We start from the raw sequence: 576,716 nt of genomic DNA on the forward strand, positions 1-576,716 counted from the left end.
AGGATAGATTTTGAGGGTAGATGAGGGTGTAGAGAAATCCCTGAGAATAACTATTTGTAAAGAACATAAACCATATACAGAAAAATGAAACTGGACCCCTACCTACCACCATGTACAAAAATTAACTCAAGATGGATTAAAGAATTTATTGTAAGATCTCAAACTATAGAAATCCTAGAAGAAAACCTAGGAAATACCTTTCTCAATATTGGTCTTGGCAAAGAACTTATGTTCAGTCCTCAAAAGCAATTGCAACAAAAACAAAAATTGATAAATGAGACCTAATTAAACTAAAGAACTTTACTGCAAAGCAAAAGAAACAGACAACCTACAGAATGGGAGAGAATATTCAAACTATGCATCTGACAAAGATCTAATTCCAGAACCTATAAGGAACTTAAACAATTCACAAGGAAAAAACAGATAACTCTATTAAAAGTGGGCAAATGACATGAACAGACACTTCTCAAAAGAAGACATGTAAGTGACCAATAAACATGAAAAAATGCTCATCTTCACTAATCATCAGAGAAATGCAGATCAAAACCACAATGAGATACCATCTCACACCAGCCAGAATGGCTTTTGTTAAAAGGTAAAAACGTAACAGATGTTGGCAAGGCTACAGAGTAAAGGAGACAGATACATTGTTGGTGGGAATGTAAATTAGTCCAGCCATTGTATAGAGCAATTTGTATATTTCTCAAAGAACTAAGAGTTTAACTACCATTTGATCCAGAAATCCCATTACTAGGTATATATATATATATAAAGGAAAATAAATCATTCTACCAAAAGGACACATGCACCTATATGTTCATCACAGTGCTATTCACAATGGCAAAAACATGGAATCAACTCAGGTACCCATCAACAGTTGACTGGATAAAGAAAATGTGGTATATTTACACCATGGAATACTATGCAGCCCTAAGAAAGAATGAAATAATGTCCTTTGCAGCTACACAGTTGCCACTGGAGACCATTATCCTAAGAGAACCAATATAGAAACAGAAAACCAAATGCTGCATGTTCTCAGTAATATGTGGGAGCTAAATATCAGGTACTCATGGGCATAAAGATGGCAGCAATAGACACTGGGAACTACTAGAGGAAGGAGAAAGGAAGGGGGGATAGGGCTGGAAAACTACCTATGCTCACTACCTGGGTGACGGGTTCAATCATACCCCCAGCCTCAGCATCATGCAATATACCTTTGTGACAAATCTGCACATGTAACTCCTGATTCTAAAATAAAAGTTGAAAAATAAAGAATACAGGCTAAAAACCAACATGAAGATGATAATGCAGAGACAAGTAATAACAAACCTTAAGAACTCTTCTATGAATGACAAAAATACACTCTTCTTCCTCTCCACCCAAGACAGAACAGAAAGAAAAAGGAATAGATTACATTACAAAATTAGCTTGAAAATAAAGAAAAATATCCTAGCAATTTAATTTTTTTTTTTTTTTGAGACACAGTCTCGCACTGTTGCCTGGGCTGGAGTGCAATGGCGCAATCTCAGCTCACTGCAACCTCCGCTTCCCAGGTTCAAGCAATTCTCCTGCCTCAGCCTCCTGAGTAGCTGGGATTACAGGCGCCCACCACCACGCCCAGCTAATTTTTGGTATTTCTAGTAGAGACAGGGTTTCGGTATGTTGGCCAGGCTGGTCTCGAACTCCTGACTTCATGAGGAATGTCTTATTTATGAAATTAGTTGACTCATACTCTTTTTTATTTAAAACGGGTAATATCAGGAAACCTAAATAGAAATAAATAGCCAAATGACTTTTTAAAATTTTAATAGGCTGGCTTCCAAGTACAACTCATAAGTTGGGACTGCAGAATGGGAAAATGTAGAGAGCCTGGGAACCTGGTGGCATTGCTGAGGTGCCATTCTACCTAACTTGCCTGTCCCATGACTGCCCTTAATAAAGAACTTACAGTTGAGCAGTGCAACTCTGGGGCAAAGGTAGAAGAAAAGAATTGGGTAAGTTAAATCTATGCTGTGGGAGAAAACAGAACTCAAAAAGAGGAACATCAAGGTTAGAAAATGTGAAGGATGAATATCTGATAAGATTGAATAAAAGTATAATATCTTGGTAATGTCTAAATTCAGTGAAGTGCTGGGCCAGTCTTCAGTAAGAGAGAAAGCAGAACATTTGACCCAGGCACTATGCTGTGAAGGGCACGGGGTTCTCTCTCAAAGCTACTACTAATACACTGAAGGCCACTGTCATGACGTCATGATGAACTGCACACAAACACATTTCCATCTAATCAGATACACTTTCATTCATTCACTGAGCTTCATTCACTGAGCTTTCTCTTCTAATTCTTTTTATTTTTTTTGAAAACCATATAGATAAATTCAAAATTTTTTTTTTTTTTTTTTTTTGAGATGGAGTCTTGCTCTGTCGCCCAGGCTGGAGTGCAGTGGCATGATCTCGGCTCACTGCAACCTCCACCTCCCAGGTTCAAGGGATTCTCCTGCCTCAGCCTCCCAACTAGCTGGGATTATAGGCTCCCACCACCATGCCTGGCTAATTTTTGTATTTTTAGTAGAGATGCGGTTTCACCATGTTGGCCAGGCTGGTCTCGAACTCCTGACCTCAAATGATCCACCTGCCTCGGCCTCCCAAAGTGCTGGGGTTACAGGCGTGAGCCACCGTGCCCGGCCAAATTCAAGATATTTTTAAATGAAAAATCATCTATAAACATTCTGATCTAAACTAAAATAACTATTTTCATATTTTAAATTTCCTTTCCATACTTAATTTGTGTCATTATGACCATTGTGAACATAAAGCTTGCTTTCTACTTTTTTCTACTTATTATACCACAAACATATTTCTATGTTTATAATTGTCACTTTAAATGCTGTCATCTGCAAGGCTTTAAGCTAGAAACTCAGGTTTATTCTGAATACTCAGCTGAACAATTGAAAGCATTTTTTTCTTTTTTTAAAGTTCTGAATCCCAGTAAAGAGATCTGTTGTAGGCATCTGTTGTTTTTACCTGCTCAGCATTCATTTGCCCTTCTGCAGGGACCGTAGTACAAGAACCATCTCTTTTTGGAACACCAACCTGCTCCTACCTAAGCCCATTTGGTTGAGGTAGGGTTGACCCCAGCCCAGGAGTTGGGTAGTGACTGGATTGGATGAACTGACTGCACGGGAAGAAAAAGCATGTGACCCTAGTCAGTCCAGTGAGAAACAATCTTTTGGAAGAAAAGTTCTGTATCTGCTGGATTTGAAGCTAGTGGAGGGTGGGCCTGAATTTACTAAGGATTGCCACAGGCAAGTTTTTGTCTGGAATTCCAGTTAACATAGAAGAGTAGGTTTAGACAAGGGATATGGAAAAGGAGAAGAAAAAAAGGCCAAGCTCTATTTGACCTTTTTTGAGTCACTGAATGCAGCTGTGCCTGATTTTTCAAATATTTGAGCTAAAAAATTCCCTTTAAGGTTTAAGCTAATTTGAGTTAGACTTTTATAACTTGGAACCAAAATAGTCTTGAATGATACTATATCTAAGAAACTAGACACGAAAACAATAATGAAGAGGCTATCTAAGCTTAGAGCATTTGATGTAGAGAACATATAACAACTTCCTCTGTTCATGTATTTGTTTCACCTTTCACCAAGGACTATAGTTTGGATATTCGTCCCCTCCAAAACTCATGTTGAAATTTGATCCCCAATGTTGGAGACAGGGCCTAACTGGAGGTGTTTGGGTGATGGGGGCAGATTAGATGAATAGATGTGAATAGATGAATGCCCTCCCTGAAGTAGGAGAGAGTGAGTGAGTTCTCTATTAGCTACCTTGAGAACTGGTGGTTGAAAAGAGACTGGCACCACCTCCTTCTCTCTCTTTCTTCCCTTGTGATCCCTGCACGTGCTGGCTCCCCTTCACCTTCCACCATGAGTGGAGGCAGCCTGAGGCCCTCACCAAAGGCAAATGCTGGTGCCATACTTCTTCTACAGTCTGCAGAACTGTGAGCCAAATAAACTTTTCTTTATAAATTGCCCAGCCTCAGGTATTCCTTTATAGCAACACTAAATGGAATAAGACACCCAGATATAAATTAAATATGATAAATGGGGTCTAAAACTTGAAATTTATCAAATGCAGGGTTGTGTTATGATGAGGTTCATCACGTGACTGAGTGAGCCTGCAGAGCTAGCTGGGTTGTTCCAGGGTTTGGCTGCAGAATCCAAATCCAACCTTTTTCTAGCTGCTGCTTGCTGCTCCCTGATAACCAGAGTTGTCCACTCTGCCTTACATAATGGGGGGACAGGATAAGTGGCAGTGATTTGAGGGTTCTGCTTAATTGGAAACTTTTGTTGATCTGATCCAAGATGAATAGGTTAGAAGAATACTGAGGACTCAGGGACCTGCCTAAGGACTCACTTCCCTGACCCAGACCTCTCCTCCCCTCCCTCACTTTCTCCTTTACTAGAAAAGAATTTTAGTTATGAACAGAACTGGACAGAGAAATATACCCAATTAGCTCTATCTCAGGGTTTTTCTGCTGTTGATTTCGTTATCTCTTATCCTGTTGCAGACATATTAAAAATATATATATGTATGTGGGTACATATATATGTATGTATGCATGTATATGTGTGTCTATGTATATGATTTAATTTAGTCCTAAGTTGATATAAGGCAAGTCCTATTCGTGTGGCCATTTTGTAGATGAGAAAATTATTGAATATCAATAGAAAAGACCCCTGATGCTCCACTTTGAGCCCCTCATTTTGCACATGAGGACTGGGAGCCATGAGTGGTCACAGCTGGTCCAAAAAGATCCAGCAAGTTGGTAACAAGCTCAGGGATTGAGCTCAGTCCCGGGACTCAGTTCTTCTTTCCTTCCCTTATGCTCACTGTGGTCTTTGTTTTTCTGGCTCATAGCACTTAAGAACAGATATAGAAATTGGGGGAAATTAATATTTGACAACGAAAGATAGAGATAGAATGCCAAACTTCAAAAACAGTGAGGAGGGAATAAGAAATTGGGGGAAAAGGCCATTTTGGAGTTCGGTAAAAACAGGAGAGAGAAGATCCAGACAGAGCCTCCCTTGGAAAGGAGAAGAAACAGAGCTCATGTTCTTACTTTTAACTGCCATATTTATGATCTCCCCTTCCAGGTTCAAAAATAACCTTGATGGAGAAAATAAACATGAAAAAAAAACTCAAAAATGGTTAAGAAATGAAATTTTTACCATTGAAAGAAATGAGAATAAATGTCAAAAGAGGTAGTATTTTCCTGATTATTAAATAACTTCTAGCAAAACAGTTGGGAATAGGTAAGTGCAAGCAGTGGACTTATGATTGGGTAGAAACCAGGGATTGTGAGATGAAGGTGATTTCGAAAATCAAAATAACAGAGATAGTGGGTAATTTACTCACCTAATTAAGGCTCAAGTTAAGCTCAAGTCAGTGAAGCTAGTACTTGAATGATGCCTATGGTGAGTGACTGGGGTCAATCTGTGTGCTCTCCTACTCCATCCCATCATATGGAAACACATTAAAAGAAAGAAATGGCCAGTTTCTCATCTTTCTTAATGCATCACACGGATCAGATCCAAGCACAAATCTCTCTTAAAGAGCTTGGATAATCACCACAAGGTGCCGAGTAAAACAGACACAAAGAACCCCAAGGTAGCTTATTTAACTCACTAATTGTTAACCGGTGGGAGGTGGGTGATGGCAGAGAGCAGGAATGGGCCCGCCTTCTGCATGAATGAATTCAGCACATGGAATTCATGTTCATATTTACATTTATAGCTTACAGAATTTCTGTGTCATTGACCCCAAGCTGATAAACATAATTACAAAGTTCATTTTAATTTCACAGACTTGGCCAATCTCATCAGTCTCTCCATTAGGTTTTCATATTAAAAGAAAGAGGAGAAAAATGAGAAAGCATATGTTTATAGCCAAGAATAAATATAACAATAATAAAGGAAATAAAAAAGGAAAACGAATCTTGGCACAGTTGCTTAAATTTTTCCACCTTTCTCATATGGATGGTTTCCAAGTTCTACCATTTCAAAGAAAACACCTCATCGAAGAACTTGTAATTGCATGTTGTTTCCATTCTTTAAATGGGGGAAATGAAGGCTTTTCACATACACATCATCAGCTGTGCCCCAGGAAACCTTCCATTCTTTCCAAATTAGTTTTTGTGTCATTAAACCAATCAGCATTAGGTGCTTAGGATTATTTTCTGGAATAAACCCTGAATCATTACCTATATCATGTATGTAATAAAATCAAATAATGACATCATTATTAGCACATGAGCACTGACCCTAAGTGACCAGGACCAAAAGAAATCAGGGCAGTCCTAATAAGAATCAGGCAGGATGCCTAATGAAAATCAAACAGCAAGCCTAATAAGAAACAATGTATTTTGCCTCTCTTTCAAATTCACTTTTGATTTGCTTTTCATGAGAATCCCTGTTTGAAGTGGAGCTCCTGCAGGCTAGAATTCTCAGGGCTAACTTTGAGATGAGTAACTCCCAGGTGGTTCTCTGGGCCATTTGATCTAGGACAAGAACCACTCACTCATGCAGCAAGTATTTGTTGGCCATTTACCATAACCATAGGTTTCATCGTGGCTGTTCTTCATCCAACAAACTTTTATTGAGCGCCTAGTACAAGCAGGGGAGTGTGCTAGGCTTAGAAGCAGAAAGAATAAGAGATGTCATAGACGTTACTTACAGCGTATTCATTGTATGCCAGGCACAAATACATATTCATTACTGATTAATAATTTAATATTCCCAGCAGCTCCATGAGGAAGTGTATGCTTTACCCCATTTTACAAGTATAGAAAATAAGGTTCATACAGATTAACAGACTTACCTGAGGTCATACTGCTAGGGAGGGGAGAGGGTGGTGGGAAAAATTCAATCTGTCACCATCTCAAGCAGTACCTTAGATTCAGCTTGAATCATTTGTGATTGCTGATATTCCACCTTTTTTTGACCTACCGATGACAATTATATTCCCTCTCACCCAGAACAACTCAGGATATGGTAAGGAAGATAGAAACATAAACAAAGCACCACAATAAAGGATGGCTTGCAGTCTGATGATCATCCATATCACCATATGCATGCACCCACCCCCTCCACTATCCTGTGGCCTTATCTGCAAGCCCAAATCTCTTCACTTTCTGTCCCCACCTAAAATCCAGCCATGATAAGAGAGCACATAATGTGCTCATCTGTGCCTGTCTTTATCTTATTCTAAGACTTCAACCACCCTTGTCATAAGTCTCATAGGCTAGGTACGGAAAAGGTGCAGGTTTGCCCTGCCCAGGAAGGAGATGTAGATATCCCAGACAGAAAGGACATGGTGTGTGTCAAAGGAGACCAAGGCTAAGCACATGGAGGATACCAAATATAATTTTTGCAATATTATTTTGTACAGAATGTTAAAAGCTTGATCATATGATCAACCTCGAGGATCATGCCATTAAAAGTAATGGCAAAAACCACAATTATTTTTGCACCAACCTAACTAAAAACGCATGAACCCTGAGGGAAAATCAGAAACTTATTTCTCTCTGAGGATGATTCCCTATATATGTTACATAGGTAAAAATCGATAGGATTGGTTGATTAACGTAATTATTGCAGGGACTTCATCTTTTGCTTCCAAGACTATCAGCCCCTTGAAAGCAAGGGCCACACCTTTTAATTCTGAATTTTTCACACATTAATTGCACATACTGAAAGTTGCTTGGTTGGTTTATTTGAGTCTCTAATAGTATTTGTAACTACTGGAGAGACAAACCAGGTAAGAAATTGTGTCTGTAGCCTTGATGTTTACAATCACAAAAGGGCTGAGTTGCAGGAAACAATGTTTTATCAGTCAACCATTAAAAATATTCCACACGGTATTAGACCTATGCAGAGGCACAACTGACCAACATGAAATACTTCATCTCTTTGGGCAACATATCCCATAAATTATGAAAAGAAAATGGTATTTTATGAGAGCCAGGCAACCTCATTTTCTAGGCAGCACATTTCATTCGTATTACAGTTATTAATAGGTCACTTACAGGATTCATAACTGGTGCCACTGAGTGAAGGTACCCGCACATGAACAATCACCGTGACGAAGAATAGTATATCTCAGTTCTTTCCAGAGCAGTAACTTTATCAAAACTATCACAGATGTCCTTTGAACTCCACTCTGACATTTGCTAATTGGATTTTAGGTTGTGTTCACCAGAGTTCCTATAAGACTTTTTTTAACTTTAAAACTTTCAAAATCTCCTTTTCAACTAATGAATTTTGCCTACCGATATTAGCATTTCCTCCATTGGCTACTGCATGTAAAAGTGCCTGGTGGTGCTTTTGTAACTCTCACATCAGCTAGTCTCTTGCATGAGCAAACATATTCAATATTTTTCAAATTAGATGTTGAAGAATACACAGGATGAGATGTCACTATAAAGTGAGCTAGGACAGATAATTAAGGATTAAAATCTAAACCATTACCTCTCATGCAAGGTAGAGCAAGAAGCATGGATGTCTCATCTCCTTAGAGAAATACAGATACAGTGTATCAGATAAGGTATTCTGTAGTTTTCATTACAAAGTTAATATTTATTTTACAGCATTGAGTTTATCTTACCAACATATCTCATTCAGAAATAGAAGAATTTCTTGATTTACCACATTAAAGTAAATATTGCTGTGAGATACGTGTTAAATTTTTAATAAAAACCACCCTATCTTTGTTGGATCAAAGAAAGCTGCTCCAGCTGAGATACAAACAAAACCAAATAAAAATACATAATTTCAAATACTGAGCATCACCACACATGTTGACCAGCCTGCCCATGACAATTGCAGTTTTATGTGGCTGAGCATTTTAGAGCTTCAACTAAGTTTATTATAAGTCATAATCTCAGAGCTAAAATTTCCAATTACCTGTACCTGTAATGCTGACCCACGGGACAGCATTTCAGAACTGCATGTTCCTCGTGCCTGAACCATGCTCCCAAAAAGCTACAAAAGTGAAATTCAATTAAATTAGATTTACAAACATCATCCTTTGCCTGTGTGGGTATATTTGTAATATAGAAGATTTATTAGCATGGTGTGTTTTCTCTCTACAGGGTAGAGTTAGATGTAACAACTTAGTTTGTTTTCACTGATCCCATATTCCTTAAGTTAGCAATAAAAATTCTATTACCGAAAAGCAAAAATAACTGATATAGTGATCCTGATTCTTCTCCTTGTATCAAGAAGAATGAGAAGTCAGCACACCCAGGAAAGGCAGTTCTCCCCCTCTCCACCTCTTCATGAAGTGGTTCTCCAGCAGCCTGTAGTTAAGTCTCGTGGAATCTCTTTCTCATCCTGAAATATGGATAGGGGGTAGAGCACATGACAAAATGATCACAGAAAAGAAGATTGCTTCAAATCTTCAGGTTTAGAAGAATAAAGTCAAATCTTAAAAATTATAGCATATAAATCAAATAAGTACATTTGGGACAATATAACACCTTGGCGTGGCCTCTTCTGTACTGCTCCCTGCACTAGAAAAGCACCATGACCTAAAACTACACACTTTTCCTCCAGACTCCCACGCATTTGCACCTCAGCTCTGTCATTTATTAGCTGTGTGACCTTGAGGAAGTTTTATAACCTCTCTGTGCCAGGGTTTTCTCATCTATAAAATGGAGATAATAATCATATCTATCTCCAAGGGTCGATATAATAATTAAATAAGTTAATATTTGGTAAGCTCCTAGAAAGAGTCTGGCACATAATAAATGACACTGTATAAGTTTTATTAAATAAAGTAAAATATTGGTTCTGCCGGCTCTCTTTATTTATATGATCAGAGAAATTCAAATATTGTCTCTTCCTCTAACTCCATGATTTTTTCTCCCCCACTTTGTCCAATTCATTAGCCTTTTAATCACAAGCAGAGATATTTTTTCTCTTAATTAAAAGAAAAGCTAACATTTTGTAAACAATCCATATGTGCTAGGCAATTATCTGTTAATTATCTCATTCAGTCCTCATAAAATCCAGTGAAGTGAATGCTGTTATTATCCCCATTTGACAGATGAAGAAATGAAGGCATTGAAAAATTAGGTAAATTGTGTGTGATAACATACTTATTATGGAGCAGAACCAGGATTTGAACCAGGCAGTGTTGAAATTTGTTTCATTGAAAGAATATATGCCACAGTACAAAAATATTCCCTAATGAATTTATGTTTTAAAGAATTATAAAAAATGTTTTAAAAATACCCCTTCTACACCAGTCAAGCTCACTGTATATCAGCTAACACCCAGACAACCTGCAAATCCATGAGAATGAATGATTGTTGTGTTAAAACCACTGAATTTGAGGATGGCTTCTTTTACAGTATGCTTATAGCAACAGTTCACAAATACAGGATTTTTTTTTTTTTTTTTTTTTTTTTTTTTTTTGAGACGGAGTCTCGCACTGTCTCGCACTGTCAGGCTGGAGTGCAGTGGCGTGATCTCGGATCACTGCAACCTCCGCCTCCCAGGTTCAAGCAATTCTCCTTCCTCAGCCTCCTGAGTAGCTGGGATTACAGGCGCACGCCACCACGCCTGGCTAATTTTTTGTATTTTAGTAGAGACGGGGTTTCACCGTGTTGCCCAAGCTGGTCTCAAACTCCTGAGCTCAGGTAATCCACCCTCTTCGACCTCCCAAAGTGCTAGGATTACAGGCATGAAATCCTTTTGTATACTTTTGATAAATGAAACCAAAACCAAATTTGAAAATGTCTTTAAACAATGAAACGAAGAAATATTGAATGCCTACATAATTTCGTCAGCGACAGAGAGAGATTTTAGGTTGACTGAATGCAACATAAAGCTTTTCCTTTAAAAAAAAATCCTTTCCTCTTTAATGTCTAGTTCCACATTTCAGTTAACACGCTTTTGTAATCAACAACAAAGTAAAACTGCATATCTTACATAAGATCCAGAATTCCATGAAGTCAAAGAAAGTGCTTTGATAAAACTTCATAGGCCGGGCGCGGTGGCTCACGCCTGTAATCCCAGCACTTTGGGAGGCCGAGGCGGGCGGATCACGAGGTCAGGAGATCGAGACCATCCTAGCTAACACGGGGAAACCCCGCCTCTACTAAAAATACAAAAAATTAGCTGGGCGCGGTGGCGGGCACCTGTAGTCCCAGCTACTCGGGAGGCTGAGGCAGGAGAACGGCGTGAACCCAGGAGGCGGAGCTTGCAGTGAGCCGAGATCACGCCACTGCACTCCAGCCTGGGCGACAGAGCGAGACTCCGTCTCAAAAAAAAAAAAAACTGTTCATACTGTATGCAAAGACAGTAACCAAAACAAAGTTAAGGCAACAATTGGAGAGGAGAAACATCAATAAGTATGATGACACAAGTGTTTCCAAAGAGATGCATTCAAATGTCAAAGGCTTAAGGGATACTCTTGCAAAAACTGATAAAACTCTTGAGTAATTTTACAAAGATGACATTTATGATTGCACTATGCAAATAAACCAAGATAGCAACTCCTCCTCCAGGGGGCAGAGCTGAGCTAGCAAAGCACAAGCTGAACTCTGTCCAAAACAGGGAAAAAATTTGATTCATCTTTTGATATTCAGTTGAAAATAAAATTTAAATTTGGCTAAATGTAAGAACAATTGTGTATATTTTTATAATTCTTAATTTTCTTTTTTAAGATAAAGCCTCACTCAAGCCATTTTTTCCTAATCTGACTTTTGCCAGGATTTTTTTTTTTCAGGCTAGAGTGTGATGGTGTGATCTCAGCTCACTGTAGCCTCAAACTCCTGGCCTCAAGTGATCCTCCCACCTCAGCCTCTCTAGTAGCTAGGATATTAGGTGCACGCCATGACACTTGGCTAATTTTTTTTTTTTTTTTTGGTAGAGATGGGGGTCTTGCTATGTTGCCCAGGCTGGTCTCGAACTCCTGGGCTCAAGCAATCTGCCAACCTCGGCCTTCCAAAGTATTGCCCTTAGAGACGTGAACCACTTGTGCTTGGCTAACCAGCATTTTTAAGTGGATTAACTTTCAGAAGACTTTTTCTCTCCGGTATCAATCATCCTCAGATAATGAGGTAAGGAGAACTTCCTCTCCTGTATTTCTTTGAGAGCTTTCAATAAGTAAGCCCATCTAAGTCATAAAAAGATTATAACAAGAGTAATTCTGCTATCTGGTGGCAAAACAGATAAACAACAAGAGCAACAAGGGATTGGGTACCAAAGAAGACGTCTAAATCTTTATTACATTTCTTTTAAATGACACAGTTTCTAATCTCAGCTAAAAAGAACTTAAATTTTGTCAAAGAATTATTAACACAAGGGATAAAGGAAAGAAACTGAAAGGGTAGAATATTATTAAATACTGTGTGCTATGCACTCTGGAAACCTTGCATTCCATTTAAGAATAAATGTGAATCATTAAGACCTTCCTTCACCAATCAAGAACTCTCCAAACCAATTCAATTGCCACAAAGATAAACTGGTCAATTTTCCATTGTTATATAAATATTTCCTCTGACTTAGAATCATAAAAAATGAATTTAAGAGCAGGAAGAGATCCCAAACATCATCTAGCCTGACATTCTCATTTTACAGATGACAAGACAGAATCCAGAGTTAAGTGACTTGTCTGTAGACCATACAACTTGTCAGAGTCAATGTAGGGTCTAGAATCTACATCTCTCAAGCAAAGGCCAACAGTATTCTTCCCTTTCTCTATGATGAAAAATAGTACTATCGTTACCAAACAGAATTTCAACCAAAGCCAATTTCACCTCACCTGTTCTCCTCAATGAGCCTATTTCTTCCATTTGAAAAGGGGTGGAACAGATACGTCAATGGTAAGTTTCATATTGTTTTCTATACTTAAACAGAAGAGTGCCTTAAACCCACAAAGCAGGGCTGCAGGGAAAGCAGCCTGTGGATTTCATCCCCCTCTCGCTGCCATAGCCAGCACTCTGGTGCTGAACACAGCCTACACAATGGTTCTCAAAGTGTGATCCCTGGACCAGCATCATTAACATCACTGAGAATGTGTTAGAAATGCACATTCTTGGGTCCTATCTCTAAACTACTGGATGAGAAACTCTGAGAGTGGGACCCCTAACAATGTGTGTTTTAACAAGCCCTTTGGGTAATTCTGATGCATTAAAACTTGAGAACTACTAGTGTATACAACCAACATAGTGGCTACCTAAATAGAGTTTAATGGTGTTCCACCTGAGAGGTGGTGGCTGTGATATAGAAGTGCCAGCTTTCTTGGCAAGTGTGTTTTGTTATCTACATTTTGAAGCACTCGCACAAAACTTTCCTGAAGCAGTTGTTTCGATTTGCTAGTGGGAGCCCATTCCTGCCTTTATTCAAGATTTGGGGGATTTTTTTGTTTTGTTTTGCTTTATTCTCCACAGATAATATGTCTTCCTATCAATGCAGAAATAGATGATCAGAAGAGAGGAGAAATGTCCTAGGAGCACAGAGACCAGTACAAAAGACATCTCTATCGCCTTCTCTTTCTCTCCTTTTTCCACCTCCTCCACCTGTAGTTCCATCTCTGCCCGCTGAGCCACGACCATCTCTTCAACCACAATTGACTCTTTTGTCTCCACTAAATGCTGCTTATGTGGCCCTGTCCCTTCAGCTCCCATGACTGCCACCTCTGCCCCTTTTTACTTCACTTTTTCACTGCCGTAACATACATATTTTGGCTGCCAATTTGACTACACAGTCACTTAGCTTCAGAAGATGAACTAATCTCATTACCTACAAGAGACTTAAGCCTAGTCAGGTGCATCTATTACAGATTAGAAGACACCCAGGTTTGGGAAAGTTAAACAAATTATTTAGTATTATTCAGCTCTTCCAATTAGATATATAAGATTTTTTTTTTCTCTTATGTAGATGTTTTACTTGAATCCAGCACTTTAGCCCCTCAGTAGCATGTCAAAGCTTGGTTTTGTCCTTATATAGGTATTCTTCCTACCTAAGATTCATCGATAAATTTTTCTAAGCCTGCCTTTTATATTTTCAACCAGGATTTGTTAAGAGTAATCAGAAGCCTAAAGTACTTAATCCACCTGAGACCTTTTTTGAGGCCGAGGCGGGCGGATCACCTGAGGCCAGGAGTTTGAGAACAGCCTGACCAACATGGTGAAATCCCGTCTCTACTAAAAACACAAAAATTAGCTGGGCGTGGTGGCAAGCAGCTGTAATCCCAGCTACTCGGGGGACTGAAGCAGGAGAATCGCTTGAACCCAGGACATGGAGGTTGCAGTGAGCTGAGATCGCTCCTCTGTCTGCACTCCAGCCTGGGCAACAGAGTGAGACTCGGTCTCAAAAAAAAAAAAAGAAGGAAGAAAGGAAAAAAGTAAAATAACATGTCAGATACCAGTAAGCACTAGGAGAAAATGAAGGAGGGAAGGAGAATACAGAGTGCTAGGGAAGATTACAGTTTTAAATAGGCTGGTCAAGAAAGGTCATTAAGAGGGGTCATTAAGATATTTTAATATCTTTGGAGGCTCTCATGTGTTTTGCTAAAACGTCAAGCATTTGTTTGACAGCACTAACCTCTTAGGTAGTTTTTGTTGAGGATTACTAAAAACCATTTGTTTAACCATACATTCTGGAATTTTCTAGAATTTAATATCAACCTTACCGGCTTGTACTTTCCTGAATTTGCCCTTTATTTTCTCAGCATCATTGGTAATATCAGAGATTCCGGTAAGAAAACACAACTACTAGCATATAAAAATAGACAGAAAATGTAGTGTCACTTCAGAACTATTCGTTTCCCAACGCAGAAAAATACCATGGAAGTTACCATTTAGAAAACATGTTTTGCCCTTCTATGCCCTTATCTACTGAAATAAAAAATATCAGTGTTTATTATTATTATTATAGCCAGCTTCACAATCTACTAAAAACTCAGCAATAAACTGTGAAATGGCCACATGGATAGAAGAGAAAAATTGTGGGAGGAAAACAGGCTGAACCTTTATAACATCCTTTACAGAGAGCTGTATTCACGTTTTTGTCCCAGCCTCAACTAGTAAAGGCATAATTTATTTATCTGGAGCACCTCAAGTCAGATATAGTGTCTGCATTGTCCGGGAGATATCTTTTTATGCCGTTTTATGGCTTGGTTCACACAGGAACAATGAGTTCAAGTAATCTGGCCAAGGTCATATGCTGAGAGTTTCTGGTTTTGTCTATTTTAAAACAGGAGAACTTAATGGTTTCTTCTTTTTATTGTACTCACCAGAATCCATCGTCTTTCTCTTTACTTCTCTGCCCAATTTTACAGGAAAAAAAAAAAAGTCTTGAAATCTTTAACTGCTTTAACTGTTTTGGTCGTTTTAGTTCTTTCAAATTTGTCAGTAACACAAATTGCTTGACATCTGATATCATTTAGTCACTATAAAATGTTTACAAAAATGAGGCATCATTGTTTCCAAAAAAAAAAAAGAGGGGGGTGGGGAATGGTGTGGGGATACTTGGTAAAACCAAATAAAATAAAATGAAATAAAAACTTCCTGCAGAATAAACAGTATCTTTGAGTCAGATTTCCCAGGGATTTATGCAAAATTTGATGACATAGCTTTGTTTGGAGAAGATTTCTAGTGATGAGCCAAAAAACTTCAAACTGTACTGGCTTCTGTGCAATAGAAAATCTTATTTTTTGCTTTCTTTCTATTTAACAGTTTTTCAAAATGATTGCTTCTGACTCCTAATTGTCTAATTGTCTTACTACACCAAATTAGAACCTTACTTCTAGAGTTCTTTCTCCAGTCCAAAATTCTCTCCTTTATTTTTTCCTGTTTTTTTTAGAACTAGTCCTGGGTTCAAACCCTGTCTTCTTTAGTTATGTGCTGGGTGCTGTGTGTTGTTTGAGCCAGTTATTTACCTCTCTGAAATTTACTCTCTGCTAAAACAGCCACAAACAGTACAAAAACTCTTTGGATGGTTATTTTGAGAATCAGATAATAAATATGATATTACTGACAGTAATTGTTAAATCAATGTTAGTTTCTTTCTCACCAAAAATTTGCCTTGTTTGCTTAAAACAATGTTTCTTGTTACAAAAGTATTATGAGATAATTGTCAGAAATCTAGAAAATAAAAATAAGTAAAATGAATAAAATTTAAATTATTCATATTCCTAATAACCAAAGATAATCAGGTTAACAGATTGGGTATATCTTTCCAATCTTTTCTTCTACAGGTACATATAGTACTTACTTTTTTATTATCACTACCTTAAGTCATTATTAAAGTATAACATACATACAAAAAGTGAATAAAGCAATGACTTTTCACAGTGAACACACCCAATATCACTAGTTTTTGATGTGCTTTTGGACTTAATGCATGGGGACCATGACAGTGTAGTAGAGGGTTGGAGCCAGGCTCTGAAGCCATACTGCCTGAGGTTGAATACTGCCCAGCAACTTCCTAGTGATGTGACCTAGGATACATTATTTAACTGTTCTAGGTCTCCGTTACCTCATCTGTTGAATAATCATCGTTTCGCCCATTATGAAGATTAAATGAGTTTATGTAAATAATTTCCTTAAAATAATGTGAGACATATAGCACACATCCAATAAGGAGAGTAATTATTAATATTGTGCAATATCTGGAGAACTTTTTCTCTCACAATAATTAAACTTTCCCTCATGTGCATGAGAGTCATTTTTTTCTTTAGGAATTTGGTTAGCTCCCTAAATATCTTCTCTGCTTTCCTCATCTGCAATCAGCTAAATGAAAAGCAATCGTGATCTCAGGATAAGCCTCATGTTTACATTTGAGATCAGACGCCCTCACCCGGTACCAAGACTGCAAAGCAGCCCCAAATACACCCTAACCCATCTTTCCAAGCATAAATCCTTTTGCTCCCTTCTGTAAGCACTCCTAAATCAAGCTGCTCACTTACCTTTAAATACGTCTTGTTCTTTTCCATCTCTGGCTTTTGGGACTTCCATCTCACTGCTTCCTGGATATGCCTTTTTCTATCATGCTTTCCAAACTCCCCACATCCCTTTAGGTAGAGCTTCCTCTCGCCTCTGAATTTAGTATTGCCTCCAGCTGGCAATCACCATGCGCTGCTGTATTAATGTCATAGCAGTTCACATGTGTATTTGGCACTTACAAAACACCTTCACATATAGTGTCTCTTTTGATCTGCCCAACAATCTGATGGGATAAATAAAGCTGTGATTATTATCCTCATTTAGCATCAAGGAAATTGACTCTTTGTCATGAAAACACATCCAGTCCCTGCCTAGAATGAAAGTTCCTCCAGACTGAAGACACTATGTTTCTCTTCGTTTTCTTGACCACAAGACGTATTTACTCAGGAATTGATGATCTACTACTCAGGTAATTGTTATCAATACAAATAGAAAATTTTTCGTGCCTCCTACGTATCTCTGGGCTAAACAGAGATGGTTACCATTTATTTATTTAACAGGATGTTAAATGTCTACTATGTGCCAAGCACTGCATTCCATCTGCGTGTGCTAGGGGCTTGTTTGTGTGCCTATCTTCAGGTTATGTGAAAGAGTACTGGCTTACATGCTAAAAGAACCAAATTCAACTACTGCCTCTCCGACATACATGCAGACTTCCCTTGTTCATTTCTGGACCTCAATTTCCTCATCTACAATATGAAGACAATAATCTCTGATCTGACTACACTGCAAGATTATTATGAAGATTAAATAAGGTATGCAAGTGCTTTATACACTTTATAAAATATAATAGTATCAATGTTATGCATTAGTTGTGACATGGTTCTTCCTCTGTGGCCCAAAAATCCAGTTGAGATGACAAGACATGTACATAAGAAGACAGGTTACAACATAAAATGGCCTGTGCACATGTTTAGTAACTTAAAGTGGTGGAAGGTGTAAATATATAACAACTTAGAAAATGATAAGGTAACACTGTGCCTTTAAATTTGGAAGATTAAAACATTTTTCCAAATCTTAGTTTGTCCTCCATTTTATTAATGTTTAAATCATGAACATATTAATTCTTCTTGTGGGAATTAACTGTCAACCAGAAATAAGATTATCTATTTGGATTTCTTAAATGTTTCTAATACCCTGTATTACGGTAGCAGTACTTCACCCAGGCTCATTTCATTCTTCTACACCTATTCCAATGGAATTGCAAGAGTTATTGCCCCCCTGGACTTCCGAGGTGGAAAGAATAGGAGAAAATGTAAGGAAGCTGCTCTTTGATCTCCGTGTACATCAATTACAGGTAATAAATCCCCCAGCAGTTGAAGCTAAGACAGAATCTCAAAAGCACATGGACTTTTCCTATTAGAAAATATAAACCAAACAGTGACTATTTGTTGTTCAGATTTATTTTGTGAGTAATGTAACTGAAAAAACAACCCAGCATTGAAGGATGTATCATTTTTAATCTCAGCACTTTTAGCTACTGCCAACACCAGATAGAGTATCTTATTGCAATAATTCAAGGATTTCTCTATTAGTTTCTCTAAGCCCTTAAAGCAAATGAAGCTCTTATGATATAAAACACCTTCTTTCTCTATTTTTTTTTCTCAGCTCTCAAGCCTAAATGCATTTCAGGGTAGAATTTTAAATGAACTAGATAAATGAAATTCTATCTAACTGTATTAATTTTTGACACTTTTTTTATGATTCTTTTAAAAAGAACATAGAAACGAATTGCAGCTCGGGCTGCTGTACAGTCATGATGAATAGCATGCTACAAATAATATTTTTTTCAAACTTTTGAAAGAACAATTCAGATTTTTAATCTCTTAGGTGGGTTTACAAACACCCTATGTCGATAACCAACCAAGGAGCTATGAATGAGATTTCTTAAACAAAGAAAAGCATTCATTTATTAAAGGAAGCATTTTCATACTTTTTCCCCCTATTGTTTAACCTTTTGTTCCCATCACAAATATCTACACGTAGTTTTATCTCTGACCTTGAGGGACTGTGTAGTTTTATCGAGGCTTTCTTTTAGATCATAGATGACCTTCAGCTAGTATCATTGAGCTCTGACCTGCCTCAGTGATCTGCTCACACAAAATACATATGCTGAGCAGTGCTGGTGTGTGCAGTAGGGGTAAGTGAATTATTTACAAAAATTTGAGTTGACACCTTTTATCAAATGTGGAAAGATGAAGACAAAACAGCTGCTATTGCTGTCGTAAGCAATCTGCTGGTGATTGAATAAAAGTGTCAAGAAAATGGCTGCTTGATGGCCTTTTGTTCTCCCTCATCCAGCTTGATGTTAGTTTGAGCTGTCAGTTAGGAATCACGGCAGTGTGATTTATCAATAGACTGAGTGACCTTCTATTTTAGCTTGTGATAGAACTAGAAGACAGCACCCTCTACTGTGAATACACAGCACTTCCTCTTAGTGTGCCATTAGTCCGAGTGATTGGTTTGCATTTGCTAGAAGCAACTTATCCTTACGATAATTATGGCTTTTAAATTTTTGTCCTGTTTCAATTGCCTCCACACATTTATTAAAAATTAGGAAAATCCAGAAAAACTTCAAGCATATTTCTATACCTTCCAGCAAACTAATTTAGAAAATCAGTATTTGAGATAAAATGCTTCCTCCTCGCTAATTAAACTGCAGAATAAGGAAACATTATCTTTGATAGCAAACTGAATCTTTAAACAGTGTTTGGATTATATTGATATTAATAACCCATTTGCATTAACTCAAATTGTTTTATAGTCTCTGTATAAAGAAGGATTTAGACTTATTTTTCTGCCATAATATTGTGGACTCCTCAGGGAAAGATATTATTACCAATCAGAGCTTTGTGGATCCTTGAGTGATATGAAATCATAGTGGACCAAAACCTTACAAATGGACATTTCTTCTGCCATCATGCAGAATATCATTATGCATTTTTAAAGTAGGCTTTTTTGTTTAATAGATATTTATTTGATCCCAACCTCAAATAAGGTGAAAGTAAATTATGAGAAAAAGAATATTATAGCAGCTATTGAAAAGGAAGTATTGAACATATTTAAATAAATTAAAACAGCCTTGTCTGATTTCCAATAGCACATAATCTTTTAAAGTTCAGATCTAATTTGCTACAGTGTGTAGCAAATTTTAGTTCTTTTAAAAACTGTTTATATATTTGTATATATGCTATTTCAAATGCAGTTTTTTTAGCATTTCATAGTAACTTTTTATTTTAACTTCTCATCTTATATTTTTAAATTAAATGTGAAAATCACTGTTAGTATTATTTTGTTGGCTGTATAACACACTTAACTACTTAAAGATACAATATGGGACCATATCTTTCTCCAGTCTGTCTGAGATGTAGTTACATTGCACTACAGATTAAAGCACACCAGGTTAGGAGTATATAAAAGTACATACTTAACTAGTTCACAAAATTTTCACTTTGTATTCAATGCCTTTCCATTAGGTATTTACCTCATTCTCACTTAAATCCACAGAAGCACCACAAACAGATCCAAACTTAGGGTTCAGACCTCAATTCCTTGCCTGAGCTTTGACTTTTTCTTTTCCGCCCTGATACACATACACACTGTGACTTGTTCATAAAAGCTCTGCAGCAAAGTTGAATAATATGTAAATTTTATATTGTAATGAATTAGGTCCTAAGATCTTTAAAGGTCAGACACCTGGTATAATACATCACATTCTTTAATATCAACTACAAAATAACTGTAATAAATTTTTCCAACACCACATCCTCACACACTGTTACCCACAAGGAAGCACCAAAGGAAATGTGTCATTTGTCAAAACATGCAGAAAAACTGGCATGTGTACAAGTCACTTTAAAAGTAATGCTCAGGTTAGAAATAGCTTTCCAAATGACTGTTTTGTGGTTAAACAAAGAAAAACACATTAATACTTAACTAAAATTATCTCCTGATATGCAAAAAGAAAAATAAATAAATAACAATCTGAGATATATGATAAAATGGTTTTAATTACTTACAAAATAACATATAATTCACAGGCAAAGAGCCTTATTTGATTATCCTTAAGGAAAAATTTAACAGGCATGGAAATGTAAGCATGGATGGGTGAGTGGGCTATTATAAAAATGATATAGCTATCTGAGTTATAGAAATTTGATAGTTGCTATTAAAATAAAAATATTTATTTCTTTTATAACGCTATTGCAAGCTTTAATTACAAGTCTCTATTATAAGAACATGTCTATTATCAAGAGAAGGGAAAAAGATTTACCTGCAAATAAAGCAGACTTTGGGGATTACAAACAATACAAACTCATGTCACTTCATGTACTCATTCCCATCCACACCGTGTCTGTATTCTCCAGTAGTGTATTTTGTTAACAAGATACAAGTGAAATGGGTGTGTATGCAGAAATGTCCCACTAGGCTTTCTAGAATGGATCCAGAGAGGTCTCTGATATGTTATTTTTAATGTTATTGAAGGTATGTCCTTAAAATATACATTGTAAGTGGTTATTTTACGTATACCCTCTGGTTTGGCAATAAGTTTTTACATAGGGATTAAAACTGTATTTCAGAAACCACTGAATATATTTATCAATTTAGATAATATGTGTGCTTTAAACTTAAATACGCTTAGGGAAAGACCGTGACCACTTTAACAACCAGTTTCATTTTTTCCATTATATTCGATAATGGTTTTGTTAGCATGTACACATGGTATCAGTCAATAGTCACAAAATGAAGTGGAAATGTTGTCAAGATCATTAACAGGCACCCCATAAGTATAAAAAAAAAATTGAAACCAGCATAGTTTTAGTATTTGAAAGTTCTGGAAAATTGCCAAAATCCCACCCTTTTTAGTGCATATACATAAAGTTGGCCAAAATATTCATAACCTTTATTGCCAAATCTAAAATGGACTTTCTGAGCTGAGGCAAATGTGTTGGCATGAACGCCCCCACAAAAAAACAGCTGAACACCTGTTTTCTTGCTCCAAACAAACCCAGCGTAAAGCTCATTAGACAAACTGAAGGAAGTAAGGAGATCAAGAGTGAACCTTTCAGTTTTAATTAATTTGTTCAAAATGGGCAAAGAACAGAGGAGCAATTTAAGGAAAAGAAACGTATAGTAATCACAGGAAGACAATTTAAAGTACGTTGACCCCCCAAAAATGTTTTAGACCATAACACATAATGCTCATGAAGCTGTAGTAAGAGGGACATGCTCATACTCCACTGGTAGAAGTGTACATTTCTTTGCCTTTCTGGAAAATGATTTAGTAGTAGGTATCTGCTAGGCAATTTGTCAGTAAGACCCATTCATTCTTTCATTCAACAAAGGATTATTGAGTGCTTGATTTGTGCCTGACAGTGAAGAAAACAGGCAAAAACTCCTGCCCTTGTGGAGCTGATATTCTGATGAAGAGACGCAGACAATTAACAAGCAAATAATTGAATAGCCAGCAAGCCAGATGTTGGTAAGAGGTATGGAGAAATTATTTGTATTTGCAGGGGAGGTGGCATAGGTGTCTGGCTACTTCAAGTAGAATGATTAAGGGTAGAGTCAACCGAAAAGGTGTAATCTGAGCAAAGACTAGAAAGAAGTGAAAGTTATTAAGGGGAGGAGCCCCAGCTATGGTTGATCTCAGAACCCTACCTAGACCATACTCCACGCGATCAGCTGGACTTATTGCTAGTTCGTATTGTCAGGGGGACCCCCTAGCAGCATGCTTTCTGCTCTGATGACCATATGGCAGATCTGCTACCTTAAATGTCCCTGCGCTAGGGAACCCAATTCCACCTCAGTGGGGCAGGCATCCTGCCCCCGGGATGTCCAACCCTTGATGAGCAATTCTCCCTGCTGACAGGTAGCCAGGCCACAGTGCTGGGGCAGACAGCAGGACATGGCTAGCCATTTGTAAGCCTTTGGGCAGAGGGAACCCTGCCCACAATGACATCCCCATGAGACTGCAACCTGTCCTCGCTCTTCCTATCATGGTTCCAAGTGCTCTCGGAGAAAACTCACATTAGTACTCTTCATCTATCCTAGGGAATTAAGCAGGAATCAAAACCAAATATGTTAGAAGTTATTAATCAGTTATTTATATTGTAATGGAAATATTCGGTGAAAAGGCAGGATTGTAATTTGTATTTACAATTTTTACATATATGGATGTGCATGGAAAAAAGATACAAGAGAATGACACTAATGTATGAGCAATAGTTATGAAGCAGGGGTCAGCAAAATATGGCCCAAGGCACCAAATCTGACCCAATGTCTGTTTTTGTGCATAAAGTTTTATTGAAAGGCAGCCCATTCATGTAACTGCTTTCACACAACCACAGAGTTGAATCGTTGCAGCCGAGACCATATGGCCTACCAAGCCTAAAATACTATCTGGCTTCAAAAAAAGCTTGCAGGTCCCTGGTCTGTAGATTTGGATTACAGACATTTTAATTTCATCTCTATGTCTCTGTCTTTTCTGTCTTCTCTGCAGATAAAATATATGAGGGTTATAGTCAGAAACAAAAGGTATATAAATAATTTTGTTCATTTCCATTGTTCTGGGAATATGCTATTAAAGAATGAATGGTTACTATCAAATCCAGTCTGGTCATCAGCCATAGTTAAATAGCTCATAATGGGGGCTATAAAATTACCATTTATGTCACAAACATTTGTTGTTAGCGTTACTACCTTTCAGGCACTACTCTAAGTGCCTTACAACTGTAAACTCATCCAATCCTCATAAAAATTCTATGAGATAGAAATTATTATTATCCTCGCTCACAGATGAGGAAACTGAAAAACATGGGAGTTCAATAATTCATCCCTGGACACAGAACACACACTCATTCATTAGAGCCAGTGTTCAACTCCAAGCCATCTGGAGCCAAGTCTACACTACTCCTCATGACTGTTTAATTCTTGCATCACTTTCTTACAAGGAAGATGTTTTTTGTTTAGGGTAAAAATTAGTTTTCTCAAGTTAATAGCTAAAGTACAAAAACTTTTGCAGAGGCTGAAAGGGGGAAGAGGTGAGTGGGACAGAGAACAGAAGGAAGAATGTAGGGGATTAAATTTTCATAGTTCAGAATATTTTTTTTTTTTGAAATGGATTTTTGCTCTTGTTGCCCAGGCTGGAGTGCAATGGCGTGATCTCGGCTCACGGCAACCTCTGCCTCCCGGATTCAAGAGATTCTCCTGCCTCAGTCTCCCAAATAGCTGGGATTATAGGCATGCGCCATCATGCCTGGCTAATTTTGTATTTTAGTAGAGACGGGGTTTCCCCATGTTGGTCAGGCTGGTCTCGAACTCCCAACCTCAGCTGATCCACCTGCCTCGGCCTCCCAAAGTGCTGGGATTACAGGTGTGAGCCACTACACCCGGCCAGTTCAGACTATTTTTAAAAGATAGGTCACGAAAAGGAGTCTGCTATATTAGTAAGGGTTCTCTAAAGATAAAGAACCAATAGGATATGTGTGGAGAGACAGAAAAAGAGAGAGATACAGAGAGACAGAAAAAAATGAAGGAATTGACTCATACAATTATGGAGACTGTCAGGTCTGAATTCTACAGGGTAGGCCAGCAGACCGGAAAACCAGGGAAAAGCTGATGCAGCTTGAATCCAAAGACAATCTGGAGGCAGAATTGCTTCTTTCTCCAGTGACCTCAGGCTTTTTTTCTTAGGGCCTTCAACTGATTGGACAAGGCCCACCACATGATGCAGGGTAGTCTGCTTTAGTAAAGTCTATTGATTTATGTGTTAATTTCATGTAAAAAAAATACGTTCACAGTAACACCTAGACTGATGTTCGACCAAATATCTGCCTGCCATGACCTAGCTAAGCTTATACAAAAGTAACCATCACATCTGGGTAAACAAACCAGAAGAAGGGAAAGAAAAGAAAGAGGACAAAGGCAGACAGCTGTAGTGCAATGTGGGATTCAGAAAAGAAATACATACTCCTCTTCCCTCAAGGAGTCTACAGTCTATTAGGAGGAACAGACAAGCTGGCAGAAAAGGTACAGCTGTAGGTGGGGTCATGCGGTGACTCTAAACTGGGATGTGGACACATCTGAGTACAGGTAGTCAGTGGGTGGACAGGCAGCCTGGGGAATTGGTTTGAGGGTTTAGCTTAGAGGTGAGGGGAGATGGTGGGTGGGGGAGAAGTTGGGAAGAACAACAAGGAGGCCATAATCTAATCCCTGATCTTGTGCTGCAGGCAAAAGCAGAAAGCCCCGTCTCCAGAAGGCATTCCATGACCCTCCACAGCACCAGCCATGCCGCTTTGGTGAACAGAGGTCCATGTCATGCAGAAGGGGAACCTGGGGGGGCCTTGCTTCAGCTCCCATGGTGAAGGTTCCAAGGACCTAAACCACTTTTAGGTCTTAAGGGCTTACAGCTTAGGGAGGTTCAGAAAACAATACTCACTGCATTCTCACAGTAGTACCAGTGGGGCCTCAAATGAGTGTCAAATAGGGGTTTGAGCAACAGACGTGGCTGAGATCAGATGGGAGGTTACTGAACATGAGCACATGTCAGACTTACCTGGAAAATCTCCACAACTGTTGACCCTGTATGGAGGTTATTAGGGATTTGGGGTTGGTTTAATGCTCCTATCACCCCATTAGTACACATAGGCTTAGAAAACTTTGGTGATAGAGCACTCTATGATACCTGTTTTTGTTTTGTCTTATTTTGTTTTGTCGTGGGCGTTTCATTTGTTTGGTTGGTTTCAGTTTTCTTGAGTCAAGGTCTTGCTCTGTCACCCAGGCTACAGTGCAGTGGCATAATCATGGCTCACTGCAGCCTCGACCTCTTGGGCTCAAGTAATCTTCCCACTTCAGCCTCCTGAGTAGCCAGGACTACAGATGTGTGCCACCACTCTCGGCTAATTATTTTATTTTTTGTAGAGACAGGGTCTTGCTGTGTTGCCCAGGCTTGTCTCAAACTCTTGGCCACAAGTAGTCCTCCAATCTCAGCTTCCCAAAGCCTTGCAATTACAGGCATGAGCTACTACACTTGACCTGTGATGCCTGTTTTGATGGACTCATGCACAGTGTGGAGCAAAGGCAAGGTGCCCTGAGAGGCCTTTGGAGTTTGGACAACTGCATGTAATTCTGGGGAACTTGAGCATGGAACATGCAGGGGAGTGAAGGTTGAGTGACAAGCATTGCTTTTCTGGGTTTGTAGACCTTTTCAGATTGAGTTTTTGTATTAGTCCATTTTCATGCTGCTGATAAAAACATACCTGAGACTGGACAATTCACAAAAGAAAGAGGTTTATTGGACTTATATTTCCATGTGGCTGGGGAAGCCTCACAATCATGGCAGAAGTCAAGGAGAAGCAAGTCATGTCTTACGTGGATGACAGCAGGCAAAGAGAGAGAGAGCTTGTGCAGGGGAACTCCTCTTTTTAAAGCCAACAGATCTCGTGAGACTTATTCACTATCATGAGTACGGCATGGGAAAGACTTGCTGCCATAATTCAATTACCTCCCACCAGGCCCCTCCCATAACACATAGGAATTCAAGATGAGATCTAGGTGGGGACACAGCCAAACCATATCCGTCTTTTTTTTCAGATTGAATCAATGAACTATAATGATTCTTCCTTCCCTCTCCTTCCACCCACTACTCTCCCTATCCCTTCACTGCAAATTTGTGTTCCTTAATTTCATCCTCCTCCCAGAGAAAATTTCTGTATTCATTTGCAGACCAGTAATTACCAAATGTGTTTGATTGGAAACAAAAGTAGAATGTAAGCACCATGTTGGTCAGGCTGGTCTCGAACTCCTGACCTCAGGTGATCTGCCCACCTTGGCCTCCCAAAGTGCTGGGATTAAAGGTGTGGGCATCAGGGCAGGGATTTTGTTTTCTGCTGCTCACTATTTTACCGCTGGTTCTTGACAGAGAGTAGGCAGACAAGATATATTGCGAAGACAAAAGAAAATAAAAGTGAGCTCAGTCTCCTTTTATGTTGGATATCAATAACTACTTATCACACATAGGGAAGCCCAGAAGATGTAAAATTGCTTAACAGAGTGCCTGGCACATGGTAAGGTATCAGCAAATGCCAGCTGTTTTTACTTATATAAAGAAAAATAAAATACGGAAAACAAAATATTAAGTTGCTAGAAATATAGTAGGGGCCAGATTATGAGGGGTCTCTGTATTAAGATGTTTAAATTTTATCCAGAGGCAAGGTGTAACTTTCAGAGAACTTTAAGCAAAGGAATACATGGTATGAGTTACATTTTAAGGCGACTTTTCTTGTAGCAATATGAAGACCAAACCGAAGTGGAATTTTGAAAAGTCAGAACAATAGAAGACAGCAGATTGGAGAGGTACTGGGGAGGTAAAATCAGCAGGCGTTGTTAAGCAATTCAAGGAAAAGAAGAAAAAAAGGCTCAGTGAGAGAAAATGCAGCATTGAGTACTTCAGGCTTAAAAGAGAATTTCCAGGAGGCTGAGGCAGGAGAATCACTTGAATCCAGGAGGTGGAGGTTGCAGTGAATTGAGACTGCACCACTGCACTCCAGCCTGGACGACAGAGTGAGACTCCATCTCCAGAACAAAAAGAGAAAGAGAATTTCCTACAAATATATAAACGGTTTACCAAGAAAGCTCATGCAATCTTCTTTCCTGAAGTTCTTTAAAAATGAGATGAAGCCATCTTTCTTTGGTACCTGAAGGCTTGAGCTTGATCCAAAGTTGATCCACTCTTTCAATGCTATGATTTCAATAAAAAAATCAAAAAGCACATATTAACAGTGTATAGAAATAAAGTATAGTATTTGTAAGATTTTAATGATATACACATTTTGTCTTTACATCTCCATATATTGTTTTTATTTACCTACAGAACTTTTCCCATTCACCTTTAAATATGCTATCATTCTCTGCCTGTGATTTCTTTCCAATCATGTTCTCATTATATCTCATCACTTTACGACAATGACATTGCTACACAGTGACTTCATTACTGTAAAGAAACAATATGAGTTTACAGCTGAAAAAATATATAATTAAAAGCATAAATTATGGCTGCTGTCAAGACAACAGACATTAACACTGAAACTTAGTACATAATGCAGAAATAGGTTAGGTTCATGCTACCTGAAATCATTGTGAACCTTGAATGTTTTGTCTACAAATAACTCACCCAAAAGTTATTTCATCTTTTTAAACAATGAAACTGGGTGAATCACCCTATATTGCCTCTTTTTCAGGTCTTTTCTCCTCCTAATACATGCCACACTGATATTAAAAGATGTTATGAGAATTATTGAAGGCCACTGAAAGGGATTTTAGTATAAACTAGATTGCATAAAAAACCAAAGCAATTATAAATATATACACTAATAGAAATCTTTAACCTTGTAAAAAGGCCAAGAAAACTTATCCAACATCTAAGAAATATGATGTTTTAACTGCCATCTGCTAGGTAAAATTACAACCATATCAACTTTTTAACTGGGTACAATTTTAGTCCTGGGAATCTCTAACAGACATGTTTTTGCCTGGAATGATGGGCCTCAGAGACGGAGATCCAGGAGAGAGTTGTGTACAAATAGAGGGTGGTTGGCCATTTTATTGGGGAAATTGGAGTGGAAATCTATAATTAATTCAAGGGGCTAGAATAGAGAAGCTCAAAGATTACCTACCACTAGAGGTTTCCAAATCTATAGAAAACACACACACATACACACCCTGAAAACATCGACACTCCAAAATAACCTTCCTTCCCAAAACTTCAGTGTTTTTGTTGTGTGTGTATGTGTGTGTTTGTATCTATATCTACATACCTATATTTAGGTAGATACATGTATGGACATATATATCTATATGACTTCTAGATTCTTGAGTACTTTAATTATACATCTATATGTATAAATAGATATATAGATATATAAAATAAAATTATGCACACTGACTAATCAATGTTTCCAAGCTTTTATCTACATACAATCCTATAGAAAAATAAAATTATACAGAGAAAATGTATCTAAGAGCATGCATTCCTAAATATATTAGCAAGACCAAGTCCCCTCTGCTCTCTGAGAACTGCAATAGGACAATCACTCAGGTGTGGTTCCAATATAAGAAAACACTAGGTTATATATTATATATTTTCAGAAACATTTTCCATTGTTTTCTTTTTATTTGTATATAGTAATCTACTACATATTTCCTAATTATTGATGATTTTTGCAGACAGAAAACTAAGAGGATCATACCTATCAGATACAAAGAAATATTTTCCTAATGTTGAATAGCAGACTATTGTTCCTATATTTCATTATTTCACCACTAAAGGATTGCATATGTGATAAACAAGCAGACTCTTTGAAGAGTGATTTGTCATGTTTACCAAAAGGTGAGGTCTAATTTCTGTTAAAATATTTTTCAATATTTTTAATGAATTTTAATAAAGGTTTATCAGGCGCTTGTTATGGTGCAGAACTTTTATTAAATTCTGTGATACATAAAACGTTTTTTTTGAATGACACATAGTTTAGTTTTTCATTTAGAGGCTATAAAAGTGTTCACAAAAGTTATGTTGAAAAAAAGTGATTGAAAGTGCTAAAACACTGTACAGAATATAAAATCCTTTCATAGACTTTTTATGACACATGAAACATGAGTCTTAAAGGTTTAATGTTACTGACTTTTATACAAGGCTTTTTAATTCTTGATTCCAGTTATGGTTCTGCAAATGAACTGTGACATTAAAAGGAATCAGGCCGGAACTGCCTGGGCTCACTTTCTAGATGAGCTCTGACTGGCCATGAGGGGTTTGCTCTAAGACCCACCACCCACAACTGATTAACACCCACTTGCCTTTGTGGAACAGAGGAGTGAGCCTGCTTAACAGATTCCCTCCTACCTAAATTCAGTATTAATGCTGGGGAGGGCACGCAGATTACTATTAGCAAATACAAAGTGTGAAGGATGACCATGCCTTGATCCTTGTTTCTTTAATTCTGTACACTATTTACTGCTATCATTGTAATGTTGTCTTGGTGAAATACAGAACCAATATTGCTGTCTGTCCCATTAGAATAATGAATAGAAATTCAGTTTGGCTCTACCTTTAGGAGTTTCAAGTCAAGGTACTGACTGGTCCAGTACAGAAGACAAATTTACCATGTTCTGTTCATTTAAAGCGTTGTATTTAACCAAATGAAGTTGTCATTTTCTAGTTAAAACAATTAAAACCTTCAATTTCTTATGACTCACCTTAATTTTCCAAGAGAAGAATAGAACAATATGTGATGAATCAAATCACTATAAGAAGTTGATTTTGATCATTTAGATTAGACTTCAGAATAACATGCTTGGCTTAAATTATCTGGAGTAGGACTCAATATAACCCATCATCTTGTACATATAGACACCATCCTTGTTGGTTAATTTCCTAAAGGAATCACAGAAACCCTCAGGTTCTATCTGTTGATATTGTACTGTAAAGGTCACTTAGGCAAGAGCTTGAATATATAGAAAAGAATGAAAAAAGTATAGTGTTGAATAAGTCCATACCATAGAAACTCTAGACAGCAAGAGTAGTTCCACACTTCATCGAAACAAGATTGCAATGATAGAAGTAAACAGTGTCAAACACGAAAGAAACAAGGATCAAGTCATGGTAATCCTTCACACTTTGTATTTGCTAATAGTAATCTATGTGCCCTCCCCAGCATCAATCATCAAAGGTCTACACTAAAAGACTGAAATAAAATATCTGTGCCATATCTGTTATTCATAATTCATCTGTTTGTTTTGATTTTAAAATCCCTTTCTTATTTCAGAATTATTTTAATATGAAAAGGACTAGACATTGGATTTCTCAAAATGAGTCATAACTTAATATCGTGACTGTAACCAAAAGAATGATCAAATATAATAAAAATGTCTACTTCTTTGTAATCTGTGATGTTTCTAATATGAAGCATGTGATTCTAATTTAGCAAAATTTATAAAATAATTTCTTTCTCTATACATCTTAGCAATAGATATTTAAAACCAAAGGCTCACAAATTTTACAATACTTTTAGTGTACTTCAAAAATTATTGAAAGACATATTTTTGATACATTACTATATAGTGCATTAAAGACCTATTTTTTCATTAACTTACATGATTTTATGTATTATCGATTTGTAGCCTAGTTTATTATATGTACTATATCTGTAAGATATTAAAACAGCATTTCAGCTAGAATATTCTGCATTAAGACTATACATTAAGACAGATTTGCTGTTCTCTCATGTATTCTAAATTAATAAACATTTACTAAATTGCCAAATGATTTCTATACTGCATGATCTTTGAATATTCCTTTCTGTCTATTGCCCTAGAGATGTGCAACACAAAATTCAAAATACTTAGTCCACTAAAGCCAAGAGCTAACAAGCAAAAATCCTTCCTGGCACTCAAGAAACCATAAGAAAGCTGTCCAGAGGGAGAGAAGCTTCTGAGGTACGTGGATAGAACAAGGGCAGCAAGCCAAAGTGGGCAGGGAGGAGACATTACAAGTTTCAGACATATTAAAGACATTTTTAGAGCCATCAAACATTGCTAATTTAGAAATGAAAAAGAATAAGCTAAATAAATTAAAAAGCTAACTTTTTGAAAAACAATTTCCAAACAGATGATATTTTCTCAAAATCATATCTTAATCATTCAGTAGCTATTATATATATTTCTTCTTTTAGGATATTTTTATATGGCTACTGCTTGCTGCCACTGGATTTTAAAATTATGAGTAGGGTGGCTCCAAGAGACCTGTGTTGCTTTCAATTGGAGGCAGCAGGAGCAGTTATGTGATCCTATGTGGCCACTCCCCATCAGCAGTTGTTTAGAAGCCACAGTTGATATGGCAGAGCCAACCAATGGAAGAACTCTTGTTCCTTGGGGAAGAGCTGCTCAGAAGAGTAACCTGACCTGCTTTGCAATTTGCATGACGAAGAAATAAACCCTGTTATATTAAATCACTACTAGTTCAGGATTTGTTTCTGCTACAAAGCCTAGTTTATCTTGACAATACTTTCTTACAAGCCAGATAACACCATCTTCAATTTCTCCCTCTTATTCACTCACTACATCACATCAGTCCACACATGTATTTAGCTTCTCTAACTACTGAGGTAAGTTCAACTATTGCTATTATAAACCTGGATAACATAGCAAGACCCCATTGCTATGAATAATTAAAAATTAGCTGGACATGGAGGTGCACGCCTGTAGTCCTAGCTACTTGGGAGGCTGAGGTGGGAGGATCACCTGAGCTAAGGAGTTTAAGGCTGCAGTGAGCTATGATCTTGCCACTGACCTCCAAGAGAAAGACCCTGTCTCAAAAAATATGCTTTATTTTTAATTTTTGAGAAATTTTCTTTATTTCTAAGTTGCTATTATAATACTAAGGGCTGTTATAATAGCCTCCTAATTGGTTTCTCTGCTTGCAGACATCTCTTGCCCTCCATTACCCTCCATATCAATCCCTGTAAGTGTCACCTAGGTTATCCCTCTAAAGTTCAAAACTAATTGAGCCATTCACCTGCTTAAAAACATTCCAGAGTTTACCTTTCTACCTCATTTCCTACAATATTGCCTTTTGTGCTCACCATGGAAAACTCCTCATCTTCCATGAAAACCCCAAACTTTTCACACTTCTTTGCTTAGTGTCTACTCCCTGTAACCTGATGGCCCACCTCGCTCTCCCTTTCTCAGCTTGGCAGCCTCCCATGATAAAGCCCTTGCTGGCACAAATCGGTGGAATGAATCACACCTTCTGAGTGTGCTCTGCAAATCGCTCTGCTATAACAATAGTAATAACTAATATTTATTGAAGACTTACTTTTTATCAGGCACTTAAACACTTTCTACATAGATTGTTCCATTTAATTCTCACAAAAAGTCTACGAGGTGGCTATTACTATTATGCCCATTTTACAAATGAGGAAACTAAGGATTCGGTTGAGTAGCCAACCCATGTTTTTACACAGCTAGTAGGTGATAGAACCAGCATAAGAACTTATCTCAGTTGGACACATGAATATCAGATTTATGCACATAACCACTATGTTTCTTGGTCCCCATTCAATATCTAAATGTCTTGGCCCAGTACACTGCCTCTAATCTCTTTTCCTACCTTTCCTCCCGTATACTCAGCAACTTAGCTGTATTAGGCAGACACGTGCTTAGCATGTTATTTCCTCATCCCCTTTTCTCAATTCCCCATGTTGAATGAATGCATCCCTCACTGCTTCCTACACACATCTGTTGTAGCATGGACTACCCTGAGCGCTAACCATTGGTGCAATTTTCTCTTTTGCTCTCAAACCAAAGAGCTACTTGAGGGCTGACATTATGCTTAGTCTCTATTCCCAGCACCTGCATGTCTGGCTTGCAGCAAGCTCTCAATAAGTGTGTTTGAGTGAGTGTATGAGTGAATGAATGAATTATGTAGATTTTAATATTCACATTTTATCGTTATTAAAAACTTGGTCTTCCAAGTTGTTAACTTTTTATTTTTGAACAAAGGACATTTTCTTGTCCCTTTTAAACAACTTCCTGATGAAAGATTCCATTTGTGAGTTATATTACAATTCCATTCAATATTGTATTTCTTGATTCATTATTTATTTCACTCATATATGAATGAGCAGATATATATTACAAATAATTAAAGCCCTATAGTGAGAATTAAACTGAAATTTTCTCCTAAACCTTTTATTAAAAACTTAAATTTCAAAACTTAATCTTAAAATGTAACATTTTCAATTTTATCATTTCTCTTGTAGTTTCCCGAAGGATCTAATAGTCACCTGAGAAAACAATAATAATCGTGGTCTAAAAGTATTGAGCTTATTATATGTGACAATCTCCGTTTTCATGTTTTACATTAAGTAGTTCATATATTCCACATAGCAACTCTACAAGATTGATATTATTATTACCTCCATTTTACAGATGAAGAAACTGAGAAACTTTGAGATTAAGTAACTAATTTAATGTCACACAGCTAGTGAAAACAGAATGTGAAGGCTATTTTCAAACTCAAAGTCATCTTATATGAGTATTTCAAAGGAAGATGAAGTTTTTCGTGTTAATACCTATACTTCCAAACTAGCAAGAATGATAAAATGTAAGTAGCCCATATTTAAGCTATGAGAAAATTATAGGGAAGTTAGATAAAAGATTCTCACATATTGCATTTGATCCTGATTGCATATCCTATGATGTCTTGGTGTAGTATACTCCATGAACTCCCTCTCCTACAGTGCACATATGAGAAGATAGATATGTAAAGAGATTTCTTTCTTGTTCTGGCCTCAATATTCACATTACTGAAGCTTTTGACTAGTTAGCTGTGTTGATAGAGCTCGTATATAGAGGTTCAGGAGGACTAAAACCTTGTGATTAATTTTATTATTTTGTGGATCACTTAAAATTATGGTGACTTGTTGATCGTGCATTGTATACAAATACTGCCACTGATCCTGTCTTTGAAGATCTTATGATCTAGCATGAAAAATAAACAACTGGAATGCAAGACACTAAAAGGTATATGGTACAAGTAGAATTTGAGTTAGCACTTCAAGTAGAAGAAAAATTTCAACAAGTGATCATAAAGAATACAAATCTGGCCAAGGGCAGTAAAGTGGAAGCTAGACACTTGAGGCAGAGCCAGAGAACAGATGGGCTGATAAATGGAGTATGTGAAGGGAAAGATTGGAAAGCAAGAATGGAAGATCTTTGAAACCCATTATACAGGGCCTTGAATAAGAAGCTAAGAAGTTAATGGAACTCTTTAGGAATTGGAAAGTTGACGGAGGTTTCAGAAAGATATTTTCCGGCAAAACTATCTAATAGAAGAGAAAAGAGAGAAGCCAGAGACTAGAAATTATGAGGCTATTGCAATACATCTAATTGTTCAATAATAAAGACTTAAAGGAGATGGGGAGAATAATCAAATTTACAAAATGGTGTAAAAATAGAAGTTATAGGCCTTGTAACAAATCGTGTGTGAGAGAGAACACTCAAAGTTTCAAGTCTTGTTGATCTTGGGACTATTGATGGCTTTATTCAGAATAGAAAACACAACAGCAGAAAAAAGCTCCAAGTGAAGGATGACTTTCATATCTGGACATGTTATATTCTGTGGGGCAGGGACTGTCCAGTGGAGATGCCTAAGTGGCAGGACCAGACTTCAGAAAAGAGTCTGTGCTGAAAATATATGTTTCTAGAAAGTGACCTGAACCCACAAGATTCTAACAGATGCCCAATAAGGAAAAGGCGGCTGATAGAATGCAAACGTTAAGGAAGTGACAAAGCAGCCTCCAGGAAAAGAGCAGGCAGCAGGGAGAAGACTGAAATGAAAGGAACAGAGTCACAGAAAACAAGGAAGTAGAAAGTTTACATAAGAGCAACCAGGGCACTGTAGCTAACACCTGCAATCCTAGCACTTTGGGAGGCTGAGGTGGGCAGAGCACTTGAGTCCAGGAGTTTGAGAAAGTTTACATAAGAGAGTTAAATTTTGCAGAAACACCTGGGGAGAATTATAAGGAAGATGATGGTGAAATGAAGTGCTGATCAGATGGAACATGAGGACAAGACATAATCTGGGACTGCCCTGGGCAAACCAAGACATAGGGTCAGCCTTATTATAATTGAACAAGTAATTGGTGAATTTCAAGAGATTTTCAACTCGACGAAATCAACCTAAGCACAATGTTTCATGGCAGTGCTGGCTGTCCAGACTCTCTTGCAGAGCTCTTTCCCATTTCATGTCCCTCAAAGATGATGAAGATCTGGAAACCGAAAAATAAGGTAAAGACTAAGAAATTGATATGAACTACTCTTTAAACGAAAAAGAAAATAAGAAATGTATCCCTTCAACAGGAATTTATTGAGTGGTTGTCCTACATAAGACGGTAGGCGATACAAATTAGAATAAAAAGTGGTCTCTGCCCTTGGAGAACTCATTACCTATTTAGGGAAAGAATGCGCTTATAGTTAGAAATATAAGAGTCCTTTAAATAAGATTCAGAAAACTAAAATCAATACAGAAAATGAATTAAAGAAAAAAGAGAGTTTTTAATTTTTTTTTTTTTTTTTTTTTTTGAGACGGAGTTTCACTCTTGTTGCCCAGACTAGAGTGCAATGGCACGATCTCAGCTCACCACAACCTCTGCCTCCCAGGTTCAAGCAATTCTCCTGCCTCAGCCTCCGGAGTAGCTGGGATTACAGGCATGCGCCACCATGCCTGGCTAATTTTGTATTTTTAGTAGAGACAGGGTTTCTCTATGTTGGTCAGGCTGATCTCGAACTCCCAACCTCAGGTGATCTGCCCACCTGGGCCTCCCAAAGTGCTGGGATTACAGGCGTGAGCCACCGCACCCTGCTTAAAAATTTTTTAAGAATTTCAAAATCATCCAAGCAGAATTAAAGAACACATTTGAGAGAAAAATGAGCAGGCCCCCCAGGGCACGGTGGCTCACGCCTGTAATTCCAGCACTTTGGGAGGCCGAGGCAGGTGGATCAGGAAGACGGGAGATCAAGACCATCCTGGCTAACACGGTGAAACCCCGTCTCTATTAAAAATACAAAAAATTAGCCAGGCATGGAGGCACGCACCTGTAGTCCCAGCTACTCGGGAGGGTGAGGCAGGAGAATGGCTTGAACCTGGGAGGCAGAAGTTGCAACGAGCTGAGATCACAGCAGATAGATAACATGCATAAAGGAATTTTAAAACATAGATATGCCACATTATCTTGAGTTACCATGTTATCATATTGTCCTCATTAACAGCAAAAACAATAGCATGAGAACCTACCACGTACTGTCACAAGGGCACTTGGTATGTGACATAATTAACTAACTGAACATTAAATGGCATAAAACCTAAAATATGATTTTGGAATGTTCGGATCTTTATATTTAAAGTACAATCCTCTGCAAATGATTTAGTCTATAAGCTAGTTATGACTGTTCATATTACACAATTGACTAGGTTTTAGAATGTGTCAATGAAGCTCGCATATCCACTGGAGGTAAAAAGTAATAATCCCTCAATTACTAGGGATCCCTAACGAAAAAAATTGGTGGTATTAAAATAAATCAAGTCAGAAAAATGCTTCCAACTTTCTAGACTTATTTTGGCAAAGGGCAAACAAATAAATTAAGTGGTTAGTAAATACATCTGGGATGCAAAGCAGCAATGCAAATAACAATCCATTTTTTATAATTAAAGCTTAGCTAAACTATCATTTGGTCACAATGATAATTTTTTATAGAACTGTAAATACCAACAGGGAATTTGTAGAGAAAAATTGCCTTGCAGCATTTTTGAAAAAAATTAATGCATATTCAATATTGATCTTGAATTGTGCATGTTAAACGGTGCCTCTCAAGTAAAATATTCTTGAAGAAGTCAATAATATGCCATAATTTCATATGACACTAATAAAATAACGAAAATGACAATTCATTTTTGTTTACTTGTCTATGACTTAATGGATGGATAAATTTTGTTAAAAGAGGAAGCACAAACTTGGTGCATAGTAGGCATATTTATAAAACAATTGTGATTGATTTTTTGGGTCACTTTCCTAAGAGAGAACGTGAAACAATCAATCTCTTGGAATTCCTTCCTGAAAAGTGTTTTTATAGCCGTTGATACATGCGATGAATTTCAGAGGACCAAAGCCACATATATTAAGTAGTTTGTTTGTTATCTAAGATATAATAGAGTAATGGTGTTGCAAATAAAGTCCAAGGAAGCTAAAAATATGCAAAACAGTGCCATTATAATGACTTTATATGTAACACTACTAATTCTATTAACTCAAAATTGCTGAAATTAGTAACACTAAAGCTGTTTTCTTGTACGCAAGGGACGCTTGTAAGGGAAAAAATAACTGAGCAGTGAGATAGCCGAGTGAAGTCTTAGATTAAAAAAAAATACAGAGCAAATAAGAACTATTTTCCATCTAATCCAATTTTGCTATTCATCCATTATGGGAATGCAATGAATCAAGGACTTAGGTTTACTCAATACACCAACGAGATTTGCAGTAACTAGTTTGCACAAGAAAATACAAACAACATATCTTAAGACAATAATTCTGAACCTGATTCTCCCTGGTGCCTGTTATTTTCTAGTCATCATTCAAATTCTTAGAAAGGCATGTTAACCCTTTCAAGACACAGATAATCCACTTAGGCTATAGTAGAAACATTAAAGTAACAGTTAAGTTGCCTCTTAAACCCACAAACTTGCAGCCCAGGAGTTCCTTAGATGATGAGAATTCCTCTGAGCCACACATTTTCTGGAGAAAATATTGTTTGTCCACAGTGTGAGATTAACTATGATGTATAGAGAGCTGGAATGTTAAGCAGAATAGTAACTTAGGTAAAAAAACTAATTTTAAAAAATTAGAGTTGGCTCATCTATGGAACAACAGGACTTAAAAGAAAAAGGAAGATCTAGCCCCTTCTTGATTTATTGGAGTCTTCCAAAAAAAAAGGGAAAATCCAAGTTAGTAAATCTTTTCCATCACCATGTTAAAAAAAATTTTTAACTCAAAATGGAGAATAGAACTAAAATGTAAAAACTAAAACTATAAAATATCCAAAAGAAAATTTAGGGGGAAAAATCTCTGTGACCCTAGCTTAAGGAAAGATTTTTTAGATATGACACAAAAAGCAGGATCTGTAAAAGAAAAATAAAAATGATAAATCAGACTTCATTAATATTAAAATCTGCTCTTTGAAAGATGCTGTAAGGAGAAGGAAAAGACAGATCAACATTGATCTGGAGAAAATATTTGCAAAACATAATTTGATAAAGAAGAACTCATTTCTAGATATATAAAAACTCTTAAAAATGGAAAACAATGTAATTTTTAAATGGGCAAAAGATTTGAACAGACATCCACCAGAGAAGATACACTTACTACAAATAAGCACATAAAAAGATGATAATTATTATTAGTCACTAGAGAACTCCAAACTAAAACCACAATGAGATACCACTAGATACCTATTAGAACGTCTAAAATTTTAAAGACTGACCATACCAAGTGTCAACAAAAATGTGGAGTAACTGGAACGTTCATACACTGCCAACAGGAGTGGAAAATGGTACAATCACTTCAGATACAGTTTGGCAGTCTGTTAAAATGTTAAATAGACACCTGCCATATGATCCAGCCATTGTATCCTTCTATTTACCAAAGAGAAATTAAAACTTATGTCTATACAAAAACTTGTACATGAGTGTTCATAGTTTCATTTGTAACTGCAAATATGTCATTATTTTCATTTCTATTTTACCATAGAGGAAACTTGAATTCATATGGATTAAGTAAAGTGCTCAGAATTCAAAACAACCCAAATGTCCCCCAACAGGGTAATATATTCATACAATACAAATGAGCCACAAAGGGATATACTGCTGATGCACAGAATGACATGGATAAATCTCAAAATGATTATGTTATGTCAAAGAACCCAGATATAAAAAGAGTATGTGCTGTGTGATTCCATTTATATAAAACTCTAGAAAATGCAAGCTAATCTAGAGTGACAGAAGGTAGATCAGCGGTTTCTGGGACAGGGCTAAAGACAGTAGGAGAGTTTGGGAGAAAAGGTATGAGGAGGAAGTACAAAAGGGGATAAGGAAATATTTGGGTGTGATTGACATGATCATCATCTTGATTGTGATGACGACTCCACAGGTCAAAACTTTTCCAGTAGTAAACTTTAAATATATGTAGTGTATTGTATACTAATTATATCTCAATAAAGCCTTTTTTTTTTTGATGGAGTCTTGCTCTGTCACCCAGGTTGGATGTAGTGGCGCGGTCTCGGCTCACTGCAAGCTCCGCCTCCCGGGTTCACGCCATTCTCCTGCCTCAGCCTCCCGAGTAGCTGGGACTACAGGCGCCCGCCACCACGCCTGGCTTATTTTATTTATTTTTTATTTTTTACTTTTTTGTATTTTTAGTAGAGATGGGATTTCACCATGTTAGCCAGGATGGTCTTGATCTCCTGACCTCGTGATCCACCTGCCTCAGCCTCCCAAAGTGCTGGGATTACAGGCGTGAGCCACCGCACCCGGCCAATAAAGCCATTTTTTAATAAAGCTCTAATTCCTTTTTTGCTTTACTGGAATCTTTCAGACCAAGAAAATACAAATAAGTAGAAAATATTTTCATCATAAACTACTGAGTTTAGTCTGTTTAATGGAATCCAAATTCACAGCATCTTACTTTCAAACTTCTTGGTGCATATGGCACTCCCATTACTGATCTCACATTCTCAAGTGAATTTTACAGTTCTTGTTTGTGCACCTAGGAATCTTAATTGGCTTTTAAAAGCTAATCTTTAAAGCTAATTTAAATGTTTGATATGCACTATTTCATTTAAGTCTCATGATAATGCCATGAGATAGACACCATCACTATTATTTCTATTTTACAATACAGGAAATTGGGGCTCATAAGTTAATTGCTCAAGGTCACAAAGCCAGTAATTCCTAGAGTCAGGATTTGAATTCAAGCCATCAGAAACTAGAGTGCATGTGCCTAAACACAATGCTGTGTTGCTCCAATGTAGTACAAGACTGTGTGGTCATGTGATCATTGATTTGCCACTAGGAAGAAATAGAGAAAAGGAATATTAATTTCCTAGCTCTGCCGTAATAAAATAAGAAAAACTAGGTACCTTAAAACAATAGAAATTTATTGTCTCACAGTTCTGGAGGCTAGAAGTCTGAAACGAAGGTGTTAGCCCAGCACGCTCTGTTTCTGATGGGTCTAGGGAGGATCTTTCCTTGCCTCCTCTACTTTCTGGAGTTTGCTGGCAATCCTTAACATTCTTTGGCATGTAAACTCATTATTCCAGTCACATAGGCATCTTCTCCTTGTGCCTCTTCACATCATCTTCTCTCTATGCAATCTCCTTCTGAGTGCAAATTTCCCCCTTTTTAAGGACCTTAGCCATAGAGGATTAGGACCCACCCTAATAACTTCATTTTGATTACCTCTGCAAAGACCCTATTTCCAAATAAGGTCATATTCTGAGCTACAGAGTATTAGGACTTCAACATTTCTATCTGGGAGAACATACTTCAACCTATAATAAGAGGTAATAGGAAATAGAGCTAAAGGATGTGAAAAAACTGTAAGATTTGCTTTATAATGATGAACCAATTCCTGATCTTAAACATTGGTAGAACCTATTGTGGATCCATAAAACTGTAAGAATGAGTTTGCGACCAATCAGCTACCTGGAAATTTGTAGGAAAAGAATGCATCATAGGCGGCTTTCTTACTTAAAGCCCTAGTTTTCTGTACAATGTTCTGATTTTTACAAATTATAATATCACTAGTTGGGCATATAATGGCTTCACTCTTATTAATTCTGTAAATAGTAATTGAGCCCTCTATTATATGCCAGGAATAGTGCTGGTTACTGGGGATAGAGTTGAAACATCAGAGTCTAGCAGAAAGGCAGATAAGTTTATCAAGTGCAATAGTGTGAAAAAGGCCTTCATAGAGGTTTACATAGTATGCTATTGGGTCCAAAAGAAAACAAATTACTGTACTTGAAAAGGAGGTAATTAATGATCAAGGAAAACCTGCGACAATTTTTAAACGACTCGGAGCAGCCTGGCAGGCAGCAAAAGTTGGAAGGGGCATTTCAGAATGCGTAAAGTTAACATGGCCCAAACAACCCTGTTCGTTCCCCCAAACCCTCCCCACATCAGTCAACAGCAACTCCATCTTTCCAATTGCTCAAAACAGAAGACTTGGACTCATTTTTGCCTCCCTCCTTTTCTCATACATTTATCCAACCCATCCAGAAAGACGGTTGTTGCCTTCAAAATTTATCCACAATCTGACGACTTTTCACCACCACTGCTGTTCAAAGCTACCATCATCTTGCATGTGGAATTTAAGCCTTCCTAGCCTTGCTGCTTCTAGTTTTGCCACCCTCTATAGTCCTTTCTCAACATAGCATCCAGCATTGTCACTTCAAAATGTAAGTCGGATCATGGTGGTCCTCTGCAATGACTCCCCATTTCACTGAAACTAAAAGCCAAAGCCCTTACAATGGTCTAGAAGACTTTCAAGATTAAGCCCTTCAACCTCCCTCTCTCCCTTCCCTGCCACCATTATCCCTTAGACTCCTTCATCCTACTCATTGCTATCCAGTCACACTGGTCTCCCTGCTATTCCTAAGACAGGACAAGCATATTCCCATACCAGGGTGTGTGCACTGGCTGTTCCTCTGCTGGAATATTTTTCTTCCAGATACCCACGTGGCTAATTCCCTCTCCTTCAAGTCTTACTCAAATGTCACCTACCCCAAATACCCTATATGAAATTGCATCTCACCTTTACCACCAAACTACCACCTCACATTCTCAATTCCTGCTTTAACCTCATCATAGTACTTATTATCTTTTTTTTTTTTCTTAAGACTGAGTCTCACTCTGTCGCCCAGGCTGGAGTGTAGTGGCATGATCTCAGCTCATTGTAACCTCCAATCCCCAGGTTCAAGCGATTCTCCCACCTCAGCCTCCTAAGTAGCTGGGATTACAGGCGCATGCCACCACTCCCAGCTAATTTTTGTATTTTTAGTAGAGACAGGGTTTCACCATGTTGGCCAGGCTGGTCTGAAACTCCTGACCTCAGATGACCTGCCCACCTCAGCCTCCCAAAGTGCTGGGATTACAGGCTCATGCCACCACTCCCAGCTAATTTTTGTATTTTTAGTAGAGACGGGGTTTCACCATGTTGGCCAGGCTGGTCTCAAACTCCTGACCTCAGATGACCTGCCCACCTCGGCCTCCCAAAGTGCTGGGATTACAGGCATGAGCCACCACACCCAGCCTCCTTCTAACATGCTGTAATTTACTTAACAGTGATGCTCATTGCTAGTCAATCTTCCTTCAGCAGAATATAAGCCCCATGAGGGCAGAGGTCTTTGTTCTCTTCATAGATCTCTTCTAGATACAGAGGTTGTTACATAATATTCACCTTTTTCAAAGTAAATGAAAAGCTCATTGAAGTGAGAAAAAAAGGAATTCCATTGACTGCAAATAATTGTTGTCACCAGAGCATCAGGAGCATGCAGGATAAGTGCAGAAGGGAAAATTGGATTTGCAGAGGATCCTTCCGTGCTCTGTTAACAAGAACCATTGATTAGATTTATACAGAGAATGAACATGCTCATATTTGCATATTATATCACTCTGACAATCATGTAAATTAACCATCCCCCACTTTCAATGTTCACCAAAATCAAATTTCTAAAATGGTTTTTATGGTATCATAAACCTGACCCTTTCTGAGTGCAATAGAAGGGTAATTCTTCAGAGTACACACCCTGGAACAGACCGCCTGAGTTTAAATCCATTTCCACCAATAGCTATAGGACCTGCAGCAAATTACTCAGCTTCTTTTTGCCTCATCTGTAAATAAAATGGGCTGTTTTAAGGCTTAAGGAGTCTAAATAAGTAAAACACTTAGAACAGTAACCTGGACAGAGTAAGAACTGTATAATTTTTTTTAACATAGTGTTACTGTTCAATGGCTATAAGCAAGATTTTTATTCTCTCAATAGTCTCTACAAGAAGTAATATTTAAGTTAATCAGGCCAGCAATCCTCTCATAGATAATATTTTTAAATACTAAAAGAAGAAAAAAATGTTGGCAGAGTTAAAGTTTAAAAAAAGAAAAAAAATTCATAGATCTTTTATAAAGGATTTTTTTATAAAAATATAATTGCATCTTTCCTCCAATAGTTTTGAATTTTCTAAATTGAGTCAGCATTTTATGCTTAAGTATTTGTGGTATTTTCATATCTTTTAAATTAGCAAAACTTAAAGACACATTATTGAAACTAACACTTCAAAGAGTAAGTATTGTGTTGTGTTTTGACTTTACTTTTGTCTCAGATTTCCACAAATTCCAATCTCGATTAGCAATATTCATTAAAGTACCCACTGCTTGTTTTATTATTTATAATTTAGTGTCTTTCCATTCAAACAAAGAGGCAGATTGTCTTCTAGCTGAGACACCTGGAAGGTGGGTGAAGTACAAAGGCCATGATTCAAAAGTCTGCAGTGCAGTCAACAAGCAATTACTTTTGCATGTGATAGGAGACTGTCAGCTTCAAACACAGGACATTCTTTGGGAAGATTAGTCCAAATTACATTTTATTACCTTGGCCCACTTGAATGGCCTAAACTTCATCTATTTCTTATTCTAATGGAATTCCAACTGGGGCATTAATATATTGTTTATGACATGTTTGGAGTTCTTGTGTTATCAGCATGCATTCATGAGAGAAGCTTCAAACAGTATCAGATAACAGTGAGCTGGATGTTGGATGTTGTACAGCACAGAGGATTTTATCATCTTGTTGAACCAGTGGCAGTGATTAAATTAAACTGTCTGAACAAAGCTTTTGCATGTCAGACTGTTGAATGGCAAAATGAAAGAGTGACACACTTCAAAGATCAGAAGAAGGAAGAGAGGGCTAGAAAAACACAGTTATGTAACCCCTTATTGAGGAACATTCAGAAACAACATCAACAATTAAGAGCAGTTTCCATTTTACTTCATCTTTAAATTTTTCAGTGTCATTTCATTCACCTTCCAAGTACATTTCCCCACCTTCTTTCTCACATTACATATTTTATTTAATTTGGAACGTTGGCTGAATAATGAGATAGTTTCAGGGTTTTCACTTGTTCTGTTTCTTTGTGAAAGGAAGGTTTTTAATTTGTTTTAATTTCTAATTTTTCTCTAAATATTTCCAAATGAGATATTATCAGAAGAAAATATCAAGGAGATTATGATGTTTCCATAATTTACAAGCACAATTTTTATTCGGAGCTAAAAGTACACGGGTGATTTTTTCCTCCACTTCAAAAACAAAATTAATATTTTGAAATGAATTAATGGATGGAACTAAGATTATTTTTATAAACTGAAATATTGTGATGTATAAACTCTCTGAAGAAGTTCATGAACAGAAAACTTTTCATGTATCTGGGGTACAAAGTAACCTTATAAAAATTCACGTTTCCCATCCACGAGATTTTTAAATCAACAAACAGTTCTGACATTTATTTATTATTGTCTTTGTTAGTTAAAAAAAATGGTTTGTTAGTATTAAGAAGAATGTCATTTCCTCTCAAACAAAATAAAACTGGGAAAAAATCCAGGAAAAGCAAATTAAGTTTCAGTGCTGTTTCCATTACAAAGTCTACATAGCTTCATTTCTGAATTATTGGCTAGATTAGTGGTTTCCTCTTTATTTAAGTCTCTAAGTCAACCACTCAGAAATATTTAACTAACTTCAGTGTGCCGTAGTACTTACAAAAGATACGTTTTCAGATGCTATTACTCCTTGTAAATGTATCCACTTCTACTTTTACTTCAATTGTGATTTATACAATTCTCAGAACTGTAAAAGAATGTCCATTTTGAAATAAATGCTGGTTCTTAGTAATGTATCTTCACAATTTAGTTTATTTATTTATTTATTTATTTATTTATTTATTTATTTATGACAGAGTCTCCCTCTGTCGCCCAGGCTGGAGTGCAGTGGCACGATCTCAGCTCACTGCAACCTCCGCCTCCCAGGTTTAAGCGATTCTCCTACCTCAGCCTCGAGTAGCTCGGACTTCAGTAGTTGCGCCACCATGCCCAGCTAATTTATTTGTATTTTTAGTAGAGACGGGTTTCACCATGTTAGCCAGGCTGGTCTCGAACTCCTGACATCAAATGATCCATCTGCCTCGGCCTCCCAAACTTCTGGGATTACAGGTGTGAGCCACTGCACCCGGCCAAAAATGCATAAGTACAATATTATTCAGCATAAAAAGGAATGAAGTTCTGACACATGCTACAATACAGGTGAACCTGGAAAAGCTTATGCTAAGTAAAATAAGCTAGACACAAAAAGATACAAATTGTATGATTCCACTTATATGAAATATCTATAATAAGCAAATTCATAGAGACAAAAAATAGATTAGAAGTTATCAAGGACTATACAGGAGGGGAGAATACTTATCAGAGACTATTGATTGGAACAGGCAATAACGGGGAGTTATTGTTTCATGGCTACAGAATTTCTGTTTGGAAAGATGGAAACATCTGGAAATAATTAGTGATAATGACTACACAAAGTTGTGAATGTAATTAATGCCAGGGAATTGCACATTTAAAAGTGATTCAAGTGGAATATTTTGTTGTATATATTTTACCACAATAAAAATTCAAAGTCCAGGTGCAGTGGCTCACGCCTGTAATCCCAGCACTTTAGGAGGCCAAGGCAGGCAGATCACCTGAAGTCAGGAGTTCGAGACCAACCTGACCAACATGGAGAAACCTCATCTCTACTAAAAATACAAAATTAGCCAGATGTGGTGGCACGCAGCTGTAATCCCGGCTACTTGGGAGGCTGAGGCAAGAGAATCGCTTGAACCTGGGAGGCAGAGGTTGTGGTGAGCCAAGGTCACGCCATTACACTCCAGCCTGGGAAAAAAAAAAAAAAACAAGTGCAGTCCACAATTACTTATCCACAATTCTAAAATCTAAAAAGTTCTGAAATCACAGACTTGTTTTTTGGAACTCATTTGATGGCAGAATTGGACTTGGTCTGAATTCATCTGGCTGAAAAACATGACCTACATTGAAGTGAGTCTATTCAGTGTCATTTTATTGTACTTGGTGCTAATATCCATTTGTTTTGCTCCATAAATATTAACACATTTGATCATAGGATGCTATCCTGGATCCCACTAGGATGCTTTATAATATATGGCATATATTCCTTTTTACCTTTCTACAATTTAAAATGTTCAGAATTCCAAAGCACAAAAGATTTTGAACCTGTAGAAGTTTTGTGCTCTCCACTGGTTAAAATCACCATTTATGATGGCAAAAATATTTTTCCCCCAAACTGTAATACCATCCTGGAGGGATCATTTTCCCTAAAGGTTATAAAAATTCAACTTGGCAAGGAGTGACAGTTACTAAATATTTCACTCACTGTCTCAGGAAAGTTATTAGAGATGATGGAGGAGAAGGTGCATATGTTTCTATAGGGGCAGCAAGAGGAAGGTCCTTGTGGTGATGCAAGAGTTCTTTACCTTCATTTTGATGGTGGTTACAAGAACCTACACATGTGATTAAATGGCTATAGAACTATCTATAGATAAAATAGAGCTATACACACACATTGTACCAAAGTCAATTTCCTGGTTTTGATATTGAACTATAGATATATAAGATGTAAACACTGGGAGAAACTGGGTGAAGAATGCATAGGAACACTCTTGTCTTAGTCCATTTGGGCTTCTATAACAAAATATCATAAACTGGGAGGCTTATAAACAAAAGTTATTTATTTCTCACCATTCTGGAGGCTGGCAAATCCAAAATCAAGGAACAGTAGATGTGGCATCTAGTGAGGGTCTGCTTTCTGGTCTGTAGATGGTAACTTTTACTGTGTTCTCATGTGGCAGAAGGGGTGAACAAGCTTTCTGGGGACGCTTTTTTTTGTTTGTTTTTGAGATGGAGTCTCGCTCTGTCGCCTAGGCTGGAGTGCAATGGCGCAATTTCGGCTCACGGCAACGTCCGCCTCCGGGGTTCAAGCAATTCTCCTGCCTCAGCCTCCTGAGTAGCTGGGATTACAGGCACCCACCACGACGCCCAGCTAATTTTTATATTTTTAATAGAGACGGGGATTCACCATGTTGGTCAGGCTGGTCTCGAACCCCTGACCTCATGATCCACCTGCCTCGGCCTCCCAAAGTGCTGGGATTACAGGCGTGAGCCACTGCGCCCACCCTCTGGGGACTCTTTTAAAAGGGCATTAATCCTATTCATGAAGGCTCTGCCCCCATGACCTAATCACCTCCCAAAGGCCCCACCCCCTAATACCATCATCTTGGGGGTTAAGATTTCAACATATGAATTCGGAGAACACAAACTTTCAGACTATAGCAACTCTGTACTATCTTTGCAACTTCTTGTGAATCTGTAATTTTTTCACAATAAAAGGTAAGAAAAAAAAATCCACAAGGCAAGGAAATGACAGCTCACTTTTTAATGAGTCTAAATGCTTTGCTTACTGTCTCAAAATGCTTTGCTTACTGTCTTCATTTTCTCAGCTCCTCCAGGCATCCTGAGGGGAAGATGTAAAGAATCAGAGCCAGAGGATAAATGGTGACTCTGCGGGGTCCCAGAAACCCTTCAAGATCTTTGAAAAACAAGGCCTGCTATATCATTCACCATGTGTATCCCCATTCCTATGCTACAGGTAACCTATAGGCTAGCCCTTTGGACAGTTTCAGTATTAAGGTCTTAAAGGTCTCAACTCTGCAGTACAGGGACTTCCTGTAACAAAATTAATTATGCTGAGACAACTTGTTGTCTGTGATTTACCCTTGGCTCTACCCTCCATATTTCACTTAAGTCTAAACCATGTGAAGACTTCCATCCAAGAAATTAGGTATTTTTAATATTTGCATAGCTACCAAACTCATCTTTTTTCCTCTGAAATACCACTTTCCTATGAAAAGGTATGCTTTATTTTTTTAATCACATTAGTTATACCAAAACTTTGTGTACCATCTACTTAGTAATATTTACTTTCTTTATTAAATTTCTCTAATTACTCTTCTTTCAAAAAGCTAATAATCCCTTAAAAATTCTAAATTATATAATTTTATAAGAACTTTTAAAATAATTTAATATTAAAAATAAGAAGGAAAATCTAACACAGCATAAAGAATGAGGAAGGAGTGGCACAGTGAAAAAGAATGAAACTCTCAAAGAACTCTAGGAGGATTTTGCAATATAAAAGATTAGAAATTCATCTAAAGACTTCCCAGTCTTCACATGAGAGTGCCTATAAGATTCTACAGCCAAAAGAATCACCCCAAACACAATTAGAAATCAAATTCACAGACAGTAGTATCATTGGCAGTGAATTAAATAAGTAATACAGTGCAGTTCATTTTTTAATTCTTTAAACTCTAATTTTTTTTGTTTATATTTTCTTTGGGAAAAAAAAATCAGTGAAGGACTAATTATCAGTTTCCATAAGAAAAAGAACAAAGTCCAATGATGTGCAAACTAGAACCAAAAATTGCAAACCATATTATTACCACAATATTTAATGCACCATTATTTGCAATGTAGAAAAATTATAGTCAACCTAAATGTCCATCAAAGTGGATAGAATATTGTTTAGCAGTTTAGAAATAAAAAGTTCCACATACACTTATTAACATGTAGAGATGTCCATGGCTTGTTACAGGACTAAACACAATTTGTTCAATAATATGTATCATATAATCCTATTCTTGCAAGAAAAAATAGGATTTTATGATATGTGTGTATTTGTACACATATACATATAATTATGGCATATGAGTAGAAAAAAGGTCAGAATGACAAGCACCTGTTGTTAACATTGATTACCTCTGTGCATTGAAATTGGAGAGTACATTAGTTATTGATTGCTGTAAAAAAATTATCCCAAAACACTGTAGCTAAAAACAACAAACATTTATTATCTCACAGTTTCTGTGGATCAGAAACCAGGGAGCAGCTTAGCTGGGTGGTTCTAGATGGAGTTGCTCACAGAATGCATACAAGGTGTTGGCTGGGTCACTTCAAGGCTCCCCCTCCCAGGGGAGACCCCACTGTTGGTCAGCTTCAGAAGATCTGCTTCCAAGCTCATTCCCCAGGGCTACCTCAGTTCTCCACGTGGCCCCTCATCTCCCAGGATCTCTCTTCTCCATGTGGACTCTTCAGAGCATAGTGAGAGCCAGGTGTGGTGGCTCACGTCTGTAATCCCAACATTTTGGGATGCCAAGGCGGGCAGGTAACTTGAGGCCAGGAGTTGGAGACCAGCCTGGGAAACATGACAAAACCCCGTCTCTACTGAAAACACAAAAATTAGCCCCACATGTATAGTCCCAGCTACTCAGGAGGCTGAGGCAGGAGAACCCGCTTTAACATCCCCAACTAAAGTGATACATTTGCTATAACTGATGAACCTATATTGACACAACATCATCACCCCAAATCCATAGTTTATATTATACTTCACCCTTGCGGCTGTACATTTTATGGGTTTGGACGAATGTACCACATGTATCCAGCAGTACAGTATCATACAGAATAGTTTCAGTGTCCTAAAAATCCCCTTCCCTTCTTCCTAATTTCTTTGTTTTTTTGTTTTGTTTTGAGGCAGAGTCTCACTCTGTCGCCCAGGATGGAGTGCAGTGGCGTGATCTCAGCTCACTGCAACCTATGACTCCCAGGTTCAAGTGATTTCTCCTGCCTCAGCCTCCCTAATAGCTGGAACCACAGGTGCACACCACCACGCCCGGCTAATTTTTGTATTTTTAGTAGACATGGGTTTTCACCATGTTGGGCAGGCTGGTCTCAAACTCGTGACCTCAGGTGATCTGCCCACCTCAGCTTCCCAAAGTGCTGGGATTACAGGCGTGAGCCACTGCATCCAGCCCCTTCTTCCTAATTTCCGACAGTTACCGATCTTTTTTACTGGCTCCATAGTTTTGCCTTTTCCAGAATGCCATATAGTTGGAATCCTAAGTATGTAGACTTTTCAGATCAGAGCCAGACTTTTACTTTTACTTAGTAATAAGCATTTAAGTTTTCTCCATCTTTCATGGCTTGATAGCTCATTCCTTTTCAGCACTGAACAACATTCCACTATTTGTCCATTCACCTCCTGAAGGTCATCTCAGTTGTTTCCAAGTTTTGGGAATTATGAATAAAGCTGCTATAAACATCTGTGTGTAGTTTTTTTGTGTATACATACATTTTCAATGTTGTGGGATAAATAAAAAGGAGGAAGACTGCTGGATTGTATACATGGTATACATATGTTTAGTTTTGTAAGAAACTTCTTTCCAAAGTGTCTGTAACACTTTGCATTTATATGGCCAACTAGCCTTATATACTTATACAGGATTTTAAAAAAATTCAACACCAGTTGAAAGGAATCTGATGCAAATATTTTGTGTAATTCCCAAATAGTTCAATTGATAATATTTTTAGTTAGCAGTTTTCGTTACTCCAGGGCAAATTGAGATGAATGAACATCTAGTAAGTAATGAGTAATGTATATGCATAAATCAATTCATGACAGACTTTTTAATCATTTTAACTATTGCAAGAAATTTATGTCATTATTAGCAATCATTATTAGGGATATAACAACATACAAACAGAAGTTTTCATCTTTCTGGGAACTTAGAAACATTTAATATCTAATCCTCCCTGTGTCTACTAGAGTTTACTCTTTATACTTGGTGTTTTCATCAATATAATATTTTGTCACAGTACTATTCTTTAGTCAGCACTGGCTTTCCTGGAGGGGCAGTTCAAAGTGGTGCTTAAGAGCATAGACTCTGGAGCCAGATTGCCTGAGTTTAAATCCCAGTCTGGTCCTTTCCCTTAGGCAAGTTACTTAACCTGCCTGTGTCCGTTTTCTCATTCATAAACATGGGGGAATTCTAGTAATAATATATACTCTCATAAGATTTTTTTAAGGACCAAATGATTTAATATACCCCAAACTCTTAGAATAATACCTTGCATATAGTTGTAACTCAATAGTTGTCAGACATTATAATTATTATTACTTATACCTAACTTATGAGAAGGGTTAACATAAGCAGATTTAACATGAAAACACTTTGTTACAAATTAGAAGCGTGTCCCCTGATATGGTTTACTCTGTGTCCTCACCCAAATCTCATCTCGAGTTGTAATCTCCACATGTCAAGGAAGGGTCCTGGTGGGAGGTGATTGGATCATGGGGGCGGTTGCATGATAGGGAGTTCTCACGAGATCTGGTGGTTTAAAAGTGGCAGTTTCCCCTACGCTCTCTCTCTCTCCTGCTGCTATGTAAGAAGTGCCTTGCTTCCTCTTCGCTTTTGCCATGATTGTAAGTTTCTTGAGGCCTTTCCAGTCATGCAAAACTGTGAGTCAATTAAACGTCTTTTGACAACAGAAGTCTTGAAACAGTGTTATGAATCAAAGTAAAAGGAGGGAGAGTCCAACCAGCTTTTAGGTTTGGCACTCCACCTCTTTTGATTACAAGTTGATGTGCCCTGGACATTGTACCTATTGTCTTCTCCATTTTTCTCCAACATTTTGAGGAAGGAGGTTTCACAGACCAAAAGGAAATACAATGCAGTTTAGAGATGAAAAGGCATATGGGCCTTTACACATGTTGTTTCCTCTGTTTGGACTCTTTTCTTTTTTTAACCAAACCTCTATGTATATGGCAAACTTGATTTTCAGGTTTTATTTAAAATTCACTGGCTCCAGAAAACAACTTTCCAGATCCCTCCAAAATAGATATGTGTTCCCTTCCCTTAGGCAGTTACACACTGTCTTAGTCCATTTTGTGTTGCTATAAAGAATGCCTGAGGTGGGGTAATTTATCTAAAAAAAAAAAAAGAGGCTTATTTGACTCATGGTTATGCAGACTATACAAGAAGCATGGTGCTGGCATCTGCTTCTGATGAGGGCTTCAGCTGCTTTCACTCACAGAAGATGGTGAAGGGGAGCCAGCATGTACAGAGATCACATTACGAGAAAGGAAGTGAGAGAGATGAGGAGATGCCAAGCTCTTTTTAACAACCAGTTCTAACAGGAACTAGTAGAGTGAGAACTTAACTCATTGCTATGAGGATGGCACAAAGACATTCATAAAAGATCTGCCTCCATGTCTCCATCACCTCCCAACAGGCCCCACCTCCAATATTGGAGACCAAATTTCAACATGAGGTTTCAGGGGACAGACATCCAAACTATAGCACACACTGAATTGGAATAGCTTATTTTTAGTCTTTACTAGTTTGTGAGCTCCTCCAGAATAAAAGTTTCTACTCCTCTTTGTATCTGCACTGACATCTTTCATGCCTTGCACACTGGAGGTACTCAATAAACACTGGTCAAATGAATGAATGAACAAAAGCAAGGACTTCAAGGAGGCAAAAAGATGATTCTTCAGTCCTTTCTTGTTCTCTTTGTTTTGCTTTGACTTGGAACTGAGCACACCCTGATCCTTTGTCCCTTAGAAATAGAGCTAATGTGAAGTCCAGAGAAAAAGATGGTACAAAGCTGGCTGCAAAGAGCCCTTCTGGTCCAGGCAACCTGGAAGAGAGTTCTCAGCAGAACCCAACCATGTTGGCACCCTGATCTCAGACTTTCAGCCTCTAGAGCTGTGAGAAATACATTTCTGTTGTGTATAAGTCACCAAGTCTATGGTACTCTGTTGTAGCATCCCAAACAGACTAAGACAGCAGGCAAACAGGTATAGATCAAATAGAGGAATGAAAACCCCAAACATGCACACTCAATTAAAGCTCACTTTTACAGAGAGAAGATCTGTCCTCTACAGCCACAGTGGATAAGGGCAAATTAGGAATAAGAAAGGAGCAATCTTAAGAGCAGAAAGAAAGCTGGGCTGTCCACTGGGTAAGTTCTCTTCCTGCCTGCCAAGCAGGCCATCTGTGAGACCAGTCTGAAAATACACAGGCGAAATGGTAGAGAAGCTGTCCATCCCTTGTTATCATTGTTATTGCTGTTAAAAATAGCCTTCAGTCATTCAGCATATTTATGGAAGGAGTTGGTTTCTGAATTAGAGATAAGCAAATACCACTATATTCCATTTATGGAAATCAGAGCTGAGCAGTTAAACGCACTGAAAGAGACCATTTTCTAGCTCAATAGATCTAAGGAATTCTTAGCTTTTAAACTCGGTTTTATCAGATGGAAGGAAGTAATATTGGAGAATACAGGAGATTAAATGTCAGGACTAAGGCCATATCTACATACAGCAATCAAGTTAGCCAAAGTGGAGTGAACTCAATATGCTTTGTTGTTTCCATGACGAAGCTGTGCAGTGATCAACTATGTCAACTGTTCATTGATCCAGCTTAGTCTCTTAGAAACAATCCAGTCAGCTCTCTAGTAATCCAGTGACTTTGGTTATAATCCTAAATTTGTTGTCTTTGGTCTTCCTTTAAAACTTCATAAGGAAACACAATTCAGTTAAAATGACCAAATCTCTTGAAGACTGAAAACTAACTTCAAATACAGGATTTCTGCAAACAGCAGATGCTTTCCAGAAATGACTGCTTACTTAAACATACTCATTAAGGTTCACATTTTTGTTTTAATTACTGAACTTTTCTTATGTTATGTATTTTTCTTTGAGTATATAGTTTTATCATGTTTGTCAAATTGCCTAATAAGCAAAATGGGTTTTGGCAACTTTTGCCTACCTTTTTATATAGTATGATGAACATACAGTTCTCACACATAGCATAACAGTAGAAACAAATGTCCAACAACTAATAACATGTATGACCATAGTTACGAATTGACCACATAAATAAACAGACTGTCCATTTTCCTGTTCCTGTTTTATGAATGTATAATTCAATTTTACTACCTTTGATGTCAACCCTTAATTTCTCCTCTAGTCTTCTGTAGTCCACATCATCTTGCTTTCCCCATTTTCTTACTTGCCTAAATGCATGCAAAAGAAATTCATAATAAGAGCCAGCATTTATGTACTTTATGCTACAGAAACTGTTGCTTTCTTTATAGACCATATCTTTTTTCCCAGTAGCCCTAAAGAGAGCTACTATTATTATCATATCTATATAAGACATGAGAACACTAGGGCTGACTAAGATTTAACTATTTATTCAAGTTCACACAGGCAGGGTGTTTAGATTATTGTTCAGCAAATACTCTCTTCCCTTCCCACTGTTGCAGAGTAGACATCTCTGCATTACTGATGTTGTACTTGACCATAGGATTTGCTTGGGTCCATCCAATATTAGCAGACATGATGTGAGCAGAGGCCTTAAATATGCGTCATGAATTTGGCTTGTCTCCTTCATTCTGGTGATCTGTCATGAGAGGAGCATGTTTCATGTGAATGCTGCTTCTTCATTGTAAGCCACATAATGAAATATAGACAGCAGAACTCCTTCCCTAGGAAGTCAATGATCCCAGGAGTATCAAGACTCATGGTACAAACCTGAGTTAAACCTGTAGCCTAGAAACCAGAGCCTAGCTGAGCCAAGTTGCCACTGACTTGCAGTCCCATGAGCAAAGGAATCAGTGTCAGTTGTTTGATGTCACTAAAATTAGGGTCATTTTGTTGCTAGGAACTGAATGTTTGTCTACCCACAAAATTCATATGTTCATATGTGAAAGTCTTAATCTCCAATGTGATGGTATTTGGAGGTGGGGGCTTTTGGAGATGACTCGGTGATGAGGGGGTAGCCCTCATGAATGGGATTTGTGCATTTATAACAACACAAGTAAAGCGATCTCTCCCTCTCTCCACCATGTGAGGATATAGCAAGAAGGCTGCTATCTGCAAACCAGGAAGAGAGCCCTCACCAGGAACCACATTGGTCCACACCTTGATCTTGGACTTCCCAGCCTTCAGGACCATGAGAAATAAATCTCTGTTGCTTAAGCTGCAGTCTATGGTATTTTGTTATAACAGCCCAAACTGACTAAAACACTAGTGGTGCAGCATTATTGAGGAGATATTAGACAGTAAGTTGTAGAGCAGGGATGCAAACCTATATCTATCAGATGCCAAAATGGAAGCACTCACATCTTACTTGATACTGCCTATGTGTGAATTGATAGAATAAGGGATTGAACACAAGATATATAGCTTCAAAGCCTGAGGATTATAGGCTAAGTGATTTTTAATAGTAAAAAGGAACATAACCCAAGACAATGAATAGGGAAGATCAGGGCCTTAAAAGCATCTGGGGAATGGAGATAATATCTATAACAAAGGGCCTCCCATGTTCAGACTTCACACCCACACCTCTTCTTCCACCCTCCTGACCCAACCTCCACCTGTGGATACCACAGAGAGGAAACAACCAATATATATTGGTTCTGGCCCAAGGAAAGCTCACTGCTCTAGAAAAATCCTGGAGTTACTATTTTGCATATTTTTTTAATCTTTCACTTTAAAGGATTAAAGAATACTTCTGCACATATTTCCACTGGTTGCAAGGATCCAGAAAACTACTTATGAGTCAGTATTTTACAAATGTTCAAATGTAAGTGAATTCTTTTTGATAGCAACATCACATTCTGATGGGATGGGGACCCAGAAATTCACAATAGTGGTTTTCATTAAAGAGCATTCTTGGCATTTTTTATGGCAAAAATTATTAGCACTTGTCTTTTGGCAAAATTCCAAGCCAAGAAATGATATCATACCTGTTTATGCTCCTCCCATGATTTCAATGTCATTCTTCTTGCTTTCTTCCTTGAAACAATGTGACATTACTATGAATGCCTAATTCACTTCCAAAGTCAGTGAGCCATGGTTTCTCTTTTCTTAATACCAAGGCTTTTAGAGTTTTAATTAACTAATCATTATAAAGCAATCGTATGAAAGAAAATATAGTATTTATAACATTGATATCAACTGATTTTATAATACCGAAAGTCAGTAAGATCAGTAAAAGAGACAAATTAAGAAACCTCCTAGTTCTACTGCAATTCCATCACTTATGATATTTTAAATAGTTTTTGCCAGCATTGAGGCTTCTCTAAGCAAGACTTACTGCTTAATCTAGATTTCAGGTTCACTTGATTAAAGATAGAAGCACTTTAGAGCAAGAATGAGTGAGCCTAGATTTTATTCTACTTTGGGCTGCTAAATTTATTAATATCACGCATGAACCTGGGATTTATTATAATGCCTGAAATCATGCATTCCCAGAGGCTGAAAGTGCTCCCTAACTCATATTAGTCATCGTGTGTGTGTGTGTGTGTGCTCGCCTGCATGTGTAGACAGTGAGACAGAGACAGAGACAGAGAAGCAGAAAGAGAAAAAGACAGAGATTTTAAGAAATTAGCTCAAGAAATTGTGGAGGCTGGGAAGCCAGAAGTCCTCAAATCAGGCTGGCCGGCTGCAGATTCTAGTAGGAGTTGAAGTCTTCAGTCTGAAAGCAGTCTAGAGGTAGAAATCTTTTCTCTTTAAGGTACTTCAGTTTTTCTCTTAAGGCCTTCACCTAATTGGATGAGGTTTACCCATGTTATAGAGGGTAATCTGGTTTACTCAAAGTCTACTGATTTAGATGTGAATAACATCCAAGAGAATCTTCACAGCAATATCTAGACTTGTGTTTGACAAAATAATTGGGGGCCATAGCCTAGCCAAGTTGACACATAAAATTAACCATTATTCTCATTGATCACCAAAGTGGGATAAATGTATTGCAGGAGGTGCTCTGGACAATCACATGATGTGGAGAAAAAAATAAAACTCCTTTTTACATATATTTTTATCCAAAAAATTTATTTTCACCAATATTTAATGCATAGATTGACACTAATACTTTGCTCAATCCACATATGAGATGTTACATGTAATTGTTAGCATTTAGGGTGTCCTATAAGAACAATGTGGGGATTCAAGGCAGAGTCTACTTTTCAAGTTTATCTAGGACCCTGTGGCAGACTGTATAATGGCCCCTCAAAGACATTGATGTCCTAATCCCTAGAACCTGTGAATATATTACTTTATATGGTATATTATTCAGAATTCTCCAGATAAACAAAACCAATTGGTTAGATATAGATATAGATATAGATATAGATATAGATATAGATAGATACAGATACAGATACATTTACTATGAGGAACTGGCTCACATGATTATGGAGGCTGAGAAGTTCTATGATCTGCCATCTACAAGCTGGAGACCCAGGAAATCCAGTGGTATAATTCAGTCTGAGTCCCAAGGCTTGAGAACCAGGGTAGTTGATGGTAGAAATCCTAGTCTGAGAGCAGGATAAGTTGAAATGAGTCCTATCTCAAGTGTTTAGGCAGAAAAAAGGGAGCAGATTCGTTGATCTTCCATCTTTTGTTTTTTTCAGGCCCTCAATAGAGTGGATGATGACACCCGCATTGAGGAGGACAATCTACTTTACCCAGTCCACCAATTCAAATGTCAACCTTATTTGGAAACACTTTCATAGAAACACCCAGAAATAATATTCAATCTGGGTACCCCATGGCCCAGTTAAGTTGGTACATAAAATTAACTATCACACATGGCAAAATGAATTTTGGAGATATGATTGAGTTAAATTTTTTGAAATGGGGAGATTTTCCTGTGTTATTTGGATAAGCCCAATGTAATCACAATTCATCATAAAAAGGGTGCAGGAGGATACAGAATCAGGAAAGAACGGTGACAGTGGAAGTGGAAATTGCAGTGATATCCTTTAAAGACAGAAGAAGAAGCCACAAGCCAAGAAATACAGGTGGCCTCTAGAAGCTGTAAAAGGCAGGGAAACACAGTCTCTCCTAGACCTTCTAGAAAAGCTGCAGCTCTGTTAGCACCTTGATTTTAGCCCAGTTTGATCCATGTTTGCAAAAGCAGTGTATTAACAATAGAAAAGGTAGATATTTCTAGCAAAATTTTAGTACAACCTCTACATCATTTTTTATTGGGATTTAAAAACATATACCATTATTTTAAATAAGCACTACACATCTGCAATTACCAGCTAGTATCTTTGTGAGTTATTTCAGTTATGGCAGCCATTAATCATGTATCAAAAAAACTTCAGGCTCTTGCCCTCTCATCATGTGATGCCCTCTGACAAGTTATGATGCAACATGAAGGTCCTCACCAGATGCTGGTGCCACGGTATTGGACTTCCAGAATTGTGAGCTAAATTATGAGCTCTTTTCTTTAAAAAACAAAAATCAAAAAACTACAGAATCCTTTCTTCAAATTATTTAATTACAAATGGGTAGGTCAAATTTCAAAAATAATATTACATGTCCATTTGCATTGAGAGCCTATCTTAGTCTATTTGTGCTGCTATAAAGAAATACCTGATGCTGCATAATTTATAAAGAAAAGAGGTTTATTTGGCTCACTGTTCTGCAGGCTATACAAGAAGCACAGCAATGGCATCTGCTCAGCCTCTGGTGAGGGCTTCAGGCTGCATCCACTCACAGCAGAAGGGAGCCAGTGTTTGCAGAGATCATGTAGAGAGAGAGAGGCAGGAGGTAACAGGCTCTTATTAACAACCAGTTCTTGAGTGAACTAATAGAGTAAGAATTCACTTTTTACCATGAGGACTGCACCAACCATTTATGAGAAATCTGCCCCCATGATTGAAACACCTCCCAATAGGTCCCCACCTCCAACATTGGGATCAAATTTCAACATGAGGTTTGGCAGGGTCAAACAAACCAAACTGTAGCAGAGCCTAACTCTATTAGTCCATTCTCACTCTGCTATGAAGAAATAACTGAGACTGGGTAATTTTAAAGGAAAGAGGTTTAATTGACTTACAGTTCCTCATGGCTGGGGAGTCCTCAGGAAACTTATAATTATGGCAGAGGCACCTCTTCACAGGGCAGCAGTAGAGAGAATGGGTGCTGAGTGAAGGGGGAAGCCCTTTATAAAAACATCAGATCTTGTGAGAACTCACTGACTATAATGAGAACAGTATGGGGAAAACCAGCCCTATGATTCAATTATCTCCACCTGGTCCTGCCCTTGACATGTGGGAATTATTACAATTCAAGGTAAAATTTGGGTGGTGACACAGAGCCAAACCATATAACTAGCACACCACAAAACCATTGCTAACAATACTGGTTGATATAGTTTGTATATTTGTCCCTGCCCAAATCTCATGTTGAATTGTAATCCCCAGTATTGTAGGTGGGGTCTTCTGGGAGTGATTGAACCATGGCTGTGGATTTCTCATGAATGGTTTAGTACCATCTCCTTGGTGCTGTCCTCATGAGTGAGTTCTTGAGAGATCTTGTTGTTTAAAAGTGTGTGGCACTTCCTTCCACCTCTCTTGCTCCTGCTCTGGCCATGTGATGTGCCTGCATCCCTTTTACCTTTTTCTATAATTGTAAGCTTCCTGAGGCCTCTGCAGAAGCTGAGGAACTTGTTGGGAACTAGAGCAAAGGTCACCCTTGTTATGCCTTAGCAAAGAACCTGGCTGTGTTGTGTTCATGCCCTAGGGATCTGTGGAAGTTTGAACTAAAGAGTGATGATTTATAGCATCTGGCAGAAGAAATTTCCAAGCAGCAAAATATTTAACATGAGGCCCGGCTCCTTCTAATAACCTACACTCAGATGTGGGAGCAAAGAAATGACTTAAAATTGGAATTTATAGTTAAACAGAAAGCAGAGCATAAAAGCTTAGAAAATTTGCAGCCTAGTCACATGGCAGAGAAAGAAAAAGCTTTTTGGGGAGAGGAATTCAAGCTGGCTGTGAAGCAAGCACTTGCTAGAGAAATCTGCATAACTAAAAGAGAGCCAAGTGCTAATAGCCAAGACAATGGGAAAAATGTCTAGAAGGCATTTTGGAGATTTACATGGCAGCCCCTCCCATCACAGGCCCTGAGGTCTAGGAGGAAAGAATGGTTTTGTGGGCCAGACCCAGGGCCTCACTGCCCTGCGCAGCCTTGGGAAATTGCTCCCTGCATCCTGACCCCTTGGCTCGATTTGTGGCTCAAAGTTTCCCAGATACAGCTCAGGCTGCTGCTTCAGAGGGTGTGAGCTCTTCACCTTGATGGCTTCCATGTGATGTTAAGTCTGTAGGCATACAGTGCAAGACTGAATGAGGCTTGGCAGCCTCCACGTACATTTCAGAAGATGTATGAAAAAGGCTAGATGCCCAGGCAGAAGCCTGCTGCAGGGGCACAGCCCTCATGGAGAAACTCCACTAGGGCACTGTGGAGGGGAAATGGAGGCCCCACACAGAGTCCCCACTGGGGCACTGCTTAGTGGAGGTGTGAGAAGGGGACCACTGTCCTCCAGACCCCAGAATGGTAGATCCACTGGCAGCTTGCCCCCTGCACCCAGAAAAGCTGCAGGCACTCAACAACCTGTGAGAGCAGCTGAACCCTGCAAAGCCACAGGAGCAAAGCTGCCCAAGGCTTGAGAGCCCACTTTTTGCACCAGCATGCCCTAGATGTAGAACATGCAGTGAAAGGAGATTATTTTGGAGCTTTAAGATTTAATGACAGACCTGCTAAGTTTCAAACTTGCATGGGGCCTATATCTCTTTTATTTTGGCTGATTTCTCCCCTTTGGAATGAAAATGGTTACTCAATGCCTATACCCCCATTATATCTTGGAAGTATATAACTTGTTTTTGATTCTACAGGCTCATAGGTGGAAGGGACTTGCCTTGTCTCAGAAGGGACTTTGGACTTCTGAGTTAGTGCTGAAATGAATTAAGACCTTGGGAGACTATTTGGAAGATGTGATTGTATTTTGCCATTTGAGAAAATCATGAGATTTGAGGTTGGTTCAGGGCAGAATGGTATAGTTTGGGTATTTGTCCCTGCCAAAATCTCATGTTAAAATGTAATCCCCAGTATTGGATATGGGGCCTGGTGGGAGCTGTTTGGTTCATGGAGGCAGACCCCTCATGGATGGCTTGGGCCATCCCCTTGGTAATCAGTGAACTCTCACTCTGAGTTCACATGAGATCTGGTCATTTAAAGGTGTGTGGCAGCTCCCCCTGACCGCCCGCACTCTCTCTCTTGCTTCTCCTTTCATCATATGACATGAAAGCTCCTGCTTTACCTTCTTCCATGAGTAAAAGCTCCCCGAGGCCTCCCCAGAAGCTGAGCCTCCCCAGAAGCTTGTAAAGCCTGCAGAACAACAAGGCAATTAAATTTCTTTTTAAAAATAAATTATCCAGTCTCAGGTATTTCTTTATAGCAATGCAAGAATGGCCTAACACACTGGTTTATTGTCACCCACCAAGCAGTTCCTCTGGTCAGGGCAGAATTGGGAGCAAATATTCTCCACAGTTAGAGACCCAGAAGCCTTGGGAATGTGCCAGGGGAGGAATGAGGAGTGAATGACCAAAGGCTGGTGAGTACATACCTGATTTTATCTTGACCTGCAGATTATCGCCCCTGGGTATGAGTGGTCCTGTCTGTGGCTGCTGATTTCCATGGAAAATGGGCAAGTTATGATTATACCAAGGCAATATAAAAAGGAGAAAAGAAAAGAAAGTAAACCAACACCCTCAGTCTCCCCTAACATACATACACCTGTTAAGATCATCTTCCCCCTCCTTAGGAATTTCTCAGTTAGTTGGTGCTGTGATCTGAATGTTTGTGTTCTCCAAAACTCAAATGTTAAATCCTAACCTCCAAGATGATGGTATTAAGAGGTTGGGCCTTTGGGAGGTGATTAGGTCATGAGGGATGTGCCTTCATTATTGAAATTGGTACTCACATAAAAGATGCCTGAGGGAGCTCATTCACCCCTCCATCCTGTGAGGACACAGGGAGAAGAGGGCCCTTATCAGACTCCAGAATCTGTTGGCACCTTGATCCTGGACTTCCCAGCCTCCAGAAGCATGAGAAATAAATTTCTGTTGTTTATGAGCCACCCAGTCTATGATATTCTCTTATAGAAGCCTGAATAGACTAAAACAGGAAGGAAGGCATCTAATCGCTTCCTAATATCCAAATCAAAAGCCTCTATTCCTTTCTTCCATGAGCCAATTAAAGATTTGATACCTATACCGTATAACTCCTTTTTTGGCTACACCACCCAGATTTACTTGCTACCTTTTAACCACCTTTATTTTTCCTCAGCATCTTTCAAGTCTTGAGGCAGAGTCTCAAGCTTTAATGATTATGAGAAAAATATTGGCAGCTTATTAAAAATATAGAGTCCTTATTCCAAAATTCTGATTCAGTAGATGTGATGGTTAATACTGTCAACTTAATTGGATTGAAGGATGCAAAGTATTGCTCCTGGGTGTGTGTGAGGGTGTTGCCAAAGGAGGTTAACATTTGAGTCAGTGGGCTGGGAAAGGCAGAAGCACCCTTAATCTGGGTGGGTACCATCTAATCAGCTACCAGTGTAGCTAGAATATAAAGCAGGCAGAAAAACATGAAAAGACTAGACTGGCCTAGCCTTCCAGCCTACATCATTCTCCCGTGCTGGATGCTTCCTGGCCTCAAATATCAGACTCCAAGTTCTTCAGTTTTGGGACTTGGACTGGCTCTCCTTGCTCCTCAGCTTGCAGACAGCCTATTGTGGGAACTTGTGATCATGTAAATTAATACTTAATAAAATCCCCTTTATATCTATCTATCTATCCTATTACTTCTGTCCCTCTAGAAGAACCCTGACTAATACAACCCATATGAATAGGGTTCAGGAATCTGTATTTTCAGCATTTCCTTTCCTGCCATGGTCTTTAAGCCTAGATTTTCACTCAGTAAAAATACTTCTGTAATTTTATCTATGTTTTTGACCTCAACTTCTGTTAAGATGGATCCTAATTCTGTATTTCTTGGTTTACATTTACATTAGAGCTCTAAATCTGCATTTCCAACCGTTAACCTCTCTTTCTCTAATTTTAAAGCTAACAGCTCACACTCATGCGGTTTCAGAAAGAAAACCATTGGCCTCCCCCAAAACCTGTTTTTATTCCTATCTGCCTTAACTCTGCTAATGACTATCTTTCCAATTACTTGGGCTCTAAAACCTCAGAAAATCTCAGGCATTACTGTTTTTCAACCCAAGTGAATGTCTCTAACCATTCTCTCCTTTCCATTTCCAGAAGAAGCTGAAACTATCTTTCACCTGATTTTGCCAGCATCCTAGTCTTTACTAGTCTTTATTCTCCAGCCAACCCACTATGCAGCTACCAGATTAATCTTCCTTAGAAACAGTACTGATTGGGGGGGAGAAGCCAAGATGGCCGAATAGGAACAGCTCCGGTCTACAGCTCCCAGCATGAGCAACGCAGAAGACGGGTGATTTCTGCATTTCCATCTGAGGTACCGGGTTCATCTCACTAGGGAGTGCCAGACAGTGGGTGCAGGTCAGTGGGTGAGCGCACCGTGCGCCAGCCGAAGCAGGGGCGAGGCATTGCCTCACTCGGGAAGTGCAAGGGGTCAGGGAGTTCCCTTTCCAGGAGTGACAGATGGCACCTGGAAAATCGGGCCACTCCCACCCGAATACTGTGCTTTTCCGACGGGCTTAGGAAACGGTGCGATTGTAGCCCACACCTGGCTCAGAGGGTCCTACGCCCACGGAGTCTCACTGATTGCTAGCACAGCAGTCTGAGATCAAACAGCAAGTCGGCAGCGAGGCTGGGGGAGGGGCGCCCGCCATTGCCCAGGCTCGCTTAGGTAAACAAAGCAGCCGGGAAGCTTGAACTGGGTGGAGCCCACCACAGCTCAAGGAGGCCTGCCTGCCTCTGTAGGCTCCACCTCTGGGGGCAGGGCACAGACAAACAAAAAGACAGCAGTAACCTCTGCAGACTTAAATGTCCCTGTCTGACAGCTTTGAGGAGAGCAGTGGTTCTCCCAGCACGCAGCTGGAGATCTGAGAACGGGCAGACTGACTCCTCAAGTGTGTCCCTAACCCCTGACCCCCGAGCAGCCTAACTGGGAGGCACCCCCCAGCAGGGGCAGACTGACACCTCACACGGCCAGCCGGATACTCCAACAGACCTGCAGCTGAGGGTCCTGTCTGTTAGAAGGAAAACTAACAAACAGAAAGGACATCCACACCAAAAACCCATCTGTTCATCACCATCAAAGACCAAAAGTAGATAAAACCAAAAAGATGGGGAAAAAACAGAGCAGAAAAACTGGAAACTCTAAAAAGCAGAGTGCCTCTCCTCCTCCAAAGGAACGCAGTTCCTCACCAGCAACAGAACAAAGCTGGATGGAGAATGACTTTGACGAGCTGAGAGAAGAAGGCTTCAGACGATCAAATTACTCCGAGCTACGGGAGGATATTCAAACCAAAGGCAAAGAAGTTGAAAACTTTGAAAAAAATTTAGAAGAATGTATAACTAGAATAACCAATACAGAGAAGTGCTTAAAGGAGCTGATGGAGCTGAAAACCAAGGCTCGAGAAGTATGTGAAGAATGCAGAAGCCTCAGGAGCCGATGTGATCAAATGGAAGAAAGGGTATCAGCCATGGAAAATGAAATGAATGAAATGAAGCGAGAAGGGAAGTTTAGAGAAAAAAGAATAAAAAGAAATGAGCAAAGCCTTCAAGAAATGTGGGACTATGTAAAAAGACCAAATCTACGTCTGATTGGTGTACCTGAAAGTGACGGGGAGAATGGAACCAAGTTGGAAAACACTGCAGGATATTATCCAGGAGAACTTCCCCAATCTAGCAAGGCAGGCCAACATTCAGATTCAGGAAATACAGAGAACGCCACAAAGATACTCCTCGAGAAGAGCAACTCCAAGACACATAATTGTCAGATTCACCAAAGTTGAAATGAAGGAAAAAATGTTAAGGGCAGCCAGAGAGACAGGTCGGGTTACCCTCAAAGGGAAGCCCATCAGACTAACAGCAGGTCTCTCGGCAGAAACCCTACAAGCCAGAAGAGAGTGGGGGCCAATATTCAACATTCTTAAAGAAAAGAATTTTCAACCCAGAATTTCATATCCAGCCAAACTAAGCTTCATAAGTGAAGGAGAAGTAAAATACTTTACAGACAAGCAAATGCTGAGAGATTTTGTCACCACCAGGCCTGCCCTAAAAGAGCTCCTGAAGGAAGCGCTAAACATGGAAAGGCACAACCGGTACCAGCCACTGCAAAATCGTGCCAAAATGTAAAGACCATCGAGACTAGGAAGAGACTGCATCAACTAACGAGCAAAATAACCAGCTAACATCATAATGACAGGATCAAATTCACACATAACAATATTAACTTTAAATGTAAATGGACTAAATGCTCCAATTAGAAGACAGAGACTGGCAAATTGGATAAAGACTCAAGACCAATCAGTGTGCTGTATTCAGGAAACCCATCTCACGTGCAGAGACACACATAGGCTCAAAATAAAAGGATGGAGGAAGATCTACCAAGCAAATGGAAAACAAAAAAAGGCAGGGGTTGCAATCCTAGTCTCTGATAAAACAGACTTTAAACCAACAAAGATCAAAAGAGACAAAGAAGGCCATTACATAATGGTAAAGGGATTAATTCAACAAGAAGAGCTAACTATCCTAAATATATATGCACCCAATACAGGAGCACCCAGATTCATAAAGCAAGTCCTGAGTGACCTACAAAGAGACTTAGACTCCCACACATTAATATTGGGAGACTTTAACACCCCACTGTCAACATTAGACAGATCAACGAGACAGAAAGTCAACAAGGATACCCAGAAATTGAACTCAGCTCTGCACCAAGTGGACCTAATAGACATCTACAGAACTCTCCACCCCAAATCAACAGAATATACATTTTTTTCAGCACCACACCACACCTATTCCAAAATTGACCACATACTTGGAAGTAAAGCTCTCCTCAGTAAATGTAAAAGAACAGAAATTATAACAAACTATCTCTTAGATCACAGTGCAATCAAGCTAGAACTCAAGATTAAGAATCTCACTCAAAACTGCTCAACTACATGGAAACTGAACAACCTGCTCCTGAATGACTACTGGGTACATAACGAAATGAAGGCAGAAATAAAGATGTTCTTTGAAACCAACGAGAACCAAGACACAACATACCAGAATCTCTGGGATGCATTCAAAGCAGTGTGTAGAGGGAAATTTATAGCACTAAATGCCCATAAGAGAAAGCAGGAAAGATCCAAAATTGACACCCTAACATCACAATTAAAAGAACTAGAAAAGCAAGAGCAAACACATTCAAAAGCTAGCAGAAGGCAAGAAATAACTAAAATCAGAGCAGAACTGAAGGAAATAGAGACACAAAAAACACTTCAAAAAATTAATGAATCCAGGAGCTGGTTTTTTGAAAGGATCAACAAAATTGATAGACCGCTAGCAAGATTAATAAAGAAAAAAAGAGAGAAGAATCAAATAGATGCAATAAAAAATGATAAAGGGGATATCACCACCGATCCCACAGAAATACAAACTACCATCAGAGAATACTACAAACACCTCTACGCAAATAAACTAGAAAATCTAGAAGAAATGGATAAATTCCTCGACACATACACTCTCCCAAGACTAAACCAGGAAGAAGTTGGATCTCTGAATAGACCAATAACAGGAGCTGAAATTGTGGCAATAATCAATAGCTTACCAACCAAAAAAAGTCCAGGAGCAGATGGATTCACAGCCGAATTCTACCAGAGTTACAAGGAGGAACTGGTACCATTCCTTCTGAAACTATTCCAATCAATAGAAAAAGAGGGAATCCTCCCTAACTCATTTTATGAGGCCAGCATCATCTTGATACCAAAGCTGGGCAGAGACACAACCAAAAAAGAGAATTTTAGACCAATATCCTTGATGAATATTGATGCAAAAATCCTCAATAAAATACTGGCAAACAGAATCCAGCAGCACATCAAAAAGCTTATCCACCATGATGAAGTGGGCTTCATCCCTGGGATGCAAGGCTGGTTCAATATACGCAAATCAATAAATGTAATCCAGCATATAAACAGAACCAAAGACAAAAACCATATGATTATCTCAATCGATGCAGAAAAGGCCTTTGACAAAATTCAACAACGCTTCATGCTAAAAACTCTCAAGAAATTAGGTATTGATGGGCCGTATCTCAAAATAATAAGAGCTATCTATGACAAACCCACAGCCAATATCATACTGAATGGGCAAAAACTGGAAGCATTCCCTGTGAAAACTGGCACAAGACAGGGATGCCCTCTCTCACCACTCCTATTCAACATAGTGTTGGAAGTTCTGCCCAGGGCAATAAGGCAGGAGAAGGAAATAAAGGCTATTCAATTAGGAAAAGAGGAAGTGAAATTGTCCCTGTTTGCAGACGACATGATTGTATATCTAGAAAACCCCATTGTCTCAGCCCAAAATTTCCTTAAGCTGATAAGCAACTTCAGCAAAGTCTCAGGATACAAAATCAATGTACAAAAATCACAAGCATTCTTATACACGAATAACAGACAAACAGAGAGCCAAATCATGAGTGAACTCCCATTCACAATTGCTTCAAAGAGAATAAAATACCTAGGAATCCAACTTACAAGGGATGTGAAGGACCTCTTCAAGGAGAACTACAAACCACTGCTCAACGAAATAAAAGAGGATACAAACAAATGGAAGCACATTCCATGCTCATGGGTAGGAAGAATCAATATCATGAAAATGGCCATACTGCCCAAGGTAATTTACAGATTCAATGCCATCCCCATCAAGCTACCAATGACTTTCTTCACAGAATTGGAAAAAACTACTTTAAAGTTCATATGGAACCAAAAAAGAGCCCACATCGCCAAGTCAATCCTAAGCCAAAAGAACAAAGCTGGAGGCATCACGCTACCTGACTTCAAACTATACTACAAGGCTACAGTAACCAAAACAGCATGGTACTGGTACCAAAACAGAGATATAGATCAATGGAACAGAACAGAGCCGTCAGAAATAACACCACATATCTACAACTATCTGATCTTTGACAAACCTGAGAAAAACAAGAAATGGGGAAAGGATTCCCTATTTAATAAATGGTGCTGGGAAAACTGGCTAGCCTTATGGAGAAAGCTGAAACTGGATCCCTTCCTTACACCTTATACAAAAATCAATTCAAGATGGATTAAAGACTTAAATGTTAGACCTAAAACCATAAAAATCCTAGAAGAAAACCTAGGCATTACCATTCAGGACATAGGCATGGGCAAGGACTTCATGTCTAAAACACCAAAAGCAATGGCAACAAAAGCCAAAATTGAGAAATGGGATCTAATTAAACTCAAGAGCTTCTGCACAGCAAAAGAAACTACCATCAGAGTGAACAGGCAACCTACAAAATGGGAGAAAATTTTTGCAACCTACTCATCTGACAAAGGGCTAATATCCAGAATCTACAATGAACTCAAACAAATTTACAAGAAAAAAACAAACAACCCCATCAAAAAGTGGGCGAAGGACATGAACAGACACTTCTCAAAAGAAGACATTTATGCAGCCAAAAAACACAGGAAAAAATGCTCACCATCACTGGCCATCAGAGAAATGCAAATCAAAACCACAATGACATACCATCTCACACCAGTTAGAATGGCAATCATTAAAAAGTCAGGAAACAACAGGTGCTAGAGAGGATGTGGAGAAATAGGAACACTTTTACACTGTTGGTGGGACTGTAAACTAGTTCAACCCTTGTGGAAGTCAGTGTGGCGATTCCTCAGGGATCTAGAACTAGAAATTCCATTTGACCCAGCCATCCCATTACTGGGTATATACCCAAAGGACTATAAATCATGCTGCTATAAAGACACATGCACACGTATGTTTATTGCGGCATTATTCACAATAGCAAAGACTTGGAACCAACCCAAATGTCCAACAATGATAGACTGGATTAAGAAAATGTGGCACATATACACCATGGAATACTATGCAGCCATAAAAAAGGATGGGTTCATGTCCTTTGTAGGGACATGGATGAAATTGGAAATCATCATTCTCAGTAAACTATCGCAAGGACAAAAAACCAAACACCGCATATTCTCACTCATAGGTGGGAATTGAACAATGAGAACACATGGTCACAGGAAGGGGAACATCACACTTCGGGGACTGTTGTGGGGTGGGGGGAGGGGGGAGGGAGAGCATTGGGAGATATACCTAATGCTAGATGACGAGTTGGTGGGTGCAGCGCACCAGCATGGCACATGTATACATATGTAACTTACCTGCATGTTGCGCACATGTACCATAGAGCCTAAAGTATAATAATAATAATAATAATAATAATAATAAAAAGAAAAAAAAAATAATAATAATAAATAAAATTAAATTAAATTAAAAAAATAAAAAAAATTTTAAAAAAAGCAATTTGGATGAATTTCCCGGAAATTATGCTGAATAAAAAAAGCCAACTTGAAAAAGTTAAAAAAAAAAAAAAAAAGAAAAGAAACAGTACTGATTCTAGAAAACTTTGATGACTCTTTTTCATCAAATTAAATTCAAACACCTAAGCTTGTAAACAACCTCCTCCCTCTGGGACTCTAAAGTTTCCCTCCAACTTCTCCCAAGTATATATCCTCTTCCTAATTGTCGTACAAGCAGGACATTAACCATTTGTCAGCCATAGGTATGACAAGTTTTTTTAAATTCTGTTTTGCTTTCTGTAGATTTTTATGACACTTTTGTGTCTGTCCAGAAGTTTGAAACTGTTATATTGTCAAATCTGTCAACCTTTACTTTTTCTTTTTTTGCTTCAAGCTTTTTGTTTGTTGGTTCAAGGTTTTTGTAGGCCACCCTGGGGAATGTTATCTTGTTTTATATTATTCTTGTACGTGTCCTGTCTTAGACCTTAGATGATACCTTTCTTTTTTTTCCTTTTCTTTTTCTTTTCTTTTTTTTTTTTTTTTTGGAAACAGTGTCTTCCTCTGTCGCCCAGGCTGGAGTGCAGTGGGGTTATCTCAGCTCACTGCAACCTCCACCTCCTGGGTTCAAGCAATTCTCATGCCTCAGCCTCCCAAGTAGCTAGGGTTACAGGCATGTGCCACCACAGTTGGCTAATTTTTGTATTTTTAGTAAAAACAGGGTTTCACCATGTTGGCCAGGCTGGTGTCGAATTCCTGGCCTCAAGTGATCCGCTTGCCTCAGCCTCCCAAAATGCTAAGATTACAGGCGTAAGCCACTGCGTCTGGCCTAAATTTCTTTATGATAATAATGTTCTTATTTACAGATGTAGTGAATGTATTAATGAACACCTACTGTGAGCCATTATTATTTTGATTCATATTAACATCACACAACAAAATCACACAACTAGTCATCCTGGTGGAGCTAGGGCTATTATCTAGGCAGTTTGACTCCAGAAACCTGGCTCCAAACCACTACCTTATGCTGCCCTCTCATGTGTGCAAAAATAATGGGCACTCAACAAGTACTTGTTGAAATAAGTGAAATTTAACCTAGGCAAGCTGGGTTAGTATTTCTGAGCTAAACACAGTTTCTCAGAAGACCACACAAGTGTTTAAGAGGTCACGAGAAATGACTGGCTAACCATTAAAAAAAAAAAAAAAAAAAAAAAAAACAGAACCCCAAACTGAGACTCCAAGTTAGAAGGCTTGTCGAGCGCACCAGTTTTCATGCACCTGGTTGGCTAAGAGGGAAATCTCAGATGATGAATGGAGGGGAACACACAAAAAAAGTGGGTTCCAAAGCAATGGGCAGTTTTCCACATCATTATAGCCATATTTTGTAACAATTTCTTTGGCAACTGACAGCAGGCATTTAAATCAGCTATTTCCTCCTCAGAATTCCTCTCCAAAGAATAATAATGGCCTCTGCAGCTCTGAAGGAAATGTAGCCCCTACTCGGATACAATCTTATCTGGGAAATTGCCATGGTATTCGTCACAGCTGTCACTGCTCTGAGCCCATTAAAGATGTGCTGAGTGTAGATCCACAGGGTCCTGTGCTCGGAGGAGCCCTGCTACACATTCTTTCCAGGTTTCAGCAGAAAGACAAAAACCACTCGGTGTGCTGGGGGCAGAGTCTCCTCAGAGCTGGGTCAGCACTAGAGAGCCATTCGTACAGTGCTAAAGAAGTTACTCTATGGCTCAGATTATAGATATAGAAAGACACTTGCAGTGACACCATTGAGATGGGCAGAACACAGGAAAGAATTTATGCAAAAAGCCCAGATTTTTATTTCTTTATTTGGAGAGCAAAAGGAAGCTGAAGACCTAAAACACTGGGGTGAGGGCATCGGCCTTGAGACTTTGCACCAGAGTTCTTTTCAGTTTGTTTTAGTTGAATAGTGAGCTGCTGCAACCTCTATTCTTTACAGTGAAAAGCTGAAAGTCTAATCCTTGATGATATGTCGTTTAAGAAACTGGAGCACAGACTGACCGGGATCCCATATTTAGCATCCAGTAGGACCTGAGGTGCCGGAAGTAAGACCAGTAGGACTTTCTAAAATTTGGTTCTACAAGGAAATAATGCTTCTGCAAATCCAATGTAAAGTTTCTTCATACAAAATACCCCAGATCAGATTCTCTTTCATTCTAACATTTATATTTGTTTTTAACCCACAGTTGCCTTTACAAAGAAACAGGCATGAAAAATAGCCTTCCACTCAATATGCCAAGGAAGATAATTTACTCAGAAATTATGTTGTCCTGGAAACGAATTTACTGCACAGCTTAAATGTGAGCAGCTTATTCCCAGAAAGTTATTGACTCACCTTGACTTAAAATAAGATCAAGCATCTTTGCCATCCACAGCACAGAGTTTTCTAAGCCAGAGACCCCAGGACTGTGTATAACTTACTCTCGAAGATAGCAACACTTGGAAGTCACTACGGATGTGCTTTACATCCACCCTTCTCAGAACACAAGACCCTCCCTAGATCCCTGAGGATTGTGGGCATTCCCAGCACACTCCAGAGTTTTACTTTTTTGTTTTGTTGGTGAGGAGGCAGTTAGGCAAAGGTGGGAGAGAAGTGAGCTCAGGTAACACCACCACCATGATAACTGTCATGAAATTTCATCAATTCTTTCACTGCTTTCTGTTTGCTCACCCCTCCCCGACTCTGTTGTACTTTCATTGTAAGAGAAGAAGCCATGTCTCTGTTCCCACCACCATTCCTGACCTGGAGCGAACATTCAACAAATGTTTGTGGACTGAATGAATGATGGGACTTTACTCCATTTCATCACTTCCATTTTCCATTCTCTACTTTTCCTCCTTTTTTGCTGATGGTTCACTCTATTTTTTTGAAAGTCAGTTCTAAGATAAACAGTAGCAAAAGCAATAGCTGAAATAAAGACAAAAGACTTAGTTTCTTTGAACTGGTTTTTATTTTACAATTTGATATTACATTATTAAATTATGTTACTGTTTCCTAACACATTTTCCTTTGTGTAACTCACTTATCACCATTTTGCTCCTTGTAGGTGCATAAAATAATTTTCTCTTTGATTGTAATGAACTAGAGTAAGAGTAAGACTGTCTTATGCAGCTCTACTCAAGAGCCTAGTAAAGTAGTGTAATCACAAATGTCTCTGAAGAATGACTGTTAATAAATGAAAATGGCACACAAATACAATGGAAAAAAAACACATTAGAATTACTGGCATGCTAAGAAAAGCTATATACTGTATTTAACTTTTGTGCTATATTTACATAGTCCTCACAGTTTTTATCTTTTTTTTTTAAGAGAACATTTTGAGTTTACAGCCGTGATTTTATCACTTTTTAAACTTATATTATTATCCCTGCCTGCACTATGTCATGATTAAGTATACTTCATTTGTACCTCCAATTAAATCCATGTGTAACATAAAAAATTATTCTGTATTAATTTTAAGTATATTGAATACTACCTTTTATGTAAAGGTCTGCATTAAAAGAGAGTATAGTAGTATTCTAAAGCCAATGAAACTCCAACATTTATATCTTAATTGAGATGTTTGGACATAGATGTACTTATATAAACACAAACTAATTTAAAGTTTTCTTTTTAATTTTAAGCTTAATATGATTAAATTAGTTATGGAATAATCGGTTGTACTATAATCATATTCTACTGTTCAAACTGAAATGAAATATACCTCCCTTTATTAAAAAAAGTCTGCAGAATTGATTAATAGATGACAATGTAATTTCCATTACAAGTGCTTTTTCTGCCATCTAGTGGAAAAATGAAATCTATGAGGATTCATAATTTACACTTTTTAATTCTATTGTCTCTTAAACTATTTAGGAAAGGCTTATTGGAAATCTCAAGAAAAGAAAACCAAATGTTGCATTCTCTCCCTATTTCTGATTTGGTCTGCAGGTAGACCAGCTGTGGATCACCTTGAGCACTCCTCATGTTGCCAAAGAATCTAAATACAGAAAAAGGTAGAGGGAACTCTCTTTTAATTAATTAGCTGGGGGGAGGTGAGTTGTTTATTTTTAAAGACTATCCATTTGCCCAAGCTTTTTCAAGGGCTGCCTTACTCTCTGTTTTTTGCCTGTGGAAGTATTTTTTTAACCATTTAAATACCAGCTCAAAGGCAATTCCCTTGCAAAAAACTCCCTTGGTTCCTGGTGGAATTAACTCCCATGGCTTGCTAACTATAACTCCAGTTCCTGTTCAATGATTACACCATCCTGCCAAGTTCTATGTTGTAATTCGGTGAGTCTGTCTCACTTGATTGTGAACATCTTGAGGACAGGGAACATGTGCTGTTCATCTGTCTAGTCTGTGGTACTATTCCAGGCCATGAATATGTGAACACACTTGCTGCATATATCATTTTAAATACGTAGAACTGGAGCCTACTAAAAGCCATTTCTAATATAGGCCAGCCAGGTCTTACATAGGCTATTCTGGGGTGTATACATAGATTTCAGAGCTGGGATTTGACTAACTTCCTAGCCCGGATTATTGATTCATTTTATCAATGCTTTTTCCTCCAGTATATACTAGGTAATATATGCTGTTGACAATTCCAAGAAGTGGAAAAGCTAGCTGCCATCCTCATATATGAAGGCTCTGTTGGGTGCCTTTCTCTCTGTGTTCCTGGAATGATCTGTACTTTCTTCTATCATGGTGCTTATTCCTGTACTGCATGTATTGTCTCCATGAACTCCTTGAGGATAAGAAGACTATCTTATCCATTTGTATTTTCAGCAACTAATATACCGTCTGCATATAGCAGAGGCTCAGTAAATATTTGTTGAATAAAGAATCATGAAAGATACAAAGAATTGCAAAGGATAAAAAAGAAGTATTAGATAGTGTATTGTCTTAAAGGAGCTTAGGCATCATTTAGGGAAATAATTACTTAAATATTCTGACCAGAATGTTCTATAGTTAATAGACATTAAATATATTTTTATTAAATTAATGAAATGAGAGTCAACTTCTATTTCCAGGAAAAATGCGAAACACTTATGCTCTATCCTCTGGAAGAGCATAATCAAGTATGAAGCAATAAAAATGTTCACCAACACTTACATTATTCAGCACTTTGTGTTTCCTGCCAATGTATTAGACATACCACCATAAACTGGTGTAGTTAGAAATGGCTTCCCAAAGGAGGAAGATCTTTGTCAAGAACAAAGATCTGAAAAGTGTGGAAAAGTCTGAGATTTTACCCAAGTTGTAAGCTGAAAGGTTAGATTGCCACATTTTCATAGATGCTGGCAAAGAAGGAGAGATTCCTGGGTCAGAAACAAAAGACTTTATTACTCACAGCACAGCAAGCACCGTGAGCTTCATGTTTGCATTTTTTCTCCTTGTCCTCCAAGTCCCATAGGGGTGATAAAAAGCAGCCTCCAAGATGTTGCACATGCTGTAAGTTTGTATCACAGCAGAGGAACCCCAAGCCAAGGAAACCCCAATTTTCTAAAGGGAGCTTTTAGCAAACCTGTCCAATCTTTTTCCTGGAGGGACCCATTATACTCATTATCCTGGTCAGAAAACAAATCTGCCCTATGCCCTGGTGAAAGACACTATCTCTGTGTTTCAAGGTTGTTTGCTACACAAACATCCTTGAAAAGACAGCCCAGGACAAAAGCTATCAACATCTTCTCAGAAGATGGCTAGAAATACAAGCGCTCCATGGAGAACTTTCTCTTGACAGTTTTAATTTGGTTCTTGAAGGCTGAGTTTGATTTGGTCAAGTAATAGGAAAAGAACAGATGTTCCAAGAGGAAGAAGATTTTTTTTTTTTTTTTTTTTTGAGAAGGAGTCTCACTCTGTTGCCCAGTTTGGAGTCTAGTGGCGTGCTCTCGGCTCACTGCAACCTCTGTCTCCCGGGTTCAAGCGATTCTTCTACCTCAGCCTACAGGCATGCACCACCACACCCCGCTAATTTTTTTGTATTTTTAGTATAGACGGAGTTTCACCACGTTGGCCAGGCTGATCTCGAACTTTTGACCTCAAATGATCCATCTGCCTCAGCCTCCCAAAGTGCTAGGATTACAGGTGTGAGCTACTGCACCCACCTGGAAGAATTTTATGTGCGCATATTTATTTCACGACAGATCTCTTTGGACCTCAATTTCTTCATCTGTAAAACTAGAATATTAATACCTACTTTATAAGGTTGCTATGAAAACTATATGAGGTAATGTGTGTAACGTCTGTATGGCATTCAGCCCCGTGTCTGGCATGTAGCAGGTGTCAAATTGTTAGTTCTTTTCCATTTTTCCCTGAACATATGGAATGTGACTCTGCAGACTTCCCTGATATTAATAAAAAGGGGGAAATGAGAAGCATTTAACTAGACCTTTCACAAATTTTTTAACTGAGCATCTACTATGTGCCAGGCACCAGGCTAGACACCATGACTGTCCTCTTGAAGCTTATAGTATGCTTCACGGGAGAAATAGAGGAGAGTAGATTTGTCTTGCTTCTATCACATAAACTTGTAGAGGGCACACCTCCAAAGTTTTATGGCAATCCATGTGATAGACAGCTAGGGAATTATAAAGACATAGGCACAGCATTAACCTAAAATAATAACAGTCAACAATATGCTTTCCCAGATCACACTGAGAAAAAGGATACTAGTAATTGCAGCAGGAAATGTTCATGTGAGCATTATTGCTACCAATATATGATTTTTTAGCCATCCATTTGATAAATATTTATTATTACGACATGTTGTACTTTGTTGTAGTGAATACTCAATATATCTTTTTTAAGGATGTTGTGCATAGTGATAGGTGCTGTAATTCCCTTGAGGGTGAGCTGGCTCCAGGGATAAGGACTTGATTTTGCAAAAGTTGGTGTCAATGTTCATCTTTATATGGATGAAGAGAGGTGTGAGAATCTGGGAGATATGGTGAATAAGAAGTGTGATTTCAAGATGATTAGAATATTGATTTATGGGATGATCTTAAATTAGACCGTGAATAAGGAAAGTCGTTACAATTTTTTATTTGTGAAGAAGGTACACAATTATTTGTTTTATTATAGACTATGTTTATGCTTCAAATATTTTATGGAAATAAAATAGCAATTTGTTATGTTTTGGAGACAGGTTCTTGCTCTGTTGCCCAGGCTGGAGTGCAGTGGCATGATCATAGCTCACTGCACCCTCCAATTCCTAGGCTCAAGCAATCCTTATGCTTCAGTCTGTCAAGTAGCTGGGACTACAGACACACACCACTGTGCCCAGCTAATTTTTTGTACTTTTTGTAGAGATGGATTCTTACTTTGTTGTGCAGGCTCGTTTGAACTGGCTTCAAGCAATCGTCCCATCTTGGCCTCCCAAGTGTTGGGATTACAGGCGTGAGCCACCACATTCAGCCTGTAATTTTTCTGAGAGAAAATAGTTATAAAGTTTATACCTGCTTTGAGGGTGAGACTTGATCACATGACTGCTGTGTTGAATTAGATGCATTAGAATAGTATATGAAAAGCTAATTCTAGTTGGGTTTTCTGGAAGAACTATGGTAATAGCACCCTTTTCCTACCTTGTTTCCAGCATAGTGCAGACTGAATTCATTATTTGTCTAGAATCTACCTACTGGGCTAGATTGTGAAAAATGCACAGGCTGCCTGACAGCTGAGTGATGGAGGCTAACCAGGAGGGGAAGTGAATAACCTTTGAAATGGGAAGCTGAAGACAAGCTGCAAGCAAAACCAAAGAGAGGAGTGCTTCCTCTATAGTTCCTATTATTCAGGGATCATGAGATGGGCTTTAGTCAATGCTAAGATCTGGTGTCTTGTTAGGTGACTTAGAGGAGTGATGGGACCAGCAAACAATTCAAAGGACCTCATCCCCCACCCTGCACTCCCACCCCCCTACCACTGCTCTCACTCCCTCCCCTACCACCCTGTGCTGTCTAGTGGGCTGCGTTCCTTCAAGTTAAATGGTACCTCTGGGACTTGCATCTCTCTAGAGTGATGGGGGCTAACCAGGAGGGGAAGTAACGTCTTAGTATGTCTGATCTGCATTTATGAGAAACAAAGCTTGGCACATAGTGCTGAAAGTGGGAGAAGACCTGAGAAATCCCAAGTGAGAAAGCATCTTCCGGTTGTGCACGGTGGCTCACGCCTGTAATCCCAGCACTTGGGATGCCAAGGCAGGCAGATCACCTGAGGTCAGGAGTTCAAGACCAGACTGGCCAACATGCTAAAACTCTGTCTCTGCTAAAAATACAAAAATTAGCCAGGTGTGGTGGCTCACACCTGTAATCGCAGCTACTTGGGAGGCTGAGGCAGGAGAATAACTTGAACCCAGGAGGCGGAGGTTGCAGTGAGCCAAGATTGTGCCATTGCACTCCAGCCTGGGCGACAGAGCAAGACTCCTTTCAAAAAAAAAAAAAAAAAAAAGCTTCTTCTCTCTCCCACGTTAGTTCCCCTAGGGGCTCCCTAGTTAACCACATTTACTGCTAAATCTTAACATAGATTCTGAAACCTTTCCAAAACTGATGAAAGTGACAATGCAGGGATCATCATAATTCATCACAATTATTTGTATCTAAGTCATGCTAATGTCTGCTACCTTGAAAGGTCAGGTTAATACCAGTTTTTCCTAAAACCCTAGGGCTCCCAGGGTCTTGCATTTTAACGCGGGTGGTATTTTTGTGAAATTAAAACACTTTTGTCTTTGTTCCATGCAAAACGCCTCCCTCCCTCCCTCTCTCTCATTGTCTCTGAACTTGGCCTTGATTGATAAAATCCATTTCTATTAGGTAAAGCTGATGAAAGCAGGAATGGTGTTTATCCAGGGCTTAAATGAAATCTTACAGAGCTTTTTCTCTGACTGCCCCTAGCTCCCTGCAGTTTTCCATCAGTAGACTTCCAAGGAAGCTTTCATTTAGCCAGCTGTTTGCTCCTATTTTACATGATGGTTCTCGGTGTTCAGCAGGAACAAAGATCATGGATATTCCCATTTGGGTTTATCAGAAACAACTGAGAACAACGAGCTCTTTTTATGTTGAAAATAGAGATTTAAAATTTATTCATAATCTTTACTTCTTCTCCCAACACATTCTCATCCCCATGGGCTCCTTTCTCTAATTAGCTATGCAAGTCTTGACACTAAAATTTAGCTACATGCTAATCTTTCATTTTTATTAGTATGGTGTCTTTATCTTCCTTCCTATATAAGCACAGTATATGCTTATATTTAAATATATTATATGTTTCCAAAAATGAGTACATTAAAATGACAACTTATAAAAACATTCAGTCTAATTCTATTGATGAGAAAAAAGAGTACATCTTAAATAGGTCACTTCACAACCACTGAGCCACTCCTGAAATGAAGTTACTAGGTAGGTCTAACTTATACAAAAGAAAGTGGAGTTGAACATTTATGAAGCTCCTACTATGTGCCAAGTGGGATGCTATGGATTTTATATCCATCATCTCCATTTAATCTTCACAATGCTGTGAGCTGTTGTGTTGTTATTGTCAGATTGGAGAGGGCACAACAAGTCCAAGCCTCCTGTCTGACACCAAAGCCTGAGCTGCCTACTAAATTATACGAGAGCCAACAGGAATCTTGGGGATTATCTAAGATAATGGTTTTCCAAAGTATGGGATGGGTACGAAATGAGGTGGTACACAGGGACATTGCATTTAAAATGCATTAAATATCACAGTGAAGAAGTTGATTTCAATACTCTTCTAATCCTTCTGGCGATATCTAGAGGAAATGCAGTTCTGTTGTGTTCTGACACTTGCTCATCTGCTTTACTTTTTTTTTTTTTTTTTTTTTTTTTTTTTTTAGACAGAGTCTCACTCTGTCACCCAGGCTGGAGTGGAGTGCAGTGGCATGATCTCAGATCACTGCAACCTCCGCTTCCCAGGTTCAAGTGATTCTCCTGCCTCAGCCTCCCGAGTAGCTAGGATTACAGCTGCGCAACATGATGCCTGGCTAATTTTTGTATTTTTAGTAGATGGGGTTTCACCATGTTGGTCAGGCTGGTCTCGCACTCCTGACCTCAGGTGATCCACCAGCCTCGGCCTCCCAAATTGATGAGATTACAGGCATGAACCACCGTGCCGGTGCTCATCTGCTTTTCTATAGAAGGAAAGGTAGGTGTTAGAATCATAGTTTTAAAAGACAATACCTAGCAAAGATATAATTCCGTATTTAATTTTAATTATTTTTATAGCTATGGGGAAATAATGCTGGTTTTCCACTTAAGTAGTCATGGATATTTTAATTCTCAAAGTACATGCAAAATAAAGGTATTACTGTTACAATAAAAAGGCGATTTGCTGGTAGGAGAGTAGGTCGATTCACCTCTAAAAAAACAGGTGAAATAGTTTTCCCACATATGTGAAAGTAAAATTATCTGAACGATCTCTTTAAAGGCTTTTCATATAACTCTCCAAGTGTACATCTGGCGACTTACTGCTTTAGGTAATCGGAGGTCATAGTGTGGACTGCTTCTGATGTAACATGCATGCATGTTCACTCTACTTCTGGGGAGCCATAAGATACCTCAATATTCTGGCCTTTTGGCCAGAACCGCCATCTTCCAATAATTCGCCAAAATGACAAACACAAAGGGAAAGAAGAGAGGCACCTGATATATGTTCTCCAGGCCTTTTTGAAAACATGGAGTTGTGCCTTTGGCCACGTATATGCGAAATCTACAAGAAAGGTGATATTGTAGACATCAAGGGAATGGTTACTCTTCAGGTGTTACCATGGCAAAACCGGAAGAGTCTGTAATGTTATCCAGCAGGCTGCTGGCAGTGTTGTCAACAAACAAGTTAAGGGCAAGATCCTTGCCAAGAGAACTAGGAGCACATTAAGTACTCTAAGAGCTGAGACAGCTTCTTGAAACATGTGAAGGAAAATTATCAGAAAAAGAAGCCAAAGAGAAAGGTACCTGGGTGCAACTGAAGCGCCAGCGTGCTCCACCCGCAGCAGCACACTTTGTGAGAACCAATGGGAAGGAGTCTGAGCTGCTGGAGCCTATTCCCTATGAATTCATGGCACACTAGGTGTTAAAATAAAAGACCTCTGGACTGTTAAAAAAAAAAAAAAAATTCTGCCCTATTCTAATGGACAATGTCACTTGTTAACAGATTTCCTGAGACTGCTATTTAGGGCTGTCACATGCACCATCTTTTTTTTTTTAATTATACTTAAAGTTCTAGGGTACATGTGCACAACGTGCAGGTTTGTTACATATGTATACATGTGCCATGTTGGTGTGCTGCACCCATTAACTCGTCATTTACATTAGGTATATCTCCTAATGCTTTCCCTACGCCCTCCCCCCACCCCACGACAGGCCTTGGTGTGTGATGTTCCCCTTCCTGTGTCCAAGTGTTCTCATTGTTCAGTTCCCACCTATGAGTGAGAACATGCGGCATTTGGTTTTCTGTCCTTGTAATAGTTTGCTGAGAATGATGGTTTCCAGCTTCATCCATGTCCCCACAATGGACATGAACTCATCTTTTTTAATGGCTGCACAATATTCCATGGTGTGTATGTGCCACATTTTCTTAATCCAGTCTATCATTGATGGACATTTGGGTTGGTTCCAAGTCTTTGCTGTTGTGAATAGTGCCACAATAAACATATGTGTGCATGCATCTTTATAGTAGCATGATTTAAAATCCTTTGGGTATATACCCAGTAACGATGGCTGGGTCAAATGGTATTTCTAGTTCTAGATCCTTGAGGAATCGCCACACTGTCTTCCACAATGGTTGAACTAATTTACAGTCCCACCAACAGTGTAAAAGTGTTCCTATTTCTCCACATCTTCTCCAGCACCTGTTGTTTCCTGACTTTTTAATGATTGCCATTCTAACTGGTGTGAGATGGTATCTCATTGTGGTTTTGATTTGCATTTCTCTGATGGCCAGTGATGATGAGCATTTTTTCATGTGTCTGTTGGCTGCATAAATGTCTTCTTTTGAGAAGTGTCTGCTCATATCCTTTGCCCACTTTTTGATGGGGTTGTTTTTTCTTGTAAATTTGTTTGAGTTTTTTGTAGATTCTAGATATTAGCCCTTTGTCAGATGAGTAGATTGCAAAAATTTTCTCCCATTCTGTAGGTTGGCTGTTCACTGTATGGTAGTTTTTTTTGCTGTGCAGAAGCTCTTTAGTTTAATTAGATCCCATTTCTCAATTTTGGCTTTTGTTGCCATTGCTTTTGGTGTTTTAGACATGAAGTCCTTGCTCATGCCTATGTTCTGAATGGTATTGCCTAGGTTTTCTTCTAGGGCTTTTATGATTTTAGGTCTAACGTTTAAGTCTTTAATCCATCTTGAATTAATTTTTGTATAAGGTGTAAGGAAGGGATCCAGTTTCAGCTTTCTCCATATGGCTAGCCAGTTTTCCCAGCACCATTTATTAAATAGGGAATCCTTTCCTCATTTCTTGTTTTTCTCAGGTTTGTCAAAGATCAGATGGTTGTAGACACATGGTATTATTTCTGAGGGCTCTGTTCTGTTCCATTGATCTATATCTCTGTTTTGGTACCAGTACCATGCTGTTTTGGTTACTGTAGCCTTGTAGTATAGTTTGAAGTCAGGTAGCGTGATGCCTCCAGCTTTGTTCTTTTGGCTTAGGATTGTCTTGGCAATGTGGGCTCTTTTTTGGTTCCGTATGAACTTTAAAGTAGTTTTTTCCAATTCTGTGAAGAAAGTCATTGGTAGCTTGATGGGGATGGCATTGAATCTATAAATTACCTTGGGCAGTATGGCCATTTTCATGATATTGATTCTTCCTATCCATGAGCATGGAATGTTCTTCCATTTGTTTGTGTCCTCTTTTATTTAGTTGAGCAGTGGTTTGTAGTTCTCCTTGAAGAGGTCCTTCACATCCCTTTAAGTTGAATTCCTAGGTATTTTATTCTCTTAGAAGCAATTAAAAATATGGAACGCTTCACGAATTTGCATGTCATCCTTGTGCAGGGGCCATGCTAATCTTCTCTGTATCGTTCCAATTTTAGTATATGTGCTGCCAAAGCGAGCACCACATGCACCATCTTTTTTACAACATTTACAATACTCCAGTCTGGTATATACGAGCCCAACAATGAACTTCATAAAAGTGAGATCTTTTTGTTGTTAGAACTGGGTTTCTCAAGTATAGCATCTCTGGAAAGGGAATGACTTTAACCTGTTATTTATTTACATTGTTGTAATTAAAAAGCAGTAATATAGATCTCCTGAGATGCTACAAAACTTCACCAGCCTACCATCACCAATGGTATATTCCCTAAGAATGGGACAATCCTGGGAAAGAGAAGCATCTGTCACTAGTCTTCTATTAAATTCTCAGCATCTACATCCAGAGCTTCAACTACCACTTCAGACACCTGATTTTCAATCTCCTTCATCTCCTTCTCCAGTTGTGCCTCTTCATCCCATGAGATGATGTATAGTAACAGGCACTAAGGTGTGTGGGCTCCAGACTCAATTTACCAAGGTTCAAATCCTGGCTCTACCACTTCTGAGATTTAAGTTGTATAGCACTTTGTGCCTCAGCTTCCTGACCTATAATAGGATGATGCTATCTATCTCTTGTGGTTGCTGTTAAGACTAAAGTTTAAACAATTTGATCTATTAAAAGCACCAAAACCAGTGCCTTGCATGCAGCAAGTTCTCAATGTTAGTTATTTTCAACCACGTGGTACATGTTGTTTCCTGGATGCCCAGTCTATCCATTCATTCAGCCAACATGTATTTATTGAGCATTTATTATGTGCTAGGCACTGTTCAAGATACTTAAGATACACCGATGGAAACACAGAAATATCCCCGCCCCGTGGGACTCTCAGGTAGAGGTATATTTGTTTATATTAATAGATATAACTAAGTAAATTGTATACTATGTTAGAGAGTGGTAATGCTGTAGGACAAAAACATGGAGATGGGCAATGGTCTTTGGAAGATTGGCAAGGTTTAAGATTTAATATACATGTTAAACGCAATATTCTTTAAATTAAAATCATTTTTTTTCCGGGAAAATTATATTCCCTTCTTGATTTCCATTTGCTGATAATATCTTCGTTACCCAGGCTTAGAAACTCAGTCACCTTATTTTCTTTTCTATTTTCCCCATAACCTGCCATTAAGTCCCAAGTTTTTTATTTTTTGTAATGTCTCTTGAACCTACCCAGATGTAAGCATTGAGGCCTGGGTTACTGTCATAGTGTTCTAACTAGTCTCTGCTTCTAACCTCTCCCTGCTCAAATCAAGCCTACATGTCGCTAGCAAAGCAACTCCCAAAAAAAGCTTGACCATGTCCGCTTCTTTCTCTAATGCCTATGGAATTAAAGTAAAACTTAAAAAAAAAAGTTTAAAAGCTGGCAATTCCACTTCTGGGTATACACTCCAAAGAACTGACAAGGACCTGAACAGCATTTGTATACCAACGCCCATAACATTGTGGCTACTGTGAATAGCCTTTTCAGAATAGACAAAAGGTAGAAACAACCCAATGTCCACCATATATATAAAAGAATACCTGTCTCCCATGTATATATATGAGAGACATAGTCATCCTTAAAGAGGAAATCTGGATACATGTTATAACATGGATAGATCTTGGAGACATGCTGCATAAAATAAGACAAACATAAAAGGACAAATATGATTCCACTTCCATGAGGTATCCAGAATAGTCAAATTCATTGACATAAAAGCAGCAAACTGTTTACCAGGGGCTGGGAGGAGGAAGCAATGGGGAGTTATTGCTAAACAGGTACAGAGTTTCAGTTTGGGATAATAAGAAAGTTCAAGAGATGGACAATAGTGATAGTTACAATACAGTAAGAATATTCTGAATGTCACTGAACTATGAAACTTAAAAATGGTTAAAAAGGGCAGGGCATTGTAGCTCATGCCTATAATCCCAGCACTTTGGGAGGTTGAGGCAGGCAGATCACTTGAGGTCAGGAGTTTGAGACCAGCCTGGCCAACATGGTGAAACCCCACCTCTACTAAAAATACAAAAAATTAGCCAGGTATGGTGGCAGGTGCCTGTAATCCCAGCTACTCAGGAGGCTGAGGCAGGAGAATCATTTGAACCCAGGAGGCGAAGGCTGCAGTGAGCCAAGATCATACCAGTGCACTCCAGCCTGGGTGACAGAGTGAGACTCCATCTCAAAAAAAAAAAAAAAAAGGTTAAAATGGTAAATTTTATGTTCTGTATTTTTGCCCTATAGAAACACAAGTTGAATTAACAAAAGCATATATTAAAACAAAAGTACAGGCCAGTACCACCAAAGTGGTTTTATTTTTGTCATTGACAACAAGCACAACACTGCAATTGTATCATTATTTTGTTTAGTTTCTTAAATATTACTTAAGTATGCATTAAAAATATATGTTTACATTTTAAAAATGTGACACATTAAAGAAGTCCTCTGTAAACACGATCCCATCTCAATATATTTTCCTGCTTTGTTTCATACATAAATAACTTAATCTACAAAGTCATGAATAATACTATCAACTCTTATGGCCTGGAAGTATATACAAATTTTGGAGCTTGACAAAAGTGTTTTTTATGATTTTATAAATGACACATAGTATTTGTAGTGTTTATTATCAATCAAATGACTTTTTACAAATTCCTACTGTCTCCTCAACCTGTTCTACCAGTAACAGATCTTCCAGTTTACTTGGTAAAGATGCCAGGCATTTAAAAAGTCAAAATGGTCAAAATTCTATATTTTTTAAAAAAAAAAAAAAGCAGAGAAGGTTGCCATTTAAATATTACTAAATCTTAATAAAACCACTTCAGCTTGTCTGAAAAACAAAAAATCCTACTAAAGAGTGAATGCTTGTACAATCCTATAAATGGTACCCAATAAAATCTAAAATTTAAGAAATAATAAAATCAGATGAAATCCATATTAGTTTTGCAAAAAAACTCCACTGAGATTCTATTACAGGAACATAATCAATACTATTCTACATTTTCTAAAATTTATTTTTGAATCTTCACTTTGATGAGTTCAAATTTTAAAGGCAAAAATAATGACAAACAAAACAATTCTGAAAAGCCATCTTATAATCCTTGATATCAAGATGTTAAGACGGTTTTTTAAAAAAAGCCATACTTAAGATTCCTAATATAGAACATTCGATTGTTTAGTTTTGTTTAATGACTGGAAATCCTTATTTCTTCAAAAAATAGCAAGTATCTTTTGAAACACATCACCCATCTAATAATTTATTAAATAACTATTCAAGATTTATTAGGTAAGCACTAAAATTACTTTTATGTAATAAAAGTAAACAGGAATTTTGCATGTTCGCTGTTTCATTTTACAAATTTTTTTTTAGTCCTCTATAGGATATAAAACTTTAAGAAAACATTCTCAACTAACATTCTCATTAGATGTAAATGATTCAAATTACAAATAATACTAACCTAAGCATTGTCATTACTTTTAAAATCCAAGTTTCTCAAAGTTTGATTTTTCACTCAATACAAAAATGACCTGGTTCACACTATTAGCTGCCCAACAAACTGTTTAAAAAACTAAATATTCTTTGTTCAAGAGCAGATTACAAGAAATGTTTTCCATGCTCTTATTTCAAAAAACAAGATTCTGATATACATAATGAATCTAAATCAAAATTCACAAATGGTGGCTGAAATCCTGTCAACTTTCAGCCCAATACAACATAAATCCACAGTTATAATGCATAAACAATTCAAAATTAAAGTTTATAATGGAAATGTCAACAAGTCATAACTACTACACATTACTACTGATGGGTTCCACTATACTTCAACCTGGCACAGCAGATGTGCACATCTGATAGACAGACTGCTTAGAAAATTAAAGCTATCAGAGCTATAAATAAGGAATACATAAATATGAACATAGCAATGCCAAAGCATTAGAGCTGTTAAAAAAAAGTGAATAAGATGTGATGTAAACACATCTGATAGTTCTCTCTGTAAGCCACTTTCCACTGATTTATAAAGCTATGGTTTTATAATTCTTTTAAAAAGGAAAATTTTTCTACACTGCTGCATGCAGTAATTTCATTGTACATTCTCAATGACAATGCAATCTTCAAATCCTCTTGCAGAGCTTGACATATCTCATCAGAATTTCTCCAGAAAGTCAGCTTGTCATATTTTCAGCAGCCTAGAACAAGAAAGTAAGATTCATTACAATAAAACCATGGAAAAAGAGGCATCATGAAGATAAATTTGTCAATACTGCACTGTCATTAACAAACAAGTATTTCCCATAAAACAGAACCACTTTTATCACAGTAATGCAGTGCTTTTCATGTTTTGCTATACATCAGGACTACCTTTTGAATGTACAGTTAACAGTCCACAGGCTAACAGTGGAAAATAGTTATATCACCTAAAATAATAGTTCAGAGCACAAAAAACATACTGCTACTTGAAACATTAACCTATGGCAGACCTGTTCCCACAGACTTCATTAGTTTGTCTGTTTCTGTGTGTTTTATTCTAGTAATAGGGATTAAGAATGAAAAAGACCTTTCATGCTACAAGGCAGAGAGAACAAGACCAAAAGATGAATAATGAACATCTTATCTAATCCTGTCTCATCTACATCCTTAACTACTATTCTTTCCCAGGTGATTCTGAAGAAATTCCAAGATACCATATCATCAATAAATGCTTTGATACATTATTTCTAGAGACTTAAACAAATCACCATACTATTATCCTACCTAAAAAACTTCTTAATGTCAATATAAAAAGATATAATTTTAAATAAGTTTAATTTTAGAAATATGTATTCGTATTTTAATTCATTTACCTTTCTAACTCCTTTCTATAAGACCTACCTACACAGGGACACATCACAGATTTACACTAAAGTATTAGTAACAGTACAGGACATCTGTAAGAGAAAGAGCAAGGCTTAGTCCACAGGACTTCACCATAATGGTATAACTTAAGACACTGGGGTACTAAAATAGAAGATACAGGAAAATAGGTTTTGCTCAGAACTTCTCAAATTACAATATGTAGATGACTGCTTACACATAAATCCTAGAACTAAGGAGGTAATATAAAAATTCAATGTCAATAAAGAATCACTAATAAAATGCACTTAATTAACAGTCCAATTTATGCTGTGGGAGATGCGTACAAGGTGGCCTATTTATGGCTGTTGAGTCACTTATGTAATTAGGGAGATACATAGCTAGCTACTCTTACTATAAATGACTTAGACCACATCAATATACAAATCTGTGGAAGTAAAAAGCAAAAAAATTCACAAAAAATAGTTACTGTTTTCTAAATAGTCAACCAAAGAGCAAAAGAAAAAAGTAATGTCTCAGACCAACAGTTTTTTGCAACATTTCAAGATACCCTTGATTTGTTATTCTACATATTCCAAAAAAGAGACAATAAATACCATACAGATAAATTCTAAATACCAGGAATTCTAGATAAAGATAGAACACAGTAGGAACAATTTATCTTAATTTTAAAACCGAAAGAAATTAACAAAAAAAAAAAAAAGAGAGACAAAAAAATTCATGAGCAGCAACCACACAAGGCAAGGAGAAGAACCTTATGCTTGTAAAGCCAATAAAAGGGTGGTCAAGGAAAGGCAGATGTGGCTCAGTATATCTCTAAACCCACCAGCTCCCCAACTCTGTCCCAAATGGCAATAAGAGAGAACAAGACTTTAATCCAGGGAGAAGCAAACTGATGAGTTATTCTTTTTCAATTCACTGAAATCAAGTATAACACTTTATTTTTAAAACAGCATGATACTATCTGGAATGATGTTCACCAAACATTATTGCAGGTTATCTCTTTGGTAATCCTGAGTGATTTTTTTTTTTATTTTTTGTATTTTCTGAATTAAATATCTTAAAAGAATAAGGATGCATTACTTTCATAAAAATTACACAGATTATGTAAATTACTTCAAAAAAACAAGTTCTAATAAACACTTGTTTGCTAGAAACTCCCTAGTTGTTGCTGTTGTTGTTTTCACTCTGTTGCCCAGGCTGGAGTGCAGTGGCACAATCACAGCTTACTGCAGCCTCAAATGCCTGAGCTCAGGCCATCCTCCTGAATAACCAGAACTACAGGTGTGTACCACCATACCCAGCTAATTAAAATAAATGTTTTGTAGAGATGGGGTCTCACTATGTTGCCCAAGACAGTCTTAAATTCCTGGCCTGAAGTGATCCTTCTGCTTTGGCCTCCCAAAGTGCTGGTATTACAGGCGTGAGCCAGCACACCTAGCTGAAACACCCTAGTTTTAATGAGATGCTAGTATACTGTTTCTAGATCATAGGAGAAATGCATTTTAAGAGGCTTCATGTATGTGAGAGACAGATTTTCCATTCAAATAGTCAACACTTTCTGATTCTGTGTATCTTAATTACTGATTTTACCTCCCACATCTCACTATGGCCCACTGGATGCAGAATAACTAGCATGCTAAAAGCTGAAAAAGCTATGTTAAATTGGCATTTCTGAACTGCCTATCCTAATATCATAGCTTATATTTTGCCTAAGAAAATGCTATGCCAAAGCACTTGTCAGTCACCCGCCTCAGCTAGGTTTCTTTGACTCTGGTTCTCTTATATGCACTCAAATTGCAGTACAAAACAAAAATATCTTCCTATTATGTTAATTCCCTTTCAAATTCAAGCACAGTAAAACAAAAACTCTTGCAGTTGTGGCAGATCTGTACTAAATAAATCTTTCCCTCAAAAATTTTGGAAATACACTGATAAAATACTATAATACTCTTTCTTATTTTTATTAAAAGAGTTATTAGATAATATTAAGTCAGGGAATGTGCCCATGCTAAAGCCCAAGGACTCTTGTTTCTAATAACGACTTCATCTTTTCCTAAACTGCTGGCTCAGGTATTCTTGAGATTTTACTGGAGGAGAAAACTTAGTAGTTAAGTAAACAACTCTGAAGTCAGAGAGCCCAAGTTCAAATCTCAGGTCAATCACTAACTGTAAAGTTCTTGAGGTAAGTAAATTAGTCACCATAAGCTTCAGTTTCCTTAGCAGTGAACTACTAATAGTAGCATAGGATAAGTATCCCTTGTCAGAAATGCCTGGGACCAGAACTGTTTCTGATTTCAGATGTCCTAAAATTTTGGAAAATTTGCATTAAAGTTGTCCCTTGGTATCCATGGTGAATTGTTAGTTCCAGGACTCCCCATCTCCCCCACCTCACAGATACTAAAGTCCACAGATGCTCAAATGCCTTATATAAAAGGGTATAGTATTTGCATATAACCTACACGTATCCTCCCATATACTTTACATCATCTCTGGATTCGTTGTGATACCTAACACGATGTAAACACTATGTAAATAGTTGTTATCCTGTATTGTTTAGGGAATCATGAGAAGAAAAAAGTCTGTACATTTTTAGTAGAGACACAACCATCCTTCACCCTGTTCCCCAAATATTTTTGATCCACAGCTGGTTGAATCCATGGATGCAGAACCCACAAATACAGAGGACTGACTGTACTTGCTGACTGAGCACACCTAATTAGAAAATCTGAAATGTTCCAGTGAGGATTTCCTTTGAGTGTCATGTTGGTACTCAAAGTATTTCAGATTTTGGGGCATGCTGGATTTTCAGATTTGGAATGTTCAAACTGTAGTAATCACTGTTATAATGATAGAGGAAATAATGCCAGTAAAGCCTGTAGAACATACGGTCTGGCATGAGAAAAGTATTCATATAAATATTAGCTATTCTTGTTATTCAGTTATTTTTCTTTCTGCCATATGAAAGCCATAGGTTTGAGTTAAAAAAGAAACCTCCATATCTAAATAGGAGACAAGTGCTGATAGCCAAGATAATGGGTAAAAGGCCTAGACAGCATTTCAGAGATCTAAGACGCAGCCCTTCCCATGACAGGCTCTGAGGCCTAGGATCAGGACCTGGAGCAAAGGTCATGCATGTTATGCTTTAGCAAAGAACTTGGCTGCATTGTGTCCATGTCCTAGGGATCTGTGGAAGTTTGGACTTGAGAGTGATTTAGGGTATCTGGTGGAAGAAATTTCTAAGCAGTAAAGTGTTCAACATGTTGCATGGCTCCTTCTAACAGCATATGCTCAGATGCATGAGCAAAGAAATAACCTAAGGCTGGAACTTATACTTAAAGGGGAGGCAGAGCATAAAAGTTTAGAAAATGTGCAACCTGTCCATGTGGTAGAAAAGAAAAGCCCATTTTCAGGAGAATTCAAGGGGGCTGCAAAGCAACCACTTGCTAGAGAAATTTCTGAATCTAAATAGGAGGCAAGTGCTGATAGACAAGATAATGGGTAAAAGGCCTAGACAACATTTCAGAGATCTAAGAGGCAGCCCTTCCTATTACAGGCCCTGAGGCCTAGGATAGAATGGTTTTACGGGCCAGGCTCAGGGCCCCACAGCCCTCCACAGCCTTGGGACATTGCTCCTTGCATCCCAGCCACTCTGGCTCCAGCCATGACTCAAAGTGGCCCAGGTATAGCTTGGGACACTGCTTCAGAGGATCCAAGCTATAAGCCTTGGTGACTTTCATGTGGTATCAAGCCTGTGGGTGCACAGAGTACAAGGGCTGAGGCTTGGCAGCCTCCACCTAGATTTCAGAGGATATATGGAAAAGCCTGGGTATCTAGGCAGAAGCCTGCTTCAGGGGTGGAGCCCTCATGGAGAACCTCTACTAGGGTAGTGCAGAGGGGAAATATGGGGTTGGAGCCCCCACACAAAGTCCTCACTGGGGCACTGCCTAATGGAGCTGTGAGAAGAGGGCCACCGTTCTCCAACCCCAGAATAGTAGATCCACTGACAGCTTGTACCCTGAGCCTTGAAAAGCTGCAGACACTCAACAATGCCAGCCCATGAGAGCAGCCGTGGGGGCTTAACCCTGTAAAGCCACAGGGGCAGAGCTGCTCAAGGCCTTGGGAGCATACCCCTCCCACCAGTGTGCCCTGCATGTAGGACAGAGTCAAAGGAGATTGTTTTGGAGCTTTAAGATTTAATGACTACCCTGCTGGATTTGGAACTTGTATGGGGCCTGTAGCCTCTTTCATTTGGCTGATTTACCCCTTTTGGGATGGGAATGTTTACCCAATGTCTATAATCCCATTGTGTCTTGGAAGTAAACAACTTGTTTTAGATTTTACAGGCTCATAGGTGGAAGGGACTTGCCTTGTCTCAGAACTTTGGACTTTTGAGTTATTGCTGGAATGAGTTAAGACTTTGGGGGACTGTTGGGAAGGCATGATTGTATGTTGCAATGTGAGAAGAACACATGAGATCTGGGAAGGGCTGGTGAGGGAATGATAGTTTGGATGTGCATCCCCACCCAAATTTCACCTTGAAATGTAATCTCCAAAGTTGGAGGTGGGGCCTGGTGGGAGTTGACTGAATCATGGGGGCAGATCCCTCATGAATGGTTTAGCACCATCCTCTTGGTGCTGTTCTCACTAAAGTGAGTGAATTCTTAAGAGTTATGGTTACATAAAACTGTGTGGCACTTCACTCTCTCCCTCTCTTCCTCCTGCTTTTGCCATGTGACGTGCCTTCTCCCCCTTTGCTTTCCATAATGATTGTAACCTTCCTGAGGCCTCCCCAAAAGCAGATGCCACTATGCTTTCTATACAGCCTGCAGAACTATGAGCCAATTAAATCTCTTTTCTTTACAAATTAACTGGTCTCAGGTTTTTTTGTTTTTGTTTTTTTTTAAGAGGAAGTCTTCCTCTGTCGCCCAGGCTGGAGTACAGTGGCGTGAATCTTAGCTCACTGCCACCTCCACCTCTTGGCTTCAAGTGATTCTCTTGCCTCAGCCTCCCAAGCAGCTGGGATTACAGGTGCCTGCCATAATGCCTGGCAATTTTTGTATTTTTAGTAGAGATGGGTTTCACTATGTTGGCCAGGCTGGTCTTGAACTCCTGACTTCAAGTGCTCTGCCCACCTCAGCCTCCCAAAGTACTGGGATTACTGGCTTGAGCTACCATACCCGGCAGGTATTTCTTTATATCAATTCAAGAATGGACTAATACAGAGTCTACTATAAAAGTGAGGATAGTAGTTACTGGAGGGGAGAGCAAGAGGGAGGGGTTAGTGACTAGGGACGGGGCAGAAGGGGGATTATCTGGTGCTGGCAGTGATGGTTGCATGGATATTCTCTTTATGACACATTTTAGCTCTACATATGTGGTTTACCCTTTTTAGTTAGATTTAATAATCAAGAGATTTTAAAAAGCACAAAAACAAACCTAAAGAATAAGAACTCATTGGAAAATAATCTGAAAGATATGTAAATTGCACGTTTTAAATAGTTGTTTTCTTAAAGGTAAGAAAAAAGAGAAGTCACTTTGTATCAGGTATCAGAAGGTTTTATTTGTTTGTTTGTTTTTCCCCCCATTGACCGTCTCTATGAGCCCATGTTTTGGACAAGTTTTAAGATGAACTAACTTAAAGTTTCAGTATTCAAAGTGAGTTAGTGCTATATAAAAAGGGAAATAAAATCACAAGCTTTTAAATCAGAAAGTCTGTGGAAGAGAGAATAGGACATGTTTTTAGTTGCCAATCCGAGCAATCAAAAGGTGGTTAATTTGAATTTGAAAAAAGGTGGCCCTCTGGGAACCTGGTGGCAGCAGCAGTCCCCTGGTCTCTGAGGCACTCTTGGAGTCACTTTTTCCTTTTCTTGAAGATAACACATGGGCCCTCAGCTGAGCAGCTCTATCAGCCAGTTTCCTCTCTAAAGAATTCCAGTAATCTGACAGCCTTCTTTCACTTCATCCTGTCCAAGCTGGCAGTGTTTGTGCTGAGATGGTTGACTGGCTCTATCACATACCTAATGTCTTCACAAAAGTCTAGCCACACTCTTAGCCCTGTCTCTAGAACATGTTATTCAGAGAGGCTAAGAATTTTCTAAATTCTCAAATGCTAGTTCCTTTTCTCTTAGCAGGTCCTTACTCAATTGCTCATTTGTGTCACATTATTAAGCAGCAAAAAGAAATCAGGCTACACCTTCCACAATTTGCTTGGAAATTTCCTCAATGAAATATCCAAGTTCATTGCTTACATATTCTATTTTCCTTCCAACAGTAGAACATAATTCAGCCACAATCTGTCACTTTCTTTTTTTTTTTTTTGAGATGGAGTTTCGCTCTTGTTGCCCAGGCTGGAGTGCAATATCGCAATCTTGGCTCACTGCAACCTCTGCCTCCTGGGTTCAAGCGATTCTCCTGCCTCAGCCACCCAAGTAGCTAGGATTACAGGCATGTGCCACCACACCTGGCTAATTTTGTATTTTTAGTAGAGATGGAGCTTCATTATGTTGGTCAGGCTGGTTTTGAACTCCTGACATCAGGTGATCCACCCACCCTGGCGTCCCATAGTGTTGGGATTACAGGCATAAGCCACTGTGCCTGGCCCATTCTGTCACTTTCTAACAAAGATCACCTTTCTTTTAGTGTCCAATAAATGTTCCCCATTTCCATCTGGGTCTTGACTAAAAGTGCTTTTAACATTTATATTTCTAGCAACATTCTGATCCTAATGTTAGTCTCAAAAAAACCCTGAAGCTTTCTCTACAGTTCTCTTCTCTTCTTTCTGAGCTCTCACCAGAATTGCCTCAACATTCACAGTTCTACAAACAGTTCCTCTTCAAGGAAATCTAGTCTTTTTCTTTCAAGCACCTTAAAACTTTCCAGTCTCTATCCAATACCCAATTCCAAAGCCACATCCTCACTTTTAAGTATTTGTTACAGCAACACCCCACTTCCCAGTACCAAAATCTGTATCAGATTTCTGGGACTGCCATAATAAAGTAACCACATATCAGGTGGGTTAAAACAACAAAAATCTATTTACAGTTTGAAGGCCAGAAATCCATACCTATTATACATATTTAACCAAGGCATTAGCTGGGTCACGCTCTCTGACAGCTGTAGGGGAATATCCTTCCTTGCCTCTTTCTAGCTTCTTGTGGCCACAGAAAATCCTTAATTTTCCTTGGCTATTTGCGTCCAAATTTCTCTTGTCTTACAAGGCCACCAATTATTGGGTTAGGATCTACCCTAATCCAGGATGATCTCATCTTAATTTGATTATATATGCAAAGAAGGTCATATTCATTGGGACCAGGGGTTAGGACCTGAACATGCCTCTTCTGGAGCAGGCACAATTTTACTCACCAAATAGCACAATTGTAAAAACAGAGACTTCTGGGAAAACATAACATGGTCCATGGTAGTAGTAATTTTTCTTTTTTTTTTTTTGAGACGGAGTCTCGCTTTGTCACCCAGTCTGGAGTGCAGTGTCGCCATCTTGGCTCACTGCAAGCTCCGCCTCCTGGGTTCATGCCATTCTCCTGCCTCAGCCTCCCAAGTAGCTGGGACTACAGGTGCCCACCACCACGCCCGGCTAATTTTTTTGTATTTTTAGTAGAGAATGGGGCTTTACTGTGTTAGCCAGTATGGTTTCAATCTCCTGACCTCGTGATCCGCCCACCTCAGCCTCCCAAAGTGCTGGGATTACAGGTGTGAGCCACTGCACCCAGCCCGGTAGTAGTAATTTTTATGATATGAACATGCACTATTAAGCTCCTGGTCTTCTGGTGGTGTTGGATGTTAGTTTAACCTTGTTTAGCCAGGATGTTTCCCGTAACTTCATCATTAATCATTTTTCTAAATAAAAGCATCTTTATTTAGAATGAACTAATAGGAATCTCCAACCTTCAGTGCTTCAGTAGCCTTGCGAAGCTCCTTAATAACCGATGATAAAGCTTCTGGGTTAATTCCTTGTTCACAAAGCCGTACACAAATAGACAGAGTTTCCATATCTAAGCCAGTATTCAAAATTCTTGAAATCTCAAGCAGAACTGAAAAAAGATACCAAAAAAAAAAACTTAAGGCTTACAGCATTTAAAAATATGCATAGAGTACTTTCATTAATTTATATATCACTGCACAATACCAAGGAATTAGCATAGCATCCCAGGTTTTGGAAATCTGCATGTAATACTTTCTTGCCTTTAGTTTTAGAAACTTAAATATAAATATAAACTTACACCTTCCCTTCACATAACTGCCTTTTACATCTTGCTATATATTCTAGCACTCGTTTAATATCTAACATGTATCCACCATACTTAGGATAATTCTGAACACTTGCTTATTTTTTAGTATTCTTTTAAAATGCAGTTTAACTAGTCGCATATTATTCCATTTTATGGAAACACTATACTTAGCTACTCTGTTACTTTAAAAGTTAGGCTGCTCTCATGTTTCTCTCATTAAAATAATATTGATAAGAATCTGTACATACTAAATTTTATTTCATTAGGATAAATTTCTAGAAGTAGAACTGCTCAGTCAGTAATATACATACTTAATTTGCTGAACTGACATACAATAGTCAAAAAAAGGTAATGTACATATTTAAGGCTTTAAAAGTGTTTAGAAACTTTTATAACAATTTGATAGCATAATCATGTCTGTTAAATCTAATAATAAAAATGAAACCTTATAGTTTTTAAACTTCATTTGTATAGTACTGCATTTTATTGTAGTTGATAGAACTCTTTGTCTTTAACATGAGAAGCTCAAACAGAGAAACTTGGTTTCCAAAGTGATTTTCAGAATCCCTTCCATTACAGGTTGTAAGTACACCGGTTCCACTGAATTTTGTTTTATGATTGCTTCCCAGAGAGTATTTAGAATATTTTAAGACAACTGTCAACATATTATCTATTGTTTCCTATATCATTTCCCCTTGGCATTATGCTTAGAAAGTTATTCCCCATGATAAGATTATATCCACCAGTATTCTCTTCCAGCACTTTAAAGTTTATTTCCCAATACCCCCCATAAGTATTTATCTCCCTAGAGTTTGGGTGGAAAATAGGATCTAACTTTTCCTCCCAGAAATGAGCCAGTTGCCCCAGTAAAATTTATTGACTGACCTAAGTTTTCCCCACCCAGTTGAGATGCCACCTTTATTCATAGTAAATTCCCATATACTTACAAATTTGTTACATGTCTATCTTTTGTAAGGGCAACCATTTAATTTCTAACTTTATATTGCATGTAGTAGGGTAAACATTCCGTTGTCATCTTTCATTTATATAAGCCCTTTTATTCTTTGGATGAACTGAACATTTTTTATCAGTTCTAAAAACAAATTCCAACTGGATTCTGATTAACTGTATAAAAACTACATATTATTTTGGGAAGAATGGACAAGTTATCAATATTTAGTCACCGATTAATTTAAGTCTAAGTCTTTCTGAAAATTCTTATAGTATTTATCATGTTCATGAGATAGGTCCCTCCCATTTTTTCCATATCAGATATTCACTTTCATCCCTAGAAGTTCAATTTGAGCCAGGCGCAGTGGCTCATGCCTGTAATCCCAACACTTTGGGAGAGCAAGGTGGGCAGATCACCTGAGGTCAGGAGTTCAAGACCAGCCTGACCAACATGGAGAAACACCATCTCTACTAAAAATACAAAATTAGCCGGGCAAGGTGGCACATGCCTGTAATCCCAGCTACTTGGGAGACTGAGGCAGGAGAATCACTTGAACCCGGGAAGTAAAGGTTGCGGTGAGCCGAGATTGCGCCATTGCACTCCAGCCTGGGCAACAAGAGCAAAACTCTGTCTCAAAAGAAAAAACAAACAAAAAAAGCAGTTCAATTTGAGTCTTAAAAAAAAGTCTTCCATGCCTCTACTAAACTTTTTGGAGATATGGAGTACAGTTCTGATGCCCTTGTCTGCTAATTCTAACATCTGTGTGATCGGGGGGGTGTTCGTTACAATTGACTGAATTTTTCACATCATGGGTCATACTGTTCTGCCCTGCATACCTGGTAATCTTTGATTGGATGCCATGTACTTAGAATTTTACTTAGGTACCAGATATTTTTGTATTTCTATATTCTTGAGCTTTATAATGAGATACCGTTATCTGGAAATGGTTTGATCCTTTCGGGTATTACTTCTTAGATCTGTTAGGCAGGACCAGAGCCCTGTTTAGCGTAGGGCTAATTATTCCCCTTACGATTGAGGTAAGAATTCTGAGTACTGTATCCAATGTCTCATGAATTACAAAGATTTCCATTCTGGCTGGTAGTTATAGGCACTATCCTCAGCCTTGTGTAAGCATGGTGCACGGTTCACTCTAATCCTTCTAGCTGGTTCCCTCCCAGCTTTCTGAGTACTTTCCTCACACATCTGCTAATCAATGCTCTGAATACTTAAGGGGGACACTTCTACAGATCTCCAGCATTCTTTCTGTGCAGTTCTCCCCTCTCAGGTACTGTTATTCAAACTCTACCTGCCTTGGTCTCCCAGGTCTTCTAAACTCCTCCTACTCACTTCAGTGTGTCCACTGGGTTCCGCCTGGGTTCTCCCTGCTATACTGAGGCCTGGAACTCTCTGAAGGCAGTGAGCTGGGGCAACCCAAGAAATCCCTTTGCTTGTTTCCTGTCTCTAAGGGATCACTGTACTCTGATGCCTGATGTCCAGTGTCTTGAAAACCATTGTTCTGTATGCTTTACCTGAGTTTTCTTGGTTGTTTCAAGTAGAAGCATAAATCTAATCTCTGTTACTCCATCTTGGCTGGAAGATGACAGCTCTTCCCATTTTCATTTCTTCAGTTTTGATATTCCAATTTACTGATACTTTGCTCTTCAGCTGTATGCAGCCTGTTATTCATATTATCTGCTGAATTTATTTCAAATTTATTTCAATAGCTTTCAAGATTTCTAATTTCTCCCCATAATCACTTGTTATATAACTAAATGCTTACTTATAGTGACTAATTTCACAGCTGTTGTTCCTGCCTTCATCTATTTAAGGCTATATTCTTAAACTGTATTTGAGATTGCTCTATTATCTCTATTTCTTGAAGTATAAGCAAGCAGCAAAAGACAGTGGTTAGGAGTGTGATCTCTAGAGCTAGACTACCTGTGTTCAAATTCTAGCTGTAGTATTTAGTAGGCAAGTTACTCTCTCCGTGCCTTATTTCACCATTCTCGAAAGTGAGGATAATAAGAGTACCTATTTTAAAGGATTAGTGTGAGAATTAAAGGATACACTTAGAATGGTATCCATTTGTTTTGCTGACACTGCCTTGCAGTCCTTTGGAATGGTGCTTGGCATACGGTAGGGCTCAATAAAAAAGAGTTCCCTGTTACTACCACTTTCCCTCTTTTTCATTTTCCATGTTAGTTGCTCATGTTTTTCATCTACCTTAGGTGCTTTGTCATTCTTGGCTGAAAACTCATCTTCCATAGATTTATTTTAGGTGTCCTGGACTGGTGGCCCATTCTAAGATAGGAAGCCGTACCCTAGCCTTAGGCCTCTAGATCAGGCCTTGTAGTATTTTGGGTCCAGATCCAAAAAACACATGGATGGTGCTTCTCAATCTCTGGCTGGGACAAATGGCACATTTCTGACTCCCAACTTCAGTGAGGCAGGGTAGCATGCTTTGTCAGGTTCTATTCCCGACAATTGCCTGCTGTGGTTCCTATCTGCTCCTTTCTTTTGGGGGGGAACCTCTCTCTTCCTAATCAATGAAGACTTCCCTTCTTGCTTTTGAACAGGTCTATCCTGATAATTATATTTTCTTACTATTTCCTATTTTTTTATATGCTTAAGAGTTTCAGCAAGTGCTCAATCTACCATATTGAATCTTCACTTTATTTTTGACTGTCTTCCTAAATGGATTCTACTTAGCCCTTGTACATTCGAAGTGGTTACCATCAGTATACTGGAACACTACGTATTAAACTTTTTAATCACCAGTCACCTTGATGAATTCTATGATGCTTCTAACAGTTTTTCAGTTGATTCTCTCCCTTCTCTCTCCAGTTTCCAGTTTGTTCTCTTCATGGTAGACCCCCACGTATAAAGGCTATGCTTATTCCTGACTTCATGCCTTTGTTCTTGCTTTTCTTCTCTGCCTTTTATCCTCCCTTCATATAACTCAATGCTGTTTTCTTAGTCCATCTCATTTCTGGTTTCTTCTTTAAGCCTTCTTTCCAAACGGACACCTATTTTTACTTCCTATTTTCACAAATCGCCTGTAATCAAAAACTATTTCTTTAGTGCCTACCATATAATCAGTACAGGTTGAACACTCCTAGTCCCAAAATCTGAAATGTGAAATGCTCCAAAATCCAAAACTTATTAAGTACTGACATAACACCATAGTGGAAAATTCCACACCTCATATAATGGATCAAAGTCAAAATGCAGGTGCACAATACACAGTTCATTCAGCATCCCTGAGGGAAAAAAACAAAATTACCTTCAGGCTATGTGTATAAGGTATATATAAAACACACATGAATTCTGTGTTTGGACTTGGGTCCCATCCCCAAGATATCTCATTATGTATGTGAAAATATTAAAAAAAAAAAAATCTGAAATCCAAAACATGGTCCCAAGGTTTTTGGACGAGAGATAATCAACTTGTAACTATATGTATTTTGTGCCTGTTATGCTACTGCTGCAAACACAGTTATGAACAAGGTATATATGGTCCCAGTCCTCACAGATATTAGTCCAGGAGGAGAGAGAGATATTAAAGTAATAACTGATTCCAGATATAAGTAAAATAAAGAAAGAGTGGAATACTTCTGAAACAAATTACAAGGGCATCTTACCAAGTTTGGAGGGACACAGTGTTTAGCAAAGACTTGTCTGAAGAAGGGACAATTACACTTAGACATCAAAAGTGAGTAGAAATCAACCAGACTAATACAGAGGCGGGAGGAAGGGTGATGGGTGAGAGCAAAGAAAACAGCTTGTGTGATGGTTCCTACACTAGAGGGAACTTGGTAAATTCACAGACCTGAACTGCTATTGTGAAGGCAATGTAATTAACAGGGTGAATGGGTATAAAATATGAGGTAAGTCCTAGTGAAGATCTTAGAACTGTGGAAAGCTACTGGATGCTATAAAATAGGAACATAAAAAAATCAAATTTGTATTTTAATGACTTTTTGGCTGAGTATCAAATGAATCTTTAAAAAGTCCAGTTATATCACAATTTTGATAAAAGACTGGCGGGTAGTATGAACAGGAGATATTTAGCCGACCTGAAATGAGTCAAGAATTGAAAGGGCTTAGTGAAGAACAGGAGGCAGAGGAAGTGAGAAAGCAAGATTGACTTCTAGATTGCTTTCTCAAATGTGCAACTGGATTGATGGTGGTAGCATGGACTGTTTTGCTGGCACTGCCTTGCAGTGCTAGTCAAATGGAATCTATATACCATAGATTCTCTCACGCCTATAATCCCAGCACTTTGGGAGGCTGAGGCGGGTGGATCACCTGAGGTCAGGAGTTCGAGACCAGCCTGGCCAACATGGTGAAACCCTGTCTCTACTAAAAATACAAAAATTAGCTGGGTGTGGTGGTGGGCGCCTATAATCCCACTTACTCCAGAGGCCGAGGCAGGAGAATTGGCTCCCATCCCCAGCTTGAACCTGGGAGGCGGAGGTTGTAGTGAGCCAAGATCACGCCACTGCACTCCAGCCAGACTCGGTCTCAAAAAAAAAAAAAAAAAAAGTAGTGCTATGATAAAGCCTCTCATAAGGAATAATCATCAAAATTAAAATTCAGATGCACAGGACGATTTTAGAGGAAAATAAAAATTAAAGTATAAAAAGCAATCAATATAGAGTACCTAACATATCAAAAAGCTGAAAAGCAAAGGAGGCAGCCATACACAGTGGGTTGGTGGGGGGTGTTGTTGAAAAGGCACGACTATTTTAAGTGTGTAGAATTTTAGGGATATAAGGATGAAAGCAGAGATCTTATGCAGGCCTTATTTTAAATAAGCAGAGACAGCTCTTTTCAGAGTGAGGTGCACAGATAATTTATTAATAGAAAGTCAGCCTGCTTCCTCCCATGTCTTTAACAAAATCCTTTCATTTCATGATCAAAATGCAAATGTAGCCAAGAGTTCTGCAATTCATGACTTAAAGGGGGGTTCACAAATGCTGCCATTGAGGGGAGAAATGGTATTCAAAAAGTTTTGAAAATTTCACTTTTGATCTCACGGGTTGATTTAAATACTGTGTAACACCACATCCCCTCTCCTTCATTTTTTGTTTTACTTCACTTTTTCGTGTTCTTACTCTCTCTATAATCTTCATTAATTCACACCAAGTTTTCTCAGACGAGATCTTGATGATGCAGCCAACACAAACCATCAGTTCTCAATTGTACATCAGTGGTTCCACCAGAGAAAATGTGAGTTTTCTATTCAAATGGGATCCTGCAGCCATACACATAAGGAACCTAAGTACAGCTAACATAAGAAAATAGGCTAGAAGTGAGGTCTTATACTCTTTTTCCAAGGAAATACACAAGATAGTAAATTTATATATATATATATATACACACACACACACACATATATATTCATACATAAATCCACTTACAAAATAAAACTATTAAGTGTTGATACACTGAAAAGGATAGAAAAATAGGCTGAATATTAAGAGTAACATTCTCAGAAAAACAGCAAGGTAGATACTGAACAAGTGAAAAATTAGATGCAAAGGCTCTGAAAGTGTAATTCTTTGAAAAGAAAACCAGAACCAGTGCGGAAAAAGCCAGCAGCCCCTCTGCAGGTGCTATATAAGAAAATGAGGCCGGGCATGGTGGCTCACGCCTGTAATCCTGGCATTTTGGGAGGCCGAGGCGGGTGGATCACCTAAGTCAGGAGTTCGAGACCAACCTGGCCAACATGGGGAAACCCCGTCTCTACTAAAAATACAAAAAATTAGCCGGGTGTGGTGGGGGGCACCTGTAATCCCAGCTACTCCGGAGGCTGAGGCAGGAGAACCGCCTGAACCCGGGAGGCGGAGGTTGCAGTGAGCCGAGGTTGCGCCATTGCACTCCAGCCTGGGCAACCACAGCAAGACTCTGTCTCAAAAAAGAAAAAAAGAGCTTACGGTGAAGGAGAGAGAGATACAGCAGTCAGAATTTCATAGGGTTATTTTTTAACAGAGAGGGAAGCTGACGTGAGTAGACCCTGGAAAACGTCTAGGCCCACTGCAAATGACAACATGGATCAAACACTCAATACAGGTGGATGTGAGTAAAAAGGAGACAAAGAAAGAAGACTACAAGAGAGGCCATTTGAAATAATATAAAAATAATTGATCATCTTTGATATGTTTTTACACGGTTGTCTTATTTAAATATTCACAACTCTTGGAGGTAGGGTTTTATTTTACAGCAAAAAAAAAAAAACAAAAAAAACTAAACAGGCTCAATGATGTTTAAATATCTAGTCCAAGCTCACCACAGGGGCATAAAGTGGCAGAACCGACATTAGAGGTGGACAGAGGGTAACCGCAAGACACTAATTTCGTGTTCTGCAACGCTTGCGTAGGCTTCACACACACGTGCCTCCGGGGCCGAAAACAGGCGACACCATAGCACTTGGGCACTGGCGTCACCCGCTTCAAGAGGAAACTAGGATAATTAGGACGAAAGGGGAACTTGTTCATTCGCAGGATATTAAAGGCGCCTACTTAAGTGCGAAGAACAGGAGGCATAGCGGTGACCAAACACCTGGCCCCTGTCCCCGCCGGGATCCCAACCTTGGGGACCCCCGAAGCGCCCTGCGCGGGAATCGGGTGGGACGCGGTACGCAGGAGGGAACGGGTGTACTGGGTGGGGTGGGCGTGGCGCCGTCACCGCAGGAGATCCGGCCGGTAGGGCGGACCTGGGACGCGGGATAGAGGGGGCGCGGCATTCGCGCGAGAGGGACGCGGTGCGCAACCGGCTGACTAGGGGGCCGCAACGCCTAGCGCGGGCGACAAACTACGCAGCGGCGGAGACAACTCTCAAGGGATAGGGCCATCAGCCCTGCGGCCCTGGCAGGTCCCTACCAAAGATCTTGGAAGATGCCGTTTGGGGCACTAAGGGGACCTGAAGTCCTCCCCAGGCTCCGCCCAGGCTCGGGGCCTTGGCTCTGGGAAGACAGGCAAGGTAGAGGGAGCGCAACGGACACTCACCGTCCATGGTCTCCCGCACCGCATTCAGATTCGCCGCCGCGGCCGCCGCCGCCGCCCCAGCACCGCTGCTACTCGCCATGGCTAAGGCCGAGGGAGGCGGGAGAAAGGCCTGACCCGGAACTGGAGCGCCTTCCTCTCTCCGGGGCAATCACACAACACGTCTCGGCTCACGCCGGGCAGGCTCCGCCCCTCGCGCTCGCCGCCGGCGTGAGGCTGCGTTGATTTGAATTTGGAGCCTCGTTCCTCTGCGCGGAACGTGGAGCGAGGAGTTGCTATTCGAATTTCCTACGCGGCCTCCGTGCGATTGGCTGGTTCGCGGATGGCGGGACGACACGATTGGCTAGTCGCTCACAAGCCCCGTGCCCTGGTTGGCCCAAGACAGCGCGGAAGCGGGGAGTTAAAGAGTCTGTGCCTGTCGTGGAAGCTGGCCTGGCCCCCGGAGCTCCCTGGAGTCGGTACTGGGGGCTTCGTTTTGTACGCACCGGTAGGTACGCTCTTTGTGGTCCCTGGCCTTTCCTCCTGTCTGAATGGAGAGGTTTCTTTTCCCAGCTCCTGACTTGCCTGCCCGCTTGCCGCTGGTGAATGGGAGCAGTCAGGGAGTAGGTGTGGAAGAGAGGGGCACCAGAAAGAGTGGCCACGTAGGGTTGGGGGCGACGCCTCCTTCGCGCTCCATCCAGCGAAGCCGGCTGCATCTCAACCTTCCAGAAGTAGACTCTTCTCCACCCCACCCCGCCAAGTTGTAGCCTCCTTTGATTGCAAGTAATGCAGTCTCGCTTTCTATCCCGGGAGGGGTGGAGGGGAGGTCTTGGCGAAAGGAGGATTTTTGGAGGAAAGGGGACCCCAGGCAGTTAATTTCCTAGCCCTTGTCAATCATACTTCTCTGGCTAGGACTCATGTGCAAGAAAGGCACAAGCTTCCTCAACTCTTACCTGCTTGCTACAAAGAATTGTTTAATAGCAACTGTAGTTGGATAGGGTATCCGAAGAATGTTCATAATGTTGAGACATGAGATGATGAATTTTAAAAAAATTGTAGCTATAAGTCCTTTAGTTGAGAAGAAATCTGGGCCTGTTGTAACCTTTAGTTTCCTCAGAGGCAGATCTGAATTCATATTTGATTGCTGCGTATAAGCCACTTCACTTCTCTGAGCTTAATACTTTCGCAAAATAATATCACTAATAACTTACTGCTATAGCTTTCAAGGTTATTTCGAGAATCAGTTGAGAACATTTATATGTGATACTTTTTTGTAAGCTGTATCATAGCCCCAAGAGTGTTAGGTTTTGAGTTGTTTTTGTGACACATTTGTCGAGTACATTTTAATAGTTAAAATTAATATCTATGGGACTTTGTAATTTTAACATGCATACTCTTCATTTCTTTTTAGTTTTCTCTCTGTGCTATGGGAGATGTCAAGGAATCAAAGATGCAAATAACACCAGAAACTCCAGGAAGGATCCCTGTTTTAAATCCTTTTGAAAGTCCTAGTGATTATTCTAATCTCCATGAACAAACTCTCGCCAGTCCTTCTGTTTTTAAATCAACAAAATTACCAGTAAGTTATTCCTGACTAGTGTTTACAACTAATTTTAAATGTGAGTAATTACAAATAATTTTAAATGTAAACATCTGTCTTTACAAGGTAAGGAGGAAATACATTATGGAGCATATATAGCTGCAATGTACTTTTTAAAATTGTAGTGTTCATTATAATCTAGTGGTTAGGTTAATAAGTTAGCTAGAATTTTTTTTTTTTCTTTTTAAGTTCAAGAACAACATATGTTAGCTTCCTGCAGTTGTGGGTGTAGCTACATTCTGTGGTTGATGGTATAGCTACTAGTACATTACAGAAGAAGCTGCATCATCTAATATGCTGTTCTCACTTATTTGGCAAACATTATTTGAGTGTTGCTATGTGTCAGATAGAGTGCTAAGCAGGGATTACACTGTGAACAAGTTAGGATCATTAGGCACAAATCCTTAAGGAGGTTGTACTCCAGTGTAGGGGTCACAAACTTTCTGTTGGGGCCAGACAGTAAATATTTAAGCTTTACAGGTCATTTGGTCTCTGTTACAACTACTCACTTCTGTCTTGTATCACAAAAGCAGCCATAGGCAATGTGTAAAGAGATAAATGTTACTCTGTTCCAATACAGCTTTATTTATGGACACATTTGAATTTCATATAATTTTCACATGTCACAAGATTTTTGTTTGTTTTCCCAACCATTTAAAACTGTCAAAATAATTCTTAGCTTGCAAGCTATTATAAAAAGAAACTAACGCCTATTTTAATGTGTTAAACAGAACTAGATGAGTAATATCAAGACAGTGTGATAGGTGATATGATTAGTGCTTAGCACAATAATAATATGAAGGAAAAGTGTTCTTCAGGATATTAGCAAAGGTTTCATCACTTTATCTTTTTTTTTGGTGGAGATGAGAGTTCACTATGTTGGCCAGGCTGATCTCGAACTCCTGACCTCATGTGATGCACCCACCTCAGCCTCCCAAAGTGCTGGGATTACAGGCATGAGCCACTGTGCCCAGGCCACTTTGTCTTATTTTGCTGTTATTTGCTACACTGGATAAGTTCTTTTGACCTTGGATATTTCAACCTATCAAGTTACTTAGAAAAACTGCAAATAGGGTGGCTGTTTCTGCTACACTTTCATACAGGTTTTACAATGAGCAGTTATGTACAAGTGGAAGGTCAAGCAGTTTATATTGAGTCATTTCATCAATCTGACCTTATGATTTTTAATTGAATCATTAAAATTTATCTCTTGGTCTTACTAAAAATAAATAATAGATTGACGGCAGCTTAATCCTCAAAGTTGGAATGTATGGCATCTTGTGTTTTTAGGACTGAATTTGCCTAGAATATATTTCTAATTACAGATTAGGATTTGGATAAACCTTTAATTCAGTTGCATGGTTGAGTACAGAAAGGCAGCACTGGTTGCCATTCATAATTATTTTAAGGATCAACTATGTTATGAGCTTCTGCAGCCATCTCCAAAGTGACTAAGGACTTTCAGTTCCTTCTTAGTGAAAGTAAAGACGTTTGATAACTGTGAGAGATTTTTACTTTTACATGGGTTTAGTTTATCACACTGATGAGTGTTAATTGTGAAAGTTTTATATCTTTATTACTCTGTTGTGATTTTTCTCGTATTACGTAATTCCAACCCAGGTGAAAGATTCTGATATTTTAAAAGAGATACAGGCTGGGCGCTGTGGCTCATGCCTATAATCCCAGCACTGCCAAGGTGGCTGATGACTTGAAGTCAGGAGTTTGAGACCAGCCTGGCCAACATGGTGAAACCCTGTCTCTACTAAAAAAAAAAAAAAAATACAAAAATTAGCTGGGTGTGGTGGCGGGTGCCTGTAATCCCAGCTACTCAGGAGGCTGAGGCAGGAGAATCGCTTGAACCCGGGAGGTGGAGGTTGCAGTGAGCTGAGATTACACCATTGCACTCCAGCCTCGGTGACAGAACGAGACTCTGTCTTAAAAAAAGAGAGAGATACAATTAAGTCAGTTGATCGAATGTAATATGATTACCCTTTGCCATTGAATTTCATGGTAAAGTCAAATTTTAAAATATAAGCTTTAAAATATTTTCATATTATAACCATTCATATTATTTCTCACATAGGTTAGCATTTTGATGAACTATTTTAGTTTGCCTTTACTCATAAGCTCACTTTCTTTTGTTAAGACTCCAGGGAAATTTAGATGGTCTATTGATCAACTAGCTGTAATAAATCCTGTAGAAATAGACCCAGAAGATATTCATCGTCAAGCTTTATACTTAAGTCATTCTCGGTAAGTTTTCCTTTCTTGCACCTAAGTCTAATAACACTCTTAAGTGAAGAGAGGTAGGAAATTCTAAATGTTGAGTATTTTTCTATGTAAAGGTATCAGGGAGAAAAAATTTTGATGCAGATTTTTCCTATCTAAATGAATTAGTTCAAAGAACTACATTCAGAAAGATTTTCTTGCCAACAGTTCCAGACCTGGGTAGATACCTTTTTCTTTTACAAGTAACCTTTTCCCTCTGCTACTGAGGTGACAGCTCTGTACCCCTAGCACTCAGTTAAGAGAAGAACATTTTGAAATTTGCACTTTTCTACATGGTTGTGGCTTCTGCCATTAACTTGTTTCAGTTTGTCTTTTTGATGGTTTGGGGTAAAGCAAAATGCTGTTTCATTGTTATCTATGTTTGGGGAAACCTAAAACCCCCTTAAAGAGTTACGTATGCATTGAATGGAAGAGTATCCATTAGCAACAGAGTGGTTTTTTAGACATTATCCAACTGTAACAATTCACTTGGAATCTGAATTACATTTTCTAGAATTCTACATATCACCCAGTGCAGTCTTATTTGTTGATGTGTTGTTTAGGTTTCAAGGCACTAATGTACTGCAGATTTAGCTTTTTATTACAAAGTGTAAAGTCATATTATTCTTTTGTAGTTTTAGGGACTCTTGTTTATATGTTTTATAGTCTGATTTTTTAATATTTGAAAAAAATCAAATACATGGTATGACCAGATTTTAATTTGCTGTCCTAAGGTAGACATGTTGTTAGTCCAAAACGAAGGATAATCCTTTTCCCTTTGACTTAAGAATTCAGTCACACAACGTTGCACACATATTGAGATATTCTGGTAAATACTTCCTGGCTTTTCTCCTCCGTCTTCTCTTTGCTTGGTAACATGTTGATCATTCACTCATAAAATTAATGTCCATCCAGACAGAGTGTTAATAGGAAGGGAATAGAATATGGATAAAGCATGAAAGAATTTTAACTTAAATTTAAATAATACCTTTGAGGCCGGGTGTGGTGGCTCATACCTGTAATCCCAGCACTTTGGGAGGCCGAGGCAGGCAGATCACTTGAGGTCATGAGTTCAAGACCAGCTTGGCCAACATAGTGAAACCCCATCTCTACTAAACATACAAAAACATTAGCTGGGCATGGTGGTGCACACCTGTAATCCCAGCTACTCAGGAGGCCGAGGCAGGAGAATCGCTTGAACCCGGGAGGCAAAGGTTGCAGTGAGCTGAGATCGTGCCATTGCACTCTAGCCTGGAGGACAGAGCAAGACTCCATCTCAAAAAAATAAAATAAATAAATAAATAAGTAAATAAATAATACCTTTGAAAGAGAAGGTGAGATGAATATCTAAAGCAAATGAGTCACAGTTAGTGACTAATTTTTCGTTTCACACGAACTTAATATGCTTAATTATTTTGTCTCATTTCTTCAATATATTGAATGATGGACAATTATTATATTGATCAGTCAAGAGATACTTATTGAGTACTGTGAGGGATGGTAAGAAACACCGAAGAAGTACAAGATACTAAGAGTCAAGAGTCAAAAACATAATTAGACCAAAGTTGTAACACAGTGCTTCTGTACTTACTACTAAATGATATACTGTCTGCAAAGGTTTATAAAGATAATCTTGGTGTCTCTTAGTACATAGATTTATCATATAGAAGAATGGAAAAGGTGGGAAAATATTATAATTTAATTTAATAATATAATTCAATGAATGTTTATGGCTTCTACCAAGGATAGTCAATATATTCTTCACACAGCATCTCGTTTCATCCTTAGAAACAAGCAGTGTGTTTCAGTATCTCTTCTTACATATTAGCCCTCTACTTCAATTCTTCCCATCCTTTTCATGCCACCATCCACACAGAAAATTATAACTGTAAAGCATACCAGTGTAAGCAGGTGAGTCTTGGCCATGTAGGTGACCAGTCCTGAGGTCCCCTCTCCTTTGCCACCCTGCAAAGGCTCAACATTCAGGCCACACCTATACCCATATGCATCATACTGGTGTTCAGTGGTATGCTGGTCAGGATGCTCTCCCCTGTATGACTTCTTAGAATCTTCTTTGATCTGACTCTAGAGTATTTGGCCACAGTGATTTTTACCGTTTCCAGCAATCACCTGAGTATTTCATGTTCTTGAAGTCCCTCTGATGAAGTAGCAAAAGGTTTCTGAATGCAGTCATCCTAGTTCAGAGCTTACTTGCTATTTGCTAAGCTTGTTATGTGCTGCCATTTTGACCATGATAAGATGAAGAGAACCATTGATAAGATGAAGGCCATTTTGTTATCCTCAAAATGGCTACTGTTCAAGCTGAGATATGTGGGTTGACACTGTAGTTTATTTTCTCATACTTCTCCCACTTGAAAAATCTACTTAATTTCTGAAATGTATACATTCTCATATAAGCTTTATTAAGCCATGAGCAAGTCTATATGTGAAAAAAAATTCACACCATGGAATACTATGCAGCCACAAAAAGCGTGAGATTGTGTCCTTTGCATGGACATGGATGCAGCTGGAGGCCATTATTCTTAGCAAACTAATACAGGAACAAAAAACCAAACCCCTCATGTTCTCACTTATAAGTGGGAGCTAAATGATGGGAGCACTTGGACATATAGAGGGGAACAGCACACACTGGGGCCTGGTGGAGGGTGGGAGGAGGGACATCAGGAAAAATAACTGATGGATTCTAGGCTTAATACCTGGATGATGAAATAATCTGTACAACAAACCCCCATGACACAAGTTTACCTGTGTAACAAACTTGCATTTGTACCCCTGAACTTAAAATAAAAGTTAAAGAAAAAATTCTGAGACAAAATAATTTTAAATTGTAAAAAAAATATGTCTTACCAATTTACTGATGGAAGGCAAGCATTCTTTCCTGTAATGGAATAAAGAAGTGGTCCTAGAAAGCTAACTGCTGAGTCCTTGGCAAGTATATGCTTTGTGCTTGCGACCCAAAATTTTATATTAAATCTTGTAGCTGAGAAGTTTATGTTGCAGTAATTGCAGATTGTATCAAAGTGAAAAAAAAAATTCATTTGGAAAAAATGTTATATTGTCAATGTTTTATTTCGGATTTAATATTTTTGACTGTTTAGAACTGTGATAACTATCGTCATCTATTTTACAGTAGAAGTTGATTCTAAAATTATTGCCATGATAAACTTGTTATAATTGAAGAGAAAAACTTTGGACAATTTTTAGATGTATGTTGAATTAAATACTTCTTAATTTGTATTCAGGGACAAAGTTTATCAAATTTATATTGTTAAAAGCAATTTAATATCAATGTAAGTCTTTTGAAATAAAGTATCATTCCATTCAAACTTTGAATGGAAAAGAGGAAGGTAAGCCTAATAGCTAACTGCTGAATTTCAGAATACTGCCATTTACTAAAAGTGACAAGATACCACTAGTATTTATTATAAAGTGAGCTTAACATTTGCCAGTTTTCAATGAAGGGAGATTATTTATTTGAAAGGTTATTTTTTTAAATGTTCAACAAGCTTAAGTAATAGCATGGTTATTTTTCTTCTTTATCTTTGTATAGAATAGATAAAGATGTGGAAGACAAAAGACAAAAAGCCATTGAAGAGGTAACTTAAACTGTTACTGATCATTAAACCAGTTAAGGATCAATTCTGCATGTACATCACTTCTTTTAGGAAGACTTTCTTCAATTCCTTCACTGTCCTATCTCCCCTCCAAGCCCTTCGCAGTCCCATCTATATAAAGCACCCTTCAGTACTGTCCTAAGACCAATAATTTCCAGCTATCCCAGTACCTTGCATAGTACTTGTATACTGTTGTAATGATCAGTTTAGTGTTTCTGTCCCCTAGGCGCAATCTTTTTTGGCCAATACTGTACTTCATCCTTTCATTCTCAGGACCTAGCACAATTTGTCTTCCTTGTGCCTTCAAAATATTGATTAGCACAAACTTTGTTTCAAGTTGGAGTTTACGTAGAGAAAGTCGAATATTCTCAGGCCTTCAGAGTCTAGATTGGCGTTGGGAATGGCTTTGTCTTTTTTTGTTAATACTTTGGGTTTTTAAGATATTCATGAAATAAAATCTCTTACTGTTAGACAGGAAAGGTATATCATAATGTAGGCTTTTTAAAAAATAAAAATAATTAAGTTTTTTGCTTTTTTCTGTCTGTTGAACTGCCTTTCTTAGCATCTAAATAAGGGTTATTATTATTTTTTTGTTTTGTTTTTTGAGACGGAGTTTCACTCTTGTTGCCCAGGCTGGAGTGCAATGGTGTGATCTCGGCCCACTGCAGTCTCCGCCTCCCGGATTCAAGTGATTCTCCTGCCTCAGTCTCCCGAGTAGCTGGGATTACAGGCATGCGCCATCACACCCAGCTAATTTTGTATTTTTAGTAGAGATGGGATTTCTCCATCTTGGTCAGGCTGGTCTCGAACTCCCGACCTCAGATGATCTGCCTGCCTTGGCCTCCCAAAGTCCTGGGATTACAGGCGTGAGCCACTGCGCCTGGCCCGGCATCTAAGTAAGGGGTTATTTACCTCGTTCTTTCCTCAGAAAGTCTTTATGTGATAGCAGCATTTCTGATTTTTACTTTTCTGCTCCCTCTAGCCCCCTCAACCCTCCTCTGTTCCTTAGCCGTACTTGGCTCTTCCATACCACAAAAGACTATGTTTACTCCTGCCAAACATTACCTACTTCTTCTTCTATCTAGTAACTGCACAGTTTTCATTCTGACTCGATCACTTGGTTCTTCTTCCCCACCTGAATATTCTCAGACTCTCAAAATTTCCAACATTTTGAAAAAATGCTTTCTTTAAGAATCTTTAATTTTAAAGAGAAACCCAGCAGGTAAACTTAAGAAAATTTGTTTCTTTTCAATATATATTTTTGAAAATTGAAGAAACATATACATATAGTAAAAACAGAAAGAAAAAATATAAAATAAAAAGCCTCCTGTTTCCCCATCCCACTTCACGAAGGTAATGACTATAACATTTCTTATGTGTACTTTCAGATTAATTTTACTTATTTAGTGGCATATGTCCTTAAAATATTTTCGACAATTAGGATTATCATTCTCATTACTATTATCATTCTCATACTGCATCCTCCTTTTTTGCTTCATGATTTTTCTTAGAAATTTTTGATAACCAGCATATACAGATTTTTACATTCTCTTAGCAACAGCATCGTAACCTAGCCCCTGTTGACAGATGTTTAAATGGTGTTTATTATTTTTCTGTCACAAATAATGCTGCAGTGATTTGTATATATATCTTTATATTCTTGAAATGGACTTAGTAAGTCAGAGGCTTTGTGAATTTTCACTTTTGGTAGATTTTACCATATTGCCCTCCTAAAAGGTTATACCAATTTATACTCCTGATTATAGTATGACACTGCTTGATTTTCCATATCTCCAATATTGATTATTATCAGAATTCTTAATTTGTTCTACTCCTATTACTTTAAAAATGACATTTTTTGTGTGTTTGTATTTCTTTACTTTTGAGTGAACTTATACATCACTTTGTAAGTTTATAGGTCCTTTAATTTTTTTTCTGGTAATTGTCTATATCTGCCCCAGTCCACCTTTTTAGAAAAAAAGAAAAAAAAGAATCTTTTCCTCATAGATTAATGGGTAATTTAGTTAAGAAAATTAGCTCTTTGTCATATGTATAGCAAAATATGAAGAAAATGTGTTTGGTTACTTGCAAAACCTAGGGAAGGGAAAATACTGTGTTAGAAATGAAAGAGGAAAGAAAAGTATCCAAATGCTCTTTCTCCATTTGAATATACCGGCCAGTAGTGTGCTGGTAAATGTTTAACAACTTGCTCTCTGGTCGTGGAAGGAGTATGATTTATAGCGACTGCTGCTATCCATAGTGTAAGTACTCCAACCATGGCCAATTTCAAGCTACTGATGTGACATCACTGAACGGGAGAGGAAGAATAGTGGCACACCATTATATGTAGGAATTCCACCATACAGATACAAAATACATTATTAATCTCAAGAGCATAGACATTGATAAGTGTATAAAATAATTAGCAAGTGGTGAGTTTTGAATGTTTGTTACCTTTATTTTTAATATATTGTAAGTTTACATAATTTTATTTTTAATATTGGTTTTAACAACTGGTGCTCAGAATTCTTGATTAATTTAATAATCAGATCTTGAGAGCCAGAACAAACAAGCCAGCTTCAGTGCCACCATTCATACTGGCCTACTTGCATATCCCTGTCTTAATATATTCCTTCCCTTTTCATCCTTTTTTTTGTAACCGCTTCAGAAAATCCCGGGAAAGAAATTTAAAATACTTTGTCTATGATTAATCCTCTTAGTTTAGTTTGCAAGTTTCAAATTTAACTGGTTGATTTGAAGTATTAAGATTCCTCTTTATATATACTTTGAATTTCTTCCATTTTTCCTTTGGTCATTTGTATTAAAATTTTTGCATACAATTATAAAGTTAGTATATGACATGTTTAATAATTATTTGGAAAAACACAGGTACCGTCTCACATTTTGGGTGGAATTTATGCCTAATTGTATGACTTTAATTTTCGTAGTTTTTCACTAAAGATGTCATCGTACCCTCTCCTTGGACTGATCATGAAGGGAAACAGCTTCCACAGTATCATTCCAGTAAATGTGAGTGTACTAAAAATAATATGAATAAAAATCAAAAAAATCGGTGAATAATCGTGAAGTGCCAGTATATCTGCTTTGTAAGGAGCTTGCTTTAAAATTCTGGATAACATAGAATGTAACTCCTTTTAGGGTTAGAATTAAAAATTTGACTAAAATTTATTGAATTTTTTTTTTAGCTGTTATATTCTGAATTTAACTTTTTCTTCATGACTATTGTGAATGTCAGTTATAATGATGGTTATAGAGGATCCATAGATGAAGAACTAGTTGGTACTGAATATAAAGATGAGTTGTTAATGACTTTAGCAGTATTTTGAAGGTTAATATTTTAGATAAAACCCTAAATTGTGTTGCCTTTTGCTAATTTGCTGATTTCTTATAAAGGTAAAGAAAGGATGGAGACTTAATATGACCTCCGGGACAGTGTATTATTGCTGAGTATCTGCAAAATTAATAAGGAAATTAAAGGGCAAGCCAGTAAGCTATTGATTATCTTTCTACCTCCAGGCAATGGTTGTCATATATTTGTTCTCACTGCTCTTTGGGTTGTGAGGCAGTATTCAGGCATCACTTGTATATATGCATCCCTTATCACAGTGGAATTACACTGTTTATTGTAGTGCACCTTAATTATGCTCTCAGTATAAGAGAGAATGTTTGTTCCATTCTTTATCAAAAAACACAACATAATAATACAACAATAATAGGTAAGCTGGGTTAGTACTTTCTCTATGCCAGGACAGTGCTAAGTGCTTTCAGTAATTTCTTATAACTCATATGAAGTAGGCGTAATTATTGGCCCCATTTTATAGGTAAGAAAACCCCTAGTTTTAGAAAGGTGAGAGCATTTGTCCAGGGTTACAGAGATGATAAAAGTGGGAAAACCTGGATTCAAAATTCTCAAATCAGATGCTGTATTCTTAGCCATTATGAATTAATGGTAGCACACAATAGTAGATGGAAATCTGGATTGTAAAACCTCCTACTTTTATAAACCAGAGAGGTGACCTTGATCAAATTATTCAATCTCTCTGTACCTCAGTCTTTTATTTGTGAAATAAAAGGATTGAACTAGAGTTGTCCATTTACGTCCCTCCTAGCTCTAAAATTGTGTGTCCAGGGTGACATTCTCATAGATACTAGTTTTCACCCCAGATTCTTTATTGTTGGATTTTTTCAACAGATGAATCAACCTTCTTAAGTGATTTTTTAAATAACATTTTTGTATTCCAAGTATCCTGTTTTAGTTCAAGTGATGCAGGATCAAGAAGATGCTTAAAAACACTTTAGACTCTTTGAAACCTAATCAAGCCCACGATAACAGTGCAGTGGTTAATAGGATAGTCTCCAGAGCTGTGCTGTTTACTGTGTTGTTGGGAGACAACTCTCCATAGGCCTCACATTTCTGCACACCTTTCATGAAGTGGCATGGACAGGTTCTGTTCCAAACTATCTTTTCTAGGGTGTTTGTCTTGTGAACATCCTTAGAAGGTAGAGATAGTGTGTCCCACCAGAGCAGAGGGTAAGTTTGTTTTGCTGTCCAGTATAGTAAAGATGATGTCTCCCTCTGTAGCAGATTTGTTTGCAGTCTCTTATAAAAGAATGGGATTTCCTAAGCTTGGGGTTCCTTAGCTATGGTGAAAACCCATTGTGTGTCCACCAGCCACCTGGGTATTTTAATTTAGAATCTTTTAAGATAGAAAGCACTCCTCCCGTGATTAGGAGAGACACAAGATGGAAATAAAAATTTTATTACTTACAAGTCCTAGGGGTACACAGCATGCCTGAACACCACACACGGAGGTCAGGGAGAGAGAAAGGGACCCTTGGGCCAACGCCTTTATTGGTTCCAGGGCATTATCCAAACAGATTTTCAGTTGGTGGGTTTAAAGCAAGCAGGCATGCATTGAGGAGATCACACAGTGGCTGAGAGGTAGTCACTGTGGCATGTCTGTGTAGTCCATGTGAGATATGAGGGTTGGGGGGTCAGTCAGGTAGGCCATATGTAGCTGTCCCCTAGGGAGGTGGTTACCAGGAGGAATTTATATAAGGCAGATATCTGGATCAACCACATTGAGGTATAGAACTGGAAACTGTGTCAGGGGTGAATGAGCCCTGCTTTTTGTATGAGAAAGTCCAACTTGTATGCAGAATTATAAGAATTCACTGCACTGGGCTGTTTCATGTCACCTTCTTGGCACTTGGGGGCAAAGGGAATTAATAGGAACGTTAAGTTCATGCTGCCTGCTGTGCTGAAAATAATGAAGTCCTTTGTCTTTGCCCCCAGAAGCCTCATGTCTTTAGCCAGCACCAATGGAACTTTGACATGTTCACCTGTTAGTTGCCAAGTTGGGTAGAATGTTAGACCCTTTATAGTTCTTGACAGTTGTGGCCACGTGTGACTATTTAAATTTAAAGTTAAATTTAAAAATGGAGTTCCCCATTCACAATATTCACATTTCAGGTACTCAACAGCCATGTGGATATCGAGTAGTATAGATAGAGAACATTTCCATCATCACAGAAAATGTTCTATTGGATGCTACTTTAGGGTCAAGGTTGGCAGCCCTTAAGTGTAAAGGATTCAATAATAAATACTTAAGCTTTTACTGACCACACAATCTCTGTCGGAACCACTCCACTCTACTGCTGTACCACAAAAGCAGCCGCTGACAATATGTAAATCAATGTGAGTGTGTACCAGTAAAACTGTATTTAAAAAAATAGGTGAAAGGCCAGATTTGCGCCATGAACAATAGTTTGCTGACCCTTACTCTAGTGTAATATTATCTAGGTTTGAATTGTACCCAGTAAAGCTCACTAGCTGTGCGACTTTAGATGAGTTACTTAGCTTTTCTGTGCCTCAGTTTCCTTATCTGTAAAATGATGGTTATTGTGGTACCTCTAAGATAATGTACCTAGCACATGGTGTTTGGTTATCTACCTAAAGATTAACAAATAAAATGATGAATGAGGGGAAAAGTGGTTTGTTTATACATGTTAGCTTGTGCTGGTAGCATTTACTATTATTAATATTTATGCAGCAAGGTGCTTCAGTGCATATCCTCATGTGTTTTTATTTATGGACTTGAGTGAGAATTTCCCTGGGATATATACGCAGGTAGAGGATTTCTGAGTTATAGGATATATCTTTACTTAATCTGACTATACAGTATTAGAGTGCTCTCTAGAATATCTGCACAGTCTGCATAGCCCCAACAGTCCCTAGGGTTCCTGTGTCCCAGCATCCCTGCCTGCCCTTGGCATTATCCAGCTTTTACATCTTTGCCTTTCCTATAGGTTATTTGACATTCTAAATGATTGTTTCAGTTTTCTTTTTGTCTTCATAGACTAATGACCTTTTAAATTTCATAGAAAATGTCTATTTGTAATTCATTGATATGTTTCAATTGGAGTTGCTAACCTTTTTTTTTTTCCTGTTAATTTCTAAGATACCTTATATATTGTGGTTATATTGGTCTTAAACATTTCAAATGTTATCTCCCATTCTGTCATATGTACGTTACTCTTTGTTCTTGATATCCTGGGTTGCATAGAAATTCTTATTTTGGTGCAGTCAAATCCATCGATTTTTTTTTTTTTCCTCATTTGATTGTGGTCTTAAACTTGTCTAAGTCCTTCTAGGGGAAACAACCAAAACACTTGGAATAGAGTTGAAAAGTGATGTGATAATGTTGCTGTAGGTGTCTTTCTGGTCTGAGGAAGGCAAGGAAGGCATGCTGGTAGAAGATAAAATTTAAGCTGAGATTTGAGTTAGACTCTTGGAATGCAGGGGAGAAAAGGCAGGGAGGAGAGAGCATAAGATAATACCTAGAAATGAGAGAGATACCTGTTTCTTGTTTGTTTGTTTTAGGTACTCAAATAATATTTAATTAGATGGCAACCATGCTAGAGAAATAGACATGGTTTTGAAAGGCTTTGTAAGCCATTGAAGTGTTTGGATTTTATCCTAAAGACTATTGCAGGGTTTTAGGCAGAGAGAGTATTGATTACATCTGCCTTATAGAAGATCACTCTGCATGCAGTGACAAAGTCATCTGCATCCAAAATTTTCTTTATTTATTTACCCGTTTTGATAGTATTTCACAGGGAACTTTAATTTATTCAGCAACCCACTTACCCATTTTAAAATTTAGGATTGTTATCTTACTACACTCTATTTTGTCGTTTTATTTTAGAATTCCTGAGTTGTTTCTGGTTTTGGAGCGGGGGGGAGGTTTGTTTGGTCCCCTTGCTTTTTCTTCCTTTTATCTTGCTTATATTAGTCTTTTTTGAAATGGTTTTAGTTTTTGAGTTTTTTTAATCTGGTGATTTTTCAACTTATAAAACTTTAGAGTTAAAATAATTTGCACCCATATTTTTAACTCTTCTTGTGAAAGAAAATGTATGGTTTTATTGATCAAGTTTCAGGTTTTGTCAAAATAATCTGGCATTTTAATCTGTTGAGGACATTGAAGGTAGCTAAAAGGTATCCCTAACCTTTTAAGGTTGACATCATGAAGAGTAACCATCATTTTCTTAAAAAAAATATTACTTTGGGATTCGTCAGTCCTACTACTGGGTATATATCCAAAGGAACCAAAATTACTATTTCAGAGCGATACCTGCACTCTCATATTTATTGCTGCATCGTTAATCACAACAGCCAAGATATGGAGTCAACCTAAGTGTCCATCAACAGATGAATGGATTTTTAAAAATGTGGTGTATATATATATATACACACACACAACGGAATACTATTCAGCCTTAAAAAAGAGGAAATTTTGTCATTTGTGACAACATATATGAATCTAAAGGACATTATGCTAAGTGAAAAAAGCCAGCCACAGAAAGACAAATACTGAATGATTTCACTTATATGTAGAATCTAAAAAAGTCAGACTCTTAGAAGTAGAGAATAGAGTGGTAGTTACCAGATGGTAGGGAGGAGGGGTCGTGAGGGAGATGTTGGTCAAAGGGTACAAAGTTTCAGTTAGGAGGAATACGTTCTGGTGATCTGTTGCACAGCCAGGTAACTATAGCTGATAATGAGGTGTCATATATTTCAAAATTGCTGAAAGTGGATTTTAAATGTTCCCACCACAAAGAAAAGTATTCGAGGCAATGGATATGTTAATTAGCCTGATTTGCTCTTGTCACAGCGTATACATGTATTGAAACATCACATTGTACCCCATAAATGTATACAATTATTTAAAGAAAAATGTAAAAAAAATATTGCTTGGTGCCTCCTTATTTGCTGTGGTAATCCTTTAGTTTTATCCTTATATTCCCTCAAAGGTAAAAAAATAATAGAAACATACCAAAATATATACTTATATATGCAGATTTTTTTTAATGTTGCAAAATAAGTTTCCACTTTCTTAATTTTTTGCTTTGGAAAAAGTAATGCTAAAGCAAATGAAGAGTATAAAACATAGGATTTTTCACTTAAAATGTCTTACAGGCACTAACATAAATAATGACTCTCCAATTGGAAAAAAGCTGACCATTCATTCTGAGAAAAGCAATGGTGAGTATGAACACAATTTGAAAAGAATTATGTTCCATATTAAGCTACGTTGGATTCTAAACCCAGTTCAGGTAGTAACACTTTACTCTGGAATTGAAATTGTTTCCTTTTTTTTTTTTAATTTATTTTTATTTTTTTGAGACAGGGTCGCACTCTGTCACCCAGGCTGGAGTGCAGTGGCACAATCAAGAGCTCATTGCAACCCTGACCGCCCGAGCTCCAGTGATCCTCCCACCTCAGCCTCCTCAGTAGCTAGGACTACAGGCACCCGCCACCACACCTGGCTAATTTTTGTATTTTTTTGTAGAGACAGCATTTCGCCATGTTGCCCAGGCTGGTCTCGAACTCCTGGGCTCAAGCGATCTGCCCACTTTGGCCCCCCAAAGTGCTAGGATTACAGGCGTGAGCCACCAAGCCTGGCTTGTTTAGATTTTTTCAATGAGCTACATAATAACCATATGAGAGCTGACCTTTAAAAACAAGTATAGTAGAACAGATGCATCCAGCCATGTTTTAGAAATAGCAGTAGTGTTTTGTTTTCTTGTTCAAAGCATGTGAACTGATTTCTGGTCTTGGAAAGCATTCTTTTGAAAATTGGTTAATGTGAGAAATCTCCCCCCAGATACAGGCTGGCTTCCTTTTCAAGTGCCAGTACCAGAGCCAGGAGTTAACTTTTACTATTAACATGTTTACACCAGTGGCGGAGAGTGTGGGAAACCACTTCTAGAAAGGTGGCAGGGTATGTAATAGAATGCAGAAATGGAATAATTCCATTTGGCTGAAACATCACGGGGAGACGGTTGACTGGGCAGCACATGCTGAATTGCATATTGTATACTTTCATTGATTTATCCCATGTTTGAATTTGTTTATTTATTTGCTTGTTTCCAGCTGCTTGTCAGACATTGCTGTCTCTTCCTGTGGATTTTAATTTAGAAAATATATTAGGTAAATACTGTATTTGTTTACACCTTTAATAACTTGAACCAAAGGTTTTGTTTGGCTGGCTTTTTGTAAATGGTAACATGGGAAATATGTGGCAGTGCCTCTTTCTAAAGAAGTGGGGAAACTGCCCTGAAATTTCTCTTTTTCTTGAACATGGTTTGAATTAGCCTTATTATCATAGTGAACTTTATTACTATAGACAGAAACTATAAACATTTTATTGATATTATACTAACAATGTAGCACTTAAAAACTAAGGAATAATTTAAGATGTGAAACATCACATATGCAATTAAACTTTGCCCACTTTTTGGGAAAAAATTCAAACATAGTGCATGCTGGCTTCTTAAAAGTCGAGTAACAGAAGTATAATTGCTCTTTAAAATGACTAGCTTTGCCTTTTCTCCTATTATTAAATATAGGTGACTATTTTAGAGCTGATGAATTTGCAGATCAATCTCCTGGAAACCTCAGTTCTTCATCCCTCAGAAGAAAGCTGTTTTTAGATGGGAACGGAAGCATCTCCGACTCCTTACCTTCGGCTTCTCCCAGAAGTCCTCATAGTGGTGTTCAAACATCACTAGAGATGTTTTATTCAATAGATTTGTCTCCTGTAAAGTGTAGAAGCCCCTTGCAGACACCAAGTTCGGTGAGAAGTATACTAAAAAGCAGTTGGCTAATATGCTGTCAAGCTTGAACCCACATTTTGTTGTTGTTCTATCTTAGGCTTTCAGCAGCCTGAAGCCATGGTTTTTGGTTTCTGTCTCTAGTAATAAGTGGAAAAGAAGGATGAGGAAGGGCCTTTACTGGCCTAACCAGAAACAGAAACTAAGAACTCATGACTGTATTCTCTCCCTTGGACACCCCTGTGAGATGTAGTTGGACCGAGCTGCCCAGATTGCTTTCAGAAGGAGGGATGGTTGTCTTTTGAGTATTATGCTTCACAGAAACTAACTCTAGTTCATATGTTATCATTAGTCATAGGGATGTTTTAGGTCAGACGCTTCAATTTTGTATTTAGATATGTACAGGATGACCAGATTTATCATGACTCTCAAGGAAATTCAGCATAGGTTATTTACTAAAGTATGTGAGATTTACAGTATAATACAACTGGCTTGGCATTAATAGAGTAAATTATTTAAAACTTTTTCACAGATGGTTGCTTAGTGTGAAACTTAATGGTTTGTTCAAATACAATGTGTTTATATTTTGACTAACATATTTGATATTCTTTCAGAATTTTTGTAGCAATCTTCTTAGTTGTCTTCGTTGCAAGGTGTCTTTTGGTGGTTCTTATGAACTATTCCTAGTTTATAAGTGTGTTTTGAAGACCACGATAAATAGCATGCAGCATAAGAGTTAAGGAAGAGAATCATATACATTTATTTACTATTTAATTTTATTACAGGGGCAGTTTTCTTCTAGCCCTATTCAGGCTAGTGCAAAAAAATACAGCTTGGGAAGCATAACTAGTCCTTCGCCTATTTCTTCACCCACTTTCTCACCAATTGAATTTCAGATAGGAGAGACTCCACTCTCAGGTATGTCTCATAATAAAATACCTAGTTAAAAGTTTTATACTATCAATATTTGTTATTAGAGAGGTTCTTTTAATTTGTCTTAATGATAGAGCTCAAAATGATCACTAACCTTCTAACATTTAGAAACTTTGATTTTTAAATAAAAGAACAGTTTACCTTCAAAGGCTGGAATTCTCACCAGTTTCTACTGTAGTGTTAAATACAGTTACTTTAATTAGCAATATTTACATCAAACACTATCAAAGGAAATTTAGCAATTTTAGAGACAAGTTGGTTTTCGTATGCCTTCTGACCTGTAGGTTTAGACTTTGGTAATATTCACGTTTTGTGTAGGTATATTTGATTAAAGTTTTTAATGTAAATATGATGTGTGGAAATTTACAAATTTCTCTTTGCAATACATGCATTTCTCTTTGTAAAAATTATAGCAATTTTGAAAACTATTCACAATTTTTAAAAACTTCTTAGTACACAGAATTGGAAAACTGAAAACTCTATTTTGCTAGTCTTTGTGTATATATGGATATACACATACGGTTACATCCATGTATATACATATATGTAGATGGTTCTAGATCCTGCTTTTTTCACAAAGCATTCTATGAGTATTTTCATAGGTTGTTCAAGTCATTTATAATTGTCTCAAAGCACAACTTTGAATTGCTATATATTTCATATGAATGCATCATTCGTTTTCAACCACTGATAAACATTTAAATTTTTCTAAGTTTTCTTTATCACAAAACAAATATCCTTATGGGTACATGATATTATACATATTTATATTCTTAGATTAAATTCTCAGAAGTGAACTTATTTGGTCAAAGGGGGTGAATGTTTTTAAGGCTTTTGATGAATCTTGACAAATTTTCCTCATAAAAGGTTGTACCAATTGAAATTTTCATGAGTAATTTGTAAGAAAATCATTTCTTCCCAACGAGAAACACTAGTATTATTTTTGATGTTTACAAATTTGGCATATTACAAAAAGATCTCTTACTGCTTTAAATTTTGTATCTTTGGTCACTAATGACATTAAGTTCTTTCCAAATATTTATTGTCATTTATGTTTTTTGGGGGGAATTGTTAGTTCAAACTAGTGTTATTATTAAATGAATGGCCTTCCCTTGCTTTAACTTCCATTTTTTTTTTATTTATGTGGCTGAACACTTTTCATATGCATGTTTACCATTGGAAAGGTTATGTCCATTTTTAAAACTTTTGTTTTTATTAAGCTAAGTTACAAAAAGTATTTTTTAAAGTTTTAAAGCATTTTTATCATTCTGATTATCATTGTTAGGCTCTTTATTGTTGCAGATTATTTTCCAATTTTTTGTTTGTTTTTTCATATTGCTTATGGCATTTTACATTAACACATGTATTTTTACATTTTTCATTTGCCAGGTACAGCTGTTAAGTTGTAGGTTTCAGCTGATTTGCTAGGGATTTTCCTTGTATTTGAACAATGTTATTAGTACAATAGCAGTATGCTCATAAGCAAATAATTCTCAGTGAGTAAAATAATTTAATTAAAAAAGAGAAAGTGACCAGATGCAATGGCTCACACCTGTAATCCCAGCATTTTGGGAGGCCGAGGCCAGTGGATTGCTTGAGCCCGGGAGTTCAAGACAAGCCTGGGCAACATGGTGAAACCCCATTTCTACAAAAAAATAAAATAAAATACCGAAATTAGCCAGGCATGGTGATACGCCTGTAGTTCCAGCTAACTTGGGGCTAGGGTGGGAGGATCACCTCAGCCTGGGGAGTTCAAGGCTGCAGTGACCTGTGATTGTGCCACTGCACTCCAGCCTGGGCAACAGAGTGAGACCTTATCTCAAAAAAAAAAAAAGAGAGAGAAAGTGCCAAATAAATTATTTTTTAAGAGCCTCATCCTGCTTATTAAGACACATGCATTTGTGCTATTATTTTTGACATCAGAATTTCACTTTGGTAAACAACACAACTGTTAGAGAAATGCAGTTTTTCCTGGCATGAAACATGATTACCATTTAGTAGTGACTTTTCCATTTTCATGTTTTTATGATATGATTTTTTTCCCTTCCCACCTTTCAGAACAAAGGAAGTTTACTGTTCATTCTCCTGATGCTTCATCTGGAACAAATTCTAATGGGATAACTAATCCGTGTATCAGAAGTCCTTATATAGATGGCTGCTCGCCAATTAAAAATTGGTCTCCTATGAGACTTCAGATGTATAGCGGTGGTACTCAGTATCGGACCTCACTGATTCAGATACCTTTTACTCTTGAGACTCAAGGTGAAGATGAGGAAGATAAAGAGAATATTCCTTCCACAGATGTCTCATCACCAGCCATGGATGCTGCTAGAGTACACCTACGGCAGTTTAGTAATGAGGCTTCTACACATGGTACACGTTTGGTTGTGACTGCCATGTCTGTTACACAAAATCAGTCCAGTGCTTCTGAGAAAGAATTAGCACTGTTGCAGGATGTTGAAAGGGAGAAAGACAATAACACTGTGGATATGGTTGATCCTATAGAGATAGCAGAGGAGAACACTTGGATTAAGGAGCCGGTTGATAATGGCAGTTTACCCATGACTGATTTTGTGAGTGGCATTGCCTTCAGTATTGAAAACTCTCATATGTGTATGTCACCTCTTGCTGAAAGCAGTGTCATTCCTTGTGAAAGCAGTAACATTCAGGTAAGGTATTTAATATTCTATAGCCCCTTCCTCACTGCCTTGGTGTTCTTTATCCTTCCTAAGATTATAGTATAAGAAAGATAATGGATTAAACATGAGGACTATAGTATTATATAATATTTTTAAAAAATATTAATACCAAGTGATACGAGAAGAGTAAATTTATTTTAATTATGACAGAGAAGGCATATGTTATATTCACATTTACTGATATTTATATGGAGTAGGAAAAGATGAGAGCAGAAAAGAAATTAGCCTGCTCTAGAGAAATCAATCCTGCTAGAGTCAGGCAGGATTCATCACTGTTTCATGTGGATCCAGTCCCCCAAAACATGCAAGGTCTGGTATAGTGTTTGTATTCTAAAAATAAAATCATTTTTGTTTTTCCTTTATGTGATTTAGGGGGGATAAACAGAGTTTAGAGCACTTGTTTTTTTTGAGATGGGGTCTCATTCTGTCACCCAGGCTGGAGTGCAGTGGCATGACCTTGGCTCAGTGCAACCGCCACCTTCCAGGTTCAAGCAATTCTCCTACCTCAGCCTCCCGAGTAGCTGGGACTACAGGCGTGCGTCACCACACCCGGCTAATTTTTGTATTTTTGTAGAGATAGGGTTTAGCTGTGTTGGCCAGGCTGGTCTCGAACTCATGATCTCAGTTGATCCGCCCACCTCAGCCTCCCAAAGTGCTGGGATTACAGGCATGAGCCACCACGCCTGGCCTTAGAGTTCTTTTATGTATGCATTTTTGTACTTTTCTTTTAGAAACATGATTTATAGCAACATTTTTCATGAAATTATACATTTCCAATTTTGCAGTGTCTCTGACAACAGGAAAACCTGATTCATTTGACAGATACGTATACATCATAATTAGCACTTTGGAAAGGCATTTGTTCCATTCATTGTTGTGTTCTTTGAGCTGAGAATTTTGTTTTTTTTTTTTTTTTTTTTTTTTTTTTTTTTTCCGCCCTTAATCCATTTAACCCTGAGTTGACACAGCATATGTTTCAGAGAGCATGGGGCTGGGGGAAAGGCCATAGATCAACAGCATCCCAAGGCAGAAGAATTTCTCCTAGTCAGAACAAAATGGAACCTCCTATGCCCACCCCTTTCTACACAGACACAGCAACAATCTGATCTCTCCTTCCTTTCCCCACACTTCCCCCCCTCTTCCTTTCAACAAAACCGCCATCGTCCTCATGGCCCTGAGCTGAGAATTTTGAAGGAACTTCAGAAGTCAGAAGGGGATAGCAATAACATGTAACACTGACGTAGCATTACTATATGCCAAGTCCTATTCTGAGACCTTTACATGTTTTAATTTGTTGAATCTTTACAGCAATCCTGTGAGGTATGTGTACTATTATCCCTGTTTGACAGATGAGGAAACTGAGGGTCAGAGAGGTTAAGTAAATTACCTAAAGTTTCTCTACAACTAGTAAGTGGAAGAGCTGAGATCTGATCCCAGCAATCTGGCTTTAGAGTCCATGTTCTTTAATCCAAAAGTTAATACTGACTCATAATAATAGCTAATACTCACATAGTGTTTTGATATACCAGGCACTCTTCTAACCACTTTATTAATTCATTTAATTCTCACACCAACTCTATAAGGCTTTAGTGTTGTCAGTTTTGGCATGCTGAAGTTAAAACTCAGGGAAAGATTCTAAATGACCCAAAATTAAATATAGTATTTTGCTCATATTTTTATGCTTCTGTTGCCTATCCTGACTTATAGCTTCATTGCTCAAAAAAGATTCTACTAGAATCACTTTTACATATTTTAGCTTCTCTAAAGTTGGTTTCATAAATAGAAAAAAGCACATATAGGCTTAAAAGTATATGCCTTAAAGGCATTGTTTGCTTCTTTTACTCTCTGCCTTTTTTCATTTTCTCTCTTTTTTTATATATATATATAGAGAGGAATTACAAAATACTTTTGTTGAAATACACCTTAATCATCATCTAATCCAACTAACCTTTGGAAGCCATGGGTAGCATATTCTCCCATAATTGTAGTCACTACTAACTTGTCAAACTATCTATGCTTAATTACACTTGCAGGGCTATTCCATTCATTTTTTAACTTCTCTTACTAGTACAAACCTCTTCCTTCTATTGGGTAAAAATATGTTATGTGATACCCTCCAAGCAGTCTCAGTTTTACTCTTTGGGCCATAACATCATAATGTCTTCTAAAAATGTTTCATACATTACATTTCTGCCACGTAGTTAGCTTTCTGCTAGCTTTCTGAGGAAGAGTACCTTTCTAAAGACATTGTGTGTCTGATCATGTGTCCGTCTCTCACATTTGAGAGTTTAGAAATGTCCTTCAGAGTTTGAAGGCATTGCTTCCATTTGAGTGAGAGATCTGAAGCTATTTCAGTGCTTAATCTTTGTTTATGATCTCTTTTTATCCCCAACTCCCTGGACATGGATAGGCATTTTTCTTTGTCTACAGGGTTCTGAAATTTCAGTGATGTCCTTTAGTGCAGGTTTCTTTCCATCCATTATACTCTTCATTCAGAATGCCCTTACAGTCTGTAAACTTATTCCCCTCACTTCTTGGATCTTTTCTTGAATAATATCTTAGATTTCTCCTCTGCTGCTTCTAGTGTTCTCTCTGGAGCTCCTTTTGATTCTCCAATTTCTAAAAATCTTTTTGTTTTTTTTTAAATCTCCTTTTTGTTTGAATTTTTGGGCAATTTCCTCCAGTTTATATAATAACCTTTCTATTGAGTTTTTTATTTTCTACACTTTTGAAATGTGTTCGGTACTAATTTTAAAAGTCTGTAATGTGGCTGGCAAGGCTGGTCTTTCTACTCTCCAGCTTGTTTCCTTCATTCTCTGTTTAGGTCCCACTAGCTTTCCAAAGTTTTAAATAGCCACGTTTTCTCTTGTCACAGGGCCTTTGCACATACTATGTAGCATTTCTATTCCATTTTACTTAGTTAACTCCTATTTTTTTCATTGACAACTTATTGATTACATCCTCAAAGAAGCCTTCCCAGATCACATTAGCCAGGCCAGACCTCATTATATGCTTTCATGATTCCATGTACATTTTGCATTCTTTCCAATCAGACCACTAATCCAGCAGTCATGCATGTTTTTATCCCCAGTGCTTATTAAAAAGAACCTGGCACGTAATAGCCGCTCATTAAATATTTGTGTAACAAAAACAGAACGAATGCGTAGGTTAAGTTCAACCAGAGGGATGGTATTTACTGAGAGTAACAGGGAGCCAGGATTTGGAACCCTGAGAAAAAACTGAGGGAGGGATCAGGTAAAGGAAGTACAGCCCCTGAAGGAGACTGAAAAGAACCAGCCAAAGAGGAGAAAGGGACACTTAGAAAGCACAGTGTCATGAAGCATTTTAAGCAGGAAAGAATGGTTAGCATTGCCAAAATAGGAGCAAGCAACATTGGGCTTGAAAAGGGGCTATTGGACTAATAAGAAAAGTAATTAATAACTGAACAGCCTCAAGGTGAAAAGTGAATGGAAAGAAGGTTAAAGAAGGAGAAGTAAGGAAATAACTTGTGTAGATAACTCTGGAGTTTAGTTGTGAAGGGAAAGAAAATGATACCTAGAGAAGAGCATCAAAGTCAGATCTTTTTGTAGTTTGCTTTTTTACTTTGTTTTTACTTAACCCATTTATGCCTAAGGTTGCAATTTTTTGAATTTTCGCAATCAGACCTTGGCGATGACCTTGAACAATAGGATATAAGTAACTCCCACATGCTTAGTGTTCCAGTAATGGAACACAGAAGAAACAGCATACAGCATTTAAATGAAGACGAGAGGGAGAAGATTTTTAAAAACTAGGAGTTGGGTAGCATAATTATTAATATAATTATTAATAGGTATCAGTCACATGTCCTTTTCAAGTACCAGAGACCATGCCAAGCATTTTAGTCAGAAGCTAATCCCTGTGATACCTTACAGATATAATAGATATTGTCATCTGTCAAATGGTGATCTGTTTTATAAATGAGGGAACTGAGGCATGCAAGAGGGGCTAGAATCTAGAGCCCTGATAGGAGTAGCCGCGGTAACTCCTCCATGTTTAAAGGAGGGCAGGGTGCCTGAATGGGTGTGGGCGCAAATGTATTTAGTTGAGGGGCGAGCATGGCATTAAAGAACATGGGCTTGGGAAACCGTAATGGCAGATTTCAGTTTATAGCCCAACTCTGTTAGCTTTATAAATCCCAGAAAGTGACAGTTTCTTTCAGCTTGTTTCCTCTTCTTTAAATGGGGATAATAATAATAGGATTACAGGATATTAGCATGATCATTGTGATTAATATAAGTAAACAGTGCCTGAACACTGTTGGTGGGAATATGAATTAGTACAGCTATTATGGAAGTTCCTCAAAAAACTAAAAATAGAACTACCATGTGATCCAGCAATCCCACTAGTAGGTATATATCCAAAGGAAAGGAAATCAGTACGTCAAAGAGATATCTGCACTCCAGTGTTTATTGCTGCACTATTCATAATAGCCAGAATATGGAATCACCCTAAGTGTCCATTAATAGATGAATGGATAAAGAAAATGTGGTATATATACACAACGGAATACTATTCAGCCATAAAAAATAATGAAGTCCTTACATTTGCAGCAACATGGATGACCTGGAGGACATTACGTGAAATAAGCCAGGCACAGAAAGATAAATACCACATGTACTCCCTCATATGGAAGCTAAAAAGGTTGATTTCATGGAAGAGTGTAGAATAGTGGTAGGCAGTAGAGGATGGGAAGGGTAGGGGGAGCAGGGTTAGGGAGAGGTTGGTTAATGGATACAAAAGTACAGCTGGATAGGAGGAGTAATTCTAGTGTTCTATAGCTCTATACGGTGAGTGTAATTAACAATTTATCATATATTTTCAAATAGCTTGAAGAGCAGATTTTGAAAGTTCCCAACGCAATGATAAATGTTTGAGTTAATGGATATGCTAATTACCCCAATTTGATCATTACATATTGTAAACATATCAAAATATCATGTACATCATAAATGTGTAATTGTGTGTCAGTTTAAAATAATAATAAAAGCAAAAACATAAGTAGTAATGGAAGGCAAGGTCCTCTGAATGGTAACAAACAAGGGGGACTGAGAATGATGAGGGAAGGGCTAAAGTGCTGGGCCCAGATGTCAAGGAATGTTATCACAGGGCACAACTGTTGCCAATTCAAAGTTTTAAAAGACAATGACATCTGATTTGTGTGGTAGAAAAATAAATTTAGTAACAAAGTGCATGTTAAATGACTGACATAGAGACACCATTTAAAGGTACCATGGCCCAACTGGAATATAAAGTTTGCAATTAGAACCAAGTTTGAATTAGAGTTCTTTTATTTCCAGGCTGGGGGATCTTAAGGCAAGATTTACATAGCAGTGAATAGAACATGACTTTTTAATTTTTATCCCTTCATCCTTCTTAGCTATAAAGTGAGATTGATGCCTGCCTTGATGCCTGTGGGGGATAACAAGGTATCTGTTGCCTGGTTGGTACATATTAGGCATTGACATTAGCAGAAGTCTAGATGAGAGACAGTGAAGTCAGCCACCTTCTCAACTTGGCTCCCATCGATCCTGCTCTTCCCATAGTGTGGGACAAACTCCCCACATGCCTTACTTCCTGCTGTACTAATGAGTAACTTTTCCCTCCATATATATCCAGTTACCTATTAGTATTGCATTATAAGCCACCTATTTGGCAGTGATGAATATTAGAAGGAAGAGCTATTGGCAGAATCTCTGGGAGCAATCTGACATTTATATTTTTGATCAAGTAGCTATTGAATGATAGCAGAACAAGGCTTTCCCCCAAAAATGTTACACTTCACAAGGCTTTTGTTCTAATGGAACATGACCTGTAGTGGTAAGCAGATATGTATCCAGCCCTGAAAACTGGGAACATTTTTTCAGGATTATTAAGTGATAGACTGCAGTTTCTAGGCTAGTCTGTACCTTTGTGAGGGAAACAAAATGACAGTCAGGTTTTTCCTTCCCTCTGATCCTAACTTGCAGGGAGGGCTTAAATGCAAAGTGATTCCCTTGTGGTTTGCTTTCTTTGGTGCTCAGCATTATACAGGTAAATGGAGTGTTGTGTAGTGAACAGAACCTGGACTTAGGTCTCACATCTTCATCACCTCATCACTGGATGACACTGTGAAAGTTAAGCTTTTTAAGCCTTAATTTCCTTCTCTAGTAAAGTAATAGGGTTGTTGAAAGGAGAAGAAAATATTAAATATATAGAGATAGTGCCTGGCCTTTTAGAGACACTCAATAAATGTTTCCAAGCTGGAAGTTTGCTAGAATCTTTCTTTTTTGCTCTTTTGCACTGAAACAGTGTATCTTAGGATGCTACAATTTTTATTAACATGAAAAGCTGAACTAACATCTAGAGCCATTATATATGTGGCATTATTGTGAACAACTAGGTGTGACTATAATATAACCCACTTTTTTAAAGGCAGCATGCCTCAAGCCATTTAGAGACAAGCCTGGAAAATGCGTTGGAAGGTGAAGTTAGTTGTAATACTCATTTTTGTCTACTAGGTATGATCACAAAATAACAGGAAAGCATTTTGTCAGTAGGCTGTTCACTGACTCTTAAGGAAGTTACAAGATATATTTCATTGGAAGGAATTGTAAAATGACTACAATAATCAGTACTATGCAGAACTACCTTTTATATTTGTGCATTACTTTTGAATTTTGTTCAACATGATCAATATTACATGTTAGGATCGTTCAGATGTAGTGAATGACAGTTTATAGTGGTTTACTTATTTAAATATTTGACTTTTAAGTTCCTCACAATATATTTTTTTCTTTTTTCTCCTGTCAGATGGATAGTGGCTATAATACGCAGAATTGTGGAAGCAATATTACGGATACAGTTGGGGCAGAAAGTTACTGCAAAGAAAGTGATGCACAAACATGTGAAGTTGAGAGTAAATCTCAAGCATTTAATATGAAGGTACGGAGAAAATATAGAGAAAGCTTAATATTGTTTAGATTAGAAATATAAAATAATTCTGATTATTAGACAATAGTACTATTGAGAAACTATATGAAATTTAAAACACTAAAAGGTAAGCCTGTTTTCTTAACATCCAATAACCTTTAAATATTTTGGTTACTCTGAATATAGTAACACGAGTATTTTACATACTACAAAGTGTGCAAATGTAGCGTATATTTGATGAGGGCATTTACTGAACCTTCCAGGTGATAGTTATATATTCACACTTGAAGAAACTCATAATTTCAGGCACTAGTCAGGACAGTCTTTAATTTTATATGCCAATTTTTTTTGCATTTTATTTTTTTGTAGAGACAGGGCCTGCTGTGTTGCCCAGGCTGGTCTCAAACTCCTGGTGTCAAGCAGTCTTCCTGCCTCAGCCTCCCAAAGTGCTGGGATTACAGGCATGAGCCAACATGCCCAGGCTTGTATGCCGTTTCTTTTTTTTTCTTTTTTTTTTTTTTGAGACAGGGTCTTACTCTGTCACCCAGGCTGGAGTGCAGTCGTAGAATCATAGATCACTACAGCCTTGAACTGCTGGGCTCAAGCAATCCTCCTGCCTCACCCCCCTGAGTAGCTAGAACTACAGGTGTGAATGAACCACCCCGCCCTGTTATTATATGCCAGTTTCTTATAAAATACTATAAATGTCAGCAAATATGCAACCAACGTTTAATAGGGAGGCCACCTTAGTTTTCCTTTCTGTTGTATGTAGTACGAGCAAATTGCCTTTCTGTTGTATGTAGTATCAGAGCAGGTCTCTTCTAATATTAACCTGAACAAAATCCATCCTATTTCAGGATGCAGTTGTCTATCTAAACATAAGTAGAGATACATGAAGGATTTTTTTAAATTTTATTATTTTTTTTTGAGACAAGGTCTCATTCTGTCACCCAGGCTAGAGTGTAGTGGCACGACCACAGCTCACTGTAGCCTTCACCTCCCAGACTCAAGCAGTCTTACCACCTCAGCCTCCTGAGTAGCTAGGACTACAGGCATGTGCCACCACACCCAGCTTTTTAAAATTTTTTGTAGAGACAGGGTCTCACTATGTTGTCAGGGCTAGTCCCAAACTCCTGGGCTCATGCGATCCTCCCACCTTGGCCTCTCAAAGCATTGGGATGCTTTTTGATACAGAATATTGATTTATAAAATACTGTATCTTTACTGTCCCTTCAGAGTTCAGCTAAACAAACGTGCTTTTAGGTTTTAAAAACCGTCCCGATAATTGCGTCCTCCAGTGGTCCTACTTAAACTGAAAACAAGGTATTGTCTTCTTTTTCACAGCAAGACCACACAACACAGAGGTGTTGGATGAAAACAGCAAGTCCTTTTCAATGCAGCAGTCCATAGAATACCTCTGTCACAATCAAAGACTAAGCTTAAGAGTTCCTTGCATATGTCGTTGTGCACAGGATCAATGTGATGGTGACTGGGAAAAAATTACTTCAAGTAACATGCTTAGCTTTCCCTCCTTAATGTGAAAAATCAAGGGCTTACTGACATAGGAACAACAGAAATGCTCCTGGAACTTCAAGTTGCTGAATTATAAGTTTATTTTTTATCAATAAATATTTTTATACTTACATTGAGTGATGTGTTTAACAACAAATTGTGACAGAGCTGAGTGCTCCTATCTTACAGGGTCAATGAACTACTTATTAAGCCTTACTGATAGCACTGAATTTAGCAGTTCTGAGAACATGTGAAACTATGTTAAAACTGAAGGCACTATATATTTTTACATAAAAGCTTGAACATACAGATGAATTATAACCTATGTGAAGAAATCTTAGATATAAAACTAAGTTATCAAAGATACAAAAAGGGAAATTAAACAGGTTTCCTGAAATTTTAGTTCTTGAACTGTCTGTTCACCTCTGTGGGGAAAATTCTTAGTTCCAGTGATAACTGTTCTAGTTACTACTTTTAAGTATGTAAATACTAGAAAGGTAGTACTAGTGACATCATCACATGTATTGTTATCTATGGGGCAAATGTGTGGTGCCCAGAATGAAATATACCTCATGCCTAGGGTAGGGACATCCTTTCCAGCTCAAACGTGAGTAGGGATGTGGGAGAATTAAGAATGTAGGAGAACCAAGAGAAAAAGTGGGGCTGGGAGAGTGGAGTTCCTGTAGGACGTAGGCCTGTGAAGTAACACTGGGGCAGATATGTATGTTATATACAACTATTTTTTTAAAAAACTTATATCCATGTTGGGAGTAGATGGGTATATAACAGTTTGGAAATACTATCTTTGGAGAATGTATTTTTGTATTTATAAATCAACTTTTAAAAACTGTCTCATTCAAAAGGGAATAATTCGTATGTACCCTGAGGAAATAAAGACCTATGTTATCGATGTGTCATTTTCTTCTTTCCTCCATAACTGTACCTTGAAACCTTACTGCTGACCTGCAGAAAATGTGCCGCGTTATATACCTGGCTCATCTTCTTCAACACACTAACCATGAACACTAATAGCCATTAGGGGCCATGGCTACAGATACTGCATTGGAAAGCTGTCTTTAATCACACAGGTGTTAAACTCAATATAAATTTACCTAAAAACAATTGCTATACATAAAAGGAGTTCTGGGTACTAAGGGTAGAAGCCTCACTGGCTAGTTTTTTAATAGTACAAGTCAAGAAATAACAAAGTAGTGACTATAACCTGTATTCAAATCCCTACTCTTTCACTAGTTGATCTGGGCTGATATGGTATGGTCTGTGTCCTCACCCAAATCTAACCTTGAATTGTAACAATCCCCACGTGTCAAGGGTGGGACCAGGTGGAAGTAACTGGATCATGGGGGCGGTTTCTTCCATGCTGTTCCCGTGATAGTGAGCCGGTCTCATGAGATCTGAAGGTTTTATAAGCATCTGGCGTTTCCACTGCTGGCAGTCATTTCGTCCTGCCGCCCTGTGAAAAAGGTGCCTGCTTCTCCTTTGCCTTCTGCCATGATTGTAAGTGTCCTGAGGCCTTCCCAGCAATGCGGAACTGAGTCCATTAAACCTCTTTCCTTTATAAATCACCCAGTTTGGGGTATTTCTTCATAGCAGCGTGAGAACAGACCATAAACCTCCATTTTCTCATCTGTTAAATGGAGATAACAGTCCTGGCTTAACAGGGCTTTTTGAGTTAAGTGATATATTCCATGTAATCTGCTTAGCATAAGAACTGGCACTAGAAACAGAACATTTTAGATTATGGAATAGAACTTAGGGGAAAATAGCAAAGTCTCTGATCATCTTCAACTACTCAATTGGGACTTATCCCTGAATTAAACCTTTCTAGTAGCTGAAGCATGATAAACTTGGGAAGAAAAAACCTAAGGCCAGTCATGCACTGCCCTACTTCCCTTTCTTCTCTATTGCAGGCTAACTATGGCCTGTAGGCAGTTTTTCTTCTTTTTTTTTTTTTTTTTTTTTTTTTTTTGAGACAGTCTCGTTCTGTCACCCAGGCTGGAGTGCAGTGGCGCGATCTTGGCTCACTGCAACCTCTGCCTCCCAGGTTTCTCCTGCCTCAGCCTCCTGAGTAGGTGAGATTAAAGGCACTTGCCACCACACCTGGCTAATTTTCTTTTCTTTTTTTTTTTTTTTTTTTTTTTGTGATGGAGTCTCACTCTCATCACCCAGGCTGAACTGCAGTGGTGCAATCTCGGCTCACTGCAACTTCCGCCTCCCAGGTTCAAATGATTCTCCTGCCTCAGCCTCCCAAGTAGCTGGGATTACAGGCGTCCGCCGTTACACCCAGCTAAGTTTTTGTATTTTTAGTAGAGACAGGGTTTTACCATGTTGGCCAGGCTAGTCTCAAACTCCTGACATCAGGTGATCCACCCGCCTCGGCCTCCCAAAATGCTAAGATTACAGGCATGAGCCACCGCACCTAGCTGGCAAACTTTTTTAAATGGTGGGGGGAATCAAATGAGTAATGTTTTGTGACACATCAAAATTATGACGTGCTGCATAACTTTTGGTCAACAATGGCCAAATACATGATAATAATCCCGTAAGATTACAATGGAGCTGAAAAATTCCTATTGCCTGGGGACACAGCCATGGTTAACATCATAGTGAAATTACTTTATGTAGCCTAAGTGTATAGTGTTTATAAAAGTCTACAGTAGTGCATAGCAATATCATGCCCTTCACATTCACTAACCACTTACTGACTCACCCAGAGCCAGCTTCCAGTCCTGCCAACTTGTTCATGGTAAATGTCCTAAATAGGTGTACCATTTTATATCTTATATATATCTATAAATATATTTTTACTCTACCTTTTCTATGTTTGGATATGTTTATATACACAAATACTTAGCACTGTGTTACAACTGCCTACAGTAATCAGTACAGTAATATGCCATACAGGTTTGTAGGTTAGGAGCAATAGGCTATCCCATATGGGATACCATAGGGTATACCATCTAGGTGTGTATAACTACATCATGATTTTCACACAATGATGAAATTGCCAAGTGACATGTCTCAGAACATATCCCTGTCATTAAGTGACACATGACTATATATGAAACTTAACAAATCAGGCCTTGTTGGAACACAGTCATGTTGATTTGCTTACATATTGTATATGGCTCCTTACACACTATCAATGGCAGAGTTGTGTACTATAGTTGCAATACAGACCATAGCCAACAAAGTATAAAATGTTCTAGCACTTCACAGAAAAGGTTTTTTGACTCCTACTCTACTGTTTTAGTGTCACTGACCCATTTTACCTGGACCAAAGACTACTCAAGTCTATTTTCCTCTAACTGACACAAGTTTCTACCTCAATGTATGGAGGTTTTCCTCAGTAATAGGAAACTGGAAAAATTAGTCAACATTTATTGAGTGCCTAAATGACCACCTATTTAGTATACCTGCTGATTTACTTGCCAGGCTTTTCTCACTATACTGCAAGCTCCTTGAAGGCAGAAATAGTTTACTTGAGTGGAACCTGGCACAACGTAAGTGCTTTAGAAATTAAATAAGCCAAGTAAAATGTTTTAAGGCAACCCTATCCCAAAATATTCCTGAAGATATTAATTTAATCATTACTAATCTCTGTGATTAGTAAGGGAAGTAGTCAGTCTGGCACACCAAATTTTATTAATAATACTTATTTTAATCTGTTCCCTTTAGTATGTCTTTATACAGTTCCCCTCATGTATACACACTGACATAACTACAATTTAAAAGCTACTAATTACCTGTTTTTTATTTTGTAAGTAACAAGATGTAGACATCTGAATGCCAATGTCTTATTCTGGAGAGACATTGGAGCTGAAGTTCAACAATGATCACACTTATTACCTGGTAATAAAAACACAACCATCTTTCCAGTCAGGTCAAAATATCCTACTTTTTGACTTTCTACCAATTCCCAAACATTCACAGTTTTTCAAGGACCACTAATAAAATACAGGAAGCTTTTAAAGACAGTAAGAGAACACCTAGTGTAAGTTAGGTGAATTAAAGATGGCAAAGGAGATTACATCCTCAACACTGACAGCTTCCAAGACTTAGAAAAGAGATTGTTCCTTGTTTCTAAAATTGTTCTATTTTCCTCTGTAGGAAAATGAAAGATTTTTTCTTACAAATATTAAATAATCAAAGTACTTATGCAAAATTAATCTGCTCCTCAATGAGATGAGCACTCCATTTAAATGATCTTTACAGATCCCTGAAGTTGCTGTCCTGTCACTGTATTTAAGTGATGGATATTGAATTGAATTATTCTGCATAAATAATTCTGTTCAACCCAGAAGTAAAGTAGTATGATGGGACAGATACAGTCAACCATTCAATAAAAATGCAAATGTCTGAAATTATTAAAATGTACTTAAAAGTAATAAACTATCACACACTTAAGCTTAGAAGTGTTCTTTCAAGTTTTTTCTTTTAAAAAAGAAACCAGTCTTTGAAGATTTTTGTTGAATATAGCTATTTTCCAAGCTTCATCTTCTTTTTCTTTGGTCCATTAAGGTCCATGTTTGAAGTATCCGTAGGAATGCTTATTCCTGGTATCTAAAGTAATGCAAATAGGGGGAAATAAGGTGATTTAAAGGATAAAATACATCTCATCCTCATCTTCCTCTTCCCCACTGCCAGTTTCAAATTTAAAAGGATGTAGTGGTAGGGAGGGGAAAGGGGGCTAATTAAAGGTTTTATACACAGAATGTATTTTACAAAGTAGCAGTGGTTCAAAAATGTAAAAGGTAGACATGGTCTCAATAGGTGGGAAGTATGCCATTTAGGAAGTGTTCTTTTTAACTATAAAACAGTCTTCCCCACGGGGAGCCACTGTGATTGACAGAATCAGAGTTGATTTCAAGTGTGCTGGGGAAGGACAAAAGTTAAGAACCAGTATCTTAGGTGAAACACCTACACTTCCATCTTCAAAGTGCAGGAGTTCAAAACTTCTAGACAGAAAAGACTAGGCAGGTGAATGGAAGATCTTTTTATTTTGGCACCAAAGACCTGAACAGAATCTCAGATGTCTAGAATCCCGTGGCCTAAAGAAATCAGTGAGAAAACAGGATGTGCTATGCAAATATTTGGTTTCTACACTACTTACAGGGTTCCCTCTAACATTAAACAGAAATAACTTATGTCCCTTCTTTGACAAAATATGTACTGTTTGTTCCATCACGACAAGGAAATTTTAAGTTTGGCCTTACCTGTGGTTCTACCAGGGACATTCGGATTTTCTGATGCTGAAGATTAGATGAGTCTAACATGATTTTCACTTTAACTTTATCAAATACATGGAACACTGTATCTTCTATTTTAAGTGAGGGTATCTAAACAAAACACATTTTATCATTCTTAATTGCTTCCTTACATTTGAGGCTTTGTTCTAATCCTTTACAATTTACCTTACATAGTAGAAGTTTAAATATAAAAATTAGTAAGCATCTACGTATTCAACATAACCAAGGCCACAAACCTAGTAGTCTCACATAAATATGACCTATTTATGTGCATACTTTCTCCTTCATTAAGGTAGTTCTAATATATATGTTCATTGAATTCTTGGTGATTAATTAATCACCCCACTAACAAATAGGAAATTTTTAGTCTAGTAGAGGAACACAAAGGTACTTTGGCCAGTTTATTGTTCAAATATTCTCAGGGCTGTGGTTCTCCTAAGGAGAATAAGGAGTATGTGTGCCAAATAAGAAACACCAGAAGTAAGTTTAAAAAAAAAGTTCCTTCCCTGAGTTATAGTCATTTATTTTTCCATGTAGGGCAAAACTTTACATGGTATAAAAGAAAGAAATCAAAGACAACAATTGCATATGAGAAGATATATAGTGGTGAGAAATTGTGAGTAAAACCATAGCTTAGTTGGCAAAATTAAATGTAGATTTTCTGGCATGTATTTGGAGATGAGGATAAATTCTTCAGGGTACAAAAAATAATTTTATGCTTTATAGGTACCATTTATGAACTCTCAAAGAAAAAGTGCCCCCCAGAAAAGAAAACAAACATGAGAAATACCGTACCTCATCATCATAAATAAGCTGTGGGTTTGATTTGTCCTTTTCTTCAAAAAAGACTGTCCCTTCTAAACCATACTTTGGAATTAATACCACAATGGCATTCTTTCTTACAAATAAAATATAGGCTTCTTCACTTACTATTCCTTTGCTTTTGAAAAATAACTGTAAAATAACATACAACTTATTTAAACAGTCTTAAAAATTTTGAAATTAACAAAAAATTGAAATTAAAAATGAACAAAACTTCATTTTTTCTAGCAGTATCGACAGAAGGCAAATACCTGGGTATGAAAAGCCACTGATGCACGTTGGGCATATTGAGCCATTTTGTGCCGGAAATTTAGATTTTTACATATATCTGCAAGCTTGTGTTTGTCTGTCAACTCTGGATAAGTACAGTCAGCCCCAACAGCCACAGCCAAAAGCCGATGAACAATAACATCTGCGTATCTAGATAGATGGAGAAATAAGAACCACGGTATGTCAGTACAATATGTGCTTTTAAAATTCAAAATTAACTATTTTCTATCTCCTTTAATTTCATGAGGAAAAAATACCTTCTGATGGGTGAAGTAAAATGTGTGTATATTGGAGATGCTAAGCCATAGTGATAAAAATCATTATCCATTCCAGAACAGAAGTACACAGCTTGCATCATACAGCGAGTGGCTAATATTCTCAACAGAGTGTTTAGATACGGAAAAGTAGGAGATTCGGCCCGATCCAAAGACTCAGCCAAAGACTTGGCTGTATCAGTCTTAATTTCCAAATTCTGTAAACAAAAAGGAGGGAAGAGCACCATATTAAACATTTCTAAGTCAGTACCATTATGTCTTCAAAATATAACTGATCTGACTGAACAAACATGTTTTTGTTATTTTCCTTCCCTTCAAAGTAGAAGTAATAGCCAGAAACAAAACTGTACTGGTCACTACAGTTCTGTCAGAACAATGTTCGGATTCATCAAATTTAGCTGCTTTGTTCTACCCTAGGGAGATGAGTCAAATATACATCTCTTCTCTTAGGTCTTTGGAAGAAATAAGATAATGAAGGAAAAAATCCCTATTTACAGAGTAAGCCTTGGAGCAGAGGAGTGAGAAGCTGATTCAATTCCTATGAATCTGGAGAAGCTGGGCATGCATGCCGTAAAGGTCTGATCCAAAATCAGAAACCAATGCCATCGTGATCGAATAATGCCCTGCAGTCCAACATTACTGCTCCCAGCACTCTTCTAGATGGGAAGGATAGGGCCTAACTAGGTAATCCAAGGAAAAGCAATGTAGGCCATAGTCACCCAAGGGGTAAGCACCTCTAAATGAAAATCTACTAACAAGAAGTAGTGGGTATACAGGGCTGAAAAAATGTGCCCTTTCTATAGTTTCCCCTTTTCCATGTATGCAATAAATATATTTTTCTTATGAACATGAAATGGAAAGGATTTAACTGAGTTGAATAAATAAAAAAAAAAAATACATTATTTGTAAAGTCAGGCAGTTGACAGGAGCCATGAAGCAACACAGACATATGAAATATGCATAAAGACAAGGAAACATGGAAGAGTTTTATATGACCAGGACGCTGCACAGATCTTAGTCTAAACATCTGGCTTTAGCATAGGGTGCTCTTTAAAAACATTAGGCTGGGTGCGGTGGCTCACACCTGTAATCCCAGCACAGCACTTTGGGAGGCCGAGATGAGATTATTACTTGAATCCAGGAGTTTGAGACCAGCCTGGGCAACATAGTGAAAAGCTACCTCTACCAAAAAAATACAAAAAATTAGCCACTAATGGTGGTGTGCGCCTGCAGTCCCAGCTCCTCAGGAGGCTGAGGCAGGAGGATGGCTGGAGACTGGGTGGGAGGTGGAGGGTGCAGTGAGCCGAGATCGTGGCACTGCACTCCTGTCTGGGTGACAGTGAGACCCTGTCTCAAAAAAAAAAAAACCAAAAGAAAAAAGAACTATTGGCATATTCTTGTTATTAACAAACAATAAAACCTTTATGGAAATATGAATATAAATTATTTAGAACAACAGATAGATCAAAACACAAATAGATGATTTTTCAAACTATAGGACCTTACCCTTGACCTGGCTGCCTTAACAAGAATTTCATAATTTGATGGAGGTGGAGCAGGATGTTTTCGAAGCAGAGCATGTTCAGAAAATTCCTCATGAATTTTTTTTGCAACAGAAATATTGGCAAGTAACATAAATTCTTCAACCATGGAATTTGTTTCCCTGCCAATGGAAAAAGCATTAAACAAACAAAAAAGAGAATCTGAGACTTCTATATATCATATTTTTTCACAGGTTACCTTTGTTACCAAGAAGATAATAAGAGCATTTCCTATGTAAACATTCATATGTGTGTGTACATTTGTATTTTAAATAACTTACGATTCTTTCATCTCTCAGTTACTCTGCTAACAATCTCTTATCATGCAACTACTGCATGAGTAAATCTTACATGCTAGAGGAGACTTTACAAATTGCACTCAGCCAGTTGCAGTGGCTCGCACCTGTAATCCCAGCACTTTGGGAGGCCGAGGCAGGCAAATCATTTGAGCCCAGGAGTTCGAGACCAGTCTGGCCAACATGACGAAACCCCGACTCTACTAAAAATATAAAAAAATTAGCCAGGTCTGGTGGCACACTCCTGTAGTCCCAGCTACTTGAGAGGCTGAGGCATGAGAATCACTTGAACCCGGGAGGTGGAGGTTGCAGTAAGCCGAGATCGCATCACTGCACTCCAGCCTGGGTGACAGAGCAAGACTCTGTGTCAAAAAACAACAACAAAATTGCACTCAAAAACAGAAGCTTTACCACTCTATTTATATATGAAATGAAAACAAGCATTTTTACTTGATTTTACTAGGTCCAAAAATATTTTTATTTAATTGTAAATCAATAAAGTTTACAAGAACTAAAAGCTATTTAGATCATACACATTTTGGCTTAAAAACCAAAAATTTTAACAATAAATTACTCAAATGAAGAGACCATATTTATAACAGCTAATCTGGATACTTACAATGGGTCACTCATTGTGCTATAAAAGTACATCCTGCCCTCAACACACACACCCACACACTCTGTTTTACAGATGAGAAAACTGAGGATATATTCATTATTCTCTTGCTCAAGATGAGAGTTATTAGCAGTATGAGAATTTGAGTCCACACAATCTGACTTCAAAACTCTTAACCAATCTGATACTGCTGTGATTCTCTACATAGTTATTCACATACATTTTTCAGTTAGTTTAGTAAATGATCTACCTTCTGTTGATACAGTGCTTTCTGTCTTGCAAGTCAATGAACACATATTATTAACCTTCCATTCAAGTTTCATCTTGTAACTTCTTGACAATATTTCTAAAGTATATTCATTTTAAAAATATTAGAAAGACCTCCAATCACATGGGGACATCTCAGAAATGTGTTCTTTCTTCTTCTTGATAAGAAGAAATGGCTGATGTTTTACTTTGGCAAAGCTAGTGTCAACCTTTTGCTCATAAAAGCTCTTAGTACTGGGCTCATTATTAGCATTAATATTAGACATACTTACACAGAAGTTCTACTATAAAGCATTTTTAGATATTATAATAGAACTAAAGCACATATTTATTCTAAGTAAAAAATCTGAGTATATTCTCATTTTTAACCCTTGGTCATCTATTAGAAAAGTGCATATGCATGTTGAATTCCAAAATTACTTTAATGTAAATAAGAGGCAGGGAAAGAGGCCTAAACCCTGATTTAACAAAAAAATTCTTGTTTCCCACATCTTAACTAAATCAATAAACAACAATAGCTAATATCACCCTCACAGCACCCTATGAGGTAGGTGCCATTATCAATTATAGGCAATTTACAGACAAATAAATTGAGGCATGGAGAAGTCAAATAACTACTTTAGTGGGAAATATAATAGTAATAACAGCAGAGGGATCCAAACCTAGGGAGTCTGGCTTCATAACCCATGATCTTCACCATTATTCTACCCTATCTATCCTACTACCCATTATTCTATCCTACCCCCATCTTTCTGGCACCAGGGACGGGTTTCATGGAAAACAATTCTTCCATGCAACGAGGGGAGGGAGGGATGGTTTCATCAGGCATTAGATTCTCATAAGAAGTGCACAACTTAGATCCCTCCTATGCACAGTTCACAATAGGGCTGGCGCTCCAATGAGAATCTAATGCTGCCACTGATCTGACAGAAAGCAGAGCTCAGGTAGTAAAGCTCACAGCCCAGGGGCTGGGAACCCCTGCACTACAGTATATTCTACTTTAGAAATTAATTGGGGTAATTTTTTTTTTATTTTACTGTAACTATTACTAGTCAAGTTCTAATACATGACACATCAAAGCAAACAATTCAAATTGAAAGTTCTTCTATTATGCGACTAAACGCAGTTTTATAGAAAACTGAGCTTAAATTTACTTTTCTGTCCTTTGCAAGCCAAATAAAGTAGAAATCATGACCCCAATCGTTATTTTGTATATAAATGTTTCCGTTATTTTTACTTATAGTAGACGTGACAATTAAAATAAAAAATCTTATCTAATGCCCATCAAAAAAATTACAAACCTAAGTTCCTTGGTCTGCAGATCTATAGGATCATGAGTTTCACTGTCCATGTGGAATCGAACTTCAGGAGAGGATAGAGTCAAAGCCCTACATAAAAATTAAAGAGAAAAATTATAGTCAAGCAAGCCAATAAAAGACAAAATTATAGAAATTATTCTTTTAAAAAAGACAATGACTACAGCAAGTGTGTAACAGTTGGTCTTCTGAAGGCTTTATGACCATCTGCTGTTTCATGTTCTATTTTCATAAACAGCTCAGTAGAGCTTTCATGAACAGCTCAGTAGATTTAAAATGCATTTAACAAAAGAGGACGATAGCAACACAAGGAAATCTGAATCCCTGTGCTTCTGAGGGTTTATATATCTTCTGTATCCAAACGATGAGTTTTTATTGAGCTACATAAGTTTTTAATCACTTTTACAAATAAAGAAGGGGACTGTCTGTATTAAATTTACTACAGGAAAGAGTTATTGGGGCAGGGGACAATAAAGAGGGGCAAAAGGGAAGCTGCTGTGGGTAGCTTAGTAACACCAGAAGATCCACAGTTCAAAAGTATCTTCCACAAAGACTGAACCAACAGAGAAGCAACTGATAACCTACTATTACTAATAGGTTACAAGTAGTGATGGCTATTAATATTTGATTGCTAAGTGTCAGATAAACAATCCATGCTCAGGACTTTACACACATGGTTCATTTAATGAGCTGGCAAGTTCTCCTTTGGAAAGTAAACTCCCACAAGGCAAGGCAAGTCTAATGTTTCTTATACCTTGACATAACTTTCATGAGGTCAGCTCCAAATCAACCTAAAACTAAAAATTTTAATGAGACTGGGCAACCTTGAACAATCATGGAGAAGGAAAAGAAGGGGAAGAGAAAAATTAAAATAAGATGGAGCAAGTTAAAAGAAACATTAAGTCTAAGTCCTTGTCTTCCTCAATTCCTCACCTTTATTAAAAGAACTATAGTAGGAATACATACTAAGAGAATCTCAAAAATATTCCTTTCTTGCCTTGTAGTGTGCACTCAAAACAAGGCTCTACTTCAGGTCTGATATGTATTTATTAAGGGATTTTGACATAAAAAGCAAGGTATACTTATCACATTTTGATCATTTTTCCTCATAGAACACCTAAAATGTTATGTCTACCCATGAGAAGGCAAAAGATGGTTTTTTTTTTCTGATTGCTTTTTCAATTCTCCCTAAGACTAAAATGATTCAATGATGTTTTCCCAGTAGGCAACCATCTACTTACCAAATTAAAAATACAGACTGTTGAAATTAAAAAATATCCTTCCCAGTTTTAAAAAGCTATGTTACAAATGTGAATTCTTACTTTAAAACTATTAAAATAAATACAGCTTCAATTTGCATTTTATTTACATTGCTTAAAAAAAAAAAAACTTTGTGGTGTTTTGTGTCACACAAAAAAATTCAATTATCTTCTTCTTATATCCAAGTGACAAGCTTAAGCAAAAGTTTTGCTCAAGTTTAATAGCGTCCACTGGGTTTTAGCACGCCCAAATGATCCTTTCAGTTTCAAGTTTCATATTTAAGATCACATAAAAAATTCCCTGAAAACTGAGGTGTTAGTAGACATAGATATATAACTACCTCAAACACTGTCCAACGGAACATTCTGCAGTGATGGGAATTTCTATGTGTGCCCTGTCCAATGTGATAGTCATTAGTCACATGTGGCTATTGAGCACTTGAAATATGGCTAGTAAGGCTAAGGAACTAAGTTGTTAATTTTATTAATTTTAATGAATTTAAATGGGCGCATCTTATGAAATGACACAAATGTACAATCCGTACTCACCACACCTTTAGTAACTGCTTGTGACCCTATCCTAGAGGGGCTTGGGAACTCTGAGACCAACATCTGGAAGGTTCATGTACTTGGCTTCCTCTGATAGTCAACAACGTCTTTTAAGAGTCAAATTTCTCTTAACTGGTTTCCTTCAACATGCCTGAGTTAATACTCTATACCTTACGCCTTTTGTAGTTAGGCAAAAGCCATGACATAACAGCTAAAAGACTCACATCTGTTACTAGTCAGATCTTTGGGAAGACTCATTTTATGCAACTTTTAACTGCCTAAAAAATGAGAGGGTTGAATTAAATAATCTCTAAAATTTAAAGTGCAAGGAGGACCTAATCTACGTTTATTTAAACCTCTGAAACCCAATGTGAAAATCTGGAAACTTATTTCTAATTAAAATTAGAAACAATTTCTAGAAATCTTAGGGAGTTCTTGCCTTCCTGGAATTTCTTCAAGATCTTTAACTCAAACGCAATTTTTTAACACAACAAATTACAAGGATGGAACTCCTGAACAAACATCAGTCCAGAATCAAGTTGCTAACATTTAAAAGGAAGCTAGAGGTTGGGCATGGTGGCTCACACCTGTAATCCCAACACTTTGGGAGGCCGAGGCGGGTGGATCACCTGAGGTCAGGAGTTCAAGACCAGCCTGGCCAACAAGGTGAAACTCCATATCTACTAAAAATACAAAAATTAGCTGGGCGTGGTGGTGGGCACCTGTAATCCCAGCTACTCGGAAGGCTGAGACAGGAGAATCGTTCGAATTCGGGAGGCAGAGGTTACAGTGAGCCGAGATTGTGCCACTGCACTCCAGCGTGGGTGACAGAGTAAAACTCCGTTTCAAATACATACATACATACATAAATGGAAGCTAGAAGAAACAGGAGTCTCTATTCACCCTTTTAAATAATTCATCACTGCCTATGATCAAACAATGTAAAGAGTATAAAAATTATCTTAATACTATGAAAAACAAAATATACCCTTTTTCAATCCTTCCTTTCTTCAGAATTTTGGCTAGTTTATTCAGTCCACGGAGACTAGTGGTAATATCATCATTCATGTTTGCTGAATCAATTCTCAACTGAGCTTCAGCATATGTCAGAGATGCCTAAAAAAGAAAATGTATGTTATATAATTCTTATAAATGATAGAAAAATGGTTTTCAATGTCCTCCTACTTTCACTACATAAAATCCATGATTTCAGAAAACCTAAAATCAGTAACAAAATAGAAATTCTTAGCTATGATATTATACTTCACATCTATGATTTCTGGTTCATTAATTCTTATCTGAGGCATTATACAACATAAACAAACACATTTTAAAAGGTAAAATGGCAATGTTGTTAGCTAAAATAAAACACAAAGGGAGGTTAGATCGATTCCTTCTCTGATAACAAATATGAAATCCTTTCCAGATGATCATTACTCCCCTGCAAATAATTAAGACTGCAGGAGTCAAGACACCATGTTTTGCAGGAAATCTAATAAATACCCAAAATTAAGAATGTAAACACCAGACAAATCATAGTAGAACAGGGTTAAAGTCATCCCCAATGACAAATAACCCAAATATACAAATAACTGCTTCTGTTCCTATTTCTCTCAGAGAAATCCACCATTTTTTTTTCTTTTTTTTTTGTTTGTCTAAAGAGTAGCTTCACAAGAGAAAATAAGAAAGAGCATAACAGAGTTAGATAACGCAGGTCAGGTCGGAGTCCTGGGAGAGCCAACTCATCTACTAAAGGCTAAGAGCTTCCCCTCTGAAAAAGGTTTTATGTTATATGTTCACTAGGTTTGTTTTCATATCATTTTGTTATACCGACCAAGTCTTAAAGAATTAAAAGTCATTCTTATTTTAAAGTACAAACTGTGATGGCTTAAATAATTCACACATCATTATTTATCAGTCTAACAGTTTTCTTTGCAACCACTGGTTAGCAGAACAGCAAGAAGGATGCCAAAGGGCCAGAAAAAACAGGTTAAGCTTGGAAAACAGATCATTAGAAGATAAGGGGTTTGGCAAATCTTGAAGAAAGATGTAGGGCAAAATAAGAGAGAACATAAAGGATTTTTGGGAGAAGTACAAAAAAAACAGGAAAAGGACAAGAAAGACAACCTGGCTCCATTATGAATTAACATGATCTCAGGCTAGTTCTACTAAAATCCAACGGTGACTTAAACATCATTTCTGTGAGAAAATGTGAAGAAAGAAGTCGTGTACCTGCTGACTTTTAAAACACTAACCATTTATAAGTAGGAACAGCTTCAATTACTAGGGTTCTTGAGTTAGGGCATAAAACCACTAGTTGGTCTTCTCAAGTATATATACTTTGTAAGTTTCTGAATACAGGACAACTGTAACATGAACTAATTTCCGAATCACATCAAAAATTATCTGCTTATAACTAGAAAAAAAAAACCCTCAAAATTTTGCTGTAACAATGCCCCCATTCTATCCTGAGGGCACAGACCTAGCCCTTGTTTTTCTGCGTAGAAAGACTCTTCCCCTCCCACCCAAACTGAAATACATTTGTCTGTATCCACTTTACATGTTCAAAAGAGCATCTAGCTTGATTGAAAAATTCTCAAGAAGTGGGCAGCAATCTCAAATTTAGGTGATGGCAGTGGAGCTGGGGCTGGTTACTTTGGCTTAGTACTGGCTGGGTCAACAAAGATGGCAATAAGACTCTGGTGGCCTGTTTTGCATTCTTCTCTGAGAGTAGGTAGCAAAAGGGCCAAATGAGTTTTAGTGTAAATTTAAGTGCATCTGTACATGTGTAAGCACGTGCCCGCAGCTGTGGACTTTTTTAGACTATGTTTATATCTCAGGCATTTATATGTTTTTTCTATTTTAGGTTAAGTAAATATACATATAAATAATTATACATAACATCTCTTTTCAAATATATAAATATTTTCATATATGTGTATATATACATATACATGAATCTTTAAAAAATTTATTTAGCTTTTTTCAAAAAAGTACCAAAAAGTTTAAAAATTAGAGATTAATAGCCCTGAAACGAACCTTTGAATTAATAACACTTTTGGTAAACTTCGTTTTTAAGATTTCAGCGTTGTGATTCATTTCCCAAATACATGAAAATGCCAGCCTGTGAAGGAAAATACAGAGTATTTGTTAATGGGAATCAGGTTAAAGTAGTAAATACAATGTCTTCAAGGAAAAAAAACCATGCAGAAATACCTGTCGACGTCACATTTTAAGGAACACAAGTTAGAGCTAAGCAACTCTGGAACCATGTCAATCCTCTGCAAAAGATAAAAATAGAACCACAGATTACTTAGCTATATCCATACATTTATTTGAGGTTCTATTCTCAAATAACATTAATTAAACAAGGAAAGAAAAGAGTGTTCCGGTTTTTGTAAATAGGAGAATTGACAAAAGGTCAAATAAAAGGTTTGTTTCTATAAAAGCACTTACACAAAATTGTTAAAGAAGGAAAGCTATGAAGGAAAACTGGACTTCATGCCAATTAATCTAAGTTTAAGCCCTCTACACTAACGACCTAGCTGTCCTCTGAAAGTTTTAAATCTCTGGTCTGTAGAAGTTTATACTTGATAACTGACACACTCTATAACTGGACCTTTCTCCAATGCTTAATATAAACTACAAGGTGTTTTTAAAATACTAAAAAAAGAAAAGAGAAACTAAATTTTTATGGAAAAAAGTATACAGAAGAACTCTGACAATAAATCACTAATAGACTAAGTTTAACCTTCCCCTTGACTTTCACAATACTTTACTTGTTATTTGAACCACTCGATAACAAAAATTTGCAATATATTTAGTGATTTAAAGCCACCTTATTCCATGTATTTTTCTTAGCTAATTCATGGCCGTTTAAGAATCCTTAAGTGTCCATGATTGTTAAATTTTTAAATTCAATACATTTACCTTTTCACAAAGATACACAGTTGTTCCTCTTCTGGCTGATTCTTGATCCAAGGCATTTCCTGGCCTAATAAAATGGCTCACATCAGCAATATGAACACCAACCTTAAAAAGATAAAAATAAAAGGATGTCAATATGCTTGACTGGGTAAATGTACCTAATGGAGTTTTAGTAAGATAAAGTTTAGCTAAATTTAAAAAAGACTCAGTCACCTCTACCATTTCAACTTCTGACATATGGCCAATAGCGTGCAGCTACAATTATACTTCACAAGAGTAATTAACAAGCAAATTCTATTCTAGGTCAAAAGAAAATGAACTCAGAACAGAACTATATTTAGGTAAGAACACTATTACATATGAATACCTCCAAATTTCCATTTTCGAGTTCTCGACAATGTAGAGCATCGTCTATATCAGTACATCCTGGTGGGTCTACACTACAAATACACAGATGCCTCAGGTCTTCTCGGTTTTTCATGTCCTAGAAGACATGAAATGATAAAATAAATTATTTCCAAAGCACAACTACAACATATTAATAGCTTTTGTGAAATCAGTAATATGTACACAAAAACAATTTAGCTATATTTTCTTGATGACAACCACATTTATTTTTCCTGCACTGGAGCAGAGACACACCACGTATGATTTGTAACTAATGGTTTCCTTCCCTTTGAAACATTTAACATTTCCAAGTGTCTGCCACATAGAAAAACTTACCCTTCAGTGAAGAAGCAAATGACTTCTTCTGTAATTCCTAAGAATGCTATGCCCAACAAAATGCAGGAAAAGAGGGATCGTGGTGTCCACATATTTAAAAACACACACAGAAATTAAACCAAACTAGGCAGGATATAATAATTTATAAAGTCACTACAAATTACTTTCAACTTACCTTTTCAGTAATGCTCCAGGGCATCTTTGGCAGAAAACTAAGAACAGCCTGTGAAAAAGGCTGATGGGGAACATCGTGTTCAAGTAACAAAACTTCTGTTTCAGTCTCTTTCTCTCCAACATCGCCTAAATTTCTCACAAAGTGTCCCTGAAACCAAGAGGCATTATTAGAAACGCCTATTTTATAGCAAATTTACATCTTATCATATTAAATTCTTCAGCATTACATATCTTCTCAGTATTCCTAAATATTCCCATAACGACTTCTGAAAAATTACCCTTTAGTAAATTAGACAAGACTTCTCAACTGATTTATGATGGAACCTTTGTGAGGGTCCAGCTCTTACATTCTAAAGCATCTATTTCTTATTAATGTTCAAGTTTAAAATGTGCTTCCAATATAATCTTTTCAAAATTTGTTGATTAGAATCTATATAGAACTCACTTTTCATAGTCATGATCAATAAAAGTTATAGGTTTAAAAACTTACATAAAAGAGGCCAGGCACAGGGGCTCACGCCTGTAATCTCAGCATTTTGGGAGGCTGAGGTGGGTGGATCACTTGAGGCCAGTTCAAGACCAGCCTGGCCAACACAGCAAAACCCTATCTCTACTAAAAATTAGCTGGGTGCGGTAGTGCACACCTGTAGTCCCAGCTAATCAGGAGGCTGAGACACAAGAATCGCTTGAACCCGGGAGGCTGAGGGTGCAATGGGCTGAAATCACAAAACTGCACTCCAGCCGGGGCAACAGGGTGAGACTCTCTCAAAAAGAAGAAATTTACATAAAATTAACCAAATGATTTACACTGGAATTTCATAAAATTAATTTTCAAAGTAGACATGCTACTTACCAGGTCACTTTGTGAAATATCTCTAAATTTCAGTACAAATTCTACATAAAAGTAGATTCTATTTTTATTAAAAGCAGAAATACTATTCACAAAATTTTAATTAAACATCCCCACATAAAATTAATATTTTAAGCTCACATTTGGATATCTGGAATTTCTGGGCCAACCATCAATAGCAACAATAATTCTCCGTCCTTCTAATGTAGAAGCCTGTCTGGTTTCTATGCGAATTCGAGGGATTCTCTTATCAGCAGGTGTAAAGAGATGTCTTCTTGACTAGCAAAAATTATGAATAAAGATTTTACACAAAAAAAATCTGAGGATGGAGGCAAAAGAAAGGCTATAAGTTCTATTAAATGTTTATCTTTTTTTTATTACACAGTAAATGGTCTTTACTCACCTCCTTAATGTCAGACTTGGAAAGCATGCCACAATATGGTCTCCAATTCCTTTTTATTATTCCTACAACTCTACCTGTAGGCTTCAACATTTTCTCACTTACAGCAGTCTTAAGCTGAGATATAAAAATTAAAATGTTCAGTTATATTCCTCTAAGTATTATCAGGCAATTTCCTTTCAAAATCAAAATACATACATGGATACTAATCCATTCAGGCAGTAAATTATGACATAAGACTACAGAATGTTGATGTTTCAAAATTCTAGACAAGAACATGCCAAACCAAACCAGACATTCTCTCTTGATAATAAAGTACTACAAAACAATCAAAAAGCAAAAACAAATAAATAAATATAACTGAATACATATGTTAGAACTCAACACTTTTCAGGATTAACATGAGGATTTACTGACTAAAATACACACACAGGTCTGGGAATTAGATTAGGCTTTTAGTACTAGTTTGTACAAATTAACTATGTGGTATGGTGACTAGTTCCCTTTGGACCTTTATTTATTAATTCTAAAGGTTCTTCCTTATAAAAAATAAAAACCCAAATAAAGAGTGTCTGCTATTAGAAATAACAAAAATTCCTAAGGTATTTCACCTCTTAACGCTATCCAAAGGCCTGGACTCTCCATGGATAACTTTATAGTGAGACTCCAGAGCAATGAATATAAATGATGGAAAAAGAAGAATAAAAAAACTGTTACATGCATTCCAACTATTTATAATATTGTAATTATAAAATACAGAAATAGGTCCTATCAAGTAGATTTAGCTCATATCATAAGAAATAACTGAAAGTATTCTCTTCATAATAAATATGGTATCAGATAAGTTGCGCAAATATAATGGCCCAGAAGTACGTCTATTATGTTAAGGGAATTTTACCTAAAGCATTTTCTAAAACATTTCCTAAAACATTACTTAAAGCATTTCAGAAAATGTTAAATACGTATTTACTTAAATCTCACTAAGTCTAATAACACACTTGAATGTCACAGATTTTCAGTTTCATACTTGTATTAACTCATACTAACAGTCTGTTTGCATTTAAACCCATTTATTTGAGCAAATTAAGACAATAAAAGAAAACTACATAGAAGAGGAAAAAAACCATGTGTATGACATGCATTAAATATACAGAACTATGATTTTATGCAATAAATCTGAGAGCAACGAAACTTGTTTTCCAAAGCTGACATATTAATAATACAAAGCTACACAGACAAAAAAAAAAATCCTGCTTAGATTCATACCATTCGTTCTCTCTCTTCTTCTTTCTCAACATCTTCTTCATTTTGACCTTCATCATGTAAAACCACAGAAGATGGTGCTACCCACTGACTCTTGGCGAGAAGCTCCACAGCCACAATATCTTCGTGAATAGCTCTGTTTAAATGTTTAAGTCCCTGTAAGATAACCTGTTTAAAACAACAGAGGGCACGTGCCCAAATTATTTTTAACGGCAATATAATAAAGGGAAGATCATCTAACAGATATTTACATACACTCTGAATATCTCTATGGAATCTCTATTTCTCCCTTATAGATTTTCTTTCTCTATTGTGTCCCTAATTCCACAACCTTAATTTCTCAGTATCAGGTAGAAAAAATGTAAGTCAGAAAACACAGGCTGTGTTCATGGCTCCATCATAACTTACACTGGTACCAAGAGACTTTGGAAAAATTATTTATGCTCTCTAAATCTCAAGTCATAATTGGTCAAATAAGAGTACACTACCTAGTTTTTATAGGTTGGGTTGAATATTAAATGAAATGCCATGCGCAAAGATTAAAAAACTACCTGACAAATTGTGAGTACTGCAAAAAAAAAAAAAAGAAAAAAGTTACTATTTGCTTTAAAGTATGTGAAGCCTCATATGTTATGCAAATAGTATTTACCATTAAGTGTTCATAATATATAAAATATCATCTTTATTTTAGCGTACAAGGAATTTATTCACATACTTGCCTCTTTATTTTCTTCATTGTCGCCATGAATCCATACTGTAGCTTCTAAGTAATTTTCCCTGCTGGCTCTAAATGTTCCTTGAAGGTATGTACCAGATTTTATGCCTTGCTGTAGCTTACTTAAGGGAAGATGCTCTGAAAATATTATTTTTCCACTTTCTATTTCATTCTATGAAAGAAGCAAACCAAAAGATGCCGCTAATAAGTCTTCTGTTCACTCAATACACAACTATTATTAATATCAGAGAATTTTTGAAATCTACGTTATGATATACACAACTCTGAATAGGAGAGAAGATAGCAGTGTTTCTTATAGGCCAGTGCTAACAAAAACAGCTTTCTATGATGAAGGAAGTATTCATTTTGCGATCTCTAATATGCTAGCCACTAGACACAAGTTTCTCTTGGGCACTTGAAAGATAGTACACCAAGAAACTGAATTTTTAATACATATTAAATTTAAACAGTCATATATAACTAAGTGGCTACATATTAAGGCAACACTAAATCTGTATTTCAAAAATCAAGCCCAACTTTTATCTTCTCATTTCCTTTTGGTTTCATAAAGTATCATAAAGGTAAGAAGGGATGACAGAAATGTAAAGACTGGTTTTATGTATAATGTCCTATCACTTAAAACCTATTTCTATAACAAGGGCTACCATTTATATTTACCATACCTATGTGTCAGGCACTGAGATGAAAATTGTATTAATGGTACAGTTATCATCTTATTTGATCCTTATAACAACACTATGAAGTTATTATTGCTAAACATCATATATTTATATATAAGAAAATGAAGGCTCAGAATTTAATTATTCCCTTAGCACTCCTTCTCACATCAGCTATTGTAATGACTCCTTTACTCACCTCTCTGCCTCTAATCTTTCCTGGATAAAATGCTTAATGTTACACACTGACATGAGAGTGGTCTTACAAACAAATACCATTTCCAATCATTCTCTCCTGCTCCACCAATCCACATTCATATACCATTACTTTTTCTTAGCCTGACATATAAGGAAAGGATCTCAGAATCCTTTCCTCTTCATAGCAGCCCTTCAGGGAGATCTTTATAAATCAATTGAAAAATTACTAACCTACAGAATAAGTTCTAGGTCTTTACTATCTGGACACTCCCCTCCCTCTTCTTTCCTGTCTGCAGTGCCTGCCACTTCTTTATTTGTCAACAGCTACTCTTTATTCACAAATCAGCCATGGACTCCATTCATTTTTTCCTCAACCAAACCGTGCTACCATGTACCAGGCCCTACTCAGGTTAATGGGAATATATCTATTTTAGAAAGTTAACTCCTTTAGGAATGGCATTTCAATAAGCCTATGACATCCACTCCTGTTTATAATACAACTATTCCAAATCCAGCTTACCCACCGACATTCCAATTTTTAAATTTGGTAACTATATGCCTAATATTCCAAAGTGGCTATTTTAATATTTTTACTTTTCAAAAACAAAATAAAACAAAAACATACCTCTTCTTCAGACAAACAAGCAAGACGATCTATGAGTTCAGGGTTAGCAGTTAGGCTCTTTACATATTCTTCACCTGAAAAAATAAGTTTATGTTGTTTTTGATAAGTGTTTTTTCCTTAGATATGAAAAAAATGGATAGTCTTATTTGCGACAGTATACATGTCATTCTTTCATTCATTGAGAGACACTGAGAGTCTCACTCTGTCTCTCAGGCTGGAGTGCAGCGGCGCAATTACACATCACTACAGCCTAGAATCCCTGGGCTCAAGCTATCTTCCTGCCTTAGCCTCCCGAGTAGCTGGGACTATAGTTACATACTACCATGCATGGCTTTTTTTTTTTTTCTGTAGAGCTATAGTTTCCCTATGTTGCCCAGGCTGGTCTTGAACTCCTGGTCTCAAGCAAGCCTCTTGCCCTGACCTCCCAAAGTGCTGGGATTACAGCACCTGGCCTCAATTTATTTAAAAAACAAAACCCAAAAATCTGTTGATGTGATCATACCTAAGCAGAAGCAGAGGTTCCAGTATATTTATGAGATTTCATTGCTAAACCAGTTGCAAATAGTGAGGCGAAAATTAACAGCCACTGGGCACCACAACATATTTAGGTTAAAAACTATGTGAAATTTGAAAATACAAAAATATCACATGAAGTTATATAGGACTACGAAAATACTAAATGGTAAAGTGAACATCTGACTACAGGCCTGATGATTATTTTCACACGCATTTGCAAACACGCACTAAGTACTTCTACATTTAGACTTACAAGTGAAAGCTGGTATTCCTTCTTCTATGGCTTTCTCTTTGTTTTTCCTGTCATTTGTTATGAAGATAACTTGCAGCTGGTTGTCTGCTGACATTTTTTTCAAATGTTCATTGTACCATTTTGCTGCTACTCGAATCGCTCTATCATTCCTGTCATTAGCATTTTCTCCCTGTTCTTGTTCTACATAGGTTTCTCTAAATGGAAAGGAAAGAAAAAACAAAATAAAAGGAAATCAGTAGAAACAAGGATATGTGAAAACTCTTAGCACATAAATGCTTAACCACTAAACTAGAAAAAGTCAATGGTATATCTTTTCTCTTGAATGTATTCAGATGTACACCTCAGAGAAGAAATTAAGATTCCTATAAGTTTTTAAGAAACAATTTGCTTGGAAAAGAAGAAAATTATGCTAATAAGGGGACAAGAAAAAGGCTAATACAATTTTATTTCCTAAAAAGAAAAATTCAAGATCAGAATTTATACTTTAGGTTGAGACACTAAATAACAGTTTGTTGAGACAAATTATAATACAATTTCACAGGTCTGATAATCAGATTTCATTCAAACTGTAGGTTAATAGCAATTCCTAAAAGCTACAAATAGTATAATTAGATCATTTATAATCAGAATTCTACAGTCATTAATAATGCATATAAATTATCCACTAATTAATAATATCCATTAATAAATAATGCATATAAATTAAACACTAATAGCTGAAGCTATGTAGAGACTGAAAAGTCAGGTATACTAATAGATATTACGTATTTCTTCTATCTAAACTCCCAAATATGTCAACACATTCATCTATTTCTTTAAATCTGTTCATCAAAGCCAGGTTTAAGTACAACAGCAAAGTTCACTACAATAGCTTCCAGTACTTAATGGTAATAGATTCAATTTAATAATTTGATTTATATTAATAGTTTTAGAATTATTTTATTCCTCATCGTTGAATGCACTTGCTAACGCTTTTTTTTGAAACAGAGTCTTGCTCTGTAGCTCAGGCTTGAGTGCAGTGGCACGATCTCAGCTTACTGCAACCTCTACCTCCGGGTTCAAGTGATCCTCCCAACTCAGCCTCGCAAGTAGCTGGGACTAGAGGCATGTACCACCACAACCAGCTAATTTTTGTATTTTTAAGAGACAGGGATTTTCCAGGTTGGCTAAGCTGGTCTGGAACTCCTGGCCTCAAGTGATCTGCCCACCTCAACCTCCCAAAGTGCCAGGATTACAGACATTAAGCCACCACGCCCAGCTGCTAATGTTTTAAGCTTATCAGTGAATGACACAGTCATAAATCTTTTAATTGGTTTTAAACTTGGGTCTTTCTGCACTGAAAAACAAGTGATGTTTCTATTTCTGGATTTCAAGGAGGTACTAACAATAAGAAGCCTACAAGGGCTTTACTGGTATTCTTTACAAGAACATTGAAGTTTGAGATATAAGAATCAAGAAAGTTGAGAAATTAAGGTTTTTAAAAATGTGCATAATCTGATGGAATTTCATTACCAGAAGTCTACACTCTAATCCAGTGGTTCTCAATTGAGTGAATTCGCCCCTCAGGACATTTTGCATCATTGCAACTGAGTAGTGGTGGTAGTGGGGGTAAGGGGTGGTGATTCTGCCAAAGAGGCTAGGAACACTGTCAAACATCCTACAATGTATAAAACAGCCTTCCTACCACAAAAAAATTATTCAGTTCAAAATATCTATAATGCCAAGATTGAGAAGCCCTGATCTAATCCAATAAAAGTACCATACTCATCACAGATTATTTATGTAATATAACATAATAGGCAATATCATATTTTTTGAGACCACACACAGAGTTCAAAGGTCTTGAATCTAAAAGCACAAAAAAGAATTATATTCCTGGCCAGGCGCGATAGCTCATGCCTGTAATCCCAGCACTTTGAGAGGCTGAGGCAGGCGGATCACGAGGTCAGGAATTCGAGACCAGCCTGAACAACATGGTGAAACCCTGTCTCTACTAAAAATACAAAAATTAGCCGGGCATAGTGGTGCGTGACTGTAATCCCAGCTACTCAGGAGGCTGAGGCAGGAGAATCGCTTGAACTTGGGAGGCGTAGGTTGCAGTGAGCCAAGATCACGCCACTGCACTCCAGCCTGGGCGACAGAGTGAGACTCCGTCTCAAAAAAAAAAAAAAAAAAAAGAATTATATTCCTTAACCTAATTTTGCTCAATATGTAATCAGTTGCAAAGTATTAAACTTTTAAAAAGACCATTAAGAATAAATCTACTTTCTATTTTTAAACAAAATAGAAACTTCACAAACTCATATATTTTATTACCCTCTGTTAGTAGTTCACATAATATGGTATTCCAGGAACTTACGCAAATCTCATCTTCCAAGATTCTATGGTCCAACTCATGCTAAAACCCAATTCAAAATGAAAACATTTTGGAAATAAAAGTACCTATTGTAGTCTAGGAGTCAGCAGACCTTGGTTTTAGGCTTGAGCCCATCAATGCCTGTGTGATCTTAGGGAGATCCACTTAGCATTACCTTCTACACAGCCATGTAAGAATCAAATAAGGTATGAAATCTATCACTTATCTTCTGACAATGTCACAAATTACTTACAGGAACCCTCTCCAGAATTTAGCTAATCCTGTGGTTTTCTGATATTTAACGTAATATTCCTCCTACCTATGGTGCTCATTAGTGAAAGTATAGAAATGCTTCTCTTGGTTATTAGTCACATCTCGGATGCGTTTATATACGGGGGCACTGCGATTTCTCACTTCTTGAAGAACTGTTTGTAGCACAATTACATTCCTGATGGCAGGGTCCTCAAGAACATCAATCTTAAAGAAAGATAAAGTTAATTTTTCCTATATTCATTTGTAAGTAGCTCTGTCAAACATAAAATCCTGTTTTATGTTAGGCATAAATACTTTAACGTTTTAAAAACACTGAATAAGTTAAGCCAAGAAGCTATTTGGCTATAGAAAACGAGACAATAGTCACTAAACCCTTCAGATCTATTAAAAAAGCACACTTAGACCAATAACAAAACTTCGTAGAATTAAGGGTATTAATAAAGAAATACGTTGGCCCACATAGTTTTTGTTCCTAGGCACTTACAAGCTGCCTGGGAGTCGCAGGCTGGAGGCCACAGAAGCCCAGGTCCCCGGCCTCCAGGCACTTACAATCTAAGGCAGAAGAGACACCAGGAGTTAGAAAAATAACGTGTCTAAAATACGACTCCAAGAACTAAATTTTTTAAAGCACAAGGAAAAGAACCTCGGCCTGGGGAACAGGAAGCTTCGGTCCCGAGGGGGTGTCCCTTTCGCTAGGTATGTGACACTGCCAAAGACCCTCCTCCCTGGGCCTCAGTTTCCCTATCAGCCATACCCCCTTGTCCCCGCGGGGCCGCGCTGTCCGCGGTTCGCCCGCCCACGCACCTGGTGCAGTAACACATTAGTGTCGGGCAGCAAGTAGTGCGGTTGCGGGCAGAGGCTGCTCGCCGGGTCCTGGGGCTGCGGCTCCAGGGCCGGCCCCTCGTGCGCCCCGCCACACGTTGCGCACCCGGGCGCACCGCAGCCGATGTCGTCTCGCAAGTAGTGCTCGCGCACAATCTTCATCACGCCGCCTGCCCGGGTCTTTTTTAAGAACGTCTTGGACTTGAGCATCTTGCCTCGCCGCGCAGAATCCTGACCCCAGCAGTGCTCTTCCAGCAAAACGCCTCAAGCTTGGATACAATTACGCCTCACCCGGAAGTTCTCCCCTTTCCATTCCCGGATATTAGTAACACTTCTCGCGGGAAAATGCCGAGACAAACATTGGTTGGCTCTCTGACGGCCGCGAGGATTGGGCGAAAGTGAGGAGGGGCGGCAAAGCAAGGCGAGGAGCCATTTCCGCCCGTGGCCTAGGCGGGGCTTGCCTCTGGACTCCACCTCCCAGCATGTGTTGCTTTCCGCTCATCCCGGAACATCCGGGAGAGCTGACTTCCGGCGGCTTGTGGGAGTGCTGCTTCTGTCCTCCTTGCGGGTGTGGAGGTGGTTGTCTTGGTTACGGGTCCTAACGGTCCCCTGCCTTGAAATCCCTTGTTGAGGGCCTGCAACCTTGTGCTTTCGACTGGAGACGCCTTTGGTCCCTCGAAGTGTCTGCACTGGCGGCTGGTCAAGCCTTCAGTGTGGATTAATTGACGCTTTCGAGGTAACTTGCGACTATCATCGCTTTCTTTCCCGCGTGGGGTAAAGAATCCCCCAAGCTGCCAGGTTTGGGGCTTAATTTTCACGCCGAGTGTATAGGCAGTCCCCGTTTCGGGTCCTTTGTAATCGAGGAGAGAATATGTCTTTGAGTTCACTTTTTCTTACCTATTTCCCTTCAAAAAGAAGGAGTGAGGCCGATCTTAGTATAGTTCTCGCTGTTTCCCCTCCACACACCTTTCCTTATCATTCAGTTTAGAAAAACTGAAATATTTAATAGCATAATTTGTTATATCATGAGGTATTAAAACAAGGTAGTTGCTAATATTCTTATGAAAGAGTAAGAAGTAAGTTCTATTTAGAATTTCTTGAATTTTTCTTATACCCTGTTGTTTTCATTCTGCTATCTATAAAAAATATTTTTGTCCCCGTTTTCCCTGTTTAAAACATCTTCAATGATGCCTCATTGCCTGTAGAATAAAATCCAACCATATTTTGACATTTAAGGCCCTCCAGTCTTGATCGTTAAGGGCGTGTGTGTGTGTGTGTGTGTGTGTGTGTGTGTGTGTGTGTGGTGAAAGGAGTAACTATTCCAAGGCTTGGCTTTGTTTTTTTACTTCCACTTACGTATCATTAATAACTGCATGATCTCTCCTTTTTACCATGCCTGTCCAAATCTTTCAAGATTCTAAGTGCTACCTCTGTGTAACCTTTCCCTGACCAACTCTGACGTGATTTCTGTTATCTTTGAGCATATGTTGCTTTTAGTGGTGCCATTCTTGATTATAATGGGCTTTTTTCTTCATCTTGTACATTTCTTTGTTTCCTCCAATAAGATTCCTCCCCCCAGGAACTGTTTTTTTAAGTTCCTCGAAGGCTGACTTCATAGTAGGAATTAATGTGTTTGATTTGAGCATTAACTTAACTGCAATAATCTGTTCTAGATTTGGGGTGCACTAAATTGCCTAATATTTATTTAAGGAATCCTTAGTCTCTCTTTAATACAGTCCATGATTTCTGTAGTTAATTTTATAGTACATTTGAATTAATGTTTTTTAACCTACAGAATATTAAAATTGAATTAGAGAAGAAAACTGATCCATAATAATAAAAATGTCTCGAAAAATTTCAAAGGAGTCAAAAAAAGTGAACATCTCTAGTTCTCTGGAATCTGAAGATATTAGTTTAGAAACAACAGTTCCTACGGATGATATTTCCTCATCAGAAGAGCGAGAGGGTAAAGTCAAAATCACCAGGCAGCTAATTGAACGAAAAGAACTACTTCATAATATTCAGTTACTAAAAATTGAGCTATCCCAGAAAACTATGATGATCGACAATTTGAAAGTGGATTATCTTACAAAGGTAAGATCAGTTTTAAATTTTGTGTTCTACATGCTTTATTGTCTTCAAACGCCAGGTAAATAAGAATTAAATACACACACACATTATCTGAACTTGAAATGATACATTTATATTTCTTGACAAGTACAGCCATTAAATAATTTTGGTGTTCATAGAAGTAGAGAATAGAATGGTGGTTACCAAGGGCTGGCGTGGTTAGGGGTGAAGGAGGATTGGGGAGGTGTTGGTCAAAGGATACATAATTACAGTTGAATAGGAAGAATACATTCAAGAGATCTATTGGACAGCATGGTGACTATAGTTAATGACACTGTAATCTTGGAAAACATTGTGTTTTTGAAAAACACAGCGGATGTTAAGTGTTCTCATTACTAAAATTACTATGTGAGGTAAAACATTTGTTAATTAGCTAGAGTTAACCATTTCACAGTGTACATATACTTCAAAACATTCTGTTGTACATGACATATACACACAGTTTTATCTGTCAGTTGGGATCACCTGAGGTCAGGAGTTTGAGACCAACTTGGCCAACATTGTGAAACCCCAGCTCTACTTAAAAAAAAAAAAAAAAAATTAGCCAGCCGTGATGGCAGGTGCCTCTAATCCCAGCTGCTCGGGAGGCTGAGGCAGGAGAATCGCTTGAACCCAGGAGGCAGAGTTTGAAGTGAGCCACAATCGTGGCACTGTACACCAGCCTGGGCAACACAGCAAGACTCTGTCTCAAAAACTAATAATAATAATAATAATAATAATCAGAGGCCAGGTGCGGTGGCTCACACCTGTAATCCCAGCACTTTGGATGCTGAGGCCAGTGGATTGCTCTCAAGCTCAGGAGTTCGAGACTACCCTGGGCAACATGGTGAGACCACCCTTGCTACTAATAAAATAAAATAAAATAAAATAGCCCTGCATAGTGGTGCTGCGCCTACAGGCCCAGCTACTTCCGAGGCTGAGGCAGGAGAATCACTTGAATCCAGGGGCAGAGATTGCAGTGAGCCGAAATCGTGCCACTGCACTCCAGCCTGGGTAACAGAGTGAGACCCTATCTCAAAAAAATAATAATAATAATAATTTGAGTATTGAAATATGGAGTGATTTAAACGTAGATATGGATGAATTACTTTTGTAGGCTCAATTTAAAAAATCTAACATACGAGGTATTTTGTTGTTTTTTTTTTTTTTGGAGACAGTCTCGCTCTGTCACCCAGGCTGGAGTTCAGTGGCACAATCTTGGCTCACTGCAACCTCTACCTCTTGGGTTCAAGCAATTCTCCTGTCTCAGTCTCCCACATAGCTGGGATTACAGGTGCTCCCCACCATGCCCAGCTAGCTCTCTGGGATCACTTTTATAAGGGCACTAATCCCAATAATGAGGGTTCTACCCTTATAACCTAATCACCCCAAAGGCCCCAACTTCCTGCTACTCACATTGGTGATTAGGTTTCAATATACAAATTTTGAGGGGAGAAAAAAAAATAAGCACACAAGAAGTATTAGCCGTTGTTGTTATCAGCTAACATAGCATCCTTATCTGTTTCATCCCTTTCATTTTCTGTGCCTTTTATGGCCATCGGACTGAATTTGTTATTTGTCTGTGAATAGACTATGAGGTCCATGAGGACGGGGATGTTTTTGTATTCACGGTTGTATTTCCAGCACTTAGAACAGTGCCTGACACAAATTAAGTGCCCAGCTATTTCTTAAATGAATGACTGGACCCCATTTTGCTCTGATTAAACAAAGCCACTAGGTGGTTAATAGCATACCCAAGGCCATTCAGATGAAAATGATAGAGCCAGATAGGATTCAAACCTAGGAAGTCTAAAGCCTAGACTCTACACAAGTGAAGCTCCTAACACTTTCTTTTAGGTACCCTATACGGTCACCTACCTAGTCTAGGTCACTTGGGTTTATCCATGCATCCAGTGGTTTCCCATCCCTATTCCCTTACTCTTTTTGCGTTTCACATGAACTCCATCTACCTTCACCTCTCCAGATCTTAGTGCAACTCATTGAAGAAACCTGAGGTTATCTCCCATTCATTAATTCACCCACTCAGTCAACAAGTATTTTTTTTTAAGTGCCGCCTATATACCATATCCAGACTTACATTTTGTTCAGCCACCTCTTGTATTATTTGTTTTCAACTTGCATCGTGCTTGGTTGTCAATGGCTTTGCTTCTTTTTAGGTGTAAGCTTTATATTATAGAAATGTTGGCTGATTCATGACAGGCTCTCTAGTGTAACAAATCCAAATTACAGTTCTAGGTGCACACAGTTTGGGTTTTCAATTCCAGCCTTACTAAATTCCTTAATGTTTTTGTTCCCTGATTTCCTATAAAATGATAATAGTATTTGTTCTGTGGAATTATTGGGAGGATTAATCAATGTATGTAAGCTCATAGATGCTTGGTGTATAGTAATAATAAACTTATTATTTACATATTATTTTATTTGTAGCTGTACTTACTCAGCACAATGTTATTATTTTTCTACTTCCATGGTGCTTAATGTAGTTTTTGTTGTGGTTTTCTAGTTTGACTGAAAATGTAGAAGATTGAATTAGTCGTGTTCCTGAGTTATTTCACATAATCATCATTGATCCCTGAAAGGCTGCTGTTTTTCTAATGTATTTATTCTTTTCATTCCTATAGCTCATTCCGTTTCTTAATGCAAACATTTTAATGTTTTGTTTACATGTATTGTTGAGAATGTGTATCTTTTAACTTTACAGAAATGTAAATTATATGCTTTGTTTTAGTTCTCTTTTTTCCTACTCAGCATTGTTTTTGAAGTTATCTGTTACTTTGTGTACATCTAGTCCTTTGCTTCCAACTCTTATATAATTCTTTGTGTGCATCTACCAGTCTTTCTACTTCTACATTGCTAGGCATCCAGATTGCCTCCAGCTCCTTGCAACACATGCAGCATTAGACATTTCTCTTCTGAACCTCTGTGAGCATGTCTTTGACATATATAAATGTCTCCTTCATTTAACTAAGTGTACTGCCAGATTCTCTCCAAAATGGCTGTCCTGCTGTTTATTAGTAGAGTTTTTTCTCTATCATATGAGCACTCAGGATTTTCTGCTTGAAGACCCCTTAGGAATAAGATGTTTGCTCTCAAATATATGAAGAAATACCTATTGTAGAGTTAGCTTTCCATAATTTATTGAACCTAAAGCACCTCTGTTGTAAGATGCATCATTACATACATTGCTAAGGTTAAAAACTTCAGTTGAATTGTTAAGTGTCTTAGATTGTAAAATGCATTCCAATTTTAGAGATGTTAAAATGTGAGAAAGTGTGAGTCTGGAGTTGATGAAAGAATATTTAAAAAATATTTTTATTAAAGAGTATGTATATGTACGTTAATGTGTGTGTGTGTGTATATATATGTTTACTTCTTACATGCCCTGGGAATACCACCTTAGACAGGCAAACAGCACTACACACATGATATATATTTTTTCACTTATTTGTTTATGTATAAATTGGCATGTGACATATTTCTTTATATGTTTTAAAATAACACCTTTATTTGTATGTGTTATAATATGTTTAGTTATGTCTTTATTTTTGTCTGTATGTGTGAAGCACTCCAGATGAACAAAGTGCCACACCGTTTCTTGTGAGCAGTGATTCTAAAGCTAGTACACCCCACTGAATTTTGTCCCTCTGGTCGATTGTGAGGACTCAGAAGTATATTGGACTCCTGATGTTAGAGCTGTTTGTTTTCTTGGTGTTTCAATGAGGTCCAGCTCTAGAAGAAAGCAAAGAAGGTTCATGGGGTATTTTGAAATGAACAGAGTCCCCAAAAGCCTAATGGATCTGGTAACACCATGCGGTATTTGATTCAAATCTATCTGGTAGCATCCTCTCTGAATTTTTAAGCAAAGAAGAAAGGGGCTCAATTTGGTAGTGCTGCCATATACTTTTTTTTTCTTTTAATTTTTTTTTTTTTTTTTTTGAGACAGAGTCTCACTCTGTCGCCCAGGCTGGAGTGCAGTGGCATGATCTCAGCTCACTACAACCTTCACCTCCTGTGTTCAAGCGATTTTTGTGCCTCAGCCTCCTGAGTAGCTGGGACTGTAGGCCCACGCCACAACGCCCAGCTAAGTTTTGTATTTTTGGGAGAGATGGGGGTTTCACTATGTTGGCCAGGCTGGTCTCGAACTCCTGGCCTCAAGCGATCCACCCATTTCAGCCTTCCAAAGTGCAGGTGTGAAGCCACTGCACCCAGCCATGCCATACACTTTTTAGCCTGGGCAGGAAACCTAAAGCCTAGGTCTTGAAAGAAAGGTATTTTTAATTGGTCATTCATTCTCCAAAGCTTATTGAGCATCGTATGCTAACGTTATGAAAAATAAATTTTCCTCACTAGACTATAGCTCCATGATAATGGTTGGAAGTCACAGGAAAGGTAGATTTCTGCTCAATGTAAGCCTGTTATTGCTATTAACATTGAAATGGCCTGATCTTAAGTTTCTGAGCTTCCTGTCATCGGAAGCGTTTAAGTAGTCCTGAATAGTCAACTGTTAATAAATATTATAGGTATTTCTATTTTGGAAAGAGATTGAACCAACTGCCCAGGGTTTCAAGGATTAAGTTCAGCAGTTAATACCAGAGACTTGAAAAATGGTGGTTGCTGGTAACAGAGACCTGGAAACCATGGCTTAAGCAAGAGAAGGATTTTGTTTCTTTGGTATGACAAAAATCCAAAAATAGGTATTTTACTAGACCTCGTATGATTACTCCTTGATCGCATTAGGAACCCAGGCTCCTTTTAACCTTAGCTATTTTCAACATATGCTTTTCACCTGAAATCATAAGATAGCTTATCTGCCTCCAGTATTGTGTACATGTAACAGGCGGTAATAAGGAGAAGGATAGTGGAAAAGGGGGTGTGCCAAATGAGTCAATCCTCTTTAAAGAGTTCTCCCAGAAGTTCAAGCCAGTGGCCTCAATTGACTAACATTGTATAGCATGACCACCCCTACCTACAAGGGATGGGAAGCTAACTGGACATGTTGTTACTAATAAAAACCAGAATATGTCAGAAAGAAGGGAAGGTTTGATGTTGGGAGGCAAGTAAGTTTTTTCTTCTACCCATCAAAATCTTTTTTTAGTTAGAAAATATTTGAATCTAACATGTCCCACTCCATTGTGGCAGCAATACAAATGGTTATGGATACATGGCTTTATTATAGTTTGTTACTAGGAATAGTCTTGGCCATATTGATTTGAATTCTCCATGTCTAAAAACAGGAACAAGCAGGTCCAAGAATACTTTAAAAGCACTTCTCAGTCAGCTGCTTGTTAACTGAAAGAATGTAGAAAAGCTACTCAGAAGAGTAGCTATTCAGGCCAAACTTCCTGATAGTAGAGCATTGTTAGCTTTACACTTTTATTTCCATCTATTGCTGCCTAGATACCCTTCCTTACTGTACTTCTTTATTCCTTTCCTCTTCTCTGTTCTTGCCTTTCAAATTTTTAGACAGGGTCTCACTCTCTTGCCCAGGCTGGAGTGCAGTGGCTTGATCACAGCTCTCTGCAGCCTCAAATTCCTGGGCTCAAGTAATCGTCTCATCTCAGCCTCTTGAGCAACTGAGACTACAGGCATGTACCACCACACCCAGCTAATTTTTTTTATTTTTTCTAGAAACAGGGTCTCACTATGTTGCCCAGGCTAGTCTCGAACTCCTGGCTTCAAGCAATCCTCCCACCTTGGCCCCCCAAAGTGCTGGGTTTACAGCTTGAGCCACAGAATTGAGCTCTTTAAAATTTTTAAATGCCCCAATGTTTATCTCTCATTAGAGATCTGTGGGTTCCTTATTACCTGGGAAATGAATACATTTCCCAGCTTGTCCCTGAGTTAAGGGACTCAATTTAGAAGTTAATTGAAATTGTAAACATTGAAACCCTGAAAAAAATGTTTTTTTTTTCCTTGTGATACAGGTTGTTTCTTATCTAAAATGCTTGGGACCAGAAATATTTCAGATTTTTGAATTTTTTTTTAATTTGGGAATATTTGTGTTAGACCACTTGAGCATCCCAGATCTGAAAGTCTGAAATCCAAAAGGGCGCACTGAGCATTTCCTTTGAGTGTCATAGTGACTCTCAAAAAGTTTCAGACTTTGGAGCATTTTGAATTTTAGATTTTAGGGTTTGGGATGCTCAACATATAACAGTGTTCTTGATTTGGGAAATAGTAATTATAAGGAATGTGTTTATTTTACATTTTATATTGATTTAAGTTATTTATTGAGATGTTGCTGGATATATGCCAATGAATATGACAGAGGTCCCCCTTTTTATGGCCAAGACAGAAAATATTTTATGCTTTGTAGGCTACCTGTGCTCTATCAGATTTTCCTCATGGGCTGTATTTAGCCCATCACCATTTTTTAACTCTTGCTTTAGACTATGTAGTCAGAAAAGCTATTGGCAAATTTTAGCAGTTAAGAGTTACATGTCCTGATTTCTGTATTCAAAATGGCACTAAAATAATAGACTAAGGGCAGACAAGACAGAAGCGAAAGAGTTAGATTCCTAAGTTTTTAGCTTATTTAACTGGGGCCATTTATAAGAATGGAAGGCTGGGAGAAAACTGATCTGGGAGGTAGAATATATTTATGTTTAGTTTTGAAGATGTAACTTATAGATTCCTAAATGTAATTGTCAGTTAGAGTTTAGGAGGAGTCCATCACACACACACACACACTTATAGGTAGATGGATCACACACACACACTCTTATAGATAGATCACACACACACACACACAGATAGATAGATAGATAGATAGAAAGAAAGAAAGATACATCAGCATGTAGGTGGCACCTAAAGCCATGGGATTGTATGGTATTTCCTAGGGAGAACAGAGGGCTATAAAGTAAGTCAAAGGGGTAGTCCAGCTGAGGAGCCTAGAAAGCTTAAGAGTATTTAGTGAGTTAAGAAAACTAGAGAAGAGTATCATGGAAGCTAAAAGAGAATGAAGTGGTCAGCTGTATCAAGTCATGCTGTCAAATAAGATAAATAGGCAGAAAAAAACAATGGACAGGGCATTATGGACTTTAACAAGAATAGTTTCACTGGAATAGTATGGGGCAAAAACTATATCGAAGTTTTGCACTGAAGACCGGCAGAGAAATGGTGCTGTAGCAAAGAGAATGATGTGATCAAGGGAGCATTTGCTTGATGATAGAATGATTCAGTAGAGAAGAGGGACTTGATGATGCAAGAGGAGGGATTTACTTGCGTATATTATGGATTGGCTGTGAAATTCATTTATTTTTGTTTGTTTGTTTGTCTGTTTGTTTTAGATGGAGTCTCACTCTGTCGCCCAGGCTGGAGTGCAGTGGCACGATCTCGGCTCACTGCAACCTCCGCCTCCCAGGTTCAAGCGATTCTCCTGCCTCAGCCTCCCGAGTAGCTGGGACTACAGGCACATGCCACCACACCCGGCTAATTTTTTGTATTTTTAGTAGAGACAGAGTTTTACCATGTTAGCCCATATGGTCTCCATCTCCTGACCTTGTGATCCGCCCGCCTCATCTTCCCAAAGTGCTGGGATTACAGGTGTGAATCACCACGCCCTGCCTGAAGTTCATGTATTTTAAGGGGCAAACAGGAATCATCTTGGTTGAAGCAAAGGGAATAAAGAATTTTCTAAATAGACTAAGAGCAAAATCTAAGTGCTTGAGAAAGCACAGCATACTTGGGGGATGGCAAGCACTTATATTGGCTGAAATGGAGTTTCCTTTTAAGCTAATGACAAAAGTAGTTGGCTAGATCAAGAAATACCACTGTATTATGCCACAGTGTTTAGAATTTATTCTGAGGACAGTGAGGATCCTCTGAAGAATTTAAAACTAGGAAAGTAATTTTTTTTTTTTTTTTTTTTTGAGACGGAGTCTCACTCTGTCTCCCAGGCTGGAGTGCAGTGGTGCAATCTCGGCTCACTGCAACCTCCGCCTTCCAGGTTCAAGTGATTCTGCCTCAGCCTCCTGAGTAGCTGTGACTACAGGCTCCTGCCACCATGCCTGGCTAATTTTTGTATTTTTTTAGTAGAGATGGAGTTTCACCATGCTGGCTGGGCTTATCTTGAACTCCTGACCTCAAGTGGTCCACCCGCCTCAGCCTCCCAAAGTGCTGGGATTACAGGCGTGAGCCACTGCACCCAGCTGAAAATAAATTTTTGATAGCATTTTTTAAAGGTAAGATAGAGGAATATAAATTTGGAGGTTGGCAAAACTGGAGGCAGGAGGCCGGACGCGGTGGCTTATGCCTGTAATCCCAGCATTTTGGGAGGGCAAGGTGGACTGATCACTTGAGGTCAGGAGTTCAAGAACACCCTGACCAACATAGTGAAACCCTGTCTCTACTAAAAATACAAAAATTAACCGGGTGTGGTGGCGCTTGGCTGTAATCCCAGCTACTCAGGAGGCTGGGGCAGTAGAATCACTTGAACCTGGCAGGAGGAGGTGGCAGTGAGCCAAGGTTGCGCCACTGCACTCTAGCCTGGGTGACAGCACTTGGCCTTCCAAAGTGCTGGAATTATAGGCGTGAGCCCCTGTGCCTGGTCCCTCTATCCATTTTTAGCCTGTTTCTTTCAAGTGTTTTTAAAATATGTTTATTATGAAACTGAAAGTTTTTCTTTATGACAAACCATATAATTTATCTTTTTATGAAGATTGAAGAATTGGAGGAGAAACTGAATGATGCACTTCACCAGAAGCAGCTACTAACATTGAGATTAGACAACCAATTGGCTTTTCAACAGAAAGATGCCAGGTAAGAAAAGTTTTTTTTTAAAAAAAAAACATCTATTTAGCAATTAAAAGTAATTTTATTGCCTGTTCATGGTAGTGATTGTAAGCTAAAATACTGAAATTTTAAGTCAGAGATAACAATAATTTTTACACCTAGACCACAAAAAGTAGGATACTCGATATGGTACATAAAATACAGAAAGTCAAAATTCAACATTCATTCAACAAATGTTGGTCAGTGTAAACCATATATGATAAAGGAAGCTGTGTAAACTGACCACCATTAACCTTTCTTCTTTTACGCAACATATTGATTGATTCTCATGACCCATTGGACTTTCCTGGCCTGAAGTACTTTCTATTATTCCTGCGTACTTTCTCTAGCTCAGTTGTGGGCTTATCACGCTTAAATATGCCTATGGCAATTATACTTATGTAACTTAATTAAAAATAATATAAACAATGAAATAAATTCTTTGGAAAGATTCAATAAAAGGAACTAAAAAAATTATGAAATTAAATATAAGCAACACAAGTTTAAAGATTGAGGGCAAACATGAAATCCATATAAGATACCTTCATTGGTTTCTTCCTAAATGTCTTTTAGGATCTCATGCCATTGTAAAGAAATTGAACTTGGAAATCATACATGATGATTTACACAAAATCAAATCATACCTCTGTATTCAAAATATCTGGATCCTGTATAAAAATGTGAATGTTTAGTTCTATGTTTTAATTACAGGTAAACGTGTAAAACAGGTATATTTTCTCTTTTTAAGATTTTGCTACTTAACTGATATTGTAAAAAATTATCAGACCTTTTTATCAGCCACTATCACATTAGATTAGTGGACCTCAAACTTTAGCATGTATCAGGAACAGTTGGAGGGCTTGTTAAAAAAGACTACTGGATCCCACCCTCAGAGTTTCTGACTTGGGGGGGTGGGGTCCTGAGAATGTGCATTTTTACCGGGTTCCCAGGTGATGCGGATGCTGCTGGTCCAGAAACAATACTTTGAGAACCACTGCATTTGATAATAGGTCTTCTACGCTAATTCTGTAAGACATATCAGATTGAATGATGCTGCTGAGAGGGCAGTCACAAGTCTATTGTAATAAAACTCTTGATAGCTGATGGTGATAAAAAATGGTTGGATTCTGAATATTTTTTGGAGGGCTGATGGATTCAATGTGGGGCTTAAGAGAAAAAGGGGAGTCAAGGATTGCATCAAAAGTTTTGGCCTGAACAAATGAAAAAATAGAATTTCTGTCAGCTAAGAAGGAAGAAATCATGGTAGCAAAGGTTTTGTGAGTAAAAAGCAGGAGTTCAATTTGGGACATGTTAAGTTAGAGTTTTCTTGTTAGAAATCCATGTGGAGGTATACGAAAAGTCTGGTGTAGAGGTACAAATCTGGGGATCATTAGGCTATAGACAGTATTCAAGTCATGAGACTAGATGAATTCCCCAAGAAGGAGTGCGTACAGACAGAAGAGGACCAAGTACTCCAACATTAAGACAAAGCAGAAAAGGAGACTGAGAAGGAACCACAGTAAAATAGAAGAAAAATGAACAGTATGGTGTCTTGGAAGCCAGGTGATGAAAATGTATCAAGGAAAGAAAAGTGACTTGTGTGAAGCTCTATCATTAGCTCATGGAGGAAAAGAACTAAGAATTGATCATTTGCAATTTAGATGTCATTGAGATTTCATTGGAGACAGTAAAAATATGATCGCCATGGGTTTAAGAGGAAAGGATTTGGAGACAATAATTATAGACAACTTTTGAGCAAGTTTGCTCCAAGGGGTGGCTAACAAAGGGGGAAGTGCAGTGAGGTCCAGAGTTGTGGTTTTGTTTGTTCATTTGTTGTAAGATTGAAATAACAGCATGTTTGTCTGTTAATGGGATTGATATAGTAGGGAAGGGGAAAATCAGTAATATGATTTGGCTGGCTATGTCCCCACCCAAATCTCATCTTGAATTATAGCTCCCATAATTCCTACATGTCATGGGAGGGACCTGATGGAAGGTAATTGAATCATGGAGGTGGTCTTTCCCATGCTGTTCTCATGATAGTGAATAAGTCTCACAAGATCTGATGGTTTTATAAATGGGAGTTCCCCTGCACAAGCACTCTTGTCTGCTACCATGTAAGACATGCCTTTGCTTCTCTTTTGCCTTCCGCCATGGTTGTGAGGCCTCCCCTGCCACGTGGAAGTCTGAGTCCATTAAACCTCTTTCCTTTATAAATTACCCAGTCTTGGGTATGTCTTTATTAGCAGCATGAGAACAGACTAATAACATCAGATTGTCCCTTCCTGATCAGAATCTTTCAGTAGGCAGCTAACAATAATGTCTGCTACATGTATTCTTTGAGAATGATGAGTATGTGCAGATTACTGTTTTCATTACCTCATTGGTTGAGTGAATACTTTATGGTGGTTCAGTGTTACCATCTTAAAGAGATATCCTTGAAGTATCAGGATAAAAGGGAAATGAAAATTACTTTAATAAGTAGAGTCCTTGATGTTTAACATTAAACCTTAAGCAGAAGAAATATATAATTTTATAATTTGAATTTCTAAAATTATTCTTTAAGAATATCAATTCTCTGTTTAATAATTTATATGGCTACACATTTAATAATTAGTATGGAATTGTCATTTCATACTTAACTGATTAATATGAGTAAATAAACATTTAGCTGGAGTAAGTAAATAATACTGTCAGGCTTCTCATTTCCTAACTTTATGTTGATATAAATAGGAAACTGTGAGAAAATTAGATCTCAAATACTTTTTTAAAGCCTGCCATAAATTCTCTTCTAATGTAGCAAATATCAAGAATTAATGAAACAAGAAATGGAAACCATTTTGTTGAGACAGAAACAACTAGAAGAGACAAATCTTCAGCTAAGAGAAAAAGCTGGAGATGTTCGTCGAAACTTGCGTGACTTTGAGTTGACAGAAGAGCAATATATTAAATTAAAAGCTTTTCCTGAAGATCACCTTTCTATTCCTGAATATGTATCTGTAAGTATCTTATATCCATTTTTAACTATGACATATATTTTCAGACTAAAATTTACCATTTATATAGTAGCAATACTTTTGAAGTACCCAATTGATACATTATTTTATGGCTATGGATGGTGAATGGTGTTGAGATCCAAATTTTAAAGGATCATGACCATTGACCTCCAAAGTCAGGCAATAAATAGGTGTCTGAAGTTAATGACTGCATAGTCCATAGAAATGAATTATCATAAACTGGTGGTTTCTTACATTCTCAAAATGAAAAATTATAAACAACAGAGTAGTTGTTGCCAGAGGTTGGTTGGGGATAGTGGGAGAGAGGAGTCAGCGTGATTATAAAGGGATAGGATGAGAAAGAACTTTGTGGTGAGAGATTGGCTCAAGATCTTGATTACAGTGCTGGTTACACAAATCTAGAACACCTAGGATTAATCTATGGCAGTGATCTCAAATATTTTGGTGTCAGCATTCATTTACATTCTAAAAGTTACTGAGGACCCCAATGAGTGTTTGTTTATATGGGCTGTATCTATTAATATTTACCATACTAGAATTTTAAACTAAGAACTTTTTTAAACACAAGAATAAGCACACAATTCCATTGGCCTTAAGAGTGATAATGTCATATATCATGTAGCCACTGGCAAACTCCACTGAACAGTCATGAGAGAATGAGAATGAAGCCGGGAAGAAAATCTTAATAATTACTAGGAAAGTCGTTTTGATCTTGTGAGTTCCCTGAAAGGATCTCAGAGTGGCGAGTGGGGCAGAGTCCAGGAGTCCCAAAACCATGTGTTGAGAACTGCTGCTTTTTAATATGTAGATGTCATTTTACCCTAAGAGGCTTGAATTTTTTCATCTGTAAAAAGAGTTAATAGTAACAATGCCTTTCTACTGGGGATAATTGTAAAGACTATGACTATGTATGTAAAATGCTTGTGAGCATAGTGCTTAGAAGATAGTAAACACATAAAAATGTTGTCTATTGTTTTTGATAGTAAACACATAAAAATGGTGTCTATTGTTTTTGCTGGAGTGGTGGTTGCTATTCTTGGTTCTCATTGGGAAAAGATTTGCAGATTAGTGATGTCTGATAAAGTTACTTTTTTGTTCAGCTGTTTTTTTTTTTTTAAAGAAAAGGCTCAAATACAGCTTTTCTGTCCAAAGTGTACTGTCCAAAACAAATATCTCAAATTCTGTTTTTGAGGCTTCATTTACAGTAGATATAAAGTATCACACTGGTGGCAGTTACACATATTTTTGCTGTTTGTTTTCTTAGTATTCCTTCTTACATCTTTTGTTTTCACAGACAATATTATCCTTAACTAATTAATTATATGCAGATTCTTTTTGTTGAGGGCTAATATTAAGATTTGCCTCTTACCAAATAATGGTATTCTTGTAATACAGTCATATGTTAAGGAGTTTCAGATTGCATGCCTATGTAATAACCCCTAATTACTCTCTTCTAATTTGCTGTGATGATTTCTCAGTTTTATGGGACCTTGTCGGATGGAACACTTTACTGAGCTAGGGTAGGAAAATTTCTCTGAGACAAGTGTGAGTGGAAAGAGAGACCTGAACTAAATGGAAGTAATGACGTGAAAGATACCTCTTGATTCATTCTGATTAGACTTCCACTGTAGGGACAGCAGTAAATAAAGCTTTGCCAAGAGCCTGGGATGAAAATAAAGAATACACTTTACCTCTTCATCAAGTATTTATTGAGTGCTTATCATATATTTAGGCATTGGAAATAGAGCAGTGTATAAACCAGACAAAAATCCCTGCCCTCAGGTTGTTGAAGTGGAGCAACACAGACAATAACTTAAAAATTAAATACGTAGAATATCTGTTTGTCAAAGGTGCTATAAAGAAAAGAGCAGGGGTGAAAAATAGGGAGTGCTACTTTAAATTAGGTAAAGAAATCAGGGAGGGCTTTACTAACAAGGTGATATTTGGTCAGAGACCTATAGGAAGACAAGGCATGAGCCATGCATTTATATGGGGGAAGAACTTCTCTAGCAGAAGAGACAGCAAGAGCAAGACTCCTGAACATTTGTGATATGTTCCAGAAGTTTACAAGCAGCTAGTGTGGAGTGAGCAGTAGTAGATGAGTAGTAATGGAGTGTCAGTAGAAGGGAGGAAAGACTGTCAAAGGTAAGAAGTTATAAATCATCTGGCCCTTGAGGGCAGTTAATTGAACATTAAGGCTTGATAGAAGGAATTGGTTGCTAGGGTCCATTAATGACTGTCTTGTTGTAGTTTTGTAAATATTTATCTTTATTACTGATAAGTGAGAGCACTACAAATTAGCAAATTTTAATTGTAATTTGGATTTAAGACTGCTTATTAATTTAATTTTTTCAAGGTTCGCTTCTATGAGCTAGTGAATCCATTAAGAAAGGAAATCAGTGAACTACAAGTGAAAAAGAATGCGCTAGCAGAAGAATTAAGTACAAACAAAAGCCAACTGAAGCAGCTGACAGAGGTTTGTATGGTTTTGATTGCTGGTGGGAAGAAGCTTCAGCTTTTTCTATAGAGTCCCTCAGGATTTGTGATAAGGAATATAAAAGTCAGTGATTGAAAAATGGGACTATGGGGTGGTGACTGCTACGGTTCAGTAATGGGAAGGAGGTTAAATTGGAAGTAGTCATCTTAAACATTGACAAGACAAGTCTATGATATTGACGTATCCTATAGTTGAGCTTTTATTGTTGCAAGTCAATTTTATAATCAACTGCTTTTGAAATCCTAATATGGGCTATATCTGAAAATTGCTGTGTATCCTTAGATGACGCATATGCATGTATTTATTTAGTAATTTGTCTCTATTTTTTAGCATCACTTTGTCAGGAAATTTAGGCAAGAAACAAGAAATAGGCTGAGATATGCAGGGGATCTCTTGCAGGTGCCATAAGAAAGAAGAAAAGGAGAATACTTTTTCTTTGAACTAAGTTGACTGATAGGTTCTGGTTTGCCTAAGACTGTTGCCATTATTCCTGTGAATAAATATTAATAGCACCCCTTTATTTTCAAAAGTATCTCAGCCTAGACAATGAATATAGTAATCATAAATCAACATTTATATAGAAGGGTGGACTAATCATTAACTTGGTTGTATTATTGACCAGGTATCCTAGAATACTATCTTGTAGTTATAGTCTACTAACAAAAAAATAATGGTAGATTGATTCATTCTACCATGTAACAGTTGGAAATGGGTGGCAGTTTTTCTTCAAATATTTCATTATTCTAAAAGGAAAACACTTCTGGTTTACAAATGGGGGCTGCTGCAGTTCTTCATTACAAGTTAGCCTTGTTCGTGATATGAGATGGAGCTACTGTCCATTTATTACTTACGTGGCTTCTTTGTCAAGTGCAGTTAACTCTCCTAATATTTATTCTGAGCATGTGTACTGATACTAGCATTAACCCCGGTGATGTGCATGATGCTGTGCTAGGTGCTGGCAGTGAACCCAAGAGAGGCAATGCCTGCCCTTCTAGAGTTTACTTTCTAGCAGGTTAGAATTAGAACATTAGGCGATATTTTGACACTCTCATTTACTGTGTGACCATGACCAGGTCATTTAATGTTTCCTGTTCTATCAAATGGAGAAAATAATACTGTTTGTTCATTTATTGAATTGCATTGCCTATATTTCTGTTTCAGAGTAAAAACATGATTTTAGCAAAGTTGCATACAAACATTTATGTCCTATTTTAAGGGCAGTTTTTATCAATGATATTATCCAGAAATAAATAATTATAATTTAATTTGTATTTTTAATGCTCTACTTTGCTGCACTATTAGTCTTAAGAGATAATTTACTTAAGTCTTGCCATAGAACCAATATTTCAGACAAAATAAGAAGGCTTAGCTTCCTTCCTCTCCTCTGAGGAGCAGTGACATCAGCAGGAGCAATTAGAGGGACAGATGTACCTCCACTCCAAACTTCAGTTGTTTTCTTTTCTTCTCCTAGCACGTCATATTGTGCAGGTAAACTGTTTTGCACATTTAGAAAGATAGTTCAATTAAAAAAAAAATTCAACTGTAGTCAAAATAGTAGAGAACAGAGAAGGCCACAGTTTGGCCACTTTCTAATTTTGCAGCCTTGGGCAAATCATTTATACTCTATTGTTTCTGTAAAATGCCCAGGATGGTTTTGGTGGTACAGGGGTTATTGGGGAAGAGGCAGTTAGACAAGGTCTTTAAAGTTGGTTCTACACACCCTATGGTACCTCAGTATCCCTCAAGGACTTCTTACTGTGCAGTAGGAGGGCTGGAGGAGCTCCCTATCCTTGTTTTTCTCAAGCCACCCTTTTTAAAATAACCTTAATATTTGGGACTTCTCAGCATGATTTCTCTTGAACACGGATTCCTCAGGCCATTCTTAGAGTTTGTGGTTTTTCTGCTCTGTCAAGGACCTGTTACAGGTCAACTTGCCAAACACTAGGAAAAAAGTAAATATTTTAAAATAAAAAGCAAAACCAGTATCATTAAACAGCTTTATTTATTTATTTAAACAGAGTCTTGCTCTGTCGCTCCAGCTGGAGTGCAGTGGTGCCATGTCTGCTCATTGCAACCTCTACCTCCTGGGTTCAAGTGATTCTCGTGCTTTAGCCTCCCCAGTAGCTGGGCTTACAGGCATGCGCTACCACACCTGGCTAATTTATGTATTTTTAGTAGAGATAGAATTTCGCCATTTTGGCCAGACTGGTCTGGAACTCCTGGCCTCGAGATCCACCTGCCTTGGCCTCCCAAAGTGCTGGGATTACAGGCGTGAGCCACTGCACCTGGCCAAACAGGATGTAGTAAACAATAAATAGCAGTACTCAATATTAAAATAAATGTCACATATTCTGGAGTTTATTTTTTGAAATGGTTCATTAAATTATTTACTGCTATTTGAGGAATTAAAAGACATAGTTTCTCATCTCTGCGACTTGATAACAATGTGATGATCTTGGATAAAAACAGTCTTTTCTCCTATCTTAACAGCTTCTCCGTCCGTAAAATAGGGATGATAACATGTAACACCTACCACATGTGGTCATTATTATAAAGAATGAAATTCATTCAATAAATGTGTATCCTGCATTTACTATACGGCATGCATTATTCTTGGTACTTGGGATACCTTGTTAAACAAAACAGTAATCCCTGCCATTATGGAGTTTATACTTTTAAAGGATATCTGTGAGATGTATATTGTATTTTAAAAGGGAAAACAAACAATAGCAAATCATGTAGTGTGACAAAAGTTGATAATTGTAATAGAAAAAAGAAACAAATAGTTCAAGATAAGGTGAATTGAGTGCTATATGGAGAGCAGGGAAGAGAGCATTGTCAGAATTCTGTAAGGTTGGCTAGTAGGTCTTATTAAGCAGCTTAGAAGTTTACAAAGCCTTGAGGAAGTGAGAGAGAGAACAAGGCTGTCTTCCTTGAGACAGCTCAGGGAAGAGCTTCTAGGTAGCAAGAACAGCCAATGCAAAGGCAGGGGGTTACTTTGGTATTTGTGGAACAGTGAGGAGGGCAATATGACTGGTATGCTTGAAGGGAGGAGGAGAATAGTTGTAGTTAAGATCAGAGAGGTAATGAGTCTGTTGAGGTCATCATGCAGACTTCGATTTTAACCTTAAGTGAAATGAAAAGTTGCAGGATTTTGGAAAGAGGTCTGACATGATCTGACATGTACAGTTGACTGTTGAACAACATGGGTTTGAACTGTGTAGGTTTATTTACACATAGATTTTTTTTTCAATAGATACTCTGGAAAATTTTTTGGAGGTTTGTGACAATTTGAAAAAACTCGCAGATGAACTATGTAGCCTAGAAATACAGAAAAAAATCAAGAAAAAGTTATGTAATGAATGCATAAAATATATGTAGATACTATATTTTATCATTTACTACCATAAAATGTACACAAATCTATTATCAAAAGTTAAAATTTATCTAAGCATGCATACACAGACCTTACATGGTGCTATTTTCAGTAGAGAGAAATGTAAACAAACATAAAGATGCAGTATTAAATCATAACTGCATAAAATTAACTGTAGTACGTACTTTACTACTGTAATAATTTCTTAGCGTCCTCCTGGCTTTTCTGGTAAACTCAAGTGTTTGGGATATCCGCTTAAAACGCTGTATGATGCTAATCATCCCCACGTGAGCAGTTCTCCAGTAAAATGTGAATCACAATAAAAAGTGATTTCTCGCAGTTCTGGCATATTATTTTTCATCATGTTTAGTGCAGAACTGTAAGCCTTGAATAACACCATGGGAACCATATGAAGTGTCACCAGTGATGCTGGAAGAGCTCTCAAACAGCAGAGAAAATTTATGACATTGTAAGAAAAAGTTAATGGGTTGCCTACCATTTTGGACAGACCATTAATTTTGTAAACAAATTATGTAAAACTTAGAGCATCCATAATACAGTACAGTTCTGTAAATGTATTTTCTTAGGATTTTTAAAAAATGTTCTTTTCTCTAGCTTTTATTGTAAGAATACAGTATATAATACATATAACATACAAAATATGTACTAATAGACTATGTTATACTAAGGCTTCCAGTCAACAGTAGGCTATCTGTAGTTAAGTTTTCAGTGAGTCAAAAGTTACACATGGATTTTTTTTGACTGTATGGGAGTTGGTACCCCAGCCCCTGTATCGTCCAAGGGTCAAGTCTATTTAAGGTATCATTCTGGCCGGTACATAGTAGACTGTCAACAAATGTTTTTTATATTGAATTTCTTTTTAATGAGTATTTTAAAACCTTGCTATTGTCCTGGATAATGTTTTTTAAAGAAAGTTCTCTCCTGAGAATAGACTGTAGCGCTATAAGGATGGAAACAAAGAGACTTGTTAAGAGGCTGTTGTAATCTAGGTGAGAGATTATTGTGTTTCAGATCTAGATGGTAGCAGGGGAAGTGGTAGATTCTGGATTTATTTTAAAAGTAGAGCCAATAGAAAAAAGGTAGAGTCATGAATTGGATGGAGGATGTTAAAGAAAGATAGGAGTCAAATTAACTCTAAAAAAGGTTGGTTTGGATAACTGGAAGGATAGATTTCTGTTCAGCTGAGATGGGTAGGTTGTGAATGAGGCTGACTTGAGTGCAAAAGAGTGTGGATCTTAGACATGTTGAGTTTGAGAGGTCTGTTAGATGTACAAAGATATGTGGATGTACAGGTGTGAACTTTAGAAGATAAGCATTCAAGAGTCATCAGCATACAGATGATATTTAAAGCCAGGATGAGATTACCAAAGGAGAGTGAGTGTAGAGAAGAGAAGGAGGACCACAGCTTGAGCTCTAGGGCACTTCAACATTGAAATGTGGGAGAGAGAAGGAGGAGTTACCAGTGAAATAGGGAAATTAAGAGAATTTTATGTCTGGGAAATCAAAGGGCAAAAGTTTGTCAAGGAAAAGAGAGTGAACAGCTGTTTCAAATGCTGTTGATAGGTACAGTTAGATGAAGACCAAGAATTGACATTGTATTTAACAAGGTCATTGAAAACCTTGTCAAGAGTAGTTCTGGAGGAGGGATAGGGTCAGCAGTTTGATTACAGTGTTTGAGAGTGAATGGAGGAAATAAACTGGACATAGAGTATAGACAACTCTTTCTGAGTAATACTACTGTATAGAGGAACAAAGAGAGTTGGCAATTACAGGAAACATGGAGCCAGGGAAGGCTTGTTTTTTGTTTTTTTTCCTTAAGAGAGATGACAGCTGATGTATTTAAAATCACATTGTAACCATAAAAATTTTCTCATTGTCGACAATGGTAGAAGGACATTCATGTAATTGTTAACCAACAGTGTAGGCAGTACTGTTGGATACCCAGTTATAGTTATGTTTAAGGCTCCCCACTTTAGTGCTATCCGTGTAATAAAAAGAGTCATGTATATTTGGAGTATTGTCAATAATATATGTTTCTGTGATTATGATATTTGGGGAAACTATTAGAACAGAGGGGTGTTTGTTGATTGAATTACTCCTGATTAGTTCTGTGGGACTTTCTTAATATCTAAATAGTGGTTTAAAGAATAATAATTTAGTAAAGTGAGATAATTTCTCTCTGAATAGCTAGAGTTTTAATTATGTCACAAAAAGTTGAGTTTCGATTTAAAAAACAACTGAAGAATATATTTATAAGTGAGTAAGGAAGATAGAGAATGTTATGACCACTAGAGGAGGGTTTACAAAAAGATCTGGGTTATTTAAATGGGGCTGGGGGAGGTTGAAGAGGTGATTGGACACTGTCAGGTTACTGAGGTTCAGTTGTCATCGGTGAGAACCATTGTCTCTAGACTTTTAAAACTAATCACAAACCCCTAATTTATGAAAGTGCTAAATGAAATTGTCAGTTTTTCATTTGAAGGTTTCTGTTTTTTCTTCCGTTACTTGGAATGTTCTTATCTGAGTGTTTTTGCCCAGTGGTATTTCATGTTTCTTTCCTCTTCAGTCTGTGGGCTGCATATATATACTTATTGTTGGCCTGAAGCAGACAATAAAAACAGAGAAATGCCCATCATATCCAAAGGAAGTAGCAAGAAAATTTCGACTTTTCCAATGTTGTCATTAATTTTAAGTTTATTGACCCAAAAGAGTAAATTTTCCTCTTAACTATAGTTGGAGAAAAAGTAATATATTTTCCTCACCCATTGCAAGGTTTATGGCTGAGACTCCAATAATAAAAGAGCAATAAGAGAAAAGCATAACAAATTTATGTATAATTTATATGTATAATTTAATATAAATTTTATGTGACATAGGGAACCTTCAGAAATGAAGACTAAAAGACCCGGGGAAAATGTATTTTTGTGGATAGTCATGCATAAGTATGATTGGAAGACAAAAGTGTATGATCTGATGGTAATCAACTGGAAGAATTTAGCAAGGCTTGTTTGTTCACATTCTTGGGCTGTCTGTGACATTCCTTCCCATTAGGTATAGGGCAGGACGCCTGTCACCTTAGGGGAGAGGGGAAGGAGAAAGAGAGTGGCCTTCCTAGGTTTGATGACCTACTTCACGGGAGAAAGAGGCAAGGGGAATTTTCATTTATGTGGCCCACTTCAAGAGAGGGGTTGGGAGAAGGTCAGGGAGACCCCCCTGTTTCTGCAGTTTTCTTAATTTCCTTCAGGTTAAAATACTCAGTATGCCAGGGTGCCATGTTTCGAGGTGTCTGTTCTAAGTCCTAACAGAGGAATTAATATTTTATTTTGTAGTGAATAAATTGAAAATATATCCAGTGAAAATGTGTACACTGATTCTAAGTTTTCCTAAATTTGACAAATAAAAGGAAGTGTTACTTTGTTCAATAAGCGGTAAGATACACTGCCATAGTAAGTTTTGGGACAAGGTCCATGATATATAGCTGCAACCACTATAAAGTTACTAAATTTTTTCTTTTTTGAGCCAGAGTCACACTCTTGTCACCTAGGCTGCAGTGCAGTGGTACAATCTCGGCTCACTGCAACCTTTGCCTCCCGGGTTCAAGCGATTCTCCTGCCTCAGCCTCCCGAGTAACTGGGATTACAGGCATCCGCCACCACACCCAGCTAATTTTTGTTTGTTTGTTTGTTTTTTGAGACAGAGTCTCGCTCTGTCGCCCAGGCTGGCGTGCAGTGGCACGATCTCGGCTCATTGCAACCTCCGCCTCCTGGGTTTACGCCATTCTCCTGCCTCAACCTCCCGAGTAGCTGGGACTACAGGCACGTGCCACCACACCTGGCTAATTTTTTGTATTTTTAGTAGAGAAGGGGTTTCACCATGTTAGCCAGGATGGTCTTGATCTCCTGACCTCGTGATCTGCCCGCCTCGGCCTCCCGAAGTGTTGGGATTACAGGTATGAGCCACCACACCTGGCCTGAAGTTACTAATTTTTAATAAGACATGATCCAAATTTTTCATGACATTATTCGAAAGATCTTCATAAAGTGATTCAACAAATATTTTATTCTTCAACTCATACTTATTTAAGGTTGGATATTTTAAGATAAGCAACATTAGTCTTATTAATAACTTTATGTAATTTTAAAGTTGGATACAATATAAGCTTTGGGGAAAAAAAAATGACTGGATGGTATTCACCCAAGAATTTTAAGGGACTTAAAGGATGAACCTGAAACTGCATCACATGTATAATATTGCTATCAAACAGAGCACTTGAAGTAGGTGTAATTGCTTGAAAGCTGGTAAATTGCCTGCCTGACTCTAGAAACTAAAGACCTTCACACTTAAAAACTGATAAAGCACTTTTTGTGCTTACTGAGCTTGTGTAATGCATGAAGATTAGGATCAGTGAATACTTAGGCAAGTTAAATACTTCCCCTTATGGGGGAAGGTCAACAAAGTGGTACAAATGGACAAATTATATTTCACATATATATAAAGAGAAAATAGAGAACAAATTATATAGACTTTCAAAAAGCCATTGACAGGTTTTAAGTTCTAGTTTTTAAAAATTGGCAGGCTTTTTAAAAATTACAGTGAATAACATAACATTAAATTTATGACTTTATTTTCATGTATACAATTCAGTAAAGTATACTCACATTGTGCAACAGATCTCTAGTACTTTTGTATGTTGCAACACTGAAAACTACCTACTAGACACTAATTCTCCCTCTCCCCTCCCCCTAGTCATTGGTAGCCATTTTTTAACTTTGTTTCTATGATTTTGATTAGTTTAGATTCGTCATATGGGTAGAGTCCTACAGTATTTGCCCCTTTGTGATTGGTTTCAATTAGCATAATGCCCTCAGGGTTTATCCATGTTGTAGCATGTGACAGAATTTTTTATTTTTTTATTTTTATTGTACTTTAAGTTCTGGGGTACATGGGCACAACGTACAGGTAGTGTTACGTAGGTATACTCCTGCCATGGTGATTTGCTGCACCCATCAACCCGTCATCTACATTAGGTATTTCTCCTAATGCTGTCCCTCCCCTAGTGCCCCACCCCCGATAGGCCCCAGTGTGTGATGTTCCCCTCCCTGGTCCAAGTGTTCTCATTGTTCAACTCCCACTTATGAGTGAGAACATGTGGTGTTTGGTTTTCTGTCCTTGTGATGGTTTGCGGAGAATGATGGTTTCCAGTTTCATCCATGTCCTTGCAAAGGACATTAACTCTTCCTTTTTTATGGCTGCATAGTATTGCATGGTGTATATGTGCCACATTATCTAGTCTATCATTGATGGGCATTTGGGTTGGTTCCAAGTCTTTGCTATTGTGAACAGTGCCACAATAAACATATGTGTGCATGTTTTTATAGTAGCATGATTTATAATCCTTTGGGTATATACCCAGTAATGGAATTGCTGGGTCAGATGGTATTTCTAGTTCTAGATCCTTGAGGAATCACCACACTGTCTTCCACAATTGTCTTTCACAATCAGGTTGAACTAATTACGCTCTTTTTTTTTCTTTTTTAAGGTTACATAATATTCCATTGTGTGTATATACCACATTTGCTTTATCCATTCATCTATAAATAGATATCTGAATTGCTTCTATCTCTTGGGAGAAATGGGCAGACTTTGTAAGAAGTGTTATCATGAATTCTCAGGAAATTGTTTTCTCTTTAGTAGGTGAAGGATAAGAGCCAAAAAAAAAAAAAAGGAATAAAAAGAACTAAATGAAAAACAAAAATAGAAGTATTCTTTAGATACAACTGTTAGGTCCAATCTTATTCATTATTTAACATTTTAATACATTTATTGGGCTGGGCACAGTGGCTCTCGCCTGTAATCTCAGCACTTTGAGAGGCCGAGGTACGCAGATCACCTGATGGCAAGAGTTTGAGACCAGCCTGGTTAATATGGCAAAACTCCGTCTCTATTAAAAATACATAATTTAGTCAGGTGTGGTGGCAAATACATGTAGTCCCAGCTACTCAGGAGGCTGAGGCAGGAGAATTGCTTGAACCCGGGAGGTGGAGGTTGCAGTGAGCCAAGATTGTGCCTCTGCACTCCAACCTGGGCAACAGAGCAAGACTCTGTCTCAAAAAAAAAAAATTTAATACATTTATTGATGAGGAAGCACAAAGTATAATCTCAAGTTTGTAGACAGTAAAGTTTTTCTGAGCAGTGGAACACCAAACTAGTAGGGCAAATTGGAGGAAGGTCTCAAAAGGTAAGTGGACTGATTATAAATGAATGTGTTTTCTTTTTAATAACTATCAATCAGCTTATATTCCCAAAATTAGCATGTTCAAAACTGATCACCTGCCCCAGAGTGTAATTTTTTGCCATTCTATTATAGAAATTTTCAAACATAACTTGAATTTCACAATGACACCAGTACATTTATCACTAAATTTCTGCCATTAACATTTTTATTATATTTGTCTTATCAAATATCTCTCCATCTATCCATCTGCCAGTCACATTTAATTTTATGGGAAAATGCTGAACTTTTTTTTCCATTTGTCAGTAATTTCTTCCTTTTCATTACTGAGTGGTATTACACTGAATGGCTCTAGTTATTTACCATTTAATGGGCATTTGAGTTATTTCCAATTCAGAGACTTTACAAACAAAGCTCTGAGAACATTTGAGTATGGTTTTTTGCATGGACATGTTTTTGTTTCTCTTGAGTAAGTACTTAAGTGTGGAATTTTTTACTTGTAGAATTTCAGTTTGGTTATTTATTATAGCTTTTATTTCTCTTTTATTATGAACATATTTTCCTTTACACCACTGAGAATTGTTAAAATAGGAGCTTTAAAATTCTTGTCTTTTAATTCCAAACACTGGGTCACCTTGGAGTTGATCTCTGTTGATTGTCTTTTCTTTTAGAAATGAGTCACATGTTCCTCTTTCTTCGGATGTCAAGTAACTTAAAATTGTTTAGACCATCGAGTAAGTGTAGATGAGAACATTATGAGTATTATGTTGTTGAGACTCTGCATTTTATGTACCTCTAAACAGTGGTGATGTTCTTGTTTTAGCAGGAAATTACTTGGTTGTACTCAAACAGCATACTCTGTCTATTGGGCAGCTGTTCAAATTTCAATTCAATTTTTTTGGTATTAGTGGGGCTGCTCAGAGTCTGTCCTACACATGTGTTGTTTAGAGGGTAGCCAGATACTTAAGCAGAAACTACCCAGAGAATTCAGTTTCCCCTCTCTGGGTATCTCTGAAATTTCCTCCTCATTTAGAGCAGCTGCAGTTCCCATAAATACCAAAGATTTTCTGATGCACCTTGATCCATCCAACCTGGCACAGAATGGGAGTGGCCTCAGGCTAAGGGCTACTAAACAAAAAAAAAAAATACCAGGAAACTCACCTAAATGCTGAAAATGATAGCAATAATGACAACTCCATAGTGGTTTACTAAGAGAAACTAAGGTATTTGAGACTGGCAATTAAGAAAACAAATTTTCCATTTTGCTTAAAAAGTTTATTCTCTGCAGAGAGTTCATGAATCTGGAGAAAATAAAATTACTCTCAGTCTTTGCGTTTTACTTTATGGATCTTTCTTATACAAAATGGTCTTAATTTTTTTCACCACTTGGGGGCAGTATATGTCCATCTTTTTTTTTTTTTTAATTAAACCTGTTGGGGGCTATTTGGAAAATCTGGTTATTTTTGACCTAGAGACCCAAAGCTTTACATTTAGTTACCTTATTTTCATTTATATTCATTATTTCATATAAAATGCCTGCAATCAATCAGATAGTATCTTTTTCTAGTAAAATTTAATATATTTAGAACTTGGAGAATGGAGTATCAAAACAAAAATTTGTGTTCCATAATATGTATTCAGAAATGTCTCAATTATTGCACTAATTTCATAATTATGCCTACCAGAAATATTGAGAATTTTTAATTCTGTTAAAACCAAAAACATTCAGGATTTTAAATTCTGTTAAAGCCACATTATATCATTAAAGCCACACAATTACACAGTTAATTTGACTCTGCTTTTGTTTGTATGAGATTAAAACTGTTTAAGAAATTTAACAGAAGGTTTTTTATTTTTATTTTTTTTTGGAGATGGAGTTTCGCTCTTGCCCTGGCTGGAGTGCAATGGCATGATTTTGGCTCACTGCAACCTCTGCCTCCCGGATTCAAGCAATTCTCCTGCCTCAGCCTCCCGAGTAGCCGGGAGTACAGGCATGTGCCACAATGCCTGGCTAATTTTTGTATTTTTAGTAGAGAGGGGTTTCACCATGTTGATCAGGCTGGTCTCGAACTCCTGACCTCAAGCGATCCGCCTGCCTTGGCCTCTCTAAGTGTTGGAATTACAGGTGTGAGCCACTGCGCTTGGCCAGAATGTGATTCTTGACCTTTAAAAAGAAATTACTTTTTCTGAAGTGGCAGTTTTAGTGGATTTCTGGGATTTCCTTTTGTAATTTTTTCCAGATCTTTAGTTATTTGCAAATAACGTCTAGATACTATTATAACACTGGAAAATAGGGCTCATCTTTTACTTCAAGTCTGGAGTTTATTTACAAGTGTCAGTAATGTAGTCTAACTCTGGCATATTTTGAGCTATATTATGTATATGATCTTGTGTATGGTACTTTATGTTTATAAAAGTGCTTATAAATAACTTTATTTCCTATTTATGAATTTTCTCTATTAGCAGGTCAAAATTTTGGTTGATCACATGCAACTCAGCTATATGTTGCTGTTTTGCCGTTATAGAGTTAGTTCAGCATGCTTTTTCTTTTTTTTTTTTTTTTGAGATGGAGTCTTGCTCTATTGCTCAGGCTGGAGTGCAGTGGCATGATCTCGGCTCACTGCAACCACTGCCTTCCAGGTTCAAGCGATTCTCCCGCCTCAGCCTCCCAAGTAGCTGGGATTACAGGTGCGTGCCACCACACCCGGCTAATTTTTGTATTTTTAGTAGAGATGGGGTTTTGCCATGTTGGCCAGGCCGATCCTGAACTCCTGACCTCAAGTGATCCGCCCGCCTCAGCCTCCCAAAGTGCTGGGATTACAGGCGTGAGCCACCGCGCCCAGCCAGCATGCTTTTTCATATCAAAAGGATGTGATGTTAGAGATACAGTGTAAGGCATTAGTGAATCTGCACTTAATAAAACTATTAAATTTCATGAGGAAATGGTGAAATATTTTTCTCTTATGAGAACTTTGGTAACTAGGAAGCAAGAAGAATTTTGTCAAGAGTACTTCCTTGTTTAGAAACATAGTTACATTCTTTAAAAAATTCTGCAAGATTATCTTGAGGTTCATCTTAAGTATTCATATGTAAGTAATTCAGTTAATTTTATTTGTATGAAAATGAGTTATTTCATTGATGAAACATATTTGTTTATTAAAGTTTTTATATTTTAGGGGGTATTAACTGTTTTCTGAGAATCCTTTTTATCTTATCCAAGTGATGAGCTTAAAGTTTCTTTGTAAGGTACATATTTATGATGATACCCATCAGTTATTATTATCCTAGAATGCTTAACAAATTAGTAAACAGTGATAGATTTGCCTCTTTATATTAAATTTAAAGTGTATAAGCATTGCTTAAAATTTAGATTCATAGCCACCTGCATGGGTTCTATTTTGGTCTGAGGTGGAACTAAGAACCTCAATTTTTTTTTTTTTTTTTTTTTTTTTTTGAGACAGAGTCTCGTTCTGTTGCCCAGGCTGGAGTGCCTTGGCACAATATAGGCTCACTGCAAGCTCCGCCCCCCGGGTTCACACCATTCTGCTGCCTCAGCCTCCCGAGTAGCTGGGACTACAGGCGCACACCGCCACTCCCGGCTAATTTTTTGTATCTTTTTAGTAGAGATGGGGTTTCACTGTGTTAGCCAGGATGGTCTCGATCTCCTGACCTCGTGATCTGCCCACCTCGGCCTCCCAAAGTGCTAGGATTACAGGCGTGAGCCACCGCACCCAGCCAGAACCTCGTTTTTTAATAAACAACCCAAGATTCTAATGTGGCGGGTTCATGGACACTGACCACAAAACATTTTTTAAGCTATTTTTGTTAACTTATTAATTGAGATTTTAAAATAACTTCAAATTTTTAATTACATTTCCTGATTTGAAATTTATATATTGGCTGAGCACCATGACTCACTCCTATAATACGAGCACTCTGGGAGCCTGATGTGGGTGGATCACCTGAGGTCAGGAGTTCGAGACCTGAACATCGGGAAACCCCGTCTCTACTAAAAATACAAAAATCAGCTGGGTGTGGTGGCAGGCACCTGTAATCCCAGCTACTTGGGAGGCTGAGGCAGGAGAATCACTTGAACCCAGGAGGCAGAAGTTGCAGTGAGCCGAGATCATGCTGTTGCTCTCTAGCCTAGGCAACAGAACGAAACTACGTCTCAAAAAAAAAAAAAAAAAAAAAAAGATGTATATATTAATGCCATTTCTTGCCTCCAATATAAAATTAATATATTTTAACGTATTTAACATATTCAAGAATATAATTGAAGTCATACACTATTACATTACAACTTGGACTTACTAAAATCCATCTCTTGCCTATACGTCTAAAACCTCTAAAAAATTGCTCCTTCACAAGCCTGTTAAGTTTTTACAAATAATACAAATGACTTACGAATAAAAGTGCATGAGGGAAAAAAAATTCATGGGAAAGCTAAAATGAATGCAATTTTAAGTACGACATTATTGGGAAGAAGTTTCATTTAGCTGATTGTTTTATACATGCTGTATGAAGAGACATAATCTTTTAAAGAGTAATAAGACTTTTTTTTCCCTTTGCTACTGTGTGTATAATCTTTAGTAAATGTAGGAACTTGTAAATTTTAGGGGCAAGTTTTGGGGGGCTTATTGGGTTTTGAGATGAAATTTTGAACCCAGTGGCCAAAAGGATGTATCACTACATTATGGCACGGGAAAACTCAGGAGGAACCTTACCAAATACCTTGGTTTAAATCCAGAGATACCATGATAACTTCGTTCTCTTGATCTGCATAGTGTTTCTCAAGCCAGATTCCATAGATAAGTTTTGGAGTATCTAAGAGTTCTTTTTGATAATTTTTAATTTTATGATTTATTTTTTTAATGACCTCAGAAATTAATAGATGCATATGATAGTTCATCTCAATGAATAATTTATAATAGAGTACTATCACTATGATGTCGTTGCCCATGTTTGCGTTTAATTTTGTCATGGCGTTAGCACCACAGATGACAGTTTAAAAAAACAGTAGTCAACTGTCCAGGCACAGTGGCTCACGGCTGTAATCCCAGCACTTTGGGAGGCCAAGGCAGGAGGATTGCTTGAGCTCAGGAGTTCGAGACCACCCTGGCCAATCTGGTGAAACCCTGTCTCTACCAAAAATACAAAAACTCCAGCCTGGCCAACATGGTGAAACCCTATCTCTACCAAAAAATACAAAAATTAGCTGAGTGTGGTGGTGCAGGCCTGTAGTCCCAGCTACTCGGGAGGCTGAGATGAGAGAATTGCTTGAACCTGGGAGGCAGAGGTTGCAGTGAGCCAAGATTGTGTCCAGCCTGGAAGACAGAATGAGACCCTGTCTCAAAAAACTACCAAAAAAAAACCCCAAAACAAAAACTTAGCCAGGTGTCGTGGCACACATCTGTGGTCCCAGGTAGGAGGATTGCTTGAGCCCGGGGTAGGGGTGGGGGAGCAGAGGTTGCAGTGAGCCAAGATTGCACCACTGTATTCCAGCCTGTGTGACAGAGTGAGACTCTGCCTCAAAAAAAGAAAAAAAGAAAGAAAGAAAAAAGAAAAGAAAGAAATAGCCATCAACTTAATTTGTAAGATAGGTATTTCAGCCAAATAAAGGCCAGGTGCTATCATGCATCACTGTATGAATAAAAGTTTCACAGTTCAAATAGAGAAAAATGATGACAATATAGAGTCATCACTCTACTGAGCATAGTCATGCCAAACTCAAAGCTAAATGAACTCCTACTTATTTTACTATTTTAAGGTTAAATTATATAGTCAACATTAACTACTGAATAGAATAAGCATTGCTGTTTAGGCTTAGTTGAAAGGAGGAAGTAAAGGGATTGTAGGAGATGAAAATGTGAATGCATTTCATTTTTCCTTTCTTTTCCAATTTAAAGTATCCCTCTCTCAGCTGTCTTCTGGCAGGCAGCTGGATCTGAGTGTAAGTCTTGGGCTTTGGGAAAGCTAGTGTTCCAGTTACGTATTATTGCATAACAAATCACCCTAAAACTTGCTGTCTCAAAATAATTTATTATTTGTCACAGCTCTGAAGGTTGATAGGTTCAGCTGAGTTTTTCTTACCTCACTGAGGCTGGGGTCATCTGAAGTCTTTAGTCACCGGTTTGGAACCAGGATGATATGGCCAAAACATTTACTCCCTTTGCACTTGGCCTCTTCATGTGATTAGTTTAGGCATCCTTCAACATGGCAGTCTCACAGCATGGCACCTGGCCCCCTCCAAAGCAAACATTCAAGAAACTCAGGAGAAACTTAAAGACTTCTTAGGATGTAACTTCAAAATTCCAGAAAATTGCTTCTCCCACATGCTTTTGGTTAAGCAGATCATTAAGAGGAATAGACCCACTTCTTAATCAGAAAATAGCTTCCCGCATACAAGGGAAGAAATTGATAGAGACCATCTTGGAGATAGGCTACCAAAATTTGAGATTTCTCTTCCCTGACTTGAGTGAAAGCCTAGAAATAGTGTGAGAGAACCCTGAGCAAGAGCAGAACAGATTGTCGGCAGAGCTCGGCCTATAAAAATCTATGGATTACTCCCTTCACTCCTCACCCCAAATAAGGTGGATAAAATCTCCTTTGCCTCCACTAGGTGAGGGAATGGATGTACAGTGTTCTGTTAAAAGAAAGACTCTCATATTGATCTTCAAGCCAAGCCCAGCTCTATTTGTTTATAGGAAATATGCTTAATGAAAATTGATAAAGATTGAGAAATGGGCCGGGTGCGGTGGCTCACGCCTGTAATCCCAGCGCTCTGGGAGGCTGAGGCGGGTTGATCACCTGAGGTCAGAAGTTCAAGACCAGCATGGCCAACATGGTGAACCTGTCTCTACTAAAAATACAAAAATTAGCCGGGCGTAGTGGCAGGCACCTGTAATCCCAGCTACTCAGGAGGCTGAGGCAGTAGAATTGCTTGAACCCAGGAGGCGGCGGTTGCAGTGAGCCGAGATTGCGCCATTGCACTCCAGCCTAGGTGACAAAGCAAGACTCCGTCTCAAAAAAAAAAAAAAAAAAATTGAAAAATAATTATTTAAATAATTTTTAAGTAAAAAATTATATAATAAATTTTAAGTACAGATTATATAGTTTATATTTTTTATCATAATTTAGTGAAACCAGAGATAAAAGGTGAGGAGGAATAAACTTACTTGGCAATTAGAAATGTATCTTTTGGATTAAAGAGCAAAGGAAAAAATAAAACAATGAAAATGAGAACATTTTTTATAACAAAATTCTTAGACACATTTAAAGCTATGCCAAAGGAAAATCTATAGCCGGAAATGCCTTTATTATTTTTTAAAAAAGATGAAAAATAAATACATGTAGTACTCATCTTGAGAAAGCTGGAAAAAGATGAGTAGAAATAAGGTGTTTGGAATTAACTGACATGAAGTAAGGGAAAATACATAACAGTTCTATGGCAGTAAGCTTGAAAACAAAAAAGAAAGTGAACTGTGCCAACAAAATATAGATTACTAAAATTGACAGAAGTGAGAACTTGATTTAGAACAGTTACCGTAGAGGTATTACAAAAATAAATAAAAGTGTACAACTGATAAAATTACCAACAGGTTCACAGATAGATTACCCCAAATGGGTTCACAGTTGATTTAGAAAAAGACAGCTAGTTCCACTTACTTATACTATACCAACTATTGAAAAAGAAAGTTCTGAGAAAGAGACTGAAAAGCAAAATAAAACATTTAGGCCAATTTTGCTAATTACTACAGATGTAAAAATTTGAAATGTTAACAAATGAATTTTACCATTGTATCAAAAGAATAATACTTTATGATTAAACAGAGTATATTCCAGCACAGAAAGAATAATCCATTGCATCAGCAAATTCATGGAGAATAACTTCATGAACACATGAACATATCGGATGCAACAGCAATTAGTGTTGAACACTTAAGATTTTATCGCTTTCTTCATGAGTTTGTTACCTTGTGAATGAAATATTTTCCCCCACCGTTCATCTCTAGCAAGAAAAGAAATTGATTCATATGAAGAAAACTATAAAATCTTGGAACATGGAAGCATCATACCTTAAGTAAGACAGCTCATTAAAATAGCAATTTTTATGATTAACATAGTAATCAAATGTAGTTAAGTTATAGTCTCATTTTTTTCCTGTTAATTTGCAGGGGTTGTTGGAGGGAAGAAGTGTGATACAGGACTTTATCCTTTCCATCACCTGTGTTAATACTTTTTAATTTTTATTGATCTATATTTCCAGACAAGGTCTCAGTCTGTCATTCAGGCTGGAGTGCAGTGGCATGATCACACCTCACTGCAGCCTTTAAGTCCTGGGCTTAAGCCATTCTCCCACATCAGCCGCTTGAGTAGCTGGGACTACAGGCATGCACCATCACACTGTTAATACTGTTAAGCCTTATCTCAATTATTCAAAAGGCATGGGAAACCATACTTTTCTTGCGTTGATAAATTTGGGGGTTAATATATGATACTTTTAAGATAATTTAGCAACTTTGTCTCTTTAACATTAAGACTCAAATTTGTTTGGTTCAATCATATTTGGGTCAATCCCTGTTGAGAGGCCAGTATTTCAAATTTGTTACAGTAGTTTGCTGAATAAAATGTTGGCTATAAAAATTGCCTCCTAATACATCATTGTAGCATTTTGCAATGGTGGGGTCTGCTAGACCCATTAGCTAGTGGGTGATGTCTTAATACTAGTAATAGAGTGTTTCGTACAATAATAACCACATAAAAATAAATGAGCCAATGAATCAGTTAGTATACACACTCTGCAGAAGCATCAGGTAAGTCCAGAAAAGTTGACTTGCTAGAGCAAAAAGTAGGAGAAACAGAATCTGAACCCATGTTTGTTATTCCAATCTAGGGTCCACCACATGTGACGAAAGTTACCTTTCCTCATTCTTGAGTTTTGCTGGGCATAGTGGCTCACGCCTGTAATCCCATTTTGGGAGGCTATAATCGCAGCACTTTCGGGGCTGAGGTGGGTGGATTGCTTGAGTCCAGGAGTTCAAGACTGCTCTGGACACCATGGCAAAACCCTTTCTCTACTAAAATACAAAAAACTAACCGAGCATGGTGGCATGCCTGTAGACCCAGCTACTTGGGAGGCTGAGGTGGGAGGATCATCTGAGCTCGGGAGGTTGAGGCTGCAGTGAGCCAAGATTGTGCCACTGCACTCCAGCCTGGGCAACAGAGTGAGACCCTGTCTCAAAAAAAAAAAAATTACTGAGTTATTTTTTTCTTTTAAAAAAAAAGCCTTAAGTTTTTATTTGAATTCACATGTATTCAAATAGATATAATTGAAAATTTAGCATGTAATAGAAATTATTAAGATTCTTGTTTTAACACATAGCAGACTTTACCACTTCAGATTTTGTCTGTCTTTAGAAGTCAAATTTTTTTTTTGAAAAAGTTCTTGAAGATCTTAACAATGACAAGAGTTGTCTCTGGCAGCAAAACAGACTTCGTTGTGGCTTATAAAGGGACAGCCTATGGCAGTCAAAGCTTAATTAGGCTTCTTGTTCTTTTCAGTATTTAGTTGCTTGGATTAGATTATTGATAATGTGAAGCTTGTGGGAATTCTGACAAGTGAATTCTCAGTTTTCCAGAATAGCTAACCAACTATATCTTACCATTCACTGAACTGCTGTCCAATGTAAACTGCTTCAGATTTGAACCTTAAGGTAAATGTCATTATATTCTATTTCCAATTTCCTTAGTTGTCCTCCACACAGGCAGGAGTTGTTCATTTATTAAAGATTTATTTCGAGACGTAGGTTGCTGCTTTCTTCTCAGTTTACATCATGGGAGAGACAAAAGACTTAAATGAAGTTTAGAAATTCATTACATCCATAGTAATTGCCTTTTATTGAGAACAGAAATTGAGACTTGGCTATTATTAGCCCATTTACTGTGATGTAGAAATTTTCTGTTAGAAAGGGCTGATGACTGGAAATTTTATGTGTCCATTTCTTTATGTTTGAAAAGTTTACTTTTTTTGCTTCTTTTGTTTTAGTCTATTTAATGTCCTCTTTTGTTCCTCCTCTTCCACAGACATTAATTGCAAACCTTCTATATAATAGGCAGAGTATTAGTTACTAGGATTATAGAAAACTTCCTTAAAGTTTTCCTTATGATGTGGGAGACAAGTAATGGCTGCCCACAGCACATGTGATACATTTTCTGACAGGTAAGAATCAGGTGTTGTGAAAAAATAGGATAAACTCTAGGTTATTGCTGGAGCTTAGTCTTCCCACAAAGGTTGACACTAAGCTCAAGACACGGAAGGAAGCAGAGGAGAATACAAAATAGTCTTTTCTACTCTCTATAGCTTTAACCATGGTTCTGCATAGTCATGGGGTTTATTTTGGGGGAAAATGCTATTTTTCCTGTTTCCATTGCTGTGTCTTACTCTATTTTAATTGCTAACAATAAATGCAGGAGATTTTTAAATTCAAAATATAAAAGTAATAATTTTATTTAAGGGGAAATTGTCCAGTTGAAAAATTGTAAATAAAGTGTTGGTCGAATATGTGCATTCTTATACTGCACTTATACTTGCTTCTGTTTATCCTTGCATATGGTATTTATATTTAAAGGAAATTTATAAATATATACATATATATATACTATGTATATAACATTAATAATATACTCTGTATATTTATTCTTCCATGGAACTACTCTCTGAATATCCTAAAATACTCTGCATATTTCAGGGTCAGATGATCTTTACCTTTTTAGATCTTTGCAGTTGCACTCACAGAAAACACTGCTTCTTTGGGAACTCATCATCTGGATACCCCACCTTACAGTATTCCTCATTTGCAGACCACTGGGACATTCCTCTTTGTTTAATGAAAGCCTTGCTCTAGATTTAGTCTTCCTTTCCACTTCAGCTGCTACCTAGGTTACTTATGTGATTAATTCATCTATAGCCTTGGCCTTGAATTTTATTGATCTCATCTCTAGTGATTGCCTTTTCTCCACTTTAACACTCAGTCTTATAGCCCACATTTGGTTCCTTGCCATCCAGAACTGATTTACTTCTGAAGTTATCAATTCACTTTCATCCACTAAACATCCTATTTCATATATTTTTTATGTTTTACCATCGTCTGCTTTCAACTTGTCTTTAACAGAATTTCCAATCCATATAATTTATTTTTTTATCAATCCTTTCCTAAATTTATTTTCTTCCCTTGCCATCATGTTATCAGTCTTAAACTTTTTTTGTTTTTTTTTGCCAGTATCATCTAATTCCTCTCCCAGCTTTCTTTTTATCAAACCAGACTGAAAAACTCTCAACTCTTTATTTTTCTAGCTGAGCACTACTGGCAAAAATCATACAAGCAGTAACAAGCACTGTCAGTTTATTGTTATCAGCCTCAAATGGACCCACACAATTGGTCGTAATTCTATTATTTCTAGTTCTCTCATTTTTCACAGAGATTACTTAAGGCAACCAGCCACTCTTCTTACGTCTCCAGTTTTCCACGTTTCTTGTCACATTCAGCAGATGACTTGGTATTTCATTTCACAGAGAAAATGGAAATCTTCAGATGGGAACTCCCGGTGTCCTTCCACCAAATCTACTCACATCTGCACTCATTCTGGTTTGTTTGTTCTTAGTGTTTATAATGGAAAGAGTCTCACCCTCAAGGGATGGGAATATCATATGCCTCTAGAAACCAGGTGGATAATATAAATTTGTGAAGCCTTAGGGTAATATTAGGCTGTGGCCTGTAGCAAATTGATAAGAGCTGTCTAAATTATTCAAGTTGTTAATACTCTGTATCAGCTGGAAAAAAGCCTGCCTTGATGAACATGGCCTCTGATCTAAGACTAATCTGCACATCTAAGCTGTGGATCCCATCTCCTAAAGCCTTTTTCAGGAGTATGCTTCATTCCCCTGAGTATGCCCCCTTTTCTCCAACAGTAATTCGTCTTTTGCTATTAGTTGTTTCTCACCAATATTTGAATATTGTCAAGCTTGTTTCATCTTTTAAAACCTTCATTGGCCCTGTTTTCTTCTCTAGCTACTATACTTTCTCCACTTTTACTATTAAACTGTAGAAAGAGTTGCCTATTGATTTGGATTTGACAAACTTAGATTGGAGTCCTCACCCTACTATTTATGAGCTCTGAGACTTTCCAAGCCTCAGTTTTTTTCATCTGTGAAACTGGGGATAATTTTTAGATCCCATCATAAGTATTAAGTCGACAATGTGTATAAAATAGCCAAAAAAGAGGACATACTGAGTATTTAATTTGTTTTAGTCCCTAGCACTCTGCCTTCTGCCCCTACCCCTGAATACTTTAAAGGCTTTTTGTTGGTTCTCAGTAGTATTTCTTAGTACCAGTCAGTAGTGTTTCTCAATATTATTGACTGCTTCAAAGCACTGTCTTCCACTGTTTTTCCTGACACACACCCCTCGTTTACCCATTGTTTCTGTGAATACTCCTTTGGGTTTTTTGGGATCCCTGTTTTTTGCCCATCCTTTAATGTTTGTATTCCTTGTATTTATGTTCCTCCAAATTCTGTCGTGGCGTTTGTGCAGTTATTAAAGTTAAACTGTTAATTTGGCTATGATCTCTTTGGAAGCCAAAGCAAAGAGGAAGCATTATAACAATATTAATTTATAGTTAATCAGCATTTACTACATGTTAGGCATTTTTATAAGCACTTTACATGTATTACTTGATATGTGCTTCACAAGAACTCTGAGGCAGGACACCAGAATAGAGAGGTAAACTAACGTGCGCAGAGTCTTACTGCAGGAATTCAATTTTAGACAGTTGAATTCTGGAGGCTTGCCTTCCTGGCCATAACACTATACGCTCTTCCAAAACAATGACATGATTAATGATGTTTAGAAGGATAAAGCATTCTTCAGAAGAACTAAAGATTCTTGTAGGACTTAGGTCCGAAATGATATATGTGATGATCTTTCGGGAGGTGATAGCGTATCCTCAGCTGTAATCCCATAATAAGTACCATAGTAACATTCCATTCTCATGGAAAACTTCAGTGTAGAACAAGAACATAATACCATACCAAAGCAAAACACACTGAATATAGTTTTTCCATAATTACTTCTCTTAAATAGCCCTTTGATAGAAATTTGGGGACTAAAATATCAAAGTTATATTTAGTAGTTTAAAAAGGACAAAATTGTCTTACTCATCTTTGTGTCTGTAGTGCCTAATCCGGGACCAGTCACACAGAAATGATCCAGTCAGTATGTGTGGAGTGAATATGACCTCATTTAGTTGGTCAGCTACTTAAGCAGTAATGACTTAACACATGATGCATTTAACATGCCAGCTTCTGAAGGTGGAGTTGATGATTGGTTGCAAGATTTGATGAGTTCAAAGAAGGAAAATAAGTAGGAATTTAGTCCCGTCTCCTTCCCCTCCCAGCTTCCCATATTTAATCATTTCTTTTTAAGCTTTTATTTAATTCTTATTGTATACCTGGCAGTGTTTAAAGTGGTGGAGGTCCAGCAGTGAGCAAGACAAAATCCCCACCCTTAAGATGTTTACACTCTGGTGCGATAAAGAGAAAACTGATATGATGGTAATGATACAGTGAGATCAGTGCTCTGAAGGAGACAAGCATTTAGATTATATGCAGGTATTCAGGCAGTGGGAACAGGTTAGAAGAAGCATTAGTGGATTCAGACAACTTCAGATCTTCATTATGGTTGGAGGGTGAAGTGTGAATATTAGGAATGGTGAGAAATGGGGCTTGTAGGAAGCAGCACCAGATTGTAAAGAACCTTGTGACCAACTTTAAGGTTTTTACTTCCATTGCTCTTCCCATATCAGCAATGCCTTTCTTACATGCTACTGGCATGGGGAGAGTAGAGGGAAGAACAATGTAAAGATGTGTTTCGAGGGTCACACGATTCCTTTTTTGCTGAGTAACAGAATTGGAACTGCATGATTAATCTCTTCAGTAATTATTTTTCATTGTAGATACTGATATCCATATGACTTTTCATCTCTAAATTGTAAAATCCTCAAGAACAGGAAGTGTGTTTGATTTACTTCTGTATCTTTAGCATCTGATAGTAACTCAGTAAATGTTTTTAAAAAGTCATTTAACATTTGTAGTCATTTTGTGTTTTAGCCTAGTAACTAAAACATAGTTGTTGTGTTTTTTATTTGAAAAACAGTTTAAGTTTTAAACAACGGAGTTTACAGACCACTCTGTGAACTTAAGATTACTTGCCTTTGAATAGGGAAAAATTACTAAATTGAGGAAATTTTTTTATTGTTTAATTACAAGGACAATCACAGCTTAACAGAAGACTTCAATACAGAATTTGGTCAACTATGTTAAGTGTTTAGTCTGAAATGTGTTATTATTCCTTTGGTTTATAGACATATGAGGAAGACAGAAAAAACTACTCTGAAGTTCAAATTAGATGTCAACGTTTGGCCTTAGAATTAGCAGACACAAAACAGTTAATTCAGCAAGGTGACTACCGTCAAGAGAACTATGATAAAGTCAAGAGGTAAGTAGTTAAAATGGCTGCAGTAGTAGTTCTCCATTTTTAGCGTGCATCAAAGTCACCTGAGTTTTTACCAACAATCAATTTTACTTTTACCTTATTCTTCTTTGCACAAATGCATGCAGTTTTGGCAGTTTGTTGGGTTTATATTGTATTTTTATATTGGTTGTTTTTGTTTTATTTAGATGTCACTGCTGTCTTAAAATGTAAACAGAGATAGAAACCCAGTGAAATCACACGTGTAAATATTTTTTCAGTGTTATTTGATGATTATTTTTATGTAGCGGAATCAATTTAAATACTTAACAGTTTTCCCTGAAGTTTTTTTCAGCTGTTTCTTCCTGACAAAAGATACACACTCTTTCAAAAAAAAAAATGACACTTTGTGAAAATATGTTTCCTAATATTTGCTACTAAGTAACTATAGCAAATACCTTTTTTTAACTAGAATATTCTTTTCTGTTGTTTGTTCAGTAATTTAATGAGGTACTACTTAGCTGTGTGTCCCTCAGTACATCTCTTTTCATCCTGAGCCTAAGTTCCATCATTTATGAGATGTTGCTAATACAGATAACTGCACTATATAAACTAAGATCAAATAAATATGTATGAAAGCCTTTAAATATATATGTACTGCATATGTAATACAGATGGAATGACCTTATCTTAATTGTTCACTCCACCTGAAATAATTCTTAAAATGTAGTAGTCACTCAGTGAATATTCGTTAAATGAATGAATGAATTATTTAAATTGCATAATTTAAATTATAAATTACATAATACCGTATGTGAGTTTGCAAAGATTTGTGGATAGAAGATTGTCATTTCTACTCCCATTATGACTGGCACATGGTATTTCTTATGTATATGGCATTATGCCAAAATATGGTAATTATTGGAGCTTTAAATCCATGAGAGCTGTGCTCAGTGGGCTCTGGAATAAAGCTGGAGTTCAAAAGAAGCATTTAAAAATGAAGTAGAGGGCATAGTGGCACATGCCTTTAGTCCCAGCTACTTGGGAGATTGAGGTGGGAGGACTGCTTAAGCCCAGGAATTCAAGGCTGCAGTGAGCTATGATCATGCCACTGCACTCCAGCCTGGTGGCAGAGTGAAACTCCATCTCTTAAAAATATAAAATAAAAAAGAATAAAAATGAAATAGATTATGATGCTAAGATGATACCAGTTGGTATTTTGATGTCCCCTCTGCCACTATCACTCTATAGCAATGACAGATACAATATAAAAAGAGAAAACTAAAAAGCACAGTCATCAGAATAATCCATCGGGGACACGGATGGTCAATGAAACAAGATGAGTCATGAGTTGATAATTATTGAATTTGGGTGATGGGAGCATGGGTGTTCATTATGTCACCTCTATTTTTACATATGTTTTCGTTTACTATAATAAAAACCTGGGAAAGAAAAATATAACCTTGATCAAAAAGCATAATAAGCATCTTTATGGTAGAAATGGAACAGTAAAACAAGAAAGGACTCAAACTGTGACCCTTTTTAGTTCACTCGGCAGAATGAATGAGTTTAAAAACATCGGTCATAAAATATAAGATAAACTGGGGAAGAAAAAAAGCCCTTTTATGCCCTGGGCAAATTCTCACAAATGTACAAAAGGAAACAGGTGTATGGATGTTAATTGTGTCATTATTAAAAGAAATTCAAATGCTTTTCAGTAGCAGAATGGAAAATAAATTGAGATTTATTCTGCAATATAATTTTATGTAGCAGTTAAAATCATTAAATTAGATCTGAATGTATCACTTTTTTTACTAAAAGTTCCTTATTTTCTGGCATAACATAATGTTCCTAGTTTTGGTTTTTGTTTGTTGGTTTTGTAATTTCATTGCCTCAGCTCTTTCTCTAAGAAGCCTTGATCTCTTTTAGTGGGGAATGCTATTTAGAAATTTAAGATTTGGGTGCTGTGGTCATGGCTACATTGGTCATTACTTCTAGGCCCTTTGAGTAGGCAGAGACAGTGGAGGGAGAATGAGGAGAAGGCTTAACACACTATGGATGAGATCATACTGATACTTCTTTTTTTTGAGATGGAGTCTCACTTTGTCACCCAGGCTGGAGTGCAGTGGCACGATCTCGGCTCACTGCAACCTCTGCCTCCCAGGTTCAAGCGATTCTCCTGCCTCAGCCTCCTGAGTAGCTGGGACTACAGGTGTGCACCACCATGCCCAGCTATTTTTTTTTTTTTTTTTTTTTAAGTAGAGACACGGTTTCACCATGTTGGCCATGGTTGGCCAGACTGGCCTTGAGCTCCTGACCTCAGGTGATCTGCCCACCTTGGCCTCCCAAAGTGCTGAGATTACAGGTGTGAGCCTCTGCGCCCAGCCCACGTTGATACTTCTAATTCCAGTTCAACACTGCAACAGCCACTTTGAAGAGGTGCCAACTGGCTAAATATAGCAAACTTGAATATCACAATAAATATTGGCAATAATGAATTACAGTCCATTGAATAGAATAAGAGTTTATAAGTGCAGGCTAATAATAAATACAGAAAGAGGATCTTAAATTTTTTTAGTACATCATCTTTACCATTTTTAAGTGTACAGTTCAGTGGTAATAAATATATTTATATCCTTTTTGGGAAAGAGGATCTTTACGGTTGAAATCCAACCAATAAATGTATATGCATGTAAGAATGACATTTTGTAGCCGCATAATAATATTGATTCAGAATCATCGTTGGAATATAAAACCATCAAGTATAAATATGTTAGGGAATAGGATATTTACACAAAGCATCTCTTCACAATTACTCATTAATTTTAAAGGGCAAAAGGATACCTTTATAGTTAAACTCTGGCAGATGCTACCTTAACGTAGTGATCAAAGTTACTATCACCAATAATGGGATAAACTGACATCACATACCTCAGTACATCTTCACATAACATACTGAGAATGCGTTTCTGTATCTGAGAATCATTTCTGAGAATCATTTCTGTAGTATTCCTGCCCAAGTGCCTAACCTGAATCTAATAATGGAGAAACTTCAGACAGTTGAAAATTGAGGAGCATTCTATGATGCAGCTAGCCTCTGCTCTATAAAAAGTCATAAAACACAAGGAAAACTAAGAAATCTTAAAGGTTAAAGGAGACTAAAACCACATGACATATAGATGCATGGTAATAGATTATAATATTATGATAATGGATCCTTGGATTACCATTATGGTAATAGAGCCTTGGCTCAGGGAAAAAAAAATTCACAAAAGGTGTTTTGGGAGACAGTTGACAAAATTTGAAAATGGATTGTATGTTAGATAATATTATATTAGGGCTAAGTCTCCTGAATATGATAATTATACTGTGATTATATAAGAGATGATCTTTAATCTTAGTAAATTCACACTAATTATTTAGGGATAAAGGGACCTAATGTCTCAGTTGAGGAAACAAATGCACATGTATGAGTATGTGTGTGTAGGTGTGTATACACATATGGATACATGACCCTTGACCAACGTGGGGTCCACTTATATTAAGGTTTTTATCAACCTAACACCAATCGAAAATACAATTTTCACGGGATGTGAAACCTGAATATACAGAGGACTGACTGTTTGGTGGGATCTGCAACAACTGCAGGACTTCAGCATGTACAGATTTGCGTATTCAGGTTGTGGGGGTGGGTCTGGAACCCATTCTTCACATATACCGTTAGACAGCTGCATATATTCACATATATTGACAAGAGAGAGGGTTTGAATAAATATGACAAAGTAATATTTATTTAATATTACAAAACAAATACAACAGTGTTAATGATTGGTAAGTAGAAGCATTAAAAAGAACCAAGCTGGTTACAGCGTGTCATGTCTATAATCCTAGTGCTTTCAGAAGCGCAGGCAGGAGGATCACTTGAGCCCAGGACTTCAAGACTAGCCAGGGCAACATAGCAAGACCGTCTTTACAAAAAAAAAAAAAAAAAATTAAATTAGGCACATGGTGGCATGCACCTGTAGTCCTAGCTATCTGGCAGGCTGAGGCTGGAGGATCACTTGAGTGCAGTAGTTCAAGTCCAGCCTGGGTGACACAGCAAGACCCCCATCTCATTAAAAAAAAAAATTTTTTTTTTAAAGATTTTTTTAAAAATTGCATGTAAAAGCACAAAATAAAATTTAAAAAAATTTTTAATTAAAAATAATCTAAACATTCTAAAAATAAAAAAGCACAAAATACTTATAGTAATATGTATCAGAATAGTAATACTGATAGTCATCTTTATTTACTGGGTTTGTAGGTGATTGTTATTTTGTGCTTTGCTCAGTTTTTCTTCAATAAACATAATATTTTGTTAACTAGAAGAAAAAAGGCTTTCTAAACATTTTTGAAAAGCTGATGCAAAGGAAAACAATTCCTCACAGCGCTCTCTTCGGAAATACCAGGTGGGTCAGTGAAATAAAGTGCAAAGGCACTGCTTCTGACTGCAGGGAAGTAGTTAAGAGTTAGTAAATCTATTTCTCTGCTCATTTTAAAAAATGTCTGTTGTAGGTTTTAGTCCAATTCTTGGTTTAACTTTTTGGGGGAACTTGTCTTAAAATGGAAATTAAAATCTGGGTAATCATAAACAATTTGTGAATGAAATAGTCACAAGAATGCCTGCCTACGTATCTAGTATGCAATCTAAATGATAAGTTGTATTTTTTTTACCTTAACTGAACTGAAAGCCTAGAGCCAGGTATACATTCTTTAAAAGTTTTAACCTCAAGATAAGATTGAAGATGACTAATGAAAAAATACCAAGTGTATGTTAGTAAGTTTTTTTATTTACTGTACTGGCTTATGTAGTTTATATATTCCTTAAAGGTAATAAATTGATATGTATGTATTTGAACAAGGTCTGAAACAGAATCCCTTCTAAATCTGAAAAGTAGATACTTTATATAGTTCGTGGAATTACACTCAAGCCTCATTGCTAGTGTCTCTATTCAGCATCCTAATACATAGTCAACCCTTTTAAAGTGTACACTGTAAAAGGGAATGTAAAATTTACATGTCTCTTTGAATTTTATTTTAACAGTGAACGTGATGCACTTGAACAGGAAGTAATTGAGCTTAGGAGAAAACATGAAATACTTGAAGCCTCTCACATAATTCAAACAAAAGAACGAAGTGAATTATCAAAAGAGGTAAGCTTATAAATAGAGTCACTTATGTAGTATAGTGTTAGTGAAAAAAATAGCCCGGAGTAGATTTGAGGGAGAGACATTTTTTTTGTTATGTAGTTCCTCCCAAAAAGAGAAAATTTTTTTTTTTTTTTTTGAAACGGGAGTCTTTCGCTGTTGACCAGGCTATAGGCTATAGTGCAGTGGTGCGATCTTGGCTCACTGCAACTTCCGCCTCCCAGGTTCAAATGATTCTCCTGCCTCAGCCTCCTGAATGGCTGGGATTACAGGCGTGTGCCACCATGCCCTACTAATTTTTACATTTTTAGTAGAGACAGGGTTTCACCATGTTGGCCAGGCTGGTCTCAAACTCCTGACCTCGAATGATCCACCTGCCTTGGCCTCCCAAAGTGCTGGGATTACAGGCGTGAGCAACCATGCCCAGCCCCAAAAAGAGACTTTTAGTAGCTATTTTTAGATTTTAAAAAAGTTGCATGCTAAGAATTAGCCCTTTTTAAAAGGAAAATTTTCATGTGGTGAATGAAAACATGAAGGAAAGAAATTAATACAGTCAAGCTTGAAAAGTAAGATGGCATCACTCTGGATACTTTTTGTTTCTACATGTATGTAGGTAGCCACCTTAGAGCAGACTGTTACTTTACTGCAAAAGGATAAAGAATATCTCAATCGCCAAAACATGGAGCTTAGTGTTCGCTGTGCTCATGAAGAGGATCGCCTTGAAAGACTTCAAGCTCAACTGGAAGAAACCAAAAAGGCTAGAGAAGAGATGTATGAAAAATATGTAGCATCCAGGCAAGATTTGCATTATTTCCCACATAAATAGATATCAATTAACAGATTTTCTTTGAGGGAACTCTTGGCTTTGGGGAAGATTTAGTGATTTTTTTAAAGGTCTATTCTATACGATAATACTAAGATAATACCTAATTTTATTTTATTTTATTTTTTTTTTGATTTTGACATTTCTGCTTTCTGTTTGCATACATTTAAGTGGTGTAATTTTCCCATGTGCCTTTATTTTAAAACTTTGTCATTTGGTTTTAGGTACGTTTCTTGAATATAGTAATGAGCTGATGTATCCATTAGGATAATTTGGGTTGCAAATAATGCAGAAGGGTTTAAAAAATGAAGTGAGATATGTTTGCTTTTTTTTTTTTATAAATTATACTTTACATTCTGGGATACATGTGCAGAACCTGCAGTTTTGTTACATAGGTATACACATGCCATGGTGGTTTGCTGCACCCATCAACCCGTCACCTACATTAGATATTTCTCCTAATGTTATCCCTCCCCTAGCCCCCCACTCCCCGACAGGCCCCGGTGTGTGATGTTCCCCTCCCTGTGTCCATGTGTTCTCGTTGTTCACCTCCCGCTTTGAGTGAGAACATACAGTGTTTGGTTTTCTGTTCTTGTGATAGTTTGCTGAGAATGATGGTTTCCAGCTTCATCCATATCCCTGCAAAGGACATGAACTCATCCTTTTTAATGGCTGCATAGTATTCCATGGTGTATATGTGCCACATTTTCTCTATCCAGTCTGTTATTGAAGGACATTTGGGTCAGTTCCAAGTCTTTGCTATTGTGAACAGTGCTGCAGTAAACATACGTGTGCATGTGTCTTTATGTTAGAATGATTTATAATCCTTTGGATATATACCCAGTAATGGGATTGCTGGGTCAAATGGTATTTCTAGTTCTAGATCCTTGAGGAATTTCCACACTGTCTTCCACAATGGTTGAACTAATTTACACTCCCACCAACACTGTAAAAGCATTCCTATTTCTCCACATCCTCTCCAGCATGTTGTTTCCCGACTTTTTAATGATTGCCATTCTAACTGGCATGAGATGGTATCTCATTGTGGTTTTGATTTGCATCTCTCTAATGACCAGTGATGATGAGCATTTGTCCATATATCTGTTGGCTGCATAAATGTCTTCTTTTGAGAAGTGTCTATATCCTTTGCCCACATTTTGATAGGGTTTGGTTTTTTCTTGTAAATTTGTTTAAGTTCTTTGTAGTTTCTGGATATTAGCCCTTTGACAGATGGATAGATTGCAAAAATTTTCTCCTGTTCTGGAGTTTGCCTGTCCACCCTAATGATAGTTTCTTTTGCTGTGCAGAAGCTCTTTAATTTAATTAGATTCCATTTGTCAATTTTGGCTTTTGTTGCCATTGCTTTTGGTGTTTTAGACATGAAGTCTTTGCCCATGCCTACGTCCTGAATGATATTGCCCAGGTTTTCTTATAGGATTTTTATGATCCTAGGTCTTACATTTAAGTCTTTGATTCATCTTGAGTTGATTTTTGTATAAGGTATAAGGAAGGGGTCCAGTTTCAGTTTTCTGCATATGGCTAGCTAGTTTTCCAAACAACATTTATTAAATAGGGAATCTTTTCCCCATTGCTTGTTTGTGTCAGGTTTGTCAAAGATCAGATGGTTGTAGATGTGTGGTTTTACTTCTGAGGCCTCTGTTCTGTTCCATTGGTCTATGTATCTGTTTTGGTACCAGTACCATGCTGTTTTTATTACTGTAGCCTTGTAGTATAGTTTGAAGTCAGGCAGCGTGATGCCTCCAGCTTTCTTCTTCTTGCCCACAATTGTCTTGGCTATGTGGGCTCTTTTTTGGTTCCATATGAAGTTTAAAGTAGTTTTTTCCAATTCTGTGAAGAAAGTCAGTGGTAGCTTGATGGGGATAGCATTGAATGTATAAATTACTTTGGGCAGTATGGCCATTTTCACGATCTTGATTCTTCCTATCCATGAGTATGGAATGTTTTTCCATTTGTTTATGTCCTCTTTTATTTCTTTGAGCAGTGGTTTGTAGTTCTTCTTGAAGAGGTCCTTCACATCCCTTGTAAGTTGTATTCCTAGGTATTTTATTCTCTTAGTAGCAGTTGTGAGTGGGAGTTCACTTATGATTTGGCTGTTTGTCTGTTATTGGTGTGTAGGAATGCTTGTGATTTTTGCACATTAATTTTGTATCCTGAGACTTGGCTGAAGTTTAAGTTTAATCTCCTTCCTGGTTTAAGGAGATTTTGGGCTGAGACGATGGGGTTTTCTAAATATACAATCATGTCATCCACAAACTGAGACAATTTGACTTTCTCTCTTCCTAATTGAATACTCTTTATTTCTTTCTCTTTCCTGATTGCCCTGGCCAGAACTTCCAATACCATGTTGAATAGGAGGGGTGAGAGAAGGCATCCTTGTCTTGTACCAGTTTTCAAAGGGAATGCTTCCAGTTTTTGCCCATTTAGTATGATATTGGCTGTGGGTTTGTCATAACTAGCTCTTATTATTTTGAGATACGTTCCATCAGTACCCAGTTTATTGAGAGTTTTTAGCATGAAGGGGTGTTGAATTTTGTCGAAGGCCTTTTCTTCATCTATTGAGATAATCATGTGGTTTTTGTGATTGGTTCTGTTTATGTGATGGATTATGTTTATTGATTTGTATATGTTGAACCAGCCTTGCCTCCCAGGTATGAAGCCAACTTGATCATGGTGGATAATCTTTTTGATGTGCTGCTGGATTTGGTTTGCCAGTATTTGATTGAGGATTTTTGCATCAATGTTCATCAGGGATATTGGCCTGAAATTTTGTTTTTTTATTGTGTCTCTGCCAGGTTTTGGTATTAGGATGATGCTGGCCTCATAAAATGAGTTAGGGAGGACCTCTTTTTCTGTTGTTTGGAATAGTTTCAGAAGGAATGGTACCAGCTCCTCTTTGTACCTCTGGTAGAATTCACCTGGGAATCCATCTCATCCTGGATTTTTTTTTGGTTGGTAGGCTATTACTGCCTCAATTTCAGAACTTGTTATTGGTTTATTCAGGGATTTGACTTCTTCCTGGTTTAGACTTGGGAGGGTGTATGTCCAGGAATTTATCCATTTCTTTTAGATTTTCTAGCTTATTTGCATAGAGGTGTTTATAGTATTCTCTGATGGTAGTTTTTATTTCTGTGGGATCATTGGTGATCTCCCCTTTATCATTTTTTATTGTGTCTGTTTGGTTCTTCTCTCTCTTCTTCTTTATTAGTCTTGCTAGCGGTCTATCTATTTTGTTGATCTTTACAAAAAAAACAGCTCCTGGATTCATTGATTTTTTTGAAGGGTTTTTCATGTTTCTATCTCCTTCAGTTCTGCTCTGATCTTAATTATTTCTTGTCTTCTGCTAGATTTTGAATTTGTTTGCTGTTGCTTCTCTAGTTCTTTTAATTTTGATGTTAGGGAGTCAATTTTAGATCTTTCCTGACTCCTCTTGTGGGCATTTAGTGCTATAAATTTCCCTCTACATACTGCTTTAAATGTGGCCCAGAGATTCTGGTACGTTGTGTCTTCATTCTTATTGGTTTCAAAGAACATCTTTATTTCTGCCTTCATTTCGTTGTTTACCCAGTAGTCATTCAGGAGCAGGTTGTTCAGTTTCCATGTAGTTGTATGCTTTTGAGTGAGTTTATTAATCCTGAGTTCTAGTTTGATTGCACTGTGTTCTGAGAGACAGTTTGTTATGATTTCTGTTCTTTTGCATTTGCTGAGGAGTGTTTTACTTCCTATTATGTGGTCAGTTTTAGAGTGAGTGTGATGAGGTGCTGTTGATTTGGGTGGAGAGTTCTGTGATGTCTATTAGGTCTGCTTGGTCCAGATCTGAGTTCAAGTCCTGAATATCCTTGTTAATTTTCTGTCTCATTGATCTATCTGATATTGACAGTGGGGTGTTAAAGTCTCCCACCATTATTGTATGAGAGTCGAAGTCTGTTTGTGGGTCTCTAAGAACTTCCTTTATGAATCTGGATGCTCCTGTAATGGGTGCATATATATTTAGGATAGTTAGCTCTTCCTGCTGCATTGATCCCTTTACTATTATGTAATGCCCTTTATTCTTTTTTGATCTTTGTTGGTTTAAAGTCTGTTTTATCAGAGATTAGAATTGCAATTCCTTTTTTTTTTTTTGCTTTCCATTTGGTTGGTAAATATTCCTCCATCCCTTTATTTTGAGCCTATATGTGTCTTTGCAAATGAGATGTGTCTCCTGAATACAGCACACTCATGGGTCTTGACTCTTCATCCAGTTTGCCAGTCTGTCTTTTAATTGGGGCATTTAGCCTGTTTACATTTAAGGTTAATATTGTTATGTGTGAATCTGATCCTGTCATTATGATGCTAGCTGGTTGTATTGCCCGTTAGTTGATGCAGTTTCTTCATAGTGTCGATGGTCTTTACAATTTGGTTATGCTTTTGCAGTGGCTGGTACCAGTTGTTCCTTTCCGTGTTTAGTGCTTCCTTCAGGAGCTCTTTTAGGGCAGGCCTATTGGTGACAAAATCTCTCAGGATTTGCTTGTCTGTAAAGGATTTTATTTCTCCTTCGTTTACAAAGCTTAGTTTGGCTGGATATGAAATTCTGGGTTGAAAATTCTTTTCTTTAAGAATGTTGAATATTGGCCCCCACTCTTTCTGGCTTGTGGGGTTTCTGCCGAGAGATCCGCTGTTAGTCTGATGGGCTTCCTTCCCTTTGTGCGTAACCTGACCTTTCTCTCTGGCTGCCCTTAACATTTTTTCCTTCATTTCAACCTTGGTGAATCTGACGATTATGTGTCTTAGTGTTGCTCTTCTCAACAAGTACCTTTGTCGTGTTCTCTGTATTTCCTAGATTTGAATGTTGGCCTGTCTTGGTTGGGGAAGTTCTCCTGGGTAATATCCTGAAGTGTTTTCCAACTTGGTTCCATTCTCCCCATCACTTTCAGGTACACCAGTCAAACGTAGTTTTTGTCTTTTCACGTAGTCCCATATTTCTTGGAGGCTTTATTCATTCCTTTTTATTCTTTTGTCTCTAATCTTGTCTTCTCTCCTTGTTTCATTAAGTTGATCTTCAGTCACTGATATCCTTTCTTCCACTTGATCGATTTGGCTTTTGAAACTTGTGTATGCTTCATGAAGTTCTCATGCTGTGTTTTTCAGCTCCATCAGGTTATTTATATTCTTCTCTACATTGGTTATTCTAGTTAGCAATTTGTCTAACCTTTTTTCAAGGTTCTTAGCTTCCTTGCATTGGGTTAGAACATGCTCCTTTAGCTTGGAGGAGTTTGTTATTACCCACCTTCTGAAGCCTACTTCTGTCAATTCGTGAAACTCATTTACCATCCAGTTTTGTTCTCTCGTTGGCGAGGAGTTGTGATCCTTTGGAGGAAAAGAGGTGTTCTGGGTTTTGGAACTTTCAGCCTTTTTGCACTGGTATCTCCCCATCTTTGTGGATTTATCTACCTTTGGTCTTTGATGTTGGTGACCTTCGGATGGGGTCTTTGAGTGGACGTGCTATTCCTTTGTGTTTGTTAATTTTCCATCTGACAGGCCCCTTTGCTGCCGGCCTGCTGGAGTTTGCTGGAGGTCCACTACCAACCCTATTTGCCTGGGTATCACCAACGGAGGCTGCAGAACAGCAAAGATTGCTCCCTGATCTTTCCTCTGGAAGCTTCTTCCCAGAGGGGCACCTGCCAGATGCCAGCCAAAGCTCTCCTGTATGAGGTGTCTGTCGGCCCCTACTGGGAGGTGTCTCCCAGTCAGGATACACAGGGGTCAGGGACCCACTTGAGGAGGCAGTCTGACCCTTAACAGAGTTCAAACGCTGTGCTGGGAGACCTGCTGCTCTCTTCAGAGCTGTTAGGCAGGGACGTTTAAATCTGCTGAAGCTGCACCCACAGGCACCCCTTTCCCCAGGTGCTCTGTCCCAGGGAGATGGGAGTTTTATCTATCAATTTTATTTTCTTATACAATATTCCTTTCTAGTTGATTTTTTAAAAGACACTGTGGTTTTTTTCAGCAATACCAAAAGCCTATTTCTTTTAGATAGATAGATATATGCTATGACTGTTTTTTCATTTGTGACTTAATTTTTTAAATTCCTATGACTAATATCTCTGTAGAAGTATTTTTTTAAAGAAAGTATGAAAGTATCTCTATAGAAGTGTATTTTGGAAGAAAATCTCAGTATGCTAACGATTTTCTGTGTGAAATGTAAAAGAATTATGAGGAGATGGTATCGCATTGTGTTTTAACTTATATGTCCTTAAATCAGACTCCCTATGTTTTGGTCCTGCCTTCTTTCTTCTACTAGATGTGTAGAAGTTACTAAAGGACCTTAATATCAATAGCTTTTATAACCCTTGAATTATTCTTATCAACATACCAAAACAAACATGCTGGGTGCAGTGGCTCACACCTGTAATCCCAGCACTTTGGGAGGCCAAGGCAGGAGGATTGCTTGAGGCCAGAAGTTTGAGACCAGCCTGGGCAACATCGAAAACCCTGTCTCTATTTTAAAAAAGTTTTTAAATTAGCAAGGCACAATGTCAAGCACATGTAGTCCTGCCTATTCAGGAGGCTGGGGCAGGAAGATGGCTTGAGCCCAGGAGTTCGGGGTTACATGATTGTGCCACTGTACTTCATCCTGGGTGAGAGAGCAAGGCATTATCTCTTTAAGAGAAAAAGAAAAAAATACTAAAACAAAACAAATTTTACCTTAAAGGTAAAGGTAAAGGTAAATTTTACTCTTAAAGAGTTCACACATTCATAATTTTTCCTAGCCTGTAGTAGTTTTTCATACCCTATATAATACTTTGACTTGGCTAAAAGATCATGGTGTGGCTGTCATTGTCATGCTTGGAAGCAAAGGATTCGTAGACTCAGAGTCATTTCATTTTTATGTTTTTGTTAATATTATTCATCTCTCAACATCATCCTACCAGATTATTATTTTTAAATGAAGGACATTCTCAATTTTGAAGCCTCAACCATATGCATTAAAACTACTAGAAAAGTGTTTTGGAAGATGAATAATTATCCCACATGAATTACTAAGATTTTATATAATAATTAAGTCTTTTGGAAAATGATGTTTAACAAGTTGAAATCTTAGATCATACTAGTTAGGAACAGTATTTTTAGGAATTATAAAACTTTATACTATTAATAGTTAAGTTTTTCAGGTAACACAGTTTATAGAGCATACTTGATGAAAGGTATTAAAATCTTATGTAGAGGGCAAAAGCCTATTTGTTTCAAAAGAAAATTTATGGTTGTTCCTTTTCACTCCTTGCAGAGACCATTATAAAACAGAATATGAAAATAAACTACATGATGAACTAGAACAAATCAGGTTGAAAACCAACCAAGAAATTGATCAACTTCGAAATGCCTCTAGGGAAATGTATGAACGAGAAAACAGGTAAAAAATAAAAAATGCTTGTATGGTATTTTATTTATCTTTGGAGGTTTTAGAAGCTTTATTGAAATTAAATGCTATTTATTATATAATGTCTTTTTGAATACATTAGAGAAAACTTGTCATAAATCGAAATCTAAATATAATGAGAACGTGAAAGTTCTAAAGTCTTAGAACAAGATTTACTAGACTTTAACCTTTTTGCTCTGTTATTCCTGTTATGTCTTTTTTTTACCCTAGTGACTTCTGTTTTTGCATTTGCTTCAGTTCAGATTGAGGACAGATAAAAAGTAAAGAGTACTGAGATATCAGTTCTTCCTGTATTATACCAACAGTTTCTCCTGGAAACTTGTTAAAACTAGAATAGTAATTTGAAATATACATATGCCTCATTTAGCTGCTGGCTCTGAAAGATGTCGTATTAGGTAATCCTGAAGAAATATCATTTTTGGCTGGGCGCGGTGGCTCACGCCTATAATCCCAGCACTTTGGGAGGCCGAGGTGGGTGAATCACGAGGTCAGGAGATCGAGACTATCCCAGCTAACATGGTGAAACCCCATTTCTACTAAAAATACAAAAAATTAGCCGGGCATGGTGGCGGGCACCTGTAATCCCAGCTACTCGGGAGGCTGAGGCAGGAGAATGGCATGAACCAGGGAGGCAGAGCTTGCAGTGAGCCGAGATCACGCCACTGCACTCCAGCACTTGGTGAAAGTGCGAGACACCATCTCAAAAAAAAATATCATTTTTATTCATGCAGTTACTTTTAGATCAGTAAATATTAGGCTCACCTAGTTAGTGATTGGCAGAATTCAGGGAAAATAAATACTATTTATTTCAATGGCAGATATTTTTATACCATTATTATAGTCAGTGTGGTTTTTGAAAGTTTATATTTTAATGAGAAAATTATTTTGAAATTGACTTGTGGTACTAGTTTATCAGCACTGATTTGCTTATATGATATTTTGATTGTTGTCAGCAAGGCTTTAAATCAGACTTAATCTATAATAGCATTGTAGCATGTCATTTCTACTAGGAATATAGTAGCAGAAAATTTGGTATGTCCACCCCTCAATTCCAGGAAAAAAAAGCTGCTGTATTACAGTTGCTTATTTATAAGTTGCTGTATTTATAAGTTGGCCACTACTATAAAAACTATATATGTAGAATTATCCTTTGGTAGTAAATTAACAAAAATATTTTTAAATTACTGTTAAATTGTTATTTAATATAGCAGGTTGGTAGAAATTTTTATGCTAATGCCTCTGAGGGGTATGATTTTGTTCTCGGGTTTCTTTGTTCTTGGGTAAAAATATTTGTGGTGATAAGAGAGTAGATATACAATTTATGACAGAACTTTTTTAGGATTTTTGCTAAATATGACTCAGTAGAAAGTCATAAAGTTACTTTCATGAAAATAAGATTATTATTTTCCTCATAAATTTGGCTTGCATAGATCTTTATCTACCTGTTTGATCTTTTTTGAAAGTCTGCATTAAAAGTATACGCCAAAGGAAATTAATATGCACTTCAAACACTGAACACAAAAGAAATCACTCATTTGTGCATTCAACAGATACTTTGTGATTATACTCTTCTGCCTCTTTTTTCTTGTTCTCTTATTTGAGCTTTAAAATAATTATGTCATATTTATAATCTAGGATTATATTTTCAATGAAAATGGCAAAGAATTTCAAAATATAAAAATTCTAAGTGATCATTCAGTACCATCTTAGCAGTAGACAAACTAAAAATATGCTTTGGGCACCAGCAAATACATATGCATGCCCGAAGAAATTATACATATTCTTAAAATATGTTTTGACATATTAATTTTTAAAATAACTTTTTATCTTGGGAAAAATAAAAACACCTCTGCATTTGTTTACACTTAGTTTATATTTTAATATTTGAGTATCGAATTACTAGTAGGAGCACCATAATCTTTTATGTGAATAATGCTTTTGAAGTCCTAAGCTAGCCTTCATATGTTGAATCCTGAGAAAATTTTGTTCCAAGTAGCTCAAAGAAATATTGGACCACTCTTTAAATAGCATTATTTTTTATTTTAGTTACTATGTTATGATTGTTCTCTTTTTTGACCATATATGTTTGCATGTATGTGTATAAAATAATAGATGTTCAGAGAAAATTTCCTAGTGTTCATTAAATAAATAATTATAAAGAAGTAGAATAATGCAGCACTACAGAAATGTCCTTGAGACTCTTTCTGCTTAACTCCTTTCTTCCATAACTGCTATTCTGTTATGCTAATAACTTCCTTGCTTCTCCTTAGACTTTTATTATCTGTTTCCAGTAAATAAACATCTCTGCACAATATAGTTTAGTTTTTCATATTATGTTAGTGTCATATAAATGGAATTATGCTGTATACATATATATTTTTGTGGCTTCTTCACATAACCTTATGATTTTAAGATTCATTTGCTTTTGCACTTAGTTGTCCCTTCATGTTCATAACAAAAGTATAACAGTTTTATGAATGCACATGCTTAGGGCAGCAGAGTTATTAAGAGATTGGAGAGAGAATTCCAAAGACATTCTCTATCTTTGGCAAAATTTTACTTCGTCCCAGCCCTACATTAGAAAGGAGGATCCTGTACCTTGTGATTACTTGCTCTTAAACTTCAAAATGCAGACTGAAAGAAGAGGTATACACCTATTAAATGCTAAGCTTTATGTTGGAAAGTTTTACATTTGCACCCTCATGTAATTTTCAGAGCAATAAATTAATGTATTTAGCAAATATTTATTGAAACCTACCATATGCCAGCTAAATGCTAGACATCATAGATAGTGGTGACCTTTGTCTTCACAAAGCTGGTAGTCTAATGGAGGGTAAAGACAAATAGAGAAACAATTATCCTAAGTATGATGATGATGGACAAAATGATAGGATAAAAGATGAGACCATCTGTGTATCTAACCTAGCCTTGGGAGGAATTGGGGAAGACTTCATAAATGAAGAACTGCCCCTTTTGACTAAAACTACTATTAAAAGTAAAACTTCAGACACATTAAATTTAAAGTTTAATTGAGCAATGAACAATTCGCAAATCAGGCAGCTTCCAGAATCACAGCAGATTCAGAGAGACTCCAGGGGTCCCTCATGGTCAGAACAAATTTATAGACAAAAAAAGTAAAGTGGCATACAGAAATCAGAAGTGAGATACAGAAACAGCTAGATTTGTTATAGGTTGCTGTTAAACTTATTTGAACACTCAGCAGTGTATGAATGGTTGAAGTATGGCTGCTGGGGTTGGCCAAGACTCAGCTGTTGTTACAGGCACATACCCCCAAGTTAGGTTTTCTATCTTGTCTGCCTATTAAGTTGCAGTTTGTCAATAAGGACTCAAATACAGAAGTACGGAGTCCTTAAGGCCATATTTAGTTTGCATTAACACTATGAACTAAGGAAGGAAAGGGAATTGGGGGAATGAATATATAGCATATATAAAAGCCTGAAAGTAGGACAAAAAGGACAAAATGAAGCTTTTTGAACAAACTAATTTGGTATGGCTGAAGGATAGACTGAGAGGCAGGGAGTTAAAAGAGATGAAACAGAAGCAGGAAATGGGCCCAAAGAATGCATTTGGACCATTATGTAAGACCTATAGGGAACAATTGAAAGATTTTAAGAAGAGGCATGAATTGATCTGATTTTATATCAAAAGATCACTGTAATGTAGAGAATAGATTGGAATGGCATAAGCCTGTTAGACAGAGAGGGTCTACTTTTAGAGGTTATTTCCATTATCCAGATGAGAGGTGATAATGGAACTGGATTAGTAGCAGTAAAGATGAGAGAAATGGGTCAAGTTGGAAAAGTATTTAGGAGACAGAGCCGACAGGACTCAGTGACTAGATTGGATTGGTTGGATGAGAACTCATTAAGGATGTCAGCGAGGTTTCTGAATTAAACAGCTGCATAGATAGTGATATAGTTTTTAAAACATTAAAAAATACAAAGCTTTAATAGGAAAACATGATACATTTAGTTGTTTCACTTGAAGTGTCTGTGGGATATACAAATAAAAGAGTTGACTGTAGAAGAATCTGAACCTCAAGAGAAAGATGGGAATTAGAGAGGCCTGTGGTATAGATAGTATTATTACTATTTTACAAATAAGTACTGTTGGTTCTGTGGTTCAATTCTGTTGTGGATTTAATAGGCTGTTGTTGACTGATATAATAACTTTAAAATATATGGGAACTTCCTATGGTTATTCCTAAGCAATCCACATAGCTATATAAACTTTGGTATGTAATCATCTTGAAAATTTCCTCATTTTTTAGGTTTTTGCTGTTCTTAAAAAAAAATCTTTAAAGTTTATCCCATTGTAACGTGAATGTGGTTGGTAGGGGTAGGTTGGTAAGGCTGTGTGGGGAAACAACCAACAGAGCCGTTTCTGGAAGTAGGAAAACTGAAAGCAGATGTCCTTGTTTCCTTGTCTCCAGTGTTCTTCTGGCCCCCTATCCACATCAAAATGGACACTACCTAACCAGGGGATTCCTGGAATTGGGGCTGCCCTGTGGATGCCCCAGCCAGCCACAGGGCTCAGAATTGATTGGATATATACTGAGGCTAGAGTGGACAATTGCCACCAGGTGGTGCCAAATTGCAGCCTGAGCCCAGATGAATTTGAATTTCACAGGACACCTAACTAGCTAGGTGTACAGGCTTGCCTTTATCATTTTAATCTCACAGTAATCCAACTCTATATTTTATGTAATCTTTGGGAATCATAGTTTCTTCATTATGGCAGATTTAACTGTAGTCAGAGCTTGTATCATATTAATCTTCCACACAGTAAAAAATAAATTGTAAATTACTTCTTTTGAAATCTTAGAACTTAAAATGGCTAAAGAAAGAATTTTAATATTTCCTGTTATAAAACATGAAATTCATAATACGTTTACACATTTAGGGTTGTGTGTGTGTGTTTAGGTAAATTAATCTTTTGTTTTGGCCTGAGTTGTATAATTGTGTTAATTACTGGTATTTTATCAAAGTGTGCTGTTACAATGAGTTGAAATGGATGAAGTACTTACACTTGCATATTTATATTTGGTCTCCTTATCTCTCCCCCAATAAACTTTTTTTTTTTTTTTTGACGGAGTCTTGCTCAGTCACCCAGACTGGAGTGCAGTGGTGTGATCTCAGCTCACTGTAACCTCCACCTCCCAGGTCCAAGCGATTCTCCTGTCTCAGTCTTTGGAGTAGCTGGGATTACAGGTGTGCGCCACCACGCCCGGCTAATTTTCATATTTTTAGTACAGATGGGGTTTCACCATCTGTTGGCCAGGCTGGTCTCAAACTCCTGACCTCAGGTAGTCTGCCTGCCTCGGCCTCCCAAAGTGCTGGGATTACAGGCATGAGCCACCATGCCCGGCCCCAAACATTTTCTAAAGAAACTGAAATGATGATTAGTGAAATATATTTTGCCTTTAATTTGTTGTCTATACATTGGAGGATATTAAAAGGATACTTTTTCTTTTCTCTTCTTTAATATGGAAAAGGCACATGGAACTTACTCTGTCCAATCTTGGTATCTGACCTGCAGTCATTCCACTAGTTCTTGAAGTTAAAGCATTGAGAGAAAAGAAAGAGAGTAGAAGATATAAAGACTTAAGAAAAGGGCAATTATAAACGAAGAGAGAACTTGGATATTTCGATACATCAAACATACTGTAGTTGAAATTATAATATGCACGTATGCTTTGGTCCAGTTTGTGAATTCAGCTTTTTTGTCTTTTCTGTATTTTCTAATTACTTAAAATTCCACTTTGGAGCTGTGGGAAATGAGTGAAAGGTACTACAGTGCTGAGGTGTATTATATAAATAACTTCTTGCTTAGTAGGTATTATGTGACAGAAATATTATGGACCCTCTTATGCATTTGGAAATAAGACATTCTGTGAGTGGGAGTATATTATGAAAGAGATTTGGATCAAAAGACTGAACTTGATCCTGGTTCTACCACTTACTAGCTCAGCAGATAAGTCACTTAATATCCCTGAAGTTTAATTTCTTCTTTTATAAAATGAGCTAGTAGGCTAGGTGTGGTGGCTAACACCTGTAATACCAACACTTTGGGAGACTGAGGCAGATGGATTGCTTGAGTCTAGGAGTTCGAGACCAGCCTGGGCAACATGGCGGAACCCCATCTCTAGTGAAAATACAAAAAAATTAGCCAGGCATGGTGGCACAGGCCTGTAGTCCTATTAAGGAGGCTGAGGTGGGAGGATCACCTGAGCCTGGGAGGTCAAGGCTGCACTGAGCCAAGATCATGCCATTTGCACTCCAGCCTGGGCAAATGGAGTGAGATCCTGTCTCAAAAAATAATAATAACTAACTAATAATACTTCTTAGGGTAGCCCGTGAGGTCTAAATGAGATAATATATGCAAAAAGTACATTATAAATTATAGACGTAAATGAGTTATTTTGGTACCTTATGCCTATGTAGAATACTTGAAGAAAATGTTTTAATCCGTTATGTTGACAGTTTAAGGAAAATCACCATTATATAAAAGTCATCTGATAATATTATGGGATTATTTATCATTAGAAGATACTAATACAAAATATATATTCTTAAGTGTTTATCTCCATAGCATTTAACCAGTTTTCTTAAATGACGTAATACAGACGTAGAGGGTCTACATGCTGTTCTTTTCGGTCTAAATTTCTGCATAAGATGGCTAGCTTATGTTTCCTAATTAGGTTATGAGATAATAAGGTAAAGGGAGATAAATTCAGCTGATTAAGTTTTTCCATAAAGTAAAACTGCCTTTATTTAAGGTGGTCTTGTTACTGTAAACACAGAAAGAGCTATTCTGAGTGGTGCTCTACAAAAGATAATAGAGGCATTCATGATGCTCTTGATGCAGTACAGAATCTGGAAATTGAAATAGCTTTACAATTGTTTCAAAGGGGGTAGGCAGTTAAGAAAAAGAGATTGAAAAGATGCTTTTAAGTGCAACAATTAGTATTGCTTTAGTGATTTTATTTTCCTGCCGAATCAATAAAAACCATCTTGACCACAATTTATCTTCCAAAAGTACTCAAGAAGAAACTTTAATGATACAAACTTGAAATTTGTGTAGAATCTTAGAGTGATATTAAACAACTTTGAATCTTGAATCTATTTACAAAGGTTAGTTGAGTATATGTAATGTATTACAATGGTGAATTTAACTAGTGTACAGAGGTTCCATTCATCATTTTAAAAGTGTATGTCCTCATTAGTGCTTAAGCAAACAGACAAACTTCTTTTGTTCATATCTTACCAGATATCTATATAATGTTTTAAGTTCTTCTATGGAAAAATTTAATAATAATTACTTTGTCTTTTCAGTTAGATAATTCTTGAAGTATATGGCTCTGCAGATAACTCTCTCAGCATCTTCTCGAATATTTTAAATCAATTTTTGTTATCAGTTATCTTTTATTGTTAACTATATTCTTTACTCCTTAGATGTTTACAACATGTATTCACTGCTTCATTAATAATACTTAAAATTTTCAAGCTCTGTAGGGTGTTCCAGATATGAAGCAAGGTAAGTTCAGGTTGCATAGGAATTTAGATTTACCTTTGTGGTGTAGTTTGTTGTGTGGTAGGAGAGGCTGGTAAAGTAAAATTGGGCCAGATTTTAAAGGTTCTGTTGTCAGTGGGGAATTTCCAGAGGTTTTATAGTAGGAAAGAAACATGACTTACTCATTTTTTATAACTACGGTTGCAATGCGGGGTGGATTATATAGTTGAAGAAAGCCTAGAAGCAGGGAGATCACGTAGGAGGCTATTGCACAGCTTAGGTGATGAAAATGAGAAGTAGAAAGAGAAAACGATGGATGAATTTAAAGAATAGGTAGGAGAATTGGCAAGATCTGGTGATTGACAGGAAGTGAACCTCAGGAACAACCCCAACTTTTCTACCTCGGTAGTCTCAGAGTGATTGGTGATAAGGCATGGCCATTAGCTCCAGAATACACATTTTTTGAGACAGAGTTTCGCTCTTGTCGTCCAGGCTGGAGTGCAGTGGCACAGTCTTGGCTCACTGCAACCTCTGCCTCCCGGGTTCAAGTGATTCTCCTGCCTCAGCCTCCCAGGTAGCTGGGATTATAGGCATGCACCACTATGCCCAGCTGATTTTTGTACTTTTAGTAGAGACGGGGTTTCGCCATGTTGGTCAGGCTGGTCTGGAACTCCTGACCTCAGGTGATCTACCCACCTCGGCCTCCCAAAGTGCTGGGATTACAGGCATGAGCCACCGTGCCTGGGCTAATTTCCGATCCTTTACAGATGTGGCAGCCCTGACCAAGCTCAAAAATGCTTATCTGAGATCACACAGCTTTTTACTGGAGATGTTTCTCTGCTGTGCCCCAGATTTCACTCCCCTTAGCCCTCAGATCAGTAGAAGGAACCCTAAGCTGCTAAAGCCCCTCCAACAGTCTTCTCTGTTTTCCCTAGGATGCCATTAAAAATAGTATCACTTTCATTTTATACAATAAAAACTTTGAGGAAACATTGCTGTAATTATCAATCTTTAAATGAACATCATGTTTTAATTTACATTTTCATATTTAGGTAGCATAGTAACCATAGGTACTATTTATTGAGTACCTATTATGCATCAAGCATTGTACTCAACACTTCACATACATTGTAGAAAAAGAAACACATTTTATGAAGTTTAGGTATTAATAACCCTATTTTACAAGTAAGGAAATTGAGACATCAACTGTGACCTGCCTGTGATTATTATAAACATTTGTTGGTAAAAACTAGATACATCTGACTCTGCAGTGCAGTGCACACTCCCATTTAACTGGTCAGTGCTGTGTAAACTGATCAAAGATTTCCTATCAAAACTACAATTTTGAAGGTAATTTACTTAAAATAGAAATTCTGTCTTTTTTTATTATTATATTTTAGGTTCCGGGATACATGTGCAGAACATGCAGGTTTGTTACATAGGTATACACATGCCATTGTGGTTTGCTGCACCCATCAACCCGTCACCTACATTAGGTATTTCTCCTAATGCTCTCCCTCCCCTAGCCCTTCACCCCGACCGGCCCCAGTGTATGATGTTTCCCTCCCTGTTTCCATGTGTTCTCATTGTTCAACTCCCACTTACGAGTGAGAACATGCAGTGTTTCGGTTTTCTGTTCCTGTGTTAGTTTGTTGAGAATGATGGAGAAACTCTGTCTTTTAAGAGAATTTGCAAACAACATTCCATGCTTGAGGGCTGAGTATGGATCATTAGAGCTTTATAAAAGCATTTATAATTTTATTTATACACACATACACACACACACACGGATGAAGTCTTACTGTTTTGCCCAGGCTGGGTCTTGAACTCCTGAGCTCAAGTGATCCTCCCCACCGACCTCAGTCTCCCAAAGTGCTAAGATTACAGGTGTGAGCCACCATTCCCAGACAAGCATTTATAATTTTTGAAGTTAGCAAAGAGGACTTTATTTTTCTTTTCTTTTTTATTTTAGTTTATTTTATTTTAAGTTCTGTGATACAAATGCAGAACATGTAGGTTTGTTGCATAGGTATACATGTGCCATGGTGATTTGCTGCACCTATCAACGTGTCATCTAGGTTTTAAGCCCCACATGCATTAGCTGTTTGTCCTAATGCCCTCCCTCCCCTTGCCCCCCACCCCCCAATTGGCCCCAGTGTGTGTTGTTCCCCTCCCTGTTTCCGTGTGTTCTCATTGTTCAGCTCCCACTTATGAGTGAGAATATGTGGTGTTTGGTTTTCTGTTCCTGTGTTAGTTTGCTGAGGATGATGGTTTCTAGCTTCATATCCATGTCCCTGCAAAGGACATGATCTCATTCCTTTTTAAGGCTGTGTAGTATTCCATGGTGTATATGTACCACATTTTCTTTATCCAGTCCGTCATTGATGGGCATTTGGGTTGGTTCCATGCCTTTGCTACTATAAATAGTGCTGCAATAAATACATGTGTCCATGTATCTTTTTATAGTAGAGTGATTTATATTCCTTTTATAGTAGAGTGATTTATAGTCCTTTTGGTATATACCTAGTAATGGGATTGCTGGGTCAAATGTTATTTCTTCTTGTAGATCCTTTAGGAATCGCTACACTGTCTTCCACAACGGTTGAAGTAATTTACACTCCCACCAGCATCTGTTCTTTCTTGACTTTTTAATAATTGCCATTTTGACTGGCATGAGATGGTGTCATTGTGGTTTTGATTTGCATTTCTCTAATGATCAGTGATGATGAGCTTTTTTTCATGTTTCTTGGCCACATAAATGTCTTCTTTTGAGAAGTGTGTGTTCATATCCACTATCAAGCCTTTGGCACCCCCATACTACTCCAACAAAGATGTTTTTACCAAAGCCCCTAAGACCTTCATGTTGCCCAAATCCAGTAGTCATATTCTCAGTTCTTACCATACTTGACCTTACTAGCAGTATGTAACATAGTTGATCACTCCCTACTTCTGGGAACACATTCTTTAGCTTCCATAGTGTCACACACTATTAAATTTTTCTCTTCCTCATTAGCTGCACCTACTCATTCTCTTTGTTGGTTCCTCCTCATCTTCTTGACAACTTTTGCTGCTGCCTCCATGGCATTTCCACTTGGTTATCTATTAATAATATTCATCCTAATGTGTTCAGAAGCAAATTTCTGTTGCATTCTACCTCCCAATTCTGCTCCACCTTCGGTCTTACCCAGTTCAATTAAAGACAACTCTATTCTTCCACTTGCCCAGACCAAAAACCTGAAGCCATCTTTTTTCACATTCCATATTCTATTCATTAGCAAATCCTTTTGGATTTATGATCTCTATCTCATGTATATTAACTTGCTTCAAGTCACCATTATCTCTTACCTAAAAATTACTGCAGTAGCCTCTTAAGTGGTCCCCAGCTTTCTTCCTTGCCCTCTTCAGTCTCTTAGCACAGTTCTTGTTAAATGATAAGTCAAGGTGGATCACTCCTCTACTCAAATAAAAAGGCTCCCCATCATTAAACTTAGTAAAACTGTAAATGATTACAGTGACCTGTGATCCTACCTGATCAGTATTAAGTTACCCTATCCTCATTTAGGATTTTCTTCTGGTCACTCGCATAGTCATGCTGGCCTCCTGTTCTTTTACCTGTAGGCGTGCTCCTACCTCAGGTCCTTTGTATTCACAGTTTCCACTGCGTAACCATCTACTCCTGATGATACACCTGTTCTTGTGGTCTTTTCTGACTTCGTTCTACGTTGTCTTTGCTTTGTTTTTAATCTGCCAGCATACTACATATTTATTTACTTTGGGGTTTTTTTCCTACTAGAATGTGATCTCCATGAGAGTAGGAGTTTTCATGTATCGTTCAGTCCTGGACTCCCAGGTACCAGTGCCTGGTACGCAGTAAACGCTCAGTATATGTAATATTTATTGAATGAAAGAATGAATTGGTACTACTTTTTAGAAATTAGGTGGCTGTTGATTTAGATGAAAACCTACCCAAAGGTTTATAATGGATTTGATCAGGACTGAGTGTAGTGACAAGATATATAGTAGTTACTCAGTTAACCATCTACCAGATTCATTCTGTTTCATTTTGATATGTTACCTTTTATCCTGTCAGCTACTTTGTAAATCTTAACACATTAATGGATTTAAGCAAATATTTTCCATTTTGGTACTTAAATTTTTTATAATTTTTCAACCATAATTTGGGTTCAATGTTTATCTACTTTGTGCTTAAGTTTTCATATCTAGAAACAAACAAACAAAAATCTGCTTGAGCACCAGTTGTCTTCAGTCCATTTTATGCTGCTATAACAGGATACCTGAGACTGGATAATTTATAATGAACAGAAGTTTATTGGCTCACAGGTCTGGAGGCTGGGACGTCCAATATCTACGTACTGGCATCTGGCAAGAGCCTTCTCACTACATTATCATATGGCATAAGGCAAGAAGGTGGGAGACAGAGCAAGGGGGAGCCAAACTCACTCTTATAATGGCACCATTCCCGTTCTCATGGCCTAATCACCATTATCAGGTCCCACTTCTTAATACTGTTAGAATGGCAGTTAAATTTCAACATGAGTTTTGGAGGACACAAACTTTTAAACCAGGGCACCAACTATAATAAAAGGATAGAAAAGTGTAGCATTTTCAGTCAACAATGATCTCAAAAGGTTTCTACTCTTAAAATGTATAGCTTCTCCCAATAAATTTATTAAATAAGATTTCCACTTTGCTTATTTCATTTTTATGTCCTACTCATTAAGTTTTCAGTCATCTATGATAAAGGTAAAACTACAGTCATTGAATAGAAACAAGATAATCTACATGCAACCCTTCTATTTTATGCCATCTTAAAAACAAAGGCATCAGATATGGAAATGAGCAGTTTTATGTTGTATCCAGGAAGACGCTGGAGGTAGAGATGATAAATTCAAACACTTTTCCTATAAATAAGCCTGTCATATAAAACAGCCTATTTTAATCCTTTGTTGTTCTAACTAGAAAAATATATTTACTTCTATTAGCCAAAAATATTTTTACATGAAGACGGAAGTTTGGATTGCTTAGTTGCGCCTGCTGAGCTCTTCTGACAGCCATGGTTTTTTTTTTGTTTGTTTGTTTTTTCACTATTTATGCTTGGTAAATTTTAAGTTCTGAGGCATTCAGGATGTTTATTCAGGCTGAGATGTATTCCTTGCATTGCCAAACTCTGATTTGATACTGTTCGAATTTCGAAGGGTCCTAAAGTTTTTCTCATTCTTCTGACATTTTTCTTACCACTTTTCAGATATAAATATAGATTTAGCCTATTGGTACTGTGAAATTTATCATCTAGTAGTAGGCAAATACATTCTACCCTGTACGTTAGTCTGTTGTTACGAATGTTTTATAATGAAGTTTCAGGTTTCAGATGTGAGCTACTGTTGAATAAACTTCTGTGTATTAAATTATCTGCTGCACAAATGGCACTATATTGCATATGAACTATGTCTATTTTGTTATAATATTAAAACCCTTTTATTTAAGTAAATGATTAAGAACTTAACTCTTGGCCGGGTGCGGTGGCTCGCGCCTGGAATCCCAGCACTTTGGGAGGCCGAGGTGGGTGGATCACGAGGTCAGGAGATCGAGACCACGGTGACACCCTCTCTCTACTAAAAATACAAAAAATTAGCCAGGCATGGTGGCGGGTGCCTGTAGTCCCAGCTACTGAGGAGGCTGAGGCAGGAGAATGGCATGAACTCAGGAAGCGGAGCTTGCAGTGAGCTGAGATCGCGCCACTGCACTCCAGCCTGGGCGACAAAGTGAGACTCCGTCTCAAAAAAAAAAAAAAAAAACTTTTTAAGTTTCTTATTTGAATGTTATAATTTAAGTAACCATATCTCTTGGTTTGTCTAAGAAAGTAGTGGTTTGTGCGTGTTTCTTTGGCATAATTTTTAATAGCACTCTCTTTTATTCTAAAAAGTGCCCCAGGTTGAAAAATACATTATTTGAACACCCTAGTTATAAAAGTAGGATACTCACTTTCCCTTTGCATTTCACACAGTATTTATTTAAGATTTATTTTCTTTAATCTTTCCTCTCAATATGTCTCCATCCCACAACATAGGGTGGATGGGAGAAATACGTATGTGTATATGGGAGATACATAGAGTTGCTAGGAAACAACATGAAAGAATCATGAAAAACACAGTGTTGGAATCTAATGTTAACTTTATACAAGTATTTTAAGGATGATATATTCAGATTTTTGTATTTTAAAACACTTATCTTTCTTTGTTATAATTACATTTGATTATACGCTTGGTTTGGACTTCTAAAACTTGAGCTTCATTAGCTTGTACATGCTACAGATAGTTTCTACCAATTTTTCAAGTTTCTCTTTTGAAGAACATTTGAATTCCTGTAATTTGTTCTGTAATTGTATTTCTGTTATATTTTCTAATGCATTTAACATTTAGAAATGGATTACTTATTAGTTATATGAAAGTTATTGTCTTATCTGTGGAAGGAATACATCTAGCGTTTTATCAGTTTATTTTTGAAAGAGCATGTTATATATACTGTGCGCCATAAAAGCTAATGTATAATATATTCACAATTCTTTCAAGGCTTATTTTGATTTCACATCTGTTGGTGCATTGAGGTGGTCATGTAATATAAATCTCATAATGTCAGAATTTCTCAAGGAGAAAACATCTGTGAAGCAAAGGAAATTTTAAGAGGCAGCATAGTATGATTCACAGCACAGACTCTGGAGCCAAATTGTTTGGGTGCACATTTGGGCTCTGTAGCATACTTCCTGTGTGACTTTAAGCTAATACTTAGCCTCTTTGTGTTTTAGTCTTATCATTTGTAAAATGAAGGTAACGATACAACTGCTTTGTGGGATTGTTGTGACAATTAAATGAGTTATGATATGTAAAGTGCTTAGAACGGCTTCTGGCACATGGTAAACAGTATGCTATTGCTATTATTGTCAGTGGAAGAATACATTCAGTTTTTCTCTCTCAGGCTTCATATGAAACCTGTAAATTGGTAATATTAAATAAAGTATCTGTTTCTTATAAGGAATTACGCTGCTTTTTGCTAAAGAATGCGGGTTGTGGACTGGATATGGAAGGTGTGGTACTTGATAAGGAGATTGGGTTTACACAGAAATGTTACCCACAAACACCTGTGAGAGGACCTCTTGGTAGAAGCCTTAGCTTTTTCTGGTCCATTCCCCAGTTCATTTCTGTTTTCTCTTTCTGAATTGCTTTACCTATTTGTCCTTCAAGGCCTAACTTACATGTCACTTTTAAAAAATGTTTCACTTTATTCACCTACCTCTCTTACTCCAGTAAAGAATAATAAACTCCTTCTCTTTGTGGCCGTAGAATTTTGTTTATGCCTTAACATAGTACTTAACATAGTACCCTCTAATCATACCTCCTTTCACAAGCCCTGGTGTTAGCTTGTTCTAGGTTTTATTTCATTCCCTGTGTCTTTTCATTTCTTATGTCCATTGTTGCAAGAAAGGAAATGTTATTAGGGACTGAAGCTTCTCCATCTACCAATTGAGCATTCATGATTCATTAGTCCTGTAAATGTGATCTACTTGTAACTGTGCTTCCAAAATAACATATAGAATAATGAGGCTGTATTTGAGAAATGAACATTGAAACCAATTTGTGATAATTTACTGACTAAAATATTTACATGATTTCGAAATGAAAAATATATAAATGTTTAATATAGTTTGAGAATTTTATTCTATCTATAACATTAATTTATGTTTCAGTTTGTTTGAGAATAGAATATTTTTGAAGGTTGTTGCAATCAGGATGACATCTGAAAATAACAATATGCCATTTTTTGATAGCTACTTTAGAATGCACTTCCACTTAGTAACCCACAAAAGTAGTTTATTTTCTTTTCAATAAGAGTTACCTATACTCCAGCATTTCTGAAGAAACTTTTATTTCTGGCTTATAAACTGTTTTACTGACAAATCTCTAATGGTTGACATTTTTAAAATTTTAAATTTGTTGTTAATATTGATGGCAGCAGCGGCCCATCTGGAGCAGCTGCTGTAAAGATGCCAGCTGCAGTGGGGGAGGCGCGTCCAGGGCTGCATGCTCCACTGAGCCAGCAGGAGCTGGAAACAGGCAGAAACCCAGACTCCTTCCGAGTTGGAGGGGCGGGAGCCCTCCCAGGCGCAGCTGCAGTGGCCCAGTCGCAGCTGCGGACCCAGGCATTCCCTCACTATCTTCGGCCTAGGGAGCCCCCTTCCCCCACAGGCTCAGAAATGCCTGTTCTTGCTGCCTGACCTCTCCCTACTCCCAGCACCCACTCTGATTTCAGAGCAAAGTTGAGGCCAAGCCTGGGCACTGTTGCAGGTGTACCCGTTCTTGGGGCATTACTGACACCCCAGCCCCCTGCCACCTCGGCCTCCTCTGGACTTTGGACACTGACAAGCACGAGAGGGAGGCTGGCCAAAGTAGGGGATGAGGGCGGCTTGGTGCAGGCCTGCAGGTGCTCTTTGGCACTCCAGCCTGGGCACCAGGTTACAGCTGGTTGACGACGGCAGGACTGGCAGGCAGGCTCCTGGGCGGAAAGGGGTGGGTCCACGGTGAAGCCCCACCTCAAGCCAGGGATGGCCTGGAGCATGGGAGCTGCGCCACCAGTTTCACAGAACGGAGTGAGAACTTATAGTACTTTTTTCCCCCGGCCCACCCATTGCCACCTATGGACCAATCAGCATATACTTCCTCCCCACTGAAGCCCACAAAAACCCCAGACTCTGGCAGACGTCTGGACGATCTGCCTGCAGAGAGGAGCTACCAACTGTGGGTCTCCTCTCAGCTGAGAGCTGAGCAGATGTAGAGACAACCTGCCTGCAGAGAGAAGCTACCAACTGTGGGTCTCCTCTCAGCTGAGAGCTGAGCAGATGTAGAGACAACCTGCCTGCAGAGAGAAGCTACCCACTGTGGGTCTCCTCTCAGCCAAGAGCTGAGCAGACGTTGGGAAGGCCTGCCTGCAGTTAGGAGCTACCCACTTCAGATCTCCTGAGAGTTTTACTGCCGCTCAGGAAAGCACCTCTGCCTTATTCATGCTCCAGTTGTCTGTGTACCTCATTCTTCCTGGACACAGGACAAGAACTTGGGACCTGCTTAATGGTGGGACTGAAAGAGCTGTAACACAAAAAGGGCTGAAACACGCCCCTCACTCGCCACATTGCAACAAGGAGAGAATTGCTGCAGCCCTTTGGGGAGCCCAGACCTAGGAGCTCCCTGAGCAAGGGCTCTGACACCTGTTTGGGGCTCTGCAGTTCCTGGCATCTCCAAGCTTCCGGACACCACCGCATTCCCCGGTGCCAGCAGTGGAAGCTGCTTTCAGTATGCCTGTCCAGTCGCAGCCTCACAGGAAGCCTGGAGCTGCCTACCCCACTGCAGCTGGTGTGCCCCGCTGTGCGCAGTGGTTGAACCCCGCACTCGCTCACTTGCTCAGTCACCCCTTGCTGTTCTGCACTTGGCTTGCCCTCGGCAGGTATGGGATCCTGGCCAGTATAGCTTGAGCCGAATACAGTCTGTGAGGCCGAGTGGGTGGAACAAGCCCAGTGGGCCTGAGCATAACTCGGGCAAAGGCACCACTGGCCACAAAGGTTTCCAGCTGACAAAGTGACGCTCCAAGGATCCTGTGACAGCACCACCATGCAAAGGACTAGATTGAGTACTGGTACAGCAAGTATGACTGCTAAGCATTTCTATCCAATATTCAGTAGACAGGTTTATTCAAACTTTATGGCTTTCATGACTCCCTACTCACATTCTATATGAATAATAAAAAATAATAATTTCCAATCCAGTTTTTCATGAGAGATAGTGTGGCATGATGTAAAAAGCCCTGGCTTGGGAGTAAGAAATAACTGGATTCAAATTATGGTCCTCTTAGGCTGTGTGACTTGAGGCTAGGTACATGAGCTCTCTAAACTTCAGTTTACTCAGCTAAAGAGTAGGTTATAACATAAAGAGCTTTGTAGGGATTAAGTGAGCAAAATCATTTATATTACATTCTTTTTATTTATGTTGTAACTGCTAGAGAAGGAGATTTAAAAAAAAAAATAGGTGACTATCTGAAAGAAACTTACTGTTGGTATTTTTTTTTATTCAAAGTTTCATCTTGATTAAAAGGCAAAAGTTTTGATCTTTGGAAGCTCATGGCTAGCTGTGTAATCTCCCAATTAGTCATTGTTATCTTCCAGCTCCCCTTAACTGACACTAAATGTATTCTATCAATTTCAGTTCCTTCCTACTGTCCTCACAACTGTTAAGTAGATGATTTTTCCAATACCCTAGCTTCATACTTCCTTGAGCCCTACATGAATATTGACCTTCATCTCAGCTCTACTTAATTTAATCATACTAATTTTCATACCTTATCTTGTTAGCCACCAAAATTCTGCCACTGAAAAGTGCTGTTCTACCGCCACATCACCATTCTCCAGTCTTCCATCTTGCTTGTACAACTGTTACACTTTGACTTAATCTGTCATATCTTATCAGGACCTCTAATTCTTTGTCCCTTCTACTTTCTCCTCTCTGTCAACCTGTGTTTCCTTCCCATTCCTTCCTGTATAACTGAGACTTCAAGGTTCTTCATTTCAACGATTCTCTTGCTCATATCCCAAACCGCACTTATATTTTGATTCTCCACAATATATCTTTCACTTAAAATATTTTATGGGACATTTATTAACCTCCCAAAACCTCAGTTTTCTAGTGGATAATATATGAGTAATTACACCTATCTCATTGGATTCTCGTAAGGAATACATAAACTACTGTATAAACAAACTGGTTAGCCTACCCTTTGACCCATGCGGAGAAGGGTGGTGTGACATAGAGATAGACCATATTTGCACCTACACTGGTGTATCCTACTCTTAGACACTCAACCAAGCCAAGCAGGTTTATATAGTGTACACTTTGGGTCCCCAGCTTCTCAGATGGGTCCTTAAGATTGTCAGATAGTCCATCTTTAAGAAATAACATAGATAAATCACGCATTTGAAATAACTGAAATCCATGTTTAAAATTTAGAAATCTCCGAGAAGCAAGGGATAATGCTGTGGCTGAAAAGGAACGAGCAGTGATGGCTGAAAAAGATGCTTTAGAAAAACACGATCAGCTCTTAGACAGGTAAGCATCATAAAAATAGAAATGTTAAAACTCTTCCATTATTGTTTCTGTTACATATTTATTTAGAAAATGTATTTTAAGGAGAGAATAATTTTCATTTCAATTGAGGTATAATTTGTATGCTTTATTTTTACAATATACAATTATTGTGGATATTGAAAATGTGGTATAGAACGGTTCAGTTACTCCAGAGAGTTTCCTTATGGCCCTTCAATCCTTCTTAACTGCTACTACTCAAGAGGCACCACTTTCTGATTTCTGTCACAATAGATTAGTTTTGCTCCTCTTAGACTAAAAATACTCTGTGTCCAGGTTCTTTCATTCCACTTTGTTGTTGTATCAGTAGTTCATTCCTTATTATTGCTGAGTATGAATATATTTTATTCACCTGTCAATGGTCATTTTGGTGGTTTCCAGTTTGTTACTATCATGAATAAAGCTGCCATATAATTTTTTGAAAGTGTGTGTTTTTATTTATCTTGGCTAAATACCTAGGAGTGGCATTGTTCATCATCAGGTAGATAAATGTTTTACTTTTAAAAAACCTGCCAGTGGTAACACCAAAGTGATTGTACCATTGTATACTCCCAAGTTTTTTTTTTCAAAATCTATATGTTCTAAAGTATGTGTTTTGGAAGGAGGGTATCAGAGAGAATGATATATCTTTAATTTACCAATAGAAAATGACATTTATTTTTAATAGCCTTGTTAAAAGGAAAATAACTGATGGGCATTATAGTAAATATCATTACTTCATTAAACATTCTACACTTTCAATTGTTTGACTGCATAGAGAGTAAACAGTGGCTACCTTATTTTTTTAACTTTTCGTGTTGAAATTATTTCCAAAAAGTTCCTAAAATGGTAAAGTTTCTGCATACCGTTCACATACTAATAAACTTTTGAAATTAAGTTCCATGGGTCTTTTAATTGTTAAATGAAGACCAGATTAATTTGAGGTATAAGCAATACATAAAACTAAAATTTGAGGCAAGTCTTCATATAATTAGCCTATTGTAAAAATCTTTTAGAATGGCTCAAATTGTCATACTTCTGAATTCACATCAACTTTATAAACTTGTCCTATGGAAGAATTTTAATAAATGTTATATTGAAGAAGTCATTCCTATAATGTGGAAGTATGTCTTATTCTAAACATCATGGTATCGAGCTAGGCACAGTGACTCATGCCTGTAATCCCAGCACTTTTGGAAGGCTGAGGAGGGTGGATAACTTGAGGCTAGGAATTTGAGACCAGGTTGGGCAACATGGTAAAACCCCGTCTCTACTAACAATGCAAAAATTAGTAGTGCGTGGTGATGCATGCCTGTGATCCCAGCTACTCAGGAGGCTGAGGCACGAGAGTCACTTGAACCCAGGAGGCAGAGATTGCAGTGAGCAGAGATCATGCCACAGCACTCCAGCCTGGTCGACAGAGCGAAACTGTCTCAAAAAAATTTTTTTTTAGTTTATCTAAAAAAAATAAAGATCATGGTGTAAAAGATCATAGTATATAAATCAGCTCCTTTCATTAGAGGTCCTATAAAGCATTTATGTTTTATATTTTACTACATGTAACCCTTCCACTTACAAAACTATATGATGTCCCCTAAAGATTCATTTGACTTTGTGTTGATGTCAGTTTTTAATGTGTAGTTTTAGGGATGTATATTTTTAGGGATGGCTCTAGAATAAGATTTATGGGCAAACTAATAAGGTTTAAAAGAAAACATAAGATATTACCTAGTAAATCAGAACTTATATTCATCACTTGATAGCTACTGTGTGGTTTTGTAAAGTTGGAGAGAATAATACATCTGATCATAAAATTGACCAATTTATATTTATTGTAAGCTCTGTTATGTCCTACACTCTTAACCTAAATCCTTCTTATCCTACTTGTCCGTACACTTGCAGCTGATATTCATCCGAAGACCATGCGATACTCTAATACCTAAAAGTATCTATTAAACAATAGAGGATTCAATTATTTAATGTTTGTAAAGCACTTAGAACAGTGCCTTCCTATGATAACTACTATTATCATAGAATAATTTGTCCAATTTAGTTTTGTTGTGAAACTTTACTAACTGAATTTTGTTCTTCACAAGTTGGTATCTTTCCAACGAATTTTTCACTAAAATTTTAGATAAACTGGAAGACCTCATTTTCAAACTGCCAGATAAGAGGAAGCTTATTTATTAATAATTCTTTGAAGTCATAGTAAAGCCTTGCTTATTCAGAGCCTAATTTTCAGCCAACCTTAAATATTTGTGATAGTTTTAAAATCAAGACAAGGAAAAAAAGGTGTTTCTAGACACCACTAAAAATAACCCTTGAGCAGCAAATAGAGCTAATGCTCAGGACTGTAAAGGACATTACAGAACCAGAGACTTATGAATAAATGAGTGAATGAATGAGAATAATATCTGGGAATGTAAAACTCAAAATAAGCTTAGGCTTTAACAAAATGCTTAAAATAGCTAAAGTTACTTATCTGTTTTTTAAGATATAATATCAATAAATGAAGGGAAAAGTATCCCTCGTTCGAATTGTAATGTTGATAAATGACATTTTTAAAAGTAGAATTCTGGATGTACCATCAGTTTAATTCTTTCTTAATTAATATAAATTCAGTGCAATTCATGTCAGAATTTTCAAATGACTTTGTGAAACTTGACAAACCAACACTAAAAATTCTTTTTCACAATTATTATATCCGTTCTTGTACATTTACTCTTCCATATAAATTTTTATAGTTATAGTTTTTACGTTATGCCTTTTCTTCATCTGAAGTTCAATTTTGGGGTAGTGTACATAGAGAACTAATTTTATTTTTCATGATAATGTCAGTTTCCTTAAGTTAAACTACGCGTTTAATGTAAGCCAAATAGAATACCAAAAATATTTTTTTGAAACCAGACAAATAAGTTCTGTGGCTTATATGGAAAAATTAAGTAAGTGCATTTCTAAATAAGAACAATGAATTGTGGCAGGTCACTAGGCTAGCCAGCTAAGGGGAAAAGAAAATTGAGATCCCTACCTCATAACTTACACCAAGATAAATTTCATATCTATCAGAGATTTAAATGTGAAACCATTAAAAACCTAAGAAGCCATAGGAGAATGTTTTTATAATCTTGAATTACAAAAGGCCTTTGCAACTTAGGAGTTGTAGAAGTAATAAATTGATAAACTTGATTCCCTACAAATGAAAAATGTTGATGTGGCATTACTGCCATAAGGAAAGTCAAAAAACAAATGCAAATGCAATCTTGGAAAAAATATTTGCAATGTCTATCACAGTCATGTGACTGATTTTCCCTTCTCCAAATCAATAAATCAACATTAAGTTCATATTAAAATTATACCTATTTTCACCTGGGCATGGTGGCTCATGCCTGTAATCCCAACACTTTGGGAGGCTGAGGCCGTTGGATCACCTGAGGTCAGGAGTTCAAAACCAGCCTGGCCAATATGGCAAAACCCTGTCTCTACTAAAAATGCAAAATATTAGCCTGGCATAGTGGCACGTGCCTGTAATCCCAGCTACTTGGGAGGTGGAGGCAGGAGAATCGCTTGAACCTGGGAGGCAGAGGTTGCAGTGAGCCAAGATTGCACCGTTGCACTCCAGCCTGGGCAACAAGAGTGAAACTCTGTCTCAAAAAAAAAAACAGAAACAAAAACAAAAACAAACTATGCCTGTTTTCCACTAAAAACCAAAAGGTTGATAATACATTGTGTTTGCGTGGGTATGGAAAAACAGGCAATCTTAACGTTGTTAGTGGGATTTTAAATTGGTACAACTAATATGAAGAGTAATTCAATAATACCTATCAAAAGTACAAATGTACATTGCTTTTTGTGTGTGTGTGTATGTATGTATGAGGTGAGATGGAGTCTCACTTTGTTGCCCAGTCTGGAGTACAGTGGCACAATCTCCGCTCACTGCAGCCTCTGCCTCCCGGGTTCAAGCGATTCTCATGCTTCAGCCCCCTTAGTAGCTGGGATTACAGGCACATACCACCACACCCGGCTAATTTATGTATTTTTAGTAAAGATGGGGTTTTGCCATGTTGCCCACTCTGGTCTCGAATTCATGACCTCAAGTGATCTGCCCGCCTCAGCCTCCCAAAGTGCTGGGATTACAGGCGTGAGCCACTACGCCCAGCCGTACATTGCTCTTGATCAAGGAATTTTATTTCTAGTACGTTATCCTGCAGGTATACTTGCTAGGTTCAAAATGCTATATATACCACCTTATTTACTGTAGCATAGTTGACATTTAGGCAGTAGTTAAAAGAATTGTAATTCATGAATACACTTACAGAATACAACAATGTAGTTGTACAAAAGGAAGTAAGTGGCTCTTTATATCAGGACCAGGAAAAATCTATTAACATTTATTGCTTCTGGAGAAGGAAATTAGGTGTTGCATGGTTGGTGGACAGATAGAGATTTTGTACCTCATAAATATGTAGCCTCTTTTGTACCTCATACATATTGAAACTTACAATGTGTTTTTTTCTTTTTTGTGTGTTTTTAATTAAATTTAAACAAAGAGTGATTATTAAGAATACTTATATACAAGTTTCAAATCATAGTTACTGAGAAACTTCAGAAATTATGTTTTTAATACTCCTGGTGAACAATGGGAGTGAATAAAGGGAGTCAGCAAATATCATCTTGTTTTCATAAAAGGGAAGAAGGTAGTAGATTCTTGCAACTATTAAGGAACATATTAGTAGATTACGTTACATAACATATTTTGATAAATTATACTCTGATGTAATAATTTGATACAATCTTATATAAACTTTAATCAAATTACTTGACTTTTTTTAACTATAATAGATGTAAATACTTTGATAAACCTTTGTTTTTTTCATTGTCAGATAGACGTGATGATTCTAACCATTTAGGATTGCTTTGAGCCTCAGATATAATATATTTTAAGTGTACAGCATAGATTATGCTCAGTAAGCAGCCATGCTTGCAGTGGTTTTTAAGATTGCTACTGAAAGACGCAAGTATCACCAAGAGTTAGGATGGGTTCTCTAAAAATAAATCAAAGAAGACTACATTTCAATTTTTAAGAGATATATTGCAGGGGTAAAGCATGGAAATGAGTTAGATAGGGAACAAGGGATTTGATAAGACTTTCCATGACATCCTTTTAAACAATATGGGGAAAATATGGGAACAATTCAAGGCCAGGTAAATGGATTAGTAACTGTTGAAGGGCTTTATCCAAATGTTGTTAGAGAACTATTAATTAAGAAGTGGGTATATGGTACTCATCTATAATATCCTGCAGTACTGTATTTCTGCATTTTTGTCAGTGATTTCAGGAAAAATTAAAACCACATTTAACAAATTTGATATAAAACAGAATAACAAATTAATTGAATAATGAAGTAAGGATCTAATAGATCTTTTCAGGCAGAAGTAATTAACTGAATGAATTTTAATAGGAATAAATGTAAGATCATGCAGTTAGGTCCAGAAAACCTATGGTTTATAGGTGTATAGGCTTAGATGTGAAATGTGAAAATGACCTGGATGGTTTCAATATGGAGATATTATCCTACAGTAATAGAAGTTATATGTAGAATGTGATCTGTAATTACCTTACCTATAGAATTATGCTGATACCTGGGCACCCAAGCTTTAAACTAAAAGGTCTTCAGAGGAATATGGCCATAACTGCAAAAAGATTCAAAAGTGCCCTATTAGTGCTAGGCTATAACTACCTACAAGTATTTTAAGCGTTCACATATGAAAGAGCTGGATTTCTTACTTGGCAAGACTTAAAGTAGTAGAATTGGGACCACGGGGTAATCACTACAAGAAAGCGTAAACATAGTAGGACTTTTCAGAATGCCTTAGCATCTGATACATTCTCTATCAGTAGAAGTATTCAGGCATAAGCCAAATTCAGTAGAAATGTGCTTGTAAAGATTGAAGCATCAAGTGGGTAGCTTGATGAGTTTAAAGCCCCCTTTCATCCTGATGTGACAACCTTGTAAAAGAGTTGACGCACTCATTAAATTACCATGCAAAAGAAATGGTGAACCCAAGCTAATTTTGAGGATATTATTTAAAAGATTTCTGTAGTTCACTTTCCCCGTGTTTTTTTTAGGGGGTGTGTGTGTGTGTGTGTGTGTGACAGTAGAGAGAATCTACTGAAGTTATTTTGAGTATAGAGTGCCTGTGTTGCCTATGTGTTTAAACTCATATGTTTTGGGAATATCGTATATATTTTGTATATAGTGAAACTTAAGGAAAAATATTTTATTCTTCAGAGGTTAAATTTTTAATATTCAAATGTGTGATTCTGGCTTCCTTTGTCACTTCCTATGTTTTAATCTTTATGTGGAATGTGATTTCCCTGAATCATGCTTAAGTAAAGCCTCTGGCATGCCTATACATAATTTTCTAGTCAGGTATAATTATTCTTATCTTTTTCATTTATGTTAGAAGTTTTTATTTATCAAATGCCACATTTTTATGATTAAACAACCTGTGTTATAAAGAGAAATGTATGGAAACAGTGTGCCATTTTTCAAATGAGTGAAAATGGCTTTTTACTCAAAGACTTTACTTTTCTACAAAGGAAAGGACTTTTCTCAGGCAAATAAAAGACCCATATATGTCCCAGTTCAAGCTCAACAATTTGATAAGTAACAAATACCCAGTTTTCATGAACATAAACAGTTACTGCGTCATGTTCTGTTGCTTTGAATCCCTGCATGCACTCCTAAGATTCTTTCTTCCAAAAAGTGGAAATTTTAAAATTCAGGGTTTGTAGCAGAATAAATTGAATACACTGTTACATTTGTGGGCTACTACATAGAATACTATATTGGGATCTAAAATGTAAGGTTGCAATTCAAAATTAATAGTGAACTTTTTTCATTTATGGTTTATTTAAAAAAATATATTCTGTGCAAGGTACAGGGACTCACACTTGTAATCCAGGCACTTTGGGAGGCCAAGGTGAGAGGATTACTTGAGCCCAGGAGTTTCAGACCAGCCTGGGCAACATAGTGAAACCTCATCTCTACAAAAAATGTAATAATTATTATATATAAGAATATATATTATGTACATATATTATGTATTTTACAATAATTTTCATTGCAAGTATTTTTAAATTAATATTGTTTGAAATTATGTTTTCAATGCCAACTTCTCTGGTAATGGTAGGATTTTTGTCCTCATTTTGTACTAGTACAAGGCCAAAGTAAGAAGGCATGGGAAATCAAATAAGCAGAGTAAGTGATTTTTATGTCATATTGGGCTAGGTTAAAGCTTGATAAAGAAACCAGCTGTCCTAAATTTCCTTTCAGTGCTTTTTTTCATATTTCTGTATACTTTTATCTTTATATTTTAACCTACCAGGCCAGAGTGCAGTGGCATGATCTCGGCTCACTGCAGCCTCCACCTCCCAGGGTTCAAGAAGTTCTCATGCTTCAGCCTACTGAGTCACTGGGACTACAGGAGTGTGCCACCACACCCGGCTAATTTTTGTATTTTTAGTAGGTATGGGGTTTCGCCATGTTGGCCAGGCTGGCCTCAAACTGCTGACCTCAAGTGATCAGAAAAAAAAACAGCAATCTTTGAAGCCAAAAATATGGCAATAGAATAAGATGGCAAAAACTAATGAGAGAAACTATATATGAAAATGATAGTACAGAAATAAAAAGGAATGGAAGAGAAATAGTATTTAGGGTCAGGGGAGTTCTAGAAAACCATGTTGGTAATTTGAGACTGGAGGTTTATAGAGCAGAAAAAAGAATAAAGTGATGAAAACAGTTAGAGAAAAAGTAATTGACAGGGAGGACAGACAGTATATATTCACCTTCAGTGTGCCAAGGGAAGACAACAAAATGGACCAGGAAAAAAAACATTTAGAGATACAATAGAAGAAACCGTTTTCTGAAATAAGGAATCTGCAATTTAGAAGAACTCATCACATTCTGGGTAGTGGGAAGAGGATGGGAAACAGCAATGTGGTAAATCTAAGTGAAGTTACAGAACATGAATGTTAAAGGAATAGAATTAGAAGTATCTGGGCAGAATAAGTAAGTCATTTACTAAGGAAAAAAATAACTCTAAGCTGCATGCAGTGGCGTGCCTATAGACCCAGGTACTTGGGAGGCTGAGGCAAGAGAATCGCTAAAGTCCAGGAGTTGAGGACCAGCCTAGGCAACATAGTGGGATGCCCATCTCAAATAAATAAATTAATTAATTTGGTTGAGCTCAAGGTTTTCTTCCATAATAATACTTTATTTATTTAGCAATATTTATTAACCACCAAGCACCATTTTCAGGCACTGTGATTAAGGGTTTGACAAGATGAAAGGCTCTCTGTCTTAATGGAACTTGTATTTCTGTGATGTAAATCAGAAAATATACAAATAACAAAATAATTTTTAGAGAGTAGCAATTATTTGAAATATATAAAATCGAGTATGATTCAGGGAGGTTTGCAGTCTGAAAGATGAGAAGGAATCAGTCATGTGAGGTCCCATGAAACGTATTACCTATATGGCCTTCCTGAAAAACCTACTGGAAATTATAACTTCACCAAAGAAGGAAAGAATCAAAGAATTCCTGGATTGAGATGTCAGAGTAAAGAAGAACTGGAAGTGAACAGTTAGTGTAAAATGTAATCTTAATGACCTTTGTCATTTTGGTTACAAAACATTTTAATCATAATTGTTAACAAGAAATTGTAACATAAAAATAATAGAAGTAGAGGCAAAATAGCAGAAACTTGAAACTAAAATTAGGGAATTGATGGTAAGAGAAATAGTGTTTGTACATATATATAATGTTCTCAAATTTCATGAAAGAATAGTTTTATGAAGAAATATTATGTTTTAATATATAACTTAAAACTATAAATGGAACAGACTATGTATTTTGCATACTACCAGAGGAGGGGAAAAAAATCAATCACAGGCTATATAACAAAGGACAGATAGCAAAGCAAACACCAAAGAAGTAAAAAAACAGAGACCATAAATTAAGATGGAAGAAGGCTAAACACATCTTTTCTAATAGCAATTGTAAATGTGACAAACACACCATATATATAGGAAAAGAAATACAGTTTGGATCAAAAATAAAATTTTTTCCACATTAATAAGTGACTCAGGGCCGGGCGCAGTGGCTCACGCCTGTAATCCCAGCACTTTGGGAGGCCGAGGCGGGCGGATCACGAGGTCAGGAGATCGAGACCATCCTGGCTAACACGGTGAAACCCTATCTCTACTAAAAATGAAAAAAAAAAAAAAATTAGCCAGGTTTGGTGGTGGGTGCCTGTAGTCCCAGCTACTCCGGAGGCTGAGGCAGGAGAATGGCGTGAACCCAGGAGGTGGAGCTTGCAATGAGCCGAGATCTCGCCAGTGCACTTCAGCCTGGACAACAGAGTGAGACTCTGTCTCAAAAAAAAAAAAAAAAAGGGACTCAGAATTTTTAAAGATGGAAAAAAGGCAAAATAATACAGAATTAAAACTATTCTGCAATAATTTATTATGGATTGTCTTAAAATAATTCAGAACCTTGAGAATCCCTCTGTAATGACACTATGTACACAACAAAGATACACTCAAAAATCTTTACGTGTGAGATTTCCAAGAGGGAAAGGGCTTATTTTCCCATTCTGGGTTCCATGCCCAGCCTAGGCAGCTCAACTGTTGCCACAGGCGATGATCACATTTTAAAAACATGGTTTAGGGGTATGTATACTATCTAGATAAAGTTCTGAATAAAAAGCATGCTGAACAGATAATTCAGTTAATTGCTTATTATGGTTCCTGCTTCAAAACACATTTGATGAAGCAAGGAAACTAAACTCAGAAAATATAAACAAGTTGGAATCATGTTGTTAATTCATAAGCACTTATTAACTAAATCCTGCTTAAGGCTACATTAAAGTTACAATTACGGATATATATTTAAGTATGTGACTCATAAATTAGCTTAAAAATCAGGTTCATTCATCTTACAGACCTTGTTTGAGAGTGAGGAGGATGGGGTGTTCCATGGTCTTTTCTAAGTCTAGCCAGCTGCCTCCCAAATGTGTAATTTGGGGTTACACATTGAGAGAGTAGACTGAATCAATACAAATATGTAAGTGTTACTAGAAAAAGAACTCAAGTACATGTTCTTCTGATTATTCATCAATAGCATCAAAAGGAAATGATGTGGATGAAGGAAACATTATATGTGTGCACATTTTTTAGGATGTTTCTTAGAAATCTAGCGTCATAGTTGGTCATTATGCTCGTGAACTGAAAACCAGAGAAAGTAAGAGAGAGTGAGTGAGTTGTGTGTGTGCGCATGTGCGTGCATGTGTGTGTGTTCATACAGCTTTCTTTATAGGCTGCTGATCTATTGCCATAGGGGGAAATTTTCATAGATTTACATTTGGTAAATATACCCACATCCAAAAAAAGATGATGAAAAATTGGAATGCCAGCTAACTAAATCAACTCATAAAAACTAAAGTTAAGGGTAAGATTATTTTCCACGATTATTTTAAAATATGATGTTTACTGGAAGGAAAGTACGGAGAATTACCACAGATGAAGTGTGAGTGTATTTCTCCCACTTGTAAATGAGCTCTTATTTCCTACAGTGTATATTCTGGTCCACAATGAGTCATTTTCAACATGTTTCAGTTTAACTTCTAATACATTTTTAAACTTGGCAGGCAAATTTAGATGAACATTACTTCCAGTTTTAGAGACTGCTTCTAAATTATACTTCAGTGTTGTAGTCATCATGAAAAGTTCTTTCAGTAAAAGGAAACAGGATTGATTGGAAATGTATGTTTTGGAGGAGCAAAAAAATGGTTACCATTTTTAAATTTTGTTACTACATAAACCCTCTTAACATTGTCTTAAAAAGTTGTAATTGTGAGGTCCTTTTATGGATAGAAGATACTTTAGAGAAGAGAATATATGATGTATCCTAGATAATAATAAAGTTAATATTTATTAAACTTTTACTATGCCTAGCACTGTTCAACTGTTCTATACGTATTAGCTATTTTAATGCCTGCATAATAGGCAGTAGTATGTTTTCTGTAAGCCATTCAGGCCGTGTTTCTATTAGAAAACATGAAGCCCGGCACAGTTCTGGCCATATAACTAAAACTTCATGTTTGTAAAAACTAGCAATTTATATAGAGAATTTTACATAGTTGCCAGCTCTGAATAAGTATTTAATAATTACCTTGTATAAATTTATGCAATCCTATGAATCTTCTGGCAAATTTCAGTGGCCAATCTATCTACTGTTATCTTTTAAATATGCTTGATTTTTGATACTGTAATTTTTATACTTTGCCTTATTATTTTTAACACTTTAAAAGTTCATAAAAATTTAGTTTGAAAAATGCTCCAAGATGATTGCAAACATTGCATTCATTTTGCAAATGAGGAAACAAGTCTAAAGAGGTAATAGGGCTTATCCTCAGTTACACTGTTACTAGAAACAGAGCCATAATTACACATCTGTTCTCTTTGTTTCCATCCCAGTTGTTCTTTCTGCCACACCAGTATGTTATACTTAGTAAATAGTATATGAAACATAATATGTGTGAAGTTGAACATCAGTAGGTATATTTTTGTTCTCAAATATACACATCAAAAACAACACAATTTAAAACTGTACTGTATTAATTTCATAGGGTTGCAATGATAAATTGCCAAAACTTGGTGGCAAAACAACAAATTTATTCTCCATTCTAGAGGCCAGAACTCTGAAACTAAGATGTTGACATGGCTTTACTGTCTCCTAAGGCTCCAGGGGTAATCCTTTGCTTGCTTCTTCCAGCTTCTGGGGGCCTCCAGGCATTCCTTGGCTTCCTTGGCTTGTAACCACATCACTCTAGTCTCTGCCTCTCTCTTCATGTGGCTTTCTCCTTTGTGTGCCTCTTATATGGATACATCTGATTGCATGTATGGCACACTCAGATAATTCAGGACAGGTCTCTCATCTCAAGATGCTTAACTTAATCACATCTGCAAAGACTCTTTTTCCAAATAAGGTAATAGTCACAGCTTTTGGGAGTTAGGACATGGACTTCTCTTTTTTGGCAGGATTGGGGGCACCATTCAACCTACCGCATATACCTTTTAATTCATGTGAATTATATTTACTTGAGTTCTTCAATAAAGGTAACATTTTATTTTGAAATTATTTAACTAGAATTTTCTAATTTTAGGAGTTACTGAAATTCTATGATATTTCTATGGACTGTCTTTTCAACCTACTAATGTACCATTTGGCAAACTGTTAGCTGTTGAACAAAATCATACCTTAGAGATTCTATAATCTGCCATATGATCTATGACATACATTTATTATGACTTAAAAGTCTTCCTGTGTGACTTTTAATAACATTCTTTAAGAACGTCATGACAGTGACATTAAGATTAAAGAAACAGTAGTTATACATTTTTAACAGATAAAGTATAAAAAACTAGCATTTAGACAAGCTATGTTAGCTTCATTTAGGCCATTTAATTGCTAGCAATTAAATTTTGCTCTACTGTGTTTGAGATCCTTTAGATTTGGGATGATCTTATAATGACTATTTCATGTTTTATTTTCGTTCCTTATTTTTTTCATTCAAGTCATTCCTGATTTTAATAAATGTTTATGCATAATGTGTATCTTTGTATTATATATCCCAGATGTATGATCCCTTAGTTTCTGCTTCTGTAGAAATTACTAGATGTGAAGATATGCTGAATTCATTTTAGCCATTGAAAGTATATTACTGTAAATGAAAGGAAAAACAATCAATATATTATATAAGTCTGTGCTTCATACAGTTATTGATATGGTTTGGGTCTGTGTCCCCACCCAAATCTCACCTTGTAGCTCCCATAATTCTTGTGTGTTGTGGGAGGGACCAGGTGGAAGATAATTGAATCACGGGGGCAGATCTTTCCCATGCTGTTCTTGTGATAGTAAATTTAAGTCTAACAAGATCTGGTGGTTTTAAAAATGGGAGCTTCCCTGCACAAGCTCTCTCTCTCTTTGCCTGCCACCATCCACAAAAGATGTGACTTGCTCCTCATTGCCTTCACAAGGAGGCCTCCTCAGCCATGTGGAACTGTAAGTCCATTAAACCTCTTTTTTAGTAAATTATCCAGTCTTGGGTATGTCTTTATCAGCCACATGAAAATGGACTAATACAGTATTAATAGAATTAAATGAAATTCTTTATTTAATTTTAAGTACTCAAAAAATATTAACTATTATTATTACCATCATCTAGTTAGTTGATTTTTAAAGTAAGATGTGTCTATGTTCTCTTTTCAGCACCGTAAAGGTAGAGCAGTCTCTGACTAGATCTGGTAAAAAAATATTTTATGCAGATGAGTAAACTTGACTATTACAATGAGCTCTCTAAAGAAAGAGTCCCTTTCCTCAACTTACTGTATATTCTAATTGTTAGCAACTCATACAATTGAGATTTTTCTTGCATCTTTTTGTAAATTATAAAGAAGATCCATGTGTTTTAAAATTGATGTGTTTTTTAAAACTCCAAGGTAGTGTGTTTTCATTTTACAAATGGAAAGTGTCGATATTTTTTGTAAAAAGTAGAAAATTAGTTTATGCATCTCCAAATAGCAAAGCTTAAGTGACAGTCGCATATCTATCATTAAAATTCAAATGTTTTAATTCAGTTGGACCCCAAATGTGAATTTCTCTTGGCTAGATTATTCATAGATTCTCTGCATGTAATGATGCCTATGATTTCTAAAATTGTTTTTGTCTAAAATCATGAAGATGGCAGATGCACAAAATAATACATCTCTGGGCTGTGTGTGGTGGTTCACACCTGTAATCCCAACACTTTAGGAGGCTGAGGCAGGAGGATTACTGGAGGCCAGGAGTTCAGGAACAGCCTGGGCAACAAAGTGAGACCCCATCTCTGCACACACACAAAAAAATTAACCACGCAGAGTGGCATGTGCCTATAATCTCAGCTCCTCAGTAGGCTGAGGTTGAAGGATCCCTTGAGCCTTGGACTTTAAGGCTGCACTGAGCTAAGATGGTGCCACTACACTCCTGCCAGAGCAACAGAATAAAAACCTGTCTCTTTATTCAAAAAAAAAAAAAAAGACTATTTCTCCTTGCCTTCAGGCAAGAATACACCCAGATCATCCTAGTCTGATAGGCTATCCATATGCAAACCTGTAAAGGAACTCACATACCTGTAAAGGTACTCACGTAGCTGTAAATGACAATGAAATGTTAGCTTCAAAATAGTTTATATGAGTAGTTTACAGGAAAGTCAAGGTATGGTAAATAACCTGTCATTTATAAGAATGGAATGTTCTGTATGTTGGTATAACAAAACATGTCTATTCTTTTGTGTCATGTTTTGCCATTGGTTAAACCATACATTTGATCAAGAAGTAAGTCAGCAGATACTTCAACTTGGTATCTAGTATAACCAATATCACCTCTTCATTATAGAAACAACCTCTTCCATGGCTGCGTGCAGTGATTCATTCCTGTAATCCCTACACTTTGGGAGCCCATGGTGGGAGGATCACTAGAGGCTACGAGTTTGAAACCAGGCTGGGCAACATAGTGAGACCCCAGCTCTCCCAAAAAGTGAAAAAAAAAAAAAAAACAATTTAAAGATGAAACTACTTCTTCCCCATTATTGTCTGTACCCTAACTAAATATTAAGCATTCCACTTATAAGCTATTAGCTCTGATAGCCTCTCTTTATTCTTACGTATGAGTTTTCATTCCACAAGTTTTAGACAGTGTTTACAAAGTATAAGTTATACCAAGGCATAGCTAAAGGTTGTGGCTACTTAACCACATATATATATATATATATATATGTAGTTATCTTTAAAGATATATATATCTTTAATGATAGAGACCACTAGAGCAGTATTGACTTAAATGGCTCAAATATTTCATGAGTTTTCAATAAAAAAGATTAGCAATAGTAATTCTTTTGAGTTTATTTAGGTAGAATTATGAAAAAGTTATCTGTTTTCTTTTTATTAATTTTTTTTGTAAAAATTATAATTTAATTGTATAAGCAGTTTTATGAATTTTTAATTGCAGATACTATCTGATAAATGTTATAAATTTGTTCCCACATAATTGTACATGACATACAATTCCATATAGCTAAACTCATTTTCCATTACCATTTTATAATAGAACCTAATGGAAATTAATTACCATGACTGCCTTTTTCCTGTGAGAATTGAGTCTCCATAGCCCATTCTATGAACTGTTCTCTGCCTTCCTTAATTCTTTAATGTATAGATGAACCCAACATTCCCTTCCTGTCGATTTCAAATGTTTAATGTTACTTGCCTTGTTTCCTTTTATTTTAAATGAGAGCCGACATGAACTCAGCACTTTACTGAGTACATCAAAAGGCAAAAGAGAAACATATCTCTCCCCATGGTTTCAGATGAGAATCTGGAGAAAAATATGTACGTGTGCTCAGGTTTCTCTTTGTTGGAATATGGACTATGGAAAGAGAAATAAAATGCCAAAGTATCTCTCTAAACTTTTCCTATGGTGGGCTAGAAATTGTTCAAGTCAATATTTATTGAACCTTTGTGCATGACACACTGTAGAGAATTTTAAAAATTAAAACAATTTCTGTTTCGAAAGAGCTGAAATACATATATACATATTTATATTTTAAAGCAAAATTTTATATATGTTAAGAAGTCTGTTGTAGGCAGTGAATGTCCCTAACTGTTTTGGAAATGGCCTTTTAGAAGAGGTGGTACATGAAACAAGCATTTGAAGTGTGAAATTTGACATGCAGATATGAGGGAAGACTATTCCAAAAATTTTGTAAACCTAAATATAGAAGAAACAAAATAAAAGAATTGTCAAAAAACAACAGATAATTCATTCACCTGATTCAGAATGTACAAGTAGATAGGAGATAAGGATAGACAGTTTCATTTTTTGGTAGAATGTCAGAATAAAGAGCTTTTATTTACTTCAGTGTGCAGTGAGGGCTGACATGATGAGATTTACATTTTAGAGAATTAGCTTGGCAGTAATATATGTATATATATATTTATGGTAATTCAAGATGCCCTGAATAGGAGTTCCTGAAGTCCAGATGATTGGTAACTATGGCCTGAATTGGATGGTGGCATAGATAATAAAGGTGAGAAAATTGGTTTTAGAAATACAACTTGGAGGTGATGGGTGGTAGAGATTTTTCCACCTGTTCTCTACTGCCATCCTCCATCCCTCACAAAGAAAAGAAATTTTTAATGCATTTAGATCATATTCCAAAATATAGTTTGGGCCATGTTTCTAGTCAAGTGGTGTCTGTCTGTCTGTCTCTCTGTCTCTCTTTCTCTCTCTCTTTTGAGACAGAGTCTTACTCTGTTGCCCAGGCTGGAGTGCAATGGTGCATTCTTGGTTCACGGCAACCTCCACCTCCCGGGTTCAAGCAATTCTCCTGCCTCAGCCTCCCAAGTAGCTGGGATTACAGGCGCCCACCACCTCACTCAGCTAATTTTTGTATTTTTAGTAGAGACAGGGTTTCACCATGTTGGCCAGGCTAGTCTCGAACTCCTGACCTTGTGATCCACCCGCCTCAGCCTCCTAAAGTGCTGGGATTACAGGCGTGAGCCTCCGCGACCGGCCTCAAGTGATCTTTCTCTAAAAGATTACAGTCATGATTAGAGCTTCCGCTTCCACATCATCTTTTCCTGGCTCTGGAAAAACAGGTTGGAGCTCACTTGCACCACTTGTCAGTCTTCTGCCATATATACATGCTAGTGTCCTCTCTTAAACCTTATCAGAGTTCTACGCAAGAACTCTTAGTTGGAGTTTTTACTACAAGCCTAGCTAATAACGTAGTCATAATTTTATTTCCTGTTTGCTACTAGCCCCTTTTTCAGAAGCCTCATGGTAAGGGAATGTTTATTTTAATAAAGCATTTAGACATTTTTTGAATTCACCCTAATATCATTTAATAGCACCCAGTCCCTGTATCACCGCTAACAGATGGATCCTGTTACAATAGAGGCAGTATAAGTTACGTTTAAGAGTACAGTTTCTGGAGGGTAAATAGCCTAGGAGGTTATGATACTGGCTGTATTTTTCCTGGGTGCATGACTTCAGGGAAGTTACTTAACCTCTATGTCTCAGTTTCCTCATGTATAAAACATAATAATAGTAACTTATAGAATTGTGAGGATTAAATGAGTGTTAGAGATAGTGTTTGTTACATAACGTGTTAAATATTAGCTATTGTGATTATTACGGGATGCAGTAACTGACAATAATTGAAAGTATCTTGGAGAGTTATCAATGATTCCTGCAGAATTTTCTGGGTAGTTTGAGATGATAGTGATTTCATTATCAGAAATAGGACTTCGAGAAAACAGAAGTGATTCATGTGTTAATGAAGGCTATAATTTTGATTTAGGAATTGTACTTGAAATGCTAAAGCACAATTTAGGTATAGAAATAGAGTTGACAAATAAGAATAAGGATCTCAAACCTGGGAGAAAGAACAAGCCTATAGATAAAGATTTCGGATATATCAAGAATGCTGAAACCTGTAGTAAGTGCCCTGAAATTGGGGAAGAGGTTTAATAATTGCTGTGCAGTAATACTGTGCTAAATGTTTTAGTTTTGTTTAATTAATTTTATTCTCAGTTTTTATTTCTCATAATTGCTTTGTGTGAGGAAATTAAGGCTCAAGGAGGTTTTCTGAAAATGCCGTGGCTAGAATTTGCAAATAAATTACAAAAACTTTAAGTAACTTTAACAAGATTACAGGATACAAGTTACTATGAAAAAAAAAATTATATTTCTGTATGTTAGCACTATGCATTTAAAACTTGGAAATTTTCTAAAATTTCCTAAAATTTTTCTGCTTTACAACAGCAGAAAAATATCAAATACTTAGGGATAAAATTAACAAAATATGAAGCAAGTACAGGACCTGTACACTGAAAACTAGTAAATATTGCTGAGGAAAAACAAGAAAAACCTAAATAAGTGGAGCAAGATATCATGTTCATAGATTTGAACACTTAATTTTGCTGTAGTGTCAAATTTTCCAAAACCAACTTACAGAGTCAGTGCAATTCTGATCAAAAACTCAACAGACTTTTTTTGTAGTCTTATCAGCTAACCTAAAATTTACATGGAAATCGAAAGGACCAGAACATCCAAAACAATTTTGAAAAAGGGAGATGAAGGTGCCTAGATAGTTCAGTGAGGAAATGATACTGCAGTGGGCACGATCTCTGCTCACTGCAACCTCCACCTCCCCAGTTCAAGCGATTCTCCTGCCTCAGCCTCCCAAGTAGCTGGGATTTCAGGCATGCATCGCCACGCCCGGCTAATTTTGTATTTTTAGTAGAGGTGAGGTTTCACCATGTTGGTCAGGCTGGTCTGACCTCAGGCACTCCACCCGCCTTGGCCTCCCAAAGTGCTGGGATTACAGGCATGAGCCACCACACCTGGCCTAAGAAAAACTTGATATTCCAATTCGGCTGGTAGTTGGGGGACAAAAAGAAAAACTCGTTAAATTGAACTTTACTCAAAATAAAAAAAAAAAATTGCTCTTCTGTTAATAAAGGAGAAAGACAAGCCATAGTCTTGAGGAAAATATTTGAAAACCACATACCTAATAAAGGGCTTACGTCCAGAACTCTTGCAACTTAAGAAGACAAGCTACTCAATTTAACATTTTGTAAAATGGCCAAAGGATTTGAACAGACACTTCATGAAAGTAGAAATACAGATGACCAATAAGCACAAGAAAAGATGCTAAACATTATTAATCATCAGGAAAATGGAAATTATACCAAAATTCATTACCACTACAACCACTAGAATGGCTAGATTTTAAAACACTGATATTACCAAGTGTTGGTAAGGTTGTCAGTTAACTCGAATGTCCACACGTTGCTTATGTGAATGCAGAATCACAGTCACTTTGTGTGACTGTGTCAAACAGTTTGACAGTTTTTAAGAAGGTTAAACATAAACTTAGTATAAGACCCAGCATTCCTATTTCTAGTTATTTACTCAAGAGAAATGAAAAACCTATATACATATAAAAACTTCCATGTAAATATTTATAGCTGCTATATTTCTAATGTCCCCAAACTGAAACAGCTAGTGCATCAAACTATATTTGAGTTTATACATGCCATGGAATACTACATAGCAATAAAAAAGGAGGAAACTATGTATACATGGAAAATATTTTTATTATGAAAGCTCTATGTTGAAAGAAGACAAACACAAAAGACTACATAGTGTTTGATTCCATTTATATGACATAATAGAAAAGGCAAAACTAATGACACAAATCCAATCAACAGTTGCCAAGAGCCAGGGGTGGAATGAGAGAACTGACTGAAAAGCAGCAGCACAGAGAGTTTTTGGGGGTGATGGGAATGATGTTATGATTGTAGTCACGGTTGCATGGCCAAAACAGTTGTTGAAACTTACGAACTTGCACACTTAGTAAATTTTGTATGTAAATTATGCTCCAATAAAACTGGTTTTTTAAATGGCTTAAGTGGCTGTTTATTTTTTAGAGCAGTTTTGGGTTCACTGCAAAATTGAAAGGAGGTACAGATTGCTCATATAACCCCTACCCCTACACATGTATAGCCTACCCCATTATGAACATCCCCACTAGAGTGCTACATTTGTTACAATTGGTGAATCTACACTGACAAATCATTATCACCCAAACTCTATAGTTTTCATTAGGGTTCACTCTTGGTCCAACTACTTTTTAATACTTTCATCTCTGGTCCAAGTTCACTCTTAGGGTTGTACATTCTGTATGTTTGGACAAATCTGTAATGTATATGTCTATCAATGTAGTATCATTCGGAATAGTTTCATTACTGTATTATTTTACTGTCTCCATGGTTTTACCTTTTTCAAAATGTCATAATCATACAGTATATAATCTTTTCATACTGTCTTTTTTTACTTAGTAGTGTGCATTTAAGGTTTCTCCCTGTCTTTTCATGACTTCATAGCTCATATCTTTCAGTGCTGAATAATATTCTTTTGCTGAGATGTATCACAGTTCATCTGTTCACCTACTGAAGGACATCTTGTTTGCTTCCAGGTTATGGCAGTTGTGAATAAATCTGCTATAAACATCCTTGTGCAGTTTTTTGGGTAGATAAGTGTTTAATTCCTTTGGGCAAATATGCAAAGAGTGTGATTGTTGGATCTTATGGTAAGAGTGCTTAGTTTTGTAAGAAACCACGAAATGTGTCAGTGTAGTGTGGGGGGAAAAAAAAAAGAAGAAACCACCAAACTGTTTTCCAAAGTGGCTGTATCGGTATGCATCTCCACCAGCACTGAATGAGAATTCCTGTTACTCCATATCTTTGCCAGCATTTGGCATTGTCAGTGTTCTGGATTTGGCCCGTTCTAATACATGTATAGTGGTATCTTATTGTTGTTTTAACTTACATTTTCCTGATGACATATGATGCAGAGCATCTTTTCATGTGTTTATTGGCCATCAGTGTATCTTCTTTGGTGATGTGGCTATTAAGGTCTTTAGCCCATTTTGTAATAGGGTTGTTTGTTATCTTGTTGAGTTTTAAAAGTTCTTTGTATATTTTGGATAACAACCCTTCGTGAGATAGGTATTTTGCAAGTATTTTCTCCCTGTCTGGGGTTTTTATTTTCCTTCTCTTGATGGTGTCTTTCACAGTGCAGAAACTTTTAACTTTAATAAAGTCCAGTTTATTCTTTTTTCATGGATTATGCGTTTGTTGTTTTGTCTAAAAAGTCATGGCCCAGACCAAGGTTATCTAGATTGTCTTATGTGTTATCCTTAGGAGTTTTATAATTTTGCATTTTACATTTAGGTATATTATTTATTTTGAGTTAATTTTTGCAAAGGTGTAAGGTCTGCGTTCAGATTCTTTTTTTTTTTTTTTTTTTTTTTTTTTGGCATGTGAATGTCCTATTGCTCTAGCAATATATGTTGAAAAGACTATCTTTCCACCAGTATTCCCTTTGTCTTTTTGTCAAACATCAGTTGACTGTGCGGGTCTGTTTCAGGGCTCTCTATTCTGTTCCATTGATCTATTCGTCCCTTCTTTTGCCAATACCACACTGTCCTATTCCTGTAACTTTATAGTAAGTCTCAAAGTTGGATAGTGTCAGTCTGCTAGTTTTATTCTTCTCTTTCCATATAATATTGGCTATTCTGGGTCTTTTGCCTTTCCATATTAACTTTAGAATCAGTTTGTCAATATCCACAAAATAGATTGTTGGGATTTTGATTGGGATTACATTGAATCTATAAATCAATCTTGGAAGAACTGACATCTTCACAGTATTGAGTCTTCTTACCCGTATACGTAGAGTATTTTTACATTATTTAGTTCTTTGATTTTTTTATCAGAGTTTTTAGTTTGCCTCATATAGATCTTGTACATATTATTTTAGACTTATACCTAAATATTTCATTTTAAGGAGTGTTAATATAAATGTTACTGTGTTTTTAACTTGAAATTCCACTTGTTCCATGCAGATATACAGGAAAGTGATTGGCCTTTGTATATTGCCCTTGTATCCTGCAACATTGCTATAATCACTTACTAGTGCCAGTAGTTTTCAGCCAGTTCTTTCAGATTTTCTACATAAACAGTCATATCATCTGCATACACAGACAGTTTTATTTCTTCCTTCCCAATCTATATACTTTTTCTTTTCTTTTCTTATTGCAATTAGCATCAACTCGAGTATGATGTTGAAAAGTTCCTGATCTTAGTGGGACAACTTCAAGTTTCTTACCATTAAGATGTTACTTGTAGGATTTTTGTGTTATTTTTTATCAAGTTGAGGAACTTCCCACTATTCCTAGTTTACTAAGAGTTTGTATCATCAGTAGATGTTAGATTTTGTCAAATGCTTTCTCTACATCTAATGACAGGATCATGTGGTTTTTTCTTCCTCAGCTTGTTGATGTGATGGATCACATTAATTGATTTTCAAATTTTGAACCAGCCTTGCATAACTGGGATAAATCCCACTTGGTTGTGGTGTATAGTTCTTTTTATGCATGAATGGTTTCGATTTGTTAATAATTTGTTGAGGGTTTTTGCATCTATATTTATGAGAGATGTTGGTCTCTTGGTTTCTTTTCTTGTAATGTCGTTGTCTGGTTTTGGTATTTGAGTGATGCTGGCCTCATATAATAAATTAGAAAGTATTCCTTCTGCTTCTAGCCTCTGGTGGATACTGTAGAGAACTGGTATACTTTCTTCCTTAAGTAATTGGTAGAATTTACCAGTGAACCCATCTGGGCCTGTCCTTCTCCTTTGGAAGGTTTGAATTATTGATTAAATATTTTAAAACACATGTAGGCCTCTTCAGATTCTCTGTTTCTTCTTGTGTCAGTTTTAGCAGATTGTGTCTTTCAAGGAATTGGTCCATTTTGTCTAATTTATGAAGTTTGAGAACACAGAGTTGTTCATAATATTCTTTTGTTTAGTGTCCATGGGATCTGTAATAATGACCACTGTTTCATTTCTTTTTTTCTTTTCTTTTCTTTGTTTTTTTGAGACAGAGTTTTGCTCTTGTTGTGCAGGCTGGAGTACAGTGGCACAATCTCAGCTCACCACAACCTCCGCCTCTCTGGTTCAAGCGATTCTCCTGCCTCAGCCTCCCAAGTAGCTGGGATTACAGGCATGCACCACCATGCCTGGTTAATTTTCTATTTTTAGTAGAGATGGGGTTTCTCCGTGTTGGTCAGGCTGGTCTTGAACTCCCGACCTCAGGTGATCTGCCCACCTCGGCCTCCCAAGGTGCTGGGATTACAGGTGTGAGTCACCATGCCTGGCCTTCATTTCTGCTATTAGTAATTTAGGTCCTGTCTTTTTCTTAGTGTAGCTAAAGTTTTACTGGTTTTATTGATTTTTTTTTCCAAAGAATCTCTTTAGATTTCATTGGTTTTTATCTATTGATTTTTGCGGTAATTATTTTCTTAGTGCTTACTTTTGATTTAATTTACTCTTTTTTTTCTAGTTTCCTAAGGTAGAAGTTTAGATGATTGATTTTACATCTTTCTTCTTTTCTAATATACATATTTAATGCTGTGAATTTTCCAAGCACTTCTGCATTCCACAAGTTGTATTTTTATTTTTATTTGGTTTAAAATATTTTCTAATTTCTCTGTGTTTTCTTCTTTGATGTATGTGTCATTTAGAAGTGTATTGTTTAATATCCACATATTTTAGAATCTTCCAGTTATCTTTTTATTGTTGATTTCTAGTTTAATTACATTATGGTTTGAGAGTAGAGAGCATATGATTTTTATTCTTTTAACTTTGTTCATGTGTGTTTATAGCCTGGGATGCAGTCTATCTTCTGCATATCTGTGTTTCGTGTGAGCTTTAAAAGAATATGTATTCTGCTATTGTTGATAAATCGTGATTATAACCTGTTGATTGATGGTGTTGAATTCTACTATGTCTTTAATGATTTTCTGCCTACTGGATATGTCCATTTCTAATACTAGCATGTTGAAGTCTTCAACTATAGTAGTAGATTCATATATTTCTTCTTGCAGTTCTGTCAGTTTTGACTCATGTATTTTGACATCTGTTCTTGGACATATAAATGTTAAGGATTATTATATCTCCTTGGAAAATGGACCCCTTTATCATTATGTAATGCCCCTTTTTATCCTTGATAACTTTTCTTGCTCTGAAGTCTGTTCTGTCTGAAATTAATACAAGCTACTCCCAGTTTCTTTTGAGTAGTGTTATAATGGTATATTTTTCTCTATCTACTTTTAATCTATATGTATCTTTATATTTAAAGTGCATTTCTTGTAGGCAGTATATAGTTGGGTGTTTTTTTAATCTATCCCTTAATTGGTGAATTTAGAACATTTACATACAATGTGATTATTGATATACTGTAGGTAGATTTGCATCTACCATATTGATTACTGTTTTCTATTTTTTCCCTCATTCTTTGTTTCTATTTTTCATTCTTTTTCTTTTTTGGTTTTAATTGGCATTATGTTGTTGGGCACATAAATGTTAGGAATTGTATATTTTCTGGGAGGAAGAACTTCAAAAAGGAAAGTTTGAAAATGTAAGGTAAATGTGATATTTCAGGAGGTTAAAGTGTTTTTTGTATCAGGAAGTCAAGGAGATCTACAGTCCTCCCAACCAGAGAAGGAATGTTCTGAGTTAGGAGTGCAGGGAAAGAAAGAAAATTAGAATATAAGCAATTTTAAGGTAGAGAGGAGGGAATTGAAATAAACCCTTGTTGGATAGAGCTTGACCTTAGTGAAAAGGAAGTCATCAAATGACAATGAAGAGGGCTCCAAATGACCTGAGAGTCTTAATAAAAGAAGGCAATTTTTAAAATGACAACTATAGAGAATACAATAATGTAATACCTTTGGAATAAAAGAATTCCAAGCAGCAATAAGAGCTAGCTCACGGACTTGGTCAGTATGGCATCCCTAATTTTCCACAGCTTCTCTTAATTCAAGTCTGAGTTCGACAAACTATGGCCTGTAGGCCAAATCCAGCCTACCATCTGTTTTTGGACAGCCTGCAAGCTAAGATTGGTTTGTGTGTGTTTTTTTTTAATTATGAGGGGGAAATAAAAATAAAAATTTTAATGACACATGAAAATTATATGAAATGTAGATGTTAGTGTATATAAAGTTTTATTAGAACATAAACTCATTTGTTTACATATTGGCTATGGCTGCTTTTATGCTACAACTGCACATTTGTGTTGTTGCAGCAGAAACTTTATGGCCCACAAAGCCTAAAATACTTACTCTTTGGTCCTTTAGAAAACATGTCTGCATGCCAGCTTTCAGCAGCATCAGTTAAGCAGCAGTGATAATTGTCTGTCTGTTTCTTGGAGATCATTCACAAGCCTGAATAAATGGGTCACCATTTATCAATGCTTTCGAGATATCAGCATGCATCTCTTTTCCCATGCATCTCTTTAGCAGGGTAGGAAAATTATGACTTTGAACGTGTAGTTCTGTTTCTTGGTAAGGATAAGATGTTACATTCCACTGAATGGAAGAAAAATCAAATTCTGTGCTTCCAAAATTCCAGTATTTTAAAGTATTAGAACATCTCATGGTTTATAGAAAAACATGGAACATGATAAGACATCTTGGCCAGACTAAAAATTGGAACTCTGCAGCCAGGAAACATACAAAGTCACCTGTTATTTTTCTTATGATAAGCTTTAAAACAAAATGCTTTGGCAAACTTGAATGTTTAATTTAACAAACACATAGTGCTTACTGTACCAATACAGTTTTAAGCATTTTACCAATATTAACTCATTTAATTATCCTAATTACCTAATGAGATTATCACTATTATGCTCATTTTATAATTATGAAAGCTGAGACACAGGTAGTAAAGAGTGGTATGGAGTTTGAACTCATGCAGTCTGGCTTCAGAACCCTTGCTTAATATAGTTATTTGTGAATATTTAACCCTCTGAATCTAAAATAAAAATTGAAACTATAAAAATAAATAAATACTTAGAGTTACATTACATTGAAAAATACTTCAGTCTCATGAAGCTTCAAGATTATTTGAGACCCTTTTTGTTCTAGAGTCCTTATTATATATGTATATATTTGACTTTTAGGTTCAGGGGATATATGTGCAGATTTGTTACTTAGCCCAGAAATTTGAGGCAGGCTTGAATGCAGATTTCAGCTTTGCTACTTACTTGGGCAAGTTGTTAACTTCTCTGAGTCTCAGAATCTTTATCTCTAAAAAGAGAATAATTGCTTGCCCACTTTCACCACTGTTACTCAACATTGTACTAGAATTCCCAGCTAAAGCAAGCAGACAAGGAAAAGAAATAAAGGACAATCAAATTGTTAAGGGAGAAGTCAAATTATCCTTGTTATTAGATGATAGGATTTTTTTTTTTTTTTGAAAACAAAATGCTTCACGATTTTGCATGTCATCCATGTCCAGGAACCATGCTAATTTTCTCTGTATCATTCCAATTTGAATATATGTGCTGCTGAAATGAGCACAATGATAGGATCTTCTATTTGGAAAACCTAAAGACTCCACCAAAAAACTATTAGAATTGATAGGCAAATTCAGTAAAGTTGCAGGATACAAAATCAGTATACCAAAATCAGTAGCACTTCTATATGCCAACAATGAACAATCCGAAAAATAAACTAAGAAAGTATTCCCATTTACAATAGCTACAAATAAAATTAAATACCTAGGAATTAAACCAAGAAGTGGCCGGGTGCAGTGGCTCATGCCTGTAATCCCAGCACTTTGGGAGGCCAAGGCAGTTGGATCATGAGGTCAGGAGTTTGAGACCAGCCTGGCCAACATGGTGAAACCCCGTTTCTACTAAAAATACAAAAATTAGCCAGGCATGGTGGTGTGCACCTATAATCCTAGCTACTTGAGAGGCTGAGGCAGGAGAGTCACTTGAACCCATGAGGCGGAGGTTGCAGTGAGCCAAGCTAATGCCATTTCACTCCAGCGTCGGCGACAGAGCAAGACTTCATCTTGGAAAAAAAAAAAAAAAAAAGTAAAAGATCTCTTCAATGAAAACTGTAAAACACTGATGCAAGAAATTGAGGAGAACACACAAAAGATGGAAAGATATATTCCTTGTTCATGGATTGGAAGAATCAATGTTGTTAAAATGTACATACTTACCCAGAGCATTCTACAGATTCAATGCAATCCCTCTCAATATACCAATGACATTCTTCACAGGAGTAGAAAAAAAACCTGAAATGTATATGGAACCACAATAGACCCAGAATAGCCAAAGCTGTCCCACACAAAAAGAGCAAAACTGAGGAATCACATTGCCTGACTTCAAAATATACTACAGTGCTATAGTAACCAAAACAGCATGGTACCAGCATAAAAACAGACACACAGACCAATGGGAAAAAAAATAGAGAAATCAGAAACAAATCCATACATCTCCAGCGAACTTATTTTTGAGAAAGATGCCAAGAACATACATTGGGGAAAGGACAGTCTCTTCAATAGATTATACTGGGAAACTGCATGTCCATATGCAGAAGAATAAAATTAGACCCCTATCTCTTGCCATATACAAGGGTAAAATCAACATGGGTTAAAGACTTAAATCTAAGACCTCAAACTATAAAGCTACTAAAACATTGGAGAAACTCTCTAGGACATTGTTCTGAGCAAAGATTTCTTGAGTGATACCCCACAAGCACAGGCAGCCAAAGCAAAAATGGACAAACGGGATATCATCAAGTAAAAAACCTCCTGCATAGCAAAGGAAACAATCAACAAAGTGAAGAGACAACCCACAAAATGGGAGAAAATATTTGCGAACAATCCATCTGACAAGGAATTAATAACCAGAATATATAAGGAGCTCAAACAACTCAGTAGGAAAAAAATCTAATAATCCAATTTTTAAATGAGCAAAAGATCTGAATAGACATTTCTCTGAAGAAGGCGTACATATGGTAAACAGGGTTATGAAGAGGTGCTCGACATCACTGATCATCAGAGAAATGCAAATCAAAACTACAATGAGACATCGTCTCACCCCAGTTAAAAGGGCATTTATCCAAAAGACAAGAATAACAAATGCTGACGAGGATGTGGAGTAAAGAGAACCCTCCTACACTGTTGGTAGGAATGTAACTTAGTACAACCACTATGGAGAACAGTTTGGAGGTTCCTCAAAAAACTAAAAGTAGATTTATGCTGGATCATGTGGTAGCTTTGTGCTTGATCAGTGATTGCTGGATCATATGGTAGCTCTATTTTTAGTTTTTGTGTATATCCCAAAAGAAAGGAAATCAGTGTATCAAAGAAATATCTGCACTTCCATACTTATTGCAGTACTATTTACAGTAGCCAAGACTTGGGAGCAACCCAAGTGTCCGTCAACAGATACTGGATAAAGAAAATGTGGTACATATACACAATGGAGTATTCTTCGGCCATAAAAAAGAATGAAATTCTGTCATTTGCAACAACATGAATGGAACTGGAGGTCATTATATTAAGTAAAATAAGCCAGGCACAATAAGACAAACTTTGCATGTTCTCACTTGTTTGTGGGAGCTAAAAATTAAAACAGCTGAACTCATAGAGATAGAAAGTAGAATGATGGTAACCAAAGACTGGGAAGGGTGGTTGGGAGAACGGGGCATGGGTAATGGGTACAAAAATAATAGGGAGGTTGAATAAGATTTATTTGGAAGCACAACATGGTGACTATAGTCAGTAACAATTTAATTGTACATTTTTTTTTAAACAGAGTCTCTCTCTGGCTTTATACTGGATCAGTGATTGCTGGATCAGATGGTAGCTCTAGCCCTGGCTGGAGTATAGTGGCATGATCTCTGCCCACTGCAAACCTCCGCCTCCCAGGTTGAAGTGATTGTCCTGACTCCGCTGGGATTACAGGCATGCGCCACCACACCAGCTAATTTTTTCTATTCTTAGTAGAGAGGGGCTTTCACCATTTTGGCCAGGCTGGCCTCGAACTCCTGACCTCAAATAATCCGCCCACCTCAGCCTCCCAAACTTCTGGAATTACAAGTGTGAGCCACCACGCCTGGCCTAATTGTACATTTTAAAATAATTAGACCAGGTGTGGTGGATCACATCTGTAATCCCAGCACTTTGGGAGGCTGGGGCGGGAGGATCACTTGAGGTCAGCCTGGCCAACATTGCAAAACCCCGTCTCTACTAAATACACATACATACATACATACATACATACATACATACATACATACATGCATAAAATAACTAAAAGAGTATAATTGGATTGTTTGTAACACAAAGGATAAATCCTTGAAGTAATGGATACCTCATTTACCCTGATGGAATTATCACACATTGTATGCCTGTATCAAAATATCCCATATACCTACTACGTACCTATAAAAATTAAAGATTTTTTAAAAAGAATAATCCTAAATTTTGTATTAGCACTTTGGAGATGATTAAATGAAAAAATTGTTTATACCTGTATATGACAGTAAATAAAAGCGCTCAAATGTTAGACTCCTTTCCTTTGTATTGGTCTCTACACATCCTGATAGGCATCATGCCAATTCAAGTTTCCTCTTAGTATAATAAATGCCTTTAAAGTTCATCACTGGCTTTTTATTAATATCGCAAGCCTCTCACAACCCACTTAGTCATGGTTACAATAGAAAGTGAGAGAAAAGAAGCAAGTGACAGAGCAATAATAAAAGCACCAAATTTCAGCCAACCTAGAGAGGAAAAGCAACACTTTCTGCAAGGGGAGGACATAAGAAAAGTGTAGGGAGAAAACCAAGGCCCAGGAAAATGTTTGAGAGAAGACATTTCTTCAAAATAATAATGTAAGATGTTAAAAATTAGAGTTTGTTTAATTAAATTAATACTTACTGAGTTGCTTTGATTATATTCGGCTCTTTATTATTTCATTTTTATCCTGAAGTGTTGGAGATGGTTAAATAAATACCAAGGTATGTAGACATTTTCTGGAACTTTTAAACTTTTTCATTTTATAAACAGCTGTAGAAAATAAAAATATAATTATAACATAATATGTGTTTACTGAGTGCCTAACATAAGATTATATTTACTATCTGTTTGAACATCCCAAGATAGAATTTAACAGAAATACTAACAAGTAATTATTTGGTCCATTAAGTCTAATGAGAGAAATAAGAGGTGGGGAAATAGTGATTTAGTTCTTATTATGTCTTCTATTTATGTCTTCTTTACTTCTGTTTTGTATGCCCTCATGATAAACTTTATTACATTCTTGTAGGTAGGCTAGTGAGTCACACATAGATTCCTAAAATTGTGTATAAAATTTGTAATAATTTTAACTTGTTACAGAACTCAGAGCCTGTCATATCACACTACTTTTGCTCCCTTTTTTGCATTTCTTTTTTGTAAGTATTTTTAGAAGGTTGTCATGTCTCCTTCTACCACCTTAGCCATTATCCAAACTGTATATTTTTTGAAAGTTTAATCTTTTTTGTAGTTTGGATATACCTAACCTATAATCATTTTGGTTTCTCTTTTCTTCACTCTCTGTAATTTGTTTTCATCTTTTACAGACACCTAAACCTGGAAACAATAATCTTAATTCACTGGTTTTTTCATACTTCAGAAGAGACTGCCCCTCATCAAATTAGTATTTAATATTTTAATGTTTTCTATCCTGGTTTGAACCTATTTAGCATTCTAATTTTATAACGCCTAAAAACCTCATGGTTACTATGACTCCATTCATTCACTCAGTAAACATTAAGAGTTAGTAATATTCTGGATGTACCATTATCTCATTAAGAGCTTATAATATGCCAGAATATATACTAGATCCTAGGAATCCAAAGACAGATTAGACAAGATTCCTGCACTGAAGTAACTTATATTTTAATTGTACAGTGTGTTGTTGTGAGCATTTTACTTTTGTTAGCTCACATTATCATCCAGAACTCAACATGCCCATGTTTTCCCCCAAGAATTTTGATTCAGAAAGTCTCAGGCAGAACCGTGGCATCTAGAGTTCTTAGAAGTTCCACAAGTGATTCTGATGGTCCTCCCTGGTTAGGCTAGACAAAGTCAACCTCAGGAGTCATCCTCATCCTTAGAAAAGAAAAAAGTGTTGCTAATGATCCAGCTTTACTACCAGACCATCTAGGCTTAAAGACCCATGACTCTGGTTGCTGTATTCAGGAGTTTTTTGGAGTATTCCTTAGCCCATTTCAGAACACTAATTTGGATAAATTAACATTTATAGGGCTTCCCTATTATTAGGAAGTTGATCTAAATAAATGACTTTTACATCCCTTTTTGCCTTTTACAATATGTATGTTAACCATAGTAAATTCATTTCTTTTCTTGAGCTATATATTACTGAAAAATAGGACAAAAGCATGATTAGCCTCCATCCTGCTACTATTAATACTTTACACTATCCTTCATAAAAGCATCCCCCTAAAAGTGCTTTTTCTAATGACTTTTTAAGATTCAGTTTATATGTTCTGAATTTTTTTCTTTAGTGTAGATCAATACTGAGATATACATTAAAAGCCACATGAAATAGAGTTTTGAGTGCTATGAAGCACTAATATAAAAAATACTCTTGGTTCAGAGGATAATTCAAGCTGAATTTTAAGTGTTTGTTGTCATGTTGACACAAAAGGGAAAACAGACCCAGTCAAACACTGTTATAAAATGTTTTACTCTAATTTTATCTCATACATGCTTTTATTTTATGGCAACATTCCTTTCCTTACATTTGTTTCAGTTAAGTACTCTTCACATACCTGTAGTACCTTTTTTTTTTGACTTTATAAGATGGCCAGATATTACTACATGTTGTTTATTTTATTAATGGCATTACGTATTTTATTTGATCATGATATGATAGATGCATTGAATTACTCCAGATACATGCTTGAAATTCTTATGAATCCATGGTACAGTTGTCAAACATACTCAGCATTTTTAACTCAGCAAAAAAAGACCTCTCACATTCATTTAAGAATTAGCTTGTAAGCCAAAAATGACAGATGTAGTATTGCAGCTGAGAAGTGAACTGGTTGGAGAAATCATCTAAATGGCAGAAACGTTTGGAGAAATACCCAAACTTCTTTTAAATTCCTTTCTCACATTCTTTAGTCATCATTGTTGCAACATTAATGTTGGCTTTAAAAGTTTTCCCTACTTTCTTTCTTTTCAATTTGGAAAATTTCACGTTGAAAACACCTGAGTTAATAGAACTGTGTTGCTCTATAGTTTTTCTTTTTTTTTTTTCCAACTCACTGGATATCTATAGGCTCTATAATTTTATATGTACATTTTTGAACTAATGTAATTCTCCCCTAATTTTCATCAAAAATAATTTTGATTCAGTATCCAGGTATATATTTAAAATTTTTAAATATACAGATAAGTAAAAAGTAGAACAATAGGTAGCAGTAATGCACAAAAGTAAAATCTCTAAGATAACATTTTGTATTTTAATAACATGAAAGGAAAGTAATTTCAGATATATTCTCTGTAAGTTATGATATAGATATGTATGTGTGTGAATATTGTTTTATAGTTTTTGAAATACATAGAACTTGTATACTTTTTGTTTTCTTAAAGTAAAAAAATTAGAAGTTATAGATTGGGTATAATAGAGTAAGTGTGCTTATTTTTGTATTCTGCGATCTTTCAAATATTTTCAGGGTATAAAAAATAACTGACCAAAGACCTATACCATATACTAGCCACTGATGTAGTAATACTTCATCTCTGTTTAGCTAATAACACTTCGTTGTGAGAAGTAAAAGATATACCTAAGCCAAAATTATTTAAATGGAAAGTACTTAATTTTTTATTTTTAAATTTCTCATATAAAAATTTTTGAGTTGCCTTCAGTAAAATTAATTTTTAAGTTGAACCATGTAATGTAAAAATGTAATTTTCTCCTCTCACCTCTCTTTTCCCAGATATCTTTACCTATATGGGATATTATTTCTTATTTCTTCAGGATGTACACTTCCTTTCTTTTTATATAATTGAGTGTCCTTGTGTGATTTTAGATATATCCATGATTCACATCTAAATATGTATATAATGAGTCAAGTTTTTATTTTTAAAAGAAACACATCAGAATATATGGACACAAATAAGAATACCCTCCACCAAGGTCAATACAGTAGAAGCCCGTATGCTTTTTCCAACCGTGTTGGTATTGCTCAATTCAGTTATTTTACAGCACAGTTCTTGGAATAACTTTTCATTTTAACAGTCTTCTTCCTCCAAAGATAAGTTTTTGTTTTTGGAAATTCAGCCATTCAGAGTAAAGCCCATTGAATTTGGTGGGTGAATAAACTAGGTATACTGTTTGTTGTGAACAATGGGTGAGAAATTGGGGAGAGGTTAACTATTTAACAATGAAAGAATTGTTGAGAATGGAAGATTATGAGGCCAATTGAAAATCTTATTTTTGAAGGAGGTTTAATAACATAAGAAGATTTTTAAGATAATATTGGGGGAAGGAGAGCAAATTCTATATGAAAGCATAATTCATACGTAATATGCATAGCAAACATTTATAGAGAATAATATCAAATATTGGTGAGGATATGGAGAAACCATATTTCATACACTTAGAGTTGCATTTTAAATTGATGTAGCCATTTGGGAGGAAAAATGGCAGTATCAAAATTCAAAATCTTTTGACCCAACAATTTCACTTCGTGGTATCTTTCTTAAATGTTTGCTTGTGCATGGGAGGCAATTCTTAGGATGATCTTTGAAGCACTGTGTATGTTTTGAAGCATTTTGAAACAATCTAAATGTTGATCCGTTTAGAATTAAATAAATTGGAATTAATTAAATGATTATGTCCACATTGTGGTCTATTATATAGCAAATGAAAAGAATGAGGTATAGACATGGAAAAAACGGATTCCAAGACAGTCTACATGAAAAAAGGAAGTTACAGAGAAGAATATGTGTGATATGCCATTTGTTTTAAAAAAAGAAAAAACTGATATATCAATTCATATGTGATATACATGCATGTTAAAAAAAAACAAACCTCTTAGATACACAGAAAACTAATAACAGTGATTATCTCTCAAAGGAGAAATGGAATTGAGAGTAGTGATGGAGGTCTGGGCTGGGTGCAGTGACCCACACCTGTAATCCCAGCACTTTGGAAGGCTGAGATAGGAGGATGGCTTGAGCCCAGGTTTTCGAGACCAGCCTGGGCAACATAGTGAGACCCTGTCTCTACAAAAAATACAAAAAAAAAAAGAAGAAGAAGTCTGTAATCTTTATTTGTAACGTTTGGAGTTTTTAGCCTCACAGTGGATTTGATAAATTATTTATAGAATTGAAAATAAATTTGAAAATATTTACTTGTGCAGAGAAGAAAATTTATGAAAATATAAACAGCTTATCCTTATAAGCAAGATTGAATTCTCAGTTGACTAGACACATCAGCTTCTGTCCTTGTCAACTCCAGTTTCTTACAGCTGAATCTACCAAAGACTGAATGTATCTGGAGATTCAGGCCCATCTTTGTTTCACAGTTCTTTCAAGTGTAGAAAGTTTATCAACCTCTGTCCCACTTGCTTGTGGAATTTAAAACTAAACTTTCCTGCCCACACAAAAGACTTAGCAGTCTATCTCTGACTACCTACTTCTGTGTATTCTTCTAAGCTCCAGTATTCTTTCTTTATTGACCCATCTCCCCATATTTCAACATAAAATTGAAAGTATCTTTCAGTGCTTTGTTATTAATTAATTTGCCTAATAACTGAATATTAAAAATCCTTCCCTGAACCCTTACTGGTACTGGAGATCTTGTGACTTCGCTTAACCTCTTTTGCCGGTCTACCTTGGGGCAGGGTCTTACTTCCCATACTCTTTATCTGTACACAGTTGTCCTGCCACATACAGATAAATGCTTTGCCTCAACTGCTGCACTATCTTACTTCCAACCTGGACCAGTTGTTAAATTTCTTAATGCAAGTACCATATTCTGGCCCTGGTCATTACATGAACCTCACCACTTAGTTTTAATACTTTTTAGGTATTCTGCCTTAGAAAGCCTGTTTACCGAATGAGATTTGATAACTGGGTTCAAAATTTTTAATGTAATACAAGCCATGAACATTTTGTGTACAGAATTCAAAAATCAGTTGTTTCTCATTGAAATAAAAAAGATTAAATAAGCAGTTAAAATGGGTTAAATATGGGTCTTTCACTGTATTACTCAATGATGGCCTTGTTAATAAGAGTTGGGAATAAACCATATACATGCGTGGCTTAATACATCAGAGTCTAACAAGTAAAACTTCCCCTGTAGAGTCTACATGTAAAGACTGCCAATGTAAATTTTGTTATGAAAACCTGTTATTTGATATTTTATCCAGTACTTTTATTACCAAATATGTTTTCCTATTTCTGAGACTCCACTGTCACATTGATGTCTCTCCTGTGGTTATTTCTCAGCATCCCAGAACATGTCCTGCTACTGGGAGTTTAATTCATCCTAGCCTGAGAGCACTTCTTATGGATTACTTTCTTTGTAGCTCCCTGTGTAATAGCTGATTTTCACCTTTTAGCATTTTTTCTCCCTGTACTTCCAAACCCAGAAGTGCTGTTGCAGTGAATATTCCTTCAGAGCAAACCAGTCCTTTCTGTTATTTTTAAAGTAGTATTTGGTATATGGTTGGGTCTTATGAAAACTAAAAACCTGGTTACAAATGTAGCATAAAGACAAATGGAGCCAAATTTTAGGCCTGGGGATGAGATGGTTGTGAGAATAGGTGGAGATTCTCTGTGGAAAATTTGACCTCTTAAGGTTACTATGCTAATAAATTAGAATATCAAACGTGAAGTTGTTAATGTATGAATAATACTGACTTACCTCAAATAAGATGTTCAGATTGAGAGTATGAGATGAGAAGCCTGAGTCAACAAAGTAAAATGTGATGGGTTATATTAGCAAAACAAGTGGGAGTTACCCGAAACTAGCTCCTGGGCATGATCAGTTCCTCACTGTTGGAGCTACTTTTGTAGCTATGTTTGTTCAACATTTTCAGAGTTCAATTTAACAAAATAATTACACAGGCTTAATAATTTGAGGCAGATCCTCTCACTTACGTAAACAACATGGAAATAGACTAGTCCTTTAGAATTACCATTTCATTTTACGAAGCTTCAGTTTATGAAACTTACTATATTCAAATTTTTAGGAGATAATTCTTGTTACCGCCTAGATGGTTTATTGTTTAACTTCTGTTAAATTTTCTATATTCTAAATGTCTAAATATTGTTCACTGTTTAACTTTTCAATATAAGGAAATAATATTAGTGCCAAAAGTAACTTTCAGGTGCCATGTAATGAATAAAAACAGGTGATGCTAAAAGCTAAGTCTTTAATTACCTATTTGGAGTTGGCGTTAATACCTGAAGCAGCAACATCCCGAATCCATAAAAAGGCAAAATTTGCAGTTTAATCTTTTTAGGACAAATTATCTTAAAGATCAATATCACATTCTAAATTACTTATCCAGAATTTATTTCATAATATGGTCTATGTATGTCCTAGTCTCACATACAAAGAAAGTATTGATTTCATACATTTAATACATTTATATTTATAAAACAACTTGCCTCAAAGAGTACAGGGATATTTGTATGTCATAAAATGTTGAATTAATACTTTTTTTAGTAAAAGGTATTTTTTTTTACCACTTCACACACACTAGGATGTATAATCAAAAGGCAGACAATGATAAGTGTTGTTAAGAATGTGGAGAAATTGGCACCCTTGTTATTGCTGATGGGAATGTAAAATGGTGCAACCCTGTTGGAAAAAAGTTGGGCAGTTTCTCAAAAAATTAAAAATAGAGTGACGTATGACATAGCAATTCTGTTCCTAGGTATATAACCAAGAGAAATGAATTCATGTTTACACAAAAACTTGTACATAAATGTCCATGGTAGCATTATTCATCATAGCCGAAAATCAGAAACAACCCAAATGTCCATCAACTGATGATGGATAAGCAAAATGTGATGTAGTTATACAATTGAATGTTATTCGGTTATAAAAAGGAATGAAATGTTGATTCATGCTACAACATGAATGAACCTTGAAAACATCAGAAGGCCACATATTATATGATTCCATTAATATGAAATGTTCAGAGTAAGCAAACTTTTAGAGACAAAAAGTAGATCAGTGGTTGCCAGGCCTGGATGAAGAGAAGAATAGGGAGTGACTAATGAACATGGGGATTTTTTAGGGTAATTAAAATGTTTTTAATTAGATAATGATGTGCAAATTTGTAAATAAGCTAAAAACCACAGAACTGTATATGTTAAAAGAGTGAATTTTATGGTATATGAATTGTGTCTCAGTAAAAAATTTATCAGTGTTTGTTTTTCTATATAAAAAGGTATTTTTTAATAAAATTGTAAAAAGTTTTATATAATTAATGCCAGGATTTTCCAAAAAAGTTAGTCACAAAAACTGACATTCACTTTAAAACTTTACTGTATATTAATATGAAATGTGCATTGTATGGAACTTCCACCGATCTGAGACTTGAAGTAGCCCATGGTGTATATCTAATGCCTATCTTCTCTGATTATATTTTGAATGGTATTTTCACTCACTGACAGGAGTGAAATAGCCTTTAAAAAGCATTTTAAAGTTTATCTTACCTCAGAAATGTCAGTTATGAATATTATGTAATAGCAGAAAGACTATCACTGTGAAGTCTAATATAAAATTGGGCTTCATCCTGAAATTTACTAGCAGTGTGTTCCTGTTAAAGAAATTATTTGACATCTCTGAGCCTCAGGTTCTTCATCTGCAAAATACCTAGTAGACCCATTGTAAGAATTAAATGAGATACCATAGATAAAACAGACTATACTCTCTGCTTCACTGCCCTGCATATAACTCACATTTCTTCTCCCTAGAATACTTCCCACCCCTTACCTCCTCCTGCCTTACACACACACACACATACACACACACACACACCCCTCTATACAAACCAAGTTAGGTCTCCTTCATGTATGTTCCCACTGAACCTAGGGATTACCCTATTGAAGCACTTACCATTGAATTTTCATGTTTATTTGCCTGTTTTCCCCAGAAAACTGTAAGTTCTTTTAAAAAGCAATATTTTATCTACCAATGTCTACACGTTACCTAGCATACTGACTAGCTCAATAAATATTTGAATAAATGAATTTTAATATCATACCCAGCATTATACTTGGTTCATAATAGCTCCCTGAAAAGATACAGTGTATCTGTATTTTGCTTTTCTGTTAGAACACAATCAACCTTAAGTATTTTCAAATTTATAGTATGTGGTGATTTATATGTTAAGTGGAAATGTTTTTATTACCGGTTATACCTATGGAATGAAGAGAATGTTCCTTATCTGAGTTGTAATAGCCTACTTGTAGGTCTATATTTATCTTCACAGTTTGTACATTTTTTCTTGTAATATCAAAATATATGTATATTTACTAAGTTTATTTTGCAAGTGTTTCAAGCATTTGTAGTTTAGTGTGCATATTTCATTGCTTTTTTCTCCATCTGACATTATTTAGACTTAGGATGAAATAGCAAGCTGGGAAACAATGCCATAGATTTAAAAAGGCCTATGAGAAGTATAGAAATTAAATCATTCTAAGCAATGTAACTGAAATTTGCTCTTGCCATTTACAAAATGATAGGAAATAATTATTTTGGCTAGAAAGAATGAAAATAAGGGTAGAATGGTGAAAGTTAATTGTTCACTGGATATGTTCACTGGAATTACTTATTTTCATACATATACCTACCTAAATTATTTATAAAAGCTTTTCTGAATAAATATAAATTATTAACTCCACAAATATGGGGGAGTAGAAAACATAGAAGTAAGGTTTATGATTACTTAAATCATTGAGACTGCTTTCTTTAGAGTGTCATAACCATTCTGCTTCTTTCAGGTACAGAGAACTACAACTTAGTACAGAAAGCAAAGTAACAGAATTTCTCCATCAAAGTAAATTAAAATCTTTTGAAAGTGAGCGTGTTCAACTTCTACAAGAGGAAACGGCAAGAAATCTCACGCAGTGTCAATTGGAATGTGAAAAATATCAGAAAAAATTGGAGGTACATGTACAAGCTTTTCTTTCAACATTAGCATGGCATGTAAACTCCCTACGTACAAGATTTATATTGAGCTTTATTTCTCCTATAGGATGTAGCATTATCCTGCACAAAAAAAAAAAAAAAAAAAAACAAGGAAATATGTATTTCAGAAAGATGTATACTGAAAAGGGCTAGAATTGTTGGGAAACAAAAACAGCAAGAAAAGATGTCGTTCACAATAGCAACCAAAAATATATAATGACTTGGAATATTTTAAATAAGAACAGTGCAGAATGTATATGAAGAAAACTATGGAACTTCACTGACATGTGAAATGAAACACCATGTTTCTGGGAGGGAATGAAGTATACATTTTTTCAGTTTTCATCAAATAATATGATATGTTTCTATCTAATCAAATGCCAGCATATTTTTTAACTGAAAATAATTCTATAGAACAACTGGAAGGAAAAACAAATACAGAATAGTCAATATTTTTAAAAGTACTTTTTAAAAAGAAATAATGGAAATGTATACCACATTTTAAAGTGTTCTGAGGCAAGAATAATTAAACTGCACACAAAATTAGTTCACAAATGGTATAAAATGTAAAGCCCCAAAACATATTTACATAAATTTAAGAATTTATGCATGGTAAAGGTCATATTTGAAATCAGTAGGGAAAGTATGGATTGGACAATACATGATGCTGTGATAATCATTTGAATATTTAGAGAAAATAGTTGACTCAATACCTCATACCATATAGCAAAATTAAACTCAGATGGATTACTAGGCTGCATATATGTACAATATATAATATATATATTTTATATATATATATATATATATATAGTGTGTGTGTGTGTGTGTAGCTATAAAGGTATTAGAAGTAAATACAGATGATCCAGGTGCAGTGAGTGACTCACGCCTGTAATCCCAGCACTTTTGGAGGCTGAGGTAGGTGGATCACCTGAGGTCAGGAGTTCTAGACCAGCCTGGCCAACATGGTGAAACCTCGTCTACTACTAAAAAAATGTAAAAGTTAGATGTGGTGGCACTCTCCTGTAGTCCCAGCTACTTGGGGGTTGAGGCAGGGAGGATTGCTTAAGCCCAGGAGGTCGAGGCTGCAGTGAGCTGAGATCACGTCACTGTACTCTGGCCTGGGCAACAGAGCAAGACTACATCAAAAAAATTTTTTAAAGTAAATACAGATGAAATTATATCTTATGTTTACTTTGGGAATTAATCTGTTAATCTGATGAAAGCAAGGAAAGAAATTATATAGGAAAAATAAAACCTGAATTTGTTTTTAAAATTCATAAATTCATAAAATTCATAAATTTTTAAATTTATATTTAAACTTAATATTTAAAATAATATAATATTAAAGGCAAAATAGAAACTGAAAAACAGTATTTGTGTTATATATGACAAAGGGCTTATGTCCTTAAGTTTAAAAGATATTTTATCAAGAGGACATGCCTTCGCCTTCTACATAAATAAGTGGGAAAAAAAAGGAATGGACCATTTCCAAGAAATGAAATGCAAATTGCTAATAAATAAATAAATGAAAATATGAATTCTCAATGATAATTACCAAAATATAAATTTAAACTTTTTTTTTAACCTTTAGATAGGTCTGTGTGTTGTTTTTAAAGTGCTGGCAAGAGTACCCAAGTGGGAAATCTCATGAGTTAGAAAATGAAACAGCCCTTCTGGACATTATGGTAATCTGTGTTAAAAGCCTTAGAAGGTTGATCCAGATTGTGAATTTTAGCTCCAGATCGACTGCAAGAACAAACCAGCAATCCTGAGAGGACCCACAGACCCTCTGAAGGAAGCGGACTGCTCCTGCAGGACCCAGGAGACACCCCAAATACTCTGGGAGGTGGAAAGCTTCGGGCAAGTTTTCAAGCCCAACTCGCTCTGGGCCTGGAAACAGACTCTTGGGCTGTTGTGTTGGGGGTGGCCAGTGGGAGCGAGACCAGCCCTTCAGTTTTCGTGGGAACTGGGTGAGGCCTGTGACTGCTGGCTTTCCCCTATTTCCCTGACAACCTGCATGACTCAGCAGAGGCAGCCATAATCCTCCTAGGTACACAACTCTAGTGACCTAGGAATCTCATTCCCATTCCCCACAGCAGCTGCAGCAAGACTCACCCAAGGGGAGTCTGAGCTCTGACACAGCTAGCCCTGCCCCCACCTGATGGTCCTTCCCTACCCACCCTGGTAGCAAAAGACAAAGGATGTATAACCTTGGGAGTTCTAGGACCCCACCCACTGCCAGTCCCTTTCCATACACCTGATGCTTTCTGGAAAGCACCACCTCCTTGCAGGAGGCCAACCAGCACAAAAATAGAGCATTAAACCACCAAAGCTAAGAACCCTCATGGAGTCCATTGCACCCTCTGCCACCTCCACCAGAATAGGCGCTGGTATCCATGATGGAGAGACCCATAGACGGTTCACATCACAAGACTGTGCAGAAAAGCCCAGTACCAGCCTGGAGCTGGGTAGACTCACTGGGTAGCTATACCCAGAAGAGCGACAACAATCACTGCAATTTGGCTCACAGGAAGCCACATCCACAGGAAAAGGGGTAGAGTACTATGTCAAGGGAACACCTCGTAAGGGACAAAAGAACCTGAACAACAGCCTTCAGCCCTTGACTTGCCCTCTGAGAGAGCCCACTCAAATGAGAAGGAACCAGAAAACCAACCCTGGTAATATAACAAAACAAGGCTCTTCAGCACCCTCCAAAAATCACACTAGTTCACCAGCAGTGGATCCAAACCAAGAAATCCCTAATTTACCTGAAAAAGAATTTAGGAGGTTAGTTATTGAGCTAATAAGGGAGGCACCAGAAAAGGTGAAGCCCAGTGTGAGGAAATCCAAAAAATGGTACAAGAAGTGAAGGGAGAAATATTCAAGGAAATAGCTAAAAGAAAAAAATTCAAAAATTCAGTAAACTTTGGACATGCTTTTAAAAATGCGAAATGCTCTGGAAAGTCTCAGCAATAGAATTGAACAAGTAGAAGAAAGAAATTCAGAGCTTGAAGACAAGGTCTTCGAATTAACCCAATCCAAAAAAGATAAAGAAAAAAGAATATGAAAATATGAATAAAGCCTCCAAGAAATTTGGGATTATGTTAAACAACCAAACCTAAGAATAATCAGTGTTCCTGAGGAAGAAGACAATTCTAAAAGCTTGGAAAACATATTTGGGGGAATAATTGAGGAAAACTTCCCCGGCCTTGCTAGAGACCTAGACATACAAATACAAGAAGCACAAAGAACACCTGGGGAATTCATCGCAAAAAGATTTTCGCCTAGGCACATTGTCGTCAGGTTATCCAAAGTTAAGACGAAGGAAAGAATCTTAAGAGCTGTGAGACAGAAGCACCAGGTTTTCCTATAAAGGAAAACCTATCAGATTAACAGCAGATTTCTCAGCAGAAAGCCTACAAGCTAGAAAGGATTGGGGATCCTATCTTCAGCATCCTCAAACAAAACAATTATAAGCCAATAATTTTGTATCTAGTGAAACTAAGCATCATAAATGAAGGAAAGATACAGTCATTTTCAGATAAACACATGCTGAGAGAATTCACCATTACCAAGCCACCACTACAAGAACAGCTCAAAGGAACTCTAAATCTTGAAACAAATCCTGGAAACATCAAAACAAAATCTCTGTAAAGCATAAATCACACAGGACCTATAAAACATAAATACAAGTTAAAAATCAAAAACAACAACAAAAAAGTACACAGGCAACAAAAAGCATGATGAATGCAATGGTACCTCACATTTCATTACTAACATTAGATGTAAATAGCCTAAATGGTCCACTTAAAAAAGGTACAGAACCGCAGAATGGATGAGAACTTGCAAACTAACTATCTGCTGCCTTCAGGAGACACACGTAACACATAAGGACTCACATAAACTTAAAGGGGTGGAAAAAGGCATTTCATGTAAATGAACACCAAAAAGCGAGCAGGGGTAGCTATTCTTATATCAGACAAAAAAAAAACTTTAAAGCAACAGTGGTTAAAAGAGACAAAGAGGGACATTATATAATGGTAAAAGGCCTTGTCCAACAGGAAAATATTACAATGGACCTAACACTGGAGCTCCCAAATTTATAAAACAATTGCTAATAGACCTAAGAAATGAGATAATCAGCAACACAGTAATAGTGGGGGACTTCAGTACTCCACTGACAGCACTAGAGAGGTCTTCAAGACAGAAAGTCAACAAAGAAACAATGGATTTAACTGGATTTAAACTATACCTTGGAACAAATGGACTTAACAGTTGTAAACAGAACATTTCATCCAACAACTGCAGAATACACATCCTATTCAACAGCACATGGAACTTTCTCCAAGACAGACCATCTGATAGGCCATAAAATGAACCTCAATAAATTTAAGGAAATTGAAATTATATCCAGCCCTGTCAGACTGCAGTGGAATAAAACTGGAAATCAACTCCAAAAGGAACCTTCAGAACCACACAAATACATGGAAATTAAATAACCTGCTCCTGAATGAGCATCAGGTCAAAAATGAAATCAAGATGGAAATTAAAGAATTGTGGGAACTGAATGACAGTAATGACGCAACCTACCCAAACCTCTGGAATACAGCTAAGGCAGTGCCAAGAGGAAAGTTCATGGCCCTAAACACCTACATCAAAAAGTCTGAAAGAGCACAAACAGACAATCTGAGGTCACGCCTCAAGGAACTAGAGAAACAAGAATAAACCAAACCCAGCAGAAGAAAGGAAGTAACCGAGATCAGAGCAGAACTAAATGAAATTTGAACAAAAAAAAAAGAAATACACAAGATAAATGAAACAAAAAGCTGGTTCTTTGAAAAGATAAATAAAATTGATAGATCAGGCCAGGCAGGGTGGCTCATGCCTGTAATCCCAGCACTTTGGGAGGCTGAGGTGGGCGGATCACCTGAGGTTGGGAGTTTGAGTCCAGCCTGACCAACATGGAGAAACCCTGTCTCTACTAAAAATGCAAAAAAATAAAATAAAGCCAGGCATGTAGCACATGCCTGTAATCCCAGCTACTCAGGAGGCTGAGGTAGGAGAATTGCTGGAGCTTGGGAGGCAGAGGTTGCAGTAAGCAGAGATCGTACCATTGCATTCCAGCCTGGGCAACAAGAGCGAAACTCCATCTCAGAAAAAAAAAAATTGATAGACCATTAACAAGATTAACCGAGAAAAGAAGAAAATCCAAATAACCTCACTGAGAAATGAAACAGGAGATATTACAACTGACACCACTGAAATACAAAAGATTATTCAAGTCTACTGTGAATATCATTACACACATAAACTAGAAAACCTAAAAGAGATGGATAAATTCCTTGAAAAAATACAACCCTCCTAGCTTAAATCAAGAAGAATTAGATACCCTAAAAAGACCAGTAACAAGCAGCGAGATTGAAACGGTAATTTAAAAATTACCAAAAATAAAGTCCAGGACCAGCTGGATTCACAGCAGAATTCCACCAGACATTCAAAGAATTGATACCAATTGTTTTGACACTATTTCACAAGATAGAGAAAGAAAGAACCCTCCCTAATTCATTCTATAAAGCCAGCATCACCCTAATACCAAACCAGCAAAGGATACAACCAAAAAAGAAAACTACAGACTGATATCTTTGATGAACATAAATGCTAAAATCCTTAACAAAATACTAGCTAACCAAATCCAACAACATATCAAAAAGATAATCCATCACGACCAAGTAGGTTTCATACCAGGGATGCTGGATGGTTTAACGTACGCAAGTCAATAAATGTGATAACCACATAAACAGAATTAAAAACAAAAATTACACCTCAATCGATGCAGAAACAGCGTTAGACAAAATCCAGCATCGCTTTATGATTGAAACCCTCAGCAAAATCGGCATACCTTAACGTCATAAAAGCCATCTATAACAAACCTATAGCCAACATAATACTGAATGCGGAAAAGTTGAAAGCATTCCTCCTGAGAACTGAAACAAGACAAGGATGCCCATTCTCACCACTCCTCTTCAATATAGTACTGGAAGTCCTAGCCAGAGCAATCAAACAAGAGAAAGAAATAAAGGGCATCCAAATCAGTAAAGAGGAAGTCAAACTGTCCCTGTTTGCTGACCATATGATCATTTACCTTGAAAACCCCAAGTACTACTCCAGAAAGCTCCTAGAACTGATAAAACAATTCAGCAGAGTTTCTGGATACAAGATTGATGTACACAAATCAGTAGCTCTTCTGTACACCAACAGCGACCAGGCAGAGAGTCAAATCAAGAACTCAACTCCTTTTACTAAAGCTGCAAAAAATAAAATACTTAAGAATATTCCTAACAAAGGAGTTGAAAGACCTCTACAAGGAAAACTACGAAACACTGCTGAAACAAATCATAGATGACACAAACAAATAGAAACACATCCCATGCTCATGGATGTGTAGAATCAATATTATGAAAATGACCATACTGCCAAAAGAATCTACAAATTCAATGCAACCCCCATCAAAATACCACCATCATTCTTCCCAGAGTTAGAAAAAAACAATTCTAAAATTCGTGTGGAATCAAAAAAGAGCCCACATAGCCAAAGCAAGACTAAGCAAAAAGAACAAATCTGGAGGTATCACACTACCTGATTTCAAACTATACTATAAGGCCATAGTCACCAAAACAGTGTGGTACTGGTATAAAAATAGGCACATAGACCAACAGAACAGAATAGAGAACCAGAAATAAACCCAAATACTTACAGCCAACTGATCTTTGACAAAGCAAACAAACAAAGTGGAGAAAGGACACCCTTTTCGACAAATGGTGCTGGGATAATTAGCTAGCCACATGTAGGAGAATGAAACTGGATCCTCATCTCTCACCTTGTACAAAAATCAACTCAAGATGGATTAAGGACTTAAACCTAAGACCCAAAACTATAAAATTTCTGGAATCTAACATCAGAAAAACCCTTCTAGGCATTGGCTTAGGCAAGGATTCCATGACCAGAAACCCAAAAGCAATTGCAATAAAAACAAAGCTGGCCAGGTGCAGTGGCTCATGCCTGTAATTTCAGCACTTTGGGAGGCCAAGGCAGGCAGATTACATGAGGTTGGGAGTTCAAGACCAGCCTGACCAACATGGTGAAACACCATCTCTACTAAAAATACAAAATTAGCCGGGTGTGATGTTGCATGCCTGTAATCCCAGCTACTGGGGAGGCTGAGGCAGGAGAATCGCTTGAACCCGGGAGGCAGATGTTGCACTGAGCCGAGATTGCGCCATTCTGGTGATGGTGCATGCCTGTAATCCCAGCTACTGGGGAGGCTGAGGCAGGAGAATCGCTTGAACCCGGGAGGCAGACGTTGCACTGAGCCGAGATTGCGCCATTCTGCTGCACCCTGGGCAACCAGAGCGAAACTCCGTCTCAAACCAAAAGCAAAAAACAAACAAACAAAAAAAAAACAAAGCTAAATAGCTGGGACCTGATTAAAGAGCTTTTGCACAGCAAAAGGAACAGTCAACAGAGTAAACAGACAACCCACAAAGTGGGAGAAAATCTTCACAATCTATATATCTGACAAAGGATGAATATCCGGAATTTACAGTGAACTCAAATCAGTAAGAAAAAAAACAATCCCATCAAAAAGTGGGCTTAGGACACGAATAGACAATTCCCGAAAGAAGATATACAAATGGCCAGGAAACATGAAAAAATGCTCAACATCGCTAATGATTGGGGAAATGCAAAACAAAACCACGATGCAGTACCCCCTTACTCCTGCAAGAATGGCCATAATCAAAGAATCAAAAAGCAGTAGGCTGGGCACGGTGGCTCACGCCTGTAATCCCAACACTTTGGGAGACCGAGGCAGGCGGATCACCTGAGGACAGGAGTTCGAGATCAGCCTGGCCAACATGTGAAACCCTGTCTCTACTAAAAATAAAAAATTAGCCAGGCATGGTGGCAGGTGCCTGTAATCTAAGCTACTTGAGAGACTGAGGCAGGAGAATCACTGGAACCCGGGAGGAAGAGGTTGCAGTGAGCCAAGATCGTGCCACTACACTCCAGCCTGGGTGACAAGAGCGAGACTCCTTCTCAAAAAAAAAACCAACCAGTAGATGTTGGCATGGATGCGGCGATCAGGGAACACTTCTACATTTCTGATGGGAAAGTAATCTAGTACAGCTGCTATGGAAAACAGTGTGGAAATTCCTTAAAGAACTAAAAGTAGAACTACCATTTGATCCAGCAATCCCATTACTGGACATCTACACAAAGGAAAATAAGTCATTATTTGAAAAAGATACTTGCACACACGTTTATAGCAGCACAATTCACAATTGCAAAATCGTGAAACCAACCCAAATGCCCATCAATCGAATGGATAAAGAAACTGTAGTGTGCGTGTGTGTATATATAGATATGTATATATATGCATATATACATATATGCATATATATGATGGAATACTGCTCAACCATAAAAAGGAATAAATTAACAGCATTTGCAGTGACCTAAATGAGATTGGAGACTATTATTCTAAGGGAAGTAACTCAGGAATGGAAAACCAAATGTCGCATGTTCTACTGATATGTGGGAGCTAAGCTATGAGGACGCAAAGGCATGAGAATGATACAATGGACTTTGGGTACTTGGGGGGAAGAGTGGAACGGGGAAAGGGTAAAAGACTACAAATATAGTGCAGTGTATACTGCTCTGGTGATGGTTGCACCAGGATCTCACAAATTACTGCTAAAGAACGTACTTGTGTAACCAAATACCACCTGTACCCCAATAACTTATGGAAAAATAAATAAATAAATAAGGGCCATGTGGCTTTAAAAAAAAAAGAATTGATTGTTGGCATCTGAGCCTATAGTCTCTGCATCAGTAGGCAATATACCAAGTGGCTGGTATTAATCTTTCCTCAGCTTTTAAATACTAAGTAAACCCCCAAAATAAAATGGAAAGAAAAAAAGCTGATCCAGTAATTTTACTTAAAGGAATTTTATCTAAGGAAATAGAGATACGTATAAAGGTTTATATAAATGATGCATGTTGCAGCATTATTTATTATGTAAAAATTAGAAGTAACTTGTGTCCAACAATAGATAAAGTTTTCAGTTAGCATATTATAAATTGTATATTTTGCTGTGTCCATGCACTGCATGTTCTTGGGTATTTTAGATTTGGGGAAAAGGCTAATTAAAAACATGGAATGAAGGATGCAGTTAGGAAATTAGTATGGTCTTGACTATGGTTTACATGTTCAGTAAAAATCATCAATGTACATAGAAAAACATTTGAAGGAAATAAATCTTTTTTTTTTTTTTTCTTTTGAGACAGTCTCACTCTGTCTCCCAGGCTGGAATGCAGTGTCGCAATCTCGGCTCACTGTGACCTCTGCTTCCCCAGTTTAAGCCATCCTCCCACCTCAGCCTCCCAAGTAGCTGAGATTACAGGCATGCACCGCCACGCCCAGCTAATGTTTTTATGTTTTTCGTAGAGACGGGGTTTCACCATGTTGGCCAGGCTCATCTCAAGCTCCTAACCTCAAGTGATTCCCCCTGCCTCAGCCTCCCAAAGTGCTAGGATTACAGGCATGAGCCACTGCACCCAGCCAAATATATCCAGATATTAAAGTTTATTTATAAATGGTATAATTATGGGTGATTTTTATTTCTTCATTCTCCCCCCTAGACTAAGACCTTTTTAAAAATATGCTCCTAGGTCTCAGCCAGAGCCTGGCACATAGTTAATTGAATCGATAGTATGCAGTACTTTGTAACTGAATGTCTATTAGGCAGTAAGCACTGTGCTGGGCCCAGTTACACACACAGATTTTAAGAAATGATTCCTATCTTCAGGAAACTAAGAATTTTGAACAGGGCTTTGAATAGAGCTTTCTGTAATGATGGAAATATTCTTTATCTGCAATATCCAGTTCAGTAGCCACTTGCCACGTGTGGTCATTTAGTACTTGAAATATGGCTAGTGCACTGAGGAACCAAGCTTCTTCAGTTAATCTTAATTAAATTAAATCTAAAATTAGCTACATGTATTTAGTGACTCTGGTATTAGACTGCATGCTCTAGACAATTAACCAGAGCATACACATCCTTACTATTAGGCAGTGGTAGGATTTGAAAACTTTTCTCCTTAGTTTTATCATAAAAGAAAAATGGAAGGTATTTTCTGCCCAAACAGAATTTCTTCTGGCAGTATTGGGTAGGGATTGGCCTGTGGGCTTTAGGCTCAACAGACCTAAGATTTGAACCCAGTTACTCACCACTCTCTGGATAAATTACTCATTTTCTTTGGGAATAATAATAGCAACTGCTTCATAATGTTGTATATCTGTTTGGCTTATATAAAACAACCATTTATGCTCAGTACCAATTCATAGAAATCCTCAAAATATTGTTTTGATGCTATAGAATTTTCTTTTAGTTAAGTTGGGAAATGCTAGGAAAATGGAAGTATCCTTTCCCGAAAGATAATTATTTGTTGGGTAAAAGATATTTTTTTTTCACTTTTCAGATCCCATAATAGTGTGCCCACTAATAAACTCAAGCATTTTAATCTTCCAATTTTCCTTTCTGCATATGAAGGTTTATTTTACAGTTACAAAAATATGAAATTATAGGTCATTAAACAGAAACTACAATGCAAAGAAACTGAAAGTTATTCAATTAGAAGCCTTTCTCAATTGAAAATCAGATATTAAAGTAGTTTCCCCCAAATTATAATGCAATTCAATTACAGGATAAATATCATAAAATAGAACTGGTTTGTCTTTATTTTGGAAATACATGTGTTGCATACATTTGTCATTTATCCAAAATATCAAAATTTTTTTTTTTTTTTTTTTTTTTTTTTTTTTGAGGAGGAGGAGGAGTCCTGCTCTGTCACCCTGGCTGGAGTGCAGTGGCACCATCTCGGCTCACTACAACCTCCACCTCCCAGGTTCAAGCAATTCTTGTGCCTCAGCCTTTCAAGTAACTGAGACTACAGGCGCACGCTACCACACCCAGCTAATTTTTGTATTTTTAGTAGAGACGGAGTTTTGCCGTGTTGGCCATGCTGATCTCAAACTCCTGACCTCAGGTGATCCACTTGCCTTGTCCTCCCAAAGGGCTGGGATTACAAGCGTGAGCCACCATGCTTGGCAAAATATTTCTTTTTTAATAGCATTCATTTGATATTTTAAGAACACATAATATAGAAAATACACTTATAATACTAGGTGACAATATTCCTTTACACAGCTGTATGCACTAGATTTTTTTTAATGTCTAAGGTGAGAATAAAATATTTGAAGAAATATACCATAAAGGGGGGTTGTTAACTAACAAATCAGCCTTGACTCATTTTAATGTTTTATTTCTACTTTTTTGTTCTAGAGAAGTTATATTATTTAATATCGCACAACTAGTAAGTGACTGAACTGTGATTAGACCTTAACACCTGACCAACCTCACTTTAAATCCCATACCTTTTTTTTTTTGAGACTGAGTCTCACTGTGTCTATCACCCAAGCTGTAGTGCGATGGCATGATCTCAGCTCACCGCAACCTCTGTCTCCCAGGTTAAAGCTATTCTCCTGCCTCAGTCTCCTGAGTAGCTGGGATTACATGCGTGCACCACAACGCCTGGCTAATTTTTGTATTTGTAGTGGAGACAGGGTTTCACCATGTTGGCCAGGCTGGTCTTGAACCCCTGACCTCGTGATCCACCCATCTCAGCCTCCCAAAGTGCTGGGATTACTGGCGTGAGCCACCACACCCAGCGTAAATCCCATACTTTTAACCACCACAATATTTAATATTTATTACAGTAATCTCTCCAAGATTACACTTCTGGAAATTACTCTGATTAGTGAAACTAATTAAAGGGCCTCAGAAAATAAAGCCTTAGTGAAAAACATAAAAATATATTAAATATATATGTATGTTTAAAAAGACATAAGCAAAATTTGTAGATGGTGTCTACTTATAAAGCAAATCAACGTTCAGTATTTAAAACTTTTTTCATATACTTTCTTCAGGAAAATGCTGTAGAGTCATAATCTGTTGCAGGTGATTCTCCCACACATCCTTTTTTTATTCCCTTTAGCTGGTTACAAACAAAATTGATTTTATAACCTCCAAAAAATTGCAACTTGCAGTTTGCAAAGGACTGTCACAGACCTGTCCACTTGCTCTCTGGATGCAGGCGACTGGTAATTATTATGCTTTGTTTAAAGGTCATATATGGAAAAACACCTTTCTAAAAAATGTTGTGGTTCTAAAGATTCTGGTTGATAAAACTGAGGCTTGAGGGAATTTCTTAACATTGTGTGCCCCTATTAAACTGAAGCCTTGAGAAGGCAGAGAGATTGTTCATTTATCATTGTGTCAGCAGTGCTTAACACAGTGCCTCTCTCATAGTGAATCCTCAATAAATACTTGATGAATGAATGGTTTGATTAAGAATAATGTAGTATCATAGTTTGAATCTTTTGGTGGGGGGGATTCTAGAAAGTATTTTTAAGACAATTCTTATTTATAATTAATTTATAGAGAAATAGTTTCATGACGGTAAAGATAATGGACTTTTTTGGGCTTTTACCCAATATTCTCATTGATTGTTAACTTGGAGATTATTTATTTTTGCTTAATTATTAATTGGCAAAGGCTCCCAAAGCGTTGGCTTTATATATTTGTCTCTGTTTAAGGCAAAATTATAATTTTGTATTATCATTATTTAATCTTTGTATTATTCAGTTAATACATGTATTATTCAAAGGAAGGAAAATGTTACTGTGAGAACTTTATATTTAATGGATTCCTAAAATTAATGGGCTTATTTTATGTATCCATGTTTAAACTGAAATGTTCATGTATTGATTTTTATTAAAACAAATCTTTAATATTATAGCCTACCATGGGTCCAATAGTCAAGTTCTCTTTGGCTTTTCAGAAGCAGTAATAGGTTTACTTATAACAACCACTCAGACAAATCCACAGAAACAGAAAATTCTCTAATATGGGGTACTAGAGGTATTGGGAGATACCCCACATCAGTAGTTTTTTGGGACCTCTCTTTCACATTATGAAGATATTTTTTAAATTACATCTCTCATAATGCTTTTTAAATCTCTCCTTAAAATAATATCTTATATCCCATTTTCAACATTTTGATTCCTTATCTCTAATCATTTCTCCTGTTTTTCTTCGTGTGGTGGTTTTGCAGGGGGAAGTGGGGTACAAATGAAAAAGTATCAGCTCTGCTGTGGGAATAGTCATTTAACACTGCCTTTACTGATTCTCTCTTTTGACAGTGGAATTAGTTTCATCAGCCACCAGATTCTTAATGAATTACATCCCAATGTAATGAACTCCGTGTAAGCCCCAGATAATTTCACTGAGCAGTGATTTTTTTATAATGAATTAACAAGGTTCTAGAAAACACGTTCCCAACAAACGAGAATAAAGAAGAAATAATGCTAAAACACTCCTTTTGTTTTTTCTGACCCAACCAGAGCCACTGGAAATCACCATAAAAATGCTGTTCCCATTTTATTCCTTATCCACTCTCCAAAGGAATGTATATGGAGAGTGAGGGATAATGTTTTGTTTATTTTGGGGGAAAGTTTTGCTGAAAATTGAAGGAAATGACCTGAAGTAAGTTAAGGAAAATTATAATTTGTGCTCATTGAGAACTGTAAATAGGTCTTCCTTCTCCCTTTTTCCACATCACAGAAAACATATACACATTTTGTATTGTGAACTTTATGTCATTAGAGAAAATAGTTGTCTTTAAAAGTGTTTAATTGTAGAGAATTCAAGATAATTAAATTAGTGGAACTATTTGCATGAACTATTTCATGCAGAATTGTCATATTTCTTACAGTAGCAATAGTACTTTTCAACACTATGTTCTAGGTACTCTGCTAAGCACTGTAAATTTATCATCTCATTTAATTTCTTTCAACACTGTTTTAAGGTAGGCCTTTAAAGAATAAGTAATTGCCTAAGATCACAGCTAGTACGTGTCAAAGCCATATTGAAATCCAAATTTTTCTGGCTCCAAACCACATTCTTCACTGTAGTAGTCTGTTGCCTCTCAGGAAACAGTATATTACTTATGCTGTATTAGAAAGCAGGTGTAATACCACTCCATAATTTAGTCTGTAATAGTAAGTAAGCATTCTAGATAAGTGGAATTTAAGCATTAAAACATTTCCATATCACTAGAGGCATCTCTTTTTTTAGTTAATTTATTGTTGTCATCATGGTGTTTCCTTCAATGAATTACCATTGGAGTGTAGAATTTTTTGCTTGTATACAAAATGACTCCAATTTCCATGCCTTTTGCATCTCATTTTTAATGTGTTTTAGTTGTTCACAAAGGCATTTTCTGATACGGCCTCAAGCAGCACTTCACATTTACCTTTTGATTTCCTGCTTTGAATTTATGACTGTTCAGAAAACCAAAAATGTTATTAAGATCATAGTAAGGGTAATTCAATAAGCTGTGATGGAAAATTGAAAGATTTATTGTCAATATATCGTTTTTACAAACAGCTTTGTAAGCCTCTGTCAAATAGCTTTGATTGCCAGATAAATGACCTCTATGTAAATATGACATTGTATTTTTTTAAATTCTAACAAACGAATGCTAATATTACTCCTATAATTATTCCTAATTTTAAATTCATTTTTTATTCAGCTTATAAAATAAGGATAGGGTACTTTATAATTTTCAGTTAAAAACAACTGAATTATTTACCTTAGAAATAAATATATTTAATTTCCTCATTAGTCATCTTAATTGAGCTACTTTCTCTTAATATTTAAATAATAAAAAAAGCCCTATGTATGTCTTTAACTGTGCACCTATTTAATTCTGCCTTTGTAATTCTTCTCTTTCACTATTAGGTTTTAACCAAAGAATTTTATGGTCTCCAAGCCTCTTCTGAAAAACGCATTACTGAACTTCAAGCACAGAACTCGGAGCATCAAGCAAGGCTAGACATTTATGAGAAACTGGAAAAAGAGCTTGATGAAATAATAATGCAAACTGCAGAAAGTAAGTCTTCCCCCACACACACATACACAACTTTTTTTTTCTGGCAACAAAAGATGCCTGACATTATTTCTAAAACTACTTTGGGACCAGGCACGGTGGCTCATGCCTATAATCTTAGCACTTTGGGCGGCCAAGATGGGCAAATCATTTGAGGTCAGGAGTTCGAGACCGGCCTGGCCAATGTGACGAAACCCCATCTCTACTAAAAATACAAAAAAAAATTACCCAGGAGTGATATCGGGGAATCCCAGCTACTCCAGAGGCTGAGGCAGGAGAATTGCTTGAACCCGGAAGGCAGAGGTTGCATTGAGCCGAAATCATGCCACTGTACTCCAGCCCAGGCAACAGAGTAAGACTGTCTCAAAAAAAAAAAAAGAAAAGAAAAAATAAAACTACTTTGGTATATTTTCTTAAAATATAATTAGTGACTATTTCTAAATAAAATTCTGTATTTCAAATATTCGTTCATCTTCATCTTAGAAATTGCAGTCAAAAAAGAAACAGGTTAAATATGATAGCTTTTATCTTTTTAATTTTTTATCAAATTCACTTATTCCAGAATTGTTAAGTATTTACATCTGTCAGGAAGTGGGGATTAGGAGTTCATGGAAATAATTCCATCCCAAGGGGTTTCTAATCTACTGAGAGAGATGAACATAATAACAAATAATTAGAGTAGCAAGATAAATGCTATAAGCAAAAAATATGCAGTTCTCAGTGGAAATACAAAAGAGATCATTAATTAATCCCTCCTTTAAAGGAGGCGAGGAATATCTAAGAGGGGAGATGACACTGCAATTAGTCTTTTTTTTTCTTTTTTTTTTTTTTTTTTGAGACGGAGTTTCACTCTTGTTGCCCAGGCTGGATTGCAACGGTGTGATCTCAGCTCACCTCAACCTCTGCCTCCCGGTTTCAAGCAATTCTCCTGCCTCAGCCTCCGGGTAGCTGGGATTAGAGGCATGCGCCACCACACCCAGCTCATTTTGTATTTTTAGTAGAGACGGGGTTTCTCCATATTGGTTAGGCGGTCTCAAACTCCCAACCTCAGGTGATCTGCCCGCCTCGACCTCCCAAATTGCTGGGATTACAGACGTGAGCCACTGTGCCCAGCCTTGGAATGAGTCTTGAAGTACAAATAAAAATTCATTTGATGGTACTGTGTTATAATCTTTGATCTTTAATTTCTGTTTTCCTTTTTTCTTGTTTTCCCCTCTTGTTATGTTATCTTCCTGTCTTATCCCTAACATTAATAAATATTTTAAATTAACATTTCACCATTGGCTGTGATGTTTGCTACAGTACATTATTTGTGTTCAAAAGTCAGATAACCATGGCATTCTTATAAAAATGGGTTTAAACTTCAATTGAAGTTGAATTTGAATCTAGGTAGGGTTCTAATTATTTTAGGCACATTTTTGCATAAGGACTGTATTTACTTGTAGGCCAATGTAAGAAAAACTTTTATTTCTTTCCTGTCATTGTCCTATTTCCCATTTCCAAGGTCAATGTCTGATAACTGCAATAGATTTTAAATTTATCTTCAATTTCTTCACTGGAGTCAAAGTAATCTTTGTAACATTCAAATTTTCATATCATATGCCTGCTTTAATGGCTTTTATTGCCTTCATTAAGACAATAAAGTCAAATTTCTTTACATGACTTCATGATTAGACTCATGTTTATCTTTCTGCTTTTCATATCTTGCCATTCCCCTCCATATCATATTATTGTTTTGAAAGTTTCATACTCTTTCTAATCTCCATAACTTTGCATATGTCCCTTTGTCTAAACAAATTAGGAATAGAAGGGAACTTCCTCGATCTGAAAAAGGGCATTTATAAAAACCAAGAGCTAAAATTGTACTTAATGGTGAAATATTGAATACTTTCCCCATTGAGGGGGAGAGTAAGACAGGGTTTCCTATTTTCATGATTTATATGACATATTAAGTGCTGTATTTGAATTCCTAACCTGTGAGATAAGGATAAGAGAAGATATAAAATATATAAAAATCAGAAAGGAATAATAAGAATCTATTTTCAGATTACCAAACAACTACTAAAACTGATAAGTGAATATAGCAGGATATATAGTCATTACCCAAAAATATACTAGAAGTAAACAATTGGAGAAGTAAGTAGCAACAAAAAACACAAAATACTTAGGAATAAATTTAAGCCAAAAAACCCTACAGATCATTGCTAAGAGAAGTTAAAGAACCACTCCCCCCAAAATCACGAAATACATTGTGAATTCTATCAATTCAGTGTTCTTCTAGTCACAGTGGCAGGAGACTTTTTTGTATTTCATTCATATGGAATGCAAAGGACTGGAATATCCAAAGCAATCTTGAAAAAAGTTGAAGCCCTGTGTGGTGGTGCACTCCTATAGTCCCAGCTACCCAGGAGGCTGAGGCAGGAGGATTGCTCGAGCTTAGAGGTTAAAGCCTGTAGGGTGCGATGATCATGCCTGTGAATACCCACTGCACTCCAGCCTGGGCAACATAGCGTGACCTTCTCTCCTCCACAAAAAAAAGAACAAATTGGAAGAATTGCACTACCTGTTTTCAAGATTTACTATAAAGCTTCAATATCAGGATAATACAGTACTGGCTTAAGGAAAGACAAATACAGCAATGAAACAGACTGGAAAACCCAGAAACAGATCCATACTTAAATAATAATTTCATTTTTAACAAAGGCAGCAAAGCAAACAAATGGAGAAAGGAAAGTTTGTTCAATAAATGGGGCTAAAAAAAATTGGACATCTTTATGGAAGTAAACTTCCATACACCAGTATTAATCTGAGACGATACCTACATGGAATAGCTAAAACTATAAATATGTGACAGAAAACATAGGTGAGTATCTTTACAACGTGGAGTACATTAAGACTTTTTTTGACATGGCCCTTGAATGTAATTATCATAAAAGAAAAACTGATAAAGTAGATGTCATCAAAATTTAAAACTTCTATTCTTCAAAAGACACCATTAAGAAATGAATAGCCAAGCCACAGACTCAAAGAAAATAACCACAATTTTATATCTGACAAAGGAATGATATCCAAAATAAGAAAATATTGAGGAGAAAATATTCACAAAACATAGATTAGACAAAAAAAAAAATGATATCCAAATGTGGTGGGCTGAAAAACATCCTTCTAGAGATGTCCATGTCCTGTTGGGCATAATGACTCATGCCTGTAATTCTAACACTTTGGGAGGCTGAGGCAGGTGGATCACTTGAGCTCAGGAGTTCAAGACTAGCCTGACATGGTGAGACCCCATCTCTAAAAAGAAAGAAAGAGAGAGAGAGAAGGAAAGAAAGGAAGGGAAGAAGGAAGGAAGGAAAGAAAGAAAAAGAAAGGAAAAGGAAGGAAGGAAAGAAAAAAGAAAAGAAAGATGTCCATGTCCTAATCTTTGGAACCTCTGAAAGCTGGAAAAGGCAAGGAAACAGATTTCACCGTAGAGCCTTCAGACAGAACCAGCCCTACAAAGCATTGACTTCAGGTCAGTGAGGCTGATTTTTGGACTTATGACCTGTAGAGCTATAAAATAATAAATTTGTATTGTTTAAACCATGAAGTCTGGCAATCTGTTAATGTTACCAGTAGGAAATTAATATACCAGAATATATATTTAAAAATTCATGTAACTCAGTGATTAAAAAAAAAACAGTCCTGTTTAAAACATGGGCAAAAGGCTTAAACACTTCACAAAGGAAGACATGTGACTGACAAGTAAGCATAATAAAAGTATTCAACATTACTAGTCATGAGGGAAAAGCAGATTAAAAGCCCAGTGAGATACCACTGTATACCCACAAGAATGGCTGAAATTAGAAAGACTGACTATACCAAATGTTGGTGAGAAGTGGAGCAACTGGCAGTTTCTTACAAAATAATTAAACAACCTAATCAGTGATCTAGCATTTCCGTTACTTACCCAAGAGAGAAGAAAGCATATGCACCTTAAAAGATTTCCACTAGAATGTTCATAGGAAATTTATTCATAATAGTCAAAAACTGACAACAGCCCAGGTGTGTATCTCAAAGGAAAATGGTTAATCAAACCACTATACATTCATGTAGTAGAATACTTCTCCTCACTGGAAAGAAACAATTGACTTACTTAACAACATGGATGAATCTGAAAAACATAAAGTGTACCTTATATAATATACTATGATTATACTGTATGATTATATTATATGGTATGATTATACTATATGATTATAGTATATAGTATGATTGTACTATGATTATAGTATATAGTATGATTGTACTATATGATTATAGTATATAGTATGATTATACTGTATGATTATAGTATGATTTTACTATATGATTATCTAAAGTTCTAGAAGAGACAGAAGTAATCTATGATGAAAAAAAATCAAGGGGTGGGGGTAAAAATTTTTTTTTTATTTTTAAAAAGACAAAAATCAGAACTGTAGTTGTCTCTGAAGATGATTGTCACCAAAAATTAACTGAGAAAAGTGACATGGAACTTTCCAGGGTATTCAGATGTTCTATATATCTTGATAGGGTTTGTGTTAAACACATGTGTATACATTTCAAAACTTTTACATTTCAAAACTCGTTGAATGGTAGACTTAAAAAATAAAAATAAAATTTATACATGGTGAAAGTTACAAATCTTATTTTTTAGAAAATAACTGTAAATACATATTGAATTATAATTGATGATTTGCATGTTAAACTGTTGAGGAGTGAAGTGTGCAAATGTCCACAACTTTCTTTGAAATGCATCAAAAAAAACAGATTCATGGAAACAGGGATGGATATATGTATAATAAACACATAGTACATTTGATTTAGAATCCAGATGTTAGAGCCAGGCACAGTGGCTCATGCCTTTAACCCAAGCATTTTGGGAGACCAAGGCAGGACGATTGCTTGAGCCCAGAAGTTCAAGGCCAGCCAGGGCAACCTGGCAAGACCATCTCTACAAAAAAATAAAAAATGAACCAGGCATGGTGGTGCCAGCTACATGGGAGGGTGAGGTGGGATGATCGCCTGAGCCCTGAACGTCAAGGCTGCAGTGACTGTGTTCACGCCACTGCACTCCAGTCTAGGTGACAGAATGAGACCCTATCTCAAAAAAAAAAAAAAAAAATTGCAGATGTTGAGTATATGGATGTATACTGTACATTTTTTCAGTGTGTCCACGTGTATAAATATTTTCTTAAAAGCTGCAGAAAAATAGAAATTAATTTTTGTTTTGATACTGTCTAAACCAACTTCAAATAAAATAGATTTACCTGTACTAGAAGATCAGTAACTAGGTTCTCTGTCAGTTCACATTGGAAATTAAAATATACCTTGTCCTTATTTAATGAACACTGATCGATTAACTAAAATTTCAAAGAAGTGAGCACAGACTTTTTTTAGTACTACATTGTGTACAATTTTCAAAGGCTTGCCATTTAATTCAGGTAATTTCGGCTGACTTTTTTCACAGACTTTTTTTAGTACTACATTGTGTGCAATTTTCAAAGGCTTGCCATTTAGTTTGGGTAATTTCAGCTGACATGAAGGTGATTAGGCTTCATTTATTAAGGTGTAGCCATAGCAAATTAAAGTATCTTATTTATACTTGTATTGCTTTCTGTAATCAAATAAGTATTATTTGGATATTTGAGTTTTCAAAGATTTCATCAAGTTGTTAAAAAGTACAAGTATTGCCTAAAAGCTAAATAAACTCAAATTAGAAAAAAAAAAAACTAGATTTCTAGTTGTTAAATTCAGTTACCTGCCACACATCCTCATCATGCTTATAACCTTCACTAGGCATTTGTCAAATTTCTCAGAACTCCCTTCTCTTTGCTTCTTGAATCACCTGCCTTTGATTGTTTATTTTCCATCATTTAACTACTTTCTGGATAATCTTATCCCTTTCCACAACTTCAGTTACTATCAATAGGCTAGTAATTTCTATAGTTAGACACAGGGTCTCACTGTGTTGCCCAGGCTGGAGTGCAGTGGTACAATCATAGCTCACTGCAGTCTCAAACTCCTGGGCTCAACTGATTCCCCCTGCCTCATTCTCCCAAGTAGCTGGGACTACAGACACATGCCATCATGCCCCACTAATTATTTTTTGTAGAGACACGGTCTCACTATGTTGCCCAGAGTGATCTCAAACTCCTGGCCTCAAGGGATCCTCCTGCCTTGGCCTCCCAAAACGCTGGGATTATAGGCATGAGCCACCATGCACAGCTGAAAATTTAACATTATTTGCATTTCCTCTTTCTTCCCTGAAACTTCCTAATTTTTCTGTACAGTTGCTCTCTGTATTAGCAGATTCTGCATCTCAGATTTAATCACCTGTGGATTGAAAATATTGGGGGAAAGACAATAATAAAAAATAATACATTTTTAAAAATACAGTATAACAACTATTATATATAGCATGTACATTGTGTTAGGTATTATAAGTGATGCAGACATGGTTTAAAGTGTATGTGAAGGTGTAGATATGTTATATGCAGATATATACCATTTTATATAAGGGACTTAATCATCTGTGGTTTAAAACTTCACATACCTTACAAGTCTATGGTTCTGCACATGGACTTATCTCCTATTCCTTCACTGAATCTCAGCCTCCCCATATCTACCCTATACTTTGTAGCATGGGAAATAGTGGCACTCAGATGCAGTTGCTCTGTGCTCTGCTTCTAAGACACATTGTTCAGATCTCTTTAATAGCATTATTCAGATCTCTTTAGTAGCATTGACCAATTTGTATAATACATTGTTTCTGTAATTAATCCCTGCTAGAATAGTTATCCCATGATTTATTAATCCATTAAGTATTAAACTCACATTTAGCATGTCCATTAATATCTAACTTACGGGTTTTCCAGATGTGAACTAAATTTACCCCTCCTCTGAATTTAGAACTATTAAGGAGAGACAAGAGTCAGTTACATATCTAAATGTTAGCTCTAGTTGTAGTAGAGCTTATTTGGAGAACTCATCTTGGATCTGGACTTAACCTGCTAGCTGATCATAGTATTGGTAATGGCATGTATGATCTCTTCCATGTGTCTCTCTCAACTAATAATTCTTCCTCAGAAAGCTAATCCTGATTCACCATGAAAGATAGGGACAAAATTAAAAGAAAACAGTTAATGAATGTTTCTAAAATCTTTACTACAGAAGGGCCAATCAACAAATGTATGCATATTACATTGATAGGCATGCAGAAGATGAAACATCATTATGGTTGTAAAATATGTGGCTTTGTTTTAATTCTGAAATATTCCTGAAAGTGGTTTATCTTTTTAACATTAAAATAATGGTTGGTGATAAATAATATTATGAAAGTTTTTATATGTCAATGACTGCTTTTACTTGAGCTATTAAAACTATAGCCTTTGATGAAATACTTCTTTTGGTGTTTTGGGGGTTTTTTTTGATGATGAAATATTTTTTGGCCAGGTGCGGTGGCTCACACCTGTAATCCCAGCACTTTGGGAGGCCAAGGTGGGCAGATCACCTGAGGTTGGGAGTTTGAGACCAGCCTGGCCAACATGGCGAAACCCTGTCTCTACTAAAAATACAAAAAAAATTAGCTGGGCTTGGTGGTGGGCACCTGCAATCCCAGCTACTGGGGAGGCTGAGGCAGGAGAATCGCTTGAACCTGGGAGGCAGAGGTCACCGTGAGCAGAGATCACGCCATTACACTCCAGCCTGGGCAACAAGAGCAAAACTCCGTCTCAAAAAAATATATATATATATTTTTTTTAATCCCAACTTGCAGTAAAATGTCATTGCATTTCAAGTTTTTTACTCAGAAGATGTTAACCTGTTAGTTAAAATTCCTTTTGGGAAGTGGTTTGACAATAGCAGAATTTAAAAGTAAATTATTTTCGCAGAATTTTTTTACGTTTAAAAAAAGTAAGGCCATCAATACATGCTTAGAGCTGCACAGTTTTTAATAGAGTAACCTACATAAGTACATAATCTTATTGTTGCAAATTAAAGTAAAGTTGTTTTGATAAAATAATATTTGTCCTAATTTAAAAATCATTTATCAAGAACAGAATTGATGACTTTGATATGTTATCATTATTTGTTATATTACATAGCATATTTCATGCAAAAAGCCTTTGAGTCCTTCAGAATAATATATGTATTATTATACTTTTTAACAAGAAAACCTAACATGATATGATGCAATCCCTTATACATTTCAAAAATAAATGGAGCAAATTCAAGCAAGGATATACTTTAAGAAATATGCTTCTACTTACAAATGGGCTGTTTAAGATTGCATATTAGTCCTTTCTAATGTTTTTATGCTCCCTAATTTGTTATAACCGCCTTTATTTTCACTTCTGCCATCTTTTTTAAAGGAAAAATAAAGTTATTTCACATTATACACTTTAATATTTTCCAGTTGAAAATGAAGATGAGGCCGAAAGAGTTCTTTTTTCCTACGGCTATGGTGCTAATGTTCCCACAACAGCCAAAAGACGACTAAAGCAAAGGTAAAATCAATATATATTTATTTTATTTATCTACTCAAGCTGAATGTAATTACATTTGTGCTTTCTGATAATGTGCTGAGTTCAGTGACAAAGTCCTTTATTCTTACTCTGCATAAATATTAAATTTCTTACAAAATAAAACACTAATAATCATGTATTTCATATATATTTAAATAAATTTAGTGGTTTGTAGAAGTGTACATAAGAATTTCTGTAGAATTAGATTCGATTATAAGGACCTCGTTTTTATTTTCACATTAATTTCAGGTGAGCTACAAATGCTTTGTATCAAGAATATTCGATTAAAATTAATTGTGCTTTTTTTTTCTTTCTCTCATTTTTATTCATCTGCCTACATTCCCTGACATACACGTTAGGGAGAGTGATATGGAATTAATGCATATATTGTAATTGAAACTATAAAAGGCTTTACAAAAACCAAGAGAATATTTAGAAGATCCACTAGTTATCATGTGAGATACTGTTTAAAAGTACAGTCAGCCCTCTATATCCATGGGTTTCACATGTGTGAATTCAACCAACCGCTTATCAAAAATATTCAAGAAAAGAATGGATGATTGCATCTATGCTGAATATGTGCTGACTTTTTTTCTTGTCATTATTCCTTAATAGTTATTCACATAGCATTTACATTTTGTTAGGTATTATAAGTAATCTAGAGATGATTTAAAGTATATGGGAGGATATGCGTAGGTTGTATGCAGATATTATACCAATTGTATGTAAGGGACTTGAGCACTCATGGATTTTGGTATCCACAGGAGGTGGAGAGTGTACACTGGAACCATTCATCCCGTGGATACCAACAGACAACTGTACACTAACAAAAAATTGTACCTACATTAATCAGGTTTCCAGTTGACCTGCCTGATTTTAATCCTAACTCCTCTCTTGCACCAAAATTTATCCTGCTTTGCAGAAACATCTCACGGCCCCGTTCACTACCACATCAAATCCATCAAATCTAAATGTTTCTTTCAGATTTCCAAGCACCTCTATAATGTAGCTCTATCTCTCCAGCCTTATTTGCCCCTCTACCCAAAATGCAGTGAATATACCTATTTCTCTGCCTATAAAACAACTGTTTTCTCTGTACCACACAGCAGAGCATTTCTCTTATCTCATTAGCTATCATTTCCTGTGTAATTTACCCATCTAGATGGAAAGTTCTTCGAAGTCAGCAACTACCTATTTTTTTTTTTTTTTTTTTTTTTTTTGAGATGGAGTCTCATTCTGTCACCCAGGCCTGGAGTGCAGTGGCACAGTCTCAGCTCACTGCAACCTCCACCTTCCGGGTTCAAGCAGTTCTCCTGCCTCAGTCTCCCAAGTAGCTGGGACTACAGGCATGCACCACCACACCCTGCTAATTTTTGTATTTTTAGTAGAGACGGGGTTTCACCATGTTGGTCAGGCTGGTCTTGAACTCCTGGCCTTGGCCTCAAGTGATCCACCTGCCTCGGCCTTCCAACGTGCTGGAAACACAGGAGTGATCCACCATGCCCAGTCTAGCAACTACATCTTTTTTTTTGAGACAGAGTCTCACTGTGTCGCCCAGGCTAGAGGCAGTGGCACGATCTCAGCTCACTGCAACCTCGACCTCCCAGGTTCAAGCAATTCTCCTTTCTCAGCCTCCCGAGTAGCTGGGATTACAGGCATGTGCCGCCATGCCTGGCTAATTTTTGTATTTTTAGTAGAGACAGTGTTTCACTATATTGGCCAGGCTGGTCTCAAACTCCTGACCTCAAGTGATCCACCCACCTCGGCCTCCCAAAGTGCTGGGATTACAGGCATGAGCTACCACGCCTTGCCAACTACATCTTACTCTTGTTTATTTTTCACTTTCTCTATCTAACTCAGTGCAGGATACCTAGTAAAATTGTTTCTTCATCAGAGCATTTGAGAATTCAGAGTTGCTTTTTTTTATGTGAACTGATTTAGACATTTAGAGACATTATACACTAAGAAAATGACTCAGAAAGTAGAACATCTATATGGCTATCTAAAATGATGTATCCTCATTAATATAGTGGTGAATAAAAAAAATAAAGTGATGTAGAATGTAGAGCACTTTATAGAAAGCAGGAAAAGGATGCTTAGAACTTATGGCTCTTACCAGTTAAACTAAATATATGCCAAATTTTTATCAAGGCGAGCTGAATAGAAAGTATCAATTTGTAGCTGGAATGTTTAATTCTGTCTGGTGAGGATTCAGATATTTCAGAATTATGTATTATTTTTAAAAAATCAGTCCCATTCCCATTTCCTCCAAAAGTCACAATGGGTAACCTAGGATATTTTGTAATTTTCAGCATATCTGTTTCTTAGTCCAATGTTGCCTAAGGAAGAATAGAACATAGTTTTGTGGGTAAGAGACTTATCAGTAGTAAATGATAGGTAAAATACTAAAACTCGAAATTTAAAGGGAAAGGTCATATTCTCTTCTCTATTTTGGCCTCTGAATCCTTCAAAAGAATCTTTGTTACAAGAAAAAATAGGGCTGGGTGCAGTGACTCACACCTGTATTCCCAACACTTTGGGAGGCCAATGCAGGCAGATTGCTTGAGTCCAGGAGTTTGAGAACAGCCTGGGCAACATGGCGAAACCCCATCTCTACAAAAAATACAAAAACTTAGCCGGGCATGAGGACACCTGCCTGTAGTCCCAGCTACCCTACTCAGGAGGCTGAGGTGGGAGGATTACCTGAGCCCAAGAGGTCGAGGCAGCAGTGAACCGTGATTGTCCCCCTACACATCAGCCTGGGTGACAGAGTGAGACCCTGTCTCCAAAAAAAAAAGAAAAAAAGAAAAGAAAGAATTCTGCTGTTAGAACTTTGCTTTTCTTAGCCCAAAATGCTGAGTTTTTTCAGAATCACAAACGATTATTGCTGTTGCACCTTACTATTTTTTTAAGAATTTTTAAAAATAGAGGTTGGTTTTTAATATTTAAAGTGAGGATTTAAGGAACCACAACTGATTCATACTCGAAATAATGTTAACTGTCCAAATATTCTAAAGATTCTATCACTGAGCTATCTATGTGCCTTGAACATGTGCCTAATGGGCATGCTATTAATATCTCCTGCCAGCTGGTGCCAGGCATTCTTCTCATGGTGAGCCAGAGGGTTATTTTGAGGAAGTGCTTCTCAGGTCATCTAAGCTGAATGACGGGAAAGTAAGGCTAGATATCCAAAGAGAACATTTATGCATTCCTTCATGCATTCAACAACTTATATTGAGTGCTTACTGTATGCACAAAATTGATCGATGGCACTAAAGATCCCAGGTTAGGGTCTGACACATTTCTGAAGTTTGCAAAGTCCACATTTGAGTTCATAATGGATATTTGTAAAGAAAGCAGTGGCTTTGTGCTCTTTTTATGTTTATTTAAGATAAAAGCAGTATAACCTTTGAGAGAATTCTATGTAATCCTTCACATTTGAAATTAAAGGATTGGAGCCAGACGCACTGGCATGCACCTGTAATCCCAGCTTCTGGGGAGCCTGAGGCAGAAGGATTACTTGAGACCAGCAGTTTGAAGCTGTAGTACACTGTAATTGCACCTGTGACTAGCCACTGCACTCCAGTCTGGGCAACAGAGAGAGACTCCCATATCTCAAAAAAAGAAAAGAAAAAAAAAATCAGTGGAAACTTAAGGTGAATGATAAAACAACTCAGTCAGAACAGTAAATGAACTATATGCAAAATAAAGTTTTCATTGTACATCAGCCTATACCAAAATATATTAAAGTTTCAAAGGAACTTATTTTCCAACTACTACACAATAGATTCCATTCGTATTAAATTTGATTTAAAATCTTATATGTTCAACAACCAGAATTAGATATTTTAGGGTAACATTTAATTGGAAGGAGATTTCTGATTTCTTATGACAGTAATGTTTATTTTATTTTGTTTTTATTTTTATTTTTTGGAGTTGGAGTCTCGCTCACTCTGTCACCCAGGCTGGAGTGCAGTGGCATGATCTCTGCTCACTATAACCTCCACCTCCCAGGTTCAAGCAATTCTCCTGCCTCGGCCTCCCAAGTAGCAGGGACTACAGGTGCATGCCGCCATGCCTGGCTAATTGTTTGTATTTTAGTAGAGACAGGGTTTCACCGTATTGTCCAGGTTGGTCTCGAGTGATCTCAAACTCCTAAGCTCAGGGAATCCGCCCGCCGCGGCTTCCCAAAGTACAAGGATTACAGGCATGAGCCACCACACCAAGCCATGTTTATTTCATAAAATTGGAAAATTACTGGTAATCCTACCATCCAAAATAACCACTCGGAAATGTATACAGATATATGTACTTTCTTATTTAGGATATTATTGCTTGTAATTTAATAGTTTAATTTATTGTCATAGAATTCCATTTTAAACATTTTCTTATGTCATTGGATATTCTTCAGAAAGGTTTTAATGGTTATCCAAAACATTAATTTTTAGTACTTCCGTTTTTGAGTGCTATATTTTCATTAGTTAATTGTGTAGTTACTGAAAAATATCATTAGTTGCCTATTGCAACCCAGGCAATACCACAAAATTAAAATGAGAAAATGGATGTGAAGTGCCTGACATAGAGTAGATCTTCAGTAAGTGCTAGGTGGTTACACCTTGATGTGTTGTTAAAGTAAATTACATAGTTAATTTTAGAGGAAAAGCCAGGGTTCTGAAATCTTTTACTAGGCACAATTTGAGTTTTCATTTAAGACGATATTGTTTTACAATTGTACAGAAGCCTCTTGAAATAATTAGCGGGGATACCCCCCAAACATGAAACTTTCTTTAGTATCAGTCCATTTTTAAGAGTCTCACTCTGTTACTCAGGTTGGAATGCAGTGGCACCATCATAGCTCACTCTCATCTCAAACTCCTGAGCTGAAGCGATCCTCCTTTCTATCCCCCTGAGTAGCTAGGCATGCGCCCTGTACCTGGCTAATTTTTTTGTTTTTTATTTTTTGTAGAGACAGGGTCTTGCTGTGTTGCCCAGGCTGGTCTTGAGCTCCTGGCCTCAAGCAATCATCCCACCTCAGCCTCCCAAAGTCCTGGAATTATAGGCATGAGTCACCACACCCAGCCTATTTTTTAAAACTCTTTCTGGGACACAATTATAGAAAGTTACAAGGGCTTATACAGTTAAAGTAGATTAAAATAAAATGGGCTCTCCTTGACTAAACTTGAAAATCTGAAGTAATGTTTTCCTTTCAGTTGTGATTGTTTTGAAAATAGCAAACATGGTTTTCTGGTTACATGTTTTGGTTATGCCCTTTAACCTGCCACACTAAATGGTGACACCCAGGCACTAACATGGTCTTCATATATGCCTGTGTGTGTGTTTTGTCTAATCTGAATGTGGAGACTGTTCTGACGTTCTTAAACCTTTCAAATTGTAAGATTTACTGTGTACTATAGTTTCTCTAGTTTTATAAAAAGCTTTAAGTTAAAACTTTCACAGTTTACTGAGCTTAATAATAAAAAAAATAAAGCAGAGGAAACTAGCAAAATTTTGTGTATGACAAGCATGTTTTCCTTTCCTTTATTCTCATATGAGTTCTCATTTTTGTCCTTGGGGAAACTTGTACTCATTTCATTTGGGATGGCTTTAGGAATAGTTCTTTAAAAAGTTGCTGCTTTTCTATTCATGATAAATTTGAAAGTGTAAGCCTATAGAAGAAACTAGAGAAAGTCTCATGTAACTACAGATAATCAGCATGAGATCACTATTTAGTACTCAGTCATTTCCAGCTGAGCAGATAGTATAAGGACCAACCTTAAGCTTTTTGAAAGTGGGATCCTTCTGGCACATGTCCCCTTCTTTGCAACCATCTTTCATGCCATGCTAGTAGAGACAGAACTCTGATCTACTGAAACTGAGAAAGATCAAATAACTAATATAACTAATAAGCATGCCTCACATATTCTTGCTCATTTCGAGTTTTGGTAATAGTAAGACACCGTACCAATATTGAAGAACCCAGAACAGAGCATCAATCCTCCATTGTGCTTTGATATCTCAGATATAAACAAAACTCTCTCATGTCCACATTTGCTAGGCTAAAAATGTTAGGAAATTGTATGTAGTAATCAGAAATACAGACTGCCATGGACAGAGCCAAAACCAATAACCTATATTTGGCATCAAGAAGTGCTAAGAGAGCTAAAAGATTACCCTTGGAGGAATACTAATTTGACCAAGTAACAGGTGAAATTTTGGTTTAATATTTAGGTGTACAACCAATATACTGGTGGTGTTAGTTTCTAGCTGATATCAAACTTAATCTTGGTATAAGTGAAAGTCATTTAAGCAATTAATGTATTAATAATTACAAAGAAGTATCGTACCTATTTAAGTGTCCCAATAGATAGCTTATAAAAAGCATTGCTTTCTTGAGAAATTCAGTACATTCTACACCAAAAATAACCTTTAGCAAGAGTCATTTTTCCTATGTTCATAGTTATTCTTCTTAAAGATCTTAGCGGGGCCGGGCACGGTGGCTCACGCCTATAATCCCAGCACTTTGGGATGCTGAGGCAGGTGAATCACCTGAGGTCAGGAGTTCGAAACTAGCCTGGCCAACATGGCAAAACCCCATCTCTACTAAAAAGACAAAAATTAGTTGGCATAGTGGTGGGCGCCTGTAATCCCAGCTGTTCCAGAGGCTGAGGCAGGAGAATTGCTTAAACGTGGGAGGCAGAGGTTGCAGTGAGCCCAGGTCACGCCATTGCACTCCAGCTTGGGCGACAAGAGCGAAACTCTAACTCAAAAAAAAATTTTTTTAATGAAGATCTTAGGACTTGTTTCATTGTGTGTTTATTGTGTTAAGGACGCATAAACTCAGCTGTAGTTGAGCAGTTGTTCATTTGTCTTGTTTTGAATTTCATTTAAACACTCTTCTTTCTTCCCACTTGTAAGATCCCAGACTTCTAAAGAGGATCCACCTATAGCACCAAATCACTCACCAAAGCAATATGCCCACTTAAAGTTTTAGGAGGTTGAATATAGAAGCGGTGAATTGGTATCTAAGACATTTGCCTTTTTCTTTATGCACTTTTTAATTGCTAGTTCAATGCTTAATACTGAGCATTAGTTGTACTTTATTTTTTTTCTTTAATTGCCCATTATTGGCGATAGGTGTACCTTAATGTTGAGGTGCTGCAACCTCAGAGTATGGTTTCTAACAGTGTGTTCATTTGAACAAAATGCACTTACAACAAAATCAGTCCAGAGGTACTTATCGCTATGCACATGTCTCACGTCTATAATCCCAGCACTGTAGGAGGCTGAGGTGGGAGGATCACCTGAGCCCAGGAGTTTGAGACTAGCCTGGGTAACAATGTGAAACACGGCCTCTACAAAAATTTTAAAAATGAGCCAATCATCCTAATGCACCTGTAGTCCCAGCTATGTGGGAGGATGAGCTGGGTCACTTGAGCCCAGGAGGTCAAGACTGCAGTAGCCATGTTTGCACCATTGCACTTCCTGGCCTGGGCAATACAGTGAGACCCTGCCAGAAAAAAAAAAAAGAAGGTTTATTAAGTGCCTACTCTGATCAGCTCTACAGTTAGATACCACAGGGGGTAAGACTCCTGTCATTTTATGAGTTGCATCTGTTTAGGGAGAAATGATTAACATACATGAAAGAATATATAAACTTTAGTACTATATCATATGTTGGGTTAGGCTATGTCGGTCAGAGGAATAGAGATCCGTGAAGGCTGGCACAGTCAAAAATGGAGGAAGTGGAACTCGAAGGGAGCCTTTAAAGAAAATCTTCAGACTGGAGGACCAAGAAAAGGCAGTGGAAGGAATACAGAAAACATATTTGTGAGACATGAAGTAGAGTAGACATGAATGGCAAATAAGGTTGGTTCCAGTGAGATTATAGAGGGCCTTGATATTTTTAAATAATTTAGAGATAGAGTAAAACTAACCATGAAGGTCAGATTTGAAAGTGGGTGGGAACAGGATATAGACATCAGTTCACTATGTAAGAAATACAGATGTCTGACAAACATATGAAACAATGCTTAACCTCACAAATAAAGAAATTTAATTTAAAACAGGATTTTATGTTTATCTATAAGGTTAGCAAAACTTCCAAAGATTGGCAATGCTCAGTATTGGTTGGGTTGTGAAGAAACAGGAGATATGAATGAACAGGAATTCATTCATTCAATAGATAATTTCTAAGTACCTCCTTTGTACCAGGTATTTATTGTTGAACTGTAACAGGTTTTTATATTTTCTGGATTCAAGTTTCTTAACTGGTATGTGATAAGAAATTTTTTCTTCCATTCTGCAGATTGTCTTTTCACTGTTTTTTTCCTTTTTTCTTTCTCTCTTTTTTTTTTTTTTTTTTTTTTGAGATGGAGTCTCACTCTGTTGCCCAGGCTGGAGTACAGTGGTGCTATCTCGGCTCACTGCAAGCTCCGCCTCCCAGGTTCAAGTGATTCTCCTGCCTCCGCCTCCCGAGTAGCTGGGATTACAGGCGCCTGCCACCACACCCAGCTAATTTTTGTATTTTTAGTAGAGACGGGGTTTCACCATGTTGGCCAGGCTGGTCTTGAACTCCTGACCTCAAGTGATCTGCCCACCTCAGCCTCCCAAAGTGCTGGGATTATAGGCGTGAGCCACCGCACCCAGCCCTGTTTTTCTTTTTCATGACAAAACTGAAATGGTTAAAATCTTTTTACTTTCTTAATGGTGCATTTTGAAGCCCAGAATTTTTAAATTTTGATGCAGTCCAGTTTATCCAATTTTTTTTGTTACTTATGCTCTTGCTGCCCTGAGAATCTTTTGCTAAATCTAATTTTGCAAAGATTTACTCATGTGTTTTCTTCTAAAATTTTATAGTTTTGGCTTCTGTATTTAGGTCTTTGATCCATTTTAGTTAATTTTTTGGTATCATATGAGGTAAGGGCTTTGTACTGTTTATTAATGTGGCTACTAGAAAATTTTAAATTACATATGTGGCTTGCATTATATTTCCATTGGACAAAGCTGACCTAGATCAGTGGTCTCCAAACTTTTTGATACGAATTTTTATTGGGAAAAAATTTGAGTACACACTCAGCAATATATGCATATGTATTCATATTTATTTATAGATTATGTATGCATGTGCTATCATATGAATAGTGTGCACATAATGATACAAAACCTACACAGAAAATGGAAACTTAAGATAATTTAACATTAAAATAAATGTAAGTAAAAGTTCCCACAGTTCAACAAATAATTTTGCACATAACTACTTTTAAAGACCACTGGTCTAGATTATGATCATAACCTTCTAAATGACTATAGTCTTTTTCCTTCTGCAGGCCATCCTGCACACTACTGATAGAGTACTCTTTCTAAAGGGTGGGCCAGATCATGTTATGTCTAACCAACTTCAGGATAAAATCCAAACATACAAGGCTTTTCATAAAATATCTCTGCCTATATCTCTCTAGCTTCAACCCTCACCATGCACCATATGTTATTGATCTATACTCTACTACTTAGAATTTTCCCTAGCACTTCATCCTCTACATAGGCATTTCCCTCTACCTAAAATGCTGTTTCTCTGCTTCTTCACCAGATTAGTTAGTATAGTTTTTATTCCTTAGTGGTATGCCTTTTCTTAGCATTTAGCATACTACAGTAATTTTTAAATTTGCCCATCTTCCTCAGTAGACTATTAGATCTTCCCAGTAGATACTATGTATTCTCAGTGCCTATGCAGATTATAGGTTTTTAATACATGTTTCTTAAAAGGAAGTGTTCATGAATAGTTTTCGAATGAATTAATGAGTGTGTTTCTTCTAATTCACCCTGCTTTTCTGTAGTCATTGATATTCATCACCAAGAAAAAATAGTAATTTCCTTTTTTTTTTTTTTGAAACAGAGTCTCACTCAGTTGCCTAGGCTGCAGTGCAGTGGCATGATCTTGGCTCACTGCTTACTGCAACCTTCGCCTCCAGGGTTCAATAGATTGTTGTGCCTCAGCGTTCCAAGTAGCTGGGATTAAAGACGTGTGCCACTGGCTGGGCGCGGTGGCTCACGCCTGTAATCCCAGCACTTTGGGAGGCCGAGGTGGGCGGATCACGAGGTCAGGAGATCGAGACCATCTGGCTAACATGGTGAAACCCTGTCTCTACTAAAAGTACAAAAAATTAGCCAGGTGTGGTGGCGGGCACCTGTGGTCCAGCTACTCGGGAGGCTGAGACAGGAGAATGGCGTGAACCCGGGAGGCGGAGCTTGCAGTGAGCCGAGATCGCGTCACTGCACTCCAGCCTGATGACAGAGCAAGACTCCGACTCAAAAAAAAAAAAAAAAAAAAAAAGATGTGTGCCACCACACCCAGATAATTTTTGTGTTTTTAGTAGAGATGGGGTTTTGCCATGTTGGCCAGGCTGGTCTCAAACTCCTGGCCTCAAGTGATCTGCCTGCCTCAGCCAATTTTTTTTACTGTTTTTGTTTTACTATAAGTATTATAATGATGAAAAACAGTTATATTTCTTGTTTCTGCTGTGTTCTTTTGCTTAAATATATCTTTATATTTCTTTTCATTAAATCTTAATATAATCTCTTATATCCTTAATAATACAATCTTAATCTGAGTATAATCTTTTAATGAAAGATTTTATATTATCTTTTATTCTTCTGTGTGTGTGTGTGTTTGTACTACATTAGTGGGCTAAATGGGTCTTTTAAGGCAACTGAGAACTTTAATAACATTTCTAATATATATATATTTATATATATATATAAATATATATAAATATATATATATATGAGGAAATGTGTTTTACTGTCCTTACAACTGACTTAGAGGTGAGTTTTTAAAATGTGAACCCCGTATATACTGGAGACCAATTGTACCATGTTGTCTTCTACATTATTATCATTATGCATCATAAATGACATCAACAGTCATACTAATACTCACGGTCCTTCCCGTCACCATCAATTCTCAGAAAGTTTTTCTCAGTAAAATTGTACTATAAACTAGTAATCAAAGCACTGTGGAGTATATTTGTAAGCAATTTGAAGATACCATAGATACTTTCCTTCTATTTAGAGTTGATTTTCCTTACTTGGAATCTCCCAGTCAAAATCAGGGAAATTCTCGTTTGAAGCAAGTAGTCCTGGTGTTAAGGCTTAAGCACTAGCATACCAAGAATTTCTTTTTTTTTTTTTTTTTTTTTTTTTGAGATGAAGTCTCGCTCTTGTCCCCCAGGCTGGAGTGTGATGGCACCATCTCAGCTCATTGCAACCTCCGTCTCCCAGGTTCAAGCGATTCTCCTGCCTCAGCCTCCTCAGTTGCTGGGATTACAGGTGCCTGCCACCACACCCAGCTAATTTTTGTATTTTTAGTAGAGACAGGGTTTCACCATGTTGGCCAGGCTGGTCTCGAACTCCTGACCTCAGGTGATCCGCCCACCTCAGTCTCCCAAAATGCTGGGATTACAGGCGTGAGCCACCTCACCCGGCAAGAATTTCTTGAGTCAGTGTTTTATGACTTATGATATTTTTATTGGTAAGCAGTATCACCCTATCTGTATAAGAACATTATACAATTCCCAAACAAAATAAAAGCACTTAAACCAAATGAACAATTTAATATTATTAAACTTGATGTCTTCAAATCATTATCTTCAGATTGTTGGTAATATGTGACCTCTGCATCTCATTATTTTCTTGCATCTCTTTGTCTTCCATTTCATTCTTTTGTAACTCTAGTTCTGTGTAATTGCATTTGATTGTGTTTATTGTTCTATACTGAGTATACACATACTTGTTCTACACCTTCAACATATATTTATTGAAAAATTACCATGTTTAAGTGACCCTAGTGTGAAGTTCTGTGGGAGACAAAAAGATAAAAAAAAGTTAACACCTAATATGTATGAAGAGTAAGAAAGCAAGAATAAAAATATGAATAAAGATAGCTCCAGGATTTTTTAATTAACCTAATAAAAATAGAGCTAATGATAAACTGATGCTTGCAAACATATAATGGAATCAACAGATTTAAAATACAAAATTCACATTAAGGCTTATTTTATTTGTAGAAATCTTGTTATTTTAGGGTCAAATTAGAACTTAGTATATTTTTATTGGGAAATGAAGAACAATATAGTCATAAACTGTAAACTCCTTAAAAATTTATAAAGAGGGAAAGATTAACAGTTTCCTAAGGTTGAATTTGAGGAGCAAAGGAGGAAGTTGGAATGTGGGGAGGATGGAGAGTGACTGGTAATGGACACAGAAATTCTTCTTGAGATAATGAAAATACTCTAAAATTAGATTATAGTGATAGTGGCACAACTCTAAATATATGAAAAAACATTGAATTGTACACTTTAAATTGGTGGACTTTATGATATTTAAGTTGCATATCAGTAAAATTGTATGTCAGTAAAGTTTAAAAAAAAAGTGGTTGTCAAAAAATGAGGACTGTATGCTTTTTCCATCTCTAATGCCAGTTGAAAGGACAGAATTTTAGATCTAAACAAGCAACTCAAATCACTTTATAAACTTTTGCCAGAACTCATCTTTTTTATTTGGTATGAGTTCTTAGAAATAGATGTATAGGATGATATTTAACACTATTTATTATTATTATTATTATTTTTAGAGACAGGGTCTCACTGTGTCACCCCAGGCTGGATTGCAGTGGCACAATCCTAGCTCACTGTAACCTCGAACTCCTGGGCTCAAGTGATCCCCCCATCTCAGCCTCCCAAGTAGCTGGAACCACAGGCATGCACCATCACACCCAGCTAATTTTTGTATTTTTTGCAGAGGCAGGGTCTCACCATGTTGCCCATACTGGTCTTGAATTCCTGGCCTCAAGTGATCCTCCTGCCTCAGCCTCCCAGAGTGCTGGGGTTACAGGCATGAGCCACTGCACCTGGCCTTAACATTATTTTTTAGAATGTTGTCTGCATTTCTTTATCTGATATTGGGAAATATTAAAATACAATAGAATTTTTTCTGCCCTATGATTTTATTTAAAGCACAGGTATCTTTTTGTCATTATAAAACATTCCATCTAGGAGTCCATGGATTCCACAATTCACAGATTAATAGGTTAACTAGTATAAAATATGAAAATACAATAAATATGAAAATGTGAAGTTACTGGAAATGCAGAGAGGGTCTTAGGAGCAATATGTCTTCTCAAAATTATTAGCAGTTCTTTAAAGAAATATACCACTTCCTCCCACCATAGTTAGAAGGAATAGATTTTATTCTTAAAATTGTTTCTTAAAAGTAGAATTGAGATGTTTCATATGTATTTTTAAATACTAAAGGTCAGTGCAATAAGTTATGGTAATGCAGAGCATCAGAGGGAGTGATTTTTTTTTTTAGTACAGAAGCTTTGCCTTTACTATAGACATTCTCTAAGTTTTATATATCTTTTTCATCTCCACTTTCAATTAAAAACCTCATTTTTGTTTTATATTATAACATGCATTATGTTGTTTGAAGTAAACTCTGATACTTCTCAAAGTGATAAGCTAATTATTGTTTGTAATATTTCAACTAATTTTCTGATTTGTAATTGGAAAATATATATGAAAGTGGAGACAAGCTGTAAATTGCTGTATTGTGGTCTTTTCAAGCAAGTATTGTAATGTTACCTCTCCACTTTTATAGCAAGGGCTAAAAACCGTTACTGCAGTAATCAGTATATCACGGTTATGTTTTAATGTTGTTACTCTCATAATTCTGAGTTGTGGGGTATTGGTCTTCCACTACTGGTACCTGAAAATATTATTTGACTCTATATTTTTTCTGTTACTATTTAAGTATAATTAGAAAATGATGTCTATTTTCAAGTACACAAACACATTTTGAATATTTTGGGCAGTATTTCACTTTTAAGCATTAATTTTCTCATTTCATTTGCCTAGTGTTCACTTGGCAAGAAGAGTGCTTCAATTAGAAAAACAAAACTCGCTGATTTTAAAAGACCTGGAACATCGAAAGGACCAAGTAACACAGCTTTCACAAGAGGTAAATAACTTAAACAAAAGAAACCCATATGAAGAATCACAGTATTCATTTTAATTGTTTGTAACTCTTTTGTTTATTTTTCTAAGCAATTTTAAAATAAGCTGTTTGCTAGTACAAAATGATTTCACAATTTATGAAACTAACTGAACATTAAGGCCATAAAAAACAACTTACAGTGTATGGCAAAACTGAGAACAAAAGGGAGATTAAATGCCCAGACTAAGTATAAATGCAGACTAGACAGACAAAGCTTTGATTTCTGAGAATATCAACTGGTAAAACAGGTTTGGCAAACTTTGGTGACATTTTAAGTTTTTTACTAATAAATCATTTTTAAAATAGATTTGGTTTTTACCTCTGTGGTTAATGAAAAATCGTTCCTCTGTTAAATTTAACTTTGTTTACACTTAGAAAATCAGGCTCATATTGCTTCTTTTTCTTAGCCTTATGTCATTTAAACTATGTATGTATGTATATATATATATATGTATGTATATGCATTTTACATAGCATTTTTAATCATCTTCTGATGTCAAGATCTAATTTTATTTTTTCTGTACTTTTGAAATGCGAGTCATAAAACAATTTAAACCGGAGGTACTGCTTTGCTAATCTTCCTTTTATTTATTTATTTATTTAATATTCCTGAATGTCAACATAAGAAGTTTTTCTCTTTTTTTCTTTTTTTTTTTTTTTTTTTTTTTTTTTGAGACAGGGTCTGGCTTTATCGCCCAGACTGGAGTGCAGTGGCATGATCACAGTTCATTGCAACCTCTGCCTCCCAGGGTCAAGGGCTCCTCCCTCCTCAGCCTCCTGAGTAGCTGGAACTGTAGCTACGGACTACCATGCCTGGCTAATTTTTGTATTTTTTTGGTAGAGACAGGGTTTCACCATGTTGCCCAGGCTAGTCTTGAACTTCTGGGCTCAAGCGATCCACCTGCCTAGGGCCTCTGAAAGTACTGGGATTAGAGATGTGCCACTGCACCCAGCCAAGAAGTTAATATTTTAAAAGTTTTAAAAACTGTTTCTCTTATAATAAAGGGTTTTTTCAAGTCATACATTAAATAACATTAATATATGTTGTTTATTATTTGTTTTCTTAAGGATCTGTTTATAATCTTTACAGTGTCTTTTCATACTCTAACATTAGGAGGATCTTTATCCTCAAATTTCAAAAGACCAGAAATGCTTCATTTTATTGCAGTGCCTGACACATAGTTAATGCTCAGGGTTGACACAGTGGTGTGTTGGTAAATGTTAACAGCTAGCTGTCCAAGAGGGATATGAGGGAGAGCTTGATTTGTAACATTGGCTTGTATCTGTTGTATAAATATTGCCACCATGGCTAACTTCAAACTACCAACCTAAGGTTACTGAAGATGGAGTAAAGATCGTCAGCAGCATACCAGTACTTAATGTTTGCACCATACAGATACAACAGACATAGGTAAACTCAAGAGCATAGATAACAGTAAAATAATTTTAAATTGACAAATTTGATTGTTTTTACCTTTGTTTTTAATAAAATGTATTTTACTATAAATTTAAATAATTTAGTTTAGTTTTTAATACTAGTTGTGTTTGATAGCCAGCCCACAAAATTCCTAAAAATTTTCAAGATTCGTTTGTACTTCATTCTTTTCATTGCTGAGTAATTTCTTTGTGTGGATGTACCAGTTTGTTTATCCATTTACTTGTTGATGGACATTGGGGTCATTTCCAGTTTTTGGAATAAAGCTCATATGAACATTCGTGTACAAGTCTTTGTATGAAATAATAGAGAACTCCTACAAGCTGCTGCAAGCCAAGTCCAGCACACTACTAGGTGGAAGCAGAAAATATTAAATAAATAAATAAACAAACAAACCTCTGTTTGCTAATATATCGTAGCTCCCTCTAGTTGCCTTTAATTTCACAGTAATTTTCAAAAATATTTTTTAAAAGTAAAATATTAAAATACATGCCTTCCTGAGCATTTCAGTTAATTGAAATAAGAATTTCTAAATGTGGGCTGGATGCAGTGGCTCATGCCTATTATCCCAGCACTTTTGGAGGCCAAGGCAGGAGGGTCACATGAGCTGAGGAGTTTGAGCCTTGGCTACAAAGCAAGATCTGCCATCTCTAAAAATAAAGAAGCCGGGTGCACTGGCTCATGCCTATAATCCCAGCACTTTGGGAAGCCAAGGCAGGTGGATCACTTGAGGTCAAGAGTTCAAGACCAGCCTGGCCAACATGGCAGAATGCTGTCTCTACTAAAAATACAAAAATTAGCTGGGCATGATGGCACATGCCTGTAATCCCAGCTACCTGGGAGGCTGAGGCACGAGAATCACTTGAGCCTGGGAGGCGGAGGTTGCAGTGAGCCGAGATCATGCCGTTGTACAGCCTGGGCAACAGAGGGAAACTCTAGTCTCAAAAATAAAAAGAAAGAATTTCTAAATGTGAACACACGTCTATAAATTGTTGGGAGAAAATGTAAGAAATTAAGTGTTAAATGCTCCTATAATTAAGTATAATTAACTTTGTATGAAACCATTTTTAAATAAGCTATGGCTTATATTGAGAAGAAGACTTAAATGCTGAAATATTTATGATGTGAAATGGTATGGTGCCTGGAATTTGCTTTAAAATATTTCATGAGAAAAGGAGGAAGGGCTCAACAAATAAAACAAGAATCACAAAATGTTAATAATGTTTGAAGTTGGATGACGTTTACATATAGGTTTAGTACTGAGTTCTGGACTTTTGTGTACGTTTGAAAAAATTTCATAAGACATTTGGAGAAAGAATCAGTAACCCTGTATTAAAAGATCTGTGCCAACTTCAGTATATAACTTTCCCCTTAAGATTGAAAATAAAATATTTAAAGTATTCCATGGACTTTACTTTTTTCTGCTTCACAAAAATTATATTGCTTACACTGAAAATAATTATATAAACTAGATGAATGATTAATATTAGATTGCTGTTATAACAATAGACTATTCATATAGATGGTGAAATAATACAGAAGGAAATTATCTCAGGATCTTTATTCTTTATTTAATTTTATTATTTATTTATTTTTGAGACAGAGTCTTGCTCTCTTGCCCAGGCTAGAGTGCAGTGGTGCATTCTTGGCTCACTGCAACTCTGCCTCCCAGTTTCGAGTGATTCTCCTGCATCAGCCTCCTGAGTAGCTGGTATTACAGGTGCACGCCACCACGCCAGGCTAATTTTTTGTATTTTTAGTGGAGATAGGGTTTCACCATGTTGGCTAGGCTGGTTCAGGATCTCTATTCTTTGGATCAGGTTAAATATTTAAATCAGTTTGGCCTTTTTGATAATACACAGATGAAATACTAATAACTAATGTTAGAACTACCATTGAGTTAAACGCTTTTCAGATTATGTCTGAGGTTATACATAAGTGAACTGACAAAATGACAATGCTAAGTAATACCCAAAATAAAAACAAATACTCCCCTTTTTAGCAGCTTTTTTGAAGTATAATTGATATACAGTAAATTGCATATATTTAAAGTATAGTGCAGTTTGACATTTGGCACATGAATATACCCATGAAACTATCACCAAAATGAAGGTAATAAACACATACATCTCCCCAAAAGTTTCCATATGCCCCTTTGGAATTCTTCCCTCCCAACCTTTCCCATCTCAGTCCCTAAGCAATTACTGATTTACTTTCAGTTACTGTAGGTTAGTTAGTTAGTTAGTTTGTTTGTTTGTTTGTTTGTTTATTGAGACAGAGCCTCACTCTGTTGCCCAGGCTGGAGTGCAGTTGTGCAATCTTGGCTCACCACAACCTCTGCCTCCCAGGTTCAAGCAGTTCTGCTGCCTCAGCCTCCCAAGTAGCTGGGACTACAGGCGTGTGCCACCATTCCCGGCTAATTTTTGTATTTTTAGTAGAGGCGGGGTTTCACTATGTTGTCCAGGCTGGTCTCGAACTCCTGACCTCATGATCCACCTGCCTCCGCCTCTCAAAGTACTGGGATTACAGGCATGAGCAAGCCTAGTTTGTATTTCCTAGACTTTTATATAAGAGGAATCATATAGTATGTATATGCTTTTTTTAATGTCTTCTTTCACTCTGCATAACTATTTCAAGATTTATTTGTTGTTCATTTTTTTCATTACTGAGTAACATTTCATTGTGTGGATGTACCACAGTTTGTTTATCCATTCATTTGTTGATGGACATAGGGGTCATTTCCAGTTTTCTGAATAAAGCTCAGATGAACATTCACATACAAGTCTTTGTATGGACATATGCTTTCATTTCTCTTGGGTAAATATCTAGGAGTAGACTGGCTGGATCATATGGTAGGTGTCTATTTGACATCTTAAGAAACTGCTAAACTGTTTCCCAGATGTTTGTACCATTTTACATTTCCACCAATAATGTATGAAATTTCCAATTTTTCTACATCCTTGCCTTGATATGGTTAGTTTTTTTATCCACTATAATGGGTGTGTAGTGGCATATTAGTGTGGTTTTAATTTGCATTTCTCTAATGACGAATGATTTTGAGGATCTTCTCATTTGAGTTTCTTTGCCCTCTGTTTATCTTCTTGGGAGAAGTGTCTCCTCACATTTTTTGTCTGTTTTATCAGGTTGTTTGTCCTCTTATTCTTGAGTTTTGAGTACTATTTATATATTCTAAATACAAGTCATTTATCTGATATATGATTTACAAATATTTTTCCCACCCTGTGGCTTATCTTTTCACCTCTTAATGATGTCTTTTTATTCTTTTATTTATTATTATTTATTTTTAGAGACAGAGTCTCACTCTGTTGCCCAGGTTGGAGTGCAGTGGTGGAATCATAGCTCATTGCAGCCTCGAACTCTTGGACTCAAGAGCCTCAAACTATTGGGAGCCTTAGCCTCCCAAATTCTAGGACTGCAGTTACCTGCAACCACACCTGGCTACTTTTTTTTATTTTTTTGTAGAGATGAGGTCTTGCTATGTTGCTCAGGTTGTCTCGAACTCCTGGGCTCAAGTGATCTTCCCACCTTGGCTTCCCAAAGTGCTGGGATTACAGGTGTGAGCCATTCCATCCAGCCAACAATGTCTTTTGAAGAGATGCTTTTATCAAGTACAGTTCATCACTTTGTTCTTTTATGGATTGTGCTTTGGTGTTGTATTTTAAATATCTTTGCCTAACCTAGGGTCATAAGGGGTTTTGTCTATGTTTTCTTCTAGATGTTTCATAGTTTTAGGTCTGTGATTCATTTTTAGTTTAATTTTTATACTGAGTGGAAGATATAGATTGAAATTAATATGTTTGCATAATTGAAACACAACTGTTGTAGCATCATTTGTTGAGAAACAATCATTTATGTGTCAGACTGTTCTTGACTCTCTGTTCCAGTTATCTGTCTTTATGTCAATACCACACTATCTCGATTGCTGTAGCTTTATAATATCTGGAAATCAGATAGTATTGGTCCTCCAGTGCTGTTCATTTTCAAAGTTGTTTAGCTGGTTTTTTTTTTTTTTTTTTTGCATTTCTGTATGAATTCTATCATCAGTTTGTTAATTTTTTTTCAAAAACTAGCTGTGATTTTGGTTGACATTACATAAGTTGAATATATAGATGAAGCAGAGAAAATTGACATCTTAATATTGAATATTCTGACCCATGAACATACTGCATCTTTACCCTTATTTAGGTCTTCTTTAATGTATCTTAATACTATTATTTTTTAGTTTTCACTGTATAACTAAAAACTGTCAACTGATATCTTTTATTGTCAAACTTTTACAGTGAAAACTACTAAAACATTAGCATTAGCAAAGTGTATGGTTTTCCATCCTTCTTCTTTTAACCCATCTGACAAAATATGATTTTCAGTTGGAGATTTTTTTAGAACACTTAACATCTAGTATATTTATTGATATGGTTATGTTCAAGTTTTTCGTCTTGCTAATGTTTTCTGTTTGGCCCATCTACTTTTTATTCACTTTTTTTTTCTTGTCTTCTTTTGGATTAATTGAATTTTTTTTCATTTCATTTTATCTTATTGTTGCTTATTGGCTATAACTTTGTTATTTCAGTGGTTGATTTAGATTATAGTGTATATGCATCTTTAACTTATCACCATGTAGCTCCAAGTGATATTTAGTAAAACATATGGTATAAGAACCTTACAACAATATTCTTCTATTTGTTCCCCCAGCCTTTGTGTTCTTGTTGTCGTACATTTTATTTATACACATATAAACTCCCATACTACATTACTGCTATTATTACTTAAACAGTGATAATCAGGCTGGGCACAGTGGCTCACGCCTGTAATCCTAGCACTTTGAGAGGCTGAGGCAGGTGGATCACCTGAGGTCAGGAGTTCGAAACCAGCCTGGCCAACATGGCAAAACCCCATCTCTACTAAAAATACAAAATTTAGCATGGTAGCAGGCACCTGTAATCCCAGCTACTTGGGAGGCTGAGGCAGGAGAATAGCTTGAACTTAGGGGTTTGAGGTTGCAGTGAGCCGAGATCGCGCCACTTCACTCCAGCCTGGGTGAAAGAGTGAAACTCCGTCTCAAAAATAAATAAATAAAATGAAATGAAATAAACAGTGATAATCTTATAAAGAGATATAATAATATGAGGGAAATATGTTAAATTTAAATAGTTACCATACCTTGTGCTCTTTATTCCTTTTTGTAGGCCTGAATTTCAAACTGTTATCTATTCCTCCTGGTTGATGCACTTCCTTTAACAATTTTTATAGAGCAGGTTTATGGTGATGAATTCTGTTTCTGTATATAGCAAAAAGTTGCTATTTTGCCTATTTTTAGTTTTTTTGTTTTTACATTTCCGACTATTTTTGACAAAAGTCTAGGTTAAAATGCAATTCTCACAGATATGCTATAAGGCCAAATTAACTGAAAGTAGGTATTTAAGGATTTACTTTTTTTATTGTGGTAAAATTCAGGTAACAAAATTTACCATTTTAACCATTTTAAAGTATACGATTTAGTGGCTCATGGTATGTTTACGGTGTTTCATACATATCACCACTATCTAGTAAAAGAGCATTTTCATCACCTGGGAAGGAAACCCTGTACCCATTAAGCAGTCACTCCCCATTCCCCACTCCACCTCAGTCCCCCACAAGCAATAATGTGCTCTCTCTCTCTCTATGGATTTGCCTGTTCTGGATATTTTATATAAATGAAATCATGCAATATTTGGCCTTTTGTGTCTGGCTCCTTTCACTTAGCATAATGTTTTCAGGGTTCATATTTTGCCATCTATCAGTGCTCAGTTCCTTTTTATGACTGAATAATATTCCATTTTGCAGATTAACTACATTTTGTTTATCGATCAGTTAATGGATTTTTGTCTATTTTGAATTGTGCTGCTGCGAACATTTCATGTTCAGATTTTTTGTTTGAACACCTGTTTTCAATTCTCGTTAAGTGGAATTCAAGATGAAATGATAATTCTATGATTCACTTTTCAAGAAACTGCAAAACAGTTTTTCATAGTGACTATACCATTTTACATTCCCACCAGCCGTTTCAAGGGTTCCAATTTTTCCACATCCTCACCAATGCTTATTTTTCATTTTTTTAACTCTAGCCATCCTGGTGATTACAAAGTAGTATCTTCTAATGATTTTGCTTTGCATTTCTCTAATTAGGCTAATAATGTTAACTATCATTTTGGGTTCTTATTGGCCATTTATAGATCTTCTTTAGAAAGATGTCTATTCGAGTCATTTGCCCACTTTTGAATTGGGTTGTCTTTCTATTGTCGAGTTGTAAGAGTTCTTTATATATTCTGGACACTAGACCTTTATCCAATATATGATTTGTGAATATTTTCTCCCATTCTGTGTGGGTTGTCTTTCCTCCACTTGTTAGTGTCCTTCGAGGCACAAAAGTCTTTAATTTTGATAAAATCCACTTTATCTTAGGTGTGTTGTGCTTCACCTTTGGTTTTGTGGGTTTTTTATTGAGGTGAAATTCACATGACATAAGATTAACCATTTTAAATTAAACCGTTTAATATTCATTCACAGTGTTGTACAATCACTATCTCTATCTAGTCCTAAAATATTTTCATCACCCCGGAATAAAACCTTGTATCCATTAAGCACTTAATCCCCACTCCTCTTTGACCCCACCCTCTGACAACTGCCAAATCACTTTATTTCTGTGGATTTACTTCATCTGGATATGTTTCATATAAATGGAATCATACAATATGTGACCTTTTGTGTCTGGTTTTTTTCACTGAGCATACTGTTTTTGATGTTCATCCATATTGTAGCATGTATCCAGTACTTCATCCCTTTTTATGGCCGAATAATATTCTGTTGTGTATATTTACCTTAATTTGTTTATTCATTTATCCTTTGATGAACATTTAGGTTATTTCCACCTTCTGATTATTGTAAAAAGTGCTGCTATGAACACGCAAATACAAGCAAATGTATGAGTACCTGTTTTCATTTCTTTTAAGTGTATACCTGGGAATGGATTTGCTGGGTTCACCTTTGTTGTTTAGAAAGATATTTTCCCTGGGTAAGGAATTTGAGGTTGACTTCTCTCCCTCTCTCTCTTTTTCATTAGTTGAAAGATATTGCTTCACTCTCTTCTAGTTTGCATCGTTTCTGCCAAGATATTGCTGTCATCCTTATCTTTGTTCCTCTCTAGGTAATATGTATTTCTTTAGCTGCTTTTAAGAGATTTTTAGTCACTGGCTTTAAGCAATTTGATTATCATTTGGCTTGCTGGAGTTTTCTTCATGTTTCTTATGCTTGGGTTTTGTTGAACATCTTACATATGTGAGTTTATCAAATTTATAAATTTCTTAAATTTTTAAATACTTCAATCCTCTCACCTTCCTTTGGGGACTTCAATGAGATCTATATTAGGTTGCTTAAAGTTATTCTACAACAGAACAAATGATGTTCTCTTCAGTTTTTTTCAGTCTTTTTTCTGCTTTTCTTTTGAATAGCTTCTTTTACTATGTCTTCCAGTTCACTAATCTTTTTTTCACCACTGTATAATCTGCTTTCAGTTCAATCCAGTTTTTATCTCAGATATTGTAGTTTTCATTTCTAGAAGTTCAAATTGGATCTTCTTTGTGTCTTTTAGGTCTCTCCTTAACATTCTCAAACTTTATTTTCTGGAATATGTGAAATATAATTTCAATAACTTTTTTTATATTCTTATCTACTAATTCTATTATTTTGTCATTTCATGGCTGGCTTCAATAAAGTTGAATTTTCTCATTATATATCACATGGTTCAGCTTCTTTGCATACGTAGTAATTATTTACTGGATGCCAGACCTTGTAAATTTTACCTTGGTGCTAGATGTTTTGTATTCCTATATGTTTTTGTTAGCTTTGTTCTGGGACATAGTTAGATTTCTTGGAAACAGTTTGATTCTTCCAAATCTTGCTTTTAAGCTTTTTTAGGCAGAGAAGGGTTTATCGTAAGGCCAATTTCTCCCCCATTACTACAACAAAACTCTTTCAGTATTACATGTCCTGTAAATTGTAAGGTTTTCTACTTTGGCTGATGGAAATAAGCACTATGCCTTGCCCATGTTCACTTCAGAGATTGCTCCTACCAATCTTGTCTGTAGTTCTGTCTCCTGTCTTTATATATATGCAGTGTTCTGTGCCAGGTAAATACTTAAGGGGCACTATCTGTAAATTGTCAGAGTTCTGTCTCTTTGCAGCTCCCTTTTCTTCAGTAGTCTCCCATATGAACTGTAACCACCTTGGTTATTACTTCTATCAACAGCTCCTTAACTCAGGGAGTTTGACAGGCTCTGCCTTAATTCTCCTTCCCAGCACCACAGCTTGAAAGCTGTCTCTAGGCAATAAACTAAGACAGTCATAGAGTTTACCTTGTTTGTTTCCTGTGTGTCAGGGATCTCCTTCATTGCTTGATGTCCAATGTCTTTCGACCGTTGTTTTATTAGTTGGTCCAGTATAAAAGAGAAAAAAAGTTATTCTTTTTTGTGTATTTGTGTATACCCACTAATTCTCAAGAAACTGACAAGTTTAGTTAAGAGTCGAGTGTCAGTGTGGAGTTTGCTAAACAGTAGAAAATCCAGAATCATAAAGTGTGCCACATTACTGCCAACAAGAATTGGTCTTTCTTAGCTGCCTTAAACCTTGATATATGCTCTCCTTCTAGTTATTCAGTAAATATGTATCAATTTCCCACTATATTCAACAACTGATGACAAAATAGACATGGCTTTTCACTTCTAACGTAACCAACCTTGTTCACGAAGGCCTTATTTTCTACTGTAAGCACACAGAGATTTATCTTTTACAACTAAGTTAATTTCAGGAAGCTTGTCTAGAAAGTGGGACATACACAGTCATCAGTGACCACATGGCAAGGTTTAGCTACCTGGAATTTTGTACCTAGAAGGCATTGCTAGATTTGAAAGAGGCTTCAAAGTGCATAGGTAAAATAAAGTAGACCTATATGTATTAACTTTGAAAGAAATTTATACTGTATTGATGATTTTTCAAAAAACAAATTGCAGAATAATTTCTGTTTCTCTGTTTGGGTTTTAATATATTTGTGTGTGTGCATGTACACAGCATATACAGAGAGGATGTGATTGTGTTTCTGTTTAAACATACAGAAAATGAAAAAAATCTGAAAATATGTCATGCAAAGGGGACACAAATACCACTAGTCATAATAAAGTAAGTACTTGAAGTAATAAAACATTTATCTCTGCCCTTTGAGTTGCCTGACCCATTCTTCTGCCTCTAACAACTGCGAGGAGTGTTCTTCCAGCATCCCCAGTGAGCTCAGTCTCTTGGAAAGAGTCTGTGGTACATACAACTCACAGGACCCCACCTAAACATTTTAAAGGAGGAGACTCACATACCTACCATGTGGCCCTAAACAATGTAGATCTGATTAAATTTCAAGGTCAACCATATTTCTAAGACTTCAATGACATTTAAAAAAAAAAAACTCCACTATTTTGTGTACCACTGTGAGGAAGAGTGGAGGATGCTGCTAATTAAACTGTGATACAATGCTTTGTTATTACTTTAATTTTTTTTCATTTTAGACATACTTTCTTTTAGACTTAAGGCAGTGATTTTTGTCCTATATTGCACAACTCTGTTTCTGTGTTTTTCTTCTGTTTCAATGCAGAATCCCTTGTGATCTTTTTAGATACTTAAATGACAATTGTACTCAGCCTATGAAGGACTAGCCATACTCAAAACTCAACTGAAATAATAATATGAACAGCCAAGACCAATTTTTTCATGCATGGGCTTTATCAACAGCAATTATAAGATGTATCCTATTTTCATAGAAGAGATTAAAAACGGTATGATTTATAGGGTTCCTTTGCCTTTCAAAATGTTTTTCTGTTTGTTGATATTAAAAATCCTTTAGTAGGCTGGGCACAGTGGGTCACACCTGCAATCCCAGCACTTTGGGAGGTCAAGGCGGGCAGATAACTTGAGGCCAGGAGTTTGAGACCTGCCTGACCAACATGATGAAACCCTGTCTCTACTGAAAATACAAAAATCATCCTGGTGTGGTGGTGTGCACATATAGTCCCAGCTACTTGGGAGGCTGAGGCAATTGAATTGCTTGAGCCTGGGAGGCAGAGGTTGCAGTGAGCCAAGATTGTGTCACTGCACTCCAGCCCAGGTGACAGAGCAAGACTGTCTCAAAAAAAGAAAAATATCGTTTAGTAAAGAACAGTGGCATTTATTTCATTACTAGAAATACAAGGCTTAAAAAATAACACTTAGATGAGATACTACATTGCCTGAATTTTTTTAATTTAGCAAGTGAATTTTAATTTATCAGCCTATCAAAAGTCTTTATCTTACTAGAATAATAATAGAATAATAGTCACCAGAACCTGGGAAGGTGAAGATGGGGAATGAAGAGAGGGTGGTTAATGGATGCAAACATAAAGTTAGATAGAAGGAATAAGTTGTAGTGTTTAATTGCACAATAGGATGACTGTAGTTTACAATAATTTATTGTATATTTCATAATAGCTAGAAGATTTGAAATGTTCCTAATACAAAGAAATGACAAATGTTTAAGGTTATTGATGTCCTAAATATCTCGATTTGATTTTTACATATTATATGCATGTATCAAAATATCACATATACCCTATGCATATAATTATGTATCAATTTAAAAATTAATAATTTTTTTAAAGTCCCCTATCCAAAACTGTCCTCTGTGCTGTCAATCATGACTTATTTTTAAAGGCCCATGGCCTACAAGACAATGTCCAGATTCTTTAGCGTGGCATAGATGGCCAATTTGATTCTAATCTACTTCTCATCCTCATCTTCTGTCATCTCCCCTCTTCCCAAATCTTCGCTTGCTGTCTCCTCCCACCACTTTGTTACCTTCATACTCCTCAGTCTCCTTTGTTGACTTCTTTTTCTCTGATTATGTCTTAAGTGTTGACATGCCCCAGGGTTCTATATTGTTTGTGTAGGGGAAAAAGCCAAGAACTTTCAAGTTAGGCAGACTGGTTATATGACTTTAGGCAAGTTATCTTTTTGTAAGCCTCAGTTTTCCAAAGTGTAAGTGGAAATAATAATACTATATTGCATGTTTGCTCCAAAATGAGAGAGGGTTCAATCTAAGATAAGCACTTAGCACACTAACTGGCATATGTTAATCACTCGGTAAATGTAGGATCTTATTTCTGTTCCAGAGTTTCATTTATTTTTCTCTTGCTGGCCATAGCATTAATAAAATAAGTATTTTTCTTGTAAATCTGGCAATTTTTAAAGGAAATAATAGTTCCAGAATTGGAGTAAATAATGATTTTTGCCTATATAGGAGTATTCAGAATAAGCCAGGTGTGGTGGCTAATGCCTGTAATCCCAGCACTTTGGGAGGCTGAGGCAGGGGGATCACCTGAGGTCAGGAGTTGAAGACCAGCCTGGCCAACATGGTGAAACCCTGTCTCTACTGAAAATACAAAAATTAGCTCGGCGTAGTGGCGGGCACCTGTAATCCCAGCTACTTGGGAGACTGAGGCATGAGAATCGGTTGAACCCAGGAGGCAGAGGTTGTAGTGAGCCAAGATCGCACCACTGCAGCACTCTAGCCTAGGTGACAGAGGAAGACTGTCTCAAAAAAAAAAAAAAAGAAAAAGAAATATTCAGAATAAACAATAAAATGAATTTTAACACAATAGCAAAAATGTTTAATGATAATTTAAATAATTTCTTCTCTTATCAAATGCAGAAGTGTATTTAATTGCATTTTAAGACTAAAATGCAAACTAAGCATTTTATGAGAAATGTGAAAAGCTGCATTTTTGGTTTTTTTTTAATTAAGTATTCATTGATGAATAGTGTTTATATGATCATAACATAAACCGTGAATGTTCTTGGTTTTTAATTTCAACTTTTATTTTAGATTCAGGGGTACATGGGCAGGTTTATTATCTGGGTTTTTTGTTGGTTGGTTTTTTTGAAATGGAGTGTCACTCTGTCGCCCAGGCTGGAGTGCAGTGGCACAATCTCAGCTCACTGCAACCTCTGCCTCCCTCGTTCAAGCGATTCTCCTGCCTCAGCCTCCTGAGTAGCGGGGATTACAGGCTCCTGCTACAGTGCCCAGCTGATTTTTGTATTTCTCTGGGTATATTATGTGATGGTAAGGTTTGGAGTTTAATTGATACTGTCACCCAGGTAGTGAGCATTGTACCCAATAGTTAGTTTTTCAACCGTTGGCCCCCTCTCCCTCACCCCATTGCTAGTTCCCAGAGTCTGTTGTTCCCATCTTTATGTCCATATGTATGCAATGTTTAGTTCCCACTTATAAGTAAAAATATGGAGTATTTGGCTTTCTGTTTCTGCATTAAATCACTTAGGGTAATGGCCTCCAGCTGCATCTGTGTTGCTGCAAAGGACACAATTTCATTCTTTTTTATTGCTGCATAGTATCTCATGGTGTATATGTATGATAATTTCTTTATCCAATCCATTGTTATGGGCACCTAGGTTGATTCCATGTCTTCATTATTGTAAATGGTGCTGTGATGGGCATGCGAGTGCATGTGTTTGGTAGAATGATTTATGTTCCTTTGAGTTTATACCCAGTAATGGGATTGCTAGGTTGAGTGATAGCTCTGTTTCGAGTTCTTTGAGAAATCTCCAAACTTCTTTCCACAATGGCTGAACTAACTTACATTCCTACCAACAATATACAAGCATTCCTGTTTCTCCTCAGCCTCACCAGTTTTGAGTTTTTAATAAAAGCTATTCTGACTGGTATGAGATGGTACCTCATTGTGGTTTTGATATGCATTTTTCTGATGATTAGTGATCATTTTTTGAAAAACTGTTTTCTAAAACAAAGAAAAGCTTCAAATTAACCAGAATTGTTATATTCAAATTAGAGAACATGAATTACTGACAAAATAAATTTGTTGAATCAAAAAGCCAAAGTTAAGCAATAATAATAAGACAAAAATGAATATAAACACTTAAGAGTAATGATATCATAGTCTATTATCAATTTTCAGTAAATATGTAAAAAATGATTATATGAATATATATGTATAAATAAGAATAGCTAGTAATTTTGAGAGCCTACTTAATGCCAGTCATAGCACTTTATGAAACCACAGAAGTTCTGCTTGGGTTAACTGGACTTTCCAGAACATGAAACCCCTGAGTTGGCCAGTGTGTCCAGACTTCTTGAGGCCTGAAAGAAGCTCTCCAACTGAGTGAGCTTCCATTAGGTTGGCGAGTGTATTAGTCTGTTATCACACTGCTAATGAAGACATACCTGAGACTGGGTAATCAATAAAGGAAAGAGGTTTCATTGACTCACAGTTCTGCAGGGCTGAGGAGGCCTCAGGAAACTTACAGTCATGGTGAAAGGGGAAGCAAACACGTCCTTCTTCACATGGTGGCAGCAAGAAGTGCCAAGCAAAGGGAGAAAAGCCCCTTACCAAAACCATCAGACCTTGTGAGAACTCACTCACTATCATGAGAACAGCATGAGGGTAACTGCCCCCATGATTAATTACCTCCCACCGGATCCCTCCCCACAACACATGGGGATTTTAGGAACTACAATTCAGGGTGAGATCTGGATGGGGACACAAAACCTAACCATATCATTCTGCACCTGGACCCTCCCAAATCTCATGTCCTTATATTTCAAAACACAATCATGCCTTTCCAACAGTCCCCCAAAGTGTTAACTCTTTCCAACATTAACCCAAAAGTCCAAGGCCAAAGTCTTATCTGAGACAAGGCAAGTCCCTTCCGCCTATGAGCCTGCAAAATTAAAAGCAAGTTAGATACTTCCTAGATACAGTGGGGGTACAGGCATTGGGTAAATACAACCATTTCAAATGGGAGAAACTGGCCAAAATGGAGGGGCTACAGGCCCATGTTAAGTCCAAAATCCAACAGGACAGTCAAATCTTAAAGCTCCGAAATGACCTCCTTTGACTCCACGTCTCACATCCAGGTCACATTGATGCAAGAGGTGGGCTCCCACGGTCTTGGGCAGCTCTGCCCTTGTGGCTTTGCATGGTTCAGCCCCCCTCCCGGCTGCTTTCATGGGCTGGCAGTGTCTACAACTTTTTCAGGCAGACAGTGCAAGGTGTTAGTAGATCTACAATTCTGGGGTCTGGAAGACGGTGGCCCTCTTCTCACAGCTCCACTAGGCAGTGTCCTAGTGTGGACTTTTTGTGAGTGCTCCAACCCCACATTTCCCTTCTGCACTGCCCTAGCAGAGGTTCTCCATGAGGGCTCTGCCCCTGCAGCAAACTTCTGCCTGAACATCCAGGAGTTTTCATACATCCTCTGAAATCTAGTCAGTGGTTTCCAAACCTCAGTTCTTAACTTCTGTGCACCTACCTGCAGGCCCCAACACCACATGGAAGCTGCCAAAGCTTGGGGCTTGCACCATCTGAAATGGCCTGAGCTGTACATTGGCCCCTTTTAGTCATGGCTGGAGCTGAAGCAGCTGGGATGCAGGGCACCATGTCCCGAAGCTGCATAGAGCAGGGGGGCCCTGGGCCTGGCCCCAGGAAACCATTTTTCTCTCCTAGGGCTCCAGGCCTGTGATTGGAGGGGCTGTTGTGAAGGTCTCTGACATACCCTGGAGACATTTTCACCATTGTCTTGGCAATTAACATTTTGCTCCTTGTTACATAGGCAAATTTCTGCAAGAGGCTCAAATTTCTCCCCAGAAAATGAGGTTTTCTCTTCTATCATATCGTCAGGCTGCAAATTTTCCAAATTTTATGCTCTACTTCCTCTTGAATGCTTTGCCCCTTAGAAAATTTTTCCCCCAGAGTGTAAATTAGTTCAACCATTGTGGAAGACAGTGTGGCGATTCCTCAAGGATCTAGAACCAGAAATACCATTTGACCCAGCAATCCCATTATTGGATATATACCCAAAGGATTATAAATCATTCTAATATAAAAACACATGCACGCATATATTTATTGCAGCACTATTCACAATAGCAAAGACTTGGAACCAAACCAAATGCTCATCAATGATAGGCTGGATAAAGAAAATGAGGCACATATACACCATGGAATACCATGTAGCCGTAAAAAAGTTCATGTCCTTTGCAGGAACATGGATGAAGCTGGAAACCATCATTCTCAGCAAACTAACACAGGAACAGAAAACCAAACACCACGTGTTCTCACTCAGAAGTGGGAGTTAAACAATGAGACCACATGGACACAGGGAGGGGAACATCACACACCGGGGCCTGTCTCGGGGTGGGGAGCTAGGGGAGGTATAGCATTAGGAGAAGTACCTAATGTAGACGGGTTGATGGGTGCAGCAAACCACCATGGCACGTGTATACCTGTGTAACAAACCTGCATGTTCTGCACATGTATCCCAAAACTTAAAGTATAATTTAAAAAAAAGAAAAAGAAATTTCTTCCCCCAGATACCCTAAATCATCTCTCTCAAATTCAAAGTTCCACAGATCTCTAAGGCAGCGGCAAAATGCCACCAGTGTCTTTGCATAGCAAGAGTGACCTTTACTCCAGTTTCCAAGAAGTTCCTCATCTCCATCTGAAACTACCTCAGTCAGCCTGGATCTTTTTGTCCGTATCACCATCAGCATTTTGGTCAAAGCTCTAGGAAGTTCACCCAGTCTCTAGGAGGCTCCAAATTTTCCCACATTTTCCTGTCTTCTTCTGAGCCCTCCAAATTGTTCTGACCTCTGCCTGTTATTCAGTTCCAAAGTCACTTCCACATTTTCAAGTATCTTTACATCAGTGCCCCACTACCCAGTATTGATTTACTGTATTAAGCCATTCTCATGCTGCTAATAAAGACATACCTGAGACTGCTAATCTATAAAAGAAAGAGGTATAATTGATTCACAGTTCCACAGGGCTGGGGAGGCCTCAGGAAACTTACAGTCATGGTGGAAGGGTAAGCAAACAACATGTCTTTCTTCACATGGCAGCAGCAAGGAGAAGTGCAGAGCAAAGGGGGAAAAGCCCCTTATAAAACCATCAGATTTTGTGAGAACTCACTATCACGAGAACAGCATGAGCGTAACCACACCCATGATTAATACCTCCCACTGGGTTCTTCTGATGACTTGTGGGGATTATGGGAACTACAGTTCAGGATGAACTTTGGATGGGAACACAAAGCCTAACTGTATCAACAAGTATATCAAAGAAGAATCAAAGAATTGGCAAAAATGATTCAAATACAATCAGTCGACTCTTAGGTTCCTGATGGATGTGTTATTAGCTATATTTAACATATTGAAGAAGAAAAACAGAGAACATACTGAATACTGTAATATATGGTATGACCATTCTTGAAATCACATTTTCACTAAGTGATTAAGCTTTTGGAAAACTGGCCACAAAGTTGACCTGAGACTGATTTGGAAGATTGGGGCTGATTTGTATGTAAATATAATCCTTTATAATTAAAAATGTAACTACTACCTAGACAAACAGCTGTCTTCTTTTTTTTTTGAGACAGAGTCTCGCTCTGTCAGCCAGGCTAGAGTGCTTTGGCACAATCTCAGCTCACTGCAACCTCTGCCTCCTGGGCTCAAGCAATTCTCCTGCCTCATCCTCCCCAGTAGCTGGGATTACAGGTATGTGCCACACCTGGCTAATTTTTTGTATTTTTAGTAGAGACAGGGTTTCACCATGTTGGCCAGGCTGGTCTTGAACTCCTGACCTCAGGTGATCTGCCCGCCTCAACCTCCCAAAGTGCTGGGATTACAGGCGTGAGCCACGGCACCCAGCCAACAAATAGCTTTCATACTTTTTTGACCATGACCTATAGTATGAAGTGTACCTTACATAGCAACCCAGTGCCCAAATATGTGTTGTGTATTTGTGTGTGTGTATCTGAAACAATATCCTTACCATGTGCAGTACATTCTATTAGTTGCTATTCTGTTCTGTTTTTTTATTTCTTATTTTTTTTTAAACACTGTTTGCAACCTATATGTGAAAACACTCATTTGGATAAATGTGTAATATTTTCATCTTATGGAAGCCTTCATAAAAAATCAGTTTTAGAATTGAAAAAGAAAGGTGAAAATGTAAGAATGATTGTAAAGGATGCTAGAGAAATATGGAGTCATCCGGTGTGACTGTTGTATAAATATCTAGAATGCTTCCTAGACATGTTTGTCTGCTATGTGTAGGAGCAAGCTAATCCAACCTCTATATCATTTTGAATTAATACTGTGTACTGCTGAAATAATTGTTATGTATCCCCGTATTTTTGGCCTGTCCCTTTTCTGCCTCTTTGAGCAATCTTGAACAAACTGGCTGTGGTTTTCTTAGTTGGTTGGAATTAGTATCGTTTACAAATTTGAATAATTCTAGTCTGTACTCTATTCCTCTGAATTATTTATAATACAGCTATATGGCTAAGACTCAGAGAACCCCAGTACTTTCATTCTTTATCTAGAGAGGTGTTTAGACCACGTCTTCAAAAAAAGGTACCCCTCCAATTCAATAGTGATTTCCTTTGAAAAATCTTATTTTGAACTTTGTTGACTTTTTTGAAGGCCTCCTATTTATGTGTTAACATTTTAATCACTCAGTTACATAGTTCTTGAGGAACTGCAATAAATAGCAAGAATTCCCATTGCAGAAACCGTGTTACTTTTTCTCAAATAAATTTGTTTATTTATGGCTTTTTATACACAGAGCACTTGCCTTAGAATAACTTATAAAAGTAGTGTTACTGTAAACTGTTCTAGCCCATCATGCCATTTAGCTCATCATAAGAAATAAAGTATATTTAGTAATAATGTTTGTTAAGTGTTAGGCAGTACTAATATCAAATTCATTCTTTCAACAAATATTTATTGAGTACCTATTATGGGCCAGGCATTTGTTCTAGGTTCTGGGGATGATTAGTGAATAAGACACAAAAATTCCTGCCCTGTGGTGCTCATACTGGAGTTGGGGAGAAACAGAGATTTTTTGTCAAGTGAAATATATACTCATTTAGAACCTAATGGGTTATATGAAGAAAAACAAGCAGTGAAGAAGATTGCGGACAGTTCATCCTGCCTGTAGTTCCCAGCCCACTGGGCATGTAGGAGGCTCAAAGTGAGTGCCATGGTTTTTAAGTTTCTTCTGAAAGTGGCCAATCAGCAAGGAAAAAGGCATTAGACCTATAGATGCTGCATGAATGTAGGTATTCAGGCAAAAAGCAATCAGATATCTCTAATATGGAAGAATGGTTGTGAAGCATATTTCTTTGTGGATAATTAGTCACATTTATTTATCATTTGTGTGTGTGCCTGTGTACACACACATCAGTGCACACATGCATGTGCCTTTAATACACCTTCTTTATCTTTGGGTCGTAGGGGAGAGGGATTCTTCTGTGTTCACATTCTGGATTATTTCAATATTGCTTTATTTTTTGTTATTGGGAAGCAGTAACAAGTATTGCCTGAACATGATTCTGGAACCAGACTCACTGGATTCAAATCTCAGCTTTGGCAATTACTAGCTATGTAAACTTGGAAAAGTTTTTTAACTTATTTGGTTTCAGTGTCCTCATTTGTAAAATGTTAAGTTCCAAATAAAGCAACTTTCATTGAAATATTTCCTCAGAAAATGCAGGTGTTTATTTTTTAAAAAACAGATTGTGTCTTGTAATATCTAAGGGGTGGAAAAACAGGACAGAAGAGAAAAGGTAACGTTTAAAAATAGGCAAAGACAATCTGAAAGGGCTACGTACTGTATGATTCCAACTATGTGACATGCTGGAAAAGACAAAACTATGGAGTCAGTAAAACAGCAGTTGCCAAAAGTTAGGAAGACTCCACCGTGCCTGGCTGGTGTCGTGCATTCTATGGGGTTTAGACAGATGCATAATGACATGTGTCTGTCATTATATTATCACACAGAGTAGTTTCACTGCCCTAAAAATCCCGTGTTCTGCCTCCCAGGCTCAAGCAATTCTCATGCATCAGCCTTCCGAGTAGCTGGGACTACAGGCGTGGACCACGAAACCTGGCTAATTTTTGTATTTTTAGTAGAGATGGGGTTTCACCATGTTGGCCAGGCTGGTCTTGTTGGCCATGTTGGCCAGGCCTCAAGAGAGCTGCTTGCCTCGGCCTCCCCAGGTGCATGAGCCACTGCATCCAGCTTTAATTTCTTCTAACTTCTTTCTTTCTTTTTTCTTTTCTCTCTCTTTTTTTTTTTTTTTTTTTGAGATGGAGTCTTGCTCTGTTGCCTAGTCTGGAATGCGGTGGCACAATCGCAGCTCACTGCAACCTCTGTCTCCTCAGTTTAAGCCGTTCTGCCAGGTTCAAGCGATTATCCCACCTCAGCCTCCCAAATGGCTGGGATTACAGGCACACACCACCATGCCCAGCTAATTTTTGTATTTTTAGTAGAGACAGGGTTTTGCCATGTTGGCCAACCTGGTCTCAAACTCCTGACCTCAGGTGATCCACCTGCCTTGGCCTCCCAAAGTGCTGGGATTACAGAACCACCGTGCCCAGCCCAGCTTTAATTTCTTTATGTTGGTTTTCACCTTTCTCTCATATCTCCTGGAGTAACTTATTAATCAGCCTTTTAAATTATTTATCTAGTATTTCAAATTATTTATCTAGTATTATCTTGGTTTGGATCCACTGCTGGAGAGCTGTTGTGATCTTTTGGGGGTGTTATATAATCCTCTTTTTTTTCATATTGCCAGAATTATTTTTCTGGTTTCTTCTCATTGGGGTAGACTATTTTGTCTACCCCAATGAGAAGGAACTTATTTATTTCTAATTCAACTGAGTTTTTTTTTTTTAATTTTTTTTTACTCGTTGGGGATGTGACTTTATGGTTTCTTACCTAGCTTTGACTCAGCGTTTTCAGTGTGAAGACTCTGTATGAGTTCCTTAGTTGTAGAGAATCTTTGTGCGATGGCTTTCTCAGATGCTGGTGATAGTAGTGATGTGCTGGATTTGTGAGCAGGTTCACTGTCTCCTGTGGGGCTGGAATGGCAGAGGTCTCATGAAGCTTCTCTCATTCCCTAGTGATGTGCCCTTAAGAAAAAAAAAAAAAAAAATCCCCAGTATTTTATTCATATGGTTGAACAGTGCAAGCTTCAGGCCAGTAGGAGGTGCCCATAGGTAAAAACCAGCTTCCACTAAAGCAGGTGGATAAATGCCATACTTAATAGTGAGCAGAGCTCCCAGCCTTGACGGAAGCAGCTGGGGAAGGTCTATGAAATGCACTGAGGTCTTTTCTGGGAGAAGGGAGGGAGCCACCACAGCTCTCCTTCCAGGCCAACAGGAAAGTAATCCACCTCCCAGGCACACTCCTGACCTGCTGTTCCAGCTGTTCAAATCGGAAAGGCATCTCTTTTCATTTGCAGGAATACTGATGTTCCATGTAGACTTTCCCCTATGAGCCCAGCACTGCACCTGTGCCTCTGATGAAAAAAAACTTCCCACAAGTGGAAAGTTCAGGGACTCAAGGCTTGCAGACTGGTTTCTTTTGTCCCACAGGGTGCCTCCTTAATGTGCGGCACTCCCCCTTTACCTGGAGGGCCAGACTACTGTGAATCCTGCTACTCCTCTGGGTCTAGCTGCTCAGTGGGACTCCCACACTCCAGGATGGTACTGGAGAATATCTGCCAAGGATCCAGTGATGTGACCTGTCCTCTACTCTCCCAGCAGCGGGTACCAGCACCAGTTCTGATGGGGGTAGGAGAGGAGTGACGTAGACTCTGAGATTTCCTTAGTTACAAATAACCTTAGTGTTGGCTTTCTCAGACGCCAGCAGTAGCAGTAATGTACTGGGCACATGGACAGACTCAAGACCTCCTGGTTAGCCAAGGCAATGCAGGCAATGGCAACAGCTGAGGGCACGCAGTTTTCTCCTTCCTGAGTGCTGTGTTATTCCGCCTTCAGGTGTCATAATGGGCTGTGCCTGGCTACCAGCCAGGAGGTGGTGCTTGCAAAAGAGTACCAGGTGCTGTGGTAGTAGTGGAATTTGTGCTTGCCTTATGTTACCCAGGGCAGGCACTCTGGGGTCTCAGGCAATGGGCGGGGCTATGGAGCCTCCAAATATCCCTGTCCATTGTGGTATGCTACCAGGGCTCATACAGTGGCAAAGCCCGGTGAGGGCTGGACCAGGCAAGTCCTTACTCAGGCTCACCAGGTACAAGCACAAGCAGTGTCCCCAGTGGGGATCAGAGAACAGCTTTCTGGCCACCGGGTAATGTTCCAGAGAGGAGCAGAGCTGCCTCTGGTGCACAGAATAATCCACACAGGGAGTGGGAGCAGGGGGGAGTAGTAGAAGGCAGTAAGGCCCACTCAGCTCCCATGCACTTGGCACAGCAAATCCCATACCCGCAGCATTCTGCTAACAGCAACTAGCTGTGTTCCAGGCAGTCTACACTTAGAACACAAAACTGCCCCAAGCAGTAAGCCTTCCTGCCAGCGATAGAAACCAGGCTTTCAGGCCATGCCCCTCCCTATCCACCTGCAAAGCAGGGGCGCCCAACTTCTGCACTATAGCACACTTCATGCCAGCCCCCTGGTTCTGGCCAACAGGGTTAGTCTCCACTTAAAATCATATTGCAAATCTCAGGAGCTCTTTTCAACCTGTGACTACAGCCTGAGTTACCGAGCAGACTTCTGTGAGGTAGGATCAGGAATGGCTTTCCTCCATCCCCGCTGGAATCTGGTAGTGCATGCAAAGCACATCCTGATGCCACTCCTTCTCTTGTATTCTCCACTCTCACTAAATTGGCTCCCATACTGAGTAGGGTTAAGGCCTTCCCCTGTGGCCTGGGCTGCCCAGCTTTGCTGTGGGAGTGTGTGTTCTGGTGGCTGAGTCTCCCCATCTTATGCTCTGGAGATTCAGAGTTTTCCATCTGGTTCACAGTGTAGGCTGCTGCCACCACTTCTTTTAAAGGATCTGTGGTTTTTTTCAGTTCTTCTGTTAAATTCTTGTGTTGCTTCTTGTAAAAAAAAGTTCACAGTGTGAATCTCTACACATACTTTGTTTTTCCAAGTAGGAGAGGTATGCTAACACTGTCTCCAGTCCACCATCATGTCTTGGTATCCTCCCTACAGTACTCCCAGTATCTGCAGGTCACAGAGCCACGGAGGCTGTGGCAGAGCCACCTGGATCCTCTAGGATTGGAGGAAACAGAGCAATGGAGATAGGACCCGGAGTTGGGAGGGCAGATGCTCAGAAATTATTATTAACTGTTATCACTCCGTTACTTATTTTTGAGGTTGTTCTGATATGGAATTACATATAAAGTAATATTTTAATTATGTTGGACATAACATTTATCTTCCATATGAATGGCTGATTCGTTACATGGACAAAACATTTCACCTTCATTGTAGTAGTAGCTCTGTGTCTAACCTTGCCAAGTGCTTAATCCAGGAAGTCTTGGTTATGGTTCATTCTGGAAAAAAATTCAGTTAATATGGACCCAGACAGTATGCTAGTGTTTGTTATTTAAATCATGCTTGTATAGGTGCAAATACCAGGTCATATAAATGTGTGTTTGTGTGTGTGTGTGTATGTGCACATTACCAGATGCCAACCACCACTGAAGTGGGAAAAACAATGACTTATTTATAAATTATATTCTGTTTATACGTCAAACAAATAAGGTAATTGTTTAAATTTTTTACCTGCCGGTTGTTCCTTGAAAACTCATGAGTGACTATAATTTTTTTCATTTGAGAGCTATTTGAAAATCACAATGCAAATTCTTTTTTTTTTTTGTCTTTATTTTTTTATTTTTTATTTTTTTCTTTTATTATTATTATTATTATTATTATACTTTAGGTTTTATGGTACATGTGCACAATGTGCAGGTAAGTTACATATGTATACATGTGCCATGCTGGTGCGCTGCACCCACCAACTCGTCATCTAGCATTAGGTATATCTCCCAATGCTATCCCTCCCCCCTCCCCCCATACACACATACGTACACACACACACACACACACATCCCAATCAGCAATGTTATACAATTGAACCACAGTAAAATTAATTTCTCAAAGGTAGCTTTGAAGGAGAAAGAAGTTGCAAACACTTGAACTCAAATTCTGTTCTCTAACTCTAATCTCCTTTCCTTCCAGCTCTCCTAGTTCTTTCATTCCCACTAAATTTGTACTTTATTTGGACTCATTACAAGTCCCTGTCTCATAAAGCCCCTTCCATATTTTTCCAATCTGTCAAGCCCCTCCTGGTTTTACTTTTCTTCCTACCTATCCTTGGACTTTGTCAACCATCTGAGTACTAGAATTCACCATCTCTCTAGATTGCTTTGTGGCCAAATTTATACAGCAGGCTTTTCTTGGCAATTTCTACCTTTACCATATCATCTTACAATCTGGTAATTAGCCTATAAATATTTAATGGAAGAAAGGCAAGAGAAGAGAAAATTCTTAGGTTTTGCAGTAACAATACTGAAAAATTCTTGTGGAAATCTGTGTGACTCGTCCTGCTTGGAAGCATTATGAATTCATGTTATTGAATATCAACTAGGCGCTTAACTACTGTTGCCCAGTGTTTTTATTTTTCTGTCTCCATCCTATTTCCCATTATCTGCATTGCAGATCACTTCTAATCCCAAAGCTATCAATTCTATTATCTGTCTCCTTTTTTCAGTATCTCTCCATACCCTTTTTCTACTCTTTAGTACCCCCTTCAAAGTGTGTGTGTGTGTGTGTGTGTGACCAAATGCCAACCACCACTGACACACATACATACATGGGGGAAGTGGTATTGGCATAGGCAGCTTTCAAAAGTTAATACCCTATCTTTGTGCTTAATTTATTCTTCTCTCCTCCCATGTCAGCTACACTCTCCTCAGTGGTCATTAATGACCTCTGAACGGCCAGCATTTTCTTCTCAGAGCCTATACAATTTGATCTATCTATGGCATGACATTGTAGATATTCTAGAAATTCTGTCCTGTTTTGGCATTACAACACAATTCTCCCTGGCTCTCATCCTGTAACTGATGGCTCTTTAGTCTATTTAGCTGATGTCTTCATCTTCTAGCCCTTAAATGTAGGCGTCCCTCGGGTGTCTGCCCTTTTCTCTGTTCTTACACCTTAGGAGAGATTCTAAAACATTAGATGAAGTCTAGAATCAAGCCCAGTGAGTATAAGAATCATCAAAAATTCTAGCTGGAAGAAAAAAACCCCATCAAAAAGTGGGCTAAGGACATGAATAGACAGTTCTCAAAAGAAGATATACAAATGGCAAACAAACATGTAAAAAATGCTCAACATCACTAATTATCAGGGAGATGCAAATCAAAACCACAATGTGATACCACCTCACTCCTGCAAGAATGGCATAATGAAAAAAATTTAAAAAAAATAGATATTGGCATGGATGTGGTGAAAAGGGAAAACTTTTTCACTGCTGGTGATAATGTAAACTAGTACAACCAATATGGAAAACAGTGTGTAGCTTCCTTAAAGAACTAAAAGTAGATCTACCATTTGATCCAGCAATCCCACTACTGGGTATCTGCCCAGAGAAAAAGAAGATATTATACGAAAAAGATACTTGCACACTCATATTCATAGCAGCACAATTCACAATTGCAAAAATATGGGACCAGCTCAAATGCACATCAGTCAATGAGTGGATAAAGAAAATGTGGTATGTATATATACCATGGAATATTACTCAGCCATAAAAAGGAATGAAATAACGGCATTCACACAACCTGGACGGAGTTGGAGACCATTATTCTAAGTGAAGTAACTCAGGAATGGAAAACCAAACATCATATGCTCTCACTTACAAGTCGCAGCTAAGCTGTGAGAATGCAAAGGCATAAGAATGATACAGTGGACTTTGGGGACTCATGGGGAAGGGTGGGAGCAGGGTGGAGGATACAAGGCTACACATTGGGTACAGTGTGCACTGCTCAGGTGATGGGTGCACCAAAATCTCAGAAATCACCACTAAAGATCTTAATCATGTAACCAAACACCACCTGTTCCCCAAAAACTATTGAAATAAAAAAAAATAAAAAAATTCTAAGCCCAGCTACTTGGGAGGCCAGGATGGATCACTGGAGGCCAGGAGTTCAAGAGCAGCCTGGGCACTATAGCAAGACCCTATCTCTAAAAAAAGAAAAAAAAACTACAAAACTTAGCTGAATGCAGTGGCACACACCTATAGTCCCAACTACTTGGGAGGCTGAAGTGGGAGGAGGATTGCTTGAACCTGGGAGGCAGAGGTTGCAGTGAGCCATGATTGCGCCACTGCACTCCAGCCTGAGCAACAGAGTGAGATCCTATCTCGGGCGGTGAGGGGGGAAGAAAGAAAGAAAAAAACAATTAGCCAGTTGTTGTGGCATGCACTATAGTTTTAGCTACCTGAGAGACTGAAGTGGGAAAATCTCTTGAGCCGAGGAGTTTGAGGCTGAAATGCCACCACACTTCAGCCTGGGCAACAGAGTAAGACCTTGCCTCTTAAAGAAAAAAGAATCACGTAAGATTCTTGTTTAAAATGTAAAACAGGCTTCTAGATTCTGCCCTCAGAGATTGTGATTAAGTAAGTCTAGAATGAAGTCCAGAAATCTGGATTTTTCACAAGCTCTGCAGTGAACTATGATTCCATCACTGCACTCCAACCTGGATGACAAAGCAAGACCCTATCTCAAAAAAAAAAAAGGAATGCGGGGCCACAATTTGAAGTAATAATGTTCTATAGTTCTATCTACTTCAATGACTTCAGTCATCACTTCCGTGCTGGTTACTCTCAAGTATTTTAACATCCCATTCATGAATTTCTCCTTACTTGGACCATACTTTGTGGATCTTAAGACCAGAAGTGGAGCTGATAATCAACTACCATGTCCTTGCTTTAATTATTGACATAATAAAATACTAGCAGAAACACTGGTAAATAGCTCTGCACTAAGATCCCACTGTCAGTTCCATCACAGTCTCATCTGTCCTGGCCCCTCTCCTGAGACCTGCCTGTAATCCAGCGACAAAGAGGTCATACCTGACACACAGAGTTTCACCAGTATTCTAATTGGTTGAAATGTATCAGTTAAATATTACCCCTGTTAAAGATGATAATGTAATCACGTGGGAACATGAGAGAAGGAACTGGTATTAGTGGGGAGGATTATAAGTTCAAGACGTAAAATGATTTACGTACTAGTTTGGATGGAGTGGCCTACATCAAGTCCAAGATCACTAGGACTGTATTCTTCAAATCTGGCTGATTATCAGAATCTGAGACCCAACCCTGAGAAATTTTGATTCAGTAGGACTGGGGCCCACCAGAATCACTAGTAGGACCCAAAAATCACTTATTTTGTGGTTTGTTTTTCTGGGTCTTTTGAGACAGAGTCTTCTTCTGTCACCCAGGCTGGAGTGCAGTGGCATGATCTCGGCTCACTGCAACCACCTCCTGGATTCAAGCAGTTCTTGTGCCTCAGCCTCCCAAGAAGCTGGGATTGCAGGCATGCGCCACCACACCAGGCTAATTTTTGTATTCTTAGTAGAGACGGGGTTTTGCCATGTTGGCCAGGCTGGTCTCAAATTCCTGACCTCAAGCAGTCCACCCACCTTGGCTTCCCAAAGTGCTGGGTTTACAGGCATGAGCCACCACGCCCAGTCAGAAATCACTTTTTTTTTTTTTACATTTTCCCAAGCAATTGAGAACATAGAGAAGTTGTACCAAAGTGTTGCCCCCCTATTGGACTTCAAGCAGGCATTTTTTTCATTCCTAGCACAATTAAAAAGATTAAGCAAGGTTATGTGACTGATTCTGTACAAACTACTACCACTGCTAGAAAGTATCACTTTCATGTATTTTATAGACAGAAAGCAACTCAATGTTAAATTCCACTCAGCAGTATTGATTTTATTCCTGGCAATAAAGAACTTCATTTCTAGTTTCTGTGAAAGTAAACTCCCCAAGGAAAACAACTCCACATGTAGGAAAAACATGCAGCAAAATGTAGTCACCTTTATATTAGTTTTTTTTGAATTTTAAGAGAAAATTTGTAATTTTAGATTCTCCTCTAAGTTAAATAAGTATTTGAATCAAAAGATATAATGATGTTTTAATCAGGTGTTACTTTTCTCTGAATCATATGTACAGGTTATTGAAACAAAGGAAGAATAACACTTCTGTAAAATGTTGTGTCATGGGTTTTATCTAGAGTCACTTATTACGTATATGATTCCTGAGTCACTAATTACTAAGGCTTTCCTATAAGGAAAAGATTACTAACAATAGGCAATGTGAGCAATTGCAAAACTTTTTGAATAGTAATTATTATAGTTACAGAAAGATTTTTGAAAACTCTATTGAAGGAGTTAAATTCTAATAAATTACGTTTATTTCAAACATGGAGATTAGCATCACTTTTTATTCAGAGACATGTACTTTTTTCCTGATGAATGAAAATCAACTTTGGGGATTTAGATGCCTGCAAACAGGTTTATAAAGAAATATATCTGTAACACTAACAACATTATCGTAGTATTTATTATCCAGAGTAAGGAGGTTATAGGTTTTATGTTAAAGATACGTTTTGAAAGTATGGCTTCTGGCCCTTAACTTTGTTTATAATATTAAAACCTTTAGCCGGGCATGGTGGTGCATGCCTGTGGTCCTGGCAACTCAAGAGGCTGAAGTAGGAGGATCACTTGAGCCTGGGAGGTCGAGGCTGTAGTGAGCTGTGGCTCTGCACTCTAGCCTAGGCAACAGAGTGAGATCCTGTCTCAAAAAATATATGTATATATTAAAACCTAATATATGTAACTACTTTCATGAAAAAATTGAACTAAAATAATTGAGACTGCTGCTATATGTTTTGTGCAACTAAAATAATTGAGACTGCTGCTGTATGTTTTATGCAATTGAAATTAGATTTGGTATATTTTAAACAGCTCATTCTAGACAGTAGTTAACTAAAATTCATAAATGTTCTTAGTTATTCCCTGCCACCCTTTCCCCACACACACACTTGAACTATTCTGCACTTTGAAACACAAAGCAACTTGTCAGTTCAGTTTATTCAGTTAGGGTCAGTTCTGTGAAAACAAAGCCGAGGCAATTGTTTGATTTAATTGACTAGAGAAACTGGTTATACAGGTTAGTAGAACTTAGTTTTATTTTTGTCCAGCTGCATATTTGAATGTTCATAAAGTAACTTAGTAAAATAATAAGATTCCAGTGACATTGTAATAGATTTTAAAGAATGATTACCAAAGCAAAGAAAAAAACATGCTAAAACCCAAACTATAGAAACTATTTGTGGTATTTTTTTCTTTATGGCTCCACTTTCACTATAATGAAATGTGTTCCCCCAAAAAAGTAGTCTTCTTTTCTTTTCTATTCATTTCCTTCTTTTTTTTTTTAATTTTTTTTTTTTTGAGGATTTTTTTTTCCTGGGCTGTAGTTAATATAGCTATCGGAAAATTTCCAGAGCAATTTAATAGAATAAATGCTTTTACAGAATAGTTCTCTACATGCAAGCAGACATCCTCTAACAGTTGGTCAGCCCCCTTTTGGCTTCAATATCCTCCTTACCCAGCCAACCTCATGGCTGATCATTTTAACAATGTTCTCATTACTATCCTTGATTCTTTCTGCCTCCCACCATACTTTCCACTATATCCATCCCACCGTTCCCTGCTTCTTCAGCTCCTGGGCTTCTAATCACTCATTATTTTATTAAAATGAGTGGAAAACCAAAAAAATTGATATGCTAAAGTATACTCTTAAAGGTCTTAATACTTTAAAAGTATATAGATCTCATGAACATAATTCATTTGAGGAAAAAAATACAAATCATTTCTGGTCCCAGGAAAACAGTAAATCTTTAATGGAACTTTTTAGCAATTATGACAAAAAGAATGGAAAAATGTTTAAACATGTATAAAAGGCTAGAAGTTTATCACCAAAGAGTATCTAAAGGTCATAGAAGAGTCAGGAATTCTGTCATTTTGTTTTGTGTAATAAATACCCCCTTCCTTACCCTTTCACCCTAATAATAGATATCCACCATTTTGTGTGATTATTCAACTATAGAATACCTTTTTCAAGAACTCATTATATACCAAAGTAGGAGCTTGCTGACACTGATAATGCTTTATTTAGTTTTGTAGTGACATACAATTACCATTTGCTTAGGAAAAAAAAATAAAGAACAAAAACAAGTAAATTTTTTTAAACTATGGTTGAGTATATATAAGTTGATAAAAATCCTTTGGGAGAAAACTTTTGTCTTGTGTGTTAAGAGCATTAAATAGTCATACCCCTTAGCCTAGTATGTCTTCTATCCTGAAAAAAAATTAACAAAGCAAATACTAACTTAAGAAAAAAAACTACAGCACTGAAAAGATTTGTTGTAATATTGTTTATGCTAACATAAATTATGTAAATTTTTATATATTGTTTATACTGACTTATAATTGATGACATTCTAAATGTCTCTTACTATACATAGTGTAAATTATGATACATTGGCTTTGGTAGGCAGTTTTGTAACCGCTAGTAATATAAATACCATACTCTTAACAATCTAGAAAAATGATTCTGATATAGGTTATGTGAAAAGGCACAACATAAAATTGTATATAGTACACTAGCAGTGAACAGTCTGACAAAGAAAATTAAGAAAACAATTCCATGTACAATAGCATCAAAAAGAAAAAAATACAGCCAGGCATGATGGCTCTGGACTTTGAAAGGCCAAGGCCAGGAGAATTGCTTGAGCTCAGGAGTTCAAGCCCATCCTGGGCGGCATAGGGAGACTCTGTCTCTATAAAAAAGTAAAATAAGATTAGCCAGGCGTGGTGGCTCATGCTTGTAGTCCCAGCTACTCGGGAGGCTGCGGTGGGAGGATTACTTGAGCCCAGGAGGTAGGCTGCAGTGAGCCATGATGTTGCCACTGCACTCCAGACTAGGTGATAGAGTGAGTCCCTGTCTCAAAAAAAAAAAAAGGAAGAAGAAAACATTTAGGAATAAATTAACCAAATGGACACAAGACATCCCATATTCATGGATTGGAAGATTTAATATTGTTAGGATGATAATACTACCCAAAACATTCTACAGATTAGATTCAGTCCCTATCAAAATCCCAATGGCATTTTTTACAGAAATGGAAAAACTGATCCTAAAATTCATATGGAATTTCAAGGAACCCTAAATGGCCAAAACAATCTTTAAAAGGAAAAACAAAGTTGTAGGGCTCATATTTCCAGATTTCTGAACTTACTGTAAAGCTACAGTCAGCAAAACAGTGTGCAACTAGAATAAGGATGGACATAAAGTCCCATGGAATATTAATAGAATAGAGCCCAGAAATAAACACTTGCCTATATGGCCAGTAGTTTTCAACAAGAGTGCCAGGACCATTTAATGGAGGAAAGCCGGTCTTTTCAACAAATGGGGCTGGTAAAACTGAGTATCTACATGCAAAAGAATGAAGTTGGACCCTTACCTTACACCATATTCAAAAACTAACAGACTGGATCAGAGACCTAAATTTAAGCATTAAAGGTATAAAATTCATAGAAGAAAACATAGGAGAAAATCATAACCTTGGATTTGGCAATTTCTCCAAAAGGACAAGCACAAAAACAAAATAGATAAATTGAACTTCCTAATTATGAAAAATTGTGAATTAAAGGAGATTATCAGCCAGACCCAATGGCTCATGCCTGTAATCCCAGCACTTTGGGAGGCCAAGGCAGGTAGATCACTTGAGGTCAGGAATCCGAGACCAGCCTGGCCAACGTGGTGAAACCCCGTATCTACTAAAAATATGAAAATTAGCCAGGCATGGTGGCGCATGCCTGTAATCCCAGCTACTCAGGAGGCTGAGGCAAGAGGATTTCTTGAATCCAGGAGGGGGAGGTTGCGGTGAACCGAGATCGCACCACTGCACTCCAGCCTGGGTGACAGAGCAAGGCTCCGTCTCAAAATAAGTAAGTAAATAAATAAATAAGATTATCAAGAAAGTGAAAAGACAACCCACAAAATGGAAGAAAATATTTGCAAATTACATATCTAATAAGACTGTATTATTAAGAATATATAAAGAACTCCTACAACTTAGCAACAACAACAAGAAAAATCACAATTAAAATACAAGCAAAAGACTTGGAAAGATTTCTCTCCAAAGAAGATATACAAATGCCCAGTATGCACATGAAATAACATGCTTTGGCCAGGATGTGGAGAAATTGGAATCAAATTTCTTGCTGGTAGGAATGTAAAATGGTATCACCACTGTGGAACCGTTGCAGTTCCTCAAAAAGTTAAATATAGAATTACCATATGACCTAACAGTTCTATTCCACTTCTAGGTAGCTACCCAACAGAAGTGAAACAAGAACTCAAGATATACAGTATTTGTGCACCAATGTTCATAGCAGCATTATTCACAATAGCCAAACAGTGGAAACCCAAGTATTCATCAAGAGCTCAATGGATAAACAAAATGTACTATAAACATCCAGTGGACTATTATTTACCATTAAAAGGAATGAAGTTCTGATACATGATACAACATAGATGAACTTTGAAAACGTCACACTAAGTGAAATAAGCAGACAGCAAAGGATAAATATTGTATTATTCCACTTAATATGAGGTATCTGGAATAGGCAAATTCACAGAGGCAGAAAGTAAGATACAGGTTTCTAGGGCCAGGAGGGAGGAGAAAATGGGGAGTTTTTGTTTAATGGATACAGAGTTTCCATACGAGCTGATGAAAGTGTTCTGGAAATAGAAGTGGTAGCTGTTCAACATTATGAATGTACTTAATGCCACTGAATTGTACACTTTTCACATGATTAAAATGGTAAATTTTATATTACATTTTAAACCACATTTGTCAAAAATTTATACATAATGATTTGGATATATAAATTATGTATTTTTAAAACGAAGGGAATATGAAGAAATGAAAAAATTATTGAATTATGATGTGAATATTTTTAGTAGAAGTAAAGCTGAAATAAAAGATTTTAACTTTTAGCTAAGTGTTTCCATTTTAAAAAGATATATTTTATGTCATATAGCTTTTCAGACCAAGACAAATACTAAGAAAATTTAAGTTTATGCATTCTCGAAATTACTATTAATATTTTATTTAATATTTTATTTAAAATTTTTTCAGCCAGGCGAGGTGGCTCACACCCGTATCCCCGCACTTTGGGAGGCTGAGGCGGGCGGATCACCTGAGGTCAGGAGTTCAAGACCAGCCTGGCCAACATGGTGAAACCCTGCCTCTACTAAAATTACAAAAATTAGTGGGGCATAGTGGCAGGCACCTGTAATCCCAGCTACTCGGAAAGCTGAGGCAGGAGAATCACTTGAACCTGGAAGGTGGAGGTTGCAGTGAGCCAAGATCGCGCGCCACTGCACTCTAGCCTGGGCGACAGAGCAAGACTGTCTCAAAAAAACAAACAAACAAACAAAATTATTGTTTATAGTTGCTATTAAGAATAGCTATATTGATTCACTCTTAAAACCTTCAAATTTACACAGGAAAAGCTTTTCAGAATAATTCATGTCAAAGGAATTTCTGTACTATATTTGTGCTAGAGCATTTTGAATGATTTTATTTCGTTGTCACATTTTCTAGATTTTAATGAAACCTGTGTTTCTTTAGCTTGACAGAGCCAATTCTCTATTAAACCAGACTCAACAGCCTTACAGGTATCTCATTGAATCAGTGCGTCAGAGAGATTCTAAGATTGATTCACTGACGGAATCTATTGCACAACTTGAGAAAGATGTCAGGTAAACCATCTACAAATCTTTTATTTGAATAATAAAGACATTGTTACCATATTGCTGCTGTAGATGAATTTGGGTTGTAAATCATGAACAGAAAATTTAAATAATGAAGGTGGTCTTAAATGTAATGAATATTAAACTTTTCTTAGAAAAACTAAGGTCACATACATCAGGTGTTCATATTCCACCTGTGATCAGATGTCTTAGCACGGAAATAACAATGTTACACTTATGAGCATAACATTCCATCTATCCTAGAGGACACAACCACTATTGGTCCTTGTTTCCTTAGAACTCTTTAGTGTGGTATAGATTGACCAAAGGGAAAGGAGGAATAAAACCAGATGCCATTTGTGTCGTTAAAATGGCTTTTTAAACAACAACAAAAAATTTACATTTACTTAGATTTATGTTGATTTTTCCAAGGAATTTTTAGGCTTTTCTTCTGACCTTTTACATGAAAGTAACTTTTAAGTGTAAATAAATAAATTTCTTTCACTTCCTTAATTTGTAATTGTTTTTGTATGAGATCTTATCCAAAAAAAATTTGCTATGACCATTTTGGTTTTTTAAACTGAAATAAAAGAATGAAGATATGTGTAAATGAAACAGTTTTACTTGTGGATAGATGGTTAGTTCGCTTAGTTATTAGATTTCTAAGATTATTAAGAATAATTTAGATTTTTATGGGTAAATTATTAACTGATTATAAATGTAAAAGCAGATAATTAAGTAGGAACAGAAATGGTTAAATCAAGGAATTGGAAAACAATAAGGAGAAAATGGTTGTTAAATCCAGGTTTCTTAAAGTATGCAAACAAAAATATAAAACTATTGGTAACTAATTCCAAAGTATAAATGTTATTTTTAATGAATCACAATAATTACCTTCTTTCATTTCTACCCCACCAAAAAGATTGGTCTAGAACTTTATTCCTGTTCTTAATTTTTTATGATTTGTTTAAATAATTTAGGAGCACATTTATACCTTAAATGTGTCAAAATAACTAAGTTTGTTTCTAGATTAATTTTAAAGTTAAAAATTTTGTATACAACCTACAATAATAAATTAATTGCTCTATAAATAGTTCTTGGGGACGATAGAAATTATGTCTTTCACAATTCACTGGGCACCTGATTATCTTAGGGAAATTGAAGAAAGAACCCCAAATAGAATTTTTTCTTCCTATGTTACATATTTCTGTTAAATTTGAATATTTTATGGCCAGGTGCAGTGGCTCACACCTGTAATCGCAGCACTTTGGGAGGCCGAGGCAGGCAGATCACCTGAGGTCAGGAGTTCTAGACCAGCCTGGCCAACATAGTGAAACCCTGTCTCGACTACAAATACAAAAGTTAGCTGAGCATGGTGGTGCATGCCTGTAGTTCCAGCCATTCTGGAGGCTGAAACAGGAGAGTCGCTTGAACCAGGGAGATGGAGGTTGCAGTGAGCTGAGATCATTTCACTGCACTCCAGCTTGGGCAACAGAGTGAGACTGTGTCTTAAAAAAATTAAAATTAAATTTTGAATTTTTTTTTTTTTTTTTTTTGAAACGGAGTCTCACTCTGTCACCCAGGCTGGAGTGCAATGATGTGATCTCTGCTCACTATAACCTCTGCCTCCCGGGTTCAAGTGATTCTCCTGCCTCAGCCTCCTGAGTAGCTAGGATTACAGGCACACGCTGCCACGCCCAGCTAATTTTTGTATTTTTAGTAGAGACAGGGTTTCACCATGTTGGTCAGGCTGGTCTTGAACTCCTGACCTCATGATCTGCCCACCTCAGTCTCCCAAAGTGCTAGGATTAAAGGCATGAGACACCGTGCCCGGCCTTAAAATTTGAATCTTTTATATGTCTTATTTTACCATTATATTCTTGTGATGGGGAGGTATATAAAAATCCTGAGGAAAAAAATTACTTCTTTCACAGTTATCTCCAAACAAATTTATTTGATTATTTATTTTACTAAGAATTAAGGTAGCTTAAAAAAAAAAAAGAATTAAGGTAGCTTAAAATGTTTAATATAGAGAAAATAATAGCTAGCTGTAGGAGAAAATTATAAAGATGAACAAATTCAGCCATAGAGAAATTAAGCAACTTGTCCTCTAAGAACATGCAACATTGTGATAGAGTCAGAATTCAATTTTATATCTGTCTGCTTGCTAATTCTATTCTCCTAACCATTAGGTTATACTGCCCCTCTATGTTCTATTCTGAATAAGGGATAATATTTCTTTAGCTAAAATAATTAAGGAAGAGAACCAAAAAATAGTGTATCATAGTGATTAAAAGTAGCACTTTAATGAGTTGATCGTTGTTGAAGCGGGGTGATAGATATATCAGGGTTTGCTATTACATATTTTCTCTTCTGAAATATTCTATAATAAAATTTTTTTAAAAACAGATTTTAAAAGGAAGTTTTCAAATTCAACTCAGTACTTAGTTTTGAGTTAGGGCAAGTAATTTAAACTCTCTAATACCTCTGTTGTCCAATAGAACTTTCTATAATGATAAAAATATTCCATATCTGGCTGGGCGCGGTGGCTCAAGCCTGTAATCCCAGCACTTTGGGAGGCCGAGGCAGGCGAATCATGAGGTCAGGAGATCGAGACCATCCTGGCTAACACGGTGAAACCCTGTCTCTACTAAAAATACAAAAATTAGCCGGGCGTAGTGGCAGGCGCCTGCAGTCCCAGCTACTCGGGAGGCTGAGACAGGAGAATGGCGTGAACCTGGGAGGCAGAGCTTGCGGTTAGCCGAGATTGCGCCACTGCACTCCAACCTGGGCGACAGAGCCAGATTCCGTCTCTAAAAAAAAAAAAAATTCTATATCAGCGCTGTCCAGTATGGTAGCCACTAGCTAGCCACATATAGATGTTGAGCATTTGTTTTTTGGGGTTTTGTTGTTGTTGTTCTTTTTTTTCTTCTTTGAGACGGAGTTTCACTCTTGTCACCCAGGCTGGAGTGCAATGGCGCGATCTTGGCTCACTGCAACCTCCGCCTCCCAGGTTCAAGCGATTTTCCTGTCTCAGCCTCCCGAGTAGCTGGGATAACAAGCACCCACCACCACAGCCGGCTAATTTTTGTATTTTTAGTAAAGATGAGGTTTCATCATGTTGTCCAGGGTGTTCTTGAACTCCTGACCTCAAATGATCCACTGGCCTTGGCCTCCCAAAGTGCTGGGATTACAGGCATGAGCCACCACACTCAACCTGAGCATTTGAAATGTGGCTACTGTTACTGAGGAACTAAATTTTTAATTCTATTAAAATTAAATTGTTTAAATTATCTTTTATTTTTAATTTTATTAAAATTAAAGATAATTTTAATTGCCCTAGTGGCCAATGGCTGTGGTATTGCACAGTACAGCCAGTTTCCTCATATGTGAAATGAGAGTGGTGCCGAGGCAGGCAGATTGCCTGAGCCCAGGAGTTCGAGACCAGCCTGGACAACATGGCAAAACCATGTTTGGTTTTGTCTCTACAAAGAATACAGAAAAATTAGCCAGTGTGATGGCATGCTTCTGTAGTCCTGGCTACTCAGGAGGCTGAGGTGGGAGGATGACTTGAGCCTGGGAGGTGGAGGTTGCAATGAGCAACTGCACTCCAGCCTCGGTGACAGAGCAAAACTGTCTCAAAAAATAAATAAAAATAATGAGAGTGGTCCTAACAGCACCTGATTGATAGGGTTGTTCTGAGGAATAAATGATATAATCTTCATAATATACACAGATATAATAGTGCCTAAACATTATATTCAACAGTGTTCAATAAATGTTTGCCATTCTTAGTACTTACCATACATGTAACAAATTTTTGGTTGAAAATTATGTTAAAATTGAGAAATAACATTTCTTAAAATATGTTGAATTTCAACAAAAATTAAGACTCCCTTAATAACAGCAATAGTTTTCATAAAGGCCATGTCATTTATGGAACTAATTACCAAGAAACATTTTGTACTAAACATGAATTCTTTAATGTTGTCTTGTGTTTCATAAATTCATTGTGTGATATTTTAGTACATTCTGAACTGATAATTCACAGGATATGAAATCTTATTCTTAATTGAAGCAACTACCTTCTAAAGTGAAAAGTTATTAATACTTTCAGTAGTTTAATTACGACACTTGAGATGTTGCTATAGGTGTATCCTGGTTACATGAATGAAATGCCGTGATGTAACAATGCCATTAAAAAGTCAGCTTGGCCAGTAATTCAGATATGGTAGGATAGATCACAGTTCTGTATACCCACATTCCTTCATCCCTACTCTAAGCAGATGGCATTTCAAATCCTAGAGTGGAATTATCCTGGGCTTTAAGTACACATCAGGCTGGTTTCTCTCCTTATGGTAAATGTGTCTGAAACATTAGATATTAATATGAACCTGAAGGGGTAGTTGTGAAAATTAAATTTAGGAACATATATAAAGCTTTGGCATGTAGGAGAATCTCAGTAAATGTTACTTCCTTCCCCTTGTCTTTTATTTGAAATTTAACCATTAATGATGGCCCATCCAAAAGCATCATCAAGTTATTATGTTCCTTAGAAAACATAAACAGGAAAATTCCTATTCCTCATTGCTAGGTGTTGATGTTAGTTGTAAAAAATATTTACATCAATTGATGATTTTTAAATGTTTTTCTAATTCAATAAAAACTCTTTGAAGAACTGAATAATTGTATGCTTTTCTTAGAAAATTAAACAATACCACTATACCATACTTACCCCTGGAAAATCAACTATTTATACAATATATTCAATTTCTAGAAAGGCTAGAGTAAATATTCACTAAAATGAAATCATCATAAACACATGAAAAGCTAACATTTGAGATGTCACTATTAACTGCTTTAAATTCCCCTATCATTAAAGTAATACTTTATTATAAAAATAGTACTGTTAACTTTCTTCTACCAAGCCACAAGAGACACTGTGCGTAATACAGTTTGATCTCTACTTCAGAAAGGAAGGAAGCTTGGAAAGAGAATAATTAGCATAATTTTCTTTGCCTGTTGTCAGTTCTCAGTTTATTCTTAACTGGTAGTTAAAGATAAGACTACATTGCCAACTTCTCTTACAAAGCTGTCCCAGAGTATATTGATCCAGGAAGTTAAGGAACAATATATCAGGAATGTTTTCATATTGCAGGTGAAACAGAGCCATAAACATGAATTTCTAAGTAATAATTAACAGTGAATTGAACAATTATGGGTGTAATATACCATTCAAGATAGATGTGCTTATAAGGAGATTTGTTTTGTAGTTGTTTTATGAGTCACTCATAGAAGCTTTGTATTTTCAAAGGTAAGTTTCCACTGTTACGAAATGTGTCTTATGAAGACTAAAATTCTATTGAGTAAATACATACTAGAAGAAGAGTGAATATAATAATCATCATATTCAGTTTTAGAGACCCACAATGTTAAAGGTTGTCTCCCTGTGGTTCGAGTATGTTATAAAGAAGACAAAATATATTCCCAGATATTGTAATCACAGCAATATTGTCTGGGAAGTCCACATTGTTTGTAATAAACTCATGTCTTACAGGTACAACATAATTGTTCTGTAAGCCGTTTATCCCCCCACCATTTATTCCATGTATATACGGTTGTTTTGCTATTTAATTATAGAATACTTTATTTTTGAAAAGTTAAACACGACAATATAAAAGCATTTGTAAAGAATTATCCAGTCAAAATCCTTTAATTACCTCAACATTCCATTCCAATTACACTACATATTCTTTAGAAGAGCCTGTTGGCATTCGAGACAGAGAGTGAGTGTGTGTGTGTGTATGCACTGAATGTGAGTATATGCTTATATACCGTGGTTATAAGTGTACATGTATATGAACATAGACACATATATGTTCCTTAAAAATTCCTAGTCCTATTTACTGGATATTTAAATTTGAAAAATATTTTGCCTTCAAAGTGATTCCAGCTAAAGAGGTGGTTAGAATTCTAGAGTTAGAGAAACATGTGATCCTTACCATGCTTTGGAGACTCTAGCAGAACATGGCACTCAGTTTCCTTTATATTGTTTTGTTCTTTTCAACTCCTCAGCTCTTGTAGGATCTCTGGCGCCTAACTCTAAAAGTCAGTTCGTTTTTCAGCTGAGCTGCTTACCTTTATTGGCATTTAATTACTGTTTTACTCTGATGCCTATTTTTTAATCTAAATTAGTAACACTGTATAACATTTATATAGAGTTTTATGAGTTTAACACTTTATATAATCATTCACATAGCCCTTTGACATACATGAGTATTATGTTCTACTTTTACAGATGTAAAAACTGAGGTTCAGTGAAGTGGTATGTGTTATGCTTTACAGCACACATTTGAGTCTGAGTCAGTGGCACAGTTGGGAACAGAAGTCAAAATTGCATCTAGTCCATCTCCTCAGAGGACGAACTATGATGCTTCCTTCTCGATTACTTGGAAGGAGAAGAATGTGGGCTTTCCCTCTTAAGTCCTTTGAATTAGCAGTTGCTGCAGATTGCCTACTACTGTTTCTTGAATTTAAAAAAAAAAAAAAAAAGTCTGCCAAATATTATTCTAAAAATTAGTGGCTTTCCTGAGAGCCTCACTCTGTCTCCCAGGCTGGAATACAGTGGAGCATCATAGCTCACTGCAGCCTCAAACTCCTGGGCTCGAGTGATCCTCCTACCTCATCCTTTGATGTAGCTGGGACTAAAGGTGCATGTCTCCACACCTGGCTAACATTTTTTTTTTAAGAGATGAGGTCTCTCTATGTTGCCCAGACTAGGCTCAAGCTCCTGGGCTCATGCAGTTCTCCAGCCTCGATCTCCCAAAGTGCTAGGATTACAGGCATAAGCCAGTGTGCCCTGCCTCCATTTTCTTAAAGTAGAACTTAAGTAGAACTTTAAAAATGTTTTTACTGGCCAGGTGTGCTGGCTCACGCCTATAATCCCAGCACTTTGGGAGGCCGAGGTGGGCAGATCACGTGAGGTCAGGAATTCGAGACCAGCCTGGCCAGCATGGTGAAACCCCATCTCTACTAAAAATACAAAAATTAGCCGGGCGTGGTGGCACACACCTGTAGTCCCAGCCACTCAGATGGCTGAGGCAGAAAAATCAGTTGAACCCTGGAGGCAGAGGTTGCAGTGAGCTGAGATCGCGCCACACTGCACTCCAGCCTGGGCGACAGAGCGAGACTCCATCTCAATAAAAAAAAAAAAAAAAAAAAAAAGTTTTTGCCTATTTAAAACAATTCTTGTTAGTTTTACCCTCACAAATTTTGTCTTTTTTTTTTTTTTTATTGTAATCATTCATTAGATAATTGCCACCATGCCAGGCCAGAAATTGAAAATCAAACTAATAATTTGGAGACAAACGTTCTTTTTTCAAGTTTATCACAGACTAAATACCTGATTCACTTACTTAATTATATACCTGATAATTTAGTTTGTAAAATATTACTTTCAGTTTTAAGGATGTTTTAATTTGTCTTCTAGTATCTTGTGTTGTAATAGTTTGCTGACATATAGTACTTCTTACCTTTTATGTGAGTTTCACTTTATCTTTTTACATTTTAGTAGTAAATAGTCATCTTTAAAATATTAATTTTATGCCTATACTAGGCAGGAAAGTATTCTCAGACAGCATCTCAGTTACGTTGTCAAATGGATTCTTAAGAGAAGAAAAGCTGGGTGCAGTGATGTATGCCTGTAGTCCCAGATACTTAGGAGGCTGAAGCAGGAAGATTGCTTGAGCCCAGGAGTTTGAGGCTGTAGTTCATTGTTACCATGTCTGTGAATAGCCACTGCACTCCAGCCTGGGCAAGACAGCAAGACTCCATCTCTTAAAAAAAAAAGAGAAAGAGAAAGAAAAGAGGAGAGGGAAGAAAGAAAAGAAAAAAGAAAGGAAAAGAAAAGAAAAAGAATCTTCTGACAAAATAGGCCATTCATTAGGCCAAACATTTTAGTGGCTGGTCTGGAATATTTATGGACTATAAATTTATCTTTAGTTCAAACCATCAGATTCATGTTTATTCTTTTAGTATTTACTGTTTATTAACTATATTTATACTAACATAATGACTTTTTAAAACTTGGGGTTTTTTTTCAGCAACTTAAATAAAGAAAAGTCAGCTTTACTACAGACGAAGAATCAAATGGCATTAGATTTAGAACAACTTCTAAATCATCGTGAGGTATTTTTCCTATTTTGTCATATTTTAATCATTTTAGGCTTTTTTAAAAACTGCTATCAGGTTAAAATTATTGGATCCCAGTTGTGCATTTTCATTAATGACTTCTCTTATTTATGTCTCACTGTAATTTTGTCCTTTTTTATTCAACTTTTGATATACTTCTTAGAGTTAATTCTTATTCCTAGAATACCCCTTCTTGTTGTGTTGATATCTGTCACTGAAATTCCCCATATTATTTAATAATAATCTGTTTTATCTTATTCTGCAACTAGACAGTAAATTTCCTTAGTGTGCCTCTTGTCTTCTTTATCAATGTATGTCCAGTGCCTATAGTGTAGATAGAGTATTTTTGTTGAGCTTTAAAGTTCATAAAATTATTTTCTTTTCTTCATTTGTTCCCTACCAAAATTCTTTTAGAGTAAATATAATTCCTATTTTATAGATGGAGAAATGAGTTTTAAGTGGCTTGCCCATGGCAGTTAGTAACTAAGAGATAAGTCCTGTTTTGTTTTGTTTTTTCCTTTAAGGTTTATTGAGGTATAATCTACAAAGAATAAAATTAACCTTTTTTAGCATACATGTCTGTGATTTTTGACAAATGCACACAGTTGTGTCAGCACTACCACAATCAATATATAGAATAGTTCCATTACTCCACAAAATTCCCTCATTACCCCTTTTTAGCTGAACCTTTTCCTCAACCCCCAGCCCTATCAACCACTGGTGTATTTTCTGTACCTATTGTTTACCTTTTACAAAATGCTATAAAAGTGAAATTATCAGTATATAGCCTTTTGAGTCTGGCTTTTCTCAGTTACAATAATACATTTGCAATTCATCTATATTGTTGCAATATAGATGTATAATATATTGACCTCAAGTGATCCTGCCTCAGCCTCCCAAAGTGCTGGGATTACAGGTGTGAGCCTGTATATACATCTACATTAGTCATATGTTTCCTTTTTATTGCTGAGTAATAAGCCATTATATGGATGTAACCCAGTTTGTTAATTCATGCACGGTTTATGGACATTTGAGTTGTTTCTATTTGAGGACATCTCCAAATAAAATAGCTGTAAACAATTATGTACACATTTTTATATAAACATAAGTTTCCATTTCTCTTGGGTAAATACCCAGGAACATGATTACTGTGTTGTATGGCAGGTGTATGTTTAAGTTTATAAGAAACTGTCAAAATTTTCCAAAGTTACTATACTTTTGCATTCCCCCTCTATGATGAATGAGAGTTCCAGTTTCTCTGCATCCTCACCAACCATTGGTATTTTTAACACAAAGCCTTTTTTCTACTGAACTATCACTGCCTCATCTTAGCCATCTTTTTACCATTTTGTTATTCTAATAGAAAAGGAAACTTTTTTTTTTTTTTTTTTTTTGAGGCAGGGTCTTGCTCTGTCACCCAGGCTGGAGTGCAGTGGCATGATCTCGGCTCACGGCAACCTCTGCCTTCCGAGTTCAAGCGAATCTCTTGGCTTAACCTCCTGAGTACCCGGGATTACAGGTGCATGCCACCATGCCATCTAATTTTTGTGTTTTTAATAGAGACTGGGTTTCAGCATGGTTGGCCAGGCTGATCTTAAACTCCTGACCTCAGGTGATCTGCCCGCCTCAGCCTCCCAAAGTGCTGGGATTACAGGTGCGAGCCACCATGCCCGACCAGAAAACAAAACATTTAAAACATATCATTGGTTTATGAGTATCCTCATACTAGTCTGGGAGAGGTATACCAGATGTTGGGAAGAAATTATTGGGAGAATATTGTTGAGAGGGGGAACTGGAAACTATTACTGGAAGCAGTTCAAAGGTACGTATCCTAGAGATGGTGTCAGAAGAATTGGAGGATTGTCTGTATCTGAGAAATGGCATTGGAGTAAGTTCTCTTAAAGGTGTCTTCTATGTGATGGATGAAAAGGATAAGGAAGTGTCCCAGGACTAGATTGTAATGATAACATTTAGGAAGATAAGTCAATCTAACAACAGGTTACAGAGCTAGGAAAAGCTTCTCTGAAGATATTTATTCTTTCTTCTGAGTTCGGACATTCTAGACCTTATCCATCACTGCTGCTATCACTTATGTCCTAGGATTCTGCTTTCAAGTAATTGTTTCTTCACTGTAGAAACCTGATTCATTCACTATGTGGAATTTTCACAAGTGTTTTTGAAATTAAATATTTAAGAGTAGTAACAACAGATGACCATTCGGCCAGATCAACTACATTTTTTTAAAGCTAGATATTAATTTTTTTTTTCAGAATGGCAGTTCTCATTTGATTTTAAGGGGATGTGCTACACTGAAAAATATATGAGCAGTTCCAACACTTGGAATCACATTACTCATGAGTCCAAATAAAAACCAAAAAACTTTGCGTGGTGGATTGAGAAGAAAATATGTTTAAGCATGCCAATTAAATTCTAGCAGAGCTGGGCACAGTGTCACACACCTGTAGTCCCAGGTACTCTGGAGGGTAAGGCAGGAGGATCACTTGAGCACAGGAGTTTGAGACTATAGTGCACTCTGATCTCACCTGTGAATAGCCACTGCACTCCAGCCTGAGCAATGTAGTACAACCCTATCTTTTAAAAAAGAAAGAAAGAGAAGGAGGGAGGGTTAGAGGGAAGGAGAGGAAGAAGAAGAAGGAAGAAAGGAAGCGAAGGAGGGAGGGAAGGAGGGAGAAATTTAAACACTAGCAAGATGAAACTACTCATTAATTGCCTACTACTACATGTTATTACTGATATTTGTATGGATGCATATTTAGATAATTGTCCGTTTTTATGTATTTGACAGTATATCTTTATTTTGGCAAGTATGTTTTAATAATTTAACATTGTATAGCTTTTGATGATACCAAACATCTAAAGAAAAGCAACTTTTTTGTTTTAAAGCAAAGTAAAAATTAAAGCTTAGTAAAACAAATCTGATGTTATTAATCATTTTCTAAGAAACCATTTACTACCAACTTACATCATATATACACATGCAAAGGCCTCTGCAAATTGCATATATGGAAAGAAAACAGCCGGTGTGACCACCTAGAAATGCTTGGCCATTCACTTGAACATTTACCTGATGAAACAAAGGGTCCATAGGATTGATTTATTCACTTGATTTTTCAGAGGATCATGTCCTCATAATAGTCAATAGGTAACGTTGGTTAAGAATAATTCTGATTTTTTTTTGAAAATGAAAATCAGGGCTGGGACTAGGGTGAGGCAAGCAAGGCATCTAGGACACATGATGTAAGGAGGTGCCTACTCTCAGAATGGGCAAAGAACATGGACGGCCCCTGGGAGCCACTGCCTCTTTACCTAAGGCCGCTAGCTTGCCTCACCCTGGTCAATAATACCCTGGGAAAATTATCTGATACCAGTCTGGTTTTAATCAGTTAAATTTGGACAGTGTAAATGAGTGATTCAAGAAGAGACCACATGAACTTTTTAAAGTTTCTTATTTTCTTTTTTGCATTGGACAGCTCTTGCTTTAATGTTATTTTGTTTTGTTTTGTTTTGAGATGGAGTCTTGCTCTGTCACCCAGGCTGGAGTGCAAGTGGTGCTATCTCGGCTCAACAAAACCTCCACCTCCCTGGTTCAAGCAGTTCCCCTGCCTCGGCCCCCCAAGTAGCTGGGATTAACAGGCGCATGCCACCACACCCCGCTAATTTTTTTGTATTTTTAGTAGAGATGGGGTTTCACCACGTTGGCTAGACTGGTCTCGAACTCTTGACCTCAGGCAATCCACCTGCCTCAGCCTCCCAAAGTGCTGGGATTACAGGCATGAGCCACTGCACCCGGCCTGGCTCTGACTTTTTTTAGCGGTGTCACTTAGTTCTGATTAGGCTGTATGTGTTCATGTAATGTGAAGTAAGATCACCAGTTCATTTACATAATTCCAAAATATGTGTTAAACAGAAAAAGCAAGTAGGACAATTCTAGGTTGACAATTCAAAAACATTTGGGACATGACCACAGAGAGTTTTTATTTTCTATATTAGTGTTAGCTCAAAAATATTAGCTTAAAAGTATCTTCTCTCATGTTAAGAGTTAGGGTGTGGTGTGACAATTTCCAGGAATGTGTATTGATCTCTTACAATTGTGTATTTCTTGAACCATGAGTGGTATATTAGGTGATTTTTAGTCTTAACTTTTTTTGTGAGAAAGTATATTAGACAACTAATTTCAGAATGATATAATGTGAAGAGCGGGTGGGTGTAGAGAGAAATAGGATATTTTAGGTTGACTTTTCAGACTACAAAACTCAACTGGGTTGGGTAAATATTATTAGGTTAAAGGATTTACACAACAAATACTAACTTAAAAATGTGCATAAGTTGAATTGAGAGCTTATACCTGCCCACACTTCTCCATTCTAAATTCTGCAGGTTTTGTCCCTATATTCAGTAAAATGTTCATAAAAGCAGAGGGGGAAAGGGCAAAATATCTCTCCTCACAGAATTTATTTTATTAAAGAACAATTTAATGTCATGCCTTCTGCTTTTGTAGAAGATCAAAACAAAGTGTGATCTCTCTTGGTTTTGTAAAACTAAGGCAGTCTACTAAGTACATCCACATAAATGACATAATCTAATCTTTACTATAGTCCACTGATAAATATCATTGTCCTCATTGTTAGAGACGAAACTGATGCTGATAAGAGTTAAATAACTCAACTGTGATTACATAGTCAAAACTAAAAGTAATTCATTTTTTCCCTGAAACAAAACTAATGTTCTTTTTCCTTAGTCTCATTTAGACAGAAAAAAACTCATGAATTATTGCGTATATTCCAAGAAAATTTTTGCCTCTGGGCGTGAAGTTATATTCCTCTTTCTTTTTTTCATAAAATGAAAACTTTGTAATTTAATGTGTTTCCTTTTTGTCTTCGTTGCCAGAAAACTCAGAGCTGAATATCTTATCCAGGTGTTATAATCTTTTTTTTCCTCTTTCACTTTTGATACCTCAGAATAACTTTATCTGTTTCCTTCAGGTGGGTTGTAATGTATCTTACTCTAAAATGTCTTCACTTGTACTCGGATTAAGACCTCTTAGGTGTAAATAAAATATAAACCTAAATAATTAGATATTAAAAAGAGGTAAAAGGAAAAGATAAACTGATAGGATCTCACTTTTAGATAACAGTAGCAGGACTTCAAATAAAACATTCATTTTGAAAAGATTTTGAGTATAAGAAATGTGATTTCAGGCCTGATGCAGTGGTTCACACTTGTAATCCCAGCACTCAAAAAGGCCAAGGTGGGAGGAACGCTTGAGGCTAGGTGTTCAACACCAGCCTGGACAACCTAGGAAGACCCCATCTTCACAAAAAAATCAAAATTTAGCTGGGCATGGTGGTGCACATCTGTGTTCCCAGCTACTAGGGAAGTTGAAGCAGAAAGATAGCTTGAGCCCAGGAGGTTAAGGCTGCAGTGAATCATAATCACACCACTGCCCTCCAGCTTGGGTGACAGCAACACTGTCTTTTAAAAAAAGAGAAATGTGACTCCTTAAAATGGCTTCTTTCTTGAGCTTATCACTCAGTAATCTTCATTAATTGCATTTAGTTTTCATCTGTTTTTATCCACTGATCTTTGCCTTAACGAAACAAGATTTACTGATCACCTTTGGAAATTCTAATTCTGCTTTTCTTTATATATATTTTATCCACGTGTCCTTAGAATATAAGCTTTTGAGAGTAGGAAAAGTATCTTTCATCAGCCAAATGCCTAATAGAATACTGAGCTCAGTTGTTAGAAGCTGATGTAGTAGCCCTTTTCTCATGGCTCTTGGAGCTATAGAAGGGCAGTGGGAAGAACACCTCTTAGGAAGCTATTCCAGTATTTCAGTGAGTGAAGGTGGTGTCTTGAACTAGATTGGTGATGACGAGGTGAAACAAAAATGGACCGATTTGAAAGCTATTTAAGAAGCATAATTGGCCGGGCGCGGTGGCTCAAGCCTGTAATCCCAGCACTTTCGGAGGCCGAGGCAGGCAGATCACAAGATCAGGAGATCGAGACCATCCTGGCTAACACGGTGAAACCTGTCTCTACTAAAAATACAAAAATTTAGCCAGGCATGGTGGCGGGCGCCTGTAGTTCCAGCTACTCGGGAGGCTGAGGCAGGAGAATGGCATGAACCCAGGAGGCGGTGGTTGCAGTGAGCTGAGATTGTGCCACTGCACTGCAGCCTTGGCGATGACAGAGCGAGACTCTGTCTCAGAAAAAGAAAAAAGAAAATTAAGAAGCATAATCACAGGCCTTGGTGATTGAGTACATTAGGGACTGATGAAGAGAGGAGGAATGAGAATTGATGCCTAGGTTTTTGGCTTGTGTCTTTAGTGGTGCTACAAAGAACCTAGAAGAAAGGTTTGGGGAAGAAAAGTTCAAGAAAATATCTAAGTGGATATATACACTAGAGAGTTAGAAATGTAGGTTCTTGTGCCCAAGAAAGAGAATTCGTCTGTTAATAGAAATTTGAAAGTCACAACATAAAGATGTTACTTTACATGGAAATAGAGTAAATGAACTAGTGAGACTATATAGAGTAAGAACAGAAAAAGGCCTGTGACAGGATCTTAATGAATACCAGCATTTAAGGGAAGGGCATAGGAAAAAGCGCTTACACAAAGAAGAGTGAAGAGTGACCAGCATCAGTGACGAGCATCAGGAAGAGAGTAGAGTCCCTAAAGCCCAGGGAGAACCATTCATAACAGAGCCAGTTGTACGCAGTGACGTGCTCTCAAGAGGTCAGGCCAAAGAAAGATTTTAAAAAAAGAGTCATTTGGATTTAATAAGATGCTAAAGGGCCGGCACGGTGGCTCATGCCTGTAATCCCAGCACTTGAGGAGGCTGAGGCAGACAGATCACTTGAGCTCAGGGGTTCAAGACCAGCCTGGCCAACATGGCAAAACTCCATCTCTACAAAAGATACATAAATTAGCCAGGCCTGGGGGCATGCACCTGTAGTCCCAGCTACTTGGGAGGCTGAGGTGGGAGGATCTGGAAGAATTGCTTGAGCCCAGGAGGTGGAGGTTGCAGTGAGCCAAGATCATACCACTGCACTCCACCCTGGGTGACAGAGTCAGAGCCCTATCTCCAAAAAAAAAAAAAGAAAAAGAAAAAGACGCTAAAGCAGTTTCAATGGAGCTGGAGCTAAAAAGCAGATTCCAGTGAAAAATAGGCAATCCTTAGAATATTTGAAGAAGAAAAGATAGGACAATTGAGGAAGGGGCATGAGATCAAGAGCTTTTGCTGAGCCAGGCACGGTGGCTCATGCTTGTAATCCCAACACTTTGGGAGGCGGAGGTGGGTGGATCCCTTGAGGCCAGGAGTTCGAGTCCAGCCTGGCCAACATGGTGAAACCCCATCTCTACTAAAAACACAAAAATTCACTGGGCATGGTGGCAGACGCCTGTAGTCCTAGCTACTCGGGAGCCTGCGGCAGGAGAATCACTTGAACCCAGGAGGTGGAGGTTGCAGTGAACTGAGATCATGCCTCTGTACGCCAGCCTGGGTGACAGAGCAAGACTCTGTCTCCAAAAAAAAAAAAAAAAAAAAAAAAAAAAGAGCTTTTGCTTCTCAAAGCTAGAGATTACCCAGTTTAAATGGTGACAGGAAGAAGCAAAACAGATGTTAAAAGTACAAAAAAGAAAGAGATAATCAATTGAGCAAAAGTGATAGGAAAGGAGATCCATAGCAGAGTCATGGGAATCAGATTTAGACCACCAGTGTTACCTTTTCCATTTTGAAGAGTAGAAAAAAGAATTATGTAAAAATAGAAGTAAGTTTATAGGTTTAGTGGTAAGTATTTAGAGAGTTCCCATCTAGTGGATGTTTTCTAATAGAGATATGGTACAGTCAGAGTTTTGAGAAAAATGAATTTTGAAGTAGCTGTGTAATAAATGAATGATGTACATAAAAGAATTGCCAAGTTGAAATGTTATGTACTAATAGTAGTACCATTCTGTGTAATTTTTCTTTAGCAGCACTTAGCACCCCAGGTGTAAACATAGAAGATGGAAACTAGACTGATCCAGAATTACATTCTACTTTCTACTATATGTATATATAAATATGTTCAACTCTCTCATTAAATTGTAAGACTGGCATTACCTTTATATTGCTTACATCTTCTACATTTTGAAATACTATGGAAAAAGCCAGCAGTCAGACAAGACTTGTATTCATATCCCAGCTCTGCTACTTAATAGCAATGCATTTTTGAGACAATAATTTCACCCCTCTAAACTCAGTTATCTCATCTGTAAATAACGGTAATATCTACTTTGCAAGGTTCTGTGAGAATTAATATAGCAATGTTCCTGGAATATAACAGAACTCAATGAATGTAGTTCCCTTTCCTCATTTCCTTCTGTGTCAAGGGTCTTTTCAAATATTATCTATCATTTGAGACTGGGCACGGTGGCTCCTACCTGTACCCAGCACTTAGGAAGGCCAAGGCAGGCAGATCGCTTGAGCTCAAGAGTTCAAGATCAGCCTGGGCAACATGGTGAAACTGTCTCTACAAAAAATATGAAAATTATCCAGGGATGGTAGCACATGTCTGTAGTCCCAGCTTCTCAGGAAGCTGAGGTGAGAGGATTGCTTGGGCCTGAGAGGTTGAGGCTGCAGTGAGCTACAGTCCAGCCTGGGTGTAGTCCAGCTACAGTCCAGCCTAGGTAACAGAGCTAGACCCTATCTAAAAAAACACAAAAAATAAAAGTAAAAAAAATTATCTATCCTTTGAAGCCCTCCCTAACTCAACAAACAAAAACATACCCTTTTCTACCTCATTCCTATAACTTTTTAAATATTTCTGTTAATGTTCATATTACTATATAATTAAGCATCTGTCTTACCCATTAGATTGACAAATTCCTTTTTGTACTTTAGCCTTTAGCACAATATTTAGCAGATAATAAGTACTCATTCAGATGTTTCTTAAACTAATGGTTCTTTTCAATCTTCAATAATATAAAGCTGTCAAATAGAAAGCTTTAGAAACTGTCATCAAAAAATAAGTGTCACTCTGATACTGAACTGTTTTAGCTGAAGAAAGCACAGAAGCTCTCCTGTATCCAAGGACAATTTTAGATACTACTACTGAAATTTTAGTTACATACTACTTTTACATACAATTTTAGATACATACGACTGAAAGTAGGCCATAGGAAGTCATATCCCAAAGGTTTGTCTACAGTAGAGCTACTTCCTAAAACCTTGGAGATGGTAGTTGTAGGCACAGCAACCTCTGTGGTTATCACACTTATACAGAATCATATATATTTGTGGAATATAAAACATCTGTTTTGGCTGGGTAGGGTAGCTCAGGCCTCTGATCCCATCACTTTGGGAGGCCAAGGTGGGAGGATTACTTGAGTCTAGGAATTTGAGACCAGCCTGGGCAACACAGCAAGACACCTAGCATGGCGGCACAAACCTGTAGTACCAGCTACTCGGTTGGCTGTTGTGGGAGGATCCTTTAAGCCCAGGAGGTCAAGGCTGCAGTGAGTCATGATTGCACCACTGCACTCCAGCCTGGGCAACAGAGCAAGACTGTATCAAAGAAAAAAGAAAAATTTGTTTCTGAGACCTGGGATATCTTCTGTCCTCTCATTGCAGTGTTTTTTGCCAATAACACCTCTCAGGGCCCACAGTCATTTCAGTTAGTATTTAACCAGAATTAATCAACCACTCCTTACTAAGTACTTAGAATGTACAAGGCCCCACACTTACCTGAACGTTGGACTAATTCTTATTATCCTGGATAACTTTCTTCTTACAGCAGTGTATGTCACATAATGAAAAGAAAACAAACCCTGCAGTTAGCCAGGTTTCTTGAAAGTGAAATCACAGTATAATTATCATTCTTTTATGGTATGTTTATGTTCCCGGATTCTAACTCATATGTTCTTTGCGATTTCTCGGAAGATTTCAGGGACATTTCAGCATCCCAAGTGCCCCTTAGGCAATCCACTTCATAAGAAGTTCCAACAAATTGCATTTTTCTTTATGTGTGTCACTCTTTTGGTTCATACTTAACTGTTTTGAAATTTTCTTAAGAGTATCTTTTTACATGTTTTTCTTATGCACCTATGTAGTTAAATTTTACAGTCAGCATGCTAAAAAAAAAAAACTACTGAGCGGGTAAATTCATTTTTCTTTAAATGAAAATATACTTGTTTCTCAGATTCATACATACATTTCTCATCATAGTGGTGCTCTTCAAGTTGCTCTTCAAGTTAAACTGTTTTTGATTTGTTGGATATGAATATTTTTAAAAAGAAAGATAATTATTATAGTGAAAACCAAAAACACATGTATGATACAAGTGTATCATACATTTATTTGAAGTTTAACTTGCTCTTCAAGTTAAACTGTTTTTGATTTGTTGGATATGAATGAGTATTTTTAAAAAGAAAGATAATTATTATAGTGAAAACCAAAAACACATGTATGATACAAGTGTATCATACATTTATTTTACCCTTGATATATTTTCCCTATAAAGTTTTAGAAAGCTTTTTTTCCATGTAAGGGTGTGTGACTTCAGGTCTGAAGAAATTTAGGGAATAAAATGTTGCAAAAAATACTGCAAATGTTGAATTTACACACATACTTTATGAGAAAGCTAAAGCTATTGTATTAACAGTGAGAATATATCTTGAATTTTTATAATCTTTTTCTATCAAACTCTAAAATGCTTTCAGATGAATTATGTTATACTACCCTACTTAGGAACCAGTTACAAATTACTTTCAAGTAAGTGTATCTGGGAATAAGGAATCAGAGAAAGGAAAAGTTTTAAATTAGTCTTCTCTGCTGAGAATTGGCCTTTTGCTTATGTTTTCTAGCATTCAAGAGGGAATTAGGCTTTTTACCCAAAATACGTACTTTTCGGTAAATAATAAGTATGTTTAATATTGATATATTACCTTGTAGTTTTTTATATTCATTTATTTTATTTAAGCCTCACAACAGCTCAGTCTTACACCCATTTCACAGAGGCAGCAACTGAATCACACTTGTTCATTCTGTAAAATGTTAATTCTCCTCAGTTTTGAGTTGTGTAAAAGACATTTGAATTTCCTTTAGATTGTACTCTCTGGACCACTAGGCTTATTATATAGACTTGTATAGAACCTAATAGGACTATGTCAAAATTGTTTTGTTTTTTGTAAGTATTTTGATTTCTTCTTTAATCTTTTCATTATATTCTTTTAAATTATAAATATCTTTGTTGTATCCTACAAGTCAGTTCAATCTTGTGTGACCCAATATATTAATATCTCATCATAAAAATATTTTATCTATGCATATATATCCTTTTAACTTTTTATATCACATTTTCACATCTATTATGTAACATATAGACCTAGCAATTTTTAGGTTTCTTTTTTTAAGAGTGAAATGTGTATTTTCCCACTGCATTTTAGAAGCTCGTGATATGTTTTCAGTTAAATTAAAAGTAGATTTCTCTGACCTTTTTTTTATCAGTAAGGAGCAAGTAAATGACTTCTCTTGCTATCATTTCTAACCCTGTGCTTATATGACTGTCTTAGAATAGTAGCAGCTTATAACAAACCAAACAATTCTGAGACATAAGGAGACACACACACCAAAAAAACTACAAAACTGTAAAACCTCTGAAACTGTAAAATCTCTGAAAATATTTGGTGGCCAGTACGGGTGCAGTGGCTCACGCCTGTAATCCCAACACTTTGGGAGGCCGAGGCAGGGGGATCACGAGGTCAGGAGATTGAGACCATCCTGGCTAACACGGTGAAACCCTGTCTCTACTAAAAATACAACAACAACAAAAAAAAAGCCGGGGCAGTGGCAGGTGCCTTGTAGTCCCAGCTACTTGGGAGGCTGAGGCAGGAGAATGGCTGAACCCGGGAGGCGGAGCTTGCAGTGCGGTGAGCCGAGATCACGCTACTGCACTCTAGCCTGGGCAACAGAGTGAGACTCTGTCTCAAAAAACAGAAAAAGAAAAAGAAAATATTTGGTGACCAGGAGACAATATTAACAATTATATATATATTATATTATATAACAATTATAGTCATAATTCTGTTAGACACCATATTGGCAATATCTTGCTGTAAACTTAAGTCACTGATCCCATATCAAGGAGCTGACACTAAGAGAAGGCTAGAATACAACATGGAGAAGGTACAGGCACTGGAGTGAGTCATACTCTGAAAACCAGTGCTCCAAGTGGAGGATAGGGTTTAAAGTCTGAAGTTGATGCTGAAAATCAACAAGAATATGCAACAAAACCCATCAGATAATACTGAAATAGTAAAGGTCAGGGTCCAGCAGAGTGGGTCACACCTATAATCCCAGCACTTTGGGAGGCTGAGGCAGAAGGATTGCTTGGAGCCCAGGAGTTGTATACTAGCCTGGTCAACATAATGAGACTCCATCTCTAGAAAAAAAAATTTTTTTTTAAATAAATAATTAGCCAGATGTGGTAGCTCGTGCCTATGGTCCCAACTTCGTGGGAGGCTGAGGTGGGAGGACCACTTGAGCCCGGGACTTCAAAGCTGTAGTGAGCTGTGCTTGCACCACTGCACTCCAGCCTGGGCAAGAGTGAGACCCCATCTCAAAAACAAAACAAAACAAAAAAGAAGGAAAAAAAATTTTTAATGAGAAAGTTAAGGCCAGAAACTAGACAGCAACCAGATGACTACTGTTAATAGAAGGGAAAGCAATTGCACTTGGTCACAAAGCCAGGCATCGAGAAAACATGAATGTCAGAAAGCAGAGCGGGGCAAGTAGTGAGAAGTCCAGGGTAATCAGTAATGAGATGCGCAAAAGGATCTGAGCAAACCAATCAGAATAGAATCAAGGTTCCCACACTCCTGTTTTAAGTCAACAATAGCAGTAGATTTTAATTCAGGAACCTACTTCAGTGTGTTAATAATAGCTTCTATCTGGATCACTGTTGAGAATTACCCTAAGATCATATCCATGATTATGAAAGAATGTTTCAGGTGATTGGTTATGTCCCGGAGGCTGTAACAGCCCAATTGTCTCTCATTTGCTATCATTCGTGTAAAAGCATGAGCTCTCACTAAGCCTTCAGTCATAGATAGGGTATAGCTCCAAAAATATTTCTGTCATCTTAAATGTATTAGAATAAGAAGAAGATAAACCTGCTCTGCTCTAGTCAATACTTCTTTATTCTGTTCTAGGCCCAAAAATTTTCAATGTAAGGAAAACAGGATGATGAAAGAATTCTTTTCAGTCATAAGAGAGATGAATGAAACTGGGAATGTTTAGAGACGATAAGACTTAGTGAAAGATAAGAAATTCAAAGTAGGCACGTAAAACAGGCAGTAAGAGACTTGTTACACATGTCTCCAAAGTCCAGGATTAAACCAAAGGCTAGATGCCATGAGGAGACACATCCTGTTTTGTTGTTCTACTTTTTTTTTTTTTTTGAAACAGGAGTGTTTTGGTTTTATAGTTGAGTAAGGAAAACCTAGATTAATACCTAATTTGTCTTCATTTTTAAAGCCTGGGCTAGGTAGCCATAGAGTCAGAGGGGATTTCTTAATTGTATAGAGAGACTGGGTTAAATAACTTGAAGATCTCTTCCAAACCTGAAATTGTGTGTATCATAGACCTTGATAGAAGGCATCTGCATTATTGTATAATGATAGCTTTGACCCCAGAAAGACCTTACTTAATTTGAATGCTGTTTCACTTCTTAGTAGCTAAATGAACATGGTTAATTTTCTTGAGCCTTCTTTTTATTTATTTATTTTTATTTAGAATTTTTTTATTTTCCTTTGTTTTTGTTTTTTTTTTTGAGAAGGGGTCTTGCTATGTTGCCCAGGCTGATCTCAAACTCCTGGACTCAAGCAATCCACCTGCCTTGGCCTCCCAAAGTGCTGGGATTATAAGCATGAGCCACCACGCCTGGCCTTCTTGAGTTTTTTTATTTTTTTATTTTTTATTTTTGAGGCAGAGTCTTGCTCTGTTGCCAGACTGGAGTGCAGTGGTGTGATCTCGGCTCACTGCAACTTGCGCCTCCCGGGTTTATGCGGTTCTCCTGCCTCAGCCTCCCAAGTAACTGGGACTACAGGCGCATGCCACCAGGCCCAGCTAATTTTTGTATTTTTAGTAGAGACGGGGTTTCACCATGTTGCCAGGATGGTCTCAATCTCTTGACCTCGTGATCCACCCACCTCTGCCTCCTAAAATGCTGAGATTACAGGCATGAGCCACCGCACCCAGCCATTCTTGAGTCTTTGAAGCCTCAGTTTCTTCTCTTCAAAATTAAAGTAATATCTACCTCTTGGTATTTGAGTGTGAATTAAATTATTATGTAAGATACTCAGCACAAAGCCTGTTACATTGTAGATATTCAGTGAACATTCACTTCTGTCCCCTCTCTTCCTCCCTCCAGACCTAAAATTTGTATATACTTCTTTTGAGGCAAAGAGACAATCCCAGGGTGATGTTACCCTGCAAGTAGAAGCAAGTATCTAGATAGGGAGATCGAGGGGCTGTAGATAACAGCAGTTTGCAGTTGCAGATATTAATACTATTCTACAATTTGTCATACAAAATCTGTTTTGTCCTTTATTTGGAGTATAGTGGTATTGCATTCAAAGTAACTTTTTAAAAATAATACATTAAATTTGCTTTAATAGCAGTTTAAAATTCTTGTTGAGCATTTAGAGTATAGAATGGATGACTTTGAATTAAAGTTATATTTTCTTTTAAACTATTTTTAATTGTGTTAAATAGGATAATGATATTTTGCTATTTTAAAAAATTTTTATCTGTTAAAAATTCCCACTGAAGTATTTACAAGTGAAATTATCTGAGGCTGAGCACAGTGGTTCACACCCGTAATGCCAGCACTTTGGGAGGCTGCGGCGGGCAGATTGCTTGAGCTCAGGAGTTCAAGACCAACCCGGCCAACATGGTGAAACCCTGTCTCTACTAAAAATACAAAAAATTAGCCGGAAGTGGTGGCACACCCTTGTAATCCCAGGTACTCAGGAGGCTGAGGCAGGAGAATCACTTGAACCCAGGAGGGGAAGGTTGCACTGAGCGGAGATCATGCCACTGCACTCCAGCCTGGGTGACAGAGTGAGTCTCCATCTCAAAAAAAAGAAAAAGAAATTATCTGAGATCTGGAATATGTGTTAATATATATCAGGGGGAAAATCTGGTAAGGAAATAGATAAAACAGTGTTGACAAAACAATCCTGGTAGTTCCTCAAACAGTTAAACATAGAGTTACATACAACCCAGCAGCTCTATGCCCAGATATATACACAAAAGAAATTGAAACATATCCACACAAAAATTTGCACACAAAACTTTTCACTATTTCAAAATGTGTCAGTGTTTATGAGTGCAACATTATTCATAGTAACCAAAAAGTGGAAATAACCCAAATGTCCTTCAGCTGATGAGTAAACAAAATTTGGTATATCCATGCAGTGGAATATGATTTTGCCATAAAAGGAAGGAAGTACTGATAGATGGTACAACATGGATGAACTTTAAAAACATTATACCAAGTGAAAGAAGCCAGTCACAAAAAAAACAGACGGTATATGATTCCACTCATGTGAACTATCTAGAACTGGGAATTCTACAAGGACAAAAAGTAGATTGATTAGTGACAGCTTAGAACTAGAGTGGTGGGGGTGTGGCAGGATAGGAGGGTATAGTTAAAGCAATCAGAGTTTCTTGGGTTTTGGTTTGTTTTTGTTTTTTGTTTTTGTTTTTTTTTTGAGATGATGGAAATGTTTTAAAATTGACTGGTAATTGTTGAATGTGTCCGTGAATATACTAAAAACCATTGAATTATATACTTCAAATGGATGAACTGTGTGGTATGTGAATTATATCTCAGGAACGCTATTTGAGAAAGAAAATATTGACAAAATGTTGATAATTGAAGTTGGGCAGTGGAAACTGGGGACTCAGTATTCTATCCCCTCCATTTTTGTATCATTGAAAATTTCCGTCATAAAATGCTTTATTTAAAAATGCCCAGCCAGGCACTGAGGCTCATGCCTGTAATCTCAGCACTTTGGGAGGCTGACACAGGTGGATCACTTGAGGTCAGGAGTTCGAGATCAGACTGGCCAACATGGTGAAACCCCATGTACACTAAAAATATAAAAATTAGCTGGGCATGGTGGTGCACACCTGTAGTCTCAGCTACTCTGGAGGCTGAGGCAGGAGAATCATTTGAACCCAGGAGACAGAGGTTGCAGTGAGCTGAGATTGCACCACTGCATTCCAGCCTGGGCAACAAAGCAAGACTCCATCTCAAAAAAAAAAAAAAAAAAAAAAAAAAAAATGCCAGGTACAGTGGCTCACGCCTGTAATCCCAGCACTTTGGGAGGCCGAGGCAGGTGGATCACCTGAGACCAGGAGTTCGGGACCAGCCTGGCCAACATGGTGAAACCCTGTCTCTACTAAAAATACAAAAATTAGCCAGGCATGGTGGCGTGCACCTGTAGTACCAGCTACTCAGGAGGCTGAGGCAGGAGAATCGCTTGAACTTGGGAGGCAGAGGTTGCAGTGAGCCAAGATTGTGCCACTACACTCCAGCCTGTATGACAGAGCAAGACTCCATCTCTCCATCTCAAAAAAAAAAAAAAAAAAACACCTTTTAAATGAAGTTTAAAGCTGGGCACGGTGGCTCACACCTGTAATACCAGCACTTTGGAAGGCCAAGGTGGGTGGATCACCCAAGGTCAGGAGTTTGAGACCAGCCTGGCCAACATGGTGAAACCCCATCTCTACTGAAAACACAAAAATTAGCCAGGTGTGGTGACACATGCCTGTAATCCCAGCTACTCAGGAGACTGAAGTAGGAGAATCGTCTGAACCCGGGAGGTAGAGGTTGCAATGAGCCAAGATCATGCCACTGCACTCCAGCCTGAGCGACAGAGCGAGACTCCATCTGAAATAAATAAATTAATTAATTAATTTTAAATATCCAAAATATATATGTATTTGGTTTAAAACAAGACTGGTTTTTAACTTGTGTTACTTCAAGAGAGATGCACAGAGTCATATGACTTACTAGTCACGATGCATTGTTATTCCTATATAAAAGCACTTCCATTTAACCTCCAGTGAAGCACATAGTTTGCATTATGCTTGTTAAGGCTATTTTCATCAAGAAATGCTATCTATGTGTCTCCTTGCCAACATCTTTGCAGAGTTTACAACTTTCAGCAATTTATTGGCATCAACTATGCAATACTGTTAAGCAGCTGCTGTACAGCTGAGCTGTTTTAATATGCCACCACTTATGCAAATAGTTAATATTAAATGGCCAAGATACATGCTTTTGGATTCAAAAGAACAGTTTATCTCTCTCATAGAGATTGTTTATGCAGTCATCATCATCATCATCATCATCATCATCATCATCTGGAAATTTCACAAGAACGTCCTTGCCCTTAACTCTTCAATTTTGAAAAGTAATTATTATACTGCAACATAGTTTTTGTTAGTTTTTAGTTTTATTCCAAGTTTCAGTTGTATAATCAGATGCAGTTCTTCATTTGTTAATGTTAATGAATGGTTCGATTATCCATATAGTAATGGTAATTTTATTATGTATTTGATATACTAGAATTACAACATATACTGTTAACTTTCTGAAAGTTAGTATGAAAGCATATCAGATTTCATCAGACTACGTTATAGAATAGTATTGAAATGTTTCAGCTGGCCAGATTTGGTGGCTCACACCTGTAATCCCAGCACTTTGGGAGGCTGAGGCAGGTGGATCACTTGAGCCTAGGAATTCAAGACCAGCCTGGGCAACACACCCCCATCTCAATTTTTTTTTTTTTTTTTTTTTTAGATGGAGTCTTGCTCTGTCGCCCAGGCTGGAGTGCAGTGGCACGATCTCGGCTCACTGCAACCTCCGCCTCCTGGATTCATGCCATTCTCCTGCCTCAGCCTCCCGAGTAGCTGGGACTACAGGCGCCGGCCACCTCGCCTGGCTAATTTTTTGTGTTTTTAGTAGAGACGGGGTTTCACCATGTTAGCCAGGATGGTCTTGATCTCCTGACCTCGTGATCCACCCACTTCGGCCTCCCAAAGTGCTGGGATTACAGGCGTCAGCCACCGCGCCCGGCCCCCATCTCAATTTTTTTAAAACTGTCTCAGCTGGGCACAGTGGCTCACACTTTTAATCCCAGAGCTTTGGTAAGCCAAAATGGGAAGATAGCTTAAGCTCGGGAGTTTGAGGCTGCAGTGAACTACAATCGCACCACTGCAGTCCAGCCTGGACATAAGAGTGAGACCCTGTCTCAATCAATCAATCAATCAATCAATGTCTTAAACAAGTGGTAAAAGGAAAAGAGGATTGAGGGAAGGCACTTTTACAGTTTTTGAATTTTACAATGAACAAATAATATTTCTATAAATTTAAAACAGAATTTAAAAAATATTTTGAAAATAACTTTCTAAATTAATGAAGCACCTGCCAGGCCTAGGCTAGAACTGCCAGAATGAAACGAAGCTCTAGATTAGAATACTTTGCATTTTGTCATTTTGAGAAGGGAGCTTACTTTCTGCCTGAGAACCTTAGGGTAAATCCTGCTACACAAATTATCGCATCCACGTACACAGAGATTGTACTCAACGGTGTCATTAAGATGAATAGCCCCACTTTGGGATGCCGAGGCAGGCAGATCACTTGAACTCACAAGTTTGAGACCAGCCTGTGCAACGTGGTGAAACCCCATCTCCACAAAAATAAAAGATAAAAAAAATAATAATAATTAGCCAGGCATGGTGGTACATGCCTGGAGTTCCAGCTGCCAAGGAGGCTGAGGTGGAACCATTGCTTGAGCCTGGGAGGCAGAGGTGAGCCAAAATCACACCATTGCACTCCAGCCTGGGTGATAGAGCCAGACCTTGTCTCAGAAGAAAAAAAAAAGGCCATATGGCAGAAAGAAAACATGTGAGCTGGTCCTTTATTCATAAATGGGATCACACAACCAAAAACTATCAGAAACTGGAAGAAAAAGCATAGAAGGAAAAAAAATAGCAATAAACAGATAAACTGACCCCCTTCCCCAGAGGGAAAAACAAATTCTGGAGCAGAAAAGAACTTCCACATTGTTATAATTAATTTCTTCAGAAAGATTTGGAAAAGTAATATTTCTGTAATATAAAAATCAGTGGGCCAGACGCAGTGGCTCACGCCTGTAATCCCCACATTTTGAGAGGCCAAGGCGAGTGGATTGCTTGAGTCCAGCCTGGGCAACATGGCGAAACCCCATTTATACAAAAAAATACAAAAATAATTAGCCAGGCATGGTTGGTGCATGCCTGTAGACCCAGCTACTCAAGAGGCTAAGGTGGGAGGATCGCTTGAGCCCAGGAGGCAGAGGTTGTAGTAAGCCAAGATTGTGCCACTGCACTCCAGCCTGGGCGACAGAGCAAGACCTGTCTCCAGAAAATAAAAATTTAAAAAAATTGTGATATTTTGAAGAATTGTGAAAATCAAAATCATGAAATCAATAAAGTATAAGTAAAAATGCCAATAGAGGGATATAGGAAAAGTTAAGAAACCCTCCAAAAACTTAGAAAAAGGTAAAAAGATGGAAAGCCAAAGGACATAGAAGATTCTCGCAAGAAAGAAAATACCTACAAGGAAATAAAGAATCAGGATGGTATCCTGGCTAACACGGTGAAACCCCGACTCTACTAAAAATACAAAAAATTAGCCGGACGTGGTGATGGGCGCCTGTAGTCCCAGCTACTCGGGAGGCTGAGGCAGGAGAATGGCGTGAACCCAGGAGGCGGAGCTTGCAGTGAGCCAAGATCGTGGCACTGCACTCTAGCCTGGGCGACAGAGCGAGACTCTGTTTCAAAAAAAAAAGAATCAGGATGGCATCAGAGTTTTCAGAAATTTGATTTTAGAAGACAGAGCAGTAATACCATGAAAGCACATTTCTTTTACAGCACCAGCACCCTCTCAGAACATTAATAAATTGTATGCCATCAAATAACAGAATGAGGGAGGGAGTTCAAGACTAGCCTGGGTAACAAAGTCTCTACAAAAAGTTAAAAAGTTAGCCAGGGACAGTGGTAGGTACATGTGGTGCCAGCGGCTCAGGAGGCTAAAGCAGTAGGATCCCTTGAGCCCCAGAGTGAAGGCACTGCAGTGAGCCATATTTGCACCACCGCACTACAGCCTGAGCAACAGAGCAAGAACCTGTCTCAAAAAAAAAAGAAAAAAAAAGGAGAAAGGGAGGTAGATGCCGGAGGCGGGGAAGGGAAAGAGAGGGAAGTGCGAGAAATAGTGGAACTTGCCAAAGTGTACAATAAAAAGAAATTTCAGTCTTAAAAGCAGTCAGTGCAGAATTAATCTCAGCAAACAACACGATTAAGAGGCTAGATAATATTAGATAATAAGGAAAAAGGCGTACATTGTTTCTATCAATGAGAAAACAGAAGGGCAGAAACTCTGAAAAGAGGGGAAAAAAATATTTGTTACAAAGTTGAAGTACAAATAGGAACCTAAATCAATGGCATGATTTTTGAGCAGTAGATACAGTATAAGAAAAAGAATCCAGTCGAACTTAGTACTTAAAACATTCTTCTTTGAGCATCACAGTTTCCTTTTCTGTAGTCACATTCTCTGCAATAAACAATATTTACAAATAATGAGGCGATGCTGCAAATAAACCCACTGACCAATCAGAAAAATGATAGTTATAGAAGAGGAAAGTAGAATCAAAAGGCAGGGAAATGAGATGCCAAACTCAAATGCAAACAATGAGAGCAGAATCTGAAATACAAGATGAAGCCAATACCCAGAAGCCAGACACAGGATAAGAACCGAACCAAGTTAGAAGCAAAGCAGAGGGCTTCAAAATGATTTCATCTTACCAAAGAATTTCTCTTTGTAGTGACAAAAACGTTTTCTAATTATTGCTTGTTATGTTCGATTGTTTCCTGTTTGCTTTGTCAGTTTGTGAATTGGGATCTCATGAATCATGATCATTTCATTGTAATAGTAACATCAACTAGGATAGGACAATTTATGTCAAAAAGGTCGGTGTAAGACATATTCAAATACTTTCATGGCTATGAACACTTAATATAATAAAGAGGTTCTTGCGGCTAAGTGTGGTGGCTCACACCTATAATCCCAGCATTTTGGGAGGCTGAGGTGGGTGGATCATGAGGTCAGGAGTTCAAGACCAGCCTGGCCAAGATGGTGAAACCCCGTCTCTACTAAAAATAACAAAAAATTAGCCGGGCATGGTAGTGGGCACCTGTAATCCCAGCTATGTGGGAGACTGAAGCAGAGAATTGCTTGAACCTGGGAGGCAGAGGTTGCAGTGAGCCGAGATCACACCACTGCACTCCAACCCGGGCAACAGAATAAGACTCCGTCTCAAAAAAAAAAAAAAAAAAAAAGTTCTTTCTAATTTTGTTTTCCATTCAGCATGATCCCACGCCTATCTCCAAGAATACAGCCAGAAAAATACCTCATTCATTAAAGAGTAAAACACTAAAACAGTGTGACATGGGTGCATAAATAGACAGACTGTAGAAACAGAGTTTTAAAGTCCGTAAATAAATAATATACTTATGGCAGTTTAGTACATTATAAAGATGGCATCAGTGGGGGAAAAAATGGTCTCTTCCGTACATGATGTTGTTATAGGAGAGCCATCTTGAGGGGACAGATGTTGGATTCATGTGTTTCACCATAAGCCGGGATAAACTTTAAACCAATGAAAGATCTATATGTTTGAAAAAGAAAAGAGGCCAGGCGCGGTGGCTCACACCTGTAATCCCAGCACTTTGGGAGGCCAAGACGAGTGGATCACGAGGTCAGGACTTCAAGACCAGCCTGGCCAAGATGGTGAAACCCCGTCTCTATTAAAAATACAAAAATTAGCCGAGCGTGGTGGTGGGTGCTTGTAATCCTAGCTACTCTGGAGGCTGAGGCAGAGAATTGCTTGAACCTGGGAGGCGGAGATTGCAGTGAGCCGACATCTTGCCACTGCACTCCAGCCTGGGCGACAGAGCGAGACTCCATCTCAAAAAAAAAAAAAAGAAAAACCACAAAAGTAACTTAAGAAAATATAGGAAGAACACATGGAGAAGACCATAGAAGAAAAGATTGACATATTCTGCTACATCACAATCAAATGTTCTTGAAAACAAAAAAGGGGGGGGGTCATAAACAAAGTCAAGTAAGAGATAAACTGGAAAAATTGACACTCTAATATATTAAAGACAAAGGGCTAATTTCCCTAACATATAAAGAGCTCCTTGAAATGTATAAGAAAATGACCACTCAGTAGAAAAATGGGCCAAGGCGATCAACTGAAAAATAAAAACCTTCAATATATAAAAAAAAAAAAAAAAAACTGCTCAACTTCACTGTAAAAGGAATGCAAAATAAACATACACAAACACTTATCAGACTGGCAAAAATCCTAAAAGGTAACAGAAGCTCACATTTTATCAATTATAAAACTAAAGCTCATTGAACTAGATTAGGCAGCGTAAGTTTAAACAATAATAATGTCAAGAATAGATATGTCGTTTGCTAATAGCTTCATACTAAAATAGTACCACTACATGTGCTTGGCCAGGTGCAGTGGCTCATGCCTATAATCCCACACTTTGGGAGGCCAAGGCTGGAGAATCACTTGAGGCCAGGAGTGAGAGACCAGCCTGAGCAACATAGTAAGACCTCATCTCTACCCAAAATTTAAAAATTAGCTGGGTGTGGGGGCATGCGCCTGTAGTCCTAGCTACTCAGGAGGCTGAGGCGGTAGGATAGTTTGAATGAACTGTGATCACACCATAGCACTCTGGCATGGACAACAGAGCAAGACCCTCTCTCTAAAAAAAAAAATTGAAGTGGAATTTTCTTTGTTCAAATTTACCATCGCTATAAATTGGATCATTATATAAGCCAAACATAATAAAATTGAAAATGTGTTCTAAATGTTATTTTGGTACCCACTGTAGCTGTATTATCCTAATAAGAATTTTACAGAATTTTGCTGCTCTTAAAGTGTTCTTTGCCTGGATTTCAGAAACTGCTAATATTTTTTGTACAGTCACATTAACGAAAGTGGTACTATGACAACACCCCAAACTGGGGTGATCTTAGGATAAAGCAAAGATGTGAATTTCCCTTCTAATCTCCTGACCACTAAACCCCCCTTTACCTTATTTATCTGTAGAATAGTGCTAGATTGTTTTGGAGGGGATTTTTGCTCTTATTTTATCTTCATGCCAAAGATAGAAAAGTTATGGCTAATAAAGAGATGTTCTTTCAGATAGAAAGTTTTTCTTTTCATAGGCTTTCCCTTCTACTTATCTTGGTAAGTGGAACAGGAGCTGAAATCTACCATAACACCATACCCGTTTGACATCAAATCAATAATTATATACTTCACCGTAGTGGAGCATATAAATGAAACAACATAATCTTGAAAGCAAAAAGAGTCCCCAAATGGCCCAGATAATCATATATCAGATTGGCAATGTCTGCAAGTATATGCATTCTCATGTACATTGGCCAAGCCAGGCCCACTACTGCAGAAAGGAGAAAGGATTCTGGCACCGTTTCTTCTGACACCTCTCGCGGCCCTAAAATCTATTAAGGTTATATGGCTTAAACTCAGCAACACTGCTTTAAAATACTCACTCAAGTAAGATGGTTCTAAATAGAACTAGTGACGGCCAGAAGAGAAAGGCCTATAGGAACTTGCTGTGACACAAAGCTGGTGTCTATAAACAGATTAGTAGAAGAGAGCAGAACATCGTTCTGTCACCATAACTTTTGTGTTTTGGCATGAAGATACAATAAGATAATAGGAAAAAATTACCTGTTATATAGCCTACCACTGTTCTGTTCTGATAAATAAAGATTAAGAAGAGTTTAGCCTGTCATCTCTCCATATACTTGTATATGATGTATCAATTTAGTAATTAATCATAAATACCCACTAACTAGTGTTATGTACTAAAGATTTGTCTATGGATATGAAAGACAAATACACTTGGGAGAAAGAACGGGTGAAATTTTTGATCTCTTCAAAAAGTTCATCACAATTAATTCTTAGTTCAGAGGGCAACTGAAGCCAACCCCACTAATCATTTGTAAAAGGATAAGGGATAATACAGCTAAAGAAATCCTGAATCTGTATTAAACTTACTGTTTAACTGCTGACTAGTAGCCAGGATTGGATTCTTTTTCTCTACCATCTTTATATAAGACTTCAAAGGAAATGCAACAGTTTAAAAGAAGAGAAAAAGTTAAATGCTTAAATAGTCTACTCAGTGAATATATGTAGAGCATCTACAGTGGAAGGTAGCTATGCCAGTGGTTCCCGAATTTGTCTGTCTATTAAAATCACTTGAGATCTTCAAAAATTCCAAAATACAAAAAAATTAGCCGGGCATGGTGGCATGTGCCTGTAGTCCCAGCTACTCAGGCACTGAGGCAGGAGGATGGCTTGAGCCCGGAACGTAGAGGCTGCAGTGAGCCGAGACCACACCACTGCACTCCAGCCTGGGTAACAGTGAGATCCTATCTAAAAAAAAAAAAAAAAAAAATTCCGAAGCCCAGGCCACACCACAGCAATTATCTCACAGTCTCTGGGGTTGGGACACAGTCATCACTGGCAATATTTGAAGCTCCACAGGTGATTTCAGTGTGCAGAAAAACGTGGAAACCACTAGACTATAGAATGTTGTAATTGTCAGTTATATTAAATGAGTATTAGTGATCAAAAGATTCATGTGCATGATTGTAATTACTATTTTATTTTCACAACTTATGTGTGTAGTATAATTGTTTCTTCTACTTAAAAATATTTTAATATTAATCATTATTAGTCTGCTTACTAAAACCACACTTGCTACTTTCTTCTGTTTTCATATATCAACAGGAATTGGCAGCAATGAAACAGATTCTCGTTAAGATGCATAGTAAACATTCTGAGAACAGCTTACTTCTCACTAAAACAGAACCAAAAAATGTGACAGAAAATCAGAAATCAAAGACTTTGAATGTGCCTAAAGAGCATGAAGACAATATACTTACACCTAAACCAACACTCTTTGTAAGTACAATTTTTAAAACTCATAATTTTAATATTCCTGATTCTTACTAAATGTATTTTAATTTTTTCCTTTTACATTTATGAAATGAGTAGATTCCACAAACATGTTTCATGAAAAGACCTTGAAGGATTTGCATTAATCCATTTTCTAAATGTGTATATTACCTATCTTATAGATGATAGTATATTTTGCTGTAATTCCTCATAAAGTGTGAAATCAATTAACATAAACTGAAATGCATTGTTAGCTAAAAATATATGTGCACAGAAATTAAAGAAAAAGAAATAAGAAAAATTTGGATTAAAAGCAGGTAAAATACCAAAAATATGTACAGTTATTATGTGCCAATTTTTGAAAATAGAGAAAATAAATTGGGAAATATTGAAAACTATATATTTTTACAAATAATAAGAATCAAGATTAAAAGGCAAGAGAATTAAAATAGGAGTAACATTATTAAATATTCCATTTTACTTCAAATGGTTTCTCAATCATGCTTTCATTTCTCAGGAGAAACATGATTTTTATCTGCTAAACATAGAGACTCAAAACCGGAAAGATTTTCTCTGATATTCTGATTCAGTGAGTCCCCAGAATCTTAATTTTTTTAACTCCTGAGATGAATATAATAATCACTCAAATATGAGAACTTCTGATCTCAGTCATTTTATTATACATGCAGATAATGCTACTCAAGATGAATAGGATGAAAGAGATTTTTTAGTGATTATATAATTCAACCTCCCTTTTTAAAAAAATGAAAGTTGCAGTTTAGATCAGATAAGGGACAATTGGGCAGGCATGGTGGCTCACACCTCTAATCCCAGCACTTTGGGAGGCCAAAGTGGGAGGATCACCTGAGGTCAGGAGTTCAAGACCAGGCTGGCCAACATGGTGAAACCCTATCTCTACTAAAAATACAAAAATTACCCGGGTGTGGTGGCACACGCCTGTAGTCCCAGCTACTTGGGAGACAGGCAGGAGAATTGTCGGTGAGATGGCACCACTGCACTCCCCGCCTGGGTGAGAGAGTGAAACTCTGCCTCAAAAAATAAAATAAAATAAGGGACAATTATTTTAAGGATACGTATGGCAGTAATGTAGACTAAGCTGACAGATGGGAGAAAACAGGATGGCTCAGTTGACTAGCCTGGACACAAGGCGGCTGAGTCCATGCATCTTTTCCTCTGTAGTACATCAGCTTCTCTTTGTTTCTCCTCTAGTTTCTGCTTACTCATATTTTCCACTTCCTCATTAACTTGCTCACAGCCCTTTGTCTTGAAACAGGTTTCTGTACATCCTTTCTGCATCTACTCTCTTATAATGTAGTTCTCCCTGTATTTTCCAAGACTAACAATCTAATTGGCATAGCTAATTCTTGTTGGGTGATACCCCTTTTTGGCAAGACTTCCTAAGCTTATTACCCAGCCTACAGAATGGCTGCCCTTAATGGTGAGCAGGAGTCACACAGTTCCCAATACAGCTGCCGAGGACTGTTTATTAAGGGCTATGGCTAGGCAAGTTTTGCTCAGAGAGTGGGCAGAGATTGTGGCAGACGCTATGCTGCGTCTATTATAATCTATAGGAAGAAAGCAGATTGAATACATACACATTAATGGGAAATAGGGTCAGATGAAAACCACAAGATACAGCTGAATACTTAAAGCCTGTCAGCACTCTCTGATCTGCCTTTCTGATCCTACTCTGCTCCAGGCAGTGGCACTACTCCTTCTGACCCTGACCTTCTGCATTTCTGGCTTTAGCTTGGTAACCTGATTGTGATTTTCTGGAATACCGGCTATAATCAATCAGTACATGAGTAACAATAAGATTTCCCCAGTACCTCCAGATAAGGTTATGCAGTGATGATAAAATTAAGAAGATTCAATATTAGTTGGGTAGTTCTTCCTTCCTTATTTTTGCTTATCTGGATTTTCTATTTTATTCTACAATAAAATTCTTTTTAAATAATAAGGGAAATTTTTTTCAAAAGCGGTACAAGCTCAGCTATGTCCTAATGAAAACTGAGAGGTAATACTACAAACAAGTCAAATCAAAGACTATAAGCTAATGCAGAATTAGTAATGTGAACCGACTAGATAACCTGGGGCAAATCATTAAATGTTCTCAGTGTGTTCTTATCTATAAAATTAAGTGGGAGGTTATAATGAAATGAGTTCTGGACTCCTTTTGTTCTAGCATGCTATGATTCTCTTCAGGCATCATAATTTTTAGTTATTCTTTTGAATATTTTCAATTTTCTATAAGAATACTTTTTTATATTTTCTCTGAACTTTTTGATAAGAAATTTACCATGCTAATATTTGAAGTAAGAGCTAATCATTTTATAATCTCATGGTTTTATACCTAAAATGAAAACATTTCTAAATCCAGATCCTTTGGCTGAAAGTATTTGCTATAGGTATTTTTCCCTGATATTAAATTCAGTGATGGATGGGTGGATGGATGAGCGTTTCCATATGCACTGACAATATGAGGCGAGCCACACAAAACTACTGTTAACTGGGCAATGGAGTGGGAGCAGTGCTATGATGCAGAGGAGGAGAAATAAGAGCTTGACTTTTTTTTTTTTTTTTGACACTTAGGTCTTCCTCTGAAGACTTTTTTTTTTTTTTTTTTGGAGATGGAGTCTCTCACTCTGTCACCCAGGCTGGAGTGCAGTGGCGCGATCTCAGCTTACTGCAACCTCCGCCTCCCAGGTTCAAGTGATTCTCCTGCCTCAGCCTCCTGAGTAGCTGGGATTACAAGCACGTGCCACCATGCCCAGCTGATTTTTGTATTTTCAGTAGAGGCAAGGTTTCACCATGTTGGTCAGGCTGGTCTCAAACTCCTGACCTCGTGATCTGCCCACCTCGGCTTCCCAAAGTGTTGGGATTACAGGCGTGAGCCACGGCACCTGACAAGACGTTTTTTTAATGTGCTTTTTTATATGTATACAAATGTTTTACAGTGTACAAGTGATATTTACATATGAAGGCAACCTCAAAATTCCCTTTTTTAGAAAAGCTCTGGCCTTGGAAGTGACCCATGTGACAGAGTCGTTGTTCAGGCACTTAGTGTACCAACAAAAACTAATTGAACCACAGAATGTAAGTGCTTTAAGGACAGAAACTGTATTCTTTTTGTTTTGCATAGCATCTGAACAAAGCAGATACTCAATAAATATTTGCTGAGGAGAAAAAAAGCAGTTATTTGTCTCCCCAGTTTAGTTATGTTCTTAGCTGTTAAAACTCTAAACTGGGTGGGGAACTTTAATGTTAAAGTAAACTACAGGGAGAATGAAAGCTTCACCTCCCATGACTCTAGTTAGTGCTACTTCTGCAACAGGCAACTTAAGTCTTCTTTATTCAGAAACACCCAGTTCATTCCCACTAATCACCTACTTTCACTCTTAAGGTAGCTTTTTGCTGTGCTATCCCTTTTTTTCCAGCCTCATTCATCTCTTTCTTAGAAAAACCTAGAGCTATTCTAATCTGATTTAGAACAACTTTCCTCTTTCCTTCCTGAGCAGTATGGGACTCTTTTGCTGCTTTTCTGCTGCCATCCTATTCGAAAATAGAATTTATACTCAGGATTCACATCATTGTCGTTATTTTCTCAATACCTTATTAAAAATGCAGATACTAGCAACTCTGCTTTTAGTCTTTTCACTAAGTAGATTGCAAGCATTAAAACAAAAAAGAGCTTGGGCGCAGTGGCTCACACCTGTAATCCCAGCACTTTGAGAGGCCGAAGCAGACGGATCACCTGAGGTCAGGAGTTCGAGACCAACCTGGCCAACATACTGAAACCCCGTCTCTACTAAAAATACCAAAATTATTCAGGTGTGGTGGTGCATGCCTGTAGTCCCAGCTACCTGGGAGGCTGAGGCAGGAGAATCACTTGGACCTGGGAGGTGGAGGTTGCAGTGAGCCAAGATTGTGCCTCCACACTCCAGCCTAGATGACACAGCAAGACTCCGGTCTCAAAAAAAAAAAAAAAGCCTTAGGCTCTAAGTATGGTAGCAAACAATACGACTGTGCACCTCCAGTGTATAGTGTGTGAAGTGTCTGATTTTTTGTGAGTTTACGATGTAGTTCAGGCCTTGACTTGTGTTTGTTATCTCATTGGCTAGCGTATGTTGGATAGGTAGATTAAGTTTATATAATTGATACATAAGTGGTTATATGAATGACATGATTCCCTAGAAGAGCTTTGGAAAGCTATATGTCATCTGGAAAGAAAAAAAAATTTTTTTTTTTTGAGCCAGAGTCTCACGCTGTCACCCAAGCTAGAGGGCGGTGGCACAGTCTTGGCTCACTGCAACCTCCGCCTCCTGGGTTCAAGCAGTTCTCTTGCCTCAGCCTCCCGAGCAGTTGGGATTACAGGCACATGCCACCATGCCCCACTAATTTTTTGTATTTTTTTATGGAGATGGGGTTTCACCATGTTGGCCAGGCTGGTCTCCAAACTCCTGACCTCAGATGATTCACCCACCTTGGCCTCCCAAAGTGCTGGGATTACAGGTGTGAGCCACCACACCTGGCCTGGAAGGAAAATTAGTGTAGTCAATTCAAGAAGTGTTTACTGACTGTATGCAAGAGCCTGTGATGATCATTAAGATAGCATCAGCATTAAAACTGCTGCTCCTGTAGGATCAAGCTTAGTAAACAATAATATAAGGCAAAATCAGTTAGCCTACTTTTTTTTGTTTTGTTTTTGAGACAGGGTCTTGCTCTGTCACCCAGGCTGGAGTGCAGTGGCATGAACACGGCTCACTGCAGCCTCAACCTCCCAGGCTCAAGTGATCCTCCCAACTCAGCCTCCCAAATAACTGAGACCACATGTACACACCACCACACCCAGCTAATTTTTTTTTATTTTTTGTAGAGGCAGGGTCTCACTGCATTGCTCAGGCTGGTCTTGAACTCCTGGGCTCAAGCAGTCCTCCCACCATGGCTATAATCTCAAAGTGCTGGGATTATAGTCATCAGCTACTGCACCTGGCCTGGGTATCCCACTTTAAAGGAAATACAAATTGCTACGAAAATTCAGAGAAAGAATAGACACTGTGGTTTTGGAGGACTCTAGGTTGCCTTGTCAGAAAGGAAGTACTTGAGCTTGGCTTTAAAGAATGCATGGATTTTGACAAGTGAAGATGAGCGTTATTTAGAAATTCCAAGGGCAAAGAAAATATGATATTGGCCAGGCGTGGTGGCTCACGCCTGTACTCCCAACACTTTGGGAGGCCAAGGTGGGCGGCTCACCTGAGGTCAGGAGTTTGAGACCATCCTGGCCAACATGGTGAAACCCCATCTCTACTAAAAATACAAAAATTAGCCAGGTGTGGTGGCAGGCACCCGTAATCCCAGCTACTCAGGAGGCTGAGACAAGTGAATCGCTTGAACCCAGGAGGCGGAGGTTGCAGTGAGCCGAGATTGTGCCACTGCACTGCAGCCTGGGTGAAGAGCGAGATTCTGTCTCAAAAAAAAAAAAAGAAAAGAAAATATGATATTCACAAAATATTTTCTAACTTGTGCTCCTTTTTAATTGTTGAAGAATAGGATGTCTAATATATATTTTCTATATCTAGACTTTATTCCTTTCTTGCTATATTCTTACGTCTGACTTTAGCCAATTCACTATCTATTAATCCTTTCCCTTAGTACAAAAGGGAAATAAAAGTAGATAGGTTGTACCTAGTCACATTAATAGAGACAGAAAGTAGAATGGTGGTTACCAGGGGCTAGGGGATATGGGCATTTATTGTTTAACAAATAGAGTTTCAGTCAAGCAAGATGAAAAGAGTTCTATGGATGGACAGTAGTGATAGTTGCATCGTAATGTGAATGTAAGTAATACCACTGATATGTACATTTAAAAATGGTTGGCCGGGCACTGTGGCTCACACCTGTAATCCCAGCACTTTGGGAGGCCAAGGTGGGGGGATCACCTGAGATCAGGAGTTCGAGACCACCCTGACCAACATGGAGAAATCCCGTCTCTACTAAAAATACAAAAATTAGCCAAGCGTGGTAGTACATGCCTGTAATCCCAGTTACTCGGGAGGCTGAGGCAGGAGAATCGCTTGAACCTGGGAGGGGGAGGTTGTGATGAGCCGAGATCACGCCATTGCGCTCCAGCCTGGGCAACAAGAGTGAAACTCCATCTCAAAAAAAAATAAAAATAAAAATAGTTAATAGGATAAATCTTATGTTATATGTATTTTACCACAGTCTTCTTTTTAAAAACTTTTTAAAGCCTGGGCAAAAACTTGTGAGACCCTGCCTTTACCAAAAAAAAAAAAAAAAAATTTTTTTTTTAAGTCAGCCGGGCATAGTGGTATGTGCCTATGATGCTAAGCTACTTGGGAGTCTGAGGTGGGAGGATCACATGAGCCCAGGAGGTTGGGGCTGCAGTGAGCCATGTTCACGCCACTGCCCTCAACCCTGGGTGGCAGAACAAGACCCTGTCTCAAAATAATATATATAAAATGATGAAATATAATATAAAATAAAAAATTTAAAATTTTAATTTAATTTAAAAATTGTAAGTAGATAGGTTACAAAAATAATTTTTCTCATTTGTTCATGAGGGAAAGTTTATAATTTTATCAAAAATGGAATGTAGCAGTTATTTATAATATAGTAATATAATGAGTACAATTGGTTGTGTTTAGACAAGTGACAAGGATGCCACACTAGGGTAGCGTCATCACAGAGTCATGTCCTAACACTGTGCCTTCCAACATTTTTTATAACACACATGGAAAATTATAATATTTATATGGCACAACAGGATAACTGAACTTTCTGATAGATTGAAGGGACTGCAGCCACCCCAGGCACTGGGGACTGAGGAGAACAAAAGCTCCACATACCTGTAACACTTCTGTGTCATATTTGTGTTTAGAAGTTCTGGTCTCACTTTTTTTTTTTTTTTTTTTGAGATGGAGTCTTGCTCTGTCGCCCAGGCTGGAGTGCAATGGTGCAAACTCGGCTCACTGCAACCTCCGCCTCCTGGGTTCAAGCGATTCTCCCACCTCAGCCTCCTGAGTAGCTGGGATTACAGGGACGCGCCACCATGCCCAGATAATTTTTGTATTTTTAGTAAAAACGGGGTTTCACCATATTGGCCATGCTGGTCTCAAACTCTTAACCTCAAGTGATCTGCCCACCTCGGCCTCCCAAAGTGCTGGGATTACAGGCATAAGCCACCACACCTGGCCCGATCTCACTTTTTTATGTTGAATGTAGACTCATCTCACCAAAGTATGACTGGACCTCAAAATATCTAGCTGTTTACATATACATTTTTAAATATTCATTTTTTAATTTCTAGTGTCAGGAACACTAATTGTAACCTCTTCCTGATGTTATTTAATTTAGCTGGTGAGCTAAACTAGAAATCAGGAATTTTTTGGTGAGCATGGAATGAAACTAACTGATCTCAGACAGCTTCACATTTTGTTAGTAGTAAAGCCAGATCAACTGTCTTAAACTCACTTAAGTTGGGCCCTGCCTATGAGGACTTCTCAATATTTATTTATTTGATTTCCAGTTTATATCTTTTTTGGAAAACAAAGTAATGATATCTACCAGACATAGACTTTTTTCCTTAGAGAAGTGGTACTAGTTAAACACTAATAGATTCTTAATTTCTAGCTCTTTTTTTAGATTACAGGAGTAATCCACCAGGCTTACTATGTCTGCATTTATCAGTCATCATTCTTTCTAATTTTAACTAACCCTCTCAATGGGTTATAATCCCCGTGTTATATATTAACGTTTTAGCTGGCTAATTCTGGATGATACAGAAGTATCTATCTTATCAGTTATTTGTTTCCAAAATCACCTTGTAACATAGTAAATTACTTCCAGTAAGTTTCCAGTTAGTCTTGTCATTTGTTTCTGCAATGGCTTTGTGCTCTCTTTCCTAAATCTGGAATATAGTATACTTTAGGGCCTGTTAATACTCCACTAACAATTTAAGGTTTTTATTAATTTGTATACATATATATATATATATATATAAAATGTGTATGTAAAATATATATGCATAGTTTATATATATCTGTAAAGCACTTCATATTATGAAGCCTATAAGCCTTATGTTTAAAATAAGGACCCTACTCAGTTAAATGATTAATCTCATTAATACCTGAAGCAGAATGTCAAATTTTGTCATATAAAGCACCATCTTATGGATATAAAGGGAAGTAACTTTAATAAAATAGAAAAAAGAAACACTGCTGATCAAACAGCTAAAAGAATGGAATTATCAAAATAAAAAGCAGTTAATTTTTTTTTTTTTTTTTTTTTTTTTTGAGATGGAGTCTCACTCTGTCACCCAGGCTGGAGTGCAGTGGCGCAATCTTGGCTGACTGCAACCCCCACCTCCCGGGTTCAAGCAATTCTCCAAAAATCAGTTAATTATACATCTGAATTATTTTGCTGTGCCCATTTTAACAATCAATTACCAAGAGCCAGCAAACTCTGTTGTATATTCTTTGTTTGTTTGTTTTTTACCTTTTTTAAAAAATGTCAAAACTAGGTCAGGTGCAGTGGCTCACGCCTGTAATCCCAGCACTTTGGGAGGCCAAGGCAGGCAGATCACCTGAGGTCGAGAGTTCAAGACCAGCCTGACCAACATGGAGAAACCCCATCTCTACTAAAAATACAAAATTAGCCAGGCGTGGTGGCGCATGCCTGTAATCCCAGCTACTTGGGAGGCTGAGGCAGGAGAATCGCTTGAACCCAAGAGGCAGAGGTTGCAGTGAGACAAGATTGCACAGTTGCACTCCAGCCTGGGCAACAAGAGCCAAAGTCCATCGCAAAAAAAAAAAAAAATGTCAAAACCATTCTTAGCATGCAGCCCATACAAGAACAGACCATGGACCATAGTTTACTTATCCATGATCTATCTCAGGAGCTGATAAAAGCTTAGAAACTTCCAGTGTCTGGAACTTAGGGCTATCACTAATGGCTAGCACATTACTGACTAAAATATCTGGAAATGAAGAATATACATTTTATGAAAATCAGAAATAAACTTTTCAGAAGTAGTATTATCTACTTGGAATCTGTTCAAATTTTGGTAGTGATGAGATTTACATACTAATGTAGATGAGAAATCACTCTGACATACTCTATGCTAATGTAATTAACAGAGAACCTGAATTTCAGAGAATAATATAACCGAAGGAAAAAGTTCACCAATCGAAGGATTGAAAATATCTTTGAATGATATAAGTAAATTTGAGTTCATACAGCAAAATATGCTGTTTCCATGCCTTACTGGTTATTTACCATTTCCACTCAAAAATCGGGCTGTTGCTTAGAATCACAAGTACTACCCCTGATGCTTGTAAAGGGTGATGTTGCCTGATTAGTTAGAAACATATTATTGCATTACTGTAGTAGAATTTTCTTTTGTCTTGCATAGTAGAAAGGCTTGAATAGACTCACATGAAACTTTATGTCCAGACTTAAATAGAACTGAAAGGCTTCTGTCACAGCAGACCCAAACATTCATTCATTCATTGAAAAATGTTTCTTGATCACTTACTTTGTGCCAAGTACTATTCCAAGCAGTAGAGATATAAATAATTCCTGCCTCTGTGGATCTTACATTCATGGATAGAGATAGACTATAAACTGACAAACAAACAAATAAATTGAATAAGATGTGAAAACATGACAAATGCTATGGAGAAAATATATGAGGTAACTGAGAAGTCCTCGATTTGCCCACTTTGCAAAATTAATAAATGGCTAGAACCTGTGCTTTAACCACTGTACTATACAGTGCTCAAACCACAAAAATCAAAGGAGGCATGCCATCGAACACCTACTGCTGACGAGACACTTTCCTGCATGCTGAAGATACAACATGAGATAAGATAAATGGTATAAACTAAGAGTATAAGAGTCAGCATCTTTAGGAATTGTGTCCCACTGCTAGTTCAGCAGCTTTAGCAAATTGTTCGGTCTCTCACATACAGGCCTGGAGATAACTATTTCAGGACAAGTATGTGGCCCTATGAAGTCATCAGGAACCTAGGTTCCCTCTTCCTTTCTCTTCAGCCATCCTTAGAGTGTGGCGTCTGTTCTTAGAATCGCAGTATGGTTGCTCTGGCCTCAGCCATCATGTCTGCATTTTAAGCAGGAAGCGAGAAGAAGGGAGGAAAATAGTCTCCCTTTCCAAAGGAGTTTTTCCCTAAGTCCTACCCAACATCTTCAACTTATATCCCATTGGCCAGAACTTAGGCGTGTGGCCACACCTAGCAGCAAGAAAGGCTGATAAATGTTTTATACAGGGTGAATCTATTGCTTTACTGATAAAATCAGAGTTCTGTTATTAAGAAGGGGAAAATAGATATAGGCTAGACAGCCAGCAACCTCTGCACTTGATCTCAGCCAAAAGGCCGAGGCGTGATCCCAGCAGCCTCTGTAACAGGGTTTGATTCATTTTTATATCCCCAGAACCTAACACAAGGACTGGCACAGAGTAGTTAGTCAAATAAATGCTATTAAACTAATCCCAAGTACAAATAATTGAGTTCATGTTGGAGAGTGTCAAGAAATAGGATTAGATATGTAAGTATGGGCCAGATCCTGAAGGGGCCAGTCTTCTAAGTGAAATGTGGTTAGAACATGACAATGATGGTGAAGTTCACCCAAAATAACCTGGGAATAAGGAACATATCTTAGTCCTATGGGAACAGACTTTGAAATTAAAATGGTTGTGATAAAACATCTGAAAAGTCACCCTATGAAGTAGCAAGGCAGTTAACCCCCAAGACACAAGGTACACTTGACTGTGGCAAATCTGTCTCATTAACACATCTAAGGAGAAAACATATTAGGGGTGGGAGTAATGGTCTGCAGTGTAACAGACACAGATAAAAGGAGAGTCAGAAAGAACTGTCTGCCATTGAAATTCTTATACCGCCCTTTCTGAGTATTAAGATTCCTTTTTAATGCCAAAGTTTTTATTTACCTTCTCCCTGTAAACACATAGTAGTAGTAAAAATTTTAGTATCAGCTGATTGAGGAAATGCAAATGTACAAACCAATTCTGCATCCTTTGGTATAATCCTGAGGATCTGTAGCTTAGTTTATAGCAGTTGCTTTCACCTTTTTGGCCAGGAGTCACAGTTGAGAAAACAATTTACATTATGACCTAGTGATGATCACACAGTTTCTCAAAACAGAACTTACCCCTACTATGGCCAATACTCTAATATTTTCTATGCTATTTTTTTTTTTTCTCAATTCTGGTCTTTTACCTACTAGAGTTCATTACCCATGGGTTGGGACCTGCAATTTAAAGAACAATGGTGGCCAGGTGCGGTGGCTCACACCTGTAATCCTAGCACTTTGGGAGGCCGAGGCAGGCGAATCGCCTGAAGTCAGGAGTTCCAGACCAGCCTGGCCAACATGGTGAAACCCCATCTCTACTAAAAATACAAAAATTGCCAGGGGTGGTGGTGCATGCCTGTAGTCCCAGCTACTCGGGAGGCTGAGGCAGGAGAATTGCTTGAACCCGGGAGGCGGAGGTTGCAGTGGGCCGAGATTGCGTGACTGCACTCCAGCCTGGGCAACAGAGTGAGACTTCATCTGAAAATAAATAAATAAATAAAATAAAGAACAATGGCATACCTGTTCTTCTATGACCAAGAATAGTGAGCACCCTAGACTTTTAGCTGGCTCACCTTTCCCAGTCATCCAAATCTATCTGATTGTATAAGAATCATGCAATTCCCTAGTTTTACTCTGACTTTTCCTTATCTTAACAACAAGTAAAAAGCTGAGCTGGAAAATCATTAACTTTTCTTTTTTTATTTTTTTGAGACAGTTTTTCACTCTTGTTACCCAGGCTGGAGTGCAATGGCGTGATCTCAGCTCACTGCAGCCTCCACCTCCCAGGTTCAAGCGATTCTCCTGCCTCAGCCTCCCAAGTAGATGGGATTACAGGTGCCTGCCCCCACGCCCGGCTAATTTTTGTATTTTTAGTAGAGACGGGGTTTCACCATGTTGGCCAGGCTGGTCTTGAACTCCTGACCTCAGGTGATCCCCCCCACCTTGGCCTCCCAAAGTGCTGGGATTACAGGCGTGAGCCACCGCACCCAGCCAACTTTTCTTAAATACATAAGAGAAGTGAGGTCACAAAGCAAATTGCTGCCCCCAAAATTGGACAGATAGGCCAATACAGAGAATGATGATGTATCAGAGCAAAAACTCCCATGGATGGGAACCAGTGTTGGGGTAGGAAAACCTGAATGTAACTGCTAGAAGTTAGGTATGGACAAGTCTGAAAGTTAAAAACTCTAGTCATAGAAGAACCCCCACACTTTTGTGAATTTTAACTTTAGAAGCTTGACCTAGTTCTTACAGTAAATATTGGGAGAAAATCCGCTTCCGTTTCCAGCAGTGTGAGGGAAAAGAGAACATTTTGAAATATGTTAGAGAACTCAGTTCTCAACAAGGTCTCCCCTCAGGAGAAACTATTTAACTAGAAGCTACCCTGCTGGGGCTTTATCAAAGCCTAACTGACCCAGGAAAAACCCAATACCCAATCCAGCCCACCTAGCCATCATGGCCCACCTAAGAAGGGAAAAAAAACTGAGAAACGTGTGTGAAGTTCATATTCCAGAGGCATACTCTCACTGAAAGACTGAGACCTAATCATAGGACCATAGGATGACTTCCCTACCCCCACACCTTACCACCACATTACCAAAGTCCCATTTACAGCAGTTTCTTTTTCCCAGTACAGTATGTCCAGTTATCAGGAAAAACTTAACCAGGTAGACTAAAAGCCAGAAAACACAGTTTGAAGAGACAGTGCAAGCATCAGAACCAGAGTCAATTGTGCCATAAATGTTGGAATTAACAGACAGAGAACCTAAAACAACTATGATTAGTATGCCAAGGGCTGCAATAGATAAAGTAGACAACATGCAAGAACAGATGGGCACTGTGAGCAGAAAGATGAAAATCCTAAGAAAGAACCCCCCAAAAAGGAGAAATACTAGAGATCAAAACTGCTGTAACAGAAATGACAAATGCTGGCCGGGTGCGGTGGCTCACACCTGTAATCCCAATACTTTGGGAGGCCGAGGCGGGCAGATCACCTGAGATCAGGAGGTCGAGACCAGCCTGACCAACATGGTGAAACCCCATCTCTACTAAAAATACAAAAATTAGCCGGATGTGGTGGCAGGCACCTGTAATCCCAGCTACTTGGGAGGCTGAGGCAGAAGAATTGCTTGAACCTGGGAGGCCGAGGTTGCAGTGAGCCGAGATTGTGCCACTGCACTGCAGCCTGGACAACAGAGTGAGACTCTGTCTCAGAAAAAAAAAATAAATGACAAATGCATTTGATAACCTGATTAGTACAGTGGACGTAGCTGAGGAAAGAATCTCTTACCTTGAGAATATTTCAAGCCAGGCACAGTGGCTCATGCCTGTAATCTCAGCACTTTGGGAGGGTGAGAGGATCACTTGAACCCAAGAGTTCGAGTTCCAGACCAACCTTGGCAACATAAGAGACCCTGTCTACACACACACACACACACACACAAACACACACACACCAAAAAAAAAAAAAACACTTAGCCAGGCACTGTGGTGCACACCTGTGGTCCCAGCAACTCAAAGAGCTGAAGTGGGAGGATCGCTTGAGTCTGGAAGGTCAAGGCTGCAGTGAGCCATGATCATGCCACTACACTCTAGTCTGGGCAACAGAGCAAGACCCTGTCTCCACCAATAATAATAATAATAATAATAAGGGTATTGTAACAGAAACCTCTAAAAAAGAGAATATCCAAGGACTAAAGGATGACTACAAAAGCTATAGCATATATTTAATGAGAATATTAGAAAGAGAAGGAAGAAAGGAAGAGAAGAAATATTTGAAACAATAATGACAGAATTTCCCCTAAACTAAGGTCTAACACCAAATATCCAAAGACTAAAGGATGACTACAAAAGCTATAGCATATATTTAATGAGAATATTAGAAGAAGGAAGAGAAGAAATACTTGAAACAGTGACAGAATTTCCCGCAAACTAATGTCAGACACCAAACCACAGACCCAGAGAAAGATAAATGCAAAAAGAAAAAAACAAAAAACGAAAGACTATACTTAGGCATATCATTTGCATATCATTTTCAAACTACAGAAAATTGAGATAAAGACAAAATCCTAGCCTGGGCAACATGGCGAAACCCCATCTCTATAAAAAATATAAAAATTAGCTGAAAGTGATGGCATGCACCCATATTCCCAGGTACTCGGAAGGCTGAGGCGGGACTATCACTTGAGCCCGGGAGGTTGAGGCTATAGTTAGCCATGATCATACCACTCCAGCCTGGGTGACAGAGCAAGAGCCTATCTCAAAAAAAAAAAAAAAATCCTGAAAGAAGCCCAAGGAAAATAACACCTTACCTATAGAGAAGCAAAGATAAGGATTACATCTGACTTCTCAGAAACAATGCAAGCAAGGAAAGAGTGGAGTGAAATATTTAAGGTTATGAAAGAACAAAACCACCAACCTAAAATTCTGTATCCTGCAAAATTATTCTTTTCAGAAGTGAAAAAACAAAAATTGAAGGAATTTATTCCATAACTTTTCAAAACAGAAAGCACTAGGTCCAGATGGGTTCACTGTTGAATCCTTTCCCTTCCCTTCCCTTCCCTCCCCTTCCCTCCCCTTCCCTCCCCTCCCCTCCCCTCTCCTCCCCTCCCCTCTCCTCCCTCTCCTCCCCTCCCCTCCCCTCCCCTCCTCTCTCCTCCCCTCCCCCTTTTTCCTCCCTAGTAGCTGGGACTACAGGCATATGCCACCATGCCCAGCTAATTTGTGTATTGTTTGTAGAGACAGAGTTTTGCCATGTTGCACAGACTGGTCTTGAACTCCTGAACTCAAGTGATCTGCCTGCCTTGGCCTCCCAGTGTGAGCCACAGCACCCAGCTAAAATTGTACCTATTCTCTACAATCTCTTTCATTAGATGGAAGCAGAGAGAATACTTCCCAGCTCATTTTGCAAGGCCAGCATTGCCCTAATTCCAAAATCAAAGATATTAGAGGAAAACAAAACTACAGACTAATATCTCTCATGAATGTAGATGCAAAAATCTATGAGGATTTCTAGGGCAGTGAAAATATTATGTGATACTATATATTATTATGATACTATAATGGTGGATGCCTGTCTATAGACATTTGTCCAAACCCATAAAATGCATAGTACCAAGAGTGAACCCAAATGTAAACTATGGACCTTGGGTGATAATATGTCAGTGTAGGTTCATCAGTGGTAACAAATGTACCATTGTGCTAAAGGATATTAATAATGGAGGAGTCTGTGCATGTTTGGAGCCAGAGAGTATATGGGATATCTCTGTACCTTCCTCTCAATTGTTTTTTAAGACATTCTTGCTCTGTTGCCCAGGCTTGAGTGTAGTGGCATGATCACAGCTCACTTCAGCCTTGACCTCCTGGGCCCAAGTGATTTTTTTTTACATGATGTCTTGCTCTGTCACCCAGACTGGAGTGCAATAGCACAATCTCAGCTCACTGCAACCTCCACCTCCCAGGTTCAATTCTTCTGTCTCAGCCTCCCGAGTAGCTGGGATTACAGGTGTGCACTACCATGCCTGGCTAATTTTTTGTATTTTTAGTAGAGACAGGGTTTCACCATGTTGGCCAGGCTGGTCTCAAACTCCTGACCTCAAGTGATCCACCATCCTTGGCCTCCCAAAGTACTGGTATTACAGGCATGAGCCACCACACCCATCGTCAAGTGATCTTCTTACCTCCACCTACCGTGTTAACTGAGACTACAGGTGCATGCCACCATGCCTGGCTAACTTGTTTTTTCTTTTCGTGGAGATGGGGTCTCACTATGTTGCCCAGGCTAGTCTCGAACTCCTGGGCTCAAGCAATCCTCCCACCTCAACCTCCCAAAGTCCTGGGATTACAGGCATGAGCCACCGCGCCCAGCCAAAATAGGATACTTTGACTGGAATCAGTGAAGTTCTGAACGTTTTATTCTGTAATTCACCTCCCCTGCCTTTTTCTTTCTATTCTGTACAGCCTGTCTCCTTTTAGGCTGAAATGATTAATAAACCCAAGAAGTACTCTGGTAAATACTTAGAAATTCGTAAGATCCAAAACACAATAATTTGGATACAGTAATTATTTAATAAATATCTATTGAGTGAATGAATATCTATTACCTATATAGATGAGACAACTAAAAAGAAGTCATGTCCTTGATTTTTTATAATTCTCTTTGAAAATAAAATCAATTCGTAAAATAATTACATCCCCAGAAAATCTTCAGTATAGGCTTTGAGCAAGAAAACACAAATGTATGTTTTTTCTACCACATACCTACTAGGTGGGAGATTATTTATGGCAAAAGACAAAGTCTTTGCCCTTAAGTATCCTTTCTGAATTAAGAAAAGCAATTTTTTAGTATAGTTTACATAAAAAAACTTCAATGTATATAGTTCTCTGAATTGCCTCTCTTGTCCTCCTTGTAAGCATTTTATCGGATTTTCTTTTTCTTTTTTTAAACAGACTAAAAAAGAAGCACCTGAGTGGTCTAAGAAACAAAAGATGAAGACCTAGTGTTTTGGATGGGAAGCACCTGTAGACCATTATGTACTCCTAAAGTTCTTTTTCTGATGGAAAACAATTCATCTTAATCATGTACTCAGTATTTTTTAAATAACAATGTTTATTTGAACTAATACTAAATTAACAAATTCAGTGTAATCAAAATGTGTAAAGAGCAAACAATATACTTTATATTTGGTTTTTTTCTATTTTATAAAAAATATATATGCTATGGTTTAAATTTTGGAGCTTTCATAAATGTTCAATGCATTTTAAGTGTGTGGCTTATAAATATTTTGGTGAGTATTTTTCTATACTACATAAATTCTGAGTTTAAATGTCATACACAAATACCAAGACACTTTGCATTTTTAAAAATTAAGAATCATTTGTCTACTACAAGGTACTTCAAAAGCCCAGTAATGGTGGTCACATACCATGTAGATGGATACAGATTGTTGACTCTTTTTTGAAGTTCTGTTTTTTTCTTATATTTTATATTACCATTAACCAATAAAATCTGGCAGGAAGTCTGCTATTCCATTGGTAAAGTGAAAATTTGGTGGAAAGTCTGTTGCTACATCAGTCATAACATTGTTGGACCAGATGCAATATGGATCAGATTTCTAGTCAGAAAAAAAATCAATAGGATTTTCTTTTGTCATAAAATATGCTCCATTTCTCATTGAAGTTGTATACTTTAAAAGAAAGGAAGGAGGCAAGAGAGAGGAAAAAAGGAAATAAATATATATATACACACACACATATATATGTATGTCCAGGTTTTTCAACCACTATTGACATTTTTTTGTTTATTTTTTTGAGATGGAGTCTTGCTCTGTTGCCCAGGCTGGAGTGCAGTGGCGTAATCTCTGCTCACTGCAACCTCCGCCTTCCAGGTTCAGACAGTTCTCCTGTCTCAGCCTCCTGAGTAGCTGGGATTACAGGCACCCGCCACCACGCCCGGCTGATTTTTGTATTTTTAGTAGAGACAGGGTTTCACCATGTTGGCCAGGCTGGTCTCGAACTCCTGACCTCAGGTGATCCACCTACCTCAGCCTCCCAAAGTGCTGGGATTACAGGCATGAGCCACCACACCCTGCCCACTATTGACATTTTGGGCTGGATAATTCTTTCTTAAGGGTGGACATAGGGTAAATCCTATGCATGTCATAATATGTACCAGCATCCCTGGCCTTCAGCACTAGCTACCAGTGACACCCCCACCGCAACCCTAGTTTTTTGGTTTTTGGTTTTTTTTTTTCTTTTAGAGACAGGGTCTCTCTATGTTGCCCAAGCTGGTCTTGAACTCCTGGGCTCAAGCAGTCCTCCCTCCTCAGCCTCTCAAAGTGCTGGGATGACAGGCGTGAGCCACCTCACCTGGTCCCACCCCCAGTTTTAACAAGCCAAAAATGTCCTGGATGAAGACTAGGGTTCCTTCCACCTCTTGGCCATTGTGAATTGTCTTACTTTTTAACCCTTACCTCATCTCCTGGTCATGGATTTTCTATTTATCTATCTGTTTATTTATCTGTCTATCTAGAAACAGGGTCTTGTACTGTCACCCAGGCTGGAGTGCAGTGGCATGATCGTAGTTCAATGCAGCCTCAAACTCTTGGGCAAAAGGGATCCTCCCACCTTAGCCTCCCAAATAGCTGGAACTACAGGTGCATACCACTACACCTGGCTAGTTTCTTTTAAACTTTTTTAGAGACAGGGGTCTCAGTATGTTGCTCAGGCTGGGCTCAAGTGATTTTCCCACCTCAGCCTCCCCAGTAGCTGAGATTACAGGTGTGAGTCACCACACCTGGCTCTTACTTAAAAATAATAAAAACAAAAATTAATCATAACATTCTTATTTTTTCTTGATAAATGTTTTATGAAATGTTGCCCAAATGCAAGTGTAATAGCCACCATTATCAAGCTCATTCTATCAGCCAGTTGCTGTGTTACATGCTTTCTACTCTTTATTTAATCTTCATAGTAACTCTGCCAAGTAAGCATTATCTTCATTTTTAAAATGAAAAAAAACGAGACTCAGTAAGGGTAACTAAATGGCCCAAGATCACACACACGATAAATAGAAGTGGATTTGAACCAAGTTGCTACGCTCTTTCCAGTACACGACGCTGCTTCTCATCGATTGCTTCCTATCCCTGGCTCCCAAGCTCACTTCAATAGCAAGAAACACAGGGGAAATTTTTCTTTTAATTTTTTTTAGATACGGTCTCACTTTGTTGCCCAGTCTAGTATCAAACTACTGGCCTTGAGCAATCCTCCCACTTCAGCCTCCAGAGTGAGTAGCTGCGATTGGAGGTGCAAGCCACCCTCCCAGCAAAAATTTTGTTCTATCACCTTTGTGGGTAGGGGGGCTATGGGACTTAGCATAGTTGCATTGTTTTTGCTCAAGACAAGTTCATGGTTCTGAAACTTTGCTATTTATTTTATTATTATGATTATTTATGGGTTTTTTTGCAGAAGCTTAGCATTCCCATACTCGTAGTTGAAGCTAGGCCACCTGGGTGAAAAACCAGGAATCCTAAGACCATGTGGGAGATGACTCTACTCCTAAAGAATTCCATGACTCTTAAAATAGTTCTTACCAGGTTAACAGGATATACTCAGCTTTTCAGAACCAACTAAATGGCCTGTATTCACTTTATTGATTCATACATTCTTTCATTGAACAAACAAGAAAAATCTAAAATGTGTAAGGCATTCAAACTATGAATTGTTTGTCTTCTTCTCAAAGGGCCCTGAAAAAGAATTCTGTGATACCTCAAGCACCAAAGGAAGGAGTTTACTTTCATCATCCTCAGTATAGAAATTTCTAAAAAGAAGTATCAGCTAGTGACCCAAGTACTCCAAATGCACTATATATATAAAGAAGATGGCACTTTTGCTGATTTCAGTAAGTCATACTTGGATAATCATATATCAGGAATGTTAAGGAAGATTCCCACACTTTAGGGAGGTTGAAGTTGTTAATGAGCCAGATTCGCTTTTATGCTAAGATCCTGAGACAGAAAGGCTACTCTCTCTCAATCTCTCTCTCTCTCTCTGTCTCTCTCTCTCTCTCTCTCTCTATATATATATATTTTTTTTTCTTTGAGTTGGAGTCTCGCTCTATCACCCAGGCTGGAGTGCAGTGGTGCAATCTCAGCTCACTGCAACCTCTGCCTCCTGGGTTCAAGCGATTCTCCTGCCTCAGCCTCCTGAGTTGCTGGGACTACAGGCACGTGCCACCATGCCTCACTAATTTTTTTGTATTTTTGGTAGAGACGGAGTTTCACATTGGCCAGGCCGGTCTCGAACTCCTGACCTCAAGTGATCCACCCACCTCGGCCTCCCAAAGTGCTTGGATTACAGACGTGAGCCACCGTGCCCAGCCAGAAAGGCTACTATATTATATAGCTTTGTGGTAGACTTCTGTCGGCCTCTTAGATTTAACAAAGGTAAGAATTCCCACTTAATTATTTAAAAAAACATTTCACTTTTATTAAAATACTGCCGTTTGAAAAAGGTGCTTCTCCAGTGGCATTCAGTGTTGGTGGCCTGGCATGGTGGGTACTACCCAATGAAGAATGTACCATATATTTATAGGCCATACTTATGAAGACATGTGTATATATATTTATATAAGATCTACCTATCTAGGATGGAAACTTGGGTGAAAATAAAATAGAGGGAAAGTAAAAAGTACGTAGCACTTCCAGTTGTGAGCCAAGATTGTAATTAGAGAGCAGCCAGGAGCTCCCTGTCAGTAACCATGTTTTCAATAAATACTCTTTCATGTACAATAAATAAAAAGCTGCTGCTCATATCTGAAATGTCCTCAAGTGAAACTGATGTCAGGAATTTATTTTCCCTTGCCTAATCTTACAGGGTAAAAATTTGGGTTATTGGCCGGGCGCAGTGGCTCACGCCTGTAATCCCAACACTTTGGGAGGCCGAGGCGGGTGGATCACAAGGTCAGGAGATCGAGACCATTCTGGCTAACACAGTGAAACCCCGTCTCTACTAAAAATACAAAAAATTAGCCAGGCGTGGTGGCGGGTGCCTGAAGTCCCAGCTACTTGGGAGGCTGAGGCAGGAGAATGGCATGAACCCGGGAGGCGGAGCTTGCAGTGAACCGAGATCATGCCACTGCACTCCAGCCTGGGCGACAGAGCAAGACTCTGTCTCAAAAAAAAAAAAAATGGGTTATTGCAACTTTCCCACTGATACTGGATAGGCTAGCAGTGGATATTAGCCTATCCAATATCAGTGAGAAATATATTTTATTTTCATATAACTCATTTTAAAAACTAATAAATACTATAAATGCTCTAAAGAAAGACTTCCTAAGGCTTAGAGGTCACCAACAAAGCTAGCCAACTAGTACCAAGAGTATCCCATGGTATCATTTACTTTGGTTGATTTACAGAGCTCACAGTCCAGTCCTCAGCTTTACAGGCTCAGAAATTTAATTTTATTAGTGCACTAAAGATGACACATCTTTCAGGAGTGTGCCCCTATTTACTGGTGCATAGATCATAATGTTTATGTATTACTTCTGAGAGAAAAGTAAAACTGATATACAGAATATGACTTATTGGAATCAGCACACCTGGCATCTTCTCTCCCTATTTCCTCCTAGCTTCTGCCATACTATACACTCATATTTTTCTCCTTCATCTTCTTCTACCTGATCATAAAACACTGAATTTTTCAGAGCTTTTTTTCCCCCTAAGCCTATTCATTCAATTCTGTACTTACTCTCAGATAATTTCTACACCCTGGCTTCAGCTACTAAATGCCAATATTTGCAAATGTATGTCTCCAGTTCAGATGGTTCCTTTTAACCACCTGCCTACTTAACATTTCTACTTGGATGTCCCATTATGACCTCAAACTTAACATGTGTAAAACTGAACTCACCAACTTTCTCCTCCAGTGTTTTCAATTTCAATAAATGGTACTACCATTTATTTACTTAGTGACTTATACCACAAAACCAGGAGTTATCCAAGACCCTTCTCTTGTTAACTACCAGCATTCAATTACCAAGCCCTGTTGATCTGCCTCATATTTTTTTTTTACTTTTGATTGTGAAAATTTCCGGCCGGGCATGGCAGCTCATGCCTGTAATCCCAGCACTTTGGGAGGCCTAGGCAGGAGGATCACCTGAGGTCAGGAGTTTGAGACCAGCCTGGCCAACATGGCAAAACCCCGTCTCTACTGAAAATACAAAAATTTGCTGGGTGTGGTGGCGCATGCCTGTAATCCCATCTACTCGGGAGGTTGAGGCAGAAGAATTGCTTGAAACCGGGAGGTGGAGGCTGCTGTGAGCCCAGATCGTGCCACTGCACTCCAGCCTGGGTGACAGAGTGAGACTCTGTCTCAAAAAAAAAAAAAAGAAAAAAGAAAATTTTCAAATACACAAAACAGCAAAGGAAACGTCAAGACAGAGGATATATTCATTGTCTTGATTGTGGTAATGGTTTAATGGATATATACCTTTGTCAATATTTATCAAATTGTACATTTTAAAATGTACAGTTTTGTTTTGTTTTGTTTTTTTGAGGTGGAGTCTCACTCTGTCACCCAGGCTGGAGTGCAATGGTGCGATCTCGGCTCACTGCAAGCTCCGCCTCCTGGGTTCAAGCAATTCTCCTGCCTCAGCCTCCTGAGTAGCTGGGATTACAGGTACCCGCCACCACACCTGGCTAATTTTTGTATTTTGGTAGAGACGGGGTTTCACTATGTTGGTCAGGCTGGTCTCGAACTCATGGCCTTAAGTGATCTATCCACTTCAGCCTCCCAAAGTGCTAGGATTACAGGTGTGAGCCACCTCACCTAGCCAAAATGTGCAGTTTATTATATGTCAGTTGCACCTCAGTAAAGATGTTTTTTGAAAGAAGGAAAGAGGGAGAGAAGGAGGAAGGCGGGTGGGCGGGCGGGCAGGCAGTCAGGCAGGCACCATCTAGAAAGCCCTGATGAAGCAAATGACTTAACAAACATCAATGAATGCTAAAACAATTAGATAAAAGGATAATAGGGAATATTATATCAGGCCATAACCACCTATAATCGCTAGTCAACCTTAGTATCATTAAAATGAGACAACCAGACATTATGTGCTTCCTGATGTGATGTGATGTGAAGTATAAAGCAATACCTGTATAGTATTTTTGTCAAAAATTTTAAGATTTTAGCTGAATCAAATTGAGTCTTCAGATCCAACTTCCAATCTACAGGCAAAACAAAGAAAGAGAAAATCAAGCTAAAAGACGCCAGGAGGAAGCAACTGACTAAATCCAGAACACGGAACATTCTGGGCACTGGGAAGGACAATTGCTTTTAGGCCTTCCTTATTTTGAGGCATTTTTAATAAAGCTGTAAAATAATATGTTTTTAAAGAGGGAAAAACTTATGAGTTCCCACTGATATATCCAATTCTAATTTAAAATTTAAAGATTTCAATTCTCTGATTTTACATGTGTGTTTCATTATCCTGTGTGTGAATTGTTAACACCACTTTAGCTCAAGCCATCATGTCCTCCTCCCTAGGATTCTTCGGTAGTCTCCTAACTGGTCTTCCTAAATTTACTCATGCCTTTCTCCACAGCAAAGAATGGATTTTTTTTACACTGTGATTTTTTATTTAGAATTTAACCTACAGTTTATACAAGAGATTTATAAGACATGAACTTGGAAAACAGAACAAAGTGCAATTGAGGTATAAGAGCACAGTATGTCATGTTTCAATAAATATAATTCAAAATTTTTAAATGATCAAATAGATGAGCCTTGCTTTTTACTAAACCCATGTAAAATATTTGTTTCTTTCATGGGAGGTAGAGAAAAACTGTATTCCTTAATGCAATCACCACAATTTTTATCATAACATTGTACATCACCAACAAATTTTTAAAGTATTAACTATTTTGATCATAATGAGTGTTTGCAATAGTTGCAGAAAGATATTTCACTTACTGCCTTCACAGACTATTAAGTTCAGAAATAACTTAAAAGCGACTGTATTGGCATAACATCATCAAGATAAACAAATATTTCTAAATAGATGGATAAAAACATATATTTTATTGTCCTCAGCCCATAGCTCCTAAAGGTATCTTAAATTTAGCCGATCCTTTTAGCGTTTGCATTTTAAATATGCTATGCTTCCTTTATTTTTATTTATTTATTTATTTATTTATTTATTTATTTATTTATTTATTTTTTGAAACAGATCTCACTCTGTCACCCAGGCAGGAGTTCAGTGGCACAATCTCCACTCACTGCAACCTCCGCCTCCCAGGTTCAAGTGATTCTCCTGCCTCAGCCTCCTGAGTAGCTGGGATTACAGGCGCCCACCACCACGCCCAGCTAATTTTTAGTAGCGACAGAGTTTCACCATGTTGGCCGGGCTGGTCTCGAACTCCGGACCTCAGGTGATCCACCCCACCCGTCTCAGCCTCCCAAAGTGCTGGGATTACAGGCATGAGTCACCATGTCCGGCACTTCCTTTATGGAGGGCATCTATAGTTGAGAAAAAGTTTCCCAGATTTTTTTATTGTCACAAATAGAATGAAATGCAATGAATAGAACAGAATAAAAATGACTGTCTTCTTAACCCAGAAGCAATACAAAATATCCATGCACTTTTCTTCTAATAATGGAAATGCATACGTATCCCTTGATAAGAAAAGAAAAAAAGTCTTAAGCTCTAAACATTTAAATTATTCAGTTCCACAGCTTATAATACAGCAGTTATGTTCCTTGTTGATAGCTTCATAAAAACTACTAAGTAGTTTCAAGCACAAATGTATAGTAAAAGCACAATTTTATCTTAATTTTCTAAAATGTCCAGTCATGTAAAATAAAGAGATCAAAAACAGAGAAAAAAAAATTTAATTACAATTTTTTCCTTCAAAAAAATCAAAACTTAATTCCAATAAATGAGAAGGAATGTTAGCTGACCAAAAAAAAAAAAAAAAAAAAAAAAAAAAAAAAAACCTGGCTGGGAGCAGTGGCTCATGCCTGTAATCCCAGCACTTTGGGAGTCTGAGTGGGAAGATTGCTTGTGATCAGGAGTTTGAGACCAGCCTGGCCAACATGGCAAAACCCCATCTCTACTAAAAATATAAATAGTTCCAGCTACTTGGGAGGCTGAGGCAGGAGAATCACTTGAACCCAGAAGGCGGAGGCTGCAGTAAGCCAAGATGGTGCCACTGCACTCTAGCCTAGGTGATATAGTGAGAAAAAAAAGAAAAAGGGACATAATAATAACTTTGGGGCTGATGTTTAGTTTGCAGGGATCGTTCTGTCTCCCGAACCCTGGAGAAAAATGCAACAAATCTAAAAAGTAGTAAAATAACCCCAAAGGTGTGTTCATGAATGTTTAACCATCAGCTCCCAGGAAAAAAGACCCTGATTTTCATAGTGGGGCCTAGATTTTCATGGCAGGATGGAATGAATGAATACTCCCACTATGGCCAGCGTAGAGCTACCAAAATGGGGCTAGGAAGAGGTGCTCACACTCAGCTCACTGGGCTACACCATTCCAGCAAACACTGCCCAGGCCACAGGGTACAGCCCGTGCCTGATCCAAACCCAAACTTCTTTTGAGCTCCTCCATGGTATTCAGTGGCCTTTTTTGAATTCCTTAAACTCTTCCAGCTGTTTCTTTTCTCAGGCTCTTCACCACATTCTGCCTTCTCTACTTAGAATACTGCCTACCTAGAATACTAACCTCCCCTAAGTCCTCCTCATCCTCTAGATCTCAGGTTTCTGATATACACACACACACACATACATACACACACAAAGCAAGAAAGCAGATCGCGTTATAAGATGTTGGGGGTTTTGGGGGATGTTTTGTTTTTGAGACAGGGTCTCACTCTGTTGCCCAGGCTGGAGTGCAGTGGTACAATTATGGCACACTGCAACCTTAACCTCTGGGTCTCAAGCGATCCTCCCACTTCAGCCTCTCAAGTAGCTGGGATCACAGGTGCATGCCACCATGCCCAGCTAAGTTTTTGTTTGTTTGTTTTTGTGGAAACACGGCCTCATTATGATACCCAGGCTGGTCTCAAATTCCTAGACTCAAGTGATCCTCCCACCTCAGCCTCCCAAAGTGTTGGGCTAACAGGTGTGAGCCACCAAGTCCCATCTAAAATGTATTTCTTAACCAGGTGCAGTGGCACACTTGTAGTCTCAGCTACTTGGGAGGCTGAGGCAGGAGAATTCCTTGAGCCCAGGAGTTCCAGCCTGCACAACATAGCAAGACCTCGTCTCTATAAAAATAATTAAATAAAATAAAAGCATTTATTATAGTTCATGGCCAAAAACAAGCTTTTAAAGACCACTGCCCTAGACACTGCCAAGACGTGCATTCTCCTCCAGACTTTGATTTTATAGATTTCAGATTGGCAATCCCCATCCACCTCTGTCATTACCACATTGTGTCACATGTGCTAATTTCTTCTAGCCCTGGAAGCCAGTGAACCTGCTTTCCTGATGACTACATACCTCTGCTCTAAACCAGGAAATGATGACTTCATAGTTTCACTCACAGAGGATTGTTTTTCCCCAGTTCTTACATGTTACATGCAATACCTTCAAGCCTCATACCAGCAACACAAATTATATTTCATTTATTTCCAGTGTTGCTATTGTAATGTGATCTGGAGTAATCATTCAGTAATCATTCAGACTTCGAATACTTTAACATCCCTCTGAAAAAAGAATGTACTTAGGACATGAATCCATTGGTCAGAAAAAAAAAAAAAAGAAAAGAAAAATGAAAGAAATTTTTAAAAAGAATGTACCTCATATCTCAACCAAGTCATTGAAATACAATTGAAATTCCATTTTAAAGCGTCATTAAAGTCATTCTAATCACCTTACAAACATTGTCTTTAAATAACAGGGTTTATTTATATCGTTGGTATTTATTTCCATTGACATCATTTTCAAGAAAGCACTGTGAAATTCTCCAAGGCCATGTACTTTTCAAATACCTATTTCTCTCTCTCTCTTTCTCTTATCTCTCCTTCTCTCTCCCTCTCTCTTTCTATTTTTGAAAAAACTTTTTAAAATTTCTTTAATTAACAAATTGGTACCTGAATCAGAATAATGGATCTGTTTTTGTTTCCTCTTTAACTTTGTTACTTTATGTCATGTAATTATTGAATACTGAATATCTTTTCTATATCTAATCATGCTTTATCTTCTCTTTAACAACTATAGAACAATTAGAGGATCTAAAATTAAATTTTTATCCCCTAAACTTTCAAAGTTCACAGCATATGTCATTTTCTGAATGCCATCTGTTAGGGCTTTATTAAGCAAGTTGTTAATGTTATGTAGCAAACATGTAGCAGAAATGTCACTAACATTTTAAATTGTGCTCTAAAATATGTGTAGGCATTATAAACTAGTGATGACTTCTCTGTCATTACTGTCCTCACTTATTTGTAATACTGCAATCAGAGTCGTAATGTGTCTCTTTTACTTTCAGTTCCTGCCATTTATTTCTGGTATGATCATCTTGATTTACTATTATTAGTATGATTGGGTCATTATCATTACCTGTTACTACCACAGTTCCAGGAATGTACTATCCACTCTATAAAATGTTAATTTCTTTCTTTTGGCATTTTCTAAAAATATATATATATAGTCTATTTACATAGATATTCAAATGCTTATACATAAAGATATATTCAAAAGGCTCAGCCAGGCGCAGTGGCTCACACCTGTAATCCCAGCACTTTAGGAGGCCAAGGCGGGCAGATCACCTGAGGTCAGGAGTTCAAGACTAACCTGGCCAACACAGTGAAACCCCATCTCTGCTAAAAATACAAAAATTACCTGGGCATGGTGGCATGCGCCTATGGTCCCAGCTACTCAGGAGGCTGAGGCAGGAGAATTGCTTGAACCTGGGATGCAGAGGTTGCAGTGAGCCAAAATCACACCACTGCACTCCAGCCTCGGAGATGGAGCGAGACTCCATCACAAAACAAACAAACAAACAAAAAAAAAAAGGTGGTAGGTGGTGACGCTTTCATTAATACCAGAAGCTAGAGCAACGAACAAAGCTATGATGCTAGGGACCTCGAATAAATAATGAAAACATTTATCTAATTCCTATTACCTTTGGTGACTAAAAGAAAGATAAAATGCTGTGTCCATTAGATCAAACTCTAGGAGAGCAAAGAACACATCTGTGATATTGACTGCTGGTATCCTCAGAGCTTAGAACAACAAATATACACTACAAGATGGCCAAATCAATGAATCAGTGGGCAAGCAGGAACTGCAGCCAGGTCTTTACTTGTGTGGCACTGATGTCCACAGCTATGAATTTTTGTTAATCATAGAATTAATTGGTGTGTCCATCCAGTTAACCAAAATTAATTATATGGCCAAATACACCAGAAAATGTTTGTCCACATAGGATCTTTTCTTTATTTTTATGTTTTTAAATAGAGACAGGGTCTCACTCCGTCACCCAGGCTGGAGTGCAGTAGTGCAGTCATGGCTCACTGCAGCCTTGAACTCCTGGGCTCAAGCAACCCTCCTGCCTTAGCCTCCCAAGTAGCTAGGACTATAGGCCCATGCCACCACTCCCAGCTGATTTTTTTATTTTTTGTACAGACGGGTCTCACTATGTTGCCCAGGCTGGTCTCAAATTCCTGCCTTCATGGGATCCTCCTGCCTTGGCCTCCCAAAGGGCTGGGATTACAGGCATGAGCCAGTCCACACAGTCCATGTGGAATCTTTTATCTTTTTTACTTTTTTCATTTTCATTTTTTTTTAATAGAAACAGAGTCTCCCTATGTTGCCCAGGCTGGTCTTGAACTCCTGGGCTCAAGGGATCCTCCTGCCTTGGCCTCCTAAAGTGCCAGGATTACAGAAGTGAGCCACCACACCTGGCTCCATGTGGGGTCTTTAGTCACAAATTCTTTATGGGCCTGTTCTTTCAAAAAAAGTGTAATAAAATTTAGCGTGTGAGTGTTCTAGCAAACAGTCATACAGATATGTGAATTGAGCTTAAAATGTTTTTTGATTTTTTTTTTTTTTTGAGATGGAGTCTCACTCTGTTACCAGGCTGGAGTGCAGTGTCATGATCTCAGCTCACTGCAACCTCCGACTCCCTGGTTCAAGTAATCCTCCTGCTTCAGCCTCCCGAGTAGCTGGGACTACAGGCACGTGCCACCACGCCCAGCTAATTTTTGTATTTTTAGTAGAGACGGAGTTTCACCATGTTGCCCAGGCTGGTTTCGAACTCCTGACCTTGTAATCCGCCTGCCTCAGCCTCCCAAAGTGCTGGGATGACAGGTGTGAGCCACAGCACCCAGCCAAAAAATTGATTCTTATTTGTTTTGGTTTTATACGATCAGGGGTAAATGGCCTTAGGCAGAAATATACAGAATTATAGAATGTTGGTATTATTTTTTTGTCATCTAAATAATCTTAAATTTGTTGCGGTTTTTGTTGTTGTTGTTGATTGTTTGTTTGTTTGTTCGTTTTTTGAGATGGAGTCTCGCTCTGTCACCCAGGCTGGAGTGCAGTGGCACGATCTTGGCTCACTGCAACCTCTGCCTCCCAGGTTCAAGCGATTCTCCTGCCTCAGCCTCCCGAGTAGCTGGGATTACAGGCACATGCCACCAGGCCTGGCCAATTTTTGTATTTTTAGTAGAGATGGGGTTTCACCATGTTGGCCAGGCTCATCTCAAGCTCCTGACCTCAAGTGATCTGCCCACCTCAGCCTCCCAAAGTGCTGAGATTACAGGTGTCAGCCATCATGCCCGGCCCTAGATTTGTTTTTTAAATACCTTGATAGTATAATGTATTCAATATGTAGATATATAATTTCTTAAATTAATATTCTGAGGCTTAGTGTTCAGCCTCTCTCCCTATACCTCCACATCACTCTATAGTCCATTTCTCTCTTTATTTTCTTTAGAGCAGTATCTGTAATTTTCTTCTTTCTTTTTTATTTGCTTATTGCCTATCCTATCTAAATAGAATATAATACATTCCATGAAAGCCAACAGTCTTATCTCTGTCGCTGCTGTATCCCCAGCACACAGAACAATTGACTCCCCTGTCAAATTTTGTTCAATGGTAGGAAGAAAGAAAGAAAAGAAGGGAAGTGACATTTACTTTTAATTTTTTTGTATCGAATTTTTGTTGGAAACAAATTTTAAAAACTAATTAGATCATCCTTTCTCCTCCCACATTACCCAGAAAAGCAAGGAAGGTCATTTTCTATCTCGTTATTGCTAGGCACTGAAACAGCTCAGTATCTTAACATATTTTTTCTCTGATCTCAGAAAACGACAAGTTTCTTCCTTCCAAGATTAGCCCCTTTGTGCTTGTTGCACTCTTTATATTGAGATGCACGAGCAGCGATGAGATGATCCCTGAAGAGTGTGAATTGAGAAATGCAGGAGACCCAAGACAAAATCCCAACAGATACCAACAGCTGAGGAAAGGACAAAAGAGAAAACACAGAAAGGAGACCCTCCTTCACTCTCATTTACCCATTACAACCTGGTTCCTTCCTCAAATACTGAAGTAAAACTATTCTCCCAAAGTGCGCTGGCTCCACCTACTACTACTGAGTTCCTAAGCCTTTGTCTCTCTCTTCTTCCAGTGTAAATGCTGTTTTCCCTCAGCCCTTCCCATAAAGTCATTCTTCAGTGTTCAGCTGAGTCCCATGTTTTGTCTTGTTTTTCTCTACTCTTCTTCGAGATAGAAAGTATTAGAGGGAAAGCCAAGCACGGTGGCTCATGCCTGTAATCCCAGTGCTTTGGGAGGCCTAGGTTGGAGGATCTCTTGAGGCCAGGAGTTTGAGGCCAGCCTGAGCAATGTAGCAAGACCCCATCTCTACAAAAAATTTTAAAAATTAGCCAGATATGGTGGTGTGTGCATGTAGTCTCAGATACTTGGGAGGCTGAGGGGAGAGGGTTGCTTGAGCCGGGTAGTAGAGGATGCAGTGAGCTATGATCCTATGACTACACTCCAGCCTGGGCAACAGAGGGAAACCTTGTCTCTAAAAAGGAAAAGAAAAGAGAAAAGAAGAAGAGAAGGGAAGGGAAGGGGAAGGGGAAGGAGAAGGGGGAGAGAGAAAAGAAAGAAAGGAAAAGGTGTAGCAAGCCAGTATGGCACGTGTATACGTATGCAACAAACCTGCACGTTCTGCACATGGATCCCAGAACTTCAGTAAAGTTTTTTATTTTACTTAAAGTAAAATTTAAAAAAAAATAGAAAGAAAGGAAAAAAATATTAGAGAGAAACAAATGTGTCCTCTCTCCCCTGCCCCCAAACTCTACCTGTTTTCCATAAGGGTGGATTTTTCCACATATTCCTGCCTCTTTCTGTCTCCTGACTGTCTGATTGCTACATTTCCTTTGAGGGACTGACTTGTGTAGTTCTTCTTTTTCCTGTCCGTTTTTTCTCTACAAAAAAACCAGCCACCAGCCTAGTCTATTCCTGGGACAGGTCTTTGCTCCCCGTGTTGCAGGTCTTCATCGTCCCATGTGACTGGTGGGTAAGTCGAAGACACAGTGTGGGTGGGAGTGGGGATGCTTCAAGCCCATTTGGCCTTCACAATAAACTATGACTTCCAACATTTTAAATTTAAAAGTAATATTTTAAATCTCTCTTTTGTCTCCCACTGCCTGAAAAGAGAGGTGCTATTTATTGAACTCTTGACATCTCTACAACAGTAAACATAATTTGAAAAAAATGAAATCTGTATACTGGGTCTCTGTCCCCCAGGCTGGAGTACAGTGGTGTGATCATGGCTCATTGTGGCCTCCAGCTCCTCAGCTCAAGCCATTCTCCTGCTTCAGCCTCCCGAGTAGCTGGGACTACAGGCATAAGCCACCATGCCTGGCTAATTTGTTTTTTTGTTTGTTTGTTTGTTTGTTTGCGGGGCTGGGGTCTCACTGTGTTGCTTAGGCTGGTCTTGAACTCCTGGGCTTAAGCAATCTTCCTGCCTCAGCCTCCCAAAGTGCTGGGATTATAAACATGAGCCACCTCGCCTGTCCTCATGTCTTGATTTATTGTCATGTGTTCTTTTCACCCTTCCTCTTCTCAAGATACCTGTCTAGTCTCTGTTCAAACATACTGTTCCTCCCAAGATTCAGTAAAGACTAATTTATTTAACCAAAAAGTCTCCATCTGTTTGGAAAAACAAGTATCAATAAATTCTAATTGTTGTACAACTGTATTTTTTAATTTTCTTTTTTCTTTCCTTTCCCTTTTTTTTTTTTTTTTTTTTTTTTTTTTTTTTTGAGACGGAATCTCACTCTGTTTCCCAGGCTGGAGTGCACTGGCATGATCTCGGCTCACTGCAGCCTCGACCTCCTGGGTTCAAGTGATCTTCCTGCCTCAGCCTCCCGAGGAGCTGAGACCACAAGCACGAACCACCACACCCAGCTAATTTTTTTGGTATCTTTTTTAGTAGAGACAGCATCTCATCATGTTGCCCAAGCTTAACTGTATCTTTTTTTTAAGATTTAAGTGATGAGAGATTAATCCATCAATTACTGTCATGCATTTTCTTTTCTTTTTTCTTTTGAGATGCAGTTTTGCTCTTGTTGCCCAGGTTGGAATGCAATGGCACAATCTTGACTCACCACAACCTCCGCCTCCCAGATTCAAGTGATTTTCCTGCCTCAGCCTCTGGAGTAGCTGGGATTACAGGTGCCCGCCACCACACCCAGCTAATTTTTTGTATTTTTAGTAGAGATGGGGTTTCACCATATTGGCCAGGCTGGTCTTGAACTCCTGACCTCAGGTGATTCACCCACCTCGGCCTCCCAAAGTGCTGGGATTACAAGCATGAGCCACCGTGCCCGGCTGTCATGCATTTTCATGAATGATTTGCAAATCTTCCTCTGTAGCCTTTACAATCCCTGAAGTCTCTTCTACCTCAGTTCCTGTGTTACTCATTGTTTACAGAATATTTCCTCTTAACTTTTTTTCATTGCTCTACTGCCCTACATATTTTTTAAATGTTTTTTAACTTTTTTTATTGTTATTTTTATTTTTTTGAGACGGAGTCTCACTCTGTCACCCAGGCTGGAGTGCAGTGGCACGATCTTGGCTCACTGCAACCTCTGCCTCCCGGCTTGAAGCTATTCTCCTGCCTCAGCCTCCCGAGTAGCTGGGATTACAGGCACCTGCCACCACACCCAGCTGATTTTTGTATTTTTAGTAGAAACAGGGTTTCACCATGTTGGCCAGGCTAGTCTTGAACTCCTGACCTCAGGTGATCTGCCCACTTTGGCCTCCCAAAGTGCTGAGATTACAGGTGTGAGCCACTGTGCCCAGCCAACTTTTTTTTTAAAAGAGTGATAGGAGTCTCACTATTCTTCCCAGGGTAGACTTGAACTCCTGGGATCAAGAGATCCTCCTGCCTCAGCCTCAGAGTATCTGGGACTGTAGGTGGGGCCCCCTAAAAACTTTTTTTTATTTTGAGATAGGGTCTTACTCTGTTGCCGAGGCTGGAGTACAGTGGCGTGATCATGGCTCACTGCAGCCTCAATTTCCTGGGCTCAAGTGATCCTCTCACCTCAGACTCTCAACAAGCTGGGACTATAGGCATGTGCCACCACATCTGGCTAATTTTTTTTTTTTAGTTAAAAACAGGGTCTCACCATGTTGCCCAGCCTGGTCTAAGTCCTGGGCTCAAACAGTCCTCCCACCTCAGTCTCCCGAGTAGCTGGAACCACAAGTACATGCCACCATGCCAGCTAATTTTTTAAGTTTTTTGTAGAGATGAGGTCTTACTACATTGCCCAGGCTGGTAATAAACTCCTCGGCTCAAGCGATCCTCCCACCTTGGCCTCCCAAAGTGTTGGGATTACAGGCATGAGCCACAGAGCCCAGCCTAGAAACTTCTAATTTTGACTTAATATCAGAGTTACAAAAAAGTTGCAAGAATCATGCAAATAATTACCATTTGCTCTTTACTGAGATTCTCCAAATGTTTGCATTTTATCACTTTATTCTTTTCCTTGTCCCTTTTGTTTATTCCCCTGAGCCTTTTAAGAGTACTTTGCAGATATGATTTTGCTTTACTGATAATGTTTCGTGAGCATTTCCTAAGAATAAGAACATTCTTTTACATAAGCATAGTACAATGATCAAAATCAGGAAATTAACATTGATACAATACTATTATCTAATCTAAAGGTGTTATTGAGATTTCCCCAGTTGCCCTAATATGCCCTCTGTGGAGAAGTCAATCTCAGATTACTCATTGCATTCAGCGGTCATGTCTCTTTTACCTTCTTTAATCTAGAATAGTTCTTCAATCTGTCTTTTATAACACTGACATTTTTGGAGTACATGTCAGTTATTTCATGGACTATTCATCAGCTAAGTATTTCTTTGATCCTATATCCATTGGCATTAATGTGTCTCTGGAAGCTATGGTGATTAAAAGTAATCCCTTTTCTGTGTCTTCATATTTCCAATTTTGTATTCCAGCACCACTTCTTACTACATGTGTGACCACTTAACCTCTCTAAGCCATAGTTACTCATCTTTAAAATTCAAAGAATTAGGCTGGACTTTGCGGGTCATGACTGTAATTCCAACACCTTGCAGGGCTGAGACAGGAGGATCTCTTGAGCCCAGGATTTGAAGACCAGCCTGAGCAACATAGTAAGACCCTATCTCTATTAAAAAATTGAAATTAGCCAGGTGTGGTGGTGTACTCCTATAATCCCAGCTACACGGAAGGCTGAGGTCAGAGGATGGCTTGAGCCTAGGAGTTGGAGGCTGTAGTGAGCTGTGATCAGGTCACTGCACTCCAGGCAGGGTGCCAGAACCCATTCTGTCTTGGGGAGAGGGGAGGAAAATTGTAATAATTGTACCTGCCTAATAGGTTATAGAGAGCATTAAAGGCAGTGACATATGAAAGAAGTTATCCAGCCGGGCTTGGTGGCTCACACCTGTAATCCCAGTACTTTGGGAGGCCGAGCCAGGTGGATCACGAGGTCAGGAGATCAAGACCATCCTGGCTAAACCTGTCTCTACTGAAAAATACAAAAAATTAGCCGGGCATGGTGGTACAAGCCTGTAGTCCCAGCTACTCAGGAGGCTGAGGCAGGAGAGTCACTTGAGCCGGGAGGTGGAGGTTGCAGTGAGCCGAGATCTCGCCATTGCACTCCAGCCTGGGCGACAGAGAAGACTGTCTCAAAATAAATTAATAAATAAAAATTAAGAAAACACAAGGCCAGGCGCGTGCTGGCTCACACCTGTAATCCCAGCACTGTGAGAGGCCTAGGCGGGCAGATCACCTGAGGTCAGGACTTCGAGACTGGCCTGACCAACATGGAGAAACCCCCGTCTCTACGAAAAATACAAAATTAGCCAGGTGTGGTGGCCCATGCCTGTAATCCCAGCTACCCAGGAGGCTAAGGCAGGAGAAGCACTTGAACCCGGGAGGCAGAGGTTGCGGTGAGCCGAGATCGCGCCACTGCACTCTCCAGCCTGAGCAACAAGAGTGAAACTCCGTCTCAAAAATAAATAAATAGGAATTTATCCAATGCATGGCACAAAATCATTTGCTTTTTGTGTGCTTTGGCTTCTCAACTCCTCACTACTTGGCCACCCTTACAAAGATGTGTTCTAGTTTGCCCCATGTATCTCCAAAAATGGGATTCTATAGCCATGTGTGGTGGCATGCACCTGTAGTCCCAGCTACTTGGGAAGCTGAGAGGGAACATAGAGGCTGCAGTGAGCCCAGATCGCGCCACTGCACTCCAGCCTGGGCAAAAAGAGTGAAACTCCATCTCAAAAAAAAAAAAAAAAAAAAAAAAAAATTCTCAAGAGAGAACCCAATAGGAAGCCTTGTGACAAATGTGAAATATTTCTTTATAAGTTGAAATCAATCACTCTCTGGGTCAGTTATTTCAAATACCTATAAATAAATTGTTAGGAACATCCAGCTAGATTTAAAAAAGTGATTCTCGGAGCCCTCTTGCCCACCACGCCACCATAAAAAAAATAAATAAATAAATAACAACAAAAAAGAAAAAGAAATAAATTGTACAGGCTTGTGAGCTAATTCACCTTTCACCATCTTACTCCACAGAATAACTAAAGATGAAACCCCCTTCCCTTTGCAATCTCCATTCCTCCCCCATCCCTGGAGGGGGTGGGAGGAGAAAAAGAATAACCAAAGATTTTTTTCTCATGCCTCTGGCATCCCCCCAGGCTGCCAATTTAAGAGCACTGTTTCTTTTTAAGTGCTTGTCTTAGTTTAGCCCAACTCATTTGTATTGAAATAACATTGGTCTCAAGTGGTTATTACTTTTCTTCTTACAAATCACTAGTTTAATAATCTATTCTAGTATCTTAATAGAGGTGGATTCAAGCAATAGTGAGAAGCTTCCAAAATCCTGGTGTCTTTCTAACAATGTCACTGAGTTGCTATGTGACCTAGGGAAGGTCACTCTTTTAACCTAGACGTTTCCTTTAAAACAATGAGAAAATTTGATCTACCACTTATTAAGCTCACTGTGCCAACTACCTTTATTTGATTTTTGCCACAATCTATGCAGTAAATATTCTCCCTGTTTTACAGATGGGAATACTGAGGCTTAGATACATTTAAAACCTTACCTAAAGTCACTCATTATAAGTGGTGGAGCTGCTAGATATATAGACTCACAGTGGCAGATTTTTACAAACTCCTTATGCTGCGATTGACTTTAGGACACTCTACGGCCATTAACTGTAATCTTATACCAAATGGTACAGCCTAAAAAAATTGACTTGCTTTTTTAGAATTAAAAAAAAAAAAATAAGTGCTCCGTACTCAACTAAAAGACAGCAATTCCAAAAGTGTTTTTGAAGGAACACTAGTTCCGCCAATAGCCTCAGGATAAAACAGCTGTACTGTCAAATGTTTGACATACGTTTCATACTACTGTGATTCTTTTGGAGATTTAAAGGGCTCTGCAAAGCGCTTTAGAAAAGAAACTTGTTTAATATTCTTGAGTCACAGAGCTTGAGTTTCCTGAAGCACGTTTAACATAAGCTGTTACAAGGTGGTAAAGTTTTTTTTTTTTTTCTTTTTACTCATTAGGACTTCAAGAATGTTTATCCAGAGAAACAATGAGATTTAAAAATGTGTATTCTTAGCTGGGCTCAGTGGCTCATGCCTGTAATCCCAGCACTTTGGGAGACTGAGGTGGGCGGATCGCTCGAGCCCAGGAGTTCGAGACCATCCTAGGCAACATGGCAAAACCTCATCTCTACCAAAAATTAAAAAATCAGCCAGGCATGGTGGCACACACCTGTAGTTCCAGCTACTCCGGAGGCTGAGGTGGAAGGATCACCTGAGTCCGGGAGGTCAAGGCTGTGATGAGCCATGATGGTGCCATTGCACTCCAGCCTGGGTGACAGAGTGAGAACCTGTCTCAAAATACACACACACACGAGTTCCTGGGAAAGCAAAATGGAGGGGTGTGTGTCTAACCTAATGGTCTGCAACCTGGCCTACAGCAGGAAGCTGGAAGAGTTCAAGGAGGGTAATTCTGGCCGATAAATTCCTAGCTACTAGAACCGACCAGGACAGCAGAACGGCATTGCACTAGGCATGCTCAGCTGGACATACAGGAATTGATGAATTTTTGTTGCAACTTGGAGTGCCAGTGAATGATAAAGACGATGCAGGTTGGTCTCCTCTCATATTGCGGCTTCTGCTGGCCGGGATGAGATTGTAAAAGCCCTTCTGGGAAAAGGTGCTCAAGTGAATGCTGTCCATCAAAATGGCTGTACTCCCCTACATTATGCAGCTTCCAAAAATAGGCATGAGATTGCTGTCATGTTACTAGAAGGCAGGGCTAATCCTCATGCTAAGGACCATTATGAGGCTATAGCATTGCACTGGGCAGCAGCCAAGGGGTTTGGTGAGCATCTAGGTTGGTGACACATCCACATGCCAGAAGAGTGGTGCACCCTAACTCCATGGGAACAGAAGCTCCTATGCTCGGGACCCTTCTGGACCTCACCGTATGTACCTCTTCAGCTGCCCATTCATGTATACCTTTATAATATCCTTTATAATAAACTGGTAAACAAGAAAAAAAACCACACAAACCCAAAAACAAAAAAATTAGCTGACCGTGGTGGCACATGCCTATAGTCCCAGCTACTCAGGAGGCTGAGGCAGGAGAATCACTTGAGCCCAGGAGGTCGAGGCTGCAGTGAGCCATGATCACACCAGACCCCTGCGCTCCAGCCTGGGGGATGGAGTAAGACCCTGTCTCAAAAACAGCAACAACAACCAACCAACCAACATCAATAAAAAACCAACCAACAACAATAAAACAAAAACAAAAACAAAAAAACCCCATATATTCTTATTTGAATCTCCAAACTGCCTATTCGGATAATGCTTTAATTTTTAAAATAGGCCTACTCCTGTCCTGGTGTGTCCATTATGTGACCTTCACAAACAGCCTAGTTAGGGATGTGCCATTATCCCGATTTTACATTTGCAGGGAAAGGTCTCGAGTTGTTAAGGAATGTACTCAATGCCTTACAGCTGGAGAAAGGTGAAACTCACATTCAAATTTTCGCAATCCAAATTCAGTACTCTTTCACTTAACCACCTGTAATGTCTATTTTTCTGCCGTTGATCATTTTAAAAGCTTGCTGACATTTTTTAAAACAAGCAATTTTGAGAAAAAGGAAAGGTTATATTAAAAATGTAAGACGACCAGCCGGGCACGGTGGCTCACGCCTGTAATCCCAGCACTTTGGGAGGCCAAGGTGGGTGGATCTCACCTGAGGTCAGGAGTTTGAGACAGCCCGACCAACATAGTGAAACCCCATCTCTAGTAAAAATACAAAATTAGCCAGGCATGGTGGCACATGCCTGTAATCCCACCTACTTGGGAGGCTGAGGCAGGAGAATCACTTGAACCTGGGAGGCAGAGTTTACAGTGAGTGAAGATCATGCCATTGCACTCCAGCCTGGGCAACAAGAGCAAAACTCCGTCTCAAAAAAATAAATAAATAAAAATAAAGAAATAAATATATGATATATATGATGACCTTTACAACAGTTTTAATAGTGAAAACCACATTTGGGACTATTCCCTTTTAACGTTACTCCTTAGCATCAGCAGTTTAGGGTTTGGAATGGAAAACAGGCTATACCTTACTATGTTTGAGTCTTGTGGGAAAACAATCTGATCCTGGAAACAGCAAATTAGCCCACAGCTATACCTGTTTACCTAGTCAATGTGTGTTTGTTCTGTTTGAAGATACTTCAAAAGTAACAATTGTAAAAGAGATTACTGCTTTGATCAGAGAATCTGAATCCCCTTTGTTGACCATGAATGATTGGTCTTTGTGATGTTAATGTTTCTTTTAAGGAATATCAGATCTGTAAATGCACCTTAATTACAGGCAAGCAGTTTTGGAGGGAATTTGTGACAGCATTTTATGGAAAGTCTTTCCTAGTTCTTCAAATCTAATTATAGTAGAAAGATTGTTTTAGGCCAAGCAGCAAAAAGCTATAATTATTAGTGCTTTCATTAATGTTCATGTAGGTCAAAAAAGTTATCTTATTAAAGAATAAGATTTAAATCTCAAAAATGCTTAATTTTCTATATAAAGCACAGAACAACATGCAGAGCCTTAACTGAGATGTCCTTACTAACCTGTTCACCATAATTATGCTGGCAGCTCAGGAGGCTGTTTTACGAAGATTTTACATTTAGAAACAGCACATGGGAATCCACAACTCAAACAATCACTGATTCCCAAATTTTATTTTTAAATTTGCAACCAACAGTCCAATTAGAGTACATGAGTACCATATGAAGAGAGAAATTTTTTTTCAGTTCTGCTATGTTCATTTTGTGGTATTAGGCTGAGTTTTTTGTTGTAAGAAGAGAGATATATATCTCTCTTCTTACATATATATATGTTTTTTGTTTGTTTTTGTTTGTTTTTTGTTTTTTTGTTTTGTTCTGTTTTGAGAAGAAGTCTTGCTCTGTCACCAGACTGGAGTACAGTGGCGCGATCTTGGCTCACTGCAACCTCCGCCTCCCGGGTTCAAGTGATTCTCCTGCCTCAGCCTCCTGAGTAGTTGGGACAACAGGCACATGCCACCACGCCCAGCTAATTTTTGTATTTTTAGTAAAGACGGGGTTTCACCATGTTGGCCAGGATGGTCTCGATCTCTTGATCTTGTGATCCACCTGCCTCAGCCCCCCAAAGTGCTGGGATTACAGGCGTGAGCCACCGTACCCGGCTGAAGACATATGTTAATACAGAATGTTAGATGTTGCTGAAGATGTGAGGAAACAGAATTGCTAAACTGCAGATAGGGTGATTTAGTTAGACATGAGGAAGAATTTCTCAACAGCAGAGTGAAATCTTACCTGGAGGTGGTTTGAAAGTTGCATACTTTATGAAATAGTATGTGGCAAAGCCTGGGCACACAGCAAGGCCTGTTCTAAGAGGAACATTTCAATTGATTGCATTTGTTACTGTACATGGTATTAAGTCCCAGAATGGGATTTTTCTACTCACCTGGTTACAATGCTAATAATGACCACCATTCAGCATTGTATACACCAAGTACTTACCAACTGCTACCTTCCAAGGATTTTTTTCAATATTATGTTAACATTTAAACTTATCATTTAAAAAGCTATAAATAGAGCCAGCCTCGCCTGTGTATGAGGAAAAATGATATCTCTGAGGTTTAAAGCATACTGAATTAACACATTCCAAGTCATTTCTTCTTCTTCTTGCTTTTTTTTCCTAATTATGGCAGCAATTAGCTTTGCAGCATTGCATTCATTCCAAACAGCAGGGATGGAAAACAATAATCCTGTTTACCTGAAGCTGGAGAGAGTGTACCTAGCTTTGTTCCCTCCCCAGCCTAATCTAAATGCTTTGCTAGGTGCCATCCCACACAATAGAGTGTGACTGAGTCACTAGCAAACCCTCTCCCTCACCTGGTTAATTCACTTGTCACTGTAAACCTCTGCAAGGTCAAGAAATAACAGATAACACGTCATTTCCAACTTAATAAAGTGGCACATTTTACTTACATTCATTTAAAAGATAGAGCCCTCAGATATAGTAATACTTGTTTTAAAAAAATCATTTGATCTGTTAAAATTATCACAGGGAAAATAACAGACCTCTCTTGGATTGTTCTTGACAATTAATGGAATAGAAAGGTGGCGATTGCAAATGCTTTTTTTTTTTTTTTTTTTGTCTTTGCAGTAATGGAGAAGAGTAAATTATTAAATGGACACATTATTTACGTTTGAAAAAAAGCTGCATCTCACGCTAGGAAAATAGGTTACAGGCAATTTTGCATTACAACGTGAACATGTCATTAGTTTTAATTTTCCACACCAAAGATTGTAGGGTAATTTGCTTTCATTAGAATGGAGTAGTTTCTCCTCTACATACATTATCTTTCAAACCTCTATTGCCTCCAGGAGAGATTTTAGTTCTTCTTTTCTTAATCTGTAAGAAAAATAGTCTTGATTTTTCTAAGTATCTAAATATTATGGCAAAAGTTTTATTGCATATAACAAGAGCTGAAACACAGGGTGAACGCACTGCAAATGTGTCATAACCATTGCACAATGCCAAATATCATAATATATGAAGGTATACCACCACCATTTGACATGTTTTAGTGTTGTAGGGCACTAAGTGTACATAGTGTATTTCTCTGCTGTAAAATGTAGGCTACTATAGAGGAAGAACAGTAATCAGTTACACATTAACCATAAAAGGTCATTTCTTGCGGCAAATGATATGTTGATCCAGCAATATTTGTCAGTAGACCTGAGTCTTACTGCTGAAAGGAGCTCATGAAGAAAACCATTGTCTAGTGGGACATCATCATATATGCAAATCATCCATTTGTTTGGATGGTTTAAATATCATCAAGTCTTTATCTTTACTTCTATAATGTAACTCACTGACTTTTCAGCTAATCAATCCCTGATGCTAAATTTTTCTGTTAACTTACTATGCTGCACGTTCAAACAATGATTAATCTCCTAATGTTAACCATGCGATAAGAAAAATATTAAAAGAAAATGAATGACATATTCACTTGTGTTACAAAATTGTCCATAAACTAGTTTCCCAGCATGAGCTGTCGTTTATTTTCAAACTTAAATAACCTGTCTGTGTAACCTTATCTTCCAGGTACTTCCTGCAAACTTCATACATTATGCAATCAAGCCCATAAATATAGGTAGAAGTTAACTTGAATGGCTGAAACAGAGTTAACCACACACATGTAGTTAGAGCGTTATCATTTCTGCCATAAACCTCTCCCTTTTAAGAGATTTACCAAGCTATCATAAAAAATGTGTTATTGCCTGTATCTTTGCAAAACATGAGTTCCTATGAAGTGACTTGCCAGCCTGGGCAACAAAGAGAGACCTTGTCTCTACAAAAAATTTTAAAAATTAGCCAGACGTGGTGGTATGTGCCTGTAGTCCTTGCTACACTCAGGAGGCTGAGGCAAGAGGATTGCTTGAGCCCAGGAGTTCCAGGCTGCAGTGAGCTATGATTGCGCCACTGCGCGCCAGCTTAGGTACCAAAGAAAGACCCCATCTTTAAAAAAATGTGACTTGGCTTCTTTTTTGTTTGTTTTTTGACGGAGTCTTGCTCTGTCGCCCAAGCTGGAGTGCAGTGGCACGATCTGGGCTCACTGCAAGCCCCGCCTCCCAGGTTCAAGTGCTTCTCCTGCCTCAGCCTCCTGAGTAGCTGGGACCACAGGAGCCCACCACCACATCCGGCTAATTTTTGTATTTTTAGTAGAGACAGGGTTTTACCATATTGGCCAGGCTGGTCTCGAACTCATGACCTTGTGATCTACCTGCCTCAGCCTCCCAAAGTGCTGGGATTACAGGTGTGAGCCACCACATCCAGCCAACTTGGCTTCTTAAACATTAAACATACTGGACTTTGTTGCTACATGTCACAATGGCCAGTGTGTTTGTATACTGATATCACTGAATTGAGGTGGCACTGGTATTAAGTATCCTCTCTTAGTTTTTCTAAATTTCTGAAAAATTAACATATTATAACTCCAATGATGACATACTACCAGAATCATACAAACAAACGCATTCAACCACCTCACCAGACAAACAAGGTGAAGTGTAAAATAAGATGCTTTATGGAGGAAAAAAATGAATAGACTTAATCAAATATTCATGGTGAGAGGGATAGAGATTTTCCAGAGACATATCAACCAAAAATAATTGGGCAGGAAAATTGAAAGGATTGGACTTTCTTCCGTAAGTTGACTTTGTAAAATGCTACATAGCAAGCATCACATTGATCATTCTGCTGGTTCCTTTTCAGGCGCTGCTGCCAGCAGCTTTGTATCTTGCAGCATATGTGGAGTAGATTAAGAGACTAAACTCAGTTATTGTGAGGTTCTAACATTTTTTAAACAGGTAAACACAAGGCCTCTCTTTCTCTTTGTATCTTTATTTTATTTGTATTATTGTTTTTAAATTTCTTATTCTCTTTTTTTTTTTTTTTGAGACGGAGTCTCGCTCTGTCGCCCAGACTGGAGTGCAGTGGTGCAATCTCGGCTCACTGCAAGCTCCACCTCCCGGGTTCACGCCATTCTCCTGCCTCAGCCTCCCGAGTAGCTGGGACTACAGGTGCCTGCCACCACGCCTGGCTAATTTTTTGTATTTTCAGTAGAGACGGGGTTTCACCATGTTAGCCAGGATGGTCTCGATCTTCTGACCTCGTGATCCGCCTGCCTCGGCCTCCCAAAGTGCTGGGATTACAGGCGTGAGCCACACGCCCAGCCTTATTATTCATTTTTTAAAATAGAGACAAGGTGTTGCTATGTTGGCCTGGCTGGTCTCAAACTCGTGGCCTCAAGCAATCCTCAGCCACCGAAACTGCTGGGATTACAGGTGTGAGTCACTATGTCTGGCCCATTTATTGATTTATTTTTTATAGACAGGATCTTGCTTTCTCACCCAGCCCAAGTGCAGTGGTGAGATCATAGTTTACTGCAGCCTCAACCTCCTCGGTTCAAGAGTTCCTCCCGCCTCAGCCTCATAAGTAGCTGTGACTACATGGATTTTTCATTATTACGAACACCATCTGGCTAATGTAAAAAGTTTTTTTTAGATGGAGTCTTGCTCTTGTCACCCAGGCTGGAGTGCAATGGCACGATCTCAGTTCACTGCAACCTCCGCCTCCCAGGTTCAAGCTATTCTCCTGCCTCAGCCTCCCAAGTAGCTGGGATTACAGGGACCTGCCACCACGCCCAGCTAATTTTTGTACTTTTAGTCGAGACAGGGTTTTGCCATGTTGGCCAGGCTGGTCTCGAACTCCTGACCTCATAATCTGCTTGCGTTGGCCTCCCAAAGTGCTGGGATTACAGGCATGAGTCATTGCATCTGGTCTTATTTTCTATGTTTCTGTCATGGAAGCCTGAGGGTCATGGAGTGGAAGGTTACAGGAGTGAGTCAAAAAATATGGGTTCAAATTCTTCAGTGCCCTTCTCAGAAACTGTGTCTTCTGGATGTTCATAGTATCTGTTTGTTTGGTTGTTTTTTTCTAGAATTTTCATAGTATGCCTAACCTTTGACCTTTTTTTTTTTTTTAAGAGACCGGATATCACTACATTGCCAGACTGGAATGCAGTGGCTATTCACAGGAGAAATTATTGTCCACTGTAGCCACATGCTCCTGGGCTCATGCAATACTCCTGCCCAGCCTCCTGAGTAGCTGGAACTACAGGTGTGAGCCACGTGCCTGGCTCTTATGCTTAACCTTTTAACACTTTTGGTCCCATAGCGCTCATCGGCACAGTTCATGTCCCTTAGCAGGCCCTTGGTAAATTTTATTGAGTAATGGGTTTCCATTTCTTCAAAAATTGAAAGCGTGCATTAGAATACAAGAATCCTTTGGTTCTTTTCAGACCAATAAATTCTATGAATGCCAGCTTATCTCCCTAGTAGGAATTTGTGAAGTGAAGCTACTTTGTGCATGGAATTGCCAGTGCTTAAGAATAAGAATACTGATATCTGAAGGATTCTCTTAGGACTAGGTAGCAACCGCCCTCCCTGTCTGCTAGATAAGCCCCACAACAGGGAGGGAGCCTCCCAAGTAGCTGGGACTACAGGCACACGCCACCACACCCAGCTAATTTTTGTATTTCTAGTAGAGACAGGGTTTCACCATTTTGGCCAGGCTGGTCTTGAACTCCTGACCTCATGATCCACCCGCCTGGGCCTCCCAAAGTGCCAGGATTACAGACGTGAGCCACAGTGCCCAGCCTAGAGATCTTCTTGTGTCAGTACAGATATAGCCACTTTATTCTGTTAAAATTGCTGAATAGGCCAGGTGCAGTGGCTCACTCCTGTAATCCTGGCACTTTGGGAGGCTGAGGCGGGCGGATCACGAGGCCAGGAGTTCAAGACCAACCGGGCCAACATGGTGAAACCCCATCTCTACTAAAAATACAAAAATTAGCTGGGCATGGTGGCGCGTGCCCGTAATCCCAGCTACTCGGGAGGCAGAGGCAGGAGAATCGCTTGAACCTGGGAGGCGGAGGTTGCAGTGAGCCGAGACCATGCCACTACACTCCAGCCTGGTGACAGAGCCAGACTCCATCTCCAACAAAAAAAAAATTGCTGAATAGTAGTACATGGTGTGGATGTACTAGAGTTTACTTAATCATTTACTTGATCATTACATACTTACTGTTGGATATTTAGATGGCTGCTGATTTTTCATTATTACAAACAGTGCTTCAATAAACATTCTGCTATGCCTATCTTTGTGCACATTTGAATAATTTTGAGGAACAAATTCTTAAAAATGGAATGTCACAGTGTATGACACTTTTATGTGTGTGTGTGTGTGTGTGTATATGTATATATTTTTTATTTTTGTAAAGATGGGGTTTTGCCCATGTTGCTCAGGCTGGTCTCAAACTCCTGAGCTCAAGCAATTCACCCACCTCAGCCTCCCAAAGTGCTAGGATTACAGGTGTGAGTCACCACACCCAGTCGAAATTTTATATTTAATAGATCCATGAAATTGCCCTCTGTACAGATATATATTTTACAAAGTCCACAAGAAGTTATATTTTTACTGACATTATGAGACTTTCAGTTTCCTCTACATCCTCCTGGAATCTTTCTCATTTTTGTACATCAGTTGAACAAAATGCTATTCCATTACTGTTTTAATTTACATTTTCCTGATACTCAGGGGGTTGGAAATCTTTTCGTATGTTTATTGGCCACTGTATGTCTTTTTTGTGAATTGCCTATTTACTCCTATTGCCTAATTTTTTGTTTGTTGGATTATCTTTTTTTTTTTTTTTTTGAGATGGAATTTTGCTCTTGTTGCCCAGGCTGGAGTGCAATGGCACGATCTTGGCTGACCACAACCTCCGCCTCCTGGGTTCAAGCAATTCTCCTGCCTCCGCCTCCCAAGTAGCTGGGATTACAGGCACCCACCACCACACTCAGCTAATTTTTTTTTTTTCCTGAGATGGAGTCTTGTTCTGTCACCAGGCTGGAGTGCAGTGGCGCGATCTCAGCTCACTGCAACCTCCACCTCCTGGGTTTAGGTGATTCTCCTGCCTCAGCCTCCCTAGCAGCTGAGATTACAGGCATGTGCCACCACACCCAGCTAATTTTTTTGTATTTTTAGTGGAGACAGCGTTTCACCATGTTGGCCAGGATGGTCTCAATCTCTTGACCTTGTGATCTGCCCGCCTCAGCCTCCCAAAGTGCTGGGATTACAGGCGTGAGCCACTGTGCCCGGCTAATTTTTGCATTTTTAGTAGAGGCAGGGTTTCTCCATGTTGGTCAGGCTGGTCTCGAACTCCTGACCTCAGGTAATCCACCTGCCTCAGCCTCCCAAAGTGCTGGGATTACATGCGTGAGCCACCATGCCCGGCCAGATTATCTTTTTCTTTAAATAGCTTTTTAAAGAATGTCTTTTGTGATTGTGAATATTAATCTTTTGCTGCAAATAATTTCTCCTAGTCACTTACTATTTTGGGAACTTGAGGGTAGAGGGGTCACTTATCTTTTAACTTTTTTTTTGGCAAGGGATAGAGTTTCACTCTGTCACCCAGGCTGGAGAGAGTGGTGAGATCACAGCTCACTGTAGTCTCAACCTGATAGGCTCAAGCAATCCTCCTGCCTTAGCTTCCCAAGTAGCCAGGACTACAGGCATGAGCCACTGCACTTGGCTATGTCTTTTAACTTTATGATCACACTGATTGACAAGACTTTCCATTATGTTAGAAATTCTCCTGGACTTTATTACATAAATTATTTACACATCATGGGGAAATCTGATTTGATCCATTTATGGGCTAATTGTTCTCATCAATTTATGTAATCTGTGTTGAACCCTAAGCACCAAGCTAGTTCTTGCCCGGAATTCCCTCTGCTTTCCTCCTATCTACCGTTTTGCAGTTTGCAGAGACTTGTGCTTTCTTTAAGGGTTAATCCAAGTATCAAAGTCCACAGTGATCTCTCTCTTCCTGGTTCACCATGCATTTGGGACATGATAAAGTTTTGTATTTTGCATGTGTATATATTGTAACTTAAACTAGATGGGATTCTATTCAACTGAAGCAGCTTCGCTTTTGTCTGGACTCTCAGTGTTTTTACTCATAGGAGTCCAGTAAGTATCTGTTGGTTGTTTTAAAAATACTTTATCATAGGAAAATCTTCAATGACTCCTTTCTCCCTCATACATACATGCTGTGGGCAATTTGCATCGGCATCTCTTCAATCATCCTTTGTGTGTGCGCTGTCTTCTGTTGCCCTGTGCCATTAGGCCACCCTGCTCATTATGTCTGGGATTCCAAACCTCAACAATAATGTTGTGAACAATGTTAAGGATCTCATTTCTGCCGGGCGCGGTGGCTCACGGTTGTAATCCCAGCACTTTGGGAGGCCGAGGTGGGCGGATCACAAGGTCAGGAGTTCGAGACCATCCTGTCGAACATGGTGAAACCCCATCTTTACTAAAAATACAAAAAAAAAAAAAAAATTAGCCAGGCGTGGTGGCAGACGCCTGTAGTCCCAGCTACTTGGGAGGCTGAGGCGGGAGAATGGCGTGAACCCAGGAGGTGGAGCTTGCAGTGAGTCAAGATTGCGCCACTGCACTCCAGCCTGGGCGACAGAGCAAGACTCCATCTCAAAAAAAAAAAAAAAAAAAAAAAAAGGATCCCATTTCCTCAAAACGTTCTGGTGGCATAAAAAGAAGAATCTAGTATTTTTCACATTTGAAAGATATATCTTTAAAAGTCCAACTGGTGCCTGGCATGGGTCTTTATTTCATGCTACCTCAGATCTGCCTTCTCAAACACATTGCAGAGCACGATGTCGGGATGGCCCCACTAAGATCAAACCCCATGGTCCTTGACAGCAGGTTTTTTGGCTTTTCAAAATTAAACCCAGGTCGGGCACGGTGGCTCATGCCTGTAATTCCAGCACTTTGGGAGGCCAAGGCGGGCGGATCACAACGTCAGGAGTTCAAGACCAGCCTGGCCAACATAGTGAAACCTCGTCTCTACTAAAAATATAAAAATTACCCAGGCATGGTGGCACATGCCTGTAGTCCCAGCTACTTGGGAGGCTGAGGCAGGAGAATCACTTGAACCCGGGAGGTGGAGGCTGCAGTGAGCCGAGATCGCACCACTGCACTCCAGCTTGGGCAACAGAGTGAGACTTCATCTCAAAAAAAACAAAAACAACCTAATCAAAACTACATTAAAATAAAATTGATATTTTATTGTTTGAATTGTGCATATTATTACCACTGCCTGTACTATGTTTATCTTTTTTTTTTTTTTTGAGACAGAGTCTTGCTCTGTCACCCAGGCTGGAGTGCAGTGGCACGATCTCAGCTCACTGCAAGCTCCGCCTCCCAGGTTCAAGCAATTCTCCTGCCTCAGCCTCCCAAGTAGCTGGGACTACAGGCGCCCACCACCACACCTGGCTAATTTTTTGTATTTTTAGTAGAGACAGAGTTTCACCGTGTTAGCCAGGATGGTCTCGATCTCCTGACCTCGTGATCTGCCCGCCTTGGCCTCCCAAAGTGCTGGAATACAGGCGTGAGCCACCGCGCCCGGCCTTTTTTTTTTCTTGTGACAGAGTATCACTCTTGTTGCCCAGGCTGGAGTGCAATGGCATGACTTTGGCTCACTGCAACCTCCGCCTCCCGGGTTCAAGAGATTCCCCTGCCTCAGCCTCCTTAGTAGCTGGGATTACAAGTGCCCACTACCACTCCCAGCTAATTTTTTTGTATTTTTAGTGGAGATGGGGTTTCACCATGTTGGCCAGGCTGGTCTTGAACTCCTGACCTCAAGTGAGCCACCTGCCTTGGCCTCCCAAAGTGCTGGGATTATAGGCATGAGCCACCACCCCCAGCCTATCCTAACATTTTTTAAAGACATAAAGGCAGTAATGTTCTTTCTGATATTTTCATTTAAAGCTCTGGAGCCTCGTGTGTGTGTGTGTGTGTGTGTGTGTGTGTTGTCTTCATTCACATACATTCAAAGCATTTAGTGTGCTACACGGCAGAAACTGCACCACGGGAGCAGAATAAAAAGAAGTTTGACAACTGTGGTAACTGTGGTGGCACCTAAGACATCGAGGCCATCATGACAGAGAAATGACGAGTCCATGAAGACAGAGGAAAGGGATGTGTTTGAACTGAGATGGAATTGCTTGTGTGGATTAGTGCTGGGTTTTCTTTAAGTTAACTTTCAACCTTCTAAAAATACAAATCCTCGAAGACCAGTCCTAGACAGCAGAATTTCATCTATTAAAATAAAGTCCTCAAACGCTATTCCTTTTATTGTTTTTAGTTTTATTTCAGAATGATTTCAAACCTACAGAAAAAGTTGCAAGAATAATACAAAGAATTCACATTCTTTTTTTTTTTTTTTGAGATGGAGTCTTGCTCTGTCGCCCACGCTGGAGTGCAGTGGCGCGATCTCGGCTCACTGCAACCTCTGCCTCCCAGGTTCAAGCGATTCTCCTGCCTCAGCCTCCCGAGTAGCTGGGATTACGGGCACACACTACCATGTCTGGCTAAACTTTTTTTTTTTTTTTAAGAATTCCCGTATACTTTCATCCTGATTTGCCAATCGTTAATATTTTGCCACATCTGCCTCTCTCTCTGTATATCTGTTTCTATGTCTGTTTATATCTCTCAGTATGCATATAATACACTCTCACAGACATTCATATATACATAGAATTTTTCTCCTGATTTACAGTTAATTGCTCACATCATGGTCTTTACCTCCTTTGAATAATCAGGGTGTGTATCCTTTAAAAAAAAGGATATTCTCTTATATAACTAGTTATTTTTATTTTGTTTGTTTGGTGGTTTTTTGTTTTGTTTTGTTTTGTTTTGTTTTTGAGACAGAGTCTCACTGTTGCCCAGGCTGGAGCATAGTGGCATGATTTCGGCTCACTGCAAGCTCCGCCTCCCAACTTCAAGCAATTCTCCTGTTTCAGCCTCTGGAGTAGCTGGGATTACAGGCACCTACCCCTAGTCCCGGCTAATTTTTGTATTTTTAGTAGAGGCGGGGTTTCACCTGTTGGCCAGGCTGGTCTTGAACTCCTGACCTCAAGTGATCCACCCACCTCAGACTCCCAAAGTGCCTAGATTACAGGCATGAGGCACCGTGCCCAGCCCTCTTACACAACTAGTTATATTGTCAAGTTCAGTCATGTAGCATTGGTTTATTGTCTAATATACAGTTCATACTCAAATTTTGCTAATAACCCCAAAATATTTATTGTGCCCTTCATCTAAACCAAACCCAGGATTACCCATTTCTTTAAAAAGGAACAGTGCCTGGCCGGGCGCGGTGGCTTACGCCTGTAATCCTAGCACTTTGGGGGCAGGTGGATCACTTAAGGTTAGGAGTTCAAGACCAGCCTGACTAACATGGCGAAACTCTGTCTTTACTAAAAATACAAAAATTAGCCAGGTGTGGTGGTGCATGCCTGTAATCCCAACTACTTGGGAGGCTGAGGCAGGAGAATCACTTGAACCCAGGAGGCAGAGGTTGCAGTGAGCTGAGATCACTCCACTGCACTCCAGCTTGGGTGACAGAGGGAGACTGTGTCTCGCAAAAACAAACAAACAAACAAACAAAACAAAACAGTCCCTGAACTTTTCTTTTTCTCTTACGACATCTACATTTTTTCAAAGAGTGGAGGCCACTCGTTTATAGAATGTTCTTCAATTGGGGTTTGTCTTCTCTCTCTTCATGATTAGATTCAGGTTACACATTTTTTAGTAGAAATTTATGTACATAAATTCTTCATTATTTCTCAGTTCACATCAGGATATTGATTTTGCATCCTTCTCAGTTCACACTGGGAAACTCATAATGTGGCAAACTCATAATGTGACAATGACAAACTCAGTTTGTCCTTTTTTTAAAAAAAAAAAAAAACTTCCATTAGAGAGATAGTATTTCACTCTGTTGCCTAGGCTAGAGTGCAGTGGTGTGATCTAAGCTCACTGCAGCCTTGAACTTCTGGGCTTAAGTGAACCTCCTGCCTTAGCCTCCCAAGTAGCTCGAACTACAGGTGCACACAACCGTGCCTGGCAATTTTTTTTTTTTTTTTTTGGTTTGTTTTTTGTAGAGATGAGATCTCAGCATGTTGCCCAGGCTGGTCTTGAACTCGTAGGCTCAAGCAATCCTCCTGCCTCAGCCTCTCAAAGCATTAAGATTACAGGCATGAGCTACTGCACCCAGCCAGTTTGTCCTATTGATGGTGATGTTGATTTTGATCATTTGTTTAAGGTAGTGTAGGCCAGGCTCTTCCATTGTTATCATTGGTTTCCATTGAAATTAATACCTCATCTATGAGGGAAATGCCTTAAGACTATGTAAATGTAGCCTGTTCCTCTTCTGAATTTCATCCAGTCATTTTAGTATCCATTGATTCTTGCCTGAATTAATTAATACTACGATGGTTGCAAAATGGTGATTTTTCTTTTTCTTTTTTCTATACTTTTTTTTTTTTTTTTTTTGAGACGGGGTCTTGCTCTGTTGCCAGGCTGGAGTGCAATGGCGCGATCTCGGCTCACTGCAACCTCCGACTCCCTGGTTCAAGTAATTCTCCTGCCTCAGCCTCCTGATTAGCTGGGATTACAGGCACATGCCACCACGACCAGCTAATTTTTGTATTTTTAGTAGAGACAGGGTTTCACCATGTTGGCCAGGCTGGTCTCGATCTCCTGACCTCGTGATCCGCCTGCCTTGGCCTCCCAAAATGCTGGGATTACAGGCGTGAGCCATTTTTCTAACTCTACTATTTCTTCTTCTATTGTTAGTTGACGTTCTATCATATTTTTATTTTTTAATTTATTTACTTTGAAACAGGGTCTTGTTCTTTCACCCAGGCTGGAGTGCAGTGGTGCGATCATCATAGCTCACTGAAGCGTTGACCTCCCAAACTCAAGCGATCCTCCCAACCTTAGCCTCCTGAGTAGCTGGGACTATAGGCAGATGCCACCAGCCCAACTAATTTATTTATTTATTTTTATTTTGGAGAGATGGGGTCTCACTATATTGCCTAGGATGGTCTTGAACTTTTGAGCTCAAATGACCCTCCCGCCTTGGCCTCCCAAAATGCTGGGATCACAGGCGTGAGCCACTGTGCCTAACCTCGAACTTTTATTTTTAATTTTACCTCTTATATCTATTACGAATAAGATGGGGTTCACTAAGTATTGGTTGTCTATTTTGTGTGGGACCCTAGGAAGCATCAGGAGGAACACAAAGATAAGATCATTTGTTCCCTACAGGGCCACTCGATTTGTTGGGGGCAACAGGCATAAGGCAGATGGTGAGAAGTGCTTTACTGGGGATACAAAGGGAAAGAGAAGAAACCAACAGAGAGGGTAATTCTTTCTGGGGGAGCTGGTGTGACCCTGGGAGAAAGGTAGGCTTACAGCCGGGCCTTGTGGTATATATGGTCTCACTCTGTCTCCCAGGTTGGAGTGCAGTGGCGCGACTTCGGTTCACTGCAGCCTCTGCCTCCCAGGCTCAAGCAATTCTCCTGCTTCAGCCTCCTGAGTAGCTGGGACCAAAGGTGCGTGCCACCGCACCCAGCTAATTTTTGTATTTTTAGTAGAGACGGGGTTTTGCCAAGTTTGCCAGGCTGGTCTTAAACTCCTGACCTCAAGTGATCCAACCAACTCGGCCTCCCAAAGTGCTGGGATTACGGGCGAGGGTCACCAGGCCCAGCCTGAGACTGGGTAATTGATAAAGGAAAAAGGTTTAATGGACTCAGAATTCCACATGGCTGGGGAGGCCTCACAGTCATGGCAGAAGATGAAGGAGGAGCAAAGAGACTTCTTACATGGTGGCAGGCAAGAGAGAGCTGGTGCAGGGGGAACTCCCCTTTATAAAACCATCAGATCTCATGAGACTTATTCACTATTACAAAAAACAGCACGGGAAAGACCTGTTCCCATGATTCAATTACCTCCCACCGGGTTTCTCCCACGACACGTGGGAATTATGGGAGCTACAATTCAAGATGAGATTTAGGTGGGGACACAGCCAAATAATATCAACGATATACGTATTCAAAGAAAGGCATTAGAGTTGGAGGGAACCCAAGGGGCTTTTGGGAAATTACAAATAATCCAAACGGTTAGAGACTAAGGTTCATGGGAGAAGAGCAGGGGAGGGATAGTGAGATACAAAGTAGGGAAGATAGGCTGGGGTCAGCACAAGGCCCCAGGCTGAGGAGTTTGAACTTCCTTCCTCACTGAGGAAAGCAATGAAACATATCTGAGAAGCAAGGTTACCTATCATCTGAGAAGCAAGGTTACCTATCATCTGAGAAGCAAGGTTACCTATCAGGTGATGCTTACAGTGCTTAGGGCAGGGACTATATCTTATTCAACTTTGTATTTCTTTTTTTTTTTTTTTTTTTGAGATAGAGTCTCTCTCTGTCGCCCAGGCTGGAGTGCAGTGGCGTGATCTCAGCTCACTGCAAGCTCCGCCTCCTGGGTTCACCCCATTCTCCTGCCTTAGCCTCCTGAGTAGCTGGGACTATAGGTGCCCATCACCACGCCCAGCTAATTTTTTGTATTTTTAGTAGAGACGGGGTTTCACCATGTTAGCCAGGATGGTCTCGATCTCCTGACCTTGTGATCCACCCACCTTGGCCTCCCAAAGTGCTGGGATTGCAGGCGTGAGCCACCATGCCCGGCTCATCTTTTTATTTCTAAGATCTGCAACAGTGCTCTGCATAGAGCACTGTTGAACACAGAGTGTTCAAAAAATGTTTGCGGGCACCAATGTGCCGAATAATTTAGAATAAAGACTTGTGTATATGTATGTTTTATGTGTGAGAAGTGGTCACGACAGTGGGGAGCTGGGGGGTGGGAACAGGTCCTTAGAAATTCAGCTGTCTACTGAATATTTAATAGAAAATGTTCTGTTTTTGAGACAGGGTCTTGCTCTGTTGCCCAGGCTGGAATGCAGTGGCACAGTCATGGCTCACTGTAACCTCAAACTCCTGAGTTCAAGCCATCCTCTTGCCTCAGCTTCCCAAGTAGCTGGGACTACAGGCGTGTGCCACCACACCTGGCTAGTTTCTTCTTTTTACTCGTTGCGGAGACTGGGGTCTTGCTATGTTGCATAGGCTGGTCTTGAACTCCTGGCTTTAAGCAATCCTCTCACTTCAGCCTTTCAAAGCATTGAGATAACAGGTGTGAGCCATCTTGCTGCGCCTCTAGAATATGTTTTAAATATCAAGTTTGTAGACTACCATCCCCACCCTCCTTCCACTTTAATTTCTGAAATCTCAGTAACCAAATTTGGGAATAACTTTTGAACAACTTTATGTTCCAGAAAAGAGAACAAGGCTCTTAGAGAAACAATAGTATGAGCTGGGCATGGTGGCTCAAGCCTGTAATCTCAGAACTTTGAGAGGCTGAGGCAGGAGGATTGCTTGAGCTCAGCAGTTCGAGACCATCCTGGACCACATGGAGAAACCCCATTTCCACAAAAAATAAAAAAGTTTAGCTTGACGTGGTGGGGCCTGTGGTCCCACCTACTGGAGAAGCTGAGGTGGGAGGATCACTTGAACCCAGGAGGTTGGAGCTGCAGTGAGCCATGTTTATGTCACTGCACTCCGGCCTGAGCAATGGAGCAAGACTCTGTCTCAAAAAAAAAAAAAAAAGCGAGAGAGAAAGGGGGAAAGATAACATCCCATTTGAAACTATTTCATGCCAAATCTTCTATGTGAGTATTTTAGAATTTAAAAACACAAACACAAACACCTCTTTAAAGATGCATATAAACTTTACCTGGTTTTAAGAGTCTATGCATTTTGTCAAAACAGTGTAAACAGCCTGTTTTATTTAATATGAGAAAACAGAGCAACAAAGTAAAATGAGATACCCAAAGTAACAGAGTAAAAATAAGTGTAGAGGAAGTCTTGCTGATCACTTAGGAAATGAATTAAAGCATATTTATATTTCAGACATTCCGCCCCTTTTGAACTTCAAACTCCCCTTTGTAATCTCTCTTCAGCTTCTTCATTCTGCAGTGAAATTCCTGAAAATCTAGCAGCTTGGTTAAGAAAGTTTACGTGTTTTCCCAGTACAGAGTATTGGCAAGTTGTAGGTACACTTTACTGGCTTCAAATGGAAAATCATTTGATCATCACCTACTACAGTTCCAATTAACCCTTAGCTGTAGAAAGTTAATATTTATGTTTTCATTTAAAATATTTATTCTGATTACAAATGGAATACATAGCAATTGTAGAAAATCTAGAAAATACTGAAAAGTATCCAGAAGTGAATAATGACCCATAATTTTTTTTTTTTTTCTTTTTTGAGATGGAGTCTTACTCTGTCACCCAGGATGGAATGCAGTGGCGCAATCTCAGCTCACCGCAACCTCTGCCTCCCGGGCTCAAGTGAGTCTCCTGTCTCAGGCTCCTGAGTAGCTGGGATTACAGGCACACGTCACCATGCCCGGCTAATTTTTTTACTTTTAGTAGGGACAGGGTTTCCCCATGTTGGCCAGGCTGGTCTCGAACTCTTGACCTCAGGTGATCTACCCACGTTGGCCTCCCAAAGTGTTGGGATTACAGGCGTGAGCCACCGCGCCCAGCAGTGACCTGTAATATAACCATCTAACAAGGGCCACCAAAATACATCCATGTTTGGTATTTTCTTTCCATCTTTGTGGGTACATATTTATAAAACCCCTTTCTTTGACTATACATAGCATGAATGTTTTCCCATGTCACTAAATATTCCTTAATAATAAGAATTTTTCCCCTTTTTTTCCAACTACTCAACTTTTTGGTGGCATAACAGTAGCCATGGTGTGGATGTATTGCTTAACTATTCCTCTATTGTTGGACACCTAACCTAGGTTATTTCCAATTTTGTTTAATTTAAATTAATTATTATTATTTGAGACAGGGTCTTGCTCTGTCACCCAGGCTGGAGTGCAGTGGTGTGATCATAGCTCACAGTAACCTTGAACTCCTGGGCTCAAGTAATCCTCCTGCCTCAGCCTTCCAAGTAGCTGGGACTACCGGCATACATCACCATGCCTGGTTAATTTTAAACATTTTTGTAGAGATAGGGTCTCACTATGTTGCTCAAGCTGGTCTCCAGCTCCTGGCCTCAAGCAATCCTCCCACCTTAGCCTCCCAAAGGGCTGGAATTATAGGTGTGAGCCACCATGCCTGGCCCAATTTTATATATAAAGATATATGTGTGTGTGTGTATATATATATGTGTATATATGTGTGTGTGTGTATATATGTGTATATATATGTGTGTGTGTGTATATATATGTGTGTATATATATGTGTGTGTGTGTATATATATACACACACACCTTTCCTAGAAGAGGAATTATCTATCATTTTCAAAGTTATTTACATTTTAGCCTTTTTCATACTTATTGTCAAATTGTCCTTCCCCAAAGTTTTAAAGTTTACACAACCATCAACAGTGTATGGAAGTTAAGGCACGAAGAACTCACATTGCTTTTAGCACTACTTTTACACACTTCATCTATAAATCAACATCTAAAAGAGTATTTCCGTGTGATCCATGCACAGTTCATTTGAGCATTCATGGGGTGTTCCCCACAGCCTGGAACCATTTCAGCTTTTGTCATAACATGAACAGCAATTGGCTCAAAACACTGCCCATTGTGATGCTGATGATGAGACCTCCCTAATGTTCTAAAAGATTGTTTGGTGTAACCACTTTAGCTCAGACCTTTCTTTTAAGCTTGCCTATCATGTTTCGAGTCAGAATTTAAATACTGTGCAGTTTAAGCTACAATACGCTTGGCCTATAACTTGGTTCCAGGCATTTATGTTTATGTGACTTTTGTCTGCTTACTATACTAACAAGGTGGAAAAAGCAATCCCAGTCTCTCCAAAAGGTAAAACTCTCCTGTTTTTTTGGATATTATTAGAGTTTTAAAATTAGGCTGGATAAATTATAGTACCCTCAGGAATAAGTGCATAAAGGGAGTTTTATGAAATATTTGAAGAAGAACACATTTAAAAATCCAAACTGAAATATAAAATGTAATTTCTTAAGAACTGGAGGCAAGAGACATTACAAAAATAAAATATTAAATTGTTGTCTTAAGACATAATTTTAATTAATATAAATAGAAGTATTTAGTCTTATTTAAATTGCATATTTTTTCATCACAAAAGCAATGAACAGAGCATCTTCTCTCTTATCTCGTAATCTTTTGAGTCAAAATGCTTTAAATTCCAACTAATCTCAGTTGAAGCTTCTATTTATCAGGCTATTTCCTTAATGACTTTTTTTCTGATGTGTGGCTTTAAGTGGTTGCCATTAATGAAAAAATACAAAGACTACAGATGTGAAATGTTTGAGAGAACAATAATTACAATAGTTTTAAGTTTTCACTGATACAGATTCTAACAGGGGTGTGCAATCAATGACTACCAAAAAGTCACTTTAATTAAATAATCTTACCCTAGAGAAGAGTGTGCTCCCGTATAAAACTTTATTTTTCATGTTTATTCTTGTTCTTTTTTCTGTGGCCCAAGATCACTTGGCAGTTTGATACTGATTTGGCAGAAATAAATACTCTATGAAGATTTTTCTACTCAAAGTGAATACAGTTTTGTTGTCGGTGTTACTCTATACCTCTTAATTTCAAGCTCTCTCTGACGTTTTTGCCAAACAACTGAATTTAGATTTGCCAAACAACTGAATTTAGATATTCCTTTTGCCATGTCGTTGTGTGAATATTGCCCTAGTGATAGCTTCATATTTCCCTCATCTCATCATTCAGAAGCTATTTATCTATTTTTTTCCACTGCCTCCTTCAAACCCCCTCCCCCAACACTGAATGCCTGTTCAGCCCCCGCATATTCATCCGTATTTATTCCCGTAAAGATAGTGACACTTATGGTTTATTCTAAGACTAAATCTGTGTTGCCCAGTGACTAAGGACTTAAGCATGCACACTGCTTCTATGCTTACCCTCCTACCTAACTTGACTACTCAACATTTTTATTTCATTCCCTCAGAATCCCCTGTTTTGGCACAGTTCAGTTAACACACCACTGCCAGGCCACTAATTGATTTCTGAAACCTGACATTTGTTTTTTGTTTTCTCCTATCTTCCCTAATGGTACAGCACTACTAAGCGGGAAGGAATGCAAAGAACTAGAAAGTTCAAAGTAATTGAGGATCTGTCCATTCACACTGTCTGGCTTCATGCCAATGTAGAACCTGGAACATTTGAAAAATATTTATCAAGTTTTAACCCTTTTTACTAAGTCGGTGAAACAGGTTTGCGGCTGTAGCATGTATGTTAAAAGCAACAGCAAGGAAGCTTGGTTGAACATGTTCTTTATATGTTCAGAATCACATGGCAAATGTCTCCGAAAAGGATTACTTTCCAATTTCCGTACTATTGTACAGTGCTAAGCTAGTTATTTTCTGTGAGACTGCAGAGCAGGGCATTTCAGAGAAACTATTACTTAAAAGTGGCAGCCCTATTTCATGAATCTTTATGCCCGAAATGGAATTTTAAAACCTGCTACTGTATTGGAGCAAAAAGGAATATATTCAGTTACTATAAGAACCCCAATGCTAGCTTCATATCTATATTCATTATGAAAAGTGGAAATATGAAAAAATTAACAAGACTAAAAATATTAAAAACTTAGTTGTATGGTTTTTTTTTTTTTTTGCAATGAAAAAGCTTTTGTAAATGAAAGCATGTTAAAAAGTGGTGTGAAATTATAGAAGCATTTCCAGTAAAATACATGGATTTTATTGCAGTGAAAACTTAGGTTGAAAGACCGGGCCACTGAAGCTCTCATAAAAAGACCAAAGGAAAGGTCTAGATAGGTTTAAAAGCACATTAAGATACAGCTACCGAATGTATTAAATCTAAGTTAGATTTAAAGTTACAAGAGCACAAAAGTTCTATTAAGAATTATCTACATTACATTTAGGTTTGATGTTATCAGAATTAAGTAACTAAAAATCTTTCAAAGCTCAATTTTTTAAGAGTTACATTAAATCCCACCCTAATTCTATAATCTGTTTCTAAGCTAATTAATTACATGATCGGTTTTATATTAGAGAAAAGCAGGACAGCTTTTTAAAGATGAAGGTGGACAGCACGGGGCTGCTTGATTAGAGAAAAACTTGCAAAAGCGCTTATTAAATAATACTTTGATAACATGAAAGTAGTCATCAGCCATTCTCTGAAGGCAGTGATCACAGCTATAAAAATGAATCATGTATCAACAGGAAGAGAAGGAAAAGGAGAAAAACCTAGTTTACAGCATAATTTTATATTTTCTAATAATAAATACATTTCCTTATGTGCATATTAATTTTCTACCCATTGAAAATGAGATCCATACCTTTGATAGATACGCTCTTTGAAGTGAACGTTTTTATCCAAGACTTTTTTTAAAGCTGTTTTACTCTGAAGTGATGAGTAGGCTGTGGTATATGTAAAACTGTCTAATGGTATATTGTGTGTCAACATATGTACATTTGTAGTAATATCACAGGCATTTTTATTGCAGTTTATTGTTCCGTCCTCCCAATAAGCCAGATAAAATCATGTACAAGAACATTAAGGATTAAGGGAAGTGGTTTCCTTAGGTGATTGCTGGCAAAAATTCACCCTCCCATTATAACAACATAGTAAATGGATGGTAATATATTTGGCTATTACTTTCCAACAAATTTGGATTCCCAGTTTTCAGAGCTGCTCTGTGTCTATGTCTGCGACTCTTTGGTTGTCTCTTCGTAGGAAAAGGTGCACAATGTGAGGTAAATGTGCTAGGTTTCTGTTTTGTAAATATTAAAGTCCATTTTTTGAACATACAGTGCTAGCAAAAATAAGTCAAAGATGTAATGTCTATTTAAATACACATTTGAGCTAGTCGTGCTTAAATTAGATTCCTTGCTTCGGCTAGAATCAACACGGCTTAAATATTAGAAACTTCATAATTCATATGGCCCAAGCCCTCCTCCCCACATACGGATGGGAGGTAGAAATGTGTGGGAAAACGTCTAGCAATTAAAATCCTGAAGGAGTGGGAAAAACCCAGGCATTTATGCAAGGATTTGAAAAAACGCTTGCCATCAAATCTTTTATTCAGGCATTCTGAATTTGCCTTGTTAAACGGATACACTCACTGCTAAACATACACAGAGACAAGAGCTGTTTTAAATTTGTTTATCACACTGCCCCTAGTTTTCTGCTAAAGAGAAGTACATTTTGGATATTTAAAAGTACACACTCATTAGACAAATCTCTAAAAGCCTCAGCGCCCCCACCTAGCTGCCTTCTGGGTTTCAGCTTTTGAGTTTCAGGTCCTTGCACAACACCTAAGACGTGCAATACTCTTTTTCTGCCTCATCCTGGCAAAGAACAGTGCGAAGAGATCTCCCTCCGCGTCTCCACCCTAATTCCCCCTCTTCCCAGATTCCACCCGCTCCGCTACTTCCCTCCGCCCCCGGCTCCGCTAGCCCAATCTGTCAGAGAAGTTGTGTACAAACTGCGCGGCCGCCCTGCGCGCGAAGCTCGTGGCCCGAGAGGGGTGCGGTCGGGCCGGCGGAGGCGGGGCCCTGGCTGCCTCTTTCCCTGCTCATAGGCTGGCCGCTCAGGCCTGGCCGGCCTCGGGGCCTCGCGATTCGCGGCAGCGTTGCCAATCAGGCAAGCGGGCCACGCCCCCCCGGAGTTGGGTGAAATAGAGGCGGGCGTCAAGTGTCAGTAGTCGCGGGGCAGGTACGCGCGCTCGCAGCTCTCTCGCGGAGGTCGGCGGTGGCGGGAGCGGGCTCCGGAGAGCCTGAAAGCGCGGTGGGGCGGGGCGGGAGAAAGTGGCCGCCCGGAGGACGTTGGCGTTTACGTGTGGAAGAGGGGAAGAGTTTTGCTTTTCGTGCGCGCCTTCGAAAACTGCCTGCCGCTGTCTGAGGAGTCCACCCGAAACCTCTTCTCCTCCGCCGGCAGCCCCGCGCTGAGCTCGCCGGCCCAAGCCAGCGTGGGCGAGGTGGGAAGTGCGCCCGACCAGCGCCTGGAGCTGCGCCTCCGAGTGCCCATGGCTACGCGGGTGCTGAGCATGAGCGCCCGCCTGGGACCCGTGCCCCAGCCGCCGGCGCCGCAGGACGAGCCCGTGTTCGCGCAGCTCAAGCCAGTGCTGGGCGCCGCGAATCCGGCCCGCGACGCGGCGCTCTTCCCCGGCGAGGAGCTGAAGCACGCGCACCACCGCCCGCAGGCACAGCCCGCGCCCGCGCAGGCCCCGCAGCCGGCCCAGCCGCCCGCCACCGGCCCGCGGCTGCCTCCAGAGGAGCTGGTCCAGGTAGGAAGAGCCGCTCCCCTCCGACCGCTGCACTCCCGAGCTTGGGCGTGTCCCGTCGCTGCGACGCGCGGGCGACAGGGGCCGCTCCAGGCTGGGGCGTGCGTCGGGGCGCACCGGAGCCGGTGCTGGGTGGGCAGCCCCGCCCTACACGCCTGGCCGGGGCCCCGCGTTTCGCTGAGAGTAAATGGGGGGGCCGGAGGTGGGAAGGATGGAGGGGAATCTGCCCCGGCGGGTCGGCCTGGGAGAGGTAAGAGGGAGGGAACTCTGGGTGCTCACGCGCACCTTAGTTGTTTTTCTTACACTTGAGGGACGAAACCTTGTACCTTACGCTCAGTTTTACTTAAATTACACCTTCGCCTTTACCGCTCTCCAATGCCAAGGCATTGGAGCCCTGCCCCCCATCCTCATCGTCTCGGGTTAATTAAGTAGAAACGCAAATTGGGGTGCTGGGGAGAAGTTCCCCAAGGTTTCATACCCAGTGGCTCAACCTGCTTTATAAGCGATCGCGGGCCGCGTTTGGAAAATGAGAGTTGGGAAAGCTAAGGTTGTGTCGGAGCGCTTATTTTTCCTTAAAAAAAAAAAAAAAAGACCGGGGGTGTTGTTTTCTTCGTGTGCACGTAAATTTCCTCCCGGAGCCGCGTTGAAAGCTGGCAGTTGGCTTTTACACTTGCCCAGCAGCCGAATTAGAGCAACCGCCTGTTTCTTTCGCCCACGCAGGGAGTCATATAGCCCAGAAAAAACTTCCCGGGACTTTTAGCCTGTCCCAAGGAAAAAAAAATTGGAAACATACCCACATGCAAACAGCTGGAAGAGCTAAAATCAGAAACCACTAACCGCCGCGGGAGCGCAGTGCACGAAAGGGTTTAGTTCAGTTTATTTCAAGACACTTCATTTAGTAGCTCTTTGGCGTATCGTATATTTGCTACCCAGCGCCTACTCCGTGGGGTCTGCCAGGGTCTTGCTGTGAGAGGGCAGTGGTGTTTGTCAGAGATGTGACTCACATGATGAGAGCGTTAATTTTTATTTTTAAATCGTGTCTATCCGGGAAACCCCGTCCGCATCCACACCAAGGTCCGAGATGAAACGCATTTGAAATGAAGTAGTAGCAGAAAATGACTGTCTTATTTACCTATTAAGGTGCCACAGCTAATATTATATGCGCCATTCCATCTAGATGGTTTTCTTATCTTTCGAAATTTCCTTTTCAGTGTTAAAAAATGTAGGCTTAAGTTATACTAGGAGAGAAGATAGCTGGGAAAGGCTTGAGGCGACTTGTTACAAGCTGGTTTATAGCCTAGAAAAGAGATCACCGTTTGAAAAGTATTTGGTTATTTCAGTTTGTCAATTTTCTGCTCTGGAGGCACTAAGAAGATAAGGGATGACTGAGCTTTTTACAGAGTAGGGGGGAATGTAGCATTGGCCCACTGAGGAGGACATGATAAATGTTTTGCTGATGACTGCTAGGGATACAGCAGCCTCCCCACCCACGGGCTCCTTAGCAGCACTCTACCAAGGGAGTGATTTTCCCCTAGGTAATTAAAGATCTGTTTTAGATAGGAATATGAATAGGAACATTTCATTATCATATTAACCAATTACAGGATCTGCTGATTAAAATCAATATTTAGATTAAATATTGAATGTGAAATTGTTTTGTTTTAGTGGATACAAGGTTTTTCTTAGAACGTTGTATTTAATTTCTCATTGAACTGTAAACAAGAAAAGACACTGAAATGGCCAAATAATATTTTTTATATTACTTTTGAAGTATCTAGTCAAGCAAAGAAGCCTTTGCAATATTTTAAAGGTTTGGATCGTTTTTTCTATTAAAAAAAACACGCTGTTTAATGTTTATGACTTAAACAGAATTGAGGTAGTTTGGCAACATTTCAATACCGTACTCTAGTTGCAAACTTAACTGTGTAATGGGACAGGGAATCCTGCTTGTACAGGGGTGATGATACCTTGTTATTGCATCAGAATGGAATGTTTTGAGTTTGCTTTTTTTTTTTTTTGATTTGCGTCTTTCACTTTTGGGGGTGATTGGGGGAGCAGTTTTACCAGTTACACAGAGTTTCATAAGGTTTTGGTCAACCAGTTATTACACAATCGACAAAATAAGCCTGATATGTTTATAAGCAACACTGAGGAGTTTGCCCTAGTACCTTACACAGGGATTGGGGGAATTTTTAGTAGGCGCCGATTGTTCGTTCTTCCCGAGATGGTGAATCAGGTGGATTATGCATGTTTATCTCTTCTTTTTTAGACAAGATGTGAAATGGAGAAGTATCTGACACCTCAGCTTCCTCCAGTTCCTATAATTCCAGAGCATAAAAAGTATAGACGAGACAGTGCCTCAGTCGTAGACCAGTTCTTCACTGACACTGAAGGGTTACCTTACAGTATCAACATGAACGTCTTCCTCCCTGACATCACTCACCTGAGAACTGGCCTCTACAAATCCCAGAGACCGTGCGTAACACACATCAAGACAGAACCTGTTGCCATTTTCAGCCACCAGAGTGAAACGACTGCCCCTCCTCCGGCCCCGACCCAGGCCCTCCCTGAGTTCACCAGTATATTCAGCTCACACCAGACCGCAGCTCCAGAGGTGAACAATATTTTCATCAAACAAGAACTTCCTACACCAGATCTTCATCTTTCTGTCCCTCCCCAGCAGGGCCACCTGTACCAGCTACTGAATACACCGGATCTAGATATGCCCAGTTCTACAAATCAGACAGCAGCAATGGACACTCTTAATGTTTCTATGTCAGCTGCCATGGCAGGCCTTAACACACACACCTCTGCTGTTCCGCAGACTGCAGTGAAACAATTCCAGGGCATGCCCCCTTGCACATACACAATGCCAAGTCAGTTTCTTCCACAACAGGCCACTTACTTTCCCCCGTCACCACCAAGCTCAGAGCCTGGAAGTCCAGATAGACAAGCAGAGATGCTCCAGAATTTAACCCCACCTCCATCCTATGCTGCTACAATTGCTTCTAAACTGGCAATTCACAATCCAAATTTACCCACCACCCTGCCAGTTAACTCACAAAACATCCAACCTGTCAGATACAATAGAAGGAGTAACCCCGATTTGGAGAAACGACGCATCCACTACTGCGATTACCCTGGTATGTGCTCTTACCTGGTTGAAGCATCGATAGATGTTGTGTGTGTGTGTGTGTGTGTGTGTGCGCACGCGCGCGCCCTTTTCAACCTCACGGCTTTAAGTAGGAAAGTTGTACTTGACAGTAAAAAAAAAAAAAAAAAAAAAATTACCTTTTTTTTTTTTCCCTATCCTATCTCTGTGCTTTAACTTTGGTGTGTAAACCAGTTAGTTGTCTGTTGCTTATGTTATGCGTCAAAAACTTGGCTAGCATATTCTGGAAAAAGTTCCCTTGGACTTTTTCCTCTCTAATATTAAAATGGATTTGCATTTCTAATACATATTATTTCGAGTTAGGCCAGAGTTACTTTAAAATGGCAATTGAATAAATTGCAGTTTTTAATTCTAAATTAAGTGCCCCAGAAAGAGATTAAAGTAGGGTGGGGAAAATAAGGTTTGGTGGTGAAGTGGAGGTTGCAGGCAGCTAGCTTGATGGTAGGTACAAGACTGTCTACAAGATAGATTTAAGAATGGTTTCGATGACATGTGAGCATATGCTCAGTTTTGAATGAGATACATGGCCCAAAGTATAAGTTGAAGACAATACATGGAATATATTTACAAGTTACTGGGAAAGCTAGTTTATGATTAATACATGGCAAAATTTATTGACTCTGATACATGATATGGCATGACGTGCTAAATGAAAAAAGAAGAAATGTGGGAGTACAGAAAATTACAGTCATCTTGGATAATGGTTTAGTACTGTCAGCTCTAGAGCCATTAAAATTTTTAAAAAAACATATAGCAGCTCTTAATACGGAAGTACAGCACCTACTGGAATATAAACACAAATTTTCCATTTGTAGTTTGGCTTGATTATCTGTATTCTTTCCTGTTAAAGTGATACATAAAACAAATCACTTCATGTCTTTAATAAGGTAATGGGGGAGGGCTCTTTAAAACTTTTAAAACTGAAGCTTCAAATAATCTTCATCTAGCATGAGAGATTTCTTCTTTAAAGCCAGATTTTAAACACTGAATCATCAAATGTAAAGATTTCAAAAGGATCTCCAAAATGACATGCTGTTCTCCTTTATTTTAGGTTGCACAAAAGTTTATACCAAGTCTTCTCATTTAAAAGCTCACCTGAGGACTCACACTGGTATGTAATTTTCTTGTTAATTCTGTAAGTTGTGTAAATAGTGTAAGTGGTATTCATCCTTTTAAAAGCTAACACGTGTTTGATCTCTTCCTCTGTCAACTTTTTTTTTTTTTTTTTTTTTTTTTTTTTTTTTTTTTTAATAGCCTACCTTTTCAGCACAGGCTTGGTTTAGAATTCAGTTCCATGAGAAATCTGGTTCCAGGAAGGCCGGTGATGTTCCCTCACTAAGGCCTTCTTGCCCTGTCACCGCTCAGAGTTGATTACCCAAAAATGTAAACAGCGATGTTTACTAATGGATTTTAAAACTTATAATGGCAGTGTTTTGAAGAAAAAAAAACTCATTTTCTTCCATAGCAAATAATTTTTCTCTGAGAAAGCCATTTTAAACTCTTAAAAAAACTTTCCCATTTGGCGTGTACAGCATAATTGGCGAAAACATTAGTTTCACCTCTAGGTTAAAATATCTGTGTTTAGTATGTTTTCTGTGCTTGATGAAAGGTAGGGCTGAAATTACAATGTTAAAATCAGGTGGTCAGAAATCGGTTACAATCCCCAGCCCAAACTTGGTATGTGTGAGAGACTTCATCTTTATTCTAGCTTACATTCATTCTTGTTTACATGTGCTTTTAAGTTTAGCTCCTCTACTTTTGTATTTGCTTTGTTAAATCTGTAGCAGTCACTTTTTTTTTGAGACAGAGTCTTGCTCTGTTGCCAGGCTGTAGTGCAGTGGTGTGATCTCAGCTCACTGCAACCTCTGCCTCCCAGGTTCAGGTGATTCTCCTGCCTCAGCCTCCCGAGTAGCTGGGATTACAGGCCCCCACCACCACGCCCAGTTGATTTTTGTATTTCTAGTAGAGATGGGTTTTCACCATGTTGGCCAGGCTGGTCTCGAACTCCTGACATCTTTATCCACCTGCCTCGGCCTCCCAAAGTGCTGGGATTACAGGCGTGAGCCACCGTGCCCAACCAGCACTTTTAAGAGCTTTTAAACTTTAAAATGATACCAGAAGCCATTTTAAGATGAAACCAGGTGGCATACTTTAAAGGTCCCCCAAATACTCCAAATATTGTCAAATATATAGATGGTTACTATTTGCGATTTTCTTAAAAGAGCAGCCCTAAAGAAAAGAACTTACATAAAGTGTGTTTTTTTCCCCTCAATAAATACAGCCTTACCTAAAGTTCAAAGAATAAGTTTGCTAATAAAAGCAATGACCTAGCAAAATGTATTATTCCATCATTGCTATGGAAACCAAAGTATTCAACAGTTCCTTTGAATGGGTTGTTGGATTAGTGTGAGGACTTGAATCTCCCCAGGCTAGATGTTACTATGGAAATTGAGTTTTGATAAATGAAGTAGTTATCTCTAACTGCTGCATTAAAAAGTAAAAGCCTTTGAACAAAGGTCAGTGCTGAGATAGAGCCCTAAGAGGAATATGGTTGCAGACATTTTGTATGCATGTTACGAAGCATTGCTTGATATCCCAGTGATAAACACTAATTAAAATCCGATGACAATGTTGTAGATTCCAGGGCTTTTTGAGAAACTGCTTTTAAAGAAAAGGCATCTTATGTATTTATCTATGAAATGAACGGGCTGTTTTGGCCTGAGGTTTTTGCATGGAGACAAACTGATTACATAAGAGGAAGGATCCTTCATAAGCAGCCCAAGGTAGAAATTTTTATAGTTAAACACAAATGAATTAAGCATGTTATAAAAACTACAACTTAAAGTTTTCAAAATACAAATGACAAGTGCCAGGAAAATATTCCATATAGAAATACCAAAATATCCTTTTACGGAATATAAATGGAAATATAAAGACATTTGAACTGTTGTTTTTTTTCTCTTTTGGAAGTCCTTGAAATGAGAGAGAGGAGGGAACACATTTTCATGGGTTTAAAGTCTAATAAAAGAGCACAATTGCATATAACGATGTAATCAACTACTTATTGCAGGGATGTAGTCAAACCCATATCTGAATAGCCTTTCACCCCCTGTCAGGGTTTAGCGCCCTGAATGCTTATACCTGCGATTCAGGAACTTGACCTGCTGGCAAATACATTTAATCGTGGGTTGTCTTAACAATGCTTGTACTAATAAAAACAGACTAAAAAGAAGACCGAGACCTGGTTTGGGTCCCTTGCATCAGCTTTTTCACCTGACCATAAACACTGTGGCCTTCAACATCTAATAAATGAGAACATGTAATCCAGTTTAATAAAGTTTTGTTTGATAGTCTTTCAAATGCCTTGGGGAGGGTTTGTAGCAGACTTGTTCATCTGGCTAAACCTGTTCTTGGGTAATCATAGAGCATTGAGGTTGTTTTCTCCTCATTTCTCGTTTCTAGACAATGCCTTTTAAAATTACCTGTTCTCTCATTGCATCCTCCCCACCCTGCCCGCCTGTTGTTTTTAAATGAATGTATCTGAAGCCAGCAAAGGTGTGTTTTTTTGTTGTTGTTGTTTTCCCCCCCCCCCCTTTAAGGCCCAGGTAGAACAGTTAGAACAGTTTTTCTAAATTACTTCTCTTATGTAATAGCTTTCTTTGGTTTTCTTTCTGTCCTCCTCCTCCCTCTCGGACCGTTTATCAGAGGACTTTAAAAACCACACAACAGTTGATGACATAAAATACTCTTTAAATGATTGTCGTTTTACAGGCAGAATGTGAAGCACCCTGGCATTTCTTTGGAAAATAATTGTAATTGCTTTAAAATGTCAAGTTACCTTATGTTTTAAAAATAATTTAGGCAATGAAAACAGCCTACATCTGAGTTTAATTACTTCTTCTGGATTTTTAGATTGGAAGTGCTTCTTTAACTTGGGTTGCAAATTGAACCTAAGCAAATAATAGTCTTAACAAAACAGAACTTTTTAAGTAATCTGAGATGACAGAGTAGATGATATATCAGTTTCTTAAACCAGAAGTATAGCATTCAAGTCTTCTAAGTTCATATACTTTGATTTCTTTATCAGGAAATCGCGTATAAATAATACAAAGTTCTATCTTCTTTGTGTGATTAGACAATACTGGAAACATTTGCTTCTATTCTAGGGAATAATTATATTTTATTTATATCTGTACATACATAATATAGCATAAGGCCTGTAGAAGCACCCCTTATAGATGTGGATGTTCGCATGTATTATTTGTAATATGTGTGTGTATACATTTATCATGGCTTTGGTGAGAAATAATTATGGCTGCTTCTAGGAAACAATGTCAATGAGCGGTGTATTTCCAATTCAAAATATTTGTACTTTTAACAGCATTTAAATGAACATTCTACTGAAATTTATATGCCTCATGATGTCTGCAAGGGGCGGAACACATTGCCATTACTCTAAAGTTGCTCCCAAGTATACTGTTTTGTCTTTATAAATCAACATGACTGATAAACTGTCTATTGCAACCAGTAGTAGTATATGCTCACATACCTTACTTTTTTCTTTAATATAATGAATATTTAAAATAATGTCTAAGTTTGCAAAGGTTTGAGGCTGAAAGAAGTTAAAATCAATAGGAAAATATATTGACTGTATCTTCAAACAAAAATTTGTAGAAATTTAAAAAGTTCTTTCCAGAGAAAAAGTTCTGAAAAAGTAAACCATGAACTCAACACAGATGTTTGAAGTCCTAGCAGTTCCCTTCATGTGCATGGATATGCACTTTAAACCTTAGAGAATATGGAAAAGCTGTTGGGAAATCAGGGTACGGTAACGTTTCTAGATTTTTTTTTTTTCTTTTTTTTCCCCCAGTTTCAGCTATCTGGAACAGGGCAAGAAATTAGCATTTGTACAAAGAAAGTCTTTGAACAACACACACACTTGGCTCAAGTATTCCTCAGACCCAGACTCCATGCACTGGAGTCTGTGTGTACTAAGTGATCCCAGAGTGGTTTACTGGAGATTGACAATGGAAAAGGACAATTTGAAACACACCCTTAGGAGAAAATGGAAACATTGTACAAATAACATAGGAACACAAAATTGACTCTTTTTTTTTTTTTTTGAGATGAAGTCTCGCTCTTGTCCCTGGGCTGGAGTGCAATGGTGCGATCTCAGCTCACTGCAACCTCCACCTCCTGGGTTCAAGCGATTCTCCTGCCTCAGCCTCTCAAGTAGCTGGGATTACAGGCGCCTGCCACCACGCCTGGCTAATTTTTGTATTTTTAGTAGAGACAGGGTTTCACCATGTTGGCCAGGCTGGTCTCGAACTCCTGACCTCAGGTGATCCACCTGCCTCAGCCTCCCAAAGTGCTGGGATTACAGGCGTGAGCCACCATGCCTGGCTCACAAAATGGACTTTTAAAGCACTGTGTTCAAGATTCCCTGTTTAGGAAAGATTTCCACATTAAGTCCTGGAAAGATTTTTAGTGGAAGCCTAGTTTGTAAAGGGGTTACATTCCCATTTTCTGCCTTACTGTCTTTTGCAGAAGACTTCATTGCCTACTGACATGTGTAGTAAGATGTTTATTAGGTATACTTTATATAATCTCTACTTGAGATTTGCTGCTGAATATATTGAGTTTCAGTTTGGGTACTAAAAGATCCTTAGATATGAATTTCTTTTCTAGGGCCTGGCGCAGTGGCCCACACCTGTAATTCTGGCACTTGGGAGGCCGAGGCAGGTAGATCACCTGAGTTCAGGGGTTCGAGACCAGCCTGGCCAACGTGGCGAAACCCCATCTCTACTAAAAATACAAAAATCAGTCAGGCATGGTGGCACATGCCTGTAGTCCCAGGTACTCAGGAGGCTGAGGCAAGAGACTCGCTTGAACCCACGAGGCGGAGGTTGCAGTGAGCTGAGATGATGCCACTGCACTCCAGCCTGGGTGACAGAGTGAGACTCCATCTCAAAAAAAAAAAAAAAAAAAAAAAAAAAAATTCCTTTCTAGGTCTTTGCTCCAAAGTCATTTTTCATGGAATATATTAAATATAGCTTTTGATTTTAAAATCTTGATAATATTTGGCTGGGCGTGGTGGCTCACGCCTGTAATCCCAGCTCTTTGGGAGGCCGAGGCAGGTGGATCACCTGAGTTCAGGGGTTTGAGACCAGCCTGGCCAACATAGTGAAACCCTGTCTCTACTAAAAATACAAAAATTAGCTGGGCATTGTGGCACATGCCTATAGTCCCAGCTACTTGAGAGCCTGATGGAGGAGAATCGCTTGAACCTGGGAGGCAGAGGTTGTGGTGAGCCAAGATCATGCCACTGCACTCCAGCCCGGACAACAGAGCGAGACTGTCTGAAAAAATAATAATAATAAAAAATAAAAAATCGATAATATTGACAATAAAGATATTTTCATTGCAGGTACTTACTAAAAGCAACATTCAATGTTCTGAACATAAGTTACTCTTCTTTTTGTGGAACTGTGGGAAAAGGGTAAAAGGCTTTTTAGGAAAACTGTATACAAAGGTTTTCACTTTGGGCCTTAATGGATGGAGATCTTACAATGTGAATCGAGAAATAATAGTGGTTAAATGTGTAACCTGTTTCATTGGTAGAGGTAACACAGGCAAAATCTTTTTTGCAGGAAGAGATTTAGGACTCAATGGTTTTTTGAGTCTCTATTTGAAAACTATTTCAGAGGAAGTATCACATTTATTAGCCTTTAGTATTAGATTAGATTTTATTAAACATTCTTTTCATTCTTTTCCATTTTTTCTTCATTTGCAGCTTTGAAATTTATTTTGTGTATTGATAATTTCAAACGATTTTTTTTTAAAGTAGTAGCTTAAGAGACTTGCTGGTTCAGACCCCAGGAAAGGTATTTATGAGCATGAAAGCTTAGAAGCAATTTCTTTTTAATGACTCACTGCGAAGATTAAACTTTGCTTCTAGGACTTGTTCTTTCATCTGAAAAACATTTACATAGGAAATTGATTAAGCATTGTTTAGAGATGATAAAGCTTGTCAAAAGTTAAGAAGTATAATTTGATTCAGCAAATATTTTTTACTGGTTTTGTGGAGAATCCAAAGACAAATAATCTCTTCTTGCCCTTTTGTTCATAAATAGACTAAATAGAATTGCTGGAGTGGAGATAGAAATAATTAGTCTTGAAAGTAGAGAGTAATGTTTTTTAAAAATAATAATACAGTCACCCAAGAATTTGGCAGATATTTTTGGTTCTATAGAATGTAGTAGCTGTTTACTTGATGACCTACATCGTTTCTAGTGAAAGATTAGAAACAATGTCCTACTTTAGTAAAAGTATCTCCGTAGCAGCATTCCTAGTCTGTTAGCCAGTATTACTTATATTCAAGGATCTCAAACAACAACTCTTATTAAGGATAAGTTACAGTTTTAGAAGTGCATAGTAGGTAACTTTTACCTAAAAATATCTATACAGAAGAAGAAATTTATTTTTGGCGACTTTATGAAAAGGTAAACCTTTACGAGTTGGGAGGAGACCTCCTGGTCAGGGTCGCCATGTGAAGTGCAAATTAAAGGGAAGGTTACCTAGTACTCATTCCATACTGGGAAAAAATGAAAATAGAGGTTTTTTCTGTTTTGCTTACAAAAAGAAAAGGTGAAATTCCTTATCGATACTTTAACGTCAGTGTGAACTCCCATTATAAGAAAGTGAATCCAAGTGTTGTCTCGTTATCAGGAGACTGAAGAATTGGTATTTCATTTTATTAACTCTATTAATGACAGGAGATAGTCTTCATAATGTTTGCTGGGAACCCAGAGGAGAAGTAGCAGTAGTTTAGGAGCCCAGAGATTCCAAATCTCTGCTAGGATGTAGACTGTAAGTGTAACCCCTGACATCGTGTTCCCACCCATTCCCTCTTTGGGTTTGGCAGATGAGTGCTTTCTGGCCCTGGGAGAAGTCCCCTCGCTGCCTTTGACCGGTGCGAGGGGCTCTAGTATGTCTTGGCTTTCCTGAAGTCCAGTCCAGTTCTACCTAAGAAAATTTGTTTATACAGAGTTTATTTATCCCTGTGTAACTTCAGAATGGACAATAACTGATTCTGATTATTTTCTCCGGAAGTGGCTCAAAACATGGTTCTCACCTAAGTGCGTATTATCAGATTACTCTCAGTGGTCCTGGGCAGGGCAAAGCCAGGCAAAAGCCCTGCTGCAGGAGGGTCCACAGAAGAATAAAAAGCTGACAGCCTCACAGGAGCCTTTTATGCCTTCCCTCCTTTTCATTAATCAGAATAACTGAGTTGTTTTCAAGATGCATTAGGGAAAGTGTGGCATTACAGCAGGGATAGAAGATAGTCTCTGCCCTTGAGGAACTTTAAAAGCTAGTTAAGGAGGCAAAATACAACTATTTGAAGCCTTCCTAAAGCAGTATATGTGCAAGTGCAAATTGATAGCTCAACAGAAATTTCAGTGATGGGGATACAGAGAAGTGAAATGATCTCTCCTGGTCTGTTGAGAGGCTTTTTAGAAGGAGTGAGGTATCGGATTTTAAAGAAAGTGATAAACATAAATTCAGGAGAGAAAGAAAGGAATCTCTGTTTTGTTGCTTTTGTTTTTGGCAGTCAGCTTCCTTAGGTTGAATGGGCACAATATTCATGGTGTTATCTGGTAAATAATTAGATGCATTTATAAATGCTAATAACACTAATCTTTGATATGGACCTTCTGTTCCAAGTATAGGAAATGTGTGACAATGAGTTTTAATAGAAAGGTTTTTGGATGGAAAATTACTGGCATAGACATAAAAATATGAATTAGTGAGCTAAAATCATCCTCCTACTTTATCTCTTTTCTTAGATATCTAAATCATTTTCCTATGAATTTCTTAAGTGTTTCCTATTTTTCTCTCTTTTGATTTTTAGAAGCAAATCTAATATGAGCCTATTTCAGAGACTAAATTTTGTAAGTCTCAAATGATGGGAAAAATCTAATTATTATTGAATTGCATGAAAATATTTTCCTCTTGAAATAAGAGCCCATTTTGAGCTTCAAGGACTCTTAAGTTCTAAGAGTTTAGATTAGGTTGAAATAATTTATTCTACTTTAAAAGTTTGGATTGTTTAGGTTCGCAGAACAAGATACAGATTTTAAGTTATTTGAGGCCAGAAACCAAGTCTTATTTGAGTTTTGCAAGGCATTTAGTACAGGTTACACCTTCACTAATAAACAGTGACTTTAATTCTCATGGTATTTTAGCTTTTATCAGATATTGATTGAGTTGTCTTTTAGTCACCAGGAAGGAAACCGATGTGCAGATTTGCTGCAATAAACTTTTAAAACATTATCTAAAATAACTATTTTAAGATAAATATTTTGTCAGTGATTTTTGTTCTTTTGTTAGAAGAATCTATGTAGAACATTTTAGGGAAAGGCCTTGGTATGTCTGTTGAATGTGTTCAGCAGAGCAGAGAAACTTCCCATTCCATTGTGATAGGTTCAGAAGTCATTCAGAGGGGGGGAAAAAAAGGACAATTTTCAGTTTGTTGCTGAGGATTTTTAAAATGGCTTACAAACATGTTCCATTAACCCACTGAAATTCACTTACCGTGGGGGAAAGGAGCTATCGTTAGGTGATACCTGGGAATTGCCAATACCTGAACAGTGCTCAGGACCCCACAGGCCCCACAGAGGCTGGCGCTGCCAGGTTGTGCCCTCTGTTTCAGATCGTCTGGGGTTCAAGGCTTGCTGTGAGTCCATTAAGCCATTCCTTAGCTGACCTTCACAAGTGGCTTTAGAATCTGGAAATAAATTTGAACAATATGTATGTGTTCCTTAAATCGTTCAAAGAGAGTGTATTAGTGTTTGCTAATGGAAGATTTAAGTGAGACATTAAGGAAAAGTGACAGACCAGGATTTTTAATGTGGAGCTCATCGTTTTGCTCCTAACTCTACGGGGTTATTGTGAGGAAGCGAGAGAATGAGAAGTACCTCGCTCTGGAGTATGTGCTCCATGGCCGCTGGTGCCTGCTCCCTTTTCCTTTTACCGGTAATGTTTCTGCTTAACATTTTTGTAAAGTATGTTAATGACTTTATCAGCATGGATAGTATGTATGTTTAACTTGAACATAGTTTTCAAAGATTAGAGATTCTAGCAAAATACTCCTGTAATTTAACAACAGAATGAGAAAACACATACTTTGAGATAAAGTGGGAGCTTGTTTTCTGTGCTGTACAAACTTGTCACTTTTTTCTTTTTGCCTTTGGAAAGTTTCACGTTAACAGCATGAGAACTTAAAAATACAGTTGATGTTGAAAGAGCTTAACTAAATATTTTAAATTGGTGGTATTGGAAAGAGATTCTGTAAAAATCCAATTAAACTTTTGAAAGCTCTGTCCTGTTGAAATATAACTTAAAGGAAGTCTGTTTGGTTTCCCAGAAGTACTGTGCATAGTGTTTCTGGCTGAGGAAGAAAGGCCCAAGTCTGCTGTTTGGCCAGAAATTGGGTACCAGCTTCCTCTACGATGTTTTACTTGAACGGTGTTGACACTTGAACAAATCCCATAGAAACTGCCCCAAGTGGGGGATAGTTGTCCTTGCTTTTATGGTAAGACTTGGCCCCAGTAACTAACATTCCAGACACTGGTAGTATTCTTGGCTGAATACTCTATAGATGTGCATAAATTGAGAGCAAAACCCCAAATGTTTTAGAAACTTTAATGGCTACCGTATTTCAAGCAATCAGTAAAGTAAACTTTAAAAAATACTGGTGCAGTTTATTGCTTCATAGCCAATAAAAATAGTGAACAAAAAGAGTCTAGTGTCCCTTGTTTCTTGCATAAACTCTGAAAATTCAGTTCTGCTATTTAATTATTAAATTCAAAAGACTGGAATGATTTCTTTTAAAATTGGGAGCACTATAGGAATTTTTTTCCTTGTCTCAGACATCAGAAATAACTTTTTCTTTCCATTAAATTACAGTAAAGTATTTAACCAATATGTTTGTTTCCATGGTTTGTTTTTCACAGGGAACAAAAACTAATAGTACTGTGCAAAGTTTTTTTTGTGATCAATTTACATCTACAAATGTGATAGCTATATTTACTACTGGTGTTAAGATATTTCTATATATCAAACATTTTATGTGATTGTAAGTGACAGAACGTGATTTATACTTTGTTTTGTAAAAGGCTTGAGTGTCTTAGGTTAAATTTCTGGTTAGAATTTACCGTGAGGGGAGAAAAAACTTCTAGAATTGAGATGTGCATTTTTAAAGTGGATTGATAGGAACCAGAAAGGGAATTAAAACAAAAACTGTCTGGGTCAGGGTCAGAGGCAGAGGAGAGAAGAGAGGAAGTATGGCACAGCAATCCATACCATGGGAAATGTAGGTGAACTCTCAAGGGAAAAAAAATTGGGACTACTTTCATGTCGTCTGTTCTGGCACTTTCTTCTTTGTCCCTATGGGATTTTGTCTGAGAGTCAGAGTGGTTATCACGACAACAAAAATATATTAACCACAAATTGTAGAAATCTCAGTTGATGAGGACAGGGTCTTTTAAAGTTTAGACTGACTTGGTTAATCCTACAACTTCCTGAACATGATACTGCTAAATTAGGCAGAAAGGTTGTGCAGTTTCTGTTTCGTCAGAACTAAACAAGTGTTAAAGCAACTCTGAGGTTCCTCCCTTTCAGAAGGAAACATTTTTTTAAGGGAATTTAAGAGGTGAAGAGGTATCTACATAAAACTCAGCAGTAAGCCAATAATACTTTAATATACAAATTTATCTCACGAATTCTTATTAAAAATTCATAGAAAATTATAAAATCATAAATGTAGGAACTGCTAGTTAATGCTTACTGAAAGAATGTTTTGGCATTTATTCCTACTGGAATATATGATCTCCAGTAGGATTCATTCACAAACAGTGAATTAAGACTACATTATGAATATTTAGTAGTTTTGAAAGTTAAACAGCTGGCAAACTTTGGAGAGCATTAGGAATAATATACATTACAGGATGGGAGGGAGGAACATACCAACTCACTACTCAAGGGAAGAGAACTGTGAAAGAATGGAATGGGTAGGTTGAACTATTTCAGACTTTTAGATGTATATTACACATGTAAGCTCCATGAGGCCAGCTGTTTTTATTTTGTTAGCCATTGTATCACAAGTATTTGGGACAGTTCCTGGCCTATAATAGATGCTTGGCGAATTGTTTATGGAATGAATTTTGGGTGCAATACATGACAAAGAAAAACTAAATACAGGTCAACAAATGTCAGTTTTTACAGTTGTTTCATGGTCTGACTTTTTTTTACCAATGTGAAGTTATCAGTACCAGACTGTTTTGCTTCAATCTGCAAAAGGAGGGTGTGAAGGTGTGTGTGAATCTCAAAGAGTGAATGCCCTACTAGTCCATTTTGGAGGCCATGTTTTCAAGTGAACTGATTTATGAGCTGCACGCTTCTGTCTGGCTAATTTAGAAACATCTAGGACCAGTTTCTGGTTAAGCAATTGTGGTACATGAAATTCATTGTATAGGTGATTCGTGCAACAGCTTCTGAATTTTTTCCTCCCTCACCCACCTTACAGCCATTAGTCCTATAATAATTTAATTTGGGTTTGTTGGTATAGAAACTGTATTTGCACAATAATGATAAAGCCACTCAGGCTCATCTAGTCATTTCCTGGATTTATGTGTGTAGGAGTACATAAAAATAAGGGCACTGATTCGTTTTGTATTTGCCTAAAATTGTTATTCTTCAGTTGTTCAAAGGTACACAAAATGCTTTTTTCTTTATAAGGTAAAAAATACTTGGAGGTTATAAGAAATAACTCTTAACTAGCTTACTTTGAGTGGCTTTGATATGTATTTACTCATAATGGAATTCATGAGCTTTCCTTCCTTCGCTTGGCCAAGATTTTTTTTTCTTTGAAATTCCTTCTCCGGTGTTATCTAGGATGTTTGCATTACAAGCAGGCCGCCTCACCTCCTTTGTTCGTTGTCACAGGTGAAAAGCCATACAAGTGTACCTGGGAAGGCTGCGACTGGAGGTTCGCGCGATCGGATGAGCTGACCCGCCACTACCGGAAGCACACAGGCGCCAAGCCTTTCCAGTGCGGGGTGTGCAACCGCAGCTTCTCGCGCTCTGACCACCTGGCCCTGCATATGAAGAGGCACCAGAACTGAGCACTGCCCATGTGACCCGTTCCAGGTCCCCTTGGCTCCCTCTGAAACGACAGACCTAGCTATTCCTGTATAAAAACAAAAACAAAAACAAAAAAAACCAAGAAAACCACAACTAAAACTGGAAATGTATATTTTGTATATTTGAGAAAACAGGGAATACATTGTATTAATACCAAAGTGTTTGGTCATTTTAAGAATCTGGAATGCTTGCTGTAATGTATATGGCTTTACTCAAGCAGATCTCATCTCATGACAGGCAGCCACATCTCAACATGGGTAAGGGGCGGGGGTGGAGGGGAGTGTGTGCAGCGTTTTTACCTAGGCACCATCATTTAATGTGACAGTGTTCAGTAAACAAATCAGTTGGCAGGCACCAGAAGAAGAATGGATTGTATGTCAAGATTTTACTTGGCATTGAGTAGTTTTTTTCAATAGTAGGTAATTCCTTAGAGATACAGTGTACCTGGCAGTTCACAAATAGCCATTGAACAAATGTGTGGGTTTTTAAAAATTATATACATATATGAGTTGCCTATATTTGCTATTCAAAATTTTGTAAATATGCAAATCAGCTTTATAGGTTTATTACAAGTTTTTTAGGATTCTTTTGGGGAAGAGTCATAATTCTTTTGAAAATAACCATGAATACACTTACAGTTAGGATTTGTGGTAAGGTACCTCTCAACATTACCAAAATCATTTCTTTAGAGGGAAGGAATAATCATTCAAATGAACTTTTAAAAAGCAAATTTCATGCACTGATTAAAATAGGATTATTTTAAATACAAAAGGCATTTTATATGAATTATAAACTGAAGAGCTTAAAGATAGTTACAAAGTACAAAAGTTCAACCTCTTACAATAAGCTAAACGCAATGTCATTTTTAAAAAGAAGGACTTAGGATGTCGTTTTCACATATGACAATGTTGCATTTATGATGCAGTTTCAAGTACCGAAACGTTGAATTGATGATGCAGTTTTCATATATCGAGATGTTCGCTCGTGCAGTACTGTTGGTTAAATGACAATTTATGTGGATTTTGCATGTAATATACAGTGAGACACAGTAATTTTATCTAAATTACAGTGCAGTTTAGTTAATCTATTAATACTGACTCAGTGTCTGCCTTTAAATATAAATGATATGTTGAAAACTTAAGGAAGGAAGTGCTACATATATGCAATATAAAATAGTAACGTGATGCTGATGCTGTTAACCAAAGGGCAGAATAAATAAGCAAAATGCCAAAAGGGGTCTTAATTGAAATGAAAATTTAATTTTGTTTTTAAAATATTGTTTATCTTTATTTATTTTGTGGTAATATAGTAAGTTTTTTTAGAAGACAATTTTCATAACTTGATAAATTATAGTTTTGTTTGTTAGAAAAGTTGCTCTTAAAAGATGTAAATAGATGACAAACGATGTAAATAATTTTGTAAGAGGCTTCAAAATGTTTATACGTGGAAACACACCTACATGAAAAGCATAAATCGGTTGCTGTTTTGCTTCTTTTTCCCTCTTATTTTTGTATTGTGGTCATTTCCTATGCAAATAATGGAGCAAACAGCTGTATAGTTGTGGAATTTTTTGAGAGAATGAGATGTTTATATATTAACGACAATTTTTTTTTTTTTTTGGAAAATAAAAAGTGCCTAAAAGATATATGTTATGCTTTTCTTCTTTACCTGCAGTAAAGAATCTGATCACGGCAGTTAGTGAGAAATCAACTCCACACATTTGTAGAAGAGCCATATTGAACCTGAACCTACATAAGACAGGGATTTATTTTTTGAGGCGGAGTCTCGCTCTGTCACCCAGGCTGGAGTGCAGTGGCGCAATATCGGCTCACTGCAACCTCCGCCTCTCAGGTTCAAGTGATTATCCTGCCTCAGCATCCCGAGTAGTTGAGATGACGGGCGCACGCCATCACACCTAGCTAATTTTTGTATTTTTAGTAGAGATGGGGTTTCACCATATTGGCCAGGCTGGTCTTGTGAACTCCTGACCTCATGATCCACCCACCTCAGCCTCCCAAAGTGCTAGGATTACAGGCGTGAGCCGCTGCGCCCAGCTGGGGGATTTATTTTTTAAATTAGCATAAAGGGATTCATAATTCACGAATACTTACCTGGCCACATAATGCACGAGACCTTAAGCATCCTTAGTTGAAAACACCATGGAGTTCACTTGCATGTGCTAGTCTGGAGGTTGTGTCGTCAGAGGCAAACAAGAAGAATTGGTGTAACACTTAAAAAAATTACTAGAATTTGGTTTTATTCCGCAGCAACAAGTATACTTAGAACCTACATGTTGTGTTTTTTTTTTTTTTTTTTTGACACTATCACAGGCTGGAGTGCAGTGGCGTAATCGTGGCTCACAGCAACCTCTGCCTCGGGTTCAAGGGATTGTCCTGCTTCAGCCTTCTGAGCAGCTGGGATTACAGGCACGCGCCACCATGCCCGGCTAATTTTTGTATTTTTTGTAGAGATGGGATTTCACCATGTTGGCCAGGCTGGTCTCAAACTCCTGGCCTCAAGTGATCCACCCGCCTTGGTCTCCCAAAGCGCTGGGATTACAGGCGTGAGCCACTGCGCCGGGCCTAGGTCTTGTTTTTATTTGTTTATTATTATTTTTTTAAATTATGCTTTTAAGTTCTGGGGTACATGTGCAGAATGCACAGGTTTGTTACATTGGTATACATGTGGCATGGTGGTTTGCTGCACCCATCAACCTGTCATCTGCATTAGGTATTTCTCCTAATGCTACCCGTCCTCTAGCCCCCCCAACCCCATGACAGGCTCCGGTGTGTGGTGTTCCCCTCCCTATCTCCATGTGTTCTCATTGTTCAATTCCCACTTACGAGTGAGAACATGCGGTGTTTGGTTTTCTGTTCTTGTGTTAGTTTGCTGAGAATGACAGTTTCCTAGATCTTGGTTTCTAATACCATTGTCCAATTTTTTAAAAATGAGCTCCTTAGAGAAACAGCTGATTCTAAGACTGGAGTGGGAAACATGCAAGTCCAGAGCATCCTGTAGTGTGAGAAAGTGGTATATTAGAAGGAATATAGGAAGCGATGAAAAGCCACCGGGTGCGGTGGCTCATGCCTGTAATCCCAGCACTTTGGGAGGCTGAGGTGGGCAGATCACCTGAAGTCAGGAGTTCAAGACTAGCCTAGCCAACATGGTGAAACCCCGTCTCTACTAAAAATACAAAAAGTAGCCGGGCGTGGTGGCAGATGCCTGTGATCCCAGCTACTCGGGAGGCTGAGGCAGGAGAATTGCTTGAACCCGGGAGGCAGAGGTTGCAGTGAGCCAAGATCGTGCCATTGCACTCCAGCCTGGGGGACAAGAGTGAGACTCCCTCTCAAAAAAAAAAAAAAAAAAAAAAAAAGAAAACCCTTCAATAATCGGGGTATGTCAGCAACAAAGTAAAGCAGGATTGCATTATAATACAGTATAAACTATCCTTTTGTCTGTACTGATATAAATGGTTGCATAAACAGAAGAAAGATCTGTGCCGAATGATTCCAAGTAAGTTTTTTAGATACCTCATCCTCAAAGAGTGGAAGAAAACTGTCTACTCTTTAGTGTGGGCTGCATATAGTGATTTCCTTCCAAAGATTACCTTGTGGAAAGAAGGAGAGGAGGAAGAGTAGCTTTACAGTGGTTAAGTCTGCCCACACCACCTCAACCAGTTGATCAAGGTCCACCTCAGCAGTGATAAGTCACGCTGATAGTGTGTACCCTTGATATGATGTGGTGAAAATGGAACTTTGCTTCTCCTTCTGAAAACATGTACCCCAGCGTGATCATGAGAAACACATCAGACAAACCGCAATTGAGGGATATTCTACAAAATACCTGATAAGTATTCCTCAAACTATCAGGCCATCAAACACAAAGTCTGACAGATTGTCAAAATCAAGAGACATGACGATACAATGTCATGTGGCATGTGGATGGGATTCTAGAACAGAAAGAAAAAGGGCACTGGGGGAGAATGGAGGAAATTTGAATAAAGTATAGAATTTCTCTAATGTATCTTTGTTTTTTTTTGTTTTTGTTTTTTTGAGATGGAATCTCGCTCTGTAGCCCAGGCTGAAATGCAGTGGCGTGACCTTGGCTCACTGCAACCTCTGCCTCCTGGGCTCAAATGATACTTTCACCTCAGCACCTCCCTGCCTGCCCGTCCAAGTAGCTGGGATTACAAGTGTGCACCACCCGGCTAATTTTTGTATTTTTTTTTTTTTTTTTTGAGATGGAGTCTTGCTCTGTCCCCCAGGCTGGAGTGCAGTGGCGCAATCTCAGCTCACTGCAAGCTCCGCCTCCCAGGTTCATGCCATTCTCCTGCCTCAGCCTCCCGAGTAGCTGGAACTACAGGTGCCCGCCACCAGGCCTGGCTAATTTTTGTATTTTTAGTAGAGACGGGGTTTCTCTGTGTTAGCCAGGATGGTCTCGATCTCCTGACCTCATGATCCGCCCACCTCAGCCTCCCAAAGTGCTAGGATTACAGGCGTGAGCCACCGCGCCCGGCAATTTTTGTATTTTTTGTAGAGACAGGGTTTTATACCATGTTGGCCAGACTGGTCTCAAACTCCTGACCTCAAGTGATCTACCTACCTTCCCCTCCTAAAATCCTGGGATTATAGGTGTAAGCCACCACATCCTTTTCGGCTGTAATGTGTCCATATTAATTCATTAATTGTGACAAATGTATCATACTAATGTAAGCTGTTAATAGGGGAAACTGGTAATGGGGTTAGAGGAATTCTATTATCTGCAATACTTCAGTAAATCTACAACTACTAAAAGAAAAGCATTAGTTAAAAAAAAAGTCAAGAAAGGCCAGGCATGGTGGCTCACGCCTGTATTCCCAGCACTTTGGGAGGCTGAGACAAGTGGATCACCTGAGGTCGGGAGTTCGAGACAAGCCTGGCCAACATGACAAAACCCTGTCTCTACTAAAAATACAAAAATTAGCTGGGCATGGTGGCATGCACCTGTAATCTCAGCTACTTGGGAGGCTGAGGCAGGATAATCACTTGAACCTGGGAGGTGGAGGTTGCAGTGAGCTGAGATTGCACTACTGCACTCCAGCCTGGGTGACAGAGCAAGACTCCATCTCAAAAAAAAAAAAGTGAAGAAAAATCAGTATCACTATTACATATTCCCACAATAAATGGTATGGGGGAGGGATCCCCAATGTTCTCAGATCTGAAGTAAAAAACTGCAGTTACGTATTTTGGCAACATGTTTATTTAGCCTCATTATTTGACTCCTCACTCTTCCTAATCATTGGAGTAATATCTAGCTCAAGAATATTACACACTTCATTCCTTTGCCACAACTTTTTCCCTCCCTTTCTTTCTTCCTTCCTTCCTTCCTCCGTTTCTCTTTTCTTTCTCTTCTTCTCTTCTATTTCTTTTTCTTTTTGAGACAGGGTCTTGCTCTGTCACCCAGGCTGGAGTGCATGGCACGACCATGGCTCACGCCAGCCTTGACCTCCCAGGTTCAAGCAATCCTGCCATCTAAGTCTCTCAAGTACCTGGGACTACAGGTGTGAGTCATCATGCCTGGCTAATTTTGAGTGTGTCTGGAGACGGGAGCCTCCCTATGTTGCCCAGGCTGGTCTTGAACTCCTGGGATCAAGGGATCCTTCCACCTTGGCTTCCCAACTTGTGATTACAGGCGTGTCCACCCCTCCCCTGAAACTTCTTAGATTCTTTTTGTGTTTCAGCTCTAATTGATTGATAAGGAGATGTCAAAAATTTACCTCTTATTTCTGTGTGAATTGACTTAAGCCACTGCAGCAATTGAATACATCTAATGTTTGCCAAATTTCCTCTTCATGTTGCATTGTTGATACAGTGTTGGTGTTGGATTTTTGATAAGGTGTGTGAACATGAAACTGTGATTATAATGCAAGCAAACATGTAATGCCTTGTGTATTTTTAAACAGTATTAGTGAGTTTTCAAGGGAAAATGATTTTCAAAAGGCAACTGTGCCTAACCAACTTTTCAAAGTTGCAAATAATTTAATTGCTTATCATTGTTATGCTCATTAAATGACTATCTGGGTTCAAACATATTCTGGCTGTTTATCTGTAAACAAGCTACAGCAATTAGACAAAAATTGAGCAATATACCAGGTTCCAAGTGCAATTATGTGACTTGATTTCAAATAAGTAATGTTTTGGGGTTAACTATCTTCAGTTAATTTTTATTCTCCCCACTAAGTTATCTTGTTCTGCTTCATTTTGTCATTTCATTCTTACATTGCAGCTCACATTAAGTGTGTCATTTTATGGCATCCAATTAGTGAATCCTTAGATAAACATGACCTGGCCTGCCTACATAAAAATATTTTTTAAAATCTAGCTAAATTCCTTTTCCTATCTGTAACTAAGCCCACTAGACCTTTTTGGATTAACTCGTGGGCTGTAACGTAACAAAGAAGGGCTTTATTCTCTATTACTAAATCTGGTCCCTACTTTGAAGTTAACCAAATTCCATCTTTGGTTAGATTCTTGACTACAGTGTGAAACTAATCAATGGGAGATTTTTTTTTAATTACTCATACTGAAGTTATAGGTGACAAAACCTGGAAATTTGTAACTGTTTTAACAGTGACTATTGAGACAAAAAATATGGTGGCTCATGCCTGTAATCCCAGCACTTTGAGAAGTCAAGGCAGGAGGACTGCTTGGGCCCAGGAGACCCTGTCTCTATAAAAACTAAAAAATTAGGCTGGTGTGTGCCGCGTGCTTGTTGACTCAGCTACTTGGAGACTGAGTGGGAGGATCGTTTGAGCCCAGGAGGTTGAGATTGCAGTGAGCTGTATTCGCACCACTGCACTCCAGCCTGAGCAACAGAATGAGACCTCGTCTCAAAAAAATAAAAAGAAGAAAAGCACAATAAATCCCATAAAAGCTATATATGATTGGAAGAGTTTGTTACATGAAAACTCAGAAGTTTCATTTTTGTTTGTAAATCGCAATCTTTATTCCATCTGACCCTCACTGCATGTCACCCCATGAAGGCATTTAGTGTCATATAAATGGTAATATTCTTAAATATGAAGGTTAAAGCTTAATGCTATTTGGTACCCAAAGACATTTGAATGACTATATATATATACATATATATCCACTCACATAATCTTGCCAATTGGAACTTGGCGTACTGCCCAATTTTTGTCTAATTGCTATAGTTTGTTTACAAAGAAATGGTAGGAATAGATAGATATTGAATAGAAACTCGTATAGACTTCTAGGTAAAGATCTAGCTTTCAGAACTATTCAACAGCTTCTTTGATGAAGGAAACAACCCCCAAATCACTTCGTTTCAACCAGCAAGATCTTGCCCAGGACAAAATTGGATGAGTAAAGATGACAGTGTCCAAACTCCTGAGTACTGTCCCAGGAACCTCCAAAGACATGCCATGGAGTCAAGTGGTGGCACCTCTTCCTATCTAAAGTTTCAAGAGACCTTCACCTATTTTAAGCATCTAACGTAGTATTTCTCTCAGATGAATTCCTCAGACACACTTGTAGGAAAAGGGCCCTATGGTTAAACAAGGGCCTGCCAAATCTAGAAGATTCACAACACATGCTGGAATAATAAAGTCTCTGAGGTGTTCTGCAATAAATAAATTTAAACCAAAAAAAAAAAAAAAAGACTGTTAACAGTTTGTCTAAGTTGTTCATTCCTTAGTTCCCCACTTCTCTTCGAACCCCAACAAAAACACACTTTGAATAGGGAATAATCAGTCCCCACCCAGTGGAAGAGTGAGGATTTATAGGCTTACTTTCTGGAGAGGGGAAAGATACAGTATTTCTAAACAGAGTAAACAATCCCTAGTTTCTAGCACGGTGGCTCATGCCTGTAATTCCAGCACTTTGGGAGGCTAAGTCAGGAGGATCACATGAGGCCAGGTGTTCAAGACCAGCCTGGCCAACATGATGAAACCCCGTCTCTACTAAAAATACAAAAATTAGCCAGGCATGGTGGCAGGCCCCTGTAGTCCCAGCTATTCAGGAGGCTGAGGCAGGAGAAATCGCTTGAACCTGGGAGGTGTGGAGGTTGCAGCGAGCCGAGATTGCACCACTGCACTCCAGCCTAGGCAACAGAGTGAGACTCCGTCTCCAAAAAAAAAAAAACAAGCCCCAGTTGAGGGCAGGAATGCCAAACAGAAAATTAGGAGGATTAAATAAATGTATGCATATTGGAGGCTAAGCTTTTTTATGCAAAAGAATGTTTTATGTACTCATTAACATAGCAATTAATGTAAATTACATTCTGATAATGTAAAATACAGTGTATTTGTTAGGCTTCAAAAAAGAACCTATAGCATTAGCGCAATTTAAGATAACTGGTAAGGCTCTTTAAATTGTTTAGGAGGCTGAGATTTTTTTCTCTTCTTCCCTTGGTTCCCAGAATGCTGGAGACCAAGTCTTTATCAAGGCAGGAGGCTGAAAGAGTCTTTGGAACGGACCAGTCCAAGAGAAATAACTAAATATATGGAAAATCTCAAGTTCTCCAATAAAATGGCTCAGCCAGATCATTCGCAGAGAAACCCACAGATGACTAGACCCACACACGTATCCAGTGCTTCCAATCAACTCTTTGGTCCCTCGCTATTAAATATCAACAGATGGCAGGCCACAGTGGCTCACACCTGTAATCCCAGAACTTTGGGAGGCTGAGGTGAGTGGATCACCTGAGGTCAGGAGTTCGAGACCAGCCTGGCCAACGTGGTGAAACCTTGTCTCTACTAAAAATACAAAAATTAGTCGGGCGTGGTGGTGGACGCATGTAATCCCAGCTACTCCAGAGGATGAGGCAGGAGAATCGCTTGAACCTGGGAGGCAGAGGTTGCAGTGAGCCGAGATCGTGCCATTGCACTCCAGCTTGGTCAACAAGAGTGAAACTCCATCTCAAAAATAAATAAATAAATAAAAATAAAAATAAATAAATATTAACAGACAACTAAGAAATAACAGATATATGAACAAACCATTTAACATGAAAGATAGAGATAAAACAGAGAGCCGGGTGCGGTGGCTCACGCCTATAATCCCAGCACTTTGGGAGGCCGAGGCGGGCAGATCACAAGGTCAGAAGTTTGAGACCAGCCTGATCAACATGGTGAAACCTTGTCTCTAGTAAAAATACAAAAATTAGCCAGCTGTGGTGGCGGGCGCCTGTAATCCCAGCTACTCAGGGGTCTGAGGCAGAAGAATCGCTTCAACTCGGGAGGTGGAGGTGGGCCAAGATCTCACCACTGCCCTCCAGCCTGGGTGACAGAGTGAGACTCTGTCTCAAAAAAAAAAAAAAAAAAAAGATAAAAAAAGAAAAAGTAAAAAAGAAAAAAGAAATAAAAGCACAGGAAAGAATCATTTGTCTCTGTGTTTCTGTATTTTCCACACTGGACTTGGCACACAGTAAATGTTCAGTAAGTACATGTTGACTAAATAAAGGGATCTGTAAAAATAGCTCATAATCTTAGGTACCTTAGACTAAGCAAATTAGGGTCATCTAAGTCTGAGTGAAAAAATGTGAACACTGGTCATGAATTCTCACCAGAAGCTATTGAAAATCTATTGTTCTGTGTTGCAGTAGGAAATGCCTTAAAATCAATATGAGAGCATTTTAAAGTTTGGATATAATAAATTGAAAAATGTTTTTGACAATACTGCTTTGCTGAATAACGGTTACACTGGGATCTATATAATAGGATTCGAGGCCACCTCTGAAATCTTCTGGACTTAAATGAACACACCTTGCTAAGTACATCAGTTTATTATGTGCGTGAAAGGAACGAAGACTTAAAACACAAAGTGATTTTTTTTTCCTCTTTGACCCTAAAATGAGCAAAGTTAATAATATACTTTGTGTGTTTACATAGAATATTTTATCTAAGAAGTCACAACTCTGAAACAAAATGCAATGATTAATTGGCCCCCATATCATTGTGTATTAGATTAGTATCTTATCCCTGTGTCTACCTGAGGAGACATCTACATGAAAGCACTAAATGAAAAAAGATGGTAAGTACAGCAAATTTTCTTTTTCTTTTCTTTTTTTTTTTTGAGACAGAGTCTCACTCTGTTACCAAACTGGAGTGCAGTGGCACGATCTCGGCTCACTGCAACCTCTGACTCCTGGGTTCCAGTGATTCTCCTGCCTCAGCCTCCCAAGTAGCTGGGACTACAGGCGCCCACCACCACACCCAGCTAATTTTTTGTATTTTTAGTAGAGATGGGGCTTCACCATGTTGGCCAGGATGGTCTCCATCTCTTGACCTCATAATCAGCCTGCCTCGGCCTCCCAAAGTGTTGGGATTACAAGTGTGAGCCACCGTGCCCAGCCAGTTTCTGTGTGGATATAGAAACTGTGTGGTCAAGGATATAGAGCTTCACTTTTTTTTTTTTTTTTTTTTTTTTGAGACAGAGTCTCACTCTTGCTGTCCAGGCTGGAGTGCAATAGCGTGATCTTGGTTCACTGCAACCTCTGCCTCCAGGGTTCAAGTGATTCTCCTGCCTTAGGCTTCCGAGTAGCTGGGATTACAGGTGCACGCCACCACGCCTGGCTAATTTTTGTATTTTTAGTAGAGACGGAGTTTCACCGTGTTGGCCAGGCTGGTCTCAAACTCCCAATCTCAGGTGATCCGCCTGCCTCGGCCTCCCAAAGTGCTAGGATTACAGGCATGAGCCACCCCATCTGGACAGAATTTCTTTATTTCTCCAGAAAAAAAGGGTTTTCCTTCCCCCTCTCTTAAAAATGACACAAAACCAGAAACAAAAACACTAAAACAAGCTCAATAATTTCCCCCCAAACACAAAAGGCTTTGGGACTGTACATTTTGTTGAAAATGTCACTGATTCCTCTTTGACTATTAATTTTTCTTGGGTTCCGGGTTCACCTGGACTTATATGACTTCAAGTGAATTGTGGAGCTGTAAAAACCCAGGTGATAGAGCCAGAGTGAGTGATGGGGCTCCTTTTTCTGTCTCACCTTATGCAAGGCTTATAAGAGGTGGTGGAGAAGCAAAGCTTTTATAGAACTGCGGTACCAAATTACACTTGTCATCACTGTAATAGGAGCTTGGGAAGATAGTTATCTTCCCAGCCTGTTTCTCCAGAATATTCATACATTTTACACGAACATAAATAAGAATTTTAATTGAGTACTTTTATAATTGTAGCATTCTATACTCCAGATGTCTTGAATGCTGTCTTGGTTGTCATAAAAATGTCCACCAAATGAGTAGATTGTTATAAAAATTGGAAGGGCCAATAGGCCATCCAAGATTCTCCCCGTAAGGCTTACCTATCAGAATGTGAGGTATTTCTTTGTTGAAAGATGTGTTTAGTTTCCTGCCTTGAAAATGTGATTGTTATGACATTACTGGCAATGCAAATGTTTTGACCAAAAGTGAAACAAATGAAGAGATTTTATGTTTTGTTTTGTTTTTCTTTTTTCAACTACTTATAATCCTGGAATGGCATCAGATAAACAAGGTCTAAAAGACTGAAAATTAAAAATAATAAAAGCAGAGCCAGTTACTTGGGGGTAATAAGAAGGAACTAAATATTGTGATAGATAGATACAAAGTACTTAGATCTTCCAGGCATTTTACTAAGAATATTTTCCTTTAAGAAAATTAGAGATATTTTGCAAATGTTACTTTTTTGAGCTAATTTATTTAAACTTTTTATGAGTGTTTAAAGAAAAAATGATAACATTGTCTGTGGGGGTTCTAATAGATGTAATACATTTGACAACCATAGCAAAAAAGCAGAGAGATGGTGAATAGACTTGTATGGTTCCAAGGTTTCCAGATTTTACATAAAGTAATTCGGTATTAACTCTACATTGTGAAAAGTTAAATAAAAGGTAAACTTTCTGTAAAGTTATAGGCTGGATGCAGTGGCTCACACCTGTCATCCCAGCACTTTGGGAGGCCAAGGCAGGAGGGTTGCTTGAGTCCAGGAGTCTGAGAGCAGCCTGGGCAACACAGACCTCATTTCTACAAAAAATAAGAAAATTAGCTGGGCATGGTGGCATGAGCCTGTAGTCCCAGCTACTCAGGATGCTGGGGTGGCAGGATCCATTGAGCCCAGAGATGGAGGCTGCAGCGAGATGTGACCACACCACTACACTCCAGCTTGGGTGACAGAGTGACTTTGTCTTAAAAAAATATATATTTAAAAAAATATATATATATACACATATATACATATATATATTTTTATAGTAATCTCCAAGAAAACAGTAAAAAAATACAATGAGACATAACTAAAAAGCAGATAGATAAAATAGAATTTTAAAGAAATATTCAAATACTTAGAAAGCAGGGAAGTAAGAAGAGAGATACAAAACATCAGTGGGAAAAAAGAGAAAAAAATAGTAAAATGGTTAACCTAAATCCTACCATATCAATTGTTACATTAAACGTGAATGGACTAAAAAAAGTAGACTTTTGGCTGGGTGTGGTGGCTCACACCTGCAATCCTGGCACTTAGGGAGGCCACAGCAGGAGGATCCCTTGAGCTCAAGGGTTCAAGACCAGCCTGGGCAACATAGGGAGACCCTGTCTACAAAAAAGTAAAAAAAATTAGCCCAGTATTGTAGGACATGCCTGTAGTCCCAGCTACTGGGGGTGCTGAGGTGAGAGGATTGCTTGAGCCCTGGAAGTTGAGCCTTCAGTGAGCCGTGATGGTACCGCTGTATGCCAGCCTGGGTCACAGAGCAAGACCATGTCTCAGAAAAAGGTAGACTTTTTTTTCTGTTAAGCGTTAAAGGCCTAAGTTCATTTTTGGAGGTGCCTGTTTGTTATTTTTAGGGGAAAAAACCTTCCCCGGATGGCACATTTAATTACACAGATGTAAAGCAAGGATCTACACATTTTTCTGGAGGTAAGTTTTGTATGTAGCCATTACTGATAATCTGACTCTGGCCCAGTGGAAACTGGACCTTGGCAAGGGGCTTATTCTCTGAGTAGATGTGTGTGGCCCAATAACTGGGAAGAGCTGAAGCAACAAGCTGGAACACTCGGGGGCCTGCATCCTTGTCTCAGGTCTTCCTGGATTGAGTGTTAGCTAGGAGGAAAGTGATACTGTCTTTCTTTTTGAAAAAATCAACAATTTGTTTTCCATAACTGTATGTCATTTTTATTTTTTTCTTTTTCTCTTTTTTCATAATAGAGATGAGGGTCTCACTAGCCCGGGCTGGTCTCAAACTCCTTGGCTCAAGCAATCCTCCCATCTTGCCCTTCCAAAGTGCTGAGATTACAAGGCATGAGCCGTGGTGCCTGGCCACTGTACCTCTATAATTACTTTGAGAGGTGTAGCCATCATAGCATGACTATAGACACCATTAATCAAAGATGACACAATAAACAGTGACCAAGAGAAGAACTGTCGTAACGAACAGCAAGGGGCTGTTTTGGGGGAAAGTGGTAGTCAAATGAATTTGGGGTCACTAGTCAGGTGACTAGATGTAATTTTATAAGGTTGGTGGTCACAGTGTGCTGAAACGCAGGCAGTTTTTCCTGACATAACTAACATACGATTTGCCAGGGTACTGTGTCAGGCCCTTGAGCCCTTTAACACACATGACTTCCCTTACTATAATCCTATAATTCACTTCTTACTGTAGCAAATTTATAGATGAGAACAATAACGCCCAGGAAGGTTAAGGAACTCATTTTCCTCATCGTAACACAGCTAGTAAGAGACAGAGCAGGCTGTTCTGATTTGAACTCATTGACTCTTTTTTTTTTTTTTGAGTCAGAGTCTCATTCTGTCACCCAGGCTGGAGTGCAGTGACACGATCTCAGCTCACTGCAGCCTCTGCCTCCCTGGTTCAAGCAATTCTCCTACCTCAGCCTCCCGAGTAGCTGGGACTACAGGTGTGTGCCACCATGCCCAGCTAACTTTTGTATTTTTAGTAGAGATGGGGTTTCACCATGTTGGCCAGGCTGGTCTTGAACTCCTGACTTCAGGTGATCTGCCCAGCTCAGCCTCCCAAAGTGTTGGGATAACAGGCGTGAGCCACCACGCCCGGCCCTCATTGACTCTTTCCACAGTAGCATACCTGTTTCAAGAGGCATGCTCTGTATAGGGAAGCCCATCAGAATCCGGGAATTAAGGAAACAAGACATGAAGGGAACTCTCAGCTCATCTAGAGGGCTTCCCAGGCTCCCTTTAGGGCGGGAGTCTGTTCCAAGGTGCAGCCAGCCTGAGCTGGCCAAGAGTAGCAGGTGAGCCCTGATAAGACCATGGTAAGTGGATTCATCTGCCCAGAGAGAGCTGCGCCGACGGTAAGTGGATTCATCTGCCCAGAGAGAGCTGCGCCGATGGTAAGTGGATTCATCTGCCCAGAGAGAGCTGCGCCAATCTTGACTGTCTCTTGAGGGATAGTGGAGGATCAGAGCTGCCAAGACAAAACCCTGGAGCTTGGGAGGATCTCAAGCAAGTGCTTTGTCCACTCGAAAAAACTTCATCCAAGCCAAATAAGACAAGCGACTGTGAGAAGGGAATAAGTGCATTTCTGGTGATTATACCTACAGAGAGGTAGGAATAAAGGGAGAGAACAATGCTTCCAGGCCTTTGATCTTTACCTGCCACAGGCCTCTCCTCCCCTTCTAGCCGACTTCCTGAGGCAGGAAATGGTGACATCACCCTGCATTTGTCAGCACTCTCCTGTTCTGAGTCATCGGGATTGCTGGCATAGTGATCCATAAGATTTCCAAGTAGATTATTTACTCCCCTTTTAGGGGCTTGGTATTGCACCCTCCCTCAGTGTACTGTCAGACCTCTGTTCAGTTAGAGATTTCTTCCTTGGGATGTCATTTGGTGTCCTTATAGGTAGTATCTTCTAACTTTTATTAACATTATCCTTTATTAACCAACTCTAAGTTGGGGGTGGGAGGTCATAAAAATACCCAGTTGAATGAATTACAGTTAATTTTAACCATTCCTCCATTGTTAGACATGAATCTAGTTTCCAGTTATTTGCTGTTACAGACAGTGTCAAAGGAAACATCTTTTTCCACAATGTGTGCACGTGTTTTTTTTTTTTTGAAACGGGCTTTCGTTCTGTCCCTCAGGCTGGAGTGCAGTGGTGTGATCATGGTTCACTGCAGCCTCAAAATCCTAGACTCACGTGATCCTCCTACCTCAGCCTACTGAGTAGCTGGGACTACAGGTGCACACCACAGTGCCTGACTAATTTTTGCATTTTTGTACAGACAGGGTTTTGCCATGTTGCCCAGGCTGGTCTTGAACTCCTGGGCTCAAGTGATCCGCCCACCTCAGCCTCCCAAAGTGCTGGGATTATAGGTGTGAGCCACTGCAGCCTGGCCTGTGTTTGAGTATTTCTGTAGGATAGATCGCTAAATGAGGAACCAGGGATCAAGGTATATAAACATTTATGTTTTTAAATTTATCATATTTAAAACCTTTTTATGGGTTGAGCGTGGTGACTCACACCTGTAATCCCAGCACTTTGAGAGGCCGAGGCAGATAGATCCGTTGAGCCCAGGAGTTGGAGACCACCCTGGGCCACATGGCGAAACCCTGTCTCTACAAAAATACAGAAAGTAGCCAGGTGTGGTGACTTGGTGCCTATAAATCCCAGCTACTGGGGAGGCTAAGGTGGGAGGATCACTTGAGCCCAGGAGGCAGAGGTTGCGGTGAGTTGAGATGACGACACTACACTCCAGCCTGGGTGACAGAATGAGACTCTGTCTCAAAAAACAAAACAACAACAAAAACCAAACCTCTTTATTATGGAAGTTTGCAACAAATATAAAAATAGAAGAGTATAATGAATACTCACTTACTCTCTTTACCCAGCTTTTACAATGATCAACTCTCAGCCAATCTTAATCTACCTGTACTCCCAACTCTTCCCTGTCTTCCCTCCCCTAGATTATTTGAAAGCAAACCTCAGACACCAAATAATTTCATTTGTAAATATTTTAGTAAGTAGGCCAGGTGCGGTGGCTCACACCTATAATCCCAGCACTTTGGGAGGCCAAGGAGGGCAGGTCATTTGAGGTCAGGAGTTCAAAACCAGTTCGGCCAACATGGTGAAACCCCATCTCTACTAAAAATACAAAAATAAGCCAGGGGTGGTGGTGGGCACCTGTAATCCCAGCTTCTCAGGAGCTGAGGCAGGAGAATTGCTTGAACCCGGGAGGTGGAGGTTGCAGTGAGCAGATATCGTACCATTGCACTCCAACCAGGGTGACAGAGTGAGACTCCATCTCAAAAAAAAAAAAAAGAAAAAGAATATATACATTTTAGTATGTACCACTTAAAGATGACTGCAGCCTCAAACTCCTGGGCACAAGGGATCCTCCTGCCTTAGCCTCCTGAGTAGCTAGAATTACAGGCACGTGCCACCATGCCCAGCTAATAATTTTTAAATATCATCCAAATATGGATGATATATTTTAGCCAGGCACGGTGGCTCACGCCTGTAATCCCAGCACATTGGGAGCTGAGGCGGGTGGATCACTTGAGGTCAGGAGTTTGAGACCAGCCTGGCCAACATGGTGAGACCCTGTCTCTACTAAAAATACAAAAAAATTAGCCAGGCGTGGTGGTGTGTGCCTGTAATCGCAGCTACTTGGGAGGCTGAGGCTGGAGAATTGCTTGAACCTGGGGGGCAGAGTTTGCGGTGAGCCGAGATCTCGCCATTGCACTCCAGCCTGGGCAACAAGAGTGAAACCCCGTCTCAAAAATAAATAAAAATAAATAAATAAATAAATAAATAAATAAGTCATTTTAAATCTGAATAGGTTCTCAAAAATTGTTCTTAAAAAAAAAAGTACTAACTTATCCTTCCACCCACACTGCTGCTCTTGGGAGCAGAATTCTGAAGAGAAAGGCAAAATTCAAGGGAAAGAGTTTGCCTTCAAGTTTTAACATAGCCTATGTTAACATAGGCTATGTTAAAACTTAAAGAAGGAAGACCAATAAATAGCACCGTAGCAAGAGGAGAAACTAAAGCTACCAATGGTCTGTGAGCTCTCATACATTTAACCCTCCTAAAGTACAGTCTTGAATAACAGACAACATCAAAGGGCAGCTGTGCTTTTCTCAGAATAAAACAGCTGAGCTAAACAACCAAAACCAAACAGCTGTACTGCCTTTGGATTTAGTGTTACATTAAAATTAGATGTTTTCTTTCCCCAGCCTTTTTTTTTCTTGGTGGAAGAAGCAATTGAAGAGTTTTATTTCAGACATAAATGTTATGTTCAAATCATTTGCACACAGCCCACAGTAAAATGTTAGTTATTACGGAAATCTGACTGATGGCATTGTCACTTATAAGGAGAGACCCTCTCAATTGTTTTCATTATTCATTACTACTTAATTATTTAGAATTTGCCTGTGTACAGTGAACGTCATTGATATTGTAGACATGAAAGTTGATTAAAACACCATTGATTAAAACACCTGAAACTTGATTTTTATTTTATTTATTTTATTTTATTATTATTTTTTGAGACGAGTTTTACTCTTGTTGCCCAGGCTAGAGTGCAATGGTGCAATCTCCGCTCACTGCAACCTCTGCCTCCCGGGTTCAAGAGACTCTCCTGCCTCAGCCTCCTGAGTAGCTAAGATTACAGGCACACACCACGGCGCCCGGCTAATTTTTGTAGTTTTAGTGGAGACGGGGTTTCTCCATGTTGGTCAGGCTGGTCTCGAACTCCCGACATCAAGTGATTCGTCCGCCTCGGCCTCCCAAAGTGCTGGGATTACAGGCATGAGCCACTGCATCTGGCCACAAGTTTAATTTTTTCAGTTTTTTTTACTTGTTTCATTTTGTTCTGTACTGGGTAGTAAGGGAACGTTTTTGAACAAGGACAATTAATGTTGGATTACTATGTTAGGTTTACAGGAAGGGCCAGAGTCAGGGAAACCAGGAGCCTATTGAAAAACATGAGAGAGCTGGGTATGGTGAGAGGCCCAGGCTGGTTGGCTGATCCCTTGGCATTTTGGGAGGCCCAAGCTGGCGGATCCCTTGAGATCGACTGGAGCAACAAGAGGAAACCATCTCCACCAAAAAGAAAAAAAATAAAAGGGGGAAAGGTGATAAAGACATGAATTGGGCCGGGCGATGTGGCTCACGTCTGTAATCCCAGCACTTTGGGAGGCTGAGGTGGGTGGATCCTGAGGTCAGGAGTTCGAGACCTGCCTGACCAACATGGTGAAACCCCGTCTCTGCTAAAAATACAAAAAAAAAAAAAAAAAAAAAAGCTGAGCGTGGTGGTGGGTGCCTGTAATCCCAGCTACCTAGGAGGCTGAGGCAGGAGAATAGTTTGAACCCAGGAGGTGGAGGTTGCAGTGAGCCGAGATCGCACCACTGTACTCTAGCTTGGGCAACAGAGCAAGACTCCATCTCAAAAAAGAAAAAAAAAGACATGAATTGACGCATTGTGAAAAACACATTTCCCTTTACCTCTTTGACCAAGAGAAACTAAATGAATTTTCTTTTCTTTTCTTTTTGAAACAGGGTCTCCTTCTGTCACCCAGGCTGGAGTGCAGTGGTGTACCCGGTTCACTACAGCCTTGACTTCCTGGGCTCAAGGGATCCTCCCAGCTCAGCCTCCTGAGCAGCTAGGACTATCAGCATGGCCATGATGTCCAGCTAAAATTTTTATTATTTATTATTTTTTTTTTTTTAAGGACAAGACAGTGGATAACATTTTTAAATTTAAAATTAACTTTTTTTTTTTTTTTTTTTTTGTACAAACAGGTTTTCACTAAGTTGCCCAGGCTGTTGTTGAACTCCTGGGCTCAAGTGATCCTCCCACCTGGGCCTTCCAAAGGGCTGAGATTACAAGTGTGAGCCATTGCACCCAGTCTGAACTTTTCATTTAGCTAATCTTTTAATCAGAATCCTGGAGCTTAAATGAGAAATTCCTAGATGTTCCATTCCTGATGTTCTTCTGTAAAATGAAGTTGGCCTTATGTGCTTTAATTGCTTTTGGCTGATATCAGAGGTTTTCACTGGGTTATGCTTCTTTAAGGCAGGGACCATGCATGGAGGGCCTTGAGCCCTGAGCACCTAAGCTTAGCACCTTAGAACGTGGCAGACGGATGCTTATTAGATTTTTGTTGAAAAAATGCCTTCCAATTTTTTCATGTCTGATTTCACGGCTGTGCTGTAATTGCTCCCATGTTCTTAAACCCCTCTCATCCTCTTCATTCAGACAAACACAACCCGCTTTTCTGATGCTTACGCTTGGATGGGGTCCTTTCTCCAGCTTGTGGAGGCCTCTTTGTGTCACCAAATCATATTGTATATTTTTTATTTTTATTTTTTAATTTTTATATATTTTTTGAGACAGAGTTTCACTCATCACCCAGGCTGGAGTGCAGTGGCATGATCTCAGCTCACTGGAACCTCTGCCTCTGGGTTCAAGTGATTCTCCTGCCTCCTCCCATGTAGCTGGGATTACAGGCATGTACCACCACAACTGGCTAATTTTTTGTTGTTGTTGTTGTTTTTCTTTTTGAGATGGAGTCTCACTCAGTCGCCCAGGCTGGAGTGCAGTGGTGTGATCTCAGCTCACTGCAACCTCTGCCTTCCGAGTTCAACAATTCTCCTGTCTCAGCCTCCTGAGTAGCTGGGACTACAGAAACCTGCCACCACTCCCGGCTAACTTTTGTATTTTTAGTAGAGACAGGGTTTCACCATATTGGTCAGGCTGGTCTCAAATTCCTGACCTTAGGTGATCCATCCGCCTCAGCCTCCCAAAGTGCTGGGATTACAGGCGTGAGCCACCACACCTGGCCATATTGTATATTCTTTAAAACAACAACAAAAAAGCTCATTAGATTTTTTCCAGCTGAGTTCGACTCTTTGCCTTCTCCTATTTGTTTCTGACCACTCTACCAAAACCCACTTTAATCTAGTAGCCAAGTGTTAAAGCTCCTCAGTTACTCAAAATCTACTTACCGGCAGATTGTAGAAGCCTTGGAGGAGGTAAGGTCTTGGCATTTTTTTAGTGAGTCTTGCCCTAGGTCCCTGGTTTCTAAATCTGGCCAGGTGTCATCACTGGAGGAACTAGTTAAACATCTGCATTCCTGGCATCATTCCAGCCTCGGTGACTCAGAATTTGGGGTGTGCTGCCCCCAACCTCCAAAGAGTACAGCAGGAGCCTCAGGAATTTGAATTTTAACAAGTGTTCCAGGCAATTCTGATACCTGGGCAGGTAGTCCAAACATTTAGTGTAAATTCCTTCCAGGGTAAGCAAAGGGACAAGGGAGAAGGATGAGTTCAAATTTTGGCAGAGATTGGGAGTGAGTCTGACTATCTGTCCCTGTTGTCTATGTATTTTTACCCTTCTCTTTAGAGCTTATGTTTTCCTCCATGTCTTCCATGGTTGACTTGTAGACTGACTCTAAAGGCCAAGGACTTGCTACTTCATTGGTATCAGAAGCAGGAATTTCTATGAAAATGAATAGACCTGAATTCTTTTATCTTACAATCCTGGAATTGTTAGGAATCTTAAAGGTCACTTAGTGACCTTATTTAGTGGGACACCTTAGATATCCAAAGGACAAGCAATGACATCAAGATTAGCAACTCACATAATTGTGGTGAGCCACCCAGGGCAGGCCTTCCCCGAGGCTTCCAGCCTGAAGTCTCCAGCACTGCAAGCGGAGAGATCAGAAAGTCAGTAGGCCTACGCTGGGAGAGAAGCAGGGGGCTGCGCACAGGAAAATGAAGGGAGATCAGATGGTATTTGGAGAGCAAAGAGGGAGTGGAAAAGGAATGTGGGTGAGAACAATCTTTCAGTGCACTCAAACACAAAGGAATTCATTTGCTTACTCCCCAAACACCTGCGAATTATCTCCTTAGAACCTGATCTGATGCTAACCACAGGTCTTGCCCTCAAAAAGCTCTCAATCTAGTGGGATAGACAGATACCCATGACAATAGAGAGTGATAAGTCTAACAATAGAGGCAGACTCCAGGAGTAAGGTAAGAATATGTGCAAACACACCAGCCCCAAGGGCTTGTGGAGCCCTTAGAATTTATTTATAGTATTGGATATAACAGCAACATTAAAATACGCAAGCTAGCCAGGCACAGGTGGCTCATGCCTGTAATCCCAGCACTTTGGGGTGCTGAGCCAGAAGGATCTTTTGAGCCCAAGAATTTAACATCAGCCTAAGTAACATAATGAGACCCTGTCTCTACAAAAACTAAAAAGCTTAGCATGGCATGGTGGCAAGTCCACCTCAGGAGGCTTGAGGTGGGCCCAGAAATTTGAGGCTGCAATGAGTTATGATCTATGATCGGGCCACTGCACTCCAGCCTGTGCAACAGAGTGAGACCCTGTCTCTAAAAAATAAAATACATGAGCTAAACAGAAAGACTATATCCAGTTGTTTTTAGAATCGTTTTAAACTTTTTTGTTTGTTTGTTTCAGCCAGAGTCTCTCTGTTGCTCAGGCTGGAGTATGGTGGCTCGACTCGGCTCACCACAACCTCCGCCTCCCAGGTTCAAGTGATTCTCCTGCCTCAGCCACCCCAGTAGCTGGGATTACAAGTGCGTGCCACCACGCCCGGCTAATTTTTGTATTTTTAGTAGAGATGGTGTTTCAACATGTTGGCCAGGCTGGTCTCGAACTCTTGACCTCAAGTGATCCTCTGGCCTTGGCCTCCCAAAATGGTGAGATTACAGGTGTGAGCCACTGTGCCTGGCCTATTTTAAACTTTTTAAGTGTTAAATAGAGCATTGCTAGTAAAACTAAAAAAACAAAACAAAACAAAAAAAACAACAGCAACAACAAAAAACAGAAAATAATCAACTTTCTGGTAATATCTGAACTTGAACCAGATGTTATGAAGAAATGGCTATCAGCTGGGTGTGTTAGCTCATGCCTGTAATCCCAACACTTTGGGAGGCTGAGGCAGGTGGATCACTTGAGGTCAGGAGTTTGAGACCAGCCTGGCCAACATGGTGAAACCCTGTCTCTACTAAAAATACAAAAATTAGCTGGGCATGGTAGTGTGTGCCTGTAAGCCCAGGACCGCCTCCCACCTCAGCCTCCCAATCCCACTCCCATGTCACTGAGGCTGCAGTGAGCCTTGATCACACCACTTTACCCCAGCCTGGGTGACAGAGTGAGACCCTGTCTCAAAACAAACAAAAAAGAAATGGCTATCATGGATATAATGAAGAAATAGAAATTTTATAATGTATTAAAATAAATCTCATGTAAGAATTGTTCACATGAGACAAATGTCCTGTAGAAAGAAAAATTACTGTGAGCTAAAATGAGAACTTGCTAAATTCCTCTTTCTTATTCTCTTTTTGGAAATAATCAACTTTCTTTAAAAATGTAAATAGGCTGGGCGTGGTGGCTCACGCCTGTAATCCCAGCACTTTGGAAGGCTGAGGCGGGTGGATCACCAGGTCAGGAGATCGAGGCCATCCTGGCTAACACGGTGAAACCCCGTCTCTACTAAAAATACAAACAATTAGCCGGGCCTTGTGGCGGGCGCCTGTAGTCCCAGCTACTCGGGAGGCTGAGGCAGGAGAATGGCGTGAACCCGGTAGGCGGAGCTTGCAGTGAGCCGAGATCACGCCACTGCACTCCAGCCTGGGCGACAGAGTGAGACTCCATCTCAAAAAAAAAAAGGAAATATTTCTTTTTGGGATAATGTGACAAATGAATACACTTTGCCTTCCTCTCCCTCCCACACCCTCACTTGTAATCACAAAGCTATTGTTGAATGCTAGGTACCAAAGGTATTTTACTGCTGTGATATAAAATGGCAGTTGTGTGAATGTAGATTTTAAGATTTCTCAGGGATGGAGCCGGGTGCGTGGCTCATACCTGAATCCCAGCACTTTAGGGGGGTCAAGATGGGTGGATCACTTGAAGTCAGGGGTTCAAGACCAGCCTGGCTAACATGGTGAAACCCCATCTCTACTAAAAATACAAAAATTAGCTTGGCATGGTGGTGCACACCTGTAATCCCAGCTACTTGGGAGGCTGAGGCTGGAGAATCGCTTGAATCTGGGAGGTGGAGGTTGCAGTGAGCTGAGATCATGCCATTGCACTCCAGCCTGGGTGACACAGTAAGACTCCGTCTCCAAAACAAAACAAAAAACTTCTCAGGGTAGACTAGATAGGAGAAGAAAAAAACCAAAAACTGAAGGTGCCCCAGGCTATTGGTATCAGGGGAGGGATAGTGCAGAGAAAGGAAGTAGGAATTATTTGGAGTCTGAGAAAGGAAAAAAGAAAATATTCTAAACATGGAAATGGTTGTAATTAGGAAATATCAGACATTATAGTTTAGACCTATACAGAGGAAAGTAAACATTCAAAGTGTATTATCTTATTGATTAGCAAGGAAAAAAATACATCTTCATCTTTGAATAAAGAACTCCTAGGCTGGGCATGGTGGCTCACACCTGTAATCCCAGCACTTTGGGAGGCCGAGCAGGGTAGATCACCTGAGGCTGGGAGTTCGAGACCAGCCTGACCAACATGGAGAAACCCCGTTTCTACTAAAAATACAAAATTAGCTAGGCGTGGTGGTGCGTGCCTGTAATCCCAGCTACTTGGGAGGCTGAGGCTGGAGAATCGCTTGTACCTGGGAGGTGGAGTTTGCAGTAAGCCAAGATCGTGCCATTGCACTCCAGCCTGGCAACAAGAGTGAAACTCTGTCTCAAAAAAACAAACGAACAGCAAAAAGAACTTCTTTTTTTTTTTTTCGAGACAGAGTCTCGCTCTGTCACCCAGGCTGGAGTGCAGTGGCGCGATCTTGGCTCACTGCAACCTCCGCCTACCGGGTTCACGCCATTCTCCTGCCTCAGTCCCCCGAGTAGCTGGGACTACAGGCGCCTGCCACTACACCCGGCTAATTTTTTGTATTTTTAGTAGAGATGGGGTTTCACCGTGTTAGCCAGAATGGTCTCGATCTCCTGACCTTGTGATCCACCTGCCTTGGCCTCCCAAAGTGCTGGGATTACAGGCGTGAGCCACCACGCCTGGCGCAAAAGGAACTTCTGAATCAGGAGTGCTGTAGGAAGTTTCAAGGGTAGGAATATTATACTTTTATTATCTACTCTTGTAATTGTTAGATTAATTGAAAATTAATAGTCAATCTGGCCTAGTCAATAATAAAGTTAGTCGGAATAAAATCCAATGCTTAAAATTACTATAATTCAGGTAGTAAATGCCAACTGTATGCTTAGCTTTAAATAAAATTTAAAAGATGGCCCTGTTTTCCTCTAAGATTATATAAGGTTCTTACTGCAATGGAATCCTAAGTCGTTTTATACAGCTTTTCATTTCTAACAACTAGGTTGAATCTGTGCTACACAGATTTGGTTATTAATAGATATAATTCAGCCTTCTTCACTGAAATCACTGCTTCCTTTTATTTCTTTCTGCTCCTGATGCAAGCTAGGCACACACTAGGCATTCAAAAATATTTGTTGACTGATTAAAACAGTCACTGGATATGCACAATCAGAGTTTATCATTTTGAACTGCTACAGAAAACAGTTTAAAACTGTGGATTCAACAGTCCATGGTCATTTCAACTCATATTTTTTTCCCAAGTATCGGGAAAATATTTTCTGGACAGATTTTTCTCCAGTAAAACTGAAACCTAAATTCGATCTATTTATTCAGAGTTCAGGCCCAACATTTAAATTATAGGAAGGTATGTCTATAATTCCAAATTCACTCCAAGTGGACTTTCAGCCCAGGGGAGCTAACTAATGGCCTCAATTCTTCCACTCCTTTCCCTGCTGCAGCAATCAGTCCCCTGGACTCTGATGTGTGGCTGGGTTGGCTGGGTTGCCCTGGGCAGACTTATTAGCTTGGACTCTTTCGCATGCAAAAGATAGCACCTGTGTGACGGTACATATTGAAAATGCAATTGCAGGTGTATTTGCAAATTGGATTTTGAGGGGGAAATTTAAGCAAATCCTTTTGAAAGCAAATCCCTCCAAGGAGTGAGTAATAAAGAAACAAGAAGAAAGGTGACAATCAAAAACCTATTAAAATCTAGTTTCCAGAGAAGAAGCTGACTGTCTAATGACATTTATGCTTTCATAGCTAGGCATTTAACAGTCATTTTGTGTCAGTTGCTTCCTTTATACATGTCACGTGGCACATTTTTCAGTTTTCTGTATTTCTGAGACCTTAATCCCAATCACTCTTAAATGCTTGAAATGAGCCCATGTTCCTAAAAGGAGGGGGTTTTTGTCCATCTGAATTTCTCTGCAGGAATCTACAATGATGCCTCAAGCATCAATATATGAAGTCAACCACTGTCATTCATCCAGTTCATTCATTCCATTCGTTCTTTTAGTTAGCCCTAAAACTCCATGGTAAATTATTATGGCCAAGAGAAGGCTAAACCAACCAGCTGTTTAAAAACGTTAGAATTTGGGATCGCAATGAAGTTATGTGTCTAAACTAAAGGGAGAAATTATTATTATTATTTTATTTATTTATTTATTTATTTTTTTGAGACGGAGTCTCACTCTGTCGCCCAGGCTGGAGTGCAGTGGCGCAATCTCGGCTTACTGCAAGCTCCGCCTCCTGGGTTCACGCCATTCTCCTGCCTCGGCCTCCCAACTAGCTGGGACTACAGGCGCCTGCCACCATGCCCGGCTAATTTTTTGTATTTTTAGTAGAGACGGGGTTTCACCGTGTTAGCCAGGATGGTCTCGATCTCCTGACCTCATGATCCGCCCACCTCGGCCTCCCAAAGTGCTGGGATTACAGGTTTGAGCCACCGTGCCCGGCCGAAATTATTCTTATTTGATTAATCACCGATACCTTTAGTTCCCATTTCTGTTCGCTTCCTTTATTTTTTGCTTTTGTTAATTCCACTGCCTAACCCCCAAACGTTTACCCTCACTGCTCTATTTTGCATCTGAACGTTATTTGCTACTGCTGCTGTACTTCTCTGGGTTTAAAACGGGACAGTAGGAGTAGATATGAGGAATCAAGAGCAGTAGAAACCTAGATCTTACATTTTGGTCAGACTGTAAATGTGTGATGACAATAAGATAATGATCAACTTTTTGACGTTACCCTTCAGCTCTCCAGCTGACATTGGTTGTTTGGAGGGGGATAAATCCTGACTCAGGATCCAAGTATCTTTCTTCCCCTCCGTGGTAAAGAATGTAATTCTAATTGGGAAAAGAAGACAGAATTATCAAGTTTTAACACATCAACTGGTTTCTAAAATACTTTCAGAATAGTCTAGTATGAATGTCTTTAAAAAGTGGGGTTGGGATTTTATTTGATCTTTGTTGGTTTCTATCAGTTGCGGTACTGGAGCCTGTTAAAAATAAATGCCATATAGAGACGTGTCTTCCCAAAGCAAAACCTGATGTTTGCAAAACTTACAGGCTCATGGGTTTCTAATTGGGAGTGTGCACACAGACCCCTCCAAGGTAAATACATACATTCTAAATTTACCTGAGCGCTTTAAGCAGCTCTTAACATCCTATGACAAGGAGAACATTTGTTAATCAGAAAAATTACAACCTATTCATACTTATTGTTTGATTATTTCTCTGCTGACCTCTGAGGTCCCATTGTTGATTGAATTAGTTATAGTAACTCATATTTATTTTAGCAACTAGCTAATATAAATGCAAACTCTTCTTATCACCAGATGATTGATAGGCACATTAAGAAGTTGTTCAACAGGTTGCTTGGTTTGAAGAAATGTTTAAATCCTGATGGGTTACCTTTTTATCAGCAAAGAGTGGGAATTAGCACAGATAAGCCCATAGTAACAAAAATTTTATTTTTGAAGTGGAATGTTGTCAGTTCTTTATATTTGATTTTGCTTGAAGCAGTAGATTCTATCAGTTCCCTTTTATAGATTTAAATGTATTTTGGAGGTATTGGTTTTTCTATTGTTGACTGGAGAAGGTATCCTGTAAAGAATAGTGTCAAGCAGCTGAAGGTGATGAAGTAGCTGTTGGCACTAATCTGACTTTTTCTTTCTTCTTTCTGTTTTGTTTTTGCATAAAACGTCCATTTTGTAAAGGCTTTCAGGCACTTGAACTAAGTGAGCCCCACAAATGCCTAACATTTTTTTCACTGGTAAAAGTACTGTTTTGATTCTGGTTTTTTTTTTTTTTTTTTTTTTTTTTGTGACAGAGTCTCGCTCTGTTGACAGGCTGGAGTGCAGTGGCGTGATCTCGGCTCACTGCAACCTCCGCCTCCTGGGTTCAAGCGATTCTCCTGCCTTAGCCTCCCAAGTAGCTGGGATTACAGGCACATGCCACCACGCCCAGCTAATTTTTGTATTTTCAGTAGAGATGGGATTTCATCATGTTGGCCAGGATGGTCTCGATCTCTTGACCTCTTGATCCACCCACCTCGGTCTACCAAAGTACTGGGATTATAGGAGTGAGCCACCAAGCCCGGCTAATTTTGGTATTTTTAGTAGATACAGGGTTTCACCCTGTTGGCCAGGCTGGTTTTGAACTCCTGACCTCAGGTGATCTGCCAGCCTCAGCCTCCCAAAGTGCTGGCTTGAGCCACTGCGCTCGGCTTCTTCTTCTTCTCCTTCTCCTTTTTTTTAATGGAAACATGAGCATAATAGGGTAAGGTAAATTGCCCATGGCTATCCAATAGGTGAGGTGAGAGGATTAAAGTTCATAGGTCCTCATCCTTAATCTGGTCATTGGTGTATAGGCCCAGCAGGGCTTCTTAACAACTGGCTGTGATTTTCATTATAATATCTCTTCCTGAGTACATAGGTACTTTAGTGATAAGCACTAGAGAAAGGTCTAAATATGGACACAATGGGTTAGTCAAAAGAAATGACTGAAAATTTCTTCTTGATTGGAAACTGAATAATATTCCTAGAAAATTCTGTTGAAGCTGGGTGCGGCGGCTCACGCTTGTAATCCCAGCACTTTTGGAGGCTGAGGCGGGGGGATCACCTGAGGTCAGGAGTTCAAGACCAGCCTGACCAATATGGTGAAACCCCAGTCTCTACTAAAAATACAGAATTAGCCGGGCATGGTGGTCCATGCCTGTAATCCCAACTAGTTGGGAGGCTGAGGCAGGAGAATCGCTTGAACCTGGGAGGCAGAGGTTGCAGTGAGTGGAGACTGTGCCATTGCACTCCAGCCTGGGCAACAAGAGTGAAACTCCATCTCAAAAAAAAAAAAAAAAGAAAAGAAAATTCTGTTGAATAATGCCTCGACTTCCAAAAGGTGTCTGATGATATGTCAGGACTTTTCACAGCACCTCAATTTATTATTATCATTATTATTATTATTATTATTATTATTTTAGAGACAGGATCTTGCTCTGTTGCCTAGGCTGGAGTGCAGTGGTTCGATCGTAGCTCACTGTAACCTCAAATTCCTGGGCTCAAGCGATCCTTTCATGTCAGCCTTTTGAGCAGCTGGGAATATAGGCATGTGCCACCATGACTGACTAATTTTTAATTTTTTTTTTGTAGAGATAAGGCCTTTTTTTTTTTTTTTTGAGACAGATTCTCACTCTGTTGCCCAGGCTGGAGTGCAGTGGTGCGATCTTGGCTGATTGCAACCTCTGCCTCCCAGGTTCAAGCGATTCTCCTGCCTCAGCCTCCTAAATAGCTGGGATTACAGGCACGCACCACCATGCCTGGCTAATTTTTTTTTTTTTTTTTTTTTTTTTTGAGACAGAGTTTCACTCTTGTTGCCTAGACTGGAGTGAAATGGCATGATCTCAGCTCACTGCAACCTCCGCCTTGCGGGTTCAGGTGATTCTCCTGCCTCAGCCTCCTGAGTGGCTGGGATTACAGGCATGCGCCACCACACCGAACTAATTTTTGTATTTTTAGTAGAGATGGGGTTTCTCCATGTTGTTCAGGCTTGTCTTGAACTCCTGACCTCAGGTAATCTGCCCTCCTTGGCCTCCCAAAGTGTTGGGATTACAGGCACAAGCCACTGCGCCTGGCCATTTTTTGTATTTTTTTAGTAGAGATGGGGTTTCACCACGTTGGCCAGGCTGGTCTTGAATTTCTGGCATCAGGTCATCCACCCACTTTGGCCTTCCAAAGTGCTGGGATTACAGGTGTGAGCCATCACGTCCAGTCTAGATACGGTCTTGCTAAGTTGCCCAGGCTGGTCTCAAACTCCTGGGCTCAAGGGATCCTCTCGTTTCTGCTCCTCAAAGCACTGGGATTACAATGTGAACCACTGCACCCTGCAGGACCTTAATTTCCCTTTTCTTTTCTTTTTTCTTTTTTTTTTGAGAAGGAGTTTCACTCTTGTCGCCCAGGCTGGAGTGCAGTGGTGTGATCTCAGCTCACTGTAGCCTCTGCCTGCCAGGTTCAAGCGATTCTCTTGCTTCAGCCTCTGGAGTAGCTGGGATTACAGGTGCCTGCTACCATGCCTGGCTAATTTTTATATTTTTAGTAGAGATGGGTTCACCATGTTGGCCAGGCTGGTCTCGAACTCCTGACATCGGGTGATCCACCCATCTTGGACTCCCAAAGTGTTAGTTTTACAGGCTTGAGGCATTGTGCCCGGCCCCTGTTTTAATTTAGTCAATTCCCATATCCTTTTGGTAATTTTTTTATTTCAGAATTGCCCTACATAGAATTCTATTTCTTGGTATTTGCTTTTTAGAATTTTTACAAGATGATACAGTAATCCAAGCAATTCTATATAAAAAGTCACTACAAATTCTCTATAAAAAGTCTCTACTAAGAATACAAAAATTAGCCAGATGTAGTGGCAGGCGCCTGTAATCCCATCTACCTGGGTGGTTGAGGCAGGAGAATCGCTTGAACCCGGGAGGTGTAGGTTGCAGGGAGCCAAGATCTGGCCACTGCACTCCAGCCTGGGTAACAGAGTTAGACTCTGTCTCAAAAAATAAAAAAAATAATACAACTCGCCTAGAGTCACCTGCTAGAGGTTTCCGGCTATTTGGAGATTTGCTGGCTCTGCTGTGGACATGATAGCATATTCGTGAATGATATGGAGAGTGACAAAATGGCTGAGTGTCTAATTATTAATCAAATCACAGATTCATATCTCTCTCCCCCTCCTCCACTAGTTTCCTTGGAGACACAGTTTCTTGTCAATTTTTTGAATTGCATTAATATTAACTATGACTTTGAATCAGGAAGAATGCAAAATATCTGAAGAGTAGTATTTATATCTTCCACGTGACATTTGCATCACATGGATAAACGTTAAAAATGTTCTTGAGAACACGGGAAAATAAGGAAATAGAGTTCAAAAATAAAGTATAGAACTTGTTAGACTAGTTTCTGTTTAAAACTCGGTGGATTGTACCTCTTTGTTTTAAACCATTAGAACAGCAACGATTAAATATCAGATTCCTTAAAGAGTCACTAGTTCCTTTTGGAAAGTTTTGATTAAAGCATTGTATTTATTAAACTGTTCTACCCACACATCTTTCCTTCAAGATGTTGTTTTTCCCACGTCTACTGTTTTATTACATGACAGTTATTGAAAGGTTAGATGTGGTTTAATTTCTCAAGGTTTATTTTTATATGTCATAAATCAAGCTTTGTTTGTTTAATACATTACAAGAAGCAGTGTGGTCTGTTCAAAGTGGGTGTCGGGAGACCTGGGTTCTATTTCTGACTCTGACATGTGACTGGGTAAGTTGATGAATTCATCAGTGTCTCAGTCTCCCTAGCCATGTAATGGGGATAATAATATCTCCCTTTTACCTACTTCACAGTTGTTTTTTTTTTTTTTTAAAGGATTAATTAGTTGATGTTTGCAAGTCACTCTGAGCTCCTTTGATAAAATACAAAGCACCATTATTTACGACAATAATAATAGTGTCTCGACCAGTATGTTTCCTTTCATCCAAGGATGGCAAAGTACTTTACCACTGGGATTGCAGCTTTACAGCAGATTACTGTGTGGTGGCTGGCTCTCCTTGAACAAACAGATGGTAATGAGCAGTCTGGTTTTCACTAGAGAGTAATTAAGTCTCCCACCAACTCATTGAAGCATTTGCATAAACTTCCCAAGACAGAAGTGCAGCTCCCGAAAGAGCTGGGAGAAGCTGAATTGGGCTCTCATACCTCATTACTATTTATAAACAAGTCACAGGGGATGTGGATCTTGGAATATCAATATTTTCAACCCCCAAATCGATTTGCTGAAAGGTTGCTAAAGCATGGGAATATTTAGACAACAGGCAAATTAGGTTCAAAAAAAACATACATGTAAGAAGCGTGGGTTACCTGAGGGTCTTTCAGGTTGTGTAGACCAATTATGTACAAGTCCTGTGATCTCTCCTTGGCAATCTGGTTAGACCAACCTTCAGTTAATTGACAGAGATGAATTAAGTGCCTGCCTCGTGTGCCTGTCTCGGGTTATTAAGAAGAAAAGTGTGCGATGTGGTCCCTGCCCTCAAGTTGTTTACAACGTATTTGAGAAGATGAAACTAAGATACAGAAAACAATTAGTGGAGTATGGAAGACAGCATATAATTAAGGGCTAAATTGTGTGGAACAGACCACAGGACGTTGAAAGAAGGAAGTGGTCTATATGGGCCAGTGTAGTTCAGGAATGCTTCACCAAACAGGTGAATTAAAGAAGCACATTTTCCATGTACTCCATAAATATATAGACCCACTATATACCCACAAACATTCAAATTTTTGTTTGAATGAATATATATATATAGAATATATATATAGAATATATGTATATAGAATATATATAGAATATATGTATATAGAATATATATATAGAATATATGTATAGAATATATGTATAGAATATATGTATAGAATATATATATAGAATATATGTATAGAATATATATAGAATATATATATAGAATATATATAGAATATATATAGAATATATATAGAATATATATAGAATATATATAGAATATATATAGAATATATAGAATATATATATAGAATATATATAGAATATATATAGAATATATATATAGAATATATATATAGAATATATATAGAATATATATAGAATATATATAGAATATATATATAGAATATATATAGAATATATATAGAATATATATAGAATATATATAGTATATAGAATATATATATAGAATATATAGTATATAGAATATATATATAGAATATATATAGTATATAGAATATATATAGTATATAGAATATATATATAGAATATATATATAGAATATATATAGAATATATATATAGAATATATATATAGAATATATATATAGAATATATATATAGAATATATATAGAATATATATATAGAATATATATAGCATATATAGAATATATATATAGAATATATATAGCATATATATAGAATATATATATAGAATATATATAGCATATATATAGAATATATATATAGAATATATATAGCATATATATAGAATATATATATAGAATATATATATAGCATATATATAGAATATATATATAGAATATATATAGCATATATATAGAATATATATATAGAATATATATAGCATATATATAGAATATATATATAGAATATATATAGCATATATATAGAATATATATATAGAATATATATAGCATATATATAGAATATATATAGTATATAGAATATATATATAGAATATATATAGAATATATATAGTATATAGAATATATATAGAATATATATATAGAATATATAGTATATAGTATATAGTATATAGAATATATATAATATATATTGAATATATATATAGAATATATATTGAATATATATATAGAATATATATATAGAATATATATATAGAATATATATATTGAATATATATATTGAATATATATATAGAATATATATATTGAATATATATATTGAATATATATATAGAATATATATTGAATATATATATTGAATATATATATAGAATATATATTGAATATATATATAGAATATATATATAGAATATATATTGAATATATATAGAATATATATATAGAATATATGTATAGAATATATATATAGAATATGTATAGAATATATGTATAGAATATATGTATAGAATATGTATAGTGTATGTATAGTATATATATAGAGTATGTATAGTATATATATATAGAGTATATATATATAGAATATATATATATATTTTGAGACAGGGTCCAGCCCAGGCTGGAATGCAGTGGCATGATCTCACCGCAACCTCAACCTCCTGGGCTCAACCCATCCTCCCACTTCAGCCTCCCGTGTAGCTGGGACTACAGGCACATGCCACCACGCCTGTCTAATTTTTGCATTATTTGTAGAGACAGGGTTTCACCATGTTGCCCAGCCTGGTCTGGAACTCCTGAGTCCAAGAGATCTGTCCTTCTTGGCTTCCCAAAGTGCTGGGATTAAAGGCGTGATCCACAATGCCCAGCCCAGAATAAAAAAATTAAAACAAAATTAAGGAAAAAAAAAGCATGTTTTCCATAGGACCAGTATATGAAGGGACAGTGTGCTTGTGTTGGAAGATAGGGCAGAGAGGGAGACTTGACTCTGGTAATGCGGGGCTTTGGTAGACAGGCAGGGAGGAAGAAGAACAGAGAACTCAGAGAACTTTCATAGTCAGGCAGAGGAGTCTGGACCTAATTTAATTTACTTTCTTTTATTTTCTTTCATTTATTTATTTTTTTAAAGAGACAGGGTCTCACTTTGTCACCCAGGCTGGAGTGCAGTGGTGTAATCATGGCTCACTGTAACCTCAAACTCTGGGCTCAGGCGATCCTTCTACCTCAGTCTCCCAGTAGCGGGGATTGCAGGCATATGTCATCATGCCTGGTGAATTTTTAAATTTTTTTGTAGAGATGGCACTTTGCTATGTTGCCCAGGCTGATCTCAAACTTCTGTGTTCAAGCAATCTTGCCACCTTGACCTCCTAAAGTGCTAAGATTACAGGCATGGAGCCACTGCACCTGGTCTACTTATTTTTAAAGACTTCAGAACATAGGGACTCAGCTGGGTTCAGTGACTCATGCCTGTAATCCCAGCATTTTGGGAGGCTGAGGTGGGAGGATCATCTGAGGTCAGGAATTCGAGACCAGCCTGACCAACATGGCGAAACCCCGTGTCTACTAAAAATACAAAAATTAGCTGGACATAGTGGCGGGTGCCTGTCATCCTAGCTACTCGGGAGGCAGAAACGAGTAGCTGGACCCGGGAATCAAGAATTGCTTGAACCCAGGAGGCAGAGGTTGCAGTGAGTGGAGATCATGCCACTGCACTCCAGCCTGGGTGACAGAGCGAGACCCATCTCAAAAAAACAAAACAAAACAAAACAAAAACAAAACAAAACAAAACGAAAAGAACATAGCACCTGATAAAAGCAGTATTTTGTAATGATTCTTTGGCAACAGTATGCAGGAATCACTGGAGCAGAAAAGACACCCGAAGCAGGGAGGCTGGCTGGAATCAGATACAGTAATCTGGAGTGGGTAGAACTTTATCTAGAAGGATTGCGGTGGACATGGAGAGAAATAAGTAAAAATAGAGCTTTAAATAAGAGCTTACTACATGCTGGAAAGGCATCTTATTCTCATAACAACCCAAGGTGATACTGATATAAACTCATGTTAGCATTGATTTTCTGATATGGAAACTGTGGTTGAGGAGGTGAACTTGTGACTTGGACCCAGAGGTGGTATGTCTTAGAGCCAAGGTTTGAGCCCAGTATGAATCCTAAATCACTATTTAGATGGAAGAGATTAATGTGGGAGAAGTAGACATTTTGGCCAAAGAATAGCCATTCAATCTAGCTAGGAAAACCCTGGGTTAGACAAACTTAAAAACAGGTCATTTTCTCTCCCTTTATTCTAGAGCTCTATGGTGTCCTCTAGGGTGTCCTAGACCTCTGTGGGGCTAATTTTTTTTTTTTTTTTGAGACAGAGTTTTGCTCTTGTTGCCCAGGCTGGAGTGCAATGGCACGATCTCGGCTCACCGCAACCTCCACCTCCTAGGTTCAAGCGATTCTCCTGCCTCAGCCTCCCGAGTAGCTGGGATTACAGGCATGCACCACCACACCCGGCTAATTTTGTATTTTTAGTAGAGACAGGGTTTCTCCATGTTGGTCAGTCTGGTCTCAAACTCCCGACCTCAAGTGATCTGCCTGCCTCGGCCTCCCAAAGTGCTGGGATTACAGGCGTGAGCCACCGCACCCGGCCTGGGGCTATTGCACATAGTGAATCTGCAAGAGAATTTAGTCTGAGGAGCATGTCTACACTGGCGTCGTGCAAAAGGCATTTGGAAAATGCAATCGTGAAATCTTCCTTCCCAGCCATGCTAAGCTCCAAAATCAGGAATACCAGGGGGCCATCAGGACTGGAAGTGAGGGTATTCCAGGGACTGCTAGAGAGCCAGAGGTTAGGACTGGGGTTAAGCAAAGGCAGAAAATAAGAGAAGCAGACACAGGAGGCAGCTATCAGCCTGACAAACTAGATTCAGGGACTTGCGCATTCAAAGTGGGAAGGTTTAGGTCACAGGCAAATTAGTTCCAGAGAGAACCTAGTGCCTGGAAGTCCAGTTTCTGCTGCCTGCTGCTGGGTCCTTCCTTGCCTCACCTGGCTGGACTCTGCCAGGTCAGCCTGTCTACTTCGGCATCTCAAAGCGTTAAGGCCGAGCAGCTGCTGCTCTTGATGTGGGGCTTAACAGAGGTTAGTAGTTTTTCCTGGTTAGAAAAAGTGTTAGAGAATTAGGTTGTAGCAGGAGTGGTTTGATTTAGTTGATACCCTGGAGGCCCAGGGTTGTGAAATTTTACTTTGACTCAAGATGAAATTGGGAGTAATTCTAATGAGAAAAGAAAGTGCTTGAGGAAGAGGATTCTTGCTGAAATCTGAGGCTTTGGAAGGAGAAAAGGTTAAAACAAAACTACAGCTGAGTTTAAAACCCAAGACCCCTTAAACACTGGCTGGCTTTAAAACTCTACTACAAATGATTAGAGCATTAGCCATGATTTCTAAAGCTTGCAATTTCACTTATGAATCTACACACTGATTACATTTTGGATACATTTGGCAGCCAAAGTAGACCAGGAAATCATTATTGGATAAAAAGGGCCACACAGGAGGAAGTTTTTATTGGCAAATACCAACTTATATATTCACAGAATCCTATCATCTTAGTCCTAGAAGGAATCTATCCCCCCTGCCTTATGAAGGCCTTCTCTAAAATGTGTCCAAAGAGACAACAATCTCTTCTCATTTAATAACCTGCCCCCAACTCTCTGAAATGTATTCCAACCTCTGATACTCCTATCATATAAATTTAAATCCTTTTTTTTTTTTTTGGTTATCTCCTCTGTGAACATGGAAAACAGTTATCATCTTTTCTTTCAAAACCCTTCATATTCTAGAAGGCTATAATTACATTTCCCTCAATTTTCTCAGCTTTTGATGGAATAATATATGTGTGTATTTCTGACATTTGTTGACTTCTGGGGATGTGTAGGGCACTGAGCATGTCACATAAATTATCTCATTTAGTTCTGACAAAAGCCTGCATAATATTTATATTGCATAAATTTTATATAAATATAATAATTACACATGATATAGTTTCCCCCCCACTTTCTATCTAAAGTAGAAGCTCCTTGTAAGCTGGAATTCTTAGCCCCATTTGAGAGAGAAAGAAATTGACACTTAAGGTTCAGAGGTTAATAATACCTTTCAAACAGTTGGTAAATAGAAGAGCCAGGATTGAAAAACTGCCGATGTTCATGTGAACACACGGATTAAATTTCCCAAACCTTTGAGTCGACTTCCCTATGACTTTTTTTTTTTTTTCAGATGGAGTTTTACTCTTGTTGCCCAGGCTGGAGTGCAGTGGCTCAATCTCGGCTCACTGCAATCTCTGCTTCCCAGGTTCAAGTGATTCTCCTGTGTCAGCCTCCCGAGTAGCTGAGATTACAGGCACCTGCTACCATGCCCGGGTAATTTTTGTATTTTCAGTAGAGATGGGGTTTCATCATGTTAGCCAGGCTGGTCTCAAACTCCCGACCTCAGGTGATCCACCCACCTCTGCCTCCCAAAGTGCTGGGATTACAGAAGCGATCCACTGCACCCGGCCCACTATAATCTTTCTATTCTTTGACTCCTTTGCTTTTCTTCTCCTATCCTTTCCTTCATGCTGCTTGCTTTGACTATTTGACTATCTTTACTGTTCTTAGCATTCATTTTTATACATTACATATATATTATTTACATATAATATTTACACAAGATATAGTTTTCTCTTCACTTTCTCTCTAAAGTAGAAGCTCCTTGTAAGTTGGAACCATGACTTATGCATAATTTATTGACTTTTTAGACAAAACATTATGCTCTGAGTGATGATTGTTTTATTATGGTGTAGAAAAAAAGGGGTCCTATTAAGAGGAAGACAGAGACTTTTATGAGGTCAAACCATTTCTCCTTCCTGCAAGCTCCGAGAGGATCTTTACTTTTTGTTTTCTTTTTATGGAATGCTTCATGAATTTGCGTGTCATCCTTGCCCAGGGGTCATGCTAATCTCTGTATTGTTCCAATTTGAGTAGATGTGCTGCTGAAGCGAGCACCTGAAAGCATTTTGTGCAAACGAGGAGGTGGGTGGGTGGTGCTGGGGTCAGAAGACAGGGGTTGAAATTCTAACTCTAAAATTTACTGCTCGTTTGACCTGGGAAAGTTACTATTACTTTCTGAGCACCTGTTTTCTCCATGGTAAAATGGGGATGATAATATGGATCTTATAGTGTTATGAGGATTACAAAATGCAATAGGTTGGGCATTTTACATAGAGCTGGGCACGTGGTAACTGTTACTATGAGAGGTTTCATCATTAGAATATATTCTATTCTTGTACCTCTCTCACAGAAATCACTTTCTTACTAGACAGTAAATTCTTCAAGGGCAGAGGCTGGCCTTCAATTTATTACCACTCCCCTCCCCTCCAGCTTAATGCTGGTCACATGGTAGCATGCAACAATTTCTTGGAAATGGTGTATGAGAAGGAACCCTAGTGAGGAATCCAGGCTGGAGAACTCTGTTAAAGACTCTTTGAAACTGAATGCAGGGTCTGGGTGTGGTGGCTTATGCCTGTAATCCCAGCACTTCGGGAGGCTGAGGCGGGAGGTTCGCTTGAGCTCAGGAGTTCAAGACCAGAAGTTTGAGACAAAGTGAGACTTCATCTCAACAGAAGAAAAAAAAAATTAGCTGAATATGACGCTAAGGTGGCTTGTGCCTGTAGTCCCAGCTGCATGGGAGGCTGAGATGGGAGGATTGCCTGAGCCCAAGAGGTTGAAGCTGTAGTGAGCCGTGATCGTGCCACTGAACTCCAGCCTGGGTGACAGGGTGAGAACCTGTCTCAAAAAAAAAAAAAAAAAAGCTGAATGTACATGGAGTCTAAAAGCTATACTTTGTACTAGGCCCTAGAATAATGTTCTATCTATAGAAAAGTTTGAAAATCCAGTGACTATATTTTCCTTTCTTTTTTCTTTCCTTTTTTTTTTTTTTTGAGACGGAGTCTCACTCTGTAGCCTGGACTGGAGCAATCTTGGTTCACTGCAACCTCCGCCTCCTGAGCTCAAGTGATTCTCCTGTTTCAGCTTCCCAAGTAGCTGGGATTACAGGCACGCGCCACCACGCTCGGCTAATTTTTGTATTTTTAGTAGAGACAGGGTTTCTCCATGTTGGCCAGGCTGGTCTAGAACTCCTGACTTCGTGATCCACCCACCTTGGCCTTGAAAAGTGTTGGGATTACAGGTGTGAGACACTGCGCCCAGCCTCAATATTTTCATCTCTACTATTTCATTTAGCCCATTTAAAAATATGGAGATAATTTAAAAAACAATGTCCTGTTCTTGCCTTGTAGATTCTATTTTTTCTCAAGCTCTATATTGAAATCTCAAACATTTCAAACAAAGTTATTAATATTATCATTTAAAGTGATTTGTCCAGGATGATGTAATGCTCTTTTCACTGCACACCTTTGTATTCTTTTTAACATTGATACAGGGTCTTGCTATGTTGTCCAGGCTGAATTTGCACTTCTGGGCTCTAGCAATCCTCCTGCCTCAGCCTCCCAGTAGTTGGGACTACAGCTTCTTGCTACCTCTCCCAGCTCCAAACTTATTTTAAAATCCCTTTCAGATTGTTCTGTTACTCCTAGTTCCTGTACTGTAAATTCTTCTTTTCTGTGTATTTAATGCATCCCTCTCAGGAGGGATGTTGGTTACCTCTTGTGTTAAGATTTTTGATGGTGAGCTCATTGTCGAAGGGAATTGTTTGAAAGGGTCCAACTGCTCTGGACTGTGGCAATATCAAGTGGGATGTTTCTCATTGGCCTCTGCTGTGATCCTCCAGGGCTAAACACACTAAGAGTAGTTCCTGCTGTTAACAATAAGGCCTAGAGCACAGGCCATAGAGAAAGTCCTATAGGTCACTTCTTCCAGGCCTTCCTTGTGTAGTCAGACAACCAGCACGTGGTTACAAGCATGTCCCATACTTTCTAAGATGCTGACAAGGGCTTTGTTAAATTCCCCTTCTTCTTATTCTCCCAAAACTGTCCCTCTGATGTGGGGAACTAGATGATCCAAACAGGTTAGTTATTAGGAACCGTGCTGTTTATTATTCAGGACCAAGCTTTCTTAAAAGTGTTTACTGAATTGATTGGGTGGTGATTTTTTTCCCCAAGAATGAAAGTGAAGCTCATGGGTACATATATTTCTAGGGTGTTATTTCTAGCTTAAAGAAACTTTCAGGCTGGGCACGGTGGCTCATGGCTGTAATCCCAGCACTTTGGGAGGCCAAGGCAGGTGGATCACTTGAGGTCAGGAGTTCGAGACCAGACTGGCCAACATGGTGAAACACTGTCTCTACTAAAAGTACAAAAATTAGCCGGGCATGGTGGCGTGTGTCTATAGTCTCAGCTACTTGGGAGGCTGAGGCAGGAGAATCGCTTGAACCCGGGAGGCAGAGGTTGCAGTGAGCTGAGATCGCGCCATATCACTCCAGCCTGGGCGACAAGCGCAAAACTCTGTCTCAAAAAAAAGAAACTTTCATGGTTTTTATTACACAAAAGTAATAAATATATTTAGTGTTGCATTCTTACATGGAGTATACTATGCTAATTTTTCTCAATACGTAGGCAGCTCCTCAGGCTTTGTGGAATTCCTGGAATATGATAGCGAGTCCTTTGATGGCACTAGCTGATTCTCATCAGAATTTGATCCAAGAGATTGGAGATATTGGCGATTCAAGGAAGGATAGGACACATTTTTTTTTTCACCAAGGAGTTCGTAATCCAGTACAGATACACACACCCAAGGTAATGACAAGGGTACAGTAGAACAAAGTGCTGTCTTGAAGGTAAGCTGAAAGATCTATGGGAATAAACATGCAAGAGTAATTAATTCTGCCAAGTGGAAGAGAAAAAAGGAAAACTAGAGAAAGAAGACAACTTTCTGGATGTTCTTGGAATGAAGATTTTACCAGGAAGATGAGGGGCTGCAGGGCACTTGTGGCAGAAGAAATAGTTTGACAACGACAGGTGTGCAAACCAAAATGCTTGGATGTGAGAAAAACATACATCTGTGTTTTTTTTTTCTAAACTAAATGAAAAATGGCCAGGGTCCCTACCCATCTCTTGTTAGGAAATGCAATGTGTCATTTTTTGGGGTGGGGACACAAGGGGCTAATGTAGGCAGTCTAAAAAGTTTGAGAATGGGCCTCTGGTCTTTGGGGCATCATAGTTGCCACCGAGATGTTCACTGTTTCCTGGGCTCCATAGGAACGGTGTTTACAGCGCTTACTGTTCTTGGGTGCTCCTCTTTGAAGGAAGTAGAGGTTTTCATAGAGGTTTGCAGATATCCTTGGAGCTGGGCTGGGATCATGTGGTTCTTTTTTTTTGATACCAAGTCTCGCTCTGTTGTACAGGCTGGAGTGCAATGGCGTGATCTTGGCTCACTGCAACCTCTGCCTCCTGGATTCAAGTGATTCCCCTGCCTCAGCCTCCTGAGTCACTGGGATTACAGGCACGTGCCACCATGTCTGGCTAATTTTTGTATTTTTAGTAAAGATGGGGTTTTACCATGTTGGCCAGGCTGGTCTTGAACTCCTGGCCTCAGGTGATCCTCCCACCTTGGCCTCCCAAAGTGCTGGGATTACAGGCATGAGCCACTGGGCCAGGCCTGGTATCATGTGGTTCTGTACACAGAGTTTTACTTAATGCCTCTACTTTGCTTTCAGCACCTGAGCTCTGCCCTACACAGTGCCTATTGCCTAACGAGGCATCTCAAGCTTGGTTCAGTGGCTCCAGAGAATAAACCTCCTCCCTCTTGTGAAGGTGGGGAGGGGTAGACCCTTGACTGCAGAGGGGAGAGTTGGGGTCTGGAGTCCACATGCTCCTTGTGTAGACTTTCAGTGAAGCCCTCTCTTTTCAGCAACCCCCTCTCTGTCACCATCTTCAGTATCCGATGCTTCTAGCTCTTGAGCCTGAGGGCCAACATACTAGCTTCTAGTCTCGGCTCTTAGGTTTCACTTTCTGCTCTGGGCCATGCTAGTTACTGCTTCTCCACGAGTGTTAGGTCTTTGCATTTTACTGTTTCAGGCTACAGATGTCTATCAGTTTCACTGGTGAGGAAGTTTTTATTGCTTCTTGCTCTTCTTGTTGGCTTTGGATGATATCTGAGGAAAGGATTAGTCTACCAGCTTTGAAACATGCATTCTTCAAGTTAAAATGGTCTTTCCCTTATTTGCTCACTTTCAGACACTTCCCAGTTTATGATAATTTTTTTTCTCCTCTTAGGCCATTAGACTTTCATTTACTTTTCCTTGTATAAAAGATGAAAATCCACCTTAATTTAAAATATTTTATTTTTATTAGAGTTATTAATGCTCATAGTTTAAAGAGTTAAATAATCCTATAAGACGTATGAAAACCAGTTCTCACCTGTCTGCCTCTCTTCTCCATTTTTACGCTCTTTAGAAGCGTCCTCTTTCAAACTTTTAGTTGTTACTTTTGAGAATTATAGCCACGTCACTAAGCAACTGCTTATTACTTATAGTGCTATATCAAGATTTTTCACTTAAGATATTGTCTACTTACTTCCTGATATGGAAGATGAGAATTTAGCTCTTTAGTAATATTCTCTTTTTCTCTTTTTATAATTTTTTTTTTTTTGGTACAGATGGGGTCTCACTATATTGCCCAGGCTGGTCTTGAGCTCCTGGGCTCAAGTGATCCTCCTGCCTCGTCCTCCCAAAGTGCTGGGAGTACATATGTGAGCCACCATGCCCAGCCCCTGACTAGTCTCAAATACACACACACACACACACACACACACACACACACACACCATCCCCCATCCCTCCTACATAGAGTATCATAATTTGGTTTAGATTAATCTTCAGCACTTACCAGATTATGACTTTATGACTATGTGAATATTATTTACACCTGAGCTATGTGGTATACTATGATTATTTTTGCTTTCTTGAACCATTTTAAAAATTCATTGAAGTACATAATTGTCCTATTCTTCATTCTTTAATTAGCCTTTTTTTCTGTTTTATTTTTTCTTTAACCATACTTGAACTTTGTTCTTAATATTTTATATTCAAGCTCATCAGGTGGTTCTATCAGTTTCATCTTCTTGGACACATCTCTCTTGACGCTTTCTTTATGGACTTCTTACTTTATTAGCATTTGTCCTTTTTACTTTCATTTTTATCTTTTTTTTTTTTTTTTGAGACAGAGTCTCACTCTGTCGCCCAGGCTGGCGTGCAGCCTCATCTCACAATTTCAGCTCACTGCAGCCTCTGCCTCCTGGGTTCAAGAGATTCTCCTGCCTCAGCCTCCTGAATAGCTGGGATTATAGGCACACGCCACCATGCCAGGCTAATTTTTGTATTTTTAGTAGAGACGGGGTTTCACCATATTGGCCAGGCTGGTCTCAAACTCCTGATCTCAGGTGATCCACCCGCCTTGGCCTCCCAAAGTGCTGGGATTACAGGAATGGGCCACCTTGACTGGCTAGTCCTTTTTACTTTCCAAGCTCTATTTTTAAATGGAAAAAAAAGGTTTCGATATTTTCTCTTCTCCTTTTCTCTTTGTCCTTGGGAATGCTGCTCTTCACAAAAGTCGCTTTACTATAATTTCAGGGAGTTTCTAGAGAGAGGGAAATAAATGCATATGTTTGGTCTACCATCTTTAACTGCAAATTCTCCCTAATTTGTTCTTTCTTTATTTTTATTTATTTATTTATTTTGAGACGGAGTCTCACTCTGTTGCCCAGGCAGGAGTACAGTGGCACAATCTCAGCTCACTGCAAGCTCCACCTACTGGGTTCAAGCGAGTCTCCTGCCTCAGCCTCCTGAGTAGCTGGGATTATAGGCATGCACCACCACTCCCTGCTAATTTTGTATTTTTAGCAGAGACAGGGTTTCGCTATGTTGGTCAGTCTGGTCTTGAACTCATGACCTCAAGTGATCCACCTGCCTCAACCTCCCAAAGTGTTGGGATTACAGGTGTGAGCCACCGTGCCCAGCCCCAAATTTGTTCTTTAATTTCTGCTTCTGACTGTTGTCCCTAGTGTCCTTGAATACGTTTAACAATACACAATTTGTGGGACTGTGTTTCCCAGTTGAGATTAACTTGCTTGCCTCTCCAACGTTGAGTAATTGAGGCTCATAAATTTTGATGTATGGTCCTATAGTCTCTGTATGCAAATGAGAAAAACATCACTATTTTACTGACCATATTCTAATATTTCCTCTGGTGTGGGGCTCATAAGCACCATTATTCTTTCTCCATGTATGGGGAGTAACTCTAAAGGCGTAATTCCATTACTATGACGTACCTCCTTGTCTTAGAACTGATTTATTTGCAGCTGAAGAAGAGAACTAATTTTATATTACTTTATGAGATGCTGACTTAGTTATCTCTCCCCTACCTTCTTCCAGATAAGTGTACAGGTACCGGGAATATCACAAAAAGATATTCTGTGATAACTTAGATTTATTTTTGCACTTTTCTTTTTCTTGCTCACTAAACTTACTAACAGAAAGCTGAGCCTAGATATTTAATATAATTAATGTCTGGGATATTGGGGTAATTAAAATACAGTAGGGATGATCACTCCAAGATTCCTTGGTTCTGTGAATAACCTGCATGTCTGAGAGCGCTTCTCTGAGTGAGTGTGTTTTTCCCTGGCGGAACCTGATTTATGAGGAAGTATAGTGGCTAAGAACACAGCCACATAAATTTGAGTTCAGTCCACTTACTAATGGGATTGACGGATAAGGTACTTAATCTTTATAAGCTCCTGTTTTCTCACCTGTAGAGGGGGGAAAGTAATACCTGCCCTACAGGTAACTGTAAAGATTAAATGTGATAATATACGTAAAGCACTTAGGACGGTGACTGGGCCTGACATACACTTACCATTTGTGGTTGTTTTGGGATATATATATATATATGTATATATATATATATATATATATATAAAAAAGATATATATATTTTAGATATATATAAAAAGATATATATATTTTAGATATATATAAATATTATCTATAAAAAAGATATATATATTAGATATATATATAAATATATATATATATATTTATATATATATAAATATATATATATATTTATATATATATATTTTTTTCCAAGATGGAGGAGTCTTGCTCTGTCGCCCAGGCTGGAGTGCAGTGGCACGATCTCGGCTCACTGCAGCCTCCACCTCCTGAGCAGCTGGAATTACAGGCACCCACCACTACACTGGCTAATTTTTGTATTTTTAGCAGAGACAGGATTTCACCATGTTGGCCAGGCTGGTCTCAAACTCCTGACCTCAAGTGATCCACCCACCTCAGTCTGCCAAAGTGCTGGGATTACAGGCATGAGCCACTGCACTCACTCTGTTTTGGGATATTAACAATACCTCTCTTCCTCTCTTTCAAAATAGAGATTCTAACGTCATCTGCAATTCCAAAAGTTCAGTTACTTCCTAGTTATTTGTGTTAGACAAGAGAAGATCTTTGAGTCACACTTGTAGTGATATATTTGGCAGCCCATAAGAGGTTAATTTATGAGATAGACGTTAAGAAGTCTCCTAAAAGATGCAGTTTTCCCCAGAATCTCCCGATCCTTAAAAAAATCAAATTGTTGGCCGGGCGCCGTGGCTCACGCCTATAATCTCAGCACTTTGGGAGGCCGAGGCGGGCGGATCATGAGGTCAGGAGATCGAGACCGTCCCGGCGAACATGGTGAAACCCCGTCTCTACTAAAAATACAAAAAAATTAGCTGGGCTTGGTGGCGGGTGCCTGTAGTCCCAGATACTCGGGAGGCTGAGGCAGGAGAATGGCATGAACTCGGGTTGGTGGGGGAGGGCGCAGAGCTTGCAGTGAGCCGAGATCGCGCCAGTGCACTCCAGCCTGGGCGACAGAGCAAGACTCCGTCTCAAAAAAAAAAAAAAAAAAAAAATCAAATTGTTAAAAAAAATTTCTAGTTATTCTTTATGAAACTCATTAAGACTAGACGTAGGGGTTTTTTAAAATAAAAAAAGTTAGTGCAGTGTGCCAAACCTGTATATACATATATATATATATATATTTTTTTTTTTAGACAGAGTCTTATTCTGTAACCCAGGCTGGAATGCAGCAGTACCATGTAACTGCAGCCTCGACCTGCCAGGCTCAATTGATCCTCTCACCTCAGTCTCCTGAGTAGCTGGGATTACAATCATGTGTCACCCTGCCCGGTGGCAAAAAATACAAAAAAGTATTTGTAGAGATGGGGTTTCATGATGTTCCCCAGGGTGGTCTTGAACTCCTGTGCTCAAGCGATCCACCGGCCTTGGCCCCCCAAAGTGCTGGGATTATAGGCATGAGCCACCGGGCCCAGCTGCCAAACCAATTTTGAAGGGTGCTGGGTTATGCTGTAGCTCTTCAGATCTCCTTTGGTATTCAAATGGTCTTCTGATGTATTTACTTTTATTGAAACACTGCATGATAAACATTAAACATGTGCTGGAATAGATATAAATATACAAGCTGACTTTTTTACTTCTTCAACAGAGAAAAGTGATTGATGTAATTAGATTACTTTGTTTCTACTTTCAATTTCTCTTTTTTCTTTTTCTTCTTTTTATTTTATTTTATTTTTATTTATTTATTTATTTTTTTTGAGACTTAGTTTCACTCGTGTTTCCAGGCTGGAGTGCAATGATGCGACCTCGGCTCACTGCAACCTCCGCCTCCTGAGTTCAAGCGGTTCGCCTGCCTCAGCCTCCCAAGTAGCTGGGATTACAGGCATGTACCACTGTGCTCGGCTAATTTTGTATTTTTAGTAGAGACAGAGTTTCACCGTGTTGGTCAGGCTAGTCTCGAACTCCTGACCCCAGGTGATCTGCCCGCCTCGGCCTCCCAAAGTGCTGGGATTACAGGTGTGAGCTATCGCACCCAGCCTCTTTTTTCTTTTATATTCTCTCTCTCTCTCCCCACCGCCCCGCCCCCTGAGGTGGTGACAAGGTGGGAGACCTTAAATGGCCAAATTAGGCAAGATGGAAATACAGTCCTGGCCTAGTTTGCTGTAACTTCCCTATATGACTCCACTGTGCAGCCAGGACCTAGAAATACCTGTCCTGTTACTAACCTATCATTTAAATGGTTTAGTGTGATTTAATCATTCATTTTCTCCCAACAGCTTAACATGCAGTCACTATCATGGTTTCTTATCAATATGGGACACCAATGAATGCTTTTGAATTTCCAGTGTTTTGGGAAACTCTTGGCAGTGTGTCCAGCTGCCTGAGGATTGAATCTACGGTCTGCATTCTTTTTTTTTTTTGAGATGGAGTCTGGCTCTGTCACCCAGGCTAGAGTGCAGTGGTGTGATCTTGGCTCACTGCAAGCTCCACCTCCCGAGTTCACGCCATTCTCTTGCCTCAGCCTCCCGAGTATCTGGGACTACAGGTGCCTGCCACCACACCCGGCTAATTTTTTGTATTTTCAGTAGAAACAGGGGTTTCACCATGTTGGCCAGGATGGTCTCGATCTCCTGACCTCGTGATCCGCCCACCTCGGTCTCCCAAAGTGCTGGGATTACAGGCTTGAGCCACCACGCCCGGCCTTTGGTCTGCATTCTTTTCACACACCTCCTACGGGCAGGAGTTGGAGTTGGTCTAGCCTAAATCCAACTTGCAAGGGACATTTTTCACTGTAAGTTTTGGTTCTGCGAACCTTGAGCTCTAGCGAATCTAATCATCCAGGTAGGGAATGAGATGCAGAGAAGACGATATAGTCTTTAGAGCAGCCCTTGGATCTGCCTGGAAGGCACAATTCAAGAGTAAAAATCCCCTCTGCCCTGACAAAGTCTTCCTGGGAAAGACTAGACAAGCCAAGAGGAACCATGGTTGTGGGAAAATGATCAGCCTGAGATCTGGTGATTTTGTCATGAGCCTGCCATGTCGAATTTGCTCCATGACACTTGTTTTTGGATCAATCTGGGACAAATTGTATAATTTCCTGAAAGCTTAAAATTAGAAGCAAAAGGCCAAGAATGTAAATTTCTACTTTTTATCTTGACTGACAGAGGAGCAAACACTGGTGTTTATTATTATATATGTTTACAGCTAAAAATAAAACTGCTTCAGATGTACCAAAAATTTTGTTTAGAAAAAGCCACTTTTCACTTTTTTCCAAAGTTGGATCATTACAGTGTTCTCTCTGCCTAATTCTATTGTTTTTCTGGAATGTTGTCTATGTAGAAGTGGCTTCTTACATTTTTTATCACAATTCACATGATTCAACATATTACCCGTATCTCAAGATCTCTCTGATTCTTTAAACCCTTTCTACTGATTATCAATGAAAGTCCTCAAGGGTTTGAGGTCCTAGCTGTTTTCCTTTCAAGTATATTCAGAATCAGCAGGTACTTGAATTTCAGAATATAATTTTAGGGCTGCAAGAGCAATTCAGCACCCAAGATTTGAAATGTGATGCCAACTTCTAGTCACTGTCCGTCCTTTCTCCTTTTCTTCCTTGCCCCTGTATCCCTGCTGTCTGAACTCTCCCATGACATCAAAAGGAGACCTGCTTTGAGGGGACAAAAACTGTACTCACGGGACATTCCATTTTAGCATTTCAAATTTAAATTTATTAGGACCATATTTCATTTTCTATTTTTCCTAGAGCCCAGCCCATTATTGAATTATAACAAATGGAAAAAAATGCTAAGAATAAACTAGTTAAATGTTATACTAAGAAATGCACAGAGAAGGTTGAAAAATTGTTATGATTGTGGCCTCTGCTTTGTCTAAAGTTATTTTATTGTTATAACAAAGTATTGCTTAGTTTTACTCTTTTTTTAAAACACAGAATTTATGTTATATGGAGTACAATCAATCAAAAACCCCAAATTGACTACATTTAGGAATCAATGTTACTTTTTACTTTTATGTAAAAAAAGCATTTCTTACGTTCATACTTTAAAGAGACAAACAGATTTAGATAGATATATTCTGGCTAAACATATGGATAAATATTAGAAATAGAATAAATAAAACATGTTCACTTTATGTCTTTTTTTTTTTTTTTTTTTTGAGACAGGGTCTTGCTCTGTCACCCAGGCTGGAGTGCAGTGGCATGATCATGGCTCACTGCAGCCTCAACCTCCAGGCTCAAGCAATCCTCCCACCTCAGCCTCCCTATTGGGTGGGACCACAGGCTTGTGCCACCATGCCTGACTAATTTGTCTTTTTATTTTCATTTTATTTTTTATTTTTTATTTTTTTTTTTGAGACAGAGTTTCACTCTTGTCACCTAGGTTGGAGTGCAATGGTGCAATCTCAGCTCACTGCAACCTCTGGCTCACTGCAACTTCCACCTCCCAGGTTCAAGTGATTCTCCTGCCTTAGCCTCCCAAGTAGCTGGAATTACAGGCGCCTGCCACCAGGCCTGGCTAATTTTTATATTTTTAGTAGAGACGGGGTTTCACCATGTTGGCCAGGCCAGTCTCAGACTCCTGACCTCAAGTGATCCGCCTGCCTCAGCCTCCTGAAGTGCTGGGATTACAGGCATGAGCCACCACAACTGGCTTCTCGGAGGGTGTGTGCGAGTGACAGTTGAGCCCCTCTCTATTTTTTAACGTCCCTTCCCTGCGTGTTATTGTGGCAGGTGCTGGGAATATGGAGAATTGCGTTCTTGTCCCAGTCATGTATCCAACAATTTATGTGACTCTCTGGTCAGGAGACTACTTTGTAGTCCATGTATTTTGCATCTCTCAAATAGGGGTAAATTCTTTGTCTATCTGTCTCTTCCAGGGTCACTTCTTCATGCTAATCTTTGGAAGTATTACAAAGAAAGTATCTTAAGCATGAATTTCAGCCCATGTTTTTGTGTTCCTGTTCTTGGACCATTGGTTGGTTTCTTTGGAGACAGCTTCTGACTGTTATGCCAATTGTTACAAAGTCATGGATATCAAATTACAACCTATAGTTAATATTCAGCATTATTAGAATATTTTAAAGCAAAATTCACCAAATACAGAGCTTGTGGAGAGAATATGTGACATTGTCTTTCTTCCTGTAGTTCTTCAACAAAATCTGGTTTTATGGGGGTAAGATTTAATTTATAGCCAATGATGGTGTTCTGTACTGCAGTTAACAGCTATCAGAAGAAAAATTCTCTAGTTTTAAAGAATTTAAATTTGAATGATGATGATAAGTGAATAAATATAAGAAATATACTTCTGAAGTAATAAAGAAATTTATATAAATACCATCCAGTTTGTAATAGCAGTAGTGGAAAAAAATCACAGAACCATTTTATTAAGAATTTGGATAGACTGAATGGTATTATTATGTGAATTTTATTTTATTATTATTATTATTATTTTTTTGAGACTTGCTGTGTCACCCAGGCTAGAATGCAATGACACGATCTCAGCTTGCTGCAACCTCCATCTCCCGGGTTCAAGGGATTCTTCCTGCCTCAAACTCCCAAGTGGCTGAGATTACAGGCACCTGCCACCAAGCCCAGCTAATTTTGTATTTTTAGTAGAGATGGGGTTTCGCCAGGCTGGTCTCAAACGCCTGACCTTGGGTGATTGGCCCGCCTTGGCTTCCCAAAATGCTGGGATTACAGATGTGAGCCACCATGCCTGGCCTATTATGTGAATTTTATATTTAAAAAAATTGAGTTTGCTTCTGTTTGATCTTATGGAACATGTCAATTTTATATTTTCCTTTAAATATGATGCTGTAGCTGGGTGTGGTGGTGCATGCCTGTAATTCAACCACTCCAGAGGCTGAAGTGGGAGGATCACCTGAGCCCAGGAGTTTGAGGCTGCAATGAGCTATGATAGTGTCACTGCACTTCAGTCTGAGTGACAGCGAGACCCCGTCTCTAAAAAAACACAAACAACAAAAAAAAAACCAAAAAATGATGCTGTAGTGACATTAGAGAGCAATTTTTAAAATATCTTACTGAACCCTGTGTATGTAGGTGTAAAGAATTTATTGGGGGTAATCCCAGCACTTTGGGAGGCCAAGGTGGGCAGATCACTTGAGCTCAGGAATCTGAGACCAGCTTGGGTAACATGGCGAAACTCTGTCTCTACAAAAAATACAAAAACTAGCCAGGCATGGTGGCATGTGCCTGTAGTCTCTGCTACTCGGGAGGCCGAGGTGGGAGAATCGCTTGAGCCCAGGAGGCAGAGGTTGCAGTGAGCCAAGATCATGCCACTGCACTCCAGCCTGGGCAACAAAGCAAGGCTCTGTCTTAAAAAAAAAACAAAAAACATATATATATATATATATACACACACACACACATATATATACACATACATATATATATATGGGGAAATGTTTAAAATGATTTTTAAAAACTTTTCAATTTAGTTTCTAATAGGAAAACCTAAAATTCCACTTGTTTATTTCTTTGTAGAAGTAACTCTAAACATTGAAAATAAAAGCTATCTGGTGTTGAGACAGGAGACTTAATTTTTCTTAGATAATATTTGTCAATTTCTAAAATTCAGAAGCTCCTAGAGGATAGAGGTCTTATTGATTGTTTACTGTTATATGACCAGCTCTGTTTGTGGTATATACTCAATATATGTTTGACTATTATTATTATTTTATAAATAATATAATAGTAATATTTATTATTATCACAACATTCGTGACTCATGGGAGGAGGTAAAAATATCAACATTAACAGAAGTTCAGAAGAAGTCAATCCTGATCCTCCTGAATGACTTTGGAGATTAAAGATTTCAGTGGAGGAAGGAACTGCAGATGTGATGGAAATAGCAAAAGAACTGGAATTAGAAGTGGAGCCTGAAAATCTGACTGAATTGCTGAAATCTCATGATAAAACTTGAATGGATAAGGAATTTCTTCTTATGGATGAGCAAAGAAAGTGGTTTCTTGAGATGAAATCTACTCCTGGTGAATATGCTGTGAACATTCTTGAAATGACAACAAACGATTTAGAATATTACATAACCTTAGTTGATAAAGCAGCCAGAAGGGTTTGAGAGGATAGACTGCAACTTGGAAAGAAGTTGTTCTGTGGTTAATGCTATGAAACAGCATTGCATGCTACAGAGAAATCTTTCATGAAAGGAAGAGTCAATTGGTGCAGCAAACTTCATATGTGTCTTATTTTAATAAATTGCCACAGCCACCCCAACCTTAAGCAACCAGCACCCTGATCATTAAGCATTAAGGCAAGACCCTCCACCAGGAAAAATATTGTAACTTCCTGAAGATTAGATAATCATCAGCATTTCTTAGCAATAAAGTATTTTTAAATTAAGGTATGTATGTTGTTTTTTATAGACGTAATGCATTGCACACTTAATAGACTACAGTATAATGGAAACATAACTTTTATATGCACTGGGAAACCAAAAAGTTTCTGTGACTTGCTTTATTGCAATATTTGTTTTATTGCGGTTGTCTGGAACTAAACCTACAATATCTCTGAAGTATGCCTGCATATGCTTTTTAAAGATATGTTAGATTTAAAATAATCACTATATGTTCATTGCATATAAATAGAAGGTTTCTTGACAATATATTTATAAAGTAGCTGTATGTTTATACAAAATGTGCACAAATGATTATGTGAGCATCGGGTTCTCAGTGTCTTACTTCTCTAGGTGTTTGATGGTTTTCTGTTGATTGAAACCACCTATTTGAGCCCTTTTTAAAAATTATTTATTTATTTATTTTTTGATACAGCATCTCCCTTACTCTGTGACCCAGGCTGGAGTGCAGTGGTGTGATCACAGCTCACTGTAACCTTGAACTCTTGGGCTCAAGTGATCTTCCTACCTCAGTCTCCTGAGTAGCTGGGACTACCAGCATTTTCCACCGTGCCTGGCTTATTTTTAATTTTTAATATTTTTTTTTTGAGATGGAGTTTCACGCTTGTTACCAAGGCTGGAGTGCAATGGCATGATCTTGACTCACTGCACCCTCCACCTCCTGGGTTCAAGCGATTCTCCTGCCTCAGCCTCCCAAGTAGCTGGGATTACAGGCAAGCGCCACCATACCCGGCTAATTTTGTATTTTTAGTAGAGATAGGGTTTCACTATGTTGACCAGGCTGGTCTGGAACTCCTGACCTCAAGTGATCCACCCACCTCGGCCTCCTGAAGTGATGGGATTACAGGCATGAGTCACTATGCCTAGCCAATTTTTAAAATTTTTTTTTTGAGATGGGGCCTCTCTTTGTTGCCCAGGCTGGTCTTGAATGCCTGGCCTCAAGCAATCCTCCTACCTCAGCCTCCCAAAGTGTTGGGATTACAGGCATTAGCCACAATGTGCAGCCTATTTGGACAATGTTTGATTCAGAAATCACAGATCCAGATATGGGGGAGCACCTGTAATCCCAGCTACTTGGGAAGCAGAGATGGGAGGATTGCTTGAGCCTAGTAGTTCCAGACCAGCCTGGGTAACACAGTGAGACCCTGTTCCCCCCGCTCCACTACCCCCCACCAAAAAAAAAAAAACCCCACAGAAAGTCCTACTCACATTGTGACTTACTCTTACTTCCTGCGTGAATGACCAAGTTATAGGAGAATGCAGCTGAATCATTTGACCTATTGATGAGACAGATTCATTTCAGGACCAGGTTGAGGCTCTTGGTCCCCCAGCCAGCCTCACATTATATATTTCACAAATGCCAATGTGCTCAGATAAGACTCTTTTCTTTTTCTTTGAGATGGAGTCTTGCTCTGTCACCCAGGCTGGAGTGCAATGGCGTGGTCTCGGCTCACTGCGACCTCCACCTCCTGGGTTCAAGCGATTCTCCTGCCTCAGCCTCCCATGTAGCTGGGATTACAGGCATGAGCCACCATGCCTGGCTAATTTTTGTATTTTTAGTAGAGACAGGGTTTCACCATGTTGGCCAGGCTGGTCTCAAACTCCTGACCTCATGACCCGCCTGCCTTGGCTTCCCAAAGTGGTGGGATTACAGGGTGAGCCACCGTGCCTGGCTTTAAATAAGACTTTATGAAACAGCAACCAGTTTCATTTGAGCGGCCTTACCATTTGAAAATAAATGATGCCAAATTTAACCAGATGGTGAGTATGGAATTACTTTATATAAACTGAACTTGATGCCAATAGTTTTACATATATCGAACAACTAATTAATTTTAAAATGTTCCAAAAAGTAGCATACAAAACTGTACCTATTTGGCATTAGTAATGTAAAATAAAGACATTAAAAATGATCAATTTTGTAGTCTTTCCTTTTTTCCTATTTAAAGAAGAATGTGGCCGGGCATGGTGGCTCACACCTGTAATTCCAGCACTTTGGGAGGCTGAGGCGGGTGGATCACTTGAGGTCAGGAGTTCGAGACCAGCCTGGGTAACCTGAAGAAACCCCGTCTCTACCAAAATTATAAAATACTAGCCGGGTGTGGTGGCACGTGCCTGTAATCCCAGCTACTTGGGAGGCTAAGGCAGGAGAATCACTTGAACTCTGGAAAAAAAAAAAAAAAGAAACTCCCAAATTGCTTGAACCTGGGAGGCGGATGATCGAGTAAGCGGAGATCACGCCACTGCACTCCAGCCTGGGCAACAGAGCGAGACTCAGTCTCAAAAAAAAAAAAAAAAAGAATGTGATCCTGGTTGGTACAACTTTAGTTTCTGCTTTCCAACTGCTTCAGTTTTCTTCATGCAATTATTTTTTCATTTTTCATGTAAAGAATAACTAAAAATATTCTCTTTGTAAAAATTTAACTTATAAAAAATATATGACACCTATGGAATTGCCTCCTAAAATTCACTCTCTGCCCTGTACCTCAAATGCCACTTTCCTCACCAGAAGTAACCACTGATAATACTTTGTTCTACATTCTTGATCTATTTTCTATTTTCTCTCTGTGTAAGTACAAACAATTCTATCTTTTGAATTTCATATATGGGATTATATCACACATATTTTTCTATAACTTAATGCTTTCACTTGTTTTTTTCCATAACAGTGTACAAAAATCCAGCAATTTTTTTTTTTTTGAGACAGGGTCTCTTACTATTTGTTGCCCAGACTGGAGTGCAGTGGCATGACCTTGGCTCACTGCAGCCTCAACCTCCCCAGCTCGAGCAATCCTCCTGCCTTAGCCTAGCAAGTAGCTGGGACTACAGGCATGCACCACTACACTCATGTCTTTTTTGTAGACATGGGGTCTTTCTTTGCTGCCCAGGCTGCAGCTCATTCATTTTAAATGCTGCAAATTAAGTAATCAATAAAATACTATCTACTGCACTTTTTTTTGGTTTTATCATATCTCTATTAATAAATCATTTAGAAACTCCTCCAAGATTTCAGCTACAAAATATGTTATCATGAACTTTCTTATACATGTTTCTTCAAGTGCTTTCTTTTCTTCTAGTGAATTTCCTTAGAAGACTCGTTCTGCGTATTTGGGGTCTTGGGTATTGACTGCAAAGATTGAAATATGAAATGTGGAGGTGCTACTTTTGACTTTTCCAAAGTTTTCCAGCTGAATCTAGGGTTAGGAGTAAACTTTTCTCTTCTCTGAGATTCCCCATGAACTTGAGGGGAAGGAGAGAACATGGTAATGGCAAGAAACTTGGAGATCCACGTGTTGACTAGCTCTCATTTCTCAAATAAACAAACAAAAATCTTGCTTGACATGATATTCTTTTATAGCTATGGTTTCTTCCTTTTCTTCACATTGCAGTCAAGCTTTGCTAAAGAGAAATTGCTAAGTGCTCACTTCCCATTCAGTTCTCCACCCGCTGCTATGTGGGCCATACCCCACCACAGCCTCCACTTCTGAAATTGCTCCTTCAAGGCCTTCTGCTTACCACATTCTTTGGATGCATTTCAGGCCCTTCATCACCTGGCCTCTAGGCACCACTCAACACTCTTGATCACTTCCTGCCGGAGCTCTCACCTCGTTTAGTTTCAGTGACACTACTGTATCAGTTAGCTCTCGTTTGGACGAAAGTAACAGAAAACTCGACCCAAATTGGTTTAAACAATAAGAAACTTCATAGATTCATGTAAATGGAAATCTAGAGGTACAGCAAGTATCAGGCTTGGCTCCAGCTCCAGATGTCTGGGATTCTCCAGTTTTGGCTTTCTTCCTTGGTATGGCTTTCTTCTCTGATTGGCAGGGAAAGAGAGCTGCAGCAAGCCTAGGCTTCGTATTTATCTAGGATGACATCTGAAGAAGGAAAAGTATAATTGCTAAGAGTTCTTCCAAGAGAGTAATGAAGAATTTGTCTGAATCCCCGTCAAACTTTCCTTGAATCTCACGAGGTCACCAGCAACTTGCAGTCACCAGCAAACGGGGTGGGATTATTTTTAGACAAATCAGGTCACCTCTTGGAACTAGAGACTTTCAACTTCCTTAGAGGCCCATGGACTTCATGTGGGTAGGAATTATGTGAAGGAGTGCAGGGAATTGACACTTGTTAGGAAACCAACAGTGTCCACCACAGCATTCTTCTGATTTTTTTTTTTCATCTCTGGTTGCTCTTCTTGGTCCCCTACTGGCTTCCTCTTCCTCTGCTTAGCCCTTCCGTGTGGATGGGCCCCCGAGTACCACTCTTGCTTTCTTCTCTTCCCGTTGTTCATGTTATTCCTGGGACGGTTTATTCACTCTCAAGGCTGTGTATGCCGATGACTCCCAAATATATAACCCCAGTCTATAGGGTTTTTCTAAACAGCAGACTCTTTCATCCAATCACATATTGAACATCTCCACTGGATTATCCCATATGCATCTCAAACTCATCATGTCCCAAAGTAAATTCATCAATATGGCCTGAAGACCAGCAGCACATCCTTCTATATTCCCAATCTCAGTGGATGGCATCATCAAACACGATTCCCTAGGTCATTGTAGACCTCTTTTCTTCCCTGACATGGAAGCGGTCACAAAGCCATGTGGATCTAGCCACTAAAATTTAGCTTAAGGCTACAGTCCATGAGAAATCTTTTCTGTATTATGCTCTCCCCGCAATTCAGGATGTGTTATATGATGTTATTGAGAGGTGACAGCGTGCTGGCAGTGCTCACAGCCCTCGCTCGCTCTCGGCACCTCCTCTGCCTGGGATACCACTTTGGCGGCACTTGAGGAGGCCTTCAGCCCACCGCTGCACTGTGGGAGCCCCTTTCTGGGCTGGCCAAGGCCGGAGCCCACTCCCTCAGCTTGCAGGGAGGTGTGGAGGGAGAGGCGCGAGCGGGAACCGGGGTTGCCTGCGTTTGCTTGCGGGCCAGCTGGAGTTCCGGGTGGGCGTGAGCTTGGCAGGCCCCGCACTCGGAGCAGCGGGCTGGCCCTGCCGGCCCCGGGCAATGAGGGACTTAGCACCCGGACCAGCGGCTGCGGAGGGTATACTGGGTCCCCCAGCAGTGCCAGCCCACCGGCGCTGCGCTCGATTTCTCGCCGGGCCTTAGCTGCCTTCCTGCGGGGCAGGCCTCGGGACTGCAGCCTGCCATGCCTGAGCCTTCCCCCGCCTCCGTGGTTTCCTGTGCAGCCTGAGCCTCCCCCACCAGCGCTGCACCCTGCTCCATGGCGCCCAGTCCCATCAACCACCCAAGGGCTGAGGAGTGCGAGCGCACGGCTCGGGACTGGCAGGCAGCTCCACCTGCAGCCCCGGTGCGGAATCCACTAGGTGAAGCCAGCTGGGCTCCTGAGTCTGCTGAGGACGTGGAGAGTCTTTATATCTAGCTCAGGGATTGTAAACACACCAATTGGCACTCTGTATCTAGTTCAAGGTTTGTAAACACACCAGTCAGCACCCTGTGTTTAGCTCAAGGTTTGTGAATGCACCAACGGACACTCTGTAGCTAGCTGCTCTGGTGGGGCCTTGGAGAACCTTTATGTCTAGCTCAGGGATTGTAAACACACCAATCAGCACCCTGTGTTTAGCTCAGGGTTTGTGAATGCACCAACCGACACTCTGTAGCTAGCTGCTCTGGTGGGGCCTTGGAGAACCTTTATGTCTAGCTCAGGGATTGTAAACACACCAATCAGCACCCTGTGTTTAGCTCAGGGTTTGTGAACGCACCAACCGACACTCTGTAGCTAGCTGCTCTGGTGGGGCCTTGGAGAACCTTTATGTCTAGCTCAGGGATTGTAAATACACCAATCGGCACTCTGCATCTAGCTCAAGGTTTGTAAACACACCAGTCAGCACCCTGTGTTTAGCTCAGGGTTTGTGAATGCACCAATCGACACTCTGTAGCTAGCTGCTCTGGTGGGGCCTTGGGGAACCTTTATGTCTAGCTCAGGGATTGTAAACACACCAATCGGCACTCTGTATCTAGCTCAAGGTTTGTAAACACACCAATCAGCACCCTGTGTTTAGCTCAAGGTTTGTGAGTGCACCAATCGATACTCTGTATCTAGCTGCTCTGGTGGGGCCTTAGAGAACCTGTGTGTTGAAACTCTGTATCTAACTAATCTGATGGGGACACGGAGAACCTTTGTATCTAGCTCAGGGATTGTAAACGCACCAATCAGCGCCCTGTCAAAACAGGCCACTTGGCTCTACCAATCAGCAGGATGTGGGTGGGGCCAGATAAGAGAATAAAAGCAGGCTGCCCGAGCCAGCATTGGCAACCTGCTCAGGTCCCCTTCCATTGCTGTGGAGGCTTTGTTCTTTTGCTCTTTGCAATAAATCTTGCTACTGCTCACTCTTTGGGTCCAAGCTGCTTTTATGAGCTATAACACTCACCGCGAAGATCTGCAGCTTCACTCCTGAGCCAGCGAGACTACGAACCCACCAGAAGGAAGAAACTCCAAACACATCCGAACATCAGAAGGAACAAACTTCAGACGCGCCACCTTAAGAGCTGTAAGACTCACCGTGAGGGTCCGCGGCTTCATTCTTGAAGTCAGTGAGACCAAGAACCCACCAATTCCAGACACATTATGATACTTCGTATATACCTCTATAAGAGCACTTCTTTTTTATGTTTTTTAATTTGTTTTGTAGAGATGGGGTCTTGCCATGTTTCTCAGGCTGTTATCAAACTTCTGGGCTCAAAGAGATCTGCTCACCTCTGCCTCCCAAAGTGCTGGGATTACAGGCATAAGCCACCACACAGGGCCTATAAGAGCACTACTATTGTTCACTATTTTCTTGATTGTAGGAATTTCATCTTACTATTTTTTTTTTTTTAAATTCCTTTTCTGGCTGGGTGCAGTGGCTCATGCCTGTAATCCCAGCACTTTGGGAGGCTGAGGCAGGCAGATCACTTGAGGTCAGGAGTCTGAGATCAGTCTGCAACATGGTGAAACCCCGTCTCTACTAAAAATACAAAAATTAGCTGGGTGCGGTGGCACGCACCTTTGGTCCCAGCTACTCAGAAGGCTGAGGCAGGAGATTGTTTGAACTGTGGAGGCAGAGGTTGCAGTGAGCCGAGATTGTGCCACTGCACTCCAGCCTAGGCGACAGAGTGAGACTCCATCTCAAAAAAAAAAAAAAAAAAAAAAAAAAAAATTCCCCTTCCCAGCAGAGTACCCTGGATGTGGTAGGTGTTCCAGAAATGTTAGATGATTATTTAATGACTTTAGTTATTATTATTATTATTATTTTTAGAGACAGGGTCTCACTGTCGCTCAGGCTGGAGTGCAGTGGTGGGATCATAGGCCACTACAACTTCAAACTTCTGGACTCAAGCAGTCCTCCCGCCTCAGCCTCTCAAGTAGCTAGGACTATAGGTGCTCGTCACCACGCCCAGACAATTTTTAATTTTTTGTAGAGACAGGGTCTTACTACGTTGCCTGGGCTGCTCTCAAACTCCTGGGCTCAAGCAATCCTCCCACCTTGGCCTCCCAAAACGTTGGAATTATGGTGTGAGCCACCACACCCAGCTGACCTTAGTCTGTAAATACTTATTAAGCCACTTTTATTTCCAGACATTCTTTCAATCTCTGACTGTCTGATGCTCTTCCTTGACAGATTTGGTTCTGCGGTTGGGATGGGTGGAGTCAGTGGGAAAATGCCAGAAACTGTGTCCTAAGGCAGTGAGTGCCAGGTCAGGGCCAGTGTAAACAATATAAAAGCAGGTCAGAGATCCAAATAGGATTGGATGAATCTAGGAAGCTAAGGCATGAAGCCAACTGGGTTGGTGTCTGTGTTTTTGAAGAGGCTGGTGGGAAGGAAATCTTAGACTTAATCTCAGGTCCATGAGAGACATCTGTGGCAGTTTTTTATTAACTTTAAGATGCTCACAGTGTCATAGTCCCTGGGATACAAAGATGAATAGGAGCTCATGGTTTTGTGGGAAAACAGATAGGTTAAAAAAAAAAAAAAAAACAACTTACACTTCGATGTAAGAAGAGATATAATAAAGCAAACGTATACAACATTTGCCTGGAAGAAATTGTGATGACTTTGGAAAAATTCTGGTTATGGAAGTTTTTGTTTGTTTTTTAAAAGAGAACACCTCGAATTTGGCATTTTAGCTCCTTAGATGTCCTCAGGACAAATAACGCCCTTTGATACATAGAAAAAAGTTGGATGGTTCTATTATTCCAAAAGGATCCACATCACAATTTTTTTCTAGGGCTCATAGGGCCTGCTACTCTGCTACTCTGTGGAAATCTTTTCAGTATCTTTATACTAAAGCTTTAAATATGAAAGTTTGTTTTTGAGGGTGGTTTTCATGCAGAGAAAAGATTATTCAGAGTTTACTTCAGATATATGAAAATTAATATCTAATATATTAAAATTAAATTTATAAACTATACATTTAAATTATTAATTATAAGTACCTGTTTTTTCCTTAAGCTTAGTTTAACTTCAGTAATCATTTCATTAAATAAGCATTCTGTCCCTATCTTTGTCTCATTTCCTCCTGTAAATCCCATAATGTAAATATTTGCTCACTTACTGCTGTCTTGTAAGTTCCATAGGCTGACTTCACTGTTTGTCATTCTTTTTTCTTTTTTTTCCCTCTCCTACTGGGTAATTTCAAATGATGTATCTTCAAGTGCAGAGATTTTTTCTTCTGCTTGATCTAGTCTGCTGTTGAAGTTTTCCTATATTTGTTCATTGAATTCTTTAGCTCCAAGATTTCTGTTCGGTTCTTTTTATAATAATATCTCTCTCTTTGTTAAATTCCTCATTCAGATTATGAGTTGTTTTCCTGGTTTTGTTGAATTATCTGTCTGTATTCTCTTGTATCTTGCTGAATTTCCTTAAGATCATTATTTTGAATTTCTTTTCAAGCACTTCATAAATTTCTTTTACTTTGGGGTCAATTACTGTAGAGTTTTTGTGTTCCTTTGGTGGTATCATATTTCCTTGCTTTTTCACGTTTCTTGTGTCCTGTTTTGATGTCCATGCATTGGTGGAAGGATCACATCTTCCAAATGTTACAGAGTGGCTTTCATAGAGAAAGACTTTCATCTGCAGATGGGTCACAGTGCACTGGTTAGGAAGGGTGCGGTGGCTCTGGCTTCAAGTAGATGCAGTGGTGTAGATGAGATGGTGAAGGTCAGATGTTTCCTTCTACTCTTTTTTTTTTTTTTTTTTGAGACGGAGTCTCACTCTGTTGCTCAGGCTGGAGTGCAGTGGTGCGATCTTGGCTCACTGCAACCTCTGCTTCCCATGTTCAAGCGATTCTCCTCTCTCAGCCTCCCGAGTAGCTGGGACTGCAGAAGTGTGCCACTATGCCTGGCTAATTTTTGTATTTTTAATAGAGACAGGGTTTTACTATGTTGGCCAGGCTGGTCTCAAACTCCTGACCTCAGGTGATCTGCCCGCCTTGGCCTCGCAAAGTGTTGGGATTACAGGCGTAAGCCATGGCGCCCGGCCTTTCCTTCCATTCTTTTTGTGGCTATCCTGAGTTTCTGTGCTCTACAGGGTTTCTGCCACTCCTTTGATATACTCTGGTACTCTCCTTTAGTTATTTTCATCAAAATATAGTTACTTATTTGTTGTTTTGTTTTGGCTTTGCTATGGGAATAAGCACTAATGGCTTCTGGTTGGCCACCTTGCTAATGTAACTTTCTAAATCTTATTCTACTAAAAGACTAGCAAATTTTATATCACTTTATTTTATTATTATTATTTTTTGAGACGGAGTTTCACTCTTGTCGCCCAGGCTGGAGTGCAGTGGCACGATCTCAGGTTGCTGCAACCTCTGCCTCCCAGGTTCAAGTGATTCTCCTGCCTCAGCCTCCTGAGTAGCTGGGATTACAGGTGCCCGCCACTATGCCCAGCTAATTTTTCTATTTTTGGTAGAGATGGGGTTTCATCATGTTGGCCAGGCTGGTCTTGAACTCCTGACCTCAGGTGATCCACCCACCTTGGCTTCCCAAAATGCTGGGATTACAGGCGTGAGCCACCGTGCCTGGCCTTATATAACTTTTATAGAAATTTAAATGATGCTTGTTAAATGAAGACTTTTAAACATTTAAAACTGCATTTATAATTTAATATTTGGGCTGGGCACGGTGGCTCATGTCTGTAATCCTAACAATTTGGGAGGCTGAGGTGGGCAGATCACTTGAGGTCAGGAGTTCATGATCAGCCTGGCCAACATGATGAAACCCCATCTCTACTAAAATACAAAAATTAGTCAGGCATGATGGCGGGTGCCTGTAATCCCAGCTACTCTGGAGGCTGAGATTGGAGAATCGCTTGAACCCAGGAGATGGTGTTTGCAGTGAGCTGAGGTCATGCCACTGCACTCCAGCCTGTGCGGCTGATTGAGACTCCATCTCAAAAAACAAAACAACAACAACAAAAACAAAAACAAAAATAATTTAATATTTGTGATTTTCCTATTAAATGCTACAGTTGCATGATTTATTTATTTATTTATTTAGAGACAGGATCTCACTCTGTGCCCAGGCTGGAGGGCAGTGGCACAAACATGGCTCACTGCAGCCTCAGCCTCTCCAGGCTCAGGTGATCCCACCTCAGCCTCCCAAGTAGCTGGAACTACAGGCACACAGGAACATGTCTGGTAATTTTTGCATTTTTAGTAGAGATGGGTTTTGCCATGTTGCCCAGGCTGGTCTTGAACTTCTGGGCTCAAGCGATCGGCCCACCTCGGCCTCCCAAATTGCTGCGATTACAGGAATGAGCCACTGTGCTTGGTCATTTCTCTACATAATTGGAAACTTTTTTAGGGCTGGAAGGTGCTTATGCTCTGTGGACAAGATTATATCTCAAAATATTTTTTCCTCTACAGTCATAGCTGCATGTGTGTGGCTAAATGCACTCTTGAAGACTCTGAGACTCTGTGATCCTATTTGTAGTAGGAGTGGTTTCAGATTCCTAAACTCTGATTTCAAGAGCTGTTTCCTAATTCTTCCATCTACTCCACCTGCTTTCAGCACTTGATTGAATTTTGCATGTTTTTGACTCTTAAGACACTTAAATGTCTGCACTCTATTGGAGCTAAAGACAATTGTACTCGAGAGGTATTTGCATTCTTTTTATATTCTTGCTTTCTGTTAGGACCACAACCCTCCCAATAATCTAAGGTCATCTCATCAAACTCTGGCTACCCTTCAAGACTTTGTCTTAATAAAGTCACAATTTCAAAGGCCATTCTAACGATTTAAACTAGATAGGTTCTTCTGTGTTTCCTGGTCATCTCTCTAAGCCCCTGGCTGGCTCTTTCTTATTTTTTAGGTCTCAGCTTGAATGTCTTATCCTCACAGAGCTCTTCTCTGATTGTCCTTTGATAAGGATGGGATCTTTTATTATTTCATATCATGGCACTGGTTAAACAATGTTCTTCACACTACATAAAGTAATTTGGGGATTATTTTGTCTACTTGTTAGTTATCTGTTTCTCCCACTAGAATGCAAGCTCCGTGAGAACAAAGACTAGTCTTTTTAAAAATTTATTTTGAAATAACTTCAGGGTCATAAGAAATTGAAATGATAGGCCGGGCGTGGTGGCTCACGCCTGTAATCCCAGCACTTTGGGAGGCTGAGGCGGGTGGATCAACTGAGGTCAGGAGTTCAAGACCAGCCTAGCCAACATGGTGAAACGCCATCTGTACTAAAAATACAAAAAATTAGCTGGGCATGGTGGCGGGTACCTGTAATCCCAGCTACTCAGGAGGCTGAGGCAGAAGAATTGCTTGAACCCAGGAGGCAGAGGTAGCAGTGACCTGAGATCGTGCCATTGCACTCCAGCATGGGCGACAAAAGCAAAACTCCATCTCAAAAAAAAAAAAAAAAAAAAAGAAATTGAAATGATAATATAAATACCTCCATGTACCCTTTATCTAGTTTCTCAAAAGAATTACACTTTTATATAACTATTGTACATTATGAAAATTCAGAAACTGACATTGATATAATACTATTGTTTAGACTTATAGGACCTTTCTGATGTTTCACCAGTTTACATACACTTGTCTGTATGTGTGAGTGTGTGTGTGTGTGCACATATGTGTAGTTCTATGAACTTGTACCCCTTGTACAGGTTCATGTATCCACCACAATTGGGACATAGAACTGTTCCATCTCTGCAAAGACACTCCTCTTGCTGCCTCTTCATAAGCACTAGTTTGTCTTGTTCACTTTTGTCCCCTCAGTGCCCTGCTTAGTGCCAGGTACATTATAGGCACCAAATAAATATTTGTTGAATGTACCAGTATGTAGCCAAATATTCCTGGGGGAATTTGCCTAATTTGTTTGGATAAAGGAGTATTAATCTGTTATTGGACTTTGGTTACTAAGAGGCTGTTTGAGGAGAAAAATGTCATCAAACCCCATCTCGTTATGACTAATTTGCAAAGAACACAAAAAATCCTCAGCTACCAAATCTCACTGAGTTGTTGCAACACTAATGAATCCAAATCTTATAATCCAGCCTTTGCCAATGTGGAAAGGCTAAAAATCTTGAGAGGAGGGCAAAATAGATACTATATATATGTGTGTGTGTACGTGTGTGTGTATGTGTGTGTGTAAATATATATATATTATATATATATGTTTTTTCCTCCAAATATTTAATGTGAAATATCATTTCAACATACTCTGGAATCCGAACTAGCAAACGAAGGCAGCCTGACCAAGAATGCTGTGCTCCTGTGCCGCCAGGCCTCCTTCCTCCTGGTTCCGATTACTAATACTGTCCCAAAGTAAACAGAAACTTGACCCTCCATTAACTTGCTGTAGACTGCCTACAATAACATTTCCCCTAATGGTACTAGGGGGAAATCGACGACTCCCGAAAGATATTTGCACATTGCTGGAGTTTCTTGACCTTAAGATATCTTTTTGGAAGCATTTAAAGAACTAAAGAAAGAAACTGCCCTTTAAGTAGACCTTGTGACAGAAGTAGGTGGGAAAATAATGACACTGCATACCAAACCTTACCTTTGCACAGGATAACTCCCTGACGAATGCTATGGCAAACATGCTGTGAGAATACCATCATATTCATTCACCTCTTTTGTGATAAGAAAGGCTATGGATTTGATATCTTGAAAACCTTTGTTTTGCAGGGTTCGCTTTAGCAGCTCGCCTCTTACCGTGTATAGAGACTGAATTACTTTGGAATCTGTTTTCATTTAGTGACTTGAGGCAGAGCATTCAGTGTATTTTGTGTTAGAAACCACAGGTAGGACCTGTTTCTGTAAATGATTTATTTCCAGGGATCCGTTCCTTTAATTGATTTGATGTTTACTTAAGAAAGTTCTTTCTTTGCTTGCCTTGTCGTCCCCCACTGAGAGCTTTTGTAAAGTACGTGGCTGTCATAAATAGGCTTCTTCCTTCCCAGCCCAGTCATGTCTCTGAGGTTTACATGTCTTTCTTTTATTCTTTTTTTTTTTTTTTGAGATGGAAATCTTGTTCTGTCGTCCAGGCTGGAGTGCAGTGGTGCGATCTCGGCTCATTGCAACCTCTGCCTCTTGGGTTCAAGCAATTCTCCTACCTCAGCCTCTTGAGTAGCTGGGATTACAGGTGTGCACCACCAAGCCTGGCTAATTTTTGTATTTTTAGTGGAGACGGGCTTCATTCACCATGTTGCCCAGGCTGGTCTCAGACTCCTGATCTTGAGTGATCCACCTGCCTTGGCCTCCCAAAGTACTAGGATTGCAGGCGTGAGCCACAGCACCTGGCCTACACGTCTTTAAATGGAATCTGGGCACCATTTCATAAGGATTTTTCTTTATGTTCTATTTTTGGGTAATAACCTGTGGCTTGGGAAGGCTTTAACCCGTACTCAGTCAGCTCTTTAACCCCCCCCCCCCCATAGTAATCATAACAATAACAACAATCATCATAATTACTAATATGGACTATTAGTATATTCTTGATCTTTTTTTATTCTTTTTCTTTCTTTCTTTTTTTTTTTTAAATGAGACAGTATCTCACTATGTTGCCTAGGCTGGTCTTGAACTCATGGGCTCAATCGATCCTCCTGCCTTGGCCTCCCAAAGTGCTGGGATTATAGGCATGAGCCACTGTACGTGGCCTTTTTTTTTTTGGAGATGGAGTTTTGCTCTTGTTGCTCAGGTTGGAATGCAATGGTGCAATCTTGGCTCACTGTAACCTCTGCCTCCCAGGTTCAAGCTATTCTCCTGTCTCAGCCTCCCAAGTAGCTGGGATTACAGGCACATGCCACTACGCCCGGCTAATTTTTGTATTTTTAGTAGAGACAGAGTTTCATCATATTGGTCAGGCTGGTTTTGATCTCCTGACCTCAGGTGATCCACCCGCCTTGGCTTCCCAATGTGCTGGGATTACAGGCATGAGCCACTGTGCCTGGCCTTTTTTTCTTTTTTAAAATAGAGACGGGGTCTTACTATGTTTGACAGGCTGGTCTTGAACTCCTGGCCTCAAGCAATCCTTCCGCCTTCGCCTCCCAAAATGTTGGGAACACAGGCATGAGCCACTGTGCCTGGCAGTATTCTCTTATATGAATTTTAAGTAAAGGCATCTTTAGGGATTTTTGCAAGTTTTGTTGATTGTAAAATCCAATCTAAATAAAAACTGTGTGATTGCTGTGAAAACTCAGCTTTGGGACAAGCCATGTGCCTGACCTCCCAACTATATTGCCTGCTTTAAACCATTCTGAAATGGCTGCTGGATATAAAATCTGTGGCAGAAAGTCTTTTAGCTGGGAGGTTGTAAACCCAGAGTGCCTCAGTCTCTCCCATCTTTAAGTAACAGGGATTCCAAGATCTTAAAGTGATTCGTGTGTGTTTAGTCTCAGTTCACACTCTGGCAGTAAGGCCGCGACAGTGCATGCTCTCTGAGTTGGAATTTTCAGCTCCATGGAGGACTCCAGTCCCAGGGACGAGAGTCTGGAGGGGGGAAGTCCCCATCCTGCACCTTGTCTCCCTTCCTCAACAGCAGCTGGAAGCTGTTCAGTCCTTTCACAACACCTTTTCTCTTCCTATAAATAGAAAAATGCTTCTTTTCTGTGAAACAATATTTAAGAAGCACCTTGGTTGTCTTAAGCTTATTTAAAAGGAAGAGTGGGTTTTGTATGGAGAAGAAAACCAAAGCCCAAGGTCGCCAGGCCAAAAGACAGCTAAGGAAGAAAACTGCCTCCCAAAGCTTCTAGCCATTTCTAGCCACTGACCTCCATATGTATCCAGAGCTCTCGATGCAAACACCTCCAGCTCAGAACCCCTGGCTGTAGTCTGTGTTGACCCAGAGAACTGAAGGGAATCACTGATTTTCAGATTTGTTTAGGAAAAGCCACCATGCAGGGGAAACCCTGCTCAGCCTTCCAGGGAACTTCCAGAGCCAGGGACTGGGGTTGCATGACTTAGTCAATTAGATATGCTTTCCCAGGCTGCTGTTGTTTCATTTTGTTCTTATCGACATGAATATTTGTCCAAATGTTGCTTTCTGCTTTACCCTTGCCTCTGAGGAGGAAAGTATTGTTAATGGAGAGGGCAGACCAAGGGCAGAGAATTGCTCATTTTTCTGCATCATGGAAAATATAGGATGTGCAGGAAACAAATCCTTTCAACTGGCTTAATCCTTTCAGTGAGGCTCATTTCAATGAGCTCCATTGTATTCATTCCTTATTCGAGCATGATAAAAATAGAACACTTAGAGGACTATGTCTATAGAACCAGAGTGAAATGGAGAGTTGAGGCAATTGTCCGGATAATCCAAGCAAAAACAAATTGAAACAAAATGAAACTAACCACCGTAGAGAAAAAAGCAGCTTTAGGAGCTTGAATGATCCAGTCTAGTTCTCCACATTGTTCAAATTTCATTGTTCAAATTAACCTGCTCTGCATCTATATTTACTTTTTCTACATAGCCTGGGCTTAAGTTGTTGAAAAGATTTTCCCCCTAATATTATCTCAAGTATTACCTCAAAAAAAAAAAAAAAAAAAAAGCCTTTGCTTTAAAGTATTCCTCTCTGCCCTATTTCTCAGTCAGAAAGTAAATCTTATCATAGATTTATACATGTTTTTCTATCAGACAGCATTAGGAGTTTGGGGAGATTTCTTTTTCATCTGGCTCTGTGAATTCCCTTTAGCAGGGCGTTAAGGGCTAGAGATGGTTTATCTACACACTCACATGTTTTAAACCTGTTGCTTTCTGCTTGGCTAAGTGCCTGTCATGTGTGTTGGTTGCCAACACAACAGCTTGGCTCATTTAGAAAAGCAAGGAGCCCAATTTCCTCTGAGATAGCAGCTGGTAATATTCCACTGGATGCTAGTGAGACGCTATGCGACTCCGAGACGGTGTCTTGGCCAGGGTTCTCCTTAGCCTGGCTTCCCACATCGAGGGGCATGACTTGCCTCTCAGGTTAGACTCCCGACCTTGTTGTTTTGATGGCACTTCTCTCTCTGTCCCTTTTACTCGGACTCAAATCTTTTCATTCATTCACTCATCTCATTTTTCCCTCTGCCTCTTTCCTAACATAACCAGTCACCGAGTGCTGTGGATTCCTCTTTCCCAAAGTTTTCCTAATTTTAAGCTTTATTCATTTTTCCCCATTCCTTGAGTTTGAGGTCTTCTTTTCTTTTCTTTCTTTTTTTTTTTTTTTGAGATGGAGTTTCGCTCTTGCTGCCCAGGCTGTAGTGCAATGGCGCGATCTCTGCTCACTGCAACCTCCGCCTCCTGGGTTCAAGCAATTCTCCTGCCTCAATCTCCTGAGTAGCTGGGATTACAGGCATGCGCCACTATGCCTGGCTAATTTTGTATTTTTAGTAGAGACAGGGTTTCTCCATGTTGGTCAGGCTGATCTTGAGCTCCCGACCTCAGGTGATCTACTCGCCTCAGCCTCCCAAAGTGCTGGGATTACAGGTGTGAGCCACCACACCTGGCCAGTCTTATCTTCTTATCCCTCCTAATAATCCCCTAGTATTTTTCAGTCTCACCTATTGCTAGTCCCTCCCATGTACATGCCAGAACAATCTTCCTTGAAACTGCATAATTGAATTGTATTAACATTTTCTTCCACAAATGTCTTCAATAACTCCTTGTCACCTAAAAGATTTTGCTGAGATTTCTCATCCAGGCACTGAAAGCTTTTGTCGGCTGGGCATGGTGGCTCATGCCTGTAATCCCACCACTTTGGGAGGCCAAAGCAGGAGGATCACTTGAGGTCAGGAGTTTGAGACCAGCCTGGCCAACATGGTGAAACCCCATCTCTACTAAAAATACAAAAATTAGCTGGGCATGGTGGCACATGCCTGTAATTCCAGCTACTTGGAAAGCTGAGGCAGGAGAATCGCTTGAACCCGGGAGGTGGAGGTTGCAGTGAGCCAAGATCATACCACTGCACTCCAGCTTGGGTGACAGAGTGACGCTTCATCTCAAACAAACAAACAAACAAACAAACAGAAAAAAAAAAAAAAAGAAAGCTTTTGTCAATGTGGTTCTGATGACTTTCCAGCCTCTTGTGAACAGTCAGCTCTGGCAAGACAGGCCTATTATCCTCTTACATAAAATGCCCTTCCTCCTCTTGTTCACCCATCAAAATCCCCATCATTTTCCAAGGCTAGATTGGTCATCACCCTTCTTCTTCTTTTTTTTTTTTGAGACAGAGTCTTGCTCTGTCGCCCAGGCTAGAGAGCAGTGGTGTGATCTTGGCTTACTGCAACCTCCGCCTCCTGGGTTCAAGCGATTCTCGTGCCTCAGTTTCTCGAGTAGCTGGGATTACAGGCACGTACCACCATGCCCAGCTAATTTTTGTATTTTTACTAGAGATGGGGTTTCACTATGTTGGCCAGGCTGGTCTCGAACTCCTGACCTCAAATGATCCGCCTGCTTTGGCCTCTCAAAGTGCTGGGATTACCGTGCCACCATGCCCAGCTAATTTTTGTATTTTTACTAGAGATGGGGTTTCACTATGTTGGCCAGGCTGGTCTCGAACTCCTGACCTCAAGTGATCCGCCTGCTTTGGCCTCTCAAAGTGCTGGGATTACAGACGTGAGCCACCAGGCCCGGCTGACCCTTCTTCAAGACTTTTTTGACCATGTTGGAAGAAAGGGACCATTTTAAACTGGAATCACAGAATCTTGTGGTTAGAAGGCATCTTGCAGGATCCCAAGCCCAACTTTTCACCCTGCCGCTTACCCTTTGACCTCTGCTTTGACCTCTCCTTTTTTTTTTTTTTAAGGTGTCCCTTATGAGTATATTTATGAGTTACACACACACATACCCACTCAACGCTGGATGGTAGAAACGTTGAGATGGGTAAGGATGGGAGGCACCCAGGCGCTGGCACAGGACAGGAGGTGGACCTGCACCTGGAAGAACAGGAAGTGCTTATTCTCTTAGAGGACAGTTTCAAAGTGCAGAAATTCCTTTTACAAAAAGCCTCTTCCTCCACGCTGTACCCCCTGATGAAGCCCAGCCCCCCTTGCACAGGCTGTCCATGAGATTGGGGCAGGACAAGGTTATGGGGAAGGCTGTAAGGCCAAAGCGCTGAAGGGCCCAGACCACAAGGGCCTGGTCATAGTGGTTGCTGGGTGCCAGGGGGTTGTCTCCTCAGTGGCCCAATGGTTTCCAAGTTGGAAAACACACATAGTAACTCACTGCATTTTTAGACAGCTATTATTGATAAGAATTTCTTTCCTTCTCTGGCCCCAACCCATTCCTTCGTTTTCTCTCTCTCTCAGATAATTTCTGTCCCTTTGTTTTTGGTCTGTCCTCAGGAACAATACAAAAGAAATATCATCTTTCTATACCAAAGCTCCTCAAATATTTGATGTATACTATCATAGCTATCTTGACTAACCCACATACAACCCAGATTCTTAAATTACTTCTTATATTAACATGGTAAATTATTCTCTAACTTGACCATGTTAACTGGAAATACTCCAGGGTGTTAATAATTTTAAAATGTAGATTCCAGAAAAAGAATGACTTTCCTGATCTATCGTATTAATTCTAGAGAACTTGAGATATTTGTACCATTTATTAGGCTCACACACTGTAGAATTTATATAATTTTTTTTTTTTTGTCAAGGAGGAAGGAGGGAGAGTTTCCACAATTTCCTGTGTTTCTGTGGTTTTGCATGTAAACTAGATGATTAGTCCCTGATAAGCAGGGACTCTGAGCTGCAAATCTCTATGTCCTTCAAAGAAGACTCTGGACCTAGTAGGCCTGCCATCATTTGATTTTGAAAAATCAATCTCAGATAATGAACATTGCTGACTCTAGTGTTCACTTTTCTGCTCTTATGTTATTTGATTTCTTGGCAATGTTGACACTGTTGACCACTTTCTTCTTCTGGAAATGCTTCATTTGGTTTTCCTGAGAATCTACTCTCTACTTCTTAATCTGTTTTTGTGATTTTTCTTTAGTGTTGTTTTTCTTTGTGATTCATTCTAATGCTGTTTTTTTGTTTTTTTTTTTCACTCAACTCACTCCCTGGACATCCATTTCTATGCCTTCAATAAAATCTAGTTACAAATGATATCTTTCTCTTGAGACCTAGACCAGTGTAGGCCTTCTCCACTTGAATGACCGAAGGCATTAAAATACACAATATGTTCAAAACCTTGAACTCATTACATTCATTTTGTTTTTTTTTCAGGATCATATTTTCTTCTGTATTCCTCACTACCCACTGAGGAATTCAAGCTGGAAATCTGGGCATCATCCTCACCCTCTGTCTCTACTTCCCACCATCCCTTTCAATTAATAATTATGGTCAATCAATTCTGCTTCCTAAACATTCTATGGGTATATTCACTTCTCTTCATCCTCATTGCTACTTCCCTATTCTGGATACCATCTTGGGCGTGGCTTACTGTAATACTCCTACAATCAGATTTTAGAAGTTTGGGGATACTTAATAGCTAAATTCCTTTCATGGGGAAAAATACAGTAGGAAGAAGACAAGTGAAGAGATTTGAGAAATATTTAGGAGGTAGAATTGAATGAACTTAGTGCCGCATTGGACTTTGTGATGAGAATAGAGTGAGGAAGAGTGACAGTAATGGACAATGCTGACATTTCTGGCTCAAGGTGGTAGGTGTGTCTGTGTATGGAACTTGGGAAAAAGAGTTTTGGGACATCGCATTGTCCACTATGGTTTACCATCTGAGCAATTCCTACACTCTATTGTAATCACCTACTTAACTATGTGTTCCCTACAGCAGACCTGCACTGCAAGTTCTGGGAGGACAGGGACTAACCATCCATCTATCATGTTCGTGGTTGTATTCCCTTTCCTTGCACACGGCTTGGTGTATGATAAGTGCTGACTATATGATGATTGACTGGATGAATGCATTCTTGTAGTTTAACATCACAGATGGTGATGTATTTAAAGAAAGGTATCTTTTTGGAAAAAGGTTTGGTGGGGGCAGTTTAAGATTGATCAGGAAAGAACCTGCTATCATATCTGGCTGCATGTAACTGGAGTTACAAAACAGAAGAAAGCAAAACAAAACAACGACAACAACAAAGGAACTTTAAAGTGCACTGTGGCATTAACTGAACATCAGGAAAATAACACAATGCATATAGGCCCAATCAGTGATGTCATACTTACCGAGCATCTATTATGGGCAAGGCTCTGTGGTAGGGCCTACAGTTAGTGATCATATGTCCCTATTTGCTCAGGAAAGGCCTGGTTTATGCCTCTTGTCCCAGCATATTCTGATCTGGACAATATGTTAAGTATCACACTACCCCTAGGGGATTAAAAAAATCTCAGTTCAACTCAAGAAAGAAGGTTGTTCTTGATATTGGTTTAAATGGGATTCAGAGCCAGCAGGCATACATGGGGGGGGACTTGGGGCTGTCTCAAGGAAATTCATCCAAGGAAATTGCTGGGAGAAACAAACAAACAAACCCAAAACCACAAACACATTCAATAAATCTCTAAAAGGAAGGCCTGCTGGCTGACAGGAGTCTCACTGGTGGCTGAATTCCTGGTGGAAGATCTACCATCTGTCAGGAGTCTAAGATGACATCATCTTCAATGTCACAATCTCTTTTTCACTTGGTTTGAAATATCTACCGCAAGAGTCATCACTTGGGTTTCTACACAAAAGAGGTCAGGAAGGGGAAAGCCTTGCCTTTAGAATGCCACTATTAAAAAAGCAGTGTGGCCAGAGAAGGACTTGACCTATCCCCATCCCCATTCTTGAAAATTTTTTCTCATTGGCTCATGAGCACCAATGCCAATGGGGTTTGGAGGCTGCTTGGTTTTCACCTTGATCGGGACGGAAAAGATAAAAGGGAGAACATAAGAAGGCGTAGATCCTGGGGGAGTTTGTTAAAAACTGACAATATCGTCTGGCTGCAGTGGCTCACGCCTGTAATCCCAGCATTTTGGGAAGCCGAGGCAGGTGGATCACCTGAGGTCAGGAGTTTGAGACCAGACTGACCAACATGGTAAAACCCCATCTCTACAAAAAGCTCAAAAATTAGCCAGGCATGATGGCGTGCACCTGTAATCCCAGCTACTTGGGTGGCTGAGGTGGGAGAATCGCTTGAACCTGGGAGGCAGAGGTTTCAGTGAGCGAGATTGTGCCACTGCACTCCAACCTGGGTGACACAGTGAGACTCTATCTCAAAAAAAAAAAAAAAAAAAAACCAAAAAAAGAAAAAACCAACCAAAAAAAACAAAGATTGTGGATGTGATTAATAAAATACAGACTACCAAAGCAGTACTGAAGTCACAAGTTCTTCTCAATATGTTTTCACATCAATAGATAATTCATGTGTGAGACCTGTAATCTCAGCCCTTTGGGAGGCTGAGGTAGGAGGATCCCTTGAGGGCTAGGAGTTCAAGACTGTCTCTACAAAAAATAAAAATAGCAAGAGTCCATCTCTATAAATAAACAAATAAGCCCAGTATGGTGGCATGTGCCTGCAGTCCCAGCTACTCGGGGCTGAGGCAGGAGGCTTCCTTAAGCCCAAGACTTCAAGGCTGCAATGAACTGTGCTGTGATAGCACTGCTGCACTCCAGCCTGGGCAATAGAGCAAAACCTCATCTCAAAAAGAAAAAAAAAAAAAAAAAAGATAATTAGTGGGTGACTGTGAGGAGGAGTCCTTAAATGTTTCAGAAGGGCAAGGGTGGTGAACACAGATTTAGGGGGCATCCTTAATTCTTTATTAACCTTCCTATGTCTTTATTGCTTCACACATCAATGTATAGTGTTGAACTTCCTGTAGAAATGGCATATACTCTCCCATTTTACCAGCTTTTGGAGGTACAATTGACAAGTAAAAATTGTATATATGCAATCATAAAAAAGAACAAAATCATGTACTTTGCAGCCACGTGGATGCAGCTGGAGGCCATTATTCTAAGCAAATTAACGCAGGAACGGAAAACCAAATACCGCATATTCTCATTTATAAGTGGGAGCTAAACATTGGCCACTCATGGACATAAAGATGACAACAATAGACACTGGGGACTACTAGAGGGGGAAGGGAAGGAGGTGGAGAAGGGTTGAAAAACTCACTTGGGTACTATACTCACTCCCTGGGTGGTAGGATCATTCATTCCCCAAACCTCAGCATCACACAATATAACCAGGTAACAAACCTGAACATGTACCCCTTGAATTGAAAACAAAAGGTGAAGTTACTAAAAAAAAAAACAAAAAAAACCCATATATTTCATGTTTTTGGTGTTATTATAATTTTTAAATTTATTTCATTGCTTACTGCTGGTAAATACAATTAAAATTGGTATTTGACTTATTGTCCTGTCACCTTTTTAAACTCAGTTATTAAATATAAGAGCTTTGGTGTGTTTTTCTTAGCATTTCTAAATTATAATTTTGCAATCTTCAAATAGAGACACTTCTGATTTAAAAAATGGTATAGTTAAGGTTTACAACTTGATGTTTTGATATAACAATTTTCTCTTTAAAATAACCCCTGAATTCAGGTTGGGTGTGGTGGCTCGTGCCTATAATCTCAGCACTTTGGGAGGCTGAGGCAGGAGGATCCCTTGAGCACAGGAGGTCCAGGATGCAGTGGGCTGTGATGGCACCACTGTATCCCAGCCCGGGTGACACAGCAAGACTCTGTCTCAAAAAAATCCTACAAAAAGCCCCTGAATTCTGGAGATCTAATGTGCAGCACGGTGACTATAGTTAATAAGAATGTATTATATATTTGAAATTTGCTGGGAGTAGATCTTAAGTGTCCTCACCACATGTACACAAAAATTTAAAACTAAAAGAAACCCAAAAAACAAAAGACAACCTGAAGGCTATTTCTGAGACAGGAATTTGAAGTCTTCCATGCATTTCCTGTTGGAAGATGAGGGAAAAAGAAACCGACACATGCTTAGGGCATGTCTTCTTTGACTATGACAACATTACAAATATATTAATAGATGGGCAAGCTGGGTGTGGTGACTCCCGCCTGTAATCCCAGCCACTCAGGAGGCTGAGGCAGGAGAGGAGGATGGCTTGAGGCCAGGAGTTCAAGACCAGCCTGGCCGACATAGTTAGACTCTGTCTGTTGAAAAAAGAAGAAAGAAAAAAAATATAAATGGGCAAAAGAAAACTTACTTCCCTTTAAACAGCTCCTGTGTTTTTTTCTGGCATGATTAATAGTGTTCTTATGTTTTTCCTTGTAGCTTTCTTCTTTTCCTCTCTTCTCTAGTTCAACCAGGCTTGACAGTTTCTGGTACTGTCACAATAGTTTCTGTTCACTGTTAGTATTTAAGGATTGTAGTGTGTGTGTGTGTGTGTGTGTGTGTTTGTATTAATATTCTGGCTTCTTTCTCTTAGCATAGTGTCAATTTTCCCACATAATTCAAATTTTTATTTAGAATTATTGTTTTTGTATTACATTCATATTCTATAATTCATTTTACTCTTTTGTGAGGAATTTTAAAGTTTTCACTATTAGAAATAATAATAGTGTTATTTATATAATAATTTGCATTATTACTGTTTTGTGCATAATTCATTTTACGCAAAAGAGTAAATGAATTATAGAAATAATTAGTACTATTCCTAGTAGTGAAAACTTAGGAATTACTCACAGAAAAAAGCAATTACTTAGAAAACAGTGTAGACAGTGTTGGGGAGCATGTTATTTCACCTCCACTCAAGCATTATTCTTCTGGTAGTAGTCGCCTGATTCTTTCCGGGCCATCACATTCTCTCATTCTCATCTTGTGTGCTCAGAACATGATTCAGGTGCTGTTCCACGCAGGCCTCATCAGAAAACTTCCCTGGCCACAATGACTGGCTCAGTGATGGGCTTGTGTTCCAAACATAGCCGTCTTGATGCAATAATTCTCTGGCTGAGACTTCTGAGAAACTCACACTCTTTCCTCAAAGGATTTACAAGTAAAGGGGCATTGGCCGAGTGTGGTGGCTCACGTCTGTAATCCTAGCACTTTGGGAGGCCAAGGCAGGTGGATCACCTGAGGTTGGGAGTTCGAGACCAGCCTGGCCAACAGTGAAACCCCGTCTTTACTAAGAACGCAAAAATTAGCTGGATGTGGTGGCATGCACCTGTCGTCTCAGCTACTTGGGAGGCTGAGGCAGGAGAATTGCTTGAACCTGGGAGGCGGAAGTTGCAGTGAGCCAAGATCGTGCCATTGCACTCCAGCCTGGGCGATAGAGTGAGAGTCCATCTCAAAAGACAAACAAACAAACAACAAAAACAAATAAGGGAGCATAAAAACAATACTACTAAGACTGGCTTGCTGTTATGGGGAGCCTCCTGGGGGACCACCCATTAGCAAAGCGGAGCGGAGCCAAAAGACAGAAACAAGAGAAAACAACAAAGACAAACACGAACCAACAAAACCCGAGTATTGACGAGGTCGTTTGAGCACTATTTCAGCCTGTTCTGCACCTGAACTTTCTATTTGTTGAACCATTCAATCCTAACCTGGTCCTCCAAGTACACACACACACACGCACACACACACAGATGCACGCATACATACACATCTCTTATTTTTAGGTCTGTTTACATTGAGAATTTGGTCTGTTAGTGAGACAGTCCCATTGTGAACTCTTTGTTCATAGGCGATTGACTCCACAGTGCATGTTTCCTTTGGATATTAAGAGCTAACATGTATTCGGTGCTCGCCTACGTCAGACATGATAAAGACTTGACATTTGTCATCATAGTCAGTCCTTTCAATAATCATTTGAAGTATCTACTCTTTTGTTTTTGTTTTGAGACAGGGTCTCACTCTGTTGCCCAGGCTGGAGCATGTGGTGTGATCAAGGCTCACTGCAGTTTTGACCTCCTAGGGCTCAAGCCATCCTCCCACCCCAGCCTCCTGAGTAGCTAAGACTACAGGTGTGTGCCACCATGCCTGGCTAGTTTTTGTATATTTTTTTTTGTAGAGATGGGGTTTTGCTATACTGTCCAGACTGGTCTTAAACTTCTGAGCTCAAACTATCCTCCCCACTCGCCTCCCAAAGTGTTGGGATTACAGGTGTGAGCCACCGGACCCAGCCTCGAAGTAACTACTCTTATAACCCTCGTTTGACACATGAGGAAATTGAGGCTCAGGAAAATGACAAGAACATAATGTTAGTGCAGAGTCACATGGCTAGTTAAGTGGCAGAGCCAGGACTCAATCCTAGGTCTGTCTGTTTCCAGAGCCCGCTACATAACAACTTGCCTTTCAATAACTCTTAATTTCTTTTATTTATTCCTTAAGTACAAAATACATTTTGTGTGAAGTCATGATAAGCCTCTTTAAAGAGCAAGGTAGTTAAAGGTTTTGATCTCAGCGGAGGATACAAAGAAACAAAAAGCTGGGTCTTAAAGGCTTAAGAAGAAGGATCTGAGAAAAGTAGCAAAGGTGGGACTGAGACTGGCGTGTGTGTGAATGCACAGGGAAAATTTAGGGATTCTTTCCAGTCACAGAGTCCAGGATTCTAAGAAGTCTAGTCCATCCAGGAGCTCATGTGGGAAAGTGAGTGATGAGGTTGGATCAGATTTTGAACCCCTATTTATTTATTTATTTTTGAGATGGGGTCTTGCTCTGTCACCCAGGCTGGAATGCAGTGGGGTGATCTCAGCTCACTGCAACCACTGCCTCTCGGGTTTAAGCGATTCACCTGCTTCAGCCTCCTGAGTAGCTGGGATTACAGGCATGCACTACCACGTCTGGCTAATTTTTGTATTCTTTGTAGAGATGGGGTTTCACCATGCTGGACAGGCTGGTCTCAAACTCCCAACCTCAAGTGATCCTCCCGCCTTGGTCTCCCAAAGTGCTGGGATTACAGGCATGAGCCACTGCACCCAGCCTGAGGCCCTTTTTAAAAAAGACTGGATGTGCTATTAATGGGCAGAGGAGAGCTCTTAATTCCTTTGGAAGGTGAGCTAAGAGTTGTCTTGGTGGCCCCCAGTGAACCATGCTTCCTGGTATTCATGCCCTTGTGTACTTCCCTCCCACTTTGATTGCAGCCTGGCCACTTAACTAGCTCGGACAATAGTACATTAGCAGAAATGTGAGAGGAAGCACAGTAAGCACTTGCACTTTTGGATTTATTCCCTTAGAAGACTTTTATTTATTTATTTTGAGACAGGGTCTCACTGTGTCACCCAGGCTGGGGTGCAGTGGTGTGATCCTAGCTCACTGCAGCCTCGACTTCCTGGGCTCCAGTGATTCTCCTTCCTCACCCTCCCGAATAGCTGGGACTACAGGTGTGTGCCACTACGCCTTGCTAATTTTAAAAAATTTTTTGTGGAGACAAGGGATCTTGCTATGTTGTCCTGGCTGGGAGACTCTTTCTTAGAACTGTGCTGCCAGATGTGGAGATGCCCAAGCTGCCACATAGCAAGGCCCATGGGGGAGAACTGTAGTCTCCCAGCTGAAAGGCCCATTGGGCACTCAGGTGGCATCTGTACCCTTTGCCAGGCACATGAATGAGGCCATTTTGGATGTCCCAGCTATCCTAGTGCCCTGGTGATCACAACATGAAGCAGAACCCCTCCTCTAGCCCTTAGAATCATGAGAAATAATACATTGTTGTTTCAGTCCACTCAGTTTGGGGACTGCTTGTGATATAATCATAGATAATTGAAGCAATCGAAAGTGGTCTTCCTACTTCCCTCCCTCCCTCCTTCTCTTTCAACAAATATTCTGAGATAGTGGGCCCTGTGTACAATGTAAAGATAGAGAGAAGACACCCTCATGGCCCCTGTCCTAGGCGAGCGAGATAACTCCTGCATCGTTCTGAGCTTCAGACTTTCATTTCCAGTTGGATATTAATTTTTCCAAAGCAGAATTCACTTTCTTTCATTTCAAAACTCTCCTCTTCCTCCTTCCTCCATTTTTGTTATTGGCATCACCCCATACCCAGTTGCTCAAGTTAGAAATCTCAGATTTGTTTTGACTCTCCTTTCACTCTCGCTCCTTGTGTTGAAACTCTCATACTGTTCATTTACTAGCCTGGTTGCGCTGGAGTGGGTTGAGCCTGGATGTCAGGAGATCCAAGACAACCATAATAGCGGCTGTAGCCATGGCAGTGTGGCACCTTCAAGGTCAGCCTGTGCTAGAAAAGAGGGAGTAGCCAGGCCTCTAGTCAAGGTGGAAAAATCTCTTTTGTCAGTTGTGCCTCCAGAGCAAATGGGTATAGGTTTCTCTTCTTTCGTCCCACCTTTGGTCTTAGTTAGATCAAGGATCAGTTGCAATCAGGCAGGGTAGGTGCCTGCTTAGAACTGTGATTAGAGGAGGGTGCACCCACTTACAATTTTTAAAGACTTATTCTGACATCTTTTTTTTCTGTAAAATTGAGACCAATTGCACACACTTTCCAAAAAGTGTTTAAAAACATCCCAGACAGATTTAATTACATAGAGTCGATTCAATTGTACATTTAGAGTATGTTATATTGTAACATGAATGAAGTATCCTGGGCCAGGCGCGGTGGCTCATGCCTGTAATCCCAGCACTTTGGGAGGCTGAGGCGGGTGGATCACGAGGTCAGGAGTTTGAGACCAGCCTGACCAACATGGTGAAACCCCGTCTTTACTAAAAATACAAAAATTAGGCTGGGTGCGGTGGCTTACGCCTGTAATCCCAGGACTTTGGGAGGCCGAGGCGGGCGAATCACGAGGTCAGGAGATCGAGATCATCCTGGCTAACACGGTGAAACCCCACCTCTACTAAAAATACAAAAAATTAGCTGGGCGTGGTGGTGGGCGCCTGTAGTTCCAGCTACTCGGGAGGCTGAGGCAGGAGAATGGCATGAACCAGGGAGGCAGAGCTTGCAGTGAGCTGAGATCGCGCCACTGCACTCCAGCCTGGGTGACAGAGCGAGACTCTGTCTCAAAGGAAAAAAAAACAAAAAAACAAAAAAACAAAAATTAGCCAGGCGCGATGGCAGGCACCTGTAATCCCAGCTACTCAGGAGGCTGAGGCAGGAGAATCACTTGAACCCGGGAAGTGGAGGTTGTAGTGAGCTGATATCGCGCCACTGCACTCCAGCCTCGGTGACAGAGTGAGACTCCATCTCAAAACAAACAAACAAACATAAAAACCCCACAAAAAACAAAGTATCCTTCAAGTTTTAAAGCCAGGCAATTTAGTAACATTGCCTTCTTCTTGGTATATGGTAGTGCCATACAAGTTAGAAGCTACTTACCATTCTTAGTTTTCCTTTTTCCATATTCTGAAGACAGCTTATTTTCTTATTTAGCACTAGAAAAAGAGAAAAGAGACTTGGGCTCAGAGCTGCTGCTAATCTTTACCAAGCCTTAGTGCATATTAGAAGGTACCTTCTCTCTTGGTGGCAGCCCTGTAGGCAGACAGGTGGATATATCCCAGATGGGTAGATTCTTATTCCAGAGCATATAGCTTGACCAAGAGCATGTGGTTTGGATTTGAGGCATAGCTGGCCTCCTTAGCCAGGCGTCTTTGTACAGTGTGGAAAGCATACATCTGTTGTTGTGTCTCTCCTGGAGCTCTTGTATAGCTCTGCCATCAGCAACTTGTGTGACTTCATGTCTCCAGCCCTGGGTTTCCTCAATGTGGAGAAAAGAGAACTGTCTCTGGGGCCAGGATGCCTGGGTTGGAGTCTTCTAAGTCACAATGTGACTTTCAGCTAATCTGTATCTCTGTAGGCCTTAATTTTCTGGTTTGGAAAATGGAGGTAAGTAAATGAGAGACTCTCCAAGAATCTCCCAGCTTCAAAAAGCTTAGATGCTAATATGTTGCAGACATCCCGGCATGGATTCAGAATCTTCAAGTTTCATTATAGGACTTGCTTTTTAATAGTCTTCCTGCATCTTCTTCCCCTTATTGCAACTCAGTCAATTAGTCAATTTCTCTGCATTTTAGTTTTGTTCTATTTGTCAAATGGAGATAATAAGAGATGCCTTAGAGGGACTCAGGGAGGATAAACTAATTAATGGTCATAAAGTCCTAGTGGCCTTGAGCCTGCTAAGTGGTCATGATTCTAAACAGATCTTTGTAGCTCCTTGGCCGCTTACTGCTTTAGCATTAGACAGAACCATTTATTTTTTCTTATTTTTTTTAAATTTTAATTACTGTTTCCTATAAAGGACAGCACCTTACAACATTTTTTTTTTTTTTTAATCAACATGACACATGGAAGCATTGGGAAGAAGCATATCAGAAGCAAAGGCCAGGCTGGGTGCAGTGGCTCAGGCCTGTAATCCCAGCACTTTGGGAGGCTGAGGCAGGTGGATCACCTGAGGTCGGCAATTTGAGACCAGCCTAGCCAACATGGTGAAACCCCATCTCTACTAAAAATACAAAAATTAGCCGGGCGTGGTGGTGCACATCTGTAATCGCAGCTACTTGGGAGGGTGAGGCATGAGAATCGCTTGAACCTGGTAGGTGGAGGTTGCAGTGAGCCGAGATCATGCCACTGCATTCCAACCTGGGTGACAGAGTGAGACTCCATCGGGAAAAAAAAAAAAAAAAAAAAAAGAAAAAAGCAAAAGCCAGAATACTGGCTAGGAAGGGTATGAAGGAGGTGATAGGAGGTGTGAGTTGAGGGAGAAAGAAATCTGGGAATGAAAGAAATGACTGTTGAGTCGAGGTCTTTGGGACCTCAGCTTCTGGGAGGCCTTTCTTGCTGGTAGGATTAGGGAAGGGCTTTGGATTCAACATTCTCTTTCCTTGCTTACCTTTGTCATATGTGATGGGTAGGCAACAAAGCCCTTTCTTAAGAGTTAAATCTTGTTATGCCACTGAGATCCTAGTGATCTCATTCAAAATACCAATTTAGTTTCTTTACTTGTTGATCTAAGTTATGTTCTGGGCAATTTGGGACTTTTGAGTAGCAGGAAAACATATTTCAGAATACAACATAAACATGAACCATTGACTACATCCATCTAGGCTTTATTTTTTTAAGTTAATTATTTTTTTTTTCAAGATGGGGGTCTTGTTATGTCACCCAGCCTGGCCTCAAACTCCTGGGCTCAAGTAATCCTCCTGTCTGAGCCTCCTGAGTAGCTGGGACTACCAGCATATGCCATCTCACCCTAGGTTCTAATTCTTCTTTGAAGCCTTTTAAAATGTTTTCAGTGGAAATTAATTCCCTCCTCCTGATATTTCCATATTGCTTTCTGAATTGTCATATATTAGAGCTATTTATGTAATTATCCTGATAACAAAGTTTAATTTCCTCGATGTTAGAGAACATATGTTATTCATCTATCTGCAAGCTCCCTAAAGTGTCTAGAAACAACTTTCAATATAGAAAGGCTTCAACAACTACTTATAAAACTAAATCATGTTATTTTATATAAAGAAAGATATGGAAGAATTGAGTGACAGGATTTTACGATTTTGAGATTTTTGATTTTCTTGCATTTATCACTCAGATAAATCTTACAATTTTTTTTTTTGTTTTTCTTGGTTTAACATTATCTTTGGGGCCAGAATTCTCCTTTTGATGTAATGGCATGGGATTAGTTTATTTGGTAATCTAGTTATATCAACTTGGAAGCAGAGAACAGTGACCTAGAAGGGAAAATGAGGTGAAATTAATTTTGTTTGGGGCAAGGGATGGCTAGGTAGATTTAGAATGGAAGATGACAGGTACTATGGCAGAGGTGGCAGAGGAAAAATTTGCTCTATGAGTTGACCCTGGGGCAGCTTCGATTCTAGTTATGTAACCCCTGACTCAGATAGGTCCTCTCTGTGAGCCTCTTGATATGGAGCAGATGAGGTCCCTGGCTGCCCTATGTCACAAAGAAGTTTCAAGAAGTAAACACTGATTCTGTCTGTCTTATGATTTAGTCGAACTTTGGATAATGATGTACGCTGTCAGCAGATCCTTCTGCTGCAATTTTACCATGTAATTTGCTAAGGAATATTTACCTTTGCACTCAATGCATCCAGAAAGTAGAGATATAAGGTTGTATTTTCATGCTCTTGGTAGGGTAAAGTTTACTGACCTCAAAGCCATGTGTTTTTATCTTAGAGTGGGAAAATACACAGAATCAAAGAACTGAAGTGTTCTAGATCTGCCTCTGCCTCAAGAAGTTTTCTGGTTCCCCGTCTCATTTCACAAATGAGGATACAGAGGCCGAGAGGCTTAAACAATATGCCCAAGACAGCAAGACAGGGATCGGAGCCCAGGTTTCTGGCTCTGAGTCCTGGATATTACTTGCTATTTTTTCCCCATGTGGTATTGTCTAGCTTAAATTCATAGAGGTGAGTATATTTGTTTGAACTTATATTTCCCTTCATTCATTGTACCATATACAATTTGATACAATTGAGCTTTTTTTTTTTTTTTTCTTTTTTGACAGGGTTTTGCTCTGTCACTCAGGCTGAAGTGCAGTGGCAAGATCTTGGCTCACTGCAACCTCCAACTCCTGGGTTCAAGTGATTCTCCTGCCTCAGCATCTCGAGTAGCTGAGACTACAGGCACACACCACCATGCTCAGCTAATTTTGGTATTTTTTGGTGGAGACGGGGTTTTACCATGTTGCCCAGGCTGGTCTTGAACTCCTGACCTCAAGTGTTCTGCCCACCTCGGCTTCCCAGAGTACTGGGATTACAGGCGTGAGCCACTGCATGCCCGGCCCCCTGCTAATTTTTGTGTTTTTAGTAGAGACAAGGTTTTACCATGTTGACTAGGCTGGTCTCAAACTTCTGGCCTCAAATGATCCGCCTGCCTCGGCATCCCAAAGTGCTGGGATTACAGGTGTGAGCCACAGTCCCTGGCCTGATACAATTGAACTTTATTGAGATTGCACTGGACTCATTGTAGTAAGGGTATTAGGCTCCTTTTAGCCCAGAACCCATATGGCCACCCCTAGAAGTTTTAACTTAGTGCATTTAGAAGCTAGCAAAAGATTTCTTAGAAAGACTTGTTAATACATAATACAAACCATTTATTTTTTACTCTCATATCAGTAAGGAATGCTTTATGTTGCAAGTATGCGAACCTAACTGGTTTAAGCAATAAAGATGTTTCATTATCTCACTTACAAATAGCCGAGCAGGGTTGGGCACGGTGGCTCATGTCTGTAATCTCAGCACTTTGGGAGGCTGAGGTGGGTGGATCACTTGAGATCAGGAGTTTGAGACCAGCCTGGCCAATATGGTGAAACCCTGTCTCTACTAAAAATACAAAAAGTAGCTGGGTGTGGCAGTGTATGCCTGTAGTTCCAGCTACTCAGGAGGCTGAGGCAGGAGAATCTCTTGAACCTTGAAGGTCGAGGTTACAGTGAGCCGAGATTGCGCCATTGCACTCCAACTTGGGTGACAAAGTGAGACTCTGTCTGTATAAAACAAAACAAACAAAAGAACAAATAGGTGAGCAGAAGTGCAACAATGTCTTCAAAGTCCAAGATTGTTTCATTTCGTTTTTTGGGTTTGGTTTTTTGAGACAGGATATCACTCTGTCACCGAGACTGGAGTGCAGTGGCATGATCACACTATGCCTGGCTAATTAAAAAACATTTTTTTTGGTAGAGATGAGGTCTCTCTTTGCTGTTGAGGCTAGTCTCGAACTCTTAGGCTCAAGTGATCTTCCTGCCTCAGCCCCTCAAAGTGTTGGGATTACAGGCATGAGCTACCATGCCTGGCCAAAGTCCAAGATTCTTTGTAAATTTCTGCTCCACCATCCTCAGTGTACTGGCATGCTGACTCATTGTCTCAAGATGGTTGCCACAACCAATGTTATACAGAATGGGCAAAAGCTGGAAGCATTTCCTTTGAAAATTGGAACAAGAGAAGAATGCCCCATCTCACCACTCCTATTCTACATAGCACTGGAAGTCCTAGCTGGAGCAATCAGGCAAGAGAAAGAAATAAAAGGCATCTAAACAGGAAAAGAGGAAGTCAAACTCTCCCTGTTTGTAGATGATATGATTCTGTACCTAGAAAACCCCATAGTCTCTGTGCAAAAGCTCCCTGATCTGATAAACAACTTCAGCAAAGTTTCAGGATACAAAATCAATGTACAAAAATCCATAGCAGTTCTATACACTAACAACATCCATGCTGAGAGCCAAATCAAGAACACAACTGCATTCACTGTAGCCACAAGAAAAATAAAATAGCTAGAAATACAGCTGAAGGCGGAGGTAAAAGATCTCTGCAATGAGAATTACAAAATACTGCTCAAAGAAATCAGAGATGACACAAACAAATGGAAAAACATTCTATGTTCATGGATAGGAAGACTCAATATTGTTAAAATGGCCATACTGCCCAAAGCAATTTACAGATTCAATGCTATTTCTATCAAACTACCAATGACATTTTTCACAGAACTAGAAAAAACTATTTTAAGATTCATTTGGAACCAGAAAAGAGCCCAAGTTAATCCTAACCAAAAAGAACAAAGCTGGAGACATCACATTACCCAACTTCAAACTATACCATAGGGGGCTACGGTAACCAAAACAGCATGGTACCGAGTACAAAAACAGACACATAGACCAATGGAAAGAATAGAGAGCCCAGAAATAAGGCTGCACACCTACAACTATGATCTTTGACAATGCTGACAAAAACAAGCAATGGATAATGGACTTCCTATTCAATAAATGGTGCCAGGCGAATGGCTAGTCATATGCAGAAGATTGAAACTGGACCCCTTCCTTATATGTAAAAATCAACCCAAAAAGTATTAAAGACTTGAATATAAAACCTAAAACTATAAAACCCTGGAGAATAACCTAGGAAATACCATTCTGGACATTGGACCTGGCAAAGATTTCATGCTGAGGATGCCAAAAGCAATTGCAACAAAAACAAAAATTGACGAATGGGCCCTAATTAAATTAAAGAGCTTCTGCACAGCAAAAGAAACTATAAACATAGTAATTCGACAACCTATGGAATGGGAGAAAATATCTGCAAACTATGCATCTGACAATGGTCTAGTATCCGAACCTATAAAGAACATAAACAAATTTACTAGCAAAACCCAACGAACCCCAATGAAAAGTGGGCAAAGGACATGAACAGACACTTTTCAAAAGAAGACATACATGTGGCCAATAAGCATACGAAAAAATTCTCAACATCACTAATCATTAGAGAAATGCAAATCAAAACCACAATGAGATACCATCTCACACAGGTCAGAATGGCTATTATTAAAACGTCAAAAAATAGCAATGCTGGCAAGCGTGTGAAGAAAAGGGAATGCTTATACACTGCTGGTAGGAATGTAAATTAGTTCAGCCATTGTGGAGAGAAGTTTGGCTATTTCTCAAAGAACTTAAGATAGAATTACCATTCAACCCAGCAATCCCATTACTGGGTATATACCCAAAGGAATATAAATCATTCTACTACAAAGATACATGCATGCATATCTTCATTGCAGCATTATTCATAATAGTAAAGACATGGGATCAACATAAATGCCCATTAGTGGTAGACTGGATAAAAAAATGTGGTACATATACACCATGGAATACTATGCAGCCACAAAAAAGAATAAGATCATGTCCTTTGCAGCAACATGGATAGAACTGGAGGCCATTAACCTACACAAACTAATATAGGGACAGAAAACCAAATACTGCATGTTCTCACTTACAAGTAGGAGCTAAACTTTCAGTACATATGGACATAAAGGAAGAACATTTCTGGGCCTACTTGAGGGCAGAGGGGGAGGATCAAAACAACTACCTATCGAGTACTATGCTAATATTACCAGTGTACCAGGGGTAATAATCATAGTAATGCAGATTATGGTAATACAGATTATTTTGCAACAATTTACCTATATAACAAACCTACACATGTGCCCCTGAACCTAAAATAAAAGTCAAAGAAAAAAGAAAAATAAAGATGGTTGCTTTGTTCCTGGGTATCACATCTGTATTCAAGGCAACAACAAGGGCAATGGGTCAGAACTAGTGACCCTGTTCCCCTTGCTTCTTTTTTTTTTTGAGATGGAATCTCCCTCTGTTGCTCAGGCTAGAGTTCAGTAGCACAATCTCGGTTCACTGCAAACTCTGCCTCCCAGGTTCAAATGATTCTCCTGCCTCAGCCTCCCGAGCAGCTGGGATTATAGGTACACACCACCATGCCCAGCTAATTTTGAATTTTTTTAGGGACGGGGTTTCACCGTGTTGGCCAGGTTGGTCTTAAACTCCTGACCTCAAATAATCTGCCCACCTTGGCCTCCCAAAGTGCTGGGATTACCGGAGTGAGCCACTGCACCTTGCCCTGACCTTGTTCCCTTTTTATGAAGATAATAAATATTTTTTAGAAGCTTGTTCACTCCTTTTAGACTTCCACATGCTTCTCATTGGTTAGATGTGTGTCATCTGGGTATTCTTGTCTTAAAGGGGGCTGGAAAGAGTTACATAGCTTTTTTACCTCTATATTAGATGTCAGAAAAAGAAGTACTTCTTTTCTTATGCTGGCCATAAGTATTGACTTAGCTATGCTCCAATATAAGGTTTCCCAGGAATAAGCATATACAACAACTATGTAATTCTGTTTCATTGCCTGGTCCATCTTCCTTGATGGGGAAGTCAGAGGTAGGCTTCTCTCTCCGGTTAGACCCAATAAATTTACTGGCCTGTGGCAAATGTGTCCAAACTGAGGGACATGTCAATAGGCAGGCTGGGATCAAGATGTGGGTGAAGATGGGTCATCTGAAAGGGAGAAAGGGCCGGGTACAGTGGCTCACGCCTATAATCCCAGCACTTTAGGAGGCCGAGGCAGGTGGATCACTTAAGGTCAGGAGTTTGAGACTAGCCTGGCCAATATGGTGAAACCCAGTCTCCACAAAAAGTACAAAAAAATTAGCCAGGCGTGGTGGCTGATGCCTGTAATCCCAGCTACTCGGAAGCCTCAGGCAAGAGAATTGCTTGAACCCGGGAGGCAGAGGTTGCAGTGAGCCAAGATCGTGCCACTGCACTCCAGCCTGGGTGACAGAGCAAGACTCCATCTCAAAAAAAAAAAAAAAAAAAAAAAAATGCCATCCTCATCATTGTTATGGTCATCATCAAAACAGGAGGTGTTTGAAGTATAGGCATTAGGAATTGATGTACAGCATAAATAAATACCAGAGCCTGAGGTATGAGAGTAGGTTATGTGGAAAAGCAAGACAATGAACCAGGAAATATATATTCTGAACAGTGACGGTGAGCTGCCTTTACTGAAAGCACTTCCTATTACCAGAGTATGAGTGACTCACATGCAGGGGGTGCATTTTAAGCCTTACTTTAAGGCTTAAACTTACCTCCTAGAAGGTGGCATACAATGTAGGACACCACAGTATGGCTATGGATGGTGGAGGAGAGAAATGCTGGCAATGGGGCTCCAAGGAGTGGGGTGGGATTCTTTTGGTCATGTGTCTCCTGCTACGAGTCCCATGGGTCTATAAGAACCATTGCCTACAGAAGCTATAGAGCATTAGCTTCTTCCTTTGATCTTCTGTGACCTGCTTTGATTGTGTTTGTGTGTTCTATGAGTCACTGGGGATGCCCATTTGCAGTGCCCATTTATATAGCAGTAGCTTTAGATAGGGTGGGTATTTGGACTGACTGGAATGTAGCGTGGTTCACAGGCCTGTGTGAGTTCCCATTCATCAGTGGCTGGAATTTAAGTTCTGGAAAAGATGCAAAATTTAAGTAGTTTTGACCCTACTCTAGGGCTGGACAACGTCTGACTACCAAAAAGATGGTATTTATCTGTATCAACAATTGTGAGTACTTAGTTATATGGCTTCTGTCCCTCCCAGAAAAGACCTTATATGAATGGTAAATCAAACACATATGCTAGACACTGTTACTTACGTTAACTAACTTAATTTGCAAAACAAGCCTTGTGAGGTAGGTGGAATGATTCTCCCTATTTTTACAGATGAGGTAACTGAGATCAAGAAACTTACAAATTCATAAAGATGTCTGTTGTGTTGGAAAGGAGATGTGGCTAGGTCTAAACTTGTGCCTCTTGACTTATGCTAAGGCCTGTGAGTTCAGATAGGCTAGAAAAATTGGTCTGTGGTTGTTCTTAGCTTGTTTCAGTCTAACTTTTGCATCAAGAAGTGGAGTTTAATGCAGCATGGAACCAGACTCTTCCTTCTTTGATAGAGACAGGAAAAGAAGACGAACCCATGTCTGGGTTTTTCCTGACACGCGTTAGCCAATGACTTGTGCAAGGCTCCTCTTTGCCCTAAAAACACACACACGACAAAGTAACTGGCAGATGGGTGGATCTCCCTTCCAATTTGTAGGGTGTCAATTTTTAGAAGTTCAACCTTGATGGAAAGATTTGAAGCGAGGGGATATTGTTGAGGAGAAAGAAAGATTGAACCAGATCTTGTGAAGGATAAGTGGAGAATGGTGGAGGAGGAAATCACCACCATTGGCAAAGATATGGAAGCAGAAAAGAAACTTACAGGGCATCAACAATGAGCAATTCAATTTGACTGAAATATAAGGCGTTTGAAGTGAAAGTTGTGGAAGTAAGAGGGGAGGGTATATAGAATATGGAAGACTTTAAATACCAGACCCAGGAGTATGAATTCTACTCAGTAGGCAATGAGGAGCCTATTAAATAAAATCTAAGCAAAAATTGGAGCCCTGCAGGAGAGGAAAACTTTATTTTATTTTATTTTTTGAGATAGAGTCTCACTCTGTCACCCAGGCTGGAGTGCATTGGCACAATCATGGCTCACTGTAGACTTGATCTCCTGGGTTCAAGCAATCCTCCCATCTCAGCTTCCCAAGTACCTGGGATCACAGGTGTGCACCACTATGCCTGGCTAATTTTTATTTTTTATTTTTGTAAAGATGAGGTATCCCTATGTTGCCCAGGCTAGTCTTGAACTCCTGGGTTTAAGTGATCCTCTCCCCTTGGCCTCCCAAAGTGCTGGGATTATAGGTGTGAGCTACCGTGACTGGCTGAGGACAACTTTTATTTCACTTACACACACCTCCATATAAACTCAACTGGAGCTATTTATAACTGCATGACTTGTGATTGCCCACTGAAGATGGTGGCAGAGTATTTTATCCCCACTCTTTTCTTCCTGACTACCACTATGTATCTGAAAGTAAGACCAAGGCAAAGAACTGTTAGATACAACATAAATGAGTGGAGTTTATGTTTTCCAACTCTTAGGTCAGTTGGTTCATTTAACAAACATTTTTGAGCACCTTTTTAGGTACAGTAGATATAGCCATTAATGAATACAGTTTTAGGGGAAACATTGGTTCTTGACTTTTATCTACTGTATATCTTTTTTCTTATTTTTTTTTTATTTTTTTTTGAGACAGAGTCTCACCCTTGTCACCCAGGCTGGAATGCAGTGGTGCGATCTTGGCTTACTGCAGCCTCCGCCTCCGGGATTCAAGCGATTCTCCTGCCTCAGCCTCCTGAGTAGTTGGGACTACAGGCGTGTACCACCATGCCTGGCTAATTTTTGTATTTTTAGTAGAGATGGGGTTTCGCCATGTTAGCCAGGCTGGTCTCGACCTCAAGTGATCCACCTGCCTTGGCCTCCTAAAGTGCTGGGATTACAGGCATAAGCCACCACTCCTAGCCTTATTTTTAGATACAGGGTCTCAGTCTGTTGCTCAGGCTGGAGTGCAGTGGCGTGATTATAGCTCGCCACAGCTTCAAATTCCTGGGTTCCAGTGAGTCTCCTTTCTCAGCCTCCCAAGTAGCTGGGACTATAAGTGTGTGCCACTGCACTCAACTTCTATTGCGTCGCTTATTGCCTCAATGTTTAATTTTTTGGATTTGATGCTTTTATAGTGCTCCTTATAAAGCCCCTGGTCTGAGCCATCATTATCTCTTGCCTAACTCTTTTCATAACCTCTTAACTGGGCTCACGGCTTTTATTCTTGAGACTAACCACACATAGAAGCCAGAACAATGTCATGAGAGCAGAAATCTGATCTCATCCCTCACCTTCATAAAACCCTTCCATGGCTTCCATTACACTTAGATTAAAATCCAAATGTCTCTGCACCCCCACAATGTCCTGTGTGTTCCCACCCCTGTCAAGACCTCTGATCTTACCCCCTACCTCTCTCCTCGATTCACAATGCTCTATCCTCACTGGCTCCTGGCTATTCCTTGAACACTCAGTGGATTCCTGCCCCTGGACCTTTACTCTTGCTGTTTCCTCTACTTGGAATATTCTCCTACCAGATTCCAACATGGCTGTGCCCTCCCCCACCCAATGCCACTCAGATCTCTGCTCAAATGTCAGCTCTTCCAGAGCCACACTCCAACTAGCTGTCTTGACGGCACTCTGCTACCTGAAATTAAACTTTTAATGATTTATTTGCTTTTTGTTTTCTTTTTGAGACGGAGTGTTGCTCTATTGCCCAGGCTGGAGTGCAGTGGTGCGATCGCGGCTCACTGTAGCCTCAACCTCCTGGGTTCTGGTGATCCTCCCACCTCAACCTCCTGAGTAGCTGGAACTACAGGCACATGGCACCATGCCTAGCTAGTGTTTTTTTTTTTTTTTTTTTTTTTCTTTTGTAGAGAAGGGATTTTGCTGTGTTGCCCAGGCTGGTGTCTTGTTTATTTTGTGTATTGCTCATTAAAATGTAAGTTCTGTAAAGGGAGTATTTTGCCTACTTCTTCATTGTGCTATCTCCAGCACCTAGAACACACCTGGACAATAGCACACAATAGGTATTCCTGAATGAATGATGATTATTATTGGGACTTCCTTTACAACTTGGGAAGAAAGTGGTTTCATTATTCCAAAAACGTAGTATCTACCTATACTTGTTTTCCTCATTTATTGCATCTCCATACTTGCCCCTTACGACTTTTGCAATTCCCAAATAAATGACATCCATTGTAGGCATATTAATGGCAGTCTGCTAGTAGCAAAGTTCATTTCTGATTTGAATTCTTTTGGCTGCTGTGAATAGTTTTTCTCTGGTTGTTAGTAATTAAAACAAACAAGCAGAAAGACTTATATTATTCTATCTCATTGCCAAATTGGATATTGCTCAACTCAAAATTAAATGTACACACACCCATAAAACTAGCCAAACTGGCTATTACAATTACATAAAGTTCCTTGTGTTCATTAGCAGTGTTGCCTTTCATGGGTTTATCCTGTTTGGCATATACATCAAAGTAACAGTCATAAAGACTTCTACAAAAATTTGGAGCATGTAGATGTGGAAAAATTTTTAAGATTTTTTTTTGTTTTTTTCCAGCTACTTTGCAACAAAAGCATACCTTGTTATTGTGATAAAAAGCTTAAGGCACGACATATAAAAAATTCAGTATTTTGTCAAAGCTTGGTAATTTAAGCCCACGGCCAGAGTCACCTAAAAATGGCAGATATGATTCAGTTTTGTATTCTGCATTTTGGGAATTAGTGTCAGAATACCAGCTCTGATCTCTTTAGTGAATGATTCATTTACTAACATGATTAACAATTCTGAGAGCCAGCCATGTTGGCCACTAATATCAGATTTTTAGAAGCTGCTTACGGAATTGTGGGTATGTTCGTTTGAACTGGGGTGGGAGGTCCTAAATCTGCTGTTCTGATTTGTAGTGGTTTTATTTGAACCCAGAGAATGAGCTTCTCATGATTTCCAAAGCAGCATATTTTCTTATGGGTGGTTCCTATTCATGAGAAAAATAAAATAATAACAGATAGTTTAGGGGAATTAAGAATAAAAATGAGTGATGAAGCTTCACTCATAGATTCAGTTCATAGAGGCTTGGGGAGTGTGTTGAGTAAAAAAAAAAAAAAAAAAAAAAAAAAAAAGATAGCTTCAGTTCATTGATCCAAAGGCATAGCTCTGTACCTTTTTGAATATAAGGAATTCAGAAAAATTGGGGCAGAAAGTCAGATTGAGTTTGTTGTATTATTATTTGTTTACATGTCTGTGTCTTTCTTTTGTGTGTGTGGCGGATGGGGGAAGGTTTCCAGTAAATATTGGAAAACCTGCTAGACAAATTTTAAAACACCTGTAACACGTATGTGTTTGTTTCCTTAAAAAAACTTTTTTTTTTTTTTTTCTTGTAGAGACAGGGTCTCACTATGTTTCCCAGGCTGGTCTTGAACTCCTGGCCTCAAGCAATCCACCTGTCTCAGCCTCCCAAAGTGCTGGGATTAGAGCATGTGTGTGTCTAAGAGTAGACTATGAGCTTCTTGGTGGCAGAACCTTATTCATGTTTCTTTCCCATTGTCTGGCATGGCACTGTGTGTAGCTTAGTAACAATGATGGTTGTGATGATGCTGATAATGGCCTCTATTACTCAGCTTCCTGTATGCTAGGCACTATGCTAACTGCTTTGCATACATTATTTTATTTAATTCTCATAACAATCCAGGTGGAAAGTAACAAACAGTATATTATGTCCATATGTTGTGAGGAAACTGAGGCTTAAAGATATTCATGGACATGACCATGGTCACACAGCTAGTGAAGTGTTGGACCTGGAGTCTAAAACCATTTCTGTTCTTTGTCCCAAGCCCATGTTGTTTATTACTACGCTCTATATTTGTTGCCTGAATTAATGACAGAGTGGTTAACCAAGGTCCCCTGTCCTACCCAGGCCCCATGACTCAGTAAAGAGTTAAAATGTGACAAACAGAACTGGACAATGGTGATGTCCTAGAATGAACCAGTTTTATTCACCAGTAGGAGAAGAGAAACTTTCAATGTGGGTAATAAGAGATTGAGGGATGACCTGTGTCAATGGATAGCTCCAAATGGGAAGAGTGCAGTGGGTTTAAGAGAAAGAGGGGAGAAAAGAAAGTACCATAAAAGGGAAACCTAAACAAAGAGCAAAGTAGAAAAAAAAATCCTTTCGAGAGGAGGTCATTTTTCATTCCCAGAAACTTCCAAAGTGATGCTTTTAACCCCACATCTGGTTCAGATTCCTGCTCGAATGCTCAGAGGTAGAACAACAAAGCAAGTGGAAAGGTTTGGGCACGCCTCTGTCCATGGAGCTGCCCTCCCTGCACCCTTCCCCCTGAGGAATATCTGCTTTGGAAGCAAATGATGGAAAGTTTTGTACACGTTGCCTTCCCTCACTTTTGCGCGTGGGTGTGAGTTTGTGTACCCGATTCTACCGTGAGGAGTTCAGGTTGCTTTACCTGCTGTTGCGTCTTAACAGGGTGAGACATGTGCCCGTGGTTGCAGGCCTGTCCCAGGAGAACTTGTCCTACTGGATATGGAAATCATTCAAGCAAAGTGGGAGGCTAGGTTGTCTTATTTTCATGCCGATACTTGGGTTGCTTTGCCGAACCGAAGCATGAGAGAGAGATGGGATGAGAAGCAAACCATTTGCATGTATCACTCCTCCTGCAGTTCTGGAGCTGTTAGCCAAAAGTGCCATTTTCACAGACAAAAGGCAGGAAAAAGAAATGTCCCCCATCAAAAAAAAATCACAGGTTTTCCCAACTTTTACTGTCTTCCTAGCTCTGCATCTCACAAATCTAGTGGCTCTCAAGCTTTTCAAAGTGATTCTTTTCAGATTTTCTTCTTTCATCCTTGATTCTCTGTTAGAACTCTCCTCTGACTCCATTTGACCGATAACTTTTGATAAACTGACTTAAGCCTCTGTATTGACTTGCTACAGATTTGCTATAGGAAAAGGTAACTCACTTTCATAAGGCCAATATCAGCATCCACTAATGCAAGGCGTTTTCCCTCTAATGTGATTACGTAAGAATTAATGATGGGTAAACACCAATGTGAAGAGATTTAATTTGGATAAACATTATAAAGCTTGTCTGCTTAATCAGGGTTTATCTCATCTTTTCTGTTTTTTTTTTCTTTCTTTTCTTTGTGCTGCAAATTTTCCAAGAATAGAGACCAGTGTACTATTCTGCCTACTTCCTTGAATAGGGCAGATAGGAACATTGTGAGACCCAGCATTCTTGTGATACTTTAATAACTTCCACTTCAGGGGAAACAAAAGAGGATACAGATGCATGCAAATGCAAAACCGAGCAAGATACCAGCTGAGCTGACTTAACACCCTCCCTCCCACCTCCTAGCCGTGAAGGTGCTAGTGGGGAGAAGCAGTTCTTTGGAGGAGTTGCGGTATTTCTCCTCTCAATCTTGGGTTGCTCTTGACTAGCATGTAGCAGAGGACCTGTGACAGCTTTTTGCTTTGAGAGCTTTTACCCAGAGGATAGTCTTATTTACCACCCCTTCCCCTCAATTCACAGGCTTTTCTTTCTTTCTTTTTTTTTTTAGACAGAGTCTCGCTCTGTCGCCCAGGCTGGAGTGCAGTGGCATCATCCCGGTTCACTGCAACCTTCGCCTCCCAGGTTCAAATGATTCTCCTACCTCAGCCTCCCGAGTAGCTGGGACTATAGGTGCGTGCCACCACGCCTGGCTAATTTTTGTATTTTTAGTAGAGACGGGGTTTTACCACGTTGGCCCGGCTGGTCTCAAACCCCTGACCTCAGGTCATCCACCCACCTTGGCCTCCCAAAGTGCTGAGATTACAGGTGAGAGCCACCACACTGGGCCTCACAGGCCTTTCTGAATCCAGTTTTTATTTCCTGAAATGCATACGGGTAAAAAATAATCCATATCAAATACATATTAATTTATAGGTATCTTTTTCAAGGAGGATGATTAGCAAAGAAATAATCATCGTTTCCAGTCTCCCAATGTGATTATTTGTTTCTATGACAGAAATCTAATTTCTCACATCTCTCCTTGTTTACTGATTGACAGTCTATAGTCCTAGACTTCATTTCTGCATTTTATGCTTCTGCACCTATGAAAAGGGCTTGAAGGCCAAAGATGAGCATGTTTAGAGACAATGGGCTTGGGGGAAAGAAAATAGCTTGGTACAGGTTGTTATTTTTTGTTCGCTAACTGGAGTGAATGCTTTTTAAACAGTATGTTCCCCATTGGGACAATTGGAAGAACAGTGACATTCATTTTATAGTTTTTGCTTGTTGGATACTTATTCCTTTCGAAAAGAAAGGAAATTCCATACTCCAGGAGTTCATCTGTTGTTACATTTCATGAGAACTAAATGCACTGGAAAATATAGCTAAACACACTTGGTTCACATTTTCTCTACCTTTGAACTGATATCAGTCATAAAACTCCATCTTGTATAGACAATCTGTTAAAATAAGTTACTAAGAAACCCAAACAGGTATAAAGGTCGCTCTCAGTGTGAATGGGGTTTTTTTTTTTTTTTTTTTGCAGTGGTTATGACCAACCCAAAACTAGCTCTGAGTTGGCTTTTATAGTCGATATTTTAAACTGTAAACCATGTTATATGACTGCAGAGCCGCACCCAGTAAAGTCAATTTTCCTGTTTTGGAACTCTTTTGCGATGCAGCACATAATCCCTGTTCATTCGTCATGTTCTCACCTTGTTCAGGGCCTCAGAGTTTATGAGCAGGTTACTCTGCTGCATTTTAAACATGTCATCTCTCCCAAGGTGTCTTTTAAGAAATACTTATGCAATCAAAAGGAAGCCAAATGTGTCCTTAGTATAAGAGACAGAGGATGTTGTTAACGAACTGGAAGGAATTCTACTTCTGGAAAGTCTGAGGAAAAGTTATCAAATTATAGGAATGGCATCTAGATTTGAGGGCAAAAACAAGTACATTAAAGGCAGAGGCTGCTCTTTTCTGTCTCTACCATTTTCTAAGCATCTATTATTTACCAGGCATTTTGTGAAGCATTTCACTTGCATGTTCTCATTGAATACTTGGTGAGTCTCTATGAAATATCAAGAAAATGGCTTAAGAAAGGTGAATGGCTTGCTCAAGTTCACACAGTGAAGAATTCACTGACAGAATTCCAGAGTGTGGTTTAGCCCCAACACGGCCTTCATCCCTGGCCACCTACTGGATGGAGACCTCCTTGCGGTGGCTTCCTACATCCCTGCTCCCATGACTTTACTGTTGCAAGGGTAGAAGAACAGATGTATCTTTTTGGATTTGGCCTGACTTTTCAAAGATAAGATAAAGAAGAGCTGGTAATAAGGCTGAGAATTGACACGTTCTTGGTTGGCTCAGCTGAACTGAAGAGCTTCTGTTCTCATCTGGATAGACAGGAAATAATGTGTGACATACAGACAGCTTGTTTTTCTCTAAATTTGAGCAATGGTGAGTCATTACTTTTATTAAAGTTAGAGATGATTCTTTCTTTTTCTGTGCAGAAAAATCTATTGTTTTTCACACAACCCACTCCTACTTTTAAATAAATCAGTTAAATTGCCTATATTTTAAATAAAACTTTTTCAAACTCATTTACCTACCAGCCTAGAGGCAGGAATATTTCTTTTTTCATTCAGCCTTGCCTAAGGAAAAATGCTTTTTTTTTTTTTTTGGAGACAGAGTTTCACTCTGTTGCCCAGGCTGGAGTGCAGTGGAACGATCTCGGCTCACTGCAACCTCTGCCTCCTGGGTTCAAGCGGTTCTCCTGCCTTAGACTTCAGAGTAGCTAAGATTACAAGTGTGCACCACAGGTTTCACCATGTTGGTCAGGCTGGTCTTGAACTACTGACCCCAAGTGATCCACCCGCCTCAGCCTCCCGAAGTGCTGGGATTACAGGCATGAGCCACCGCACCTCGCCTTCTGCAGTTTTCTAGGCCTGGTTAGAGAGGACAAAATAAATCCTGGGAAGACCTCTAGCTGGCCACTAGCAAGAGATGGGAGGAGGATACACTTCCTTCATTTTTTCCTACTTTCCACATCTTAATGCCAGGCATGAGCCTTTCTTAGCACTGTTGTTGCTAAGAGAATAAGTAGCTGAATAAAGTGGCACATGTTATAAGGACAAAATAGCTAAAATGAAGACCCTATAGAGCAGCCTCAGTCTCAACACTATTGACATTTGGGCTGGATATTTTTTGTTGTGGGGGATAGGAACTGTTCTGTGCATTGTAGGATGTTTAGCAGCACCCTGACTGAGTACCCACTAGATGACAGTAGCAACACCCCCCCCAATCCTACCAGTACCCCGAGTTGGGAAAACCAAAAACATCTCCAGACATTGATTGCCCAGTGCCCTGTGGGGGGCAAAATCATCTCCAGTTGAGACCTACCACTTTATAGTAGATAGCATGACCTAGTAACATGCATGGTTTCTTTATGCCTGGAAACTTGCTGGGCCGGGGTGAAGATTTATGACCTGAGAAAAGGCAACCACAGCAGGTGTGGAGCTTGAAAAAGGATGATGTCTCTGCCCTGAAAGGACCTCAGGGTCAGAAATACGTCTGCTCATCTTTGAATCCTCTCCCCAGGGCCTAGCACAGTTCCTCAAACATAGGAAATGGTTGATAAATGTTTGTTGAATAAATGGGATGTTTGCTTAGAGCCCCCTGAGTCTGTCTCCTGTGCTCAGAGAAAAAAATCATACAGACAACAGCTATTTATTTGTAGCTGTACCCACTTATTGGCTTATTGTGTTCTATTTGAGGGCCTCTTGAATATTGCAGAAGTAACCAAGGATACCAGGATGATCACATGCAGCAAACATACGGGGAAAAGAATAGAACAACAAATGTCACAAGGCCTGTTTTTCAGGTTTATTGCCAGAGAGTGAAGGGTTTTGATGAAAGAGTGCATAGAAGGAATAGGACGAGAGCCGTCCTTATACTGAAGATGATCTATAGTCCTCATCTGTGGAAATTATTCACTGGACAACCTCTCTTGCCCTTGAACTTTGCATCTTGCCTTAACCAGGGGTTTATGTATCTTCCTTCCCGGGGAGCAGGTCAGCATTGCTGAGTCCTGAATTGTGGAACTTCTGCTTCCTTAGAAAGACTTGGCTAGTGAGGAGTAAGGGGAGACAGTGGTGAGTCCAGGATGGGAGGTGAGCTTGGTATGGCAAAGACATAAGCATCCAATCTCTATCTGACCAAGTGATGACAAAGTAAAGGATGAAAACAGTCAGCTCAGTTTTCCTCCCCTCAGGACTTTATTTCCCTTTTCCTTCATATCTTTCGTTTTTGAGTAACACAATATTTTGTATTCAACACATTCTTCATGACTAACCACTAGTCTTAAAACTTCCACGGTGAGGATTTGAGGGAACTTCTCTTTGGAAAACCTTTATACCAAAGGCCTCTGATTGAGTATCCTCCAATGCAGGCAGCTTTTACTGATTCCTCCAGAGTGGGCCAGGGCAGGCACACCTTTTCATCTCTTCCATGATACTCCGTCAAATCAGTATCTCCTGTATTCCAGACTCATGTACTCAAGTGCCTAGTTGATATTTCTACTTGGGTATCTTGGAGACATCTCAAACGTAACATACTCCAAGATGAATGATTTCCTGCTTCTTTTCAAAACCTGAGAAGGCAATTCCATCCTTCCAGTGGCTCAGATCAAAACCCTGGAGTCATTCTTGACTCCTCCTTTTGTCTCACACCCCATTATCTCTCCCCAACAAATCTTGTTGGCTTTACTTTCAAAGCATATCTAGGATCTTAGCATTTCTCATCATCTGCATTGTTGCCATTCTGGTCTGAGCTACCAGAAATTCAACACAGTAGCCAGGATGACATTTTGAAATTGTAGGTCAGATCTTGTTACTCTTTTGCCTCCAATGTCTCCTTATCTCGTAGTAAAAAACAAATCCTTCACATGGTTTTACAACAAACCCCTGACTCCATTAACTTTCATACTTATCTCCTGCCACTCTCTTCATCAATTCCTCAGCAGCTCACCTCCTTCTTGCTGTATCTTAAGCAGATGCCTATTCCTGTGCCTGGAAACTTCTTCCCCCAGATATCCATGTGGTTACATTTGGCTCTTTCAAATCTTTGCTGAAATATCACCTGGCAAGGAGATCTCCCCTGATTATGCTACTTAAAACTACAATCTGTTTTCCATATCTCCCTCTTATCCTTTAGTACTTTTAAAAAATTGCACTTATTAACCTCTAATACTATATAATTAATTTATTCACTACATTAAAAGAAATCTCTCTTGCTAGAATGGAAACTTCACAAGGGCAGGGATCTTTGTTTATCCCAAGCGCCTAAAAGAATGTCTTGTACATAGTGTGTGTGCATAAATATTTGAGGATGAACCAATGTATCTTTCCAAGCACGTATTAGCTATTTACTCAGTCTGTCTTCCTGCCCAGACTGTAAGCCCCGTGGGAAAAATGGTAAACAGAATGCATTGCATTGCAGTAGTTAATGCTGTTCTTTTCCTTGAAGTGTATTCCTCAAATTGTATGAGTTTCATGCTCCACAAAACCTGCCCTGCCCCTGATTTACTATGAGAATTAGTATGAAAATGAAAAAGATAATACATTTTAAAACTTAGAAAAGCATCTGGCACTTTAAGGATAAAGACTGTGTTCTATTTGACATGCCTCCCCTCTCCCATTGTATTTAGCTCAGTGGCTGGAACAGAGTAGAAGGCAAAAAAAAAATCTTTGCTAATAAACACATCAACTGAATGAATGAATGAATGAATGAATATATTTCCGTGTGCTAATTCGACAATCTGTTTAAGTTTTGACTTACTTTTTTTTTTTTTTTTGAGATGGATTTTCCCTCTTGTCACCCAGGCTGGAGGGCAGTGGCATGATCTTGGCTCACTGCAACCTCCACCTCCAGGGTTCAAGCGATTCTCCTGCCTCAGCCTCCCGAGTAGCTGGGATTACAGGCATGCGCCACAACACCGGGCTAATTTTTTGTATTTTTGGTAGAGATGGGGTTTCACCGTGTTAGCCAGGATGGTCTCGATCTCCTGACCTCATGATCTGCCCGCCTCGGCCTCCCAAAGTGCTGGGATTATAGGCATGAGCCACCGTGCCTGGCCAAGTTTTGACTTCTAAGTGTCACGTTTCTCCCTTTTTAAAATTAGGTATCTATGGGCTGGGTGTGGTGGCTCACGCCTATAATACCAGCACTTTGGGAGGCCGAGGCAGGTGGATCACTTGAGGTCAGGAGTTCGAGACCAGCTGGCTAACATGGTAAAACTCCAGTTCTACTAAAAATACAAAAATTAGCTGAGCATGGTGGTATGTGCCTGTAGTCCCAGAACCTTGGGAGGCTGAGGCAGGAGAATTGCTTGACCAGGGAGGCCATGGAGGCTGCAGTGAACCGAGATTGTGCCACTGCGTTCCAGCCTGGGTGACAGAGCAAGACTCCATCTCAAAAATAAAATAAAATAAAATAAGGTATCTATGTTTAGGGGTTTGTCAAAAGATTCATATAAAAAATATCCACATATGGATTTGCTTGCATTTTATTATGTACCTATCAAGATTGTATTAGAAAGACAGCCGGGTACGTGGCGCATGCCTGTAGTCCCAGCTACTTGGAAGGCTGAAGCAGGAGGATTGCTTGAGCCCAGGAGTTAAAATCTGTACCGTGTAGTGATTGTGTCTGTGAATAGCCACTGCACTCCATCCTGGGTAACAGAGTGAGATTCTGCCTCAAAAAATAAAAAATAATAAAAAAAATTGTATCAGAAATCAAACTGACATGGTATTCATTACATTTTTAATCTGTGAATAAAACTGAAGTTCAGAATCATCTGTTATTGTCTCAGCAGTCCTTAACATTATGTGGTGCTAAAATACATGCTGAACATAAACACTTGATAAATGGCAATGAGGTTGAATGAGACTTTTCAAAAATGGCCCATTTCTTTGTTACGTGCCTATGTTAACGTTATTTGCGTTTTTCTAATGTTCCTGCCTTCAGCCTTATCTTTTCCATTGTAATGATTTTTTGTACCTGTGATGTTTATATTTAACACAGTAGCTAGATAGATATATTTTCAATATCTACCTGTGATGGTTGTTTTTTTACAGAGGAAAGCAAACTCTCTGAAGTAAATTTCTTAGAAAGGAGTAGTTGTTGCCTAGGCTGGTCTTGAACTCCTGGGCTCAAGTGATTCTCTGGCTTTGACCTTCCAAAGTGCTGGGTTTACAGGCATGAACCACTCCACCCGTCCTGGCTAGTTTCTTCTGTAAAATGAAACGTGTCATGGCTTGATTGAATTTTAGATCGGCATGTGAAAACTCAGTGACCTGACAGACCACTGGGGAATGCTTCAAAAAACAGCTCTTGTTAATAATGTTCACAGTGATGTCCTTTAAAGGAAATATGTCACTTGTATTATACACTGAAAGTGCTTTCAAATGAAAGTCAGTTTTGCATGTAACCTTAAGGAGAACACAACTTAATTTATGACAAATAGCTCAGTCAGTAAGAGGATGGAGCAGGTGAGGTCACATACGGGGCAGTCAACTTTATTCTATGGGCTGACATGACACCCCTGATCCAGGTCAACCAGGAAAATGAATATGATCAGTGGAAATCCATCACTCTACTAGAAAAACAAATCGAATACAAGCTTTAGTGAAGTTTAGTAAAGTTTTTTCTTTTTTCTTTTTTTTTGAGATGGAGTCTTGCTCTGTTGCCAGGCTGGAGTGCAGTGGCGTGATCTCGGCTCACTGCAACCTCCACCTCCCGGTTCAAGCGATTCTCCTGCCTCAGCCTCCTGAGCAGCTGGGATTACAGGCACCCACCACCATGCCTGGCTAATTTTTGTATTTTTAGTAGAGAAGGGGTTTCACCAAGTTGGCCAGGATGGTCTCGAACTTTTGACTTTGTGATCAGCCCGCCTCAGCCTCCCAAAGTGCTGGGATTACAGGCATGAGCCACCACGCTCGGCCTTGGCTTAGTTTTATCAAGGTCAGATAAGTAGATTTAATGGATTGTAACTACAAGCGTGATAAATTTCAGCAAAATGTCATGGGCGTGATTCTTAAACTTCAGGTACTATACCATTTCAGTGTACAAGGCTGGTAGTATTGACAAAGCTAAGGTTAGAATTGTTCTAAAATCGGCCCCTCCCTCATTCTAGGCCTAACTGGTCAGTCTTTTGGGTGGAGGCCAAAGTGTGTGTGTGTGTGTGTGTTTGTGCATGCACATATGTATGTGTGTAGTTCCTGAAGTCTCCTATTAATGGTATCAGGAAATAGCAAATATGAGAATTGCATCCAATACAGAATTTCATGGTTGTGCTAATGTAGTATTGTTGTCGGTTGAATTTGTGTCCCTCAAAAAGTTATGTTCATTGGCAGTTTCCAGACAGGGGGAATAAAGTATGTTTAATTTTTAACTTCTGGTACCTGTGACTGTGACCTTACTTGGAAATGAGGCTGTGAAGATGTAATCAAGCTAAGATGAGATCATATTGGAGGCCAGGCACAGTGGCTCACACCTGTAATCCTAGCACTTTGTGAGGCTGAGGTGGGAGGATTGCTTAAGCTCAGGAGTCCAAGACTAGTCTGGACAACATAGTGAGAACCTGTCTCTAAAAAATATGAAAAAAAACCAAAACCAAAAACCCAGAGATCATATTGGAGGACAGTCAGCCCTAAATCCAATATGACTGGTGTCCTTTTGAGGAAAAGAGACCTTAGACACACATAGAGAGAATATCGTGTGATGAGGTGTATGCATCCACCTCTGCCACACACACACACAGGAGGTGGCCACTTGATAACTGATAATGCTACAACTGTAAGCCAAGGAATACCATGGTTTGCTGGTAACCACCAGAAATTAGGAAGAGGCCAAAGAAGATTCTCCCCTAGAGCCTTCGTAGAAAGCATGTCCCTGCAGACCCACACATGTGGCTGTCTAGCCTCCAGAACTGTGAAAGAATACATGTCTGTTGTCTAAGTGACCTAGTTTGTGTTGCTTATAATTATTATTTTTTGAAACAGGGTCTTACTCTGTCACCCAGACTGGAGTGCAGTGGTGCCATTATGGCTCACCACACTGTTGACCTCCCAGGCTTGATCCTCCTGCTTCAGCCTCCTGAGTAGCTGGGACTACCAGTACATGCCACCATGTCTGGCTAATTTTTTATTTTTATTTTTTGTAGAGATGGGGTCTCACTACGTTACCCAGACTGGTCTTGAACTCCTGGGCTCAAGCCATCAGCCCACTTTGGCCTCCCAATGTGCTGGGATTACAGGCATGAGCCATAGCGCCAGGTCTCTGTGCTCCTTTGTTATGGCAGCCCTAGGAAATGGATGCAAGTATCACGTCCCAGTGAGGCGCTGTGGGTCAGAATAGGAAAATGGGAAATTGTCAGCATGAATCCTGAAATGCAAACTAATGAGAATTTTATTTTTATTTTTATTTTTTTAAATTTTCTCTGAGTTTGCAGGATGGATCTGCCTAACACACTTGTAGAAACCTTCTGAATGGGGAGGAAGATCACTGATCCCTGTTCTGGCTCGTCACTCTGCAAGTACGCCCTAAATTAGGTAGAGCATGGGCGTACTTGCAGAGGGTGGGGGTGGGGAATTGTCGCAGAAGTCTTGGCCACGTAGGTGTAGTTGGGAGTGATAACAATGCATTGTGCAGCGGATTGATTGACTAAAGAAAGAAGGCTTACTGGCTATTGATCTCTGTAATCTGAAGAGATCGTGTCACTTTTGGCAGGGATGAGTGGTGTATATATCAGAAAGAGAGCCAAATGGTCTCTTCCACTCAGACGCATGTTTTTTTTTTTTTTTTTTCTGGGACTTTAGAACCAGTGGCCATGCTTATCATGCCACCTTTTGATGAAGTGCTGTTGCAGCTCAGGGTTTCTGGAAACAGCCACTGAGATGTGCAAGAGGTTTATCAGGAATTCACACTTGAGAAAGAAAAGTGGAAAAAACCAGAAACGGGCAGAGGAAGAGGTCAAACTACAGTTATGCCCTGCATAATGACATTTTGGTTAACATTGGACTGCATATGCAATGGTGGTCCCGTAAGGTTATAATGAAGCTAAAAAGTCCTATTACCTAGTGACGCTGTAGCCATTCCAAGGTCGTAGAGTAACGCATTACTCATGTGTTTGTGCTGATGCTGATATAAACAAACCTACTGCTCTGCCAGGCACGTAAAAGTATAGCACACAAAATTATGTACAGTACATAATACTTGATAATCATAAATAAATGACTATGTTACTGGTTTATATATTTACTATATTATGTTTTTTATTATTATTTTAGAGTGTACTCCTTCGACTTACTAAAAAAAAAATAGTTAACTATAAAACAGCCTCTGACTGGTCTTTCAGGAGGTATTCCAGAAGAAGGCATTGCCATTATAGGAGATGACAGCTCCACTGGTGTTTCTGTCCTGAAGATCTTCCAGTGGGACAAGATGTGGAGGTGGAAGACAGTGATATTGACAATCCTGGCCCTATGTAGGCCTAGGCTAATGTGTGTGTTTGTGTCTTATTTTTAAATTTTTGAGACAGAGTCTTACTCTATTGCCCAGGCTGAAGTGCAGTGGTGCGATCTCAGCTCACTGCAACCTCTGCCTCCAGGGTTCAAGTGATTCTCGTGCCTTAGCCTCCCAAGTAGCTGGGATTACAGGCATGCACCACCACGCCCAGCTAATTTTTTGTATTTTTAGTAGAGATGGGGTTTCCCTATGTTGGCCAGGCTGGTCTTGAACTCCTGGCCTCAAGTGGTCTACCTGCCTCAGCCTCCCAAAGTGCTGAGATTACAGGCATGAGCCACCACGCATGACCAGTGTCTTAGTTTTTAACAAAAGATTTAAAAAGTAAAAAGAAAAATGTTTTAAATAGAAAAAAGGTTATAGAATAAAGCTATAAAGAAAAAATATTTTTTACAGCTATGCAATGTGTTTCTGTTTTAAGCTAAGTGTTATTACAAAAGAGTCAGTAAGTTAAAAAGTTTATAAAGTGAAAAAGTTATGGTAAGCTAAGGTTAATTTATTATTGAAGAAAGAAAATATTTTTAAATAAATTTAGTGTAGGCTGGGCATGGTGGCTGATGCCTGTAATCCCAGCACTTTGGGAGGCCGAGGTGGGGGGGGGGGTGGATCATGAGGTCAGGAGTTCGAGACCAGCCTGGCCAAGATGGTGGAATCCCATCTCTACTAAAAATACAAAAAATTAGCCAGGCATGGTGGTGGGCATTTGTAATCCCAGCTACTTGGGAGGCTGAGGCACAGAATTGCTTGAATCCGGGAGGTGGAGGTTGCAGTGAGCCGAGCTCACGCCACTGCGCTCCAGCCTGGGTGACAGGGCAAGACTCCGTCTCAAAAAAAAAAAAAAAAGAAAAAAAATTAGTGTAGCCTGAGTGTCCAGTGTTTATAAAATCTACAGTAGTGTATAGTAAAGTCCTAGGCCTTCACATTCACTCACCGATCACTGATTCAACCAGACCAACTTCTAGTCCTGCAAGTTCCATTCATGGTAAGTGCCCTATACAGGTGTACTATTTTTTATCTTTTTTATACTATATTTTTTACTGTACCTTTTCTTTTCTTCTAAAGTAGAGACAGGGTCTCACTATGTTGTTCAGGCTGGTCTCAGACTCCTGTGCTCAAGCAATCCTTCTGTCTCAGCCTCCCAAAGTGTTGGGATTATAGATGTGATCCACTGTACCCAGTCTGTACCTCTTTTATGTTTAGATACAGACATACTTACTATTGTCTTATAACTGCCTACAGTATTCAGTACAGTAACATGCCATACAGGTTTGTAGCCTAGGAGCAATAGGCTATACCATCTAGGTTTGTGTATGTACACTCTATGACAGTGGAACCCAACCTTTTTGGCACCAGGGACCTGTTTTGTAGAAGACAATTTTTCCACAGATGGTGGGGAAGATGGTACTGGGATGAAACTGTTCCACCTTAGATCATCAGGCATTAGTTAGATTCTCATAAGGAACATGCAACCTAGATCCCTTGCATGTGCAGTTCACAATAGGGTTCCTGCTCCTATGAGAGTCTAATGCTGCTGCTGGTCTGACAGGAGGTGAAGCTCTGGCGGTAATGCTCGCCTGTCTGCCGCTCACCACCTGCCATGTGGCCTGGTTCCTAACAGGCCACGAACTGGTACTGATCTATGGCCCCTAAGATTGGGGACTCCTGCTCTGTGATGTTTGCGTAACAATGAAATAGCCTGATGACTTGATGTATTTCTCAGGATGTATCCCCGTCTTTAAGCGATGCATGACTGTGCAATACAGACCCCATTAAGTCTTGGCCAACCCAGCAGGGAGCTCTGGAGTGAGCACTACCCACCAGAGTTGTCCCATGTTCAGCCCAAATGACTGAGTCTTTACATCCCTACCTTTCTTAGTCAGCACATGTGGGCTGCCATGGGAAGGGCCTGACCTCAGTCAAATGGGTTCTCTCCTGGAGGAGCTGATACCTGTAGTCATTCTGCTGATAACACCCCTATAGCTGGGCAGCAAATCCTTTCTTGAAAGGAGATTCGGTAGTGCCTCTGTGTCTACTACAGGTGGTGGTCCACTTGAATGACTTGGGCCCCTAAGGTCCTGGAAGAATATTGAATTGTTGGTGGTGTTGGGGGTTGTGGGGAAATCATAAGGGAGTATTCTGAGTAAAGAATATACTCATTTGAGAGGCAGACTGGTCATGTTGTCTGTAGGAGATGTAAATACAGAGATGTTTTTGTTTGTTTGTTTGTTTTTACAGAGTCTTGTCTGTTGTCCAGGCTAGAGTGCAGTGGCACGTTCTTGGCTCACTGCAACCTCTGCCTCCTGGGTTCAAACATTCTTCTGCCTCAGTCTCCTGAGTAGCTGAGATTAGAGGCATGCACCACCACGCCTGGCTAATTTTTGTATTTTTCAGTAAAGATGGGGCTTCGTCATGTTGGGTAGGCTGGTCTTGAACTCCTGACCTCAAGTGATCCACCCGCCTCGGCCTCCCAAAGTGCTAGGATTACAGGTGTGAGCAACCCCACCTGGTCAATACAGAATTTTTCTTCTAGAAGTTTTTGATGTGCTCCATCTGGTTACCTTGGATCATAAACAGTGGGCAGATGAAGGAAACACTAACAACCCCTTCAGCAGCAGCATATACATTGGGAGAGCAGATTAGTAATCAGGTGACTAAATGTGTAGAGGTAGAAGATTTCTTTGTAAAACAAGGTAAAAGAGATGGATGTGGATTGGTAAAATAATATAAAGGCAGAAATGTCTATCAGAGGATGGTGTTATGGTCAGAAGAGAAGAGGAAGTCTTCATTAATTTATTCAAAAGATGAGCCTTGCAGAGTGAAGATTAGCCAGGTAAAGAAGAAGGAGAAGAGAATTCTAAGCCAAGGGCTCCAAGGCATGGGACCCTGTGCCTTTGTCATGGTGCTCTTGCTGCCACTCATACCCAGGTCTCCCTTTGTCTTCCCATTTACTGAAGAGAACAGACATGAGGGCAGTGGTTGAGTACAGTGTCTATGGCCTGATGGAGCAACTGTGAGAACTAGGAGCACCGAGCATGAAGGCACATGAGGGGTCAGGTGAGGTGGGGGTCAGGTACGGTCCAGACATGGAGAATTTTTTTTGTTTTTTGAGACAGAGTCTTGCTCTGTAACCATCACTGGAGTGCAGTGGCATGATCTTGGCTCACTGCAACCTCTGTCTCCAGGGTTCAAGTGATTCTCCTGTCTCAGCCTTCAGAGTAGCTGGGATTACAGGCATGTGCTACCACGTCCAGCTAATTTTTTGTATTTTTAGTAGAGACAGGGTTTCTCCATGTTGGCCAGGCTGGTCTCGAACTCCTGACTTCAGGTGATCCTGCCGCCTCAGCCTCCCAAAGTGCTGGGATTACAGGCATGAGCCACTGCACCCGGCAGATGTGGAGAGCTTTATGTACCGTTTCAAGTGGTATAGACTCCTTCTACGGGCAAAAGGACATCTTTGCAGGGCTTAAGCAGCAAAGTAATATGAACAAATTTGTGTTTTAGAAGGGTCATTCTGATAACAGAGTGAAGAATGAATGGGAAGGAGGCATGATTTGAGATGGGAAGACCAATTAGTATTTAGCAGAGCAGAGTGAAGTGGGTAGCACTGAGCTGGAATCAGCAACTGGAGATAGATGGGATTGCGAGGTCAAGGATGGACATGATTTCGGGTAGAGGAGCCTGGGTAAAATAAGCTCCTTGAGCATTTTTGAACTTTACACTTGCTTTCATCCTCTTCATCCATGGCCATATGCTTCCTAAAGGGATGATAATAATTAAGAGTATTAGAAAAAAGTCTTTTTAATTCTTTCTTCTGAACTGAAGCAAATGTAGAAGTGTGGAGTTCAAAGTTAGAAGATCTCGGTGACATGGGCAATTCAATTGCCTTGGAGCCTCAGTTTCCTCTTTGGTAAAATGGAGATAATGCTACCTACATCACTGGACTGTCACGACAGTTAATTGAAATAATGTATTAATGTATATAAAAGCTTTTATCAGTACCTGATATAAAGCAGGCATTTAGACCTCCATTCACTCAATGTATTGTGCAAGAGAGAAGTTTATTTGGACAACATCGTCTTTTAAAATATATGTGTTTTGGTGTAGTGGTTCACACCTGTAATCCCGGCACTTTGGGAGGCTGAGGCGGGAGGATCACTTGAGGCCAGGAGTTTGAGACCAGCCTGGCCAACATAGCGAAACACCGTCTCTACCAAAACTACAAAAATTAGCCGGTATACACACCTGTAATATGAGCTATTTGTGAGGCTGAGGCATGAGAATCGCTTGAACCCGGGAGATAGAGGTTGCAGTGAGCCGAGATTGTGCCACTGCACTCCAGCCTGGGCAAGAGTGAGATTCTGTCTCAAAAAAATAAGAAAAAAAAAATATATACACACACACACATATTTATATGTATTTACATATATATTTATATGTATTTTTAATATTAACATTGTATTACAAACCAGAATTTATTGAAGACTTACAATCTGCAAGGCACCATGAAGGATATATAAATGTACATTTTTTCTGTTCTTAAGGGTTTTTGCAATCTAAGAGAGGATTTGTATGTGTGAAAAGTGTAAAATCAGTAAAATATTTAACCTTGTTTTATTTTTTATTTCAATTTTATTTTATTTTTATTTTGAGAGGAGTCTCATTCTGTCACCTGGGCTACAGTGCAGTGGCACCATCCTAGCTCACTGCAACCTTCACCTCTTGGGTTCAAGCAATTCTCCTGCCTCAGCCTCCCGAGTAGCTGGGATTACAGGCAACCACCACCATGCCTAGCTAATTTTTTTTTGTATTTTTAGCAGAGGCAGGGTTTCACCATATTGGCCAGGCTGGTCTCGAACTCCTGATCTCAAGCAATCCGCCTGCCTTGGCCTCCCAAAGTGCTGGGATTACAGGCGTGAGCCACTGCGCGCCCCGACCTAACCTTGTTTTAGAGGTCAGGGGACAATAGAGAATATGAAACAGGTAATAATGAGAGTTATCAGATGTGTTTACTTAGAGGCAGAAGATGTCACTTTACCCTAGAGTACTTACAGAAGGCTCTAGGGAGGAGGTCGAATTTGACCTAGATTTTAAAGATGATTTAGGGTTTATAATGTAGGTGTTGGCAATCTACTGCCCAGTACATTATCTGTTTTAATATGGCCTGCGAGCTAAGAATGGCCTTTAAATCATGGAGAAATTGTTTTAAAAGAATAATATTTTGTGACACATAAAAATTATATGGAATTCAAGTTTAGTGCCAATAAATAAACTTTTATCGAAACACAGTCACACCCATCCTTTTAGTATTGTCTGTGGTCAGATACATTTGAGATAAAATAGAGGAGAGCACTTGTAGCAGAGACCCTATGACCTGCAAAGGCTAAAGTGCTTACCATTTGGTCCTTTACAGAAAGCTTGCTGGGCCCTGGAGTAGAGGATGCAGAGACATTCCAGGTGCATAGAAAGCCAAGATTAAGAATGGCTCCATTGGAGGAAACAGAAAATGGTCACAAACAGAGAAGGAGTGTGCAGGACTTTCCTGGCAGCCATGGAGGGGAGAGAGAGTGTCTCAAGGGGTAAGGGGTGTCCGTAGTGCCAAGTGGTACGAGAGAGCACAGAAGTGCAACTGAGGAGAGAATCTGAGCTTTCATCTTCAGCCATCACTTCTGAGTTTTGAATCCTGTGACAGAAGGAGAGTGAGAGATGGGGAAGCAGAGGCAGCGTTTAAGAAATTGGGTGCAATCAGGTTTTAGTAGGAAAACACCCATGTTGTTTAAGTACAGTATGAAATGGAATAGACCTATGTATATTCATATGCAGAGGGAGAGTAAAGCAATTAGGGAGGTTTTGGAGAGGTTATGTAGAGGGTCGGGCACGGTGGCTCCCACCTGTAAACCTAGCACTTTGGGAGGCTTAGATGGGAGGATCATTTGCGCCCAGGACAAGACCAGCCTGGACAACATAGGGGGACTCTTTCTCTACCAAAAATAATAATAAAAAAATTATTAGCCAGGTGTCGTGGTACATGCCTCTGGTCCCAGCTGCTTGGGGGGCTGAGATGGGAGGATAGCCTGAACCCAGGAGGTTGAGGCTTCAGTGAGCTGTGATCACACCGCTGCACTCCAGCCTGTGTGACAGAGTGAGACCCTGTCTCCAAAAAAAAAAAAAAATTATATATATATGTGTATATATATATATATATTTTTATATATATATGTAGGCTATGTAGATATGTAGAGAAATGCTATTTAAAACAGTGAGGTTGGAGAAACATTGAAACAGCATTATTTTAGCAAGACTTCTCTCAACTGATTAGTTCTTGGCCTTGGAAAAGTTGCTTAACATCTTGGCTTGCTTTGCTTATCTATGAAGAGTGGATAATAATACACTCATCAGAGGATCATCGTGAGAAATAGTGAGATGATTCTGTTTGGGCAATGTCAAGAACATGAGATCTGCACTTAGTACATTGTCAACAAAGAAATAACTCTTTTTTTTTCTTTTTGAGACAGAGTTTTTGCTCTTGTAGCCCAGGCTGGAGTGCAATGGCATGATCTCGGCTCACTGTAAACTCCACCTCCTGGGTTCAAGTGGTTCTCCTACCTCAGCCTCCCGAGTAGCTGAGATTACAGGTGCCCACCACCATGCCAGGCTAATTTTTGTATTTTTAGTAGAGATGGGGTTTTGCCATGTTGGCCAGGCTGGTCTCGAACTCCTGACCTCAGGTGATCTGCCCACCTCAGCCTCCCAAAGTGTTAGGATTACAGGCATGAGCCACTGCGCCTGGCCAAGAAATAACTCTTAATGCTGTGATGTTTAAGTTTTTATGTCAACATGGGTAGGCCATGGTACCCAGATTTGTGTTAAACAGGAGTCTGGATGTTGCTGTGAAGATTTTTTTAAAGATGTGATTAACATTTAAATGAGTGGACTCTGAGTAAGGCAGATTTCTCTCCATGAGGTGGGGGGGCCTCATCCAATCAGTTGAAGACCTTAAGAGAAAAGACTGAGGTTCCCCTGGGGGAGAAGGGATTCTGCCTCCAGACTGCCTTTGGACTTAAACTACAACATCAGCTTTTCTCTGGGTCTCCAGCCTGCTAGGCTCCCCTCTAAATTTTCGACTTGCCAGCCCTCAGAATTGTGTGAGCTAATTCCTTAAAATAAATCTCTCTCTCTCTCTCCTTCCATCCTATATATTGGTTTTTTTTTTTTTTGGAGAACAGTGACTAATTCAAATAACTTCTGAGTTAGACAGTAATCACTAACAATGAAAGTGTTACTATATTAAGGGACAATTGCTTTATACCCCAGAGACGGCACATACAATGCATTGATGTCACCATGCTCACCATGTCCCATTTCTGAGCCTGTGGCAGACATTGTCAATTGATCACAGTATTCTGTATTGCTAAAACTAGATGTGACCTCAGAATTTTTTAAATACAGGGTTCCAGAAATGACTAACAAGTGATTAGAGTTGGCACTTAACTTGAAATAGATTTAATTCTGACCTAATCCGTATTTAGGTATCTACAGCACTTTGCATAAAATTCTTCCTGGAACTTTGCAATTGTGATTAATAGATCTGAACTTGTAGTTTAGAAGTTAAAATTTCAATTTCTTATGTACAAATCTACAAGCCAGTAAAGTCCTTCATCTTATGTAGTAAGGACCATGTCATATTTGCCTTTTAGATAAGTTTTAAAAAATATATATCTTTTAAAGGTATCAGTGACTTTGAAATTCCAAAATAAAGTTAGAATAAAAAAAAGCCTGAAATTATACTTATTTCCTCCAAACCTAAGGGAACGTTCATATATAATTTATAAAGACTTCGTTTTAATCCTTGGTTAAAGTGTTTGATCAAATATTCTTCTCACTTGAATATGTGTAACATTTATTGAAATCAAATAAGTGCACATAGCAGAGGGTTAAATTTTACATTCTCTAAAGCTCTTGATAAGAGATTTACTCACAAAGCAAGTAGGAATTCCTTGGCTTTTCAAATTTTGGGGGGTCTGTTATGGAAAATTTTTGTGTATTTCCTGTGTATGAAGAAAATATATGCTACCTTGGATTGTGGTGGTAATATCATGTTTCTATGCTATCATTTTTTCCAAGTATTTAAGTATTTTAAGATGTTATCTCTTTAGTTTTCACAGCATGCTAGGAAGGAGGAAGGACATGTTGTTCTCACCTAGCAGTAAAATTGAGGTAAGCAGTTACTCAGTCTCTTGCATAAGCCACTGATTGAGCTGGGGATGTGATACCAAACAGTCTTCTACTCAGTCGTCCATTGTGACCCTGCAGCATCTCCCGTCAACCCATTAATCCCATTTTCTTTTTCTTAGTTAATAACTACACAGTTGATTCTTGCTTATCTGCTCTGAGGGAAAGGGGAAGAACAGGGCATAATCTCAAATGGTAGATGATACAAAAATAATTTGGATTTGGCGTGGGATATGTTTTTGTACTTGCACTGGAACCTGGGTGTGTCTGGTGTTCCAGAAATTTGTAGCATTCCAAATCAACTGAAGAAACTGTGCAAGGAGAACCCATGGTGGGGGTCTTCGCAAATGCACCTCGTTTGTCTCCCTTGTTTCCTAGCCCATCTCCTGCCTTCCTCAAGCTCTTCCCTGCTGAGATCAGGCGGCGCGATCTCTCAGGTCAATGTGTCGAAACAGCCTAAGGAAAGCTGTTTTTTCTTTCTCTCTAAATCCTATTATGAGGCATTCATCTTATTCTTCTCCTGGGAATGAGAGAAACTGGTGTCTTGCATTAGAAATTGTTAATCATTTCTTAAAGTTTGGTTTTAAAAGCAAAGGTACTGATATGATAATGTACTAAGAAAAGTTAAAACAAGATTTTTTTGAATATGTAATAATAGGAACAATGTAAGAAAGACACTGCAAGTCTTTGATATTGTGCGGGTATCAGATAATGACAAGTGAATGAGAGACTTCATAAGAAAGTGAAAGTATCTCTTTACATTTTGTGGTGAATGGGAAGAAGTTCTAGAGTTCTTTTGCAGCATTTGCTTGTTTATCCAAAGAAACAAACACTAGTATTACCAAGGTTCTGATTTTGTGTATCCTCACTTTCATCCTGAATTGTTAAGACTCTTGGTTGTGGTGATAGAAGCCCACTTTAGCTTAAACAACAAAAGGAAATGTACTGACAAATGGAACCAGATTAAAATGTCTCACTGGCTTTAGTGACAACTGGAACTGAGAACCTGAATGATGTCTGGGCTCTCTATTTGTCTGTCTCATCTCTGCCTCCTTGTGAAGCCAGCTCCATTCTCTTCCATGACAGCCTGACTCTCTTCCTTGTGGAGGAGGTGAGGGAGAGGGTGACATGTCTGGCAGGCAGCCGTTGATTTAGTGACTCGAGAAATAAGAGATCCTTCTTCTTTTGGCAGCCTGGCAGACACATTTTGGGAAGATTCCCAGTAGTTCTTTTTGGTTCATGCGTCCATCCCTGAACCAATTGCTGTGTCCAGGAAGAGATGAGACTCCAAGATGAGTCCCATAAAACCCTGTTGTGAAGTTGGTGGTGCCTGTTCACGGAAGGAAAAGCGGAGAAAGAGTGGCAGATGGGCAAAACTAATAGCTATTATGCCTCCATGCATGTTGATTTTCAAATATAGGATTCATCTTACAATAAGCCTATTACTTTTTTCAGAAAAAAGCAAAAATCTGCAACACCAAAAAATATCTAGTATTCACGACAGAGCGAGACTCCGTCTCAAAAAAAAAAAAAATCTAGTATTCGCAGGATAATCTTAACGTTCTTGTTCAGAATTCTTGGAGGCCATCTCATTGCTATCCTGGGTAGGATTTTGGAATCTTTAAAGGGCTAATTTACTGGGTTCACCGGGTCACAAAGTACCCAGGCATCAGTTACATAACTTGCATGACAGGGAACAGTCTTGACTTGGGTATTTCCAAATAAGCCAAGTTTTACACACAAAACGAAGTATATTTAGTGGATTGATGATTGAATAGGGAAGTACTATTGAGAAATCATCACCTAGGGGAACCTCATCTTTTCAATGTGTGGGATAAAGTTTCCCAGAGGGTATAGGATTGATATCGTTGATGAAAGGATGAGAGAGAGGAAGTCTGTGAGTTACGACAAAATTCCGGGGAAGTTAGAACAACTGAAAAAAGACTTAAAAATAGAAGAAATGAGCTTCATGCAGTGACAGTATCGTTGCCAATGAGTTTATCCAGGAGCGATTATTGCTAATTGAAAACTTTTCCCAATACCTGGCCGTGACAACTTGCAATATAGTTGGCATTGGCAATTTTTGACAGTCTCTATGGAGACTGAATATTTCAGTATTAAAAAAACAGAGGAAATGAAAGTGCCCTCTATTGTCAGGTTTAACTGCTTTATACTCTCTTCCACTATTCTGTTGGATGAGGACCCATGAAGATTAAAGAAAATAAAGAAGCTACATTTTATTTGCACATGTGAGTAGCTTAAGTTGCAATGTTGCTGATATCAGATTGACATTATTTAGAAATATAATTCTGGCTATGGTTTTGAAAATGAGTTGGGGAACAATGGGATCAGGCAGGGAGATTTTTTTCCCTTTTATTGATATATAATAATGTACATATCTATGGGATACATATGAGTGTTGTTACGTGCATAGAATATGTAATGATTAAAGTAAGGGTATTTGGAGTATCTGTCACCTGAGTGTTTTCAGGGTATTTGGGGCATCTATCACCGAGTGTTTATCATTTTTGTGTTGGTATCACTTTGAGTCCTCTCTTCTGGTTACTTTGAGATATACATAATATTGTTGCTAAGTATAGTTATCCTAGGTTGCTATCAAACATTAGAACTTATTTTGCTATCTAACCCTATGTTTGTACCCATAATCAACCTTTCTTCATCCCTGCCCCCTTCTCACTCTCCGGTGTCTATCATTTTATTCTGTATGTTCATGGGATCAAGTTTTTAGCTCTTGTATATAAGTGAGAGCATGTGGTATTTGTCCTTCCACCCTGGCTTATGTTACTTAACATAATGGCCTCTAGTTCCATCCATGTTGCTGTAAATGACATGGTGTCATTCTTTTTTATGGTCAAATAGTATTCCATAGTGTATATGTACCATATTTTCTTTATCCACTCATCCACTGATGGACATGTAGGTTGATTCCATATCTTTGCTATCATGAATAGTGCTGTGATAAACATGTAACATGTGTGTGCAGGTATCCCTTTGATAAACTGATTTCCTTTCCTTTGAGTAGATACCCAGTAGTGGAAATGTTGGATTTTATGGTAGTTATATTTTTAGTTTTTTGAGAAATTCCCATACTGTTTTCCACAGTGATTGTATTAACTTACATTCCAATCAACAGTGTGTAAGAGTTCCCTTTTCTCAGTATCCTCACCAGCATCTGTTTTGTTTGTCTTTTTAATAATAGTGAATGGCAGGGAGATGTCTTAGGAGTCTTGTGATAATTCACACAAGAACCGACAGTGGCCTTGATGAGGGAAATAGCAAAAAGTTGGAAAGAAGTGGGTGGACTTGAGAAATAATAGAGAAATATTATAACCTGGTGATATATTAGAGATGGGGCTGTGGGAAGGGAAGAGTGACAAGGCAACATCCTCCATCTTAGTTTCTGGTTTGGGCAACTGGAAGAATAAAGATACCATTTACTGAGATAAAGAACCAAGAGGAAGAATAGGTTTGGATGAAGGGAGATTCTGAGCTCAGTTTTGGATATATTGATTGGAGTTTATAGTTATGTTTATGAATACATCTAAGAGCTGTCTCAAATTAGTCAATACACAAATCCAATTGATTCTTTCATTGTTTTTTTTATTTTTTAGTATCTTTTATTTTTTGTTTTTTTAGAGACAGTGTCTTGCTCTGTTGCCCAGGCTAGGGTACAGTGGTGCCATCACAGTTCACTGCAGCCTTGAACTGCTGGGCTCAAGTGATCCTCTTGCCTCAGACTCCTGAGTAGCTAGGACTACAGGCACATGCCACCATGCCTTGCTAATTTTTAATTTTTTTTTAAATTTTTTTGTAGAGATGGGATCTCACTATGTTGCCCAGGATGGTCTCAAACTCCTGGCTTCAAGAAATCCTCCCGTCTCATCCTTCTGAAGAATTGGAATTATAGGCAGGAGCCACCATGCCTGGCCTCTTTTCTTGTTTTTTCTTTTTTTCCATTTTTTTCTTTTCTATTTTTTTCTACTACCACCAACCATAATTCTGTTAAAAGATACATTTAATCATATTAAAATTTTAATGAATTTAAGCATTCAGCAATTCATGAATTGGGCATCATCAGACCTCAAGTGGTTCAGCACTCCATGAGGTATGGGAAGTGTGTGAGAGAGGAAACATCAAGTATTCTTGGAAGCAAGACAGAGAAAACATTTGATTAGCCAATGTGAAAAGTCCCTAGTTAGAGGTCAGTTGGTGGTTTCTGATTGGTCAGATTTCTAGCTAAAGGTTATTTGGTGGTTTCTAATTGGTTAGGCTTAGATTTTGTTTTATTGTTTCCATCGAATTGGGATTTGGTTTGCTTATGTCGGAACCCAAGGCGCTGAGGCCATCTCAGCCTAATGGCCTCCTAGTTAAGTATTTTTAATGATTTAAATTCCCATCACCTCACATCTGGAAAGTCAAATACCCTTCTATCCTACACTTCTATAATATTCCTCTGTACAGAGTTGCAGTAGGAATGTGCCCAAAAGTTGGTTTTGCTGGGTCATCTTCCATCTCACAACATTTGAATGGTTTTCTATTGCCTGCATAATACTTCTAAGACTGCCTGCAAAGTTGCTCCTAACTACTCCAACCTTATCCCACTCTCCCTAATGGTGAATTTATCTCAGTTTGGCCAAACTAGAACTTCAAATACAATCTACCCCTTCCTGTCTCTGCATCTGTGCTCATGTCACTGCCTGGGCTTGCTTATCCTCTCTATCCATCTGACCCTTTAAACTCATCCCCCAAGGCCGAGATCTTCTCTGGAGGCCATCGTTTCCCTCCACTGTAGCTCAACCTGAGCCCTTCCTTATCTGAGTCTGTGAGTTGCTGTCTGTGCCCCTCCCATGCCATGAACATTTATTCTCATATTGTACTGTTTTGCAATGCCCCATTAATTTGATCTCTCTATACAAGGATGAGGACAAAGGTCAGGTATCATGCTACTTTCATATTCTCCAGAGCACCTAGCATAGTTCTGTGTACAAGATAGGCACTCAATAACTATTTGTCGACTTGAAATAATAAGGTACGTTTTTCTTTTTCCCACTGGTCTTATCTCTGCTTGAGTAAATGAGGTTGATATGTGAAGGCAGTTGAGATTAAGCATGTAAAGTGGAAGAATAAACAAGAGACAGAGGAGATTTTAATAAAATTTTATGATATAAAAAATCATAATTACCTGCTAAATCTATTTTTTAAAGCTTTTAAAGTATTCAGATTGCTCCTCTCAACCTGGTAGCATTTTGGTGTGTTTGACTAAAAAGCACACAGGTGCTAAAAAGCAGAATTATTATTTTAAAAATATTTGGCAACAAAAATAAACTTGTTTTAATTCAAAAGTTCTTGTGATTTTTGTTTCCTCAAATGACTTCGTAGCAAAACTCCTCATGAAATTTTAGTATATATCATCTATTTTGACTCCAAATTGACTTTGGTTAGAAAAACCTCATTTCTTTTAAAAAATCAATGATAAATAAATAAAATATGTAGATCAAGTTTGTTGGCATAGTAACCGATTTAGTTATAAATCGAAGACTTCAATAAAATAAGCTTGGAGTTAGAAATTACCAAGACATGCTCTAAGAAAAAAATAACAAAAAGGACAAAAGCACTCAAACTGTGATTCACTATGAACATTTTCCCTGTAACCAGCTCTGCTACTTTCATTACAGAATTAGAGAAGTAAACTTAAATCATAGTTAAGTCAACAGAAACTGTTCTAGGTAAATGAATTCAACCTTCATGGTCACTGATACACAATATAATCTTGTTTCTTTCAGAATTTTATTCTTTAAGTAGCTAAGTGACTCACAAGCTCAGAAAGTATTTTCTGGTACAAGTAAGTCTGAGCTTAGCGTAAAATATTCTGAATATTTCTTCTTTTCAGATGAGTATTTAAAAAATAATAGTTCCTTTCTGGAAGGTGTAATTGGCTTTTGGTTTGCATGCCTACAAATGATTGTCCTTTTGTAGAATATATTTTAGGATAAGCTAGAATACAGCTTTTCCTTTCTCCATCAAAATCCTACCAGTAATTTAGGGTTTAGCTCAAATGTTACCTCTTTTATACAACTTTGCTTTGTTTCTAGGCAGAATTAATCAAATTAATCACCTACTACACCTTTTTTTTAGGGGAAGGGACATATCTTTTTTTTTTTTTTTTTTTTTTTTTTGAGATGGAGTCTTGCTCTTGTTGCCTAGGCTGGAGTGCAATGGCACGAGCTTGGCTCACTTACAACCTCTGCCTCCCAGGTTCAAGCGATTCTCCTGCCTCAGCCTCCAGAGTAGCTGGGATTACAGGCATGCGCCACCATGCTTAGCCTGGAGATATCATTTTTAATGTTTATTTCAGTTTACCAAGTTCCATAGTTGATGTGTATATTTTGGTTACACCCCAAAGTTTGGGTTATAAGCTCCTCATCTTATTTTATTTTTTCTAATTTTTACTTTTGTTTCTTTATTTATTTTTGATACAGGGTCTCACTCGGTTGCCCAGGCTGGGGTGCAATGGTGTGATCTTGGCTCACTGCAGCCTTGACCTCCTGGGCTCAAGTGATCCTTCTGCCTCAACCTCCCTTGTATCTGTGGTGGCATGTGCCACCACACTCGGCTAATTTTTTGATATTTTTGGAGAGTTAGAGGGTCTCACCTTGTTGCCCAGTGTGGTCTCAAACTCCTGAGCCCAAGTGATCTTCTGCATCGGCTACTCAAAGTGCTGGGATTGTAGGTGTGAGTCACCACGCCTGGCCTGACTTCCTATTATTGGAAATGCCTATTATGAGACGTGAGGATTTAAAAAACTTACATCTTTATCTACCTTTATCCCATATGTAATTTGCTTTTATTTCTGAAAGATTGCATCCAGTTCATGGAATAAAGGGAATATTCTCGGATACTTTCTAGGAGCCGTCTGTCCTTTGGCTGCTATCTGGTTGGTCCTCCCGACCCCACTCCAAGGCAGTTCCCCAGCTGGCATTTGGGACTTCTCTCTTTTGTTCTGCTAGGTTGAATTGACTGTTTTCTAAATCTTGTATCTTCTTCTTTTCTTGCTTTTTTTTTTTCTTCATCCACATTTTGTGTAGTAAATCCTTAAGAAACCTTCTAACAAACATTGCCTTAGAGGAAAATGTTTTTAGTCCTCCTTGATTTATATTTGGTTTATAGTTCTGTTGGATAAAGAATTCTATGTCAAAAATCATTTTCCCTCAAATCAATGAAAACCATGTCCCAGTGTCTTCAGGTGTCCAGTGCCAATGAGCCATCCTACATGAGCGTGATTCTCATTTTTTTGTAGATGAGAATCTCTGTAAGATTTTCTTTTTTTTTTCTTTTTTTTTGAGACGGAGTCTTGCTCTGTCGCCCAGGCTGGAGTGCAGTCGCATGATCTCGGCTCACTACAAAATCTGTCTCCTGGGTTCAAGTGATTCTCCTGTCTCAGCCTCCTGAGTAGCTGAGATTACAGACACCTGCCACCATGCCCGGCTGATTTTTGTATTTTTAGTAGAGAAGGGGTTTTACCATGTTAGCCAGGCTGGTCTCCAACTCTTGACATCAGGTGATCTGCCCACCTCAGCCTCCCAAAGTGCTGGGATTACAGGCATGAGCCACCATACCCAGCCTCTGTAAGATTTTCAAATCTTCCTTTTATCCTTAGGGTTTGGAAATTTTCCAGTGAGATGGTTTAGGGGAGGGCATTTTAAATTTATTTACTGGGTACTTGGTGGGCCCTTTTAATGTGGAAGCATTGGTTCTTCAACTTTGGTTCTCAGTCTTCAGTGAGATATAATTCACATATCATACAATCTACCCATTTAAAGTTTACAATTCCATGGATTCTTTACATACTCTTTGTCTTTATGTGATAGCAATGCAGTACTTAATAAAAATTTGGATGTGGTGAATTGACCTCGTATAGAAACTACTATTACAGCCATATGCATAGCCTTAATATTTGCAAGCTTACAACTATGATTTAGACTTTTCCTTTGTATCTGAGAGAGTGGGATGAAAATCTTATGGGTATTTTTTATTTACATGGAGTTTTCTGTTAATTTATACTATGACCAAAGACAAGTCACTTCTCTCTTTCTCTTCATCTGCCAAGTAGAATTTACAATCTTTTCAGAGTGTAATACTGTGAACTCATTGGCTACTCAGGATTAAAGAAAATAGTTTCTGATGTTCAAACAAGTCATCTAAAATAACATAAGGCTGGGTGCAGGCTAGGCAAGGTGGCTCACGCCTGTAATCAAA

General features: G+C 38.6%; 5 protein-coding genes, 2 long non-coding RNA genes, 5 other non-coding genes and 1 pseudogene across 35 annotated transcripts; 6 read left to right on the plus strand and 7 right to left on the minus strand.

Annotated features, from left to right (window-relative positions):
* Window positions 1-82,950: 82,950 nt before the first annotated feature.
* On the minus strand, window positions 82,951-83,057 carry LOC112128688 (U6 spliceosomal RNA). The gene has a single exon (XR_002911165.1). It is a non-coding gene; the product is annotated as a U6 spliceosomal RNA (small nuclear RNA).
* Window positions 83,058-85,295: 2,238 nt separating this feature from the next.
* MZT1 (mitotic spindle organizing protein 1) lies at window positions 85,296-104,254 on the minus strand. The gene is made up of 3 exons (XM_002824332.5): window positions 104,073-104,254; window positions 95,767-95,912; window positions 85,296-87,197 (listed from the first exon to the last, which is right to left on the minus strand). Exons 1-3 carry the CDS (start codon window positions 104,149-104,151, stop codon window positions 87,174-87,176), a joined length of 249 nt encoding a protein of 82 aa, XP_002824378.2. The 5' UTR covers window positions 104,152-104,254; the 3' UTR covers window positions 85,296-87,173.
* A 137-nt stretch (window positions 104,255-104,391) lies between these two features.
* Window positions 104,392-134,694, plus strand: BORA (BORA aurora kinase A activator). Of its 4 annotated transcripts, none has more exons than XM_002824330.6 (12): window positions 104,392-104,556; window positions 105,460-105,627; window positions 107,795-107,901; window positions 111,488-111,533; window positions 114,500-114,581; window positions 120,052-120,117; window positions 121,009-121,065; window positions 121,485-121,711; window positions 122,474-122,606; window positions 124,680-125,290; window positions 132,152-132,283; window positions 133,616-134,694. In XM_002824330.6, exons 1-12 carry the CDS (start codon window positions 104,392-104,394, stop codon window positions 133,679-133,681), a joined length of 1,860 nt encoding a protein of 619 aa, XP_002824376.1. In that variant the 3' UTR covers window positions 133,682-134,694. The 4 variants fall into 4 exon arrangements, with proteins under 4 accessions (XP_002824376.1, XP_054385081.1, XP_024086488.1 ...); XM_024230720.3 differs by lacking the exon at window positions 104,392-104,556 and adding an exon at window positions 104,576-104,831; XM_054529106.2 differs by lacking the exons at window positions 107,795-107,901; window positions 111,488-111,533.
* A 2,747-nt stretch (window positions 134,695-137,441) lies between these two features.
* DIS3 (DIS3 homolog, exosome endoribonuclease and 3'-5' exoribonuclease) lies at window positions 137,442-160,326 on the minus strand. Of its 5 annotated transcripts, none has more exons than XM_003778215.5 (21): window positions 160,016-160,326; window positions 159,258-159,415; window positions 156,583-156,776; window positions 155,814-155,887; window positions 154,318-154,485; window positions 153,602-153,766; window positions 152,339-152,452; window positions 152,077-152,214; window positions 151,087-151,233; window positions 150,556-150,672; window positions 150,192-150,293; window positions 149,478-149,542; window positions 149,301-149,385; window positions 147,250-147,377; window positions 144,439-144,525; window positions 141,924-142,080; window positions 140,400-140,614; window positions 140,124-140,292; window positions 139,846-140,004; window positions 139,018-139,140; window positions 137,442-138,364 (listed from the first exon to the last, which is right to left on the minus strand). In XM_003778215.5, exons 1-21 carry the CDS (start codon window positions 160,241-160,243, stop codon window positions 138,281-138,283), a joined length of 2,877 nt encoding a protein of 958 aa, XP_003778263.3. In that variant the 5' UTR covers window positions 160,244-160,326; the 3' UTR covers window positions 137,442-138,280. The 5 variants fall into 5 exon arrangements, with proteins under 5 accessions (XP_003778263.3, XP_024086480.2, XP_054385076.2 ...); XM_024230712.3 differs by lacking the exon at window positions 159,258-159,415 and adding an exon at window positions 159,696-159,763; XM_054529101.2 differs by lacking the exon at window positions 160,016-160,326 and adding an exon at window positions 159,696-159,759.
* On the plus strand, window positions 160,035-393,942 carry PIBF1 (progesterone immunomodulatory binding factor 1). 9 transcript variants are annotated; one of them, XM_024230719.3, is made up of 19 exons: window positions 160,435-160,769; window positions 161,829-162,127; window positions 170,823-170,923; window positions 173,736-173,934; window positions 176,309-176,428; window positions 200,500-200,633; window positions 205,690-205,798; window positions 206,406-206,587; window positions 213,898-214,023; window positions 225,925-226,011; window positions 232,647-232,745; window positions 271,331-271,496; window positions 286,442-286,592; window positions 295,024-295,114; window positions 309,043-309,145; window positions 343,311-343,441; window positions 351,535-351,619; window positions 376,579-376,752; window positions 393,346-393,942. In XM_024230719.3, exons 2-19 carry the CDS (start codon window positions 161,876-161,878, stop codon window positions 393,394-393,396), a joined length of 2,361 nt encoding a protein of 786 aa, XP_024086487.2. In that variant the 5' UTR covers window positions 160,435-160,769; window positions 161,829-161,875; the 3' UTR covers window positions 393,397-393,942. The 9 variants fall into 9 exon arrangements, with proteins under 9 accessions (XP_024086482.2, XP_024086487.2, XP_024086483.2 ...); XM_024230714.3 differs by lacking the exon at window positions 225,925-226,011 and having other exon boundaries at window positions 160,035-160,769; XM_024230715.3 differs by lacking the exons at window positions 225,925-226,011; window positions 232,647-232,745.
* LOC129049563 (uncharacterized) lies at window positions 247,837-261,950 on the plus strand. Its single transcript, XR_008512754.2, has 2 exons — window positions 247,837-261,388; window positions 261,441-261,950. It is a non-coding gene; the product is annotated as an uncharacterized LOC129049563 (long non-coding RNA).
* On the minus strand, window positions 258,743-258,849 carry LOC112128698 (U6 spliceosomal RNA). The gene has a single exon (XR_002911175.1). It is a non-coding gene; the product is annotated as a U6 spliceosomal RNA (small nuclear RNA).
* On the minus strand, window positions 262,229-333,117 carry LOC129049562 (uncharacterized). Of its 7 annotated transcripts, none has more exons than XR_008512752.2 (4): window positions 330,980-333,117; window positions 330,503-330,696; window positions 319,028-319,080; window positions 262,229-262,357 (listed from the first exon to the last, which is right to left on the minus strand). It is a non-coding gene; the product is annotated as an uncharacterized LOC129049562 (long non-coding RNA). The 7 variants fall into 7 exon arrangements; XR_008512750.2 differs by lacking the exon at window positions 262,229-262,357 and adding an exon at window positions 300,904-301,004; XR_008512748.2 differs by lacking the exon at window positions 262,229-262,357 and adding an exon at window positions 306,338-306,984 and having other exon boundaries at window positions 330,980-333,116.
* A 16,275-nt stretch (window positions 393,943-410,217) lies between the features above and the next one.
* LOC129049560 (26S proteasome non-ATPase regulatory subunit 10-like) lies at window positions 410,218-415,098 on the plus strand (annotated as a pseudogene).
* An 18,577-nt stretch (window positions 415,099-433,675) lies between these two features.
* Window positions 433,676-456,343, plus strand: KLF5 (KLF transcription factor 5). Of its 3 annotated transcripts, none has more exons than XM_054529108.2 (4): window positions 433,676-433,891; window positions 440,593-441,466; window positions 442,547-442,606; window positions 454,501-456,343. In XM_054529108.2, exons 2-4 carry the CDS (start codon window positions 440,605-440,607, stop codon window positions 454,677-454,679), a joined length of 1,101 nt encoding a protein of 366 aa, XP_054385083.1. In that variant the 5' UTR covers window positions 433,676-433,891; window positions 440,593-440,604; the 3' UTR covers window positions 454,680-456,343. The 3 variants fall into 3 exon arrangements, with proteins under 3 accessions (XP_054385083.1, XP_002824380.2, XP_009246965.2); XM_002824334.6 differs by lacking the exon at window positions 433,676-433,891 and adding an exon at window positions 437,201-438,326; XM_009248690.4 differs by lacking the exon at window positions 433,676-433,891 and adding an exon at window positions 438,392-438,573.
* A 35,791-nt stretch (window positions 456,344-492,134) lies between these two features.
* Window positions 492,135-492,238, minus strand: LOC112128700 (U6 spliceosomal RNA). Its single transcript, XR_002911176.1, has one exon. It is a non-coding gene; the product is annotated as a U6 spliceosomal RNA (small nuclear RNA).
* Window positions 492,239-547,907: 55,669 nt separating this feature from the next.
* On the minus strand, window positions 547,908-547,968 carry LOC112128637 (U7 small nuclear RNA). The gene has a single exon (XR_002911127.3). It is a non-coding gene; the product is annotated as a U7 small nuclear RNA (small nuclear RNA).
* Window positions 547,969-570,402: 22,434 nt separating this feature from the next.
* LOC112128685 (U4 spliceosomal RNA) lies at window positions 570,403-570,541 on the plus strand. The gene has a single exon (XR_002911162.3). It is a non-coding gene; the product is annotated as a U4 spliceosomal RNA (small nuclear RNA).
* The last annotated feature ends 6,175 nt before the right edge of the window (window positions 570,542-576,716 follow it).

This window comes from Pongo abelii, chromosome 14 (genome assembly GCF_028885655.2).
Source record: "Pongo abelii isolate AG06213 chromosome 14, NHGRI_mPonAbe1-v2.0_pri, whole genome shotgun sequence".
In the NCBI taxonomy this organism is placed as follows: domain Eukaryota; kingdom Metazoa; phylum Chordata; class Mammalia; order Primates; family Hominidae; genus Pongo; species Pongo abelii.

What these genes read in the sequence shown, in the direction of transcription:
- MZT1 (XM_002824332.5), bottom strand. Translation starts at nt 104,151, where the DNA reads ATGGCGAGTAGCAGCGGTGCTGGGGCGGCGGCGGCGGCCGCGGCGGCG. An exon ending in GGTGCGGGAGACCATGGACG is followed by an intron (nt 95,913 to 104,072) that starts GTGAGTGTCCGT and finishes ATCTTTTTTCAG; the next exon opens with TTCTGCTTGAGATTTCAAGA. An exon ending in AGGCTACTGAAGCACTGAAG is followed by an intron (nt 87,198 to 95,766) that starts GTTGGAGATTCC and finishes TTCTTGTTCTAG; the next exon opens with GCTGCTGAAAATATGACAAG.
- KLF5 (XM_002824334.6), top strand. Translation starts at nt 438,066, where the DNA reads ATGGCTACGCGGGTGCTGAGCATGAGCGCCCGCCTGGGACCCGTGCCC. An exon ending in CTCCAGAGGAGCTGGTCCAG is followed by an intron (nt 438,327 to 440,592) that starts GTAGGAAGAGCC and finishes CTTCTTTTTTAG; the next exon opens with ACAAGATGTGAAATGGAGAA. An exon ending in TCACCTGAGGACTCACACTG is followed by an intron (nt 442,607 to 454,500) that starts GTATGTAATTTT and finishes TCGTTGTCACAG; the next exon opens with GTGAAAAGCCATACAAGTGT.
- PIBF1 (XM_024230719.3), top strand. Translation starts at nt 161,876, where the DNA reads ATGTCTCGAAAAATTTCAAAGGAGTCAAAAAAAGTGAACATCTCTAGT. An exon ending in ATATGGCATAAGGCAAGAAG is followed by an intron (nt 226,012 to 232,646) that starts GTGGGAGACAGA and finishes TTTAAAATTTAG; the next exon opens with AAATCTCCGAGAAGCAAGGG. An exon ending in AAAAGACGACTAAAGCAAAG is followed by an intron (nt 295,115 to 309,042) that starts GTAAAATCAATA and finishes TCATTTGCCTAG; the next exon opens with TGTTCACTTGGCAAGAAGAG.
- DIS3 (XM_003778215.5), bottom strand. Translation starts at nt 160,243, where the DNA reads ATGCTCAAGTCCAAGACGTTCTTAAAAAAGACCCGGGCAGGCGGCGTG. An exon ending in CCAAGTCTGACATTAAGGAG is followed by an intron (nt 152,215 to 152,338) that starts GTGAGTAAAGAC and finishes AATTTTTGCTAG; the next exon opens with TCAAGAAGACATCTCTTTAC. An exon ending in TTTACTTCACCCATCAGAAG is followed by an intron (nt 140,293 to 140,399) that starts GTATTTTTTCCT and finishes CCATCTATCTAG; the next exon opens with ATACGCAGATGTTATTGTTC.
- BORA (XM_002824330.6), top strand. Translation starts at nt 104,392, where the DNA reads ATGGCGGGACGACACGATTGGCTAGTCGCTCACAAGCCCCGTGCCCTG. An exon ending in CCTTGCAGACACCAAGTTCG is followed by an intron (nt 121,712 to 122,473) that starts GTGAGAAGTATA and finishes ATTTTATTACAG; the next exon opens with GGGCAGTTTTCTTCTAGCCC. An exon ending in GTGAAAGCAGTAACATTCAG is followed by an intron (nt 125,291 to 132,151) that starts GTAAGGTATTTA and finishes TTCTCCTGTCAG; the next exon opens with ATGGATAGTGGCTATAATAC.